General features: G+C 37.9%; 3 protein-coding genes, 2 long non-coding RNA genes, 1 other non-coding gene and 4 pseudogenes across 14 annotated transcripts; 6 read left to right on the top strand and 4 right to left on the bottom strand.

The window, feature by feature from the left end:
• Positions 1 to 21,897: 21,897 nt before the first annotated feature.
• Positions 21,898 to 60,485, bottom strand: LOC143676460 (uncharacterized). The gene is made up of 3 exons (XR_013172097.1): positions 60,277 to 60,485; positions 26,642 to 26,782; positions 21,898 to 22,442 (listed from the first exon to the last, which is right to left on the bottom strand). It is a non-coding gene; the product is annotated as an uncharacterized LOC143676460 (long non-coding RNA).
• Positions 60,486 to 88,172: 27,687 nt separating this feature from the next.
• LOC143678342 (U4 spliceosomal RNA) lies at positions 88,173 to 88,337 on the top strand (annotated as a pseudogene).
• Positions 88,338 to 124,432: 36,095 nt separating this feature from the next.
• Positions 124,433 to 125,963, top strand: LOC143675827 (serine protease 58-like; annotated as a pseudogene).
• A 15,321-nt stretch (positions 125,964 to 141,284) lies between these two features.
• Positions 141,285 to 142,144, bottom strand: LOC143676459 (small ribosomal subunit protein eS6 pseudogene; annotated as a pseudogene).
• Positions 142,145 to 142,985: 841 nt separating this feature from the next.
• On the top strand, positions 142,986 to 227,447 carry LOC143677890 (uncharacterized). 2 transcript variants are annotated; one of them, XR_013172970.1, is made up of 6 exons: positions 142,986 to 143,176; positions 181,758 to 181,818; positions 190,329 to 190,548; positions 193,261 to 193,335; positions 210,542 to 210,659; positions 226,629 to 227,446. It is a non-coding gene; the product is annotated as an uncharacterized LOC143677890 (long non-coding RNA). The 2 variants fall into 2 exon arrangements; XR_013172971.1 differs by lacking the exon at positions 210,542 to 210,659 and having other exon boundaries at positions 226,629 to 227,447.
• Positions 177,668 to 232,353, bottom strand: NAB1 (NGFI-A binding protein 1). Of its 4 annotated transcripts, XM_077154484.1 has the most exons (9): positions 232,104 to 232,352; positions 227,323 to 227,447; positions 221,483 to 222,320; positions 210,149 to 210,282; positions 206,442 to 206,493; positions 192,249 to 192,338; positions 190,383 to 190,545; positions 188,019 to 188,135; positions 177,668 to 185,842 (listed from the first exon to the last, which is right to left on the bottom strand). In XM_077154484.1, the coding sequence occupies exons 3-9, from the start codon at positions 222,299 to 222,301 to the stop codon at positions 185,754 to 185,756; spliced, it is 1,464 nt and encodes a 487-aa protein (XP_077010599.1). In that variant the 5' UTR covers positions 222,302 to 222,320; positions 227,323 to 227,447; positions 232,104 to 232,352; the 3' UTR covers positions 177,668 to 185,753. The 4 variants fall into 4 exon arrangements, with proteins under 4 accessions (XP_077010599.1, XP_077010600.1, XP_077010597.1 ...); XM_077154485.1 differs by lacking the exon at positions 227,323 to 227,447 and having other exon boundaries at positions 190,383 to 190,542; positions 232,104 to 232,353; XM_077154482.1 differs by lacking the exon at positions 227,323 to 227,447.
• NEMP2 (nuclear envelope integral membrane protein 2) lies at positions 231,815 to 418,644 on the top strand. 5 transcript variants are annotated; one of them, XM_077154488.1, is made up of 10 exons: positions 378,846 to 379,191; positions 389,262 to 389,377; positions 394,230 to 394,461; positions 394,609 to 394,681; positions 403,333 to 403,426; positions 404,235 to 404,349; positions 406,092 to 406,317; positions 409,382 to 409,558; positions 417,229 to 417,260; positions 417,719 to 418,634. In XM_077154488.1, exons 1-10 carry the CDS (start codon positions 379,092 to 379,094, stop codon positions 417,733 to 417,735), a joined length of 1,182 nt encoding a protein of 393 aa, XP_077010603.1. In that variant the 5' UTR covers positions 378,846 to 379,091; the 3' UTR covers positions 417,736 to 418,634. The 5 variants fall into 5 exon arrangements, with proteins under 5 accessions (XP_077010605.1, XP_077010602.1, XP_077010603.1 ...); XM_077154490.1 differs by lacking the exons at positions 378,846 to 379,191; positions 417,229 to 417,260; positions 417,719 to 418,634 and adding exons at positions 231,815 to 232,095; positions 410,330 to 417,210; XM_077154487.1 differs by having other exon boundaries at positions 378,845 to 379,191; positions 417,229 to 418,644.
• LOC143678604 (U2 spliceosomal RNA) lies at positions 280,659 to 280,849 on the top strand. The gene has a single exon (XR_013173383.1). It is a non-coding gene; the product is annotated as a U2 spliceosomal RNA (small nuclear RNA).
• On the bottom strand, positions 418,375 to 502,405 carry MFSD6 (major facilitator superfamily domain containing 6). The gene is made up of 7 exons (XM_077154481.1): positions 502,072 to 502,405; positions 466,455 to 468,074; positions 438,265 to 438,362; positions 425,908 to 426,069; positions 424,907 to 425,005; positions 422,185 to 422,465; positions 418,375 to 420,379 (listed from the first exon to the last, which is right to left on the bottom strand). The coding sequence occupies exons 2-7, from the start codon at positions 468,020 to 468,022 to the stop codon at positions 420,203 to 420,205; spliced, it is 2,385 nt and encodes a 794-aa protein (XP_077010596.1). The 5' UTR covers positions 468,023 to 468,074; positions 502,072 to 502,405; the 3' UTR covers positions 418,375 to 420,202.
• Positions 440,267 to 441,545, top strand: LOC143677886 (protein FAM136A pseudogene; annotated as a pseudogene).
• Positions 502,406 to 534,259: the final 31,854 nt, after the last annotated feature.

Here is a 534,259-nt window from a genome sequence, read left to right as displayed (position 1 = left end):
CTAAAAAAAAATCAACAAATTGTGCTGCAATAACGAAGTACTCACATGGAAAAAATATAAAATGCGACCCCCACTACACACCATACAAAAAAAAAGTGCATCCATACCTCAAAAATGTTTTTGAACAGTAATGATTCCCTTAACATTATTTACTTCAAAACCGTGAAGACTTTTCTATTTTGAAAACTACTTCATTTTAAAATAGAGGCATCCAAATACTGATTCCCGAAAGCATTATCACTTTATCCATAATATCCTTTTGGTTCTGGAAGAAAGGAGCTGAGGATTTGAGAAACTGAGTTATTTCCTGAGCCTACCTGTATAGTTCACTTGAGGACAAAAATATTTAGATGATATCCTGAAACAATTAGATTTGAAGGCATAGATTCACAAAGGTTAACTATGATTTTTGTGAACCAGCAAGGAAGTGCATCATTAACTGGTCACCAGATTTAGTAATTTAATCTTAAAATATCTCACTAGATTAGTAACTAGGAAATCAGGCTGTACCTACAGTTTACATGACTTTTGTTGACATGTCATGGCCTTGCTGTGTTTTTTTCTATCATACCACAGCCTTGCTGTGTTTAAGTTTTAACATGAAAAAAAGTTGCCGTGTATAAAGCATTTAATTACCTTTTAAAAAACAAACAGTGCAGTTAAGACCATTGTAAATTATTACTGAGGGGCTTTTTTTGGTTATCATTTCATCTCACTGCTCACTAAAATGTTGTAAACAGTCAAATTAATGTCAAATTCAGGAAATTGAACATCAGGTTTAAGGGGAAAGGTAAATATTACCCTTGCGTATCCTTCTCAGTCTTACTTATGAATGACTTGTGAACTCGAATATTATCCACTCTTCTAGATAAAACCAGTTACCAATTTTGATGCCTTCTTTCTCAACCACCTCCAAACTATTGACAGATCTGGTTATTGTCTTTCTCTCAGATTTTCTTAGTTTCTCTAATTTTCCTTGAAAATTCTTTCAGATGTTAATTTAAAACTTTGTAGTTATATTTAACAAATCTAGAAAGCAAACAGTAATAGATTTTTTTTTAAAGTTTATACTTTAGGAAATGAGATGGTAAGAATGAGCAGACGTTATGTCTAATATTTAAAAGAATGAAGACTATGCTTTGAATTAGCCCTTTCTTTGAGAAAGACAATGAAAAAGTTACAGTCAAGAAATTAAAACCATTATAAATAAAATAAAAATGTGGCAATACTTTCATTTGATTCTTCACCTTTTGTAGTAGTTAGATTCAGTTGTCAACTTTGCCAGGTGAAAGTACCTAGTTCTGTGGCTGTGGACGTGAACCAATGGTACGTGAACCTCATCTGTTGCTCATTACATCTGCAGTCAGGAAAGAGGCATGACTGCTGTAATGAATGATGTTTGATTTAATTGGCTGGTGCTTAAATGAGAGAGCTCAGTGTAGCACAGCCCAAGCAGCTCAGTATAACTCATCTCAGCACTTGCAGCTCAGCACAGGCCTTTGGAGATGCAGAAAGAAATCACCCTGGGGAAGGTTGTTGGAACCCAGAGGCCTGGAGAGAAGGCCAGCAGAAATCACCCAAGTAAGAAAGAACCTCAGTTGAAAGTTAGCTGCCTTTCCTCTGAAGAAGTAATGAAATAAATCCCCTTTTATTAAAAGCCAATCCATCTCTGGTGTATTGCATTCTGGCAGCTAGCAAACTAGAACACCTTTCTGAGATAATTTTTATCCTTAGTGATGTTTTAACCAAATATAACTTTGGAACCATGTATTCCAGTTAAAGTTAATTATTCATCTATTAAATCATACCACCATGTAAAATGAAATCTCACTATAAAAAATTTTTAAAAGCATTCACTAGTCCACCAAAATATGTACATAGAAAAAGTTTCTCCAGGTTAACATGTGGCTGAGTTGTCAGGGCTACTCCTAGATTTCTTCTTTGATGCTAAATAAATGCAGCTATTCCTATGATGGATCATGGTCCCGTAGTCATCAAAAAGACAGCCATTGAAAGGAAAAATCAGAATTTGTGCACTTTGTTTCTATCCTAACTGAAAGAACAGTTCCTGAACTCCCAGTTTCTTTTGAAGACTAGAAAAGGCTAATATTTCAAGATCACGAAACAACCCATATATAAGTTCTAGGTCTTGCCCTTCACACACTCAAAAAAGATTATTATTTTTTTAACCTAGTGCTAAACAGAAAATAATGTTGGGACCAATGGTTTAAAAGAGTTTTTTGTTTGAAATTTTTTAATTTGAAGAATAAAGTTTCAGGAAACCTCTGAGACCTTTCAGGAAGCTTTTGCTACTACTTCCCTTTCTTCTGTTGGTTTCCTAATTTAACTGGCTAGTGTCCTAGCCTCATGGATTGATCTTTCAAACATAACTTATTTTTCCAATGCTGAATTTAGATCTATATTTAAGAAAGTATTGCAAATCCCTCATCTATAAAATAGGGATGTGTATTGGTCAGGGATCTTTAGAGAAACAGAACCAATAAGAGATATCTGTAAATATGAGATCTATAAAAGCGTCTTATATAACCATGGGGACACAAGAGTCCAAAACCCGTAGGGCAGGCTGCAAGGCTAGCAACTCTGATGAAGGGTCTCAACAAACTCCACAGGAGAGGCTCGCTGTCTGAAGAAGCAGTGAAATTTCTCTCTTCTCCCTTAAAAATCTTCAACTGATTGGATCAAATCCCACTGATTGGAGTCTCTCCTTTGTGGAAGACACAGCCTTAGTTGATTATAAATGTAATCAGTCACAGATGCAATCAGCTCACATGATTTAATAAACCAGTGTTATGGTTTTTCGACCAGCCATGAGATATCCTTGCAGTCTGACCAGGCAGCTGGGCACCATCACATAGCCAAATTGACACCTGAACCCAACCATCACAAGATGATATTGGTACTTATAGGGTTGTTGTAAAGATTACATGAGTCACAATGCATGTAAAGCATTTAGAAAAATACCAGTAGCCTCTATATGTGTTAGCTATTATTATTATCCTTTGGGTAAATAATTTTTTGTGCAATGCTATCAACTGTCACCTCTATTATTGAAAAGTTAAACTGAGAATTTTTGAACTATGTAATCATAACATTATTTAAAGAGAAGCTAGCTCCCCAAAACGAGTAGATCATTTACTTACTTTATTTTCAGAAAACAAGCCAATAATTTCCAAAGCATACTAAAATAGAAAGGGAGTAATGCAGACAGATTTAACAAAACCAGGTGCTCAATATACCAGCTATTTGCAAATAAATTTTTAAAATGTACTGAAGGGAGAATTGCTAGAGGAAAAAAAAGACCTGTGTGTAATATCATATACATATACCCAACTCAGTGCAGTGCAATTAAATCTAAAAATCTATCATTTTCAGTCTACAAAATGTAAATCTCTCTTCATTGCTACATCATATAAAATGGGTAGAGAAATTTTCATCAAATGTGATGGCATATTTAAGATGGTCGGCTTAAAATATTAAGTTATGAGTTTCTTTTTGAGAGTCCCCTAAAGACTAGAATAGGTTGGTGGGAGTGGAATCAGTTTATTTCCTTTCATTCAGACTGGTATGGCAGAGATTTCAATTAGTTGAATTTATAAATTAATATTGTTTATGCTCAGACTACAATTATTTGGATGTGGACTCCAAATAGTCATTAATTTTTCAAGGTGATCTTAATTGTTTTTTTCCTCTTGAATTATATATAAAAAATAAGTCAGATTAAGCCCCATCTCAGAGGTTTAAAAAAAAAAAAGGTCTTTCTTGTGTATTAGTAAAACCTAAAAAAAATTTAATTTTGTACATAGTCCATAAGTCAAAGTTTACTTGTTTGGGAATGAAATATCATCTGTGGTATGTTGTACTGCTGTTCTGAAAAATGTCTGCCTCTCCCACTGGGAGAACTTTACTTCCCCACCTTGTTGATGGGGGAGCATGACCTTGTGCCTTGATTTGTTCATTGAAATGCATGAGGAAGTGATGTATGCCACAGCTGAACTGAAATTTTAAGAGCCATCACTTGGCTCTGTGTTCTTTCTTTTCCATCTGGAACAAGAATGTCATAGCTCAGATTGGGGTTGTTTTTTCACCTGAGTCTCAGAATGATGAAAAAGGCTTAAGAGGAAAAGGCTTGAATCATATCAAACATAAAGGAGACACTTTTTTAAACATTTATTAAATGGATAAGTAAATGTGTACAAGTCTTAACATCACTATAAAAAGATTATTTTTTGAGGTCATATCACAAAGTCATATACCATTTATAGCAGCAGCATCACCAGTCAGAGGGAATGTATATGCAGAACCCCAATGTGGTAGGTTGAATTATGTACCCCAACAACTGGATTCTTAATCCTAATCTACATCCCTATTGATGTGAACCCATTGTAAATAGAGTCTTTTGAAGGTATTATTTTTAGTTAAGGTGTGGCCCAACTGAATAAGGGTGGGTCTTAATGTATATTACTAGAAGCCTTATAAAGAAACGAAACCTGAAGTGAGGAACTGGGTGGAGAATCTAGAAGTCAGTGGAAGCTGGAATTCAGCAGAAACCCAGAAGGGCAGAAAAAAGGAAAGGACATAACATTACAGGAGGCAGATGCAAGCAAAGCAAAGGAACCCCAAGGAGGAAGATACAAGCCAAGAAACCCCAAGGATTACCAGCAGCCAGCACCAAAATGCTACATATTTCAGGGAGAAAGAAAGCCTTACAAATACCTTGATTTTTTAACTTCCCACTTAGGAACCATGAGCCAAGAATTTCCTGTTATTTAAGCCAGCCCATCGTGTGGTATTTGCTATAGGCCTTGGCAAACTAAGACACCCAGGGCCTATGAGTATCAGAAAGTAGACCAAAGTGTATGGAACACCAGAAGCCTGGGAGAGCATGAATGAAAATGAGGTCAGAGAGGCAGGCAAGGGATGGACCATATAGGGTCTGGAGGATCAGAGTGAAAAATGTGGTTTTTTTTTTACCTATGGGGAGTAAATATTGAGCTATGTTAAGACAGGTAAATTGGATAAGCCAGTCTTTCTGTTCTGCTAGGAGAAGTAATTGTTGTTTTTAAATCAGGGGAACAAAGATCTGATCTACATTTTGACCATGCAGATGATTAAACAATTGCAAAGACAGGGTATTCATGAAGTCCAAAAATTCACAGTGTTCCATTTGCTATCATATTTAATTGTAGACTATTTTAGCTTTCAATATTTCTACCATTATTTGAGATACAAAAAGTAACACAATTGAGAGTATTTAATGTAACACGGAATTCATTACCTGGGAAATAAAAGATTGAACAAATCAATCTTTCTCAATTTTATTTGAATCTTGAGTAAATTACCTTTCTATTGCATCTCACAAAGAAGAGGACATTAATTAGAAATTCAGACTGCAAAAGGACTTTATGGATACTTCAGATACCCTGTTTCTATTATCTTTGCCAAGTACCATGTTAGAAGCTAAGGTTATACAGATGAATAAGATATGATTTCTGGCTTTGAGGTTTTAGAAGAGAGACAGATACATAAACTTTAGAGTTGTTGATGCTGTAAATATACACACACATATATTCAGTGGGTATAGATGATATAGAATGCAATTCTGTCAGGGGGATTGGGGAATGTTCTAGAAAGTTTATGACATTTGTTAGGTAGAACTCCAGGTGTGTAAGGGTGACAAGGGCACCCTTTCAAAAAGAAAAAAGAGCAAAATAACGTTATATTCAGGGAATTACAAGTAATTAAGTATGGTATTCATTAACATGGTTCACTTAATATTTCCAGTCTCCTCCTGTGTAGCACTGTACTTCCTTGCCCCCTTGAAGTTCAATGTAACTATGTAACTTGCTTTGGCCAAGGAAATGTGATTATAAGCTTTAAAAGCCAATGCACAATTTGATGCTGAAGGAGTACAGAACATTCAACAGGATTGATTGTAAAGATCCAGAAATGCTTAGCACAATACTATCTGATGGTTGCATGATATTCAAATGATAATGAACAAAGCTGAATGTGAATATGGTTGAAAGAGGAAAGCTACAGGCATGTATGATGCCAGAAGGAAAGATAAAAGATAAAAACTGGGACTGTATAACTTAGCGAAACCTAGAGTGGACGATGATGGTGATTAAATGTACAAATATAAGAATGTTTTTACGTGAGGGAGATCAAATGAATGTCAACATTGCAAGGTGTTCAGAATGAGATGGTATATGGAAAAAATGCAATAAATGCAAACTAGGGTGCATAGATTACAGTAACATTATAATATGCTTCCATTAATTGTAACAAAGGCAATATACCAAAGTCAAATGTCAATAAGAGGGGGATATAACGGGTGCATATGGGATTTTTGTTCTAGTTGTTGTTTCAACTTGTATTTATTTAAAAAATTTTTTTTTCCTTTTCTTTCTTTGCAGAAGAAATGGAAATGTTCTCATATAGATTGTGGTAGTGAATGCATAACTATGTGATTATACCAGGAGCCACTGATTGTTAACTTAGGATGGATTGTATGGCGTGTGAAAAAAAGTGTTTAAAAAATAAACAGAAAGATACAAGTGTTGAAGAAGACATGAAGAGAAAGATTGTGCTGGTTTGAAAATGTTGTGTACCCCAGAAAAGCCATGTCCTTTAATCCTGATTCAATATTATAGGGTGGAAACCCTTGATTAGATCGTTTCGATGAAGACTGACCCACTAAATTGTGGCTGTGACCTTTTGATTAGATGGAGATGTGACTGCCTGTAAAAGGTGGGTCTTGATTAGTTTGCTGGAGGCCTTTAAAAGGGGAGATATTTTAGAGAAAACATAGTTGCTTCAGAGCCAACAGAGATACAGTCATTTGGGGATGCTTGGAGTGCCGAAAAAGAACAGATGCCTAGACAGGGATTTTGGAGATGCAGAGTCCAGCAGACATCACCATGTACCTTTCCATGAGTTGTGTCCTGCAGGAACTGAGTGAAAGCCCATAAATGCTTAGAGAGGAAACCACTGGCATCAGAAGCTAGAAGCCATGGAACCAGGAACAAGGATCAGCAGACCTCAGCCATGTGCCTTCCCATGTAATAGACATCAGCCTTTCTTGAGTCAAGGTTATCATTCCCTGGATGCCTTAGTTTGGATGTTTTTATGGTCTTAGAACTGAAAACTTGTAACTTAATAAATTCCCTTTTTAAAAGCCATTGCATTTCTAGTATATTACATTCCAGCAGCATTTAGCAAATACAGAGATATACCTGTTCACTGTTGGTAGGGAAGTAGAATGGTGCAACCCCTCTGGAGGGCAGTGTGGTGGTTCCACAGGAGGCTAAGTATAGGGTTGTCATATATCCTGCAACCCATTATCAGAGGTATAGACTGGAGTTCTACCTGGCCATTACTTCATTGGTTGACCTGAGCAAGTCCTTTGATTTCAGTTCCCATGTCTACACAGATAGAAGCTGGCCTAGAACATCTCAAAGGTGTCACCTGGGTCTGAATTGTGGTTCTGGCCACTGGTTACATGCAGTCATAGCTTTTATGTAGAGATTATTAGACACTCACTCATGAAATTTCATGTCTATTTTTTCCAACAGATATCATGGGAATTGCAGGTGACACACTGTAGATATCAAACAAGGTTAAGGAATGTTTTAAGAGCAAAGACTAGACAGAGGCTATAAACAGCTTAGCATACGGCAGTTTTGCAAGAGCAATAAAGGCTACACACACTTTTATGGTAAATACCTAAGATTCTTTCAGGGGCTGTTATGAGAAGAAGTAAAAAGATATACAGCCAAGGGGCCCATCACCATCAAGAACTTCAGTCTGCCGCCATCAGTGGGATTAACCTCCTAGTGATAGATGTTATCAGGCTATAAAGGCAGCTATATCCAAGGGTAACTCATGTGCTGTGCAGCCACTGGCTGCGTGACGGGGGACTATGTAGGAACTGAAAGTATGCATGCTCGCTGTCATTAGAGACAGCTGTTAACTCTGAAGAGCCCTGGCAGTCAGACTCCTCAGACAGTCTCCAAGACCATGTTTTGGTGCAAATCTTAGTGTGTGCTTTCACAGAGACGTTAGAGAGCAGAGATAACTAAAGGTAAACCGATAGCAGGTGGACAGGTGCAAATGGTGTTGCAAAAATAATTTTTAAGTCAATTACTAAAGTTTTGTTTATTTGTTTTGTACTTTTTAAGGGGATGAAGTATCTTGGCTCTACTTATCTCTAAATGATTGAACTCTTTCCACTGTTAGCAAGCACTTTCTGGAAAACAGACTGACAGAAAAATCAAAACAGTGAAAAGAGGTCTTTCAAACAATGATAAGAGAAGTTTTAAGAGCGAAATCCTGTAAAGGTTTCAATCATACATGACTATATCCAGTAGCTCTCAGATGTGTAGCCAGGATCATGAGCTCCCTCGCTGCAAAAACACTCATGAACTCTTTCCTGATCATTACGTTCTGGCTATGACCGTCGCCTACCTACAGAATTTTATAACAAAACAGCCCCTGAGATTTTCTTGTATGCATAATATGCCCCATGCATTAGCTGCATGTTGAGAAAGGAACTGTATTTGTTTCTTTGTTTCTCCCTGTGAGACCTGGAATAATCTATATAACCTCAAAGGGCCTCAGCTTCCTCACTTGTAAAGTGAAGATAATAGTACCCACTTCTCAGGGGTATTGTAAGAATTAAATGAAATAATTCATGTGTATCATTCAGGGACAGGCACATGCAGAAACTCAACAGATGTTAGTTCCTTTTCCCCTGCAATCCTTTTCTGTGCAGAGCCAGAATGATCCTCTTAAACTATAAATCGGATCACGTCATCTCCCATTTATAACCCTTCATGGCTTCCCGTTATACCTAGGATAAAATTTTTTTTCATTGTAATATGAATGACAAGGTTTCATCTGGCTCTACCTAAATTCTAGCTACATCTTCAGCTGGTCTTACACTGAAATTTTATACTCCAGCCACAATTGCCTTCTTTTGGTTCTTCAAATATGGCGGACCTATCCCATGCTTCCTGCATGGTAGCAGCACAATGAGAGACTTGGGAGACTTTATCTCCCGTCTTATAATATGTGTCAAGTCCCTCTCTTTTTTGATATGTACAATTGATGTTTCATAAACCTGGTGTAAAATGCTATGCAAAAACAGCTTTTAGCCTATTACTTAGATCAAGTTTGCTGCTTTTAAGCCCCTTCTAAATAGTAATTTTGGGAACCATCACTGCTTTTGCACATGCTGTTTCCTCTACCTGAAGCTCTCATCTTTCCTCTTTATTATTGGCAAATTCCTGTGCACTCCTTAGGTCTCAGCTTAAATGTCAGCTCTTCAAGTAAGTTTTCTTGTTACAAACTCTGATAGCACCCGGTCCTTTCCTTTCAAGCCACTGAATATTCCTGTGTTGCTATTTTCTTACAGTCTGTCTTCCCAACTGAGATGGAAGGTTGACAAGGGGAGGGAGAAGGTAGTTGCATCTGGTATAGGGAAGGCCTGCAGGAAACGTTTGTCGCTGGAGTTCAAGATTTACTCACCAATAAAGTCCACCCAAAAAATATAACAAAAGATCTACCCTCACCCCCTGTGAAAAATTAGAGATTATTACCCTAGCCAATATGATGATAAGCTTACAGCGTCCATCTAAAACCTACATCCAGGAGAAAACAAAGAAAGAAAATGACTCCATCAAAGACCTTCTTTGCTATCTTGGCTTTTTCCTACTTCCTCTTTAACTTCCCTTTTTCCACCCTGTCTACTACATTTCAACATATGTAAATGGTTCTAGAGCAAAATTAAACTTCATCTGGAAAGAGGGATTTAAAAAGGAGTGGTTGAGTGGGGAGGCACTAACTGTGGGCAGAAGAGATGAACCATAATAAGTACAGCTTCTAAACTTTCACTTACCTGGGCTCTCAGCCTGACAGGTTGGACCACACTTCTAGTTTTTCTCACATGTGCTTTTGAATCGCTTATTCATGGGCTGAGCCACCTGCTTGAGTTTTCTGTCAAGTCATGCTTCTGCAGTGGTCTCTGTTTGGGTTCTAGGTTCACAGAGGCAGTCACTTTATAGACCCCTTTCTACAACTTAAGAGGCTTTTATTGGGAAACCGTGTCCTCCCCCCTTCTTTCCAGGAATTATTAAGGAACGTCCCTACCAGCCAGACACTGTGATAGGTGTCACTCCTTTTGTACTGTCTGGCATTTGTAGACTGTCTGGATTCAGAGTCTCTCCTGAATTTTCTTGTCCACTTCTAATTTTCCTTCCCTAGCTTTAATTTTCCTAGAGGTTTCTCTCTCCATCCTAGTCTCACATTCTCCATTAAAATATCCCCATTCAGAAGTTGACAATTTCTATTTACTTGGAAGGGTAACTTGCAAAAAAGTTCTTGGAAAGATTTCCACGTCAGTGTTTAAACATATATTTGCCATTTAACAACCAGACCGAAGGTCCTCATTCTGAAGTATAACACAGTAATATCTGTTTTGGTAGGGCTAGTGTCTTTGTGCTTTAAATTTGTTCAGAATTTCTCTCCCTCCATATATTTGAAGTTACTGTACAATTAGGGTTTTTTTTTCTCCCAGAATTCTACTGTGTTGTACCTACTGAATAAGATAAACATAACAAGTACAGTCATGGTACCAAAGGTATATATATATATATATATATATTTTTTTTTTTTTCTTTGCATGGGCAGACACCGGAAATTGAACCCGGGTCTCCGGCATGGCAGGCGAGAACTCTGCCTCCTCAGCCACCGTGGCCTACCAGACAAAGGTCTATTTTTATACTCCTTAGTTTATTTGCATTATCCTACCATCCCTCTCCTACTTTCTATGGCAGTTATTCTCCTCCCTTCTGTTCTAGTTTGCTAGCTGCCGGAATGCAACACACCAGAGACGGATTGGCTTTTAATAAAAGGGGATTTATTTTGTTGGTTCTTCAGAGGAAAGGCAGCTAACTTTCCACTGAGGTTCTTTCTTATGTGGAAGGCACAGGATGGTCTCTGCTGGTCTTCTCTCCAGGCCCCTGGGTTCCAACAACTTTCCCCGGGGTGACTTGTTTCTGCATCTCCAAGATGAGGAATGCCGAACTGCTTAGGCTGTGCTACATTGCGCTCTCTCTCATTTAAGTACCAGCCAATTAAGTCAAACGTCACTCATTGCAGCAGACAGGCCTCCTAGCCGACTACAGATATAATTAGCAACAGATAAGGTTCTGGTACCATTGGCTTATGTCCGCAGCAACAAGAGTAGGTATGCTCACCTGGCCAAGTTGACAACTGAATCTAACTAACACACCTTCTAAAAATAGTTTTCTAGAATTTTTTATGAAAGTCCTTTATCCATAATAGTGTGAATTAAAGAATTCACCTTCCAGGCACATGTCTTTAAAGTTTTATCTTTACAGAATGAGAATTTGTCACTCCTTCTCAAGACTTTATAGTAAAGGAATTTCATAGAAAAGTCTCCTTGTCTCCCCTAAAAATCACACCACATATGATCTACTTGCTTCACCATAAGAGAGCCCGTCCTATCCTGATGTCCCAAGTTCTTTCCTTCTGTTTCTTAGGCTCACTTTGATTCTCAGGGCACATTCCTCTTCTTCCCCTATTTACTGAAACTACCTACTTCAGTCCTAAATCTTGTAAAACAAAGCAGACTGTGCCTGGAAGGTAAAAATGGGGAGGTACCAGAGACTGCAGACTGTGGTTTTGTATAGCTAGCAAATAGTAACTCAAGAAAAGTATCAAAGCTTCCACGTTTACATTTTCTAAACTTTAGCATAACCCTTCATCTTGCAGGAACTTCAGGAGGAGAGAAAGATGCCAAGAAATCTCTCCAGACTGAGCCTGAGATCCATGGATTTAGATGTACTATATATAATCCTGAAAGGAGCAGTCATAGAATCATAGAGGTGGAAAGGAAGGGACTTGAGAAAAATAATCTAATTCTAAAATCCTTATCAGCATTTCTCAAAGAATGTTCTGCCAAATGCCAGCAACAAGATTATAAAAGTAGTCTTGGGTTCTGCCTGAGATGGGGAGAATCCTAAAGCCTGGGGGTGGAGGCCAGCAATCTTCATCCCCCAGGTGGTTCTTATGTGCCCTAACTAGCCTGAGATCCTCCCTTCTAACAGAAACAAGCCAAGGCAGTGGATAGAATTCCTCCCCAGATTTACCAGATTTACCAGGGCAGGAGAAAGCCTTTTTGTGCCTTGAGAGGCACAGTCTGCTTGCAGGAATTTTCACAGGAATGTGGTAAAACAGCTGCTATAGACCAACCCCCAACATGTATTTTTTTTTTTTGTAAATCGACATCACACTCCGACCAGCCCAGCGTCCATGAGCATTTCTGAAGTTGGCAGATGCATAGGTTTCCAGTTCCTGATGAAGATGAGGAAAAGGAGCCACTCTCTGGACCAGGGAGAGGAAAGACAAGCAAACTATTATTCCTGCATTCGGCCCTGGTGAAATCATATTCTAGGGCCTTTAGCAGTACAGCTGGGCAACCACACTAAGGGAAAAGATTTGAACATAACTGCCAATCTGAAGAAACTGATTTATTAGGAAGTATTAGTAAATAATCCTAGCTATGTGGAGCATATAGCCTTCAGTTTGTTCAAAGATACAAAAATATAAAGGTAGAAAAATGGACCATAAGTCCTTGAAAAGGAAAACAATGAAAGGATTTCAGATACAATTCAAGCTATAAAAAAATAAGGCTTTGTAACAATTTAACCATTTCACCCAAGACATAGAGCTTATTTTTAGAATGAAGAGCGCTTTGCACATGCTTAGGCAGCCTGTGCAACTCTCCCCATGAATGAGGCTTGTGTTGAGCATTCCAGAAAACCATGGAGACTCTGAGTTCAGTACAGGAGTATGTTGTGTTGAAAATGCAAGAGCCAGAAATGGCACATACCTAGAAAATGACCAAAAACTAACCACAGCAGGACAGAGAATTCCATTCTTCTTTTTCCCAGAGGGGAAAAGTATCAAACTATGCCTCTCTTGACCTGTCTCCACCCTACATCTCCCCAGCACACCACCCAGAGAAAAAGCATTAGACTGGAAATCAGGAAATCTAAATTCTAACCCTGGTTCTGTAACTACTTGTAAAATCTTAATCCTTGAACTTAATCTTCCTGGCTCTTGATTTCCTTGCTTCTGTGTAAAATAGGTATCTTGACTGAGACTGAACTTTAAAACTTATGAACTCTTTTGTCTGTGTTTTTGGTCACTACGAGTGAATATTCATTTAACTTCCATTAAACTATTTCTTTGCTTTAGGAAAAACACACAAACAAAACAAAACACTAGAATGATTTCTTTTAGTTAACACAAATATGAGGCTAGTACCCATAACCTGAAAGGGGTACTAAGAATTCTGGCTTGGTAATAGAAATATCTGATTGCATAACATAGCTCTTGGACCAGACTTCTATCCCCAAGTTCCATTATATGAGTGTGTATATGTGTGTATATCTTGTATTTAATAGTAGGGAAGGAAAACATTTTTCTTGGATATATATAAATGGGATGGAACATGCAGAAACTGTTGCTTCTTATTCCTGTTATGGAAAGTTTTTGCTTAAAGATGATGCAGAGGGGAGGACAGTCTGTTTATTATAAGACATTGGGAACTGACAGTGAAGTCTCAGAACTTAATCGACTGCAAAAGGGGACTTTCTTACCACTTCCTGTGGCTCTGCTGAGTAAAGGCAGCTTAGGTAGAATTAGAAGTGGGCATCCTCAGCATGGATAATGGACTGCTTGACAGACTCATCCTTAGCAATGTTGGCAGTAAGGTTCCTTAAGGGAAGCTTCAATGGCAGTGGACATCAGTAGGTGAGAACTGAAGTAGAAGAGGAAGGACTTAGTTTGACTCTGCATGTGAGGCATCCTTTCCATGGCTCTCAGAGATAACAGGGAGATGCTTTTCAAGTCGGTGGGGATGATGTGCAAAGCACAACTATCACACAAACATTCTGTTTGATGCTCAGCAGCACTGAGCACTCCAGAGCTCAATGGCAGAGTTGCCGGAAGAGAGCCGGGACCCAGGCACAAAATTGCTTGGCGCCCAGATAAGATGATGTTGCTCACCCTGCATAACTTGACTGCCTCTGGGAATCCAGTGAGAACAACATATAAATCCTATCATGCTCCTATCTTCATAGGCTTAGTAATAACACTAAATTCAGGTAATTGTTCCTTGCTTCTTTAAGTTCTACGATGCTGCCTTTTTACGTCCTCTATGATAGCCCATTTAATGGTGAATGGAATGGCTTGTTTATGTGATACTCTCACACACTAGATGGCAGAAACATGACTTATGGACGTTTCCAACCCCACCCTCTAGCACAGTATCCTGCTCATAATAGGAGCTCAATAAATAGATCTAGATCTTAGAGATATGGATTGGCATTTCGATGGCAAGTTGATCTTGAGCAAAATGCTGATGTCTCTAAGACTCAGTTTCTTCATCTGAAAATGTTGACAATAATACTTATGCCAAGAGGTTGATTTAGTAATTAAATGAAATAATCATCATCATGTGCCTGGCACAAAATAAATGCATAATGATGAGAATTGTCATTAATAGCAATCGGAGTTTGCTGTGTTGGGTATGAGAGAATTATCAAAGACTGTTAACTGTCACACTAGAAGAAAGGAATGAATATTTTTCAACTCATCCTACCTCGAAGGCTTTCTGCTCAGGCATTGGGGATAGACAGAACAATATCAAAATGGACCCTGCATTCCAGGACTCGTAGAGTGAGTTTATTTTCCTAAGTTATGATCTGACCAACATAAGGATCATTAGGGAACGATATAATTTACTTCCTTATCAACATAAATACCAATTTAACTACCCGTATCATATCAAATCAGCATCATTATGTACCAAATGTCAATATTTAAAATGGAAACCAATCACTTTGGGAATAAACCATTACCATTGCTATTTTCACATTGCTACTGTCAAAAGCCAGGTCCCTACCTACCATACTCTCAAAGCTACTGCAGATATTGTATACTGACTTTTAAATAAATTGTTTTAAATATTATTTCCCACATAATTTTCTTGTTAATAATGTTCTTTGAGTGTTATTTGTAAAACAGCACTATCGAAATTCGCAAGATATCTACATATATGTCTAATATAAGGAAAATTAAAAAGGCCATTACTTCCCAGTGACACTCTTTATGGCACCTGAAACGTTGATGTTCACACTATAAACTGGAAATGCATTTTGTCATAAAATGATATGTAATTCTTATTCTTACCTGTATCTTCAAAACATTAATCCCAGGACTATAAAAAATTAATAAACTTAATACAAATGGACTCATCAAAAATCATATCAAGCAAGCAATTTTTAAAAATCAGTAATTCAGTGTGTTAACATGTCATTCGAGGCATGGTTCTTCTTTCTAACTTTTCCTTCTCCACTGATCCTTTAAAAATTATCTTGTGAATGAGCCAGAACATTACTTTCCAACTTGAGTTAGAAGAAATTTGATGTTATGTTCCCCCCAAAGGGAGCAGTTTCTTTAAGGGGTGCTGTCACAATATTACAAAGATCAATGTCAATCTGCCAAATTATTCCTCATTAGTCTACCATCCAAAGAAAGCTTTTACTTTCAAAAAGATTTCCCATTCTATTAGCCTGAATATTTGACTCATGGTAAAACAGTAAACTAGAACTAGTTCAAGGGTGCTGAGGGGGAAATAGTCATGTCTACCTTCTCCCACTTTTACACTATACTCCTGAACAGAGATATGATCATTGGAGGTCTAAGGTTATTCAATCCCTTTAAGAGTATGACTGATGGGACACGTTGTACTTCCCATAGAAAAATGTTCTACCCAGCTGTGAAAGGGTAAGTGGTAGTGATTTTCACCAATGTTGTTCTGTAGTCATTTTGGAACATGTGCAAGGTATGTTGGGCAGATGGAGTAGGTGGGATAGGTGCCCAGAATGACTGGGCAGGTGGAATAGGGATGGGGAGACGTTATCGGAATTTAGTGGATGGAGACCAGGGATGTTAAAATTTCCTACTTACATAATGCCACTCTGTAAGAATAAGTATAACTTTATTGGGATATATATTTTACCCTGCAGGAATTGTAAAAAATTGGGCTGGCTCCTGACCAAAAGGGAGAAAAGAAGTATAACAAATAAGGTATCAGTGGCTGAGAGAGTTCAAAAGTCGAGAGTAATCTAGAGGTTGCTCTTGTACAAACTTCAGTTAGACATTGCTACCTATCATAACTTGCCAGACCCCAAGCAAAACCATTCCAGCCAATCCTAAAGAACACCTAGGGCAATGTATAAGATTCTACAAAGGTTCCATGCACTAGGGTAACTTTCCAGAAAACTGCAACCTCCAGATAGGTCCCTGGACCAGAGAGGTCCTGAAACCTAGAGGGTTCAGCCTTTCCAGAACATCAGCTAGTTCCATATCCCTACCCCTTATTACGGACAGCTCTTCCAACATGAAAAAATTACAATGGGCATAGCCCAAATACCTTTAAAGAGTGGAAGAAAGATCAAAGGTGATGGTGGAGTTACACAGAAAAGGTAGCGTTTAACAAAGAGTACAATTGCTGAATCATTATATTTTCTTTTAGTCTCCAGTATCTTAGAACACCTAGAAATAAAAACCTAAAATTGTGGAATTGTAACCTAAACCAAACTCCGAAATCTGTTCTACAACTAATTGTTGTGCTGTGCTTTGAAATTTATTGCTTTTTTGTATATATGTTATTTTTCACAAAAAAGAAGAAAAGTGATGATAAAAAATATATATACTCCTTCTAGCCTCTGATGTTCTGGAGCAGCTAGAAAGAAAAATCTGAGATGATGGTATGGTAGCCCATGACAAACTCTGGGATCTGTCCTGTAACAACTTGTTGAAAAGTGCTTTGAAAACTATTGCTTTTTTCTTTGTTTTCTTTGTATATGTTATATTATTTTTTTAAGTTAAAAACAAACAAACAGACAAACAAACAAAAAAACAGGACCAGACTTGTGGATGTAAAGGATTATAGAAAGGTATAGATGAGTCCATCTGTCCCTCAATGAGTTTTGGTGAGCAATGTAAAGATTTAGTCCATTTCTTTTCTGCCAAGCCCTCAGGATGGGGAGACATTGTTGGCAGTCCCTTAGATGATATATTTGAGAAAACCCAAAAGTCCCATCATATATGTGGAAATTCCCACCATTAGTATCATTCCTATGAATTAAGATTTGTCTCTAAGAAGATAGTTAACATGTAAATATGTTATTTGAAGAGATAAAACAAGAATGCGCCTTAGCCTGGGTTGATTAACTGGATTAGCTAGCTGCCACTTTAGTAACCAATCCCTAAAAAACTAGATTACAAACAAGTAATTTCGATACAAGTAAACAAAAAAGGTATTGGAGTGGGGAAAACTTCTGGAGGTGAGCAGTGAGGGACTCTGAACAGTCAGGATAGGCTATTGGAAAAAAAGATATCAAAACACACGATGGGAGCTCCACAGTTTTGCCCATATTCTACCCATATTGTCACAGCTATAATCTTTCTGAAAAAAAAAATTCAATGTCAAAATAAACTTATCCTTTTAAAGGCAGAAACAATATCTTTTCTTTCATTTGTTTAATTCCACAATACTTTGCACAATGAACACATAATAAATTTTTAAACATTTTATTTGGAATAGTTATAGTTTCATAGGAATCAGAAAGATAGTTTAGAGAGGTCCCCCAATGGTTTCAAAGTACATAATTATATACTCTATCAAAACCAAGAATCTGACATTGACACAGTGTGTGTACAATTGTGCATCATTTTATCATGGTAGATTTTTGTAACTGCCCCCACAGTCAAGAAACAGAACAATCTCATCAACACAAAGGTTCTCTTCTGTCATTCTTTTACAGAATCTGCCCACCATCCCTAATACCTGGCACCCAGTGATCTGTTCTCCATCTCTGTAATTTTGTCATACGTTATATAAATGGGATCATGCAGGACATGACCTTTTGAGATTGGCTTTTTCACGCAGTGTAATGCCCTTGAAATCCCCCAAATTGCATGTATCAATAGTTCATTCCTTTTTTTTTTTTTTTTTTTTAACATGGGCAAGCACCGGGAAACAAACCCGGGTCCTCGGGCTTGGCAGGCAAGCATTCTTACCTGCTGAGCCACTGTGGCCCACCCAGTTCATTCCTTTTTAATGCTGAGTAGTATTCCAAGGTTGGACCGTTCACCTATTGTGGGACGTTTGGATAGTGCACAGGTTTTTGTGTGGACATAAGTTTTGTTTCTCTGGGATAAATTCTCAGGAGTGCAATTGCCATATTAGATTTGATAAGGATATGTTTTGTGTTTTTAAGAAACTGCCAACTATTTTTCTGAATGGCTGTTCCAGTTTCATTCTCATCAACTATGCATGAGCGATTCAGTCTTCTGTATGTTCTCATCAGTTGTAGTTGTTCTAATAAGTATGTAGTGATATGTCATCATGGCCTTAATTTGCATTTACCTAATGCCTAGTGATATGTGCTTGTTTGCCATTAATATATCCTCTTCATTAAAATGTCTCCTCATGTATTTTGCCTGTTTGGATTGTTTTGTTTTGTTTCTAATGTTGAATTTTAAAAGTTCTTTATACACTGTAAGTACTAGTCATTTGTCAGATAATGTGGTTTGCAAATATTTTTTTCCCAGTCTGTCTTTATGTCCTCCTAACAGTCTTTCACAGAACAGAAGCTTTAAATTTTGATAAGACCAATATATCCAGGTTTTCTTATCATGTTTTTTGGTGTCATGTCTAAAAGCTTTTCATTATGCCTAAAGTCAAGAAGATTTTCTTTTAAATTATCTTCTAAAAGGTTTTATAGTTTTATATTTTACATTTAAATCTCTGAACCATTTTGGCTTATTTTTATGTAAGGTATGAGGTTAAAGTAGAGGTTCTTTTTTTTTTTCCTTTAGATATCTAGTTAATCCAGCAACATTTGTTGAAAGGGTTAGCCTTCCTCCTTTCAACTGATTTTTCCTAGAAAGCTTTTAATCCCTAATGGAATTTTAGAATTTTAGAATTGTTAGGGATCTTTGACATCATCTTTTACAAGATAAGACACCCTGAAATTGTAGCAAAGTTGATGTGAGAGATCAATTGTACTATCTTGGTCAAAGTTGGACTTGAACCCTTGTGTTCTCATCCCAACTCCAGACACATCCACCTCTCACCTCCAGGGAGGTAAATGTATTTGGATCTTTGGATATATTTTGTTTTTTGATATAAACTCAGTGGTTTGGTGTCTGTACATGATTTTTAAGCTTTTCTGAGTAAAGGAACTATTTGAAAATCTGGAAAAAGACATTGAATATTTGACTTGATATTTCCATAGCTCCTGGGTTAACAAACCCTGGCTGAGCTCTTCTGTCCATTGCATTAAAAAAAGGATATTACTCTCAAAATTTGTTATTTTGATGAAATCAGTGTATTTATTTTCTGTTTAGAAGCTTTCTTCCTACAGTTTGCAAAATGTTTTTTCTTAGGGAAGTTATAGGTTTACAGAAAAATCCTGCAGAAAATACAATTTCTATATTCGCCCCTATAAATTAATACTTTGCATTAGTGTGGCACCTTTGTCACAACAGATGAAAGGATATTATTCTAACTGCACTGTTAACTACAGTCCATAGTTTTTGTTAGGTTTCATGATGTTATTTTGTCTTCTGGCTGTATGTGTTTTAAGTATTTTTTTCTAGTACATTAAATAACCTAATATTTTCCTTTTCAACCACATTCAAACATAATGTTTGAATTCAAACCATAATTCAGTGGTATTGTTACATTCACAATGTTGTGCTACTATCACTACCATTCATTACCAAAATTTTTCCACTAAACCAAACAGAAATTCTGTATCAATTAAGCACTAACACCCCACTGCCTACTCCCACCTTGGCCTCTGATAACTTGTATTCTAATTTATGTCTCTATTAATTTGCTTATTATAATTATTTCATAAAAGTGAGATCATATAATATCTGTCCTTTTGTCTGCCTTATTTCATTCAATATAACGTCTTCGAGGTCCATCTATGTTGTTGCATGTGTCAAAATTTCATTCCTTTTTACTGTTTTTGATGATTAAATAATGTTCCATTATATGTATATATCACACCTTGTTTATCCATTCTTCTATTGATTGACATTTGGGTTACTTCTGCCTTTTAACAATTGTGAGTAATGACCCTGTGAACATTGGTGAGCAAATATCTGTCCCTGTGTTCTGTTTCCACTAAGAAATTGAATTGCTGAACCATATGGTAATTCTATACTTAACTTTTTCTGAGGAACCACCAAACTGTTTTCCACAGTGGCTGCACCATTTTACATTCTTACCAACAATGAACAAGCATTCTTATTTCTCTACATCCTCTCCAATACCTGTTATTTTCTTTGTTATTAACAGTAGTCATTCTAGTGGGTGTGAAATGATGTTTCATTATGGGTTTGATTTGCCTTTCCTTAATGACTAATGATATTGGGCATCACTTCATGTTTCTTTTGTCCATTTGTACATCTTCTTTGAAGAAATGTCTATTCAAGTCTTTTGCCTATTTTTAATTGGGTGTTTAGACTTTTTATGTAACACAATAAATTTTGACTGTTAAAGAATTGCAAAATATTGTACCTTAGTTCAGCTTGCCAAAAAGTTATATAATTCTAGGTTTAATAAAATACATACCCACACAATGTTTGTTCTGTATTTCAGGTTCACTACAATTTTATGAACATGAGTATACAAGCTGTTTTCTTTAGCATGAAGAATGTTTCCAGGTGTTTCAGAGGAAATTGAAACTGGATAAAACTGAAGTGGACTTTAAACCCCACATCAGCACTCTATATTTGGAAAGATTAAGCCTTTTTCTCTATTTTGTAAAGTACCACAAATTTTAAGTTTCAAAGCAATGTAATAAAAATAATCTAGTTCAAATAATAATGACTATGGATTACATTGGAACTTAATGTTTTTCTCAAATAATATAATAATAATAACACGATGATTCTTAATATGAAGCAAAAGTGAAAAAGACAAGGGTATTTTGTTTTATTTAACATATTACATCTCTGATATTGACCCCTTAAAGTAGCTAAAGAGCTTGAGCCACATGTTAAAAATCTATTACCTTAGCTTTTTTATAAGCCTCAAGATGTACACCTGGCAGTCTTGATAATATACTGTCCTGTACACAGGAAAAAAAATTGTTAAGAAGACTCTTGGTTGAATGTAGAGTACCTCTCTATTTTTAATATTCTTTAAAATAAGGCACATCTTCCTTGGATCCCAGGCTACAGATAGTCTATGCAATACCTTACTACAAATTAGAAAAACACGCCTGTTTATAGGGGCAGTTAAAGCTCCCATCAGAGCATGAATTTGATGAGGAAAACTTGATCCTAATTTCAGCATCCCTGCTCAGTCTGCTTAGTCAGGTGACTGCAATTCTCAGACTGAAAAAGCTGTCTGTGATCTCATAGTCTAAGATTTCTCATTTTTTCTTTTTTTTTACTATGTAGGTATCTTATTTGTAATACATTTTAAAAATATATTTTTATTGACAAATCTTCACATACCTACAGTCTATACATGGTGTGCAATCAAGGCCCACAATATCACATAGTTGTGTATTCATCGGCATGGTCATTTTTAGAACACTTGAATCACTCCAGAAAAAGAAATAAAAAGAAAAAGAAAACTCATACATCCCATTCCCCTTATACTTCCTTTTCATTGACCACTAGTATTTCAATCTACCCAATTTCTTTTCCCCCATATTACCCACTATTATTTATTTATTTTTTATCCTGGATAAAAGAAGCATCAGACACAAGGTTTTCACAATTACATAGCCACATTACACAAGCTATATAGTTACACAATCGTCTTCAAGAATCAAGGCTACTGGAACACAGCACAACAGTTTCAAGTACTTCCCTTCAGCCATTCCAATACACCATAAACTCAAAAGGAATATTTATATAATGCATAGGAATAACCTCCAGGATAACCTCTCAACTCTGTTTGAAGGATTTCTCACTTTTAAGGTCAATCTGCATTTTCTGTCAATCCTTATATTTTCCTATATACTTGACTCATTACCATTCTTTTTCTGCCATCTTCGTACCTCAACCTACTGTCTCACTTCCACCCTATCCTGCTTTTGAGCCAGAGGAGAGTGGGGCCACTTGATGATGTGGACCGTGGCATTTAACCAGATAGTGTTCCCAATATCTGGTCAGTAGATGGCATACAGAGGGATTCCACTTGTTTCATGCTTTTAGTTTATAAAAAGCAAGTATCGTAGGATGCTCACTTTCCATGTGGGAGACCTGGGTTCGATTCCTGGACCATGAACCTAAAAAGAAAAAAAAAAGATAAGCATCAAAACATAGGACCAGATGGACTAATGATATAAAAACCAGCAAAAATTTAGGGAAACTTTTATACTGGTTATACTGAAAGAAGGAACAGGAATATTTCAGAATTTTGTTTTTATGACAATGGCAAATGCCAATATTCAGGGCTTTGAGACCAACATTTTTTTTGTTTGAAGACTGTACCAATGTGGTTGCATTCTAGTTTACTAGCTGCCAGAATGCAATATACCAGAAATGGATTGGCTTTTAAAAGGGAATTTAATAAGTTGCTAGTTTACAGTTCTAAGGCCGAGAAAATGTCCCAATTAAAGCATGTCTATAGAAATGTCCAATCTAAGGCATCCAGGGAAATATACCTTGATTCAAGAAGGCTGATGAAGTTCAGGGTCGCTCTCTCTCAAGTGAGAAGGCACATGGTGAACATGGTCAGGGGGTCTCTGTTGGCTGGAAGGGCACAGGGCGAACACGGCATCATCTGCTAGCTTTCTCTCCTGGTGCCTGGTTTCAGGAAGCTCCCCGGAAGATGTTTTCCTTCTTCGTCTCCAAAGCGCTGCTAGTGGACTCTCTGCTTCATGGTGCTGCGGCGTCCTCTGCTCTCTCTGAATCTCCTTCATTCTCCAAAGTGTTTCCTCTTTTATAGGACTTCAGAAACTTATTGAGACCCACCCAAATGGGTGGAGACATGTCATCACCTAATCCAGTTTAGTTTAACAACCGCTTTTGATTAAATCACATCTCCAGGGAAATGATCTAATTACAGATTCAAACATACAGTATTGAATAGGGATTATTCTGCCTTTACAAAATGGGATTTTGATTAAAACATGGCTTTTCTAGGGGACATACATCCTTTCAAACCAGCACAGGTTGATTTAGATATTCATTAGGATCACTAAAAGATTCTTTACAGAATCTACTTCACTATTAATACAAATGTAACTCCAAATATTCTTGGGTCCAGAATTGATCAGTTATGATAATGCCAGCTAATAAAGATAGAAGAAATGATAGAAATAAGATATTATCATTTTACAATGATCATTATAAAAGGTGTGTGTGTGTTTGTGTGTGTGTAGAGACAGAGAGAAAGCAAATGTGGCAAAATCTAGGTGAAGATTATATGGATGTTTTTTGTATTTTTCTTGTAACTTTTTTATAGGCTTGAAAATAAAAAGTTGGGAGAAAAGATGGTTGGTTAGATATTTTATGTAGGGCTTGAATGTGAACTTGAATCTGAGAGAGAATTTGAAATACAAATGCCTTAAAAAATCTAAATTAAGTGTGCTAAAACAAGATGAGAAGTGAGGGCCTATGGGCCTGCAAGTTTTGGATGAAATTGGAGGTAATCTGTGTAGAAAAGAGACTAGAATCCCTTCCAAAAAATAAAATTTGGTTTTCATTTATTCATTCAGCAAATTATTTCTGAATCCCTACCATGTGCCATACTGGTCTTTGTGCTGGAGTGACAGCCATGAACAAGATAGAAATATCTTACTCTTATAGAGTAGATGCCAAATGGAAGTGGAAATATCAATAAACATGCACACAGAAATGTACGAAGTAATTTCAGAGAATGGCAAAAACCACGAAGAAAATCAAACAGAATGTGAGAGAGGGTGACTAGGGTGATAGAATATGGAGTATTATGTTAGAGAGAAACCAGAGAAGGTCTTTGAGACATCACCATTAAAGTCAACCCTGTAACAACATATGAAAGACATCTCATAGAATAACACTCCAGGCAAGGGAATAGCAAGTGAGAAGACAATCACAAACTTGGCATATTTCAGCAGAAATAAGGTCACTGGGGCCAAGGCATAGTGAGCAAGGAAGACAGAGGCAAAGGCACCTATAAGAAGTTGTGAAATGGGAAGATTTTCAGAAGGGTAGTCATGTGATCTCATAGGACTGCTGGGTGGAGAATGTGTTATGGAGAACAGGAAGTGGAATCAGGGACACTAGTAAGAAGTCCCAAGCTAGAGATGATGGCGGATTGGGCTAAAGTGTCAGTGTGGAAATGGAGAGAGGTGGACAGATTTGTATACATTTTGAAGCTTGAGCCAGAAGGACTTGCCAATGAATTGGACATGAAGCATGGGGAAAAGAAAAGTGTGCTGGTTTGAAATGATGTATGTATCCTAGAAAAACCATGTTTTAATCCTAATCCCATTTTACAAAGGCAGCTGTTTCTTCTAATCCCTACTCAGCATTGTATGTTTGAAACTGTAGTTATATCATCTCCCTGGAGATGTGATTTAATCAAGAGTGGTTGTTAAACTGAATAGGTAGAGGTGTGTCTCCACCTATTTGGGTGGGTCTTGATTAGTTTCTGGAGTCCTATAAAAGAGGAAACATTTTGGAGAATGAGAGAGATTCAGAGAGAGTAGAACGACATAGCCATGAGAAGCAGAGGGTCCATCAGCCAGCGACCTTTGGAAATGAAGAACGAAAACGCCTCCCAGGGAGCTTTGTGAAGGGAAACCAGGAGAGAAAGCTAGCAGATAATGCTGTGTTCGCCATATGCCCTTCCAGTCGAGAAAGAAACCCTGACCCTGTTCACCATGTGCCTTCTCACTTGAGAGAGAGAAACCCTGAACTTCATAGGCCTCCTTGAACCAAGGTATCTTTCCATGGATGCCTTAGATTAGAAATTTCTATAGACTTGTTTTAATTGGGACATTTTCTCGGCCTTAGAACTGTAAATTTGCAACTTACTAAATTCCCCTTTTAAAAAGCCATTCCGTTTCTGGTATACTGCATTCTGGCAGCTAGCAAACTAAAACAAGAAGAATCAAGGTGTCAATATAAATGAAAAATCCAAATCAATTTCAAGGCGTGATCAAAGATACAACAGCAGTATCAGTTCTCCTAGAAAGACAAATTACATTTTAACTGCTAATATGTTATATTACTTTTATTATAGAGAAATAATTCCCTGGGAGACAATTTCAAGCAGGGCAGAAAAGTCTGTACTAAATTAGACATCCTGCAATGAAGCCTATGAGCAAGACAGACTCTCCTTCACTCAATCCTTGCTGGCTCTAAGGAAGGAAAAGAGGATTCAGAGAGTTAGGGACAAATCCTCCATCACATTGGTTTACCCATCTCATTTCGATATCTCACTGCCATGAAAGAGTTTTTCAACCATTGATGTTCCCAAAATATAAATATTCTAATTCTCTCCATTTAAATTTATACAGTTTTTTAGAAGCTGACAGGCTTCCTAAATTCTAGAAATCAATTTTGAAATATCTCAGCAATAACTTTGGGATACTAGTTTTTGCCACCATGGCTTGTTTATGACACATCATAATATTTTACCTGATTATGAGATGGTATGTCTCAGATTCCTTATGTTTTAAAAGGGAGGTAGCTGGGTATGATGATGACATAGTAAACACAATGCAACAAAAGCTAAATTTGATAAAAATTTTAACTAAGAAATCTTTTAAACCTGGAAAACTGATTATCATCCAGGTTTTATAATCTAAAAATTCTCTTTCACTGTATAATATACAAGTTTCAAGTCCAGTTATGGTTGAGCACACAAGAGATTATATTTAAAACATCATATTTCTAAGATTTAATTTGCCAACTCGATTACTGGACAATGAAAGATTCCATATGGCAAGTCCTTCTATACAGTCCTTTGGTCTGGTGCATTTCAGTGTTTATATCCTTCTATAAAGTTAAGTCCAGATAATTGGCAGAATTTTAAGTACTTAATAACTCTTCTCTAAAAGTTTCTCACTATGAGCATCATGTAAACTTGCATCCTAATTACTAAACTCTCAGGACTAGGAAAAGGGCTATCTTAGGTCAGCTTGCTTCTGAGGTGTTTTCCAAATTATAGTATATTTAGATAGTGCTCTACACTTCATGTTCTTCATACATATTAGATAATTTGATTCTTTACAATCACATGGGGAAGTAGTAAGAGCAAATAGTGTTATCCCCATAATACTCAAGAAAATTGAAGCGCAAGAAAATTGAGCTTTAACATAGTTAAGTTACTTGTAGGTACATTATAGAGTAATTAGTCAAATTACTTATAGAGTAATAGGTCAAATCAAGCTTTTCTGATTCAAAGCTTGAGTCTGTCAGCCATCCCAAACTGCCTTTATATTGCAACAGTAATTACCCTATTAAACCAGTGAGGACAGTTTTTGAGTCTTACAAGAGAATCATCCTCCCTGCAAAGTGCATCCTTGACTATGGAGACCATCACTTGATTGTGGGTGAACTCATAGAAGGGGAATGATGAGGAAAACAAGAAGAGGATGTTCTCTATCTTATCAGTTCCAGCAGTTGCTCACACCTGTTAGGCAAATATTGGGCTAGATAAGAAGTTGAGAAAGTGCTGTGAAGCAAGTTCCACCTGGCAGCTGGAGGATTCTTCCTCTTACCTGCAAAAGAATGGCCAGATAGCAAATATGTTTGATGTGACAAAGTATTTAACATATTGAGGAGGATCCCAGCTCCTCCAGAATGTGGATTATGAATGAAAAAATCGGAATTTCTAATTTGGCTAGAGGATAAGACCAGAGTTAGAATAAACTGATTTAAAGTAGCTAAGCATTAGTGAGAAATGTGTCAGATTATACCTAAAATGTGATTACTTTAAAATATTTTGTCTCTGTATTATATTCATTGATGGCACTTTTTTTTTTTTTTTAGAGAGAGGGAGGAAGGGAAGGAAAGACAGAGAAGGAAGGAAGGATGGAAGGAAGGAAGGGAGAAAGAAAGGGAAACATCTTAAACATTTTCTTATTTTTTATTATATTTTGTTTGTTTGTTTGTTTTTACATGGGCTGGGGCCGGGAATCGAACCGGGGTCCTCCGGCATGGCAGGCAAGCACTCTTGCCCGCTGAGCCACCACGGCCCGCCCTTGATGGCACTTTTTAATAACAAAGTTAAATTTTTACTTAGAAAGTCTTGAAGGTTAATGAATATGATCTTTCTTGTCACCATACTTCCTACTTTCTTCCAACTATTCTTCTTACTTTCTTGTAACCATACTACCTATTTTCTTGTAATCATGCTTTCTTCTTTCTTGTAGCTATATTTCTTACCATAGCCTGATCACTTAGAAAAGGGGTTCACAAACTCAAATGCTGCAGAGACCATGCAGGTAACCTGGACAAAAGTGAATGGCACCAGATTACCTGCCCATCCTTATGGGGAAGCTGGCATTCAGCTACAATTATTGCCTTGAGGAAATACAGAGATCTTCATTATGTAATTGCTAGATCTTCTGATTTTTCAAGAAAAACTGGAAATCCATATTTTTATGTGCACCCTTCTGATTATTAAATGTTGGCTCAAATTTTAAACAAACAAGCCAATAAACCATCTGAACCAAACAAAACATATCTGCTGGCCACCAATTTGTGATTCCTGGTTCTGACCATGTGATAAAATATTTAATGGTCCCTGGTGGTCACTTTCCTCAATTTTAGCTTCAATTTTAAGATGAGATGAGGCAATAGCAAATTTCAATGTTTGGCTCATTTGTGTGAGGTGCACGGTCTTACTGGGTGGGTGCTTGCCCATTTCCAATATCCAGGCCAGTGCTTTCTTTTATTGGCACAAATGGAAATCAGCCCTGAGAGGTGGTGATTCAAATACCAAAAGTAAATATTCACATAGATATTTGTATGGTTATTGGTACACTATGGAGTTATTTTTTAAGCATATATTATCAAATATTCAGGGTGTGAGCTGGACACAGTTAAAGCAAAGAGTGTCAAAAGCATTGGGTAATTGTCATGGGCCCTCGTGCCTGCAAAATTGAGCATCTGGACCCATGACTCACTGAGGCAGTTGGCCAATTCCATAACTGGTGCTAAAAAAGAACTGAAACACAGTTTTCTTATCTGTAACATAGGGGGAAATTGATCCTACCTGCATCACGGGGCTATAAGGACTCAATGGCTTTAGCAAACATTGGCAGGGGTTGGGGGGAATCTTCTACATGCATACACTATGTCCACTTAGGGCTATCTCCTTGATCATCCAGGCAGGCAGGTCAGATGGGCTCAACTCCTCTGTACTCCGCACCCCACCCTCACCCCCATCCCTCACTGGGTATGGCTTTTTTTTTTTTTTGTACTTCCTCATTCTCTTCTTTAAGATTGATTAACCTGACAGTATTATATAAAATGGAGTAGAAAATGGGAGAGTACAGTGCGATTTGGGCTGGTTTCCATTCATCACCCCAAGGTCAAGCCTGTATTTAGAGCATATGAAAGATGTGACTGCTTGAAAGAGCTTGAATACTAATTTGTGATGGAAAATTACAGGGCTCTTCAGAAAAGAATGATCACCAAGTACTACTTTTACCATGGGAGTTGAGAATGCCTTCATATGGATTTTGCTTTCTTTTTCTTATTTTATAGGAGAGACTGAAGCAGTGGAAAAGTTCATAAGTTTCTAAACAAATAATTTAAAACTATGAATTACCAGGTCAAAAATAAATAAATAAATAAATATATATATATAAGAAAGTTCCTCTAATTAAAAAATCTTAGTGAGTTTCTAGACATCTACTTTCATGCCTTTCATATCTAAATGTGAAGATACAATGAAGAAAACTAGCACTACTAAAAATTAAAATCTACTTACTTTTGTCATGAGAGTTATTAATATATGAATTAAAGCAAGAAACTATTTTATTTCCAAGAGAAAACACTGTATAGCATATTAATACCAAGTATGGGATGGAACTATAAACAGTATGATTGATTTTGTAAATAAATACCATAGCACTTATATATTCAATAAAGTCAAAAAAAGTTATGCACTCATTCCAGTGCTACTGCCATTTTCCAAGAGACTTTTGGAGCTCTTCTCCTTGAACTATCTTCAAAGCCTGTTTACATTGAAAATTACTCACATTGATTTATAGTCATGTTTCATAATGAAATCACTTAGGTGATGGTTAGGCTTTGTGTTTGATCATTACATAAAGATGATAATATTTTGAAGGTGACCTTCATGGGCCAGGTAGCAGGATTAAATAGGAAATAAACAGGGATTTTAAAAAGCTTTTCAGAGAGGTAGAGAAATCAGATGGAGATTGAGGCAATCCAAAATTCAAAAAGTGTCAATCAAGATGTTTAAATATATATATATATATATATATATATATATATATATATATATATATATATATATATATGTAAGTAATTGTATAGCCACATAAATGTCATGGCATCTTTCTGTGTTACAAAATATTTTTTGTACCCTAAAATAGTACTGTAAGCAGTACAGCAGGGCAATCATCCTTCAAATAATATGGTAATTTAATTAAAAGGGTAAATGAGAAATTAATTGATCTTATGCAGAAACTTCAAAGTTCTGATTAAGAAACAGAACAAAGTAGAGCAAGTGAAACTATGAGAGAACAGATGGAAGCATCCCCCTGAGATAATCGTGAGCAGAATTCTCTGTATCTTCTTGGAAAATTTTGAAGCCATCTATCTCCTCAATTTTTTTTTTTGAAGAGAGAAATATTTATGAAATGAGTCTGTATGAGACTGGCTGCAGTTCAGCTTTTGGAGAAACAAGCTGCTTATCTAAGTCTGTCTGAAGGGCATTTATTTTTATTAGTGGAAATTGTACTAGGTATCCTCCCTTTCTCCATGGGAAAAAAAAAGAGATCTTGAGAGAGTCTCCTGAAGACTTTTAGTATACCTCAAGTAACTATATATCTGTATTGTCAAATGCTTGTGCACATGAACACAAATCTTTTTTTAATTGGAAAAGTTGTAGGTTTACAGAAAAAAATCATGCATAAAATAGAGTTCCAATATACCACCCTATTATTAACACCTTGCATTAGCATACTGCATTTGTTACAATTCACAAAAGAATATTAAGTACTAACTATAGTCCATCATTTACAATAGGGTTCACTGTTTGTACACACTTCTTTATAGAAACAAAAAGGGAAATAGATTAGCACATTCATAATAAAGACCTCATAAGTAGTTCTATGTGAAGAATAATTAATTTAGGTTTAAAAATGTTATCTCAATTACAAATATATGTTTATTTTTACATATATATGTATATATATATATGCCTATATATATATATATAGACTGAAGATAAAATGCAGACTTGCAATTTGTGGTTTGTTTTGAAATTCAAGTGCTCTGTCCTTCACTGAAAAGAGGAATGACTTTAATGAAGATAAATTAGCTTAGTTTGAATGTGAAGACTCCAGTGACATGAGATCCATAAAAAAGAATCTTATTTCAGGTATAACTTCATTTCTGAAGCCTGTCCTTTCCAGAGGGTCATAACTTGATTCTCAAGTGATTTGAGAAAAGTTTGGATTATTTGTCCTGAGAGTGTCTACCATCTCATCCTTTAACGCTCATCTGTCACTTCTCAGCCCACTCGCCCAGCATGGTACATCTTCCTGCAGTTTATCTTGTTGACTTGGCATTTTGCTAACTGGTTTCGTGTCATATGCCACTTTGGAGATTGCATGCGTGTTTACCTCTGAATCATTTACCAAATTGTTTCATAAGAATGCCTTAAAGGGTGGGTCATGGTGGCTCAGCAGGCAGAGTTTCTCACCTGCCATCGGCCATGCAGGAGACCTGTGTTCGATTCCCGGTGCCTGCCCCCCCCCACACACACACACAAAAAAAAAAGGAAGGAAGAAATTGACTTAGAGCCAATCCCTGATCTACCAGCTGTTTTGATCTTTTTATTCAGGCATGATGGAATGTTAAAGTAGAAATTTCAGCTGAGATCCTAAAGTGGAAGGGATCAGGCACTTAAATGAATTGTGAATTTTTGAATTTTAGAGTTGATATGAATAGAATGGTTACAATAATCTTAAATCCCTTACCCACACCAAAGGTATGAAAGGGTGATTTTTCGTGAAAGACTGAGCTGTGAGGTGAGTACTAACTCCTGCTTTATCTCAGATCAAGAGAGAGTCTTTAAAATGAACCAACAAAATGAGCTCATATTAAGAGTGAGAAGAAAAATTAAGTTTTTGCAAAAAGCCAGGGGAAGAACTAGACCCACTGAATAAATTGAAATGGGCAATGTGAGAGAAAAAAGTTTTTTTCTGATTATATCACAAGTTTGTGCTTGTTCAATGAACTGATTACATATGCATGTGGTCATTTAACCTTATCCTTTGTTTAGTGCTTTTAAAGCAATTCTTTATCAAATAATTTTTTCTAGTGGTGGTTTTTGTTTAAGCATTTTTAGTATAGAATTTTATCAAAGACTTCTGTGAAATTAACATATGTTATGCTTTCATCAAGATATTTAATTTTGTTTTCAAATCTGATATGTTAATTGAACATGCTTTCCCTTTAATGATATAAAATATATTTTCTATCAATATATTAAGCTTATGCAAGCCCTCAATGATCTTATACTTCATAGATAGAGTCTATCAATAAAGCTTAGAGATTAGATTGTGCCCTCACCCCCCCCTTTTTTTAAAATCTATAAAAGAATATTAAGCTGAGAAAGAGAAGTCAGAGAGGTAGAAGTCTCCAAGAAGCCAGAGGAGAAGAAACTTTCAAGGTCAATAGAGTCAAATGATACAGTGACCACTAGAAGGATAAAAAACAGAAAAGAAATTATTGTAATTTAGAGAGTCATGAGTGAGCTTTTTTGCATGTCTTAGAATGGAGCAGTGAGGTGAGATGCAAAAGTGCAGAAGGCTGAGAGGCAAATGAAAGGTAAACAACGAGAATAAAGATGTATAGGGTTCTTTCAAAATATTTGGCATCGGAAGGGAGATGAGTAAAGAGTAAGTTTTTGTTCTTTAAATAAGGACAGTTGAGCCCATTTGAAGGCTGAGGAAAACAAACCACAGAAAGCATAGGAATAAAGATATGAGAATGTTAATGAGGTATAACTGAACCCTGGAGAAGAGACGGGGAGAAGAGAAAGAGCACAAGAAGATGGGGTGAGCCTGGAAAGAATGTTTCCCCAGACAAGAGGAATGTGCAAATGTGTAAAGATAAAAGGTTAATCTGAGATGGAGGACAACTCTTGGTCTCAGTTTTCGTTGTGAGGTAAATGGTAAGTTTGTTTACCAAGCAAATGTATAAGTGTAATAAGACTGTGCTCTTCACAGGGGTTCCCAGGCAAAGAGATGAGTGGAAACCGAAATTCCACTGGTGTTTTTCTAGTTCTCACAAAAGATCCATAAGGGCTAGCTTCGTCCCTGGGTAAGAAGTTTAAAGTCAGGGATGCTATCTTGGAAAAATATCTGATTTTAGTGAGTTGTCCTGCAAATGGTTTGTTTATTGGTTGTAGAAGTTCTAAGCCTTATATCAATTTGATCTAATGTCTCTAATTTGGTGGTTCAAAAGAAAATTTAGATTTGGGAATCTCCGTAATCTCTTCCTAAAGCAAGACATTAATTAAATTTGTGCTTAATTAATATTTTAAACAGAATTCCGACATTTAATGCTTTTAAAGACTCTCAGTATAGACTTTTTAGTCCCTCAACAAACTTGGGTTTACTTTTTGATGTCTAAATTTTAGTTGATATATTTCACACCCACACATCTGTGAAGGCAACCTTCTTATTTTTTTAAATTTTTGTTAATAAAACCAATCCACATACAATATGAACATTCTTTTTTATCACATAGTTGTATATTCATCATCATGATCATTTCTTAGAACATTTGTACAATTCAGAAAAAGAAATAAAAAGAAAACAGAAAAAAAAACCCTTACCCCTCCCTTTCATTGATCACTAATTTCAGTCTACTAAATTTATTTTAACATGTTCCCCCTATTATTTATTTTAATCCATATGTTTTACTCATCTGTCCATAAGGTAGGCAAAAGAAGCATCAGACACAAGGTTTTCACAATCACACAGTCACATTGCGAAAGCTATATCATTATACAATCATCTTCAAGAAATATGGCTACTGGAACACAGCTCTACATTTTCAGGCAGTTCCCTCCAGCCTCTCTGTTACACCTTAACTAAAAAGGGGATATCTATTTAATGTGTAAGAATAACCTCCAGGATAATCTCTTAACTCTGTTTGGAATCTCTCAGCCATTGACACTTTATTTTGTTTCATTTCTCTCTTCCTCTTTTGGTTGAAAAGGTTTTCTCAACCCCTTGGTGCTGAGTCCCAGCTCACTCTAAGATTTCTGTCCCATGTTGCCAAGAAGGTCCACAGCCCTGGGAGTCACGTCCCACATAGAGAGGGGGAGGGCAGTAAGTTTGCTTGTTGTGTTGGCTGAGAGAGAGAGGCCACATCTGAGCAACAAAAGAGGTTCTCTTGTGGGCGACTCTTAGGCCTAATTTTAAGTAGGCTGAGCCTATCCTTTGTGGGGCTAAGTTTCATATGGACAAACCCCGAGATTGGGGGCTCAGCCTATTGCTTTGGTTGTCCCCACTGCTTGTGACAATATCAAGAATTCTCCACTTGGGGAAGTTGAATTTTCCCCCTTTCTTACCCTTCCCCCAAGAGGACTTTGCATATACTATTTTATTCACTGTTCAAATCCTTCTGGGATTTATCAAGGCATCACTCTGGACAAACCTACAAAATCTCATGCCCTACTCAAGGTTTCATGTACTTATGGTGTTCAATTAAGCTGTCCACATAAGTTATATTAGGAAATGCACTAGTCAAAATATAAATTTTGTACCAAATAAATATTTTTTGCTTTAGTCTCACACATAGTTGAAGTTCTAAAATATTAATTACCATCTATTTTCAATACCCTACATTATTGACATTCCTTTGTTCTTCCTCATTGTGCTGGTTTGAAAGGAAGTATGCCCCCTAAGAAAAGCCATGTTTTAATATAAATCCCATTTCATAAAGGTAGAATAATCCCTATTCAATATTGTGTATTTGAAACTGTAATGAGATCATCTCCCTGGTTGATGTGATTTAGTCAAGAATGGTTGTTAAATTGGATTAGGGGATGACATGTCTCCACCCATTTGAGTGGGTCTTGATTGGTTTACTGGAGTCCTATAAAAGAGGAAACATTTTGGAGAAGGAGATTCAGAGAGAGCAGAACAATGTAGCCATGAGATGCAGAGAGTCCACGAGCCAGCAACCTTTGGAAATAAAGAAGGAAAACACCTCCCGGGGAGCTTCATGAAACAGGAAGCCAGGAGAGTAAGCTAGCAGATGATGCCGTGTTCGCCATGTGCCCTTCTAGCCGAGAGAGAAACTGTGACTGTGTTCACCATGTGCCTTCTCACTTGCGAGAGAAACCCTGAACTTCATCAGCCTTCTTGAACCAAGGTATCTTTCCCTAGATGCCTTTGATTGGACATTTCTTTAGACTTGTTTTAACTGGGACATTTTCTCGGCCTTAGAACTGTAAACCAGCAACTCATTAAATTCCCCTTGTTAAAAGCCATTCCTTTTCTGGTATATTGCATTCCGGCAGCTAGCAAACTAGAATACTCATACAAAAACATTCTTAAATTTGTACATTTAGTCACTGTCACTTTACACTTTAGGCATTCCTAGATTATACCATCTCAGTCGTTATCGTATATCTTTCCTTCTGATTTCATTTTTGCCTCCAGTCCTCCTCCCTCTATCATTCTCATATTCAGCTTCATTCAGTGTTCTAACATTATTGCATTACAGTTAGGTAGTATTGTGCTATCCATTTCTGAATTTTTACAATGAGTCCCATGGCATAATCTGTGTCCCTTCAATTCCAATTACCCAATATCTACCCTATTTCTATCTCCTGATGACCGCTGTTCTTAACTGAAATTATCCAAGTTCATTCATCAATGTTAGTTCATATCAGTGAGGCCATACAGTATTTGTCCTCTGTTTCTGGCTAATCTCACTCAACATAATGTCCTTAAGGTCCATCCATGTTGTTACATATTTCATAACTTTATTCTGTCTTACAGCTGCATAATATTCCATCATATTTATATACCACAGCTTGTTTAATCACTTGTCTGTTGATGGACATTTTGGCTGTTTCCATCTCTTTGCAATTGTAAATAACGCTGCTATAAACATTGGTGTGCAAATGTCTGTTTGTGCCTTTGCCTTCATGTCCTCTGAGTAGATACCTAGCAATGGTTTTGCCAGGTCATATGGCAATTTTCTGCTTAGTTTCCTGAGGAACAACCAAACTGCTTTCCACGGCGGTTGTACCATTTTACATTCCCAACAGTGGATAAGTGTGCCTCTTTCTCCACATCCTCTTCAGCACTTGTTATTTTCTGTTTGATTGATCATGGCCATTCTTATGGGTGTGAGATGATATCTCATTGTGGTTTTGATTTGCATTTCCCTAATAGCCAGGGAAGTTGAGCATCTTTTCATGTGCCTTTTGGCCATTTGTATTTCCTCTTCTGAGAAGTGTCTGTTCAAGTCTTTTGCCTGTTTTGTAATTGGGTTGTCTGTCTTTTTGTTGTTGAATTGAACAATCTCTTTATATGTTCTGGATACTAGACCTTTATCTGATATATCATTTCCAAATATTGTCTCCCATTGTGTAGGCTATCTTTTTACTTTCTTGATGAAGTTCTTTGATGCACAAAAGTGTTTAATTTTGAGGAGCTCCCATTTATTCATTTCTTTCTTCAATGCTCGACCTTCTCATTTTTTGAAAGATAAATTTCGTCCCATTGTAGCTTATTTTGTTTTATCAGTCATTCAGGTGGTGGTTGCTGCTACTGATTCTTCTTTTGACTCCCGAGAAAACTAATCCTTCTATTCTCGGTTTAATTTTTTTTTCTTGTGCTCTATGATTCTTTAATGGCTATTGGTTTAACTTTTTCACTTTTTTCATAGATAATGCTCATATTTTATCTTTTTTTTTAAGTGAATAACCTTGTATGGAATTTTTGGTATTATTTTCCTTTTCCCTCCAGCATACTGAATTATTCAAGATTTGTCTGGTGGCTTGAGGTAGCCAAAAGGGGGGTGACATTTTTCTATGAGCTCACTGCTGATCTGCTCCCATCTCACAAAAGTTGTGATAGATACCTTACAGAAGGAAGGGAGTAAACAGGCTAGAGAAAAATGGGAGAGGGAACTTAGGTCTTGATACTCTTAAAGTCCCCAACTCTACATCTTGGATTACTCTTGTCAGAGTAATCTACTTATTTACCTTGATTTAATGGTGAACTTTTATTAACCCATTTTTTTAAAAAGCTGTGTTCACTGTTGTGCTTAGGGTATATGGGGAAAAGAGATAAGAGTGAAGAAAGACTTGCTCATATGATATTTCTTATTGACTCAATTAAGAGTGTGTATACGTATTCTTCTAAACGTAGTATAGGAATAGACAATAGAAGGTATGTTAATCCAGGTCCTTTAAAAAACAGACATCAGAATGGGATTAGAAGACAAAATTTATTAAAGGAAAAGCCTATAAGGGGACCTAGGGAGGAAGATAATAAAGGTCAGGAGAGCCATCAGACCATGAATTAGGTCTGACCCCAGATAAGAGAAAGAAGGAAGTTTAGGTAGAAGAAGTGCAGTTCTAAGAAATTTACACAATACTGTCAGGAGTTATTGAACCAAAGTCACCTATCGGGTTGGTCCCAACCCTTCTGAGATCTGCCTTGCTCAGTCATAAACTGGGAGCAGCCAATGGAAAGTATGCTCTTGGTGCAGATGTAGTGATAGGTTTCAGAACACAGCAGCTCGGGCTATCAGTCAATTATACTTCCTGAAATTAGAGATCTGAGAGGCAAATTTTCATGTCTTTTAGATACACAGATCCACTTTATCACACACAGAACCCCTTTTCCATACAGGTAACTCCATAGTTACCATGGGTTTTCTTCCTGAGGAAGAGAAAAAAGAAAAAGGCTATAAGGGAAGCCTAGGGAAGGAGATTGAAAAGGTCAGAAGAGCCATCAGACCATGAATTAGGTCTAACCCCAGATAAGAGAAAGAAAGAAGGAAGTTTAGGTAGATGCATCTTGGACTGGAGCATCTTGGTAGAGAGAGGATAGTGAGATGAACTACAGCCCCTACTGCTGCAGAAGATCCCAGCACTGTACTTGATACTTATTCTTCCCCTTCTCCAGATAGTGGTTCGAGCTGAGGCTCTATGGGCAGGAAAGGCAAACTCAAACCTAGATTGGCTATCTACCCTGCAAGAATAGAACCAACGACCCTTCCGGGGTAAAGGGGCCTAATGTAGTGAAGTTACCACCAAGTCCACCAAGTGCCCAACTGATCTCCTGGAGGAATAGTGCCTTACTGAGGGCTAAGAATTGCTCTTTGTGGTTGATAGGCTGGGCATTCAGAGACAGCAATAGCTGTATCAGCTTTGATATGTGGTAGTCCATGATGTTTGAGCCATATATAGCCTCCATATCTGTCACCTGCCTACTTCAATCATGTACCTATTGTGACAGTCATAAAAAGCTAGCTGTTACATTATCTACCTTTTGTTCAATCATTTTGTTCAGTACTTCTTTATGGTAGATACTATTGATGGACACTAATGTTCAATATAAAACAATCTTCATATTTCAGGCTTACTCCCATCTATTTGTTCACATATCTCTATCCCATACCTCTTTATCTCTAATCTTCCAGTACTTTTACTTCCAGACCCCTGGTCAGAAAATCAGGCCATTAATAACTGCCTAGAAATTTGTATATATCCCCACCTTGGGACACTTCTCATTCCACACCAAGTAGATGCCAGGTGCACTGCTCACAGCTCTTCCTACTGGGAAGATTTTTCCTCTCCACTGTTTTTCAGGTCCACTCCAAATGTGGCTGCAATGCAGTCATTTTAAAATTATTGGTTTGCTTTCATGTGTCAAGCCAAACCCAACTTAGCCAAGCTCAGACTTTTCCCTCCTCTTTCAGCTACCTAGTTAATCAAAATCTTTCGTTATCACATGGTGCAGCTGAGGAAAAGGTACTGATGCAGTATTGATAGGTAGCATGAAAGTCTGGGCTACCTAATCATGGTCTGGCCCCATAATCCCAGAGTTCCACACTGTGATACTCCCACTGGGACTTGCCATAAGTGCCATGTTATATCCCCTCCACCCCATTGTCACCTCTGACATCATAGGGCTTGCCAGATCATATGGGCTAAGAAGTAGGGTGGCTTGCATCCAGCCTAGACCTCAGTCAGGGCCCTATTCTGCGCTGGATCTCAGTCAATGCTGGAAACATTTCATGTCACCAGAGCAATATTCCTAGGTGGTGAATGTGTTGCCTATGGAATACAAAGAGGCTTACTAGGCTCTATGCTTCCCCCTTTGTGGTAAAGTATGCAAGATTTAGCACTTTGTCTTTTAATTCAGTGGGGAAAATCCCAGCACCTTGCTCACTGAAGCATTAGTCTTCCTTCCTCCTAAATAAATGTTTATGAGAATACTGACACACCCAAACAAGTATTACCATAGAAACAATATATCACAGACACAAATGCAGTCAGAAACATTAAGCAAAGGGTATCACCTCCTTTGTGGGAATAGCATAATCACTGAACCAACCAACAAATACTATTAATTATTTAGCATTTTTGGTTCATGTCATTAAAGTTTGGTGCTTCGACCATGCACAAGTGACTACATTGTGGGTGTATAGATCAATAGATTAATAAGCCTTGTCAGTCTGCAAAAGATGATACAACTACAGAAATGCTTAGTATGAAATTTAGAATGCTATAATCTTAAATACTATAAAGTGCAAATTCTGTGGTAAAGGGGCCTGGATTCCTAAACATCGGCTGTGTTTTGTTGTTCTCATTATAATTCAAAGATATGGTTTTGAACACCAAAGCCTTTTATAAAATTCACAAACAACTCTGAAATTGATTAGGTTAATTGAGCAGCATTTTAATCATCACTTGTGTAGTGAAGCTTCTATGAAGTTCAGAAAGGAAGAGGAGTGAAGAGGAGCAAAAATCCTTCTCCAATTATATTCTCCTTCCTTGCCTATGGAAGATTGCAAAAAAGGCTGTGAGATGTAGCTCTTCCCATCAAAAAGTGGGGTCTATTCCTCCAACCCCTAAGAACAGCTAGGTTGCTCTTTTAACTTGCTTTGACCAAGAATACAGTGGAAGGGACATTTTGTAAGTTTTTGAACTGAGGCCTCCAGAGGCCTCACAGTTTCTCCTTTCTGTGATTGTGACTCCCGCCCAGGATAGCCTGAGTACAAAGAGAAACCATGTGGAGCAGAAAGCCATTCTAGCCCAACTGTCTCAGACCAACCAGCCCCAGCTGACCTGCCAAATGACCACAGGCAGATACATAAGCAAACCCAGCTGAAAGATTAGCTCAGCCTGGTCCAGGCCAGAACCAGCAAGCCAAGCCAGCCCAAGTTGCCAAGGTGCAATTAGATTTTAAGTCACTAAGTTTGGGGGTAGTTTATTAACAAAGGCTAACTGGTAGCTCCACATATCCCCAGAAATGTCGTAATTAAGTACTTTGCTCGAAGTAAGTTAAAGTTTTATAATGTCACTTAAGCCAGTGCTCCTTAAAGTGCTCATCTATGGAGAAACAAAGGGCTTGCACCATAATGTAAACCTATGCACTCCTTCATCCAGAAAGGCTTGCTGCAGAAAGGACCTTGACTGAATTAGTGAGCATAGTGACATACTTTGTTTATATTCTGGTGCTAGCTCCTCCTATCATTGCAAACTGGTAATAGTTCACAGACCAGCTTAATAGTCCACTGTCTGTGAACCACACTATTAGTAGCAATGACCTAAGGCTTAAGGGTCAGCAAATTTTTTTCTGTAAAGGGCCAGATAAGCAAAATTTTTGACTTTGCAGACCGCATAGTCTCTGTTGGAACTATTGAACTTAACCATGGGAGAGAGAAGCACCCATAGACAATAGGTAAATGAATATGCATGACTGTGTTCCAATAAAACTTTTAAAACCAGACAGCAAGGTGGATTTGGTACATGGGCCATAGTTTGCTGGCTCCTGATTACTAAGCATTTTCTACAGCTTGTCCTCATCAAAACTTATCATTAGGTTTGGTTCTTAAAAACAATGTCAAAAGAATGTAGGTAAGGATAAAAAAAAAAAAAAGAATTAGAGCTATCCTCAGAGAGAGGAAAAACAGATGCCTTAAATAATTATTTCATGCCTCGACATGGAAATATGTAAGTAATTATTATAAAATATATAGGAAATAAAGTGAACAAGTATTGCTAAACAAAGCTTCCAAGAAGTTTTCATTTCAAAATGTTGACATTTCAAAGATACAGAATCGTTTAGCAGAAAGAGCTGGGGTATTCCCTTACTCCTTTTATCCCTCCTTTGTTTCCTCTCTTCCTCTTGTCTTCCTACACCCTCCTTCACCCCCCTCCCCCCCGCCCAATGCTAAGAAAGTACTTCCAGGCACTATTAAAAGTAACCACCATTACATTCTTAAGGAGCAGGTTCATAAAAGCAGCAATTCATAATTTATGGCTGCATATTTGAGTCTCCTTCAATGTAGTTTGGATACAACACATTCCTGTGTCAGTAAAGTATGAGACAACCATCTGTCTTTAGATTCACCCTGAAAATGGAAAAGGTGAGGGAGTGTCAGGAAAATGCATAAAAAGAGATGCCAACCTTGTCATTCATTTCTCAAAAAGCACACTGGGCAGATTTCCAAATTCCCTTCATATTCCTTTTTTTTAAATTTAATACAGGATGATTAACTTCTTTGACAAATATACTCCTCCCCAAATAACAACAGCTGCTGTCAAAATCATTAGAGTGAAATGAAAATCTCAACCACTAAGTGTCCTGTTTATTCTAATGATATACGAAGAGCAAAAGCTATTTCTTAAGGATCTCAAGCTCCTTAAGGGTGAGACATCCATTTTAAATGGGTCAGCTTTTCAAATAGTTTATTTATTATTTGATATTTACTCCACCTTTTAATTAAACTCTTAAAATTCCTTGACAAAAGGCATTTATGGGAAGAATAGTACACTGAGAACCAAAGCCATTATCAGTCATTAGATACAGATTGGTCTAGCAGATTTGCCACAGGGGTTGGATGTGGTGCCATGGCCTCGGCCGTGGGGTGGGAGTGGGGTGGCTACTGAGGAAGTGTTAGGAGAAAATATATATACCCAGAGACTGAAATGCTGGTATGGCCTGATGGGGTGCCACAGACTGGGGGTGGGCTGAATAACCAGGGAAAATTAAGGAACAGTGGGAAATTAGGGAAAGCTAGAAATGACATGTTTCTTGAAGATGATTATATAATGATAGAGCTTCTTGAAGATGATTGTATAATGATATAGCTTTTACAATGTGACTGCGTGATTGTGAAAACCTTGTGTCTGATGCTCCTTTTATCTACAGTATGGACAGATGAGTGAAGCATATGGATTAAAAATAAATAATAGGGGGAACAAATGTCAAAATTAAATATATATATTGGATAGATGGAAATACTAGTGGTCAATAAGAGGAAGGGATAAGAGGTATGGTATGTATGAGCTTTTTCTTTTTTCTTTTTATTTCTTTATCTGGAGTGATGTAAATATTCTAAAAAATTATCATGGTGATGAATATACAACTATGTGATGATATTGTGAGCTATTGATTGTATACCATGTATGGAATGTATGTTAAGAATGTATGTGCGGACTTCAAGGCCAAGATGGCAGCTTAACAATGCGCTCATTTTAGTTTGTTTTCCAGAACAACTACTAAACAACCAGAAACAATACAGACCAGCTTCTGAGGCCACATCAGTGACCGGACACACATTATACCCCAATCTGGGCCAGCTGTGAGCCCCCAGAACTGTGAGTTCCCCAACCTGTGGTGGCTGGTGCCCCTCCCCCACAGGCTGCTTCTCAGAGGGGAAAGGAAAGAGACTTTACCAGCAGCAGGGGCTGAGCCCAACCAAACACCAATTGTGAAATTAATTAACAAATTCTGACCACTAAAAATAGGCCCCCAGATCAGGTGAACCTGGTCAAAGTGGAGGTCGCTCATTTTTGCCCCAGCACCTTCCCCATGGGAGGGTTAAAGCCCAACTCAGGTGGAATCCCTCTCTCAAGGAATTCAGACAACAGGGCTTGGTAATTTGAAACCATTAAAACAAGCCTACAACCTCTCCTCAGTCTCCACCACGCCCCCAGCCAAAGTTAAAGGTATCGCATCATCTTATGCTGGTGGGGCCTGCAGGCAGACAAGCACCACATACTGGGCAGGATAAGAAAAACAGAATCCAGAGACTTCACAGGAAAGTCTTTCAACCTGCTGGGTCTCACCCTCAGGGAAAACTGATGCAGGTGACTCCTTCTTCCTGATAGGAGGCCAGTTTGGTCTGGGAAAATCCAGGCGCGGTCTATAATACCTAAGTAGACCCTCCTAAGTGTGGGGGGAAAAGGCACCATACAAGCAGGGCAAGAAACAAGAAAACAAAAACTGAAAAATTCTCCTCTGTTAAACAAAACTTAAGTTAGAGGTCCAGATAAAGCTGAATTGTATGTCAAAGAACAGATAGACAACAAATCCATCCAGCAAGAAAACCCTAGGTAAAAGAAGTGCAAGCAATCTCCAGAATAAACTAATAAAAGTAATTAAATGCCTAGACACCAGCAAAAAATAACAAATCACACTAGGAAAATTGATGATATGGCCCAGTCAAAGGAACAAACCAACAATTCAAATGACATACAGGAGCTGAAACAATTAATTCAGAATATATGAACAGACATGGAAAACCTTATCAAAAACCAAATCAACGAATTGAAGGAGGATATAAAGAAGGCAAGGAATGAACAAAAAGAAGAAATTGAAAATCTGAAAAAACAAATCACAGAACTTATGGGAATGAAAGACACAGTAGAAGAGATGAAAAAAACAATGGAAACCTACAATGGTAGATTTCGAGAGACAGAATATAGGATTTCTGAACTGGAGGAAGAAACATCTGAAATCCGGCAAGAAAAATAAAATATAGGGAAAAAAATGGAAAAATATAAGCAGGAACTCAGGGAACTGAAAGACAATATGAGGCACACAAATATACGTGTTGTGGGTGTCCCAGAAGGAGAAGAGAAGGGAAAAGGACGAGAAAAACTAATGGAGGAAATTATCACTGAAAATTTCCCAACTCTTATGAAAGACTTAAAATTACAGATCCAGGATGTGCAGCATACCCCAAAGAGAATAGATCCAAATAGACTACTCCAAGACACTTACTAATCACAATGTCAGAGGTCAAAGAGAAAGAGAGAATCTTGAAAGCAGCAAGAGAAAAGCAATCCATCACATACAAGGGGAGCCCAATAAGACTATGCGTAGATTTCTCAGCAGAAACCATGGAGGTGAGAAGACAGTGGGTTGATATATTTAAATTATTAAAAGAGAAAAACCGCCAACCAAGAATTCTATATCCAGCAAAACTGTCCTTCAAAAATGAGGGAGAAATTAAAACATTTTTATACAAAAAATCACTGAGAGAATTTGTGACCAAGAGACCAGCTCTGCAAGAAATACTAAAGGGAGCACTAGAGACAGATACGAAGATAGAAGAGAGATATGTGGAGAAGAGTGTAGAAAGGAAGACTATGAGTAAAGATAAAAAGAAAGAAAATTAGATATGACATATAAAATCCAAAAGGCAAAATGGTAGAAGAAAGTACTACCCATGCAGTATTAACACTAAATGTTAATGGATTAAACTCCCCAATCAAAAGCCATAGACTGACAGAATGGGTTAAAAAACAAGACCCATCTATAAGCTGTCTCTACTCAAAGGACATGAGAGCAAGGACACAAACGGACATTTGCACACCAATGTTTATAGCAGCATTATTTACAATTACCAAGAGATGGAAACAGCCAAAATGTCCATCAACAGAAGGGTGGCTAAACAAACTGTGACATATACATACAATGGAATATTATGCAGCTGTAAGACAGAATGAAATTATGAAGTATGTAACAACATGGATGGACCTTAAGGACATTATGCTGAGCGTGATTAGCCAAAAACAAAAGGACAAATACTGTATGGTCTCACTGATATGAACTGACATTAGTGAATAAACTGGGAATATTTTGTTGGTAACAGAAACCATCAGGACATAGAATTAGGGTAAGATATTGGGTAACTGGAGCTGAAGGGATACAGATTGTGCAACAGGACTGAATATAAAAACTCAGAAATGGACAGCACCACACTACCTAACTGTAATACAATTATGTTAAAACACTGAATGAAGCTGAATGTGAGAATGATAGAGGGAGGAGGGCTGGGGGCATAAATGAAATCATAAAGAAAGATAGATGATAAAGATTGGATAGTATAAGCTAGGAATGCTTAGAGTGTATAATGATAATGACTAAATGTACAAATTTTTAAATGTTTTTGCATGAGGAAGAACAAAGGAATGTCATTACTGCAGGGTGCTGAAAATAGATGGTAATTAATATTTTAAAATTTCAATTTATGTATGAGACTAAATAAAAAAATGTCTATTTGGTACAAAATTTATATTTTGACTAGTGCATCTCCTAATATAACTTATGTAGATAGTTGGTTGAACAACATAAGTACATGGAACTTTGGGTAGGACATTAGATTTTATTGGTTTGCCCGGAGTGATGTCCTGATGAATCCCAGAGTGATTTGATCAGTGAGTGGAAAAGTATTTGCAAAATCCCCTTTGGGGAATGGTGAGAACGGGGGAAAATTCAACCTCCCCAAGTTGAATTATTGATATTCTCACAAGCAGTGTGGACAAACAAAGCTATAGGCTGAGCCCCCAGTCTTGGGGTTTGTTCACATGAAACTTAACCCCACAAAGGATAGGTCAAACCTACTTAAAATTAGGCCTAAGAGTCACCCCAAGAGAACCTCTTTTGTTGCTCAGATGTGGCCTCTGTCTCCAGCCAATACAACAAGCAAACTCACCACTGTCCCCCTGTCTACATGGGACATGACTCCCAGGGGTGTGGACCTTCCTGGCAACGTGGGACAGAAATCCTAGAATGAAGTGAGACTCAGCATCAAGGGATTGAGAAAAACTCCTGAATGAGCTGAGACCCAGCATCAAGGGATTGAGAAAACCTTCTCGACCAAAAGGGGGAAGAGTGAAATGAGACAAAGTGTCAATGGCTGAGAGATTCCAGAGTCGAGAGGTTATCCTCGGGGTTATTCTTACGCATTAAGTAGATATCACCTTGTTATCCAAGATGTAATGGAGAGGTTGGAGGGAACTGCCTGAAAATGTAGAGCTGTGTTCCAGTAGCCATATTTCTTGATGATGATTGTATAATGATATAGCTTTCACACTGTGACTGTGTGATTGTGAAAACCTCATGTCTGATGCTCCTTTTATCTACCTTGTCAACAGATGAGTAGCACATATGGAATAAAAATAAATAATAGGGGGAAAATGTCAAAATAAATTCAGTTTGAAATGCTAGTGATCAATGAAAGGGAAGGGTAAAGGGTATGGTATGTAAAATACTTTTTTTCTTTTTCTGTTTTTGTTTCATTTTTCTGTTGTCTCTTTATATCTTTTTCTGAATTGATGCAAATGTTCTAAGAAATGATCATGATGATGAATATGCAACTATGTGATGATACTGTGAATTACTGATTATATATGTAGAGCAGAATAAGCATATATGAAGGATGTTTGCATTTCTTGTAATCTGTTTTAATTAACAAAAAATTACAAAAAAACAAAACAAAACAAAAAAGAATATATGTGCTTGTACATAGTTGTATCAATAAAATTAAAAAAAAAGAACTAGAGATGATAGCAGTGGGTTGTAAAGAGGAAGAAATAGGGAAGGGGGCTATAAAAAGGGAATGGAGAAATGTTAAATTTTGTCAACTTATCAAATTTCCCTCAGGTTGGCTAGGTTGATCCTAGCCAAATGAATAAAAATTTATCCTTTTTTGCACAGGGGCAAAAGGAGTCAGTTTATGCCAGGACGGGGAAGAAACCTGACTTAAGCAGTTTGAGTATTGCTCTAGTTTGCAAGCCGCTGGGATGCATATACCAGAAATGGGATGGCTTTTCAAAAGGGGAATCAATTATTAAGTTGAAAGTTTACATGTTCTAAGGCTGTGAAAATGTCCAAATTAAAGCAAGTCTATAGAAATGTCCAATCTAAGGCATCCAGGGAAAGATACCTTAGTTAAAGAAGACCAATGATGGTCAGGGTTTCTCTCTCAACTGGAAAGGCAATTGGTGAACATGGTGACTTCTACAAGCTTTCTCTCCAGGTTTTTGTTTCATGAAGCTCCCCTGGGGGCATTTTCCTTCTTTATCTCCAAAGGTCTCTGGCTGTGTGGGCCCTGTAGCTTTTTCCAAAATGGCTCCCTCTGAAAGGGCTCAGTGAGCAACCCATTTTGAATAGGTAGAGACACATCTCCGTGGACTCATCTAATCGAAAGTTATCACCCACAATTAGGTGGGTCACATCTCCATGGAAACAACAGAAAAAGATTCCACCTAGCAATACTGAATGAGGATTAAAGAACTTGGCTTTTCTGGGGTCAACAACAGATTCAAACCAGCACAAGCATCCCTTTTCAGCACCCATTTCTAGGCTAATCTTCATCTGCATGATCTTCACCAAAGCTTCCCGTGAGCAGTGCTATGCCTCTTTGTGCTCTGTTTGTGCACAGCTTGAGACTGAGAGCTCCCAGGGGCCTCTATGTAGTGCCACCTAATTGGTGTGTCATGAAAATGACAGTGCTATATATAATCCAATGTTGTATCTCATCCTGTCTGTCCCCTGATGTTTAAATTTTCCGCCTATGTGTTCTTCATCTGCTTCTCTCTTCTTCCTCTATGCATCAAAAGATGTCTTTTATACCTCCTGATTTCTTCTCTTCCTCATCAGTATTAATTAAATCTGCAGATAGGGCATTGTGGGAACCAAAAATCCACTGTAATAGCTTTATTTTTCTTTTTCACTGTTGTAATCAATACTTCCTTTTACTCATCCCATAGCAAATTCATCCCCTTGGGGAGAGGTGGGAAATGAAAAATTTTAAAGCTGAGAAGTACTACCTTAGAAATAAACTTCCTAGCTTTAGTTAAAAACACTTCATTCTCATCCCCAAAAGTGTCATGTGCTTATAAGAACTCTTAATAGAAATATAGAAACCCAATGACTCATTCATTGATTTATTTACTTAACAATTATTTGTTGAGTAAACTTCTGTAGGAAACACTCTTCTAGGTGCAGTGATATAAGGAGGTTATCAACTAGTAAGGAAACCAGATGTATAAACATAAAATTGCAATATAGTGTGATAAGTGATTAATGGAGGTATATACATGATTTTGTTCAAAGGAGGTAATGAATGATTCTGTTAGATTGGGTGAGGAAATGCTTCCCTGAGAGATTTTGAACTGTGATGAGAAATAATGGAATTCACAAGGAGGGAGGAAGAAGGAGCGTGACTCAAATAATATTTTCCTTGAAAAAGGAGTTTACATAGAGGATTGATAGGGGATGAGATTGGAGAATGATAATAAAATTCACTACCATGTATCATTTGGCAGGTATCAGGTATTGGGCTAATTGCTTTATGTTGATTATCTCATTTAATTCTCAGAAAAAGCCTTTGGGGCAGGTACTACTATTATTCTTGTTTTACAGAAGAGCAAACTGAGGCCTAGACAATTTGAATAATGTGCCCAAGGTCTCTTGGCAAATTCCAACCCAGCTACCAGGATGCAGCTGTTAACCACTAAGCATACTGTACCTAAGCAGGAAGGGGGTGACAGAGTGACAGAGGGCCTTCTAAGTTATTCTAATGCTCAAAACATTGCTTCTGTTTGTTCTTTTATTGCTTTGTAGTCATTAAAATGCTTAAAGCAGGTGATAAAGTCATAATTTAGAAAAATTACTCAGTCATGGATTATCTTTGTAATGGTATGGCAAGTGATGAAGAGTGCCTGAATATAGCAGTGGCCGTGGGGCTAAAAATGGGAATGGATAAATATATGAGATGTTGAGGAGGTAGAGTGGCAGGTAGAGTTTAATGATAGGGAAGAAGACAAAGATACTCCCAGGTCTCTAAGCGTGAAAGGAACCTTACGTATTATTTAGTCTCACCTCTGATCCAACACAGTAGTCCTGCCCATAGCATGCCCAAATGTTGGTCTGTCAGCCTCTGTGGGGATGTCTCCAGGGTTGGGAGCTGTCTGTTTCATGAAGAGGCAGCCTGTTCCATTCAGGATAACTTTGATTTTATAGAGAGCTTCTTTATATTGACCTGAAACTTGCCTACCTGTATATTCCATTGGCCTTAATTCTTTACTTCAGCAAAGACTATATCAGTTTCCTATAGTTGCTTACAAACAGCTATTTTACCTCTCCTAAGACTTCTCATCTTCTTCCCTTAAAACCTTCCCAAGGCTTCAGAAAAATTCTAACAAAATCTCTATCAGGTAACTTTCTCTATTTATCTAGAGGTCAGACTTGTATTATGTTTATTACCTTAACCTTAAAATGCAAAACTGCCTGACTGAGGTTGTTATCATGTCAGCCTCTTGAGCAGGCATGATAAAAGAACAGAAGGACAAGATAAATGTAGGAGAAAGCACAGTTTATCTCCCTAAAATAACATCTGCTAAGAAACTGCTGTCCTTTTTCTGAGGTTGCATGACCGCTGCCTTACTCATCTGAAGTAACAATCTTGTTTTATTACAGCAGAAGAAAAGATATGGCTTCATTAAAATAAATTCAGCATTTAGATAAAGAAGAGAATAATATTATAGCTGAAAGTGATATTTGAGATGATCTCATTTAACACTCATTTTACAGACAAGGAAATAGGGGACAACTTGGTGATGACAAGTAGTAAAATTACTTGTGAAAGCTATGAGGAGAATGGTCAACAAATAACTAGACAATCTTGTAGTACCAGATTAATACTGTAGTCAAGTCACAAAGGAAATATCACTTTACAATGGAGGAATCTGGTGCTCATCCCTCTAAATGGACAGTTAAGTTTAGAGTCTCTAATAGTGGTTCACCTAGATAATATTTTCTGATGAATTCAACATAGAACACCTAACATCACCAGTGATGAAATCTGGGCAAAAATGTCTAATTAGAAAACACAAAGTTCAACAACTTATGCTAGAATAATGGACTATCCACATGCAAAAGAATAAATTTGGATCCCTTCCTCAATCATCTACAAAAATTAAATCAAAATGGATTAAAGACCTAAACAAAAAAGACAAAACTGTAAAACCCTTTAAAGGAAACAGATGTAACTCTCTGTCACCTTGTACTAGGCAATAGCTTCTTAAATATGATAACAAAAGCACAAAAAACAAGAGAAAAATTAGATTAATTGGGCTTCATCAAAATTAAAACATTTTGTGCATAAAGGACACTATCAAGAAAGTGAAAAGACAACCCACAGAAGGGGAGAAATATTCACAAATTATATATAATAAGGTCTAGTATCCAGAATATATAAAGAACTCTTACAACGCAACAAGAAAAATACAATAGCCAATTTTTAAAAATGGGCAAAGGACTTGAACAGACATTTCTCCCAAAAAGATATACTAATGGTCTATAAGCATATGAAAAGATGATCAACATCATTAGTCATTAGGGAAATGAAAATCAAAATCAGAATGAGATACCACTTTATACCCACTAGGATGACTATAATAAACAAAACAGAAAAAAATAATAAGTGTTGGCAAGGATGTGGAGAAATTGGAACCTACATACATTGCTGCGGGAATGTAATATGGTGCACTTGCTGTGGAAAGCAGGAAGTTCTTTAAAAAGTTAACCATGTTACAATAAGACCCAGCAATTCCACCTCTAGAGAACTGAAAATCTGTGTTGACACAAATGTAACATTTGTATATAAATATTCAAAGCAGACTTATTCATAATAGTCAAAAAAGGGGGAACAACACAAGTGTCCATCAACTGATGAATGGAAAAACAAAATGTGACACAATGGAACATAATTTGTGGAAACTGACCTACATTTGGTGGGTGTGGACCCACTGTAAATAGGACCTCTTGAAGATGTTATTTCATTTAAGGTGTGACTCGACTGAATCAGGTTGGGCTTTAATCTGTATTCCTGGAATCCTTTATGAGCAGAATGCAATTAAGCCAGAAATCAATGCAATCCAGAGGAAAAAAGAGAAGTCATTGCCATGTGACAAAAGCCAAGGACCGAGGATCACTGGCAGCCAGCCCCAGAAGGCCATAGTCTTCAGGGAGAAAGCATCACCTTGCTGATTTTGGACTTCTCCTAGCCTTCAAACCATAAGCCAACACATTCCGGTTATTTAAGCCGATCCATTATATGGTATTTTATTTATTTATTTATTTATTTTTGGCATGGGCAGGCACCGGGAATTGAATCTGGTCTCCCGCACAATGGGTGAGAACTCTGCCACTGTGCCACAATTACCTGCCCTATATAGTATTTGTTTTAGCAGATGGAAACTAATACATTATTCAATGATAAAAAGGAATGAAGTACTGATATATGCTACATCCATGAGCCTTGAAAACATTATACTAAGTGAAAGAAGCCAAACACAAAAAGCCATACTGTATTATTCCATTTACATGAAATGACAAGAATAGGCAAATTTATAGAATGGTTGCACAAAACTGGGAATATACAAAAACAAAACAAAACACTGCGCACTTTGAAAAGGTTAAAATGATTAATTTATGTTATGGAAATTTTATCTCAAATTTTTTTTTAAATACACAAAGTTTTAGATATGACTTTCATTTACAGTTGATTCAGGCAATAGGAAAAAACTAAATGGTAACAGGAGGAAGTATCAAAAGAAGGATTCTATAGAGTTAAGAGACTATTCTGGAGGTTACTCTTATGCAAGCTTCAGATAGATGTGCTAAGTGTCATGGTTTGCTAAACCCCAACCAAAATCGTTATGTTGACTCAAAAATGCTTAGGGCTCAAACTGAGACTCTAAAAAGATTTCATGCACTAAGTTTGCTTTCCTGGAACCTATAATTCCTGGAGGGTTCCTAGATCAGATAAATTCTCAAACCCAGCAGGACTAGCCTCTCCAAGATTATTGATTGATTACATCTCCCTATCCTTCAGTGGCAACACCTCTTCTCAACATGAAAAAGTCAGAACAGGCATTGCCTAAAGATCACTATAGATTGGGAGAGGGATTACAGGAGGAGGAGGAGGAGGTATAACAGAGAAAATGAGACGATGGAATGGTAGCACATGACAAACTCTGGGATCTGTTCTGTAACTACTTGTTGAAGTGTGCTTTGAAAATTATTGGTTTTTCTTTCATTGCCTTATAAATGTTATATTTTACAATTAAAAAAAAAACTTAAATAAAAGCTTTTGGTATAGCCAAAGTCTACTCTTCTTTGTCGATATTTTCTAAATTTTGAACAGACCATCATTTGCTGTTTCTTTGTTTGTCTTGTAGTCTTTTGTTGTACACTTTGCATTTTAATATTTTGATATATTAACTTTGGCATTTAGTCCTTGAGCTGTCTGTTCCTTAAGTTTGTGTCCAGATAGAGATATGAAAGAGACTTTCTTGAGTGTTAGGATTCAACAAAAACAAACAAAATTACTCAAAAACCATTCACAGTCTCTGCACATTGGCACTGTGCTGACTGGTGCTGTTCATCAGAATTTAGGCCTCCAGCCAAAAGGTCAGCCCTAGATAAAAGTTTGAGGTCCTCTCCATCCTTCCTGAGTCTGTGTCTTATCCTGGGCTTGTGTTTGTGGTCTTAGGAATTCCCCCATTTACAGAAATTCAACTATTCCCTCTACTTCTCCTCTATAGTTTGGTCCTCTCTTTTAAGTCTTAAAGCAGGTTAATCTTTTGTTCCAGGCCACTTTTATTTAATTGTGTATTACACTTCTTTAGCTGTCTGCATCCTGCTTCTTCCTACAAAGCAAGTTTTTGGAGGGCAAGTCAAAGAGGACTTACCTGATTCAGTCTTTCAGATTGCCATCTCATTGAGTGGTACTAATATACAGATTCCCAGGTATGTGTGTATAGGTTACTCTGCTCCCTCCAGAACAGAACCAGGAGATGCTAATTACAAGGTTTGTGGATGGAAAGATGGGAAGGCATATTTAGGATTCCAGAACTGGAACAGTAGAGAGTCATGCAAGAAGAGATCTATATGGAAACAGGGCAGGGAGAAGCAGAGAAAGACCTAGACCCAAGGTACTAAAAAATGGGTAAAAATAGAAACAGAAGAAGCATCAGTTAGATGACACATAGAATAAAATTACTTCTTGTTGAGTTCCTGTGATCTTGGGGCATAGAAACCCATGGCAGAATTTGCCAGGGAAATAGCTGAACCTCCCCCACAATGTAAGTGGGGAGGTATAGAAGGCTACTTCTCAATAAGGTGATAGCCTAGCATGACTGTTTCTAAACCCCACTGATTTGTAGGACATAAGTAGTTTATTAATGTGAAAATTTAATGATTTCTCATTAATTCTAGGAGAGGGGTAGGAGCAGGCTAACTAATTGCCTATTAGTAACACCAAAAATGGAGTCAGGGTCTGGGGGGTGGAGAGGGACTGAGGGGTAGATTGGGATAAGGGAACAAATCCATCTGGGTTTGAGGTAAAGCCAGCCCTCTATTTTGAGGTCAAGAAAGAATGGGACCTAAGGGTCATTACTACATTACTAACATTCATATACCATTCTATGCTTTGATTCTTCCTCCAGAATGTTTCAATAGAAAACTCAGTTTTTACAGGCAGAGCCTAAGTTGATTTCTTACTCTGTAATGTCTTAGGGCTAACTTTGTCCCTATGGGAGTCAGCTAGCTCTGGTGAATCATTAAACTAGAATTTTATTCTTAGAACACAATTACCTTAAGGTGTGACCTTGTCTTAAGTCGAACCATAAACCTGTCCAGGACTATGACCTCTGGGGTAAGACCCTGCTGCCTCCTCTTAAAGGATCGCTCTTCAAAAAGGAGACAATATACTCCCTTCTGGTTTCTAGTTGCTTAAAGAGACTGTTATGAGGATTATAAAGATAATATCTTTGGAGGACTTTGAGCTCCTTCAATAAAAATGTTGTACAATTATACTCAAAGGAATTCTGGTAGACAAACATTGTGATATTGTATATCAGTCCTTGTATCTCCATTTAGATGTTTTTAACTTGGCTTGTGTACAGAGGCATGCACAGACATATATAGAAAATGCTCTATACTAAGTATGTAGTTCAGTCTTACCCCTCAAAAAAGAGCATGGGGTAAATTTTCGTCAAAGCTCTGGGCTTCCCTCACAATGAGAAGTAAAGCTAAGTATAGGTGAAGCCTGTGTGACAAATAATCTGAGGAGAGTTTATATATAATTTGCGTAATTGACATGATGCATCTTTTGGTGAAATGGTTATTAACCAATATTATTTCAAGTGTTATTTTCATGTTATTTCAAGCTCTGTATGTTTTTCATAATTATAAAGGGCTTCACATTTTCATGAACCCTTAGAAGATATGATATTGATTTTAATAGCGTTTTCTTGACACCAGTATTTGTTTCAGACAATGTGGCCAAGACACTAAAATGGGAATGTTTGTATACTTTGAAAGTGAGAAAATAATTTTTATTTTTTTCTTTAATTTTCTCTAAGTTTCAGACACAAGATGGTTATATAAAAGGTACTTCTAAAAGGGGAAAGGATGAAAATAGGCTGACTATTTCAAACATAAAGTTCACTGTGAAATCAGTAATATATTCAGTAGAGGTAACAGGGAACCAAGTTGTCGAAGAGAAAGAAGAACAAGAAACTCAAGAAACTGAAAATAATGATTGGGGTCAGATGATAATGGTAAAATCAAGAAACTTGATTCTTATGGAAAAATCCACTGATAGCTACAAAAGGAGCGTTTGAAATAGGAAATGTGAGAGTAGAAGATAATTTTGGTATAGTTAAAGGAGGTAGCAGCTATGGGTGTGAATGGAAAGAATTCATTTTAAATGTGCCCCAGAACTAAGAAGAATATTTTTGAGGGATAAGGGAGCAATGGTGAGACAAACTTGGTTAAATGTCATATGATTATTTCAAGGAAGAGTTCACTTGGACTATCATGGCCAGTTTGGGACACCGTACTTTCCTAGGGACATGGATGAACCAGAGGTCATTCAGCACATTGGGACTGTATGTCAATTGTGCCTACACAGAGAGTTAAGGAGACATGATAGCTTTCCTTCGATATCTCTAGATCTTCCATTAGAAAGAAAGATTACATTTTTCAAAGTAGATAAACAGACCCATGGAAAAGTAGAGGGAAGTAAATTTTGCTCAGTATAACATTCTAAAAATTAGACATACCTCTGTAATTGGATGAGCTGTTGTGAAATAATTCTCTCCCTATCTTTGGAAGTACTAAAGCAGAGAATATTCAATAATGTGACCGACTGGTAGGTTTTTGGTTTTTTTAAATGAGGTCATTTATGGCTGGAGGAGTCTCTGATTTGTGGACAGTGCACTGTAGTCCTCACAGCATGATGTTGCACTCTGACCTTTATCTGGGGTCTGCTTTTTAGGCACCCCATCTGCCAGGAGTAGGAATGGAAGCCAGACTATCTGTTATGACCATTCTTTTGTCACAATCCACTAGCTGACATACTGGTGTCAGCAACTGCTTTCTACTTCTCAATCATTATTAACTTTGAGACCCAAGCAAAGATTTCCTGAAGACTTTCTTCTTTGTTAATTATAACAGGATATCAATTAGGGTCCCAGCAGGAAAAAATGAACACTGAAATTGGATAATTTAAGGAGAATTTAATAAAGGGACTGTTTACAAAGATGAAGACAGTGTTTAAGGAAACCAACAAAGGATAGAAGAGTTCCCAAGGACTTAAGGGGGCCAATACCACCCCAGGCCTGAAGGATTAAGGGAATGGAGCTGTTTCTAGAGCCTGAAGATGGTGGTTGTATAGAGAAGACTGCAGACAGGAGTTGCGGCCTTCAGGAAGAGTAGAAGTCAATGGCCAGAGAGAGAACCAAGGAAAGAAATAACCCAACCTTGCTCTCCTTCCTCCCCATGGCTAACCCTGACCATAAGTTGGACATGAAGGGAACCAGTTGACATTATGGGTCAGCCTCTTTGGACATGGTACAGAGTGGAGCAGGAGAGAGAGTGAATCTAGAGGAGCTAATAGAAGATACCACAGAAAGCATATTTCTCCCTATGGTACAATTTGTGCTTAAGAAGTATTTTTACTATTGGAAATTAAGCTAGATATTCTGGAATAACTCAAAAGATTCAACCATCTGTTAGCTGCTCTGAGCCCATATCTGTTAAGTTCACAGCCCCCTACAGTGCTTTTCCTGATGGCCCCTCCTTCAAGGAGTGTGCATAGTGATTTTGCAAAAAGATGGACATGTATAAGTCCTTTACTTAAGCAGGTATAAGGGTTTCCCCTCCTTGAAACTGAGAGGAAGAACTGAATACAGGAAAGAAACACCTAAACAGAGACACAGAATTACTATGAAGCAACTGAAGCTTACATTTCTGGGCCCTGCACATGTATGGGCTTCAGTGAGCAATGAGAGTTGCTGAAAGTTGTAGTATGTTATACGTGAGAAGGAAAAATCATATTATATTTCTATGTCGCATTTCTGGTAAATTGCCTAGTGAGATTTCAGAAGAGAGGGATATGGACTGCCAAGATTCTGGTAATTTATTGATTTATCTTCTTATCCGTAATAAATTTTCCATTTTGTACCATATTTTATATTTGTAATTTTATATTCCTTTGTTTAAAAAGGATCAACCAAAAACAAACAAAAAAAGGATCAACCAAAATATATGTTACCTGCCATAAGACCTGGCTCCACCCTACCTCCATGGAATTCTAATTACATTCAGACTAGCTCAGAAGTCACTTTAAAGTGAAGGTGGCATGGTTGGCTTTGGTTTGAGGGGATAGATATGAATTTGTCTGGGAGTACATGGAGAGTTTGTGCATGAGAGAAAAAGAGCATATATGCATGTGCTATGTGTAAATAAAGGATGGCTCCTATATATCAAATTTTACCATGTGACACCTAATTATTGCTCTATTTCTTTCTTTCATATTCACATTCCTAGAACAGACATTTTACATTAGATGCATCTACCTCTGTCTTGATTTACCAGAGCTGCTATGACAAGCACTTTGCAATGAGTTGGCTTAAACACAAGCATTTATTGTCTTACGGTTTTGAAGACTACAAGACCAACATCAAAGTCTTGACAGCTATGCCTTCTCCCCATAGTCTGTAGCTTTCTGGTGCTGGCTTACCACAATTCTTGGGGTTCCTTGGCTTAGATCTTTGCCTCCATCAAATGATCTCCATCAGTGGCTTTCTCTGATTTGTGGCTTTTATGTCTTCTAGCTTCTTCAGATTTCTTGTTTCTACTGATTACATTTGAATTTCCTCTCCTTATAAGGTTTCCTATAAGACAAATTAGGACCCACCCTCTCTAATTCAATTTGATATCTTCAAAGGAACTATTTACAAATGGGGTCATACCCACAGGGATGTGGATTAAGATTAAGACTATCTTTTGCTGGAGTACATGTTAACCACATCCATACCTTTGACTCTTGTTCTAGTTTGCAAGCTGCCAGAATGTGATATACCAGAAACAGAATGGCTTTTTAAAAGGGGAATTTATTAAGTTGCAAGTGTATATTTCTAAGTCCATGAAAATGTCCAAATTAAAGAAAGGCTATAAAAATGTCCTATCTAAGGCATCCAGGGAAAGATACCTTGGTTCAAGAAGTTTGTAATGTTTAAGGTTTCTTTCTCAGCTGGAAAGGCACATGGCAATGTCTGCTAGCTCTCTCTCCTCATTTCATAAGTCTTCTTCAATGGTTTCCCTGGGGCTCTGTCTGTTTTGTTGGCTCTGTTGGTTCTGGTGGCTCTCAAGCTTTTTCCAAAATGGTTCCTTCTTAAAGGCTCCAGTCAGCAACCCCACCTTAAATGGGTGGGGACACATCTCCATGGAAACCATCTAATTAAAAGTTACTACCCACAATTGGGTGGGTCACATCTCCATGGAAACAATAAAAAAGCTCCCACCCAGCAACACTGAATCATGATTAAAGAACTTGTCTTTTCTGGGGTACACAACAGATTCAAACTGGCATATTCCACCCTTTGGATCCCCCAAAGACAAGTTCTTTCTAAATGCAAAATACATTCATTCCATAACAACATCAGAAAGTCTTAAACCATTTCAGGAACAATATAAATGCAATGCAAAGTCAGAAACAGTATTAAATCTCATCAAAGCCAACTACAGGCATGGTCTGTCCTAAGGCAAAATTCTCCAGATGGCTCTGGATAATTTAAAACTCAGAACAAGTTATTTGCTGCCAGCGTACAAAGGAGGGACAGTCAAAGGATATATGTTCCCATTTCCATAGGGAGAAATTGGAAGGAACACAGGGGTCACCAGACCCAAGAAGTTTCCAAACCTGCAGGGCAAACTCCATTAGATTTCAAAGTCTGAGAGTCATTTATCTTTAGAGCTTTAGAAAGCAGCAGTCTCACCCCTTCCAAAGGCCTACACAGCAGCCCACCTCCCTCTGAATGCAACCTTGGGGAACACTGGGAAGACCATCTTTTTCTTGGCTTCACCTTCTCCAAGCATGGGGGCTGCACCTGGCTTGGGCTCTCTGCCATCTCTGGGGCATACTCTTACCCCCTCCACAACAATGTGGTGGCAGCCAGGTTCTGCACAATCCTCAAGGAATGTGCTCCACCCTCTCCAAGGGCTGAGGGTGCACAACTCTGCCTTCGGGACAAACTCACCCTCTCCAAGTGCTTGGGTGGGTCCACTCTCCTAGCCTGAGGTCTCTTGACTTCAGATCTTAGCTTCTATGGTTCTGCCTCTAAAAATGTTTTGCCTTTACTTTGTCCCTTTTCTGAGCCTTTTAGTACAGACTAGCAGCTGTTCCATTTATAAAGATCCCACAATACTTTTGTTGGTTTTCTATGCAATATTCTCAGATCGTGACCATCAGACAAAAGGAGTTTCCACAGTCCTTCCTGGATAACTCTATCTGCAATCCTGACTTTTTCTGAAATGGCTGACTGGTTCCATGTTTGTTTAGATCCTCACATGAGTCCCTTACTCACTGGGCTTTCACTTTCTGGAAGCCCAGAATTTTCCAGAACACCAATTTCTGTTTTCTTTATACCCAAGAGTTCAGTTCTCAACTTATCCCTTTCCTGTCATTTTCATTATGCAAGGAGAAGCCAGACTGCATTTTCCACATTTAGTTTGGAATTTTTTTCTGCTAAATATCCAAATTCATCACTCTCAAATTCTGCCTTTTATCTACAAAGAATGCCTTCCTTCCAGTTTGGAACGACATGTTTAGCATTACTATCTAAAGAGGTATCTTAAGGGTCCACATTTCTACCAACAGTCTCTTCAAAGCAATTCAGGCCTTCTCTGTCATGCTCCTCACAGCTCTTCCAGAATCTTCCCCTTATCCATTTAAAAAGCCATTCCAACATGTTTGGTATTTGCAAACTGCAACACCCCACTCTCACTGCCAAAATCTGTTCTAGTTTGCAAGCTGCCGGAATGCGATATACCAGAAATGGAATGGCTTTTTAAAGGGGAATTTATTAAGTTGCAAGTTTAAAATTCTAAGATCATGAACATGTCCAAATTAAAGCAAGGCTATAAAAATGTCCAATCTAAGGCATCCAGGGAAAGATACCTTGATTCAAGGAGGCCAATAACGTTTTGGGTTTCTCTCTCAGTTGGAAAGGCACATGGCGATGTCTGATAGCTTTCTCTTCTCATTTCATTAGGCTCCTTCAATGGCTTCCCTGGTGCTCTGTCCATTCTGTTGGCTCTGTTGATTCTAAAGCTTTTTCCAGAATGGTTCCCTCTTAAAGGGCTCCAATAAACAACCCCACCTTGAATGGACACACCTCCATGAAAACTGTATAATCAAAAGTTACCACCCACTATTGGGTGGGTCACATCTCCATGGCAAAATCAAAAGCTCCCACCAAGCAATATTGAATAAGGATTAAAGAACTTGGCTTGGCTTTTCTAGAGTATACAACAAATTCAAACCAGCACAAGTCTCTTTAAACAACTTGTTCCCTTCCCCCTTTTCTCCCTCCCATCTTGTGATAATTTAGAGTGATGTACCCCCCAAAAAACATGTTCTTAAAGTTGATCCATTCCTCTGTATGAGTCCATTGTATGTAGGACCTTTTTTAAAAAAAATTATTTTAGTGTATAATATAACATATATACAAAGCAAAGTAAGAAAAAAGCAATAGTTTTTAAAACACTCTTCAACAAGTAGTTGCAAGACAGATCTCAAAGTTTGTCATGAGCTATTACACCATCATCTACGATTTTTCCTTTTAGCTCCTCCAGAACATTGGGGGCTAGAAGGAATGAATTTTTTTTTATTATCATAATTTACTTCTTTTGTGAAATATAACATCTATACAAAAAAGCAATACATTTCAAAGCACAGCACAACAATTAGTTGTAGAACAGATTTCTGAGCTTGGTATGGGTTACAATTCTGAAATTTTAGGTTTTTACTTCTACCCGCTCTAAGATACTGGAGACCAAAAGAAATATCAATTTATTGATTTAGCAATCATACTCATTTGTTAAACCCTACCTTCTCTGTATAACCCACCATCACCTTTATCTTTCTCCCACTCTTTAGGGGTATTTGGGCTATGCCCATTCTAATTTTTTCTTGTTGGTAGGGCTGTCAGTAATATGGCTTAGGGAGATGGATCTAACTGATGTTATGGAGAAGCTGGCCCCTCTAGGTTTCAGGACTTACCTGGTCCAGGGACCCATCTGGAGGTTGTAGGTTTTGGAAAATTATCCTAATGTATGGAAACTTTGTAGAATCTTTTATATTGCCCTCACTGTTCTTTAGGTCTGGCTGGAATGGTTTTGGTTGGGGTTTGGAAGGTTACGATAGGTAGCAATGTCTAACTGAAGCTTGCATAAGAGTGACCTCCAGAGTAGTCTCTCAACTCTATTTGAACTCTCCCGACCACTGATACCTTATTTGTTACACTTCTTTGCCCTCTTTGGTCAGGACGTCATTGTTGATCTCACAGTGCCAGGGGCATACTCATCCCTGGGAGTCATCTCCCATGCTGCCAGGGAGACTTTCACTCCTGGATGTCATGTCCCATGTAGTGGGAAGGGCAATGATTTCACTTCAGAGTTGGGCTTAGAGAGAGTGAGGCCATATCTGAGCAACAAAAGAGATCCTCCAGAAGTAACTTTTAGGCATACCTATAGGTAGGCTAAGCTTCTCCACTACATTCATAAGCTTCACAAGAGCAAGCCTCAAGATCAAGGGCTTGACCTATTGATTTGGGTGTCCCTATTGCTTGACACAGTTTCAAGGGTTTATCCGGTGATAAAGTTTAATATTCCATATTTTTTCCTCCCATCACTGAAGGACTTTGCCAATACTTTTTGATTATCTGCCTAATATATTCTAGGATGTATCCAGCCATTACATTAAACTTGACTGGATTAAACAATTCTTATTCTGGGCTCCCTGTGCTTCAAATGTTTAAGTTAGCTATCTAGACACATTGAGTTACATTATGTACTACAGAAAATTTAGGTTCCGGATGAAATAAACCTCTTTCCTTTGGTCTCAAAGAATAGGTGAGGGACGGGCCACGGTGGCTCAGCAGGTAGAGTTCTCGCCTGCCATGCCGGAGACCCGGGTTCAATTCCCGGTGCCTGCCCATGCAAAAAAAAAAAAAGAATAGGTGAGGTTCTCAACCAAAAAGGGGAAGAGCAAATGAGACAAAATAAAGTGTCAATGGCTGAGAGATTCCAAACAGAGTTGAGAGGTTATCATGGATGTTATTCTTACGCATCAGAGATATATCACCTGTTTAGTTAAAGTGTAATGGAGAGGCTGGAGGGAACTGCCTGAAAATGTAGAGCTGTGTTCCAGTAGCCATGTTTCTTGAAGATGATTGTATAATGATATAGCTTTCACAATGTGACTGTGTGATTGTGAAAACCTTGTATCTGATGCTCCTTTTATCTACCTTACAACACACGGGTAAAACATATGGAATAAAAATAAATAATAGGGGGAACAAATGTTAAAATAAATTTGGTAGATTGAAATGCTAGTGATCAATGAAAAGGAGGGGTAAGGGGTATGGTATGTATGAATTTTTTTCTGTTTTCTTTTTATTTTTTTCTGAATTGATGGAAATGTTCTAAGAAATGATCATGATGATGAATGTACAGCAATGTAATGATATTGTGAATTACTGATTATATAAGTAGAATAGAATGATCATATGTTAAGAATGTTTGTGTTTGTTTGTTGTTATATTTTTTAAAAATTAAAAAATTACTAAATAAAAAAATAAGGAATTTTAAAAAAGAGTGTATAAACACCTATCTCTAGACTACCTATTCCATTTATATAACCTGGAAACATATTTTTACCTGCTATGTTGATCCTCCTTCCTTTGAATCTACTTTGAGGATCCATAACAGTAATGAGATATTTTGTACTTATTTTGAATCTTTTTGTCTTATTCTATTGAGGAATTGTAGTAGTAATAGATTCACATGAGAAGATTCACACATGGAAACATTTGAAATCAAGGTTTATTTCTGTATATTAAGGGGTCAAATCCTCTGGTTATAATAGTGAAATTTACCATTATAAAATGTGGATAATAAAAAGATCAAAAAATTAAAAATTACATATAAAACTGAATGTTTAGTGTTACATATAGATTGTATTTAAATGATTTTTAAAAAGGCTAAGAAATGATAACTTTCAGAATATCGCTACCTCTTGGTAGGGGGTAGTCAAGTACAATTGAGATAGAAGACATCAAAATGTTTTGTAATATTGTATTGTTTATTTGTGTGTTTGATATATGAATGTTCACTGTATTATTATTATTCATTAAACTGATGTTTATATGTTAAAAAAAAATAATAGGTGAGGTTCTAAAATATAGACAATGTCTTCCTTACTCCTGTGTTCTGAATTACCTTAATCCCTACCTGATCGGTTTTGTTCTTATCTCTAACTGCCAGGTTATACATGTATAAAACAGCCCCTCAAAATCCAGAAATGATCATTACCACTCCAGACTCAATGTGACTGCTATAAGATCTTACAATCTAGGCCCCTGTTTTCTTATATGCATTTTCTAAAAGAGACCATACAATAATGGCTCTTTTATTTCTGGCTTATTTTACCTCACCAAATGTGTAGGACTTTTTGATGATGTTACTTAAATTAAGGTATGACCCACTCTAATCAGGGTGGGCTTTAATCCTATCACTGGAGCCCTTTATAAGCGAATGAAATTCAGACAGAGAGAAAAAGTCAGATGGAGCATCCAGAAGCTGATCATCAACAGAACCCAGAAGAGAAGAGAAAGACCAGGAGACGCAGCCATTTATCTTGCCATATGACAAGTTGAGGACCAAGGATTGCAGCAGCCAGCCCCAGAATGCCACACTCTTCAGGGAGAAAGTATTGCGTTGATGATGCTTTGATTTGGACTTTTTCCTAACCTCAAAACCATAAGCAAATAAATTCCCATTGTTTAAGCCAGACCATTGCATCGTATTTGCTTTGGCAGCTCATGAAATTAAAACACATCCCTAGAAGCTGCTACCCTCGAATAGGATATTAATGACAACTTCATCAAAAATATGAAGGACATTTTCTAACATTATATTTGCAACATTTGACTTGACATATCACCAGTTCATCCGTTTTTCCTTCCATTATGACTACCATGACTTCTTCAAAAAGGTGGTCTACCTAACTCTGGCTTCTATAGTATCACTTGCTTTGGAGATTCCATTTACTCTTTTTGTGTGTTCATTGGAGTTCCTTCGTCATCTTTCCTCTAGGTATAACCTGGGACTCAGCACCCTCCCTTTGGGTCAGGTCCAGCCTATGCTAAGATAACATATTTCTTTCCTCCTTGGTCTCCTGTCATGTGGAAAACCTCATTTTGCAAAACTTTCTGCTTTCTTTTCCCTATAGCACATTTCTCTGTTTAGTCCACAAAACCAAATCCTTTTCCATCTGGAGTGTTCATAGTCAGGGGTCCCTCTTCCAGAACTAACCTTCCTTTAATCATAACTCATAGTAACTGCAAGCCCTTATATCCAAAACCACTCATCTGACATACCACCCCACTCCTTAATTCTGTGGAGGCATTCCATAAACCCATGAAGCACATCCACCTATTTTCCAGGAGTTGTATAATAATTTCTTCATTCTAGATTAATTCTCTCAAACCCTATTTTGTTCAGTTTCATCCTGCTTTTCTAAAGCTGCAAGATAGATCTATATTCACTCCTTTATGCCTCTTAGCATCTGCCAGCTTACATAATAAGCACTTAATTTGATCTCATTACTTAACAGCCATATGAAGTAATTGCTGTGATTATCCCTAGTTCATGAATGAGAAAATTGAGTCTTAGAGAAGGCATGTAAATTGCCCAAGGTTTAGAGTTCATGTCTCAGTGGTATTTGAACTCAGGTATCTCTGATCACAAAGTCTATGCTTTTAATTACCATTTTAGCTCTTCTCAAAGTATGGGGCATGGCTGGTCTGCTTAGGGTCATCTGGGATACCTAATTAATGTGCAGATTCTTAGGCCCCATCCCATATCTATTTGACTGATGAAAAGGAATCATTTATTTGGACATCTAGTGGAGGTAGGAATAAGTTCGGATGGTCAAGGATCAGAAAGATCCCTCCTGTGAAGCTAGAGTATAGTGAGGCCAGAGAGGTAGAGGAGACCAGATTATGAAGATACAGAGGTTTTGAAAATTTCCTGTAATTAGATGGGAAGTTCTTGGACAGTTGTAATCTGATAAGGGGTAAAGTCTATCTTACATGTTAACAGATAGCAACTTTCTACCAAGAAGTTGTACAGTTGTAGAGTTGTTGCAGGTAAGCAGCTGCCTAGCCAGGGCTTCTCTTTGCTTCTAGAGAGGTTGTGGATAAATTCTCACCAGTGGAACATGAACAGAAGTGATTTATGCACTACTTTTGGCCAGAGGTATTAAAGGAGCCAAAATGCCTGCTTCACTCTTTCTTCCCCCTCTACCAGCTGTATGCTGACTTCATGTGTGGGAGTTGACTGAGCTTTAACCTAACTCCATTTGGCACTGATAAGGAATCCCTACATGGGACTATGAGGTGAGGGAGAAATAAAATTTATATTACTCAAATTTGTGGATTTCTTTGTGCTTTAAATGATACAGTGGCATGAATTCGGTTTTACCAAGATCGCTTTGGCTGCTCTGTGCAGAATTGTCTGAGGGGATGATGGCAAGTATGGAAGCAGGGAGACCAGTTAGGAGGCTGCTGCTGCAGTTCTGATGGGACTGGTGGCAGCTTAGACTAGGTTGGAGGTACCAGAGTGATGGTAAGTGGAGATACTACATATGTCTTGGAGGAATTTGTCATGAAACCAGCAAGATGTGCAGATGGGTTGGATGTTGGTTGTGACAGGAGAAACCAATTCCTGCAGGGCTTGAACTCATAAAGAAAAAAAAAAATCACACATACCTTTTTCTGAGATAGGGACCAGCATTCCTGAAATCCTCTCTTGCTTGTCATCCTCCTAGAGAGCTCTATTTTCCCATTGTAACCACGTAGCTGCAGCTCTTAGATAACATTATTCATCACCTGGGACTTCACACTCCTTGGACCCCATGTGCGCTTCACATATTGCTGCTCAAAGAACAGTTTGTCTGAAACTCTCTTGGCCTGAGCAACTGATAACTTGATAAGATGAAACTTGTAAATATGAAAAATAGCAATTATAACCTGAAATGGGTTTAAGTGGCTTTGCTTACCTTCTTACCAGTCCAGAAGACAGAGAAGAATTGTGGTTTTCATGATTGGATTAGGAAGTAAAGGTTATGCTGCTAATCACAGAGCTTCTGTTAGTTCTGGGCTCACCTTGATTTGGGGTGTGGTTACAACATACTCTGTAACCATAACAGTTCTGACTGGATTTATGTTTATTGCTTCCTTTCCTCTCTCTGTTCACTGACCATGGGTCCACCCAGTATCACAGTCTCTCCAGGGCAGGGTTCTCTCTATTTATCTTATACTGTACTAGACTTCACTTGCCATGGTGCCTCTGGCTGAGTTGGGTAATCAGGACCTTTGAAGATAACTGTCTATGAAAGAGGGATGGGGAAAAAGAAAGAAGAAGTAGTATGAAAGGGAAACATAAGAGTGGTTGCAAAAGAAAAGATTAACAAAAGATGAAAATTGAGCTCCCCTTCCACCCAGTTAACCAAAGAGTAAGAATATATATCTGGGTTTTACTTTAAGCACTATATTGTCCTAGGAGTTCTGAAGGAAATTACACTCAAGGGTCAATCAGGGGTACCTCATGCAAACAGAGTGATGATTTAATATGCTATCTATTAGAACTAGGCCCTACCAGTCAGTACAGTCGGAGTTTGGAAATAAAGCAGCTTGGTGAGGGCTGGAGTGGTCAGTCAATGATGTTTCCTTCTAGGTGGTGACTGTTTCTTTCAGAACTTGGTCATGGGACGATCCCTCCTGTCTACTTAAAGCTGGTAAAAGAGAATCCCCAGAAAGGCCAGAAACCTGGAGTTGGACCCAAGGGACAGACTTAGCATATGGATTTGTATTATGATTTAAGGGGAGTCTTGTAGTCTTTTCCTTTCCTGTACCTGAACAGTCACTACTAGCACTTGAGTCATTTGTGACCATCATTTTTATCAATAAGCATGCATAAGATGGAACTAGGCGAAGTACCTCAACTGTGAGATAGTTTACCTCATGGTTTTTCTTCTTTTGAATGTTAGGGGAGAAGGGAACTGAGGGTGAAGGGAGAAGGTACAGAAAGGTGATCTCATTATATATCTTAGAGAAGCTGTTCCTGCTAGTGTACCATCTCCTACTCCCCCACACATGCCTTGTTGCCTTGTTACTTCTTTTCACAGATATTCTATAATTCTCCATCTGTTTCCAGCCCAGCCACTGCAAATTGGATGTAAATGGCTTTTACAACCGAAGAAGTAAGAGAAATGAGCAGTAGTGGCAAGCTATAGAGTCTTTTGTTCATTCATTCAGTCATTCAAGATGGTATTTAATCCAAGATGAGTGATGGTCAAGTTCATATGTTAACTCTGCTAGGTTATGGTGTCCAGCTGCTTGGTCAAGCAAACAGCTGATTGTTACTGTGAACATTTACCCTGGATTTAAGCCATAGTTGACTATATCTATGGCTGATTACATCTGCAATCAACTAAGAAGAATGCATTCAAAATGAAAGAAGTCTCATCTAATTACTTGAAGGCCTTAAAGGGAGAACTAATGATTTCCGCAGTCAAAAGGAAGAATTTCCATCTCTACTTCAGCCAGCTAGCTTTTCCTGGGGAATTTGCTGAAAACCTTCATCAGACTTCCCAGCTTGCAGCCTGCCCTATGGAATTTGGACTTGCCCATCTTCCAATTTGCATGAGCCAATTCCATTGATATATATATATCCTGTTGCTTCTTTTTCCCTGGAGAGCCCTAACTAATACAGTGAGAAAAATATAGCCCTTGTCTTCAAACTGCTCTATCTGAACAAACCAAAATATAAGTTAATATGGTAGCAGAATTGTGAGAACAAAGCATTCTGGAAGCAACAAGGAGGGAACAATTAGTCCTGCAGACTCTGTGTGTGTTGATGTGTTGTGTAACAAAAGACAAGTTTTATAGAAGACATGATATTTGAAGACTCATGAAAGATGAGTGTGATTTCATCATATGGAGAAGGGGGAGGAATAGAGGAGATGAAAAACAGGAAACAGCGTGTGAAACGGCATTACATTTACATCTAAATTCTATCCTTGGTGTGTTCTTACTTGACTAATCAGAATGTGTTATCATACCACAATATAATGATTTACCCATACTAGCAATGGCCTATATTTTATCTGTGTAAATCTGTCATTGGTGTCATTAGTGATATAGGCTGGAAACTTGAGCACATCCTGCTATAAAGTTATTTGTACCATAAGGCATGGTTTATATTTTGTTTCCACTGATTTAGTTTTACTTTCAACCTATAATTTGACATGCACCATTTACTAGGTATAATGCATGCTACAAATGATTGGGGAAAATGATGATAAATAATCTACACAAAACTAAGATAAAACCATTTTAGTCTCCCACTAGATGGCACAGGGAAAACTGGAAACTCTGGCATGATTACTATTTCTCACACTAAGCTCCATAAACAAAAATTTCTATTTCTGTGGCTACATGAGTCTGAGTTTTTCTCTTAATAGCAAATACTCAGCATTCCAAAATGGAGGCATGATGTGCTCCAGGATCACATTTCCCCACAGAATCTGTCAAAAATTTGCAGAGCTATTTTCCGCAAAACTCCAGAAAACAGTTGACGGGTTATAGTAACTGTGTGAGTACCAAATCATGAAGACGTAACTTTAAAAACCGGTAAGAGAAGCTGATGATGCCTCTGCTGACTCAAACCATTCCCTCCCCAGCATGGTATGTAGCCAGGCTTTACTCCCATTGCGGATCCTTGGGCCTATTCCAGGGGGAGGAGAGTAATCTGCGTACTTGAGTGCCTTTGTGTCAGTGCCAATCTATTGGGTGGCAGCCTGAAAGATTAAAACAGGAAACTTCTCTCTGGCTTGCCCTCCTAGAACTTGCCCTGCAGGCAAAAGCAGCTTGCAGACAGCTAAAGCAGTGTACTAAACAATTAAATAAAAGCTGCCTTAACAAAGGGTTATCTGCTTTAAGAAATACAACAGAGCACCTGGGGGTGGAGGGTGGTAGCCTACTTTACAGGCAGTGTAGCATGCTCTCAAATTTCTGTAAATGGGGGCATTTCTAAGGCCAAAAGCACAATCCATGGGCAAGACACAGGCTCAGAAAGGATGGAGAGGATTTCGTACTTTTGCCTCAAGCTAACCGTCTTTTTAGGATGGTTAAATTCTAAAGGAGAGCACCCACCAGGGCAGAGCAAATTTACAGAGATGTGAAAGGTGGTTTTATGCATTAGATTGTTGTTTATGTTAGACCCTGACACTCAAGGAAATTTCTATCATATCGCTAGCTAGACACAAACTTAAGGAATAACGTCACAGGGTCTATATGCCAGAGTTAATATAGTAAAATATCAAAATGTAAAGTATCTAACAAAGACCACAAGACAAACAGAAACAGGAAATGATGGTCCATCCAAAGGATTAAGGTAAAAATTCAGAAAACACCAACAAAGAAGACAAGACTTTGCTATACCAGAGACTTTTAGAAAATGAGCTTTAATATACTCAAAATGATAAAAGAAAACAGAGAAAGAACTAAAGCATATCAGGAAAATGATGAATGAACATTATAAGAATCTCAGTAAAGAGACAATTTTAAAAGGAACCAACCAGAAATACTAGAGTTGAAGAACACAATAACTAAAATGAAAACTTCCCTAGAGGGTTTCAACACCAGGTTAGAGATGGCAGAAGAAAAGATGAGTGAACTCGAAGATAAGACAAATGAAATGATTCAGACTGAACAAAAGAAAAGAAAAAAGAATGAAAAAAGTATACAGAGTTTAAGAGACTTATGGGACACCATCAAGCAAAACAACATATGCATCATGGAAATCCCAGGAAGATTAGAAAGAGTAAGGAGCAAAAGGATATTCAAAGAAAATTATAGAAGTAAACTTCCCCGATTTAACAAAAGACATGAATATACACACTCAAGATCCCAGTGAACCCCAAACAAGATAAACTCAAAGAGAACTGCAGCCAGTCATGCAGTAGTCAAGCTGTTGAATGTCAAGGATGAGCTGAGAGTTTTGAAAACTGCAAGAAAAATGTACCACATTATGACCAAGGAAGTTCTGATAAGATTAAATGCCGGTATCATCAGACACCATGGAGTAACAAGGCAGTGGGACAAAATATTTAAAGTCCTGAAAGGAAAGAATTTCATATACAGCAAGGCTGCCTTCCAAAAATGAGGGATAATTTAAGATAGTCTGAGATAAACAAGAGCTGAGGGAGTTCACCATTAGAGCTGTCCTACTAGCAATGCTGAAGGAAGTTATTCAGAATGAAATGAAAGGACACTAGACAGTGAATGGAAGTGGCATAAAGAAATAAAGCTCTCCAGTAAAGGCAACCGTATGGGTAATTATAAATGCCAATGCTATAGTACTGTATTTTTTGGCATGTAACTTTAGTTTTAATTCATACAGGATTTAAAATGTAAAAGCATAATAAAAAAGAGTGGTAAGTCTATGGTTTGGGGCATACAATGTATAAATATATAATTTGTAACAAGTATAACAGATAGTTGCTGGAATGGGGTAGAGACATAGGAAGAGTGTTTGTGTATGTTACTGAAGCTAAGCTGGTTTCAAATCAAACATGATTGCAGTATATTTAGGATGTGAAACTTACATCCCATGAAACCATAAAGAAAATTTTTAAAAAAAATCTAAAAAGCATTTACAGAAGTAAATGAGGAGGGACTCAAAATGGTACACTACAAAAAGCAAATAAATATGAAAGTAGGTGTTAACATAGGAATTGAGGGACGTAAAAGGTATTAGACTTACAAAGAACAAATATCAAAATGGTAGAAGTCCTACATTGCCAGTAGTTGCTTTAAATGTTAATGAATTAAACCTTGCAGTCAAAGGCAGAGATTGGCCAGAATGGATTTAAAAATATTACCCCACTATATGGTGCTTACAAGAGACTCACCTTAAACTCAAAGACACAAGTAAGTTGAAAGTTAAAGTATGTAAAAAAGGATACCACACAAATAGTAACCAAAAGAGAGATGGAGTAACTATACTAACATCAGCTAAAATTCTTGAAGTCAGAAACTGTTCTAAGAGACAAAGAAGGTCACTATATATTGATAAGGGGGTCAATTCAGTATGAAAATATAACAATTATAAATATACATGCACTTAATGGCAGAATCCCAAAATATTTGAAGCAAATATTGACAAGTCTGAAGGGAAAAATTGATATTTCTGTAGTAACAATAGGGGACTTCAATACATCACATTAATTTAAAAATGGGCAAAAGGCTTGAATAGCTGTTTCTCCAAAGAAGATATACAAATGGCCAATAAGCACACGAAATGATGCTTAACATTATTAGCCATTAAGGAAATGCAAATCAGAACCACAATAAGATACCATTTCACACCCTCTGCAATGGTTAATTTTAGCAGAAAATAACAAATGCTGGAGAGGATGCAGTAAAATGGGCACACTTGTTCACTGTTGATGAGAATATAAAATGTGGAAAACAGTTTGGTAGTTCCTAAGATGGCTAAGTATAGAAGAACCATAGTACTCAGCAATCCCACTTCTAGGATATACCCCAAAGAATTGAAGGCAGGAACTTTACCAGTTATTTGTATACAGATGTTCATAGTGGCATTATTCTCAATTTACGAAAGATGGAAACCACACAAGTGTCCATCAACAGAAGAATGGGTAAGGAATATATGGTATCTATACATATATTGGAATATTATTCAGTTGTAGGAAGTGATGAAGTCCTGAAAAGAATGAACTTTGAAGATGTCATGTTGAGTGAAATAAGCCAGACAGAAAAAGACAAATATTGTATGAACTCACTTATATGAAATAACTAGAATGTGAAAATTCATAATGTCATAAATAAAAGACAAGTTACCAAGGGCCAGGGTGGAGGTAGAGAATGGGGGATTAATGCTTGATTGGTACAGAGTTTTTTTAGTTTGAGGTGATGGAAAAGTTTTAGCAATGACTGGTCATGATGGTAGCACAGCATTGCAAATGTAATTAAAACCACATTTGACTGTGGTTAAAAGGGGGAATTTTATTTTATTTATTAAACATACCAGTATACAAACACAAACATTCTTACCATATGATCATTCCATTCTACAAATATAATCAGTAATTCACAATATCATCATATAGTTGTATATTCATCATCATGATCATTTCTTAGAACATTTACATCAATTCAGAAAAAGAAATAAAAAGAAAACAGAAAAAAGTCATACATACCATACGACTTACCCCTCCCTTTCATTGATCACTAACATTTCAATCTACTAAATTTATTTTAACATTTGTTCCCCATATTATTTATTTTTAATCCATATGTTTTACGTATCTGTCCATAAGGTAGATAAAAGGAGCATCAGACACAAGGTTTTCACAATCACACAGTCACATAATATAGTGAAATGATATAGTGAAAAGCTATATTATTATACAATCATCTTCAAGAAACATGGCTACTGGAATACCGCTCTACATTTTCAGGCACTTCCCTCCAGCCTCTCCGTTACACTTTAGCTAAAAAGGTGACATCTATATTATGCATAAGAATAACCTCCAGGATAACCCTTAACTCTGTTTGGAATCTCTCAGCCATTGATACTTTATTTTGTCTCATTTAGCTCTTCCCCCTTCTGGTCGAGAAGGTTTTCTCAATCCCTTGATGCTGAGTCCCAGCTCATTCTAGGATTTCTGTCCCATGTTGCCAGGAAGGTCCACAACCCTGGATGTCATGCCCACGTAGAGAGGGGAAGGGCAATGAGTTTGCTTGTTGTGTTGGCTGAGAGAGAGAGGCCACATCTGAGCAACAAAAGAAGTTCTCTTGGGGGTGATTCTTAAGCCTAATTTTAAGTTGGTTTAGTCTATTAAAATGGGGAATTTTAGGTTCTATATATAATGATCAGAATAGAAATTTAAGAAAATCAGAGAATTGTACAACACAAACAGTGGATCCTAATGTTCACTATAGTGAGCTATAGTCAAAGTATAAATATTATTATATTGTTTCATCTATTGTAACAAGAGGACCACACTAATGCAAAATGTTAATGATAGGAAAAACTTAGTGCATGGGGAAGTATATGAAAACACTATCTCCTTCATGGTTTTTTTGTATACCTGCACTTTCTCTAATAAAAAAAATTTTTAAAGCAAATACCCTGTATTTGTAATTCTGCAATTATATTTCTTCTTTAACAATGATTTATTTTAAAGTACATAATAAATGCTTATGGTTTAAAATTCATAGTAAAAAGTTTTAACAGTTTAAATCCATTCTCTTGTCATTAAATTATTTTCCTAATTCTTTCTTAGTTATTCCAGGGTAGCATTTTTACAAATGTGTTCTTCCAAGTCAAGGTTTTTCCAAATGATATGATTCTCACAGATTCCTGACATGGGAAAGAAAATAAAAGTCAGTAATTCCATATTATTGTGACCCTGGAAGAAAAGGCACTGCAAGCCACTGCCCACAACTCTGACCCACAGATTTTACAAAGCAATTAAAAGTGAAGCAATACCTATTTACTGTCTAGGACTAGGAAGGAACTACCATGTGTTTGTGGAAGTCCAGAGTTCTTTAAGAACACTAACCAGTATTAACCAAAGTAAAACAGAAATCCTATTAATAACATTCCCTAACACTTGGTCATTAATCGTAAAACTGTCTAATCCCTGTATACTTATCTAATAAATTGAGTCACAATTTTTTTCCTTTTTATGTGAACTAGTCTAGCTCTATTTTATGAAAGCTTGTGAGCGTGATTTTTTAATAAACTCCCTTAAGTCAAGGGTGGGGAGCCAGAGCTATGTTTTGAGAATGTAGCTAGTCTTTTCTGGACCCGTCAGGACTCAAACTTCCCCAAATTCCTACTCCTGAGTTACCCAGAGTGGTGCTATATCCGGCGGGCACCTCTGATTGGAATGACTTCTTGGCTATGAATGGTCAAGGCCAAGTATTTATATCTTCTAAGTATTAAACTTAGTCTCTGCTATAACTGGTACCACAGCACCATAAGGATTCCATCCAACATGCATTTATTGAATATCTTCTCTGTGCAACACTCTGTGCTGGATGAATACTGAGCTAGTTTAAGCAGTCTGACTCTGTAATGTTGGCAAAATATGCTCTTTTATTGGGTCAAGGGCCTCATAAATCACTGAAGTTTGCAAAACTGGAACCAAAAGGAAACAACTTGAACCGCATTGCTCCATGGTAGTAATAACTGATATTCTACTTAATGAATGAGAGTTCTCACTCAATGTAAACATACTGCCTGATTCTATTTCAATAATTGCAGCAATCTGCTAGGGTTCAGGAGATGGAGCACAAAGGCCAGTTATTGCTGGATCTAGGGGCAATGCTCCGAATGCACGTTTCCTCTCACATTATGTAACCCTTGATTCCTTTCATCGGAATCTCCTGAAGTATTTGTTTTAATGCAGATTCCTGGGCCCTAAGGGCAGATCACTGAATCATATCTTCCGACTGCTTCCCAGGAGGCGGTAGCAGACAACTTAAGCGAACCTGCTCCCAAACACACAGAAGACCGCCATGAACACTCCATGGGATCACCCAGGGAGATGTTGGAACCTCAAGATGTAAGTTCCTAAGCACAGGTGGGGGACAGAGGTATCGCAATTTGAGCTTTGGCATTAATTTGAAATTATTTCTTGCTGTTGGTCTTATGAAGATAAATAGGTAAATAGATAAATAGGACCAGTTTTCAAATGTTCTCCCCCAGCAGGAGCAGCAAGGAGTTAATTAACCCTAGGCACTGGGTATGGGTTCTACTAAAAACTTATTTACAAGAAATTATTTAGCTGGAAGATTTGCTTCAGCAATAACTTTTATTATTTTTCTTTTTTTGTTTTTTTTCTGTTTTATTTATTCTTTTTGTTTGTTTGTTTCATCAATAACTTTTAATACCAGCAAAAATTATGTGACTCTTCTAATGCCCAAATTTCCTTAATTCAGTGAAGCTTAGAACTATCAGACGTCAAAATGTAAAGAAGCACTGATGTGAATGGAGTCCTCGCATGTCCTGGTAAATGTTGCTTCAAAATAGAATCATGGTTGGGGAAGTTGTGTAGAAAGAATGTGACTATTAAAATTTTTGGTTTGTCAGTATGTATATATTCATACACGCACGTGTGTGTGTGTATGAATACATGTATAAATGGGTATACATATATGTGTGCCTGTTTGTTAAGGACACAGAAGCTACAATGAGTCCAACATTGTGTTCTGTTGGGAAATTCAAATGTATTATTTCCTAATTCTCATTACAGTTACGCTCTAGGTAATGATGGGTTACCCCGTTTTACTCCGTGGGAACCTGAGGCTGGAATAACTTGCCCAAGGTCCCATAGGAGGATCACAAGGCAAAGGAAGATCCTGAATGCGTCAAAGTTCATGGTGTTTCCATGAGAGCATGCTTGTAAAGAAGCAGAAGGAAATTATTACATAAAAGAAAACAAAGATATTAAATAATAAAACCTCTATGACAATTTTCTCTTTTGCAATATCAGAAACGTCCAGCAGGCTGTACCCCTGAATCAGTTTTGTAATTGAAGCACCAGCCATTGAACATTGATTTTTCTTAGTAATTCTGCTCGTGTTTGGTTTTTTTTTTTACATTTAATGTATCATTTTAAATTAAACCCGCAACAACAATTTGCAACCTTTGATATGTACACCTGGAAGTCAAAAGATAATTAGTTTTTCAAGCATTGGAAAAACTGATTTTTAGATTAAAATACTCTCTTCTTAAAATTGGTTGTGAAAACCATTGATGCTTCTTCAGCTAGACACAAAGATTTATTTTATGCCCTTTGTAAAATCCATGCTCTTTTATTGCAAGCGGCCACACAGGGCTTGCCTGAGTTGCAGAAGTTTGATTAGTTTATCAGTACTGCTCCAACAGTGGCCATACACAGTTTCTTTAGAATCGCCTAGGATAGTGGTTCTCAAAGTGTGGTCCCCAACGTCATCTGGGAATTTGTTAGGTAAATTCTCAGGCCCCACCCCAGACCTACTGAATCAAAAACTCTGGGAACGGTGTCCAGCAATCACTGATTTAATACGTCCTCAAAGTGATTCTGGGGCGCACTACATTTCAGAACCATCACCCTAACACAGTTATTAAAAATGTAGATTTCTCACCCCCACACAGATTGAATCAGAATCTCTGAGGTCTAGGAATCCACTTTTTTTTTTTGCAGACATCTCAATGATTCTTGGTCACATAGAAGTTTGAAAACCACTCTGGTCTATGTGTTATATTCCAGAGGAGAAGGAAGGACTCTTCCCCTCTCTTAAAATTTCTCTTCACTTCTTGAGCAAAATTCAATTAATTTTGTAGAATTAAACAAGGATGTCTCCTTTAATTCCTAACAACAGTCAGTCACAGATATTTTAGAGTGAGTTTATTCTATTATTTAGGTTTTTCACCCTCATAGGAGAACTAGAAAAATGGACTATGAAGAGGTAGGGTCATCAAAAATGGAGACTACAAAAAGTTATTTTGAATGCTTTGCTTCATAGTAACTGAAGCTCAGGCTTGTGCACCTCACACCATTCAATAGGAGAAGTTATAGTTTCAAGGCAACGTCCTTTGACTAAACAGCTCTCACCCCCTCCCCCACCCCAAGGGGTCTTGTATAAGTCTACTTGGCAGTAATCAAGCAATACAATACACACTGGGTGTGACTAGTAATGTATTGTGTGTTTTTATTGTTGTGTGTTTATTTTTTTGTTTAAATAGAACCTATATATTCAACGGTATAAAACAAAATATAAGTCACAAAGGAAAATTAATCTTCTTTATCATATCACTTCCATTTTTTTCAAACAATATTATACAGTTTATTGGCCAGACTGAGCTCCATATGACTTCCTATTGCTTCAAAATAAATAAAAATCAAAATAGAATAAAATAAATTTCCCCCAAAAGGATGAAGAGTGTTAATGCTCAGGATACAAAGAAGAATGTGCTACAGGGGTTGAAAGGAATTTTAAAAGATATATCTCAACATGGTTTAAATAGTGACAGCAAATTTGGAAAAATGTCAGGTTTCGATATTGGAAGTCAACCCTCATCTGGAGATATGCTTTGGCGTTCCAAAAAAACAAAAGCAAACAAACAAAGCCAAAGATACCTCATAGTCTCCACGGTGGGTTGAATTATGTACCCCAATTTAGACCTGCTTTTAATCTTGATTCACTTTCCTGTGAGTGTGAACCTATTGTGGATAGACTCTATTGAAGATGTTTAAGTTAAGTTGTGGCCTAACTGAATGAGGAACTTTAATCCAACTAGAGTCCTTTATAAGCAGAAGAAATTCACACACAGTAAAAGAAAACCACAGAAAGGAGCTGGAAGCTGGAGATGAGAGGAACCCAGAAGATAAAGGAGAAGACATCACCATGAAATGAAAAAGGCAAAGATCCCCAAGGATTGCTGGTAAACTAACGCCAGAATGTTACAGACTTTGGGGAGAAAGCATGGCCTTGCTGATGCCTGATTTAGGACTTCCCCAAGCCTCAAAACCATGAGCCATTAAATACCCATTGTTTAGGCCAACCCATTATGTCATATTTGTGGTAGTAGATCAGGAAAACTAAGCCTCCTGAGAAACAACTACAGTGCTTCCTACATGGTTGAGCCAATTTCACATTAAGCCAATTTTGAGTCCATGTTGGTCTGTTCAGTGAGCAGGGCTTTCCAGGGCAGCCGTCCAGAGCTGGTGGTTCCTCATAGAGCTTCACAGAAAGATGCTGAGGGGGGGTTTATGACTTAACTCATATGTGAGCCCCTGCGACCATGCCCTCAGGGCAAATGGTGTCTTTTATGAAGCAATGTAAAGTTGCCAATCCCTAAGGGAGAATTGAGGATTTATTTTTATGCTGGCATTAATTTAATGATTATCAATGTCTATGTGACTCTATATAAAAGCTATTATTCTCACTTTAATTTACTCTTTCAGAATTCTCAGAGATATTTGCAGCTGTGACCTCAATTTTTGCCCTTTTCTATTTCTTCTCCCATTGCCTAGAAATCACATTATCCTCTTTCTAAAAATTCACTATATCTCATCAGGTTTAGGTAAAAGAAGAAGAAAAAAACTTTGGTGTCAAAGCTTCAGCTGAAAAACTAGAGAAGAAGGTTGTGAATTGCTTTGGAATGAGACAAAATGGTGTCAGCTCTGCCTTCTGAAGGTCTGCTCTTTGTGTCAGTGCTTTTGTGAAACGGTGTTTCACCCACGCTACCCATTACAATGCTCACGACAGTCACATATCTGAGCCGGAGGAAATGTAGCTGGCACTGTATTTATTCCTGCTACCTCCTGTCTCGAAGCAAAATGCCAGTACTTCATGTAGCCTGGAGAGGTAAACATCAGCTGGGTAAAAGCCTTTATTGAGGGAATTCATCACAAAATAAATTTCTGCAGGCCAATATTAAGGAAGTGGAAGCACTGTTTGCAAAATATAGCGTTGGTGCGAATAGATATTTTTAGTAATTAATTCCAGGTGCGTGTCTCCACTCTCGTCACCTGTCTTTTAATATGACACACACAGGGTGTTCTAGGTTGAATGCCACCAACTGTGTGCATTCATGGAACAAATCATAGTGCTGTTAAGGAGTTATAATATTGGCTGAGGCTTTGATATTGTGTTAATATAAGTTTTTAAAAAATTTTAAACCCTGCCAAGTGGATAAGATGTTGCCCTATATTAGTGACTATCATTTTGATGTGAAACCTACTTTAATGAATACCTGACAAAGAACTTTTTAAAGGAATGATTATCTTTGACATGAATATATTCAGCTACTGTTTATACATGAAATCTTAACTAGCTGGTAAAAATGGCACAATATTACGACGAGTATAGAAAACATTATATAAAGAAAATGGAAAGACTACCTGAAGAGTTAATGACTAATTCCTTATCAGAGTTGGTGCTTCAATAGCGATTTGTTATGAGAAAAGCTTATGTTTTTGGTATTGTGGGTGCAATCTGTACATTTGAATTATACCCAGTGCCTTATTAATGCTATGTGTAAAACTCACAGTAATCATCAAAGCAAGAAAGCATCATGCTTGCATTCGGCTTTCAAGATACAAGGCAAGGTAATTATAATTTATGACCCAGTGACTGTATTTTATATCTTAAACTTGGAAAACAGGGGAAAATGGAAATTGTTTGAATGTAAGTGCAATGTCACTTAAAAAGCATGACTTCTATCTGCGCTGCATTTTTCATCTTTAGAGGACAGATTAGAGTACAGGAAGATGGCCATTTGATTATTCAGTGTTCAGAGGCATGAAGAATATAAATGGCTGTGAAGTATATATCATAATAATGGATTAAATTATTTATTATTAGCCTGAAGAAAAGAAGCCTGAATTGTGAATTTCTGAGTCTTCACAACTAACCAAAGGATAAGTAAACAATCTATTCGCTTTCATTATGACCACTGAGGCACAACTTAAATTGGTTAAATAGGAGAACCTTTTTAAAAGTGTGGTTAAAAAAAGCAAAAAAGTATGAAATTCTTTTCCCTGGAGACTTTGAACAAAAAGGACATGCATTTGTGGATAAAGATTTCCCTGGTGGTTGTTGTATGAATTATATGATTCTTGTTGATCATGTGAATACTGTTTTGTACCCAGCAGATGATGATGTCTTTTGTGTTTAATGTAAATTGAGTATTTTTAGTATTGCATTTCACTAATTTGGGAAGTTCCCTCTGGTCATTAGTGAAACCCAAAGAGGAACTATGTTTTCTCAGTGTCTCTCTCCTACTTCTTCATTGAGTGAAGTGTGGGAAGAAGTTGGGGGTGGTAGACAATGGGTTTGGATAATGGTTAAGAACATTGAATAAAATTAATTTAGAGCAGGGATTCTCAATCCTGGCTTCAATTAGAATCACCTTGGGGAACTTTTTAAAAATATTAATCTATCTCTGCAGGGGCATATTTCTGCTAAAGGCAGCAAGATTTGGATTGGTCAATGACACACTTAACATTTCTGTCAGACATGGTGACATTATTTTTCTCCAAGAACAATAGGTGGCTTTTATACTTATGGTGGTTTTGCTAAAGCAAAAGAATCTTCTCCAAATGTTAATAAATGTCTCCACTGCTGGCACATTTTACTGATGTCTTTCCATTTGACATGCTCTTATAGAAGTGCTAACAGTGTTATGGAAACAAATAGTAAGGCCCTTGTCCAGACTAGGGGCAAGTGGGAGTGAGGATGGAGAAGCTGTTTATGACAGACTTTGGGGAGAGTGCTGAAGGCTGGGTAGAGCCAAGTGAAATGGGGCAGGAAGTTCAGGAGGGAGTGATCTAGATAGCTAAAGCAGCATTTGTGAAATCTAAGAGACCAGAGAGAATGGCCTCAAAAGGAGGTGGAATTTGGGGAGGTCATGGGTATTTTGGTTGAATAGCTTTGACATTCACCCTATTTCATAATCCTAAAAAACCAAAGCTTTAAACCTTCAGTTTTGAAAATCACTAGGTAATTTGCAAACAAACACTCTTATCCCTGTTATGTTCTCAAAGATGGATGGGGCATCAGGGAGGGATGGTTTCGTTGAAAGCTTAACAAATTGTAGACTACATAAAAACTACATAGTTTGTCAATGATGTCAAAATGGGCATGAAAACATCCTGTTCCCTCAGGTTTTATCGTGAAGGCTTCTCTTCTCCCAATACTGAGCTTTTAATATAAAAGGTATTCAATAAACCTTTGGTGAATAAATGAATGAATGGATGGCTATGGGGAGGTTTCTGAAATATTAAAAAACTTCTTCAAATAAGTGTCTCATTTCCAATCCTCCCAACACTGAAATAAAAGTTTCAACTAATAAACTCACATATCATCTTATTCAATTACCTTAACAACCCTAGGAATTATGTCACATACTTTCCATTTATATATATATAGAAGTCTAAGTGATTAAGGTCACAGATTATAAATGAAAAAACAAAAAGCAAAAAAACCTATGCTTTGAATCAAGATCTATTGATTCTAGTTCATTCATTCATTTATTCACTCAGTAAACATCTGCTGAAATATTAGCCCACAATGTCTCCTATTGCAGCCATCACTCTTAACAACACATTTTTGAAATGCTGAGTCGCATGAGAACAGTTACTTAGAAAACGGATTCTATTATCAACTAGAACTATTTTATGAAGGGAGTAAAACTTTTTATTTGCTACAATAAAGAATTATTTAGGGATTCTGGTTGACCAATTTAACACTGTGTCAACTTCTATTCTGAGATTTAGAGACGGGTTGATTGTCTTAAGAGACCCCAACCACTAAAAAAGATTATGATGCTTTCCCTAACCTCTCACATATATTTCAAAATTAAAAGAAGATTCTTAATTATAAGTGTAATGTAGCCCATTAAAGTTTGTTTTTACCCCTAATGACTTCTTACATGCTGTTTTTGGCTTTTTTTGTGTTGCACTAAAAAACATATTTAGTTTGCTGTTTGGATAATGCAATCTGAGATACCAGATCTCCATCTGTACATTTTCTTTGGTATTGTGCCCTAGTCATATACTTGTCAATTACTCTGGAAACAAGGGATCTGTTGATCATCTAACCTGCTGGATAAAGGCTATAGTTCTTTTCTGAAGGGGAGGGAGAATGGGTTTTCCTGGGCTTCAAAGGGAGTTCAGTAAGCTATAGAAGTTCCTTGCCCCTAACCCAAGTGGGTGGAACTCTTGGCATGGTATCTAACTCATTATGACACTAGTGTGTCACAGATACCTTGTTCAAATTGTGGTCTGTAAATTTTACCCAAGGAAATTTTGATACTTTTTAACTTAAAATATTTGATAGACTCTGGCTGCCCCCAAAAAGCTAGAAATGAACATTTAAAAAAAAATAATGGTCTTGCCATTTTGAAACTTGAAGCTTCATTAATTAATTTTGAATCAGTGGTTGGAACTGTATAATCTTATAATTGTAACCTCCCAATAAAGCTCTTTACTCTTTTTTAAAGAAGCATGTTACAAGCAATTTGAAATATATAATTAATTGGCAATTAACTAGAAAAGCTCCTAGACAACTAATGCTACTCTGTTGTATAGATAAAGGCAGATAAATCCTGAGTTAAAAATTATGTGTTAAATTTCTTTTCTTTCTTAAGGGTATGGAGAATCAGAATGCAGAAATATTTTTAAACATCAGAATCATAAATTAAGGAGGCAGGGAAGACAGTTTCCTGATATCGGGTAGTGTAAAATCTGGGTTGAAATACTTTGAATATTGTGGATATAGTCTTGGAAGATAGCGTTCTATGTTTTTGGGTTTTATGTTTTAACATCTTTTGCCTTTCCTTGTAAAAAATTTCAACTAGTGGGGAAGTTGTTTGGCTTCTGCCTACCTCAGTTTCTTCATCTGAAAAAGAAAATGCACATACCACATACATATACTTCATATTGGTTAAATCTTGAGCTTTGGAGTCAGACAGGCCTGGCTGGAGTTACTGGCTCTGCCATTTTCTAGAGGTATAACCTTGGATAAGTCATTTCCCTAAACACTGATTTCTTTAGCTATGAAACAGGCATAATAATAGTACCTGCTTCTGTGGTGTTTGTAGATTTAAAATGAGAATGCAGTGAAGTACTTAGTATAGTGCTTATACCTTGGACATTGTATATATTCTATAAATAAAGTTATTTTATTATTATTTTATTGAAAGCATTTAATAAATTCAAACTGCTAGCTATTTTAATCAAAACTATCAATTAAAAGTACGATTCAAGTGAGATCTCTGTTGTCGTCTACATCATTTCAGAAATAGTCGGCCCTTCCTCAGGTTTCACCTCCCCCAGCACCTTATTCATACCTATAGATTGTAGTTTGACTCTACAGTCAGAAATGACTATGGGTAGAAGTATGTGAGCTGTCTTTCCAACTAGATTATAAATTCTAGAGAGTAGGGACAATATAAAGTATATCATTGAATCCCCAATTGTGATTCCATTGCTTGTATATAGTTAAATTATCAGCAAATTGCAAATTTCAGTCAACAGCTCATTACTTCAAGCAAGATGGGCCATTCTATTGTGTGATAGAGAACCAGGGAGGAAATCTCATCCTGACCTGTTTTCAGACTCCGGGGCCCAGCCATCCTAGGATGAATATTAGTGGGAGTCCTATATGGAGCTGCAAGGACTTCAGGGTGAGGTCCTTTGAGGGATAGGAAGAGCACTTTGGCCTTACTGGTTTCTGGGAAGAAAGGGGGTAGGGGGGACTCCTGATGCTGGCGTGACTGGTTGAGCCCTGTGTATCTTGGAGCTGGCCATCAGATGCCCCACTGCCCTAGATACTGTTTGTTCTTTCCAAAGGCTATTTGTAATGGGATTATGAGACCTGAAGCTTTGATTATGAGTCCTGTTCCTCCAGTAAATCCACTTCCCTTCTAAACACACACACAAGCGTACATATCCTCTCACCTAATCCTCCTGTTTCAATGTTAGCCCTGAAATGAACTATAATTGAGCTCTTTGTAATACCGCTTTAATTGTGTTAAACTGCCTGGAAATAAAATGAGAAAAGTCTGTTATGTGGTGTGTTTATCAAATGGATAGGTACAGTAATTTTAGAAGTGGGTAGCATTTTACAATGCTTTTTAAAATTTCTTGAGAATGATGATTGCTTCAGATCTTTTTGCTGATTTCTCTATAGTGTTCTGGATAGTAACTTTAGACATAAAAATAAGTTATTTAAAGATTTTATCATAAGTCAGTCAATTCAATTCAGTTTGCCAAATCTCTTTTGAGCACACAAAGCACCAAACTAGGCAATATTCAGCACACACAAATGAGTAAATGGGGCGTGGTCTCTGGCCCTTAGGAAGCTCATCATCTAACATCATTACCATTGTCAAAGTAATTTCTTAATGATTCCATTGCACTCAGTAAGTGGAAGGGGTATAAAACTGATTAAGCAAATAATACAATCTTCTCTAATAAAAGTAAGTATATACATAAGTAATACTAGTGCTAGTTCCCAAGACTTACTCTTGACAGGCAACACAAACATCAATAGATATGAAATATTTTTATATAAAATTATAAAATTTTTATCATTTTTATAAATTATAAATTTGACTAAAAATTATAGGGAAGCTTAGTGTGCTGGTTTGAAAGGATGTATGTCCCCTAGAAAAGCCATACTTTAATCAAAATCTTATTTTGTAAAAGCAAAATAATCCCTATTCAATACTGTATTTTTGAATCTGTAATTAGATCATCTCCCTGGAGATGTGCTTTAATTAAGAGTGGTTGTTAAGCTGGATTAGATGACGACATGTCTCCACCCATTTGGGAGGATCTTGATAAGTTTCTGGGGTCCTATAAAAGAGGAAACATTTTGGAGAATGAAAGAGATTCAGAGCAGAGAATGCTGCAGTGCCACGAGAAGCAGAGTCCACCAGCCAGCGACTTTTGGAGATGAAGAAGGAAAATGCCTCCTGGGGAGCTTCATGGAGCAGGAAGCCAGGAGAAGAAGCTAGCAGATGATGCCATGTTCACCATGTGCCCTTCCAGATGAGAGAGAAACTCTAGCTGTGATTGCCGTGTGCTCTTCCACTTGAGAAACCCTGCACTTCATCAGCCTTCTTGAATCAAGGTATCTTTCCCTGGATGCCTTAGATTGGACATTTCTATAGACTTGCTTTAACTGGGACATTTTCTCAGCCTTAGAACTGTAAACTAGGAACCTATTAAATTCCCCTTCTTAAAAGCCATTCTGTTTCTGGTATATTGCATTCCAGCAGCTAGCAAACTGGAACACTTACTTTAACCAACATTATCAAATAACGAAAGTGCTCATGTTCTGAAAGTTTTCCTGATAATGGAAATTCATAATCCTTCTAAAGTGCTAAAGCATTTAAAATATTTACCTGCTAAAGGTTCACCTTTCTAAAATGTCTGCTATCTTTACCCCTACCTTCTCAAACTATTTACTGTGAATTGAAGTTAATATTTCTTGATGTTATTGGGACATCAGTGTGAGCATCAAATCTTATGCCGTATTACAGATAGAGAACTTTTCAGGAACAATGTTGATGTATATAGGACTATTTTTCCACACACATTTTTCCATAAATGAACCCTAACTATATTTTTAGTTCATCTGTTCATTATAAATATTTAAAAAATCTCATTCCCTTAGTGGTTTAACTAACTGAGGCAGTTACTGTTGCTACATAACAAACCACCCCAGATTTAATGGCATAGAGAAATCATTTTATTATGCTTTCATATTCTGTGGGTCAGGAACTTAGAAAGAGCATGAGGGGACAGCTCTTCTCTGCTCCTAGATGTCCAGAGCCTCATCTAGGGAGACTCAGATTGTTAGGAGTGATTTTAATAGCTGCAGTCTGGAGGGGTTGGGACTGGAGGATCCAGTTCCAAGATGGCGCCTCACTTCCTGTCTGGTGCCTGGGCTGGGATGGAGGGGCTCAGCTGGGACTGTCAACCGGAAACACTTAGGTGTGGCCTCTTCATGTTGCTTCAGATTTCACAGCGTGGTAACTGGGTTCCAAGAGGGAGAACGTCAAAGAGGCACCTTCCAAAGAGTGAATGTTCCAAGAAAGATATTAGGAGGTTATGAGGTTAGGAGGTTCATGACCTAGTGCCATTCGAATTGATTACAAGTGATTCATATGGTTGGCCACAGATTTAAGGAGATTTAGACTCCACCTCTTCATGGTGGAACAGGAAGGACACACTGCAAAAGAGCATGTGGGAGAGGAGATATTATTTTGACCATCTTTGGAAAAAACAATCTATCAACAACCACTTACTGCTGTCATTATGTCTTCCTTCTGCAGGTTGCCCACACACTAAAGGTACAGGTTCAATTGTAAAATAGCAAAACAAATAAACTAGTTTCAAAACTTGAATGTAAAATTAGAATAAGTAGTTGTTTGGGTAGGATCTGAGGGCTCTTCTGAATAAGGGGATCCACTTTAATACACTGACCTTTTAGTCACCATTCTGGCTGTTCTGAGGCTGTTTCTCTGTTTTCCAAACAGCACTGTGACCAGTTGACCGACTTCTCAAGGAGATGGTCTTAGTCCTGTTGCTCCACTCTACTCTCGTCTATGCTCTTTTGCTCTACCAAAAAGTCACACATTTCTACATTATTGCTTCTTCTATGTAGAAAGTTCTTTCCTCCTTGTCTGGGTGAATTCACTCATCCATCAAGGCTCAGCTCAGATGTTATCTTCTCTGTGTTTTACTTAACCCACTTCCAAGGCAGAATTAATCACTCCATCCCTGTGCCTGTATCTTTATTTTAATATTCTTAATATTGGTTGATAATTAGCCATCTAGAGCCTCTCTCCCCTGCTACAGAATGAGGGGCTTGATGGCAGGGACTGCATTCTTGTTCCCCCAGCTTCCAACATCACACCTGACACTACTCCATGGAGTTAGCAGGTGCTTAATACACGTTTGTGGATTTAATCCATTACACTTAGAAACCCACAATATTTAGAAACGACATATCAGATAAAGGTCTAGTATCCAGAATTTATAATGAGATTGTTCAACTCAACAACAAAAAGATAGCCAACCCAATTACAAAATGGGAAAAAGACTTGAATAGACACCTCTCAGAGGAGGAAATACAAATGGCCAAAAGACACATGAAGAGATGCTCAATGTCCCTGGCCATTAGAGAAATGCAAATCAAAACCACAATGAGATATCATCTCACACCCACCAGAATGGCCTTATCAACAAAACAGAAATGACAAGTGCTGGAGAGGATGCGGTGAAAGAGGCACACTTATCCACTGTTGGTGGGAATGTCAAATGGTGCAACCACTGTGGAAAGCAGTTTGGCGGTTCCTCAAAAAGCTGAATATAGAATTGCCATACGACCCAGCAATACCATTGCTGGGAATCTACTCAAAGGAATTAAGGGCAAAAACTCAAACAGACATTTGCACACCAATGTTTATAGCAGCGTTATTTACAATTGCAAAGAGATGGAAACAGCCAAAATGTCCATCAACAGACGAGTGGCTAAACAACCTGTGGTATATACATACGATGGAATATTATGCAGCGTTAAGACAGGATAAACTTATGAAGCATGTAATAACATGGATGGACCTAGAAAACATTATGCTGAGTGAGTCTAGCCAAAAGCTAAAAGACAAATACTGTATGGTCCCAATGATGTGAATCGACACTTGAGAATAAACTTGGAATATGTCATTGGTAACAGAGTTCAGCAGGAGTTAGAAACAGGGTAAGATAATGGGTAATCGGAGCTGATGGAATACAGACGGTGCAATAGGACTAGATACAAAAACTCAAAAATGGACAGTACAATAATACCTAATTGTAAAGTAATCATGTTAAAATACTGAACGAAGCTGCATCTGAGCTATAGGTTTTTGTTTTGTTTTGTTTTGTTCTTATTATTATTACTTTTATTTTTTTTCTCTATATGAACATTCTATATCTTTTTCTGTTATACTGCTAGTTCTTCTAAACCGATGCAAATGTACTAAGAAACGATGATCATGCATCTATGTGATGATGTTAAGAATTACTGATTGCATATGTAGAATGGTATGATGTCTAAAAAAAAAAAATGGTCAGCACAATACTGCCTAATTGTAATGTAATTATCTTGGAACGCTGAATGAAGCTGCATCTGATCTATAAAAAAAAAAATAATAAATAATTACTGCCAGTTGGCAAATCTATTCACAATCTTCAAAATAACCATACATTAAATTTATTATTTTTATTATCTATATGTCCATGGTTTTCATCTATATCTTGCTTAGTTCTTGATGCATAGGTTGTTAGAAACATGTCAAAGCTTTATTAAATGTAAACTCCTTTTATTTCCTGAGTACGGCAGTGAGAATTGTGCAATGTATGTATGTACGTCTCCAGGTCTTTAATAACTGCCAATAAGTTAAAATAATGAAAGCACATTTTCCCCTCTTATCTCACTATTCCTACCCAAGTAGGAATAAGAATAAGGAATAAGGGTAAAGATATTGAACACCTTACAAATCATTTTCCCTGACAAGCTTCCAAAGACAGATGGAGTTACTGTCTTCCTTCCTTTCTCCATCTTCCCTGAGAAATACTTTCCACTCAATCCATTGGGGAAAAAATGCTAAGGGTTGTCAAGATGATTACTCTTGTGCCTTCTAACATACACTAACAATTTGGACTCTAGAAAACAATATGTGAAAGGACTCACTTTCTTCTATTTTTTGGATGGTCTTTGTAGGCAAAGAGATAAAACACAGCAACAACAACAAAAAAACCCAGCAGAAAAGGCACAAAAGAAGCTGAAGATTTCACCTTTTTATCATGGGGGTAATGATGGTAATATTATCGACACATAAACGACAACACGTGTGGTCATTGTAAGGCTTCAGATGATACAGTATAAAGCTTAGTTCACCACCTGGCACTATGTGCGTGCTCCATGGAGTTAGCTTTAAATGTTGGTGAGTAGTTCCCTTTGGCAGCATCAGTTCCCAGGTGTGTGAGCTTGGTAGAACTACTTGCCCTTATGAACCAAAGTGTCCTTAGCTGTCAAATGAGGATAATAATGCCTTTCAGCAGGATTGTCATGAGGATTAGGTGAAATGACAGAAGGGAAGGGCACAGTGCCATGCATATCACAAATACAGTGTCGAGTGGAAATACCTGGGTTCACGCCTAACTTTTTTTTACTAATTCCCTAACAACTTTGGGCAAGTCATATCAAGCCTTCAGAGCTTATTTTTCTCATATTCAATGAGGTATCGAGCTTTGTGCAGCAGTGATACCATAGTCAATGAGGTTTATCTGAGATGCAATTATTGCTAATTGAAAATGAGACTAGACTAAGTGTGTCTCCATTAACTGTAAATTTCATAACAAAAGGAGGCCCCCCAATGGGGACATCAATGATAATTGGAACTTGGCTTCTATTTTCCCTGGTTGCTTGTTGGGGTTGCTCTGAGATCTATATGCACAGTCTGAATGATATAAGGAGGAGTGACTTGATCCTGTCCATGCTGAGAAAGTCATCTTCATGCATGGCTATGTCCTGAAAATACTGGAATGTCTTTAAGTTAATATTGCATGGAGATGGAAGTTTTTATGGAGACTTCATGGCATGGGATAGACACAACATTTCTGTTGGTTGGTCAAAGTTAAGGTACCTTTAGGTGCCTATCTTCCCACACTTTGTAAGAGCCATTTGATCAGCATTTATGCCTAAGAAAATTATATAGAGAGACTTGGGGGATAACAATTTGAAAAGACTTAACTGCAGCATTAAAAAAAATAATTGATGAGAGTGGAATGCTGAAAGCAGGAGGCAGGAACATTAAGCAGTAGGTTGGCTGTTTGCCTTGCCCAGGCCTGGGACTTCCTTTGTCTCTGCCGAGGTGGAAACTTCCAAAAGTGACTCAGTTTTATCTGCTGTATGTTAGATTGAAAGTGATAAATTCCCGGGTTCTCACATCCTACCCTTCTCTAAAGTACACAACAAATAATGGAGAGCTAATAAACCTAAATTCTATGGGGTCTAAAGCATGGAGTTGTGTCCTGCAATGGGAAGAAAATTCCGTAAGGGTCATGGTTTTCCAGAATATAAAGGGACCTTAATACAGAATGAGGAAAGAGCTTTGGAAAAACAAGAGCATCCCTCTAAAAGGAGCACTGAAATGAAAAAGGCAGTACCGGCAGGAAAGTAAAGGACAGGGGTGAAAGAAGATGATTCAGCCTGAGAGAGCTGGGGGGAGTGCTGCGGGCAGGCCTGCCTGAGTGTGAATTCGGCTGGTGATTATGACTAGCATTGAATGGGAGATAATTAAAAGCAAGTTGGTGCCAGCAACTGCCAGGAAAGGGAAGAGAATACATCCAGAAAAAACAGTTCTTCATTTCAATGCAGAGTTAAAACATATACCCATTTTGGACTTGAGAAATTTATTTTGAAATGAAAAAAAAATATTTGCTGTAAACAGAATGCAGATTATTGTAACATTTCACATGCTTTTTTTCTAATGTTGTAGTGAAAAGCAGTTTCAAAATGGTATAACTGCCGGACACCCTTTCTTGGAAAGAAACATGTTTTAAAATATCAGTCATTCTATGAAGGCAAAAATATTGCTGTTAAAAGTCATGCATAACACAAGTTATGAAGTTTCAATTTGGGATCCGTTACATATACAAATTTCTGAATCGCTTGTGAGAAAAAAGACTGAAAATGCACAGCTTCCACCAGCCCTTAAATAGCTTTCTGGATTGAAGAGCATTATAATTAAACTGTGCCAAGTGTCACTGCAGAGAAGCTTCTAAATTATGGGTCTGAGTGGGGGTGAGAAATGCTTGTTTGATTGCTTGACAATCAAAAGCAAAAGATGTTCAGATATGCACAACCCAGACTTAGTGCAATTATATCAGATGCAGAAGTGGGAGGAATAGGTTTAGCCTTGAATTCTATAATCACTTGCTTATCTCTGTTTCAAAAACCGCTTAAAAAGAAAACTATTCGTAAATACTCCAGGAATGCAGATTCATAGAGTGGTTTTGTGTAAGAAAAGACGTATTAACAAGTAATCAGCCCTTTTACTGTATGTGCCAGAAGTAGGTTGTGAAGATATGACCATGGATGGCCTAAATGTGCTCTTAAAATTAGGAACCGGTGCTTTTACCTACCCATCCAGTACTTTATTTCAGACATAATGTCAGAGGTGGTGTTGATAAAGGCTCTGAAGTACACTTGTCCCACTAATCTGACCTCAACTTCACTCAGCTCTCTCTTCTGAAACTCTCCTTTCTAACAATGAGGAAGGAATTCATTGATAAGATAAACTATCAGGACACTGCTAAGACAATTCAGGACTTGTCTTGCCCTTACAGATGCCCAAAAGATACCAATTTTTTTAATCTCAGAAGCTGAGATTTTAATACTATACCAGCACTTCTACAAAGTGTTTGAGGCTCCTTCAGGTAATGTACTAACACAACCATTTGATTGAAAACTGTCAAGCTGAAAAGGAATAAATAGCACATTTTTCATGATCCTGTCCCTAGAGAAAAGCTAAGGCCATAATAATACATGTATTATATATGTAAATAAAATGATTCCATGTTCTTCAGCCTTCTGGATTGACCCTAGTTAACATTTTTCGCTAAATATTAACTAATAATGTGCCTAGTTTCCATATCACGTAATTGGAAAGTCCCAGTACTCTTTTCCAACCTCCAGATTTCTGGGGTGGGGAGGGGTGTTTCCTTCCCCCAGGCATTTCTCTTTCCAGAATCTCACTTCTGCCTTTATGTATCAATTAACAATGTTTTTGATTCATAGATAAATGAATGAGATATAATTATATTAAAGAACAAGTAAGTGGATTAAGAATTGGTTTGACTCTAAAGAGAGAGATTTCTGGACAAGTTCCCATACTATATGGCCCCATAGAGTGAAATCGCCACCACGGGATGCCATTCGTTAAAAGACACTTTTTCTCAGTAGAGTCAAAGATACCCAAAGGCAACCTCAAGGGTCTTGGAATGCATTCACTCTCAAGATTTTCAAATATTCACTGCCTGGATATCCCTCCAGAAGCAGACCCTAAGACAAGGATTTGTAACTGAGGACTTAGGATTTAAGAGATGATTATGATCACTGAATCATTATATAGATATTCCTTTTTACTTTCTGGCATAAAGGTATAGGGTACGCAGAAGGAAATACCTGAAGCCTCTGAACTGTAATCCAGCTGCCTTGATCTGTGATAATGATTGTAAGGCCTTTATCTTGTGCCCTTGTGATTTTACAAAAAAAACTCGTGACTAACCTTCACTTGTAACCATTTACCCAGTTTTTCAACTTTAGAGTCTTGCAATCACTGAAGACAACCCCTAATGTTTATTAATGAATGGTCTTGGGTCAGCCCAGAATGGACTCACACCAAGTCCAAATTTATCTTGATGACCAAAGCTGGATCTAACCCAATTGGACCTGTCTGACAATGTACAGTAGCTTAGACTTTAACCTATAAGTCACCTATACCTCATTATAATCATAAAAATTGCACCATCATCATATTAAGGCCACATACATTCTGTGACTAAGTATATCATCAATCTGTCATGCTCAATAATTAGACTACCTCTAATTACTCATCTAGAACCATTATGCTCATTATCTAAACCTGCACATCTTATAATGCTATAAAACATCAGAGGACCAGGCGATGGTGACTCAGTGGCCAAGTTCTTGCCTGCCATGCTGGAGACCTGGGTTCAATTCCTGGTGTCTGCTCATGCAAAAAAACCCCCCAAAAACACGCCTTAAAAAAAAAAAATGTCCACTGGGAGTAACAGGAACTCTAATCTCACTGGGGAATTCTGGGGGTCACTGTAAAATACTCACCTTAGCTATCCATTCTCACCCCTCCCCAGAAGGCTTAGAGAGCTGGGATATTTATACACACATTTCTATCAGTAGAGGTTAAAGACTACTTCAGGAAGACATTAATCCCCTGCCACTTCCTGCCTGCCTTTTGGGAGCAGAGGCAAAGCAGGCACTGGTGGGTCAAGAAAGCCTGTAGGCACAAAAATGTTGTGCTGGCAGCTGGAAATCAAGTTGGCATACAATGAACTGGTAAGAGTGAGGGAATATGGGTTGGTGTCTCAAGAGTAGCTGTTACATTGCTTTGGAAGGATATTTAAGAAAAGAGAGATTGCAATCTGATGACCCAAGGATGGGATCTTATTAGATATGTCCTTATTATTTTTCATAGTTTGTTGTTTTTTAATTGAATTTGAATGAACTTGGGCACTGCCATGCTGTCTGCATTTTGCTCAAGACCCAACCCTCTCTACCACTAGCGTCACACATACACATTACCTGTATGGTCTTGGAATTTACAAACCCTGGAGGAAATTCAAGTCTAAGATGATGAAGTGACCTGGATAGCCTTCAAGGCCACAGCCAACTCTGAAATTTTGCAGTTTTATGGCTGGATGAACACTAAAACCCCTTTCAGCAATAAAATTATATGTTTTGATTATAAACTGTCCTCTTAATCATGCTTGCAAATTCCTTGAGGGCAATAGCATGTCTTGTGAAGTTAATAGTAGCATATTCTGCATATAAAAGCTTATAAATACCCTTCATAGAGTTACAGTGCAATTGTGTTATTTCAAAATCCAATTAAATAGAACAATATCTGTGGTAGATTGAATAAAGTACCAACAAAATACATGTTCTTAATTTTAATCTGCAATTCTGAGGGTATGAATCCATTTGTAAATAGGGTCTTCTAAGATCCTATTTAAATGTGGCCAAACTGAATCAGAGGGCCTTATAAATAGAGGAAATTCAGATGTAGTCAGTCAGAGAAAGCTACAAAAAGAAACCAGGAGTCAGCAAAGACCAGAGAGGAGACACAATGAGAGAGAGATCATCATGTGAATGGAGGAAGAGATGCAAGCCAAGGAACCCCAAAGATCGTTGGAAGCCAGGACCAGAATGTCACAGACTTTTGGGAGAAAGCATGACCTTCCCAATGCCTTGTTTTGGACTTCTAACCTCTGACATGTAAGATATTAGGGCCCATTGTTTAAGCCAGCCTATTGTGTGGTATTTGTTTTAGCAGCCCTGAGAAACTAAAGCAATATTCATGTGTGATTTTGCTACTACTTCTATAATGATGATGATGATGATGATGATTTGCACTCTACAAGTATAGCTTGAGTCAATGCATCAGAATGAATTACATGGTATACAGCAGATGTAATACTGAGTCTACAGTCATTTCTCAATGAATTTGTTAAGACAAGCATGAACACTGATGCTCACCCATTTAGACTTAGATCAGAAGGAAAGATGACCTTGGCAGAAAACATTAAAATTAACACTTTATAAATTGGTCTTGCTCATTCCATATTCATGGACTGCAAGACTGAATATTGTTAAGTTGTCAATTCTACCCAAAGCAATCTAACCAAAATTACAACAGCTGTCTCTGTAAAACTACAAAAGCCAATCATCACATTTATATGGAAGGGTAAGGGGCCCCAAATAGTCAAAACTATCTTCAAAAAGAAGAACGAAGTTCAGGGACTCACACTTCCCAATTCTTACACTTATTGCAAAGCCACAGCAATCAAAACAGCATAGTAGTGGCACAGGACAGCTGAATAGACCAATGAAACAGAATTAAGAGCTCAGGAATAAACCTTCACATCTAGGGTCAATTGATTTTTTTCTTATTCATGGTTTTATACTTTAATGACAAACAGTTTTACTTTTGGCACTGATACATTCTATGCCAAGAAATGGGGCAGAAGGTTTGAGTTAATACAAAGGCATTGTTTGAAACATTTTCCAAAAAGCTTAATTCATAAAGGAGTGCATCCACTTCATCCCTTCATTCCTAAAATTACAACCTCCTATAAATCCATATGAATCAAGACCTCAATCATCACTAGAAATGTTCAACATCAGTGTCATAATTTTCTCTAAGTCAAATGTTCTAAGCATTGTTAACAAAACGTCAGTTAATTTGGGGGGAAGGAAGAATAAAACCCTTTTATTCTAAGTTGGATGAAATGTGCTGAAATATAATTCAAACATCTTTAGTTAATAACTAACTTATTCAAATGAAGCATTACACTTTAGATTTAAAATGACGTCACCTGTATGACACATTCAAGGCCTGACTCGAAAATCAGCTCCTTTAATATATTTGCTTAGAAAAAAAGTGATGAAAACAAAAAGTTGACTTTACCATAATTTAGAAAATAAAATAAAATAATTAAAATTTAAAAATAAATAAATAAATGAAGAGTTTTAAGAATCTAATATTTTGTAACAGTAGTCTTTGTTCTACAGGAACAAATTTGGATACTACACTGCATGAAGTTATAAATAACATTTTGAGTGTTTGGGCACAGAGCATGTCCAATTGATTTTTTTTCTTTTTTAAGCAAGAGAGAAAAGTTTATTGAAAAGAAAGTACATGCTCAAGAAGTTAGAATGGATGTGCTCAAGGGAAAGACAAGCCACACCCACTTGATTTCTGACAAGGGTGTCAAGTGCACTCCATCGGGAAAGAATAGCCTACAATGAATGATGTTGGGAAAAACAGATATCTATGTGCAAAAGAATGAAAGTGGACCCCTACTTCACACCATATACAAAAATTAACTCGAATTTATCAAAGACCTGAATATAAGAAGTAAAATTATAAAATTCCTGAAGAAAACATAGGGAAGTATCTTCAGAACATTGTGTTAGGCAATGGTTCATTATACTTTACACCCAAAGCACAAGCAACAACAAAAAAAATAGATAAATGGAATTTCATCATAATTAAAAACTTTTGTGCATCCAAGGACATTATCATGAAAATTTCAAAAATTAACAAACTACAAATTGGGAGAAAATATTTGGAAAACTCATGTTAGATAAGGATTTAACATCCAGAATACATGAAGAAATCCTAAAAGAGAACAACAAAAAAACAAACAACCCAATTAAAAAATGGGCAAAAGATTTGAATAAACATTTCTCCAAAGAAGATTTACAAATGGACAATAAACACATATAAAGATGTTCAACATCATTAGCCACCAGAGAAATACAGATCAAAACCAAAAAGAGATACTATTTTACAACCCCTAGAATGATTAATATTTAAAGATTGGAAAATAACAAATGTTGGAGAGGATGTTGATAAATAGGAGCACTTGTTCATTATTGGTGGGAATGTAAAATGGTGCAGCCAAGGCACTGTGGAAACCAATTTGACAGTTTCTCAGAAAGTTAAGTATAGATTTACCTTATGATCCAGCAATCCCACTTCTAGGTACATTTGCAAAAGAATTGAAGGGACTCAAACAGATATTTGCACAGCAAATTTCATAGTGGCTTTATTCACAATTGCCAAAGGATAGAAGCAACCTGTGTCCATTAAAAGAAGAATAGATAAACAAAATGTGGTATATACATACAATGGAATAATTTTCAGCCATACAGATGAAGTTCTGATACATGCAAAACACATAGATAAACCTTGAAGACATCATACTGAGGGAAATAAGCCAGACATAAAAAGACAAATATTTTATGATCTCATTTATATGAAATAATTGGAAAAAAGCAAATTTAGAGAGTTAGAAATTAGAATACAGGTTACCAGGGGCCAAGGTCAGGGTAAGGAAATGGAAATTAGTGCTTAATTGGTACTGAGTTTCTGTTGGAGTGATGGAAAAGTTTGGTAATGAATGGTGGTGATGGTAACCCAACATTGTGGATGCAATTAATAATTGTATATTTGAAAGTGATTGAAAGAGAAAATTATCATATATATATATATGTTATCATATATATATATAACTAAAGTAAATTTTTTAAAAAGCGCAGAGAATTTTACAGCAAAAACAGTGAAACCTAATATAAGCTATAGATAATAGTTAATAGTGTAATCCTAATAATTTTGTTTCATTGATTTTAACAAAGGTGGCATACAAATGCAAAGTGTTAATAATAGGGAAAACTGAGTGTGTGAGGGGGGTATTGGGGAACTCTGTATTCTCTACCAGATTTTTCTGTAAACCTATAACTTCTTTAATACAAAATATATTTTAATTGGCCTTCCATTAGGCTAAATTTAAAAAGCCAAACACTAGAAGGCTACATACTCTACTATTTCATTTATATGACCTTCTGGAATGGCAACTAGTATAAGTCAGTGGTTGCCAGGCAGTGGGGAGAAGAACTGACTACAAAGAAGCACTGGGAAACTATTTGGGGTGATAGACGTATGTTCTATAGCTTCATTGTATTGATGGCTACATTTGTCAAGACTCACCAAACTGCATACCTAAAAAGGGTCAGTTTTACTATATATAAATAAATCTCAGTAAAACTGACTTTTAAAAATTTGGAAAAGAAGAAAAACCCTGAGCCTTGGGGAAGTTCCTTAGCTGCTGCTACCATGAGAGCTTCTCCAATATCAGGAATATCATCTGGTAGGATGTTTTAATTTGTTAATGCTGCCAGAAAGCAATATACCAGAGATGGGTTGGCTTTTATAAAGGAAATTTACTAAGTTACAGATTTACATTTCTAAGGCCATAAGAATGTCTAAACTAAGACATCCAGGGAAAGATACCTTGACTCAAGAAAAGCCAGTGGGTCTGGGACACCTGTCAGCTGGGAAGGCATGTGGCTGGTGTCTACTGATCCTTTGGCTATTAGTTTCAAATAGCTTCCCAGTTGGGTTGGGGGGGAGGGGACATTTTCTTTCTTCCTCTTCAAATGTCTGGGTCTCATGTTGGTTCTGAAGCTTCTTCCAAAATGGTTCCCTGTTAAAAGAATCCAGTAAGCAACTTCATGGTAAGCGATCTCATGGAAACCTTCTAATCAAAAGGTCCCACTCACGTGTGCATGGGTCACATCTCCATGAAAACAACTTAATAAAAAAGATCCCACCCCAAAATTTTGAATCAGAATTAAAGAACATGTCTGGGGTAGACAAAGGTTTCAAACTGGCACATAGTGGTAGGTTGTCCCCTGAATAAGAAAAATATTTACTTCTCTCTGCTCCTACTTGCCTTTTCTTTTTAGCTATTCCAAACCCTTTGTTCCTCAAATATAATTTTTTAAAAAGGCCAGTAGATGAAATAAGTTTTATTTGTGGTTGCTGTCCATTTCCTTCAATTGTATGTGTCTTAGTCTTTTTTTCCCATCACAACTAAAGCTAAGCTTTATTTCTTAGCATTATAAAAACCTTAATTATAAAAAAAGACTTAAGATAATTTCACTATAACCCCTGCAGTTTATTAACGTTTTGTTTTGAAGCGAGTAGTAGATGATACATTTTTCTGCCTTAGTCTTTTTCCCTTCAGTGTTTTTCTCTGGGCCTTTTTTCAGGATTCACATTTCATTATTTCAACATATTTGTTCCTCTGTTTAGTCAATAGAGATTTACAGTGGCTTTCCATAATTTCCAAGCAAATTCCTATAAACCCCATAATCCAAGAGAGAAGAGATGACACAGTTCGACTTAGCCTGAAGGCCTGCAAAGAGTCTACTTCAGAAGCTGAGGGATTTGTTTTTCTTGTCAAACCCATTTCTCTTTTCTTGAATACCCTGTGCACAGCACATTCCCAAAGGACCTTGACCTAGATTCTTCCACGGGTAAGCCGCTCTCCAGATGTGGTTACATTTGGGGCAGCTGCCACAGGCGCTAAGCCAGGCAGCAAGGCAGTGGGCTGTGGTATGTGCTTTGGCATTTCCCTGGTTGACAAGGGAGAGCGCTCAGACTGCTCTGTTTCATGGGGCAGCATCAGTGCAGGATGGTTATAAGGAGTTTGGGGCAAGCGCCAGTTGCTGTGTGTCTGTCTCCCTGAAGCATCTGCCATAATCCCCTGCTATACTAGGCACTGCTTGATTGCTATTGATCATTTAATTAATTGACCTCCACTCCTCTGAGCTAACAGTTCCCCTCCCTTACTTCTGAGTAGCTCAAGTTCCTCTACATCCTAAACCTCCCAAATCCAGCCCTTCCCTCCCAGCCCCTCCTAAAGTTTACATTAGGTGCCCCTTCTCTAGGTTTCCCTAATACCTTCCACTTATACCTATCCAAAGCTTTTGAGCCTTTATCTTATTTGTATCCTAATTTCTCTGCTGCCCCTCTCCTCTTCTGCCCTTTCACTCCCTTCCCACAGTAAGCTATGAGCTCCTTGATGGTCAAGGATTTACATTTTTAAAATTTTTTATTGCTGGTATTTCCCCCCTCTATCTGGAACATTATGGATTCCTTATAGATGTTTGCCAATGAATAAGTAAGAATTTCTTTATGCTGTTCTTATAAGTACGCTCTATCAGTTGGAAATGATTTCAGTCGCAAGTAAAAGAAAAGCTTGCTAACTTGTATTGGTTTATACAAACAGACTCTTGTTTTTCAGGCATAAAAAAGAAGTTTGGAGGGAAACAGCTGCTGACCTTGGTTTTGAGGGGCAATAAATCAGGGCCAGGTACTCGGATTCTCTTGGCCTTTCCTTCATGATGGTTCTTGAAGAGGCCAGGCTTTTGAGATTAGGAGAGAAATTATTGGTGTTGAATTGCTGTGTAACCATTTACCACAAATTTAGCAGATTAAAACAATACACATTTATTATCTCTCAGTTGCTGTGGGTCAGGTGTCTGGGCACACATTAGCTGGGTCCTCTGCTCAGAGCCTCAACAAGCTACAATCAAGATGCCAGCCAAAGCTATGGTCAGGGTCCTCATGCAGGCTTGCAGCTTGTCAGCAGAATTCAGTTCCTAGAACTGAGGTTGTCAGCTGCTGGAAGACGCTTCAAAGCAGTTCACAACAGGACTCCTTGCTTTCTTCCTCCAGGTCAGTAGGAAAGCGTCTCTCTTTTAAAAGACTCGCCGTATGTCAGGTCCACCCAGAATAATCTTTCTTTTGCTTATCTTATAATCAACTATTTAGAAACTTAATCATGAGAATGACATTCAATCATATCCACTGACCCCACCCAAACTGAAGAGGAGGAGTTTATACAGGGTGTAGATACCACCGGCTATCTTAGAAGTCTGCCTGCCAGGGGGCGGTAAACTGTGCCCATCTCTGGGAAGCAAAAGGCTTTCCAGAATTCTCTTTAATAGATTTCTGCTTACTATCCATTGGCAGAACATGGTCACATTACCACCACTAGCTGCAAAGAAGGCTGGGATGGCAGCTGTGCCAGTTCGAAGCTATTGTGCACCTCAGAAAAGCCATGTTCTTTAATCCTCATTCAATATTGCTGGGTGGGATCTTTTTAATTGTTTCCATGGAGATGTGACCCACCCAATTGTGGGTGGTAACTTGAGTTTAGGTGGTTTCCGTGGAGAGCTGTCTCCACCCATTCAAGGTGGGGTTGCTTGCGGGAGTCCTTTAAGAGGGAACCACTTTGGAAAAAGCTACAGAGCCACCAAAGCCGAGAAAGCCCACACAGCCAGTGATTTTTGGAGATGTAAAAGAGAAATACCCCCAGGGAAGCCTTATGAAGTGAGAAGAGAAAGCTAGCAGATGTTGCCATGTGCTTTTCCAGCTGACAGGGGTGTGCTGGACCCATCGGCCTTTCTTGAGTCAAGGTATCTCTCTCATAAGACTTAGTTTGGACATTTTCATGGCCTTAGAACTGTAAACTTGCAACTTAATAAATTCCCCTTTTAAAAACCATCCTGTTTCTGGTATATTGCATTCTGGCAGCTTACAAACTAAAACAGCAGGTATCTAGTTTTCCAACTTCTATAGAAATGGCAAGGGAAAGAGAAGGAGCTGAGAATGGGTGTTGCATTAGTCCATGTATGCCACACAGTCAAATGCTAGAAACCTTACTGATTCAGAACAGGACATGAAGATCATTTAGTATAACTTTCCTATTTTCTAGTTAATGGAGTTGAGATCCAGAGAATTTATGTGACTTACTTGAGGTCTCATATTTCCTTTAAAGCACTGAACAAATTTAGTAACTCATTAATTACAAATGCCTCTACCATGTTCAGCTTCTCAAGTGGTTTAACTTATCAAAGTTTTAGATAAAAAGTATAATAAAAATAGGCTAAGGCAAGGTTAATATCTCTTGAAGTTGATCAATGATCCATTTTTGTATCACAGTGTCATGGTTAGGGACAGGTGTCAACTTGGCCAAGTTGTGATACCTGTTCATCTGATTGGGCAAGTGCCGGCCTGTCTGTTGCAATGAGGACATTTCATAGAATTAGGTCATGATCACGTTGGCTACATCCACAGCTGATTCCATTTGTAATCAGCCAAAGGGGAGTGTCTTCTGCAATTAGTGATGCTAAATGCAATCATGGGAAGCCTTTTAAGGAGGACTCAGAGGAGACAGGCCCCATTCCTGCTTTGGCTGGAGAGCCTCTCCTGTGGAGTTCATCCAGGCCATCCATTGGAGTCATCGGCTTCGCAGCCTGCCCTGTGGATTTTGGACTCTGCGTTCCTACGGTCACGTGAGACACTTTCATAAATTTTATATTTGCAAGTGTTCCCTGTTGATTCTGTTTCTCTAGAGAACCCTAACTAATACACACAGTAAGATTGGTTTTTACATTCTAGCCATAGTTTATGCAGCCACCAGCTTGGGTAGGAGGGACGTCTGGCAAAGCAAAAGTGCTAAGGACAAGTCTGCATGAGTTCAGAGAAAGATGAAACAACTCCTGGAATCAAGGGAAGGTGATTTGGCTTATTTACTTTTTATAATAAGGGTGAATTAGGCATGGTTTCCATCTGGTGAAAAGGGTTCGGAAGAAATGAGGAGACTGAATTGAAGAGAAGAATAGAAGAAAAGATCCTGCTGAGGCTGTGAAGTGATAAGATCTGGAGGGCCAGCGATTCACTCAGAAAAGAAGGCACATTTTGTCCTCATCCAACCCATTGCCAACAGTGGTGATAGTATCGGTAATACAGACACCATTTACTGCATGCCACGAAGGTCAGATCCAGTTGGGACGAATCAGGAAAAGCAACATAGTGGAGGAATCATTTGTGTGTACCATAAACGATGGGCAATATATATTCCTTAGTGGGAATATATTTTAAGTTTAATTTTTAACTTCAAATCCTATAAATAATGAAGTACGATGTTTACTCTGTTTTCTCTTCTATCTGTTTCCTGAGTTTTATCAGCTCTCATTTCATTTCTTTCTGGTGTTTTGTCCATTTCTGCAGTTAGTTCTTAAATTTTTCATTCAATATGTTTCTCATATCCCCACGTTGCTTATTTGGGGATATTCAATTCAGTATGGAGTATTGTGTTACGTTTCCTTCTGCTTTACCATTATTTTAGGAGGAATTTTCCAGCAGAATTGTTTAGATTTGTTTATTTTTATCTGAGTAATTACGTGTAGGTGAAGACTGCACCTTTACATTTTTTGTGGGCAGGTCTGGAGTGCTGGGGTAGTTAGAAGATTCCTAGTTCAAGAGCGCCCTCTTCTTGTCAGTGCAGCAAATTATTATTTTCTTTTTCTTTCTCTTTGTCTCTCTCTCTTTGTTTTGTTTTGTTTTGTTTTGTAGGGAGATTGAGTTTTCTTCCATTTTTTTTTTCATAAAGGGCATGTCTGGTAGGTTCCTAAATTTCCCCCTCATGTTTTTCTCCTCCTCTGCATCACTTTCAGAGGTTATCTCTACTTTACTTTCGACCCCTTTTACCCTGAAGCTTTGCATTTCCAAGACTACAAGTTAACTCCCTTCTCTGTGTTCAGTGCTCTATCTACCAGGGCACTTTTTCAGTACTTTCAACCCCTAAGTGACTTCTCTCCTTCCAACTGTGGTGATTTATTTATTTATTTACTTACTTATTTACTTATCTAATTATTTGTAGTCTAGAGAAGTTGCAGATTTACCAAACAACCCCTAAGTGACTTCTCTCCTTCCAACTGTGGTGATTTATTTATTTATTTACTTACTTATTTACTTATCTAATTATTTGTAGTCTAGAGAAGTTGCAGATTTACCAAACAATCATGACTAAAATAGAGGAATCCTGCATGCTACCACCAGTCCCCCCACCCCACCAAATGTACTTGTGGGGAGCATTTGTTCCAATTTATGATAGCACATTTTTATAATTGTAATATTAACTAAAGTCCATGGTTTATGTTAGGGTTCCCTGTCCGTGTAGTGTAGTACCATGGACTTTTCTTTAAATATCTATTCTGTTACCATATATACAATCTAACATTTCCCCTTTTAATCATTTTCAGATATAAATTTCAGTGCGGCTAATTGTGTTCACAATGTTGTGCTACTATCACCACCATCCATTACCAAAACATTTCCATCATTCCGAATAGGAAATCTGTACATTTTAAGCCTTAACTTCCCATTCCATATCCCCACCCCGTCCCCTGGTAACCAATAATCTAGATTCTGACTCTATGAGTTTGCTTACTTTAATTGTTTTAAAACAATGAGATCATACAATATCTGTCCTTTTGTGTCTGCTTATTTCATACAACATGATATCTTCCAGGTTCATCCATGTTGTCACATGTATCAGGATTTCACTCCTTTCCACAGCTGAATAATATTCCATTGTTTATATATGCCACATTTTATTTATCCATTCATCAGTTGATGGATACCTGGGTTGCTTCTGTTTTTTGGCAACTGTGAATAATGCCACCGTGAACATTGGGGTGCAAATAGCTGTTTGAGTCCTTGCTTTCAATTCTTTTGGGAATATACCTAGCAGTGGGATTGCTGGGTAAGGTGTAGTTCTATACTTAGCTTTCTGAAGAACTGCCAAACTGTCCTCCACAGTAGCTGCACCATATTTCATTGCCACCAGCAGTGAATGAGCGTTCTTATTTCTCTGTATCCTCTCCAGCACTTTTTATTTTCTATTTTTTAACAGCAGCCATTCTAATGGATGTGAAACAATACCTCATTGTGGTTTTGATTTGCAGTTCCCTGATGGCTGATGATGTTGAGCATCTTTTCACACACCTTTTGACCATTTGTATATCTTCTTTGGCCAGATATCTGTTCAAGTCTTTTGCCCATTTTTAAATTGGGTTGTCTTTTTAAATTGAAGGATTTATTTATATATTTTGGATATTAATCCTTTATCAGATACATGGTTTCCAAATATTTTATCTCATTGTGTACATTGTTTCACTTTCATGATAAATTCCTTTCAGGAATAAAAGTTCTTAATTTTGATGAAGTCTTATGTATCGCTTTTTCTTTTAGTGCTTGTACTTTTGTGTAAATTCTAAGGAACCCTTGCCTAACACAAGGTCCTGATGATGCTTCCCTACATTTTCTTCTAGGAGTTTCATAGTCCTGGCTCTAATATTAAGGACTTTGATCCATTTTGAGTTGACTTTAGTATATGGTGTGAGGTAGGCCCCTCCTCCTTTTTTTTGCAAATGGAGATCCAGTTTTCCCAGCACCATTTGTTGAAGACGCTATTCTTTCCCAATTGAGTGGTCTTTGCCACCTTGTCAAAAATCAGTTGGCCATAACTGTAATGGTTGATTTCTAAGCTCTCAGTTTGATTCCATTGGTTTTATATCTGTCTTGTGTCAATACTATGCTTTTTAATTACTATTGCCTTGTAATAGATTTTAAGATCAGGAAGTGTGAGTTCTTCAACGTCATTTTCTATTTTCAAGATGGCTTTAGCTATTCAGGACCCCTTACCCTTCAATATATATTTGGTGATATTTGTTTCCTTTTTTTGCAAAGAAAGTTGTTGGAATTTTGATTGGGTTTGTATTGAAGCTATAAATTGCTTTGGGTTGTATTGACATCTTAATGATAGATTTCCAATCCATGAACATGGAATATCTGACCATTTATTTAGATCTTCTTTAATTTCTGATAGCAATGTTTTTCAGTTTTCTGAGCATAAGTCATTTACATCCTTGGTGAGAGATGTTTCTAGATATTTGATTGTTTTAGTTGCTATTGTGAATGAAATTTTTTTCTTGATTTCTTATCCTATTGTTCATTGCTTGTCTATAGAAACACTACTGATTTCTTGGTTGTTGATCTTCTACCCTGCCACTTTGCTGAATTCATTTATTAGCTCTAGGAACTTTTTATGGATTTTTCAGAGTTTTCTGTAAATAGGATCATATAATCTGAAAATAGTGAAAGTTTTGCTTCTTCTTTTCCAATTTGTATGCCCTTTATTAAGTAGGATATTAGTTGTGGATTTTTCATATATGCCCTTCATCATATTGAGGAAGTTTCCTTCTATTTCTAGTATTCTAATTTTTTTTAATCAATAAAAGGTACTGTATTTTTCACATGTATATTCTGCATTGATAGAGAGCAACATGTGGGGTTTTTTTTGCCTTCATTTTGTCAATGTGGTTTATTACATTAGCTGTTTTTTTTTGTTGTTGTTGTTTTTTATGTTGAACCAACCTTGCATTCAGGGATAAAACCCATTTTATCATGGTTAATAATCCTTCCACTTGTGATTTTGAAAAATCTTAGGCTCACTCCTTGCTCTCTTCTTCTGTGCTCTGCACAGTTTTCCCCACTGTTTTCATTACAGGCATGCATCAGGACTGTGGGAGACAGCTTGCTGAGGTTTGCTGCTTGTTTTTCTATTTGCAATTAATTTGAAATTTGGAAATGCTCTTCTAGTTTTCCTCATGATATGGGTTTTGTGTAGTTTAATTTGATCTTATTGTTCTTAACTGTTTTGGGGAAGTAAGTTGGGAGACTGATTTATGCCACCACCACTATCTTGCCTATCCAGAATTTCTCCATGATGTTTACTCTAGATCTTTCTAACTTGCCAACAAGATGCATAGGAGTTGTGGTGGTTTGGAGCTGTATGAACCCCAGAAAAGGCCATGTGCTTTCAATCCAATCCTGTGAGTACAGGACTATTGTGCTGGGGCCTTTTGGTTAGGTTATTTCAATTGAGATATGACCCAGCCCATTCAAGGTGGGTCTTTATCCTTTCACTGAAGTCCTTTATGAGATAATTAAAGAGAGATGAAATCCAAAGAGCTTAGAGAGGCCCCAGAGAAGCTAAGAGATAAGGATGTACCCACAGAAGTTGAGAGAGCCACTGAAGCCAGAAATGGAAAGCAATGAAACCCAGGAAAGAAGGGCCAGCAGATACTGGCCATGTGCCTTTCCATGTGCCTTTCCATGTGACAGAGCTGTCCCAGATATGAGCGGCCTTTCTTCAGAGAAGTTATCCTCTTGTTGATGCCTCAATTTGGACATTTTCAATGCCTTAGAATTGTAACTTGTAAGCTAATAAATCCCCATTGTTAAAAGCCAATCCATTTCTGGTATATTGCATTTCAGCAGCTTTAGCAAACTGAACAAGGGGTCTGTTGACTCAAATGATCTCATAGAGCTCACTAAGAGGTCAGAAACAGTGTTGATATCTCTGTGACATCTTAACCTTTCCCTCATGATTGATGCATTATGGTTTTCAGAAGGATGCTCTGTCTCCAGCGTTACATCTGGAATCAAGTCAGGACAAAGGGTGGAGCTCAAAATGAGAAAGGCATTTGTCAGCTGAGATAGTTTCATTTTAAAGATCTTTCCTGAAAGCCCCATTCAAAAGCTTTTGCTTGTAGCTTATTGCCCAGAACTGGATTAATGCAAGGGAGAATGGGAAATGTAGTTTTTGTTGGTTGGTTGGTTTGCTTTTCCTTTTTCTTTTTTTTTTTTTAGGTTCACTAAATTTATTTAAAAAACTATAAAACATTTCTTACAAAAGAGCATTACATTCTGCACACTGCTCTGAATAGATGCTAGGGATGTGCAGACTAGTGTCACTCTTCCTCTCTGTCCCACCTCCCACCCCAAATGTTACAGTGACCACAAAGCAAGGTGTTCACAATAAGTACATGGAGGCGGGGGGGGGGGGGGGAATCTCGTCTGTTTTTTTTACCACCAACAATGAACAAAAAATAAAATTCACTCACTCTGCTGCTGTTTCAAAATTTCAATGTTAGTTTTTACACACCCATTTCCCCACCCCACCCCCACCCTGTTTGTAAGGAACTAAAACATTACATCTGGTGAACAGCAAAGGTTTCACTACACCTCAAATACAGAACACCTATGAAGCAGAGGAATGCTGGCTTTTTAAACAGAAGCAGATAAAAAAAAAAAAAGATGCAGGACTCCTTCAGCGCTTCACTAGTCTTAGAAAAGCTTTCCAGAATACTGCTTCGCACTGTTCTGCAGCAAATACTGTGCATTCTGTATCTGGTCCTGTGTTCCTGTAATGGTAACGATCCAATCGTCAGATCCTTCTAAGGGCTCATCAATTTTGATTGACACTCCAGACTCATGACAGATTTTTTTAATCTGCTGACCACCTTCCCCAGTAACAGATCCAGCCAATTCTTTGGGAATAGTTACTTGTGTAGTAATAATAGGTCCACTGGGATCACCATACGAGCCACAACCCCTGTATAGGGAATAATCATATCTAGAGCCACCCCTGTGGTTCATAAGCCATCTGCCATTCTCATGGGCTCCATGTATCTATTGCAGAGTCCCAGGTTTCATCAGCACTGATGGTTTGCTTTTCTTAAATGCATTTTGCCCATAACAAAACTGGGGAGCTACAAGTAAGGAAAAAGTGTAAAGGATACTAAATAGCCAATTAGCAATTCTCTTCCCCAGCTCCCAAACACTAGTGAACTAGTGCAATTGACTCAGAGACAATTTCCAGACAAGTGATTACTGACCATCTTTGGGAGGTCTTGTGAGAAACCCATATCAGGAGAGGTAGGAAAACAGCAGTGTAGGAGAGAAGAATTGCCAGCTAAATAAAAAAAGGCCAAAAGAAAACAAAACTAAACATTGACTTAGGCTGATTGACCCTCACTTTGGGAGAGAGTCAAAATGTTAATGAACAATTTTACAAAAAAAAAAAAAAAGTACAAATTAAGAAATTCTCTTCTTAACTTTCTCCCCTCTTCCTCTAAATGGAAGTAATTTTATAATGAAACAAGTTCGTTAGCATGTAAAACCAAGGGGATGATCATCTGCTGTCAGTGTGGAAAGCTATAATGGGTTAAATTCATTTCCAAAATGACACTCAGTCACCTTACCTACTAACACACACACACACACCATACACACATGACCATGCACACTCATAGAGACTTCCAAACATGATGTCCCCATATCTATCCATTTGGATAACCTCATTTGCTGAAATACTCTTATATGACTCTCTGGCCATCAATGCAATCTACATTTGTAAGAACACCAATCCTTTAATGTGCATCTTAGAGAGGCCACCTGACACACAAAAATCTTCACACCCAAAGACAAGCATCCAAGTCTTGAAATACACTCATTTATTTACTCCCTCAGACAGAATCTTGGTGATTATATTTTTACCCGCAAAATATTCTCAGGTGATGTAGGCTTCTGGCTTAGCCTCCCTGAATACGATTTATTTAGAAGAATGGGGTTGGTATGACGGCTACCTCACCTCGAAGTTCTAAAAGCCTCTGATTTTGGAGATTCTTATATTCAGTCAGCATTTGTTCAAATGTCTGCTCTGTGTCAGGCACCATTCTATACACTCTGGCCACATCATAGGACCCCACTAGTAATGATAATGGGGAGGATTTCAAGCCAATAAAAGGAGAGGGTAACACTGATAGATGGGGTGATTTGGAGACAGGTGGTCATACTTTGTAGGAAGCTATTGGTTGTGGGCCTGAGACACCATTAAGTTGTATATGCAGGTATAGACTAATACAAATATACACAAACACAAACTAGGTGCCTAAACACAGATACTCAGATAAACATTGAGTTATGCCCACACTGATAGAAAGCATACAATTTTTACACAAAAACACTTGATTTAAACCACTAATAGGATTCAACCATCTGTGTTCTTGTTTGCTAGCTGCCGGAATGCAATATACCAGAAATGGAATGGCTTTTAAAAAGGGGAATTTAATACGTTTCTAATTTACAGTTTTAAGACCAAGAAAAATGTCCCAATTAAAACAAGTTTATGGATATGTCCAATAAAAGACATCCAAGGAAAGATACCTTGGTTCAAGAAGGCTGATGAAGTTCAGGGTTTCTCTCTCTAGTGAGAAAGCACATGGTGAACACAGTCAGGGCTTCTCTCTCATCTGGAAGAACACATGGCGAACACAGTGTCATCTGCTAGCTTTCTCTCCTGGCATCCGGTTTCATGAAGCTTCCCAGGAGGCATTTTCCTTCATCATCTCCAAAGGTTGCTGGCTCATGGACTCTCTGCTTCGTGGTGCTGCAGCATTCTCTGCTCTCTCTGAATCTCTTATTCTCCAAAATATTTCCTCTTTTATAGGACTCCAGAAACTTATCAAGACCCACCCAAATGGGTAGAGACATGTTGTCACCTAATCCAGTTTAACAATCACTCCTGATTAAATCACATCTCCAGGGAGATGATCTAATTACAGATTCAAACTTACAGCATTGAATAGGGATTATTCTGCCTTTACAAAATGGGATTTTGATTAAAACATGGCTTTTCTAGGGGACATACATCCTTTCAAATCAGCACAATCTGCATGGTAGAGATGCACACACCAGCACATTGCACAATGTTACAGTATAGCCACACTACTTAATCAAAGGACAAGTTCACCTATAGAAAAGCATGTTCTATAAGTGAAAGGATACAAATGCCTGAACACACAGAGACATCCCACAAATAACCATGGTGCAAAGGTGAAAGAGTTCAAGGGCATGCAAGTGGGTTCTCTGATTAGTAGGTGGAAGAGGGTCAGAGTAGTGAGCAGAAAGATAAGCGGTGGAGACTAAAAGTTGAATGGGGATTGGAAAGTGGGTGAGATGATTGAGTGCAAGATGAGTGGATGTCATAAGAAGACATCATGCAGCTTCTTTGTTAAATAGATTCAAAACATATATGCTTGAGTTTGCCAAGTTTTATTCTTTTCTCTTGCCTTTTAGTTCTGATCTCTGGTCATCAGAGAACAGGTTTTATACTCTGGTGGCTTTGTAATGAGGTAGTTCCTCCTACTGATCCAACACTATCTTGGGTAGTTTTCAGGTGAGATTAGGTGAACTTTTTTCTCTATCCTCTTTCTGACCATTACAGTGATCCCTCCACACACATGAAAACCCATGCCCTCTGGCAACCAGCTAGCAGTTGGATTTGAGGATGGAAGTCCCAGATTGACCAAGGTCTTTTTATTGATGATCAAGCAGAGGAAGTAAGAGGCCAGGAATGTACTTTAATTTCCTAGAACTACAATAACAAAGAACCACAAATGGATGGCTTAAAACAACAGAAATGTATTGTCTCACAGTTCTGGAGGCCAATGGTCAAAGTATCAGCAGGGCAAGGCTCCATCAAAAACCTATAGGGGAGAACCGTTCCTTGCTTCTTCTAGCTTCTGGTGTTTGTCAGCAATCTTTGGCTTTCCTTACTTGTAGATGCCTCCTCCATCTTCACATAACTATCTCCCCTTTGTCTGTCTGTGTCATGAGGACATGGGTCATAGCGGATTAGAGCTCACCCTAATCCAGTTTGGCTTCATCTTAACTAATCACACCTTCAAAGATCTTATTTCCAAATAGGGTATGTTCATGGGACCTGGGTTAGGAGTTGAACACATCTTTTGGGGGGACACAATTCAACCTGTAACAGCAAGTCAGGAGACCAAGCCAAGGTCAGGAGCAAACAGTCAGCATTTAGAGCTGGGGCTCAAAGAGAAGACAATGAGGGAGATCAAGCGTCAGAGAAGAGAAGTGACAATGAAGGCTGAGACATGAGGACAAAGCTTGCCCAAGATGCACCTTTTATGCTGACTACAGTGTCCTTTGAGGGGTCAAAAGCTAGATACTTTAGCAAGACAGTTGCTTATGGAAATATTTTGTTAGCGCCTACTAGGAAATCCTGAAGGAGGCCAAAGTGTCCTGTCACTGGTCTCTTTCATGGGCCTTTTCACCCCAATGATATTTTATTCCCCCACCCCTGAGAACTAATCCCTCTTATTGCCTACTAAAAACCTTAGCAATTAAGAAGGTTAACATTTTATCTTCTGTTAAGAAAGAGAATGCTCAATTTACTGCAAATCAAGAAAATCCGAATGAATTGTAAATAATTATTAGCATTTCTTCCTTTCCAACCAGTTTTGAAAAACCAAAAGGCTGCCTATGAAAGCATAGTATTCGCAAATAAAGTGACATCTTGGTATGTTCTGTTTTTCCCTGTGTTTCATAATAATTTTCTACAGCATATACTAATTTAATACAAGTTAGACTTTTAATAGAGAATATCAATTGCTTTTGAGTTTTGATTGTAGGTACATCTTTTTAAAAATACACTACTTCGAATTAATTTTTAAATAAGTATTACTGCTGTAATATATTAACAGACGTTAATAAAATTTGGAGTGTGTGTTTGTGTATGTAACAAAGATGTATGATTTATTTATTTATCTTTTTGGGGTGCATGGTCCAGGAATTGAACCTGGGTCTCTGTCATGAAAGGTGAGTATTCTACCACCGAACCACCTGTGCACCCCTCAGAGATGTATGATTTTACTGAGTGAAGTCTACAGTTCATAAATTCACCATTCTTAATAATATTGAAAGCAATTAATTTTTTTTCACCCTTCAGCTGTTGTAAATCCATGTTGCAAATTATCTGAATCATAAAGGATGTTGATTCTTAGAGGAAATTATCATGTTCTGGCTCTTCACTTACAGTGAGTTAAATTGTGGTGGAAAAATTATTCTGCTTTTGAAAATAATTTAACTTTTGTAACCAGGCATGCATGGATAATTCCAAAATGAATAGTGAACTTAAAAAGCTGAAACCTATTCTGACAACAGCTTGACTTATTCTAGAAGAAATTAAGTAAGAAAAATATCATAGATATGTGCCCTTTTTTAGGTATAATACAGACTTGAGACAAATGGTCTTGCCTTCGACCATCTGAGAAAGGATTCAGAGTGACTTTGCATGTGATTTGCATATAACTCACATGCCTACACAAAATATCACAAACCAGCTGCCTCTGCAGGTTTCCTACTCAGAGGAAAGAAAGCAGACCATTGTCAGAGTGAGGGAGGTGAGGAATGAAGAAAGCAACTATGCACGGACTCTACAATTTGCTTAAACCCTGCACAGAAATAAGAGCCTGCCTGAGAACATAGCTTCTCCTTCCTTCCCCAACCTTGACCGTGACCAAGGCCAGGACCCCTCAGGTGCTCAGGCAAGGAGGTATCTTGAGGATATAGTTTGTTGCCTACCACCCAGGCAAGTATAGGCAACCAAATGGTATTTTGTTTTGTTTCTTCTATGAGATGCCTATGGAATAAAACTCTGTTTCTGCTCTAAACCTTAGGGGTTTGGATTTTTTGCTTAAAATTAAAAAGAAAAAACCTTTATTGGGCAAAAATATCACCTGTTTATATAGAAAAATTAGAAAACACAGATAAGCAAGAAAAAGAAAAATCTTCACCCAGAATTTGAACACCCAAAGAGGAATAATTGGGTATAAATTATTCAGGTGTATATATGGCCAAAATTGGATTATTCTAGACATAGAGATTTGAAAACTGATATTTGTGCTTCTTGTATCCTTATACCTTAAGAATATACACATTGTTCAATATTACTAAATAGACAGTATGGCATCATTTCATGGCCACATGATATTCTACTAGAAGAATGCAGCTCTATTAATTTACCACCAATTGCTGGACAATTACATCATTTTCAATGTTTCACTATTATAAGCAATATTGTGATAAATAAAGTTGTAGGTACATCTGTTTATATAACCCAAATAAGATTCTAGAAGTAGACTTGTTGGCATACTCTCTTTAAGGTTTTTAATTCATATTGCCAAGTTTCCTTTCAGTAAAGTTGTATAGTTAAATTCCAACCGGCTGAGTGTCACCACATTCATTTCTGAACGCACTCAACAAAGCTGGTGATTACTGTTCTTAAAAGCTTTTTAAAAAAATTACAAAACTTGTTGAAAAATGGCATATAAATTTAAATCTAAAAAGTGACATATAGACTTAAATTTAAACTTCTATTTAAACAAAAGAAGTAATGCTCTTTTTCCCTAGTCAGACCCCTTAATTTTCCCTCTTCTCCTCATATGTTGTTCATGTGGAAGACATTGTAGTAGGCTGCCTCCAGACCTTTTTTCTCTTTTCCTTCTGTGTGCATGCAACCAGACGACATTTACTAGTCCCCCTTGAGGTTGCATGTTTATGTGGCAGAGTTCTGGTAGGGGATTGTGGATGGAAATCATATATGCTGTTTCCAGCTGTGGCCCCTGCATTGGGGAAACTCTTCTCTTCTTCCACGTGTCTGCCTGATGCTGAGGAACCTATAGAAGACTCCAGCGGCTTAGAGGATGGCAGAACCTCAGAAATGAAGAAGCCTGGCTCCCTTAAGCATGTCATGGAAGGCCAATTGTCAAATAACAATGAACTCTTACACATGCAATTAATAACTTCTATTCTCTTAAACCATTGAGATTATAGCAAAACTATAAAATTCAGATAAAGAAAAAGGAAAATTATTCAGTGTGTTGGTTTGCATCTGTTATGTCCCCCAAAAAGGCCTATGTTCTTTTAATCCATTCCTGTGGGTGCAGACCTATTGTGGGTGGGACCTTTTATTTAGGTTGTTTCCATGGAGATGTGACCCAACCCATTCAAGTTGGGTCTTAATCTCCTTGCTGGAGTCCTTTATGAGAGGATAAAAGGCAGAAACATTTTGGAAAGTGTTCAGAGAAAGAAAACACCCAGGTGAAGCCAGAGGATCCACAGGAACTAAGAGAGCCTGTGCTGGTTTGAAGTTATTATGTACCCCAGAAAATTCATGTTCTTTAATCCTCATTCAGTATTGCTGAGTGTGATATTTTTAATTGTGGAGATGTGGTCCACCTAATTGTGGGTGGGTTTCCATGAAGATGCATCTCCACCCATTCAAGGTGGGGTTGCTTACTGGAGTCCTTTAAGAGGGAACCATTTTGGAAAAAGCTAAAGAGCCCCCAGAGCCAAGAAAGCGCACACAGCGAGAAATCTTTGGAGATGCAGAAGGAGAACACCCCTGGGGAATCCTTATGAAATGAGAAGCCAGGAAGGAAAGCTTAGCAGATGTCACCATGTGTCTTTCAGCAGACAGAGGTGTTCTGGACCCATTGGCCTTTCTTGAATCAAGGTATTCTTCTGGGATGCCTTAGTTTGGACATTTTCATGACCTTAGAACTACAAACTTGGAACTTAATAAATTTCCTTTTTTAAAAGCTGCTCTGCTTCTGGTATATTGCTTTCTGGCAGCTTATTAACTAAAACAGCCATTTTGAAACCAGAATCTCCCTCTTGATGCCTTAATTCAGACATTTTCATGGCTTTAGAACATAAATTTTTAACCTAATAAATCCCCTTTATATAAGCCAATCCATTTCTGCTATATCGCATTCTGGCACCTTTAGTAAACAGAAGCATTCAGAATTCCCAAACTCAGAGATAACTAAATGTTGATTACAGAAATTAGCCTACTCTGACAAATCCAGGCAAGTTGTTCTTATTTAGTTAACCCAAATTGGAATTAGTGGTTTAAAAAATGAGGTCTTAGAATTACTTCCTCTTTCACAATCATCTTCTTCCTTTTTGAATATCCATGTGGAAACTATTATGTATACATTAATTATTTTATGTATAGAAAACTGTATTTCAGCTGTAAGCCATATTCTTACTTCTATACATCCCACACTCAAATATCCATCCTAAAGGATAGAAGAGAGACATAAGTAACTTAGGGATCATTTACATTTGATTTTGGATATTGATGGCCTATGACCAGACATATACATCAGATTTAAGGCAGAGACAGTGGCACTCAGCAATCATGAATGAAGGCTCATGGCCACCATGAATCATCTGCAGATGGACTGGTGGGATTTGACTTTCTAGTCATGAAGGAAAGGGGAAGTATCAGGACCTTCAAACAGAGAAATGTGCAAGTTCCCTTCTGGTGGATGTAGAACTGATCTTATTATGCAAATAAGATGCAAATGCAGTTGTTTGGTTTTTCTAGGCCCAAAGTCACTTTTGAAATAAATTTATATTATGCTTATAGTATGTGAGAACTAGGAATGATGCATAGACATAAAGGGTAGTGTATTGGTTCACTAAAGCTGCCAGAACACAATATACCAGAAATGGAACGGCTTTTAAAAAGAGAATTTATTATGTTGCAACTTTACAGTTCTAAGGTTATAAATGTCCAAACTAAGGAATACAGGGGAAGACACCTTGATTCACAAAAGGCCAAAAGGTCCATCTGGGAAGGTATGTGGCTGGCATCTGCTGGGGTCTTTGGCTTTTGTTTCAAACAGCTTCCCCAGAGGCATTTTCTTTCTTTATCGCCAAAGGTCTCTGGCTGTGTGGGCATTTTTTTTTTTTTTTAAAGCTAGCTTTCTCTTCTCACTTCATAAACCTTCTTCAATGGCTTCCCTGAGGCTTTGTCTGTTCTTTTGACTCTGTCAGTTCTGGCTCTCAAGCTTTTTACAAAATGGCTCCCTCTTAAAGGACACCAGTAAGCAACCCCACTTGAATGGTAGAGACAAATCTCCATGGAAACCACCTAATCAAATGGACCCACCCACAGTTGGGTGGGTCACATCTCCATGGAAACAACTTAATCAAAAAGATCCCACCCAGCAATATTGAATAAAGAACATGTCTTTCCTGGGGTACACAACAGTTTCAAACAGCACAGATAACAATGGCACAAGTGAGTTGGGTGTCTTGTCTACTTGGGAAGGACATTGTGTGGCTTCTTTTTCACCAGTTAATAATGAAAAGAGATGCATGGCAAGGAATAGAGAAGTTGGTGGACAAAGAGGGAACAAAAAATGAAGCACAGACCTTTTGCTTCCTTAAGGTCTAATGGCTTGGAATGATTTTCCTTATATCAACTAATGATACCTTTCTATAGGATCTGGATTTTTAATAATAATCATGTAATTTTGTATAATTAGAAAAAGGTATTTCCGTTTTGGAAAAATATATCACTGTTGGTGAGTGAAGAATTGACAACTGCTTCTTCCATTGACACCTATGTAATAGCACCTAGCACAAAGAGTATTTATTAACTTCCTTTACTGTTTCATTCAAGGACAAGGAGTTGCTTGAAGGCAGAAGTAGGGTTGTAATTCTAGCAGCAAGACCAGCAGGAAGGCACATCTTAAGAGGCTCCCCCCAAAAATGTCCTTTGCATATTGAATGATGCTGCCTGTGTTGTACATATTTATTCATCATCTCTTTCATTCTGAAGTGTTTACTTTAGTTTCCAGTGATATTCTGGGTAGCTTTATGGGCTCTGGACTTGCACACAAGTCCAGACCTGCAGGAGTCCAGAAATGTCATCATGGAACTGTGAAAAGCAGCGACAATCTGGGAATTTCTCATTAAATGCAGCTACTATGCGTAGATTCCACTTCACCACCCTCATTATCCCCACAGGTAAAACCAGGAAAGCAATTATACAGCCAACGTCCTATATTTAAAATTTTTGCATTGCCCAATTACTGACTGCAGTTAAGTGAATCAGAAATCATCTTCTTATAGTTATAGATAAAATTCTTACACTGTTACCCATTTTAGCTCTTTTTTTTTCCTTTGGCAAGCCATTTGCTGTCATTTCTTTGTCCATGAATACCTGAAGGTAAGGTCATTTTTCCAGATGAGAAATGCAACCAATTTATCTCAATTTTCCCATTTTAAAAAAATTTTGACTAAATGGAATGTAAGATGGGGTTTCATTTGTGATAATGACCACATTTCAAGTAAGTGGAAAATGAAAATTGCTTGGCATTGGATAGGAGGGACAATTTAAACTCTCTGTAGGAGCAATTGGCATTTTAAATAAGCCTGCCTATAGACATTGTTTGTCTAAAACTATTTTAAAGGGCTTTATAAAACTCTATTTCTTTAAATTCTTTTTGTGATTGTAGTCATTTTACTAGCTACAGAACTGCAGGCATCTATCTCTGGCTGTCTCTCTCTGACACCCACAGATGTATCTACCTACACACTCACCCCCGAAAACCTACACTGACTCACATTCAGAATGATTGTCAAAAAAAAATCTCCACTCCCTGTCTAACTAAAGTGTTCCTTTCAAACACATGCTACTTGTTCGATCTATTTCCATGCATCTGTGAGTCAGCTGAGTCTTGTCTGAGCTACCCAGCAGATTAGAGCCTACATGTATTGTGCTGGTTTGAAAGGAAGTATGCCCCCTAAGAGGAGCCATGTTTTGATATAAATCCCGTTTCATAAAAGTAGAATAATCTCTATTCAATAATGTATGTTTGAAACTGTAATGAGATCATCTCCCTGGATGATGTAATTTAGTCAAGAATGGTTGCTAAACTGGATTAGGGGACGACATGTCTCCACCCATTTGAGTGGGTCTTGATTGGTTTATTAGAGTCCTATAAAACAGGAAATATTTTGGAGAATGAGAGATTCAGAGAGAGCAGAGAATGCTGCAGCACCATGAAGCAGAGAGTCCACCAGCCAGTGACCTTTGGAGATGAAGAGGGAAAACGCCTCCCGGGTAGCTTCATGGAATAGGAAGCCAGGAGAAGATGCTAGCAGATGACGCCGTGTTTGCCATGTGCCATTCCACTTGAGAGAGAAACCCTGAACTTCATCGGCCTTCTTGAACCAAGATATCTTTCTCTGGACACATTTGATTGGACATTTCTATAGACTTGTTGTGATTGGGACGTTTTCTTGGCCTTAGAACTGTAAATTAGCAACTTATTAAATTCCCCTTTTTAAAAGCCATTCTGTTTCTGGTATATTGCATTCCGGCAGCTAGCAAACTAGAACATGTATGTTTTTTCATATGGATTTGGCAAAACTGATACATATTCAAACATAGTGAGATCATAAAATCCTGATAACAGTCGCTATGAATGAATCCTTGGTTGTACAAATATTGGCAATTATTTCTAATTAAAAGTGTTATTCTGGAACTGGTAACATGTCCTGGGCTATCATTTCAGTTACACTGGAGAATGAGGGCAACTTAACTCAGTATTACATGTGTTTACCTGGAACACCATTAAGCAATTTCACGAGGGAAGGAAGGAATCATGCAAAATAGTTAAAGCATCGTGAGAGCATCATTTCACGTCCCTATAATTCTTTTATCCAGTGACACTTAATATCTGGTACAAGGGTCACTCAAAGGAGTGACCCTTGGGCATTCGCTCTATGCCCAATTTAATTTTATTTCAATAGACTTCTAACACGCTATGTGATTTACCAACCACTCTGTTGATTAGAAGTAAGTTAAAACAACAAATGCAAAAGGGAGGCTGCTAAAGATAGACAAAACTGTTAGTGTGAAATAACAGCTGACAATCTTATAGCAAAACAGACAGCAGAAAATTTATAAGAAATAAATTAAAAATCTGGGTATATTCAGTCCAGATAAACCACTCAATACACTTCAGCACTACCTGAGGTTATCACTGCTTTGTGGGACAGAGATCTACTGAGGTGTATCATGATGATAATGATGATCAAATTTGGCTCAGTTTAAAAAGTCAGAAGTATATAACCCATTTATTTATATAGAAATGTTTTCAAGTAATTTTTAAAAAATAATAAAAGTAATAAAATTTATTTTTAAATTCATTCACCACAGAAGAGCATAAAGAGAGAAATAAAGTTTTCCACTTACCTGCCCCTCCCACTTCAAACATGCTACACAGAGGTCCTTCCATTGTCTGTGGTGGTTTGTTTGTGTGTTTGTTTTTTAGGTGTAGCTCCAGAAATCTGGAAAACTCATTCACACATAGACTCAATTTTCTTATGATCTTGACTAAAGGAGTCAGAGCTGTATCTGTAACCATGTTCTCCATGCATTCATCTAGGCAGGAAATTTTTGCTACAGAAATAGATAAAACCTATATGGAGCTCTTTCCTTCCTTCCTTCCTTCCTCCCTCCCTCCCTCCCTTCCTCCCTGGTTTTTAAATAGTTATATTCACACACCACACAATCCATCCAATCAGTGGCTCTTTGTATAATCATGTAGTTATGCATTCATCACCACAATCAATATGGGAACATTCTCATTTCTCTGAAAACAAACCAAAACAAAACAAAAAAACAAATATGGAGCTCAAAGATGATATTATCATTCTTTGATATTAGCCATATATCTTTAGAGTCACTGTCCTAAGGATTTCTCATTGGTTTCTTGGACACAAGAAAAAATTCTGAAGGAGTTCTTCTGCTTAGTTCAATGATAGGTGTTCAATCACATATGCCTTGATGATTCAAAGTTCTTTATAAAATATTTCAACAAATGCAAGATCCTAATAGAAGTCACAGAAAAAGAACAGGCCACTTCGTTTAGAACGACCCTCTTTGGCCCAGCACAACATTGCAAAAGGCCAGCCTGTTGGAGGGCTGGCTCCATGGCCCCTGACCTTCTGACCCATTGTTGCCTTTTCAAATCAGGACCAGATGGAAAAACAGCAATGTTCTATCATCACCATCATCACCTCCCCTCAGAGGCAGCTTCTAATAGGAGGAGACTTCCCATTGGCCCCAAAGCAGCCTAGTCATGGGCTCCAGGTCTCAAAAGAGGTCCTGATTAGGCTAAATGGGAGCCTGGTGTGCTAGAAATATCTGTCAAAATGAAACAGCATTTTTTTTAGAGATTTCTGGAGGGGCAAAAGAAGATGTTAAAAACAATAGATCAAGCTGTGGTGCAGAACTTTAATCTATGCATATACCATCTTGAACTAAGCATTTGTTCAGAAAGAAACAAATTTCCATTTTTAATCATTCTTTTCTCATATCCTCTATTTGTGTTGATTGCAATTGAGAGAAATATGTACACGAAACTTAAAATGTTCACAGGCAGCATATGAATTTTCAATGCATTAAAAATAGAGATTGGGCTGAGGTTATCAAAATTGAGTCATATTTCAAAATAAGAAGTACTGTGAGTCAGGACCCATCCTACAATTATAGCAACCGTTTCTGAAAGGCTCAGAGCCTCAGTCGGCCTCCAAGAACGATGTTTTATCAAAATTGTGTTAATTAGGAATGGGTGGCAATATTTTAACCCTCCTCTCAAGAGTTCCATGATGCTTTTTTCAAATGTTGTTTATGAACATTTGCTTTTGTGCCATTTTAGGGGGAGCTCTCCATACAAACATTTGGCTTCCAATGATTCGTTTCCTGTCTGGTCACACCCAAGAGCTCCCTGCTTGGCTATCAGTGAATTGGGCTCCATAACTGCCCACTTTTTACATCTGGCATGAATGAAGATGAGAAAGGTGGTAGAGGGAGAAAGACATATTCAGATAAATATCTGAACACCCTTGTTTCCTTATAACAGTTTGATGAATGTGCATCGATACCCTAACTATCTTTAAATGAAATACCAGGCTTGTGATGAATTTGTGTTTGGCCTTTTTAGGAACATATGGATAATTGTACCTAAGGTCACAGTTTCCTTGACATCATGTGTATTTACCAGCTGAGGGAATCACATAATTCAAATTACCGATATGAAATTTTACTTTTACTCTTGTAATTAAGTTATAGAGTCCTAACATCATCTACTGAAAGCAACTGCAAGAACAAATAATATTCTTTCCTTCTACCATATTGAAAAAGAAGAGAATGAGGGTCCTAAGCTGAGATTTTTTTTTTGTATGCTGTATGGCAGGCTCACATGTCATTATTTTTCCATGTGAGTATCCCATTATTACAGCACCATTTGTTGAATTTCTCTGTGTTTGTATTTTGTTTGCTTTGCTTGTTTGTATTGGGAAGTGCATGGACTGGGAATTGAACCCAGGTCACCCACATGGCAGGTGCGAATTCTACCACTGAACTACCCTTGCACCCCTTAGCTGAGATTCTAATTAAGTCTTTATTTGAGCCAGAATCTCAAAACCTTTTTTGCATAAATAAACAACAGTTGAAAAGCATATGAACTAATAATGAATCCCTCTGTATTTCCATTTCAAAGGGTAAAATTTGGGAGATTAGAGGGCTCGTATGTGTGTTGAGGGTGGCAGGGAGACATCCATAAGAAGGAAAGAAACTAAACGTGCTTTGCATAATAATATGAATTACAGAAGTTTTTAGAGAGAGAGGTACCTTGCAAATTATGAGATAGGTGGAATATACTATTAATTCCTTTTTATTGGATTGGAGCAAGGATTGCAAATTCAGGGTCCTGACATTTTGAGTTGCATTCTATGGTTCCAGTCACACTATATTTGCATATTGTATATTAAATGCTTAGGAATGATCTTTATTCTTCCCTACCCCCTCAAAACCCTCTCATCCCGTTTTTATTGAAATGTATGCTTCTGTTTTTCTATGGTTCGGTTTTTCCAATTTTAATAGGGACTTGGAAATAAGAACATCCTTTTCCTCTAAACTCTAAGAAAAATGGTTCAAATGATACATTGGTGAATGTTAACTGTCATTAGCCTCAGTGTCAGGGAGACAACAAGGAGTGGTGAGGGCTGTGCTAAAATAGAGAGCACATACCCCATGTAAAATGAGTGCTCACTTCTTGGCACCAATAAAAATGTCAATAAGTGATATCTCAATTTTTCAAGAGAAGTCTGAGTGTTGTTAAATATTTTATGATGAATTCAAATGGTTTTAAAACAAATAATTCAAATCTTGGAAGCCAAACTACTTGCAACCTTGGGTTTCAACTGTAGTGTCTTTGAGAATTAATGTACATCCTTGAGAAATACATGTGTGGAGTATGTATTAGATCCCCAAACACCAGTAGTTACTGGAAAATGTGGGAGATCAAATACAAATATTTCAACCCACACTGGAGGGGGAGGAAAGAGATACAGAAGATGTCCCGCAAGGTCTGCCTTCCACCTCTCGGCCACACCAACACACACACACTGTTCCATGGGACACTTGAGGTGCCAATAGTCATTTTTTTAAACTTTTTTTATTATACAATTAACATATATACAAAACAAAGAAAGAAAAAAGCAATAGTTTTCAAAGCACTCTTCAATAAGCAGTTACAGGACAGATCCCAAAGCATGGGCTACCATACTGTAATCTCAGATTTTTCCTTCCTAGCTGCTCCAGAATAGTGGAGACTAGAAGGAATAAATACATATTTTTTTATCATCACAATCAACTTTTTATTTTTTGGAAAAATAACGTATTTGCAAGAAAGCAATAAATTTCAAAGCACAGTGCAACAATTAGTTGTAAAACAGATTTCAGAATTTGGATGGGGTACAATTCCACAATTTTAGATTTTTTTTTCCAATGGTTATTTTGCTCCCTTTATGAAAGCCTTTTGCTAATTTGTTCCAGAATGAAAAGATTCACATGTGAGGAAACTGCTTACAAAATGGAAGCATCTGAGAGGGAATATTGGATAACAACAACAACTAACTCAAATTGAGAGGCACTGTTCATTCTTTCTATGTGTAAGAAAAATTTACTCAGTGCCTACTACGTGCTAGAATTATAAAGTGTCTATGAGGCTCTGGGAATAGAAAACAAACAAACAAAAAACTTCCAAATTCCTGCCCTTTTAGCTCTTATATTTATTGGGATGTCAGATAATAAATAAAATGAGCAAGTATAATATGCTTGAGCCACTTAGCAAAGGTTGTGGGCAGAGGCAGACTCACTGACGAGGGATAGGTAGAGAAAGTGCCCCCAAGTATGTCTGTACATGGGCCAAAGAATGAAGGAAGCATGTGTGGAAATTGTAAATGGAAAGAATAGCAAAGATACTGACTGGCCTAGAATGGCAATTCACAGTGGGGAATAGAGGAAAATAATGCACCAGGAAATGGGGCAGAGGGGCGGGGTAGGAGGGACTCCCCATGGAGTCTGAACAGCTCGAGCTCAGTGGGTGCCTGATGAGGACTGGCACAGATGGGGGGCACAGGAGGATGGTCCTCATGATAGTGAGGGGTATGGCCAATCACAGGAGAGATGGGAATCCTTTCTTGTGGCCTTGAGCTCAAGCAGTATAGGCAAGGACTCACTGCCAATCAGAGTAATGTATTCAAAACTGCCAGAACCACTGTTTGACTAAATGCCAGGGGGAGAAGCCAGTCCTTACTCAACAGCAGAGACAGATGAACTTACAGGTATGAAAGTCAGAGGGCTGTTGATAAGGTGCCAAGTAGGGCAGACATTAGTGCCTAAAGGGTGCTGATGGGAGAAGCACAGGTGTGTGTTGTGTGGGCTGGGCTAAGAGGGCTAAAAGTCAAAGATTACAGCCAATTTTTAAACAGGGATAAGACACACAGGATAAGACTACAGTTGGTCAGAGAAATGTGCCAACAGGGCTCTTAAGGGCACAGGAACTCTGACTCTGCCTATTATGTCATATCCCTACAGCATCTGGCATCATTAATACCAGATTATTGAGGGATTTAGAGGTCAGACAGGTGTTTTAATATGTAGTGGTTGGCAGTAGGAAGCACTGCAAGCCTTTAAACAAGAGTACAACAAATGAAAACAAGATCAATAATAGATTGGACAAAGAAAGAGACCGCTGGTCAAGGAAAGCCAGCTTGGAAGCAGTGGCAGGAACTCAGGGATTATATGGTGATGATGGCAGCTGTGAAGACCAAATAAAAATAGAGAAAGAGAAGTTGCTTCAGAGAGGTGGGTGAGGAAACCAGATTGCAACCAGATGAGCTTGCTGCCTCTGTTCTTTTTAATGTAACAGCAACATGGCCACAAACATAGATGGATAGTGTTTTAGTTTGCTAAGGCTGCTGGAATGCAATATACCAGAGACTGGTATATATAAAAGGGATTTTATTTAGTTACAAATTTACAGTTCCTTAGAGGAAAGGCAGCTAGCTTTCATCTGGGTTTCTCTGTCACATGGAAAGGCACACAGGGATGTCTGTTGGCCCTATCTACTAACTTCTGGGTTCAAATGCCTTTCCCTGGGGCATTTCCTCTCTGCCTCTCCAAATGTCTGGGCCTATGTCGGCTGATCTGAGGTATGCTAAGCTACTTCTTTCTCCTCTTATTCCACTTTGTAAGCCTTCAGCTAATTAAATTGTGTCACTCATTGTGGAAGGCATTCCCTTTGGCCAATCCCAGATGTAATCAGACATAGATGAAATTCATGTGCTGATGATTTAAGTCTAGAGCAGAACAACTGAGCACCATCACCTGGCCAAGTTGACACCTGAATCTAACTACTAGAGATAGGTATGTGACAAAGCAAATATAGTTAAATGTTAATTTGAGAAACTAGGTGGGTACATGGATGTTCACTTCACTATATTCTATATGATACCTATACTATACTGCTTTTCAGATTTTTGGTATATTTGGAAATTTGTGCAATAAAATGTTGAGGACAAAAATGGCCCCAAATTATTCCCCTTCTATCTATGCTCTGGCAATATGATTTTATACATTATTTCATCAAGAGGTAGGCTCTACTTTTTTCAGTCTTCTTGACTCTGAGTTAGCCATGGGACTTCTTTGGCCAATGTGACATTAGCAAACATGATGTAAGCAGAAGCTTGAGAAGTACTTGAGCATTGGGGCTTGCCCTGTGGCTGACCTTGACAACCCTGTAACTAGAATCATATGAGTGATCTCAGGCAGACACATGGCCCAATTACTTCCTATCACCCCATCCAACAATAGCCAGCTACAAGACATGTGTGTGGGGCCATGCATGGCCAGCTGATCACAGATGCATGAATGAACTCTGCTTAGACCAGAAGACCTGTCCAGCTGAGCCCATCCCAAAGTAACCACCCTCAGAATTGTGAGTAAATAATCATTTTCTGTTTGAAGCCACTAAGTTTTGGGGTGAGACTTGAGGGAAGGGGAAAGGATGACCTGGAATGGCAACAATGTGACATGAAGGGAGGATGAGATGGAGTTGGAACCAGTATGACATGAGGACAAGCATCAGTGTGATGGCGGTAGGCTTCAGTGTGGTAGGTGAGGGGGGTCTGTAGCTCATAGATGAGGGAGTCAATTTTATCCCTTGGGCAGACAAATGTCACACAGTGAGGTGGGGGCCAGACATGCTAAGTGGGGACAGGTCAGTAACCTAAGGGAACCAATATAGGCCAAAGTGTTACTGGAGACAGTGGATTAAGGCAGACAGGACTGGCTAGTTGAGATTTCTCTCTGCTGATAAAGGAAAAGAAAGATCTTGGCCCAAAGTCCATCCCTCTGTGGATCAGAAAGCTCACCTTAAAATCTCCCAGACTAACACGGAAGGATAGACACTCTAGTGGCATGGAGTCTGCCTCTCTTTACTCCTGATGCCATCGTCAGTTAGTACCGCACACCTTACTCCCTTGAGCCTCCCACCCCTCCTTGTAATTTCTGCCTTTGCAAAGACTCCAGATTGGCCTCATTGATAATTCTCTTGCTTTGGTTCCCTCCCTTCCCAGACCTTCTTACTGGAAGATGGTGTGGAAACTACAACATGAACAGGCTCTTCCTAGTCTTCACCATTCTGATACTGACTGGTGAATGTGGGCTCCTGTTTCAATTTAAAATTTTGAGAAGACAGAGTGAAGAAATGTGCAAGAAGTGGGGAATAGACAAGAGAAAGAGAGAAATCATCAGTTGGAAAGGTAAAAATTCTGGACCGTAGTGATCAATAGTTTCCTAGGACACTCAGCAATCTCAAAGGCTCATTGATTTTCCTCCAGCTCTATACATGCAAAAGAGAATTTGGACTAAGTCAATGAGATTTGATACATTGTGGAATGGGGTGTTGGCAAAGGGATGAGATTTTGCTTTTAGGATAGAAAGGAAACTTGAAGCAAAGAAAGAAAAATCGAGAGGAAGAAAGAAAGGAGTGGAGAAGTAAGAGGGAGGACACAAAACAGAGGGAAGTCTGAGGGAAACTGAAGAGATAGGAGAATGATCTTGAAGTGGCTAGATAATACCTTAGATAATAATATGTTGCCCATTCCAAAGCACCTCCACGTAAAATGCCTCCTACTCCTGTCCTCTGAAACTTACTCCCCCATCTCTATGACTCTACCCTTCTTTCCTCTATCTGGCAACAGTTACACAAATAACAGCAAATCCAGCATCAGCAAAAGCAAAATCCATCAACAACCCAATCAGATGAACATAGAAATGAATGTACCAACCTTTTTTATTTTCCTGAACTTGGAACACAAGCCTTGTTTGGGTACTCTGGTTCACAAACAGAGGATTCTCACTGCAGCTCGCTGCTTCTCATCACCAGTCGTGCGACGTGTTGGGAGAAGACACATCCCCCCTTAGTTGCTAGGATTCCTCAGGGGAAGAGGAATGAGGCTGGCCAGTGAGGAGGCTAGTTCAGGAGACCCTCAAACCTGAAAAGCGGCTGTAAAGAGAGAGGAAATAGAAGGGTCTGGGTGATTAAGAGTTAGATTCCTGGATGGGATGATGAAAGCAAGATAGAAGTAATTGGGGGAGGCTGAGGACCAGGGGATGAATTCATAGGGAGAGAAAGTCTGCATAAAATGTTGTACAGATCAAATAATTATGCAGCTCCAATGGAAACTACTCATTTGACATTAAGGAGGCAGAGGTCTAGATAACTTAGGGAAGTAATTTGTCCAAAATCACATAACAAGTTAGAGGGAGAAAGGAGGCAAGATAAACAATAGAATAATATCTCCCTCCTCTACTGACCCTTAATGTCCTGTTTTAGAGTGCTTCACCTCAAGATTGCTGCTTCAGGAAAGAAGCATTTCCAAAATAAGACGGGGAAATTAGAACCCATGCTTACCTTCCAACACCCAAATTTTACCCCGAATTTTGCTGAGCGTGACCTCATGCTCATCAAACTGAGGAAACCCATAACACTTGATAAGGTGAAGCTGGCAGCTCTGCCCAATAGCACAGATGACAGAAGTGGTGCCACAAGCACTGTGTCTGGCTGGAACTGGACATGGAAGGATTCCAGTGAGTTACGCCCAAGACAGACCTTTGTTGGTCCTCAAGTACTTACTTAATCGAAATAATCATCTATTACGCCCAAGACAGACCTTTGTTGGTCCTCAAGTACTCACTTAATCGAAATAATCATCTATCACAATAGAGGATTAGAGCCAGAAGCAACCTGAGAATTTATATATCTTAACCCCTGATTTTATTTTTGTGGAAATCAAAGCCCAAAGAGGTAATATGATATGCCCAGGGGTCATGTGGCTCTTTATGACTGGAAATTTCTGGATTCTAGTGCTCTCACCTCATTCACCACCCAGGTGTGCATGAAAGATTATGTGGCAGGAGGAAGGGGATGGAGAACAATCCTGCTACTGATGCCAAGTGTGGCTCATTCATTAGAAACTTACAAACAAGCATTAATAAAAGCAGGCTAACACAAGCCTAAGTCATATAGTTTACAAAGTCATACAGTTTACAATGAATGATGGAGAGGTTGACAATAGAAAAAAGAGACGGAAGGAGAGGCAAAAGAGAGTTGGATATATGAAAGTTCAAAAAGGAATGAATTCTTTTTTTTTTTTCGTCATGGGCCAGGCACTGGAAATCAAACCCAGGTCTCTGACATGGCAGTATTCAGGTGTTCTAGTTTGCTAGCTGCTGGAATGCAACACACCAGAGATGCATTGACTTTTAATAAAAGGTGATTTATTTCGTTAGTTCTTGGGAAGTAAGGCAGCTAACTTTCAACTGAGATTCTTATGCGGGAAGGCACAGGGTGATTTCTGCTGGCCTTCTCTCCAGGTCTCTGGATTCCAACAACTTTCCCCAGGGTGATTCCTTTCTGCATCTCCAAAGGCCTAGGCTGAGCTGTGGGTGCTGAGATGAGGTATGCTGAGCTGCTTGGGCTATGCTATGTTGAACTCTCTCATTTAAGCACCAGCCAATTAATCCAAACATCACTCATTGCAGCAGGCACGCCTCCTAGCCAACTGCAGATGTAATCAGCAACAGATGAGGTTCACATGCCATTGGCTCATGTCCACAGCAACAGAACTAGGTGCCTTCACCTGCCCAAGTTGACAACTGAATCTAACTACCACATTAGGTCTTTTAAAATTTATTTTAGCAACCTTTTGTAGTTTTCTGTCTGCAAATCAGTTTCTCTCTCTTCCCTAAGGTTTTGTTGTTGGTTGACTTTGCTCTTCTTTGACACTTGGTTCAACTGATTCTAGACCTTTTGAGTTGCCCATGTTTAACTGATCAGATTTGTTCAGCTCTTCTTCATCTGATTCTTGCCCTGGACATGCAGTACAGTTTTTCATATTGCACTATTTGAGCAATTGCTTCACCCCCAGGAAAAATTTCCTTTCCTGTTTTAGTTTACTAAAGCTTTGGGAATGCAATATACCAGAAATGGGGTGGCTTTTACAATGGGAGTTTATTAACTTACAAATTTACAGTCTAAGATCATGAAAATGTACAAGTTAAGACATCAACAGGATGATACCTTCTCTAAAAAAAGGCTGCCAATATCTGGGACACCTCTGTCACATGGGAAGGCACATGGCCAATGTCTACTGGTTCATCTCTCCCAATTTTCATTGCTTTCAGCTTCTGGCTTCAGTGGCTTCCTCTCTCAGCTTCTGTGGGCATATCCTTTTCTCTCAGCTTCTCTGGGGCTCTTTCTCTATGAGTTATCTTAAGCTTCTCTGAAAGCTTTTTTTTCCTTTTATGCTCTCAAAAAGGATTCCAGAAAGGAAATTAATACCTACCTTGAATAGAGTGGGTCATAGCCCATTTGAAATAACCTAATCAAAATGTCCTACCTACAACAGGTCTGCTCCCACAAGAATGGACCAAAAGAACATGGCCTTTTCTGGGTACATAACAGCTTCAAACCACCACATTTCCTCTGTTCCTTCTCTGGGAATCTTGATCTGTTATGTTTATTTTTGTTTTGCCACTGTAGTTTATTTTTTATATTCCTTTCATTGCCTGTATCTGTTTTTGCCTAGGGGGTAAATTCTGGGAGGGTCATCCCAGGAAGAACTTTCACAAGTCACTAGTTCCCAGCCCAAATAGGGCCAGGGACCCACAAAAGGGGACATAGACAAGTTCCAAAGTACCCTAGAGAGAGGGGCAGGCAAGACACCAAAAGCCTTTTTTAAAGTCCCTGAAGCTGTGCTTTTCTAGCCTGCTCAGCAAATGTCACCCTTCAGCAAACTGTTCTCTGCAGCCCTAAGGAGGCATTGTATCTTTATACCTCCATTGCCTAAGCCACAGTGGGTAGTGGGGTTGAAACAATGGTTACAGCTGTCCCTTTCCAGGGCAGGCTGAATCAGCAGCTCAGAGCCAAACCCAGAGATCTAAATTCATTGATCAAAAGCCATGAATGCTCACTAAGTTTATTTTTCAGAAACCTAAAACCTCCAGATTGTTCCTATGCCAGATAAGCCCTGAAACCCAGAGTTACCAGTCTCTCCAAGAATATCAACCAGCTGCATACCCCATAATGTCAAACACCCTCTTTCAACATGAAGAAATTAGAATGGTCATTGCCCAAATATCTCTAAAAATTGGGAGAAGGATCACATTGGGAGAAGGCTCAAGTGAGTAGGAGGAATTGTAACAATAGAATTTAACAAATGAGAATGACTACTGAATTATTACAATAACATTTCTTTTTAGGCTCCAGTGCCTTAGAGCAGCTAGAAGGAAATACTTAAAATTGTGGAATTGTATCACATACTATACTTTGAAATTTGTTCTATAACTACTTATTAAAATGTACTTTGAAATTTATTGCTTTTTTGCTTATATATTCCACAATAAAAAATGTTCTTAAAAAATGCCCAGATCATTGCTCAGCCATGATTCATTGATCATTCAATGAATCAAATTTGATCAAAGAATTTAGATCTCTGTGTCCTGTCTCTGAGCTGCTATTTCAGCCCACCTGGAAAGGGACAGCTGCACCCATTGTTTCAACCCCACCATCCGCTGGGGCCAAGGCAACGGAAGTTCAAAGATATGGTGCCTCCTGTCTCTCCTTCCCATTCTTGGGGAAGAGGACTTCTATATTCTTGGCAGGCAGCCAGCCAGGGACTATACCCCAAGGCAACTTGCCTTGAGAGTGGTGGATGTGTGCCCGCAGTTCACCCCAAGCAAGCTACCTGTAGTTCTTCACCACAGTTTCTTAGATTCTTTCTTCTAATCTTCCTGGATGCTGTACGGTGCTCCCCTTGCCTCCAAGACAGTCATTTCAAAAAGTTCCTTACTGTCCCTAGCTGTTTGGAGGAGGAGTGAGTCCTAGAGCTCCATACTCCAACATTCCCCAGAAGCTCCCTTGCTTTAACAATTTATTTGAAAATAGTCTGACTTACAAGAGGTTGCGAAAATATTACAGAGATTCTGTGTACCCAATTTTGCCCCAATCGTAATATCTTTAACCACAGTACAATAGCAAAACCAGGAAATTTATGTTGGTACAATACTATTAACTCAGATGCAGACCTTTTTCATATTTTTTTGAATGCACTCTTTTTGAGTGTATATAGTTCTATGAAATTTTGTCACATACATAGATTCATGTAACCCTCACCATGATCAGAATAATGGAACTGTTTCACTACCACAAAGAAACTCCCTTTTGTTATTCCTTAATAATCTCAACCTCCCTCAATCCTAACCCTTTACAACCCCTGATCTATTCTCCATCACTACTATTTGAAACTCTGAAAATGCTATATAAATTGAATCATATGGTATGTAACCTAAACATTCTTTCTGTTGCTCTTTTTTAATCCCTGATGTTCCAGGTTTCCTTCCATTCATTTCCTTTCTGTCTGCAGAACTTTCTTTAGCCTTCTTTTTAGAGCAGGTCTGCAGGAGACAAATTCTCTTGTCTTTCCTTCACCTTCATTCCTAATGGATAGTTTCAATGGATATAATAACCTGGGTGGACAGTTGCTTTATTTCAGGACTTGAAAAAGGTTTTGTCCTACCTTCTAGCCTTCATGTTCCTGATGAGTTATCTGCTGCTATTTGAACCACTGTCCCCTTGTCATAGGCATTGTTTCTCTCTGGCTGTTTTCAAGAGTTTTTCTTTGTCTTTAGTTTTTAGAGGTTTGATTATGATATGTCTGGGTGTGGATTTCTTAACGTTTATTCTGTTTCAGGTACACTCAATTTCTTGAATCTTTAGTGTTTATTCTGTTTCAGATACACTCAGTTTCTTGAATCTGTAGATTTTTATCTTTCACAAATTTGGGAAGTTTGAGCCATTATTTCTTCAATTAATTTTACTGTCCAGCAATTCTTTTTCCTCTCCTTCTGAAACTTTGATGATATGAATGTTAAATCTTCTCTTTTTACCCCTGGTCATGAGCCAATTTTTTTCTTTTTTTGATATTTAGGGAACTTTATTTCTCAAAGGACAAATCAAATAAGATACAGTTTTCATTTACCCAAAGATGCATAATCCATCCTTAATATAAAGTATACTCAATTGACAAATTACACATGAAATACAAAGGGAATGCAATTTTGCATATGTAAAACTATCGCATCTGTGCCAGTTTGATAGTCCAATTATTCAAGACTGTGCATTAAAAAAAAAAACCCAACATTTTAAAGCCAATTATCTATAGTAAAGGAAAATTCTGATATGGAATGGTTTGACTCAAAGCAAAAATTAAGGCACTTACTGTGATGAATTTGGAGCAGTCATTTTTATTTTAAAAGTTTATAAAAGAGATTTATTTAACTAAGACACCTTTTTTGAAGAGGGACCCGAATATAGGGGTTGATTTACTGGTGAGAAAGGTAGGTAATGGTGTGGTTAAAAGCTTGCTGGTCCAAGGTCAGTTGATTCCTATTCCTTCATTTAGAGCAGCTCAGCTAACTGGAGTAGTCAATGTCCTTGACTATTTTTCTCACTTTTCCCCATACTCAGGATTATCAGAAGTTCTCTGTGGGTTCACACTATGCATAGACCAGGTAGCAGACTTCCCTTCTGTTCCTCCTAACTGTTTAAAAGAGATATCCTGAGACTATTAATGAAGCACACAGAAGAATCTTTTTTTCCAATTTATTAATATGTAGACACATCACCTTTTTTTTACCAAGGTATAATGAAGAATATAAATAGCCAATACTTGCAATTTTTCAACAGTACTAGAAATCCCCAAATCTCCCTTATCACCCTAATTCCTATTAGTAAAAAGGAAATTTGATCAATTAAAACCTGTAAAATCATACAACAAAGGAAGACTAAAGACTGATCCTTATCATTAAATCTATTTAATTTCAGATGTCACTTTAGTCTGATATATCTAGTAACTAACAACATTTTAATCATAAATCCAATATAACCATTTCTAAACTAAGTGTAACTTTTAGTTTAGTTGATGTGCCTTTTTGGTATTAAAGGAGCTAGCAACATGCTAAGATATTTTATAGCACATTGGGCTCAAAAGCATGTCCTGATGAGGCATCCATTTTTAGTAATATTTTTTCCTTAAATTTTGTTTAGCATAATGTGATGGTTAGGTTCTGGTGTCAACTTAGCCAAGTGATGAGGCCCAGTTGCCTGGTCCGGGAATCACTGGCCTGAACATTGCTGCAAGGATATTTTGTGGCTGTTTGATAATTGGAAGGCTGGTGTATTAAATCATGTCAGTTGATTGCATCTGTAGCTGATCACATCTGCAATCAACTAAGGTGTGTCTCCTACAAACAAGATAACCCAGTCATTTGAAGACTTTTAAGGAAGAAGAGACACTTTTCACTGCTTCTTCAGCCAGCGAGCCTCTCCTGTAGAGTTCATCCAGACCCTTCATCGGAGCTGCTAGCATCACAGCCTGTCCTACGGATTTTGGACTCCTCCATTCCCACGGTTGCGTGAGACACCTTTATAAATCTCATATTTGCAGATATCTCCTGTTGGTTTTGTTTCTCTAGAGAACCCTGACTAATACACATAGTAAATCCCTTTGACATATCAAAATAATTCTGGTGAAATCAATGCTGACAGAAACTTCCCTGACTTGGCTCCATGGTATCTTTTTGTGAAATTGCAATGACTAAGTTACAAAATGCTCAAAGTGTTTTTTGTTTGCTTGTTTATGGCATCTTACATTAGTATATTCACTCATGCAAAATCCAAGGTAGTATAATAAAGAAGACTGTTGTTAAAATAGATGGGGCTTTAAACATCTCCCTTCATTGTCAGGGATTTAGAAACTTTTAAAAATGTTCAGGTGTTAAAGGTTGTGATAAAACTAGACTGTGTAAGCTGTACCATTTATTTTTTTTTTAACTTTTTTCATTGTGAACTATATATATATATACAAAAAAGCAATAAATTTCCAAGTACATTTTAACAAGTAGATATAGAACAGATTTTTAAAGTTTGGTATGGGTTACAGTTCCATATTTTTCATTATTTTCTTCTAGCTAGCTGTTCCATTTATAAGTACCTTATTACAGTACAGTTACTTGACATTATCTGGGCATATGGCCTCAATTCAAGAGATAGTAATAAAGTGCCTACATATATAAAAACCATAGATTCCAAATTTTAAATTAAGCTAATTGCATTGACACATTAGGGTTAACAAAATCGAGACCCTGTCTACCCAGATTTGATCTACTTATCCATACTGCATACTGTTTTAAACAATCACACAGAAAAACTTACTTTACTGACTGAATAAGTAGGTCCCAATTACCGAAACTTAATCAAATTTCATTGCTTTATTCATGCAAGGCACTATGGTGTGGACTAGAAAACTTGGAATGGCTGGTGAAGCAACCTTGCAATGTTACATGAAAAGTCATTCTGAGGCAGGATGCTTTACGGAACTGTTTAAACCAGGGTATCAAACATCAGGAATGAATTCATGTTAAAATTCACAGAAGAGTGGAAACACCTTCGGGTCAGTCACTTCACATACGCATCCTGATATTCTGAATACTCTGGAAAATTGCAGGGCCACAAACAACAAAAATGAAGAGAGCTAACAACCAGGGTCCTCCAGATGCCTTCTCTTCGGGCATTTCCCATGGTCTTGGCGACATTGCGCCGCGCTGGGTGATACTCTTGCTGTGCTCCTTGGGTCCGGCCGTACGGATCCGCTCCCTCACGACGGTCTTCGCCGCGCCACTGGAGCCCGGGCCACCCCTCAGACCGGCTCGCTCGCCTTGCCTGGGGCCGCTGCAAGGCGAAGCTGGAACGGCCCGCGCCGCCGGAGCGAGGAGGCAGCCGCGGGGCGAACTCGCAGTGCGCGCAGGGGCTGAGCGCCCGCCCAACGCGGGCCTTGGATGGACCGCTGCAGCGGACGGGCCGGCGGGGCGGGGCGGACGCGGGAGGAGAGCAGGCGGCAGAGACGTTCTCCCACCGTCACCGCTGCCCCGGCACGCGAAAACCGGACGGTGCAACCTGCCGCCTTGAAATCGATCAGTTCATTAATATATATATATATATAGTCTTTCTCTGTTATTCATATTGGATAGTTTTTATTGACCTATTTTCAAGTACGTTGACTGTCTTCCGTCATCTCCATTCTGCTATCGACCCCATTTAATGAATATATTTCAATTATTGCGTATTTTCAATTCTAAAATTTCCATTTGATTTTCTCTGAAATTTCTCTTTCCTTCTTTTTTTTTTTCATTGGATTCAAGAATGTTTGCAGTTGCTCATTGGGATAGCTGCTTTAAGATCCCTATCCAGTAATTCCAGTGCCTTTGTCATATAGGAGTTTGGCATCCAAGTCCAATCGTCTTTGTTCATTTAAATTGATATTTGCTTGGTTCTTGACATGGGGAGTAAATTTGAACTATATCCTAGCATTTTGGGCACTATGTTTTAAGAATGGTTCCTATTGCAATAGTCTATTTTAGCAGATAGTTGACTAGTTTATGTTCAGAACGTATGTCTTAGCCCAGTTTTGTAGCCTCTGGTTTGAGTGTTTTAATTTGTTTATAAATCCTCCACAGCACCATTCTGTAGTCGGTTGAGGTAGACAGAATAATGCCCCCCCACCCCACACACAAGATGTCCACATTCTAATCCCTGGAAACCGTGGATGTGTAATCTTACATAGTAAAAGGAACTTTGCAATGTGATCAAGGATAATGCTAAGGGAAGATTATCTGGGTGAGCCCAGTGTCATCACAAGAGTCTTTCTAAGGAAGCAAAAGAGACAGACAAACAAAAAAAACCCAGGAGAGATGTAATGATGGAAATAGACGTTAGAGTGATGTGCTTTGAAGATTAGGAAATTAGCCATATGCTAAGGAATGCAGATAGCCTCTAGCGGAGGGAAAAGGCAGGTAAACAGATTCTTCCCTACAGCCTCCACAAGGAATATATAAATCTGCAGACACCTTGATTTTAGCCCCATAGACCCATTTATCACTTCTGACCTCCAGAACTTTAAATACAAATTTGTATTGTTTTAAGTCACTAAGTTTACGATCATTTATTACAGTAGCAATAGTAACTAATACAGGGGTGGAAGTCAGACTTCTACCAGTAGCTCTGCTGTCACAGCACTGTTGGGTTGGGGAAGGAGCACACCCTTTTCATAATGTTTGTCTCAGGAACAGGCAAATTGCTGTAAATTTAGTGGCTTAAAAGTACACAAATTTATTATATCACAGTTTCCTTGGGTCAGGAGTCCCACATTTTTTAGCTCAGTGTCTCACAAGGCTAAAATCATTATGTTAAAACCAGCTACATCCTCACTGGAGGTTCAAGTAGGGAAATATTTTCTTCCAAACTCCTTCACATTTTGGTAGAATTTATTTCCTTGCAGTTGTAGGACTAATATCTCTGTTGTCTTCTTGGATGTCAGCCAGAGCCTGCTCTTAGCTCCTAGAGGCCACTTTTATGTCTCTGCCATGTGGCCCCATCCATTTTAGCAAAAGAGAACCTCACTTGTGTCAAATGCCTGTCATGGTTTGAATCTCTCTTTGGATGCTTGTACAACCAGCCAGAGAAAACTCTTTGCTTTTAAAGCCTTCATGTTATAAGGTCAATTCCACCCAAATAACCTCCCTATTTTAAGGTCACCTCTGTCATATTGCATAATCTAATCACAGGAGTAAAGGCCATCAAGTGTACATCAGTGGCAGGAACTCTTGAGGAATATCTCAGAATTCTACCTACACATATAGTTAAAAGGTTTCTGTCCTGCTGGGCTATGCTTTTCCCAGTCCCTTGGCTAAAAAGAACAGATATTCTTGGGACTCTGTCTGTGTACATTGGTGTTTGCAGGTTGCAGGCTTCTGTAGCGCACAAGCTTGTACATACAGGAAGAAAAAAAGAAAACAAACAGGAAAGTCGCTGCCAGTTCATTCCTCAACCCCCAAGGTTTCTAAACCAGCCCACCTTCTTCTTTTCTCTACCTTTCAGTCTAGCGGTAAGAGACTTACATATTTTGTGCAGGGTTCTTTTAGCTGTTGTGGTTAGCAGGAGGAGTAAAATAAGATTCATTCACTCCATTTTGTCTGGAATTGGAGCCTGTCCTATATTTTAGTTTCATCAGATATTAGAAGAATGAAAGGCAGTGAAGTTTAGAGAAAGACCAGTGAATTAGAAACTGAAAGACCCTATTGACCAGTTTGATGGTTTTCATAAACCCCAAAGAACTGTGGAAAGTAAATACTTCTATTGTAATTATTTTAGCTCATCTTTCAAAACTGTCTATTTGGGCTATATTTTATAATATATACAACATGTCAGTTCATAAAGTGTGCCAGCACATACATAGATAATTAAATAAATATGCGTGTATTGGTGGTGCAGGCTCAAAGATGCTTTATAGGTTGAATGACAACACCAGATTTCTATAATTGAACCATCCCAGATTTTCTGGTACATATAATTGCCTTAAATATGTCATATTTGATTTAAGGTAATTCTCTTCAACATGGGATAGACTGTAAATACATTCATCAGTTAAGATCCCTTTATATGTCAGTCAAGAGCTGAGCTGAGTGGAGCTGAGAGAGCTGAACTGTCAGGTGTCAGAGTCTCCCGTTCAGACAACAAATCCAAATGAAAGGAACAGTCAAGACTTTAATTGGTTACTGTGATAAGAAAAGCAAGAGTCTAACCTAGAGCATGTTTTGACTCCTCCTCAGTCCATTTTTCCCCACGAAATGGCACCACTGGGAGAGTCAAATGGATTAGTGTAGACAGAGTGCTAATCTCTCTGTTAATTGAACTCTGAACAAAAGGACCCTGCTGGTTTATGTCCATCCCCAAGGGTCTGGGAGAAGGAGAGGAGAAGAGCCAAGAGTGGAAAAGTACCAAATAATGAGTCAAGGTGGACAAGAGTCTCTTTGAGGCCTCCTCTTCCTGATAAGGATGTCCCCACAGAGACCCCTGAAGACAGTCCTGGTCTAGGAATGCAGATTCCTAGGACCTTAAGAAGAGGATCTTAGTCCTTGACCATAGCTTCTTTCAAAGACTGCAATGATTTGGCTACGTGCCAAGTCTGGGGTGGAGAGGGCAACTTTTTCCCATGATACTGTAACCAAGAAATCAGGATTTAAGGGATGATTTTGATTACTGAATCACTATGCAGCTATTTCTTTTTACTTTCTTTATTTATTTCCTTTTGTATATTGGAGGTGACAGAGGGAAATTCCTGAACTCCCTAAATTCTAACCCAACTGCCTTGATCTCTGATAATGATTGTGGAGCCCTGATTTTCTGCCCCCGTGACTGTAAAAACCTTGTGACTAACCTTCATTTGTACCAGTTATCCAGTTTTTCAACCTTAGAGTCTCGTAATCACTGAAGACAGCCCCTAATGTTTATTAATGAAGGGTCTTGGGTCAGCCCAGAACTAACCCAGCCCCAAACCAAAGTAATCTTGATAACCAAGACTGGATCTAACCAAAATGGTCTCACCTGACATGTACAGTAGCTTAGACTTTATCCTACAACTCACTTAGACCTCATTCCACCATTTTCTTGGATACACTCTGTGACTAAGCATGTAATCAATCTGCACAAGTTCAATAATGAGCTCCCCTCTAATTACATCATCTGGGGCCACCCGTACTCATTATCCTAAACCCTGCCCATCTTTTCTTTAATAACATTATCAGAATTACTGCCGTTCAGGGAGACAGATTTTGGACTGCTAGACCATCTGCTCTCCTACTACATGCCTAGTAATAAACTCTGTCTCTCTTCGAATCCCTGTGTCTCAGGAATTGGTTATTGAGCACTACGGCAAAAGAACCCACAGCCTTTGTCCGGTAACAATGCTTGCCAGGCCAAACCTTTGTGATTGCTTATGATTTGGGCATGAAAGATCACACATATGTTTTTGGCCAGGAACAAGACTCCTCATTGTCTTTGGTTGAAAAATAGACTTATGGGCTCAGATAAGCTCCCTACATTCCTTAGAACTTTCATTTTGAAAAATGATTGCGTGAGGGTGAATCATTCCTAGAAAAGTTAACACTTGTGAAATCCCAGTTCATGGTTCTGACCTAATAAAATTAGATGAGCTGAGATTAAGGAAATAGATGCTTTCTAGAATGCATTTAAGATAATGCTTAGTCTGCTAATTATCAGTTCCCATTGTTAGCCTTAACACAAGGAGGTACATTTGCACACAAGACTCTGAAATTACAATCCATAATCCCTTCGGTATAGTCTTTCCTTTGCTTTTTTTTTTTTTAACTGGCAATGACACTGTGGGAAAACTGGTACAGAAAATGTACCCACTGCTCAAATGTCTCTGACTTCCACGTGGCTGGATGTGACAGACACCACTAATTGCTTCCCTATATTTATTTTCCCATCTTTCTTTTTGCAATGGACCTGAGTTTGGCTGATGTGTAACTGCCTTGCCAGAGTTTGTATTTCCTAGCATCCCTCACAACTAGTTGTAGCCATGTGATTAAGTTTTGCCCATGGGGATGCAAGTTGACATTATTTGAGCAACAGCTGTATCATGTTCTTAAAAGGAAGCTGATTGCCTTTCACAGCTTCTTCCCACTTTGAGGGCCTGGAACACAATCATGATGGTGGGCAGCTGGCTTCAACCATGCCCGCAAGGAAAACAAAGGGGAGGTAGAAATTAAGACAAAAAAACTGCATGACCTCCAGCAGCAGAGCTGCCTCCCGACCAAGTAGCCCAGCAGCTCCAGACTGCTATATGAGAGATAAATAAACACTTATCTTGTGTGAGCCACTCTATTCTGGGGTCTCTTTGTTTCAGCAACTTATTCTATACTCTGACATCTGTTTAGTTCAGCACACATTAAATTTCTACTATGTATTAGGTACTATTCTAAGTTGTAGAGATAAAAAGATGAATCAGACAGGGTTCCTATTCTGAAGAACTCCCAATTTAAGAAAGGGAAATTTGACTGAAAAGGAAGTGGTAAGATAATTGACATTTACTAACTGTGCTTTCATATGCATTGGCTTATTAATCTTCATCTAAAAAAAAACTGAGTTGTAAGTAGTATAATTGTCATTGTACAGGCAAGGAAACTGAAGATCTAGTGGCATAGTTGCCTTGTAAATGGTAGATTCACCATGCATTTTCTTTTCAATTTTTTTTTCTTGTATGCTGTATGGCGGGGTTATGTTTCATTATTTTCCATATGAGTAGCACCATTTGTGGAAATTTTTGTATTGCTTGTTTTTTTTGTTTGTTTATTTTTTTGGAAAATGCATGGACCAGGAATCGAACCCGGGTCCTTGCATGACAGGTAAGAATTCTACCACTGAACTATCCTCATAGCCCCTCACCAGGCATTTTTTGCACCTTCAATCTAGAACTACTAGTTCATTGGCCCTGACAGAGCCAGTAAAACTATATATTCATGGCTGCAACTGAGAGCCCTATAATAGGCCTGCGATTTGTTTTCCAGACTCCCATTCATTCTCTATCTTTCAGTCACAGCTCCCAGTTATCATCTTGAGTTTTACTCTTTTCCTACTCTCTATCCCTGTGCTTAAAGCAAGGCTGGGCCTTTCATCACTTAGAAGTGAGAGATACTCCTTCAGCCTAAGCCAAACAGTGCATATATTCCTTTAGCCTTAGTGATTGCATCAGGGATGAGCACAAGTCTCCAGTCAGTAAGGCTGGATTTTCTGGGGAAGTAGACTTGCTCTTTATTACTGAATGACAAAATGTAAGGACTGCAGCCATTGCCACCTCTCGCTGCCCCATGGAGCCTGGCATGGAAGCTACCCAGAGAGCAGAGTCAAAAGATGGATAGAAACCAAGTATTGGTGAATTGTTTAGCCCAAATTCAGCTATGTTTGAAGCCAGGCACCTATACTTGGACTTTTCAGTTCAATAAAAAGCCTATAAATTTCCCCTTTAGCCAGTTTTGGTCAGTTTTCTGCCACTTATAGCGAGAAGACTCCCACCCTCTCTCTAGATTCTTAGCCTGTACCAAAGATAAACCCTTTCTGTTCATTAGTGGAGAAAGTATACATAAAGTATGCATGTTTTCTATAATATTATTGCTTATCAGAACCTTCTGGATTCTTGATAAAGAATTTACCATTTAAAATAGGAGAAAAAAAATTTCCTGACTGGAAGTGCTTGGGTGGTTCAGTGGTAGAATGCTCGCTGGTCATGAGAGAAACCCAGTTTGAATCCTGGCCCAAACAACCTGCCCCCAGCACTCCCCAAATCCCGCCCTCCCCACCCCCCCAAAAAAGCAATTACCCATCCTGGTGGTTAACCCTACTGGACAGAAATGGAAACCTCACTTATCTAATTCCCCTGCTAAATGATACTTTCCAGAGTCACCTGCCTTACTTCATAACATTCTGAAGAATTAATCATTAAATATTAGGACAGGAAAAGATTTTAGATTTTGTCTAGCCTTAATATAATCCCTTTGTTTCATAGTGATATAATTAAAACTCGTTGATGTTTTAAGTTGTCCATAGTAAGCTTAGCCTAAACTCAAACTGTCTCTGGGACTCTACCATAGGTAAAATCTTACAGCCTTCATTTTACTTTAGACATTCCATACATGCTGAAATTGTGGAGCAATAAAAACTATTCTGTACATGAAACTATGTATCTCCAAACATTTGCTGTGGAAAATAAAAGTTTTGATGGTTTCAAAAATAAAATAAAATATAATAAGATACAAGAAATATGCTTTGTTAGCAACAGTAACACACAGTCAAGGACTGTTGCTTTCAAAGAGATGTTATAACATCTCTATTACTTGGTAATTTTGGATTTGTTGGTTTCCGGCATATATATTTTTAGCAGTTGCTTTGATGATTTTCCATATGTGTGTACTTTAAAAATCTGATTTTAGATCTAATCGTATTATCCTAACTTGTATTCTCCAAATGTAGTGCAGAATGAGGAAAACTTCAGACTCCAGTACAAACCCCTAGTGAGTTAAATTTAGAGGCTTCCTGTACCATCAGGAAAAAACAATGATATTTTCTTCTCCTTAGGACTATCAGAACTAGTTTAATAGCGCTATCTTAAACCCGTTTCTCAAGAAATCATCAATGTACTGTATTTGTTCAGATAGGTTGTTATCAAAATGGGTTGGATTAAACTCTAAATCGCAGTCTCCACTTCTAGTCCTCATAAATCTCTCCTGGAAGAGTTGGCTACATTTTCATTGATTCAACCGAAAGCTAATCTTTCTGAAATAAATGAATACTGTTTATTTCACTGAAAGATTCTCCCTGCCCCCACAGACACCGTGTACACACACTTATATGTCATGCATCTGTGCTGCTGACTTTCATTTCTCCTTCACGCTATCTCCCATAGATGAAGGAGGTGGAATAAATGTGTCAGAACTCTGTGCGAGGGGCGGTGAGTGGCTGAATGTGTAGGTGTGAATGTGGAGGCGTGTGTTTTAGACTGCATCTGCTAGTGTGGGGGAGCAAAGGTTCAAGGAGTGAGGCTATGTATTAGAATTCATTGGCTGCTCAAAACCGTGCAGTGGCTTTATTTTTTATTTTATATATCAATTTGCGTCTAAAACTATGATTTTCAGTTTTTGAGCGTGTGTGTGCGTGTACCCTATTAATCTCAAATTAACATAAAGCAGAACTCTACTAGAAGCCGTAGAATTTTGGGAAAGGGCTGCATAATAGACCTTGATATCAAGTGTCATCTGTCACCCTTAAAATGTCACTTGACATTTTACATCACTGAACTACCATTACCTACTATGTTTATATTCAAATTATTTAGATCCCTTTTCCCCCCCCACACTGGAACTAGAAAAAGCCCTTAACATGATCACACTCTCCCTACCCCCAACATATCTCCATTCTTGAAACAGGTTTTTATACCTGAATTTTTTTTAAATCTCTGATCGTATTTATTTGTAACTCTCAGAAAATCTTATTTTTGACTAGACTCAAACTTAGAGGTAGAAGCTGTCAGAGAGAACAGCCTCCATCTCTTAGCAATCTGTTCCTGGTGCTTTTCCTTGGCCTATTTCAACCTCCGGGCCAAAAGTTTGGCATATTCTGCAGCCTTTTTCTTATTTTTCTTAGTGCGCTGTTTCTTCAGGGCAAAACGCCAGCATTTACGTTGCGTGGAGTAACAAGACACTGGATCTTGAGTGCTTTGGTCCTGGGTTTCTTACCTTCTTTGTTCAGGGTCTATCTCACAACACACTGGCGGACACCACATTCTTTAGAGAGATTGAGAAGCTTGCAGAGTCTGCTGGATCTTTTGGGCCCCAGGCGACGAGGCACAGTAGTATCAGTCAGTACAAGATTCTCCTTCTCTCCTTTCTTAACAATAACCAAGTAGAGAACACTCACATTGGCATCCACAATGCAAGCCAGAATAGGTTTGTGCTTGCTTTCTCCAGTTCTCCTTGGTCTAGACCAGGAATGCCCCTACTCGGTAAAAGGCGGGCACGGCCATGGGTCAGGACACCCTGCTTCATAGGGAAACCTTGTTCGTTGTTTCCACCACTGATTTGGACACCATAACCCTGCCACTCTTGGCCCGGAGCATCAGCAGCAACTTCTGTGGCCATTCGCGTCCCATAAAAGTGATGTAGTTTGAGTTCATCGTCACTTCAGTGGGCTTCTGGCCGCCAGTGGCTCGGAAGGAGATGTTCACCTTCATGCCGAGGCAGCCGATGGCCTCTGAGGTGCCACAAAAAGAGCCTTATACCTGAATTTTGATGCTGTAATTTTTGAAAAGACTAATTTTATAAACATAATTGAGATTTTTTTTTTTTTACTGTTTTTTGTTTCCCCAAATCACAAAACATTGAGGGTACCTATGTAAGCATCACTAGTGGATTCCACTTCCATCCCTGCCACTGACCTGGCACATAATTCTGTGATTATGTGAAGACTCAGACTTCAGCTCCAAACTGAGGTGGTTTAATTATATCATCTCCAGGATCCTTTAAGAATTCATGGTTCCCTAAAGGAAGCAACTTTGGAACCATGATTTATAAATCACAAATACTACTTCTGTACTTAATAAGAAAGAATGTGATGCAATTTGTTTTGGTCACTAATAAATCCCTAGTTCCCAGAACAGTGCCTGACATATGATGGGCACTTAATACTTGCTAAATGAACAAACAAGGAAGTGCCCACATGGAGGAATTTATAACACCCAATGGGAAAAAAGAGAGTGAAGGAGCTACTTCTGCTTTTGGAAAAAGTCAAGGATGGATTCACAAGGGGTTACTGAACTAGGCCTACAGGGATGAACTGGAGTTTGCCAAGCAGAGATGCAAGAAAAGACTTTCCAGGCAGAACCAAGCATATTGTGATAGAGACTGGGACTTTTTTCCCAGTGTCCATATCTCCTCCTTCCCTAAAAACAGAATTCTTGGGCACATGATCATCAGATAAAGACTACATTTCTTATCTTCCTTATGGCTAAATGTAGTCACCTAAGTTTTAGCCAACAGGGTCAAGGTAGAAGGTTCAGGTATCCCTTTGATGAGGTGACTTTAAGTGGAAGTAGGTGTGTACTTCTTTCTTCCTTTTCTCCTTCCCACTGTCTGGAATGCTGGTATGATGCCTCATTGTGACATGATAATGTGCCACCTCAGCGAGGCTGAACTACTTTTCCTAGAATTCCCTTTCCTGTCTGTTTCCGTGGAGGGTGGGGGTGGGAGTAGCACAAAGAGATTCTTGCAGGAGAAGCTCTCACTCTGGCACTGATCTGCTGACTCAACTCATTGATCTGAAGCAGCAGCAGGACCTCTGACTTCATCCCCAGGATTCTCCTTCAGCTTCTGACTTCTGGACCAGGTGAATATGTTTAGTTCTGTGACAGTGGGCTCTGACTTCTGCAGGAGATGCAAACACTACCATGGTAAAAGGCAAGAAGAACTGATGTGGGTTTCAAACTATCCTCATGGGACTCCAACATCACACTACGATTTCCAACTTGTTCTCTCTCTCTCTATATATATTTTTTATTGGCAAATAACCACTCACATACAGCCCAGCCATGCTGTGTAATCAATAGCATCACATGTGTATTCTTCACCATGATCATTTTTAGAATATTTGCATCACTCCAGAAAAAGAAATTAAAAAAAAGAACTCATACATCCCATATCCCTTACCCCTCTCATTGACCCACAGGATTTCAATCTACCCAATCTTTACCTTTTACATCCCTATTATTTATGTATTTCTTATCCTCATTATTATTTTACTCATCTGTCCATACCCTGAGTAAAAGGAGCATCAGACACAAGATTTTCACAGTCACACAGTCTCATTGTGAACATTACATCTTTATGCAATCATCTCCAAGAATAAAGGCTACTGGAATGCAGCTCAACAGTTTCAGGTACTTTCCTCCAGCCACTCCAATACACCATAAACTAAAAAGAGAATATCTATATAATGTATAAGAGTAACCTCCAGGAAAACCTCTTGGCTCTGTTTGAAATCTCTCAGCCGCTGAATTTTGTCTTATTTTTCTCTTCCCCCTTTTGGTCAAGAAGACTTTCTCATTCCCATGATGCCAGGTCCCAGCTCATCCCCATGAGTCAGATCCCATGTTGCCAGGAAGATTTAAACCCCTGGGTGTCATATCCCATGAAGTGGGAAGGGTAGTGAGTTCACCTGCCAAATTGGCTTAGAGAGAGAGGTCATATCTGAGCCACAAAAGAGTTTCTCCAGGGGTGACTCGTAGGCATAATTGTAAGTAGGCTTAGCCTCTACTTTGCAGGAATAAGGTTCATAGAAGTGAGCCCCAAGATTGAGGCCTCAGCCTTTTGAATTGGTTGTCCCCACTACCTGCAAGAATATCAGGAATTCCCCAGATGGGGAAGTTTAATATTTCCTCCTTTCTTCCCAGTCTCCCATGGGGACTTTGCAAATACTTTTTCATCCTCTGCCCAAATCGCTCTGGAATATATCAGGGAATCATACTAACCTGTATAGACCAGCAAGATCTTACACCCTATTCAAGATTCAATGTAATTACAGTGTTAAATAAACTGACATGCAAGTTAAATTAGATAATGTGCTACCAAAAATATAAATTTTGCACCAAATACACATCTCTCCCTTTGGTCCCACACAGAGGTTGAAGTTTTAAAATATGGGCCATATCATCCTTTACCTAGTATTATTTTGATCACCACCATTGTCTATTCTAGGCATGCCTAAGTTATGCCATCTCAATCTTTACCCTCTCTCTTTTTCTTCTGGTTTTATATGCTCTTAATTTCAAAGTTCACTAATTAATGTTAGTTCATATTACTAAGACCATACAGTATTTGTCCTTTTGTTTCTGGCTAATTTCACTCAGCATAATGTCCTCAAGGTTCATCCATGTTGTTACATACTTCATAACTTTATTTTGTCTTACAGCAGTGCAGTATTCCATCATATGTATATACTGCAGCTTATTTAGCCACTCATCTGTTGATGGACATTTGGGCTGTTTCCATTTCTTGGCAATTGTAAATAATGCTGCCATGAACATCAGTGTGCAAATGCATGTTTGTGGCCTTACCTTCAGTTCCTCTGAATATATACTTAGTGATGGGATTGATGGATCATATGGTAATTATATACTTAACTTCCTGAAGAACTGACAAATCGTCTTTCAGAGAAGTTGTACCTTTTACATTCCCACCAACAGTGGGTAAGTGTGCCTCCTTCTTCACATCCTCCCCAGCACTGGTAGTTTTCTGTTTTGTTTTGTTTTGTTTTTGATAATGGCCATTCTAGTGGGGTGACATGATATCTCCTTCTGGTTTTGATTTGCATTTTCCTAATAGCCAGTGAAGTTGAGCATGTTTTCACATGCCTTTTAGCTATGTATTTCCTCTTCTGAAAAGTCTATGTTTATGTTTTTTGCCCATTTTTAAAGTGTGTTGTTTGTCTTTCTGTTGTTGAGTTGAAGAATCACTTTATATATTCTGGATACTAAACCCTTATCTGACATGTGATTTCTATATTGTCTCCCATTGCATAGGCTACCTTTTTATTTTCCTGACACAGTTCTTTGATATGCAAACATGCTTAATTTTGAGGAGAACCCATTTATCTATTTCTTTTTTTAATGCTCATATTTTGGGTATAAGGTCTAGGAAACCACCTCCTATTACAAGTTTTGTAAGATATTTCCCTATATTTTCTTCTAACAATTTTATGGTCTCAACTCTATTATTTAGGTCTTCGATTCATTTTCAGTTTATTTTGTATAAGGTGTGAGATATGGATCCTCTTTTATTCTTTTGTATATGAATATCCAGTTCTCAAAAAAACGCTTATTGAAGAAGCTCTTCTGTCCCAGGTGGGTTGGCTTGATGGTCTTATCAAAGATTAATTATCCATAGATGAGAGGGTCTATTTCTGAACACTCAATTCAATTCCATTGGTAAGTATAACTATCTTTATGCCAGTACTGTTTTGACCACTGTAGCTTCATGATATGCTTTAAAGTCAGGTGGTGTGAGACCTTTTCATTTTTCTTTCTCAAGGTACTTTTCACTATCAGGGCATAATGCCCTTCCAAATAAATTTGGTTATTGTTTTTTTTCTATTTCTGCAAAGTAAGTTCTTGGGATTTTAATTGGTATTTAATCAAATCTATAAATCAATTGTGCAGAACTGACATCTTAACTATATTTAGTCTTCCAATCCATGAACATGGTATGCACTTCCATTTGTTCAGGTCTTCCATGATTTCTTTTTAGCAATTTCTTGTAGTTGTCTGTATATAGGCCTTTTGTATACTTACTTAAATTTATTCCTAAGCATTTGATTCCTATTGTAAATGGAATTTTTTCTCTTGATTTCTTTCTCAGAGTGCTCACCCCTGTATAGAATTGCTGCAGATTTTTAGGTGTTCCTGTGACCTGCCACTTTGCTGTACTCATTTATTAGCTCTAGTAGTTTTGCTGAAGATTTTTTGGAGATTTTCAACATTTAGTATCATGTCATCTGCAAACAGTGAGAGTTTTACTTCTTTCCCATTTGGATGCCTTTTATTTCTTTTTCTTTTCTAATTGCTCTGTCTAGATAGAACTTCCAACACAATGTTGAATAACAATGGTGACAGCGGGCATCATTGTCTTGTTCTTAATCTTAGAGGTAAAACTTTCAGTCTTTCCCCATTGAGGATGATGTTAGCTATGGGTTTTTCATATATTCCCTTTATCATGTTGAGGAAGTTCCCCCTCTATACCGATCCTTTGAAATGTTTTCATCAAAAAGGATGTTGGATTTTGTCAAATACCTTTTATGCATCAATCGAGATGATCATGTGGTTTTTCCACTTTGACTTATTAATATGGTATATTACATTTATTGGTTTTCTTGTTTTGAACCAGCCTTGCATTCCTGGAATAAATCCCACTTGGCCATGGTGTATAATTCTTTTAATGTGCTGCTGGATGCAATTTGCAAGGATTTTGCTGAAAATTTTTGCATTAAAGAGATTGGTCTTTAATTTTATTTTCTTGTAGGATCTTTGCCTGGCTTTGGTATTAGGGTGAAGTTGGCTTATAGAATGAATTAGGTAGCTTTCCCTCCTCTTCAATTCTTTTGAAGAGTTTGAGCAGGATTGGTACTAATTCTTTCTTGAATGCTTGGTATAATTCACATGTGAAGCCATCTGGTCCTGGACTTCTCTTTTTTGGGAGCTTCTCAATGACTCAATCTATTTACTTGTGATTGGTGTGTTGAGGCCATCACTTCTTCTTGAGTCAATGTTGGTTGTTCATGCCTTTCTATGAACTTGTCCATTTTGTCTATGTTGTCTAGTTTATTAGCATATAGTTGCTCATAGTATCCTCTCATTACTGTCTTTATTTCTGTATGGTCATTGGTTATACCCCCTCTTCCATTTCTAATTTTATTTATTTGCATCCTCTCTCTCTCTTTCTCTCTCTCTTTTGGTCAGCCTAGCTAAGGGCCCATTGATTTTATTGATTTTCTTAAAGAACCAACATCTGGTTTTGTTGATTTAAAAAAATGTTTTTAATTTTATAGTATAACATATATTCAAAGCAAAGAATAAAAGGCAATAATTTTCAAAGCACTCTTTAACAAGTAGTTACAGGACAGATCTTAGAGATACAATCCTCTCACATTTTTCCTTCCAGCTACTCCAGAATATAGGAGGCTACAGGGATTAAATATTTTTTTATCATCACAATCGACTTTTTTTCCTTCTTTTTTTGTGAAAAATAACATATACACAAAAAAGCTTAACATATCAGAGCACAGCACCACAATTAACTGTAGAATGTATTTCAGAGTTTGACATGGGTTGCAATTTTACAATTTTAGGTTTTACTTCCAGCTACTCTAAAACACTGGAGACTAAAAGAGATATCAATTTATGAATGATAAATTGATGATTTAGCATTTATTGATGATAAATGAATGATTCAGCATTCATATTCATTTGTTAAATCCTATCTTCTCTGGAAAACTTCACCATCATCTTTCATCTTTTCATTCCTCTCTTAAGGGGTGTTTGGGCTATGGCAATTCCAAATTTTTTATATTGGAAGCGTCTGTCACTAACATGGGGTAAGGAGATGGAACTATCTGATGTTTTTGAGAGGCTGGACTAGGTTTCAGGATTTATCTGAACCAGGGACTCATCTGGAGGTTATAGGAGTCTGGAAAGTTATTCTAGTTCATGGAACCCTTGGTGAATCTTATATATTGCCCTAGGTGTTCTTTAAGATTGGCTGGAATGGTCCTGGTTGGAGGTTAGCAGGTTATGATAGGTAGCAAGGTCTACCTGAAGCTTACATAAGAGTAACCTCCAGAGTAGCTTCTCGACTTTATTTGAACTCTCTCTGCCACTGATACTTTATTAATTACACTTCTTTTCCTCCTTTTGGTCAGGATGGAATTGTTGATCCCATGGTGCCAGGTCTGGTTTCATCCCTGCGAGTCATCTCTCACATCGTTGTTTTCATATTCTCAATTTGATTTATTTCTGCTCTAATCTTCCTTATTTCTTTCTTTTGCTTGCTTTGGGGTTAGTTTGCTCTTCTTTCTCTAGTTCTTCCAAGTGAACAATTAATTTCTTGATTTTTGCTTTTTCTTCTTTTTTAATATAGGCACTTAACACAATAAATTTCCCTCTCAGCATTGCCTTTGCTGTATTCCATAAAACTTAATATGAAAATTTCATTTTCATTTGCCTTGAGATATTTATTGATTTCTGTTGTAATTTCTTCCTTGACTTACTGGTTAAAAGTGTGTTGTTGAGCCTTAATATTTTTGTGAATTTTCTGGCCCTCTGCCTGTTATTGATTTCCAACTTCATTCCAGTATGATCCAAGAAAGTGTCTTGTATAATTTCAATATTTTTAAATTTATTGAGTCTTGCTTTGTGACCCAGCATATAGTCTATTCTTGAGAATGATCTATGAGCACTTGAGAAAAAAGTGTATCCTGCTCTTGTGGGGTGTAATGTTTTGTAAAGGTCTGGTTAAGTCTAGTTCATTTATTGTATTATTCAAAATCTCTGTTTCCATACTGATTCCTGTCTAGATGTTCTATCCGTTGATGAGAATAGGGAATTAAAGTCTCCAAATATTATGGTAGAGGTTGTCAGTGTTTACCTCATGTTTTTTGGAGCACTCTGGCTTAGTGCATAAACATTTATGATTGTTATGTCTTCTTGTTCAGTTGTTCCTTTTATTAATGCATAGTGTCTTTCTTTGTTTCTTTTGATTGTTTTACATTTGAAGTTTAGCTTGTTGGATATTAGTATAGCTACCCCTGCTCTTTTCGTGTTGTTCTTTGAATGAAACATCTTTTCCAAACCTTTCACTTTCAACCTATTTTTGTCCTTTGGCCTAAAGCGAGTCTCCTGTAGAAAGCATATAAATAAATCCTGGTTTTAATCCATTCTTCCAGTCAATGTCTTTTGATTGGGGAGTTTAATCCAGTAACATTTAATGTTGTTATTGTAAAGGAAATACTTTCTTCTACCAATTTGTCTTTTGGATTTTTTATGTCATATCTAATTTTTTCCCCTTTTGTCTTTATTGATAGTCTTAATTTCTACACTCTTCTCATGACCTCTCTCTCCTGCCTTTATCTATCTGTCTGTAGTGCTCCCTTTAGCATTTCTTGTAGAGCTTGTCTCTTAGTCACAAATTCTCTCAGTGATTGCTTGTCTGAAAATATTTTAATATCCCTCTCATTTTTAAAAAATATTTTTTTGGCAAATCTTCACACACATACAGCTCATACATGGTGCACAGTATCATCACATAATTGTGTATTCTTCACCATGATTATTTTTAGAACATTTGTCTCACTCTAACTCATACATACTATACACCATACCCCTCCCTCTCATTAACCCCTAGTATTTCAATCTACCTAATTTATTTTACCCCTTATCCTCCCTATTATTTATTTTTTATCCATATTTTTGACTCATCTATCCATACCCTGGAGAAAAGGAGCACCAGACACAAGGATTTCACAATCACACAGTCACATTGTAAAAGCCATATCATTATATAATTGTCTTCAAGAATCAAGGCTACTGAAGCACAGCTCAACAGTTTCAAGTACTCCCCTCTAGCTACTCCAATACACCATAAACTAAAAAAAGGATATCTATATAATACATAAGAATAACTTCCAGGATAACCTCTCAACTCTGTTTGAAATATCTCAGCCACTGAAACTTTATTTTATCTCATTTCACTCTTCCCCAATTTGGTCAAGAAAGCTCTCTCAATCCCATGATGCTGGGTCCTGGCAAATCCCAGGAGTTCTGTACCATGTTACCAGGAAGATTTACACCCCTGTGACTCATGTCTCATGTAGGGGAAGGACGGCAGTGAGATCATCTGCCAATTTGACTATGAGAGATAGGGCCCATCTGAGTAACAAAAGAAGTTCTCTGGAGGTGAGTCTTAGGCATAATTATAAGTAGGTTAGCCTCTCTGTTGCAGGAATAAGTTTCATAGGGATGAACCCCAAGATTGAGATCTCAGCCTATTAATGTGGTTGTCCCCACTGCTTGTGAGAATATCAGGAATTCTCCAAATGGGAAAATTGAGTATTTTCTTCTTTCTCCCCATCTATTGCTTTCAGATGTCCAGTCCTCTATTTCATTAATCTTTTCTTCTGCCTTTTCAAATCTATTGTTTTATGTTTCCACTGTTTTTTTCATCTCTTCTATTGTGCCTTTCATTTCTAAAAGTTCTGTGATCTGTTTTTTCAAACTTTCATGTTCTTTATGTTTACCCAATGTGTTCTTTATATCCTCCCTCAAAATAAAAAAAAAATTATTTTTGATGAGATTTTACATGTCTGTTTGAACATCCTGAATTAACTGTTTCAGCTCCTGGATCTCATTTGACGTGTTGATTTGTTCCTTTTACTGGGCCGTATTTTTTATTTTCCTAATATGGCTTGTTATTTTTTTGCTGGCATCTAGGCATTTCATTTCCTTAGTTAGTTTACTCTAGGGGTTATTTTCACTCTTTTATCTAGAGTTTCTTGCTGGATGGCTTTGTTATCTGTTCTTTGACATTCAGTTCAACTTATTCTAGACCACTAGCATAGGTTCTGTTTAACTGATCAAAAATTTTCAGCTCTTGTTTTCTATTTCTTGCTCTGCATACATGAGGTTTTTTTTTGTTTGTTTGTCTGTTTGTTTTTGAGGTGGGTCTCCTCAGGTATTAAAGACCCCAGATAGATTTTCCCAGAGCAACAGGTCCATGTCTCAGGAGGAGAAAGTAGCCAACATCAGTTTTTCCTGAGGATGAAACCCAGCAGGTTGTCAGAATTTCCTATGAAGCCTTTAGACTCTGTGCTTTTCCTATCCTGCCCAGCTTATGGCATTTGTCTGCCTGTGGCTTCCCACCAGCACTTATGTAGTGCCTGTAATTTCAGCAGACTCTACCTGCCAAGATTGTGGTTGAGACAGAGGTGAGGCAGTAAGGAGGTTTTGATTGCTTCTGTTTTACAGCACCTGGGGCCTGAATTTCCATGAAGGAGGGTTCCACTTGAGCTGGGCCCCACCCCCTTTCTTGGGGAAGAGATGCCCTTTTGCCTGACTAGTTACTTTGTCTCTCAGACATGTTTTACTTTCGCTCTTGCCTGGGGCAGTGCTGGAGCCTGAGAGTGCTTGCAGTTCTATCTAATGAGCTGTTTAAGAATTAAAAAAAAAAAAGCAAAAAGTCCTTTTTAGAGAGACCCCTGCTCCTCAGGTTTGCCAATCAAGAGCTTGAGTTGGTATGTGGCTCCGTATAGCTCCAGGTTCTATATGCCCTTCTTTCTTGGGGTCCAGCCCTTTTCCAGTATTTTGTGGTGTCCAACTCAAAAAGCCTCTTGTTTTCATATTTGTTTTTTCATCAACCCTGCCCCCTCTTGGCTGGGGTCAAAACTCCTAGTTCCTTTAGTGCTTATTCCAGGTTTATCTGTGCTGTGGGCCTGTTTTCAGTAGTCAGAATTTGCTAATTGATTCTGCAATTGGAGCTTGGTTGAGCTAAGCCCTTACTACTAGTAAAGCCTGATTCCTTTCCCCTTGGGGAACCAGCCTGCTGTGCCTGTGGAGGAGGGGCAATGGCCTCCACGGCTTGGGGGACTTAGAGTTCTGTGTGGGATCTCAGCCATTCCACCTGGTCTAGACTGGCATACACTATGTGTCTGGTCCCTGATGTTTCCCCAGCAGTCATTCTGTACCATTTCTGGCTATTTACTAGATACTCTGGAATATGAACTAAATTCCACACCTCATTATGCCACTATCTTGCTCTGCCTTCCAACTTGTTCTCGATCTCAGTCTTCCCTGCCTGACTCTGCCTGCTTTGTGGACTTAGAGCTCCAGCATCAAAAACAAAAATAACAATCTTAAAGAGACAGCCTAAGTAGCCCCCATGATGACAGGAGTTCAAATCTCTGTAACAAACATACATGTTACATATATATCTTAGTGATTCTTCTTCTCTGATTGAAACCTGATTGATAGAGAATTTGGTGCTGCCATAACCAATGCCTTAAACTGTGGGAGTGACTCTGGAATCAGGCAGTAGGTGGAAGCTGGAAGGATTTTCAGAAACATGGTACCCTCACTTAGTGAGAAGTTCTATGGTATGGCCCACAGGGGAAAAACGGGTGTCTCTGGCCAATAGCCAGTGAGGACCTGAGTCCTGCCAACAGCCATTTGAATGAGCTTGTGAGCAAATCCTTCCCTAGTTAAGCTTTCAGATGAGAATGTAGCACTGGCTGATCCTTTGATTGCAGCCCTGTGAGAGATCTTAAGGCAGAGACACTCACTAAGCCACTCCAGAGTTCTTGTCCTGTAGAAACTATGAGATAAAAAATATAGAGAGTTTTAAGCAGCTAAGTTTGGGGACAGGATCATTTGTTCTTCTTTAGTAGGTAACTACTACATGGCTTGAGCAGCCATCTTAGATCATTAGGTTTTACACTTCAAGTTGTAAAGATACTGAGGGACAAGATATCAGGACCAGGGGCCATGGAATTACCACACTAGGCCTATACTGCTTAACGTGATACTTCATTTGCATGAAAGGAAAATATATTTCTATTCTATTTGATCATTGTTATTTTGGGTTTCGTTTCAGTTGAAGCTGACATTAGCTGACAGAGGTGTATACAAAGGCATAGAAACGTAGATAAGAAGGAGATTTTTCATGAAGAGCCTGAATTAACTAAGGCATTGGTTTAAAATTTATTTCAATTCAAACACTTCCTATTAGAAGTTAAATCTTTTATTCCTTGTAGTTTTTTTTTTCTTTGACCTATCATTCACTAAGAATAGTAGGTTAAAATTGTGATCTAGGCTAGATTCATCAATGCCTTGTATTTCTGTCAGTTTAAGCTCTGAAGTCACTTCTTCCCTGCTCCTTGAGTCATGTTTGATCTGGTCACTGGAAGATGATTTACTTCTCTTCTATTAATGTTTTTTGAGATTGCCATTCTCCCTAGTTAGTTCATTGCTTCACTCTGGTAGGTAGACTATATGCCCTTAGAGGAGATGATCTGTTCCTCATCCATCTTAGTTCTCCATATAGAACCTGGCATGATGTCAGTCACATAACATGTGCTTCCTTACTATTTGATATAAGAAAAAATGGCAAATGGCTATGCATGTGAACCTGACACAATCCCATCAAAACAGCTATCTCAATAATAAAGGATCACCATATTAGACATTGTGTCAGTTGGGAATTATGTTTGTGAATAAATAAAAACCAGAAACACAGGTTTAAACAAATTAGGAATATAGTTTTTAACACATATGAGAGTTTGAAAAGAGAGTTCAAACTAGATGATACAGATGCTGTCCTTGACAAATGCTCATTCTAACTTTTGCTATGCTGCCCTTACAATGAGACCATCTTCATACTCTCAGATGGTTGCCAGAGCTCTGACCATCTGGTCTACATACATTTCAGCTGGGACTGAGGGGAAAGGCAAAAAGCAAAAGTGTGCTGGCCAGCTGATTTTTTGGTCCCTCTTTCCAAAAAATGTTCTCTCCTAGATGTCCCTTCCAACCATTCTGCTTATCTCTCATTGTCAGAACTGAATCACACAGTCACTTTCCCTACAGGGAGAATCAAGCATTTTTGTTTGTTAGTTTGTTCTGCTTTTTTAAGATGGACCATCGCTGCATCAGTAAAATAAGGGAAGGAGTAAGGGGCAAAAAGCTAGTAATCCCTGCAATGAGCCACTTTTGTTTATTCTCACAGCTAACATAACTTAGTCACACCAGTATTTTCTTTTGACTCAGGTCATGAGTGATTAGAAAAAACAGCTAAACATTCTCTTTCTCACTTTCATAATATACTAATTCAAATACATCAAGGACATCATATTAGTGGAAAAATGAATAGAATGTAATAAATAATAGAACTGGTTAAATTAATAATAATGTGGCTAAACAATGGAATGTGTAGCTATAGAAATTTGGAAAAGGATATTTAATGATACAGAAAATATATATTAAATTTAAAAATAAAGTTAAAAAATAAAATGCAGCATAACCTTATTTTTTAAAAATATAGTATGGATGCATATTATGTATGCTACAAAGCTATTTTATATACACACACACAAACACATACACCTAGGAAAAAATGACTGGAAATATACATTCAAATGTTGGTAGTGATTGTCTTTAGGAGGTGAGATAATTGGAAATTCTAATTTCCGTTTTTGGTCTGTTCTGTATTTTTCCAATATTATAATAATTAACTTATAATTTTGTTTTAAATAAGCAGATGCATAAATATTTCAAAAATTGACTAGTCCTCTTTCATAGAAGAGAATATTCTAAGAGCAAACCCAGGTAGCTTTTATTTTTTTTGCAGCAAAGCAGCATGAAGTGTCTGAGTATTTTTTTTAAGACAAATTTGGTTGACACCAAATCTGTGCAAAGCATAGGAATTATCAAGCTCAATCCTAAATCTATGTATGGAAGAAAAATGAAATTTTGAGAGTGACTGTTGGTTTCCTTCCTAATTTTCAAAAGTCAGGGTACTTCAAGTGATTTTATTTTTATTTGTGCAATAAGTGAGCCCTGGTGTACTGTGAAAGGCTGCCAAACACTTTATGAATTTTAAGTCTGCCTATTGAAGAAACCTAATTTTATTAATCATCTATTGCTGAGTAACAAGTTTCCCCAAGATTTAGTGGCTTAAAACAGCAAACATTCTCTCAGTTTTCTGTCGGTCAGGAATCTGGGCTCTTCTTAGCTACATCCTCTGGCTCAGGATATCCTACAAGGCTGTAGAAAAGATTTTGACTTAAACTACAGTCATCAGAAAGTTTGACTGCAAAAGATCTTCCAAACTCACTCATGTGATTGTTGGCAGGAATCAATTACAGGCTGTTGGACTAAGGGATTCAGGTTCTCTCTGGGTGTTGGACGAACACCTCCCTCAGTTTCTCGCCACAACACCTTCTCCATAGGGTAGTTTGTATCACTGCAGCTAGGTTCCATCAGTGAGCAAGCGAGAGACTGAGAGACAGTGAGCAAAATGAAAGCCAGTGTCCTTCTGTTGCTTATCCTTGGAAATGGCATTCCATCGCTGTTTGTTACATTCTCCTCATTAGAAGCAAATTGCTAGATCCAACCCTCACTCATGGTCATGAATACCAACCAGGAGATGAGGAGAATGGGGAGCCATCTTTGAGCTGCTGACTACACTTAACCAAGAGATAGTTTTCCCACATCATTATTCTCACCTGCAATGCCAAATTCTGCTAGAGAGATACAGAAATCTGCTCAAAATTTTTGTCAAGGTAGGTCTCTGTATATTGGGGATGAGTGTAGGCTTTTACAAATTGGTGAAAGGAGTTCTAAGCAGAGCTAGACTGAATCTTTTGAAACCCACAAAATTATGTGGTTCTTGCTAGTCTGAAGTAGAGCTGCCCAGTTGGTACACACAAGTGGAAATCATTATATCCTGAAACACTGGTTCTTTATGCAAGTGAGATGTGACAACGTGTCTCAAGATTTTTGAAGATGGCAAACAGAAAAACGTCCTTTAGTCTCATTTCATCATGGTGCATAGATGGCAATCAAGGAGGTGCTTTGCCACCTGAATGGCTGCTCAGAGGACACCAACATGATATTGGGCCCTGGTCCTGCTGGAGAGTTTGTGCTCTGGGTGCCCAAGGAGCAGAGAGAGTGGGGCTGGGGAGAGATGGGTGCAGCTTTCGACCCAGCATTAGCCCTAAATCTCTATTTTCATGTTTATTCAATCCCCAGTTCTATTTGCAGCCCTTTGTGTCCTTTCAGGGACATCCCAGCTAACTGAGAGTACTATGCTGACAATGTGTGCAAAATATGAATACATCAACTAGATTTGAAAATTGTTAACAGAATTTCAAAACCATTCATATTATACAAGAAATGTCAACCTTATGTTTGTGAATGATGAAAAGGAAGAGCTGTTAGTCTTTAAATATGTTTTCAATGGCAGTGAATTTTTGAATTGCTATTTTAAAAGCTTTTTATATTTTCTATTACCAATTGTGACCAGTTTTCATTAATAGGGACTATTAAGAATGTGAACTGATCTTCATTTGAAAACATAGATAAGACTTACACATAACCATTTGAAGCATAAATCATGACTTTTAAGTTATGTTTATGGAAACAAGCTCAAGTTGATTGTTAAAATTTCAAAATATTTTATTTGGAAATTTAAGACACATTCAATATGTGATATCTTCCCTCATAATTTGTATTTTATTTTTTCATTATAAATACAATATAAAGAAAATATAATCAATATTTTTAACAAGCCACATGGAGAGGCCTCCATATCACTTCTGCTTCATCCCAATTTCCTCATGTGCTATGACCTAAAAAAAGTTCTGGAACTTTAATTCACAGCTAGATGCCTATGTTGATTATTTATCTGTTGTTCCTCAGCTCCATACCCACCCTTTGATGATCTGCTGCATACTGCTAGGATAGGGCTGGCGGTTTGCAAATTACACATTTCTGAGACTCCCTAGCAGTGGCTTTCTGTTAGTATGTGCCAATGGAAGGCATTGGTGAGAGATTAGAAGATTGGAGGAAACTTTGCATTTCAGGAATTAACAGCAGGCCCAGTTGCTAGTACAGGAGCTGAGAGACAGAGCTACTACAACTCCAGCAGCCAAGGCAGAATCTCTTTGTTATAGTCCTGGCTGTGGAGGGACAATTTTGGCAGTTCCAGTCCCTGAAGTGACAGCATTTGTAGCTGCATGGTGGCAAGAGCAGGCTTATGGGTGCCAGCCTAGAGGCATCAGCAGCTTTCAGATCTCTGCATAGCCTCCCTTCTTTCTTTTGCTCCATAGACCCCTCATATACCTTTGTAGCCAATTCCCTGCATTAATCCCCCATCTTTGAAATGCCTACCACTGTTTCTGTTTTCCTGACAGCATACTGACCTTTACATGAGGAGGAATTACTTTTCTATTTACTAAGGCCCTGATGTCCCTAGGAAAGGAAACATCTAGATCCATGGGGAGTGTGTGAAGAGATGTGTGACTTCCAAGTTGGTCTCCCTTTCCTGATAAGAACTTCAGCAAGGCCTGGAGAAGAGGATGCAAAGGTTGGGCAGTGGATGAAGAAAAAAGCATGGCACCAGCAAATGGCTTATATACCTGCTGGATGGGCCTTTAAGAGCTGTTGGCAAGTCCTGATTATCTGGATGAGGACACCTTCAAAATTTACCTTGGTGTCAGAAGAAATATTCCTTCATTGCTGATCTTTCTTAGTTGCAATCTCATCTGCAAGTTACAATTTATACTCCTCTTTGGTATTTCCTTACTTGGTGTTACTAGCAAGCCATGTATCCCATTAGAAAATTATTCTATCTATCCAGCAAGTTTCATCCATTTATTCAGACATTTAGCCTGAATTAGAAATATCAAATATTGCTATTTCCCTAGACCTAGACAAAAACCAATAAATCTTGTGTGACCCTTCTCTTGAAATACCAGCTATTGGGTAAGTGAGGTACTTTCTTTATTGTTTATTTGATTTAAGATCAATAATCAAGCAGAACAAATGATCTTAAAACATACATTATAAACCTACTCTAAAGAGACTTATAAAAATAGGTTTTCCTTTTTAGGTTCTTGTTTAATTAACTAATCAGTTGTATTCCAAGATATCTGTAGAATTTCCAGGAATTTCAACTACTGGATAAACTAGCATGTAACTTATATACCACTCTTGAACTTCTCAAGTAAACAATTTACTGTACATCTGCTTCAGCATCCCAAAACTTTGCTGGTCAAGGACTCTACAACCCAACACCTCCAAATTGTACTCACATGGTTTGCATCTGCTTTAAAATGCACTGCAGTGATTGTTAGAGAGCATGACAGCCTTTCTTCCACTCTCTATCAGCCTCTATCTCCCCTGGAGCCATGAGAATGAAGAAGTGTACAAGGCAAAGGCTTGTGCCTAGAGAACCAGGCAGGATTAGAATACATCAGCATGAATGGGGAAAGAAAGCAATAATATACCCTTTTGTCCCATTTAGTTTGACCTTCATTGAAACGAAATTTCTCCAGGGAAAGGTGCTTTTTACTTTAAATCCAAATTATTCATTCCTAGTAGTGAGCTGGTAATTAGGTTTGAAACCTAATACTCAGAGCCAAATATGAACCGTAGCCCATCTTTACCTCTGTTTGTATGGGGTGTGTGGGATGTGTGTGGAATGGCAATTAATGATACTCAGTTTGTGTTTTTGAGTCATTGTGATATTTTTGTTTTTAATGACTTTCAATGTAGTGATTTCCAAAAATGCTTGTTTGGTAAGCTGTATTGCAGAAGTAGAGTCCATTCATAAATACAAAGGCCTCAATTGATGTTAACCTTAATGCAATCACATTAAAATTATGTGATGATAATGTTCTAGAATATTAACCTGAAGAGTTCTCATACAACAGCAATTTTCTGTCTTTCTGGGCTCTCTTTATGTAGTAATCAGGATAATTCATGCTCAAAGATCTTACTTAATCCAAAATTGTGCAAACGTTCTTTTGCAACCATGCAAGTCTCTTTCTGAGCCTCCTCTGTGTCACACTTTCAAGTTTATGCTCCATGTTAATACGCATTTTGCCGTATTTCTGGAGAACCTTTCTATAGTTATTTCTATGCCACTACCAGCACCCGCTTACATATTCCTAGTAGTCTTGTTTTTCTGCTCAGATTGCTCAAAAGTCTGTGATGACAGCAGACAGAAGTTGAGAGCTTCACATTTTTAAAGGTCATTCCACGTAAAGTTCTGCATTATCAAGATGAATCTGTCATGATTAGGGGAGAAATAATTTGCTTAAACCTGCCTGTACCCATCCCCGACTTTGAAAAATCTTCTTACTCCTAGAGCACATCAGAGGGTGTGGTTTAAACTCACAGCCACCTAACATCAAAAACAACAAAAAGTCTTCAGGGGCTGTCTGAAAATGCTGCATTCTTTGATAAAAGATTCAGATTCCCTTTGGACAATCTCTGGCCAGCGAGAGACAGCTAAACCACCAGGGACCTTTCTCAAGGGTCTGCCCTTGAGAAAGATGACCTTTATACATTCTAGCCATGAACACAGTTAATGTTTCCCAGCTTTGCTCATTGCACAGCAGAGAAAAGTCTTTATTTGATTCAAGGCCGGGAGGTCACAGAGGGGAAACTAAACACAGAGAGTCCTAGGAGTGGGAAGCAGGGGCCCCAAAAGGAGTACACACACTGCTGTGTAAGAGGATCGATTCACTGCACGAGGAGTTAAATATTAGAACTTTCTACATCTACTTTTTAGCTCATCCTTTGAAAATTACTATTTATGTGTGTTTTCTATGATGTACATAAAATATCAGTACAATGTACATGTATATAATATATAAGTACCCATGAAGTTGATGATTTATGTTCAAAAATTTTTAGAGGTACGTAACCCAGAACATTTGTAGACCACTTGTCCAAAGCACACAGAACTGTAGGTGGTTCCCTATCCCATAAGGAATAAAAACTCTGGCCCGAGAGTTTCTTCTCACTCTTCTTTAGTCAAGTCCACAGATTTGGCTCAAAGTAGAAAGGAGGGGAAATATTGTTATTATCTTCAGAGACACTCATCAAAAAAGAGTAGGAGACACAATGATTGATATTTTAGTGTAGGAGAAGAGACGGCAGGATTTTAATGATGCATCAAGGGGGTAGCTTAGGAGGACATTTATGAAAGGGGCTATTTTTGAGTTGGTAATCAAACCTTGATAAGAGGTGAAAAGTAAGGGATCTTTTGAGAAGGAATAAATAGCATAAACAAAAGAAAAGAAAGAGGCTGAAATACCACACTCTGTTTCGTGAAAGGTGGAAAGTTCCAGGTGGCTAACAGGTGCAGTACAATGAGTAGGAGAGAATAAGAGTGGTGTGGTGGTTAAGGCTAGTTCATGGAGGCCTTGAATGCCTTGCTTGAAAGTTTTCACATTTTTTCTGAAGACAGTGAGATAAAACTGAAGTCATATTGTTTTTGTTTTTAAAGCTGGAAACTCACTTATTCCAAGATTTCCATTAGGAAGATTAACTTGGCAGCACCATGTATCAGTATGATTGTGAAAAGAACCATTAGGGAACTGATGCAATTGATCAGATGGAAAACTATGACAATGATGGTGGTAGGAATGTGGAGGACATATTTAGGAGACTTTTAGAGATAGATTTGGAAGGACTGATAGCCAACTGGAAGGGATGGTTTTGATTCTAAGATGGTACTGTAAACTGAAACAAGTTCTAGTGAAGAATAGGTCTTGGTTAGAGTTGGGGAGGAGAGTAACTTAGGTCAAGTTTTCTAAGATGGATATTTGTGGGTAGGACTGAGGAGTTATGTTGGGAGTCCCTACCTTGACCCCCGGGTTCAGTAATTTGCTAATAGTCTATAGTTTTGGCTCCAAATCATAACTATGATTTATCACGGAGAAAGGGTACAAAGCAAAATCAACACAAGGAAAGGAGTATGGTGCAAAATCTGGAAGAAACCAGGTACAAGCTTCCCAGTAGAGTCACACAGGATGTGCTTAATTCTTCCAGCAACATGTTGCAATAATACACGTGAAATATTGTCTGCCAGGGACGCTCATTAGAGACTCGGTGCCCAGGGCTTTTATTGGGGACTGATCACATAGACACTCTCTAGCATATAGCAAAATCCCAGAGTTCCAGAAGGAAAGCAGATGGTCACATTGTTTGTGCAAACAGTTTAGGCACAGTGAGCCCCTCTCATCAGTTCTGAGAATGGTGTGAACCCTCCCCGAATCTAAGTTTCTAGATGCTAGCCAAGGGCCAACCTTGGAAGCAGTCTTCAAAAGACAGCAGTCCCAAGCCTACTATGTTAACTCTATATTGCAGAGGAGCACCAAGGTAGAAGTAAGAGAAGCAGGACTGAGCAAAGGAAGCTGAACTGTGAGACAGTTGCATCAAAGGACTCTGCCAATCTCACAGGGAGTTCTGCAGCAGGATGGCCCTTCGCAGTGACCTAAATCAAGGCCAGTATGCTGGACCTTTGTACCCTGACATTGACCAGGCATTGTCTGCCCCTAGTGAGGAGCCATAACTAAGGGCAAGACAGCTCCTCAGCTCCCTCCTGAGCCCTCAGGAGGCAACTTTTGGACAGCTGGGGCAATGAGTGCTTGGGTCCTGAAGGAGAATTGGTCAGCATACCTCAGCATCACCTCAGAGGATGTGAAGTCAGTGCAATTGGTTGTATAAATAGTTTCTTGCTTCTTTGCTAATGGGGTCAACACACTTTGAAGATATTGGAACTCTATATAAGAAATTCAACTTCCAAGAGGGTCTCAATTAAAGCCATAAGGTTTTAGGTATATCGCTACATAGGCCAAACTAGAGGGGATTTAGGGTAAATAGGACAGAATATTTCTAAAGCATCTGGGTACTGGGGGCCAGAACAGCTGGGACTTTTCTCCAGAAGTGCATATGGGGAACCTCACTGAATAACCACAGACATCTGCTTAAATCCTACCACCGAACCCACAAGACAATTTCCAAGTAATTACACTTGCAATGATACTCAGACATCATTTGCTTGTGATTTTGGTTTCCACATCTCTTTTACAAGAGATGAAATTTAGGTCTTTTGAGCGTACCTAAATTTCAGCAGGGCAGTATTTCAATTTTTATAACTGAGGAAATTGAGGTTTAAGGGTTAAAGGATGAACCCAGGGCTCAGCTGCCAGGAAGCAGCAGATCCCAGGACAGAGAGCCATGAGTCTGATCCACAGCATTCCTCCCGCTACTCCGCACGTGACTCCTCCGCATCCTCATCAAATCCCGCTTCTCAAAGACGGAACCAGGGTCCTGGGTGTGCTTGCTGGAGATGGGCAGATTTTTTTTTTTTTTTTTTTTTTTTTGTAAGGAGAAAGCATTTGTACTTTGTTTTCCTTGGGACCAACATGCCGGAATGACTAGCAAATGAGAGAATAACGGATATAAAATTAATGAACAAGAAGATTGTGGAGGTCTACAAAGAGCAATTCCCACGTTGGGAATTCAAATAGTCTGCTGTAGAGAGAGATTCTGTTGATTTTGGAAATACCATGAATCATTTCCTGAAAGAGCAAAATAATGGAAGCTTTCTATTCCAAGTTTCCAAAAAATGTGTTCTAATAGCAGAAGACACTCGGGAATACCAGACCATGTGAAGAGGCCTTTGCTGTGTCCTAGTCGGGAATGGACCCTTCTTCCTAAACAGTGAGAAACTTCCTGAGAAGCACTCACACACTGGCAGGTGCTATTTTCCTCCAACATGGTCATACAGTTAGAAATAAGGTTCAAAATGTTAAAATAAATTTGGAGTGAAATGCTGGTGATCGGTGAGGGAGAGGGGTGGGGGGTACGGTATGTATGAATTTTTTGCTATTTTCTTTTTATTTCTTTTTCTGAATAGGTGCAAATGTTCCAAGAAATGATCATGATGATGAATATGCAACTATGTGATGATATTGTGAATTACTGATTATATATGTAGAATGGAATGATCAAAAGTTACAAATGTTTGCATTTGGTGTTTTTTGGTATTTAAAAAAAAATTAGAAAATTAATTAAAAAAAAGGTAAGCAATAAAAAAAAAAAGAAAGAAGGTTCATTTTTCTTCTAACAGTTTCCGTTGGTCAGAAGTGTGTCACTTTAATGGTCAATGAAAGGTATCAGAGCCTGAAAACCAAATTTTCAGAATGTTAGTAAGGGTCTTTTTAATCAGGGAATTTCCACTGAAGTCAGCACTTATGCTGTTTTTATCATTAGTAGACCTACAAGAAATGCAGAAGCTCAGAAGTGAGAGATTCGTGTTCGCTTTGGTGAAATTTAAGTGGAGTAGATGCTTGTCAGCATGAGTGAAGTCAGAAGGCTGTCAGCATTTCCATTCTAAACCTCTCAGATTCCCCCTTGTTCTTTAGCCTTCTTTTCCTCAACCTAAAAAATGCAGCACAAGTTAAAACTAGAGAACCTTTTTTTTTTTAAGACAGGGCATAGTGTTTTGGAATGGTAGAGTTAAGAACAATGAATTTTCCCAGTGCAAACCAGGGAAGGATTGTGGCTATGAAACATAAAAGGTACAATACAGGGTGTGTCTCCAAGATTGAAATGACATATTTAGAGATTGTGGCCCTTAGAACAATCTTCCTAGGTCTCACCCAGAAGATAGAGAAAATTATGAGCACTCTATAGAGCACAGAACAATTTCCCCCAGAACCCTGGAGCAGTAGAAGCAGAGAGCGGCTGACAAAGACAGTCCCCAATTTAGTTGTCAAAGACAATCTACAATTCTGTCATATCGTCTTTGCTTATGATCAAAATTAGCCTTCTCAGTTTGACTCAAATGATCTATTTGTATTTCTATGCCATCTCCTTCTTGGGGAGAAGGCAAAATGTTAAGCTGCCATGGTTACATTTGGTTCTATTTCTTGTGGTATAACAATAAATGAGCTTCATCAGTTGCACACAAATCAATGATCCAGACCCATATGATTTCATTGCACCAGATTATAGAGTGCTAGAGTCACAAATAAACACTCTGTCCACACACTGCAAAACTGAAATTCTTAATTGGATACTATTACAAAACTCGCAGGCTTTGATCGTAATACCCTGGCAGTGTATCTGGGAAAAACTGAGTAAAATAGCAACCATTGATTAGGCAACCAGCTTTTGAACGACTTTACTAAAGCATTTACAAACCCATTCATTTCAAGAAAAGCCAGGTAATAAATAGAATTCTAGAGTCTTAGACTTGTGAGGAATGTGCTTAACCTCAAAATATTGGTACATTCTTCTAACCACAGTGATCTTTACCACCTGTCATTTCAGCCAACAGCCCAGAGTCATGCCAGGGGTCTTCTTGTGATCTGGAAATGCTTTACCTCAAAATCTTAAATTCAAATATCTCCTTACTGAAAACAACCTCCAAACATTTCAGCTGTCACCACTGCTGCTTTTTAATCATAGGGCTCATGGCCATCCATGATGTCTCCAGCTTTCCCAGCAGCCCCATGCTGACATGCTTGAAGTCAACCCATCCATGTGTCTCCTGAGCTATGTTCTTTCATGACTAGGTAACTTTGCCCCGTGATGTCTTCCAACTATTCAGTGACTATTTATAGCACTAACACTCCATGAGAACCACTTCTTTGTCCTTCCTGTCTGGAATGGCATCTCCTCTCACCCTTTGGTGTTCCCTCTACCTTTTTTTAAACAACTACACATCTTATAAGATTCCACCTTGGAGACACATCCTCAAAGAAGTCTTTCCTGACCATCCCCTCCATTCCCTCTTTTCTCCTCCCAGTACACCAAATAATGTGTCCCCATAACAATTTGTGCACACCTGCGACAATGAATAGTTTTTTTTAAATGGTTGACACAATTGTTCATGTCACTCTCTCCACTAGACGAATGTGTTCATTTTTGGCCTGAGCACAGTGTCAGAGTTAGGCAACCAGCATTACAACCCATCTCTACTACTTATTAGCGATCAGATCTTTGACAACGTATTTACCTTTTAAGCCTCAGTTTTCTTGTCTATAAAACTGAATTATTAATAAGGTTTGTTATATAAAGCACTTAGCGCAATGTTTGATACATAGTGAATGCGAGATAAATGCTGCAGGAACATTCTTAGACTACTCCTTAAAAAGAAACATGAATCCTTTAAACACTTTTAGTGACGAGGTTTGTTCCATTGTCAGATAACTAATTTTATTGTAACTCAAACGATAATGGCTAGTTTACTTCCCATCAAATTCACACTAGATTTATAGACAAAAACTAATCCCCAGTTCCCATCCCTAATGTACCCTGCTCTTTGCTTGAGATTCTTGAGACTCCCTCAGGGTGTCCAGTCATGTGTCAGGAACCAGTTCCTCAAGTGCTCCCATTTGGCCACTAACTTGGCTACTAAGATGGTCACTCTTGGACTAAGCTACTCTCAGCTAGTGCCTGCAGCCACCACTGCTGCAGCCTCGGGGCAGGGATCATGACTCTCCTCTGCACTGCTTTGCCCCAACTATGGTTATGGACCTTTCCCCTTAGTTCCCCTCAGGACATTGAAAGCCAAAATAAATCATACACAAGTTCAGGGATGATGACTGGGAAATCATTCAGAGAGCAACTCAGTGCTGTGGCATGGGCTCCTTCCCTTCCAGAGGGAAACTTGTCCCCACTCCTGGTCAGCCCCCACATGACCGGAGGAGCACCTCAGGGCCCCAGGAGTCTCCTTCCTGGAAGATGTAGTCAGACAGGCTCCATGTCCCAGAGTTCTGATTTCCTGCCCCATGACTGACCTCTTCTGAGGACACCTGGCAGTGAGCAGGTCCAGTCCCTGCAGGGGAAACCCCACCCGCATAATCACACAGTGATTCACCACCAGTGCATTTCCCTAAAGCTGCATCGTTCAGTCCTACCCATCCCCACTTTGTTGTTAATGAAAATAGTAGCTACAGGATCCGGTTATTGAACGATCCTAATTCACTGAGGGTACAAACATGAAAAAATTATATTTTTCTGCAATCATTGCCTTCAGGTCTGCAAATGTTCAAAGTCTCCCTGTTGTGTCCCCCTGACAATAACTCCAGGGTTCCAGTCACTTTCAGAGGTAAAAAGTCCAATCCAGTTTAGTCCAATTTCAAACTTCAATCTCCATTAAATACAATGACCATGTCCCTTCTCCCAGTCCTGACTGGCCCCTGACCAGGATTTAGGGCACGGCAGGGTGCAGTTGCTCCTGGAGACCCCCTGTACTGACTGCACTCCTTCTCTGTATGTGGAGACAAGGTAGAGAGACAGAAGAGATAGACAAGTGTTTCTTCCCTGCCTGGGGTGTTGAAGGCCCCTCTGGCAGACACCCAAATATTGGCTTCTTCATAGATGCTTATGTCAAATTTCCAGAGGCCCCGTAGGGAGCTTGCTGCTCTATGAACTCCAACCATCATCCGCTCCTATCCTTGGCAATTCACCTGTCTGGTTTTTATCACCACTTTCCTGGCAGCCAGTTCTCTGGGTGGGATACTGGTGACACAGGCATAAGTCTGGCTACCTTCCAGGGTATCCTTTTGATTCATGATAAAATTCTGTATCCATCACAAAATGCTAAGGTTGAGCATGGAAGTTGCTACACCCTACCTCTTCTCTTGGCTGTTTTTCTCTCAATTTTCTTTTCCACTTATTACATGGACAGAGGTAGATCAACCCAAATGTGGTATGAGCAGACATCCCACTGGTGAATGAGGAGGGAGCAGGAAAAGCATATCATCACAAAACAGTACCCCAAGGACACAAACGATTTCCCAGCATTCTCTCCCTCTGGTCTTGTCTGCTTATATGGATTGGACAGGGGTGGCAGAGATGATGGATGGGAAAGACAGTAGGGAGGGGACTGTCTGGCTTCCTGGTATTTATCAGGTTCTCAGGTTTGGCCCAATGACAGCTGCCCTTTTATCCTCAAACTCTTAAAGATTATCCTTAAAATAAATTTCTAATTTTGCTTAAACTAGCTTGAGTGAGCTTATATTTTTAGCAACCAAAACAGTGCTAATTGATACAGTTTTATAGATTCAAAGCTAATCCACATTTTCCCAACTGTCTTTAAGAGAAAAGAAAAGCACATGTTAGAGAACATTAATAGGCCATTAAACAGTGCTATAGCTGGACCAGTTTTATTACGAAAATCTACATTATTCATTGCCACTCGGTAGTTAATATCTTCTGGTGAAGAATTCGGAATATGGTTTTACTATAAAAGATTAAGTGTTGTCAACCATCTGGGAAGAGAGGAACAAAATGACAGAGTAGTTCCCCCGAGCAAATGGTGGTTGCTAGATACATCTTCCTTCTTTGAGTTTTGGGGAGTGGCAGGGTCAGACTGGACTTTGTGAGCAAGCATCAGTGCTCCAGCCTCAGTCAGCCCAGTACATCCCGAGTTTTCTGCCTCCTTTGCCTTGATTTGAGGTCTGCCACATATTAGAGACAAACGTCATTTCTTTCCCCCATTGTCTTAGTTTGCCAGGGCTGCTATGACAAATACCACACTGATAGCTGCCTTAAACCACAGGAATTTATTGTCTCACAGTTTTGGAAGCTAGAAGATCAAAACCAAGGTATCAGCAGGCCATGTTTTTTTCTGAACCTGTAGCAGCCTGGTAGTGGCTTGCAGGCAATCAATCTCTGCCCCTGTCGTATGGCTCTCTGTCTCCTCTGGTCTCCTCCTGTGGCTTCTATTTCTGTGTCCAAATTTCCTCTGGTTACAGGGACTCCAGCCATTTCAGATTAAGGCCCACCTACCCTGTTTCACTTTGGCCTCATCTTAATAGGCTCTTCAAAGATCCCACTTACAAATGAGTTCACACCCATTGGGACCAGGGCTTAGGACCTAACCATGTCTTTGTGGGAGACATGATTCATTTTACCATGCCTTTTATTGTCACTGTGCCCCCAACCTTCTCTTCTTAAAGAAGCATGCAAGCTCCATTCTTCTAAATTTTGCTCCCATCAAGCAGGCAGTGATATGACCCAACTTCTCACAGCTCATCAGAACAATTTCCTGTTTAATGTTAGATAAAATTCTCCCTGCAGGGAATTTGGAATTAGGTTTTTGAACTCTGGTCAATCTTGTTTGGGGTGTCAATAGAATTTTATGTCAGGCAGGTCTGGGCAGCCGTGAGCACCCTGAAGCACAGATTGCTGGTCTGATATAGCCAAGAACAAAGCTGACAGAGGGAAAGAGAAAGGAGGAAACATTCAATCTCTCAGAGAAAGAGGGAGAGAATAACTTTATTTCTGAATTTTCCAGCTTCTTGTGCTCCAGTTCCTCCTGAAGCTGAGCTGTACCTCATGTCTAAACTTCCTTGAGATATCCATGTATTTATCCAGTAAATTTCCCTCTGTGCTTAGGCTAATTTGAATGGGCTCTTTTCCAGCCAAATAGTCTCTCCTGTGGTTCACTATAGAAGTCAGTCATCACATAACTGATGGAGTACTTAGCCTGTCACCTCTTCATCTGACTCCCCAAACAGGAAATATCCAAGAAAAAGAAAATCTAAGTTTCTTTCTTTCCTTTCTGTGTATCTTTCCAGAGCAGTATAGTCCTACTTCTTCAATTTGCTTTTTTTTTTTTGTTCAATTTGCTTTTTAATGTGAACAAAAGATTTAAGAACTTGTATACAAAGTAGAATTATATTTTAGCTGTAGGCCTAGGTGTGAGAGCCAAAAAATTATTTATGCTTAGGATACGGGATGAAAGACTCAGGAGTTCCGATTTCAGATATAACATTGAGGCCAGCCAATCCTTTTCCTCACAAATTCCACCTATTTGTGTAGTGACTGTATGCTTAGTACTGTGCTGGAAAGGGTTGACCATCTGCAGGACTTGGGTTGAAGCCTTTAATGAATAAAAAAGCAAATTGAAAATGGAAGGCCATCATTGTCCAAAATAGGTATAGATAGGTTTGTTAGTAGCTTTCCTAGAGATTAAAGCTAGAGATCAACTAGACTAGGACTCTTAACCTGGAATCCATTATCGATTGAATGAGTCTGTGAACCCATTGAAATTTATGCAAAAACTGAAACACATGTACATTGTTCTGAGGAGAGAATCAATACTCTTCATCAGATTGTCAAAAGGGCACTTGTCCAAAGAGTTACCAACCAATGAATCCCCAGCCCCATTTTAACATTTGAGAAAACTAAAGCATGGCAAAGATGTGACTTGATTAAAGACAATGGCTGAGTAAAGGACTGGAATCCAGGCATCCTGAATCTTATCCGATATTCTCTGGGCTACACGAATAAAAGCCTCTTTATTTTTCAAGTAGGGCTGTAACAAATAAACAAAGGTATTTAATGTCAAGAGAAAGGTTGCAGACTACAAGAATTTTATTTTCTCAATAAATATTAGCAGTAACTTAAACATTTATAAGGTTAGCCTCATGGATTCTTAGGGATAGTCATGGATTCAGATATGAAAGTATTTGACTTAATGAAAGGCTGTGCCTATTTTAGAGCATCTTTATGTCACTTATCTGCTACCGCCATCCTGGGATTTAGAGAGCATCTCAATGATTCGTGTCTTACAAATGTGAAAACAGGTAAAAATATCATAATGATTTGCTGAAGTCTTGTCATCTGGAGACAGACCTAGTTATCAAACAGAGGACTTTTGACCACAAGTCCTTTGATCTGTGTAACACATGGGTTCAAACTACCAAACTGCGCTTCTCTGACGGTCCAAGCTGAGGAGTGTTGATAAGTGTATCAAAGCCCATGTAACAACAGCATTAGAATTCTGGTGCTGCTTTGTAGTCAAATAAACATAAAATGAACATCCTGTGAGAGACTTTAAGAGAATGAAGTGAATTTTAAAAGCTACTTTTATTAAGTTTTAAGAATGAGGTTAATTAATCTAATTTCCTTAACTCTTGCAAAAGTTAGTTCAAGAGTAGTTATGGTAGATTACTAAAATTTTAATCTGTATAGCTTTTTGCTATACAAAATTGTCAAACTGCCAGGATGTTGTTGGGCACATATTTCTTTCAAATCATGTCATGTATTTGGTCTCCTCTTTGGTGGCAGAAGTGAAGAGCAGATGTAGCAAGTTTACTTTCATAGAATTAAAGTCCATCAAAATTCATCATTCCTGTGAGATGATGTTTAGGCTGAGTTTAAACTATTAGAATGTTCTAATTACAATTCAAAGTTTCCCTTGGCATAAGAAAAATAAGTACTTTTTAAAGACCAAAATGTATTTCAAATCTTAAAAAGAATTGACTGGTGAATTGTAACTGTTATCTTCGAAAAATTCTCTTCATTCCTTGATTTATACTACCTATTTTTGAAGCCATAAAAATTGCAGATAAGCAATGGCAAAACAAAGAAACACAGATTATTAAAAGTTGACATGTCTATGAGGGTGTCCTGGCATCATAGGCCAAGAATTATTACTATTTTGCAGTTAAAAGGTCATTTCATTGAAATGCATAGAAAAACAAAGGAGAAAATACCACAAATGCTTTCATTACAACAAATCTGTGCTTTCATTACAACTATACAGGTCTCACCCAATCAGTTGTTCTATGAATTCTTGGGTCTTTTGAGAGGAAGACCATTAGAGAGGTCAGGATGAGAAGCTTAAGAGCTCTAGGTACTCTGAATTCTGGCTTACAAAGTGAGCTTTGATGTATCAAATAGCTTTAAGTGTATCTGCCTAACTTTCTAACATTAAAGAATTCTTAGAGTTGAATAACATATAAAGCATCTTACTAACTTTCGTATTTTTTCAGTTTACTTTTAAAATTGTTGTGTTTTGCTTTTGCAAATTATATTATAGGCATTGCATCCATTAGTTTTCCCAATTTCTCTGTTAGATTGCCCTCTTTTATAGTTTATCAATGTCCTCCTTAATTATCAAATCCAAAAACTGGTTGTCATCCTACTTGACTTTGTATCTAATTTTTTGTTGTTGTTGTATGCTATATGGCGGGGTCACATTTCATTCTTTTCCATGTGAGTGCCCCGTTATTACAGCACTATTTGTTGACTTTTTGTTTTTCTTCCTTTCTTTGCTTGTTTATTTGGTTTTTGGGAAGTGCATGGGCAGGGAATCAAACCCAGGTCTCCCACATGGCAGGCTAGAATTCTACCACTGAATTACCCTTGTACCCCAACTTTGTGTCTAATTTAACATTACAAATCACCTCTACTCTGTGGTTTCCTCCCTTGGCTTCCAAGATGTTGCAGTCTGTTTCTCTGACCACTTTTTCTTAGTTTGTTTGGTGGTACTTGTTATTCTACCTGCCCCTTATGAGTTAATATTTACCAAGATGCTAGCCTTAACCATCTTCCTTTTCTATGTTCCCTTATTCACAACTATGACTTCAACTATCATTCATGAGATGCTCATAACTTCTAAACTTATGACCCTGATCTTGACCTGAGCTCCATACTTTCCTGAGCTCCTGACTTTTGTTTACAGGTAAATCTTAAATAGCTCCGCTAAGATAAATGAAGGCTTCTCAAACTCAACATGTACTAACCAGGGCTCCTTGTCTCCTTCACTGTGGTAGGCAGCCTCCAGGATGGCCCCAAATGATTTCCATTTTCTGGTATTCATGTTCTCTGTAGTTCCCTACCCTTGAGTGTGGGCTGGACTTATGAAAATAATACAGCAGAAATGATGGGATTGACTTCTGATATTAAGTTATAAAAAGTTAGTGGCTTTCATTCGGAGGTCCTCTCTCTTTTCAATCCCTGGATCTGGGAGAAGCCAGACAGCATTTCACGAGGCAACCCTGTGGAAAGGCCTACATGAATGAGCCTGAAAGTATACCCAACTCTTTTCTTAGCTTTGACATGACTGGATCCCAGCCAATACCTTGACTGCAACTTTCTGAGAGACCCTGAACCAAAACCACCCTCTAAGCCATTCCAGGATTGCTGACCCACAGATACTAAAATAATAAATGTTATTTTCAGCCACTAGGTTTTGAGGAAATTCATTTATTGCTAATGCAGCAATAGATAACTAATATCCTCACCTACCTGCACATGCAGACTCAAACTAAGTTCTAGATACCTCAGTCAATTAATTCATCATTTTCTTTAGAATCAAAATCCTGCCTTCTGACAAGTTCTTTGCTCTGGGAAGGAGTCTGAATGGCGGCTGTTGGCTAATTCTAGATAGTCACCAAGAAATACCCTTCTTGCTCCAGAAAACCCACTGTCTCCTTGTTTCTTTTCCTCTATACCATCCCCAAAAAGCCGCGCCTGAAATAAGGATCTGAGTGCATGTGGTAGTTAGATTCAGGTGTTAACTTGGCCAGAGTGAAGTGCCTAGTTCTATTGCTGTGGACATGAGCCAATGGATGTGAATCTCATTTGTTGTTGATTACATCTGCAGTTGGTTAGGTGGCATGCCTGCTGCAATGAATGATGTTTAATTGGCTGGAAGCTTAAATGAGAGAGGTCAACATAGCACAGCCCAAGTAGCTCAACATATCTCATCTCAGCACCCACAGCTAAGCCCAGGCCTTTGGAGATGCAGAAAGGAATCACCCCAGGGAAAGATGTTGGAACCCAGAGGCCTGGAGAGAAGGCCAGCAGAGATCACCCTGTGCCTTCCCACGTAAGAAAGAACGTCAGTTGAAAGTTAGCTGCCTTTCCTCTGAAGAACTATATGTTAACTAAATAAATCCCCTTTTATTGAAAGTCAATCCAGATTTGACACAGATTTTATGTGGCCAGAGCTCACTGCAAATTTTGAGGGATGTTGGTAGGTACTGACATCATTAGCTACAGTCACAGCACACACAATTCACAAAGTCTACTCCTTGCTACTCTCAGATCCCCATATCATGCTCACTCCATCCTGTCACTGCTTCTCTAACATGGTAGACACTCATGATTTCTAAACAAACAAAAATGCAGAAAATAAAATCTTACAACAGGAAGATTAGTGGAACAAGCTATGGTCCAGCTGCAGTAGCTTGTCTCAAAGCCACAGCTGAATCATCATATTCCTCATTTCAGATGTCTCCACACCCCCAACCCCAACTGGTGTAGGTTGCTTGCCATTTGGCTCTGTACTGCACTGCTGTTCAGCCATAGTTTCTGCCATTGTGCATTTATTGTTATTACCAAACACAGAAGCACCAAAAGGCACTCCAATGTTTCCTGAGCTCCAGCCCTCCTATGCCCTGGCACCATTACACTTCAGGAACACTTACTCCTCAGACAATTAGGATCACTTACCCCTGATAGTTATAGTAACACCTTTCATTGCCTGCATGAAAAGTCCAAAATGACCAGGGAGAGTCATAACTTTAGTTAGGTGGAACTTTTCCTGTATTCCCAGATAGAAGTATCCCTGTCTTGGGAACGAGGGCTTGGAGACCAATAGAGCCATAAGTTAGGGGGGAACAGAAGTTCTCGAAGTAAAACCCTGAGATTGATGGTGAGAAGAGTGACATACTTCTACCTCCTTGGTTCCAAAACCCATGTACTGTACCTATCAAAGACACAGCATGACATAATGGCTGTTAGTTCAAGTATATTCTGCACATGGGAGGATAGTGCTCCAGAACCACAGTGTCCTTTTCAAGCTAATGCCTTAGTGGCATCTTTAAGAAGCCATTCAAACATTTTATCAGGCCTAGTGATTCAATTCCAGAATCTCATCCTGGGGATTTACTTACAGGGAAAATTTCTAGTACCCAATGACTTATTAGGGTTTCCCCAAAATCAGACCGTGAGACAAGGATCCAAGTAGAAGTAATTTATTTGAGCACTGCATGGATCCTGGCAGGAGAAATGGGAAGCAAGGCAGAGAAGGAAAGGGAGAAACAAAAGGTGCATATTAAGTCAGGAAACATCTGCAGGAAACTCTAGGAAGCATGCCTCAAAATTATCCCACCTACAGATTAAGTGTCAGGCAGAGTAGTGTTTCCAGGGTTATGCCCACACTTTTGCAGGGGCATTTGAAGTTCAAGATTAAGGCAGTAAACGTTTGTAGACAAGGAAATGCATCTGAAGTTCCGCTAAGTGTATAGTAAGATAGCTGTGAATTCTGTTTGGTATTGTCACTCATTAGTAGTGACTGTACTGTAGTTATTGCTGACTTGTTCATGTTTTTCTTCCCTTTATACAACTTTCTGATGGTTCAAGAGGCTCTAGAGACTTGATAATTAAAAAGATACAGAGGTAAGGGGCCATAAATAGCTAAAAATATCTTGAAAAAGAAGAATGAAGTGGGAGGCATCACACTACTTTAAAGCATATTATAAAGCCACAGTGGTCAAAATAGCATGGTATTGGCATAAAGAGATACATATTGATCAATGGAATTGAACTGAGAGCTCAGAAATAGACCCTCAGATCTATGGTCAATTGATTTTTTTGACAAGGCTCCCAAGTCCACTCAATTGGGACAGAACAGTCTTCAATAAATGCTGTTGGGAGAACCAGATATCTGTAACCAAAAAAATGAAAGAGGACCCCTATCTTATACCCTATACAAAAATTAACTAAAAAATGGATCAAGAACCTAAATATAATAACTAATACCACAACAATCCTAGAAGAAAATGTTGGTGAACATCTCCAAGATCTAGTGATAGGTGGTTGTTTCTTAGACTTTGCATGCAAAGCACAGGCCACAAAAGAAAAAAATAGGTAAATGGGAGATTCTCAACATCAAATACTTCAGAGCTTCAAAGAACTTTGTCACAAGGGTTACAAAGCAATCTACTCAATGGGAGAAAATATTTGGAAATCACATATCTGATAAGAGTTTGATGTTCACAATATATGAAGAAATTCTACAACTCAGACAATAACCCAACTAAAAAAATGGTCAAAAGGTATAAACAGACATTTTTCCAAAGAGGAAATACAGATGGCTAAAAAATACACAAAAAGATGCTCAGCTTCACTAGCTATTGGAGAAATGCAGATAGAAACCACAAAGAGCTATCATCTCACACCTATTAGAATGGTCACTACTAAACAAACAGAAAACTACAAGTGTTGGAAAGGATGTGGGGAAAATGGAACACCTATTCACTACTGGTGGGAATGCAAAATGATGCAACTACTGTGGAGGACGGTTTGATGATTCTTCAGAAAACTAAGTATAGAGTTGCCTTATGACCCAGTATTCCCGCTACCTGGGATATACCCAGAAGATCTGAAAGCAGGTATGTGAACAGACATTTGTATACTGATGATCATAGTAGCATTATTCACAATTGCCAAAAGATGGAAACAACCCAAGTGTCCATCAACAGATGAATGTGACAACATGGATGAACCTTCAGGACATTATGTTAAGTGAAATAAGTCAAACACAAGAGGACAGATATTATATGATCTCACTGATATGAACTAATTATAACATGTAAACTCATAGATATAAAATATAGAATATAGGTTACCGGGATATAGAATAAGGCTAAAGAATGAGGAGCAATTGCTTAATATGCTGAATGTTTAACTGGGTTGAACAGGAAACGGACAGAGGTAACAGTAGTACATTATTGTAAGAATAATTAACAGTGCCTCCGTTGGTTGAACCCAAGCAAAAGCCAGCTGAGCAGGCAGCCTGGGTGATGCCCATGGAAGATTTGGGCTCTTGAGAAGGCAGAGAATAGGTCTGGGTGATGCGCAGTTTGTAATTTTCTCACATTCTTTATATTTGTTCAGAACAAAGATATCTGTTTTAGACCATAAATGTTTCAAGTTCAGGAATCATATTGACTTCATTTGTTCTTACAGTCACCTTGTGCTTATGTGTGCCTAGAAAACGCTAATGATCACTTTTGTTGTATTTAGGAAACCCCTGAATTCTTTTTAACAAAACAAAATAATTTCTCCATCTGAACCCAAACCCCTCAATTTAAGAAACAGGTAAATTTTGAATTTATCTCAAACCATCAATATCTAGGCTTTCTCTTCCTTGATTCTTTCACAAATTGTGCCCCTGGAACCCTCAACTAACCCACAAAAAGAAGCTGGAGAAAACATGTATTTCTTAAGTACATACTCTGATTTTCCCTGATCATTAAGGATAGAAACCAGAGAAGAAACAATTACAATCTAGAAACTAATTTCCTCTCTAGGTATCAATGAGTTTTTCCTTTTGTAAAATGAGGACAATGCGAAATGTACTGGTTTGTGAGGAGGATTAGGTCAAAGTATAACTATAAAAACAGCCTTGTACACTTCAAGTAAAGGTGTTATTTCTAGAATCCTTCCACTCAGTGCAAGAAATAGACTGTAAAAATACTTCCCTTTGTAATTATTAAATAATCTGTGGGTGAAATTTGTAGATGCAAGTGAAACTAAATGAACTATGGCTCAAAAACTTGCTAATTCTTGGTTTACTTCCTTCATCAAATCCTTCACTCTTCCCCATGCCCAAAACCACACATACAAAGCATACTTACCCCATTAGTCGTGGGAATTCTTTAAGGTTTATTCATGGATTATCAGTTTAATTATAAGTAACTTTGACCTTTGTGGAGTCTCTCTAGGAAAAATTCAGATTCGCAAAAAGTTCTCAAATCTAGCTTGGATGTTCTGCACTCCCTTTGGACCTGATATTTCTTGCTGCCTACAGAGTATCCCTACTCACATGTACCAACAGTCACCAAACTGAACCTGTCTTAAACAAAAGTTTGAATACCTAACTCCTTTTCCTTCCTAAATTCTCTTCTGGAAAGTGGTGCTTCTATTTTTCCCTTTCCCTAGCTACACAACAAACTATGGATCATTTTCATTTCACTGGTATGTTCATTTGCACCATTTGGTGCAATAATCAAAACCTGCCAATTCATCAACCGCCATCTTCCTTAACTAAACCGTGTGTATGACTCAATGGCAGGGACAACGCAGTATGATCTATCTACAGTTCCTAACACTGTGCCTGGGTATTTTGAAGCAGGTGCTTAACAAGTGTTTGCTAAAAGAATGAATGATTGGATATCCTTACATGTTATTCCCCTTGGTCCTTATTCTCACTGCTGCAACTGGAATTCAGTTTGAGCACCTGAAGACTGCACAACTACAACAGCATCCTAGTCACTCCTACCCTTCATACATCATGGCCAGAAATCAAGCTCTTTGGGGACTTCTTGGGAAATATTAATATATAACTGGTTATAGGATCAAATTTACTACTCTGTCATTATGTTTCAAGCATTCATTGACTTTTCAAAAACTTCTACTTGCTTCCCAAATTGAATGAGAACTTTGTATGAGTTTCAAAGGATTTCTAGGGGGGTATTTTCTTTTCTAGATGGTTCATCTCCAGATTTTTGTTTGAATTCTTTGCTCTACTACATTACACTTTCCTGGTATTTGAATGTGACTTACCTGCTCTTCCATCAGCGTCTTTCACATATATGCCAGTCCCAAAGGAGCACAATGTTCTCTCACTTCTCTACTTACTTACCTTCAGAATGGTTTGGTACTTATTTCCTTTAGGAAGTTTCTGCTGGTATCTAGACACCACTAACAATTAACCAGTACATTAATACTCAGATTGAGTAGTTGTTTTTACATGTGTGTATATTTAAGCTTTATCTGTACTATAAAGTGTTAACTATGTTAGAGTGTAAAATGTTTTACAAAGTACAGGGCAAAGTAAATGGGACAGCATACAGTGCACATAGACTGCAGCATCAAACTATATAGGCTACACTATACTGTAGCCTATTAAGTGTGCAATAGCATTATGTCTAAAAGACATAATGCTTAATTAGAAATTACCTCATTGCTAAAAAATTCTAACCATCACCCGAGCCTTCAGCAAGTTGTAATCTTTTTTCTGGTAGAGGGTCTTGCTTCAATGTTGATGACTACTGACTCATCTGGGTGGTGGGGGCTGAATGTTGGGGTGGCTGCAGCAATTTCTTAAAATAAGAACAATGAAGCTTGCTGTATCGATTGACTCTTTCCCTCACAAAAGATTTTTCTGTCGCATGCAATGCTGTTTAATAGCATTTTACCCACAGAACTTCTTCCAAAATTGGAGCCAATCCTCTCAAACTCTGCCACTACTTTATCAACTAAGTTGATATAATATTCTAAATCCTTTGTTGTCTTTTCAACAATGTTCACAGCATCTTCACCAGGAGTGGATTCAAGAAATGACTTTTTTGGCTCATCCATAAGAAGCAACTTCTCATCCGTTCAAATTTCATCATGAAATTTGCAGCAATTCAGTCACATCTTTAGGCTCCACTTTTAATTCTAGTTCTCTTGCTATGTTCCCACATCTGCATTTATTTCCTTCACTGAAGTCTTGAATCCCTGCCAACCTCCAGGGTTACAATCAAATTCTTTCATGTTTCTGTTAATGTTGGTATTTTCCCCTCATCCCATGAATCACAAATGTTCCTAACGGCATCTGGAACAATGAATCTTTCCAGGTTTTCAATTTAATTTTCCAAGATCCATCAGAGAAATAACTATCTATGGCAACTATAGTTCATGAAATGTATTTCTTCAATAATAAGACTTGAAAGTAGAAATGAATCCTTGAACCAGGGATGCAGAAGTGATGTTGTGCTAGTAGGCATGAAAACGTTAATTTCATTGTACATCTCCATCAGTGCTTATGTGTGACTAGGTGCATTGGCAGTGAGCAGTCATAATTTGAAAGGAATCTTCTTTTCTGAGCAGTTCTCAAAAGTGGGCTTAATATTCAATAAACCATGTTGTAGCAGATGTGCTATTAGGTTTTGTTGTTCCATTTATACAGCACGGGAAGAGTAGATTTAGCATAATTCTTTAGTGCCTTACGACTTTCAGCACAGCAAATGAGCACTGGCTTTAACTGAAAGTCACCAGCTGCATTAGCCCCTAATGAGAATCAGCCTGTTCTTTGAAGCCAGATTTTGACTTTTCCTCTAGCTATGAGAGTCCTAGATAGCATCTTCTTCCTAAATAAGGCTCTCATCTACAATGAAGTCTGTTCTTTAGTGTAGCCACCTTCATCAGTGATCTTCTGGATAACTTGCTGCTTCATCTTGAACTTTTATGTTGCAGAGATGGCTTCTTTCCTTAAACCTCATGAACCTCTGCAAACTTCAAACTTTTCTTCTGCAGCTTCATCACCTCTTTCAGCCTTCACAGAATAGAAGAATTAGGGCCTTTGGCTTGAGGGAATGTTGTGGCTAATTTGATCTTCTATCCAGACCACTACAACTTTTTCCTCATCAGCAATAAGGCTGTTTCACTTTATCCTTCATGTGTGTTCACTGGAGGAGCATTTTAAATTTTCTTCCAGAATTTTTCTTTTTCATTCATAATATGGTGCAAGAGGCCTAGATTTCAGCCTATCCCAGCTTTGTTCATACCTTCCTTGCCAAGCTTAATCATTTCTTGCTTTTGATTTAAAGTGAGAGACATGACTTTTCCTTCCACTTGAACACTGGGGGGTTATTAATTGGCCTAATTTCAATATTATTATCTCAGGAAATAGGAAAACCGGAGGAGAGGGAGAGTCAGGGTAACAGCTGATCAGTGGAGCTATCAAAACACACCTATTTATCAATTAAGTTTGCCATCTTATATGATCAAGGTTTGTGGCACGCTCAATGACTGTTCTAACATTAAAGATCACTGATCACAGATCACCATAACAGATATAATAGCGAAAAAGTTTGAAATATTGTGAGAATTAACAAAATGTGACAAAGAGACATGAAGTGAGCATACTGTTGGAAAAATGGTGCCAAGACTTGCTGGACACAGGGTTGCTACAAACCTTCAATTTGTTAAAAATGCAGTATCTGCAAAGCACGATAAAGTGAAGCACAGTAATGCAAAGTGTAATAAAATGAGGTATGCCTATATAATATACATGCTTGAAGTGTTGGGGAATGAGATCTTTATTTCTCAATTTCAAATATTAAAATTTTTCTTCTCCTTAAAAAACTAATCTTAAATGTATTTCACCTTGAAAGTTACTTTTTTTAAAAGTGGAAATTGCCTTTTTCTGTCTTAAGAATTGAGTTGTATCTGTCTAAATTTGATATGCCTATTTCACTATACCGACTATTTTATTGTCTTCTAACTAATTAAAAAAGGTAAAGTTTTGGTCCAAATTGAGTTAAAAGCATGAAAAAGAAATTCATACAGTCAGCATATTTTCTGATCACAGAAATATTAGCTGATGTCAGAAATAAAAAGGAGAAAATAGCCCATTTTAACTTTGATTAAAAAGCATCTTTACATTATGTTGTCAGGGTCTTAAGGATGTAAAGTATGTACTTATTTATGAGGCAAAACCAGAATGATGTGATGGGACTTTGGAGAGTTTAGAGTGTAAGAACATACTACCAAAGAAATCACTTGGGTCTTCTGGTAAAGATAACTAATAGCAGGGTATGGTACTAGACCACAGATGTTTGGTTTAACTGTTCACAGTTGAGGATGGTAGTTAAGTCTCAGTAAATTATAAAATGCCTCTGCTGAACCAGTTACTGGTAAGATTCCACCTACGTATGCACTACTTATCTTCCTACGTACTGAAGCCTAAGCGACCTGTCACATATGGTGTGTGACAGTTACAAGAGAATGGTCTTGCTTGCTTAGAATTGTGTGTGGGTGTTGAACATGGCACTTTAAACATAAATTTATGAGGTGCAAACTTTTAATGCAAAGATGACTCATAAGGTTTCAGAATGTGTAAATAAGAAGCACAATCTGACTTACACTGGTGCTCATCCACAGCAAAATTAGCTTGGGTTGATTGTCAAATTGTTTGTACTGCCAGGAAATTCACAAAATTTGTCACTCTTAATAAATCAATTAGAAAAATTCTTGGGTTCATGATTTTAACATTTGTGTGGCAATACCATCCTGAACTAATGTTATGGATATAATTTACATTTTGCAATATTGTATTTTGATGGCAGCATTGAATTAAAGTGATTATTCTGAGACTGTGAAGAAGCAAGTCAATTCTTTTGAGAAATTCCAGTGGAAAATTTAAAGAGTAGGTAATTGTAAAGTAAAAAAAATTGCTTTAAAATGCTGCATTATCTTTCTTTAGGCATATGAATTCCTCAATTCATATCAACACAGAACAATGCCCTATATATAGAAGAAATATTTTTAAACAACTTGTTGAAAGTTCAGTGAAGAGAGGGATGAAAGCACACAAAATATAAAGTCCATAAAAATTAGGAGAGGCCATGGCTCACTGAAGTGTAAGGACTCAGGCAATAAGAATAAAATGGAAACAGAATGGTAATGAAACATTCTGTATGAATGTTTTGAGACAAAAATTAAGATTAGGATGTCATGTGATTCATCTGTAACGTGCCTAGTTTGAGGGTTTTATCCAATTCGTATAAAAATGGGATGAAAACTCTAATCAAAGATGAACTGGTTTAAACTAGACCTTTAACATTATTGGAGTGATACTTTGGAAATAAATCACTTAGCTATCACATGAATAACTTTAGAAGTCGTGACCAAATACCAGACAAAGGCAAGACACCCAAAATTCAACAGGATATTGTTTTAATACAGAAGAACTGTGGGGTCATAAGAAACAAGAAGAATATGAAAGAATATAGTAATAAAGGAGCTTAATAATTAATCGTTTGTAAATAGAAGCACTTGTTAAAAGTGACTGTTAAAATTTGCTCAACTTATAAATGAAAAAGATCTGTAAACTGAACTTATAAACTTAAGGACAACTAAAATTTTAAATTATAACTTTAATATGTTGATTATGAACATAAAAATTATATATATTTTTAAAAATCAGGTTTTTATGTGCAGAAAAACCAAAATCATCTTTAGGTCATTTTTCTTTTTGTTACATTTTCATAGGTCAGTAGAATCAAATTCCAGAGAAGAGGATTTAAAGCTTTAACCACTGCAGACTCAGAAAGTAAGAAAAATCCTAGCTCCAGCATTTAGCTATTCTTCAATTCTATGTGAAATATGAATTATCTTACAGGCGGTCACTAAAACAGTAACGTTTTTGAAATTACCATGTTTACAATAAAAATAAAGTTTGGGACACTGGATTTTTTTTTTTTTAATAACTCTGGAAGGCCACTTGAGAATCCCATTTACGAGATAATAACCCAGAGATAACGAACGATTAGCTTAGATTTCCTGAACCAACATCCATGCACAGTTGGACCATGCACAGCTACCATATTTGGTCATTTCCTTGAAACACAAAATATTTGCTCAATTCTAACTTCACCTATTCACCAACTGGAAACAGACCTTCTCCTAGTTTCATTAGGTTAAAAAGAAAAGTTGATTTTCTTTTCAAGACTCAGTGCAGTATTAAGTAAAGTCACAAGCAATAATAATTAACCATTTGAATAGTCAAGTGAATAGGCCACATGGAGTGAGGAGTTAACAAGGAAACCTATTGCATTTGTATTTAGCTTTTAAGCCTTAAATACTGTCAACCATAACTGAAAAGGTACAGTAGGTGCTAGGAACACCAAATCCTAAAGCTTTTACCCAAGTGTTTTTAAAAATCAAGGACAAGGAAAAAAGTACAATTTTTTCTTGTCTTTTGGTAAGTTTAATGGGACATGCAAAAGAATTATTATCCTGACAAGCATATCTGTAACTGATAGTCACCTTCACAATAAACCTTAATAATTCAAAGAAGAAAAAGAAAAAGTGGCCTCAAAGCAAAATGCGCTATCATTATGGCTTTATATAAAATCTTACCTCTTCCTGTTAATTATTCCAGAAGTGGCTCATCTCTTCTTCTAAATCTCACTCACTAAATGTGCTTTATCTGTAAAGTGGCTACTACCATAATGCTTAATACACAGAAGAGCTCCTTATTCGTTCCAAGTCTAAAACACACTAAAATGTGTACTACTTTATATGAGTGGTTAGTTTCCATTCAACTTGTTTTGGGGTTCTCAAAAGGTAAGAGTCATGGTCTTTAATTTCTTCTGTGGCTCTCACCCCCACCCTAGCACCTAGCACAGTGCTGGGCACACTGAAGAATCTCATTAAAAATTAACCTACCAAATTTGTCAATTAAAACTATGTTGCATGCTGGAGACCCAGGTTCAATTCCCAGTGTCAGCCCATGCAAAAAAAAAAAAAAAAGTATATATATATATATATATATGTTGCAGGTTCTTCACCATAGGTGAGTTTAATTTCATATATTAACCTGCAATAGAGAGGACAAATCACATTAATACTCCACAGATGCGTAAAGTATAACGCCTCAAAAATGAAGGTAACTGATGAAAATTTTTAGTCATGACTGAATACATAAGCTCCTGGACGCTTAAACACCCAAGCCCACCCTGAATAATGAGACAGATGATGCACAGTAGCTAATATTATCTATGGTGGAAAGTGCTGTGCAGAAAGTGCTATAAACATAAGTGTGTGAGGCACAGAAAATCTTTATTGCCACAGGAAGCAAGTGCACTCATCCCACCTCACCAACAGCTTTAATAGTCACAAAAATGCAGACTTCACATAATAAAGTACAACACAGACTTGGGGAGAAATGGTCCCTTGGACTATATTGGCTGTGATACTGAGGTAACCAATTGACCTTGTTCAGTGAAAATACCTCTAACACAATGAAAAATCAACTAGTTATAACATCCAATTCATATATACAATTAAAATAAAAATATATATTATTTGCTTTAATGTATAGCAAGTTTAATACATTAGTGTTTACAAAATAAAAACTGTATTCTACTGAAAATTTTTCTTGTGCTTCCCTTTTATCACTAAGCTTGAAAGACCATAAAATTATGATACTTAAGGAAACTTATTTATGGATTTAAAGATGCAGTATGTGGGGCCATGAAAGACTGATAAATATTAGTTGAAAGAGTACTGCATCTTTAAAACGGTTACTAATTAAAATCTACAAACTTGAACTATAAGACACAATTAAAAAAAACCCACAAAATTTCTCAAAATAGATTAGAATACAGGAAACGTTTCATGAAACTACTGAGATACTAACCAGTGCTATGGCTAATATTAAAAACTGAACATTCTATTTAAATCGTACTCATACTATTTCTACACAGTGAAAAATACAACCACAATAATCAACCTCAAGCTAGCAACAAAGTTGCAAGGTCCATAAAAAGCTTCTTCAGTGGGCAAAATACTATGGTACAATAAAACATGTAGGAATGAAAAAGCCTTTTAATAGTATAAAAAGTTGTTTACTGGTGTTTCTATTTTAAAGCTATTCTACAAATCAAAATGAAAAAGCAATTATATATGTGACAGTGATCAGAGACTACAGTGCAGACATTTCATCTAACATTTGGCTGACGAATTTAGTATATAACATATGACCATATTTTTTACATAGCTATGATGCAGAATTGAAATGAAAACAAAAGACACATATTCCAAGTCAATACGTTCTTCTCGGCAATACCTGGGTTTAGATGAATCTGTAGCAAGTAGGGAAAACTATCAAATATATCTTCCCCTCTTGAACCAACAGAGGAAAATATGAATTGGCAGAAGTCATGTTTGTATTTGAACACTACGGGTTCCAATGTGAAAGTCTGATTTATAAGTAAGCAAATACATTATCAACATGTAAGCATACCCTCATATATATGCACTCAACTTATTAATTAAATAGTGGGAATTTAAAACAAATACTTTCAAGTTAAAATGAAATTTAAGAAAAACTGCATTCACAAATCTAAAAGGTATACAAAAATGAAATTGTAAAATAAATAATGAACACAGGTGTCAACTAAACATCCATAGAAATATGCCTGCAATTGTGGATGCAGTGATTGCTCACACTTGTGATGGGGTTTTGGGTGGGAGGACCTTCCCCAGTTGAGCCATCTAGTCTCTCTCTCTGACTCCTATACATGGAGAATAATTCTAGATATAAAAACATATTACTCTATTAATAGCCTTTGTTAACAGTCACAATCCTTATCACATTTAAGATTAACTTACTATATCTTAATCTACTTAACACATTCTGAAATATCAATATTCAAATCACGGCTTTTATATATCAGTCCACTTGTTTCAAGTTCTCTGTCCAATAATAGCTTCCTATTTTTGTTGCATTTTAAGTAGCAATTATATAATGCAATCTGGGTCAACTAGATATGAAAGATTTCCTACACTATTGCTCATCTTTTTAATTTTCTTCTACTATTTATCAATTGTATAAATGTGTACTGATGAAACTAGTAAAAATGACATTACATGAATGAATGCTACAAGCATCCTGTTGAAGAGAATCCATTTCTATCAAATATTAAATCCAAAAAATTTTCCTTGGCTTAAAATGAGTATTTCCATTTTTTCAAAATCATTGCAACCTTGGCAATAATTATGTCACTTCAGCTTTCTTTTTTTATGGTTCTAAAGATTCTAAACTCTGATATTTAATAATATTTACTCTAAACACACTCAAAGTAGACAATGAAATTTCAAGTAAAATAAACTACCCACATCCATGAACCAAACAGATCTCAACATCTAGATTTCACTTTTATAAATTTACACAAATATGATGTACATTCTTAAATAATGAGTGCTTACAATATTAATTTGCAAGCCTTTCCACATAAAATGACTTACACAGGAATGTGAATGGATCAATATTCTGTTACAGATTTCAACACTCTGGATTTTCTCTTTTTGTGGCTGTTGTTCTGTCTTTCTGGTTTCCAGACTACTGTACCAGTCCTATGCTTTGGCTATGAAATCGGTTTGAGCTGAATGAGGCAACATTGGTTATTAAGGCTTATTTCTATGATGGAGCATTATCCTTAAATCTGATGCCATTTCCAGAGGACAGTAAGACAATCACAGCTATCTTGAATCTTCAGGCTCTGTTTTGATGACTTTCTTTTCCAAAGTAAAAGCTGAGTGAGGGTAATCTTTTAAAATCCCAAGACTCTCTGCATAAAAATGGAAACATGAAGTGTGTTGATATTTTAAATCAATGGATTACAAGAAACAAACTCAAACTTATAAACCAAACTCTAAAACTCTGTAGCAAATATTATTAACTCTTCATGATTTGGTGATTCCATGTAAAAATTTTATGTTTACAGAGTTGTGGTTAAGAATTTGGATTATGGATTTAAATTCCATCTCTGCCAATTACTAGTGGTATACCATGTTGGGCAAATTATATACCTTCTAAGCCTCTGTGTCTTCATCTATAAAGTAGGAATAGTATCTACATAGCATGGATGTGAGAGTTGAGTGAAATCATGAAATGCATGTAAAGCATTTAGCATATAGAAGACATTAATTTTAATTAAGGCTTGATCTAAGATGATAAGTAAAATATATAAAATGAAACTGACCACTCATGTACAACACAAAGTTACTGGTTCAAATATTTACTGCCAACAAAGAAATGAGACAAAAAATACACCATCCATGTTTAAATACAGACTTACTGTTTAAAGTTTCTCTAGCTCAGAAATATTAAAGTAGGAGTAGTAGGGTAAAAGAAAAGGCAACTTTCTTAAGAAATCATTCCATGGAGTTACATGTAGTTAGTTCAACTTCTTACAAACACCAGAGAATGATCATAAAATGTAATCTTCACATAAAGTACTTATACCAGGGAACACATATACACACACACCGAAAGGATTATAGAAAATTAAACAATACTAATAGCTTATGTGGAATCAGGTAGCTCAATTTATGAATTCACCTTCTGTACACAGAAGGGTGTTTTACATTCCATGCGTAAGTAATAAAAATAGCAGGTATTATTTACTGAATTCCTACCAGACATTTAATTCATATAGGTCATCTTCTTTATTCCTCAAAACTACCCTACGAGGTAGGTTTTATTACTTCCATTTTACAGATAAAACAACTGAGGATCAGGGTAGTTAAGTAAGTATCAGGACTGAGATCTGAACCCAGATTTGTGCTATGCTGTATTATTTCTATTCAATTGGAAAAAAAAAAAAGAATAAAAGGTTTTTAGGCATTCTTTCATTTTAACATAAAACCCCTAGTTCAACTATATCTTTATATAGTTGAGACAAAGGGTATCTCCACAGTGGAATACATAAAGTCAATCTAATTTGAGCATGTTTTCTATAAAGAGAGACTCAAAAGGAATATACATTAGCTGAAAAAAAAATTTTTTTAAAAAAGCGCCTTAAAGAATAGATTACTTTTTCATGTTGTAGAACATAAGAATAGGATGTGAGCTTTAGAACAATTTCAATTTCTCAATCTTTCTTTGACATTTCTAAAGTGGCTAGAATAGAGAAATACAAGAACAAGCTAAAGTCAAAGTACAGAATATTATTTAGGGCTTTGGCTTATTTGGCATCTGTTAGTAGGAAACTAAAAGACGTAACTTCTTTGATAGCAACAATTTTTCAAGTAAATATATGTCACTAGTGAATAGATGCAGTCAGGTTTAAATCTTACACTTAACTAATTTTCTCACTGACTTAATATAATTTTAGAGCCATTTATTATATCTGGCCTCAGCCTCCTCATCTATAGAATTAGTGATTCCTAAAATTAACTCTAAGACTGAATGATACTAGATTCTTTCAAATGCCACTGATTTCTAACACTTTAACTCTAACTCATTTTACTTGTATAAAAATATGTAAAACTCTTAACTATAATAACAAGTTGCTTAACCTTTTGTGGCTTTTAGTTTACCCCCGATATACTGAGTATCATTCCCAAAAGGCATTAGTATGATGTTTAGGTTTTGGTACACAAGGTTTTCTTAGTGTGAGAGTAAACATGTAGTCAATCAATTTATTATGAAAGGAAAAAAAGGTGCAATAACATAACTTGAACCAGCTAATTACTATTCATTTTAATTTCTTTTATAAAAGTTACCATTCATATAATAGCTATATCAAAGTACTCTAAAAATCATGAATTTTTTCCTGTCATTCTTTGCAATACTTTATTCTCAAAAAGACTATTATGATAATCTAACATTTCCAGGGGGAGAAAAACTGACGTTATTAGTAATACCCTTTTCCGGGGTAGGTGAGGTGATTAGGAGGTAGAAGAAGAACAGAACTTAATGATGCTTTATTCACTCTCTTTAATCATATACCAACTTCTCACCTGATGAGTGGGACTTTGCCTCACTGGAATAAAGTCTACTCAGCTCCCCATCCACCACAAAATGATGGGGCTGTCTGTTTTGTAAATTAGGCATTCGGAGATTCAAAGGTCTTTCTCCTAATGAAAAGAAAAACAAAAAACAATTTGAATAATATTAAAAACACACCATAATTTTTCTTAAAAGTATGTTTTTACAAATTGTCTGAACTTTCCTTAGGAAGAAAAGAATGAGGAAAACCAATGTGCAATAAAGAATTTAAATAACAGTTGGAAAAAAATGTCTTAAATAATAATTTAGGAGGAAAACAGTCATTTCATGCAAGTCCCAACCAATTCTGCCAAGACATTTTTAAAACGTAAAAAATCATCTGGACAAAAGACTGAGACTTCTAGTGAGTTTTCAATTTTGGCATCTAATACAATCCCTCTGTAAAGCATTTTCTTACTAGCTCAACCATTTTATCAAGGCATATTATTAATCACATAATAACAAATATTAGAGAGACAGAGATGGCTTAAAATGAAATGCAGATAATTTAAAAGCAAAAATGAAACGAAAATATGGCAAATCCAAGAAAAAACAGAGACAGAACAAAGATATGGTAGAAAATGGTTTACACATCACATCATCTGTCATAAGCCTAAACCCATGAAATTTAGCAAACTGTCACCCTACACTGGATTATCCTAGTGTCACAGAGAGTCTAAAATCTTACATACATGCTTTTGCTTTTTAACTTTTAAGTCTATGGATGATTAGAGAAGTTAATCAAGACTTCAACTAAAAAGCTTCTCTTCTAGTACTCTCATATGCTGACATACCTAATATTTTACTCTACAGTTAAGACAACGCTTGAGTGCTTATTAAGATGGTATTCTTACTTAGAAATAAATGTTGTTTTTTGACACTAGGAACCATTCTTTAGAAAAATATAACACAAAATGCAAAAATAAGGAACTACATAATTATTTTTTCCATGAAGCACTTATCACTATTTGGAATTAAGAGGATATAATCATATACATATAAATACATTTGTCTTGTTCACTGCTGCATCTTCAGTACCTACAATCATGCCTGGCACACAGGACATTGTAAAACAAAATTTTTTGTTGAACGAATGACAGTAACTTGGGATTTTCTTCATGTGCAGACATTAAAAATGAAACAATTTAAAAATGGCTAAAAATACTCTTGAATCACATAGCTTTCTAAACTTAGTGGTTTGAGAATAATTTTCAATGTATACCCTAGACAATATTTTCACAGGGATTTAGGGTGATATGAAGACTGAATCAACACACAACTTTGAGTTTCTCTATTCTTACATTGTTTCTTCAAATCCTTATACTGTCACAATACTTTACAAGCAGTTACCACTTTCTCTTAGAAACCAAAAGTTATAAACATCACAGTTAAATCTGTTTAGGAAATTCTAACAAAAAATATGAAATTTGATCACTTTTCTTTTTTTAATTGATATATCTTATAAATTCACATATCATTAATCACCCAAAGTATATAATCAGTGGTTTACAATATCATCATATAACTGTGCATTTATCATCACATCGACTTTGTGTGTGAAAAATAATACACATTAAAAAAAGCAATAAATTTCAAAGCACACTGCAACAATTAGCTGTAGAACAGATTTCAGAGTTTGGTATGGGTCACAATGCCACAATTTTAGGTTTTTACTTCTAGCTGCTCCAAGACAATGGAGACTATAGATATATCAATATAATGATTCAACAATCATACTCATTTGTTAAACCCTACCTTCTCTGTATAACTCCACCATCACGTTTGATCTTTTTCCCACTCTTTAAGGGTATTTGGGCTATGCCCACTAAAACTTTTTCATGTTGGAAGGAGCTGTTGATAATATGGGATAGGGGGAGGGAACTAGTTGATGTTCTGGAGAGGCTGGCCCCCTGCATTCCAGGACTTATCTTGTCTAGGGACCCAGCTGGAAGTTGTAGGTTTCTGGAAAGTAACCCTAGTGCATGGAGCCTTTGTAGAAAAAATTTTGATCTTTTTAAAAATGACAGACATCTCCCATGGATCCATTTATTTGGGGGAAATGATCTGTACTGTTTACATTTCTCATTACCACCCACCCTTTACAATGCAAATGTCAATTACATGTGCCAGATACTGTTTGGGGATTATAAGGTAAAAATATATTCACAACTAAAAGGAGGCCTTCTTTCCTTACTAGGCAATGGGCAACTTAAAGTTTGATAGGGAAACTATTACTAATGTCTACAAAATGACAAGATTGAAACACCAATACTTTTTTCCAGCTTCTCTTTGAAGTGCACAAAGGCTCTAAAGTGAAGGTTGTTCTGAAGATGTACCTTGTCCATCGGAGTTATCAGATGTCAAGCCATTAGGGCTGTGCTCTTCTGAGCTCTGCCTGTAAAGTCCTGCAGACAGTCTTCTTTCAGCATGCTGCAGTCTCTCATAGCCAGCTTGGGCGCAAAGGAACTCCATCTGCTTTGCCATCACCTTTTCAGGCTGCTAGTAAGTAAAGCAAAAATAAAGTCAGTAACTAAAACATTTTAGATTCTTTAATGGTTTAAAGATGCCAATTTCAGACTCCAGCATATATTTAGTATTCATTAAAATTAATTCACACTTCATGTGGTGTACACATTCCATAAATATGCATAGATGTCTATATCATCATGCTAAAACATAAAATGCTAGATTTGGTACAAAAGAAAAAAAAATCTTCTCAGGCCTACAAAGAGCATTTTATTTCAGCTGAAAAGCAAAATAACCTTAGCTTTGTTTTCCAAGGTACTGAGTCCTTTTAAAGATTTTTTTTTTTTAAAGAAATCTCAGAGGAACAGCAACATCTGCCATAAACTGCTTCTAACACATAAGGGTGAAATCTTGGCACTTTTATTTTAGGATTTGGCACTATACAGACTCTAATACGATGACAATATGTTTGGGGAAGAAAAGGTGTAAAATGGCTGTCTAGAAAAACAAGACAAACACACCTCCCACTAAAATTAAACAATGCAAATTATACAGAAAAACATCAGTGCCAAAGAGGAACATCACCTTCAACATGAAATGAAAATGCAATATTCCCCAACCAACAACAACAACAAAAAAACATGTTTTAAAACACACACTGAGCTGGGTGACATATAAATTTATCTCTATATGTGTTTTATAAGTTTTTTCTCTATGCACTGTTCTAAAGTACTTATATGTAATATTCAAAGCAGTGTATTTGTGATATTTTGCCAAGGAGAAGAAAGAGTCAAAATGTACAGATATGGTGAATGACTAACACACTACATAAAAGAGTAGTATTGGAAGCTGCTATATGAAATTAGTTACAAATATTGATTCACAATATTCAATATCAACGCACAGGTAATTCAGTGGCAGAATTCTTGCCTGCCATACAAGAGATCTGGGTTTGATTCTCGGCCCATGCACTCAAGAAAAAGAAAAAAATTTATTAAGTAAGTAGGATAAATGCTTATACTATTTTTGAATGCATATAAACCAACCATAATTACATTTTATTTGAACTTGTTACTAATTAACTGATAAAATTTCAATAAGCATCTCTGAGGGGGGAAATGTATTTTTTATCCTCTCAACATGAAAAAACAAAACTTGGCAGTACTAAATTTGATCATGAACAAGTCACTAAGGAGAAGCTCCACAGGAATAAACCATACAGTGTTTTTTAAAAGATGACGTTTGCAGAATGGAGTTTTTAAATGTTTATTTCAGTATATACAATTAAATAACCTACTGGCAAAAGCACCTAAAGCTATACATTAATTTATTAATTCTTCAACATACATGAATTTAAACATTTTAAGTTTCAATTTTTACCTTATTATGTTATTGAGAACTAATACTATTCTATATCAGAATTGTATTACACACAGCTCAGTCCACATGGCTGTTTTCCTGATGTAGAACTACTTCTTTTGGGTTTTAAGTAGTCTCACTTCCTACAAAACTACAAAGAATAAGTCAGTAGGACTATATCAGATGCTGTTCAAAACCCAAATCAAAGCAAGCTGTCACTGCTATCTTGTTGATATAGCTGTGAGGCAGATGATCTTATAAAAACAACCATAAAGAAATTCAGTCCTTAGATACTCAGAACTGAAGCTAGTTGAAGCAACCATTTACTTTTTAACCTACAAAAAAAATCATGAAATAATAACTAATGGTTAATTTACCTGTGAACTAAGAGCTGCAAGTTCTTCACTCTTAGCTTTAGCCTGCTGGAATAGTGTCTGCACAGAATCCTGGAAATCTGGAAACCCATCCTGTGGGGGTCAAAGAATTAGTCATTTTTACTTAGAGTTTATAAACAGAGTAGCAACCATATTACCAAAAATTCAGAAAATAAAACAAAGAAAATCATCTTAACAATCATAGTTAAGATCTTAATGTATGGTATTTCTATTATGATAAAGACACCTTATTTTCTATAGTTGCAGCTTCAGTAAAAATAAATAAATGAAAAAGCAGGATGAAGAAATTAATCATTCACATTGTTTCACACTGATATACAGACTTCATGATCATTGATAATGGCTTTATATTTCATTCAGTGGTATAAATATTTAACCACTATCCCCATGTTGAAATCTAAATCACATTTAGATTCTTAATTTTTGGTTATTATGAAAGACACTGCAAAATTTTTTTCATGTAAATAGCAGTTTCCATAGTTTATATTACTCAATACAACTGATTTCCAGAAGTAGAGTTACAACAAAGGAATGAACATTTTTATGTCTCTTGATACATGCTGCCAAAGGGCCGCTACTGGTTTAGCATACCATTAACAAAGTAAGACAATTTCCTCACCAGCACTACTGTTGTTTTTAAAATTTTTAACTCTTCATCTGTATTTTTATTGTTTTGACATTCAAAATATTTTAATTTTATATACTGTAGTTATATATACTTTTATTTTGTGATTTCTTCTATTGCTATAACATTTAGAAAGGCATTCTGCTTTAGAAATTTGATAAGACTTAAATCTACCCTTCAATTTTGCTGAACTTTATTTTGTTGTTTGTATTTTTGTTTTTTAAATTTAACTCTAATCCACCAATAATTTGTTCTGGTATATGTAATATGGAAAAGAGCTAAACTTTTTTTTTTTTTAAATGCAATCCAATAATCCCAATCTGAGTTTCTGATTGTTGATTTTTTTATTTCTCCTTTATCATATGACAGGCAACAGGAACTTTGGAATTAGAAAGACCTGAGCTTATATTTTAATTCTACCACTTACTAGCTACATGATACTGGGTGAGTAACCTAACCTTTCAGAGCCTCGATTTCCACATATGAAAAATAAGGATAAGAAACCTATTGATTTAGGGTTATTGTGAGGATGAAAGTCTTTAGCACTTCTATCCCAGAATAATATTTCAATTTAAATTATTTCCATTTATTTTAATATAGATTAGTCATTAACCCCCCTACTACTATTTTCAAGTATTTTCCTTTTGGTTTTCCTATTTATTCCTCCAGGTGAACTTTATAACTACAAAATATCCTGTGAGCATGTTTTTAGTAATAGTAGTGTTACTGAAATCTACTAAAGGTGTCCTCAAGGAAATTAAATCGTCAACTTTCAAAACACGCAATCCCACCTCCCTTATGGTATAAGTTATATATATATTTATAGTAGATGATGAAATATTAAAAATCAAAGTTCTTACAATAATATAGAAGATGCAAATTATAGTAATAATAAAATATTTCACCTACTTGAGATATAAGATGTGGTTCAAAAATTTTCCCATCAGGGTCTTTAAAATAATTATTTCTCCACTGCAGATACAATGCTTTTGAATATTTCATTTACCAAAATTTATTTCTTAAGCAATAATTAAATTGCTATACTTTAAATTCATCAAAGACATATGAAATAACATAATCAGAGCCAAAAGCAGTATATTTGACATCCTGAGATAGTTTCATGTAGCCTTATGATGGGTCAATATACAATCAGCACCTTAAAATACTGAAAATAGCTATTTTTCTAGGTCCCTAGATCAAAAACCCTTGGCTTGGAGAGTATATAGAACATAGTCTGTCATTAAGTAAGCTAGACAAGTATATACAGCTTAAAGCTAAATGAAAAGTTCATCTTTTCTTAATCATTCCATTTCTCTGCCAAGAATGCACTTAGACTTAAAAAACAAAACAAAACAAAACACAAATTTGTCTTTACTAAACAACGCTTTAAGTTCTAAAAGTTCAATGAGGCATGCTAGAAGACTTAGAACAACATCATTAATAAGAACAGCTATCATTTTTAGAAGTCTACAATGTACCAGTTCCTGAATATATTGTCTATTATATACATCATCTCATTTAAGGCCCACCACAAACAACCTTGGGTTTCCATCATTTGACAGCTGTAGGCAGTGGCTTCAAAGCCTATGCTCAATCCAAAAAGCCTAGAGCTAACACCTTTATGAAATTCACAACAAAAAATGCTGCCATTACTCTTACAGCTGTTTTTCCTAAGCCGAACTGACTTTAACTCTATGATTTGCACTGAATTCAAAATATAATTCTACTACTTATTTGCTATGTTATTGGGCAGATAATTTCATCCCTGTTTCTCAGTTTCCTCATCTGTAATATGAGTCATCTGAAGGATGTGAAAAATTCTTGAAAAATACTTAGCACACTGCTTGGAATGCAGAAAATACCCTAATAAATATTTATTACTGATATTAAAATTCACCAAGCAGAAAATACCCTAACAAATATTTATTACTCATATTAAAATTCACCCAAAAAGTCACCAGATTTAACTACAGTAAAATAGATTACTAACTTACCATAATTCTATGATATGGGAGGGGGAGATTGTGGTGGAGTGTGGGGCAAACTATAAATTTTGGGGATATTCATGAAGTATTGACGTCTGAAGATAATGAGGAATTAGATATTTAACACTAAAACCAGCTATGTTAGTGGGGAACTGTTTTAGTAAAAACACTAGAAATCTGGAAACATTTGTTTATTCATTAAAGTAAAATGTTGTTCAGAAATAGGTTCCATACACTGTCTACAATACTGAGGATATGATGGTAAACAAGACAGACATGGCTCCTTCCCTCTGAACAAACACAGCCTTGAGAGGGAAATGGACAAACAGATCAGAAGCACAGTGGGGGGCACCATGTCAGCTGAAGCCTTCTCAGAGATCCCATGTCTAGGCTGAGACAGCGCAAGAGTTCTTCAGGAAAAAAGAGCAGCTTATATAAAAGCCTGGAAGCAAAAGGGAATATGAAATACTCTCGAAACTGGAAAATATTTACTAATGCTAAAATAAGGAATACATCAAGAAAGAGGGAGTGCTAAGAAGCTGGAACGTCATACAGGAGTCAGATTCTGTAAGGCCTTTGTAAGCCATGTTAATTTTAGATTTTATCTTAAATGCAAAGGTAAACCATTGAAAAGCATCTTAGACAGGGAAGAAAATGATTAGATCTGCATTTTAGAAAGCCCAAACCGAATGCAATGGGATGGGACTAATGGATTGGGGAGAGGTGGTGCAAAACTGGCAGTATGGAGACTGGCTAGATGGCTACGGTGAAGAGAGAGAATGGTGGCCTAGCCCTGACATTGATAGACGAACACAAAGAAATAAATGAATTCCTGAAATGTGGCCTAGGCAACCACCTAGGTAATATTCACTAGGATAAGGAACTCAGGATGCCAGGAGGCTTGGGGGAAGGGCAGAGGTTGATAAATTAATCTGGGCAGTGTCTGATCTGCTGGATAAGCAGATCTGTTTAGGTAAGCCTGGAAGGAGGGGCTCTGAGTTTGAAGCTCATGGCAAGATTCAAGTTGTAGCCCAGAATGAAGAGTCATCAGCTTATGGTCATACCCTGAGGAAGGACACCGAATGGGCAAAGTGGGCCCAAGCTAGAACCTACCCCAGGAGTTCTGAAATCTTTATGATGTTTTTGAAGGAGCTTGCAAAAGGAATTGTCTTTTCTTGTTAGGAACTAGATATGTGATTCCAGGAAAGAAAGTTAACCTAATTATTTCTAAATACTTTATTATTTAAAATACCTGCTTTATTATTCACCCAATGGAGCTTCGTTTAACTGAAGTAATACAAATGGTAAATCTTGGAAAATTACGAATTCTTATACAAATATATTGTGGCAGCACTGTCTAAATTATTTGACCATGAGAGTAATGAATAGCTGGAAAAGAGGAACTTTCAAATACTACATGTCAAAGGTTTTGGAAAACTGACATTACTCCATTATTAATAAAAAGAAATAAAAACATTTAATAGTAATATCCAAGTAATCAGTGGTCACTTTGCCAAGACTGCAGATGAGAATGCTGGTCATTCTGAAATTTCTTCTAAAACTTTGCGGTTCACTGTGATGGAAAACTGCGGTACTGAGTGGTTAGCATGTCATAAGTTATAAAGTAGCTTTAAGGGACTTTATATATTTCTTCCTTTTCTCCTATTAGCATGGTATGAAGTACAAAATGTGTATAGGACTGGAAACCTTTGAAAAAGGGGGATCGAGTGACAGCTGTCATTTTTTAATTCAAGGAAGCTTAGAATATATCGAAATATATGATACAGAAATAAAAGTGAGACCATTCCCAAGAAACTGGCCCCTTTCACATTATGTTTGGTGCAGGACTTCTGTAATGTGTCTCTCAAACTTTTTTCCCGGGCACAAATTGTACCATGCTATGGGCAATTTATCACCATGTCATAACCTTGGCTGCTCCCCATTAATCACAGTGTTCCCTTACTGGCAGACCCTGAGCACCAAGAAAACAGAAGATACGAAGTGGGATGTTGTTTATGACCTAATTACTCTCCACCCAATTCTTCCTCATCCTTTCTACCAAATGCTAGCAAGTTGCTTTAAAGTCACTGCTTAAGCTGTCTCTAAAATGACTTCTTACAGCAAATGTTCTCAGTCCCACATGGGCATTTTCCTTTTTTCTACGTATTCTTTCTATATGAATAGGATATTTTAATGCTTCTGTTTTTCTGATCCAGAGAGGAAGAGTCTACATCAAATTAGACCAGCTTTTCTTTTCAACAAGCTTAGTAACAGCGTAGGTGGATATCTGACCTTCTTTCCTCTCGGCTTCCTCACTCTCCCACCCCTACCCCACTGGAACTGCAAGCACATGTTTCCTCTAAGTTCTTCTTCTTCTTCAGGTCCCAATTCTCTGACTTTCTGGTCTCTATTAACAAACTTCATTTCTTTCATCCGATCATCTCTATTTGCTCTGCACTCCCAGCCCACACAAAATCAAGAATGCTGTCGCCTTCCATCTCTTTGCTTAGTCTACGGCAACTTCAGTGAATAAAGAAAACTTACACATGAGATAGGAACAGTCAGCTACCGTGGCCAATTCTGAGATTGGAAATTTTACAATACCATTCAGGGATAATGATTTTTCTTCCCTTCTAAGATGTTGCTCATAACACTAGAAGTAATGACTGGGCTTATTCAAGGAACATTTTTCTTTCTTAGAGAAAAAGAAAGGACGTCAACTGAGTCCATTTTTTTTTTTGCATGGGCAGGCACTGGGAATGCAACCTGGGTCTCTGGCATGGCAGGCAGAACTCTGCCTGCTGAGCCACTGTGGCCTGCCCTGAATCCACTTTAAATGTTCTTAGCAGGCAGAGTTCTCACCTGCCATGCCAGAAACCTGGGTTCAAATCCCGGTGCCTGCCCACGCAAAAAAAACTGAATGGGAGACAAGAGTGTCAGGGACTCTGGCTCTTGTTTTTCACCTCCTTTAACTAGTTGCCAAGCCATATAAATACTTTGTGTCACAGGTAGAGTATAAATAACTAATCTTTCTTGATTTACTCTCCATATATGTTCCAACACACTGTTTTAACTAATTATAACCAACTAATAAATCAAATGGTAATCTCTTATATGTAAATATTCTGAAATTTATATTAAATTTTCAACTCAAAACTTTTGTTTATTGCTAAGCTTCCCTGAATTAAAAAATGACATTTGTCACTCTATCCCCCTTTTTCAAAGGCTTCCAGTCCTATACACATTTTGTACTTCATACCATGCTAATAGGAGAACAAGAAGAAAGGTATACCAATAATGCTTTTTCACACCTATAGTGCTATGTGAATGCTCATGAAATTTAGGAAGGTGGTACAGCTTTGAAGTTTAGGAGTCAGGCCTACATTTGAAGCTTGACTTTGCCACTGGATGGCAATGTGACAACTTGGACAAGTTACTGAGCCTCTCTGGGTCTCTCTTTCCTTGGTTATAACATGAAGACCATAAAGCTTTCATACAGAGTTAGACAAAAAGTTTGTAATAATGAATTCAAATGCCTAGAGGGCACTGGCCCATAACAGATTCAATAAAAGTAGTTATTATTGTATTACAATTGCCCCAGAACTAGATTTAGAGTCTCTGATGAAAAAGAAAAGAATAAGTGCAATCCATTTTAATTTTAGCTGAAAGTGGGTTCACATAGAGGGCTACTGAACTGGTTTGAAAATATTATATACCCCAGCAAAGCCACGTTTTAATTCTGATTCAATTTTGTCAGAGAAGCCGTTTCTTTTAATCCTGATTCAATACTGTAGGTCGGAAACTTCTGATTAGATTATATCCATGTAGATGTGACACGCCCAGTTGTGGGTGTAACTCTTTGATTAGATGGAGATATGACTCCACCCATTGTAGGTGGGTCTTGATTTGTTTACTGGAATCCTTAAAAGAGGAAAAATTTGGAAAAAATGACTGAAGCCTGAGCTGACAGAAACGATAGAGCAGAGATGGCACATTTGCCAGCACTTGAACAGAGATACTGCTGTTCGGAGTTGCCTGGAGTCCACCAGGTATCATCATGAGATGTTAAGCAGGCTAGAACCTGGAGAGACCCAAAGGGAAGCCAAGAGATGAAAGCCAGCCCCAGAGAAGCAAAGAGAGGAGTGCCCACGGGAACAGAGGCTGAAAACAATGGAGCCCAGGAACAAGGGACAGACCAGTAGATATTAGTGATGTGACTTCCTAGCTGTTAGAGGTGTTCTAGACCCATCTGCCTTTCTTGAGTAAAAGCAACCTCTTGTTGGAGCCTTAATCTGGAAACTTTCACTTCCTTAGAACTGTAAACTTGTAATTTACTAAATTCCCGCCATTCCATTTCTGGTATATTGCACTCTGGCAGCTTGCAAACTAACACACCTGCATGCCATGAGGACAAAGCTATTCATCTAGCCTGGGCAAGAGAGGGTATTCCCAAACCTCAGCTGCTAACATACAGGGTTGATGAAGTGTTAGCCCAAGGCTTCATTCCAAATGGTAGGCTCCCCTAAGACCTGTCAAGTTAGGAGACTATCATATTTCTGTGTCTATCTCATATATTCTAGGAATTAAAGAAATAAAGCCCAAAATCTCTGATTTTAACCATCTATTATGCCCTGTAAGGAGGAGCAGTATTTAATGACAACACACTAGCCTGAAAACTTTTATACAACTCGTACACTGATATTAAAAAAACAACAACAAATAAATAGCTAATTATTGTTAAGGGGGGGGATAATCTACTAAATTATTAGAACTTTCCAGCAAGAAAAATCCAACAAATATTTTAAAACTTCATTCTGGGGCAGTGCAACAGTGGCAGAATTTTTGCCTGCCATGCCGGAGAACCAGATTTGATTCCTGGAGCCTGCCCATGCACAAACAAATAAAAAAACAACTTCATTCTGGCAATCCTTACTTAGTGACCAGGAATAGAAGGTATTTAGCAAAAAGAAAGCATCTTCTTGAGATTGAACAAAGCACTAGTTTTATCAATGCATCTTAACGCACTGATAATGGCATCCAAGAAAATGTTTCTCTTTCCCCTACATATCTGATTATTTTGACATCATTTCTATTTTATCTATGGGACAGTAACTTTTTTTGTTGTAAAATTATCTTTTTAAGATGGAAAAAAGCAACTTGGCATGTATGCGTACTGGAGGTTATCAGGGATTTTGGAAAAATAAAGATGAAAAGAGAAAAATTGTATTATTAATAATTTAGTCTAGTAGTAAAGAATCTATAATACTTTACAATGGGTTAAGCTTAAGCTTACTTTTATATTACTTTCTTTGAATAAAGAATTAAGAACCTGAGAGTTGAAAAATAATATTCAAACAAAACAGGATAAAAAGTATGTTTAAAGAATTCTAAAATCTTTCTGGTTTTATTTATGAGGTCCTTTGTGTCAGTCATCTATTCTGGACAAACTAGTCATTTACTATTCTCTAAATACATCTGTTTAGTGTTTTCTTATCTCTGTGCCTTTGTCCATGCTAATCTATCTTTATAAAGTCACCTCCCACTTCACATTCCCACCTTCTGAAATCCTATCCCTTTCAAAACCCAGCTCAATAATACCTCCACAGTGGAGACTCCCCTAATCTTCTCAAGTTAGAAATTCCTCCCCCCCTTTGTAGCTACACAGGAAGTAGATGCAAACAAAGCCCTAAAATTTACTAATTCCTCTTTAGTAACTACTATTAAAGTAGAATGAAAGTACTAGTACTTAACAATATTTAACTGTTAATCAACCAAGAGATCCTTGAGAGCAGGGATAATGACATCTATGTTTTGGATTCCATATCATGCTTATTACAAAATCTTATCACAGATAATATTTAACAAATAACTGCTGAATTAATACTTCTACTACTATTATACTGGTGAAAGGTCTTCCTAAGGGAGTAGTAACCTTTTATAGCCAATACTATCAGTATCAGCTTCTAGACCAAATGAACAGTTCCAGTGTTTCAAATTTGACTTAGAGCACATTGCTGTAGAATTTGGACAACAATATCTGCCCAATACTGAAAATTTTGCAAAGGATAACACTATATACATGTGCAGGTATACACACACAGAGCACATACACACACCTGAAGAGATATTGATGATGTGCAACACACAAGTACTTTGAAAAAAAACTAAGCAAAAATCAAGCTTTTTGACTAAAAACAAGTCGATGAAAGAAAGCAAACCACTAGTTCAAAGCTAAAATCTTTATTTCTGGGAAGGAAATTCAAGAGTTAGCATCCATCCATACATGTATAAGAAGCCTGAGGCTTATTACTTACCCATCTTATTTAGAAAGGGTTAGAATTGTAATTCATAGGAAATAGAAACACAGATCATCTCTGAATCCAGAACTGTTCAAATGGCTTTCTGAATTCTAGTAAACCAACAAACTAACCATATAGAACTATCATTCAATTATCTCTAGCAGCACAATATACATAAAGGAACAGAAGAATCACATTTAATGCTATAATCCAACACTTTGGGCTACTAAAAAGAAACTCAACACACTACCGGATACAAGAAACAATTTGCCTAAATTTTAGAAGCCCTGAGAAAGGCAGAAAGCTTTAGCAAAATAGGCCAACCAGAAAAAAAATGCAGCTCAAACAGACCATGAAATATGATCACAACTTCCAATGTTCAATACTCATCTCTAGACCTAAACAAAAAGGAAAAGTGGGGTTTAAATGTGAAAGCAGCCTGAAGTGTGATTACAACAAGAGCTAGCCATGAAAAAGACAAGCCCAGCACCTAACTACTTTTCCTGACCACTGGGTCAGTTTGAACCTTCTTTCTTTGAAGTCCTCCAACAGCACATGACTTCTTAATGGCTTTTATGTATATCCATTTTTCTTTTCAGCAGCAGTCACGAACAACTAAATCTACAGGGACCCTCTCTTACCCACTATCTTGAGGTGTACTCGGATAAAACTACCTCATTACACTGAATATCTTTCAGTGTGGCCTTTTAGATAACAACAAATTTTTTAAACGATATCTGAGACTAATCTATCTTAAATATCAAAATAACTGTAAGGCCCAACATTACAAATACAAGCACACTTTTTTAAAAAAGGGGGTCCTTTTTGGACAAAATATTTCTCTTCCTTGAGAACCACTGCTTTAGACTGAATTTTTAGTAGTCAAAGATGTTTATCTATAGCCATTTGTTATTTCATCCAAAAGATTTTATTAAGTGCCTTTAAAAGTGCAAGGCACTGTCTCTGATGAAGGTGCTTCAGGTCCCCATTCCTTCATGGAGGCTTTGAACAACCAGCAAGAACTGGTAGAAACATTTTTCTGAAAGCTCCAAAAAATATTTAAAGGACTGCAGTAACAGGGCAGGCACCAAATCAAGAAAAAGGTAACCAGAAGCAATAGAATCTCCTAGTACCTTGACTGACCCCTTCCTCACCCGTTGCTGGCTCAGTATGGAGGTGGCCCACACTCTCAGTGCAGATACTTACTTGGTTCTGGTTCCAGAAGGAGCAGAGTAACGCTGTGCATACTGGGAGCATGTATTTCTGCCAGTCTGTCTGGTGGTGGCCTAAGGAACTTTCCATTCTAGAACTTTTTCTGTATATAGAAGGCAGCTCACAGAGCTCTTCTACAGAATGCTCTGGGAGAACAGTCAAGTAGACCTGGACCAAGAGATTGCTGACTGTAGGATATGTAGTCCAGTGCCTAGGACCAAGCGAAACTGTTTCCTAGGGAGGAAAGGACATTTGGAACCATGTAGGGCCATAAGCATATGCCCAAGTCAAGATGTATGAACAGAAAGAACCAGGGAGATCCCTATGTTTTGATCTGGAGCTATTCTCTAAATTCATTATATAGGCAAGTTCTGAAGGAGAACACTCACAGAGGTCAATCTGAAAGACACGGAAAATATGCTTTCTTTATTACCTAGTTCTTGTGTTGTTGTTGTTAGCTCCTGGCATTCAGAAAAAGCTCTGTCTTCACACTAGCTGGATATAAACTTAAGAAATTGACATCCCCAGAATCTAAATACCAGCAATAACACATAAAAATATCAAAATGCCCAAGGTTAACATAAGGCAAAAAATATACAAAGAAACAGGAAATGATGGGCCAGGCAATGAAGATGATTAAAGCATTGAAACCACCAATGAGGAAGACCAGAACTCAGACAAATTAAACAAATGACTTCTTAAAAAAGTCCTAAATATGATCAAGGTGCTAAAGGAAAACAGGAATAATAAACTAGAAGAAATGATAAAAACAACAGATGAACACAAAGAGAATATCAATAGGGAAATGGAAATTATGAAAAGGACCCAAATAGAGACAATAGAAAAGAAATTAAAAATTCCCTAGAGGGGTTCAATAGCAGATTGGAGCTGGCAGAAGAAACGATCACAGAACTTGAATATCACACTATTGAATCATCCAGTCCGAGAGGCAGAAGGACTAAAATGAAGAAAAGTGAACAGATCCTGAGAAACCTGTGGGACACCATTAAGCACACCAACAGTCACATTGTAGAGGATCTAGAAGGAGAAGAGTGCAAAAGGGGCAGAGAGAACATTCCAAAAAACAATGGCTGAAAACTTATCAAGTTTAACAAGACATGAATATAAACATACAAGATGCTCAATGAACTCTAAATAGGATTAACACAAATAGACTCACACTATGGCATATCACAGTCAAACTACCAAATGCCAAAGACAGAGAAATGTGAAAGCCACAAGAAAGAACCAACATGTCATAAGGGAACCTCAATAAATTAAGTGCCAATTTATCATCAGAAACAATGGAAGCAAGAAGGCAATGGGATGACTTACTTAAAGTGCTAAATGCAAAATACTGCCACAACGAAGAATTCTATATCTGGCAAAGCTGTCTTTCACAAATGGAGAAAGGATAATGGTATGGTATCCCATGACAAACTCTGGGATCTGTCTTGTAATTATCTGTTGAAGAGTTCTTTGAAAACTATTGTTTTTATCTTTCTTTGCTTTGTATATATGTTATATTATACAATAAAAAAAAAAGTTTAAAAAAAAAATGAAGGAGAGATTACACAGTCCCAGATAAACAAAAGCTGAGGGACTTCGTCACCAGTAGACGAAGAGATGCAAATAAGCATTTTGCAGGTTGAAAGAAAAGGACAGTAGTTAATAGAGGGAAGCTGCATGAGGAAATAAATACTGGGTAAAGGTAACAACATGGGTAAATATTATATTTTTGGTTGCAACTCCACTTTTTTTATTTCCTACAATATCTGAATGGCAAATATGTAATGTGATGAGAACTGGTGGTTTAGGATCCATAATATAAAAACATGTAATTTGTGACAAGAACTACCTAAAGAGGGGAACAGCGGGCTATAAAAACAGTTTGTTTACACTTCTGCAGTAAAACTGGTATGAAAGCAAACAAGATTGTTACAGATTCAGGATTTAAATTTAAGCACCATGGTAACTACAAAGAAAATATCAGAGAAAATGCAAGCTGAATATGACAGAAATTGGAGTATATGCTGCCTTCTTTCTTTTAATGACCTCTATGTATATCTGCTGAATGAGACAGATTCATTCAGCAAGTAATGCAAAATGGGCATAGGATTTCTGACTGGGAAGAAGAAGAAGGAAAAGTTTTGGTAAAAGAAAGTGGTGAGGTTTCCACAACACAGCGAATGTGATTAATCCCATTAAATGGTATAATTGGGAGTGGTTGAGATGGGAAAGTTTATGTTGTATACATGTTTCAATACAATAAAAAAGAAAGAGCAACTAAAGAGACAATGACAACAGAACGCAATATGTGATCCTATGATCTTGGACAGAAGCTAACAAGGAAGAAGACTCAAAAAGACATAATTGGGACATATGAAAAAACTGAAATATAGACTGTAAGCTTTATATCAATGTTACATTTCTTGAACTTGATAACCACCCGTAACATGGATATATAAGTAAGCATCTTTGTCCTTAGGAAATGTACACAGCAGTATTATGTGTTCAAGGAGGACGATGTATATAACCTACATTCAAGTGTTCAGAAAATGGTTTGGTAGACAGATGGTCAGACAGATGAATGGATAGACAAACAGACTGATGGACAGACAGACAGAACAATATGGCAAATGTGACAAAATGTTACAACTGGTGGATCTGGGTATCAGAGGGGATAGGGATATGTTGATGTTTTCTTTATGGGACCTGTAACATTTTTGTAACTGCTGTAAGTTTGAAAGTATTTTCAAAATAAAAATTTTAATTTTTTTTAAAAGTACAAAAAAGAAAAAGCTCCAAGTATAAAGTTATATACAGATAAGAACTCCATTCCCATCCAATGAGGCAGAAAGATAGTAGATGCAAATATATAATAGTTTCAATAGCGATACTGCTATGAAAAAAACCAAAACGAACAAGGAAAGTGTGCTTGACTATGATTTTGGGGTGACGGTGACTCTTTAGAAAAGGAGCTAGGACGTCAAAGAAAACAACTCAGTGGTGACTTGAAACCATGCGAAATTCTAGAGAAAGGTAATTCTATATGAAAGAAACAAAGTGAGTGCTGAGGTACAAATGAGTTAGGCATGTTCCAGGATTTTGGTCACTGCATAACAATGCAGTAAGAACAGGAAGGGTGGTAGAAGATGAAGTTAGATTTATAAGCTGGAGTCAGATCATGTAGGGTACTAGCTAAGTTAAAAGTTTAGATTTTATGCCAGGTACAGTAGAAAGCCATTGGAAGAATTTAAGCTAGAAAAGGATTTCTGTTTTTATCCTTAAGTTTAGTAAGTATAATTTGATGATGGAAATTTAGGGTAGTTAAACATAACTTATTTACTTTAACTCGAGACTAAATAATGGAATGGGTGAAAAAGCACCAAATCCCACCTCATTTCCAAGAAGAAAAGAAAGGAACGAGGAGACCCTTGACTTCAAATTTCTACTCTGCTGTAGACTGGTCTTTAAAAATATATTCAATACAAAGTAAGAAATAGTTCTGAAACCATTCTATTGTTCTTAGAGTAAGAAAAGCATATTTTCCTTTCTCAACTCCCACCTTAACACCTGCAGGTCTAAAATCAGAAAGGCAGTTTCAACCATGATCCTCTAAAATGGGCTTTAGTTACATCAAGTTTCCAAAATTTGCAGCCACTAAATTGTTATCTCCCTCAAGACAGTTAACATAAGATAACTAAAACTTAGTTCCTCTAAACACTTTTGAAAAGATGACTAATAATTTAAATGATTTTAAAAAGAATAATTTAACTAGTAGCTTTTTAAGTAAAAAACAACTCTTTACAAATCAACCTTTGATATATTACTTGGACATTAAGCTAGTCATTATTGTTTCCTTATAAGAACTTATTGTCCTAGTTCAAATTAACTACTAAAGGTACCTCAAAGTAACAAAATTCTACACTGGCTTATAAGATTCTACAATTCACATTTTTCACTAGTCTGAATTAAGATTTTATGCTATTTTTAATTATCTTAAAATAGAAACAATCATTATTAGCATAAGAAATATAATACATAATCATACCTCTACTTTAATTCTCTTCGGGGATAATTCATCTCTTTCTCCACATTTTGACCTGGGGAAGGGGAGGGGTGGGGAAGGCAGGGATGGGCAGGAAGAGAACAACTTGAAAAAGTAACAAACTTTATTCTGAAGACATCCCAATCTTTAACCTAGCACTAAAACATGTAACTCTGACAACAGAAATATGATATATTCATAATGAACAATAAAATGAAAAAGAGCCATATTAACATGGGAGAATGCAGATATAATTATACGTTTTGAAAGGCCACTACCTAAGAATTCTCCACAAAGTACTCAGTACACATTTAATGATTATCACATAATGAAAAAGAATAAAAAACAAGGAGGGCTGCATTCTATGAGATCCTTTTATGGTTCAATAGGAAGAATTTATGATCAAATGACAAAAATGATCATTTTTCCTGAATGTTTAAGGCTACATGAGCTTTTTTAAAGATGTATTTTGTCTGTCTACCAACATTACAGGTTCATTTACCCTTAACCTAGCAATTCCTTAGCTGGGAATTAATCCCACAGTGATACCCACACATATATAAAGTGGCATACTTCACTTATTATAAGAAACAATATTCATGTACCACTATGAAACATCACTGACAATTAAACGATGACAAGCATCAGTTGTAAAAGATGTACCCTAACTTCAGAGATGTGGGGAAAAAAAGTATATCTCGGTATCAACCAAAAATGATATGTACAGGTTATTTACTGTGGTACTATTTTTAATGACAAAAGACAAAAAAATAAACTCAAGTACTGATCAATCAGTAGGGGGCTGGTTAAATCACAGTCACACAATACAGTACTATGCAACAATAAAGAATGAGGGCAATTTTTATGTACTAATCCAGAAAGATCTCCAAGATACTGTAAGTAAAATAAAAGCAAAATGTAACACAGTATGGATATATGCTACCTTTTGTTTAAAAAAGAGGTGAAAATGAGAAAATATACTTATATTTGTCTGCATATGCATAAACAAATACTAGAAGAAACTAACCTCTGTATATCAAAGGAAGAGACCAAGTAAAGGACAGGAATAAGAGTACAAATTCTTTCTATTACACTTATTCACATAGCTTTGGCTTCTAAATTAAGCAAAAGTATTATGTATTCAAATATACTTAGTTAAAAAAAATTAAAAATGAATCTAAAGTTAAATACTAGAAGAAACAACTAAAAATCTTTGAAAGTTATTGCCTGTGAGGTGCGGTATTCAAATGGAAGGGGCTGAAGTAGGGGAATGCTATGTTTCATTATAAGCCTTGTGAACTATGTGAGTTCTTAAATTATTTAAATTTAATACTTCTATTAAAGAATATTATTTCAATAAAGTACTCAGAATTTTTTTTTATATAATGGAGGAAAATGAAAAAAATCATTCAATTAGATCATGATTAACCAACTCCAAAAACAAAACAAAATAAAACCCCAAAACCCCATCTTGTAAATTATCCTATAACGTTGCTGCATTTCTTATCTTGTTCATTTACTCTATGTAATCTGACTTACATATTTTCAGTTCTTAATTACACAGGCATTCAAGGTATGACAGAAAATGAAGTTTCTAGGAATTAGGGGAAATAATGGTGAGGACAGGAAAGAATCTCCTAGAGAGAGCAGTGGTCTCCAAACTTGAGTATACACAAGAATCAACTGGCATGCTTGTGAAAACTCAGATTCCAAGATATCATTCCCAGATACTGAAATTTACTAGGGTTGTGAAAGACGCTCAGGATTTAAATTTTCATTTTCAATAAGCATCCAGGATTACTCTAATGCAAGTGGTCTTCTGCATCTACTTCGAGAAGTGGTAGCACACACAAAGAATGGTGGAAAACAGGGTTCAAATGGAACCAGAGGAACAGAATCAAAATGGCCCTATACTTGTAGACGGTGTTTAGGGTTCAAGTGAGGATAATACGTATGTTTACATTAAACTCTAAAACCACCATTATTTTTAATTTGAGATTTTTTTTTTATTACAAACTCATGTTCCATATTCCACTTGCTTGTAATAAAAGTACCTTTCAACTTTCCCCTAAATACTGGTCAGTGGAGTCTTTTCACAATCCAGTTAATACTACTAGATAAGTGCTTTGCAAATGTCCCCTTGGGGGACTGAGGAGAAAGGAGGAAATATTCAACTTCCCCATTTGGAGAATTTCTGATATTTTAGCAAGCAGTGGGGGCAACCAAATCAATAGGCTGAGCCCTCAATCTTGGGGTTTGTCCCTATGAAACTTATTCCTGCAAAGGATAGGATAAGGCTCATTGAAATTAGGCCTAAGAGTCACCTCCAGAGAACCTCTTTTGTTGCTCAGATGTGACTTATATCTCTAAGCCAACACAGCAGGTGAACTCATTGCCCTCCCTGCTATGTGGGACATGACTCCCAGGGCTGTAAATATCCCTGGCAATGTGGACAGAACTCCCAAAATGAGCCGGGACCCAGCATCAAGGGATTGAGAAATCCTTCTTGACTAAAAGGGGAAGAGAGAAATGAGACAAAATAAAGTTTCAGTGGCTGAGAGATTTCAAACAGAGTCGAGAGGTTATCCTAGAGGTTATTCTTACACATTATACTGATACCCCTTTTTAGTTTATGGTCTATTGGTGTAGCATTATATAGATATCACTTTAGTTTACGGTGTATTGGAATGGCTGGAGGAAAGTACCTGAAACTGTTGAGCTGTGTTCTAGTAGCCTTGATTCTTGGGAGACAATTGTATAACAATATAATGTTTAGAATGTGACCACGTGATTATGAAAACCTTGCATCTGATGCTCCTTTTATCCAAGGTATGGACAGATGAGTAAAACGATACGGATATAAATAAATAAATAATAAGGGGGGATATGGGGTAAAATAAATTGGGTAGATTGAAATACTAGTGGTCAGTGAGAGAGAGGAGTGAGGGGTATGGGATGTATGTGTTTTTTCTTTTTAATTTCTTTTTCTGGAGTGACAAAAATGTTCTAAAAATGATCACGGTAATGAATACACAAGTATGAGATGATATTGTGAGCCACTAATTGTATGCCATGTATGGACTGTACTGTGTGAGATTTGTCAACAAAAATATTAAAAAAAGAAAAAGACTTGCAAAAGGAACCAATGTGCTTTCTCAGAGAGTTCAATAAGTTCATGTAGTTAGTGTATATACAAGTAAATCCGTAAGTGCTGAGTGACTAAATTCCATCGTCACACTCAAAACCAAAACCTGTGTGAGTAAGAATGTGTAAAACCACTACCAGAATGATGCTATAGTGTTAGGGAGCTGTCTTTCAAAAGAAGAGGGAATTAAACCAAACAACTAAAATCATTTTAGCAACAGCGTTTTGAAAAGTCACTGTACTGTTTAATACTATAATTGAGAACTATAAGTACATTTCTACTTTTTCTAAAATGCTTATATCCTATAAATGTGTAAGACCACTACTGGAATGATGCTATAGTGTTAGGGAGCTGTCTATCTCAAAAGTGAAGGGAATTAAACCAAACAACAAAAATCATTCTAGCAATAATGTTTTGAAAAGTCAATGGTACTTTTTAATATTATAATCTGGAACTATAAGCACACATCTACTTTTCCTGAAATGCTTATAAACTATCAATGGAAGGTGTTTCAAACTCTACTATTATGCAATGCAGAAGTATTTCCAGTTAGTTAAGCACTTACTTAGTAGTTCTGTAAGTATATTTATAGGTGACTTCTCGAGATATCTGCCTGGCCAGGGCAAAAAGTTCATCTCTTCTTGTCAGCAGAGCATTATCCTTCACACAGAGCTGGGCAGCTGCTTCATTAACAGTGAGCTGGATATCCATAATAAAGTTTTAAAAAATTATAAACAGTTTTATTTCATCAATATGTAAAATGTTTCACTTAACGAATATTGAAATGTCATATAATTATATAATAAAATCATAAATTATAAAAATCAGGATGACCTTTATTCACAATTACTCCTAATAACAAATTTCAGAACAAAATCAAGTCATCTACTATTTCTCAGAACTCAAAACTTATCAAAATACTTGTCTTAGTTTCATTTATTTATATATTTTTAATTAGGTAGAAGAGTTTATGAACATGGAAAAGAAAAAGAAAAATTTTTTTCTGCATCTCAATCAAGGGATTGGTTTACATGATGATGACCAAATAAAATGGTGACCATATTTTCCTAAATAAAGTGAGTATACATGATCTGACAAATATTTTATTTCAATTTGTGAAGTGACAGGAAAATCCTGAAAAAAGGAATAAAAATTAAACCATTTTAGTTAAAACATTTATCAAATTAGTTAGTAAAAAATAGTCTTAATTGCCAATTAGGATTCTACCAGAAAATTTAAGTCTTACAGTTAACTAAATCTCCAAGACTTATCTAATTCTACTCTCGGGATTCAACAATTGTTAAACAATGCCGGTATTTATGGTTGTTAGGTGATCACAAACCTTATAATAAAATTTAAAATAGCAAATGATATCCCAAATTCAAAACTTATAATTGGTTTATAAATGACAAAATATGTTTTGTCACATAATTCTGTCAACTTAAAGAGACATAAGAAACTGCCAATAAATAGATCAGACTTTCTTAAAATGCAAGAAACATAGTCAGATATGACTGATAACAAAAAGAAAACAGGTTTTGATGGCAGACAGAACTGAGATCAGTCCTGTTTCATCACTCACTAGTTGTGACTCAGGGCAAGCAAGAACTTTTCAGAGCCTGAGTTTTCTCAGAGATAAAACAGTGTAATACTACTACCACATAAGGCTGCAAAATGAAGTAAATGTGAAGACACACCTGACATAAAGTTGTTCATTAGTGTTAGTTCTTGTTTTCTTTTCAAAATAAATCAGGTATTTACCCTATCTCCCTATCTAGGCATTCCACCTTAATTATAATAATTATTTCAAAATTTTGGAAATACAGAGAGACAAAAGAAAATAAATGCAGTATCAATCATTCCATCCAGAATAATGATTATTAATACTTTAGCATACAGTCTGTGCCAGTTTGAATCTGTGGCAGACCCCAGAACAGCCATGTCCTTTAATTTTCATTCAATACTGCTAGGTGGGAGCATTCTGATTGTTTCCATGGAGATGTGGCCCACCCAATTGTGGGTGGTAACGTTTGATTAGATGATTTCCATGGAGTGGGTCTCCACCCACTGAAGGTGGGGTTGCTTACTGGAATTCTTTAAAAGAGGAATCATTTTGGAGAGAGTCCCTTTTGTAGAGCCACGAGAATGCCAGCAGGTGCTGCCATGTTTGCCATGTGCCCTTCCAGCTGAGAAACCCTGAACTTCACTGGCCTTCTTTAACCAAGGTATCTTTCCCTGGATGCCTTAAATTGGACATTTCTATAGACTTGTTTTAATTGGGACATTTTCTCAGCCTTAGAACTGTAAACCTGTAACTTATTAAAGTCCCCTTTTTAAAAGCCATTCCATTTCTGGTATATTGCATTCTGGCAGCTTGCAAACTAGAATACATTCTTCCATATTTCCATAACATGTAAACCCAATATATATGTTCATATAAAAAATGGGATCATACTGTGTATACAGAATTATAATCTGATCATTTTAACCTAAGGTATGCATTATATATTTTTTACCATGCAGTATATCTGAAGGCAGGGACTTTCCTTGTATACACCAGCATCTGGCTTGGGTTAGGTACTCAGTATGAATTTAAATATTCTTCATAGCATTTTTACTACCTATACAATATTCCACTGTAGGAAAGAACAATACATTAAAGCAACTTCTTTCTGGACATTAAATGTCCTGTAGTTTTTCATGTACCATACAAACAAAGCTACAAGAACATTCTTAAATGTGTATCTTTGTACATGCATCCAATTATTTCCTTGGAATAATTTCCTACAAACAGACTTGTTAAATAACACCTTTTAAAGAAGATAATATATTTTACCAAACTACTCTTCAGAAAAGTTGCTCCAAATCTTGCTACCAACACTTACACATAAGAGCCCACTGCTAAGAATCTCAACCAACACTGTTTTTATATTTTAAAAACTTTATCAATTTGATATATTTTGAATGGCATCTGGTTATAATTTACATTTATTTGACTATAAAACAACATTTTCTTATGTTTTTAATTTATTTTAAAATTAACTTGCCCATGGCATTTACCTATTTCTTCTATTGCACTGTTCGAAATTTTTATGGACTTAAAAAATTCTTTATGCATAAAAAGCATTAACTATCATATGCAGCACTTTTCTCCTCACAGTTTTGTCATTAGCTTTACAGTTTTTGCCTTGGATGCATGCATAAAAATACCTTTCCCACGCTAATAATATATAAATGTTCTCCTATAATTTAATCTGATAGTTCTATTTTTTCCATACAAGTATTCAATCCATCTACAATGTGTTGTGGTATATAGTGTGGCATAGATGTAGACAGTGTGATGTAGTATCTAACACCCTCCTCTCCAGACCTCCAACTGTGGTTTAGACTGGTTTGTTCAGAAACATATAATTTGGTTACCAATATCAAGGTTATAATAATAAATCCAGGTCTTCTATCAAAAAACCTATAGGTGAATATGAAAGTATAACCGAAGGAAAAAATTATTTTCAGATCTCTCCCTTCCTCTGAAAGAAATATCAATAGATCAATTTCTCACTTAAGTGCTTTTAAAAGGTTTAATGTTATTGGAGCTAAAAGTGAAATAAGCTTTAAAAAAGGATTTCCAAATAAACTAATTTCTATTTCAGCATGGCAGGGGCTACAATGATCTTAAAGAGCCTTGTCAAGTTGTTTTCATTTAGCTCTTTCTTTCATACACTTGTAAATCTAGATATGCAGCACTTCTGAGTATCTGTAGTGTATTTTAACTGACAACATTTCAAAGGTACCAACTTCTGCACAACCAAGAGAAAATAATTTTTCAACATAAACTGAAAACAATGTCCTACTATTTCTTCATCTTCCTACCAGAAACCAAGAAAAACAACCATAAAGCATTCTTTGTTACTGAATTCAGGTTCCAAAATACAAAAAAAGGAGACTGAATTCTCCAGGTCCTCAGGGAGTCTTCTGGTAGAAAAACGGAGACTGGAGAAAGAACATAGCTTACCCCCAAATTGTAATAAGAGACCAATTCATAAAGCCTCCCCAGCACAAATGTGTGTTCTTGTCAGTGTTTTTGGATTTCCATGACCCCTAAGACACTAATCATTAACAAATCAATCACTGAAAATATAATTTAAAAAGAAAAATGACACAAATTCTCCAAATTAGTAGTTGCTGAATGAAGTACCACACTGGCTTTTTAAAAATTCTAACTTTGTTAAAAATTTAAAGTAACAAAGACATTCTCCCTCACTAGTTTATTTCTTCTACTTCCTCTTTTCATGGCCCAAAATACCAAAATTCCATTCAGACTTTCATATACAATATTTCTTAAGATTAGTTTTACCATCATTTATAACTCCACTTAAAAAAGGACTAACTGAAGTTATCTTTATTCTCCAGAAGAATGGTTTACTGATTCTACAAAATACTTTCTTTATAGTTTGTCAAAATTATGATTTTTAACAATCAAATGACTGTAGTTTTTATTAAGTATTGTTGGTATAAAGACACTATAAGAGTGATGTCTCATAGGGAAGCTCAAACCAGGTATCAGGACATTGATTTCTAGCACTAGGGAGGATTAGATACCATACCAAGCTCCTCTGACAGAAAACCAAAAATGCCGAATTAAGGCAGGAGGGAAAAAACCATTATCTTAAGTGCATCAATGAACAGGCAAGAGAGTAGGGACTATACTAGCAAAAACTACTAAAGACAGTAACTCAGAGAAGTACCAAGATAGTTGCTGAACCAAATGAACCTGAGCTTCAATCTTCACAGCCTTGTGGGGCTAGGGAGTGTCAGAAGAGAACAAGAGACAAAGTCCAGGGCCCACCAAAAGCAAGGAGGTCAAAGACCCCTCCCTTCGTAAAGTTGAACTGGCCCCAAAGCACTACACCTGCAATATAAGGCTGAATTAGAAATGCATTTGACCCACCAGGGAATGCAAGGAAAATTATCTGTCTTGAACCTGGTGCTGAGTACAAGAGAAGGGAAGATATGAAATTTTGAGATTTCATAACCCCAAATCAGACCTCTTAACATGGATCTTCAGCCCTAATTCACACTAAATGGGCTAAGAATTTAATTTCAAGGCATCCTGGAGTGGGAGTGTTCCTAGGTGCCTGACAGCAGTTAAAGCAAATAACCTCTAGGTTTCCCTAGAGGTTATTCTACCCAGGCCTCAAAACTCTCCCATGAAAAAAGTTTCAAGAAATATGAGCTCACAGACAGAATTCAGAAAATATTCAAAGAAAGAGGGTATCCTAAGTAAAAGCCAGCAGAAACAAATACTCAAAGACTTCATTAAAGAAATAAATAGATTTGAAAATTTGAATGAAGAATACAGTAAAAATGACCAAGAAAAATAAAGAATTTAGAAGAGAAAGAAACTGGGGCAGAGGCAAAGAGAAGATTTCAAAAACAGTTAAGAAGTAACAGAATAACTACTGGCTTCTAAACACAACAATAAAAGACAAAAGCCAATGAAATATTTTCAACGAACTAAGGGAAAACTAGAATTATATATTTAGAACAAATGTTATTTACGAAAAATAAAGACTTCTCCAGTGGGGTAGAGAAGGAGAGTTTGCTAACAGCAGGTCTTCATTAAGGAAATTCTAAATGATGCACTTCAGGCAGAAAGTCACTATTCCAAAAGATTAAATCTAAAATACATGGTGGGGGAAAATATTTTTTAAAATGCAAATAAATTCAAAATATTAGTCATCATAATAAATGTAAATTAACCCTATCTTCCAGTTAAAAGACAAAGAATACCAAGCTGGATTTCTTTTGTTCAAATCCAGCTACTGATATTTACAAAGAGATATTTTTAAAACATAAAAATCAAAAAGGTTGAAAGCAAAACGTATTTATTAAAGATTAATATGGCTACTGCATGGGGTCAGGCAATGGTGGCTCAGTGGCAGAGTTCTTGCCTGCCATGCCGGAGACCCGGGTTCGCATCCCGGTGCCTGCCCATACCAAAAATAAACAAACAAACAAATAAATAAATAAACAAAATAAAAGCAGCAGCTCTATTTAAATACATATATATATATGGCTACTGCATAATACAAAGAGAAACAGACAACTGTACAATCACAGTGGGAAATTTTAACACACAACTACTGATAGATCAAGCAGACACCCCCCACCCAAAAAAAGGGATTAAGACTCTAGTTTGAATACCAGAGTTAATAAGCTTATTAAAGCAGACACATGCAAAACATTTCACAAAGATGCAGAAGAAACTGTTTCCCCAAGCACATAAGAACACTGGTCACGTACTGGGTCATAATTTCCTCCTCTCCACAAGCTGAGAATGCTCTGAAACTCTCAGTTCTGACTTCTCACACTAACAGAAACTGACCTAAGTACTTTATTCTATGGGTCTAGCTTCTTATCCTGATAACCTGCTTAGTACCCCAGTTCCAGTAGGACTGTTACCCTGTCTGCAACCTACCCATTCACTCTACCGACGCTTTTCCATTCCTATGGTCGATTTTCATAGTTCTTTGGCTGGGAGTTGCTACCTGCTGACAAAGATTCGGTAATGCCAAGTTGTCTACCTACTTATACTTCAGAATATTACAAGTTCCTACATTCTCTATGGCCTTGCTATCTCACCCATAACTTATTTTTCCTCATTCATTTATTAATATCAAGATAGACACACACAGTTTGCCTAGATTACCACCTACTGTCTGTTAAACCACCTTGGACAGATGGGATATTTGGCTGCTTGAACTTCTAGTACTGCTACTGGGTTTATCCCTTAGCTCCTGGCTCCACACCAACTAGTATAGTGCTAAGCTTCAGTACCTCATACAATTTTCATGGTCTGATGCCTATAAACCAGGCTAGGTCTTACCCAGCCAAGTTGTAAGACCATCATTGGTTCTTTAGCTAAAAACAAAGTGTTTAATAATGATTCATTTCATAATTACTTACTGTACTATACATAATAAATTTGTAAACAAGTATAAAACTGCTTAGAAGGAAGAAAATCTTATGTACTTGTAAGAACTGAAAAAAATTTCAGGTGTAATTTCCTGATTTTTATCCACTACTGGCTTAAACACAGTCCTGTTAAAAGACTAAAATGGCATCCAGAAGGGTTTTATATGAAGAAAACTCAGAAATACTGCCAATAGTAAATTAAGAGTAAATAATGTATTTCCTTGTTTGGAAACTGAGGACAGGCAAGTAACATTCGTTAACCTTATGAATTTAGGAAAATCCAAAATCTTTTTTTGATTTTTAAATAGTAAAGTGAAAAAAGCTACCCTTAATAATATTTTCTTTCTTTTAATTTCCTCCAAGCTCTTAGATGGTTACTAGTTTGAAGAAAATTTCCTGATCATAAATTTCCATCCTAAACTATAGCTTTGGACTAGATTCACATAGACTTGAGTTACAAGTAACCAGTGGTCTAAGTTAAGTTTCAAATATACAAGCCACGTTTTTTCAAAGACCCCCACTCTCACATCTTAGTCCATCAACATTTATTTTGAATGTTCCCTTATTTTGGGAAATCCCAAAGGTCTCATTCAATACTATCTATGCCTATTTATCTAAAGACGCAAAGGGCCCCTCAGCAAAAACCAAGCGTGAAATTATTCTTTTCGGACTTTTTTTTTTTTTAGTATGGTAGTACTAAAAAAAAAAAAAAAAAAGTTGAGTTTACTAAAGTAACCTCTTTAAAACACTTTTACTTTGATGAAAAAAACAGGTCTTTTAACTCACTTTACGTTGCATCTTCTATGTTTTAAAAATGATATGAAAACTATATTAAAGCATGAAACTAAAATTGACAGCACATTGCCTATATTTTCTATTAATATCAGCCATAACAACTTTTTAAGTGGATTCCTTTAACTGTTTTATAGGTAATAGTGCACGTGAATTTTAATACTAACAATGTTTTACTAGATCTCTTTCCAGGATTATGTGAGACAGTTATCATGTAACAACAATAGCACATAACAGGCCCAAAACAGACATTCGCTAACCAACTCTCTGATCTTAAACTCCAGCCTCCGTTCACACCCAATATCATCTATTTAAAAATATCAGATGAAATTGCTGAAAACAAGTTTAATATACAAAAATCTTCCAGTAATAGCTATTGAAAAAGAATGGGGAACAAAATCTCATTTACAAGCCCATCTTTTATAGCCATATATTTGTACATTTTGTATAAATAGCATATGATATATTTTATACATACAAACCCACATAATACACAGTATATGACCTAATAAAACATGTGTAAAACCTATGTGAAAAGACCTATAAAACACTGAGGAATCTAAAAAGACATATAAATAAATGCATATACCAATTTTCTATATGGGAAATCTCATTACTATAAATATGCCAGTTTTCTCCAAATTAACCTACATTTTTAGGTAAGGCATTTCCAATGAAAATACCAACAGATATTTTGGGAGAACTTGACAAATGCATTTAAAATTTCATTTGGAAGGATAAATGTATCAGATTAGCTAAAAACTCAGAAAAACTGCTAAATAGGACTAAGAAAGGGGTTCTTGGCTACACAGATATCAAAACATATTACAAAGGTATAATATTTAAAATAACTATATTGGTAAAGGAACAGAGAATAAGAACAGTGAAATCATATAGGACAAGATCAATACAGATGATTACATAAAATTAAAACTTCTACATGGCAAAACACCCTCTGCTAAGTCAAAGGACAAATGATCTCAGAAAATGTTCACAACACAAAACAAAGGGCTAATATTCTTAAAATTTAAAAAGTCTTATCTAGTCAATTTTTAAAAAATAACATAATTCCAACATTAAAACAAAAGATACGAACTAACTGGATGTCTTTATTATTATTAGTTTTTAGATTCAAAGAAATTAATTCTGCCACAGTTCTGTAGGCAAAAGCCTGAAATCAAGGTTGTTTGCATGGCCATGCTCTCATTCCAGTATGACCTTGTCTTAGTTTGATTATATCTACAAAGATCCTATTTCCAAATAAGGTCAGACTCATAGGTACTAGAGGATAGACTTCAACATCTCTTTAGGGGGAAACAACCTAACCCATAAATATGGGGAAGGAAGTGCTTATATAATGGAGATATAAGAAAAGGGAAACTGGGAACAGGGTCTCTTTCATCTGAGCTGCTGGTTTTGAAGGGGAGGGGCATCTAACCTTCTGGCTAGCCTACTAGACCTAGTTAGTGACAGCTAGAAAAACTGGATGTCTTTTAAACGTCAGAGAAGTTATTCATCCTCACTAAGGAAAGTACATTTAAAAGCAATGAAACAGGAGGGCCACGGTGGCTCAGCAGGCAGTATTCTTGCCTGCCATGCTGGAGACTCCGATTCGATTCCCTGTGCCTGCCCATGCAAAAAATGAAAAAATAAAAACAATGAAACTTTTCTTAGACTGGCAAAGATGAAAAAGAATGACAAAATCCAATATTAACAAGTGTGTTGAGAAATGCTATTTCATTCAATTATATGATCTTCAAGATTTATCCATGTTGTAGCATGTTATCAGAACGTCATTCCTTTTTACAGCTAAGTAATATTCCAATATATACCACACTTTGTTTATCCATTCATCTGTCCATAGACACTTGGGTTGCTTCTACCTTCTGGCTATTATGAATAACACTATTGTGAACAAAGCTGTTTGAATCCCTGCTTTCAATTCTTTTGAATCTATACCTAGAAGTGGGGTATTGCCAAGTCATATGGTTATTCTATGCTTAACTTTTTGAGGAATCACAGCAGTTGTACAATTTTAAAGTTCCATTAATAATATACAAAGGTTCCTATTTCTCCACATCCTTGTCAGCTTTTGTTATTGTGTTTTATTTCCATAATAGCCACTCTAGTGGATGTGAGGTAGTATCTCACTGTGATTTTGATTTGCATTTCTCTAATGGCTAATGATACTGAGCATCTTTTCAAGTTTGTATATCTTCTTTGGAGAAAGGTCTATTCAAGTCCTTTGCCTATTTTTAAATTGGGTTGTTAGTAGTAGAGTTATCTATATATTCTGGATATTAAACCCTTACCAGACATATAGTTTCCAAATATCATCTCTCATTCTATAGGTTGTCTTCTCACTTTCTCGATAACGTCCTTTGATGCATAAAAGTTTTTAATTTTGATGAAGTCGCATTTACCTATTTTCTTGATGTAATGTCTAAAAGTTTATTTGCTTAATGCAAGGTCCTGAAGATACTCCCTTATGTTTTCTTCTAAAAGTTTTACAGCTTTAGTTCTTATATTTAGGTCATTAATTCATTTTGAGTTAATTTTTGTAAATGGGGTGAGGTAGGGGGTCCACTTTTATTCTTTTGCACATGGATGTCCAGTTTTCCAGCACTGCTTGTTAAAGAGATTGTCCTTTCACCATTGAATAGAGCTGATACCCTTATCAAAAATCAAGTCACCAGAGAGATGTGGTAAACTTACATATTCTTTAATCCCACAATTTTATATGCTGAAATCAATTCTATAGAACACATACATACGTCTTTAAAGGTGTATATAATAATGTTCACACAGTATCTAATACAAAAAAATTGGAAACAATCTAAATGAATATGAAAAAGTGAATGATTAAGATAAACAGTGGCACATCCATACCATGAAATACAATGCAACTCATTTGTGTACTGACCTGAAAAAATATAAAACAGCACACTGCATTGTGTTTACTGTTAAATAATTTAAAATAAAGGTTATTTGGAGAACAGTATACAAAATATGATCCTATACTGTATCTGAAAGATCCTTTAAAAGTATCTGAAAGTTTACAGATTAAGTTATTTCATATCCTTTGGTAACGAGTGAATATTTTACAATGAGCATATTCCCTTTTTTGTGCTAAAGTACAAGTGAAAGGGGAAAAGAGCTGATGTTTGAAAATGAAATAATACAATCGATCTTAATATTTTTTTCAGGGAAGATTTATTTCTTCCTTCTAAAGAATAAATGACTATAAAATTAGACATAAAGTGTTCTTTTTAACTTTTGAAAGTACATTTATTAGGTAGAATAGACTGGGGATATAAAGATGTATGAGACATTAAATCTGCCTTGAAGAAACCTCAGAGTATACTGCAAGGGAGAAACTGGTATGCAAAAAGTACAAAAAAGTGTCGAAGGTACTATGACAGTAGTATATATAGGGGTAAAAATGGAAAGGAAACGTCAATCGGAGAGAAACCCTATAAGATTTCAGGAAGGGCTTAAGCTTGTGCTTTACCGGAATCTTGAAAGATAATGTGTTGGCCAGTCGAATAAGAGGAGAAACGGAATATGAAAAAACTAACACACACACACGCATACACATACATACACTGCGGAATGTTTCTGGGTAGAGTGCTACAAAGATCAAACAAGAATTTTTAATGCCATAAATAAAACCAAAACAATGCTCAAAGCCATAGTAACTTTTCCAACATTTTATCAAATACAATTGTTTTCTGTGCTAGCTGAAAACTGCTTTAAATTCTAGTTATTTCTACAAAACATTTTTAAATGAATTGTGTTGTATTTAAAATTCTATTTTGTTGCTTAATTAAAAAAAAAACTGCCTTACCAATGAAAAGATGCTGTGCTTTCACTGTTTACATTCTCACATTTTTGTAAAAGTCACCCTATACTGTGGTGCCAGGGTTCAGACATTTGAGTTCAACACAAAAATACCCTGAACACAATAAACATGGCCTATTTTCATGAAAGAATTATATTTTGTTAACACCCAAATGTTTTTAATACTGCTTTTAAGGAGTATATCTCCTTTGCTGCAAACATTAACAAACTTTTATCTCTAAGGAACAGCAACATTCCACCTAGATACAGAGGAAGAAAAAGGTGTTTTTACCTCATGAAGTGTAAGATGTTTCCCATCCTTTCTCTTTGAGTCAAATCTGCCATATATTGCACTATATTTTCGAATTTCCTCTTCTTTGTGAGGATCATCATCACTCATTTCAAAGATGTGGCCAATCATTTTGGCCAACTTCTTATTGTTTTTTAGCAGCTCTTTCACTTCATTCAAGTCACTTTTCGGCAGCGTGGGTGCCATTCGGTCCACACACTCAGCCACAGAGAGTGCAGCGGCAGCATCCAGCACCTCACTGCTTTCCTTGGGGGAGGCTGGGGAGCCAAGGTCTGCTGGGGAAAGGCTGTGCTCACTCTCAGTGGCATGGTGGCCCTGCCAGAGTCTGGACTCACCCACACTCTGCAGTGCTAAGCTTCCCACCATATCCGATTTTCCCTGTCCCAAGCTCTGCACACAGGTAGTGGCAGCACATTTTGGGATTTTTAAATGAGGTTCCCGGGCACTGCTATTCCTTTCATAACTACTACAGGATATTCCCAGCCATGTTGGTGAGCCCTCTGGTAATTTATAGATGGGTATGCTACTGACAGGAAGGGAAGTCAGAGGCTGATTGAAAAGGCCTGGGTTTGTAACCCAGTCTCTCAAAGCCTTCTGTAGCCTTCTGACATGAAGGGGCTTGCTAGCCATGCCCACAAGTGCCATGATTTCCAAAAATTCCTCTTCTCCAGCTTCACAGAGTTGTTGGACATCGTCACCACCTTGTTGAATGAAAGCATCAAAATAAGAAAGCAGATTGGCTTTTTGTAATATTCTATATAACTGTAGCTCCCCAAGCGTCCTGGGTAAGGCTGTGGCCATTACTGTGGATGTGTTTAACCTGCAAAAAGAGGAGAAGAAACACTAATCACACTTGTCCAAACTTCTTAAACCAAATAAGCTAGACATCAAAGGATTAAAGAACGCAGTATAGGAAGAACAAAAACCAGGAGCATTTACATAACTGACTGTTAACGAAGCATATTATCTATATACTCTATCTCATGTTTTATACTTCTAAGAATGCTAAAGGACAGTATAATTGTTCCCATTCTAAAGAGGAGACTATAAAGGCTCAAAGAATACAAGTGACTTGCTTGAGGTCTTACAACTAGTAACCAGAAGTCTTACTCCTTACCCAGCAAGGCCCCAGAGGGCTCTATATTCCCTCCGTTTGGCTATACACTTTGCTGCTTCCATGGTGTGGATACAAAAATAGCAAGAAAGATAATCCAAATTTAGAAAGAGGTAAGAAGTATATGATGCTACCACTGGTTGGATACTTATTTTGTGTCAGACAATATGATAAATGCTTTACATTATGTCTAATCCTCACAACAGGCCTATGAGATAGGTGTGGTTATTTCCATTTTACAAATAACGAAAAATTAGCAAGATTAGTCTGGCAGGTAGAGGAAGACAGATTTCAGCACGAATGTGAAGTGAGAAGACAGAAGGTGGTATATTTAGGAAAGGAGTAAAAAGAGGAAGCAAAATTGCAAACAAATAAGTGACTAGATTTAGTGATTACTTAGGTTTAAGTGAGGAAGGAAAGGAAATGGTTATCATTTATTGACATTTTATAAAGGTTGGGGAGAGTTAAAAAGTTAAAGATAGATGACTGTGGGCTTACATACCTTGAGAGTAGAATTCGGGTAGGTGTTTGGGGATAGAGAAAAACCCCAATGATGGGATTCCCTTTCTAATGCGTGGCATTTCAACATAGCACATGGTAAATTGCTTAAGTAGAAATGCCTTCCATGCAAAATAACTGACTGAAGTCTAAATATGTATCCAGGCTGGAGATGAAGGATGAAATCAGGAAGGTGGGTAAGTCCAGCTAACAAGCAGCTGAGAGGTTAAGACAGACAAGGAAAAAGCACCCTATTAAGAGTCCAAGAAAGACTGAGTGGCCTTTAAAGAAAGAGATAGAACAAGATCCAGCAAATTATTTTCTGACCTCTTTGCAGCATTTCAAAGCTGTTCACACATACCAAGAGGATTTGGCCAAGTACTTCCACTCAAGAAAAACAAATAAATTTGCTGTAATGAATGCACCCCTAGGATTAGGAGTACCCTATAGTCCTCTATGGGAACAATGACAGAAGACTAAACAATTACATACATCAGAAGAAAATGGAAACCCTACTCAAGACTCAGAATAGTACAGAGAAATAATTAAATAGGAGATAAATGCGAGCCAAGGAATAATAGGAACAACCCTGAGAGGAGGCCACCAAAGCTGGGACTCTTCCTTTCGACCAGACTGCTATACGAAATTCTAGTCAGTCACCCCAATGAAGGAGAATGCTTCCTACCACTCTAATGACTGACTCCTAGGAAGCCGTATTTTCAGCAATCTACTGGGCATTCACAATCTGCTCAGGTCAAGTAGGAACCTCCTCAAGTTCTGTAACTATTTATTTCACAAAGTATAAGCAATAGCTCGTGACCTGATGACTTCCCAAAAAACACAAAAAAAGACTGAACTGGGCCCACTAGCTTCTGCTAACATCTGGAAAAATCACCTGGGGTGCTTTGGAAAATAAGCATCACATCCACATACCTGAGTTGCATCTTAGGAAAGTCCCAAAATTTTGGCAAATTTGGCATACTACTGTACATTAGAAGATCTCCATTTAGTATATTCTCCTGGTACCACAAAATCATACATGTTCCGTGATCATCCACGTTCTGCACACATGTTCAATCGTCTGGATAAAACATTCTTGAATCTTCTAAATCACCTATAGGAGGATCAGCTTGTACTCCCACTCTAAGGAGAGTCTATCATCCACTTAGGCCACTAACCAAAACAAAAACCATAGCTCTTGGGCATTATAGGCCCTAGTTAAAATTCACATTAAACTATACTATACCAAATAGAAGGATTTCTACAAAGTGTCTGAGGTAGAAGAAAGGAAACTAACTTTCCCATAATATACTTAATGCAAATATTCCAAGACCTTCAACTCAATAATATAAGAAAAACTATATTATCACATATAAATATTTCTGTACATATAAACATACACTCACACAATCTTCTTTATAGGAGGATTGTAAGGACTGTCACCTTGCAAGATTTATGTGGACAACAATTAACTCATATGTACTCACCAAATTATGGAATAGAGGAAAGATTACATGAAGAAATCTAGAAAAATATTTTTTTGAGTCTTTTTATGAGCAATAAGGTAAAAAACCACATATATATGTTTTGGAGAAACTAAAAAAGGAGAACTAAAGAACAGGTCTTATTCTTCTGAAATAAGGCAATGATTTCAGAAAATAGTAATTTTAAGTTTTATCTTTCTCATCTTAACCCAGAAAGAAAGGAAACTCCCTACTTTCTAAGGAGAACTTATGTACCAGAAAGAAATTATGGATATCTCCATTAGGACTGATAGGACCAAGTATACATCTCCAAAGCCAAGATGACAGATGACAGATCTATACGTAAAGTATTCAGAGTCCCAGGAGGCTTTCTAAAGACCCATCCTTACTGCTGGGGAAGGAGTTTTCTCCCTAAGCTTTAACATTAGGAGAATGTTTCAGTTTCTTAAAAAAGGCTGCTGTGATAATTTAAACACCCACCACCTCATAACTTAACTTGATTTAATTTAAAAGAAAACTTTTATGAGATGAGATTTTCTGTTTTCATAAACCCTGTATCCATTCAAGCTTCAACATGAAGGTCAAATGAGTCGAGAGAAACCTTCTATCTGATCTCTCCAATTTAAAGGAAAAATAAAAAAGATATTAACCAATATTATATGCAAGTAGCTCATAGTATAAATCTATTCAGCTAAAAACTAGTATTATCTGGTCTTTTCAAGAAATCCTTGAACAATCAGGCTGAGTCTGACCTTTTTGTGAATTCCATTTTAAGGAGAAACAACTATTCCTTTTATTACACTCAAAAGCTAAAGCACAGGTCTTGTTCTGGTGTACAGCAAACCTCCACATACACCAGCTTAAATGTTTCTCAACCTTAAGAAACATGTCAATTTTAAGAAACACAACCTTGTACTAGAGAAGAAGAATAATTAAACACCGGGTTAGTTTTAGACCACTTTTGTATGTTATCTCTTAGTCTATCTTAAACGGTAATGATTTTTTTCTGAGAGACTTTAAAGAATCTCACTTTGGCTCCTATGGGGCAGTCATTTGCCAGATTAAAATTATGCTGAGTGAAATAAGAAGTTAGTTTGGTCCAGAAAACTTGACTGTTACAACTCCTGCTTCATCCTTGTACCCCAACAAAACACTTAAAATGACTATGGGAAATATTGTTCAAACCAGTGTGACGACTTCGGGTTGAACAGAGGCCTTTAACAGTGACTAGAAAAAAAGATCCATTCCTTCAAAACTGCTTCAACTCACTGTGAAAGGCCTCCCTTCTGGCCCCACCACTTTATCAAAACTCCAGTACCTACTAATTTATTAACTGCCTCTCTCATTAACCTCTCTACAGTATGATAGCCCTCCTTCTTGAAATGCCCTTCACCTGACTTTAGTTACTCTGTATTATTTTGTTTTCCCTTTCTTTCCTATACTATAATTCCAAAACTCTCCCAAGTTTTATGTTAGATCTCTTTTCTTTCCATATTCTCCCTTGATTATCTCATCCACTCCCAGGCTTCAGTTTTCACCTACAGACAGATGACCTCTTGGACCAGTGGGTCATAAACCAGGGGTCATAGAGTTACTGCAAATTTATTCTCAAATTCAATGCACACCAAAGTATTGGCTACTTAGTGAAAAAGATGCCTCTCACACCTCTACTTCTCAAATGTAAATAAATGCTTCTATGATTTAATAAAAGACAAACATTTAAAAAATATAGCTTGAGTTCATAGTTTTGTCACTATAGGTATTCTCTATCAACAAATAAAATTATCATTTCAGTATTTGCAAAGATTTATTTAATGGTTAAATATTGATCTTTATACCTGAAAAGTTTAAGAACCATCAGCCCAGATCGTTTTCTGAATTCTCCTGAATTATAATTCAGGATTTTAATGGCTGCCTGGGGATTGCCAGGATCTCAAATCTGATATGCTCAAAAGCAATTATGTTATCTAATTTTCCTCCCTTTTACCAGATTCCCCAATCTACTTACTCTTCCCAATTCTATTTCTTTTAGTTGCATCACTACTGTTCCAGTTTCCTGGATTAATAAAAGTGGCACTTCTGTCTTTGCTTTCTCCTCTTCCTTCCTCAAATCTACATGTCTTTAGGCCACAACATCCATTCTCTGCCTCAAAAGCACCTAATTTTAGTTTTTACTGCCTCTTGCACTGTACCATCTTTGCAAACAGCCTCTCACCTTCAATACATCTCATACTACAATGCGAACTTTATCTTCCTAAAGCACAAGTATGGCTCTTCAGCCACCTGCACAACTTTCCCTATTGCACAAAGAAATCCAAACTATTCCTAGAGGCATCCCAGCCTATATGCTGATGACTCCTATCTCATTGTTCCCTAACATGCCTCTATGTTCCTGCCAAACAATCTCAAATGTGAATCCTGGATTCCTGCCCCTGTGTAAGCATTCAACCTGGAATGCTTCATCAAATCCCGCGGCTATAGGTGTCCTCTCCCTTCTCTGAACCCCTAAACTTTGTTTATACTCCCATTTTTTTTCTTTTCTTTCTCATTTTTTCATTCACTTATTCGAATGTGCCAAGCACTGAGCCAGTTCTGGGAATACAGAGGAAAGACAGCTCTTCATGAAGAATCAGTCAAGACAGAGTTGGCAGACAAGCAAACAATTGCGTTAAGTGCTATGCAAACTGTTATATATGCGCCACAAGAACAGAGAAAATTAGATTTACCTGGCTCTGCAGAACGGGTTATTGTGAGGTTGTAAGCTCCTTGAGAATTAGGTCTCATTCATCCTTTATACCCCACTATTCCCAGCAAAGTGTTTTATGTAGAACAGCATCTCTATAAAGATTGCCTGTTGAATAAAACCTAATGTTTGAGTCAGAATCTGATCAGCAACCTCTTGTCTTATTTCAAGGGACATACTCTATGATAAACTGGTATCCTCGTGAATTATCAATCTAATAAACAACATAGTTGACTGCTTTACCTACAACACTTTGTCCGCTCATCCCTAAAAATTTCTTCATTCTTAGAAGGCTACATCATGAACTCCCTTCACATGATGGCTATCTTTCCTAGATGTTAAAGGACTTTCTCCCAAATACAGGAAGTACATGTGGTTAGTGTTATAATGTACATCACGTGTTAGTCCAGCCCCAACACCATCATTTTATGGTTCAAGTTAAGTAATGAGATACCCTAGATATTTCTTCCTCTGTTTTTATACATTAAAAGGCAGTATGTGATACCCAAATAACTAGTACCTCTTATAAATGATCATTACATTCAAATGGGCTCACAACCACTACTCTTCTGAGTCTTCTTCCTACCATGCTGTAGTAATCATCTTTTTAAAAAATAAATAATAGTAATAAAAACTATAGCTCATATATAGCGTGTGTATATATACTTTTATGAAGTCTATGGCAATCCAAAGAGGGGAGAACTCAAGGGCCAAAATTCCAGTAAGGTCCTGACTTACACACAAAACTATGTCTTCCCCCAACAAAGCATGAAATTTTTACTTTAAGATTACCTGCATTAAAAAAAAAAAAGGTTATCTGCATTAACAGCAACCTCTTACCTCTATAAAAAATGTGGAAAAGGGGGAGGGTTAAGAGCCCATGAGTCATTTGTAGATTAGAGTGAACTGGTTCCACCAAGATTGTTTTCCTCTTAACATCTAGATGAGATTGCTTTACAGTAAGGGGATGAAAGACAAAGATGGGAAATGAGGAGAAAGGAAATAGGAAATTTTGGGGTAGAGACTATATTTAAAGCCCCTGAAGTATTGCCAAATTTTGGAGAGTAGAGGATAAAGGATCTGGGGAGAAGGGTACAATGGGTACACTATAGGTTAGAATCAAAGGGTTATGAAAAGATGGAATTTGACTTAGGGTTTTCCGTAAACCTAGGAAATTAATCTCCCTTTTTTCTGAGTCCCAGAACTCAGAGATCAAGCTGAAATGATAACGTCGTTCACTAACATCATGCAACGGTTGGCCTAAGTACTAACTGCTGCGTATGTGTTTCAAGTTCCAAATGGTTTATCTACACATTTAATGTAAGTGTTCATGAGATATCTTACGTCAAGACACTTTTAGATCTTATTTATCATCACAGCTATGATGTCAACATATACATTCATTGAATTAATGGTAATTTCGGAAACTAAAATGTTTCTTTTCACTATTGAGTCTTTTCCAAATTAAAGCTGGAAAAATTTCTTAGAAATCCCTTAAAATTTTCATAAAATAAAGCATAAGTTCAAATTCATTTATTAAAATTAGAAAAAATAAGCATATATGTTTTGCTATTAAGCAATAAATATGTATTACCTTAATTATAATATCAATAGGTAAATACTAGCATTTTATATAATATGGCCGGAAATTCTTCAATCAACTAATAGTCAAAAGTCATTCAACAAACATTAAGTGCCCCCTGAGCACTTAGTATGTATGCAATGGATATAAATTTTTTTTTCAAAAATTTCCCTTAAAAATTATTAAGATAACATACAAGTTAATTGCACCCCTACTCCAATACAATGCATTGAGATACAACAAATTATTTGAACTCTTAATGGTACGTTTTAGCTATGGGACTTCTGACATTTCCCACTTATTCCATTATTAAATTTAAGAGAATATATTCTACTTTTATATATATTATTGAATGTCAGATCAGAAAGAAATTTGCATTTAACATAATAACTACTATTCTTTGCTTTACTACTCAAAAGAACGAAAGAAGCAGGAAAGATTAAAAATACATTGAAAGCAAAACATACTGTTTTCCTGTATTTTCATCAAACATCTAAAGAAAAACTTCTGTACCTTTTGGTGAATTCTATCCCTTTTAATTTATCAAAAATTCTCAAAGGGGAAGGAAAAAAAAAGCCCAGGAAAATAAAACTGTTTAATATCTTCAGCTAAAAAATATATACATTGAAAGCAGAGGCTAGTAACCTTATATTATGCTTTAGTGGATACCATTTATTCTGTAATAAATTCCATAAACTCCACAATTAAATATGCATAGACAGGTTGATTATACACACATTAGTAGGATATAAAACTGTTCAAAATATACTAAACATGGTCACTACCATGAAATAACATAATATATCACAGTTCTGTGTTGTCCAGAATACAGCTTTACATTTAAAGGTAAATTTTTACAGATCCTTCATTTCCAATAATGCATATGGATAGGCTTATAATGGTAGATGAGGCCTATGTCGTAGGACCAAGTCTAGGTTAATAAATGCAAAAATGTGACATACTTCTATTTCCATCCATTTAAACATTTAAAGTTCATGCAACAAATTCTTTAATGGTCTCTCCACCCTTTGTACACATATGTAATTTCTTCTTTCAAAGGAGAGAGTGTAAAGCCGGTAACTCTCTAATAAACCAGTATGTTCATATAGTAAGACTAAAAGAAAATATTCACTGCTTTAATACCAAAGAGAATGAAACCAAAATGTTCATAAAGTGAGACTTATAGAAAACATCTAATGTTTTAACATTAAGGACAATGAAAAGCTTTCAGCTTTCCTATAAGGCAACAGACAAAAAAAAAAAAGGAAAATTTTAAATTAATTTAGGTGATATCATTCAATTTTATCAATATTTTGAGATAAGACTGGAGATTATTTCTTAGAGTATATCAAAATATTGGTCTAAAAGCTTACTTAATTTCCTTGTATCAGATATGATTCCTAAGAATTTCTGTTATTTGAATTACACCCACAATTGACAGAATGAAATAAAATAAAAATCCACAATGCCTCAATGCTTTGATTATTATTATTACTAATGTATTCACATATAACAGATCATCTGAACCAGGGAAATGAAATTTCTCTGATACCAGGATAGAATTTAACAAGAACTATTAACTTAAGTGCAAGATGGTAAAAACAATAAAATTAAGCCAAAAAATTGTCCAAAGGTTCCCTGAAATTATCTTCTTTTAAAACCCAATTTCCCAGCATCCGATATCCAAACAGGATAAAGGAGGCTGATCTTGCCAGCCATTTACAAAATCTTAGCAGAATTCTTATCTGCATGTCAATATCTAAAAGCAAAAAATATTTTTAAAATCTAATGAAAGGGCAATATCAAACGTCTCTAGTGATATAAATATGGAAGAAAAAAGACACTCTTGAAAGTAAGAACCACTTTAACTGGCACTTAGATTAGATCAGAAGCAGCTCTTTTAAATCTTCAGGAAGAGAACAGCCTCCACCCAAAAGATAGGAAGCAAATCCTTCCTATCATCCTCCCTGCAATCTTTCTTCTTAAAACCCACACATAAATGATGAAATGTCATAATTGGGTATGTTGTACAAGGGAAAAATTCTAAAAAGTGAAAATCTGAGCAGGTAGTTCACTGCACACTTTTCTAACAAAGCAGTAAAGCATTTCCTATGTGACTAATGCATTTTAAATTCGGTGCCTGTTTCTATGAGATCTAATATTATTAAGACTGACAAAATATTTTTAAACAAGATCTGAGAATTTGCCTCTCAGCTTCTGATCTTTGCACTCCTTAAGTTTGCAGACACGTCACTGGAAAACCAATTGGTAGTGACAGGTTACTCCACATCGACTCTTTGGGGTGAAAATTTAAATTGACAACCACCCAAAAATTTTCCACGCTCCCTGAATCTCAGGGAGTGAAATTTAAGTGCTTCAAAACTTGATCTGTGGAATCAATAAACCAACTCAATTAGCCTTTTCCCCATGATCCTACAACATTTAGGCTTACTAGAAATGTTTGAGATCTTAAGCTTTGTGAACCCTGAGATTGCAGAACACAAATATCTGATGGCACATTCAATGTCTCTCCATGAATAAGGTCACAAGCCTCTGCATCCAAGGCTGGTACTTCCCACATGTGTTTGCAAATTCCACATTCGGCCTTAGCGAGCACAATGAGAGTCACTTCCCTACCTTGGTGCCAAGTTTCTGGAAGCGACTTCCAAGCAAAACTCTCCGCCCGCTTTTACAAAGAAAACTACATTTGGAAGGGGACGATATCCAGGAAGAAAATTAGGGCAGTAAGTGCAGTACTTTTATAAAGTAAACAAACAAACAAAAGACTGCCCCTGGCGAAGGTCGCTGCAAAAACTCTGGGGCCGGCGCGCGCACACAACGCAAATCATACCCCACACCACACCACCGCGCCTCCCGGCGCCGCGCGCGGACCCCAGCCCCGTTAGGAGGACGTGCACAAGGCAGGGCCGCTGCCACACTTCCCCCTTCCCGCGGCCCCTCCGCACCGAATTACTCAGGGAATAGCCCTCACGAGCCCGAAGCCGCACTCTCCTTCAGGCGGCGGACTTGCGGGGCCGGCTCCCCAGGACACCCACCTCCGCCCCCAAGTCCCCGCGGGGCCCAGCGACTTCGCCGCCCTAAGTTCGCCCGCGGCCGCACAAGCGCGAACGCGCCCCGCATTTGGCAGATAGGGAGCTGCGAACGTCCGCTTAGGTACGTACTCGACCAGCGGCTGCAGCGGTCTTCGCGCGCTCTCCCCCGCGGATTGCTCAGCCCCAACTCCGAAGTGACGGTCCCCGGCTATCCTCAGGCGGCGGCCAGGACGCCCCCGCTTCCATCGAGGGGGGAAGGGAAGGTGGTAGGCGCGCGCTCTCTGCTCCCCCCAGCTCCGGGCCGCCGCTTCTTCCCGCCAGCCCGCCAGCCACGACGGCGCTCACTCGGCCGCGGTGGCGGCGGCGGCGGCTCCTCCGGGATCCGGCGCGCGGGCGGCGGTGGCGGCGCCTCCTCCGCCGCTGCGCCCTCCTTTCTCCCTCCCCTACCCTCCCCGACCGCGCTGCACCCTCCCCCTCCCCCGCCCGCCTCCGCCGCCTCCACCGCCTCCACCCCCCGCGCGCTGTCACATTGGGAGATTCCGCTCTTGCTACATTCGCCGCTCCGGCTCCCGCCCACGCGCGGCCGAATGACGCAGATCCCGGCGTGGGCCGCCGCTGGGCGGGGGCGGGGGCGGCGGCCGCCGGGGCCGGGACTCGGCCTCTTCCCGCCGCCCCCTCCGCGGAATCTGGAGGGCGGCCCATTCGCACGGCAGCTGGGAGGAACCAAGTGGGCGCCCGGGAGGGGGCGGCTCTTGCGAGTCCCGCTCGAGGCGGGAGGTGGGGGCGGGAAGAAGGGAAACCGGGGCGAAGAGAGGGAGGGAAACCGCCTTGGGCCTGCTCTCCAGCTGCAGAACGAACTGGGAAGGTTTGCAATGAAAAATTTTTTTTAATGTGTGCGGTTCTCAATATAGTATTTCAAAGAACACACCCCGCCAAATCCAACATCCCCCGGGAGGCAGACTTAAAATAGAGAGCGTTCCCAGCCCACTAATCTGGGCGCCGGGCTCGCCCCCGCCTCGCTGGCTGTCTTGCAGGCTCTGCGCGGAGGTGGGCGAGGCAGGTGGGTCAGGTACGCCCCTGCGGGCCGGACTGTCCGGCGGGAAGTTGGCTTCGACCTGACGGAAGAGGGACAGCAGGTGCACGGCGCTGGAAGAACCGATGGTTCTGGGAGAATCTCACCCTCGCCCAACTTGGTTCCTCAGCCCCACAGCGCCTTGGCGCGGGTGGAGAAGGCGGGGGATGGGGTGGGGGTGGTATGGGAACCAACAAACCTGCAGCGCGGTTTTGACAACTGTCTCGCTTGCGGAGGAACTTAATTCCAACCTTCTCAACGCTCTTGAAAACCTGCTTGTTATTTTACAGGTTAATATTTTCGATTTCCATGGTGAAGAAATCAGATGGCACTAGTACAGCGTTGGGGTGTGTCAAATAGAGTTACTAAGGCACGTTATAGAATTTTTTTAGTTTGGTTTGCATAAACTTTTCTCATCGAAAGTATTACAACAGCTCCAAAAATGTACTTAAACTATTGCCAAAAATTTAGAAATCTGTTTTAGAATCTGTTTTTCCTTTCTTTGCAAAAATGGGGGAATGAAAGAATTTTCAGATTTTTAGCATTATGTTCTTGAAGGATGGAAGGCTTTAGTTAATAGAAAACTATTGCGATTACAGGTAGAATCCCGTTTTAACATGCATATAAAAATTCAGTTACGTAGAAGGCCATTCCCACATCCTGGCTGGCCTCCCAGAGTGTGCCTACTTTGCTAAGGGGATACAAGACATTCTTTGAGATGGGGAATTCTTCATACCACGTCTTTATCTTGCAGCAATGGATGGGATGATGATAACATTGGGGGGAAAAATACCTTATTAAAGTCCTGAACCTTTTTTTTTTTCCAAAAACGTTTTAGGGATGAGTAATTTCACAATGGAATATATGCAGTAAAGTTAATCTTCTTTCTCCAGTGTTTGTTAAAGGTTCTCTCTGGTGTAGTTGAGTTTATATTTCAAATGAATACACATGCTTACTTGCTCACATTCTTCAACTGAGAAATCACTGCTGGAATTTTCTCTCACGATTTTGTAGCTGTGGACCCATATTTTCTAAAGAGAAAATTCGACTATTGATTAATAGTCCAATGTTTGGGTAAGGTCAAGTCTGCTTGGGCGATTTCTTGGCTGAATGGGAAAGGCACAAGTTAAGAATTTTCAGGCAATGATATCTGCAAAATTCTACTCTTCTAATTCCTCTCTGGAGTCCTGAAGTTTTACAGCATTGTTGGTTCTGAACAACAAGAGAAAAATGACTTTTTTCCATGAAGATGTGCAATCAATAATTCATGAGTCAGGAAGTGAGTAGTCTTACCTGGACTATTGAGCTGTCCAGTGGAATTATATCAGAGTTGGAATACATGGCATTAAATCCTTTTCTTGAGCTTGTTTATGTCTGGACAGCACTAAGCATGATGCTGAGAAGGAAATGTGTCAGGGCAGATACTTTTTCTCCTAATTCATAACTGGTCAATTCTGCAGTTAAATATAGAAATCTCTCCTTATTTGTTTTCTGGTCACATTTAAATTGTGAAGTCTTCCCAAATTAAGACTGGCATTTTTGGCCCACTTTGCTTTGTCTTCAGTACCCTATGATGCTTGGGGAGGTGGGAGGCAGGAAAATGAAAGAAAGATAAAATTGCAAGCTTTTAGGCATCTGATTTTGTATGTCCAAAAGACAGCACCGTGGTCAGTATGGTTGCTCAGAAAGAGAACCAAGGCGTTTGCCAAGTTTATCTGAGACAACTCACGTTTAGAAGCGCTGATTCTTATTTAGGACATTGCCTCTTCTTATCACCCCTGACATCCCTAAACACCACCTACCCCTCCTCCAACGTACACACACTTTTCTCTAATTGCCAGCCCTGAAGTTTGTTAAGATAAAGCAAAGGGATCAACATTTCATCCTCTAAGGTAACAATTAAGATGCATGGGTATTCCATGAAGGCCCTCTGGTAGAGATCAAACAATTTCAGGGTTTCAGAGTTTACTTGGAAGCATTCTCAAGTGTTAGAAAAAGGAAATGTGGGCAAACAAATAATTACACTGTAAATCTTTATTAAATCATCCACACAACCATTTGATTTTACTGTAAATATACGTATGTGCGCAAATCATTCAGTATATTTTTTTTGAGCAAAAGTTATGTGCCAGGTTTGGAGTGGGATGCTTAGGAAACAAAGTGCTTTTCTGTAAAAAATCAAAGCATGAAAATAAGGAGAACAAAAGAAAGTCTAACAGGCAAAGGATTTTGTGTTTCTTTTTCTTTTTATTATTTATTTATTTCATATAGTCTAAAAGATGAATATGGTATGCAGACTGCATGTTACTAAGGAATAACTAAGATAATGAGACTATAACACGCTTTGACCACAAATCATAATAAAATAAAAATAATTTTCTTAAAAGTGGAAAGATCATGTTTCACATTATATTTCAATAAAAATATAAAGGAACTCTGGAATGTCATTTCCAAGAGAGTAGAATTTTTTTTTTATCTCTTTTGTTCTGTTCACTGAGAAAACAGTGGCTGACATGGAATAGTCTCTTAAATTTTCTAATTGAAGAGTATGAAATTAGCAGAGGCTACTTCTGAAATACGTAGCAATTCCAATCTAATATTAAGAATAAGAAATGCTAAAAGCATTGTGTAAATTGCAAAGTAATTTAAAAATTTACTGAAATAATTTGAATTTTGCTTTTTAGGCACAAGTCTGTTTTTTAATAAGTTACAAAGGGTTAATCTGTATATCAAATTCTGAATTTTAACACCATTTATAAAGTGGTCTGAGGAATAGCTCCAAATTCTAATTCTCATCCATTCTTAACTTGTGTGTGTGTTTTTAGGAACACCACTTAATTAATTCCTTATATAAGAAAAATAAGGGTGACGCAGAGCTGTCTCTGATGGCTTTGATGGACATCAGTTGTACAGTTTTATATTTTGAAAACACTTTTTAAGAAATTTGAAAGTCTTCTTCCAGGTTGCTGACTCCGTTTTTTGTTTTTCCTGATGATAATGGATTCTGGAGAAGGCTTTATTCCAAGTTTTAACCAATTCTGTGGAGTACACAGAATTGTGTCACAGTACACAACCAAATCTGGTTTATAGTCATTAGAAAACCAGATTTCCCCTCTTGAGTTTAAAAATTAAAAATAAAGAATATTTTTTTTCTGCTTCTGGATGGGAGTTAATTGATAGAAAATAGATCATAATGGGCACCGCTGGAAAATGTACAATCATGGCACATAGCACGCCTTTAAAAACAAGACTTCTCAATAGTAAATGATAGTTTGCTCCTTCCCCTTATCTTCTAATGGCCCTCCCAAAGCATGGCAAGCATGCTGAGATGATTCCAAATGGAAAATGGACAGTGTCATTAAATGGCAGTAGATCTCATACTGAGCAAATTATTTCTTGTCCAATCTCTTTCAAACTTCTGAAGGAGGAAATCTCAGTTGGTGGCAATATGTCTCTAACCCTCTAACACTGACTGAATTCTGTTTTTTTACAAAGAGACTTCAGCCCAGAGCCTTTGGCAGTTCTCAGTATATAGCTAGGATTTAATAGCATTGTTTTCCTTGTGTTTATTTTTATGGTTTTCTTCTACTGAAACAAGTGAGATTCTTTGTCCGTTTAGAATGATGGTATCAAGATATTTTAAATAGTCTCATCAGTAAAATAAAGTCAAACGTTTAAAAGAAAACTATTAAGTAAATAATATTTTAGTGGCACAAAAAACTCATTAGGTGCCACTGTACTTTATTTACATACTCAATAAATGCTAGTTATAAAATACACATAGCAACGGCGGTATGTGGTGTGCACTATTATTGTCATCATAGTAGTACACCTGTGAGGAAGCCAAGATGTGGCATACTGAAATAACCTGTACAAGGTCACATGGGAGAGCTAGTCTGTGAGGCCGAGAAGTCTGCTCCATTTCAAAAGCAGCCCCAAGATGCCAAGTGAAAGCCACAGGTTTCAGAAACATCAGCCGAAGTGTTTCTCCTGTCCATTAAGGTCCAGCTGCATCCTCTGTGAAGATCTCTGTGACCCCCACATCCTAGCTGAAGGATGAAGATGTTTAACAGCCACATCTCTCAGTGGTTTCTGTGTTCCCTAATTCCCATTTTACTTAACTGTTTTGCTATGCAGAAGGCTCCTTGTTCTTTACTCATCTTAATTTCTTTAGTTGCTTCATGTTTCATCTTCCTAAATACATTGTAAGCCCCTTGTGAAGAGGAACTATGCCTTGTACTTCTCTTGACCTCATTAAATATATGTTATAGGTTTTAAAACATTTATTATTAATAAGTACTTCCATGATTAGTTCATTTAAATTATATATTGCGGCATTTGCAAAAGTAAGGATTCCTTTGGATAAAAACATTTCCCTCCACATCTTGACACTAAAAAAAAAACAAAAACTAAAAATTTGGTAGTGATTCTCACGTGGAGTGAAATTTTCCTGAAAGAGCTTAATATATTACCTTCAGAAAGAGCTCTTTAAAATGCTTCAGTTATTTAAAACAAAAGCATATTAGATTTAAAATGTGCTAAGAGAAGAGAAAGAATAGCATTACTGCTTATGACCTACAAGATCTAAGATACAATATAGTTCTATCCTCACATTTTCCTGTTGTAGCCTCAGAACAATTCTGTACTTAACAAATCTTCCACTCTGTGTGGTGGTGGCCCTACAATTAACTGAGTCATGTGCAGTACTCATTGCCATGATATAATTAAAATTTCTCTTATTTTGCAATGTGGAATTTAAAATTTTGGAAGTATATTGCAGTCAAATCTTCAATCAGGATTAAGTAGGGGTTTTAAAAGTATGAAGGTTTGAATGTTTAAAAATATATAGAGATTATAAAGATGCTTAAAGGTAAGTTAATGGGAATATATAAGTGATCAATTCAAAAGCCATAATTTTAAAAATACCTGCTCTTCTAAAAAAAAGAAGCAAATCTTCATGCATTGCATTTCATTACAAGATACCATAAGATCTTTAAGGTATAAAAGATTATAACGTTCCTCTAGTTTAACCTCTTTTGTAATGAAGGAAACTATATTCAAATACTTTGCAGAAATTCCCCAACATACAATTAGATTTGTTTCCAGTAGTTCATAAGTTGGTTACTTTGAGCTTGAAATGCAGTCTCTGTTGGAAGAAAAAAAAAAGATGGTTAGAGTCCCAGGATAGACCACTAAAGCTTATAAAATGCAAGTGAAAAAATGTAAGTCATCTAATCCAATTGACTTCTACAGATAAGGAAATTTATACTCTCCATTGCTAAGGTAAACAACAGAAAAATAGTTATATAATATTAGACACTAAATATAACCAGACATTCACTTGAATGAAGGATAATTTTGGTTTTATTTTTAAAGTTTGTTTTAGAGATAGAAAGGAATATAAATGGAAATTTTTGAAAAGACTCTTAAAGAGAATTTCCGGACATTTTTTAAGGATTAGAGCCTTGTTTTTCTTCCTCCTCTGCCCTCTCCCTTTGGCAACAGTGGTCACCACTCAGCTACTCTTTCTCTTTTCTCCCCAACCCTTTCTTTTGCTCTGATGCCCACTGTGCTGGACTTGTATAGTTAGCTCTTCTGTAATATTGTTTCAGGTTGCAAGGCTATGGTTAGCATATTCCCAGCCACTGATACTTCTTGGCTAACTACACAACCGAGGATGAAGAGTAGATTTTAAAAATAAATAAGCAAAAATGCTCTGCTCACTGTCTCTAGAACTTATCCAGACCATGTTCCATTTGCTCACTTGGTTCTTGGTTTTCTTGTTCCTCGTAATCCCATGTTTGTTTTGCCACCCTTCACCCAATTTGCTGAGTTTGACAATTATGTACTCACTATCCCAGCTCCTTTGAGCTTTTTTCCCCTTTTTCTAGGTCTACACTCTGCGGGCAAAGGACCTATCAGCTGAAGTATCCATTTTAAACACCCTGCAAATGGGTGGATGGAAGATTTTGTTCATTTCTTGACAAAGGTGTGGACTTCTCTTGTCAGCCAAGATGTGAGGCTTTCTCTAGTTTGTAAAAGGAGCAAGAAAATAAGAAGATAGCATGTAAAGGAAGAGCACCTTTCTTGAAGTAAATGGGCAAGAATTGGAAGAAACTGGGGAAAGACTAAGATGATTAAAGGAGATATCTTCGTTTATGAGAAGCTGACTAAGGTGGATCTAACTATTCTGGAAGAAGGAAAAACCAAAGAACAAGTTTGCAAGGATGTGATTCCCCTGATGAAAAAAGAAGAGACTATCCTTACATAAATTCTCTATGCTGGACACAAAATCATGCTCTGATATGAGACCCAAGGGGACGCTGTGAATGAAATGGTTGAGGCAGACCTGCAGGAGGCGAAGGCAGAGAAACAGTGGGCAACCTGCCATTTACTTGCACACCACATCTACAAATCAACACAACTGAAGAGAGTCGGTATATTATCTTGTAATTGGATTGGGAAAGGTAGTGGTGGAAAGGGAAAGAAAAGCAGAATGAATTCAAAAAGCACCCCAGCACACTAACGGCTTTCACCCTACTGGTTTGGTTGAGTTATCACGGCACAAGCTGCAAAGAAATTGAGTTAATATTCATGAGTTGGGCTAATTGTCACAACAAATTACTTAAAATTTATTGCCTTCTAGTAGTATATTCTTTGAAAGAACAATGTACAATGCAGGTATTGTATAATAAGATATTTAAAACAATTAAAAGTAAGTCAAATGTAGTTCTGTTCCTATATAATTGTAGAAGTACATCTTTACAGTTTGCATTGTATCATTTTGCCTACTGGGACATTAATGACTCATCAGCTTACCTGGATTGACAATAATATATGATAGTAAAAAAAAATTTAGGACCTTGATTTCTTCATTTTCTTATTATTGCTGCATGTTTTCATTTCCTACTGTAACCACAATCTCTAATACAGTCAAAATGAGGTTTAATCCAACCATAATATATATTCCTTTAGTAAAAATGTTTCAAAAAATCCTACTATTGGTGAGGTTAGGGGCTCTTATAAAAATTGTGTAAAGGTGAACAACCTTTAGAAGGGCAGTTTGGCATATGGAACAAGAGTTTCAAAATGTTCATATGATTTGATCCAACAGTTTCACTTCTAGGATATTATCCTAAGTTTACAAACGTTTAAGAAGATATTTGTCATGATATTATTTATTAAATTGAAAAAAGCATCCAAAATAATAACATCATTTAAATAAGCTGCTTTGAATGAAAATGCTGTTCCAAGAAAAAAAAAAGTTACTTTGCATCTATATGATGGAATGTATTCAATTAGTGTTTAATAATATTGGGAATGCGTATAAGATTATGGATAAAAATAGAACAGAACAGTGTAATTTATAATCTACCTAAATAAATATGGAAGAAAATTTACCAAATGTTGGCAGCATTTATCTCTAGTTGATAGTAATATAGATGATTTTAATTTATCCTATATACTTTTTTATTTTTTGAAAATTTCAACAGTATACACTTAATACTTTGAAAAATCAGAAAAATTTTAAATCTTACTTTTTAACAAAGTTACTGCTTCAAAAGTAGTTTACTATGAAATAAAAAAAAAGCATACTATATTCATCCAGCTGTTAGAAGAGGGCTAAAAAATCAGAAATTTGCCCAATAAATATGTACTGAGCGCTGAATAACTATGTCTTGAATGTCAACCATGTATCATATATATACACATATATAAATATGTATATATAGCTAGCTTGAACTGCTCTAATCTGATATTTTAAATACAGTAATATCTTATTTATTTTTCTGCTTATTCATTCAAGTATGTATCAGTAAGAAGTCTGATATCTTCCTCTTGAAATTCTCCCTACTGCAAGGACATGCACACCCAGGAGTTATACAGTCAAAATTGAGGTTTGTTGGATTTCCACATCCATGCCTTTGTTTCTTGCTGCCCCTGTTTGAAAATGGTCCTACCAGGTGCCTTGGCGGATCAGTCTTGCTTGAGATCCTCCCACGGGTCACTTTGATTCCTTAGGGAAAGACAGAGGAGCCCACTCTATCCAAGACTGCAACTTGCAGGACTTAGCTCTTCCTTCATTTCAAATGCAATCATATCCTAAGAGTGCCGGCTCCGTAATGGTCTTGCTCATCTCCAAACCCAAAACCACACCCATACACCCCATCCCAGGGGTCAAACCACCATCGAGGGTTTTCTTCCAATCTCTCAAAATAGAAGGGTTCTGAATATATTGACTGTTTTTTTATAGATTTTAATTTTGTTTTACAGTATCTTTTTTGGCTTTAGTAAATTTTGAGCCATACTTCTCATTCCTGCTCTTCCAACTTCTCAGTGAACCACACAGTTGAGGTTCGTAAGGACTCTTTATATTGCTGTGGAGGTTCCTGTGGCAGACTGCCCAGATGCTTATGATCAGATCCTCTGGGCACCAGGGCAGTTACACAAGGACCGTCTGTGTGTCGCCCTGTCGCCCTCTACTCCTACTCACACATACTATGGATGGGTAGAAGTCACAAAGAATTGAGCACTCCACCTTCCTTGTGTGCTAAAGTCAAGGAATGGGCAGGCTACTTAGAAAAAAGCATTTCTCGAGCAAGAATGGACACTCAGAGAAGCAGATGTTCGGTGTGAGGACAATTAGAGGCAGGGGAAGATGTTGAAGTTGAAAGAGTCCGGACTTCCCATACAACACAAGAGGTGTGATAGCTAGGAGTCCTCTCTGAAGAGGAGCCTCAGGGTGAAGTAGGTACCCCCGGTGCTACCTGGAACTCTGATGGTTCCTTCCTCTGTAGTAGTCCCACTGAGCTCTAGACAACATCACCCCAGCTCCCTACCTCCCTCTTCCCCACCCCGTCCCTCTTTGTATTTTATCCTACTTGCTGCACTCATGTTCACTGCCTTCTCAGGAATGCAGTGTTCTCCTGATGTCTGAGTTTGTTTCTTGACAAGGAAGAGCATGATCTGATCCAAATATACCCAGAGGTGTTAATGCTGCAGTATGCTATTTTCCTAAGATGTTTACACCTGGAGACTATTCATTTGTTCACCAGGTAGGCACCTACTGGAGGACACACACAGGCCCATATGCTCAAGAGAGTTAAAAGAAATCTATGCCCTAATTCCTGGTCTACAGAGGAGAATAGACATGTGAACAAGTAGTTGCTATAGTGTAAGATGTTCTTAGCCATACAAGAGAAAGCATGAACATTCTGCCTTGTATGGGGCAGAGGGATGAAAGGCATAAGGCATTAAAATAAAAGTGACAATGGGACAGATCTTGAAAGGTGAATCTAATAGTAAGGCTCAGTTCATAGGGAGCACTTGCTGACAACTATAGACGCACAGAGGCAGTGAAATGCATGAGACATGAGCAGTGAATTGGGGAAATAATTGTAAAAGGAACCATAAACAGTTCCAAATGACTTGAGAATGAGATGTGAAGAGGGCAGAGGCAGAGGCTGAGCTTGCAGAAACCAACTAATGCAGGTGCCTCATATGACATGCTAAAGAGTATAGGTTTTACCCTGTAGTTGTAGTTTTTCTCTTCAAGAGAGTGCATCGCTGGAGTTTTAGACAAGAGGATAGTAGTTACACTCAAGGAAGAGAAAGGGGGTTGGAAGGGCACAACGGAGGCTTCTGAAGTGCTGGCAAGGTTCACTTGGTGATTTATTGAACTGCATATTTATGTTTTCCGTACTTTTTTTTTCGCCTTCAGCCATTTTAGGGAAGTGTCATGTGACTAGAAATAACAGCCAGGGATGCATATTTAAAAAATTTTTCTATGCTTTTTTTTCAGCTCCACAACTCATTCCTCCTCTTCTCCCTACTTCCCATCACTATTTGACTTTTTACTTTTGAAACATTGTGGTTGCACTTGTATCTCTTTTATCATGTTCTGATTTTCTTTTCAATTTTTCTTTATTAGAGATGTTCTGGGTTCATAGGACACTCATATATAAAATACTGGATTCCCATATACCACCCCACCACCAACACCTTGCACTGATTTGGAACATTTGTTAAAATTGATGATACTACATTTTTTTTTTTTTTACATGGGCAGGCACTGGGAATCGAACCCGGGTCCTCTGGTATGGCAGGCAAGCATTCTTGTCTGCTGAGCCACCGTGGCCCGCAGATACTACATTTTTATAACTGTGCTATTAATTGAAGTCCAGGGTTTAACTTAGGGCTCACTGTTTGTGTAGTGTAGTTCCATGCACTTAAAAAAATGTATTCTGTACCATATATAACCTAACATTTCCCCCCTTTTAATCCTATTTATGTAAATATATATACACATATATTTCAGTACTGTTAATTGCACTCACAAAGCTGTGCTGCCAACACCACCATCATTTACCAAAACATTTCAGTCATTCCAAATAGAAACACTGTACATTTTTAAGCCTTAACTTTCCATTTCCTGTCCCCACCATGTCATCTGGTAACCTATATTCTAGATTCTGCCTCTGAGTTTACTTATTCTAATTGTTTCATATCAGTGATATCATTAAATATTTGTCTTTTTGTGTCTGACTTATTTCACTTAATATGATGTTCAAGGTTCATCCACGTTGTCACATGTATTAGAACTTTATTCCTTTCTGTGGTGGAATAATATTCCATTGTATGTATATACCACATTTTGTTTATCTATTCGTCAGTTGATAGACACTAGGATTCCTTACATTTTTTGGCAATTGTGAATAATGCTGCTATGAACATTGGTATGCAGATACCTGTTTGAGTTTCTGCTTTCAATTTTTTGGGGGTAATACCTATTATTGGGATTGCTGAGTAATATGGTAGTTCTATCCTTAGCTTTCTGAGGAACTGCCAAACTGTCCCTCTCAGCAGCTGAACCATTTTACATTGACAACAGCAAGGAATGAGTGTTCTTATTTCTCTGAATCCTCTCCAACACTTGTACTTTTCCATTTTTTTAAATAGCAGCCATTCTGTTGGGTGTGAAATGGCATCACATTGTGGTTTTGATTTGCATTTCCCTGATGGCTAATGATGTTGAGCATCTTCTCATATGTTTTGTGGCCATTTGTATATCTTCTTTAGAGAGATGTCTGTTCAAGTCTTTTGCCCCCCTTTTAATGGGGTTGCTTGTCTTTTTGTTTTTAAGTTAAGAATTTCTTTATATATTCTGGATATTAATCCTTTATAAGATAAGTGGTTTCCAAATATTTTCTCCCATTGTGTAGGTTGTTGTTTTACTTTCATGATAAAGTCCTTTGAGGAATAAAATTTTTCAGTTTTGATGAGGTCCCATGTGTCTATTTTTCCTTTCATTGCTTATGCTTTGGGTGTAAAGTCTAAGAAACCATTGCTTTACACAAAGTCTTGAATAAGCTTCCTTATAGATTTTTCTAGGAATTTGATAGTTCTAGCTCTTATTTTAAGGATTTTGATCCATTTTCAGCTGATTTTTCTATATAATGTGAGGTAGAGGTCCTGCTTCTTTTTTTCCAGATGGAGATCCAGTTTTCCCAGTACCATTTGTTGAAGAGACTATTCTCTCCCAATTGAGTGGTCTTTGCCACCTTGTCAAAAATCAGTTGGCTATAAATGTGCTGGTTGACTTCTGAACTCTTAATTCTATTCCATGGGTCTATATATGTGCCCTTATTCCAGTACCATGCTGTTTTGATTACTGTGGCTTTGTAATTTTTAAGATTGGGAGGTGTGAGTCCTCCAGCTTTATTCTTCATTTTCAAGATGGCGTTAGCTATTCGGGTCTACTTACCCTTCCATATAAATTTGATAATTACCTTTTCCATCTCTGCAAAGATGGTTTTGGAATTTTTATTGGGATTGCATTGAATCTATAAATTTCTTAGAGTAGTATTGACATCATAGCAATATTTAGTCTTCCAATCCATGCACGCAGAATATGCTTCCATTTATTCAGGTCTTCTTTAATTTCTGTTAGCAATTTTTAGTTTTCTGTGTACAAGTCCTTTATATTTAGTTGCTATTGAAAATGGTATTTTTTTCTTGATTTCTCTTCCAATTGTTCATTGTTTGCTTATAGAAACACTACTTATTTTTGTTTATCTTGTACCCTGCCACATTGCTGAATTCATTTATTAGGAACAAATAATTGCTAGGAGCTTCGTTGTGGATCTTTCAGGGTTTTCTGTTCTGCAAATAGGGAAAGTTTTACTTCTTCTTTTCCAATTTGGATGCCTTTTATTTCTTTTTCTTACCTAATTGCTCTGGCAAGAACTTCCAGTACAATGTTGAATCACAGTGGTAACAGTGGGCATCCTTGTTTTGTTCCTGATGTCAGAGGGAAAGCTTTTAGTCTTTCACCATTAAGTAGGACGTTAGCTGTGGGCCTTTCATGTATACCCTTAATCATACTGAGGAAGTTTCTTTCTGTTCCTAGTGTTCTAAGAGTTTTTATCAAGAAAGGTGGTTTATTTTGCCAAATGTCTTTTCTTCCTTAATTGAGATAATCATGCGTTTTTTTCCCTCATTGTGTTAATGTTGTGTATTACTTTAACTAATTTTCTTATGTGGAACCAACCTTGCATACCAAGGATAAATTCCACTTGATCATGGTGTATAATTCTTTTAATATACTGTTAGATTTGATTTGCTAGTATTTTGTTTTGAGGATTTTTTAATCTATATGCAACAATAGTTTTATTGTGTCTTTATCCGGCTTTGGTATAAGGGTGATGTTGGTTTCATAGGATTAGTTTGTGACTTTTTCCTCTTCTTCAATATTTTAAAAGAATTTTGAGCAGAATTGGAGTTGCAATGTTTGGTATAACTCCTCTATGAAGCCATCTGGTCCTGGGTCTCTATTTATTCAGAAGTTTTTGATTACTGATACAGTCTCTTTACTGGTGATTGGTTTGTTGAGCTCTTCTATTGCTTCTTGAGTCAGTGTGAGTAGTTGGTGTGTTTCTAAGAATTTGCCCATTTCATCTAAGTAATCTAAATTTATTGTCATACAGTTGTTCATAATATCCTCTTATAGTCGTTTTTATTTCAACAGGGTCGTTAACAATGTCCCTGTTTTCTTTTCTGATTTTCGTTATTTGTATCTTCTCTCTTTGTCAGCCTAGCTAAAGGTTTGTCAATTTTATTGATCTTTTCAAAGAACCAACTTTTGGTTTTGTTGATTATCTCTATTTTTGTATTTTTTCTATTTCATTTATCTCAGCTCTAATCTTTATTATTTCCTTCCTTCTGCTCACTTTGGGTTTAGTTTGCTCTTCTTTTTCTAGTTCTTCCAGTTTTGAGGCTAGGACTCTGATTTGAGGTTTTTTTTCTTTTTTAAAGTAAGCATTTAGAGCTATGCATTTCTCTCTCAGCACTGCCTTCTCTCCATCCTGTAACTTTTTGGTATGTGGTAGTTTCATGTTCATTCACCTCAAATATTTCCTAATTTCACCTCTGATTTCCTCTTTAACCCATTGGTTGTTTAAGAGTATGTTGTTTAATTTCTACCTATTAGTGAATTTTCTGTTTCTCCCTCTGTTACTGATTTCTAGCTTCCTTCTGTCATGTTTGGAAAATATACATTTATGATTTCAATATTTTTTAATTTATTAAGTCTTGTTTTGTGACCCAACATATGGTGTATCCTGGAGAATGACCCATGTGCACTTGAGAAGTATGTGTATTCTCTTTGCATTAGTACAGTATTTTATATGTGTCTGTTAGGTCTAGATTGTTTAGTGTATCATTCAAGTTCAGTACTTCCTTATTGATCTTCTAACTAGATGTTTTATCCATTATGGAGAGTGATTTGTTAAAGTCTCTTACTATTAATATAGAACAGTCCATTTCTCCCTTCAGATCTGTCGATGTTTGCTTCATATATTTTGGGGCTCTGCTGTTAGATACATGTATACTTATAATTGTTACATCTTCCTGATATACTTTAACAGTATATAAGGACAATCTTTGTCCTTTGTAACTGTTTTGACTTACAGTCTATTTTATCAGATATTAATAAAGCCACTTCAGCTCTCTTTTGGTTATTATGTACATGATACATTTTTTTCCATCCTTTCATCCTCAAATTACTTATATCTTTGAATTTAAGGTGAGTCTCTTGCAGATAGCATATAGTTATGTCATGCTTTCTTACTCATTCTCCCAATCTCTGCCTTTTGATTGGGGAGTTTAAATCATTTGCATTTAAAATTACTACTGGCAATACAGTACTTCTTCTACCATTTTGCTATTTTGCCTTTGTAAGTCTTACAACCTTTTTGTCCTTCAGTTCTGTTAATACCTATTGTTATATTTATTTGCTTTTTAGTGCTGTACCATATTGAGTAACTTCTCATTTCTGTCTGGACATATTTTTCATCTCTTTTCCTTGTGGTTACCATGGGGTTAAAATTTGACATCCTAAATATATTACAATCATATTTGGTTTGATACCAACTTAACTGCGATGGCATGTACATATAGTTTTCCTATACCCCTCTGTCTCCCTACCATTTTTTGTACTGTTGCCACTTATATTTTCATACATTGGACATCCAAAAACAAAGATTTATCATTAATTTTCATTCATTTGCATTTTAGCACCTGTAGGAAGTAAGAAATGAAGTTATATACCAAACAATAGAATGCAGTAATACTGGTATTTATAATTACCCAAATGGTTGCCTTTGCTGGAGTCTTTATTTCCTTGCACCACTGTCTAGTGTCCCTTCCTTTCAGTCTAAAGATCTTGCTTTAGCGTTGCCTGTAGAGTGGATCTAGTGGTGAGGAACACCCTCAGCTTTTGTTTATCTGAGAATGGCTTCATCTCTCCTCAGTTTTGAAAGAGAGTCTCATGGATATAAAATTCTTGGCTGCTAGTTGTTTTCCTTCAGCACTGTAAGAATTTCAACCCACTGCCTTCTTACTTCCATGATTTCTGATGAGAAATTGGCATTTAATCTGATTGGAACTCCTTTGTACATAACACATTGTGCTTCTCTTGCAGCTTTCAGAACCCCTGTCTTTGTCCGGCCATTCAGTAGTGTAATCAGTCTATGGCAGGGTGTGTTTTTCTTCATGTTTATCCTGTTACATCTTCTCTGAGCTTTTGGATGTGCACATTCATGTCTTTTGCCAAGTTTGGGAAGTTCTTCTGCCCCCTTTTCTTTTTTATTTTTCCTTCTGAGATTCCCATAATCTATATATTGGTGCATTTGAGGGTATCCCATAGCTGTCTTAGACTGTCTTCACTTTTAATGTTTCTCTTTTTCCCCTGCTCCACAGCCTGATTCATTTCAGGTGTTTTGACTTCAAGAGATGCTTTCTTCTGCTAGCTCCAACCTGCCCTTGGAAACCTTCTTGGGCATTTTTCATTTCATTTGCTGTGGTCTTTAACTCTACTAGTTCTGTCTGGTTACTTTCAAAATTTCTCCATCTTAGAGTCTCATGTTGTTCATTCATTGTTTTTCTGATATCATTTAATTCTTTCTTTGTATTTTCCTTCATCTCCTTGAGCATTTTTTGTACTTTTTTTTTTTTTGCACGGGCAGGCACCGGGAATCGAATCCAGTTCTCTGGCATTGCAGGCGCGTACTCTGCCTGCTGAGCCACTGTAGCCCACCCATCTCCTTGAGCATTTTTAAGATCATTTTTTAAAAGTCTTTCTTCGGCCTGTCCACATTCTCGTCTTCATTGTTTATGTTTTCCATATTTTTTCCCTCTTCTTTTGGATGGGCCATCATTTCCTGTTTCTTTATCTTGTACTCTGTCATGGCACACTGTATGTTTTAATCTTTTAAAATGTTAATGCTGGGATTTATTCCGTGAGATGTATGTTTCTTGAGTTTGTAACCAGATGGTGATAAGAGAGATTTTTCTTGAGCTGCAGCACTAGTATCAGGAAGGTCTGCCCAAGGTGAATTTTCCCCATCCTACTGGACCTCTGTCTCATCCTGGGCTTTTGCTTCTTAGTTTTTGGAGTTCCACTGTTTACAGGAGTTTGGTTGTCCCCCTCTGTTTGCCAGGAGACAGATCTCTGTCTCTCTTAGGTGTTTGAAGCTGGCAAACCTTTGTTCCAGACTGATCACCACCTGAGTGTTTTTTATACTTCTTTCATTGTCTCTAGCTGTTTTTGCCTAGAGGGCAAATTCTGGGAGGAGGTTCACCCCAGAGAGGTCTTTCCTAAGTCAGTATTCCCCATCAAAACAGGGCCAGGGACCCCAAACTAGCCCCAGAGTGCCCTGGGACGGGATCAGGAAGGGCACCAAAAGGTTCTCTGAAGGTTCCAAAAAGTTAAGCTCCCCAATAGAGCCCTTCAGCTAACTGTCCCCTACAGCCCTGAGGAATTGCTGTATCTTAAATTTCTACCACCTCCTCCCCTGTTTAAGAAGTGTTGGAACAGTGGCTGCAACTGCATTTGTCCATGTTAGGGTTGAAACAATGACTGCCACTTCTGTTGTCCGTGGTGGGTTGAAGTAATAACTGCCCTCAGAATGAGGTCTCCAGCAATCCCAATTCACTTATCAAAAGCTGTGATCAGTGATTGGCTGTGCCCACTCCTGTCCTTGGGGAAGAGGATATTTATATCCCTTTCTGTCACCAGTAAGTTAGCTAGGGACAGGACCCCAAGGCAGCCTGCCAGAAGAGTAGGGAATGGGAACTGGCAGCTGCCATACAGAGAGCAATTTTACTGTCCTTTATCGTAGATTCATCTGCCTCTTCCTCCTGTTCTTTCCTGGATGCTATACAGTGTTCTTCTGGCCTCAGGAGTTTCCAAATAGTTATTTTAAACAGTTCCTGCCTATTTAATAGTTGTTTTGGTGGAAGGATTACATCCAGAAGTCTTTCTCTATATTTGTCTTGATTGTTATACTTCACAATTGTAAAAAAAAAAAAAAAGTTTAAAAAAATCAAGCTGAGTAATTTTTTCAAAAGCAGGCTTTTGGGCCTCACCATAAGATATTCTGATTGAGCAGGTCTGAGCTGGGCCTCAAGAATCTGCATTTTAAAAACCTTAGCTCAGATGATGCCAGAAAGGACCTCTCCAATAAAGGGGAAACACCCAAAGGGTTTAAGCAAGATGTGAAAAATACAGACTTGCCCATCCGAATGTGCAGGCTAAGGGAAAGGAAGAAGTTGATGATGCCTTCTGTCTTATACCTTATTAGCATTTGCAGACCCTCTGTCTCAATCCTTTTGTGCTGTTGAAAAATATGTGACAAATAAGGTTATATTTATATTATATTTATACTTATATTTATAAGTACTAAATATTTTTTTGAGATGTATTTTCTTTTGGTTATATGAATATGAAAAAATTTGACTCCAGTATATTAGTTTTCTAATAGTAGAATTTAAGGCATGGAATAGGTGCCTGAGGTAGACATTCTGGGACAGGAAATGTCTTTCTAGAATTTTTTAAATGAATATGTTCTCAGCCTATGAGTAATATTTGTTCTGCTACAAACCTCCCATCAATATGACATATGCTTAATGATGACTGATTTGCATAGATGCAGCTAAATTCTTTCACTTGCGTCCCTTTGTAATCAGATAAATATATTTTTTGTAGTCACTGTACTTGTAGCATGAAGCATCCCAATGTGGTATTCCTCCAAATCCTAATCCCTGTGGAAAAATATGAGAAATTTCATTGTGAAGTTGTTTTTCCTTTGGTGCTTGCAGTGTTGGAAAGAGGTAAAGGTAACTTTACTTGGCTTTAAACAGAAAATGAGAAAGTCCAAAAATCTGACACAAAAGTTGCACAGACTTTTCCTGCATAATTGAAATACTGGGAAGATGCCATAAGCTTTTTTATTTTTATTTTTTTTTAATTTTTAAAATATTTTTATATATTTTTAAATTATTTTATATTTTTATTTTTTATTTATCTTTTTTTAAAATTTGTTGTATGCTGTATGGCAGGGGTCATAGTTCATTCTTTTTCCATGTGAGTATCCTGTTATTGCAGCACCATTTATTGAATTTTTGTTTGTTTGTTTGCTTGTTTGCTTTGTTTTGGGGACATGCATGGTCACCATAAGATTTTTAAGTTGCCACAATCATTGCTTCTTTGGGTGCAGAGTGCATCCATTCATCAGATCAGCAAAAAATTTAAAGTCTGACAATGCAAAGTGTTGTCTATGATTTAGAACATAGGAACTCACAAACTTCTGATGAGAGAATAAATTGGTGCAAGTATTTGGAGAACAATTTGTCAATATTTAGTCAAGTTAAATGTGGGCATACTCTTTGATCCAGAAATTGCACTCCTGATATTCTCAAAGAAATTTTCTCACATGTGCACAAGGAAATATGTACAAGAATATTCACAGCAGCATTGATTGCAATAGTAAAAAATGGGAAACAATCTACGTTAGATCAAGAGGAGAATTCATTAATAAATTGCAATATATCCATGCAATGAATTTGGCTGTGAAAATGAATGAAATATGAAAAATGAAAATGCTGCATATCTCCCATGAACTAATCCCACAAATATGATGTTGAATAAAAAAAAATTGTAAATGAATGTGTATATCCAGGTTATACACTTGTAATTACTAAGTATCATATAGAGATAAATACTGTGGTGTGGGAAATTACCTTGCTGCAATGTTAACCTCTAAATACAAGGCCAGGCAAGCTATCCAAGAGTTTACAAAACAGAGAGGTTCACAGACCCAAAAAATTTGCTTAAATCACATGATATATTAAATCAATTTGAAACACAGAGCAAGAACAAAGGTGAAAGATGGGACAAAATTAACACATTTAAGATATGATGTAAGCAGGATAAAAGGACCACACTAATTGAATCTGGGGTCCTGTGTGTCTCTCTTCCACAACAGCCTTCTTTGCTGAGGGTATATTGCTTGCCAGGACCAGAGTTGAAATTTGAGCAAAGTAGCCCAAAATGCAGAAGGTGCCTGGAGTCAAAACACACACTTGCTCTGGTAGCTACAGCTCACCAATTAGCTTGATAAACAGCTGTGGATTTTATTTCCATTTTTTTGCAGTGTTGGAAAGAGGTAAAGGTAATTTTACTTGACTTTAAACAGAAAATGAGAAAGTCCAAAAATCTGATGCAAAAGTTGCACAGACTTTTCCAGCATAATTGAAATACTGGGAAAATGCCATAAGATTTTTTAATTTTTATTTTTTTTAATTTTTAAAATTTTATATATTTTTAAATTAGTTGTATATTTTTATTTTTTATTTATCTTTTTAATTTATTGTATGCTGTATGGCAGGGGTCACATTTCATTCTTTTTTCTGTTATTCAGAGGATATGAGAAGTCAATGGATAACCAAGTTAAGACCTTGTGGATAGTGAATGCCTTATGTGTTTCATGTATCTTCAGTGTGTCATGAATATTAAATGATTAAGAGCTTCATCTATATTCAGTGTATCATGGCTATTAGATGTCTCTTCCTCTTTCCATCCCTTTTTGATTATGTTATTAGACAAATGTCTAATGCTTCATGGGTTGCTAACTTCCTACTTCTTATTTAACATATTTTTACGATATTATCTCTCTCATAAGCTACTTGCTTCCATTTTGTATTTCATTTTTCTCTCTTTACTTTTCTTACTTTCTATAGCAGAGTTGAATATTCTTAATTCATTCAGCAAATGCACATTACAAATACATTTGTAACATGTCTAGAATAGAAATAAATGCTTGAGAATGGTTAAAACCCAAAGTGCCAGTTTGAAACTGTTGCATACCCCAAAAGCCATGTTCTTTAATCCTCATTCAGTGTTGCTGTGTGGTATTTTTTTTTATTGTTTCCATGGAGATGTGACCCACCCAGTTGTAGGGTGGTAACTTTTGATTAAGTAGTTTCCATGGAGATGTGTCTCCATCCATTCAAGAAGGTGTTACTTATTTGAGGGAGCCATTTTGGAAAAAGCTATAGTACTGGCAGAGCTCCCACAGCCAGAGACCTTTGGAGATGAAAGAAAATGCCCCCCAGGGAAGCCATTGAAGAAGCCAGTAGAGAAAGCTGACAGACATCACCATGTACCTTCCCTGCTGAGAGAGGTGTCTAAAGCCAAAGACCCGAGCAGACCCCAGCCATAGGCCTTTCCAGCTGACAGAGGTGTTCTGGATGGGACCAGCCTTTCTTGAGTAAAGGGAACCTCTTGTTGGTGCTTTAATTTGGATATTTTCACAGCCTTAGAACTGTAAACTTGCTACTTTAATAAATTCCCCTTTAAAAAGCCATTCTCTGATGTATTGCATTCTGGCAGCTTTACAAACTAAAATACCGAAGTTTAGGATTTGGCTAACTATGGTGGAGAAGGAAAGGGATGTGTTTGCAGTTGGGTTCACAGGGCTGTAATTATATTGGTAATATTTTCTTTCTTATTGTGGATGGTGGGTGTATGGGTGTTCCTTACATAATTCTTTACAATGTTTGTACATCTGAACATTTTCAAAATTAAGAAAAGTTTGAAAGAGTAAATACTTGGTTTCTTGTATGTAATAAATGCTTGATTCTTATTTTGATTTTAATAAAGATAAAAATTTGACTGGGTTAACAAAATTTGTATTTCATCTTTCTGTTGCTGATGCATCAATCTTTTCTCAATATATATTTGCTGAGGACATATCATTTGCAAGGGAAGGCATTATACCAGTTGACATAGAGGGTGAAAAACTGAGTAAGATTATTCTTACTCTCAAGTAGCTTGCAATTCAGTCTGAGAATTGAGACGTGTAAAAAATGAGTACAATACAAGGGTATAATGTAAGTGTCTTAAGAAAGGTATAAATTGGGGATATCAGGGTAGATAGAGCTTCTACCACATAATGAGACCGAAGTGCCTTAAAGAGGGAGGTAACCTTTGATCTGGTTCTTGGAAGATATAGATTTCAGTTGGCAAAGATTGTGAGGAAAGATTTCAGAAAATACCATAGTCAGAGAAATAAGCATGGAGTTCAGGGAGCAGCAACTTGACCAGTTTCCTGTGTCAAGTTGGTCTGGAATGTCATCAACATGGCAATGTATGATATCTCCTGGGAAAATCTTCCTCAGAATCAGCTAAAGGACAAACCCACTTGCTTAGAACTTTAGAGAGCAATAGAGACTGGAAAAGGACTCTGTAAACACTGAATCGAATCAAAAGAAGAATAAACTACAAGAGCAGGTAGGAAATTTCCATCTCGAGACCTGCCAGTTCATACTCTTCCCGCTTAATAGGTCCAGCACAACTTGGGAGTCATGCAGAAGCAGAGAAGCCCGGGTCTCTCCCGCCATAGACACAGATAACAGAGCCACTCACAGCAGCTTGATGGAATCGCATAGATATCCAGGCACAGGGACCCAAGTCCACAGAGAACCAGATGGAACATAAGTGACAAAGTCATGCTGCATACAAAGGGTCCCCAGAGGAAGAAAAGAGATTGCCGGCAGAACTGTTGACAAGAGGTGTGCTTACAAAAGGAGCTTCTGTTGACTGGACCATCTAGACACAAAATGCATTTTGCTGCAGTGACCTATCTTTTCTGGAATGGCCCCATCTGGCTCCATGGGGCAGGACACCCTAGCAGAGAAGAAATGAGGCAGCAAAGCATCACAGGGGAAAGAAAGAGAGGGGGATAGACTGAACTGCTATAAGACAGGAGAGTAACTGAAAAATGTGAAGAAAAGGGGGCACTGAGTGAGGGGGATAATTTAAACAAATCATAGGGGCTGGGGAGAAAATTCTGCATATTAAACAAACAGAACAGATCAAGATCCCCAGAAAAGGAATGGAGGAAAAGAAGCATTCTCCTAGATGAAACAATGGCACAAAAAGTAAAATGTTAAAAGTATACCACATATCCAGGGTAAGAATCAGATGAAGAAAAGCTGAGAAAATCTGAAGAAACACAGGCTACTCTAAAAATCTGCAATTAGTTGCACCAACCATCAAAGAAGAGTCTTAACACAAACCAATTAATATTAAAACCCTAGACAAGAGGGACAAACTGGCCTTCAGAGTTAACTCATCAAGATAATCAGATGATAGACAGCGGCAAAAAATTAAAAGCCATACTAAGAACAGGAAGATATGATTTGTTCCCTTGACTGAGTCATATCTTCCTGTTTCTTAGAAGGGAACAAATGAAAACTTCAGAGGAGACACAGAATTTGGAACACCTAATCAAAGAAGTTCAAACAAATCTGAATCAAGCCAAGAAGATGAAAGAAAATATATAGATTAGGGGCTAATGGATAGTAAAAAGGCAATGTGTGATGCCAAAAAAAAAAAAAAAAAAGGAAAGAAAAAGACAATGTGTGAGCATAAAGAAGAATTTGAAAATATAAAAAGAAACATAACAGAAATGATGAGAATGAATGGCACAATATTAGAGATTTAAAATACACTGAAGTCATACAGGAGAAGGTTGGAAGAGGCAGAAGAAAGAATCAGCGTACTAGAAGAGAGGACAATCAAAATCATACAGTCAAAACAACAGATAGACAAAAGAATGAAAATAAATAAGTGGAATCTCGGGTATTTGAATGACAGCATGAAACACACAAACATACACATCCTAGGTGTCTCAGAAGCAGAAGAGAAAGAAAAACTGGCAGAAAAATTATTTGACTGGCAGAAAAATTATTTGAGGAATAATGGCCAAAAAAATCCCAACTCTTATGAAAGACATACACATACATGTCTAATAAGTGCAGTGTATTTCAAACAGAATAAATCCTAATAGACCTATTCTGAAACACATATAAATTCGAATGTCAACTGCCAAAGTTAAAGAGAGAATCCTGAAAGTAGTAAGACAAAGACAAATTGTCACATGCAAGGGAACCACAATAAGATATATTGTTGATTTATTATCAGAAACCATGGAGGTGAGAAGGCAGTGCTATGATTTATTTAAGGTACTGAAAGAAAAAAAAACTGCCAGCCAAAAAGTCTTTATCCAGCTAAACTATGCTTCAAAAATGAGGTAGATTTTAAATGTTCAAAGATAAAGAGACCTGCCCTATAAAAATGAATAAAGGGAGTTCTGCAGGTTGACAGGAAAAGACAGGAGAGAGTGTCTTGGAGTAGTGTAAAGAAATGAAGATTATCAGTAGGGGTAAGTAAAAGGATAAATGCAAAACCAAAGAGTTCTGTATCCTCAATTTGCAACTCTGCTTTTTAGTTCCTATAGGAGTCAGAATACATTTGAGGAAGAAAAAGGCATATTATTTAATGGACATAAAAACTTAAAGTGGGACAAAAACACATATAGAGGAGAAACAGTGGAACATGGGAGTAGAGAACATGTATGCTATTTACTCTAAGGTGGTATCTTTTCAGATTAATAGTTTATAGATGTAGGTTGTAGAGTAACCACAAACAAAGTATTTTAAAAAATACAGAAACAGAAATGAGAAAGGGACCAGTCAGATATACTTCAAAAGATCAATTATACAGAAAAGGTGTTATAATAAAAGAAAGGGAAGACAAAAAAGATATGACAAAAATCAAAAGACAAAATGACTGAAGCAGGGACTGCCTTTATAGTAATAACACTGAATATGAATGCATTGAACACCCTAATTAAAAGACACATGTTGGCAGAATGGATAAAAAAGCATGCTCCAACTGCATGTTGTTTACAAGACACTCATGTTAGATCCAAAGACACAAATAGGCTGAAAGTGAAAGGATGGAAAAAGATATTCCATGCAAATAGTAACCAAAAAACTTCTGGGGTAGTTTTACTACTATTGGACAAAATAAACTTTAAATGCAAAGCCATCATAAGAGACAAAGGACACTAGATATTAATAAAAAGGGCAATCCACCAAAAAGCAATAACAATGATAAATATTTATGCATCTAACCATAATGCTCCAAAATACACAAGGCAAACACTAGCAAAAATGAAGGGAGAAATAGACATCTCTACAATAATAGCTGGAGACTTCAATACACCACTCTCCTCAATAGATAGAATATCTAGATAGAGGGCATGGAGAACTTGAATAATATGATAAATGTACTAGACCTAATAGATATATACGGAACATTGGGCCCCAAAATGGCAGGATATACATTCTTATCCAGGGCACATGGCTCATTCTCCAGTATAGACCATGTATTTTGTCACAAAACAGGTCTCAATAAATTTTAAAATATTGAAATTATGTAAAGCATCTTCACTGACTATAATGGAATGAAGCTAGAAATCAATAACAGGTACAAATATATTGAAATTAAATAATGTACTTTTAAACAATCAGTGAGTCAAAGAAGAAATTGCAAGGGAAATTAGTAAATATCTTGAGAAGAATGTAAATGAGATACAACATATTAAAACTTATGGGATGCAACAAATGCAGTGATAAAAGTGAAATTTTTATACCCCTAAATGCTTACATTGAAAAAGAATAAAGAGCTAAAATCAAAGACCTAACAGCACTCCTGGAGTAACTACAAAAAGAACAGCAAACTAAATCCAAAGCAAACAGAAAGAAAGAAATAACAAATATCAGAACCGAAATAAATGAGGTTGTGAATATTAAAAAAATAGAAAAAAGATATGGAAAGATCAAAAGCGATGGTGGAATTATACACAGAAGATAGAACTTAAAGTAATATGAATCATTAAATTGATATCTCTTTTCGTCTCCAGTATTTTAGAGCAGCTAGAAGTAAAAACTAAAATTGTAAAATTGTAACCCATGTCAAAGTCTGAAAAATGTTCTACAACTAATTGTGGTGCTGTGCTTTGAACTTTATAGTTTTTTGTATATATGTTATTGTTCACAAAAAAAGAAGGGAAAAAAAGTCTATTGTGGTGATAAAAAAGTATTTAAGCCTTCTAGCCTTCTATATTTTGGAGCAGCTAGGATTAAAAATATGACAGGATCATATGGTAGCCCATGACAAACTCTGGGATCTGTCCTGTAACCACTTGTTGAAGAGTGCTTTGAAAATTATTGCTTTTTAATTTCTTTGCTTTGTATATAGTTGTACTATGCAATTTTAAAAGTTGAAAAAAAAATAGAAAGAATTAACAAAACCAAAATTGGTTCTTTGAAAAGATCAATAAAATCAGCAAGCCTTTCGCTAGACTGACAAGGGAAAAAAGGGAGAAGACATAAATAAATAAAACCAGAAATGAGAAGAGGGACATTAATACTGAACCCCACAGAAATAAAAAGGGTTATGAGAGGATACTATGAACAAATAATTTTTTTTCAAAAAAACATGAATGGAAAGATTCCTAGAAGTACTTGAACACCCTACACTGACTGTAAAAGAAATAGAAGATCTCAACATACCAGTTACAAGTAAAGAATTGAATCAGTCATCAAAAAACTCCCAACAAAGAAAAGCCCAGGACAATTCAATTTCACAGGTGAATTCTACTAATTATTCTAAAAAGAATTAATATCAATCCTGTTCAAACTCTTCCAAGAAATTGGAGAGGAGGGACATTACCTAATTCATCCTGTGAGGCCAACATCACCATAATACCAAAGCCAGATAAAGGTACTACAAGATAGGAAAATTACAGACCAATTTTTCTTATGAATATACATGTAAAAATCTTCAACAAAATGCTTGCAAATCAAATCCAACAGCATACTGAAAGAATTTTACACCATGATCAAGTGGGTTTTATGAGGCATGCAAGGATGGTTCAATTTAAGAAAATGAATGTAACATGCCAACTTAACAAACTGAAGGGAAAAAATCATTTCAGTTGATACAGAAAAGACATTTGACAAAATCCAGTGTTGTTTCTTGATAAAAACTCTCAGAAAAATAAGAATAGAAGGGAACTTATTACATGATAAAAGCATATATGAAAAGCCCATAGCTAACATCATACTCAGTGGTAAAAGACTGAAGGCTTTCCCTCTAAGATCAGTAAGAAGACAAGGTTGTCCACTGTCACTATTGTTATTCAACATTGTATTGGAAATTCTAGCCAGAGAAATTAGGCAAGGAAAAGAAATAAAAGGCATCCAAATTAGAAAAGAAGAAGTAAAACTTTCCCTATTGGCAAATGACATGGCCCTGTACATAGAAAGTCCCCAAATATTGACAACAAAGCTACTGGTGCTAATAAATGAATTCATCAAAGTGGTGGAATACAAGATCAACACGCAAAAATAAGTAGTATTTCTATACACCAGCAGTGAACAATCTGAAAAGGAAATCAAGAAAAAAATTCCATTCATAATAGCAACAACAAAAAAAATCAAATATCCAGGAATAAGTTTAACCAAGGATGTAAAGGAATTATATGCAGAAAACTATAGAACATTGCTAATTGATTCTAAGAAGACCTAAATAAATGGAATGACATTCCATGTTCATGAATTAGAAGATTGAGCATTGTTAAGTCAATTCTACCCAAATTTGATTTACAGATTTAGCACAATCCTAATTAAAATTGTAACAGCCCTCTTTGCAGAAATGGAAAAGCCAATTATCAAATATATTTGGGAGGGTAAGGGCTCTGAATAGCCAAAAACATCTTGGAAAGGAATGAAGTTTGAGGACTCACACTTCCTGTCTTTAAAACTTGTATTACAAAGCTGCAGTGGCCGAAACAACATGGTTTTGACACAAAGATAGATATATCAACCAATGGTATGGAATTGAAAGTTTGGAATATATCCTCTCATCTATAGCCAATTGACTTTTTTTTTTATTAATTAAAAAAATTAACTAACAACATTTAGAAATCATTCCATTCTACATATACAATCGGTAATTCTTAATATCATCACATAGATGCATATTCATCATTTCTTAGTACATTTGCATCGATTTAGAAAAAGAAATAGAAAGACAGCAGAAAAAGAAATAAAACGATAATAGAGAGAAAAAAATAAAAAATATATAAAGAATTAAAAAAACTATACCTCAGATGCAGCTTCATTCAGTGTTTTAACATAATTACATTACAATTAGGCAGTATTGTGCTGTCCATTTCTGAGTTTTTGTATCCAGTCTTGTTGCACAGTCTGTATCCCTTCAGCTCCAATTACCCATTATCTTACCCTGTTTCTATCTCCTGATGGTCTCTGTTACCAATGACATATTCCAAGTTTATTCTCTAATGTCGGTTCACATCAGTGGGACCATACAGTGTTTGTCCTTTAGTTTTTGGCTAGTCTCACTCAGCATAATGTTCTCTAGGTCCATCCACGTTATTACATGCTTAATAAGTTTATTCTGTCTTAGAGCTGCATAATATTCCATCGTATGTATATACCACAGTTTGTTTAGCCACTCGTCTGTTGATGGACATTTTGGCTGTTTCCATCTCTTTGCAATTGTAAATAATGGTGCTATAAACATTGGCGTGCAAATGTCCGTTTGTGTCTTTGCCCTTAAGTCCTCTGAGTAGATACCTAGCAATGGTATTGCTGGGTTGTATGGCAATTCTATATTCAGTTTTTTGAGGAACCGCGAAACTGCCTTCCACAGTGGTTGCACCATTTGACATTCCCACCAACAGTGAATAAGTGTGCCTCTTTCTCCGCATCCTCTCCAGCACTTGTCATTTTCTGTTTTGTTGATAATGGCCATTCTGGTGGATGTGAGATGATATCTCATTGTGGTTTTGATTTGCATTTCTCTAATGGCCAGGAACTTTGAGCTTCTCTTCATGTGCCTTTTGGCCATTTGTATTTCCTCTTCTGAGAGTCTTTTTCCCATTTTGTAATTGGGTTGGCTGTCTTTTTGTTGTTGAGTTGAACAATCTCTTTATAAATTCTGCATACTAGACCTTTATCTGATATGTCATTTCCAAATATTGTCTCCCATTGTGTAAGCTGTCTTTCTACTTTCTTGATGAAGTTCTTTGATGCACAAAAGTGTTTAATTTTGAGGAGCTCCCATTTATTTATTTATTTCTTCAGTGCTCTTGCTTTAGGTTTAAGGTCCATAAAACCGCCTCCAATTGTAAGTTTCATAAGATATTTCCCTACATTTTCCTCTAACTGTTTTATGGTCTTAGACCTAATGTTTAGATCTTTGATCCATTTTGAGTTAACTTTTGTATAGGGTGTGAGATACGGGTACTCTTTCATTCTTTTGCATGTGGATATCCAGTTCTCTAGGCACCATTTATTGAAGAGACTGTTCTGTCCCAAATGAGTTTGCTTTACTGCTTTATCAAAGATCAAATGTCCATAGATGAGAGGGTCTATATCTGAGGACTCTATTCGATTCCATTGGTCAATATATCTATCTTTATGCCAGTAGCCATGCTGTTTTGACCACTGTGGCTTCATAATATGCCTTAAAGTCAGGCAGCGTGAGACCTCCAGCTTCGTTTTTTTTGCTCAAGATACTTTTAGCAATTCGGGGCACCCTGCCCTTCCAGATAAATTTGCTTATTGGTTTTTCTATTTCTGAAAAATAAGTTGTTGGGATTTTGATTGGTATTGCGTTGAATCTGTAAATGAATTTAAGTAGAATTGACATCTTAACTATATTTAGTCTTCCAATCCATGAACACGGTATGCCCTTCCATCTATTTAGGTCTTCTGTGATTTCTTTTAACAGTTTTTTGTAGTTTTCTTTGTATAGGTCTTTTGTCTCTTTAGTTAAATTTATTCCTAAGTATTTTATTCTGTTAGTTGCAATTGTAAATGGAATTCGTTTCTTGATTTCCCCGTCAGCTTGTTCGTTGCTAGTGTATTGAAACACTACCGATTTTTGAATGTTGATCTTGTAACCTGCTACTTTGCTGTACTCATTTACTAGCTCTAGTAGTTTTGCTGTGGATTTTTCCGGGTTTTCGATGTATAGTATCATATCGTCTGCAAACAGTGGTAGTTTTACTTCTTCCTTTCCAATTTTGATGCCTTGTATTTCTTTTTCTTGTCTAATTGCTCTGGCTAGAACCTCCAACACGATGTTGAATAACACTGGTGATAATGGACATCCTTGTCTTGTTCCTGATCTTAGGGGGAAAGTTTTCAATTTTTCCCCATTGAGGATGATATTAGCTTTGGGTTTTTCATATATTCCCTCTATCATTTTAAGGAGGTTCCCTTGTATTCCTATCCTTTGAAGTGTTTTCAACAGGAAAAGATGTTGAATCTTGTCAAATGCCTTCTCTGCATCAATTGAGATGATCATGTGATTTTTCTGCTTTGATTTGTTGATATGGTATATTACATTAATTGATTTTCTTATGTTGAACCATCCTTGTATACCTGGGATGAATCTTACTTGGTCATGATGTATAATTCTTTTAATGTGTTGCTGGATTCGATTTGCTAGAATTTTGTTGAGGATTTTTGCATCTATATTCATTAGAGAGATTGGTCTGTAGTTTTCTTTTTTTGTAATATCTTTGCCTGGTTTTGGTATGAGAGTGATGTTGGCTTCATAGAATGAATTAGGTAGCTTTCCCTCCACTTCAATTTTTTTGACGAGTTTGAGCAGGGTTGGTACTAATTCTTTCTGGAATGTTTGGTAGAATTCACATGTGAAGCCGTATGGTCCTGGACTTTTCTTTTTGGGAAGCTTTTGAATGACTGATTCAGTTTCTTTACTTGTGATTGGTTTGTTGAGGTCATCTATTTCTTCTTGAGTCAAAGTTGGTTGTTCATGCCTTTCTAGGAACTTGTCCATTTCATCTACATTGTTGTATTTATTAGCGTAAAGTTGTTCATAGTATCCTGTTATTACCTCCTTTATTTCTGTGAGGTCAGTGGTTATGTCTCCTATTCCATTTCTTATCTTATTTATTTGCATCCTCTCTCTTCTTCTTTTTGTCACTCTTGCTAAGGGCCCATCAATCTTGTTGATTTTCTCATAGAACCAACTTATGGTCTTACTGATTTTCTCTATTGTCTTCATGTTCTCAATTTCATTTATTTCTGCTCTAATCTTTGTTATTTCTTTCCTTTTGCTTGCTTTGGGGTTAGTTTGCTGTTCTTTCTCCAGTTCTTCCAAGTGGACAGTTAATTCCCGAATTTTTGCCCTTTCTTCTTTTTTGATATAGGCATTTAGGGCAATAAATTTCCCTCTTAGCACTGCCTTTGCTGCGTCCCATAGGTTTTGATATGTTGTGTTTTCATTTTCATTCGCCTCAAGATATTTACTGATTTCTCTTGTAATTTCTTCCTTGACCCACTGGTTGTTTAAGAGTGTGTTGTTGAGCCTCCACGTATTTGTGAATTTTCTGGCACTCTGCCTATTATTGGTTTCCAACTTCATTCCTTTATGATCTGAGAAAGTGTTGTGTATGATTTCAATCTTTTTAAATTTGTTGAGACTTGCTTTGTGACCCAGCATATGATCTATATTTGAGAATGATCTATGAGCACTTGAGAAAAAGGTGTATCCTGTTGTTGTGGGGTGTAATATCCTATAAATGTCTGTTAAGTCTAGCTTATTTATTGTAATATTCAAATTCTCTGTTTCTTTATTGATCCTCTGTCTAGATGTTCTGTCCATTGATGAGAGTGGGGAATTGAAGTCTCCAACTATTATGGTAGATGTGTCTATTTCCCTTTTCAGTTTTGCAGTGTATTCCTCATGTATTTTGGGGCATTCTGATTCGGTGCATAAATATTTATGATTGTTATGTCTTCTTGTTGAATTGTTCCTTTTATTAGTAGATAGTATCCTTCTTTGCCTCTTTTAACTGTTTTACATTTGAAGTCTAATTTGTTGCATATTAGTATAGCTACTCCTGCTCTTTTCTGGTTGTTATTTGCATGAAATATCTTGTCCCAACCTTTCACTTTCAACCTATGTTTATCTTTTGGTCTAAGATGTGTTTCCTGTAGACAGCATATAGAAGGATCCTTTTTTTTAATCCATTCTGCCAGTCTATGTCTTTTGATTGGGAAATTCAGTCCATTAACATTTAGTGTTATTACTGTTTGGGTAATACTTTCCTCTACCATTTTGCCTTTTGTATTATATATATCATATCTAATTTTCCTTCTTTCTACACTCTTCTCCACACCTCTCTCTTTTCGTATCTGACTCTAGTGCTCCCTTTAGTATTTCTTGCAGAACTGGTCTCTTGGTCACAAATTCTCTCAGTGACTTTTTTGTCTGAAAATGTTTTAAGTTCTCCCTCATTTTTGAAGGACAATTTTGCTGGGTATAGAATTCTTGGTTGGCAGTTTTTCTCTTTTAGTAATTTAAATATATCATCCCACTTTCTTCTTGCCTCCATGGTTTCTGCTGAGAAATCTACACAGAGTCTTATTGGGTTTCCCTTGTATGTGATGGATTGTTTTTTTCTTGCTGCTTTCAAGATCCTCTCTTTCTCTTTGACCTCTGACATTCTAACTAGTAAGTGTTTTGGAGAACGCCTATTTGGGTCTAATCTCTTTGGGGTGCGCTGCACTTCTTGGATCTGTAATTTTAGGTCTTCCATAAGAGTTGGGAAATTTTCAGTGATAATTTCTTCCATTAGTTTTTCTCCTCCTTTTCCCTTCTCTTCTCCTTCTGGGACACCCATAACATGTATATTTGTGCGTTTCATATTATCATTCAATTCCCTGAGCCCCTGCTCAAATTTTTCCATTCTTTTCCCTATAGTTTCTATTTCTTTTTGGATTTCAGATGTTCCATCCTCCAGTTCACTAATTCTAACCTCTGTCTCTTGGAATCTACCATTGTAGGTTTCCATTGTTTTTTTCATCTCTTCTACTATATCTTTCATTCCCATAAGTTCTGTGATTTGTTTTTTCAGACTTTACATTTCTTCTTTTTGTTCATCCCTTGGCTTCTTCATGTCCTCCCTCGATTTATTGATTTGGTTTTTGAAGAGGTTTTCCATTTCTGTTCGTATATTCAGAATTAGTTGTCTCAGCTCCTGTATCTCATTTGAACTATTGGTTTGTTCCTTTGACTGGGCAATATCTTCAATTTTCCTGGTGTGGTTTGTTATTTTTTGCTGGCGTCTGGACATTTGATCAGATTTCCCTTTGTGTGAGACCCAGCAGGTTGAAAGCCTTTCCTGTGAAGTCTTTGGGCTCCGTTTTTTTTATCCTGCCCAGTATGTGGCGCTTGTCTGTCTGCGGGTCCCACCAGCAAAAGATGTTGTGGCTGCTTTATTAATGCCACTATTGGTGTTTGGTTGGACCCAGTCCCTGCCACTGTCGGAGACTCCCTCCTCTCCCTCCGGGCAGCCGCCTGTGGGGGAGCGGCACCAGCCGCCGGCCACCGCGGCTTGGGGAGGTCACTGATCCGAGACTTGCCACCAGACCGGGAAGCCGCCTGTGGGGGAGGGGCGCCGGTCGCTGGCCACCGCGGCTTGGGGAGCTCGCTGATCCGAGACTCGCCGCCGGACCTGGAAGCCGCCTGTGGGGAAGGGGTGCTGGTTGCCAGCCGCCACTGCTTGGGGAACTTGCCTTTCCGAGACTCTCAGCCGGTCCGGGAAGGAGGGAGGGAGGGGTGCCGGCCGCCAGCCGCCGCGGCCCGGGGAAGCGCGCGCCTCTCATGGAGCTCACCGCAGCGGAGTCTCGCAGCCTGTTCAGCCAGTCCAGACTGGGGTATGCTGTGTGTCTGGTCCCTGCCGTGGCCCCGGGAGCTGTTCTGCACTGTTTCTGGTCACCTAGTAGTTGCTCTGGAGGAGGAACTAAGACGCGCGTACCTTACTAAGCCGCCATCTTGGCCCTCTAGCGAATTGACTTTTGAGAAGGCCGCCAAGTCCACTTAATTGGGAAAGAATAGTCTCTTCAACACATGGTGCTGGAAGAACTGCATATCCATATGCAAACGAATGAAAGAAGAGCCCTATCTCACACCAAATACAAACATTAATTCAAAATGTATCAAAGATCTAAATATAAGAGTCAGGACTATAAAACTTCTAGAAGAAAATGTAGGGAAGCATTCAGGTTCTCAGGGTACACAATGTTTTCTTAAACTTTACATCTAAAGCACAAGCAACCAAGAAAAACTACAGAAATGTACCTCCTTAAAATTAAAATGTTTTGCCTCAATGGACGTTATCATGAAAATGAAAAGAGAACCTATGCAATGGGGGATAATATTTGGAAACCACATAACCAATAAGGTTATATAAAATATATAAAGAAATCATACAGCTCAACAATAAAAGTGAACAACCCAATTAACAAATGGGCAAAACTTGGCATGTGAACACACTGCCCTCCCCTCACTCCCAATGTGTGCATGACTCCCAGAGGTGTAAGTATCCCTGGCAATGCAGGACCTGACTCCTGAGGATGAGCCAGGACCCAGCATCACGGGAATGAGAAAGCCTTCTTGACCTAAAGAGGGAAGAGAGAAATGAGACAAAATGGGGCTGAGATATTTCAAACAGAGACAAGAGGTTATCCTGGAAGTTATTCTTATGCATTATATAGCTATTCCTTTTTAGTTTACGATGTATTGGAGTGGCTGGAGGAAAGTACCTGAAACTGTTAAACTGTGTTCCAGTAGACTTGATTCTTGAAGAAGATGGTATAACTATATAGCTTTTACAGTGTGGCTGTGTGATGTGAAAACCTTCGATCTGATGCTCCTTTTGTCTAGGGTATGGACAGATAAGTTTCTTAAAAATAAGGATAAATAAATAAATAATAGGGGGAAATAAAGGGTAAAAACTGGGTAGATTGAAATACTGTGCATCAAAAAAAAGGGAGGGGTATGGGATGTATGAGTTCCTTTTTTCTTTTTCTTTTGTATTTTCCTGAAGTGATGCAAGTGTTCTAAAAATGATCACAGTGAAGAATACACAATGAGATGATGAAATTGTAAGCCATTGATTGTATAATATGGCTAGACTGAATGCGTGTGGATATTTCTCAATAAATTTTTTTTAATGGGCAAAAGAGTTGAAGAGACATTTGTCCAAAGAGGATATAGAAATTGCTAAAATGCATATGAAAAGATGCTCAACATCACTAGCTGTTTTGGTTGGCTAAACCACTGGAATGCAATGGGGATTTATCAGCTTACAAGCTACAACTCTAAGGCCATGAAAATGTTCAAATTAAGGCATCAACAGGATACTTTCTTCTCTGAAAAAAGATTGCCAGCATTTGAGCCACCTCTGTCACATTGGAAGGCACAACGGCCCTTCTCTCCTGAGTTTTGATGTTTTCAGCTTCTGGCTTCAGTGTCTCTCTCAGCTTCTGTGCATGTGTCCTTGTCTCTCAGCATCTCTGGGGCTTCTCTCTATGAGATTCTCTTAATTTCATCTCTTTTGGCTTTGTTTGTGTTTTACCCTCTTCTAAAAGACTTCTGCAAGAGAATCATGACTCACCCTGAATAAGGCAGGTCACATCTCAATTGAAATAACATAATCAAAAGGTCCCACCAACAATAGGACTGTTCCCACAGGAATGGATTAAAATAAAATGGTCTTTTCTGGGGTACATAACAGCTTCAAACTACCACACTAGCTATTAAATCAAAACCACTGTTAGATACCATTTCACACCCACTAGACTGGCTATTATCTTTAAAAAAATTACAAATGTGGAGAAATAGGAATACTTATTCATTGCTGGTAGCAATGTAAAATGATGTAGGTGCTGTTGAGGACAGATGGCAGTTCCTCATGAAGCTAAGTATAGTATTATCGTATGACCCCACGATCCATCTACTAAATATATACCCCAAAGATTTGAAAGCATGGACTTGAACAGGTATTTGCACACTGATGTTCATGGCGGCATTATTCACAACTGCCAAAAGATAGAAACAACTCAAGTGTCCATCAGTCAGTGAATGGTTAAACAATACGTAGTGTGTGTGTGTGTGTGTGTGTGTGTGTGTGTGTGTGTGTGTGTGTAATATCATTAAGCTGTAAAAAGGAATGAAGTCTTGATATGTGGGACAACATGAATGAACCTTGAAGATATTATGCTGAGCGAACTTAGCCAGATAGGAAAGGACAAATATTGTATGATTTAACTGAAATGAAATAATTTGAATAAGCAAACTCACAGAATAGAATCTAGAATATGGATTTCCATGGGTGAGGTTGGGGGTAGAGAATGGGGAGTTAATGCTTAATTTGTACAGAATTTCTATTAGGTTGATTGTAAAGGTTTAGAAATGGATGATGTAATGGTAGCACATATTTATTGTTAGTGTAGTTAATAGTACTGAATTATATATGTGAAATTTTAGTTCATATATATGGTTCTGGAATAAAAATCAAAAGATAAAACAGTACAATATAACACAGTGAACCTATTGAAAGCGATGAACTATAGCTAATAATACTAGTATAAAGATGTTCTTTCATGAATTATAACAAATATATCACACTAATACAAGGTGTAAATAAGGTGGTATATGAGGAAAAATACACCTAATGTAAACTGTGGACTATAGTTAATTGTACAATTTTAATATTCTTTCATCAATTGTAACAAAGGTACCATGCTAATGCAAAGTGCAAACAAAAAGGGGGTATGTAAAAGATACATGATTTTTCTGTAAACCTACACCTTCTCTCATTAAAGAAAATTAAATTTAAAAAAAATGGCTCTAGTAGGAGAATAGTGGAAGAGGGGTTTGGGGAGGTATCCTTCCACACAACATTAACAGTGATTATCTATGGAGGGAATTATGGATGATCTCGATTTTTTTCTTCATAATATTCTTTAAAATCAATGTAGCTGAAATGACCATATATTACTGTTTGGTAGTAGAAATATTTTGTTGGGTTTTTTGTTGTTGTTGAGATATGATTATTTTATTTTTATCCAGCCAAGAGTCACTCTAGCTGCCCCCTTACTTATGGAAATGTAGGGTGCAGTTACCTGTTCTTCTAGTATTTTGATATTCTCTGAATCCTGGGCTGAAGAAAACTGATCCCTGGTGGAATAGCTGCACAATTTGGCTTATGGACCTTATTGGAGCCTATGGAAAGTCAGGGATAAATGTTCCACCCTGCTGTTTTTTCTGAAGTTTATCTAGGTAATCTGGCCAAGCACTATTTTCAGAGGAGAGTAATGATGCTCTAAATGACATTTTCTTTAGTGGTGGGGAACCTAAGTTGGTGTCCTGGGCTAAAAGCAAAGACCTAGGTCTATTTGGAGGAAGCCCAGCACACAACTCATTCCAGCAGTTCCCTGGGACCCAGACACTTTGCCCCTGTGCTGTCTGTGTTGGGCATGAGTATGTGAGGGGTATCCAGTGAGTTGTAACTGCAGAGCCCCAGGTCCCACTGGGGCCGGTCAGGACCTGAACCAGTAGGAGCATTGCCATGGCATAGGCTGTGCAGCACCACCCTCCCACAGGACCCTGTGAGGCTTTGAGGAAGGCAAGCACTAGTGAAAGGGTCAAGTTTCCATTTCCTGTAGACCTGGCATTAGAAACACTACTCACCTTATCCCCTTTTGGACTGAGTAAGCCCTGGCATCTTTAGACAAGTTAGGGAGAGGCTCTAGCAGGAATATATTATACTTCCTGCTGACAGCACAAGTGAGGATCTCAGAAATTAATTATAAAAACAAAAGTTGTGACTATAGTGACAAAATGATTTTGTTGAGTAGGTCATACAATATTGATCTGTGTATCTTAATTTTCTACAATACATATGATTAGCTTTATAATCAGAAAAACCTATTTTATAAACCCTTTTCTGAGCACCAAAATAACTTTAAAACAACGCATGCTCTTTGATACATAATCAATATAAAAGTAGTGAAGGTACTTATATAAATATTTCTATACTTTGATCTTATAAAAGCATTTGATAACATAAGGATAATTGGTCTCTGACAGTGTCTGCAGAAGGTTCGTTTCCTTGCAAAAAAGACTTTGCTATACTGTCAACATAGACAACCTGGTCAAAGATTCAGTGTGATCTTGTCAGATGGTGTTACTGTGTACTCGATTTCACTCAACCAATGAAGTAAAGTCGTATGATAGGCCCACTGTCATTCAATCTGTTTCATCTACTTGGATATGTAAGCCTCTTGGAAGATACTATTTATTACTCATTTAGAATTATGCAAACTCAAAATCCAACATCTCAAAAGAATTTAAGTTGGTCATATCTTAAGCATCCTTGAGATTTTTGTAGCTAGTGCTCATGCTTGGCCTCTTGAAATTTTAAACAAATAAAATCTGCAAAGTAGCACTATTATTTCCTAATCAACATTGATGTTTAAATTGTGTGAGATGTTAAAGAAGACTGAATTCATCACCACTGTACCTCAGGGAAATACTATACATTCAGGGACTTTATACCCCACGCCCTCAGAAACTTCAGTCCTCCCCACCCAACTTCCCTCTCTCCAAGTTTCTACCTTCAAGACCACTGAGACCACTATTGCTCTCCTGTGGCCTCTTACTGATATTACTTCCTCCCCTCTATGCCAAGTCTTCCTTTCCTCCTTCCTTCCCCCTTTCTTCAAGATTTCTGGCTGGAAGTGGACCCCTGGAGTTTTACACCTGGCTGGCCATGCCAAGCCACTCCCAGATGCTGGAGGATGTGGTGCATCCTCGTCCAACTTGCTCATTCTCAGGGGCGGGAAGTTCCTGAAGCCTTTTGGAAATTGTATTTCTTCTCTTATGAAGAGCACCAGACAGCATTTCTGCTTAATAAAATCTTCTAGTTTTACTTGTATGTTCTAAAAGCATTCTACTATTTATGTTAACAAATTAGTAAAAATAAGCTACAAGAAAAGATGACTTTAGGAGAAAGACAGGCAGTAACTTTGAGTCCTTAGAGAAGGAAGCTTCTAGCAGGATCAAGATTCAGAAATCCATTTTACACTGAAGTACATGGATATCCATGGTATTCTTTTATTGAAAGTAAATAGTAAATATTCACAAAGCGTACAGAAACACTACAACACACCATAAGGATGGTGGTACCATTGAAATGTGGGCTGAGGGAGTAGGGAGGAATTGAGTTGAAATTTTGGTATAGACAGTTTCAGGTGGCATAAAAATAATCAACTGAAAGAATGAGGCCAGGTCTAAAGGTACACATTTGGAAACTACCTAGAGAGGAGAAAAAAGCTGAAGGAAGAAACAGCAAATATTTGTGTAGAGTATCTGTAATGAGCTCTTTTCTCAAATGTCAGTAGAGAAGATAGACATGTAAACACCTAATAACGACACATTGGTGCCTAAAATAAGGTATGTTTAATGTGCTACCTTCAAAACATAGCCAGAATCCAAACATTCTCACTACTTCCATTGCCCCATCCTCATCCAAGCCGCCATTCTCTCTCACCAGGATTATTGCCATAGCCTCCTACCTGTTTCTCTCATTCTACCCTTACTTTCTCACAGGCTATTCTCAACATAGTAGCTAAAACAAACCTTCTTAAACCTAAGTCAGAATGTCTTCCTTCTGTTGAAAACCCCCTAATAGCTTACCACCTCACTTTGAATAAAAGCTCAAGTCTTTACTATGACCTTTCAGGCCTTATATGATTTGACTCATTATTTTTCTGTCCTCACTCCTTCCCTTGCTCACCCTTCTCCAGTCGCACTGACCTCCTTGCTGTTCCTTCAACTCTCTAGTATCCTCCTGCCACGGGGCCTTTGCACTTGCTCTTCCCTCTGCCTAAACTCTCTTCCCTACTCTGGTTTACTCATCTCTTTGAAGTCTTTGCTCAAATATCACTTTAGTTTTCCCTGACCTCCACCCCACTCTCCCTTGTAACACTCCTTTTCCTCTTGTCCTACATTATTTTTCTTCAGAGCGTTTATCATCATCAAACTCTATATTTAATTACTTATTTTATTATCTAACTTCCCCACCACATCATAAGCAACGTGAGCACAAAAAATTTTTTTTCGTTTACTTCATTGTTGTTTCCCCAGTGCCTAGAACAGTTCTTGTCGTATAATGGGTACTTAATATGTGTTTATCGGATGAATACATTAATGCTGTTGGGCACAAGTAAGAATGGTTGATTATACAGTTTGAGAGTTGGCGGGTGCTGGGAAGGTTTTAGAAAAGACTTTAGAGTCGACATTACTGTTAGGGGCTACTTATTCCCGCTGTACACATTGTGTTTTTGTTGGGATGGACCGCCGCTAGTGTAACATTTCTCCATCTTGCTACACCCTCTCTTGCCCTCCCAGTTCGGAAGTTGTTGATCCTGTTGGTTCAGCGTCTACCTTTCTCCTCTTTGTGAGTTAGGCTGCTTTGCAGGAGCGAGCTGTGCTTCCGTCTCCTCATCTTCTTAAGTATTACAAGAGCAGACCATTGAGGAGCTTTGCCTATTATTGAATGGGTAAGCTTTATTGCCTAAAGCACAGCCCGCAATCAACATTTTAGTAGCAACAGACATAATTCTTTTGTCTACCTCTCAAACAGTACTAGACTTGGGTGGAAATACGGTTTTATTGACCCTTTTAAAACATTGCTAACAGTGACATCTGAGCTGGGATTTGCAAAGATTGGTCAGAGTTTGACAGGAGGAGGACACATTTCAGGCAAAGGACAGCCCAAGGGTAAATGCATCAATAAAAGAGCGTGCCAGTGATCAAGAGTGTCTGGGGTGCACGGAGAGAAGAGGCAGGAAATGAAGCCAAATGTAAACTAAACATCAGGAATGACAATGTCTAAACTTCAAGGGAGCACAGTGGTTTAAAAAAATAGCAAAGACTGGTGAGAAGGCGGGCCGCGGTGGCTCAGCGGGCAAGAGTGCTTGCCTGCCGTGCCGGAGGACCCCGGTTCGATTCCCGGCCCCAGCCCATGTAAAAAACAAACAAACAAACAAAATATAATAAAACAAGAAAATGTTTAAAAATGTTTCCCTTTCTTCCTCCCTTCCTTCCTTCCATCCTTCCTTCCTTCTCTGTCTTTCCTTCCTTTAAAAAAAAAAAAAAAAAAAAAAAAAAAGACTGGTGAGAAGCGTAAGGTGTAAGTCTGGTATTGTGGAAATTGGAGGCAACTGCTCTTGTACATACTGTTTCCTAGAACGTTTCTCCTTTTCCTCTATCTGGTTAACTGCTTCTCCTCCTTTAGATTAGGTAGTCATTTCCTCTGGGGGACATCCCTAACTTCCATGACCAGGTCAAATGCTCCAGATATTCCTGTAGGGCCTGGTACTTTTCATGGCATTTACCAGGCTGTTGAAACTGCTTCTCTACTTGCCTGATATCCCCACTAGATTGAGAGCTCCTAGAATGCAGTGGCTGTGTCTTGCTGGCTTTTGAATCCCCAGCATTTGACCTGGTATATGGCTCAGAGCAGCTGCCCAATATTTGATGAATTATTATTATTATTGTTATTATTATTAATTTTTTTTGAGAAGTGGATAGTTAGCAGGATCAGGTGAAGTTAGGATGTAAAAAAACGTTCCACTATTTGGATACATCATATGATTTTTTTTCTAGATTCTTAGTTATATTCAGATTCTTGAGGTTTTGAATAATTGAGCTTGATAAGAAAGTTCAGATTGTTCTTTCTTGGCAGAAAAGTTGTGGTGCCAAAGTCTCAGGAAAGAATTTTCACTGCATATGGCAAACAAACTTCAGTCGGGGGGGGACAGGCAATGCAGCCCCAGGAGGGACTGCAGTCTAGAACTGGGAAGCACCAGGGAGTGAGGAGCATGCATTCTCTATTTCTCCTCTCTTTTTATTTTTCCTTCTCTCTTCCTGCAGGTCCGTTTCTGCTGCCTCAGAGCACACGTGCCCCAAAACTGTTGATGCACAGCTCCCCAATGCACATCTCCAAGAAACCAGGACCGACCCAGATAAGCGTTTCTTTCTCAATTCCAAACTCCCAACTCTGATCCGCCCAGTTCAGGCCATCAATGTTTTGTGTGATAACAGAGACTGGAGAAACAGGCATTACAGAACAGGTTTTATATTTCCTGAGGAAAAATGTGCGTTGTTGGCACATATAGTTAAAACCATGTCATAACGTTGGCGTCTATATGCCCAGAAGTCAGAGGCTTCCTAGAAGGGGGAAGAAGCAGTAACAGAGGGGGCCTTCCCATCGGGGCCCATCCCACCGGGCACCTGGAAAACTTCTTGCGCTTGGCTCTATCAGGAGACTGAACATGCCCAGGATAAATAAACACAGCAGACAATGTGCGTGCGTCCCAGGGCCTTCCCCAAACTCCTCGGGAAGATGGTGTCAAGAGTTTCAATCAGAGTAAATCTTCAGGAATTCACTGATATTCAAAGAGCCAGACCAAAGTTACTCAGCTCCAAAACGCGGTGGTTCCATCATTTAAATGATACTCGGGAACACCCGGCGGCACGACAGACCCAGAGGCGATTCATAAGCTGCCAAGGGAGCAGCTCCGCCGCCGGGTCCGAGGCAGGGGAGGCAGCGCCCAGCGTCAGGGCGCCTATGGCGAGGGCGCGCCTCACCGCTCTCTGTTTTCACTCTATTTAGTTTGGCACACGGATTCAAAAATCTATGTCTCCATCTATTTCTGGCTTTTAAATGTGTGAAGGAAATAACATAACTTTATTACTTTATTTTTGTAAAGTTAAAGACAGAGACAGATGCCCCTAAAGCATACGCATTTTGTGTAAGAAGTTCCTATTCTTTGGTGGCACATCTCTGGAAGGAAATACCAAGGACAAATAGGTCATCTCCTCCGAGCTTTCGGGAGGAATAATTGCAACTACAAGAATAAAGCCAGCACTGGTAACTCACCGAGTTGAGGGAAATAAAACCGAGGAATATATCGAAATTAAAAAAAGAACTTTGAAAGGAAAAACAATGAAGTGTTGATGTTATATGAGTATGTGGTATTTGTTAACTGCCCAGAATACTGCAGATGTATATAACCTTTTAAATTTTAATCTAGAAATGTGTGAACACTTGTAGAAAATCTCTGGCCTGAGGTGTTTGGGAATCTCCAAAAGCCTAATATCCTTTTGTGAATGGTCAGTAAGAGTAAATTAGGAATGAAAGAAATCTGGAAAAATAAAAACATGTCATCAATGTAACAAATGTATTCCCGGAAGGGGTTGTTATGACAAATTTAACTTCATCGGTAGTGCCACACAATCAAAGAAAATCTTAGAAAGCAAAATACTATAGACATTCGCTTATTAAAAATATATATATATATTTTTTTGAGCGCATGCCGTGTGCCAGGCACTGTGCTAAGATTTGGGAATAAACTAGTAAACAAGATGGACACTGTCCCTAAACTCCTATCCCTGCTGGAGCTTTGAGTTGAACAGGGAAAATACATAACCACAAAATTAAATAGCTAGATGGTACTAGGAGATCACTTTATCTTCCAAATGAGGAAACTGAGACCCCAAAAATGTGGCATAAGCAAAACTGGCTATATTCTTGACTTCTCTATTTTTGCTCTCTAAAAGAGAATAAACATTTTTTGTCTTACAGGTCCTTTTAAAATTCTCAAATTGTATGACTTGTAACAAATCTAGATATTAGTCCATTTCAAAATACTCTTACAAGCTCTGCAATTTTTCTGTGCTTTACTGGAAATGAAGCAGGATATCAGATTTTTAAAAGGTCCTATTTTAAATATCTAATCCAGTTTTTCCAAGGAAGTGTTAGCCATGTGATTCTCATTACTGTCAAAAACAGTCATATTGTGTGATACTGACCATCTGTTTAGGGTACTGCAGACACACTTGAAAAATCCAGGATAACAGGAGCTCAGCATCATTGTTGGTTAGAGAGATTTTTGGTCAAAGAAGATGTAGATGAGACACTATTAGATGGACCACCAGGTTTCACGCCTACCTGTGCCTGAACTGTCTGTGTGATAACCGTGCCACCTTTAGCTTGTCCACCCTGCAGTTGTACTGCTCTGTTAGCACAATGCTTGCCACCCGCAAGGGTGTTGTGACAATTGCTGGAGTAAATGCTATAAAGGATTCTGAGCAATTCAAAAGAAGGGTGCTGCATAATTACCCAAAATCATTATACACCCACAGGTACAGCCTTTTTTTTTTTTGTACTCTTAATATGGTAATATAAAAGGGCATTCCTCAGGGTACATTTAAATGTCTGTGTGTGTTTCATTCCGTTTGTTATTCACCCTAACTTTTAAATTGATTTTTATTTTCAGGTTATTAATCTGGCACTAAAGAGAATTTATGATCAATTTAATATTTACATGTCATCATGTTTGAAAAAGAGAACTGTTTGGGTCACTGGAGGTTCCCTGTCTATTAATCTATAACTGAAATGAATGTAATCATGATTTCCTGTCTCAATCTGGATCATTTGGCCATGGAATCAGAGATGTTAGAAATGCATGTTTGGGAATCTGTTTGGCTAGATGACTTGGATAGAAGGTTCAAAATTTTTTAAAAAAGAAGAAAGAAAAAAACCACAATTGAAAATAAGCTAATAGATGAAACAGCTGACAGTATTGAAGCAGCCAGGGATGACAGTGGCCTAAACCATCAGAGATTAGTTTCCATATAGCTCTCTTTATATTTCCCTTTTTTTCTTCTTTCTTACCTTCCACCCTTCCTTTGTCTCTTTTTTGTCTTTCTTCCTTTCCTTTCCTACCCTATCCTTTCCTTTTCTTTCTTTTCCCTCCTTCCCTCCCTCCCTCCCTCTCTCCCTTTGTTCCTTTCTTTCACAGCCTTATTGCGATGTTATTGACATTCCAAAAGTTCAGTCTTTTAAAGTGTGTTAATCCAGTGTTCTTAGTACATTTCCAAAGTTGTGCAACCATTGACACTATTTGGTGGTGGTGGGGGGGGGTGCATGGTCCAGGAACATCAACTCTATTTAATAAATTCCAGAACATTTGCATCACCCCCAAAAGAAACTCCACATCCATTAGTAGTCACTCCTCATTCCTCTTGCCCTCCAGCCCCTGAGAAATACAAATTTACTTTTGTCTGTATGCATTTGCCTATTTTGGACATTTTATATAAATGGAGCCATACATCTGGCCTTTTGTGTCTGGCTTCTTTCACTTGGCATACTGCTTTCAAGTTCCTCCATCTTCATTCCTTTTTATGGCTAAATAATATTCCATTGTACAGCTACATCACATTTCATTTATCCATGCATCAATTGATGGAAATTTGAGTTGTTTCCACATTTCTCATTAATATGAATATAAATGTACATGTTTTTATTTGGACATATGTTTTCAATTCTCTTGGGTATATACCAAGGTCTATAATTTCAGATCATATGATGATTCTATGTTTACTGTTTTCCAAAGCGAGTTCATCAGTTTACATTCCCACCAACAATGAAGGAAGGTTTTAATTTCTCACATCCTCGTCATCCATCATTTTAACAATTGCCATCCTAGTGTGTATGAAGTAGTATCTCATTATGGTTTTGATTTGCAGTTCCCTAATGACTAATAATGTTGAGCATCTTTTCATGTGATTATTGGCTATTTGTATATTTTCTTGGAAGAAATGTCTACTCAAATCCTTTGTTAATTTTTAAATGATCTTCTTTGTGCTGAGTTATAAAACTTGTTTATATGTCTTGGATACTAGTTCCTTATCAGATATATGATTTACAAATATTTTCTCCCATTCTGTGGGTAGTCTTTTCACTTTTTTTGATAGTGTCTTTTGAAGTACAAAGGATTTTAATTTTGATAGTGTCTAATTTGCCTGTTTTTTCTTTTGTTTCTTGTGCTTTTAATAGCATATGTAAGAATCCATTGCCCAGTTCAGGGTCACAAAGATTTACTCGTATGTTTTCTTCTAAGAGTCACTCAGTTTTACCTTTTACGTTTAGGTCTTTGATCTATTTTGAGTTAATTGTTATATATAATGTTGAGATAGGAATCTTACTTTATTATTTTGCATGTGGTTAACTAATTGTCCCAGTAACAATGATTAAATTCGTTCCTCATGAATTGTCTTGAGTCCCTTGTAGAAAAATCAATTGACAATAAATGTGAGGGTTTATTTCCAGATAATTCCATTCCATTGATTTATATGTCTATCTTCATGTCAGTACCACACTGTCTTAATTACTATAGCTTTGAAGTACGTTTTAAAATTGGGAAGTGCAAGCAAATTTTGGCTAAAAAGCCAACTGGAATTTTGATGTGTAGTGCTGTATCTGTAGATCAGTTTAGGGAGTATTGCCATTTTATTTATTTTATTTTTTATATATATATATATTTTTAAAGTCCATGGTTTAACTTAGTATTTACTGTATGTGCAGTGCAGTTTCATGGATTTTTTTAAAATTTTCATTATTTTTCCATATATACAATCCAGCAATTCCCTTTATTCACATTCAGTTATATTTATATCAGTGCTGTTAATTGCATTCATAATGTTGCACTACCATCACCACCATCTGCTGCCAAAACATTTCCATCCCAAATAAGAAACCTGTGCATCTTAAGTCTTAACTTCCCATTCCCTAGCCCCACCTCATCCTTAGTCACCAATATTATAGATTCTTAAATCTATGAGGTTGATTATTGTAACAGTGATCATACAATATTTGTCCTTTTGTATCTGGCATATTTCATTCAATATGATGTCTTCGAGTTTCATCCATGTTGTCGTATGTATCAGGACTTCATTCCTTTTTTTTTTTTTTTTTTTTTTTTTTTTTTACATGGGCAGGTACCAGGAATAGAACCCAGGTCCTCTGGCAGAGCAGGCAAGCATTCCTGCCTGCTGAGCCACCATGGCCCACCCACTTCATTCCTTTTTAAAGCTGAATAATATGCCATTGTTTGTATGGGAGTATTGACATTTTAATAATATTAAGTCTTTCAATCCATGAACATGGCAAGCCTTTCCGTTTATTTAGACCTTATTTAATTTCTTTCAGTGATGCTGTATAGTTTTCAGTGTGCAAATCTTATACTTCTTTTGTTAAAATATTCCTACTTTTATTCTTTTTTGTGCAATTTCATAAAAAAGTGTAAGTGAAATTGTTTTCTTAATTTCATTTTAAGTCTACAAAATGCATTGATATTTGTATATTGATCTTGAATCCTACAAATTTCTTGAACACATTTGTAAGTTCTAGTGGTTCCCTCCCCACCCTAGGATATTCTATACACTTTTTACTTTCAGATTCTGAATGTCTTTTCTTTTTCTTGCCTTATTGCCATAGCTAAAACCTCCAGTACAATATTGAGTAGAAGTGGCAAGAGTCAACATCCTTGTCTTGTTCCTGATTTTCAGGGGAAAGTATCGAGTCTTTTATCACTAAGTATAATGAAACCTGTGGGGTTTTGGTAGATGACCTTTATCAGGTTGAGAAGTTCCCTATATAGCTGTTCATGGGCATGGGCAGGGCTGAATTGTTAAAAGTCATGAGAACTAAATTTCTTTGGGATTTCATGTCCTGTTCAATATTTGCGATAAGGTATGGAAGGAATGCCCACCAGAGACAGGCTTTCAATTTTTTTCTAGAAAAGGCTGGAACTTTTCCATCTTGCAGAAGGAACTTTTCCATCTCTCTCTTTCATTTTCCCCAAACATTCTTCCTTATATCCCTTTATGTGAAAGCCAACAACTGATTTTGCAGATAAATTCAATAGCTTTTTTTTGCATCCTATTCTTATGTTTGTGAGATGCAGTACATTTGTGCATGCATTCTGATAGCACATATGCTAGGCATGTTGTATAAAATAAGCTGCAGGAAGTAAGTAAAGGAGTCAACTCCAGAAAACCATATCAATAAGCTTTTTAAAAAAATTATCAAACCCAAAGGAGAGTTTAGTTACCAGGGGACCTGGCAAATTAAGACAGATTGGTTTGCATCATGGGAAAATAATTTTGATTTGATGGTGGTAGTGATGTTGATGGTGATGATGATGATGATGATAAATGATGATGCACCATCAGTTTACAGTATAAGAGCTTCCAGGTATTAACTAAACAGCACCTTTAAAGCTGAGGCACAAGATCCAATACAGGACTGACCACCAGGTAAAGGCAGTCCCAGCCAAGGAAGATACTATGGCAGATGGTCCTGATGACTGTCCTCCAACTTTCTATGGCCTGTTAGCTTGCCATTTTCCCTATTGGCCAGTTCTCAGCAACCATCCTCACCCTAAACTTTTTGTACTTTGCCTTTGGCTTTATGTGATGCCTAGGAGCTAATAAATCTGCCGTTGGGTCCCCCATGAATCTCATCTTTAGATGATAGAACAGAAGCACCATGTGTCTCCTGTTTTCTTGAATTGACTTTGCACACACCCTAGATTTGACTCTGCTCATATTTGCGTTATTTGTGTTTGACAATTACAATATGAAAGCAAACCATGACATTTAAAAACATCTTTAAAACCACTTCATGTGGTTCCAGGGCCAAGTAACAAATTGCCATGAGTTGTAATAGCAAGCTCAGTGCTGCTCTTTGAATTGAGAACTAGCTTTGCTATCTTTGATGGAAGAGAGAGTATTCTTTGCTTATTCCATTTCACCAACTCACAACATTTTTTGCAAGAACTGTAGGAATATAAAAGGCATATATGAAAGACTCATAGCTAACATCATAGTAAAGAGGGAAAAGTGAAAGCCTTCCCTCTAAGTTCTGGGAAAAGACAAGGATGCCCACTGTCATCATTATTATTCAGTAGTGTGCTGGAAGTTCTAGCTAGAGCAATTAGGCAAGAAAAATAAATTAAAAAAACATCCAACTTGGAAAGAAAGAGGTAAAGCTTTCATTGTTTGCAGATGACATGATCCTATATTTAGAAAGTCCAAAAAAATCTACAACAAAGCTACTAGAAGTAATAAGTGCAGCAAAGTGGCAAGATAGGAGATCATCACTTCTTGGCCTTTTGGCTAAGATCAAGTGTAGTATCTGTTCTTATCAGTTTAATATCTGATACGTCCTCTATCCAAGGACAATATATTAAATGGATTTTTGGAGTTGGGAGATGGAATAGGAGCTTGCTCCATACACTCCACGCATCGACCTGGCAGTGCAGTACTTCCAGGAACGGTGCACCCGCCATCAGGGAAATGATAAATGTATAAAAAATCAAAAAAAAAAAAAAGATAGGAGATCAACACACAAAAGTCAGTAGTGTTTCTATACACTGGTAAGAAGCAACCTGAGGAGGAAATCAAAGAAAAATTTCATTTACAATAGCAAACAAAAGACTGAAATACCTAGGAATAAATCTAACCAAGGATGTAAAGGACCTATACACTGAAAATTATTAAACATTGCTAAAAGAAACCAAGGAAGACCTAAATAGATGGAAGGACAGACTTTGTTCATGGATTGGAAGATTGAATATAGTTAAGATGTCAATTCTACCCAAATTGATCTACAGACTCAATGCAATGCCAACGAAAATTCCAACAGCTTATTTTGCAGAAATAGAAAAGCCAATGATCAAAATTATCTGGAAGGGCAAGGTGCCCCCAAATAGCTAAAATATCTTGAGAAAGAAAAATGAAGTTGAGGTCCCACATTTCCTGACTTTAAAGCATATACAATGCTACAGTGGCCAAAACAGCATGTTACTGGCGTAAGGTTAGATCTATGGATTAATGGAATACAACAGAGAGCTCAGAAAAAGACCCTCTCACATATGGCCAATTGTCCAAGTCCACTCAACTGGGACAGAACAGTGGCTTCAACCAATAGTGCTGGGAGAACTGGATATCCATATCCAAAAGAATGAAAGGGGGTCCCTATCTCACACCTTACATAATAAATTAATTCAAAATGCATCAAAGACCTAAACATTAGAGCCAGGATAATAAAACTCCTAGAAAAAAAAATGGAGAGAAACAACCTAATGATCTTGTGGTAAGAGATGGTTTCTTAGATCTTATACCCAAAACACAAGCAATGAAAGAAGAAATAGATAAATGGGATCGCCTCCAAATTGATTACTTTTGTGCATCAAATGACTTTGTCAAGAAAGTAAAAAGACAGCATACTCAAAGGGAGAAAATATTCAGGAGCCACATATCTGAAAAGAAAATATAAAGAATCCAACAACTCAACAACAAAAAAGACAAGCAACCCAGTTGAAAAATGGGTAAGAGACATGGTCAGACACTTTCCCAAAGAGGAAATACACATGGCTAAAAAGCATATGAAAGATGCTCAACTTTATGAGCTATTAGGGAAATGAAAATCAATACCATAATGAGATACCATTTCATTTCTACTGGAATGGACATTATCAAAAAACTACAAGTGCTGGAGAGGATGTGGAGAAATAGATATACTCATTCACTGTTGGTGGATATGTAGAATGGTGCAGCCTCTCTAGAAGACAGTTTGCAGTTTCTCCAGAAGCTAAGTATAGAATGGCCACATGATCCAGCAATCTCGTTACTAGGTATAAACACAGAAGAACTGAGAGCAGGGACATGAATAGACATTTGCACACTGGTGTTTATAGCAGCATTTTTCACAATTGCCAATAGATGAAAACAGCTCATGTGTCCATCAACTGAAGAATGTATAAGCAAACTCTGGTAAATACATATGATAGAATATTTTGCAGCTGTAAGAAGGAATGAAGTCATGATGCATGCAACAATGTGGATAAACCTTATGGACTTTATGTTGAGTGAAATAAGTCAGAAACAAAAGGACAAATATTATATGGGCTCACTAATGTGAACTAACTATAATGAGTGAACTCTGGGTGTTAAATTTAAGGGCTTAGATTATCAGGAGATAGAAAGAGGGTAGAGATGGGGCAAATGATGCTTAAGGAATACAGAATGTTTAACAAGGTTGATTGTAAATGTTTGGAAATGGATAGCACAATACTCTGTGAGGATGGCACAATACTGTAAGTGTAATTAACAATGCTGAGTGTGGGTGTTTAGTTTGCTAATGCTTCCAGAATATAATATACCACAGATATGCTGACTTTTATAAGGGGCATTTATTAAGATACAAGTTTACATTTCTAAGGCCATAAAAATGTCCAAACTAAGACATCCATAGAAAGATACCTTGACTCAAGAAAGGCCGAAGAGATGAATTTAAAAAGTAAGGAAAAATAAATAGATAAATAATGGGGTGGGGTAGGAAATGATAGGTTCAGGTGTCAACTTGGCCAGGTGATGATGTCCTGTTGTTCTGTTACTGTGAACTTGAATCATCAGCATGTGAAATTCATCTATGTATGATTACATCTGCAGTCAGCTAAGGGGAGTGCCTTCTGCAATGAGTGACATTTAATTTAATTAGCTGGAGGCTTAAAAGTGAGGGCAGAAGAGAGCTCAGCACAGCACAATCCAAACAGCTCAACATATCTCATCTCAGCATTCACAGCTCAGCCCAGATGTTTGGAGATGCAGAAAGTAATCACCCTGGGAAAGCTGTTGGAACCCAGAAGTTAGGAAGGCCAGCAGACGTCATTGCTGAGTGCCTTCTCATTGACAGAGAAACTCAGATGAAAGCTAGCTGCCTTTCCTCTACAGAACTATAAACATTTTTTTTTTTAACATGGGCAGGCACCGGAAAACACCGGGTCTCTGGCATGGCAGGCGAGAACTCTGCCACTGAGCCACCATGGCCCACCCAGAACTATAAATTTTTAACTAAATAAATCCCCTTATTAAAAGCCAATCAATTTCTGGTGTGTTGCTTTCTGGCAGCTTTAGCAAACTAAAGCAGGGAGATAAAGGGTAAAAAGAAAAAACTGGGTAGGTTGAAGTAATGGTCAATGAGAGGGAGGGGTAGGGGGATGGGATGTATGAGTTTTTTCTTTTTTCTTTTTCTGGAGTAATGCAAATGTTCTAAAATGATCATGGTGATGAATACACAACTATGTGATGATATTGTGAGCCACTGATTGTATACTGTGAATGGAGTATGTACATGAAGATTTTTCAATAAACAGTACTTTAAAAAGAAAAAGAAAGGCTGTTGGTTTCCAGAACACCTCTGTCAACTGGGAAGGCATGTGGCTAGCAGCTGCTGGTCCTTTAGCTTCTGATTTCAAACAGCTTCCTAGGGCTGGGTGGGGGGGTGGGGGTGCGTTTTCTTTCTGCATTTCCAAACTTCTCTGTATTGGTTCCAAACTTTTTCCAAAATGGTTCCCTCTTAAAGGACTCCAGTAAGCGACCCATCTTGTTTGGGTGGAGACACATCTCTATGGAAAGCACCTAATCAAAAGGTCCTACCCACCACTGGGTGGGTCACATCTCCATGGAAACAACTTAATGGAAAAGATCCCACCCAACAATATTGAAGCAGGATTAAAAAACATGGTTTTGGAGTGCACGGGTAGAGTTCAGTGGTAGAATTCTTGCTTGCCATGCAGGAGACCTGGGTTCAATTCCTGGCCCATGCATGCCAAAAAACAACAACAACAACAAAACCAACAAATGGTGCTGCAACAATGGGATACTCATATAAAGAAAGAAGGACACGTGACCTGCACTGTACAGCATACAAAAAAAAAACATGGCTTCTCTGGGGTACACTACAGTTCCAGACCGGCACAATGAGTATGGTTGAAAGGAAAGGGTATGGTCAAGTATGTCACTAAAAGGAAAGCTAGAGGATAAAACGTAGCATTGTATAACATGGTGAAACCAATAGTGGACAATGACTATCTATAGTGGATAATGACTGTGGTTAATTGCACTAATATAAGAAAGATCTTACATGAACTAGAACAAATGTAGGTCACTATTACAAGGTGTTATACTATTACAAGGTGTTACATAAATACAATTTATGCAAATTAAGGTCTATAGTTAACAGTAACGTTGTAATATTTTTTCCTCAATCGTGATGAAAGCATTATGCTGAAGCCAACCATCAATAATAGGGAGGTACAAGGAGTATGGCATGTATTTTTTTTCTGGAAGAAATGAAAATGTTCTCATATTGATTGTGGTGGCAAATGCATAACTCTGTGATTGTACCGAGAGCCATTGATTGTACTGTTAGGATGGATTGTATGGTGTGTGAATAAAACTATTTAAAAAAATAATAAATTTTAAAAGCAAACTAAATAGATTATGGGGCCGACTGGGAACTGGTATCTAGGAGGAACCCATGAGGGCGTCAGAGAATCTGGTAGTATTCTAGTTCATAAATTGGGTGGTGGGTTTATGCATATTTATTTTATTATTATACTTCAAATCAAAGGAAAAAAAGAATTGTAGGAATAAAAGAATTTTAAAGACCAAAGAATCTTCTTCCATTTTCAGATAAAACTATACCTCAATCACAGAGTAAGTCAGAGGTCAGGTAATTGGGAATGATTTTCTTTGTCTGAAAATGACATAATTTGTTCCTACCTAACAACTTCTACTTGGTGGAATGGAGGGAGGGAGGGATGGGGGAAGAAGTAGGTTTTGGAATACATGAAAAGTCACAGCGGTATAATACCATTTTTTGGTCTTTCCTAGGGTGTTGGATGTTTCTGATAAAGTACTTTTGATCTCTAGAAGAGATATGTTTGTAGGTTTGTAGTGCTCCATGCCATATAGAGAGTCCAATAACTGCTAGAAACTAAGTATAAGAACTAAGCAAACACCAAGATCACCTGGCAAAGGATGGAGAAATGACAGATAAAGGGAAGGAGACTTGTTTTGTAACTTAACCTACAGTCAGCAAACAATGAGGCAAAACAGTCAAAGAGTAGGGTGATTTTGCTGAAGTCTTGATGAGCTATCACACTAAAAAGCTGTGAGTGAAGTGGGGGCCTACTCAGGTCCTTGGTTTCTGAGCCGCCTCTGTGAGGACCAGCCTATTCTCAGAGGTCTCTCATGTGCCCCCACCCAGTAAGGATCCCAAAAGAGGGACTTTTCCATTTAGCTACTTGATAATAAAATCCAAGTTCTGATTTTCAGGCAGTTTAAGGAAAGGGCAGTACCAAATGCCATAGTAAAAGCCTGAAGAATGGAAACCATTCAGGAAATGGTCATGAAACTCTAAAAACCACTTTCAAGATTGAGTCACAAAAATGTAGGCTAAATATTTCATAGCGATAATCATGCTCATGAGGATAGGGGAGACTCTACTAGAACAAAGAAATCATTCGATTCCCAGACAGCTATGCTAAGAAATGAGGATTTAGACTAAAGGAAATATCAAAACGTGTATTTATGAAAATAATAACCTTGTTATTTCCCAGATAATTTGATTTTGTGGGTTTATTCTGCGTAAATTTCCCCAGAGAAATGTTATATTCTTTTACTGTGGTGATCTGGAGATGATCTAATGAGGTCAGAGCCAAAAATGCAAATGATAGAAACTAAATTGGAGTCAAATGAAATTCCCTGCAGGTGAAATGTTTTTAATCTAGTGAATATTCCTAATCCCTTTGACAGGGGTAATTTTATTTTCGATGGTGGGAGGTAGAATGGGGTTGGGGGAAAATTCTGGCATCCCTAAAATTGTACAATTAGAAACTAGGGACAAGAAAAATATAAAGTCCACTTTTTGTTCCTCCATACAGAGCTTCCAAATAGATAAGACTTTCTTAGGAATTCTCAGAACTGAAAAAAAAGAGGATGAATAAGCCTCCAAATAAAACCTAACTTCAGAGGACCTAAAGACCTTGGAAAGACCTGGGGTAGTCGACAGTTCATTAAAACTGAAGTGGGGTGGGTTACCCAAGAGCTAGGAATTGAAATATTCATAAACCCAATGATTCAAATATTCTAAAATTATTTTTAAGGGAAAAAGTCACAAAACATAGCAAACTAATAGGGCTATTAAGGAGACATTTTTATGAGAAACAAGCTTCAGAGTTTAGGATTAGGAACTTGGCATATGATTCTGAATCTGTGGGAAAGGGTGGGAGGGGTGGAGCCAAAAGTACAACTTACTTCTGTTCAAAAGTGTTTATTGCAATGAGAATTCCGTCTGATGTCTTAGGTTCCATCCTATGTGAACCATACTTTATGAAGCTGAGGAATTGTACGTAAGAGCTTTACTGTTCTAATTATATGAAACTTGAGGTACAATTAAGTTTTAACGTATTTTATTATATACCTCATTATTATACTGCTTAATAATTAGGCATAAATATTAACTCTATTACTTTTCCTCATCTTGTCATTTCTTCAACCAAGGTCAATGTATATTATGTCCCTAATGCCAGGTTCCATTTAACCATCATCCTTTTTCTTTTCTTTTCTTTCTCATCATGTGCATGTTTATAGGATTCAGTGTCTGCCCCTCAGTGTCTAGGACCTCAGGCTGGGGTTCTCTGTGCCTGTTTATCCCAACATCTTTCTGCTATTCCCTCACCCTAGCCACCTATTCTGGAGGATTTGGGCAGTTGCTTTCTGGCCTATCCCTGCTCACTGTAGGTCAGGTGATGAAAGACTTGAGGTGGCATGAAATTAGACTGTAATCTTCAATAGGAATGGGTCAAATTTAACGTTACTATGTTGTTGATGGGAAAGAGAAAGTCAGGGATGGCGAAATGGAGGGTGAAGAAGGGAGGGGAGGGAGTGGGCATGTTAGAATAGGCTGGGGATTCCTCAATATCTTAGGAATCTGCTCTAAATCGTAGTAAAGTGTCAGTGCACCCTAGCACCAGGAGATCAACCAAGAAGAAACCTCTTTGGAATTGTAGTGGATGATATGATGTGTCACCCCATCCCCCTTTAAGAGTAAAGGATTTATTCTTCCAGATGCTGGGAGTGCTACAGCCAGATAAGCCGCAGCTGTCAGCACTCTTTGGAATTACCTGGGCTGAAGAGACCTGACTCACCCATGAATCACACTCCCATTTGGGGGCAGCCTTTCCCAGTGACAGGTCAAAGATAAAGGTCAGCTGCTTCAACCCAACAAGGGCTGTCTCTGAAGGTCCAACTCAGCCTCAGAGTCTCCTGTAGGGTCACTTGAGACTCTCTTTGAGTCTTTATCACAGCGCAACATTTTCCTCTGTCCATGCTTCTTTCTTTTCTCTTCCGCAGGTAGTCAGGCCAACAGCCACTCCTAATACATCCCACCTGTGACAGGGACTAAGTGTGCATCTGTAAAATTCAGCGGTAGCACCAGATGTGCTTTATGTTTTCTCCCTCTTCTCAATCCATGTTAAATTGAATTACCTTTACAGCCACATTTGGGTTGATATGATTTCAGGTGCTAAAGTGGTTCTCAATCTCGGCTGCGTATTACATTCACTTTGGAAGCTTAAAAAAAAAAATGATGCTTTGGTTCAACCCACAGCGACTGATGATAATTTTCTAAGGGCCTAGACTTCAGTACTTTTAAAAGCTCCCGGTTATTCCAATATGCAACCTTGACTGAGAATCACTGAGGTAGGAGAACCCCAGCCCACATCTTCCCTGCCCACTTGCTATTGCCCGGGAGGATTTGGCCACTGGCTTAACTTTCTAGCCTTCTCGCCCCAACCCCCTACCGTCTTCATGCACCAAAGATACAGCTGGATCAAACGACATGCCATTCATCCTCTCCTGTCAAACCCTATCTGACTTCTGTCCATTTGTTCATATTTCCTCTGATAAGACTGCCCTTTTCTGACTCATTCCAGTCTTAGTGACCCCCTTCTCTGGGAAACTTGCCCTCAGCACTCTCACTGGGCTGTGCCAAGTATCTCTCCGCTGAATTCTGGAGACTCTGCATGGATAAGTGCCTTATCCCAGAAGCCTGCCATCACTCTCCCCGGCACAGGATTGAGTCTTTCTCTCTGCATTCCCAGTACAAGGTGTGAAGCAAGGCACCAAGGAAATTATCAATAAATATTAGTTGAACTAAATAGATTTATTTAATAGGAGATAATTCATATCATAGTTAAATAGTAATTTTTGAAGTAAATACGATGGGAAGAACCAGCACATTGGTATAAATAAGGCAGTTTTTTTTAAATTAATTGAGCAATTATTATATGCCTGGGACTGTACTAAAGCTTTACTTAGACTTTCTTATTGACTCCTACGGTAAACTTAGGAGGCAAGAGTTATCCCCACGCTCCACATGCGGAAACAATTTCAGACAGGTTAAGAACATGCCCAGGGTCACAGCTACCAGAGCTGGGAGTTTCCGTTGGGATACAAGTAACGATTACAGATCGTTCTGTCTAGGGAAAGGGACAGAGTAAAAAGGTAGGAATCTAAAAGGAGGAGATGGGCTTTTACCGGTAGAGAAAAGGAAAAAAAAAAATCTCATTTTGCCTAAGGCGTCAGCTTAACTGTGAGTAGGTATTTGAATCACAAGCACAGGCTGGAAGTGGGTACTGTGGCGTCTCAGATGCAATTCGGTTAAGTTCAACCCAACGATATGTACTGAGGACCTTTCATGTGCCGGGAACAGTGCAAGATGCCCAGGTTCCAAGCACAGACAACGCTAGATCTTTGCTCATCTAGCCCTGAAGGAATTCTCACGCTGGTGGGGGTGGGAGGTACACCTCATCACCAGACACTCCAAGTACAACGATGTGTGTCTTATGATCAGTGTCTGTGTCAGAAGCTGTGGAAGAACAGAGGGGCTGAGTTTTCCGGAGACACCAGGGAGGGCTTTAACAGAGCTGACATTTGAAATTGGCCTTGGTATGAACAGGAAATTGAAAGGCGTACATTCAGCAGGTGACTCAAAGGACATGGGCAGATTGGGAAGCTGTGAGGGAGTCACTGGTCAGGGAGACAGGGTCACAGCAGAGAACAGTGGGATGAGGACCTTACCTTGTGAAGTAGTAAGGAAGAGAGTGATAATTAGATCTCTATTTCAGAAATAAAATTATACTGATGGTAACTTGGGAGTTGGAATGAGAAGACAATTAAGACCCTTGCAGTTATCTGTGTGAAAAGTGAAAGCCTGGGTGTAGAGTTGCACTAGACTGAGGGAGAGGACGAATTTATAGACCTCAATGACCAGTCGAAAAAGGAGAGTGAGAAAAAATGGGAAAGTTAAGGGTCCCAGGTTTCTCGTTGAAGCAACCAGGTGACTTGATTGGATTAACAAAGACCAGGCACATAGGAGCTGTTTTACATGGGTTTTGAGCACGTGGAATGTGAATGTCCCCAAAGGGACATTCAGGTGAAGACAGAAATAATACTTGAGGGTTGAGGCTACCAGGGAGGGAGGCTACGGAATAAAACTACATCCTAGCTTTTCTGACTCATGTGAAATGAAAACAATGTTACCTGATATTCAAATTGGCAGTAATGTACACAAACTCCTGTGTTGGCACATGGTAGTTTTTGTTGTTAAGGCTGATGAATGGAAAGGGTAATGTTAGGTGAGGGGCCTGACCTGTGTGTTCAAAAGAAATCGGAGAGACTACAGCGGGGGCAAGGAGGACAGGGACAGGGCATTACTTGCCTAAAGTGCCAAGGGTAAGACAAAGTGGATTTCCCACCCTAAGAGAAATGGGTGTTCAGAATCTATAGCTCTCTTTAGCTTTCAGAAGTAGGTGCTTGGACTGGGAGAAAGACCATAACCATCTTTTGCATTTATTCCCCTCAAATTACCCTCAAAGGATTAAAGTAATTTTACTGCTAAGGTTGATCATCAGGGTAACCTTTTCTATGCCCTTTTCCCACCCGCTCCCCAAGAAGAAGAAAAAGAAGGAAGGGAGAGAGGGAGGGACTCACCCAGAGATGGACAGAAGGACCATCCCTATCTGCTTGCTCATATCTGGATTTCCTCTCAGGGATGGCACATCTTATAATAGAGAAAAAAGTCAAATAAAATTAATCATTTCCAAATTTCATAATCGGCTCTAAAAAGGCGGAGAGGAGACACAGAAGCCACACTTCAGATTTTGCCTAGAGCTGGTTTCTGATTTTGACAGGCCTTCACTGCATACAAGATTTTGCCCCAATGGTAACTGTGCATGTTGAAATTCGTTAACACTGCCGTTGTTACAATGTGGTGGACTTTTGTTCTAAAGGAACTTTGTTCATAGAGAATTTAACCTAACGGCTACAGCACTACCTTCCCAAATGCCCAGGCTCCCCAGACAGCAGTGTTCAGTGCAATTCAGCACGTACCAACACATTGCACACTCTATGCCAGACCCACACTGGGGCATAGGATGAATGTAAAAGGCAGTCTCTGTCCTCAAGGAGCTTCCAGTTTGGAGAGGAGTATGGTTAGGGATGGGGTGGAGGTGAAGATGAAAGCGAGAGAGGCAGGAGAACGTCAGCCACACAGACAAACACATTTATTAATTCCCCAACCTGACTGGGGCCTGAACCCATTTGCAACCATTATGTAATCGCGGGAATTAATCCAATTAAATTATTCAAAATTTCTCCAATTCTAAATGCCATTTCCACTTAGTTTTAAATAACAAGCATCCCTGAGAGGGATGATTTTCAGAATGATGACTAAGGGAAAATATTTTTCCCCCACAGGGTTTTGCGCAGGAAAAAAATTCCTTGCTTCCATCCCCACATCCCACATCCCACATTCCACACCCCTTGGTATAAAAATATTTGTATTTAAATAATTTTAAATGTCATGCATGTATCATTAAAAACAGTTCTGGACTCAGAGGAATAGGAGTTTCTGTCTTTTAATCAATTTTTCATGCTATTAAAAGGTCGTTTAAATCACACGATGTGATGCAAGCCCATAGGTTACATGTGGTACCTGGTGACCGCTGCTCTCCCCTGTTCCTTGCCACTGCAAGGCGGGACCCTTCTAATGAGCAGCTCTGCTATTCCTGGCCCCAACGGCAGGAGCATATAGGACACCGCAGCAAGAACCATCATTTCTCCCAGTCCGTCTCTCCTTTTTCTGTGCTCTTCCCCACATTTAAGTACCCAAAGACGACACTGGGTTTGCACAAAATGCTTTCTTTTCCTTAAAAAAACTATGCTCCTCTACACTGACTTCTGATTGGTGGGATTCTTCTAATGAACGGCTCTTGAATCTGCCTGCCCAACATCCCTTCTTCTGTAACAGGACAGCCTCTCTCCCCATCCCTCACCCCAGCCAGGGAATTGCATTCCTGTGACCACAGTGATTGGTTTACAGTGGTTATATACTAGAAGGCGGTCATTTCAAAACCTTCTCCAAGGAAGAAGCAGCGTAGAGAGATGGGGAGGGGTAGATTCCTGATGACTTTCAGGCACTCCTTGGATTTCACTCTAAACTCAGATTTTCACCCCGGAGCTACCCAGGGTTTTGTTTGTTCAAGCCAGTCTGAGTTGTGTTTCTGTCACCCATAACTAAAGGAGTCTTGAACAATCCTGGGTGTAAGTGGATGGAATCCCCTACAACTTAATACATGAACGCTTCTCTTGTTACTTACTATGCAACAAGCTACCTAAGGACAATATCTTCTTTCTATTCCTATTGCTCAGAACTCCTGGTATGCAGTCAGTTTAATAAATGGTAAACTGAATTTAGGTGGAGGTGGCCTGGAGTGCTCAGGTTCTGGGATTGCCCTGGTCCCTGGAGGTACAGATCCTTGGACATTTAAGAGGCCTCAGAGTGACCACAGGCTTTTATAGTTTGGTTAGGTACCAAGGCAAGTAGGCTGGCAATTATGACTTTCATGAATTTGTTAGAAATGGTTGCAACACCTTAATTGTGTCCTTACATGTATGTCTTTTATCAGTACTCACAGGTTTCATTCTAGATTCCTGGACTGAATTGTGCACACTTCTTTCCCCTGTCAAACCTCATTCTCTCCCAGGGAGATTTCCATCAAGACCCGGACAGGTCCATCACGGCTACATTGTTTGTACTTTCTCCACTCATTCCTGAGCGACCTTCACAGGGCAGTGCCAGTGGCAGGAGGGCAGGAATGCTGGCAGCCAGAGGGGGGAACATTTCTAAGTCTCTGACCACTGTTGGTTGTATGACTGCTGCTGCATGTTCTGTGCCTGCCAACTGATTTCTATTCCGGCATACCAGCCTCGACCCAAGAACAACATTATAACCCTCCCTTCCCTTGTACCCTGCCCTAGCCAGTCCCCTCTCCTTCCCCAGTATCGTCTTGTAGCTCTTTGACCTATTTCTTCCCCATACTTGAAGAGAATAATCAAGAATTAGAAATGACAGAAAACAGAGAGGAATGAGAGGAGAGCCAGAGAGAATTTTTTAAATAATGACACTGTTAAAGATGGCAAATGTATTCTTTTTCTGTGGCATAGAAAGCTGAGGTTAGAAACCTTTGAAAAACAATTGTCTAAGGCCTAGCCGCTTTGTGCTAACCGGACCAGGGGTGTAGGAGGTGAAGCACGAAGCAGCAGCAGCCAGCACGCCGCTCTGGGAGAGCGCAAAGGGCCTCCTGCTACTGCAAACACTCCGGGTGCGGGTGCGAGGAGAGGCCATCAGTTCTGATTGCTGAAGACAGTTCTCCCAGGTGACTGGGGAGAAGGAATGGAACTGGGATGCGGGGGAGCTACACGGAGGACAGCTTGCCTAAGGAACACTGAAAATAGACCCATGTGCCAACTTTGTCATGCTTGCTATAGGTCACAGACACCTACTCTTGGAAAGTTTCCAGTGCAGCCCCTGATGCATAAAGAGCTGTGAACACCTGGCTTATCTCAATTGGATAATTTTACATAACTCCTACATAGAATCATAAATCAATAACATCTTAGGGGCCCGGCACCTCATAAAAAAAGCCAAGAATCTGAAAGCAAGTAAGAATTCAAGTTAAAACCTAAAATTTGAAATGCATTTGCAAAAATTTTGCTATTTCAACTGACTAATATTAACTGTATTACTAATAAATCAGTAGCAAATTTGGGAAGATGTGGTGAATAGTTTATAGACCAAAGAGTAGATGTTTTTTCCAAAACTCATCTGAAATTACAGACATTTCAAGAGTTCTGCTTGTGACATCCATCCAGGCCTGCCGTTTATCCAGATGAAAATAAAAGTTTAGCCCAAGAGCTTCAGTTTTTTATTCTACTTTGTGCCAAATAGTAAAGCAATAGGAAACAGAATTCTGACCACATATTTTAATATGTGCTGGATGTTTGACTTCATGAAAACCCAGCCTGGCTTTTGTACATTCTCTCTCTCCTGTTCTTGAATTTCTGTCTTCACTTATAGATGGGGAAGTACAGCATCTAGTGAACAGAGGCCAGAGATGCTGCTAAACACCCCACAATGCACAAGGTAACCCGGCCCCCACCTCTACCCCCTCCCCTTCCCCACCTCCCTCCCTCCCTCCCCCTTCCCCCCACCCCCGCAACAGAGTTATCTGGCTTTAAAATGTCAATAGTGCTGAGGTTAAGAAACCCTGGCCTAGAGGTATAAACGGGACCGAGGGGGAGTATTGGCACACAAACAAGTAGTATATTTCCATAATTGAACTTTTAAAACCCCTTTGAAACCCACATAAAATGGTGGCCTTACAGATCAGCAGTTCCAGTAAAGAAATTCTATTTTTAAATTGCATGTGTGAGGAATGCTCAGAAAGGGTTTTTGAGTCCTTGCCCCACCCTAATTCCCTTTCCCCCCACCCCCGCCCCCCACCCCCACCCACAAGAAAAGTTCTAAAGGAAGCATTGTAGTATATAATCAGAGTGATTGTTTCATTCTGAGTTTTTATAAGTGTGGCTGTGCCTTAGCCTGGGATTCCCAACTACAGCACTGGGCACCTGCATGAGATTTTCCTTCTGTCCTAAACGTTTTAACGATATATTTTAACAGTGGCTGCTATGGGGGCATTCTTTATTTCATCCCTGTTAGTTAGATGTTGTTTTTTCCTTCTCACTCTCTAAGTTCTTGTTCGAGAGGGCAGGTAATTTTCAGGTAACGCATTGCATTCAGGACAGGAGAGTTGTTTTGTGGATTGTAATGCAGTCTTTAGCATCCACAAGCTTTAGGGGACATCAGCATAAGTTTCGTTTCACAAAGCCACAGTCAGTTATGGCAAGTACCTTTTCTGTCTTGAAAGCCACGCAGCACCCCTCCCTGATCTGGCCTGCTGGGGCTCCCAAATGACTGTGCTCTCCACCACAGCCTCCTTTAGGCAGGTCGCCGCCTCCTTTGATGAAGTTTCCAACCACCGTAAACCCACTTGAGAAGGCCTTGGGCTCCACTAAAACTTGAACCGGCCTCAGAGGCTAGACACTGGAAATGTCAGTCATGTTGGTAGATACCAAAGAAGAAATTGTAAGCAGATAAGACCGTTTAGCAAAACTACCATCCACTGTCGTTCAACAAACAAAGAGGCAAAAGATAAAAAATAACAATGAGCCCTATAATTAACCTGTAATTATAAATAATGCAAGATATTTTTTAACACAAAGAATCATAAAATGCTAGAGCTAGATGAGACATTCTGTACTGCTTAGACTGGCTACATGGTAGACTATTTCTGGGTTTCTTTCTGTTTTTCTCTCTTGCTTTATTTTGCTGATGAAGAAAAGAAGGGTCGGGGATGGGAAGTGACTTAGCTCCTGCAGGGGGTAGGAAAAGCCAGAATTGGAAACACAACACGAATCTTGTGATAAATGCAAAAGACTGTGGTATTTATATACATACTTTTCCAATTTTTTCCCTTACTGGTTTTTTTCCTCCCTTGTATCTCTTAGCCCAAGTTCCCAATTCCTTATACTATTTTGGAAATTAAAGATACTGTTTTTGAAAAATGCAAATAATGCCTTTAAAAAAAACGTAAACACCCACAACATTTTTATGCTTAGTGGTTAGATGCCAACTATATATACGTATGGGCGGATGAGTATGTTTGGATCTATAAATGTCACTTGTATATTCATATACATTCGTATACCAGATTTCCAAATTGCTTTCCCTCATTTCCCAGAGAGATAAAACCCTGACTTTTTTCTTCAAACTTTTAATTCTAAAATAATTTCAAACTCACAAGATATACTGACATTTGATGGCTTCACAGAAACTATACATTCACATTACGTAAAAGTTTATGGTAAAGGTAAAAATACGTCTTGAGCGTTTTTATGCAGCAATATTCACCTTTTCACTAGAAAAGATAAACATTCAAACCAATATTTTCTGTAGAAAGGAAGGAAATTTAGATTAAAATGAAAAGAAATGGCATCTCAGGCCTGACAGACTTTTTTTGAGAATTCTTTCTTCCCCTGCTCTACAGAGGGCCCTTGGTGATACATGGGTCTAGCTGCTGATAGAGGTGTCTATGCAAACCATATTCTACATTTTTATAATAACCACCAAAAATATATAAGTAAAACATGCAATCTAATTTTTAAAATATTAACTTCATACTTTAAAATAAGCAGTCATTCTTAGCAAGTGTACTTGGCCCATTTTCTATTCAAGCTGCATATATTGTATGATATCAGCTTTTAAAAATCATGTGTGTGTGCACCTATAGGGAAAAAGTCTACATGAATGCTTGCCGAGATATTAACAATGGTTTTCTTTCAGTGGTAGGACTTTCCTTTATGCTTATCTGTATTTTTCACACAGCTTATTTATTTCCTTCATATTCATTATTAATTAAGCACAAAATGTTTATGTAAAGCCTTTTCAAATGATTCACTGGAATTTGAAGCTAGTTCTAGTAATTCAATGACTATTTGAAATAGTTATTGAATATCTGTGATGCTAAAGGCCCTGTGCTAATTGTTTTAGATAGATAATTTGACTATTTTACAAAGACCAAGCTTGTCAGTTAACAGATACTCACAGAGTGCCTGTTGATGTGTTTATAGCTGCCTTCTAGGAGCTCTGGACACGATGGTGAACAAGACAGTACCTCTGCTTCCAGGAGCTTATATACCATGAACATGTAAATCAATTAATAAATGATAGCAATCATGATGGGTATTATGGAGGACTTACTTTAGGGTAATGTGGTGGATGGTGACTAAGAGGTCATGGCTACTTGACCTGGGGTAGCCGTGGGAGGCCTCTCTAAGGAAGTAACACCACTTAGGGCCTGAATTCAATAGAAGGAAGCAACTTCGTGAAGATATGCCCACAAAGTGAAGGACAGCTAGAGGGAAAGAGATGAGAACAAACTTAGCATATACAACTGAAAAAAAGAAAACAGACAGTGGCCTAATAAGGTGAAGGAAGAGAGAGTAGGGAGGTCTTCCAGGCCATAGATAGAGTTTCAATTTGATTCTCATTGCTTTGAGAAGCCACTGGTGAGTTCTAAGTAGTGAAGTCATTTTGTCTGATTTACATTTGATAAAGGTACTGCTGTCTTCTTTGTTTTGGTAGATATCAGGGAGACAAGAGTAGAGTCAAGGGCACCAGTCACCATGCAGCTGAGTTACAATAATATAAGAAAGATGATACTGGGGGAATGGTAGTGAAAACTTTAAATTGGGAAAATACCTCCTGATTGAGCTAAAAAGAAAAAAACAATTTGGGAGGTAGCAAGAAATTCTTACATAGCTTCCATTATATAGCTACTCTTCTCTTCTAACTTTTGTCTTATGGCATGTGGCAGAGATTGCTAATTGTTTCCTAGAATCTGTTACACCCTTCTTTTTGTAATAGAACACCCTGAGTTCTAGCTGGACACATGTCTATTCTGTTATAAACTACATTTCCCAGCCTCCCTTGTGACTCGTTCAGATTAATATGAAATGAGTAAAAGTAAATGTGTGCCACTTCTTGGCTACCTCATTAAGGACACAACCAGTTGCCTAAAACTCTCTTCACGCTTCCCTTGGTCTGGAATGCAGGCATGGAATTGATCCAGCTTTGACAAGGGACATGAGTTCATAACCCTACAGCCTAACGGAAGAAAATAGAGGGAGCCACTTCCTTGAATGACCTCATGGGACAGAGCCCCCTGGATTGCCTCCATACTCACCTTCTGTCTATTTCACATGAAAAAATAAATTTCTTTCTTTTTAAAGCCATGCTGTATTCTAGATTAATCCACTTACACCATTCTCTAAATAATGTGGGGAGCTTTGGGGAAGCCAACAGAAGCATTTAAAATAGAGATCTAGGGCATGGAAAATGTTTTTAGGGGGTGATCAGGGCTTTTGAAAAGATAAGTGAGCATCTCATCAGTGTTCCCTTCTCTGAGCTAAGAAAGAGGCTTAACCAACTAAGAGAAAAGCTATTTTGATACTAATCTAGTCAGAAGCCCTAAGGCCATATCCAAGCCGTGGGAGAGTTCTGACCCCCAGCTAAGATTGAGGGTGAGTAATAAAGAAACATTCCAATCTCAGACTCTGTATAACATTATGTGTGATATGTTGATACAGAAAAACTGAAAGGTAACTTTAAGAGTTACTTTTAAGAAACTTTACATTTTTAAAAATTAATTATTCTTAATAAAGAACACAGAAAATATACCAAGCTCTAATTCATTCAAAGCATACTTACCCACTAGGTCTTTTATTTCATCTGTGTGGTATCGCTTCAGCTCCCTAGTGTCATCTAATTGCATACATAGGCACACCTCACAGATATTGCATGTTGGGCTCCAGACCACTGCAACAAAGTGATTATTGCAAAAAGCAAGTCATATGCATCCAAGGGTGAAAGTCTCCCTGGCAGTGTGGGAGATGACTCCCAGGGGTGAGTCGGCCCTGACACTGTGGGATCAACAATGCCATCCTGTTCAAAAGAGGGAAAAGAAGAATAACAGATAAGGTATCAGTGGCTAAGAGAGTGCAAATAGAGTCGAGAGTCTACTCTGGAGGTCACTCTTATGAAAACTTCAGATAAACATTGCTACTTATCTTAACTTGCCAAACCCCAGCAAAAACCATTTCAGCCAATCCTAAAGAACACTGTGCTTGTTTGAAAGGATGTATGTACCCTTGAAAAGCCATGTTTTAATCAAAATCCCATTTCATAAAGGCAGAATAATCTCTATTCAATACTGCATGTAATTAGATCATCTCCTTGAAAATGTAACCCAATCAAGAGTGGTTGTTAAGATGGATTAGGGGAGGCGTGTCTCCACCCATTTAGATAGGTCTTCATTGGTTTACTGGAATCCTATAAAAGAGGAAACGTTTTGGAGAAAGCTAGAGATTCAGAGAGAGCAGAGAAGAATGACATAGCCATGAGAAGCAGAGAGCCCACAAGCCAGTGACCTTTGGAGATGAAGAAGGAAAACGCCTCTGGGGGAGCTTCATGAAACAGGAAGCCAGGAGAGGAAGCTGGCAGATGATGCTGTGTTCGCCATGTGCCCTTCCATTTGAGAGAGAAACCCTGAACTTCATCGGCCTTCTTGAACCAAGGTATCTTTCCCTGGATGCCTTTGATTGGACATTTCTATAGACTTGTTTTAATTGGGACATTTTCTTGGCCTTAGAACTGTAAAGTAGCAACTCATTAGATTCCCTTTTTAAATACATTCCGTTTCTGGTATACTGCATTCCAGCAGCTAGCAAACTAGAACAAACACCTAGGGCAATATATAAGATTCCACAAAGGTTGCATGCGTAACTTCCCCGAAACCTACAACCTCCAGATGGGTCCCTGAACCAGATAAATCCTGAAACCTAGAGTGGTTAGCCTTTCCAGAACTTCAGCTAGTTCCATCTCCCTACCCCTTATTATTGAAAGCTCTTCCAACATGAAATACGTAGAATGGGCATAGCCCAAATACCCCTAACAAGTGGGAGAAAGAACAAAGGTGATGGCAGAGTTATGGAAAGAAGGCAGGGTTTAACAAACGAATATGATTGCTGAATCACTATATTGATATTTCGTTTAGTCTTTAGTATCTTAGGAGTAAAAACTAAAATTGTAGAACTGTACCCCATACCAAACTCTGAAATCTGTTCTACAACTAATTGTTGTTCTGTGCTTTGAAATTTATTGCTTTTTTGTATAAATGTTATTTTTCACAAAAAAGAAAAAAAGTGATGATATAAAAATATATATTCCTTCTAACCTCCAATGTTCTGCAGCAACTAGAAAGAAAATCTGAGATGATGGTAACCCATGACACACTCTGGGATTTGCCCTGTAACTACTTGTTGAAAAGTGCTTTGAAAACTATGGCTTTTTTCTTTGTTTGCTTTGTATATATGTTATATTACACAATAAAAATTTTTTTAAAAATCACATGAAATTTTTGGTTTCCCAATGCATACAAAAGTTATGTTTACACTATACTGTAGTCTATTAAGTGTGTAATAGCATTATGTCCAACAAAAATAATGTACATACCTTAATTTAAGATTACTTTATTGCTAAAAAAAATGTTAACCTTCATCCGAGCCTTCAGAGATTCATAACCTTTTTGCTGGTAAAGGGTCTTGCCTCAGTCTTGATGACTGCTGATTGATCAGGGTGGTGGTTGCTGAAAGTTGTGGTGACTGTGGCCATTTCTTAAAATAAGACAACAATGAATTTTGCCATTTCGATCAACTCTTCCTTTCACAGAAGATCTCTCTGTAGCAGTCAGTGCTATTTGATAGCATTTTACCCATAGTAGAACTTTTCCAAAATTGAAATCAATCCTCTCCAATCTGCTTCATCTGTATCAACTAAGTTTTGATGTAATATTGTAAACATTTTGTTATCATTTCAACAGTGTTCACAGCATTTTCACCAGGAGGAGATTCCATCTCAAGCGACTACTTTCTTTCCTCATCCATAATAAACAATTCCTCGTCTGTTCAAGTTTCATCATGGGATTTACAACAACTCAGTCACATCTTCAGGCTCTATTTCTAATTCTAGTTCTCTTGCTATTTCCACCACATGTGCAGTTACTTCCTCCACTGAAGTCTTGAACCCCTCAAAATCATCCTCAAGGGTTGGACTAAAATTCTCCCAAGCTCCTGTTAAGGTTGACATTTTGACTCCTTCCCATGAATCACAAATGTTCTTAATCTAGAATGGTGAGTCCTTTCCAGAGAAGTATTATTACAGTAGGTAAAAAATAATAATAATTTGTCTTCAATATGGGGGAGAAAACACCTCCCTTAGAGATTTTTTGTGGGGATAAAAAAAGATAATATATGTAAAGTAACCAGCAAAATTGTTATTGATGGTGTTAGAATCTTGTATGTGTACACTATAGCTTGGTTATCTCCTTTAAACATCACAACTTGATGAGGTGATACCATCATTCCTGTGGTAATGATAAAGAAACTGGGTCTCAACAGAGGTTAAGTTTTGTGCTGGTTTGACATGTTATGTATTCCAGAAAATCCATGTTCTTCTAATCCAATCTTGTGGGACTTATTATGGATTGAATCTTTTAATTTGGTTGTTTCCATGGAGATGTGACCCTGCCCATTCAAGGTGGGTCTTCATTAGCTTACTGGATTCCTTTAAGAGGGGAACATTTTGGAGAAAGCACAGATACAGATGCTTGGAGATGCTGAGAGAGCCATTTGGAGCTATATGCCTGGAAAGAAAGACAACAAGACGTCACCATGTGCCTTCCCATGTGACAGAGAACTCTGGACTCCATCAGCCTTTCTTGAGTGAAGGTATTCTCTTGTTGGTGCCTTAATTTGTACATTTTTATGGCTTTAGAATAGTAACTTATAACTTAATAAATCCCCTTTATAAAAGTCAATCAACTTCTGGTATATAGCATTCTGGCAGCATCAACAAACGGAAACAAGTATCTTATTCAGTCACATAAATAATAAGTAGTCGACGGTAGCTCTGAAATTCCAGGGCTATGTGATTTCAAAGCTCACCTTTCCTTTACCCTTCTGGAGAGGTCTGAACCTTGTGGTTCACAGAATATAGGGTTATATTCAACATTCCCAAAGTAATGGACCCCAATTCCTACTCTCAATTTTCTTTAATCCCAGGCAAGAGTAAATCATTTCCTCCTAGATATTTCCATTTAACCGTTTGTATCCATGTCCACGTGTGAGTAATTATCAATTTACAGGTCTATTCATAGTTGCCTCCACTACACTGCTAGCTATTCATGGGCAAGCACTGTAGCAACTGTGTATTCTTACTGTATTGCACAATATCTGAACACAGTTGGCACTCAACAAATTTTTATTGAATTATCTGCAAATTCACTATAGTAGTGGTGTATCATGGTCCAGTTGCTGAGCAAGTTGCCCATGACAATTTCAGGTCTATCTTTGAGATCTCTTCTGTCTCCAGGTTCCTAAGCCTCATGGGTTTCCCTGAGCAATAGGCACCATGTGTGTGCAAAGACGTAAAGAACTGCATGCCAGAACTGTCACACACTGATTAATATAAACAAAGACCTTTAAAGGTTGTGCTTTATGGTAACCACAGAAACCTTTCTTAGTAAATGAGAAAACAGCTCTTTCATGAAACAGTTTGAAGGGCAGCACACAATCACATACACACACACATGCATGTATACACAGTGCAAGCTAGCATTATCCCTACAGTGCCAGAAACCATCTGAGCTGCAATCAAACTGCATGGAGGCTGAACCATACTAGTAAATATAAGAGAAGCTTTCACAACAAATTCTTTAAACATATTCATGGCTATCAGCAATAATACTAGATTAAATTAGGGGACTCTGATCTGAGCGCCATACAATCTTTACTATAATGAGCTTCTTTGTTGCGCACATTATGTTAGCACCGAGGAAAGGTCATTGAGGTACACTTCTATAGGTAATCACACCCTTGACCCTGTAAGTATGATGACAACTGGCAAAGAAAATACAATTTCTCCCCTTGCATGGTAATGTAAAGGGAACAAATAGTGCCCAAATCCTACCCATTTCTATTTTTTTTCAAAATGTTTTCAGTATAATCTTGCTGAATCCTTAAGACATGTAACAGAGTTATCACTATCAGTTTGGACAGCCCTAGGCAGAAAGATAAATACCAAAAATCATTTCTGTAGAACTGGATGCTGTGATTGTTTTATAGGTCAGACTGTTTTTCAGTGTGGGGATAGTGTCAAGAACTATGAAGAATCTTGTATTTTACCCTACCTGCAATCTAACGATATAGACTACCATAATTTCATAGGTTCTTATAGAAGAAATAAGACTCTTGGATCAGAGACAAAGGATAGTTTATTACTCACAGCAAGAGCAGGTGAACCAATCAAGCTAGCCTAGGGCTGCCATTAGGAGAAAAATTAAAATATCATGCCCATAAAAAATCAGAGCAGACTCCTGAATGTTTAAAATGGATTTATATAACTGTCCATCCCTTTCATCTTAATCCTTACTTGGGAAAGCAGCTGAGAGGAGATGATCTCTTTCTAGGGAATGCAGTCAATGATGAAACCATCTAACTAAGGTTTGGGCCAGAAGGAAGTGAGGGAAGGAGAGTCAGAAATCTTATTGAGTCAATTACTGAGACGGCCATACCAATGCCCAACAATATCAGATGTCTGTGGATGGTAGATAGCATGGAAGGCTGATCAAATACCTTGACTGTCAGACCATTGTTGATGACTTTTGTAGTAAAAGACACATCATTGTTGGACTGAAAATGGCCCAGATGACCAAAAACATGACATGGATTACTTTCAAAGTCACAATGATGTGGACAAAGTTGGCTGATCAGACTGGAACAGACACACCATGACCTGAAAAAGTGTCAACAGTGGTGAGACCCCATCAATAGTCCTGAGAGGAGATCTATGGTCAGATGTGGTCAGTCTGCCAGGAGCGGGTAGGGTCAATGCCCTAGGTGATGTGTCCTCCCTCATGCAAGACATATGTCTAAATCTGGCTTGCAGCAGTAGCTTCTGCCTTCACAAACACAGAGGCCTTTATTTTGTGCCCAGTCTATGATGGCAGAAGTGTTCCTATGCCCAGGACAGTGATGGATCTACGCGGCAATGATGACAACCTGAGCAGTACAGGCTTGATCAGCGGCTTGAATCCAGTTGCTCTCATCAGAAAATCCTAGCATGGCTTCATTCAGACACTTTGATCAGCAGCCACAATTTATTTCCAGTTTGTGGCCCGAATAGGATTGTCTTTGTCAGTCTATAATTTCTACATGGCAGGTCAAATAGATAGGCCACAGGCAACAATTCAAAAGTCAGTAAAAATATAGCAACGTTTGTCAAGGAACCTAAGAGAATAACCTTGCCTATGGAATGGAGCAACTTCTTTCATTTCTGGTTTTGCATTGTTGGCACATAAGTTGAGTAACACACCAGCCCAGTGAACACCATCGAGTTTCAATTTAACCAAACCATCACTGAACCAATCCCAGGTGTTTAAGGAAACCTAAGGGGAATAGGGCTTCATTAAGCCAGCGCATTGTTTTGTTGGCAAAGAGGTGGATAGAATTTCCCCTAAAAGTACCACTTGATATGTAAATCCTAGATGATGCTGAGTCCAAGCTGGTTGTGTCCTTCAATGTGCCATTGTCATTTGACAAGTGAATCTAACTGGGCCCTTCCCCACTTTTTATTCATTGGGTCACCCCAAAATAGGAATATCATGTCAGAAAGTGACAAGGCTTCCAGGGTCAGACATTCAGTTTTGACAAGTGCACAGTAGCCAGCTAATAGCTGCTTTTCAATAGGGGTGTTGCTGGTAGCTGTGTCAGGGAGGCATCTCTGGGTGGATGCTGCCTCCCTTTGCTAAAGGCTCTATTCAGCAAAATCATAAGTCACTGAAACTTCTAGCTCAAAGGTGTCTTTAGGTCATTAGGTCATTATGGGCCACAAAAGTAGAGAGCAGGCTATAATTTGCTAACCAGCTCTCAATGCAACCTCTGGTTTAAGACTAACTCATAGGATGCTGATTTGCTGCTTAGTTGATATAAAGAACCAAATAGAATCTCCAAGTTATGTACATACTCTTTCCAATACTTTATGAGTCCAATATGTGCTTCCGTATGGTGGCCATGGGCCAAAGAGTCAGCAGTTTTTCCTTTACTGCGAGAGAGAATCTACCCACTTAGTTCCGAGAAACTTTACTTGGCCAGGAGACCCCTGAATTTTGTCAAGGTTTTTCAGCCACCCCTACTAATGGAGGTATGACAATACTGAAGCCAGGGCCATTGAACTGAGGCTTCTGACTTGTCAGTCAATAGGACATCATCTATATAATGAAAGCTTTGGACATAAGAGGGTAGAGGTACTCACACTAAATCATGATGCACACACTGGCAAGTGAATTAATTTATTGCTTCCATAGCACCACAGTTCCAGACATTGTGACTGCAGCTGAATCCATTTTACAGACTGATGGTACATCATGCCACTGGCACTCAAGCATCAAAATCAATCTCATTCACATGGCAAGGCCTTCAGAATATGATTTTAGTGCTCATTCAGAGGTAATTAAACTCCCTAGTCACCAATAAAAATGCTATGTGTCCCACTAGTATTTCTCTACATGCACCACTTCCCGATTGGGAGAATATCTCTGACACTTAGGAGACAGGGAACATCGATTCCTATTATACATTGAGATGTAGAAGCAGCAACAACAGTACATTGAATTGACCCAAAAGGCCCCAGCCAGAAGGTTGGGTTAACTTCCTTTTCCTACTGTGAACAGTGCCCGAGCCCCATGTTCTAGTTTGCTAGCTGCCATAATGCAATATACCAGAAATGGAATGACTTTTAAAAAGAGGAATTTAATCAGATGCTAGTTTACAGTTCAAAGGCCAAGAAAATGCCCCAATTAAAACAAGTCTATAGAAATGTCCAATCTAAGGCATCCAGGGAAAGATACCTTGGTTCAAGAAGGCCGATGAAGTTCAGGGTTTCTTTCTCAAGTGAGAAGGCACATGGCGAACACAGTCAGAGTTTCTCTCTTATCTGGAATCGCACATGGCAAACACGGCATCATCTGCCAGCTTTCTCTCCTGGCTTCCTGTTTCATGAAGCTGCCCGGGATGCATTTTCCTTCTTCATCTCCAAAGGTTGCTGGTGGACTCTGCTTCTCGTGGCTATGTCATTCTACTCTGCTCTCTCATTCTCCAAAATGTTTCCTCTTTTGTAGGACTTCAGAAACTAATCAAGATCCACCCAAATGAGTGGAGACATGTCATCACCTAATCCAGCTTAACAACCACTCTTGATTAAATCACATCCCCAGGGAGATGATCTGATTACAGTTTCAAACATGCAGTATTAAATAGGGATTATTCTACCTTTATGAAATGAGATTTTGATTAAGACATGGCTTTTCTAGGGGACACACATCATTTCAAACCAGCACACCCCAATAACTGAATCTGCATGCTTTTTCCTTCCACAGGTTCAGGTAGGATAATGACTTGGGCATCCATATCCAACAAAACCATAAAAGTTTATGGCCATAAAAGCCATAAAAACTGCCCATTATGTTTTCAAAAGTAACCCAGCATGCTGAGATATTGGATACATATAGAGGAACTCTACCCCACCACTAATGATTTCTCCTTAACGTAACTAAGGCCAGGGGATTGGGGACGAGAGAGATGATTTTCTCTTTCTCATTCATCAACATTGTACCATTCTATGTAGGCCAGTAAGAGCCTGGATACTAGTCAATGCCTCATCTCTGGTTTCCTATAGGACTTTTTCTGTATCCCAAAGAGGGCCAAATCTGCCTTAGAGCAGCCAGGATCTACTGCAAAATGTAGAGAATTTTTACTTTTATCTCTTAATGGATCTAAGGTTAGCATTACAGATTACAGAAGGGGGTGAGCTGTGTAAGGCCCCAGTTGTAACTATTCTTAATCAGCAACACATGCCCCACTGCCTCATCTCCCAAGGGAACCAATTTTCTAATAATTTGCCTGTTTTTTTGCCCATAGTGGTAGCACACTTCCATCCTTTCGTGCTCAGTGTAGTTTTGTGTCTCTGTAGCTTCTCTGAAAGGCAGCAGAATCTTCTGCACACCCAGAACGAATCTCAGTATTAGCTGCTACAGTGGGGCAGATGTGAGGTTGACTGCTAGACTGTGGAGGAAGTCCCCCCACCCAGAGGAGAGTTAGCAATAAGCAAGGTAGTGTTCAAGTAACTGTCTGCAAACCTACTTCCTGCAAAAACCTCAATTTCTTCTCATTAGCAGACAATAAAGTAGAGGACAATTTATTGCCCAGTTGGTTCATACATTTTAGTCAATTCACTACCATTCCTGTGAACTTTCCTCAAAGCCTCTTAATTAACCTCATTCTTCCTCTTCCAGAAAGCCTGTTTTGTTGTCTTCTGACCATTGTTGCCCAAACTGTCAAGAACTGTGACAAACCATTAAGTTTACAAACCATTAAGTTAGCCTGCCAGAGTTTCTACCAGGATGCTGGTAGAAAGCCTGGGGTTCATAGGTCAGAGATTTTAAAAAGTATAGTTCATTACTCACAGCAATAGCAACAAACAGAGTATCATTATTTTTTATTTAGTTCCTCAAGCCCCAATTCACATAGAGTGATATAAAGAGGATTGGGTAACACCTGCACACAAAATAGATTATGTTATGGGAGAGAAACACTGAGCTTAGGGAACCTCAGTCCTTTAATAGTGGTCAGTAAGGATGCCTGCATTTTTCTCCAGAGAGACACTACCTCTGACCTGCAAGGCTCTTCGATGCACAAAAATCCTTTAAATGGAACAAAGGGTAATCAGTGCTTTGCTTACAAGATGTGTAGAAATATGAGAGATCCATGGCAAATTGTCTCCAGTAGTACAGAGAAGTATCCTGCAATACTATGGAAATGGCACTCAAATACCAGGTGACTAGGAATTGAGTCAGCAGCTTATGTTGTTCTGTGAATAATACACATGGAGATGTTGGGAACTTATGATTATATAAATAAATGTGGAACCTTCCACAAGAGATTAAAATTAAAATCCATGTGAAGAACCCGAGAATTTCAGTTTAGAAGGGAAGATAGAAGTCAAGGCATGTTTTTTTTTTAAAAAAGATTCAATTCAAGAGCTATTGATAATTGTTGACACTGTATGATGGGTGTCTGAGAGCTTCTTTTACTAGTTTCTCTATTTCATGTGTTTTTTTATAATTTTTCATAATGCAATTTTTTTTTCATTCAGTGTTTTAACATAATTACATTACAATTAGGTAGTATTGTGCTGTCCATTTTTGAGTTTTTGTATCTAGTCCTGTTGCACAGTCTGTATCCCTTCAGCTCCAATTACCCATTATCTTACCCTGTTTCTAACTCCTGCTGGTCTCTGTTACCAATGACATATTCCAAGTTTATTCTCTAATGTCAGTTCACATCAGTGGGACCATACAGTATTTGTCCTTTAGTTTTTGGCTAATCTCACTCAGCATAATGTTCTCTAGGTCCACCCATGTTATTACATGCTTCATAAGTTTATTCTGTCTTAGAGCTGCATAATATTCCATCGTATGTATATACCACAGTTTGTTTAGCCACTCGTCTGTTGATGGACATTTTGGCTGTTTCCATCTCTTTGCAATTGTAAATAACGCTGCTATAAACATTGGTGTGCAAATGTTCGTTTGTGTCTTTGCCCTTAAGTCCTTTGAGTAGATACCTAGCAATGGTATTGCTGGGTCATATGGCAATTCTATATTCAGTTTTTTGAGGAACCGCCAAACTGCCTTCCACAGTGGTTGCACCATTTGACATTCCCACCAACAGTGGATAAGTGTGCCTCTTTCTCCGCATCCTCTCCAGCACTTGTCATTTTCTGTTTTGTTGATAATGGCCATTCTGGTGGGTATGAGATGATATCTCATTGTGGTTTTGATTTGCATTTCTCTGATGGCCAGGTACATTGAGCATCTCTTCATGTGCCTTTTGGCCATTTGTATTTCCTCTTCTGAGAGGTGTCTGTTCAAGTCTTTTTGCCATTTTGTAATTGGGTTGGCTGTCTTTTTGTTGTTGAGTTGAACAATCTCTTTATATATTCTGGATACTAGACCTTTATCTGATAAGCCGTTTCCAAATATTGTCTCCCATTGTTTAGGCTGTCTTTCTACTTTCTTGATGAAATTCTTTGATGCACAAAAGTGTTTAATTTGAGGAGCTCCCATTTCTTTCTTTCTTTCTTCAGTGCTCTTGCTTTAGTTTTAAGGTCCATAAAACTGCCTCCAATTGTAAGTTTCATAAGATATCTCCCTATATTTTCCTCTAACTGTTTTATGGTCTTAGACCTAATGTTTAGATCTTTGATCCATTTTGAGTTAACTTTTGTATAGGGTGTGAGATACGGGTCCTCTTTCATTCTTTTGGATATGAATATCCAGTTCTCTAGGCACCATTTATTGAAGAGACTGTTCTGTCCCAGGTGAATTGGCTTGATGCCTTATCAAAGATCAAATGTCCATAGATGAGAGGGTCTATATCTGAGCACTCTATTCGATTCCATTGGTCAATATATCTACCTTTATGCCAATACCATGCTGTTTTGACCACTGTGGCTTCATAATATGCCTTAAAGTCAGGCAGTGTGAGACCTCCAGCTTCGTTTTTTTTCCTCAAGATGTTTTTAGCAATTCGGGGCACCCTGCCCTTCCAGATAAATTTGCTTATTGGTTTTTCCATTTCTGAAAAATAAGTTGTTGGGATTTTGATTGGTATTGCATTGAATCTGTAAATCAATTTAGGTAGGATTGACATCTTAACTATATTTAGTCTTCCAATCCATGAACACGGTATGCCCTTCCATCTATTAGGTCTTCTGTGATTTCTTTTAACAGTTTTTTGTAGTTTTCTTTGTATAGGTCTTTTGTCTCTTTAGTTAAATTTATTCCTAAGTACTTTATTCTTTTAGTTGCAATTGTAAATGGAATTCGTTTCTTGATTTCCCCCTCAGCTTGTTCATTGCTAGTGTATAGAAACGCTACAGATTTTTGAATGTTGATCTTGTAACCTGCTACTTTGCTGTACACATTTATTAGCTCTAGTAGTTTTGTTGCGGATTTTTCCGGGTTTTTGACGTATAGTATCATATCATCTGCAAACAGTGATAGTTTTACTTCTTCCTTTCCAATTTTGATGCCTTGTATTTCTTTTTCTTGTCTAATTGCTCTGGCTAGAACCTCCAACACGATGTTGAATAACACTGGTGATAATGGACATCCTTGTCTTGTTCCTGATCTTAGGGGGAAAGTTTTCAATTTTTCCCCATTGAGGATGATATTAGCTGTGGGTTTTTCATATATTCCCTCTATCATTTTAAGGAAGTTTCCTTGTATTCCTATCCTTTGAAGTGTTTTCAACAGGAAAAGATGTTGAATCTTGTCAAATGCCTTCTCTGCATCAATTGAGATGATCATGTGATTTTTCTGCTTTGATTTGTTGATATGGTATATTACATTAATTGATTTTCTTATGTTGAACCATCCTTGCATACCTGGGATGAATCCTACTTGGTCATGATGTATAATTCTTTTAATGTGTTGCTGGATTCGATTTGCTAGAATTTTGTTGAGGATTTTTGCATCTATATTCATTAGAGAGATTGGTCTGTAGTTTTCTTTTTTTGTAATATCTTTGCCTGATTTTGGTATGAGGGTGATGTTGGCGTGATAGAATGAATTAGGTAGCTTTCCTTCCACTTTGATTTTTTTGAAGAGTTTGAACAGAGTTGGTACTAATTCTTTCTGGAATGTTTGGTAGAATTCACATGTGAAGCCGTCTGGTCCTGGAATTTTCTTTTTGGGATGCTTTTGAATGACTGATTCAATTTCTTTACTTGTGATTGGTTTGTTGAGGTCATCTATTTCTTCTTGAGTCAAAGTAGGTTGTTCATGCCTTTCTAGGAACTTGTCCATTTCATCTACATTGTTGTATTTATTAGCGTAAAGTTGTTCATAGTATCCTGTTATTACCTCCTTTATTTCTGTGAGGTCAGTAGTTATGTCTCCTCTTCCATTTCTGATCTTATTTATTTGCATCCTCTCTCTTCTTCTTTTTGTCAATCTTGCTAAGGGCCCATCAATCTTGTTGATTTTCTCATAGAACCAACTTCTGGTCTTATTGATTTTCTCTATTGTTTTCATGTTTTCAATTTCATTTATTTCTGCTCTAATCTTTGTTATTTCTTTCCTTTTGCTTGCTTTGGGGTCAGTTTGCTGTTCTTTCTCCAGTTCTTCCAAGTGGACAGTTAATTCCTGAATTTTTGCCTTTTCTTCTTTTCTGATATAGGCATTTAGGGCAATCAATTTCCCTCTTAGCACTGCCTTTGCTGCATCCATAGGTTTTGATATGTTGTGTTTTCATTTTCATTCGCCTCGAGATATTTACTAATTTCTCTTGTAATTTCTTCCTTGACCCACTCGTTGTTTAAGAGTGTGTTGTTGAGCCTCCATGTATGTGTGGATTTTCTGGCACTCTGCCTATTATTGATTTCCAACTTCATTCCTTTATGATCTGAGAAAGTGTTGTGTATGATTTCAATCTTTTAAATTTGTTGAGACTTGCTTTGTGACCCAGCATATGGTCTATCTTTGAGAATGATCCATGAGCACTTGACAAAAAGGTGTATCCTGCTGTTGTGGGGTGTAATGTCCTACAAATGTCTGTTAAGTCTAGCTCATTTATTGTAATATTCAAGTTCTCTGTTTCTTTATTGATCCTCTGTCTAGATGTTCTGTCCATTGATGAGAGTGGCGAATTGAAGTCTCCAACTATTATGGTAGGTGTGTCTATTTCCCTTTTCAGTGATTGCAGTGTATCCCTCACGTATTTTGGGGCATTTTGATTTGGTGCATAAATATTTATGATTGTTATGTCTTCTTGTTTAATTGTTCCTTTTATTAGTAGATAGTATCCTTCTTTGTCTCTTTTAACTGTTTTACATTTGAAGTCTAATTTGTTGGATATTAGTATAGCTACTCCTGCTCTTTTCTGGTTGTTATTTGCATGAAATATCTTTTCCCAACCTTTCACTTTCAACCTATATTTATCTTTGGGTCTAAGATGTGTTTCCTGTAGACAGCATATAGAAGGATCCTGTTTTTTAATCCATTCTGCCAGTCTATGTCTTTTGATTGGGGAATTCAGTCCATTAACATTTAGTGTTATTACTGTTTGGGTAATACTTTCCTCTACCATTTTGCCTTTTGTATTATATATACCATATCTGATTTTCCTTCTTTCTACACTCTTCTCCATACCTCTCTCTTCTCTCTTTTCGTATCTGACTCTAGTGCTCCCTTTAGTATTTCTTGCAGAGCTGGTCTCTTGGTCACAAATTCTCTCAGTGACTTTTTGTCTGAGAATTTTTTAATTTCTCCCTCATTTTTGAAGGACAATTTTGCTGGATATAGAAGTCTTGGTTGGCAGTTTTTCTCTTTTAGTAATTTAAATATATCATCCCACTGTCTTCTAGCTTCCATGGTTTCTGTTGAGAAATCTACACATAGTCTTATTGGGTTTCCCTTGTATGTGATGGATTGTTTTTCTCTTGCTGTTTTCAAGATCCTCTCTTTCTCTTTGACCTCTGTCATTCTAACTAGTAAGTGTCTTGGAGAACGCCTATTTGGGTCTAATCTCTTTGGGGTGCGCTGCACTTCTTGGATCTGTAATTTTAGGTCTTTCATAAGAGTTGGGAAATTTTCAGTGATAATTTCTTCCATTAGTTTTTCTCCTCCTTTTCCCTTCTTTTCTCCTTCTGGGACACCCACAACATGTATATTTTGTGCTTCATATTATCATTCAATTCCCTGAACCCCTGCTCAATTTTTCCGTTCTTTTCCCTATAGTTTTTGTTTCTTTTTGGATTTTAGATGTTCCATCCTCCAGTTCACTAATTCTATCTTCTGTCTCTTTAAATCTATCATTGTAGGTATCCATTGTTTTTTTCATCTCTTCTACTGTGTTTTTCAATCCCATAAGTTCTGTGATTTGTTTTTTCAGACTTTCCATTTCTTCTTTTTGTTCAACCCATGCCTTCTTCATGTCCTCCCTCAATTTATCAATTTGGTTTTTGAAGAGGTTTTCCATTTCTGTTCGTATATTCAGAATTAGTTGTCTCAGCTCCTGTGTCTCATTTGAGCTATTGGTTTGTTGCTTTGACTGGGCCATATGTTCAATTTTCCTGGTGTGATTTGTTATTTTTTGCTGGCGTCTGGGCATTTAATCAGATTTCCCTGAGTGTGGGACCCAGCAGGTTGAAAGACTTTCCTGTGAATTCTCTGGGCTTGTTTTTCTTATCCTGCCAGTACATGGTGCTTGTCTGTCTGCGGGTCCCACCAGCAAAAGATGTTGTGGCTCCTTTAACTTTGGAAGACTCTCGGTGCTGGGTGTATGGTGGAGACAGAGGAAAGATTGTAGGTTGGTTTTAATGGCTTCAAATTGTGAAGTCCTGGGATCTGAATTCCTTGAGAGAGCGATTCCACCTGAGTTGCGTTTCACCCCTCCCGCGGGGAAAGTTCAGGGGATAGAGAGCCTTAAAAGCAGCCTGTTTCTGCGTTTGGGGCAGTTGTAACCTATGTAATCCCAGCGCTGAGCCCAGAGGCAACGAAGCCTCCGTAGAAACAGCTGCAGAAGGCTCTGTTTCGCCCCGTTTCCTCTTTTTCAGTTAGCCCAATCGGCGACTTCCGCCTTGATCAGTTTTGCCTGAGCTGAGGGCCTATTTTTAGTAGTCAGAAGTTGTTCCTTAATGCCAGTATTGGTGTTAGGTTGGGCTCAGTCTCTACTACTGTTGGAGACTCTTTCCTTTCCCTCTGGGAAGTTGCCTGTGGGGGAGGGTCGCCAGCCACCGCGGCTTGGGGAATCGCTGTTCATATGCTCCCAGCCGGCCCTGGAAGCCGTGTGTGTGGAAGGGGCTGCGGTCACCGGCCACCGTGGCTTGGGGGATCACTGTTCCGATGCTCCCAGCCGGCCCGGGAAGCCGCGTGTGGGGGAGGGTCGCCGGCTGCTGCGGCTTGGGGAACCGCTGTTCCGAGGCTACCAGCCGGCCTGGGAAGTTGCGTGTGTGGAAGGGGCTGCAGTCGCCGGAAACCACGGCTTGGGGGACCGCTGTTCCGAGGCTTCCAGCCGGCCTGGGAAGCCGCGCGTGGGGGAGGGTCGCCGGCCACCGCGGCTTGGGGAACTGCCGCTCCAAACCTCCCAGCCGTCCCGGGAAGCCGTGTGTGTGGAAGGGGCTCCGGTCGCCGTGGCTTGGGGAACCCGATCCAAAGCTCCCAGCCAGCCCGGGAAGGAGGGAGGGAGGGGCTCTGGCCACCAGCTGCCTCGGCCTGGGGAAGCACGCGCCTCTCGGGGACCTCACCGCAGCGGAGTCTCTTAGCCGGTCCAGGCATTCCGGAATGGGGTACGCTGTGTGTCTGGTCCCTGTAGTGGCTCCGGAAACTGTTCTGTACTGTTTCTAGTTCTTTAGTAGTTGTTCTGGAGGACTAACTAAGACCCGTGCGCCTTACTAAGCCACCATCTTCTCCGGAAATCTCTTCATAATGCAATTTTTAATTAAAATACTTGAACACATCTCTAGAGTTGGTATAGAATATTTTCCACCCAGAAAACCTCTACCATTTTAGGAATGGGTGCCCTTAATATGAAGAAAGAAGAAAACTATGAAAGCATTTTATTTCTAGATATAATTGAAATTTAAATCTTAGTTAAAAAAAATACTTAATATATTTAAAATGTGGGGACAAAGACCTGGGGTGAAAGTTGAATGAAGAAGAAAAGTATATAAGCATTTTATCTTTAGATAAAATTGAAATTTAAATCTTAGTTTTAGAAATGCTCAAAATATTAAAAGTATGGGGACAAAGACCTGGGATGAAAGCTGAATGATTACATTAAAGTTCACTGATGACTAACGGCTGTGCCAGACATACTAGCAGAATGTAACACATAAACTTTGCATGGCTGAAGTTGCAGTGTTCACTGAGCAGAACGGACAAATAAGGGTTGCACAAATGTTCACATCAGAGGCTGCTTATAATAAACAACAACCAAAGAAACTAAAACAAAACGGACTTTAAGGGAAATCTAGTCATTCGTTCATTCATTATCAGCCATCTTCCAGGGACCATGCTAGGTAGACATATCTAAAAAGACAACAGGCTTACACATTTTTTTTAAAAAGGGAGTTACTCATGATCTTCAGTATAAGGGAGATACAGAATGGAATCTGTAAGGTGTCAGGTACAGGGAGTAGAATTCTGAGCTGATGATGATAAAATGAAGGAAGACCTCACCAAGCTTAGAAAATGGCTTGAAAAGTATCCAGTAATTCTCTACATGACCAATGACCTGACCTGTCTAGAGAAAACTAGCCTAAACTATGATCACAAAATAATCATCTCTGAATTATCCATTTGAAACCCTTGAAGTGGAATCCATTAACAACTTTTTCTTCTGGCCCCGGTTTTATAGCTGCCTCCAAAGTTTAACACTATCACTGAATCCAGAGGATACTGAGGAGGGAGCAGAGAGAGCTTAGCTGCTATTCAGCCTGAGCCCCACACATCAAAAAAGGCGGGGAAGAGTCACTGGGCTCTAAATTAGGAATGAACAGAAAGACTAAGATTCCTCTGGAAGACAGGATATTATTTACATGTGTAAAATCTTTGAAGGGCCTACTTGTTGAGGCCCAGGGCTGTTATGTACAGTTGTCCTTGCTGTACTCTGCAAGGGCACCCAGCCAAGTAGCAGGGGAAGAGGTGAGGCCGGGGAGGCAAGTGCAGGCTGACATCTAGGCTGTGCTCTGCCAACCAAGCCATACACCTGGCATAGGGTTGCCTACCCAAAAGAGGGGCACCCATTCCTAAGTTGAGCACTTAGAAGCCTTTTGTAATCTATGAGAAGGCCTGTATGTGCTAGCTGTGGCCCTGGACTGAGAAAATCCTCCAATCCTAGAATGCTAAAACTCAGGGGCACCCATTTGAAATTCTATGAAAGTGGTTTAAAGATAAATAAAAGATGGCATTACTTTATACAGTGGGTAGTAAACATATGGAACTCATTATCCTCAAGATGTTGCATAGTCCACAAATATAAATAGGCTAAAGAAAGATTTAGATAAATTCATGCTTGTTAGATTTGTTGGATGAGCTGCTAAAGCATTGTTAGAAACACACAGGGAACATCTCCAAATGCTTTCACAGAAAACATCATGTTTGTCTTCTAAATGTGCTGTAGCACTAGTGCCATAAGATAAACACAGTTAATTTCTGGCTATCTAGGTTACTCAGAAAAATCAATATCCATAATAACCTAGTATTTTCTTTATATAAACCAAATTGTGTAAACATCTTTCTAAATGATGGTATGAACTTTCACGTGATCTTAAACTGAATTTGCTAAACTTACCCTTCTCTTGAGAAGTTGGAGTTGTCATGGTGAATATTTATTATTGTACTGGGTGCTATCTTAGGTCAACTAAGATGTGTGGCACAATTTAACTATTCCCTGGTCTCAGGGATATATGTATTTTCTTTTTTTTTTTTTCTTTTCATGTCTTTCAGTATTTGAACTTACTTACAAATAAAATTTTTGGTCTTCTCTCCTGTTCTTCAGGCTTCTTGTTTTTTGTTTGTTTGTTTTGTTTTTCTTAGGTGCATGGTCCAGGAATTGAACCCAGGGCTCTTGCATGGAAGGCAAGCATTCTACCACTGAACCACCCATGCACCCCCCCATTTTTTTCTTTCCTTCTATTGTGAATGGGATTCCAGGAAACCCTTTCACCACTTCTAATATGCTGTACCCACCCCTTTGACCTCAAGAGAAAAGGGTCCTACTCTCTTCTTTGTCATATCATCTCAGATGTGAAACAGAGCTTTCTCTACATTCACTACAGCCCCTGGAGACCAGAACAACTTAACTGGAGGTTGAGGAAAACAGAAGAGAAATACACTTCAGTGCTGCTGGGTAGGCTACCAGATGAGCTCACCCCTGAACCTAGGGAGGCTCAGGCCCATTCTTAGGACATGTGCCTAAGGGCATATTCCTGTCTAGCTCCCACCCCTGTCCAACTCAATCCAAGTCTGAGAGCTGGCCATGTGTGTCCATAGCACCAAGCAGAAGCCCATGGCTAACCTCCAGAGATGAGAAAAATCTTCTTTCCTCCAGTCCAAGGCCCACCTCTCCAATCATCAGATTAATATAAGATTATACACCAAAACACAGTAGTCCAACATCAGCACATTCTAGATTATTCACCCTGTTATAGCCCACAGGGTGACCATCCAAGCCTGGATGAGCTCTCTCAAGTCCAGTTCAGTTCCTTTGTGTGGTCTCTCTGCTAGCGTGAGAAGATCTTGCCTGTTCATCCCTGGTGCAATCTTCAGATTTTGCTTCTGAACAAGAATGCACTCAAATCTCCAAATGAATAAGTGATACTTTGCAGGCGCAATATAGTCTAAATTCACACTTTGAAGAAAATAAATATTTACCTAAAGGAAGCACAATATGCAGAGATGCAATATTCAAGTTACAAAACAGACATTTGTTGTTGATTTATACTATAGAGACTTTAGTGGCTCTGAGGTACTCCCGATTGAAAATCACCAAGAACAAGGACTTTGCTTATAGTTGATTACCTAAAGCACTCATCTCGATTATTTTCTCAGAATAAAACAATGTTCCCTGCTGGTGAACTCCAGATGCCATCTTGAGGGAGGAAAAACTGTCTATATCTTTTAAATCCTAGGGTTTTTCCAGCTCCTTCTGCCCATCAAACTTTTAAAAATCTTTAGAACTAAGTTTCAGTCCAAGCCCCCTCTTAGATAAATATGATATTTAGTTGATTCTAAAATGCACTATATTTTAATTTTATATTTCAACTTCTCTGAAATCAGGACACCTCTTATGATATTTCATAAGCACACTCAGCCAAACAGCATTCATGACATGGTTGCCTGCACATGTGAGAACTCGGTCCATTAAAGAACAAGCTTGTTGAAAATGTAGTACTTGGTTGTCACTTTCAGGGTCTGACTGGACAATCGTACAACTTCAGGCAACAAACTGAAGAGGAAAGAGTATGAATCTATTGTTGTCTGAACACTTTCAATGGACACCTTCCAGTAAGACCAGTAAGGCTCCAAAATTAAAACGTGTATGTGAGTGTCAGTGGATTGGAAAAAAATCTTGGAGCCAATAATGGAGCACTCTTTTAAGAAATGCTGCCTTGCTAATGCTCTTGGTGGCACAGTATGTGATACTTTGGAGAAAAACACAGATACCAGTGACCCTGAATCCGAAAGTGATTCAGAAGAGTCTGTCTCTGAATGTTCAGAAGTTTCAGAGACTACTGTAACCCATCTATTTTGATTAATTTACTTTCCTTGGTACATATGGTGGTTTGGAGGCTGTACGTACCCCAGAAAGGATCATGTTGTTTCAATCCATTCCTGTGGGTGCAAACCTATTGTAGGTTATGTTTGAACCTTTTGATTAGGTTATTTCAGTTGAGGCCTGCCTCAGGGTGGGTCTTAATCCTCTTAGTGGGGTTCTTTATAAGAGGATAAAGGAAAGATGAGATCAAGAGAAGTTCATAGAGAGAAAAGCCCTGGAGAAGCTAGGAGAGGATCCACAGAAAACAGAGAGGAAGCCACTGAAGCCAGAAGCTGAAAGCAACAAAATCCTGGAGGGAAGGACCAGCAAAAGCCAGCCATGTACCTTCTCATGTGACAGAGGTGTACCGCATGCCAGCAGCCTGTCTTTATAGTCCAGATACCATCCTGAAGATGCCTTGAGTTAGGGATATTTTCACAGCCTTAGAATTGTAAACTGTAAGTTAATAAATCCCCGTTGTAAAAGTCAACCTTTTTTTTTTGGTATATTGCATTCTTGCAGCTTTAGCAAACCAAAACAGTATGCAAAAGAGTAATATGTTATTTTTAAAAATATCTATGTCCCAAATAACTCATTCTAAATTATAAGCAAACCTTAAGTTGTAGTTTAATGGTAGCATTTTTTTTTCTTTAATACATGTCAGATAATTGTGTGTGGTGGGAAAAGTGGCGCGTGCCCACTATTCTGTCTGTTTCCCCAGTCTCCTCAGCACTCCTGTAGCCAGGCTGGGCCATGTGAACAGTCTGGCCAATAGAATGTGGAGGGGAAGTGACTTAAGTTACTTCTGCTCAAAGCATACAAAGACTAGCTAGATGTCTTTTCTCTTGCCACAGTAAACCCAGAAACCTCTTGCAGGGATGATCAAACCTCCATTAACATGTGGTTCCTGAATGAGTAGAGCAGAGGCCCCAAGTAGTTTTCACTATAGCCTGAAATAAACTTTTGTCATATAAATGACTGATGTTTAGAGGTATTTTGTTACTATGACATAAGTCTAGTTTATCCTCACTAATACAGAATGCCATCCAACCACCATGGAATCTTACATTTGATGAAATGCAATATAGGCATCCTTGGTGGTGTGTTGGTAAATGCTTAACAACCAGCTCTCATGGGCAGGGAAAGCCTCTGATTTGTAGTGTTTGCCTATTTCTGTGTGTGTGTAAACAGTCCCACCATGGCCAATTTCAAGCTACCAGTATGATGTCAACACCTCACAGAATTCATGAAAATATAACAATTGGCTCTTGATACCTAACACAATTTGGCTTCAGCATACCACTTGGCATATACCACAAACATCCCCTCAGTTAATATTTTCCTGCTAAATATCTCATGGTTTTTAATGCCCAGCATCATAAAATATATGGATCTCTCAATATATCATTTTTTGGGTAATGTTTTTATAGGAAAAAATGAACATTTACATACTCAAAACTCAATGCAAGTAAAGCATGTTTAGCAAGCAATGTGTGGGAAAATAAATGGGGTTGGTGAATAGTCAGAATCATGTGGTTTTGTTTTTTTTTTTTTTTGCATGGGGAGACACCGGGAATTGAACCCAGGTCTCCGCATGGCAGGTGAGAATTCTGCCACTGAGCCACCATCGTACTGCCCCGTACATGCATTTTAATGTTTTAGTTAGGTTTTAAGAAATCATTTGGTAGTTTGGGGCTGACGTGTAACACATTATAATTTTTCCCATTTAAAATAATGGGAAGTAGTCTCCCAGTCAGTATTCTTCACGCAGAACATATAATTTATAGAAACAGATTACTGACATTAAGTGGGAGATGTTGATTATGCAAATGCTATAGGCTGAGCTCTTATGAGCTGTAGTGCATGGATTTAATAACATCTATTTTGCCTGCTCAAGGAACTTTTTGCATAATTCTTGGTTTTTAGCTGTGTTCCAGATGGACAACAGTGCGGGAGAGTTATGTTGTGGATGGTGGAAGCAAGTTTTTTTTTTACATTGTTGGGATAGTTTAAAATAAATGGGACAGAATAATTTACTATCTGTTCTGAGGTGAGAGAATAGAATCCAATTATTTCTGATTCATTCAAGCAAACTAAATAGCCATTCTAAGAATGGTTAACTGTCTTAGTTTGCCCAAGTTACCATCACAAATAGCACACTATGGGTTGGTTTAAACAGGAATTTATTGGCTCACAATAAATTCAGGAGCTAGAAGTCCAAAATCAAGATATCAAGAAGGCTTTCTTCTTCCTTGAAGACTGTAGCATCCTAGTGCTGACTGCTAACAATCCTTGGGATTCCTTAGCTTCTATTTCTGGTCACATGGTGATGTTCTTTCCTTTCTGGTTTCTGTGACTTCTGGGTCCTCTTTAAAGGTCCCCAGTAATCCAGATTAAGACCCACTCTGATTCAGTTGGGTCATACCTTAATTAAAAATAGCATCTTTAAGAGCTCCTGTACACAATGGGTTCACACTCACAGAAAGGCAGTTTAACATTAAGAAGATGTTTTTTCTGACTCAAACTACCACAACAGCCTTAGCTACTCCATATTCCCAAATGTCTTTTCTTTGGATCTAAACTTTCATCCTGCAGCCTTCTCATCCAGAACTGATAAACTGAGCCTGAGATCCTTCATTGGACCCTAGCCAACACTGAGCTTCTCCCCACTCCTTTTATTGCTGGGTGAGATCAGTTTATGGAAAAATCTAAGACCATTTAAGCAGACCCTCCAACCAGCATGTACTTTCCTACCTGTCATGGAGTCTGTCATTTTTCTGACAGCACTTCACCCTTTTGTGTCTTGAAAGTCCAGTCTTAAAGAGTCCCCTGGGGAAAGTCACAGCCTAAACTTTTTTTATCATCTGATACGTTAGTGGGGATTATGAGAACTAGTTGAGGTCAAGGTCCTGAGAGAAAAGACTAATCTTAGGAAAGGATATGGTCTAGGAAGGATGAGAGAAACAAGTAAGAGGGGACTAAGACAAACCTCACCTACTTGACAACTTGGGCCTGACAATTGTCTTAACAGACCATATTACTACCGCCTAGCGGACCCCAGTCCAGTCCACACAGAGCTCATATTCCCAAACATAGACCACTAAAAAGAGCCAAAGGAGGTTTTTAAGATGGTATCACAAGGCTCCTTTCCTTTTATACTATCAATTTTGTGATTCCAGGAATGAGATAGCATTGAATCTTACTCCCCCAATGCATTGTGTGCCTTTGCCAGGAAAACAGATGGGTCCCTAACTGCTTTCATCTACAGCTTTGCTACTCAAAGTGACCTGTGGACAAGCATCGTCAGCATCTCTTAGTTGTTAAAAGAAACAGAATCTTAGGCTCTACCACAGACCTGCTGAATCAGAGTCTTCATTTTAATAGGGTCCTAGGCAATCCTAATGCATATTAAAGTTTGAGGAGGCTTATCAACAGTGTCGAAAGCTAAAAAAGCTCTGAGGACTTCTGCTCCATCTCTCAATTAAGCACCTGGTATGCATCTGTACTGGGAGGTCAACAAATGTTTGTAAGTTTTATAACTGAAGAGAAAAGTACTAATGTTCTTCTAATACTACAGAAAGTTGAACTGGATCTATCGTAGAAATAGAGGTTTTCAGGAATAACTGATAAGAGTTTTAGGTTGTTTTAAAGCAATACTTTCCCTCAGTACTGAGCATAGCCTTCTTTCTCTATATTCAGTTTGTCTCAGAGCTACTGTTGAGGATTTTGGCCACAAGTTCTCTCTGGATTTATATGTTGTGTATACAACCTGTCCAAGAACAATGCTAATCTCCCAGTAGACATTCTTTGTTGCTGATCATTTAATATAATGATTATTTCGTATCTAGAACTTCAATATTCAGAGTAATCCTATATTGTTAAAATACTATATAGTCCTAGAACTACATCATCTGAGATTTTTTGCATAATTCTCGGGGTACCTTGAGTACCCTTCTTATTTGCTGGTGGAATCTCCCCTAAAACACAAAAATACTAGTTATCTTCCTATGTTTGAACATTTTTAATGACATGAAACATACTGCTTCCTACATCAACCTCTTCTGTTTTTGAATAATTCTAATTAGTGGACGCTCATTCTCATACTGGATTAAAATTTGCAACACATTGATCTTTCTAACTATTCACTGCAATTACTAATTCTACGCTGTATTTCGTTTAGTTTATCCTTTCTTCCCATTAGAAAAATTGGGGAGCCAAGGCACAGAAATATTATAGTAGGGTTCCAAAGGCCATAAATAAGCACATGAGAAAACCAAGACTAGAAAGCATTTATTTCTAATTTTCAGATCTATCCACTAAACCATCTGCTAAGAAAAGCTGCTCTGTGACCAACACTATGATAACATGTAAGTAAAAACATCAGTTCTACGGAAAGATCAGGGTGTGGTAAAAATCCAGAAAGTATGGCCCTCCCTTCATGGGTCAAACATCTGGCAAACATCTTAGGGTAAGATCTGAGGCCAGAATCCACTGTAGGGAGCTGATCCATTCCCACAAAGGAGATTTGACTCTCTGGCTGTTGGCAATTTTCCTTTGTGAAATGGGTGTTCCTGGCATGCCATAAAAGCCCTCCCTTCCCGCCCCCGCACTCTTTTTTCTCTCTCCACTCCCACACTCCACACCCTACCGCACACACCCTCCCACTCCTACGTCAATAAAACCCCACCCTACCACACGTTATGCACACACACATGCCCCCAGAACTTCCTCTGCAAACATGCCCACGGATCTCTCAGACACACGCCCAGGCAGCACAAAGCTTTCCGTCTGATGCCCTCATCCTTTCTGTCACTCAGCCTTCTCATCTGCCACCCCACACTTCCTCTTCTTCTATCTCCTCTATTTTGTTTTATTTTATTTTCCTTCACCTCATCCCAGCCCACTCCGCTCCTCTCTGTGGGCCTGAGAATGCTGGCACTCTTGTTCTGTGCATTTGTAATTTGGAGCTGTCACAAGCCGGGAAGTAGTCAGCCGGCATGTGCCTGCCTGTTCTCCTGCAGCGAGGCTGAGAGGGAGGACGGAAAGAAGCTGGCAGTCAGTCATATTTCTGGAAACTAGAAAAATGCTTGTTTTTTTCTCTTTAAATTTATGAAGGAACCGATCCAGATTCTATAATAGTCATCATCACCCTCTTTTTCCCTAACCCTGTTGCCACTTCCCTGTCCGTGTTTCGGATGCCGTGATGCTGTGTCGCTCACAGCGGGCGGCGGCCCATGTGGCCTGTCCTTTCTATTATGACAAGTTACTCAAGGCCAGGAGACCTCAGAGGATGCAAAGGGTGAAGCAGGAGGGGGATAAGCCTGTGTTTAACAGGAGCCTTAGATGATTTAAATATATGCTAATTCCCTGGAATCTATCTATAGACATGTCATCATTGAAGAAAATGCTGAATCAATGAAAAATAGAACATACCAGTTAATAGCATTTTCTGATAGCTTCAGTAAGATTTAGAAGTGGTCAACTTGGGCAAATGTTGCCTGAATTTCCTGTTTTTCCTTGGTGAGGGAGATGGCAGTTTAGCTAAATAAATACTCAGAACAATGTGGGGGGGGTCTTTATTCACTCTATACCAATGACACAGGTATTTTTAATTACAGCTGCTTCTGATGAGTAGCTGTGGCCACTGTTTACACGAACTAAATATTACATGTAGCCTACAACATTGTGTTGAACATTAAATAAGCAAGTAAAAACGATTTTTCTTGATTGAGAATTTACCATCTTAGAAAAAGTTCATAGCAATGGGACAAAAAACAATAATGTTAATATCCAGAAATAGCTATCCCTTTCTTTACAAGTTAAAAAATAAAAAAACAACCAGTGTATCCACACTTCCTAAAGAACAAAGTCCTAACAAATAAACTTGTCATCAGAGAAATCATAATCTGGGTCCAATACGACTTTTCAACCCCATCTTCCATTTTCCCCACTAATGTGGTAGTTTATACCCCTCTTTTACTGATTTCCAGATACAGTCTCTGCTTTCCCACAGACTCTCGAGGCCAGAGGCTTGTCATTCTGCCTTGTACCTCTCACAGTCCTCTTAGCCCAGCACCTTCTGCACAATAATGTGGTTGCTGAATAAACATTCACTTCATGAGAACAGGGCATCTATAATTACAGCCGGGTTAGAATTTGCAGAGCTCATTGAATAAAGAAGCAGTATATCCTCTTTGCCTATAAAATGCCTGTGTTTTCCTCATATTAAGCCATGGCCCTCTAAGTATTTTTGTTCATCAGCATTGCTTTTCTGTTGCCATGACTGTCCAGAAATGTTACTATATTTCATGGCTCTAGGATGAGCTTATTCAACCTCACATGTCCAGGCTTCGCATATTTTTGGTCTGGTCTTTACCAGCAGCTAACAGGTTGCTATCACCACACGTATCCAAAACATACAGAAAACAAGTCCGCACAGCCCAAGTAAAGACTTGACCCAGACACCCTATAAACTGGTTAATTCACCTTGTTGCAGAAATACTGTCTTCCGGGGTGTATAAGCATAAGCGTTCAAATGTCTCATTAATGTCTCTCTTCCTTGGGAGTGGATTCATCTCTTCCGCAGATAGATTATTCCTTTTAGTGCTTAGCTGCATTTTGATGTTTCCTGTTTTACTTAATATCAGTCAAATTTATTAGCATAAGGGCTACCTTCCATCAGCAAACCTTGGAAGCTGATGCTAGTTCCAGAAATCGCTTCCAACCATATGGTTCAGAAAATTTGAGTCTTGTGGTAATGAATACAACCAGAGTCAATGAGTTGTCAGTCATTTTCCATGGCAGTGGATATCAAAAAGTAAACCAGAAACCATCCAGAATAATTGCGAATGTAGGTCACTAAAATGTACAGTTGATCCTTAAATTATTTAAAAATACCCTTTTTAACCTTAAATTCCAATTCCTGCCTATCTTCCAAGCCACACTTTTCAAAAACCAGAGTTATATAAAAGAGATCAATTTTAATTTAATTTAATATAGTTGACCACTCTACACAATCAGTTTGAGATACTAACAAGCTGCGAAATGGCCCATAAGACAACAATGAAAGAGAAGATTTTGAAAGCTCCACAAACTGGATAATCAGGTTATGAAAAAATGAGAGCTTAGAAAAATTATGATTATTAAAAAACTTTAGCTTTGAATTGCAAGGAAATTTTAAGTTTAGTAGAACAAGTAAAAAAGAAACCCAGAAAAATGCTTTTATATACCAGACGTTTCTGAATTTGAGCATCAAATTAAATAAATGAGCAAAGTTTTGCGTGGTTGGGAGTGGGTAAGGATGGGATGAGAGGGAGGAAAAGCCATTTACTGGGAATAGTAGGAACTAACATTCTGGGAGCCATTGTAAAAGAAACAGAGCCCAGAAGGTGGATTAATGCTTGCCTAAAACTGGGAAGGAAATGAGGGGTGACGATTAAGGGGTGTGGGGTTTATTTTGGGGGTAATCAGTTTTAATGTTCTAAAATTAAGCATTAAAATTAAAAATTTAACATTATTTAATGTTCTAAAATTGATTGCGGTGATGGATACACAATTCTGTGCATATACCAGAGGCCGTTTAATTTTATAGCTTAAATGGGTGAATTTTATGGTTTGTGAATTAAATCACAAAGCTGTGAAAACAGAGAAACAGTCCGTAAATGCTGGGGTTTGAAAATTACTTCCCTAATCTGACTCATTCCATTCCAATTTTCAAACCATTTTTTTCCCTTCCAGAAGCATGCAAATCTTAACTGCTCTCAAGCATATTCAAGCCAAGAAAAATGTAAAAGGTACTTGAGTTCATAAGCTTTCTTCTGGGAACAAGCAGGGGCTTGAATAGCAATCTACTGTAACTTGGACTCAATGTGTTCTTGCTTATTTTGCAATAAGTTTAAGAAAATAGAGGTTTGGTTTCAGGAATAAATGTGATGTTCATAAACAAATAAAGAAATTCACACAATGATGTAAATAATAATAGCATAAAATGTTTCCGTAAACTTCCAAAGACAAAGAAAAGAGATAAAGATGGGGAGGAGCATACCAGGTTTGAATCCTAGTTCCGCCACTTCCTAGCTGGATGACTTTAAGCAAAATATGTAACCACCCTGAACTTTGTTTTTCTCCTTTATAACATGAAGAGAATGTTTTATAACATTGTTATAAAAATGAGAGATAATGTAAAGAAATGTTTGACACATGGCGTGCACTGAATGAAGAGTAGCTATTATTATTGTATAAGACATAGATTAAGGTTCTATCATTGGCCCAATACTACATTAATCCTAAGAAAAACCTTCATCAGTCAGGATAGGATAGGTTTTGCTGCAATGACATAGAACCCTAAAATCTCAATGGCATAGGGAAAAAAAAAAAAGATTTACTTCTCACTCAGTATCCAACACGGGTTGACTTGAGGCTCTCCTTTGTGCAATCCTTATGGCTGGGATTCAGGTTCAAATTTCTGTGACCATTTAGAACATACATGATCATGTGACCAAGGAAAAAGTGTGGCAAATCACACACTGACTCTTAAAATGCATGCTTGGAAATGACAAACATTACTCCTGCTTTCATCTTACTGACCAAAGCAAGCCCCATGACCATATTAGACTTCAAAGGGCAGGAAATCGCATCCATAACATGTGTATAAAAGAAGGGAAAACAGATATTTGTGAGCAACCCTAATGATTAACATACCACCTGTTCTAGTTTACTAGCTGCTGGAATACGATATACCTGAAATGGAATGGCTTTTAAAAAGGGGAATTTATTAAGTTGTAAGTTTACAGTTCTAAGACTGTGAAAACATCCACATTAAGGCAAGGCTATGAAAATGTCCAAATTAAAGCATCCATGTAAAGACACCTTGCTTCAAGGAGGCCAATGATGTTCAGGGTTTCTCTCTCAGCTGGAAATGCACATGGTAATGTCTGCTAGCTTTCTCTCCAGGAATCTTCAACGGCTTCTCCAGGGCTCTGGCCTTTCTATTGGCCCTATTGGTTCTGGCGGCTCTAAAGCTTTTTCCAAAATGGTTCCCTCTTAAAGGGCTCCCATAAGCAGCCCCACCTTGAATAGTGGAGCCACATCTCCATGGAAACCATCTCATCAAAAGTTACCACCCACAATTGGGTGGGTCTCATCTCCATGGAAACTATCAAAAAACTCCCACCCAGTATTGAATAAGGATTAAAGAACTTGGCTTTTCTGGGGTACACAACAGATTCAAACTGGCACGTGACTTTATGAAAGAAATATTTTTATCCTCAATTTTAAAATAAAGAATTTGAAGCATGAGGGGATTAAGTACTTCCCTACAGCTATACAATTAAGAAGGAGCAGAATAAGGATTCAAACCCAAGTCCTGTGTTGTCTCCTAATCATTCCAGTCAGACCCTAAAAAGTGACAATATTCTACCTACAAGGATATCTGAATATGTCTTCCACCCCACGAATATAGAAAAATGTACACATTTCCTTTGGGAAAAAAATTGGAACTGCCTTCTCAAAAACCAATTTGGAAAAAAAGCAAAGGAATCATTAAGTGTTTACATACATTTTAACCTAGTAATTCTAGTTTAGGGAATTATCCTAAGGGAATCATCTCAAGAATATTTACTCTATTGCAATTGCATATTAGCCTGGCAAAAAATACTAAACATTCCCCATTCATTCTTCCCTTCCTCCTTTTAGTAAAACAGAACCTCCACCACCAGTTTTAGTAGGTCATAGGGCTTTCTACTCCTGATTACATTTCGCAGCCTCCTTTTAACGTAGAAATCAAGATACGACAAAGTTCCTACCAATAGAGTATGAGCAGAAGTGATGCACGCAATGTCCCAACTTTTGTCCATAAAAATGATGAGGCATGTGTCATGCCTTATTTATACCTTCCCTCTGGAAAGGAAATAGCAACAATTGAAGCAGCTGCTTTAGGACCAAAGATGAACACCACATAGTGATAGAAATATAAATTATTTTCCTTTTTCTAAAAACTCCTTAATGTATTTTTTATTATTAAGAAAGGTGAGTCCACACACTTCCCAAAAAACAAACAAGCAAAACAAACAAAAAACAAAAATTCAACAAATGGTGCTGCAATAATGGGATACTCACGTGGAAAAAGAATGAAATGTGACCCCGCCATACAGCATACAAAAGAAAGAAAAAAAGAAAAAAGGTGAGAACTTATTTTTTAGCGGTAGTTTTGATACCATGAATCATCAAATCTTTTCTTAAATACTGCCTTTCTAAAAAGAAATAGACCTTCTCATGTTTGTGGGAATATTTGAGGAGAATTCTGACATCCCCCGACCCCCCCAAAAAGAAGACAGTCACATGCATATGACATTTTTGTCCAATTTGGACAATTTCATATTATATTTATAATCTAGCCAGAGATTAATAGGGAGCATGGCATGAAAGGGCTGTGTGCAAACCCAGCTGCTACCAATTTGCAACCGTGCTTGAAGCTGGATGTGGTCATGTGACTAACTTCCTCACAAAGAGGCAAAAATGGAAAGAGGATGGTGATTTTCAGGAACTCTCCCTAAATGGGAAAGGACAGACGTCTTCTCCCCTCGTCCATCTTCCTCTTTGGAGTGTGACTCTAATGGCTTGTGCTCATTGAGGCTGAGTTCACACCTTAGGAATGTCAGAGCAAAAGCTGACACCTAGCTGGGAGCTCTGATGACTTCTGAAGTGATGCCAGACTTGGGCTGGCTATTTCCAGGATTCTTTTTACAGGCGCAAGTAGTGATCGCATTGCTTAAACTACTATCTTGGGGTCTCTATTAAAATTGCTTTCAGTTGACCCTAATACAAACAGATAGATATAGATACAGATCATATACAGATATTTGTTTATTTCTTTTTGATTCATTTCCCTCAGAAGGAATAAAATGAAATGATTTTCATTCAAATTTGGAAGCATTGGTAATCATTTAAAGTCTTGCAAATTTGACTACTTCTTTTATAAATGGAATAGGTAAACAACTGACAAAGACTTTATTTAAATGACTCTCAATCCTTATAAAAGATTTTAAAAGAGTTTCATTCTAGTAACATATAAAGCATATCATCTCCCATTTTAACTCACAGTGGCACGCGTTTAAAGCTGTGCTTCTCATGACATGGTACTCAAAGAAAATAATAATAATTGTACAGCCCTGGGCAAATTTGACTGCTCTTGTCCAGAGGCTCCTGATGTGGAAGGGGAGTTGCTGGGGAGCCGCTGGCTACCCCAAGAGCTGTGGGGATCAGTTTCACGGTCTGTCTCTCATATCCCATTCACCACTGTGCCCAGATTTAATGGCATTCCACAGTGGGTGAAATAGTTCTAATAACTATTAGACTTTAGTAATTACAACACAGATTTGAATCTAGTAACCATTCAAAAATCATTAAGCTTGAGAAAAGTCAATTAAGTAAACTATGTATTGCACCTTATTGTCAAAAAAAGGTCCATTTGCAAGGCTAGTCAGACTATACAAAGAACATTTCTTATTTCATAAAGGACATTTTAAAAAATCATTTCATTATTCACATGTACAATGAGTATTCTTTTACATAGAAGGTATAATGGGAAGGTCCTGCAAGTCCAGGGAGAGAGGCATTTCAAAGAATGAGTTCATACTACTAAAAACTAGCACCCTGGTTTTATCTGTAGGAGGAATGAAGGGCAACTTCATTGTTCATTTTCAATGTCCAAACTTTCAATGGTTTTTCTCTACCTAAGTTTTAGTCCCTGCAGGGAAGATGTTAAAGATTTTAAAGATTACAGACCTGCCAGCTGCAGAGCCAGAACTCGAAGCCCTTCTTAGATGTCCATGTGCCTGAATTTGTTTCTGCGATTCATTGTTTTTATTTTAAAATTTCCTTCAAAGTAATGTCCTCATAAGTCAACAAAATCAAATGCTTTAATGGTGCTTTTAGTGGAATTCAACCCTCGTCCTGCTCCCCAAAAGGAATGACTTGCAAGTTTTTCTGCCTTTAGTTCTTAGGATGGTGTTTCAGTTTGCTAAAGCTGTAGGAATGCAGTATACCAGAAATGGACTGGCTTTTATAAAGGGGATTTATTTAGGTACGAGTTAAAATTCTAAGGCCATGAAAATGTCCAAGTTAAGGCACCAAGAAGATGATTCTCTCAAGAAAGGCTGATTACGTTTGGGAGAGCACATGGTGATGTCTGCTGTCCTTCTCTCTTGGCTCTCAGCTCCTTCTGCATCTCCAGATGTCTGTCTTGGTTTCCCCTCTTTGCTCTCTGTGTCAGCTTTCAACTATGTTTTCTGCCTTTTTTCTCTTCGTACGTGGCTCCAGGAAAAGGATTAAGACCAACTTGAATGGGCGGGGTCATATCTCCATCTAATCGAAAGGTCCTACCCAAACAGTACATCTGGGCCCACAAGATTGGATAGGATTAAAAGAACATAGCTGATATCTCAATTTTTTAAAAAGTGTAATAACAATAAAAAAAAGAACATGACTTTTCTGGGGTACATAACAGTTTCAAACCAGCACAGATAGTTATCTTCTGACGTGGATTGGATTGTGCACCCCAGCTTGGACATGTTCTTGGCCTTGATCTGCATTCTGGTTGGTGTGAGACCATGGCAACCAAGATCTCTTCTAGATGCCACTCCAGTTACAGTGTGTTTTCCCTGGAATTAGTGATTCAATTATTTTATTTGTTCGCTTAATTTTTTTATAGACCTATCACAAATGTAACCCGTATTCTATTCCAGAAATGTGAATCTCCTCTCAGAACATTCAGGTTCATTAAATATTTACACATTTATTTAGTTTCTTGGAGACATCTTTACTGGAGAACTATACCCTCCTGCATCTGTCTGAACTTCTAGGCTTCTTGGGAGAGCTACTGTACTCAGATCAGCTGTGGGTTCCCTTTTCATCTCTGCTGTGTTGAATCTCCTACTTCTTTCTGGTTATTCCCCCTTATTTTTCTAAATCATATCCTGCTGTAACTTCCTATAAAAGGGTATATGGGAAATGCATTTTCTGAATTCTTCTATATCTGAAAATATCTTTTTTCTGTGCCCATACCTTATTAATAGTTTGGCTGGGTATTATATTCCAGCTTGAAAAAATTTTCTCCTTATACTTCTTGAGGCATCATTCCATTGCTCTCTCTAGTCCAATAGTATAGTTGCAAAGTCGGATGCATTCTTTTTTTATTATTCTTTTCGTTAAAGTCTGATGCATTCTGATTTCTAATTTGTTGTATAAGACCCATTACTTTTTAATTTTTCTAGTCATTGTTAAGATTATTTTTTCATCATTCCTAGTGGTCTGACAATTTTCAATAATGTGCCTTGATATGGGCTCTTTTTTTTTAATTTGTTGTCCTGACTACCTGATAGATAATTTCAATTTTGAGAACTGTGCCTTACAGTTCTAGGTACTTTTCTTGTGTAATTTTTCTTCCATTTCTTCTTTTCCTGGAGGTCTTATTAGTCAGATATTGTACCAGTTGGACTAATTATCTGAGTCGCTTATTTTTTCTTTCTTATTGTTCACTCACTTATTTTTTTGTTCTATTTTTAGTTGATTTCCTTGACTTTATGTTCAAATACTTCTACTGAAAATTTTTTAAAGCATTCTTTTTAATTTCCAAGAGCCCTCTTTCATTTTTATGTTGTTGTTTTATCATAGCATTTTGTTTTATATTTACAAACATTTTCATAATTTGTGAGAATATAAACTAGCATTTAAAAGTGTTTTTCTGTTTTCTAGAGTTTCCTCTTATATTCTCTTTTTGTTTTGATTTCTCTCTTTTAGGTTAGAGGTGTACCTTGTATACCTGGTGGTCTTTTTTGTCCATTCATATTTAAGCATGGAGTACTAAAACCTGCTGAGGAGCTCTATGAGGGCAATGGGGGCTTCTGGGCGGTGGTCTTCACTGTGGAATGGTGGAGAGACCCTTCTACTTCTTCTTTGGGACTGATTAGCTTTTTCAGAAAACATTTTTCTAATTTCTTGCCTTGCCATTTTTTATAATTTCCCATCATGTCTCAGTCCATACATACATATATAAACACAAAAAAGTTTCATGAAACAATACTTTTTCTATATAGGCTGTACTGTGATATTTTCTATCTAGTCTATTCAGTTTTATTTATTTTTTAGTGTTTGCAGTGGACACTGTGGTGCTCCAATCAGATCCCCCTGCCATGCAGGACTGGCTGCCCCAGTCGCTGTGAGCACTGCTGGAGTGCAGCCTTCAGTTGTGAACCTCTTCAGGGATTGCTTCAGCTGTAGAGAGCTGCCTTGCCACAAGGTCACACCTCTTCCTGGGTGGTCACAGCCAATGAAGGAGAACGCAAGCCATCTTGGTCTGACTTTGGACAACTCTTCAGTGCTCCTTATGGGGTTGGCTGGCATGTTCCTTGGGCTTTACATCACAACTCCACTTTTCCTTTTGCCCAATTCTGCTTCCTTCCATTGCTGTTGATCCCAAGGGCACTCCCTAACAAACATTCTGAAGTCTCAGCTCAGAATGAGTCTGCTTCCTAGGGAACCTAACCCACGATAATGTTTGTTCTGACCCATTAAACTTATTTCCTAATCCACTGACCATAATTGATTTCTTAACTCACTGTTTGAAAAGCACTGCCTTAGGGGTGAGTTGTCTGATTAACAGTGTTCTGATCATGAGACAAAGGAGAGAGCATATATGGCCCAACCATTCCCAGTGCAGACTTCCAATTCATTCCTCTCTTTCCATCCCTTTGCCTTATCCCTGACATCTATCAGGTCTGCTGTCCCTGATGCCCAGGTCTCTTCTATTGAATGTCTCCAGAGAATAAACCTCCCATTTCCTCATGGGTGGGAAGGAGGAGACTGGCTGCTGATTTTTTTTGGTGGGGGGTACAAGAGGGAATGATGATGGTTCTATTATATAGGCTTTCAATTTGCCTCATGTTTTGCATCCCACATCTCACCCCTATTCTCTTTTAAGTCTGTTGACACCTAGTCTTGAGCCTCTTCTAGGCTCTTCGACGTGACCTATATTGCTTATCTTCAGTATCTCCAACTCTACACTCTTTATATTGTGGCCCCCTCTCCCTCTAAGTCAGGTAACCCTCCTCCATTGTCTTTCCACCCAAACATTTGTTGAATTCTGTCATCTTCTCATAACCTCTCTTCTGGTATCTATTAAGAGGAGAGATATGCCTATGTTCATTATGACATTGATAGCCAGAAGTTAGCAACTAGAAACCTGGTAGTAGTCATAGCGCTAGTGTGGCTGTGGAATGGGCTGGGAGATATTTGTTTCTTGCTTTTTGCCTCTTGTTTGCATTTTTAATGTAAGGGGCTTTTATGTGAAGAACTTTGCTTCATGTGAAATATAAAGTTAAATCATATAAGAATCTACATTCAAAGACCTTATGAGCCATTAAGAACACTAAGATTAAACATGACACAGAGAAAGTGATAAAATATATGAGAGCAGATAAAGTATTATGGAAATCTAAAAGAAAGTGTAATTATATTCAGAATAAACAGTAAAATATTGGTGGAAATAAAATACGATAAAATCGAACCTAAGGCTTAGTGCTAATGAGAAACTACCAGGGATGTGAAGCAATTTTCCAATAATGAATTGAAAGTTACTACACATCAGACATAGCACTAGACTTTGGAGAGACTAAATAAGGAGAAATGGCTGCATCCATCCATCAAGGTGTTTATATCAAGTACGATATTGAGAAAATGAAACAGAAAAACAATTTTAAAAATACAAAGACCTTCAATTGTGCATGCTCCTTAAAATCCACTCTCAGATTCGTATTTCCTAATAAAGATTGGATTTGTGATATTGCAAAATCAATTCTGTTCATACCATGTTGCATATAATCTGAGCACCTCAAAAGGATAAAAACAGTTGCAATATCTTTCTATTTCTCCATACTTTAAATACTGAGAGAGTTCAGGAATGACTCTCTAATGCTGGAATTTTAGACATAGCAACATCACGATGAGGTGATCTGGGGAAGGTCTTTCTAGTAGGCTTAAAATCACATACAAGCAACAGAGGCTGGCCTCCCACTTTCTTGGGGTCAGCCCTGGAGTAGGAAGGGCTTGGCAGGCTTAGTTAAGTTGGCTGGCGCATGTTCCTGGTGTTGGCTCTGGAGTAGTTCTGATATAATTTATAGCCAGTTAATTTTGTCAGGGAGCCTGTTAATTCCAACTATAGTTCAGACACTGTCATTACAAATAACCATCCCAATGCGCCCCTGTCTCACTGATGCACCCATTCACTTCAAATGTGAATAAAGCATTTCAATTTGGACAAAAAATAAAGACATCTGTTTTCACTGAAAAAAGTAACAACATTCAGTTAACAGACATCTTTGGTAGTTTTCAAGAATAGAAAATTCAATTACTGTGTTTAAGGGAGTTTTAACAATATAATTAAAGAAGAAAAAGAGCTATTGATCAATTACTCATTTATGAATAAGGCTTATTAATTTAGAAAAATCATAATGCTTATTAGAAAAATTAGCATTGTCTTTTTTCCTGGGCCATTCTTGTGTTCTGGCTGCTGAGCAGTGGGCGTGTGAACATGTCTACCTGTGTGAAGGAAAGAACAAGATGAGTGGGCAGACTTGTGGGAGAACAAACAAGCGGGTGGATAAGTAGGTGCCAGGTCATTGAGCATGTGTGAGAGGAGGCTGGGCTAATGAGTCAGCATGAGTAGAAGGGCAGGTATACGTGGGTGATGAGTAGGTGTAAGGAGAAAACAGTACAAAGCCACTTTATAAATGTGAATGTCTTAAGGAAATACCCCACAAGACTGCACTAAGAGCATCAGAAAATAACTAATTGGAGCATCAGAAAACAATTAATTAGCAATTCTCCTCAAAAGAGGAAAAGCAAAACTTTTCCGATAATGCCATCATACAGCAGATTGTTTTGAATTTTAAAACTATTGTTTTAGAATTACATATACATATGTGTGTGTATATATATATGTTTTGGGGCTGATAACTGGTGAAAAACCTGTCAATATCATTGACAAAGTATGTCTTATATTACATGTGGTTTTAAGAGTGATCTCAGAGTTGCCTCTATAAAGGAGTGACCCAAGGCAGAACAAAGAAATGAGTTGAAGATTCATGGTTGAGTTGAGCTTAAATTTTCCATCTAAAATAAGCCTTAAGACCCTAGGAATGAGGTGGAGCTAGATGGTGGCATAGAGAGGTGTGGAATTTAGTTAGTCTTCTAGGACTGCTAGTAATTAGCCAAAAACTGTCTGGGACTCTGTTAGGGGGACTTCTGTGACTGGACATACAGTGTACACCAGTCTGGAATGGGTGGAAGGGCCAAGATCACAGCACAGAACTATAAGTAAAGTCCCCCACTGGCATGACAGACTGTTTTGGAGACTCTTCCCCATGGGAAAAAAAAGCAGTCTTTACTAGGAGCAAGGCAAGGAGAGACCAAGCAAGCTTCAATTGCAGATTTAATTAACAAATTTGGACTGCTGAATAAAACTCTGAGCACAGATAAACCCAGAGCAAGCAGGAAAGGAACCCTGAGGGCTCTCCCAGCAGAATGAAGCAGGGGGGCTAATGAGGAAAAAAAAAAATACAGAGGCTTTTGGAGTTGGCTGAGCTCAGAATACTAGAAAAGGGCTGTGCTTCAAAAAAGAGGACTCAAGGAAAGTCAGGTTCCAACTCTGGCTCTTGATTGGCAAACCTGGGGGACTGGGACAGGCTCTAAAAATGATTGTTTTGAAAACCTTTTTTAGCAGCCCATTAAACAAAGCCTCAGACATTTTCAATTTTTAGTACTGACCCAGGCAAGGGTGGAGTTAAGGTATTTCTGAGAAACAAAGTAACTAGTCAGATGAAGGAAATAATTCCTTACAGGATATATCTTTCCCAAGAAAAGTGAGGTGGGCAGAGCCCAGCATGAGTGGCTGCTCTCATTCAGAGAATTCAGACCCCAGGGGCTGGAAAACAGAAGCAGCTTAAGCTTGCCTTTTACTTTAGCCTCTATCTCAACGATGTCCCCGGGAGAAATAGGGTCCACTGAGAAGTAAAGGCACCACACCATTTTATGCCAGCGGGGAGCTGCAGACTGACAATTCCACCTGCTGGGTAGGACAGGAAAAGCACAGCATTAAAAGGTTTCACCAGAAAGGATGGTAATTTGCTGGGTCTCATTCTCAGGAAATCTTGATACTAACTACCCCCTTTTCCTGAGCCCTGGGCTTGTCTTGTCTGGGAAAATCTGACAGGGGTTAATGCTCTCTGGCAGGGCAAGAACCAGAAAAACAAGAGCTGAAAAATTCTGATCAGTTAAACTGAAGCTATGCTAGAATATGTTGAACTGAATGTCAAAGAACAGATAAAGAACAAAGCCAACCAACAAGAAAATCCTATGTAAAAGAGAGAAAACCTCCAGAATAAACTAATCAAGGAAATCAGATGCCTAGACACCAGCAAAAAATCATAAGTCACACTAGGAAGAATACAGATATGGTCCAGTCAAAGGAACAAACTAACACTTCAAATGAGATACAGGATTTGAAACAACTAATTAAAGATCTTCATAAAAATCTTCTAAATCAAATAAAAACTCAAACTAATGTGCTGAAGAGAAATATGGCAAAAGAGATGAAGAATATAAAGAAGACACCAAAAGAGCATATGGAAGAACTTGAAAATTGAAAAAACTAATGGCAGAATTTAGGGGAATGGTGATGAAGATGAAGAACACATTGGAGACATGCAACAGTAGATTTGAAGAGGCAGAAGAAAGGATTAGTGAACTAGAGGACATAACATCTGAAATCCTAACACAAAAGAACAGATAGGGAAAAGAATGCAAAAATATGAGCAGGGTCTCAGGGAACTGAATGACAACATGAAGTGCAAAAATATACGTTATGTGTAGGCTAGAAGGAGAAGAGAAAGGAAAGAGGCAGAAAGAACAATGGAGGAAATAATCACTGAAAATTTCCCATCTCTTATGAAAAACATAAAATTACTATTCCAAAAAGCGAAGCATACTCCAACAGAATAGATCCAAATAGACCTATTCCAAGATACTTATAAATCAGAATGTCAAATTTCAAGGTCAAAGAAAATTCTGAAAGCAGCAAGAGAAAAGCAATCCATCACATACAAGGGAAGCTAGATAAGACTATGTGTGGATTTCTTAGCAGAAACCATGAAGGTAATAAGACAGTGGGATGATATATTTAAGATACTGAAAGAGAAAAAACTGCCAAATAAGAATCCTATATCTGGCAAAACTGTTCTTCAAAAATGAGGGAGAGTTTAAAATATTTTCAGATAGACACTAAGAGAGTTTGTGAGCAGGAGACTCCTAAATGGAGCATTACAGGCAGATAAAGAAAGACAGGAGATGCAATACCAATCAAAATCCCAACAACTTATTTTTCAGAAATAGAAAAACCAATAAGCAAATTTATCTGGAAGGGCAGGGTGCCCTGAATTGCTAAAAACATCTTGAGGGAAAAAAACAAAGCTGGAGGTCTTGCACTGCCTGACTTTAAGGCATATTATGAAGCCACAGTGGTCAAAACAGCATGGTATTGGCATAAAGATAGATATATCGACCAATGGAATCAAATGGAGTCCTCAGATATAGACCCTCTCATCTATGGACATTTGATCTTTGATAAGGCAGTCAAGCCAACACACCTGGGACAGAACAGTCTCTTCAATAAATGGTGCCTAGAGAACTGGATATCTATATGCAAAAGAATGAAAGAAGACCCATATCTCACACCCTATACAAAAGTTAACTCAAAATGGATCAAAGATCTAAACATTAGGTCTAAGACCATAAAACAGTTAGAGGAAAATGTAGGGAGATATCTTATGAATCTTACAATTGGAGGCAGTTTTATGGACCTTAAACCTAAAGCAAGAGCACTGAAGAAGGAAATAAATAAATGGGAACTCCTCAAAATTAAACACTTTTGTGCATCAAAGAACTTCATCAAGAAAATAGAAAGACAGCCTACACAATGGGAAACAATATTTGGAAACGACATATCAGATAAAGGTCTAGTATCCAGAATTTATAAAGAGATTGTTCAACTCAACAACAAAAAGACAGCCAACCCAATTACAAAATGGGAAAAAGACTTGAATAGACACCTCTCAGAGGAGGAAATACAAATGGCCAAAAGGCACATGAAGAGATGCTCAATGTCCCTGGCCATTAGAGAAATGCAAATCAAAACCACAATGAGATATCATCTCACACCCACCAGAATGGCCATTATCAACAAAACAGAAAATGACAAGTGCTGGAGAGGATGCGGTGAAAGAGGCACACTTATCCACTGTTGGTGGGAATGTCAAATGGTGCAACCACTGTGGAAGGCAGTTTGGCGGTTCCTCAAAAAGCTGAATATAGAATTGCCATACGACCCAGCAATACCATTGCTGGGAATCTACTCAAAGGAATTAAGGGCAAAAACTCAAACGGACATTTGCCCACCAATGTTTATAGCAGCGTTATTTACAATTGCAAAGAGATGGAAACAGCCAAAATGTCCATCAACAGACGAGTGGCTAAACAAACTGTGGTATATACATACGATGGAATATTATGCAGCTTTAAGGCAGGATAAACTTATGAAGCATATAATAACATGGATGGACCTAGAGAACATTATGCTGAGTGAGTCTAGCCAAAAACTAAAAGACAAATACTGTATGGTCCCAATGATGTGAATCGACACTCGAGAATAAACTTGGAATATGTCATTGGTAACAGAGTTCAGCAGGAGTTAGAAACAGGGTAAGATAATGGGTAATTGGAGCTGATGGGATACAGACTGTGCAACAGGACTAGATACAAAAACTCAAAAATGGACAGCACAATAATACCTAATTGTAAAGTAATCATGTTAAAACACTGAATGAAGCTGCATCCGAGCTATAGGTTTTTGTTTTGTTTTGTTTTGTTCTTACTATTATTACTTTTATTTTTTTTCTCTATATTAACATTCTATATCTTTTTCGGTTGTGTTGCTAGTTCTTCTAAACCGATGCAAATGTACTAAGAAACGATGATCATGCATCTATGTGATGATGTTAAGAATTACTGATTGCATATGTAGAATAGTATGATTTCTAAATGTTGGGTTAATTTCTTTTTTTCCGTTAATTAAAAAAAAAAAAGAAAGAAAGACAGGAGAGAGGGATTTGAAGAAGAGTGTAGAAATGAAGATTATTAGTAAAGGCGGGCCGCGGTGGCTCAGCGGGCAAGAGTGCTTGCCTGCCGTGCCGGAGGACCCCGGTTCGATTCCCGGCCCCAGCCCATGTAAAAAACAAACAAACAAACAAAATATAATAAAACAAGAAAATGTTTAAAAATGTTTCCCTTTCTTCCTCCCTTCCTTCCTTCCATCCTTCCTTCCTTCTCTGTCTTTCCTTCCTTTCCTCCCTCTCTCTTTAAAAAAAAAAAAAAAAAAAAGATTATTAGTAAAGGTAAAAAGAGAGAAAAAATATATATAACATATAAACTCCAAAAAACAAAAAGGTAGAAGAAAGTACTGCCTTTACAGTAGTAACATTATGTGTCAATGGATTAAACTTTGCTCCAATCAAAAGACATAGACTGGCAGAATGGATTAAAAAACAGAACTCATCTATATGCTGTCTACAAGAGACTCACTTTGGTCCCAAAGAGAAAACTAAGTTGAAAGTGAAAGAGGAAGGTTATGGGCATGTATGACACCAAAAGGAAAGAAAGCTGGGGCTGTATATCTTAGCAAAACCTAGAATGAACAATGATGGTGATTAAATGTTCAGATATAAAAAAGTTTTTACATGAGGGAGAACAAATGAATGTCAACATTGCAAAGAGTTGAAAATGGAATCATATTTGGAAAAAATGCAATCAATGCAAACTAGGGTCTATAATTAACAGGAACACTATAATATGCTTTCATTAAATGTACGAAAGGCAATATACCAAAGCTAAATGTCAGTAGGGGGGATATATGGGAGAGGTATGGGATTCTTGTTGTTTCTCCTTTCCATTTTTTTTTCTTTTTAATTTTTTCCTTTTTTCTCTCTCTCTTCTTTCTCTAAAGGAAATGGAAATGTTCCCAAATAGATAGTGGTGGTGAATGCATGACTATGAGATTATACTGGGAGCCATTAATTATTTACTTAGGATGGATTATATGGTGTTCTAGTTTGCTAGCTGCCGGAATGCAATATACCAGAAATGGAACAGCTTTTAAAAGAAGGGAATTTATTAAATTGCAAGATTACAATCCTAAATCCATAAAAATATCACAATTAAAACAAGTCTATAAAAATGTCCAAATTAAAGGCCCAAGAAGAGGTCACCTTCACTCAAGAAAGGCTGATGTAGTTCAGAGTTTCTCTCAACTGGAAGGGCACATGGTGAACATGGCCACAACTGCTAGCTTTCTCTCTAGGCTTCTTGTTTCATGAAGCTCCCCCAGGGATGTTTTCCAAAGGCCTCTGGCTGTGGGGACTCTCATGGCTCTAAAACAGGGACTCTATCCAAAATGTTTCCTCTATTTAAAGGATTCCAGTAAACTAATCAAGACACCACTTGGAATGGGTGGAGCCACAACTCCATGAAAACCATCTAATCAAAAGTTACCATCTACAATTGGGTGAGTCACAGCTCTGCAGAGATAATTTAATCAAGTTTCCAACCTACATTATTGAATATGGATTAAAAGAAACAGCTGCTCCCACAATATAGATTAGGATTAAAACATGGATTTTCTAGGATACATAAATCTTTTCAAACTGGAACATATGGTGTGTGAATAAAACTGTTTAAAAATGAAATAAAGATACAAGTGCTGGAGATAATGTTAAAGAGAGATGTACCTATTCACTTTCGGTAGGAAAGTAGAATCGTGCAGGCCCTCTGGATGGCAGTGCAATGGTTCCACATGAGGCTAAATATAGGATTGTCATATGATTCTCCAATTCCATTTTTAAATATATGTTGGAAGAACTGAAAGGAGGGACATGAATGGACATTTCACACTGGTGTTTATGGAGGCACTACTCACAATTTGCAATGCATGGAGACATCTAAGAACATCAGTATTGACTGATGAGCAAAAAGATGAACTGTGGTGAATATGTACAATGGAAAATTGAACAGCTGTAAGAAGGAATGAAGTTGTGAGACATGGAAACTAGGTCAATGAAATCTGAAGACATTATGAGTGAAATAAGCCAAAAATGAAAGGACAAATATTGTAAGTCACTAATATAGACTAACTATAATGTGAAAGCACTGAGAATTGAATTCAAGTGTATAGGGAACAGAATACAGACAGAGATTTGGCAATCAATGATTAAGGATAAGAATGTTGAATAAGGTTCATGTAAAGGTTCCTAGATGGTGAGCTCTAACAGCAGTCACATCTATTCCTGAGTTTAAACTGTTATTTCTAAATTCTGAGACGCCAATATCTCTGTATATAACCTGATTGTTCCTGGAACTTTGGGTATCTGTGTGACACCTGAGACTGAGAGTTAGAATTCTGCAGCTCTGAAAGGTGGCATTACCCCAGGCAGCAACTGTTAAAGAAGCTGTAAAGGGGTCAGACTTCAAATAGAGATATTAATGTATCTGATCTGGTTAGGACTGAGATAAATCAGAATGCAGGATAAAGAATGATACTGACTGTATTTTAAAACATCAACTTTTATGTGAGCCTAAAGGAAGGGATGTTCATTTGGTAAAAAATTTATATTTTCTGTAATACACTCTCTAATTTAACCTGTGTTGTCACTTTATTCAAACAACAGAATTACATGGAACTTTGAATAGGGAATGAGATCTTGTTACTTTGTCCAGGTTAATGTAATATCCTGATCCTTCCCAGAGCAATTTGGGCAGGAAAAAAAAAACTATTTGCAAAGCCCCCTTGAGGGACTGGAGAAAAAATGTGGAAATATTAAACTTCTCCACCTGGAGAATTCTTAATATTATTGCAAGCACTAGGGACTCCCAATTTAATAAAACAAGCCCTTGATCATGGGGTTTGCCCTTATGAAACTTATTCCTGCAAAGGAGAAATTAAGCCTACTTATAGAGAACCTCTTTTGTTGCTCAGATGTGTCCTCTCTCTCCAAGCCAACTCTTCAGATAAGTTCACTACCCTCCCCTCTACATAGAACATGACTCCCAGGGATGATCCTGGCCCTGGCATCATGGGATTGAGAAGGCCTTCCTGACCAAATGGGAAAAGAAATTTAAAAAATATAAAGTTTTAGTAGCTAAGAGATTTCAAATAGAGATGAGAGGTCATTCTGGAGGTTACTCATGCATTATATAGATATTCTTTTTTAGTTTCTAATTTATTAAAATAGTTAAAAGGAAACACCTGAAACTGTTTAAGTGTAATTCGATACCCTTGATTCTTGAAGATGATTGTATAACTATATAGCTTTTATGGTGTTACCATGTAATTGTGAAAACCTTTTGACGGACACTCCCTTTATCCAGTGTATTGGCAGATGAGTAAGAAAATAAAGATAAAAAATAAGTAAATAATGGGGGAAGGGGGATAAGGGGTTGGGAATGTATTGGATGTTCTTTTATTTATTTATGAAAATGTTCTGAAATTGATTGTGGTGATGAATGCACAACCATATGATGATACTGTAAGCCATTAATGATATACTTTGAATGATTATATGGTATGTGAATATATCTTCATAAAATTGCATTTAAAAATTCTAAGAAAAGGTTACTTTGTTTCTTTTCTCTTAGCTAAGGGCATTTATGTTGTTTCTTTCGTAAATATAAGTGGGATTTTTTTTTTTAATCTGCATTAAAGTCTGAAACTGCAGCATAGACTCATACAATGTTAGGCCTAGAGACGATCATAGAGATCATCTTGATGAACTCCCACATTTTACAAAATGAGTTAACTGAGGCTCAGAGAGCTTAAAAGGACTTGGTCATGGAGTGGATTGGGAAGTCTATAAAGTTTCATGAATCAATCAATCAGTAAGTAAACATGGATGGGATGCAAGGGGCAGCATACAAGAGAACAGCAGCCTCATGGTGTAGATGCAAAGTGGGAAAGTTGGAGGCAGAAGTGGGGAGTGTTCATGATTCCATGGAGAGGCGAGGTGTGTGGGCTGGCAGAGCTAGATGCGGAAAAGAAAGGGCCCACACCTGTGCTGCATACATATCCCTGGGTTGCTGGGAGGGGGGCCTAGTCCACTATGTAGCAGTATGCATCCCGGGCCAGGAAGTGGTCTTATCTGTCTGGAGCTTAGCTAAGGAGTCATGTCCTAGTGCTACCAATCTCAGTCTGTGTGTTCCTTTTGAACTAATTCAGACCTGCTGACCTTGCTTCTTGCTAAACTTTCCCAAAGGGAGAAAGGACAGTTTGCATTTTTTTTCTATTCAGTGTGTCAAATGATTCCCAAAGCAAAGATTTCTTACCCTTTCTCTTTTACAGAAGTTCTTTAATTGCCCTTTCAAAACTATCTTTCCATGCAGATGTCTTCTATGTGTTGAGGACAGCCGGTCAAGGACAAAATGAAATAGTTAGGTAATAGTAATTACATAGTAAAATAAAAGCTAAGATCCCTATATATCTGTTAAAAATTAAGCCTACAGCTTCTGAGACACATCCAGGGGCCACTAAAGTAGAAAATCTATCTGCCCTCAATACAGTTAAGTAATTGAATTCATTATAATATGAGGATTCTTGTGAAATTCATTACAATACCGATATTTTGGCATTTATTTTGGAGAATACTTAAATGCTGGCATTTGATTTTTAAAAATTAGACATATGTAGTCTTCATTATTTTTCCCACTTTGTCCTCAGGTGCTCTTTATCTGTGAGAGTGTTATGCTCTCCCACATCTTTTTTTTTAATTTTTTTATTAAAGAATTTGTAGGTTTACAGAAAAATCTTGTAGAAAATATAGACATTCCGTATACCACCCTATTATTAACACCTCGCTTTAGTGTGGTACATTTTTATAATTCATAAAGAATATTTTTATATACAGTCCATCATTTACAATAGGGTTTACAATTTGTGTTATACAGTCCTGTATTTGTTTGTTTTTCATTTTTATTCTAGTTATGCATACGTAACCTAAAATTTCCCCTTTTATCCATGTACAAATATATAATTCTGTGTTGTTAACTATGTTTACAGTATTGTGCTACTATCACATCCATCTGTTGTCAAAACTTTACAATCAACCCAAGTAGAAACTCTGTACAATTTAAGCCTTAAATCTCCATTCCCTACCCCCACCTGGGGTAAAATAAATTGGGTAGATTGAAATACTAGAGGTCAACGAGAGGGAGGGGTAAGCGGTATGGGATGTATGAGTTTTTCTTTCTTCTTTTTATTTCTTTTTCTGGAGTGATGCAAATATTCTAAACAATGAGCATCATGATGAGTACACAACTATGTGATGATATTGTGAGTCATTGATTCACCATGACAGTCCATACAGTTCACCATGTATGGACTGGATATGTGTGAAGATTTGTCAATAAGAGTATTTTTTAAAAAATCACATACACAAAAGAGCAATTAGCCATAGATGAGAGGATCTATTTCTGAACTCTCAAACAGATTCCATTGTTCTATATATCTAATTTTGTGCCAGTACCATACTGTTTTGGCCACTGTAGCTTTGTAAATAACTTTAAAGGCTGCTCTCCCAGTTCTTCAGTCATTCCAAGTAGGATGATGGGAGAAGGTCAGTTGAAATAAATTGTCCTAGAAAAAATAGAGGCCAGGCCCTCAAAGAACAAATAGTCCTGAGGGGAACGGTGAAAATCCAGCCCCAGATAAAGAGTGGGCAGGCTTCTGAGAGAGGGGTGGTAATGCCGTCTGGGAACCTCCTTTCTTCTTCCTGCCGTTTATCCTCTCCTACTTGTCCTGGAAGAAGTGACTGAAATCCTTCTTAAATAAGTGCACTGGTGTTTCATTAAAAATGCTAGTGCAGTGTATAAATTCTCTGGGTACCTCTTAAAACATAAATGATTCAGGTTTCTGTATGGCATTTACAACTACAAATACCAGTATTTAAGTACTTTACAAATAGCTTGGGGTCAAGAGAGAGAGGCAGATGCTGCAATAGAAGTATTCCTCAGGGTCCAGCGCCGCAAGACTGGCCAAGGAGTAGAGCACCGTCTTGGAACTAAAGCGCAGCAGGGAGGGCATCCTACAGCGGCCCCCGCGGGAAGAGCGGAGACGACTAGCTCCGGAGACGACCAGCTCCGGAGACGACCAGCTCCGGGTCCTGGGCATGACGCCGGGTGGGTGCGGCTTCACCAGTCAGACCACGCAGCCTCCGGCCGCAGCCGCTGCGGGGCTTTCTGGGCAGATGACCCGTTGGAGGCCCTGCGCGTTCAGCCTTTCTCCAGCCGCACTTCTCAGGAAGTAGGTCAAAGAACAAGCCGTGTAGCTAGGCCCTGGCTTGCTTCCTAGAGCCCTACCCCTCCCTGAAGCCTGGAATATGAAAACTGATATTTCAATTGCTAATTCTACCAAGACTCTTAGAGTTTACAGAATTAAATCAAAGCAGCTAAATTTACCAGGTACCTTGGGATGTGCCATGTGAATGAACTGAATTCCCATATAAATCTATGGCACTGTTAACTAGCTGAAAAACGTAAAATTCTTTTTGTTAGAAGTTAATAGATAGAAACTTCTAAAGGGCAGCACCTGTGCCGGTTTGAAAGGATTATGCACCCTAGAAAAACCATGTTTTAATCCTGATCCATCTCACGGAGGCAGCCATTTATTTTAATCCCTGTTTAGCACTGTACATTGGAAACATGACTAGATTACCTCCACAGAGATGTGACATGCCCAGTTGTGGGTATTAACCTTTGTTTAGAGGGAGATGTGACTTCACCCATTCCAGGTGGGTCTTGGTTAGATTACTGGACTCCTTTCAAAGAGGAAACATTTTGGAAAAAGCTTCAGAGCCACAACAACCTACGCAGCCAGAGACCTTTGGAGATGAAGAAGGAAAACATCCCCAGATGAACTTTATGAAACGAGAAGCCTGGAGAGAAAGCTAGCAGATGTCACCACGTTCGCCATGTGCCTTTCAACTGACAGAGAAACCCTGAACTTCATCGGCCTTTCATGAGTGAAGGTAACCTCTTGTTGGTGCTTTAATTTGGACATTTTTATAGACTTGCTTTAATTGGGACATTGTCATGGCCTTAGAACTGTAAACTTGCAACTTAATAAATTCTGCCTTTTAAAAGCCATTCTGTTTCTGGTATAGCACATTCCGGCAGCTAGTGAACTAGAACAGCACCTAAAATCAAGTGGCATATTTTTCCAGAAGTTCAAGATGTAATCCAGATGTCCTGTTTGTTTGTTTTTAAAAGGCAGTCCATAATAGCTAGCACAAATATATTTTCCTTAGTTTTGGATTGTGTAAACTGTTAGTGTATAATTTTCAAAAGAAAAAATGAATAGCATGAAAATAGTAAATAAATAAGCAGGAATAGGGATTTTATACAATACATTAAAAAATGAAGGAATAGTAAGACGTTAAAACCAGTTCAGTGAGCATTTGAGGAGCTAGGTGTAGATTAGCATTTTAATGGAGGAGGGGAAATGTGACCTGGTGGTTGCAACTATCCTGCATATACCACTGTTTTCATCATCAGACTCTTGCTGCTGATTGTTTCTGAAGCATTCATGTCTCAACAGCAGAAACCACTTGTCTCCTACCTGCAGGCTTATACCTTAATGCAGTACTTTTTCCATGCTGGAGAAATGTAAGCAGTTCTTATCTGAAAATTTTGAGACTCAGCAACTTCTAATTTTGCCATGAACTTGCACATTTGTACTTAGAATTGACACATTCTACACCAGAGCTGTAATCCCTGATCTGAGTTGCAGCTTTGGAGACCTGGTTAGAATTGCTACCCTGTTGGGACCAAGCTCCTACTCCACTCTTACCGTATTCTGGTTCAGAAACATGTGAACTGACCCTGAATCCCAGACCACAGGCTGCAATTCTAAGACTCACTGCCGGATTTCCCAGGTGCCAGCTACCTCCCCGGAGTGGACAAATCTCACCTACTTCTGGGCCCTCTGTCAGGGGTCAAGATACTGCTCTCCACCTACCTCTCAGGAGACATCTGTTTTTGTGACCATCCCGCCCTCCCCAAACCACTTGCCTTTATGTTTATGAGTCTCAGATCTTTCTTAGGAGTCTAAGATCTTTCTCTCCTGCTCACATCTCTTTCCTAAACTCCAACTCTTTGTCTAGCTACCTACACATTCTTGACATGGTTACAATCAATGGCTCACAATATCATCACATAGTTGTATATTCACCACCATGATCATTTTTTTTGAACATGTACTTAAATTTCATTTCCAGCCAGAATTCTATTATCTCTGATAATTCCAATGTCAGAATTCCCAAACCTATGTTTTCTGCTTCCCTAGTCTCAGTGAACAGAACGGCCATTCACTAAAGCCAGAAACACAAAATCACCTTCATGGGTGATTGTTAACCAACTCCTGTGGGCACTAGCTCTGACCCCCTGCCACTGCCTTGCTTTATTTGTAGCCTAATTATCTCTTGTCTGTCTGCCCCTTGAATGGTCTCACTGTCTTCCTCTAAGCTCAACTTCTTCTTAGAAAAGGCTCGTAATACCAATAACTCTCTAGTAGGGTTATTTTGAGGATTAAATGAGGTAAAGTATGTAAAAACTGTGTAAACTCACCTCTTACACAATGATAAGAATTAGTATTTTTATAATATTCAGCTTATAAACAGCTTTGTACCAAAGTTGTATATAAATTTGGTTTCCATTTATATCTGGAACAACTGTTTTTAAAACTAGTTTTAGGACATGCAAAATTTCATTATTTAATCACACCAAAAGTACATTGAAAAATACCCTGCTATAAATTAGAAATAAAACTTTAATAAATAAAACTATCAAAGCTTAGAAAGCTATTAGCAATTTTCCATTTCCAATTCTTATGGATATGTGGATTCCACTTAGAGAATGTTATGAATCTTCTTAGTGGTTCTGGGAAGGTAATGGCAGAGGCAGAGTCTGAATTCAAAAATCAACATAAAAACACAGAGCAACTATTGGCTAAAACAAAAGCCACTGGACAACATTTACAATGACATCCACACCAACTTTGAAATACAAGTGGCTGAGAGCAAACCACTTATAGGTATAAGACCTGAATTGTAGCAGCCTCCAAGCAGGAGAAAGCAGAGAGAAGCAATGAAGCTTGATAGACGTTGGCAGACTTGAAAATGGGAAAAAACTCAAAATTGCACTGGTATTCACTGGAAAGCATGTGGGTAGGTTTTGCTTAATCCAAAAGATGATGAGTACAAGGGGGTTGTTATCAAGGCTGAAGGCACTTGAGCAGTCTAGCCCTCTGAGCTCTCTCTAGAGACTGGCCTGCTGGAGTTCTCTTTCTGGACAGATCCTCACACTAAAGAGAAATGCTGACAATGGAATCAAAATCAAGCTGGCAGAGACAATAGAGATAATAGGCAGAGGAGGCCCAGATAAAAGTGGGGGAAAATAACAACCAGAAAATCTCATAAAGCAAGCTGACATTTTTAACACTGCATGAAAACAACAGAAGAGGGAGTTTGTGAAGTTAGAAAAGCTACCCAAAAACATGCCTCCCACTAAAAGTTCTAAAAATCATTTTCACAAAGATGGAAACAGGAAAGCGTTGAAGTCAAATCCCTTCCAAATAGATTGAAATACTAATGGTCAATGAGAGGGATGGGTTAGGGCTATGGGATATATGAGGGTTTTTTCTTCTCAAAAATTTTATTGAGTAGCCACATTATACTTTAGGACATATTGAAGAATCACATATGGTCTTTTTAAAAAATATTTTTATTATGAACAACAAACAGACATTCTTGACATACAAACATTCTTGACATGGTTACAATTAATGGTTCACAATATCATCACATAGTGTATATTCACCACCATGATCATTTTTTTGAACATTTGCATCTCTCCAGCAAAAGAAAGAAAAAAGAAAAAGCTCATACATACCACACTGTTCTAGTTTGCTAGCTGCTGTAATGCAATATACCAGAAATGGAATGGATTTTAAAAGGGAAAATTTAATGAGTTGCAAGTTTACAGTTCTAAGACCGAGAAAATGTCCCAATTAAAACAAGTCTATAGAAATGTCCAATCAAAGGCATCCAGGGAAAGATACCTTGGTTCAAGAAGGCCGATGAAGTTCAGGGTTTCTCTCTCAAGTGAGACGGCACATGGTGAACACAGTCAGGGCTTCTCTCTCGGCTGGAAGGGCACATGGCGAATACGGCATCATCTGCTAGCTTTGTCTCCTGGCTTCCTGTTTCATGAAGCTCCCCGGGAGGCGTTTTCCTTCTTCATCTCCAAAGGTCGCTGGCTGGTGGACTCTCTGCTTAGTGGTACTGCAGCATTCTCTGCTCTCTCTGAATCTCTTTCTCCAAAATGTTTCCTCTTTTATAGGACTTCAGAGACTAATCAAGCCCCACTCAAATGGGTGGAGACATGTCATCCCCTAATCCAGTTTAACAACCATTCTTAACTAAATCACATCATCCAGGGAGATGATCTCTTCACAGTTTCAAACACACAGCATTGAATAGAGATTATTCTACCTTTATGAAATGGGATTTATATTAAAACATGGCTTTTCTTAGGGGGCATCCTTCCTTTCAAACCACCATACATACCCCTTACCACACCCTCTCATTGACCACTAGTATTTCAAGCTACTCAATTTATTTTAACCTTTGTTCCCCCTATTATTTTTTATTTTTTATCCATATATTTTATTCATCTGTCCATACCGTAGATAAAAGGAGCATCAGACACAGGTTTTCACAATCCACAGTCACATTGCAGAAGGTATATCATTATACAATCATCTTTAAGAAACATGGCTACTGGAACATAGCTCTACAGTTTCAGGCACTTCCCTCTAGTCGCCCTAATACACTGTAAACTCAAAAGGAGATATCTATACAATGTGTAAGAATAACCTCCAAGATAATCTCTTGACATTATTTGAAATATCTCAGCCACTGACACTTCATTTTGTCTCATTTCTCTCTTCCCCCTTTTCGTCAAGAAGGCTTTCTCAATCCCTTGATGCTGAGTCCTAGCTCATTCTAGGATTTCTGTCCCATGTTGCCAGGGAGGTTTATATCCTTGGGAGTCATGTCCCACATAGAGAGGGGGAGGACACTGAGTTCATTTACTGTGTTGCTGAGAGAGAGAGGCCACATCTGAGCAACAAAAGAGGTTCTCTGAGGGTGACTCCTTCTTTTTTTTTTACATGGGCAGGCACCGGGAATCGAACCCGGGTCCTCTGGCATCGCAGGCAAGCATTCCTGCCTGCTGAGCCACTGTGGCCCATCCTTGAGGATGACTCTTAGGGCTAATTTTAAGTAGGCTTAGCCTACTTATCCTTTGCAGGGATAAGTTTCATGGAAACAAACCCCAAGACTGAGGACTTGGCCTATTGATTTGGTTGTCCCCACTGCTTGCGAGAATGTCAGGAATTCTTCAAATGGGGAAGTTGAATTTTACTCCTTTCTCCCCATTCCCCCAAGGGGGCTTTGCAAATACTTTATTCACTGTTTAAATCACTCTGGGATTTACTTGGGCATCACACTAATCTGGACAAAATCTCATGCCCTATTCAAGGTTCCATTTACTTATAGTGTTCAATTAAACTGTTCATATAAGTTGAATTAGGAAATGCAGTAGTCAAAATATAAATTTTGTTCCAAATAAATATTTCTTGCTTTAGTCTCACACAGAAGTGAAAACTTTAAAATATGAATGACCATCTATTTTCAACATCCTGCAATATTGACATTCCTTTGTTCTTCTTCATGCAAAAACATTTTTTAATTTATACATTTAGGCACTACTCTAGGCATTCCTAGATTATGCCATCTTAGTCTTTATCATCTATCTTTCCTTCTAGTTTCATATGTGCCCCCAGCCCTCCTCCCTTTATCTTTCTCACATTCAGCTTCATTCAATGTCCTTACATTATTGTGTTACAATCAGGTAGTATTGTGCTATCCATTTCTGAATTTTTACAATCAGTCCTATTGCATGATCTGTATCCCTTCAGCTCCAATTTCCCCATCTCTACCATATTTCTGTCTCCTGATGGTCTCTGTTCTTAACTGAAATTCTCCAAGTTCATTCCTAATGTTAGTTAGTATCAGTGAGACCATACAGTATTTATTATTTTGTTTCTGGCTAATCTCACTCAGCATAATGTCCTCAAGGTCCATCCACATTGCTACATGCTTCATGAATTTATTCTGCCTTACAGCTGTGTAATATTCCATCATATGTATATACCACATCTTGTCTAGCCACTCATCTGTTGATGAACATTTAGGCTATTTCCATCTCCTGGCAATTGTAAATAATGCTACTATAAACATTGGTGTGCAAATATCCATTTGTGTCCTTGCTTTCATGTCCTCCAAATAGATACCTAGCAATGGTATTGCTGGATCATATGGCAATTCTATATTTAGCTTCCTGAGGAACCACCAAACTGCCTTCCATAGCAGTCGTACCATTTTACATTCCCACCAACAGTGGATAAGTGTGGCTCTTCCTCCACCTCTTCCCCAGCACTGGTCGTTTTCTGTTTTTTTTTTGTTTGTTTGTTTCGTTTTTGTTTTTTTTGATAATGGCCATTCTAGTGGGTGTGAGATGATAGCTCATTGTGGTTTTGATTTGCATTTCCCTAATAATAGCCAGTGAAGTAGAGCATCTTTTCATGTGCTTTTTAGCCATTTATATTTCCTTTTCTTAGAAGTGTTTGTTCATGTCTTTTGTCAATTTTTTAATTAGGTTGTTTATCTTTTTGTTGTTGAGTTGAATAATTTCTTTATATGTTCTGGATACTAGACCCTTATCTGATATGTCATTGCCAAATAATGTCTCCCATTGTGTAGGCTGTCTTTTTACTTTCTTGACAAAATTCTTTGATGCATAAAAGTGTTTAATTTTGAGGAGTTCTTTTTATCTGTTTCTTTCTTCAATGCTTGCGCTTTGGGTGTAAGATCTTGGAAACTGCCTCCTATTACAAGTTTTATAAGATAGTTACCTACATTTTCTTATAAAAGTTTTATGTTCTTAGCTCTAATGTTTATATCTTTGATCCATTTTGAGCTATATTTTGTATAAGTTGTGAGAAATGGATCCTCTTTCATTCTTTTGCATAGGATATCCAGTTCTCCAAGGACCATTTATTGAAGAGACTGTTCTGTTCCAGGTGAGTTGGCTTGACTGTCTTGTCAAAAGATCAATTGTCCATAGATGAAAGCATCTATATTTGAACACTCTGTTCGATTCCATTGGGTAGTAAATCTATCTTTATGCCAGTACCATGCTGTTTGATCACTGTAGCTTTGTAATACACCTTAAAGTCAGGTAGTATGAGACTTCTAACTTCATTTTTCTTTCTCAAGATATTTTTAGCTATTCGGGGCACCCTGCCCTTCCAAATAAAATTGGTTTTTCTATTTCTGCAAAGTAATTTTTTTGTGATTTTAATTGAATCTATAAATCAGTTTAGGTAGAACTGACATTTTATTTATATTTAGTCTTCCAATCCATGAACATGGTATGCCCTTCCATTTATTTAAGTATTCTGTGATTTCTTTCAACAATTTCTTCTCATTTCCTTCATATAGATCTTTTGTATCCTTAGTTAAATTTATTCCTAAATATTTTATTCTTTTAGTCACAATGGTATATGGAATTTTTTCTTGATTTCCCCCCCAGATTGCTCATTACTGGTGTATAGAAACACTACAGATTTTTGAGTGTTGATATTGTAGCCTGCCACTTTGCTGTACTCATTTATTAGCTCTAATAATTTTGCTGTGGATTTTTCAGGGTTTTTGACATATAGTATCATATCATCTGCAAACAGTGAGAGTTTTACTTCTTGCTTTCCAATTTTGATGCCTTGTATTTCTTTTTCCTGTCTAACTGCTGTGGATAGAACTTTCAACAGAATGTTGAATAACGATGGTGACAGTGGACATCCTTGTCTTGTTCCTTATCTTAAGGGCAAAGCTTTCGATCTTTCCCCATTGAGGTTGATGTTAGCTGTGGGTTTTTCATATATTCCCTTTATCATGTTGAGGAAGTTCCCTTCTATTCCTATCCTTTGAGGTGTTTTCAACAAGAAAGGATGTTGAATTTTGTCAAATGCCTTTTCTGCATCAATCAAGATGATCATGTGCTTTTTCTGCCTTGATTCATTGATATGGTGTATTATATCAATTGATTTTCTTATATTGAACCATCCTTGTGTACCTGGGATAAATCCCACTTGGTCATGGTGTAGAATTCTTTTAATGTGCTGTTGGACTTTATTTTCAAGAATTTGCTGAGGATTTTTGCGTCTATATTCATTAGAGAGATTGGTCTGTAATTTTCTTTTCTTGTACTATCTTCGTGTGGCTTTGGTATAAGGGTGATGTTGGCTTTATAGAATGAGTTAGGTAGCCCTCCCCCCTCTTCAATTTTTTTGAAGAGTTTGAGCAGGGTTATTACTAATTCTTTCTTGAATACTTGGTAGAATTGACATGTGAAGCCATCTGGTCCTGGACTTTTCTTTTTGGGGAACTTCTTAATGACTGATTCAATTTCTTCACTTGTGATTGGTTTGTTGAGGTCATCTGTTTCTTCTTGAGTCACTGTTGGTTGTTCATATCTTTCTAGGAAGTTGTCCATTTCATCTATGTTGTCTAGTTTATTAGCATAAGGTTGTTCATAGTATACTCTCTTTACCTCCTTGATGTCTGTGGGGCCAGTGGTTATGTCTCCTCTTCCATTTCTGATTTTATTCATTTGCATCCTCTCTGTTTTTCTTTTTGTACAGTCTTACCAAGAGTCCATCCATTTTAAAGAACCAACTTCTAGTTTTGTTGATTTTCTGAATTGTTTTCATGTTCTCAATTTCATTTATTTCTGCTCTAATCATTATTTCTTTCCTTTTGCTTGCTTTGGGGCTAGTTTGCTGTTCTTTCTCTAGTTCTTCCAAGTGAACAGTTAATTCCTTGATTTTTGCTCTTTCTTCTTTTTTTGATATAGGCATTTAAGGCAATAAATTTCCCTCTTAGCACTGCCTTTGCTGCATCCCATAAATTTTGATATGTTGTTTTTCATTTTCATTTGCCTCAAGATACTTACTGATTTCACTTGTAATTTCTTCCTTGACCCATTGGTTGTTTAAGATGTGTTGTTGAGCCTCCATAAATTTATAAATTTTCTGACCTTCTGCCTGTTATTGATTTCCAAATTCATTCCTTTATTATCCAAGAAAGTGTTTTGTATGAATTCTGTCTTTTTTAATTTATTGAGATTTGCTTTGTGACCCAGCATATATGGTCCATCCTTGAGAATGATCCATGAGCACTTGAGAAGAAGGTGTATCCAGCTGTTATGGGGTATAATGTTCTATTAATGCCTGTTAAGCATAGTTCATTTGTTGTATTATTCAAATTATCTATTTCTTTATTGATCCTCTATCTAGACATTCTGCCCATTGATGAGCTTGGGGAATTGAAGTCTAACCATTATGGTAGATGTGTCTATTTCTCTTTTCAGTGTTTGCCTCATGTATTTCTGGGCAGTCTGGCTTGTGCATAAATACTTATGATTGTTATGTCTTATTGTTGAATTGTTTCTTTTATTAATACATAGTGTCCTTCTTTGTCTCTTGTAATTGTTTTATATTTGAAGTCTAATTTGTTGGATATTAGTATAGCTACTCTTGTTCTTTTCTGATTATTGTTTGCATGAAATATCTTTTCCCAACCTATGTTTGTCCTTGGGTCTAAAATGCATTTTTTGTAGACAGCATATAGATGGGTCCTGTTTTTTAATCTATTCTGCTTGTCTGTGTCTTTTGATTGGGGAGTTTAATCCATTAACATTTAGTGTTATTACTGTAAGAGCAGTATTTTCTTCTACCATTTTGCCTTTTGGATTTTATGTGTCATATCTAATTTTTAAATTTTTTTACCTTTACCTTTAGTCTTCATTTATACACTCTTCTCCAAACCTCTCTCCTGTCTTTTCCTATCTGCCTCTAGTGCTCCCTTTAGTATTTCTTGCAGAGCCAGTCTCTTGGCCACAAATTATCTCAGTGATTTTCTTTGTCTGAAAATGTTTTAATTTCCCCCTCATTTTTGAAGGACAATTTTGCTGGATATAGAATTCTTGGTTGGTAGTTTTTTTCTCTTTTAGAATCTTAAATATACCATACCACTGTCTTCTAACCTCCATGGTTTCTACTGTGAAATCTATACATAGTCTTATTGAGCTTCCCTTATATGTAATGGATTGCTTTTCTCTTGCTGCTTTCAAAATTCTTTCTTTCTCTTTGACATCTGACATTCTGATTAGTAAGTGTCTTATAGTATGTCTATTTGGACCTATTCTATTTGGGGTATGCTGCATTTCTTGAATCTGTAATTTTACATCTTTCATAAGAGTTGGGAAATTTTTAGTGATAATTTCCTCCATTAGTCTTTCTCCTCCTTTTTCCTTCTCTTCTCCTTCTGGGACACCCACAACATGTATATTTGTGTGCTTCATGTTGTCATTCAATTCCCTGTGTTCCTGCTTATATTTTTCCATTATTTTCCTGATTTTTTTTCGCCTGTTGAATTTCAGATGTTCCATCCTCCAGTTCATTAATCCTTTCTTCTGCTTCTTGAAATCTAACATTGTAGATTTCCAGTGTTTTTTTTCAACTCTTCTGTGCCTTTCATTCCCCAAAGTTCTGTAATTTGTTTTTTCAGACTTTTGATTTATTCTTTTTGTTCACCCATTGCCTTTTTTATATCCTCCCTCAACTTGTTGATTTAATTTTTGATGAGATTTTCCATGTCTGTTTGAATATCCTGAATTAGTTGTTTCAACTCCTGTATCTCATTTGAATTGTTGGTTTGTTTCTTTGACTGGACCATATCTTCAATTTTCCTAGTATGACTGGTTATTTTTGCTGGCATCTAGGCATTTAATTTCCTGAATTAGTTCATTCTGGAGATTGCTTTCACTCTTTTATCTAGGGTTTTCTTGCTGGATGGCTTTGTTCTCTGTCTGTTCTTTTATGTTCAGTTCAGCTTACTCTAGACCTCTAACAAAGGTTTTGTTTAACGGATCAGAATGTTTCAGTTCTTGTTTTCTTGTTTCTTGCCCTGTCTACATGGAGCCTTTTACTTTTTTTCCTACGAAGGGTCTACTTAGATATTATAGGCCCCAGTCAGATTTTTCTAGACTGGATTGGCCTTCTCTCAGGAGAAAAAGTCACCTGCATCAGTTTTCCCTGAGGGTGAGATCCAGTAGGTTGACAGACTTTCCTATGAAGCCTCTATACTCTGTGTTTTTCTTGTCCTGCCCAGTATGTGGTACTTGTCTGCCTGCAGTTTCCCACCAGTATAACAGGATGTGATGCCTCTAACTTCAACAGATTCTCCCTGCTGGGGGCATGGTTGAGATAGAGGAGAGGTTGTAGGCTGGCCTTAATTGCTTCAGTTTTTCAGTCTTTGGGGTCTGAAGTCCTTCTGGGAGGGATTCCACCTGAGCTGGGCCCCACCCCTCTCCTGGGGAAGGCACAACCTCCAGGGAATTAATTCCTTTCACCTGACCAGCCTCTTTGTCTCTCAAATAAGCTTGATTCTGCCCTTGACTGGGCAGTTGGAGCCTGAGAAAACTTACAGTTCTATCTAGTGAGCAGTTAAGTAGTAGACACAAAGCAAAATTAAAAAAAAAAATCCCTTTCAGAGCAGGACCCTCATTCCTCAGGTTTGTTAATCAAGAGCTTAAGTTGTGCTCTGTGTATCTCCAGGTTCTATCTGCCTCCCCCCCCCTTTTTGAGTCCAGCCCTTTCCAAGTATTTTTGCTGTCCCATCGAAAAACCTCTGTTTTTCTTTTTTCTTTGTTTGTTTGTTTTTCACATCACCCTGCCCCTCTGTGCCAGGGCAAAAACTCCTAGTACTTACAGCTCTTATTCGAGGTTTATCTGACCTTTGGGCCTATTTCAGCAGTCAGAATTTGTTGATTAATTCCACAGTTGGAGCTTGATTGAGATTAGCCCCTGCTGCTAGTAGTCTCTTTCCTTTTCCCTCCAGGAACCAACCAACCAAGGCTTGGGGGACTTACAGTTGTGGGCCACAGCTGGTCCAGCTTGTCCAGACTGGTGTACACTGTGTGTCTGGTCACTGATGTGGCCCCAGGAATTGTTCTGTATTGTTCCTGGCTATTTCCTAGATGCTCTGGAGGGCAAATTAAATTCCACACCTCACTAAGCCACCATCTTGGAACCACCTCTTTTTTCTTTTATTTCTTTTTCTGGAGCAATGCAAATGTTCTAAAAATGATCATGGTGATGAATGCACAACTATGTGATGATGTCGTGGGCCATTGATTGTGCACCATGTATGGACTATATGTTGTGAAGATTTGTCAGTAAAAATATTTTTAAAAAAAGACAAAAATCTATTCCAAAGTTATTTCTAAGAAAAATAGTAAAGAGCAGAATAACATCCTATACCAAAAAAACATGCTCACAGAACAGATCAAACCTATAACCTATTTTGAAAGAAGCTAAACTACTTTTAAAAAGTGACATAAGACATGAGATGAGAGCATTAATAAACAAGTTTTAACTCAGAAGTGAGGTAGCAGAACTCATGAGACAATTAGAAATAAGACAAAAATCAATTTAAATGTGAAACTGTACTAGAAGGAACACAGAGAAAATAAAATAAAACAGATTATACCTTAAGAGAAATAGAAGTAAAAGGCAGGAAACTTTAAAAAATCATATATAAACAAAGAAGGAGATAAAATGGATTTGAGAGCAAGTCACAAATATTGAAGCTGTACAAAGAAGATTCAAACTCCTGAAGTGGAAAATCAAAAAAAGGGGACAAACAAATACTAAAAACTAGAATTAAAGAGAAGTTCACTTAAATAAAATGATTTCAAACTACATATTTGAAAAAGCACATCCAATACCTGAGAATACTGACCCAGAACAACCAATACCAAGACATATTTCTAGTAAAATTAATGAACATTAAAGAAAAAGGACTTATTAGGAGAAGAACATTAGATTATCATCAGAATGCTTTTACAACAGTGCTTTATGCCAGGAAAAAATGGGAGTGACATATTTAGGAGATTCCAGGAATAAAATGTGTACCAAGAATTTTATATTCACCAAAACTGGCTTTCAATTATAAAAGGCACAGAACAACCATTGTCAGTATGCAAGAACCCAGCAAATATTGTTCTCATTAGCCTTTCCTGAGGAATCTACTATGGAATGAATTTAAGACAACCAAAATTATTAGACATCAGTCTAAGGAGTGATGGTACATATTAGACATAGGTACCTGAAGAACTAAGACCAAACGAGAGTTAAAAGAGACTGTGCTATATAAAGGTAGTATTCTCATATATATAAACATAGATATTATAAAAAATGGGGTAAGAGTGAAGATAGTGAAAAAATATTTTAAGCTGTTCTTTGTAATTACATTGGTGGTAATAATGTTGGTATTGAGCCTGTTGTGTCTACAATGTGGAACAAGGTAAGTGAGTAATTATGCGATATTCTAATTCTGCATAGTTGGAAACTGGAATTTTTGATGTGGAAGAAAGAAAATACAGGTGGAGTATAAAAAAGGATTTGCAAATAGTCCCATAGCCCCGAATTTCAATTGTAAATATCAGTATGAACTCAATAGGTATTTTATGTGTAAAATTATATCTATATGTATACCTATCAATAGATAGACAGATGGATTTCACTGAAAAGGCCTAGAAACAAATGTTCAACCCAGTAGCAATGAGCATTAGCATCCAGATTATGTTCTTGAAACACTAATTTCCACTAAAAGAAATCAGGATTTCTTGGTGAGATGGTTGATTCTGTATCTGAGGCACAAAGCATATAAGATGAGCAGGAATATCTTACATTATATAACAAGGAAATTAACAAAAACATATGTCAAAAAGGTTCAGAAGTCAACATGAAGAGAATTCCACTGGCCCAAGATAGGACAATGTGAGCTTCAAAAAAAAAAAGAATTTATTGACTGAAACCTCACCAAATATGTTGAAATCCATGAGTTCATGATAATATGTTAAAAAATAAAGAATTGGGTGAGGGGTCAAGATGGCGGCTTAGTAAGGTACGTGCGTCTTAGTTCTTCCTCCTCCAAAGCAACTACTAGGTGAACTGAAACAGTGCAGAACAGCTCCCGGGGCTACGGCAGGGAATGGACACACAGCGTAACCCAGTCTGGACTGGCTAGTCTGACTGCGAGACTCGGCTGCGGTGAGATCCCCGAGTGGCGTGCGATTTCCCGAGCAGCCACAGCTGCGGCGGCCGGAGCTACTCCCTCCCTCCTTCCCGGGCCGGCTGAGAGTCTCGGAGAGGGAAGTTTCCCAAGCCGAGGCGGCCGGCGCCCCTCTTTTGCGGGCGGCTTCGAGTCTCGGCTTTGAATCCGTGGCTATGAGTATCGGATCAGAGGGCTATCCAAGCCGCGGTGGACCTCCCCCACGCGGGCGGCTTCCTGGTCCGGTGGGGAATTCCTCAGGCCGTGGCGGCCGGTGACCGACGCCCCTCCCCCGTGGGCGACTTCCTGGTCTGGTGGCGAATTCCCTGGGCCTGCTGTGGCCGGCGACCAGCCACAGGGTCCCCCTCAAGCTGCGGCGGCTGACGCCCCCACCACGCGCGGCCCCCTGAACCAACGGAGAGAATTGGATCGGAAATCCCCAGGCCACGGAGATCGGTGACCGGGGGGATCCATTCCAAACACGTGAGACAAACGTGTGCCACGAGCGCCACCTACTGGGCAGGATAAGAAAAACAGAACCCAGAGATTTCACAGAAAAATCTTACAACCTTGTTGGGTCCGACACCCAGGGAAATCTGACTAAATGCCCAGACGCCAGCAGCAGAAGATAACGGTCCACGCTCAGAAGATTGAGAATATGGCCCAGTCAAAGGAACAAACCAATAGTTCAAATGAGATACAAGAGCTGAGACAACTAATGCTGAATGTATGAACAGAAATGGAAAACCTCTTCAAAAATGAAATCGATAAATTGAGGGAGGACATGAAGAGGACATGGGCTGAACATAAAGAAGAAATAGAAAAACTGAAAAAACAAATCACAGAACTTATGGAAGTGAAGGATGAAGTAGAAAAGATGGAAAAAACAATGGATACCTACAATGATAGATTTAAAGAGACAGAAAATAGAATTAGTGGTTTGGAGGATGGAACATCTGAATTCCAAAAAGAAACAGAAACTATCAGGAAAAGAATGGAAAAATTTGAACAGGGTATCAGGGAACTCAAGGACAATATGAAGCGCACAAATATACGTGTTGTGGGTATCCCAGAAGGAGAAGAGAAGGGAAAAGGAGGAGAAAAACTAATGGAAGAAATTATCACTGAAAATTTCCCAACTCTTATGAAAGACCTAAAATTACAGATCCAAGAAGTGCAGCGCACCCCAAAGAGATTAGACCCAAATAGGCGTTCTCCAAGACACTTACTAGTTAGAATGTCAGAGGTCAAAGAGAAAGAGAGGATCTTGAAAGCAGCAAGAGAAAAACAATCCATCACATACAAGGGAAACCCAATAAGACTATGTGTAGATTTCTCAGCAGAAACCATGGAAGCTAGAAGACAGTGGGATGATATATTTAAATTACTAAAAGAGAAAAACTGCCAACCAAGACTCCTATATCCAGCAAAATTATCCTTCAAAAATGAGGGAGAAATTAAAACATTCTCAGACAAAAAGTCACTGAGAGAATTTGTGACCAAGAGACCAGCTCTGCAAGAAATACTAAAGGGAGCACTAGAGTCAGATACGAAAAGACAGAAGAGAGAGGTATGGAGAAGAGTGTAGAAAGAAGGAAAATCAGATATGATATATATAATACAAAAGGCAAAATGTTAGAGGAAAATATTGTCCAAACAGTAATAACACTAAATGTCAATGGACTGAATTCCCCAATCAAAAGACATAGACTGGCAGAATGGATTAAAAAACAGGATCCTTCTATATGCTGTCTACAGGAAACACATCTTAGACCCAAAGATAAACATGTTGAAAGTGAAAGGTTGGGAAAAGATATTCCATGCAAATAACAACCAGAAAAGAGCAGGAGTAGCTATACTAATATCCAACAAATTAGACTTCAAATGTAAAACAGTTAAAAGAGACAAAGAAGGACACTATATACTAATAAAAGGAACAATTAAACAAGAAGACATAACAATCATAAATATTTACGCACCGAACCAGAATGCCCCAAAATACGTGAGGAATACACTGCAAACACTGAAAAGGGAAATAGGCTCATATACCATAATAGTTGGAAACTTCAATTCACCACTCTCATCAATGGACAGAACATCTAGACAGAGGATCAATAAAGAAATAGAGAATCTGAATATTACTATAAATGAGCTAGACTTAACAGACATTTATAGGACATTACATCCCACAACAGCAGGATACACCTTTTTCTCAAGTGCTCATGGATCATTCTCAAAGATAGACCATATGCTGGGTCACAAAGCAAGTCTTAACAAATTTAAAAAGATTGAAATCATACACAACACTTTCTCGGATCATAAAGGAATGAAGTTGGAAATCAATAATAGGTGGAGTGCCAGAAAATTCACAAATACATGGAAGCTCAACAACACACTCCTAAACAATGAGTGGGTCAAAGAAGAAATTGCTAGAGAAATTACCAAATACCTCGAGGCGAATGAAAATGAAACATATCAAAACTTATGGGACGCAGCAAAGGCAGTGCTAAGAGGGAAATTTATTGCCCTAAATGCCTATATCAGAAAAGAAGAAAAGGCAAAAATGCAGGAATTAACTGTCCACTTGGAAGAACTGGAGAAAGAACAGCAAACTAATCCCAAAGCAAGCAAAAGGAAAGAAATAACAAAGATTAGAGCAGAAATAAATGAAATTGAAAACAATAGAGAAAATCAATAAGACCAGAAGTTGGTTCTATGAGAAAATCAATAAGATTGATGGGCCCTTAGCAAGATTGACAAAAAGAAGAAGAGAGAGGATGCAAATAAATAAGATCAGAAATGGAAGAGGAGACATAACTACTGACCTCACAGAAATAAAGGAGGTAATAACAGGATACTATGAACAACTTTATGCTAATAAATACAACAATTTAGAGGAAATGGACGGGTTCCTGGAAAGACATGAACAACCAACTTTGACTCAAGAAGACATAGATGACCTCAACAAACCAATCACAAGTAAAGAAATTGAATCAGTCATTCAAAAGCTTCCTAAAAAGAAAAGTCCAGGACCAGACAGCTTCACATGTGAATTCTATCAAACATTCCAGAAAGAATTAGTACCAATTCTCCTCAAACTCTTCAAAAAAATCGAAGTGGAGGGAAAACTACCTAATTCATTCTATGAAGCCAACATCACCCTCATACCAAAACCAGGCAAAGATATTACAAAAAAAGAAAACTACAGTCCAATCTCTCTAATGAATATAGATGCAAAAATCCTCAATAAAATTCTAGCAAATCGTATCCAACAACACATTAAAAGAATTATACATCATGACCAAGTAGGATTCATCCCAGGTATGCAAGGATGGTTCAAAATAAGAAAATCAATTAATGTAATAACACCATATCAACAAATCAAAGCAGAAAAATCACATGATCATCTCAATTGATGCAGAGAAGGCATTTGACAAGATTCAACATCCTTTCCTGTTGAAAACACTTCAAAGGATAGGAATACAAGGGAACTTCCTTAAAATGATAGAGGGAATATATGAAAAACCCACAGCTAATATCATCCTCAATGGGGAAAAATTGAAAACTTTCCCCCTAAGATCAGGAACAAGACAAGGATATCCACTATCACCACTATTATTCAACATTGTGTTGGAGGTTCTAGCCAGAGAAATTAGACAAGAAAAAGAAATACAAGGCATCAAAATTGGAAAGGAAGAAGTAAAACTATCACTGTTTGCAGACGATATGATACTATACGTCGAAAACCCGGAAAAATCCACAGCAAAACTACTAGAGCTAATAAATGAGTACAGCAAAGTAGCAGGTTACAAGATCAACATTCAAAACCTGTAGCGTTTCTATACACTAGCAATGAACAAGTGGAGGGGGAAATCAAGAAACGAATCCCATTTACAATTGCAACTAAAAGAATAAAATACCTAGGAATAAATTTAACTAAAGAGACAAAAAACCTATATAAAGAAAACTACAAAAAACTGTTCAAAGAAATCACAGAAGACCTAAATAGATGGAAGGGCATACCGTGTTCATGGATTGGAAGACTAAATATAGTTAAGATGTCAATCCTACCTAAATTGATTTACAGATTCAATGCAATACCAATCAAAATCCCAACAACTTATTTTTCAGAAATGGAAAAACCAATAAGCAAATTTATCTGGAAGGGCAGGGTGCCCCGAATTGCTAAAAACATCTTGAGGAAAAAAAAACGAAGCTGGAGGTCTTGCGCTGCCTGACTTTAAGGCATATTATGAAGCCACAGTGGTCAAAACAGCATGGTATTGGCATAAAGATAGATATATCGACCAATGGAATCAAATAGAGTCCTCAGATATAGACCCTCTCATCTATGGACATTTGATCTTTGATAAGGCAGTCAAGCCAACTCACCTGGGACAAAACAGTCTCTTCAATAAATGGTGCCTAGAGAACTGGATATCCATATGCAAAAGAATGAAAGAAGACCCATATCTCACACCCTATACAAAAGTTAACTCAAAATGGATCAAAGATCTAAACATTAGGTCTAAGACCATAAAACAGTTAGAGGAAAATGTAGGGAGATATCTTATGAATCTTACAATTGGAGGCAGTTTTATGGACCTTAAACCTAAAGCAAGAGCACTGAAGAAGGAAATAAATAAATGGGAACTCCTCAAAATTAAACACTTCTGTGCATCAAAGAACTTCATCAAGAAAGTAGAAAGACAGCCTACACAATGGGAATCAATATTTGGAAACGACATATCAGATAAAGTTCTAGTGTCCAGGATTTATAATGAGATTGTTCAACTCAACAACAAAAAGACAGCCAACCCAATTACAAAATGGGAAAAAGACTTGAACAGACACCTCTCAGAAGAGGAAATACGGATGGCCAAAAGGCACATGAAGAGATGCTCAATGTCCCTGGCCATTAGAGAAATGCAAATCAAAACCACAATGAGATATCATCTCACACCCACCAGAATGGCCATTATCAACAAACCAGAAAATGACAAGTGCTGGAGAGGATGCGGTGAAAGAGGCACACTTATCCACTGTTGGTGGGAATGTCAAATGGTGCAACCACTGTGGAAGGCAGTTTGGCGGTTCCTCAAAAAGCTGAATATAGAATTGCCATACGACCCAGCAATACCATTGCTGGGAATCTACTCAAAGGAATTAAGGGCAAAAACTCAAACGGACATTTGCACACCAATGTTTATAGCAGCGTTATTTACAATTGCAAAGAGATGGAAACAGCCAAAATGTCCATCAACAGACGAGTGGCTAAACAAACTGTGGTATATACATACGATGGAATATTATGCAGCTTTAAGGCAGGATAAACTTATGAAGCATGTAATAACATGGATGGACCTAGAGAACATTATGCTGAGTAAGTCTAGCCAAAAACTAAAAGACAAATACTGTATGGTCCCAATGATGTGAATCGACACTCGAGAATAAACTTGGAATATGTCATTGGTAACAGAGACCAGCAGGAGTTAGGAAAGGGTAAGATAATGGGTAATTGGAGCTGATGGGATACAGACTGTGCAATAGGACTAGATACAAAAACTCAAAAATGGACAGCACAATAATACCTAATTGTAAAGTAATCATGTTAAAACACTGAATGAAGCTGCATCCGAGCTATAGGTTTTTGTTTTGTTTTGTTTTGTTTTGTTTTGTTCTTACTATTATTACTTTTAGTTTTTTTCTCTATATTAACATTCTATATCTTTTTCGGTTGTATTGCTAGTTCTTCTAAACTGATGCAAATGTACTAAGAAACGATGATCATGCATCTATGTGATGATGTTAAGAATTACTGATTGCATATGTAGAATGGTATGATTTCTAAAAAAAAAAAATGGACAGCACAATACTACCTAATTGTAATGTAATTATGTTAAAACACTGAATGAAGCTGCATCTGAGCTATAGTTTGTTTTTTTTATTTTTTTCTTATATATTTTTGTATTTTTTATTTTTATTTTTTCTCTATATTATCATTTTATTTCTTTTTCTGTTTTCTTGCTATTTCTTTTTCTAAATCGATGCATATGTACTAAGAAATGATGATCATACATCTATGGGATGATATTAAGAATTACTGATTGCATATGTAGAATGGAATGATTTCTAAATGTTGTGTTAGTTAATTTTTTTAAATTAATAATAAAATGTAAAAAAAATAAAATAAAATAAAATAAAAATTATTGGTAAAGTCCCCTAAGGGAGGGGACAAAGAACATGGAACTATTAAACCCTACAATCAGGGAATCCCAAACTTTGGGGACATCCAAATCAATAGGCCATGCCCTTGATCAAGAGGCTTACTCTTGTGAAGCTCATGTAGGTAGTGGAGAAGCTTAGACTACCTATATGCATGCCTAAGAGTTATTCTGGAAGACCTCTTTTGTTGCTCAGATGTGGCCTCAGTCTCTCTAAGCCCAACTGCCTCCCCCCTACATGAGACATGACATCCAAGGGTGAAAGTCTCCCTGGAAATGTTGGAGATGACTCCTAGGGCTGAATCCAGATCTGGCACTGTGGGATCAACAATTCTATCCTGATCAAGAAAGGGGAGGAAGTGTAATTAATAAAGTATCAGTGTCAGAGAGAGTTCAAATAGAGTCAAGAGGCTACTTTGGAGGTTGCTCTTATGCAAGCTTCAGTTAGTCCTTGCTACCTATTATAATCTGCAAACCCCCAACCAAGATCATTCCAGCCTATCCTAAAGAACACTTAGGGCAATATATAAGATTCCACAGGGGTTCCGGGCATTAGAATAACTTTCCAGAAACCTACAACCTCCAGATCCGTCTCTGGTCCAGATAAGTCCTGAAACCTAGCCCAGTCTCTCCAGAACATTAGGTATTTCATCTCCCTACCCCATATTAGTGATAGACCCTTCTAATATCAAAAACTTAGAATTGCCATAGCCCAAACTCCCCTAAAGAGAGGGCTGGAAAGATCAAAGGTGATGGTGGAGTTATACAGAGAAAATAGGATTTAACAAATTAACATGAATGCTGAATCATTAAATTGATATCTCTTTTAGTCTACTGTATTTAGAGCAGGTAGAAGTGAAAACCTAAAATTGTCAAATCATAACTCATGTCTAACTCTGAAATATGTTCTACAACTAATTGTGGTGCTGTGCTTTGAAATTTAGAGTTTTTTTTGTATATATGTTATTTTTCACAAAAAAAGAAGGAAGAAAAATGGATTGTGGTAATGAAAAAATATTTAAGCCCTGTAGACTCCTATATTCTGGAGCAGCTTGAAGGAAAATTATGAGAGGATCATATGGTAGCTCATGACAAATTCTGGGATCTGCCCTGTAACTACTGGTTGAAGGATGCTTCAAAAACTATTGCTTTTTTTTTTTTTCATCTCTTTGCTTTGTATACATGTAATACCAAACAATAAAGAAAGTTAAAAATGAAGTAAAAAGAAATATGTATATATTTATGCCTTGTAGCCTCCTATATTGTGGAGGCACTAGAAGAAAAATTCTGAGAGAATCATATGGCAGTCCATGACAAATTCTGGAATCTGTCCTGTAACTACTTGTTGAAGAGTGCTTTGAAAGCTATTGCTTCTTTCTTTCTTTGCTTTATGTATATGTTATATTATACAATAAAAAAGTTAATGAAAAGTAAAAAAAAAAAATAAAGAATTGGTCACTTTCAAAAAAGCAATAATAAGCAATTCATTATTTTGAAAAATGGTAAATAGAGGGAAGGAACCAAGCATTTATCCTGCATTTCCTATATGAACTATGCCACTGGGTAGCAAAATAATAGATGAGGGAATATGTCTACTCAGGAAGGTAGTCCAACAAATAAGTGAAAAGGGAATAGTGGAATTTGTCACTATTTTGCAACCCCTGATGAATTAATGGATCTACATTACAAAAAGACAGACAGCCAGACATTATAGGCCTCCTGGTGAAAGAACACAACACAATGTCTGGTCTTGACCAAAGGGATAAAGCCAGAGTCTGATGAAACCTATGAATCTAGTTGCCAGTTTGTGGAAGATACAGAAGACATAGGAACATGCCAAACTGCAGTATAAACATGAAAACAGCAAAATCCACACTGTGGGAATCTACAAGTCAAACAACTTGAACTCTTCAGTAGATAATTAACAAGTAAAAGAATCAGTGGGAGGGCAAATCTGTAGATTTATAGAAACTTCAAAGACATACCAAAAAATTTTAATGGGCCATCTATGGATATACATGTGTGTCATATAATTATAAAGAAGCACAAAGAAGTGATTACTATAAAAATCAGTGTATTGATTTTTAAAGTATGATCTAAAAATCTTAGAGATAATTTTTGTTAAAAAGTGATACTATAAGAATCCATTGTTGGTGGAGGGAAGAGCTTGAGATTGGGACAGGACACATGGGAGGACTTTTGGAATAACTGGCAAATTCTATTACTTATCCTAAGTAATAGTTACAAAGGTGTTTGCCTTATAATAATACATTCAAGATCTCCATTTACTTTGTATTGCTTTCTAAATTTGTGTTTTATTTTATAAGATATAGGTTAAGAATAATAATCTATTTAGCATAGATGATAGTCATTACAACAAAGGGAGAATGTCAACAGGATTCTCACATGTATATTATTTAAGACTGATAAAGTACTGAATCTAATATTTCTAGTGATTATTCTCTTTGGCAAAGAGTAGAAAGAGGGAAAACCAGGAAAAGGCAATGAAAGAGTCAGATGAAATAGTGAAATGGAAAGCAAGAAGAGTAACCTGTAATTTCTTAAACAAATTCAAGAAACACTAGTGGGTTTGGGTGAATTTTGTGCTCTAAAATGGGCTTAGATTTTACATTGTGGAATAAATCTTACAGCCTCAATTGCTTGGAAGCCCTGGCCCTTTGCAACTCATAAAAATTTCTTTGGCCTATTCTAGCCCTGATTTAATTATTGCTGAGAGAAGTTAAAAGCATTAAATATTTAGATGGATTATTTTAAGCACCATCATTAGGAGAATTATCCTTAAGTGGAAAAAAAAAAAAAGGAGTGCCATTAGAGTACTAATGCCAAGCTCTATGAACATGCATTTCCAGGGACACACCTGCAATGTGGGTTAGGAGAGACAGATTCTAACCTGCAGAATGCGTGTCTGAAAAATGTGTCTGATTCCTCACCCTTTCCTTCTTTTGGCTCCAGTGTTTCAGTGGCTTAGCCTGCCCATCATTCCAGGTGGCAAGTGACCTAGTTAACCGGATTCTCTCACTTTAGATCATCCGAACTAGTTGCTGCTCATTCCACTCTGCCCCTTCTATTTTTTCTGCCATCTCTCCTTGTTTTCCCCATCATTCCCCATCCTTCTCTGTCTAATTTTTCTTCTTTCAGTATTAGAATAGAAAATATTGCTATTTAGGAAAGCGAATACATTAGAATGAAGATGTTATGAAAATCTACTAAACAAGATAAACAGAAGGAAAAATACAGAATTGGTATAGAAGCAACTCCCATTTTGAGTCAATGGGCAAATTTCAAGATAGACAATATACTTATCGAAGTTTATAATAATGAATAAAACTCATTTATCAAGTCACCATAAAATTGCAGATTACCATTTTCACACACTGATGACGGCTTTTGGGATCTGTCAAAAATAACACCATCGTGATTTTTTCCCTGTCTGTTGCTATTCCAGTTTTTGTCTTCTATGAAACCACCTCCCACGAGAGAGGCTGAAAATGACTCACCCCTTCAGCAAGGGCCTCTGCTAGGAATTTGCCAATGGGACACGAGAGAATCTTCCATAGGGGGAGTAAAAATAAGAGCTTCTAAGAAAGGCTTTGCTTCTCTATTCAAGAGCTGAATGGCGAAATAGTCTCGCCCTGCCTTTGGTTACAGTTCTGAGAGGAACAAGTGCAGCAGCAATGGCAGCCTTTTTCAGTCAGGAGGGAAAATCTTAAGGTCAAAATCCAATGAGCGTGAGGGTGGTAGATTCGAAAGATGAAAACAGCCTGGGTCCTTTGTTGCATATTTAAACTGTGGAATACACTTGCCTTGGGACTTTTTGCCATGTGACAAAATAAATGTTTAGGACACTTTCTGTTGGAAATCTTGCTGTAGTTGGAATCAACCTGCAACATACTCTGAAGATGCAGGCAATCCTTGGTACATATCTTTTACCTGTTCGTAAACACAGGGTCTATAAATTACAGCAAACAAAAGTTATAGAGTGGGAAAGTTATTTAGGTGTACTAACTAATGATTATTCTTTTTTATCTAATTTTATAGACTTTGCTTAAAGCGAGCAAAAACATAACAAATTTTAAGTAGATCGACTTTATAGACAAATTATTATTAACATTGACAAAAATAGAAGTATATTAGTTGAATTATGTATCCTTTTCACTTTTCATAAACTTTGACACATAACTAATTTAGAAATCATGATTTTATTATAGAAACAGTTCATCAGATAGACTCGTGTAATTTTTCTTTGTAAAATAAAATAGTATCTAGATTATAAATTTCTTCTCAACAGTTGCTTACAATTTCTCTGACACATTGATCTCATAACCAACAACAGCATCCTAGAAAAGTAAGGGCTCAAAAAAATCCCATAATAACTTCAAAATACACTTAAGACTAGCCAGATAGAGAATACAAAGAGACAACAACAGTGCTATTGAGATCTGACTTTAAAAAGAAAGAAGAAATATACAAGCAGAAGAACAAAATCTGAAATTCTGTTATTTTTATATCCATCTCCCAAACCCCACCTACTCCCTCCTCTTTAAAATTGGTGAGTTCTTGAATTCATTAAGATGTCAATTCTACCCAAATTGATCGAAAGATTCAATGCAATACCAGTTAAAATTCCAACAACCTACTTTGAAGATTTGGAAAAGTTAGTTATCAAATTTCTTTGGAAGGGAAAGAGACTTCAAATAGCTAAAAATAGCATAAAAAAGAAGAGCAAACTGGGAAGGCTATCATTTCCTGACTTTAAAGCTTCCTATAAAGTCACAGTGGTCAAAACAGCATGGTACTGGTACAAAGATGGAATTTTGGCCAATGGAATTGAATCGCAAGTATGGAGATTGACGACCAATTCTATGGTCAATTGATCTTCAATAACGCCCCCAAATCCACTGAACTGGGATAGAAGATTCTTTTCAATAAATGTTTATGGGAGAACTGGATATTAATAGCCAAAAGAATGAAAGAGAACCCCTACCCCCCTTTACAAAAATTAACTCAAAATGTGCTAAAGACTTAAATATAAGAGTCAGTACCATAAAACTCCTAAAAGAAAATATAGGAAAACATCTTCAAGACCTAGTAATAGGAGGTAGCTTCTTAAGCTTTACATAATCAATGAAAGAAAAAAACTGATAAATAGGAGCTCCTTAAAATCAAAAGCTTCTGTGCCTCAAAGGACTTTGTCAAAAAGGTGAAAAGGCAGGCAACTCAATGGGAGATAATATTTAGGAACCACATACCAGAAAAAGGTTTGATATCTATGAACATAAAGAAATTGTATAACACAACAACAAAAGAACAAGCAACCTAATTATAAAAATGGGGAAAGGATATGAATAGACATTTTCCAAAGAGCAAATATGAATGGTTAAAAAGCACATGAAGAGATGTTCATCTTCATTAGCTATAAGGCACATCAAGATTGCAATGAGATACCACCTTACACTTATAAGAATGGCTGTTTTAAACAAACAGAGAACTACAAATGTTGGAGAGACTGTGGAGAAATTGGAACACTTATTCACTGCTGGTGGGAATGTATAATGGTACAGCTGCTGTGTAAGACAGTGTGGCAGTTCCTTAGAAAACTAAATATTGAATTGCTCTATAACCTGGCAATAGCAATACTCGGTACATACCCAGAAGAGCTGGGTATATGCAAATAATTGCACACCGATGTTCATACCGGCACTTTTCACAATTGCCTAAAGATGGAAACAATCCAAGTGCCAATCAACGGATGAATGGATAAATAAAATGTGGTATATACATATAATGGAATATTATCCTGCAGTAAGATGAAATGAGGTCCTGAGGCATGTGACAACATGGATGAATCTTGAGGACATAATACTGAGTGAAATAAATCAGACACAAAAGGATAGATACTGTATGATCTATCTATTATGATTCTGATAAAGGTAATCTCAAAAGGCTAGCACTGTAGATATAGGGGACCTAGAGGTAAACAGAAGCTAGAGAAGGGGAAAAGATTACCCAATGAGATTGAACTTAAATGTAAGGGAATGGACCGAGCGATGGTAGCTAATTAGTAAGGTTATAAATAACATTGCCATATTGAAGGTGAATATGATTGAAAGGGGATGTAGAGTGCCATGTTTCCCACCAATTAACTCTACAATGATTTCTTGCATGAACTCCTTCAAAGTTTTGATCTTGTAGAAAGAGTGAATATTAGAGGGTAAAGGGGGAAAACTATTCATGCTATGACTTATATTAACAGGAAGATAGCACCAGTAGCACAGCAATACTAGTGGTAAATAATTAGTGGGGAGGGACAAGCAATTAGGGGAGGTTTTGATCTGATATTTGGTGAGGCTGTGTTTATGGTTTTTGTCTTTTTGGAGCAATGAAAATTGTCTAAAATTGAAAATGCTGATTGTACAACTAAGACATGGTTTGTTTATTTTGGACATTAGTCATGATACCAATGGGTTGAGGGGGCCTAAGGGCTCAAGGACTGAGAAGCCAAAAGGTGAATTGTGATATATATATATGAATACTGAGTGGCTACAAAAAGGAATGACATCTGTGAGGCACACAATGAAGTGAATGAAACTTGGAGATAATGTGTTGTACAAAATAAGCCAGAAACAAAGAAGCAAATATGCTATGACCTGTTTCCGAAAATATTTATAAGAAAATGGGAGCCTAGATTGTAAGCTCTTATAGCAGCCACACTTAGTCTGAAGTTGTAATATTCCACTTCTCTCGATTTAGAGGAATTTAACCAATTTTTTTTGACCAAGGGCTTTAGCAATTTTGTGTAGAGGACATTCTACCCATTTCTTAATATGCTATACTTATTCCAGTCCTTCTCATTATCATTCATAAATACTTAAAACCTGTTTTTTAGTTTCAGCATAGTTATTACTAAAATTACCGAACTAGAATATGAAAAGTCAATTTCAAAATATTTCCTAAATGAAATATGTTAAGAAAGACATGATCCAACAAGTCAACTTTTATTTTTATTGTTTTTCTTAATAGAGTAATCTTGGGCACTCTGTTTTTTTCTCCTAATGTGTAAAATTCTGAAAATGGGGATTTTTAAGGAATAAATGATAATATATAGCCTCTGTAATCTCTGTGGCATTGGCTGGTGTTATTGCAGTAATAGATTAAGTCTTTCTTTATGAAAGAACACAAGTAGTAGAATAGTGCCTAAAAGATCTTATAACTCAATTAATTAAATGTTCTACATAGAAACCAAGAGAAAACTCTTAAATAATTTCTGAAATGATTTGAATTTTACTTCTGATTCATAGTAACTGATTATAGCTCTATGACAGTTACTGAAAAATCAATTACTTATGAAGGACAAGAACTCTAGAAGTAAAAATGCAGAGGCTGACAACGGAATTGTAATCTTTTTCACACCACATGGAAATAGTCAAACGGAATCAAATAACTTGGGTCACTAAAATAACCTTAAGGAAGCACTTTATTACACATTGTATTTTTTTTTGGTTAATAAATACACTGTCATGCTATAGCAACGTGAATTACATAAAATGCACAGACTGTATTTTAGCTGTGATTACAAACCTGCCCAAATGCTATGTGCTGTCAAGCATGAAACCAGTAAATCTCAAATTGCCATGTTTTGAGGGACCAGTAAATCTCAAAACGCCATGGGATGGTGGAGGATGACACATTTCTAAGCACCATCCGACACTGACCAACTCAGAATCTCTGGAGGGTATGACCTGGGAATCTGCATTTACAATGTTAAACTTGCACTTAGTATCCATTCTACTGCTAGCACTTCAAGAAAGGGCATTGACATTTTCACCATCTATGAAATCTAGATCTCTCAAGCCAGTTTGGGTCATTCTGTCTGAGATGGCTACAAAGGGATGTTTGCCAGGAGTCCACAACTAAGCTCTATAGGCACAATTAGTAGACTGTTTCAGACAGGAGACAAATTGTGTCTTTTCTCAGCACCTCTTTTAGTGTAGAAATCTATAGGTTTGTGTTAATATCCATTTATGATTTTCTTACATAATCCAGGTGAGTTTAATAGTGACCCCACATGCAACCTTCTCACATCATTGAATCACAGATGGGCAAACTTCTTCTCTGTTATCTAATGCAAACATAGAAAGTAAGCTTGCATAATAGCACAGAAGTCTTTGAACAGAAGATTCTGTAGATGTTCTGTTTGTATGGTGTGCTTTGTTTGTTTGGTTGTTTGGTTTATTTACTCAGTATAGTTCACCTCCTAGAAAAAGCCCACAAATTTTGGTGTAATATTTTACACTGCAATATTCATCTGATTCTATCTGATTCTCATAAGAAGGAAGCATTTTACATGATGGTGTTAAAGGACATAAGAGTTTTCCTAAATCAACCATATTCCTGATTTTGTCTGCCTATGTTTCTCCTTTTCCTTGATGTCTTTTTTTTTTTTTTGTCTTATTGCCATAATCACCTTAAAGTTTAGACATGATGCTCACTTGTTAACACCTTTAGCACTCTGGTCTAAGTATTCTATATCTTTTTACATAGCTGAAACATGACTTTTAAAGAAGAGTTTACTAAGGATTGAGTATAGTGTTTTCCATACGATGTGTGCATGAGATTTTAGATTTTAATGGGAAAAAATAATTATCAACCTTAAATTCTGTTGGAATACAACAAACCAAGTATCTTACCTGCAATTCCTTGATATCAGGAAAGATTATTATGGAGAGAGAGCAGCATCAGTAGGGTAGAACTAACTAATCCTGGGTCTAACCTTGATTAGGGAAAGTTAAACAAGTTTTATAGTAGCTATCTATAAAAGTCTGGGTTCTCCAGAGAAACAGGCCTTTCAGAAGATATATATGTAAATATTAAGAAATGTATTGTAGGAATTGGCTCATGTGACCATAGGGATTGGCAAATCCGAATTCCATAGAGCAGGCTACAAGTTGGAAACTTGATGAAGGTGAAGTTAAATTCCCCAAGAGAAGATGAAGTTAAATTCCACAGCTTGGAAACTCCTATGAAGGTGATTTTGAATTCCCCAGGATAAGCTGGCTGGCAGAAGTAGAGAGAAATTCTTTATGACTGCTGAAATTCTCATTTCTCACTTTAAGGCCTCCAACTGATTGGATGAGACTTCTTTCATTGTTGAAGGAAATCTCCCATTGTTATTGTAGATGTAATCAGCCATAAATGCAATCAACTACTTTAATCAACTAATGGATTTAAATAATAAATTCCTTTATAAATTACCCACACACTAACAATCAGGCCAGTGCTTGCTTGCCCAAACAAATGGACATCTTAACCTAAAGTAATTGACATGAAATTAACCATCACAGTCCACCCTCTGTCAACGTGGCACCCATACACATCTCCTTAAACCATAATTAATCTCTAAATAAAGGCAATAACATTGTGATACTTTCTTCACACATAATTCAACTGTCCTGCATACAACCCTAAACACAATAACTCTTTCCCAAGAAGAGGATGCAAGTCCTTGGGTGATAATCACTCTTATCCTTGATAGCATGTGACTAAATACTATGACATAAAGTTGTGATGTTATATGATAAGGGGTAGGAGAGGGAAGAAAACAAAAATATTTCCTTTATGTATCTATACAAACATATTAATAACAGAGCAAGAAAGAAATATGTATAACTAATACAGTCCTTGTTACTGAAACTAGCCATAGCTAGTATTTATAATTACCTTTTTCACTAGCCATTCCATATTCCTTTTACCCTCAGCAAGCACTTCAGCTGGTCATGGTTCTTTGCCTGTTGGGGTTCAGCCCTTCATTTTTGAAAGGTCTGGGCCATTAGTAGTTTTGTCTGGGTCAGGTCATTGTCATTTTCCTTTTACTTTGTTCTTTATTTTTGTTGTTGTTGTTTATTTATTTATTTATTTTATTCCATTGACTTTAATCGTAGGGCGTGGTAGTATTAAGAGACACCCTAAGGGATCTCCTGTATTCTAGGCATATTCTTCTTTACCTCCACTGTGTGATGGCAGCCCAATTTCCCCTTCGTAATGAGGATCAATCACAGTGCAGTAACTCCCTTCTGAGCTTATTGATTCAGAGGCATGAGGAGCCCAAAGTGGCCAGGTGGCAGTGTGAACTTCCACTTCAATGGCATCATCGTATTTTCTGGTTCAAGTACTCCTTCTTTTGGAACTAAGACCTATGGACCAGCAGAGCATTAGGTTATGGAGAAACGAAGCAAAAACTTTTCTAGTGAATCATTAGGGGGTAGTAGTGAGTGGAGTTACTTCCACTTCCACCTCTTAATTCCTGGACCCATGAATCTTGGCTGTGGGAGAAACAGCACCATAGATAAGAGGCTGATTTAGAGCAGGCACATCCTCCTGAAGAACACAGCCCTAGCCCTGCAAGGTTTTGCCAACCAGTTGCATCGTAATTGAGTCTTCAAAAGGCCATTCCACCATTCTAACAACCCAGCTGCTTCAGGATTACAGGGAACAGGGCTAGCCCAGTGAATTCCACTGCTATCATACTCCTTCAGACTGAAGAACTTCTTTTAACGTATCTGGCTGTTCAGGTCTGCCAGCGGTAAAAGAAATCTTCATCTTGCCTTCCTTTTGTAAGATATTGTTGCTGGCTGGGTATAGACTTCTGGGTTGACGGTACTTTTTTTTTTCTTCCAGTATTTTAAACAGGCACTCGTTGTCATCTGGCTTATATAGTTTCTGACAAGAAGTTTACTGTAATCTTATCTCTGTCCTTTTGTATGTATTGTGTCAGTTTTCTCTGGCTATCTTTAAGATTTTATTTTTGATTATTATTTATTTTGGAAAATTCCCAGCTTTATATATTCAAATGTTTCCCTTGCCTCATTCTCCCTATCTTTGCCTTCTGGGACTCCAATTACTTGGTTGTTAAACCACTTGTGCTGTTTTTCTTGTGTTTCAGTTTGGATACTTTCTATTAACCTATATTCGAGTTCACTGGTTCCTGCATCATCTGTGTCCAATCTGCTAATAAGCCCACTGAAGGAATTTTTCAGCTCTAAGAATGTTTCTAATTTCTAGCATATCCATTTCACTTTATTTTTTAATAGTGTCCATCTCTCTGCTAAAATTGCCTACCTGTTCACGCATGTTTTCTACCTTTCCATTGGATCCTTTAACATATTAGTCATAGTCACCAAATCTGGGTCATCACTGAATCTTGCTTTGCTGATTGCTCTCTCTCTTAATAATGGATTTTTCCCCCTGTTTTTTTGGGGGGTGGGGTAGGGGCTGGACGGGAATGTTTTATAATTTTTTATTGAATGTTGAATATCGTGTGTAGAACAGTGAAGACTGAGGTGAATAATATTTATACCCAGAAATGCACATGTAGGTTGAATCTATCTAGTGAGGAGTTAGGCTGAATTTGAGTTTTATTGTTGCTATTATAACCATCAGTGCATCCCAGTCTTCAAATTCCTCTCGGGGTGGGCTGCTATTACCTCTTGCTCAGTGTGAAGCCTAGTGTTGGAGGTTTTTCTCAGTGCCCCTCAGCTTTCAGGAGTCCTTTTACGCCTGTGTAACAGAAGGATTTCCCCCACTCTTTCTCCTCCTCAGCAGCAGACTGGTGTTGCTTGTTATTGGTGCTTGGCTTTGTGGTGGGGCCAAGGGGTTCTCCAGACTCCTGTTCAGCCTTAGACTTAGCTCCCCAGCACCTAAGGCTTAGAGATGGGGCTTTCTCAGTATCCCTAACCCCTTTTCCTTATTGCAACCAAATCCTGCCTTTTATTTGTGGTGTGTCTTGGGTTGCAGAGACTGTCCCAGCAACAGCAGGCCTCTGCTTTGTATCAGTTCAGGACACCCAACCTGGGTGTTTCCTGCAGCTCCCCAGGGGCTTTGTGTTTCTGTCTCTCCCCCAGATGCGGTGGGTCTTTGTCAGAGCCTTATTTATGGGAGTGTTTCCTGCCCCTCCCCCAACAGTTTAGGTTTTTACTATGGGGAAAAAGGTTTGGGGAAGTGGGGTGGGTTTTATGATTGTCCTCCAGTGGCAGCCTATCACTCCTGTTATCGCTAGAAAAATATTTATTGCTATGCCTTAGAGAGGAATGTGGTGTTTCAATTTAGCTTCCTTGAAATATTTACTAAGTAACTACTGCATGCACAGCACTTGACATATTACTCTAATTTGGTACACTGTCACTTATCGTTTTATTCCTTGCCCAGACAGTTACAGGAAAACATATTTATCATTCGAGAATCTACCTGTTTCTTTTAGACGTTTGCCATGGTGCCATCCAAAATTAAACTAAATCAAAATGAATGTGGTTAGGTCAAAAAGGGGCCAAATCAGAGGCAAGTACACACCTGTCCATGGAACATAGGGAAGAAGAACTGGATCAAGGGCTCTGCCACTTTTCTGGAGATGGTCTGCAGGGGTCAGACATGGTGGGAGTTCAAATAACGATGGCTTATTTGTAAAAATCATCCCTCTGAGGAGTTCCTTAGAAGAAAATTTCTGAGCTTTCTAAAAGCCACACATGGGGTGTAAATGTGGTTCCAGGAGCTTGAGGACTGTTGGTTAAACTTTACTTTGAGGCCAGGAAAAGCTTTTAGTAGGCCCTACTCAGACCTTTAGGAAAAAAGGTTTGAACTCATTAGAGGACAATCGCTGTCACAATTGGGTTCCCTGAGGTACCCCAGCAGAAGATCAGAATTAGTGAAGAGGAAATGACCATTTGTCCTAGTAAGCGGGAAGTATGGGACACTGAATCACCTGAATGGCTTCTCAGGATCTGAGGAGGGTCTCGTCCTTAAAAAAAAAAAAAAGTATAGTACCGTTTATTCAAGGCTGTACATCTATACTTACTATCAACATTAAGGTATACACACAAACACAGTGTATAACCTCAATCTAATTTTAGGGGATCCTTAAATTGATGAGGGAACATTTCACAGCCTCTGCATACCCGGAAATGTGGTGTGTTTATGAAATTAGACATACAAATCAACGTTATTAAATCAGTGTAATGCGATCTACCAAATTTCCCATGTGTTACTGCTTGATACTACAAAAAAAAAAAGAAAGAAAAAGGTAAAACAAAAAATAAAGGCACGGACTTTGATTTATGTAAGGGGTGTGTGGGTTGATTCTGTCACTGAACTTTGAGAACTGAGACCCAAAACTCCGCAGATCACAGGTCAGGCAAGTTTGGGGGCAAATTCAGAGCGTTCCCACCCCTCCCCCACTCCCCGGCCACCAAGAGCGGTGGGACGTTCCCGAATTCCCTGAAAAGGAGGGCGCGGCCGAGGGTCCGGAGGCCGGAAGGCGCTGGAGGCCAGGGAGACGCCGGCGGCCGGGAGAGTGTAAGAGCTCAAGAGAGCAGCAGGGGCCGTAATCGGCCGGGCCAGGAGACAGCGGGCTGAGTCTGCCCAGTCGGCCGAGCCCCTCCTACGTTCCAGGGAGGCGGGGTCTCCGCCTCACTGCGTGCGGGTCTCGCGGTCTACTTTGCCTCCTCTACCGCCCCGCGCGCTCTGCGCGGCTTCGCCATCCCCCTGTTCCCCACCCAGCAGGACTCGGGCAGCGTCCTCGTCGCGGGGAGCTGAGTCCCGGGTGGAATGCGGCCGCCCCGGGGGCTGTGGTGGCTGCTGCTCTGGCTGTGGCTCCTGGCCACGCTGCCCGCAGGCGCGGTGCGCGGGGAGGCAGCGGCGTTGTCAGGTAACCCGAGCACGGGCCGCGGGCGCGCACTCGCTCACCGTCTTCCCCGCCGCCCTGAGGGCGCGCTCCCTGCCCGGGGCGGGCAGGCCCTGGGAGCCGGGGAGGCGCTTCCCTTTCCCGCGTAAAGGTCACTCCGCGGGCGCGGCCTGCACGGGCACAGACCTGGTCCTCCCTTCCCGCTTCTTGGGCTTCCCGGGTCTCTCTGCCAGCATTTGCTAGATGCACCGCAAAGTTCAAAGGCTGGCCGGGTTTCCGTATTTGACCCGAGAAGCACAGAAATGTTATGATTTGTCCAAGGTCACACAGCTGGTCACTGGCACAGCTGACTCTAGAATTTAGGTCTTCCGATGTACATTGTATCCGTTTATATAGAAACCTCATTTCTCTGTCTAGCTATTCTTTTGGACTCAAGACTAGAGAACGTAAGAGGTTAACGTGTGCCGAATGCCTAGTACATAAGAAACAGGAAGTAGTAGCTGCCCATAGTGTTACAGGCAGTCCATGGCGTGCCCTCAAGATCTTGGCACCGAAGGGGCAGGCAAGAAACAAGTTCTAACTCCAAAACTATTTATTTGCTATGAGTTTAACATCTCTGTATTTCATTTTCCCCATAAAATCTTGAAAAATTGGATTTCGTGGATGTACCTTCCGACTTCCTTTCATCTTACTGGCCACACCTGGTTTTAAGGAAAGCTACCAAGTGTGATCTTTTAGCCGGGCACATGTCCCTCCTGCAATAAAATTGGGATTCCTTGTCTAAGGATGTTGGATAGGCAGTTTTCAGACTCTGCCATGGCTGGCAACCCAAGTTGTTGTTAAAGTGACTTACACTTTGGGGACCCTTTTTCTACCCCCTTTCATTGAACAGACATTTGCTGAGTATTTACTACATGGCAGGCAATGTTAAAAGTGCTTTAATGGCATTATCTTATTTAATACCCATAGTAGCATTATGTGGGTAGATACTGTTAACATACCCATTTTATAGATGAGGAAATGAAGGTTCAGAGTAAGAAATGTAGTGAGGTTGTGCTGATGAAAAAATAAAACACAAATCTCTCTAGAGGGAAGGGTGTTTGGGCATGGCAGCGGCCAGGAAATTGGAAGTAGAACCTTGGGTTCTAGTTCAGTCATTATGTTCAGCCACCTGCTTGTATAATAACCTTGCCAGACACAATCTTTATGGACTATATTTTTCTCATCAGAAAAATACAGATGTTCTATTGACTGAGTGGTTTCCAGTATTTTCCGCAATAGGGAATCCTTTTTATTTGCCCCGACAAGCCCCATGTTTTCCAAGTTTTTGTTTTACCACATTTAGTGGTTAACAGGTCCCTTCTCTATTTTGCTAATCAAAAACATATATAAATACTTATCAGAGCTTCCAATCTGCCTGAGACATGCAGGATGCCCACTGAGTGGATAAAATTCTCTTCCACAGCTAAGAAAAACAGCAGCCTCTGTAGGCATCTACCATTACAAAATGGCTTTACAATGAGGACTGTGAACTCTTTAGGATCCTGTGGTGTGCTGATGACACCTTGCTGGAACCTCTGGATGAGACTAAGTCTAAGAATCATTGCTGTTTGAAAAGTCTATAATTTTAGGAGGAGCCCAGAGTTAAGCAGTACTTCCTTTCATAAAGTAGGGCCTACCTATAACATAACAGGCTTGAATTGGATGGTACTATTAGGGCCCATCCTGTTCTAATATTCCATGGAATGTAGAATGTCCAGACAACGTCAACTTTCTGCCATGCTGTTTGGAGGTAAGTCAAGCAGTTGACCCAGGAAGGGCAGGTAGTTGTCTGCTGAGAGGAAGAGAAACTTCAAGCCAAGAGTCACCCATTGTTCGCAACCGGTGGGTGAAGTCCCTAGAAACCATGTGATGTCCTGACATGAAGTTCAGGCCACTGAAGTGGTTTCCCAGGCTTAAACCATAACAATAGGCTGTTTGAAACCACAGATTTCAGATTCGTCAGTGGAGAAGAATAATCTGTGCTTGGAGTTAAAAATCAGACCTGAAAACAAAAAGAAATCAGACCTGAATGTGCATTAGCATGTACTAATTTCAGTTTCGTTTTTTATGCATGTTCTTGGAAAACTAAAAGCAAGATTTATATTGAGGTTGGGTTTGAAAAAACTGGGTTTAATAGAATACAGAAGTTAATTTGTAACTTTTGTGCTACATGCTAACTCCTTTCCAAAACAAACAAAAAACAAGAAAAATCCTTCCTCCATTTGAACTCCACAACTCTCACAAACAAGGTTTTTCTTCTTTGGTCTTTTTCTACTCTTCTCTGTTCCCTTCTGTTTCGCTAAAAGAAAAAGTTATAGGTTAAATAGGGGAAGTGGTCCCATTAAGAAGTGATTATAGTATTCGATTGCAGTCTTATCTGAAGATAATTTTTTTCCATATGAGGGCATCTTAAGTTTTCAGGAGGAACATTGCTAAAATATTTTTATGTTGGAAGTTAAGATCTACTAAGATTTGACAAGAGTTTGCACTTTTTATTTTTAGCATATTCTATAAGCAGGTTTAAGTACTACTTGCTCCTTTCTGAAATTTTGACTGAATATTTTTTTGTGACTAAACTCTTTAGCTTAAATATATCCTTATGCATTTAGAAAAACTGATAAATGGGAAAAGTACTTCAGAGGAGCAATTTTAAATTTAATTTGCTAAATGAAGCAGATGATATGAAGCTGTCTCTTTTATATGATATGCAGTCCTAAAATTAGATTAATTGAATATTTATGAATTGAATGATACTTAAAATGAAATAAAGGATCCCTCTGGTTAAGGTAAACCTAACTCATATCCTTTGATAATATGTTTGAGAAGTTAATGGCTCATGCGTGTGTCTTAGCAGTTTGAGTACAATTTTCTGGCAATATACTGTTCTCCAGAAATCAGGCTTATTGTGAAAATATCAAGAGAACCTGCTGAGGACTGCAGAGGGTGAAAGAAGGAGATTCTCCTTCCAGGGCTTGGAGATACAGCCTTCCTAGGGTAGCCATAGTGAGGATGGCATGTTGGGTTCGTCCCACAGATACTCTTCATACTTGGAAATAAAGTAGAGCTGGGCAGACTCACACTACCAGATCTTTCTCCTGATCTGAATCAGGTTTGAGGAAGTGAATAACTAGGTTATGGGATATCCTACATGGTAGGGACATGTTCCAGTCTCAGGTGAAAGCATTAGTTGTTCCTAGGCAAGTGTCCTTGTCTTCTGACCAAATGAATGATTATTATTACATTTTTATAAATTCCTGGAAAGTTTGTTTCATTTTCTTCATTGCATCCTAAGGAGGCTGTTGATGTGACCTATCTGTATTTGCCTAGGTTTTAGTTTGTAAGCTCCAGAATGCAGCATTCCAGAAACAGAATGGCTTTTTAAAAAGGACATTTATTAAGTTGCAAGTTTACAGATCTAAGACCATGAAGATGTCTAAATTAAGGCAAGGCTGCAAAAATGTCCAAACTAAGGCATCCAGGGAATAATACCTTGTTTCAAGAAGGCTGATGATGTTCAGGGTTTCTCTGTCAGCTGGAAAGGTACCTAGCAATGTCTGCTAGCTTTCTCTCCTCATTTTGTAAGACTTCCCTGGGGGCATTTTCCTTCTGCATCTCCAAAGGTCTCTGGCTGTGTGCGCTCTGTTGGTTCTTGTGGCTCTAAAGTTTTTTCCAAACTGGTTCCCTCTTAAAGGGCTCCAGTAAGGAACCCTACCTTAAATGGGTGGAGACACATTGCCATGGAAACCATCTAATCAAAAGTTACAAGCCACCACTGGGTGGGTCACATCTTCATGGAAACAATGAAAAAGATTCCATCCAGCAATCCCGAATGTGGATTAAAAAACTTGGTTCTTCGGGTATGCATGACAGAATTCAAACTGGCTTAGACTTAATTAACCAGCGAAGACTGGAGCAGCAGGAATAAATGAAACCTGCAGACATGTAGGCAACCTCATAGTCTTCAGAGTCAGGTAACTCAGGTGATAGAGTTGCAAATAAGCCAACTGGCTACATTTTCTATTTTCCACTCTCAGGTGGAGATAGAGGAGGAAGAAACTGAATAGTGAAATGCCTCCAGAAGCAGGTTGCTTGAGGGAGGAGAAGCCTAGAAAGACGTAATGTTTATAATCAATCTAAGATGGAAAGATCTGGTTTTCTCTAGGTAGACCAGCTATGATAACAGTCTTGATTGACCTAAGTCTCTGTCTCTTGCTTAGTTCAACTAGTCCAGGGTTCAAGGTTCAGTTAAATCCATTTGGAGTGAGCCTAGTGGCTTCCTGTGACTGACTGAGTTTCTAGTCGCTTAGATATTTAGGAACTCTTGTGTGGGTTGATTGAGGTGCATTCATGTCAGGTATGATAAGAATGGAGGGCAGCTAGAGGAAACCACAGATTTCTGACACCTTGCCTGTTCTGTGCTCTCACATGTAGTGTAAATTCTACCTCAGCTTTACCTCAAATGCCCGAGATGACTATGGAGAATTCCAGGGAGGAACACAGTTTGCAACATGTTTTATTTTAGTGTTTCTATAGGTGTCATTAGTTAAGGCACCTTACTCTAACTGTGCTTTCCTTAATCTGGTTGAAGACTGAGGTGAAATCCTGAATGTCCCTTTCACAGAATACAATGATGTATGAGTAAAGCAAAAACAAGCTTATTGCCACTTCTTGCTTTTCCCTGCTCCCTTTCCTTATGGGGAGAAAAGTGTGGATTTCTAGCCAATGCTCTAGTTAAAGGTATACCGACGTTGGGGTAGGGTAAGAGAGAAATATCTATAGTCCGTGGGTTGCCAAGTAGCCCTCATTCTCACAGGTTCTTTAGGTCCTGTTCTGGTTTGCTAGGTGCTTGAATGCAATATACCAGAAACCGAACAGCTTTTAGAAGGGGGAGTTTATTCTTTTAAAAGGGGGAGTTTATTAAATTGCAAATTTACAGTTCGAGGCTGTGAAATATCCCAATTAAAGCAAGTCTATACAAGTGTCCAAATTAAGGCACCAACAAGAGGTTACCTTCACTCATAAAAAAGGCTGATGAAGTTCAAGGTTTCTCTCTCAACTGGAAAGGCACATGGTGAACATGGGCTGTCTGCAGGCTTTCTCTCCAGGCTTCTTGTTTCGTGAAGTTCCCTTGGGGGCATATGCCTTCTTCATCTCCAAAGATCTCTGGCTGCATGGGCTCTTGTGGTTCTCAAGTTTTTTTCTAAAATATTTTCTCTTTTAAAGGATTTCGATAAACTAATCAAGACCCACTTGGAATAGGTGGAGTCACATCTCCCTCTAATCAAAGGTTAATACCCACAGTTGGGTATGTCATAACTCTGTGGAGATAATCCAGTCAAGTTTCCAGCCTATGGTGCTGAATAGGAATTAAGAGAAAAGGCCGCCTTCACAAGATGAATCAAGATGAAAACATGGCTTTTCTAGGGTACATTATCATTTCTAATTAGCACAGGTGGGATGGTGCAGACTGAAGAGAGTCACCTGTTATGTCATATTGTTTCAATGGGAGGGCTAGAGGGTGCCTCCTTTTGTGGTACTAACTGGCACTAGCAAGGCTCATGAAAATTGGCCAGACTTTTACTGGCTGGGCTTTAAAATTTACAACACTCACACACAAGACAAAGATTCAATTTGGTGCTTTTAAGTGCTGGGATACAGCAGTGAACTCTGACTTCGTTGGGAGACAGTGTAAAGAAATAAATACATAGGTAATATGAAGAAAAAATTAAACTGAGTAAGAAGAAAGCAGGTGAAAGTGGTTGGCATGGGCTATTTTAGAGTAGGGTCAGAGAAGGTCTTTCTGAAATGATGATAATTTGAGCAAAGACATAAATTATTATCAGAAGAAGCAAGCTCTCTCAAAATCCGGGGGCAGTATGAAAACTTGAGGGAATGGGATTGGCATCTTGAGGAGGAGCAGGAGGGTAGGTGTGGCTGAAGCAAGTGAAGCAGGAGGGGAAGTGTAGGAGAAGGCCAGTGAGGTACACAGGGGTCCATGGAAGGGAGGGTGGATTTAATATGAGTGCAGTGGGAAGTCATTGGAGGGTTTTGAGCAGGCAAATGATGTGCCTCTGTTAATGCTTTTAAAAGAAGTATGTGCTGACTAGAGAATAGGTTGTAGAGAGGAATCTTGGGGGAAACCCTGGGAGCAGAAAGGTCAGCTAGAAGGCTGACAGTAATTCACATGCAAGATGGTGGCAGCTTGGACGACAAAGAAGCATTTACTCCTAAATTCAAACTTTACTTAAATTGAGATATCAAAGAGCAAGCAGTAAGTTGTATAAATTAACTGCTCAATATTTAAGTTGCTCTTAACATTAGAGCTACTGGTATAAAATGATTTAAGAAATGGTCTTGCGACCAAATGGATGAAACCTCATGTAAGTGTAGCATTGTTTGCAAAGGTCAGGAAGGATATCCCTTTGGACCACTAATGTTAGAGTAGTCCACTGTTCTGGCAACTGATTCAGGCCTTCAAGCAGCAGAGTCCACTGGGAGAGGGGCCCGGAGGCACTGTTCTAGTTTGCTATCTACTGGAATGTGATATACCCGAAATGGAATGGCTTTGTAAAAAGGGGAGTTTAATAAGTTGCTAGTTTACAGTTCTAAGGACCATGGAAATGTCCAAATTAAAGGTTATAGAAATGTCCAATCTAAGGCATCCAGGGAAAGATATCTTGGTCCAGAAAGGCCAATGAAGTTCAGCATTTCTCACTCAACTGGAAAGGCACATGGCAAACATGGTGACATCTGCTAGCTTTCTCTCCAGGCTTCTTGTTTCATGAAGCTCCCCCTGGGGCATTTTCCTTCTTCATCTCCAAAGATGGCTGCATGGGCTCTTGTGGTTCTTGTGGCTCTCTCGTTCTCTCCAAAATGTTTCCTCTTTTAAAGGATTCCGGTAAAGTAGTCAGGACCCATCTGGAGTGGGTAGATTCACGTCTCCATCTAATCAAAAGTTAATGCCCAAAACTGGGTGAGTCACATCTCAGTGGAGATAGTCTAATCAAGTTTCCAACCTGTAGCCCTGAATAGGAATGAAAAGAAACAGCTGCTTCACGAGATGGATCAGGATTAAAACATAATCCTTTCAAACCAGCGCAGGCACCAAAGCCATCACCAGAGCATTGAACACTGTTGGGAGTAACCCTGAAGAACTGGCTATAAGTAAAGTTCTTCTAAGGGTCTGGGGCTGCTGGGCCTGTGGACTGCACGTTCTTCATTGCTTGTCCAGCTGGAATGTACGCCTTTCCAATGATGGGTAGGAATTCCTTTCCCATTTCCAGAACTCCCAGTATAAAGTTCTAAACTCTAGCCACCTGTTTTGGCCCTGGTTCCTCTCAGAGACCCCAGAGGAGGCATGCAGAGGCAGAGCATGGGATACAGGAAAGTGGGTCAGAAGGACTTGTTCTAATCCTGCCTCTACTGCTCACTAGCTGAGGGCTTTAAATATGTTTTACCTTTCTTTTCTGGCATGAGCAGGCTCTGGGAATTGAACCCGGGTTGCTGGCATGTTAATGTGTTTTAATGTATTCTCATCACAGTTTACTCAGGCTCTTCCAGATTCTGTGCTGCCTTTTTTGACATTCATCTTTTATACAGCTAGTAGCTGGTTGTTTAATGTCCTTTTTAAAAGTGCCCTTTTCCTTGTGTAGCCCTGGCCAGGAGTCATTTGCATTTCAGATATACTCAAGAAAGTACTTAAGTGATGGTTGCTTTGTGTTTTGATAGCACTGATTCTGCATTTTCTCTTTGCTTTTGTGTATAGACAGACCATGCAGGAATGCATTTGTAATTTTTAGAATCCCAAATTTAATAGACGCCCTCTAAGAGCTTCTTTCTCATATCTTTTTGAAAATGCCTTTTAACCTGGATTATTGTATTTGTGTCTCAGACCCTTGAGCTCTGCCAATTTGTTTGTATATTTAAACATGTAGGCATTTCCTCACAATGTTAAGAGTAAAGATTAAATGACTTGACAGTGTCACCATGGAATATACTCGGTCCTCCTGTAATTTATCTGCTTTATGTAGCCAACTGAAGATACCAACTTTTATGCAGTTCATTGTATTTCAGGAGGTGGTGGGATTGGCAGCATCCTTTCCCCAAACCTGTCTTTCGTTTTCTCCTGCATAATGCTGTGGATATTCCTAGCCAGGACATGGACCTATCTGAGCTTATTCAATATTACCCCCTAAATGGATAAAATTATTGATGAGTTATTGCTGGTCACCCAGTCCTTCCCCAACTTTAGTGTAGCAGGTCATTCTAGCTTTGTTTCAGGTTCTTCTGGAGAAACAGCTCACCACATTCTACTTAGAGGGAGCAAGAGTTGGATTTAAGGTCCATTTTTGCCTATGCACATAAATGTTCCCTGTTCTATTTTCTGTTTGACAGTTGTAGTGATGACACCCACCCTGAATCCAGAATAACTTACAGCTTTCATCCTGCTTCATTTCAAATTCAAACAAATCAGTGGCCACAGAATAATGCAAACCCCATTATGTTTTGGTTTTCTTGTGGTATTTACCACACCTATCCCCTGTACTACAGCACTTCTCTCTCTCTGTATATTGTGTTGTATTACTTGATGTTATTTATATATTATGCAGAACACACGTATATTTGAACATACACATATTTATGTGTCTAAATCTGTCTCTAGCCAAATTTCTCCTGAGCCTTAGACCTGTCCAGTCTTTACTTAACCCCACCACCCAACACGTAGTATGTCCAGAATTGAACTCATCTCCCCTTTCCTTTCGCAAGCTTGCTTCTTCTCCATTATATCTTATCTGTGTAAAGGGCCTTACCATCTGTCCACTCACCAGAAACTTTCATGCCATCTTGTTCTCCTTCATCTAATAAATTTCCAAAGTCTGTTGTTCTTTAGTGGTCTTTAATCTATTCCTTCTTCCTTTTCACATAGTTCATTTCTTGCTTAGATTCTTTAGAAGCCTCCTTAGTATTTCTTGCTTTCAGTCTACTTCCCCTCTAATGTTTCTACACTGCTAATGGAATATTCTTTCTAAAACACAAATGTACTTCTGTCACTTCTTGTGACAGAATAACTAGAGCAGGTTATTCTGTGTTCCCACAGCTCCATTCTCAGCCCTTCTCTTTCCTGTTCTGCGCCTGGAAACTGCTTTCTGTGGACTGTTTCACCTGGACTTCTTAGCCCTCTGATTTCCCGTGGGTTAAGCCAATGAGAAGCACTGACAAGAGGACAGGAGAGAGAGGTTGAGGTACCTGCACCCTCAGCCCGCTGTTTTACTGGCAGTGATAGTGTTCCCTTAGACTGCCGTGCCATAAGCTCCACTAGCTCCAATAACGTCAGGACCTCCCATTATTGGTTCCAGCCTAGCGTAATGAAGGTTTCCTGCTTTTGCTGGTTCCTGGGAACCTCACAGTGTCTTATTGGTTCCCTTAACCCTGCCCACATCTTTTCTGTACTCTTTTCAATTAAACTGTTTTTAGTGTCTGCAATTTCCTGCTGGGACTCATCCTTACTTAAAATCCTTCTGTGCTCTGCTTTCAAGATGTCCAAATTCCTTAGTGTAGTAGTGACCACTGCTTACCTCTTTAGTTCTAGGTGTTGAAATGCTGTCAGATATTCTTTACATTCTATCCTAATGATTGGCTGAATCACTTACATAATACCATCTCCCCCCAACTTCCATCTTGTTGTCTTCTGCTTATCCTTTAGTGTGCTGCTCACGTGTCACCTCTTCTGGGAAGCTGCCCTCAATTCTTGCCCTCTGCTCCAGAATGGAAAAAGTGCCCATTCTCTGATGGTTCCCCCCATATGTCCTAGGAATATTGATACAGACTATAATTTTGTGTCTGTCTCCTGCTAAGTTGGAAAGGCTGAAGGACTGTAATTACTCTGTAAGACTTTGTTGATCATAGAATGTTAAAACTGCTACCATTAGACCTGTGGGAGGTATGTATGTATGTGGTGTGAGTGTGTGGAGTGGGGTAGAGGGGATCTTGAAAAAGATAAGATTTAGAGCAATTAAATATTTTGGAAATATATTTCCTCTTTCGTCTCATAGTTCCAAGATGTAAATCTTTGAAGGAGATGGATTCAATTAGAAGTTCTGAGTCAGAGTGTTACTGCTACAATCAAAATGTCCGAATGGAGTGGAAATACATGTGGTCAACTGTGCAGGTAGGGGCCTACTTTTATAGTTATGTCTTAGAGACAGGGAATTAAAATGTAGCATTTCAAGAATAGAAAATAGGTTTAGTATGACACAGAGCTGTGTATCAGTATGAAAGTGGACTTGGATATCTCAAGTAATGGTGCCAAGGTTTATTAGTCAGGGTCCTCTAGAGACACAGAACCAATAGGAGTTATCTGTAAATATGAGATTTATAAAAGTATCTCATGCAACCATGGGGACACAAGAGCCCAAGATCTGTAGAGCAGGCAGTGAGCTGGTAACTCCAGTGAAGGTCCTCAGCAAACTCCCCAGGAGATGCTGGCCTGTTAAAGTGGAAAGAGAGAGTCTGTCTTCTGAATTCTCCTTAAAAGCCTTAGGGTGATTAGATTTATCATCACTCATTGTAGAAGACACTTCCCTTAGCCAACTGCAGATGTAATCACCCATGGATGCAACCAACATGCTCATGATTTAAGTCCACGAAATGTCCTCACAGTAACAGATAGGCCTGTGCTTCCTTGACCAGACAACCGGACACTAACACCTGGCCAAGCTGACTTAGGAACCTGACCATCCCCCAAAGGGTAGCAGGTATGGGAGGAGCATGAACTCTTCCTTACTTTTGATCAGCTCCTCCCCAAGCCGCTTCAAATAAATATACCATCTAAGTGAATATAATCTGCTTGCTGTTCAAGCACAGTTCAAGACAACACCCACCCTTCTACTTTTCAAAATAATTGCTAATTCAGGCCCCTCCCTAGAGATTTGGGAGTTACCTCTGATCCCAGGTATGGACAAGAAGGCAGTTGTTGAACACCTAATATAAGTAGAAGGAACTATTCCAGGCTCTTAAAATACATCAGTGAACAAACAAAATTCCTGCCACTCTGGATATTTACATTTGGAAGGGTGAAGCAAGTGAGGAGGGACAGATAATAAACATAAATATAACAGAGAAAAAAATTATAAAACTAGCAAGTGCTATGAAAGAAGAAAATGTGACATAAGATAAGTGGAATTGAGGGGTGGGGAGTAGGAGACAAGTTGCATTGTTAAAAAGAATGGTCAAAATAAAGAATGGTCAGGGTAGCTGTTACTGAAAAGGTAACATTTGAGAAAGATTTCGAGGAAGTGAACAAAGTAGCAAGAGAATATAAGGGGGGTAGTTTAATATTCTAGGCTAAGGGAATAGCCAGAACATTGTGTCATGAGGGGCATGATGTTGGTTTGTATCATTTCTGATGATATAAACTTTGACCACTTGGTTAAGATAGTATCTGCCTGGTTGTTCCCTGTAAATTACTATTTTATTTTGTATAATGAATGAATGTTTTGAGGATATAATTTGACATTGTATGGATATCCTATTCCTCATCAAACTTTCATCCATTAGTTTTATCATCCATCGAGGATGCTTGTCTGAGTCATATCATGATGTTTGTCAAATGGTGATATTCTAATGCCATTATTTCTTTTACACTTATTTGTTGGCATTCTGCTATAAGCAAGTGTTAATTTTTAACATTTATTTATTTATTTATTGATATCCACATAGTCTCAAGGATTTCTAGTTCATTCAGTGGACTACTTTCATTATTTATTTTGATACTCAGTCCCATATTTGACCAGTAGGAGCCCTTCAAACTAGCTGTATCTTTTTAACTTGACCCTATCTTTTTTTTTTAACAGTTGTTTACTCTCTGGCAATAAAATGTTCGTGACTCATCTTGTATTTTCCTAGACCCAGCTCTCGAATAATTTTTTTTAAAGAAGATTCAGCACTAGGTTTTTCTGGCTACTCGCATAGCATTGTCACATGTGTATACACATCCACATCCACCTATACACATATCTATTTCCAACACTGGTCTTTCTAACTGGGTTTTGAGATCCCAAACCACCTGGTTCACTATAGTCTTCCCCTTTTCCATATTAGTAATTCCTTTCACAGATAGTGAGAAAATGATCCCCATTAGCATCAGTATATTTATTTGCTTAATCCTAGAGTGTACAGAAAGCAGGTTCAGAATTGCTAACCATACCACTATGACAAACAAACCTAGAAACTGGGTCAGTATTTGTTTATGTTATTTTTATCTAAGTGTATAAGTTTGGTTGAGTGTATATAATCTGAATACTGTGCTCAAAAGTTCCTGAGGTGAATTTATTCCTACCAACCGCACCCATTCAGTATGGTTATTTTATTCATTTGAAATATAGTTAGGGTTATTTGTGTTTTTATTCCATTTTAGTTTTTTTTCCCCTTCCTGGTTGATTTTATTATCATTATTTTTGAGTATGTCCAACATTAACATTTCTCAAAAGTCAAAATTTACACAAAGGTATGTTTTTTTAACTCCCTCTCAGCCCTTCTACCCAGTTCCTGCCCAATCTCTGTAGATAATCAGTAGTATTAATTTCTGGTGTGTCTTTCCTGTGTTTCTTTTGCAAAATTAAAGAGCAGTGTATATTAATGTAGTTGGCACCTAAGGACATAAAACTCGATGAGCTCACTAAGAAGTAGAGGACAATAATTGAGCCTGGGTCAGACTGATATTAAGAAGTTGGGAGGTGAAAAAAAAAAAAAAGAGCCGAAAGAGGAGAAAGAAGAATCAACAATGAAAACAGAAGAAAACCAAGACAGTATGGTGTCCTGGAGGCCCAGGGAAGAAAATGTAACAGAAGGAGTGCCAAATGCTATTGATGGTCAAGTAAGATGACTTGAGAATTGATTGAATTTTAAATTTAGTGGTGAAGGTCACTGGTAACCTCATCAAGGGCAATTTTGGTGAAGCTTTTTGGGGATAAAAGCCTGTTAGGTATAGGTTGAGGAGAGAATGGGAGAAGAGAAATTGGAGACTGCAGATAAAGGCATTTCTTGTCAAATGGTGATATTCTAATGCTATTATTTTTTTCACACTCATTTGTTGGCATTCTACTATAAGCAAGTGTTAATTTTTAATGTTTATTTATTTATTTAGTGATATCCACATAGTCTCAAGGATTGCTAGTTCATTCAGTGGACTACTCTCATTATTTATTTTGATACTCAGTCCCATATTTGACCAGTAGGAGCCCTTCAAACTAGCTGTATCTTTTTAACTTGACCCTATCTTTTTTTTTTAACAGTTGTTTACTCTCTGGCAATAAAATGTTCGTGGCTCATCTTGCAGTGGGAAGCAAAGAAATGGGATGATAGTTGGAAGGGCAAGTGGGATTGATAGAATGCTTTCGTTTTTGTGTTTTTAATGGGAAAAGTATCAGTGTGTTGATTTAAAAAATCTGGTAGAGAGCGAAGAGAGAGAGGAGGAAGTGCTGGTAGATGTTTTTGAGTAGGCAGAGGTGGATAGAATTCAGTGCCCAGATCTGGGGCTTGCCTTTAGAACAGAACATGCAAATTTCTTCTGTGAAAACAGGCAGGAAGCCAGATCATGTGCCTGCAGATGTTTACAGGTGGGTGGATTTGAGGGTAAGAGCCAGTGGACATACTCTTCTTATTTCTTCGTTATTATGGTGAAGTAGGAAGGTAGACTGACAAATAAGGATGGGAAGCAGCTGTTGGGGTATTAAGGAAGGAGAAGTTTTGAAATCATTGTTGAAGAGGGTGGAAAAGTGAATGGGCAGCAGTGTGCAATACGATTATCTCAGCTTTCAGGACCCACATAAGGTTCACAGTCATGGATTTGAAGTGAAACCAGTGTGTGTTTTTGCAGCACATTCAGTGGTACACTTGCAGGAGTGGAGAAGGTAGAGAGTTAGATTTAACCAAGATACAGTTTTGCAGGTGAATGTGACAAAATAAGAGATGCGCAAAAGATTTGAGCATACATGCAAAGGAGTCGTTTATAATGACTGATCATGAAGTTTAGCTTGGAAAGAAGGGGCTGAGGACACCAAGGGGTGAAAGCCTGAGGGGAGATAATTGGATCCATAGTGAAATCGAAGGCTTATTGGGTCAGGGTGCTGGAGGGAACAGCTGAAAAGATAGGAAGTGATGGTCAGCCAGTGGGACACATGGAACAGCTTATGGAGGGGCTACAGTTTGGGTACTAATAAGGCCTAGAGTATGACCGTGGGAATTATTAGCTGAGGCAGGGTGGAGGACGAGAACACAAAAGGAGAAGAGTTCAAAGACCTTAGAGACCAGAGAAGTGGAGGCAGTTTTGATGAGAATATTTTATATTCTTAAACCCTTGAGAAGTAAGGCAGGATGTTGTAGCAGAAAGGAGGCCATAGTGAGCCAGGAGCTAAAATCAAAGAGAAGTGAGGGGGAATGACCTGGGGTTTGTAGATGGTGCTATCATCTGATGCCTGAGAGCCAAAACTGGTGCTCTCACTACCCTTTCCAAGGTTTCCCTCTTCTTGAACAAAGAAGAGGCAGGCATGGGCAGCAGTAGAGTCATTATGTTGTCATCAGTGGATTGTCACCATCTGCTTGCCATTGTAGCTAGGGCTTTGTGAGGTTTGATTAGGGTGGTTGGGTCTGGCCCATCTTCAGGCAGCATGGTGGGAGAAGCCTAAATTATACCTGCTCAACTGGTACCGAAGAAAGTGGCACTTTCTCAATCACAATAAGCTCTACTTTATAGAAAAAGGTAGAGATGTAAACCCTATTCTCATGAAGAGGGAGTTAAAGAGTCTACTACAACCCAGGAGAAGAAACATTCACTTTCAAAAGTGTGTGGTATGGAGTGTGTTCGATAGGAAACACAGCTCTCATTCCTAGAAGCAGACTGTGCTCATGTGTATCTGAGTGCTCTTTTCTCAGCCAATTCTGAGTTCTCGTTGCTCCTCTGTTCATGTTTTTAAGAAGCTTTTACTTCTGTCTTTATGGATTTGTTTGTTCATGTTTTATAGGTGAAAATTACCAGCTCAGGCCTGCTCAGTATTGTACATATCACAGAAGGACATAAATGTCAGTATCCAGAAACCATTATAACTTTTATCAAATGTGTGATTCATAACTTTTGGATACCAAAGGAAACTAATGAATTAACCATAATTGTCAATCCATATGGGGAAACTGTATGTTTCTCTGTGAAGCCTGTCAGGAATATATTTGTGTATACGATAAAAGTGAATCGAAAGGGTAAGTCTATTTTTATTATACTTGACTTTCTGGGTTCAATTTTTCTGGGGTGACATTTCAATAAATTGATGTTTCTCATCTTTCCCTAATACTACATTGATGTGAAATCTTTGTCCTATTTTTTTTTTTTTCTTTCTTCTACTCCAGTCATGGATTTCAAACTCTTCCTTGTATTTGTGGTGGGTATTTTCCTCTTCTTTTATGCAAAGACGTTGAGTCAGTAAGTATTAATTTTACTTTCTTAATTTTGTAGATCAAAAAAGTATGGGATGTTTTTGACCCTATAGCTAAATATTTCCACATTACTGTGCTTTTGTAGTTCCTGTTTGCAGCTTCTTGCTTTAGGTTTTGTGTAGATCTGAAGATAGTGCTACAAGGCCTTTTAAAACGGGAAGAGAGATTCCTATAGCAGGATATGTATGTGTTACAAAGTGCTTTCACATTCATTCTTTTATTTTATATATTAATGTATGTTTCTTATTTGATTTGGTCCTGATAACAAGTATGTGAACTCTGTATTATCGTTCTCATTTTATTACATGAGAAAACCAATGTCTACTATCATACAACTAGTTCTTGCCTGGGCCAAGATATATACTCAGGCTTTCTGATGCCAGGCGCTTTATTCTCTCAAATACATTAGAAATTCCTCCTAGATTTGTGGCTCTAACACAGAAAGGTGAATTTAACAAATACCTGACTCTTGGATAAATGTATTATTCTGATACTTTGTTTCTTACTATTTCTCTCCTGAAAAAAAGAATCTCTTTTCTAACAATACTTTTCCTCTTAGCTTGTTCATACTAGTTGGTCGGAACCAAATATTTGTTAATGATTCAGGCGTGTTTGATGTCATCCTGGTCTTTATAACCATATAATGCAAACATAGCATGAAAAGTAAAGCTTGGAATCAGAGGAGCTGGGTTGGAATCTTGAATCCACTTAGCAGACGGTGTCTTTGGAAAATGTTTAACTTCTTGGTGCTTTGGTTTCCCCTCAGTAAAATGTAGATAGGTATGGCTGTCTCACAGGGTATTTGTGAATGCATGTAGAGCTCTTAGTCGAGGGCCTGCGATGTAAGAGGTGCTTAATAATCACTGTTGAATCAGATTGTGAGTGTAGAAGGTAGCTCAGATTTCCCATTTGGAGTTAGTGGCAAGCTGTTTATCATAAATTTCAAGTACTGATTTCATTTTTTATTACAGGAGATGTAGTTTTACAGAAAAATCGTGCATAAAATACAGAGTTCCCATATACCACCATATAATTAACACCTTGCATTAGTGTGATACATTTGTTACAATTCACAAAATAACATTTTTATAAATGTACTATTAACTATAGTCCATGGTTTACATTAGGGTTCACTGTGTGTACAGTCCTATGTGTTTTTATATTTTTAATTTTATTCTAGTAACATATATAAGCTATTTCCCCTCTTAACCACATTCAAATGTATAACTTAATGCTGTTAACTACATTCACAATAGTGTACTACCATCACCACTATCTATTACCAAAATTTTCCATCAACCCAAATAGAAACTCTGTACAATTTAAACCTTAACTTCCCATTCCCTACCCCCTCTTCTGGCCTCTGATACCTTTATTCTTATTTCTGTCTCTAAGTTCGCTTGTTCTAATTCTTTCTTTCATATCAGTGAGACCATCCAATATTTGTCTTTTTTTGTCTGGCTTATTTCATTCAGCACTGTGTCTTCAAGGTTCAACCAAGTTGTCACATGTATCAGTACTTCATTCCTTTTTATAACTCAACGATATTCTGTTGTATGTACATACTACATTTTATTTATCCTTTCTGTCAGTTGATGGACACTTGAGTAGCTTCTATCTTTTGGCAGTGTGAATAATGCTGTTATGAACATCAGTGTGAAAATATGTTTGAGTCATTGCTTTCGATTTGGGGGCATATATACCTAGAACTGGGATTGCTGAATCATAAAGTAATTACATACTTAACTTTCTGAGAAACTGCTGAACTGTCTTCCATAGCAGCTACACCATCTGCAGTCCCACTAACAATGAATGAGTGTTTTTATTTCTCCACATCTTCTCCAACACTTGTAATTTTCCATTTTTTTGATAGTAGCCTTTCTAGTGGATGTGAAATGGTATTTCATGGTGGTTTTGATTTGCGTATCCTGATGGCTAATGATGAGCATCTTTTTGTGTGCTTTTTGGCCATTTGTATATCTTCTTTAGAGAAATGTTGCCCATTGTTTCGGTTTGCTGAAGCTGCTGGAATGTAATATACCAGAAATGGGCTGGCTTTTTCAATGGGGTTTTATTATGTTACAAATTTACAGTTCTAAGGCCATAAAAATGTCCAAATTAAGGCATCAAGAGGAAGATACTTTCTCTGAGGAAAGACTGCTGGCATCCAGACTTCCTCTGTCACCTTGGAAGGCACATGGTGACATCTGCTGCTCCTCTCCTGGTTCTGGTTTCAGTGGCCGTCTTCAGGTGTCTCTGGGCATTTCTCTCTGTGCTCTCCTGCTTTTCTCTGCCTTTTATCCTGTCGTAAAGGACTCTAGTGAAGGATTAAGACCCACCTTGAGTGGGCTGGGCCACGTTTCAATTGAACTGACCTAACCACAAGGTCTCCCCTACAATTGGTCTACCCCCACAAAAATGGATTAAAAAGAACATTATCTTTTTTGGGGTACATAATAAATTCAATTCAGCACACACACACACCCTTTTTTTTTTTGCATGGGCAGACACGGCAGGTGAGAATTCAGCCACTGAGCAACCATAGCACCGCCTAGCACACCCATTTTTAAACTGGATTGTTGAGTTGTAGGATTTCTTTATATATTCTGTATTTTAAACCCTTATCAGCTATGTGGTTTCCAGATATCTTCTTCCATTGTGTAGGTTGTTCTTTTACTTTCATAATGAAGTCCTTTGTACAAGAGTTTTTAATGTTGATGAAGTCCCATTTATCTATTTTTTTCTTTGTTGCTTGTGCTTTAGCTGTAAAGTCTAAGAAACAGTGGTCTAACATAAGATCCTTCCCTATGTTTTCTTTTATAGTTCTGGTTCCTATATGTAGATCTTTGAACCATTTTGAGTTGAGTTTTGTATATGGTGTAAGATATGAATCCATCTTCATTCTTTTGTGTATGGGTATCCAGTTTCCAGCACCATTTGTTGAAGAGGCTCTTCTTTGCTATTGAGTGGACTTAGCACTCATGTCAAACATCAGTTGGCCATAGTTGTGAAGATTGATTTCTGAACTCTCAGTTTGACTCCATTGGTCTGTATGTCTGTGCTTATTCCAGTACCATACTGTTTTGATTACTGTGGCTTTGTCATAAGTTTTAAGGTTTTGAAATGCGAGTCCTCCAACTTTTTTCATTCTTTTTTTCAAGATAGCTCTGGCTACTTTGGGTCCCATACCCTTCCATGTAAATTTAATGATTGCCTTTTCCATTTCTGAAGGGAAGGCTATTGGTGTTTTGATTGAGACTGCATTGAATCTGTAAATCTCTTTGGGTAGAAATGATATCTTAAAAATATTGTCTCCTGATCCATGAACACAGAATATTCTTCCATTTATTTAGGTCTTCTTTGATTTCTTGTAGCAGTGCTTTGTGGTTTTCTGTGTACCAGTCGTTTACCTCCTTGGTTAGATTTATTCCTAGATATTTGATTATTTTAGTTGCTATTAAAAGTGGTAATTATTCTTTCTTGATGTTTTTCTTCAGGTTGTCCATTATTAATGTATTGAAACACTACTGATTTCTGCATGTTGATGTTGTACCCCACCACATTAGTTTTAGTTCCAGTAGCTTTGTTGTGGATTTTTTCAGGGTCTTCTATATATAGGTCCATGTCATCAGTAAATACAGAAAATTTCACTTCTTCCTTTCCAATTTGGATACCTTTTATTTCTTTTTCTTGCCTAATTGCTCTGGGTAGAACTTCCAGTATGATGTTGAATAACAATGATGACAGTGAGCAACTTTGTCTTATTCCAGATCTAAGAGGGAAAACTTTCAATCTTTTACTATTGAGTATTATGTTAGCTGTGGGTTTTATGTATATGCGTTTTATCATGTTGAGAAAGTTTCCTTCTATTCCTAGTTTTCTAAGTGTTTTTATCAAGGAGGGTACTGGACTTTGTCAAATGCCTTTTCTGCATCAGTTAAAATGTATTTACGCTCCCCCCCCCCACTTTTTCTTCTTATTGTACTGTTATTTTGTTAATTGATTTTGTTATGTTGAATCAGCCTTACATTCCTGAGATATATCCCACGGGATTAAGGTGTATAGTTCTTTTGATGTGCTGTTGAATTAGGTTTGCTAGTAATTTGTTGAAGATTTTTGCATCTGTGTTCATAAGGGAATTTTATGGTCTGTAATTTTCTCTTTTTTTTTTGTATCTTTGTAAGGATTTGATATTAGGGTGATGTTGGCTTCCTTCATAGATTGAGTTAGTAACTGTTCCTTTCTTTTCAGTTTTTTGGACGAGTTTGAAAAGGATTGGTTTTAATTCTTGGAATGTTTGATAGAATTTCCCTATGAAGCCATCTGGTCTGGGCTTTTCTTTTTTGGGCAGTTTTTGATGACTGATTCAGTGTTTTTTTTACTTGTTATCAATGTGTTGGTCTTCTGTTTCTTCTTGAGTCAGTGTAGTAGTTTGTGTGCTTCTAGAAATCCTTACATTTCATCTGTTATCTGATTTCTCACTGTATAGTTCATTGTTCAGAGTATCCTCTTAAAATCCTTTTTATTTCTGTGGGGTTGGCAGTAATGTCTCCCCACCACCACCACCTCCACCACCACCATACATTTCTGATTTTAGTTATTTGCATCCCCCCTTGTTTTTCTTTGTCACTTTAGCTAAAGGTTTGTCAATTTTATCGATTTTTTTCAAAGAACCGCTTTCAGTTTTTTAGTTCTTTATTGTTTTTCTTAATTTTCTATTTCATTTATTTCTGTTCTAGTCTTTATTATTTCCTTCCTTATGCTTGTTTTGGGTTTAGTTGTTCTTTTATAGATCCTCCAGTTTTGAGATTAGATCTATTTTTGAGGCCCCCTCCCCCCTTTTTTTTCCTTTTTAATGTGAGCATTTAGGGCTATAATTTTCCCTCTCACCACTGCTGTATCCAATAGGTTTTGGTATGTTGTGTTTTCATTTTCATTTGCCTCAAGGTATTCCCTGATTTCCCTTGTGATTTCTTCTTTGACCCATTGGTTATTGAAGAATACATTATTCAATTTCCATATATTTATGAGTTTTATGTTTCTCCCTCTGCTGTTGATTTCTAGCTTCATTCCATCATGGTCCTGTGGAGAAGATACATTGGATGTTTTCAAAACTTTTGAATCTATTACACTTATGATCTTACATTTGGTCTGTCTTGGAGATCCCTGTGTCCTAGAGAAGAATGTATTTTCTATTTGATATTGGGTGATGTGTTCTGTATGTGTTTGTAGGTCTAGCTGGTTTAGAGTATTGTTCAGTCTTCTTTTTCCTTACTGATTTTCTATCTAGATATTCTATTCATTATTTAAAGTGGTGTTTGAAATATCCTACTATTAATGTAGAACTGTTTATTTTTCCCTTCAAATCTGTCAGTATTTCCTTTGTATATTTTAGGGCTCTGTTGTTGGGTGGATATGTACTTATGTCTTCTTGTTGCATTGACTCCTTTGTCAGTATATAATGTCCTTCTTTTTCCCTCATAACAGTTTTTTTACTTAAAGTCTTTTTTTTCTGATCATTACCCAAGGTCTTTTTTTATTGCTACTTGCATGGTGTAATGTTTTCCATCTATTCACTTTCAAAAACTATGTCTTTGAATTTAAGGTAAGTCTCTTGTAAACAGCATATAGTTAGGTCATACCTTTTAAAATCCTTCTGCCAATCTCTGCCTTTGACTGGAGAGTTCAGTCAGTTGACATTTAAAGTAGCTACTGAAAATGCACTATTTTCTTCTGCCATTTTGCTATTTTGTCTTTATAAGTCTTATACTTTTTTGACCCTCAATTCTTCTGTTAATGCCTACTTCCGTATTTATTTGGATTTTTATATTTTATCACTTTGCATCCTTATTTCTTTCTGAATATATTTTTCATGTATTCTCTTTGTGGTTACTATGGGCTTAAAATTTAACATACTAAATCTATCACAGTCCCATTTGATTTGATACCAAATTATCTTCAGTAGCATATGCATACACTGTCCTAAACCCCTCCATTCCATCCTTTTTTTGTACTTGTTTCAGATTATATCTTTGTACATTGTATGTCCCAAACCATTTAATTAGTATTACTTTTATGCCTTTGCATTTTAGCACCTGTAAGAAGAAAGAAGTGTAATTACGTAACAAAAAATACAATACAGTAGTATTGGTATTTATAATTACCAAAATGGTTACCTCTACTAGAGGTCTGTCTGTAATCCCTTCTTTCAGTGTGAAGAATTCCCTTTAGTAGTGCTTATAGGGCAGATCTAGTAGTGACAAACTCCTTCAGCTTTTGTTTAGTTGAGAATGACTTAATCTTTCCCCCATTTTTGAAAGACAGTTTTGCTGGTTATAAAATTCTTAGATGACAGTTGTTTTTTTTTCAGCGCTTATTTTGTCCCCCTGCCTTCTTGTCTCTATGGTTTTCTATAAGAAATCGGCACTTAATCTTTTTTTTCGTCTTTTACGTGGGCAGGCACCGGGAAGCAAATCCGGGTCTCCAGCACGGCAGGCGAGAAAGAACTCTGCCTGTTGAGCCTCCGTGGCCCACCCAGCACTTAATCTTAATTGGGGCTCCCTTGTACATAACAGCTTTCAGAATTCTCTTCTTGTCTTTGGCATTCAAAAGTTTGACTGTATGCCTGGGTGTGGTTCTCTTTCAGTTTACCTGTTTGGGGTTTGTCGGTATTCTTGAATGTTGTTAAATGTAGGAAGTTTTCTGCCATTATTTCTTTGAATATTTCTTCTACCCCTTTCTCTCTTTTTTTTCAGGGACTCCCATAATGCGTATGCTGGAATGCTTCGTGGTGTTCCACAGGTCTTTTAGGCTCTGTTAGTTCTTTTTTATTCTTTGTTCTTTCTGCTTCTCAGCCTGAATAATTTCAGTTTCCTTATCTGCAAGATCACTGATTCTTTCTTCTGCTACTTTCAATCTGCTGTTGAAACCATCTAGGGAATTTTTCATTACAGTTATTGGGTTCTTCAACTCCAGTATTTCTGTTTGGTTCCTCTTGGGAATTCAAAAGACTTCCATTTACTTTTTCTCTCATATCCTTTAGTTAATTCTCTGTGTTCTTTATCTCCTAGAGTATATATTGAGGATCATTTTTTTAAAGTCTCTGATCAGCAAGTTCAAAGTCTTGTCCTCTTTGTTGATGGTTTCTGGATTTTTATCTTGTTCCTTTGGCTAGGCCATTATTTCCTTTTTTGTTTGTTTGTCATATAATCTTTTGTTCAACACTGTATATTTTAATATTTTAAAGCATTACCTCTTAGATTTAGTTCCTGAACTTTCTATACCTTTAGTTTGTGTCCAGCTAGTGATATGATATTTTCTTGAGTACCAGGAGTAAATCAGAACAAATAAAGCAAAAAACACATTTCATTGTCTTTGCAAATTGGCTCTACCTTGGTGGTCTCGTTCAGAGCTCAGCCTTCTTATCCAGAAGATCAACCCACAGCAGATGGGAAGTGTCGGGCTCTTGCTGTCTTATTTGAGCCTCTCTGGAGCTAGAGCCACGGAGCCTCCTTCTTTTTCTGGGCTTGTGCTTGCTAAAGGCCTTAGGAATGTCCAGTTCACAGTTTATAGTAATTTGAATGGCTCCTTTACTCCCTTTGAAATAGGCCTTCTTTCCTTCTTAGGTGCTGTTTTGAGTGACTTAATGCAGGTAGTCCCTTGTCCCAGGCCACTTCAACTTAATTGTTTCCCACATTATCCTAGGTGTCTACAACCCTTTTGTCTTCCTTCAGGACAAACTTTCTGAGGGCATGCCCGAGATATATTCCCCAGCTCAGTCTCTCAGACTTCCACAGATTGATTCACACTGACATAAATATATCCCAGTGTGCGCACAAGGGCCCCTCTGCTCCCTTTGGGAAGGGGCTAGGGACATATAATGAAAGTATAAGCTGGCTTCACCCTGCTTTGTGGAAGGTATGGGGGTGGGGTCAGTGAGGACACCAGGAGCTTTTTGTATGGCTTTTGTAGCAGCATTTTCTTGATTCAATTGCCCAGTTAATGCAGCTCTTTGACTATTCTCGATCCTTTTGAGTAATGTTACTATCTTAAAGATTCTTCTGCTACATTTGTCTGAGAGGTTTGGAACAATGACTGCCTCAGAGCTTGGCCCCAGCAATCTGAAGTAGTGGATCAAAAGTAGAGATGTGCCATCAGACCATACACCCCTGAAGTTCGGAGGACTAGGGCTTTATGTCCCACCCTGGCATCCACAAGCTGTGCCAGGAGCCCAAGCTCTAGTCCCTACTGCTGCCCTCTAGAAGGCTTGGAGAATAGAGATGGTAGCCACTGCAAGTGAATCTCACCTGTATTTATTACAATTTACTGGCCTCTTCCTCCTACTTCACCTTGGATGCTGCATAGCATTCCTTTGGACTCCAGAGTTTCAAAATAGTTGATTCAGACAGTTCCTGCCAGTTCAATAGTTGTTTTGTTGGAGGAACTGATTCCTGGAACTTCCTGTCTTCCCACAGTCCTCTCCTTATTTCAGTTTTTGAGTATAGCATGTAATTAGAGCTACTGTCGGATGTCTTCATTCTTAGTGTTCTTTATGGCTGCTGCCATCAGTTTAAACTTGTTTTTAATACTTAAAGTGCTACATGGCATTTACATAGTTTTATCTGCTTGTCTTGACAGAAGCCCTATTTTCTATTACTCTTCGGGGACCATGTTAGGTGTTCTGATGACGTTAATCTTTGTCCTGCTGCTGGTGAAAAGGTATATTCCAAAGGTGGGCCTACTATGTGCAAATGAATAAACAATGAAAAATTGATAAAAATTGATTCACATTGATTGTGACAGTTTCTAATTCAACCTTTTAAAGTAAACTGCTTTAAAATGTATCTTTTTCTAGGGGCTTTGTTTTATATATTTATATATACACTGTATATATATAGACTTAAGTATTAAGTTTTGGTGATCCTTTTTCGAGACCCTTTTATTTTCTAAATTATACATTTTTTGCTTAAGAATGACAGCAGTGACTGCGTCTGAGTCTATACTGAGTGAAAACTCTTATCTTAACCACTTGAGAATTGCATGACACTGAATCATCGAGGCCTTGAATTATAGCATTGCCACATCTGGAGATTTCTTCATTATAAATAGTTCCCCAAACACTTTCAATAAAATAAGGCCCTGCATTTAGTTGAGGATAAATAAATATGCATGATGATAATGTCGTAGTTCCTCTGATAACACTTGTACCCCAGCATTATTTTGAGACAAATTTATTCTTTAGAGCAGTGCTGCTCCAACTTTACTGTGCATGCAAATCACCCAGGGATCTTGTTAAAATGCAATTTCTAATTCAGCAAGTCTGGGGTGGGCCTGAAATATTTCATTTCCAACAAGCTCCCACGTGCTGCTGCTGATTTGTGACCACACCTAGCGTAATAAGACTCTGGAGAGTCTCTGAATCGAATTAATCAATTCAGTTGATGTAGAAGTTTCTAAAACAAAGGGTTTATTTATTTACTTCTATTTTTATGAGAGTAAATGCACCAAAAAATATGTCATTTATTTTCTTTCACACACAGTATAGCACGTTTGGGGCTCTAATGGTTGGTTGTTGGTTTGCTTCAGTTTATGTTGTGTGCCAATTAATGGAAGATCTGATGTGGCTGTGGTATGAAAACAGAATATATGTATTCGGTAGGTAAATTTTTAAAAAAATACATTCTATTATTGGTAAAGCTGAAAAGTAAACTAGCGAATTCATTTGATATATAATTACAACTAGAGAAATAAAGAAATTACAACTAGAAAACTACAAAGTACCACTGGAGAATTCTTTTGTTTATCTCCAATGTCCACATTTCCATTTTGCCCTAGAGAGAAAGTGCTTTTAAAAATAATATTTTGTTTATTTTATTTCCACAGTTGATTTCAGTTCATGGAGATCTCAGTTTAGATTGTTTTCCCATTTCCTAGGTTTCTATACTAATGATCAAAAGAGCAAAAAATTATTTGTCCCTTTTGTCTGCATGTGCTTCTGAATTGTGATTAAACTCTAACTATATCTAACATCTTGTATAAAAAATTTTGTAAAATGTGACTCTTCATTTCTTTTTTTAATATATTCACTATAAAAGCTGAGAAATCCTAAATATAAATGACAAATGAAAATTTGACTTTTCAGAAACAGAAGAGCTGTTAAACCACTTGTTTTCCTTGTTTCATATTAAAAAAGCAAGATATCTTTTTTATTGTTTGCTTGTTTTAAGTAGGAAATAATGGAGAAAGGGAGTCTATTTCCTTTTAACCCTTAGCACAAAACTTCTCAAAATAAGCCCTTCCCAAAGCAAAACCAACTAAATTTTTTGTTTTACTTGAAGATTTTATGGTTTGACCTATTTTTTTCTTTTCGAGCTCAAGTATTTTTAAAGTAAATTAGAGACATCATAGCATTCTTACATAAGTACTTCACTATGCATCTCTAAAGAGCAAGAGAATTTTCCTGTATAGTCAAAACAATTATCAAATCAAACAGAATTAACAATTCCTTAAAACTATTACCTAGGCCACATTCAAATTTCCCAAGTATTCTTTATGCCTGAGTATAGCCCATACATCTGTTTTTTTTTTGGTGGGGGGGAGAGGGTGAGGTGCACGGTCCGGGAATCAAACCTGGGTCTCCTGCAAAGAAGGTGAGCATTCTGCCATTGAACCACCCATGCACCCCCATACACTTCTTTTAATCCATAATAGTTGCTTTTTTCTTCACATTATAGAATGTACCATTTTCTGGATTTCTCTGGTTACTCCTTCATAGTATCATTTAATTGTTCCTATAGCCCCCATATTTCCTGTAAGCTGGTTATAGATCTAAGGGGTGGGCATGGGCCAGACTGCGAGGCAAAACAGTGCTGCCGAGGATACAGCAGAGTCACATTTTGCATTTTGCAGTGGTTCACAGCAGGCGACACAGAATATTTCACAGTCCCACCATCAGTGACCTTGAGACTGAATGCTGCATGAGGACAGTAACAGCCTGATCTGTCCACTCTAAAATTACATTTTCCTTTTGTGACCAGAAAGTAAAAATAAAAAATAAGGTTGTAGCTGACAGTGACATATACTGAAGCTTATTCCCAGCCAAAGCAGTCATGATATCATTTGCCCATGGAGGAAACTGGGCTTAAAAACCAGATATGTGTACATATCATAATAATTTATTATTATATACCCTAAATTCTTAGAAAAGTCAATCCAGTATTTCACATGGCAGGGATAACTACCTTTTTCTACATTTTCAACCTTATTTCACTGGAAAAAGAAAACAAAAATGAAGGTTTTCTGATAAATTCTTTGCTTTAAGGCAAGGCTCTGCCAAGTATTTCACTTAATTTTTCAAGTTTATGTTTATCTTAGTTTATATCCCTCTGCTTTTACAGGCTACATCTTGGTAGTTGGATTTTTCAGCTTTGCTGTTTGTTACAAACATGGACCCCTTGTTGACAAAAGGAGCATAAACCTTCTGAAGTGGACACTGCAGCTCTTCTCCCTGGTCCTTATCTATTCTGGTGTCAATGCACCTCAGTTCGCATACGCAGTTATGGTCCTCATCATGTCCTCCAGAACTCTGGGCTACCCACTGAAAGCGTTCTCCTATTTGTGCTGGTGGGTATCAGTGTTTTTCCCTTGGTAAATTCACATTTAGGCTCTGGTTTTGTTTACTGCTTTGGAGAAGTTTTTGGACACATCGTAATCTCATGATTACGTTTTATTTGGAGATTTTACTATGAGAGGGGGAGGAGAGAGAACTTCCAGCATCTGACCCCATCGCGATTTCTAGTCTTCATTAGTCTTTTGGAGCTGTACCACCAATGTTCAGATAAATACGTTCACTCACTCAGAATTTACTAAAACCAGTGACAAAATTACGGGTGCTCTGGGTTGCCTAAAATTTCTGCTTTCATTCTGCATTTACTTCATTATGAGTCAGAACTTCTTTAGTGGTCTTGGTTGTGTTTATGAGTTAAGAATTAAGAAAAATCATCGATGATTGAAAGGTATTATTTATATTTAGGACTCTCTTTTCTCTTAGGTTTTAAGTTAAGGCTTAAGCTCTATCAAACTACAACAAGACAAGGTAACTTCTTTTGTCACAGTCATTGCATTTGAGCAGCTGTTTTTGTGTCAGGGCATATAGAGAAAGTTTAAGGAAGTGTTCCTGGAAGAGTTGTTATGGGATTGAAGCTTAAAGAACGGATCAGAATAGCCAGACAAATAACTGTGGGACGGGCGTTCCTGACAGAGGGAAAACCCAGTTTGTTACCATTATGAGGCAGGCAGCGCTGCTGATGCTGCTGAGGGGTGGGCATGGGCCAGACTGTATGAAGCAGAGCAGGCCATGCCGAGGAACTTAGTCTTAACCTGGGCACAGTGGAGGTTAAGCCGTATGCATGTGAATTAGCTGTCTCTGACTTCTACCTCAGGAGAAGTTCTAAATGCGAAGGCTTAGGGCCTGAACAGGTGCCATAATGAGCAGTGCCAACCAGGAGTAAGGCAGTGGGGTGATCATGAGGATGGTGGGAAGTTCTGCAGTGCAGCCTCACCTGTAAGGAGGCAGTTAGCATGCAGCGTGAGCAGAATGTTGCCGTGTGAGAATATGCACTGTGTTGCCAGATCTTCTGGTTTTCTAGGACAGTCAGAAATGTGGATTAGAATGTGAACTCTTACTTTTTAAATGGTGGCAGCTAATATATTTGAAAAGAAAAATACATTCCAAAGCAAAATTCAAACCAGATACCACGAACACTCATCAGTCAGCAGGTTATGGCATGTCCATCTTTTGGCACAGAGGCTGGACGTAACGGGGAGGTCCTGTGGTAGGAGAGCAGTTATCAGACATCACAGTTTTCCAGGTAGGAGATGATGAGTGAGCCTGGAGTCGGGCAGTGGGACCAAGGGCCGGAAGCTAGTCAGTATTTAAGAAGTGAGACTGACCGGCTGTGAGCAAGCAGGAGACACTGAGATAACTGGCAGTTTATGGATCTGGTGACTGTGCATGTAGTATTGTTACAGGGTTAAAAAGACAGCTGTGACAACCCAGGCCCCTATCCAGGGGATGTTGACAGAGGCTGAAGTGCAGCAGGGCAGGGTTGGAGGGGTTGATGCTGACTGGTTCTCCCTTTGCCCCATCTGCCAGAGGCCAACAGTGACTGGGATTTCCTGGAGTCCCCTCCTCCAGAAAGAGGCTGAGCATTCTGCATCCAGTAGCCTCTGGCCCGTTGCCAAGCTTGTGGCCTAGGATGGGATCCCTTCTTCCTTCCATTTAACTGCTCGAGGCCCTGCCAGGGCAGTGTGTCCTGTCACCTACACAAAGATTCTTTTATGTTTTGTGTTCCATTAGCATTCGAGTCATAATCAAAATGTACTGTGATTTGCTCAGCTTTCCTTTTAGCTAAGGAAGAATATGTAAAGCTAGGGGATAAAACAGGAACTTTTAGGATAAGTAATAAACCAGAGAAATAATGCCTCAATTTCATATAGCACTTCCTAGGTTACAAAGACTTGTTTAGGTGTATTTTAATAATATATGGTAGCTACTGCTTTGATTATGCTTACCGAACCCTTATTATAGGTACTCACTGTGTTAGGCCCTTACACATAATGTCTCATTTAATCTTTACAACAAAGTCTGAGGTGGATATTATTGCTTTCATTTTTTTCAGCTGAACAAAGGCTTAGAACTGTTAAGGAATTTCCTTTATTCATACAGTGAGTAAACCTTAAAGCCAAGACTTTGCTCCAGTCTTCTGCTTCAGAGGCCAGGCAATTTCCTCTTTAGGGAACTCATGCTAGGCATTCAGAAAAGAAGAAAATAATATCAGTGATGCCAAATCCAGCTTATCCATTATCAGATTAGTTTTAAAACATAAAATACAGATTTTTTTCAGGTCCTAACCCTTAAGAATATATACACACATACACATATATTTTTTAATTACTGGTAATTATGATGCATGCGCAGTTTTGGGAATCTCTGGTTAAATTAAATTTAACATCATCCAAAAACATTTTTAGAAACTCATTGGCAAATATGAAATTTAAAACCTTGTAGTCATTATTGTTTTTATGAGATTATAACTTTCCTAGTTTTTGTAAAGCAGCATTCTAACTGCGAGCCATCAGCTTGTTGGCAAAGGAAGAATAATTATAAACTACCGTAGATACAAGACCCTTGTTCAGTGTGTACTCCCTCTGTCTGGGACTAGTCAGTGTCACCACCACTAGGTGGAGGTGATAGCTCACAAATCCTCCCCACGTACCCTACAGGGAGTAAGTGGTTCCACTGAGTCCCCATAAAAGGACATCTCAAATGCTTGCTTCTTTTAGTGCCCAAGAAAATCAGCAAGCCACGCCTAAAGAAACCAGACTTCTAATTTTGTGATTAGAAATTATCAAGCAATTAACAACTCTATCATTACTGGATTCTCAAATGCCTTAACACATCATTTGAGATAGTCTAGGAAGCAGGAATATGTGCTGTTAGACCCAAACGATACATTCTACATACTTCAGTTATGTGACAATAGTAAAAACGTACAGATATTATACAAAGGAAATTTACAAAGTATTACTGTTAATATTTAGGATGCGCATTTTTGTAAATATTGAGGATTGAATTGAGCAATCAAATATTACCGGGAATCTAGCAACCAAATGCCACGTGTTTTAGGAAAGTGAAGACACGGTTTGCGTCAGAAAAGCTGGTGGTTAGCTATCTCACTGAAGAAGAGTACCGGGAGCAAGCTGACGCTGAGACGGCCAGTGCTCTGGAGAGCCTGCGCCAAGCCTGCTGCAGGCCTGACTTCCCCTCATGGCTGGCTGTCTCCAGGCTCCAGGCTCCTAAAAAGTAAGCACGCATTTAATTGTTCATAAGCCCTGCTCAGTTGCTTGGACCATAGCGTGGTTTGGAATTATTTTGAAAATGATATAGTGACTTCGTATAGATATTTGAGAATAGGAAAAGATGACTTTCCTGGACAACAGAGTATGTAGATATTACCAGCAGTTCTGTTTTCTGAATTCCTCTGACTTGCACAGTAAAACACTGATGCTAGATTAAATATTGATCTCGTGTTTTATTGAGATAAGTATAAAGATAACTTCCATATAGGGAGGAGAAAGGTAGAGGTGGCATGGAATAAGTAACTGGCTTTTTCTGGTGTGGAAAGTAATTTTTAAGTTAACCAAGAAGGACATCTCTGCCCAACATCTTCCCTTACTGCTTTCCCTTCTTTATAGCTTAATTCAGATTACTGAGCCTTCATATTGACGATTGATCAGGAAAGTATTGACAGTTTTTTAAAAAAGGAAAACAAATCAAAACTAATTTTTAAAAACAAAGGAATTAGAAAACAGGAGTGAGTGCATTTGGCTGCACTCAGTGCTTATAAGTGTGCAGTGCTTATAAGTCTGCCTACTTCTCTACCCTTTTCTTTAATAGTTATTTCTAGAAGGATCACATAAGCATTCCCATTTGTACATCCACTGTGTAAATGCCAGCTCCTACTGTGTAAAGTCAAATTTGATTAAATGGGATAAGCACTGAAGGAACATGTTATCTTCCAAATAAACTTTTCTGTGATAAAACTAACTTTATTTAAAACAAAAAAAATATTAGATTTGCAGACTTTGTTCTTGGAGCAAGCCATTTGTCATCTGAAGAAATTAGTCTGCATGAAGAACAGTATGGCCTTGGAGGTGCCTTCTTGGAAGAGCAGCTTTTTAACCTGAGGACTGCCTGACAATGCTACCTGCAAGATTGTCTTCTGGACAAGGAAATGATAAAGGGCAGGGACCCTGTTAAAGTTAGCAGAACTAGGGAACAGTGAAACAAGTGTTTGCTATAGAGAAAAATCAGGTTATATTAGAAGGGAAAACTAAACTATATTGAAGGTAACTGATCATCCTTGGCAAGTTCTACTACTTATTATTCTGTGGGTGGCCATCAAGATCCAGTGACAGAACCATTCCCACTTCCCTTGAATGAAGACTTTCATTAGGAACAAGGGAATTTTGTTGCTCTTCAAAGGGCCAATCAGAATGAACAGGCGCCTTGTCAACACCAAGGCATTAGATCCTCTTGATCTCCAGAATCATATCGAAAGACTGCATTGCGCTTCCTGTCAGTGCTGGAAGAGACCTGAGACATACCGGACCAGCTTCCAAAGTATAGTCTACAGAATGCTAATAGGTGCTAGTCAGTAAAGGGATTCTGAGGTCGACCAAGTTTGATACAAAGTTAAAGAAATGTATTGCAGGACTTATCAGAGCCTTTAGTAGTGCTAATGCACATTGTTAATCTCTTAGAGGGAAGGATATTGTGTGCAGTGGTTTCCAATGTAATTTCATCACATAACCATTTTTCTGAAGATGAGTATTCCACGGAACATAAATGCTAACATATTGCCACTCTGCTATTTTACTAATTGAGGAATTGAGGTCTTGGGGAGGTTAAATAACTTATCCAAGACCACAAAGCTATTTAAAGGCAGCACGGTGATAGAAGTCCAGCCCCAGTGTGTGCTACGACTCAGGTAGAAGTAGAGACCTTTATAGGAAGCACAGGGGCCATTTCCCTAGAACCTTGGGTCTCGCAACAGTAGTGATGTTTTTGTTTTTACTTTTTAATAATGGGAAACTAGCTATTTGATAATTGTGAAAAAGAGAAACATTTCTTAGTATTTTTTTAAGTTTTGGTAAGATTTTTATAGCAATATATATGAATTAGAAATTAGAAGTACTTTGTATATTGTTTTGTATTATGAAGTTGAAGGCATTTAACCTTGTGACATTTTGAGTTGACAGATCGATTTCTTTAAATTGCTTGATTATATACATTTGTTACAGTTTTCTACAGAACAGATTGGTGATCTTTCTTATAGAGAACAATTCCTTTTTTCTTGATTCATGATGTTCGACTCAAGAATGAAAGAGTCAGTAACTGTGTGTTTCATCCTGAGGAAAGGAGGCCAAAATACAGGTCTGAGAAAAGAGAATATGGCAAAATAATCTTAAAAGTTAAGATGTTACGGGCGGGCGGGCAACAGTGACTCAGTGGCAGAGTTCTTGCTAACAGTGACTCAGTGGCAGAGTTCTTGCTGCCGTGCTAGTGCTAGAGACCCGGTTTTGTTTCCCAGTGCCTGCCCATGTAAAAAAAAAAAAAAGGAGTTAAGATGTTGCTAAATCCATTCCCTTTCAGACTCAAACTCGGGCCTTTCCTGCTCTGATGGAATCACCTAGGCATTCCTGAGTAATCCTGTTTTACTTGAAGTGTTATAGGAAATGGTGTACAGAGAAGTAAAGACTGTTGCTCTCCGGAGCCAAATTTAATAGAATTTTTAAAAATTACTGAATGAGAACATGGCTACCAAAATTTGGAATTTTCATAGATTGATTTCCAAAGGATATTTCCTCTTTAAAGCATAATGTTACTGTTTTGTAATTCTCTTTTTGGTCAGGCACCTTTTACTATTAGGAGCTTTGCTCTCTTTTCCCAAAATGCAGTTAATTCAGTGAGCTTTCACATAAACTTTGATTTTTTAAAAATCAAAGAAAGTATATTCCATTCAGACTTATGTTGACAGTGACTGTTTTTTCTGTATAAACAGACGTAGAGCTCTAACATCTTAGCTATATTTTAATCTGATTTTTAATTTTTTCTAAATATATTTATTGGTGATATAGTATAAAAGTATAAAATGCATCAGTGCTTGTGGTCACCATCTTTACCTCCCAAGAGACAATTTGTCTAGGATGACATGTGTGTATAATGACGGCAGAACAGGCTGGGCGTTCCCGGGGATGTGAGGTCCAAGCTGGCACCTCGGCTTCACCTGTGCAGGGGGAGGAGGCACCAGTGATGGAAAGAAGCGGCTCCTGGGGGCGCCAGCAGCTGGATGCCACCGTCTCAGTAGGAACAGCTGAAGAAAGAGAGAAAAAGCCACGGACTTCCAGGATCTTGTTTCTCATGTTTATTTTTAGAGGAAGTCATGGATTTTGTCAGTTTTTGTTATGTGAGAACTGTGAAAACTAAACAATTAAAAGAATCACTTGTATGATTTTGGAGAGGTGTATTTATATTGTGTTCATTTGTTTTGGGGTTTATTATAGGATGAGAATACAGATACATGAATCTGTAGATCACAGTTTTAATCCCTACCAAAGCATGACAAACCTTTAAGAGACCTTTTTATCTTTTTTCCCTCCTCTCTCTTCCTTTTTCTACCCCCAGCTGGCCCCCATTCCTCCCTTTCTCATTCTAAAGGGGTTTTTTTTTGTATGCTGTATGGCGGGGTCACATTTCATTATTGTTCCATGTGAGTATCCCGTTATTGCGCTACCATTTGTTGACTTTTTTTGTTTGCTTTGCTTGCTTGTTTTTTTGTGGGGAGGGGGTTGGAAGTGCATGGACTGGGAGTCGAACCCGGGTCTCCTGCATGGCGGGCGAGAATTCCACCATTGAACTACCTGCCCTTATACCCCCTCTAAAGGCTTTTAAACACTTTAAATGACCATTCGGTAAAATGGCTCTGCCCTCCACAGGTAGTTGAAAGTTGGCTTCATGGTTCCTATTGCCATAGGTGTGCAGTTACCAAACATAACAGAACCCTTTGTTGAGTTACTGCTCACACTAGGGGCCTCACAAAAGCTCACTGTTGTTTAGCAAGTTGGACTATTTGACACCAAAATGTGTGGGTGAGATGTAGTGTAGGTGGCCATGCTTAAACAATTGTATCATTCAAATGTTATTTTAAAAGGTTTTAAAACACATTTTACATTTCACAAAAAATGCTTTGTGAACCAGTAGAGATTGCCAGTAATACTTGGGCTGAATTACAAGGGAGTGTTCATCTGACATTTAGGACAGTATTTGAATTTATAACATTTTTTAATCTGAAAATTTAAGCAATTTTAGATTTTAAGAGGTTTAGAATAGACAATGGATTACATCAATGTATCTAAATATGTGGATAAATTAAGAACCTGAAATGAAGTCAAGGAAAGGAATAGAATCCCAAATTATTCTGTGTGACTATTTCCCAGAATTAGTGGCATATACAATTTTTAAAATCAGCTTTTTGTCCAATTAAAAGAAGAATCCTATGCATAGAGAATGTAATGGATGTGGAATTTTGAAGAAGCCTACAGTCAGAGGTATTTTTAGATGACCACAGAAGCAAGCTGCCTTCCCAGAGGCCTTACTGGGTGGCATGGCATGGGTGAGCTCACCATTCAGATGTGACCTTGGCCTGTTGACTCAGTTTTTGTCATTGCACCTTTGGAAGATCTGTCTCACTTTAGCCAAGTCATAGAGTCTGTCCATTTAATGGTCCACAGTAAACAATATAACTGGTATAAGAAGAAAAATACTTGAATTGATATAACCAGCAGATTCTCTCTTGGAAGATGAATCTGTGAGGTCAGATTATAATAAGAAGGCTGCTTGGTGAACAGAAACAGAACAAAGGGGTTTTCTTCCATAATTCAGTGTCATCATGGAAAGAGCCTAAAGACCCACCCCCCATTAGGGCTAGCCTTGATAATGTTACGTGATACACAATCTGTAGACAAAGACCACGCTTCCTTAATAGAGGAAGTACCAGCTTTTTCCTCTTGTACAGATATTTTTCTAATCTTTTGTTAGTTCTTTATTCAGATATGTTAATACCTTTCTCTGGCTGAGGACACTAATTGTCTTTAAGATAACTTTGCATGTTTTTGCTATAATCCCTGAATGTGATACCTTAATAGGTCTCTGGAAATTTGGAATGAGTATGTATTTACCAGGATAATTCTTGGAAGATGTGTACAGTGGAGGTAGCTGTTCTTTACTGTTTAAATATTTGGGGGAAATCTGTTTGTTTTTAGATTTGGTCTATTTTCCAAAAACGCAGAAATCAGAAGGAGAAAGGGGTAGGGTACCAACATTTGTTGGAGATCCATCAGGCACTATCTTAGGTACTTTCTCTGCCTCCTCATTTCAATCTCAGAACCACTCTATAAAATGTGTTGGTATTATTTCCACTTTACAGCTAAGGAAAGACTCAGAGAAGGTAAGAGAAGGTGGCTGAAGGACCACCCTTTTGCCAAAGGGGTAGAATCAGAATTTGAACCCAAGTGTATTTGCTCCCAGGGCCTATTTTCTTCCTACTTTCCTTTTTGCCATCTTACAAAAAAGTTAGTCAACAAAATGGCCCTGTGGATAATCCATTCAAGAGGGGACTACATCTTCTGATGTTTTGCACATACCAACCACATGTGCCTCATAGCTATGTATACTGTAGATTGTGGTCTGTAGACAGTATGTGTATGTATATGCTGGCTCTGTATACTGTAGACAGTGCTTCTCAAACTGTCTGGGTCGATGGACCAGGTCCCCTCCCCTAATCCAGGACAGAGTAATACTTTTGTAAAATATACTGAATTATTGGAAAAACGAAGTAATTTTTTTAAAGGGCATATAAAGTGTAAACGCCCAGTATCATGTGTTGGAATGTCAGGTCCCATTAAATCACCTTCAGTGTTTAAAAATGCTTCATTTCTATCTTGTCACACACAAGTAACAGCTTATGGACAGCACCCTTCAGTGACCACACTTTTAGTAGCAATGGTCTAGATGGTATTTTTCTGAGACCTTGTTGATCTTTTCCGGAAATAAAAAAATTCATGGCCCTTTAAAATGTAAGTTTACAGTTTAAAAGAACAGCATCCTCATTTCACTCTTTGGGCAAGAACAGCATATATAATTTGTTAAATTATTATAAAGTTCTTTCTTTACATTTGTTAACACCTCTTAGAAGAAAAAGAAAAGTCGAAATTGGGGCACAAATGTCTTACAGCATGTCTATTAACTAACTCATCGCTATAATCGCTTAAATGTTGGAAATGAATGTTTCTCGTACAGGTAATTAGATGAACATATTTGATATCATGCTGTAGTTTGGAAGAATGGAATATGATTAAAGGTTGAAACATCAGCAAAGTACTAAAAGCCAGTGCCTAGGTCCTGGTTGGGAAAATGAGAAACAACCTCTCCTGCCCTGAGCTATTTGCCATGAAATAATAATGGCACATGTGGTGCATCAGGTATCTCATTTAAACATCAAAACAAAAGGTAGATATAATCACCTGAATTTAAGGGGGAGGGATCTGAGACCTAGAGAGGTTGCATGTGTGTTTTAGTTTGATAAAGCTGCCAGAATGCAACACACCAGCAATGAATCAGCTTTTAATAAGGGGATTTCTTTGGTTACAAATTTATAGTTGGTCAGAAGAAAGGCAGGTAACTTTCATCTGAGTTTCTCTGTCACGTGGGAAGGCACATGATGATGATTGCTGGCCTTCTCTCCTGGCTTCTGGGTTCCAACAGTTTTCCCCAAGCAATTCCTTTCTGCATTTCCAAACATCTGGGCTGAGCTGTGAGTGCTGAGATGAGGTATACTGAGCTGCTTACACTATGTTATACTGTGCTGAGCTCTCTTCTGACCTCTCTTCTAAGCTTCCAGCTAATTAAATTAAATGTCACTCATTGTGGAAGGCACTCCCCTTAGCTGACTGCTGATGTAATCAACCATAGATGAAATTTCACATGCTGATAATTCAAGTCCACAGCAACAAAACAAGGGGGCATCATCACCTGGCCAAGTTGACACCTGAACCTACCACAGTATGTATGTAAGTTCTTACTGGCAGAGATGGGACTCAAGTCCAGACATCTGACTCCAGAGCCTCTACTCCTAACCCCAGCACTGTAAGTTCCCCAAGTTGCCACCTAAATACCAAGATCTTCTTGGAGCTACAGTGGGGCAAGTGGTCTCACACTAGCAGCTCAAGGCAGACGAGTGGTGAGCATTTGGCACCCACCTATACCAGCTCAGTTCTTCTCATCCTTGCCATTAGTAATTTTCTAGTTACTCCCTTAAGCCACAGTCTGATTTGAGAAAACACTCTCCCTGTCCAGCACCAACCTCTCTTCAGTCTGCTTGATAGTTTGAGATTCTTGAGCTGGGTATTCTTAGAGCCTTGCTAAAATAGCACAGGGGTCGTTTGGGCTTTCAGAAGTAGGCTGGACCTTGTACACACGCACCAAAGCACAGAAGAACTTCTGAATGGAAAATCACCTTCTACTTCCCTATAGTCAGCTCTGCCAGGAGCATACCCTCATCTTCACAGGATTACTGAAATTTTACGAGTCCAGCCTCATGGCAAAGGCTGTGAGGCCACAGCTCTTCCTCTAGACCTGTGGGAGCCACAAGCTGTGCCTGTTTAAATAAAAATACACAGAATTAGAATCCAATTCTTCATATACACTCCCCATGTCAAGTGCTTAATAGTCACTTGTGATTAACGGCGCCTATATTGGACAGTACAAATAGAGAAGGCTTCGATCACCATGGAAAGTTCTCTAGGGCAGTGCAACTCCGTACTATGCTGGGGCCTGGGGATGGCAAGCTGTGAACATGCCTGCCTGCCCTTCCTGGCCCCTGGTCTTCAGGTCCCTCTGGGTTTTCTCTGCAGGGTTGCCAAACCAGCCATGTCACCTCCAGAAGGTAAGCGATCTGGCCCCCTTCCACGATTAACCAAGCGTCAGAAGTGTCTTCTGAAGGTGCACGATTTCTAGGTGTCTGGGAATATCTAGAAATCCTAAATGGAAAGAGTGCCGCACACAGAAGTTGTATCAGCCATACAAGGTAGAAGATCAGACCAGGGCTGCTCTACGTTTTGCTCTACCACAGCACAAGCAGAGAAGGGCCTTTCAACTTCCTCGGGTGCAGGGAGGTGCTGGGCAGACCTGCGCTTTGTCTGCAGGCAGATTTGAGTCTGAATCTTGCCTTTGAGACACCCTGGTCTTGTAACTAAGGCTGGTTTCAATATTAAATGGGGATAGTGATATTACCACAAGAGATTGTTGTAAGGACAGAATAATTTCATCTGTACATATAACTATGGGTATGGTTCCCTTTCTCCCAGAATATTCACCTCAGTTAGAATCTTTACTCCACTTCAGGAATATTTCTTAAGTAATGGTCACCACCACCCCTGCAGAACTGGAAGGAACTGCCAATCAGAGGGAAGCTCTTTGACAACTGTCTGCTTCCTGTCGACCACCGCAAGATTAACAAGCTAGCTTTTCTTCCGGGTGCATTGTCTCCCTATGAATTTTTTGGGCCTTCCATGAGGTTTTCTGGCTACTGGATGACATAAACCTTCTATTACTCTACTTAAGCCTTTGAGGAATAGTTTAATCATTAGTCTCTAACCTCTTCAGATCCACCCAAGCTCAGCACTCTGGGGTATTTACTTTTTCCACAATTATAAGAGAAACTGCGAAATAAGTCATCAAGGCAGTGACTACCAGTCTGGGCTTTGTGACACCCTGGAGTATTTCCAGGGATCCCAAGAGGGGTTATAAAATTCTCAAATCAAATTTAATTTGAATTTACTTTAATATTTTTTAAAATGGTGTATGGCATTTTGAGAACAGGAAGAAAATGTCACAAAGTCCACAAACATGAGCGCATCAGCTTCAAAAAGACTGGAGGCTACTGCATTATTGATGAAGCTCACAATAAGCATTGCATTACAATAGCCTGTTGAATTTGGTCTCATTCATAGTGGAGGAAAGAACTTTTATTTGGTCACATCTTTCATCATTAAGAAATATTTAAAAATGGTATTTATGTTTATTTCAACATATCAGTGGTACATTTCCAAAACAGCAGGCTTTTCAAAAGAATAAATCAGAACTGTAAACACAAAATACAGTGTAAGTTTTTGACTTCCTACAGTCAGTTTCACAAATCCACAACTATACATTCATAAGTGAGGTTCAGCTTATCACCCATTTCTTTATTTCTGTAATTACATAAACATAATAAATACATCTGATTTTAAAGGTCACTTAAAATGAGTCATGATAATTTACAGTACAGTACATTTCAGTTCAAGTGCAAAAATAACTTATTTGCTTAATTCTCTTTCTTTCAGTTATTTTTAAGCTGTGTTTTGTGGTGAAGCTAGACATCCAAGTATAGAATTTCCTTCTTCCAGATGCAGTATTGGGCAGAACTATGCTGTCATGGAGGGGCCCTCACTTTACAATTGCTCCTGTCTCGTCAGGGTCAGAGAGTAAGGCGAGTTGCTCATCTCTAACGCTGTTCTTTTCTTTCCTCGCTTGTGCCTTTCCACAGCTGTTAGCCACACTATAATTGACCTTCAGCTAGAGCACTGCTCCCTGTTCCACAGGCCTCCCCCAAGGCTTCCCTGTTAACCTCAGCATTCATTGTTAGCAGCAAGCTTTATGGGTGAGTCACCCAGCCACCGTTCTGACTACAGCTGTAATATTTACAGTTGCACACCTATATCTGAGCTGTCCAGTGTCTGACTATACCTTCATGGGAAAGAATGCATTGAGATTTGTTTCTTGTAGTTGGAAATAATTTCTTAATCTCTCCCTTCCAGTTCCTGATTTTCTATTCACTACCCTTTCCCTTCATCAAACAAAAACAAAAACGAAAAAAAAACAAAAAAGACCCATTATATAATTAAAAAAAAAAATTGTATCCCTTCCCCAGGCACTTACATTTTATACTGTTATTTGTAGACAGTGATGCTTAATTAAAGAAACCCTTAGGAATACAGTGATTTTTGTTGTTTTATTCCATCAGAGCCCAAATCACTAGATAAAATGGTGTAAATAGTGATAGAGGCTATTTACAATATCAGTATATTTAGTAAACCCTTGTCTAGCAATCCACAAGATACTGAGTTGGTTTATTTGAAATATTCCCTCATTTCTGGTCCTTCTTAAAGCCCTTTATTTTGAGAATTCAGCTTAACTCGCAGTATTGCAGTAGTCAATAAAAGCTATGCTGCTCGACTATTTTCCTTATATACCATACACATATAAAAATATATTTGCTAGAGATATGCAGTGTTTCTGTTGAAATTTTTTCCTTTTTAAACAAAAGCATATATACTACTAACTTTGATCTGGTTGCTTTTTAAATGTCTTATAATTTGTTAAATGATTCTTTTCAAGAGAAACAAAAGTATAGATGCATTCTGTTTCTTCTCTGTTTGATTTAAGAACCAAGTGATTCAAATTAGTCATCAGAAAAGGGAAATTATATCAGCATTCACCTTGAAACACTTTCCCTCCACTTAGTGTAACTGCTGGTTTCAACTATTACTGCACTGCAGAGAAATCTTGTAACACTTTAGCCTGACCAACAGAAACTGAAAGTCCTTGGTTGAACCCCATTTCCCTTCTGAAATTCCAGTGGGATGAGGAAAGTTTACCTATTCCTGCCAATACGTACTGTAGCTCCCGTGTGTTTGTATGTTCTATGTTAATGAGTTTAGATATTTAGAAGCTTATGCAGTGCTATGATCCTCCAGGTGAGGCGTGTCCTGGGTTTGGGGTGCTTCTCCCCCTGCGTCCTGGCAGAGGACCCCAGTTCCATGCAGGGTGTTTGATGAGCAGGAACCCTCAGTGTCCTCCTGCGGCTGGCTGGGCCTGACTCTCCTCCATGCACTGATCCACATGAGGGTGAGAAGGGCTGGGCTGGTTCTGAGATGCTGCTGTTTTAGGTAGGTCAGAGTGAGTCTCAGAGGGGACAGACTGGGCTCCACCAACTGGAGGATTTTCCCGATTCTCACTGGCCCCCTGGGTGGGAAAAACAGATGTCCCACGGTGAGTGACAGCAAATACATCCAACATTTTTTTTTTATATGCTCTCAAGTAAGATATAGAAGACACAGGGAAATCATCTTGAAATACCCACTTCAGGGAACTTGTAATAGAAGGAAGGATAGAATGTCTTACCTTTCATCTCTTTCCCTATGTGCAACTGCCAAAGCCGCATGAAAAACACAAACACTATAAGTAGATGTATCTTGTGGACAAGGGAACATTGCTACCAAAATACCGGTTACTACAAGGCAAACAATCTACATCAACAAGTATTTACTGAGGCCCCTCCACCACTGTAGAGGGGAGCCACTGACGATCTGAAAGTCACTTGCTAGGACCACAGAATTCAGGAGCTGGAAAACACATCTAGAATATATTGGTATATTTGGGATTTTGCAGTGTACCTTAAAAGTTAAATAAGAATATCCACACTGAAAAAAGAAATGTAAACAAGCACTTCTGCAACTGTCTGAACACACCTGCTGCAGTGGATTACCTGCAGCAGTTTCTACAAGATGTAGTATTGGTTTTTACAAGTCAGGAAATGTTTTTTAAAGATAGATTCTTCCTCTGAATTAGTAATCATTGCTTCAAATAGCTGAGCACCAGAGGAAAAAAAATTCATTTTTGTGCACCGATTCTAAAATGTAAAAATATCTTAGTATTCATCTTAATATCTTACGTCTTCTTCATAAGAATAACTATGCCATATCTGACAGTTCACCTTAAGCTGGCAGAAATTTTTTTTTAATTTTAAGCCTAACGTCCTGTGACAATAAGGATGAGGATCCAAATTAATGAAAACATTGTATGAACCACCATTATGGTTATCATTGAAGAATCAGATTTGGTTGACATTATGCAAAGATTATATGTTAGTTTATAGATTCATGATAAATTTATTTAAGATAGTTCAAAGAAATTTCCTAAAAAAGAAATGATCCAAATCACCCTTTAATTTTAAGTTTTTCCCCTTTAATTTTTTTCTTATATATCCTCTGAAACTATTCTAAATATACAGCCTACACGACTTATAATGATACAAGTAAAAGGGAGTGATTTAATGTAAAAAAGGAAAAAGTGGACTCATTACTTTGGCCAAATTATTAATCACACTTATTCATTTTTCACAGTCAGGATATAGCTTTAGTTACACAATTGCCTAAACTGTTTTATTAGCATGATTTGACTTTACTAAGGAGAGAATATACCCCTGGAGACAAGAAAAATGACACTTTTAAATTTATTTTTCAGGTGAGGTTACCAACAAAACATTTCCACCAATTTCAGTGTCCTATCAGATCCCCAGAGTGGCTCAGTTATTGACTCCATTTTAATTAATTCAACAGATATTTATTGAGGTCCTATTTTATGTAATGTCCCAACACTAGGATTTTGAACTAACAGAGATTAATAAATATGGTACCCTGAGGCAAAGACCATATATTCTCACTAACACTAGTATCCCCAACACTGAAATTTTAGAGAAATAGACAAATCAGAATGGATTTATTTTATTTCTTTCAAGAAATATTGTCGTCTCTGTGAAGTCCTCCTAAGCTCCATAAGGCAGAATGTTTTCTCTGTGGGACCTTGTACATTATTTATACCTATAAAATGCACTTATCACAGAATACTAAAGTAATTGTCGCATCTCTATTTCCCTATCAGATCTTCACTAAATCTTGTTGAATGAATAAATGAAAAAACTAAAACAACTGAGATGGCTTAAGGTCTCCTCAGTGGCAGGTAATATTGTTAGCCCGGCAGAATTTTACCTGTAAAGGTTGAATCTCAGAAGCACGGTTTTCTCTTGTTAGTTGCATCATTTCTTTAATTTGGTACAGTGCGTAGACAAAGGTCACCCAGGGAGAAGAGCTGACTCCCCAGGCTGGTTTGTTCACATCTTCCTGTTCTTCCTGGTGCTTGGTTTTCTTGGGCGGAAGTCTGGGCTCAATGCGTGGCATGACATCTTCTGTCTGCTGCTGTACCAGGTCTATGGTTGCGATGGGAACAGGGCTGGAAGGTACAGGAATCCTTTCTGCCAACATTGTTTTGTCTGGAGAGAAAATAACGTTTAAATCATTTTTCAGAGTTTCCTTCAAATTTAAACAAAGCCAAAAAAATAATAAAATGAATCAGCAACACCTTAAGTTTTCTAGTGTGCTTAGCAACATTAATAAATTGCTGTTTACCAAGGACTTTTTTACTTGGTACAAGTACTGGATAAATACATGTGACATTTATCTTTCAGGGTTTCCTTATAGGGCTTCTAAGTTATATTAACTTATGAAATCTATTTTACATTAAATTTCATTTACTTATGAATTCTACTATTCATTTAACTTGGCTATAACATCAGTGGGATGGTTACAGTGGATGTTTCCTTAGGCCCATTTATATCATTGTGATTTTAAAGGTAAACACCAAAAACGAAAACCCTATAATGGTTGTTTACTTGGCCTTTTAAGAAAGGCATGGACCATGGCTGTATAGAGATATAATCTAAGTAGGATTAGAGAAGAGCAAGAGTGAGAAAAACCAGTTTGATCTTGTTCTCTTCAGTTACTCATTGGAATTAAAATATATCTCTTGAGTTTAACAAACTGATTTTTCTCCTTTTTTAAAAAATATTTTTATTGAGAAATCTTTACACATATACAGTCCATCCATAATATACAATCAGTGGCTCCCAATATCATCACATAGTTGTGTATTTATCCCCATGATCATTTTTAGAACATTAGCATCACTCCAGAAAAAAGAAATCAAAAGAAAAATACTCATACATTCATTCCCCTTACCTTCCCTCTCACTGACCACTAGTATTTCAATCTACCCAATTTTTTACCCTTTAACCAACCCTATTATTTATTTATTTTTATCCTTATTTTTTTTACTCATCTGTCCTGGATAAAAGGAGCATCAGACATAAGGTTTTCACATGATCACATTGTAAAAGCTATAGAGTTAAACAATCATCTTCAAGAGTCAAGGCTACTGGGACACAATTCAATAGTTTTAGGTACTTCCCTCTAGCCACTCCAATACACCATAAACTAAAAAAGGATATCTATATAATGCATAAGAATAACCCCCAGGATAACCTCTTGACTATGTTTGAAATCTCTCAGCTACTGAAACGTTATTTTGTCACTTTTCTCTCTTCTTCCTTTTGGTCAATAAGCCTTTTTCAACCCATCCCAGGAGTCCTGTTTCACACTGCCAAGGAAATTTATACCCCCAGAGTCATGTCTCATGTAGCAGGGAGGGCAGTAAGTTCACCTACTGAGTTGGCTTAGAGAGAGAGGCCATATCTGAGCAATAAAAGAGGTTTTTTGAGAGTAACTCTTAGGCATAGTTATCAGTAGGCTTAGCTTCTCTTTTGCAGGAATAAGTTTCATAGGGGCAAACCCCAAGATCGAGGGCACAGCCTATTGAATTGGTTGTCACCAATGCTTGCAAGAATATTAGGAATTCCCCATATGGAGAAGTTTAATATTTCCTCTTTTCTCTCCAGTCTCCCAAGGGGACTTTGCAAATATTTTTTTATTCTCTGCCCAATAACTCTGGAATATATGGGGCATCACAGTAACCTGTACAAACCAACAAGTACTCACTCCCTATTCAAGATTCCATGTAATTATGGTGTTCAAATAAACTGACCATACAAGTTAAATTAGATAATTTAATACCCAAGATATAAATTTTATTCCAAATAAACATCTCTCCCTTTGGTCTCAAATAGAAGTTGAAGTTTTAAAATATGGACCATATCATCCTTTACCCTGTTTTCTGATTTACCTTAGTCTTATCCAGATCAGCTCATTCATATCTCTAGTTGAAGTCTGATCAACAGAAGCACTTCTGTTGCTAAGGTACTGAGGCAAAGTTTCCTCAAAGGATAGAACACCCAAAGATGGATCCTGTTCTCAGATTCAAGAACTGAGCCGGAATATTTCTGCTCTATTGGTTGGCTTTCTTCATAAAAAAAACTTAATTTAATTTATTCTCATCTACACTTTACATTTGATATAACCTTTTTGTATAGCAATTTTAATAAAGGTCATGCTTAGTTCAAGGAAAATTTCAAATTTAAAGTTTGGATGGTTTTCAAATGAAGGTAAAGGGCAGTGATACCATTCCTTGTTCCCAGTATATATATATACATAAACTTAAATTTGAAAGCCCTTTAAACTACCCAAGAAACTTAAAAGCAATACATCCCTAAAACCCCGTATCATAAGACAAAACAAAAATGAGAAAACCCTACTTACAATAACCTATGTACTTTACTTAGGTACAATAAACTATGTACTTTTCAACATAGTAGGTGGCTTCTCTGCAGCAATGGTCTGTGAGTTCAGTGATAGCACACTGAGAAAATCTAACCTAAACAGAACTGTTGTACACTGTCACCACTTCTGGGTTTCTGCAGGATATATGTATAATTCCCCATGGAGCTGAACCTTTAGAACCATCAAGAATGAGCATCTTTACCTTCCTCCTCATGTGGCACTGCCAGCCACTGGATCAGCGCAAAGAGCAGGAGGATCACCAGGCACGCCATGCCGATTCCTCGGAAGGTTGCGGCAGCCCCTGTGAAACAGAGCACGCGCTGAGATCATTCCAGGAAATGCAGGCAGCTCTCATCTCAGACTGCCAGTGTTCTAAATCCTGAAGTTCAGGACAAACTCAAGCAGAACTTGAGAGGAGCCAGAGAAAAGCTAACTGGCCGTTAGCTTGATATAGCAGAAAAAACACAAGGATAGGTAGATGTCAGGAACTGCTGCTGATTAATGATCTAACCATAGTTATACAAGATTGTCTCTGAGTGCCTTTCACCATAAAATTCAGCAGTGTTCACCTCTTCATAAAGACATCTACCCAACCATTAATAAACAGCTCTATTGATCTGCAGTTGAGCAGCAGAGCACAAACGGTGCTGTAAATGCAGATATCACTGGGCCCGCCTTCCATAGACGAGTCAACAGTCAAAATCCCACAGCAGAATAATCTTCATCCCCACCGCAGTCCCTATGTTTCCAATGAGGTTGATCTGACAAGGCAGACTGTGCTATCTTACAGGTACTGGCATTACCAACGCCAGCATATGGTTGGTTAGTTCTGGTTCAAAAAATCCTGATTTAATGACAGTGATGAATTTTCTTTCCCCTAGCATTATTATCAGCAGGTGTAGGCCACCTTACTTCACACCAAGAGCATATATACTCATTCATGTGTTTGGCTCCTTTGAGGTATCTGTAGCATCTCATGAAGCAGCTTGCCAGAGTGTCATGTACAATAACAGGCTAGCTCTAATCCTGGTAACCACCTGAGCACACTGCTTTACAATTATGACTTTCAGACAGCCTAGAAAGAAGATATGAGCAATGGAGTTTAGTTTCTCCAGTCTTCAGGAATAATTTGAGTTTGAAGTATTGCTGAAAATCTTAAGTTTTCATCCACAAAGCAAAGCAAAAAGAGAAAGACATTCTTACCAAAATAATTGACTAACACGCCTCCGATCATGGCCCCACAGCCTCGCCCCAAACCCAGGTGAAGTCCCTGCAGGATTCCCTGAGCCGATGTCCTCAGCTCAGGGGGCACCGCGGCACTGAGGTAAGAAATGCATGCGGCCCAGATGGCTGCGTGAGTCACTCCTAGACAGGGAGAGGAACAGGAGGGATTGTCCAGTCAGCACGGCAGTTAGTTTTTTGAAATGTGAATTCTATTATTTATTTAACTAGGCACCAATCTGTTGGCATCTTTTGCATTTTTTTTCTCATTATAACAAGCCTCATGATTGTTTATGGATACCTTAGATTATTTACATAGGCTAGAATTCTATAAATGGGGCTAATGATTCAAATGATACAACAATTTTTATCCCTGTTAGTATATAGTTCTAGTTTGTTTTCCAAAAGAGTGGGGTGAAAATTTATAATCACTTCATTACCAGTTTCATTACAGGTAAGACTGTGGTGGTGGACGGAGATGAGAGGTAAAAAAGAATGTGGGGTTGTTATTTTAATATACAGTAAATGTACAATGTCTGAATTAAAATCATTATTAAGCCATTGCTTTAAATGTAATAGATGTTGTTGGAAGAGATTTTATAGCCAGAAGGGATTAAGAAATCATCAGGTCCCACCTAGATTGGCATGGGCTCATACCTTAAAAAATTATTCTCATTTGGAGACAATATCATCAGAAACTCTTTACTTATGTTTTGGAAAATTAAACTAAAAGATCAACATTCATTTGGATTTGACCTGAGATTAGTATGTTTTTGGCCAAAATGGAATATCAGGGACTGAATTTGTCCTCCTTCCTAAAACAACCAAAGACCAGACAAAACATATGAAATAATAGTTCTCAAGACTATAGACATCAGTCAACAAAGACAGTAATCCCTGAGAGACAGAAAACAGAAAATAAGTCCTAGCTTACTCCTGGGTAGACTTTCCAGGGCCACAAGGCAAAGAAGGGGAACTACTGCGTTGAGGAGATAGAGTGAGAATCTGGGGAAACCAAAGCAAGTTGTGTTCTACTACTTCAAAGGGCAAAGAACCAGAGAGAGGGGCACTTGACAGAGAGCGAACTCCCAAAGATCTGCAGAGGGCACCTCAAGTCTTCAGCTGAGTTTGATCAGCACATGCATGTGAAGAAACTACCTGAAGCACCTGAAAGGATTAGAGGGAACAATCTACAAAGATACTACATGAACTAAAAAAAGAGAAATGTCCTAGTTATTCCCTTCCTCCCTCCTCCTAATCTTCTACCAATGCTTCTCATTAGCTCAGTTTGTACACCTAGAGATTCTTATGTAATGAGTCTGGGGTGCAGCCTGGGCATTGGGAGTTTTAAAAGCTCTCCTGTTAACTCTAATGGTTGAGAACCACTGCATTAGCTGAACTGAATCCAGGCAGAAGCTAGGAGGCCAGATCTAAAGAAACATAGTTTGCAGAATTCAGCCCTCTACCATATAGGTTGTGGAAAGGATCTGAGAGCAAGCATATCCAGAATCAACAAAGATGGCACACAAAGGTAAAGGATGAGAAGCAAAAGAGAAAAAAAAAAGAAAGAAAGAAAGAAAGAAAAAAAACCCCATGATCTTCTCTAGATCCTTCAGTGATTGGCTCAAATTCTGATTCCTCTGTGAAGCCTTCCCTGATCACCCCAGCTTCAGGATTCCTTCCTGCTGCATATAAAGAAATTACCCAAAGCCAGAAAAAGAATTACAGAGGTCAGTATTCATAAGCCCTACAGGGCTGGGAATAGTACCTATGCCCACCAGCCAGACTGGTAAAACGCAATATTTATGGGCCACTGGTTAAGTGGTCAAGAGTCTTGTATCAATAGTATGAAATAATTTGCCCTACACCAAACACTGTTCTGTAATCTTAAAAGCAAGACTCAAAGGTTCATATTCTTTCCAAGTCACTTAACTGTGTCTCAGAACAAAGCTCAAGAATATTTAAAAGCATACAAAAACATCCAGTACCCAACAGGGTAAAATGCACAGCACATGGCACCCACTCAAAAATCACCAGGCATGATATTACTTTAGATCCATAACAAAATAAACAGTGCTTTTACTTAATACATTAGACTATTTGTCTTGTTACTGTCAGTTGCTGAGAAACATCAAAATAAGTGTTTCATAGGCCTTACGTATGTTTCAGGCACTATTTCAACTCGGTTATTTTTAAACTAAAAGACGGATTAGATGATTAGAGATATTACTCACACTTAATTAATTCCACATAAATCAAATAAAGTACTCGATTTTTTTCTAGTTAAAGAATTGCAATACCCAGATATGCTAGCTTTTTCAATTGAATAATGTCTGAAGAGTCTTAATTATGAATACTGACACAGTAGTATACAATGGAAATATTCTTAAATACTTTCATTTCTATTATCAAAGATGTTGCTAACTTCATTTCTTTTCAGATATGTGTATTTTTTTCACTAACACTAAAAAAACTCTCAAAAACATTCTAAGAAATAAAATTAATTTATTCAAAATTAATTAGATTCAATAATCAAATCAGCATAGATTTTGAAAAATACTTCTTAAGGATGGATCACTTAAGCACTGAAACCACATCAAATGGTTTTAATGATGTGGTCACTGTTCACTGAATAATCAACTGAAAGATTTACAAGTAAAGATGAGCCCGTGTATTTAAGTGATTAAAACATACATTGTGGCTATAATTCCAGATCAAATACAATTCTAGCAGTTATTCTCTTGAGTGTGAAGGCCCTTGTGCACATGCAAAATCTTTCAATAACAGGGTCTCTTTTTTCCCTCCAAATTCTAAGTGTTTTTTAAAATGTCGAATCTTTTAAAATAATCAAAGCATTTTTCAGCAAGATGACTAAGTCAGGATGCTTTTAAATTATTCTTAGAATTTGTTGGCTGGTTTTAAGTGGCAGTTGTAAAAGATTCTCCACATTTGGGTATCTGGAGTTTCCTTACTGATTTTTGGGACTGATGAGATAATTGGGAACTATATTATGTAAAGCAATTCAGGGCATTAACCAACAGAAAAAATAGTAAAGTATACAGTAAAAAATTTTCTCTGGTACTAAAAGCAGAATAATGAAAGCCACTCTGCTTGTATGTGCCAACAATTTTCCAAAACAGATGTGGGATTAAAATTGATCCCTCTGAAATAACTTATTTCAAATATCATGTAAATGGAAGAATCTGTTAAATTCAACCCACTCCTAGAAAAAGCAATTAGCAAAAGGAAACAATTCACAAGAAGTGGTGGGGTTAGTCACATCATCTTTGTATGCAAAAGACTGCTGTGGTTCTTCTTCTTAAACATGCATATGTAATTTTCTATGTAACCTTACTAATAATCTGAAATTCTTGCTAATGAGCTTCTTACTGAAGTTGTGTTCTGGTCCTTTAATTTTAAAATAATAGAAAAGCAACATAAAAATCTAAAAACCCTCCACCATTTTCCATACTTAGAAGAAAAGACATTTTGACAATTGTGCCACCTACAACAACTTTCCTATAAAATTTAGGGAATACAAGAGGTAAATTGGGAACAGAAAATGCTTCTACTTTCTTTACTTCTTATTAGGGAACTGTGAGAAAATAGTATAGGATTATTCTGTGATGTAATAAATATGAACCTTTATTCAGTGCAGGGTTTACATAAGAGCATAAATTTTTAAACCTTTTAGTATGAGAGAACTAGGTCGGTAGAACAAACAATAAGACTAAAAGGATGTTACCCTCTGACTACTAATAGTAACAAGGGCACACTGACTTTATATGCAAATGTGTTAGCCCTTCCCTGGCTATTGTCATAAAACTATTGATATACCTCCAGTGGCAATTCAACATCAATTCACATAATAGGTGCCTACTAAACAGGTTGACTGATAACAAATGACTTTTTTTTAACCTTTTAATTGTATAGTATAACATATATACAAAGCAAAGAAGTAAAAAAAGCAAGTTTTCAAAGCACTCTTCAACAAGTAGTTACAGGACAGATCCCCGAGTTTGTCATGGGCTACCATATGATCCTCTCAGATTTTTCCTTTTAGCTGTTCCAGAATATAGGAGGATAAAGGCATAGATTTTTTTTTTATCATCACAATCAACTTTTTTTTTCTTTTTTGTGAAAAATAACATATATACAAAAAAGCAATAAATTTTAAAGCATGGCACCACAATTAGTTAACATATTTCAGAGTTTGGCATGGGTGGCAATTCCACAATTTTAGGTTTTTACTTCTAGCTGCTGTAAGATACTGAAGACTAAAAGAGATCAATTTAATGATTCAGCATTCATATTCATTTGTTAAATCCTAACTTCTCTGTATAACTCCACCATCACCTTTGACCTTTCTATCCCTCTCTTTAGGAATGTTTGGGCTAAGGCCATTATAAATTTTTCATATTGGAAGGGTCTGTCACTAATATGGGGTAGGAGATAGAAGTATCTGATGTTCTGGAGAGGCTGGGCCTTCTAAGTTTCAGGACTTACCTGGTCCAGGGACCCACCTGGAAGTTGTAGGTTTCTGGAAAGTTACACTAGTACATGGAACCCTGGAGGAAACTTATATATTGTCCTGGGTGTTGTTTAGATTGGCTGGAATGATCCTGGTTGGGGTTTGACAGGTTATGATAGGTAGCAAGGTCTAACTGAAGCTTGCATAAGACCAACCTCTGGAGTAACCTCTTGACTCTATTTGAACTCTCTCTGCCACTGATATTTTATTAGTTACACTTCTTTTCCCCCTTTTGGTCAGGATGGACAACAAATGGCTCTTAAAACTCAAATAGGTCACAGAAACTTAGCTTCTCAATCCTTCCTTATCTTTACTGAGGTGCCTCAAGATCTTCTGAAAAATCAACTCAAGATAGTTAACCCAATAGAAAACAGATATTCTTATTACCTTCTTTCCCTTCCTTCCTAAAATGCCAATATATCACACAAGATTTATTAAGTTTTTTAATTGCTCCAGAAAACTCTTTACCTTATAATATTCACCATTGGTATCTGATACTGCAACATGTTCAGTCTTGACCCATGAACCGGATATTGGGAGAACTCAGATTTTGTTCTATTTTATTTTACTTGTTTCTGCCATTGACTTGGGCTCACTGAACAAAACATAAGTGTCCCTTTAGCACTGGTACCTTGACTCAGCTGTGACAAATATTTTCTATTGACAGAACAAAGCATACATTTGAATTAGTTAAATGTAGCTCTCAGATTCTGGGATAAAAAAAGATCAATCTGGTGAAAAATCAATAAGAAACTGTTCTTCCTAAGAAAAGGCCTCCTGTAGGCAGGCAATAAAAGAAGGAGTTTGGGTAGGTTAACATAATGCTAGGTGTTGTAACAGATAAACCTCAGGACCTTAATAGCTTCACACATTAAATATTTATTTTTATTGCTAACATAAAGTCCAATGGGCAGGGGGCAGGAGGGCTGAAAGCTTTGCTCCACACGGTCATTCAGGGACTCAAGCTGCAGAGATTCTGCCATCTTCAATACATGGCTTCCAAGGTCACCCTGGATGTCAAATTATAGCTGGCAAAGGGAGAAGGATAGGATGGCACATGGGAGATTTTATGGGCCAGGTTAAGAAGTGGCACATATCATTTTACCCATATTCCACTGGCCAGAATCAGTCCACATGGTCATAGCCAACTGCAAGGGACGCTGGAAATAGAGTCTAGATTTGGTTCTGGGAAGAAGAGGAAACTGCAGCAGCAGTGATCCTTCCAAGGGGTGGAGGACCCTACAAAGAATAGTGAACTTAGCAGCAGCTGCACAAATCTTGCATGTACTGCATCAAAGAGACCTTACATAAGACATATAACAATTATTGTTAAATTGCAACTTTACCACGTCCACCAATATGCAGCATTTAGGAAGAACCACTTTTATGGAGTCAATCAAAAGTATTTTTATAGAGCACCTATTTTATGTGCCAGATACCCTGCTAGGCTTTCAGAACATGATAGTATACAAAAGTGGCCCACCCACCAATTATAGTTGAGTGGTGAAAGGTGAGAGTATTTACCTGGAAGAGGAGCAGACTGAGCTCCTTGGAGAGAAAAAATAAAATATAAACAAATGACTGTATACTTATTGGGCTTGGACCCCTCATGAAGTGCTGGCATCATACCCTCAGCATACCTTAGAACAGCTTATTTTAAGAGACTACCAATCCAAAATGACTGCATTTAATGTCAAGATTTGGCACCACTGTTTACTACATGCTCAAGGTTTCCTCATATAAAATCACTCATGAGACCTGCTTTTATGTCAAAGTCAGGAAAAATTTCAATCCCCCAAAGATATCTTTAAGAACATTAAGATATGTGAATTGACTGGTCATGTTTCTGTTATGCTTTGGTCACCAGGCCTCAGAGCCTAATTTATGGCCAGGCTTTCATGCATGATTATAATCTAACTTGCTGGAATAGAATTTTCCCAAACCTTATCTCCGTTCTGATTTTTATTTATAGTTTTTATTTCTTTCTATTGTTATATTATCTAACATTTATTGAGAACTGTGTACCAAGTACTGTGCTAAATACTTTACATGATTAGTTTATTTACTACTTGACCCATGCTCAGGACTCCTAGGCTTAGAGATACCAAGCATCTTGCTCAAAGCCACAGAGCTTGCAGGTAAAGGAGCAGGAACGCAAAGCCAAAGAGTGTGATTCAAGCCTAAATGCAACACAGCTTCCCGGTTATTGCATATTTTGGTAAGCTGCCACAAGTAATTTTTGGAATGAGGTGGGAGCATAAGTAAATAAATTATTAAAATACACTGATGTTTTTACAGATGTGCAATGGCTGGTAGCCTAGGAAAAGAGCTCTTGTACTGAACATTCTCTTTTAAATTTATACTTTCAAATTTTCTTCTTTCTTATAAGTTCTTGAAATAAAACTGTATTACACGAGAGCTTTAAAAATTAGAAAACAACAACTATAGTCTATGACACGGGGGACTATAAAAGCCACTAGCATTTATAGTACACCGTCTTATATGCACATTTCTTTGGAGAATTCAAAGAGAAAGAGGCACGGTCTTTGCACTTACGGACTTCAAACTAAGTCAGGAAGTAAAGCTAATATTTGTAAAATGATTAAGGAGCAATTAAGTGCTTAACTATGGAACAGTCTATGAGTTTGAGAACAGTTTAGAAAGAAGAGACCCAAGTATGGGATGCAGTTGCCAGAAAAGAAATCTTGGAGCAGAAAACATTTAAAATGAACTTTTAAATGGGCAAAATAATTTTTACTTATAAGAACATGTTTATAAAAACTTAATTATAAACCATGAGGTAGCTAAGGATAAAACTGCTCTGCTATAATTAATAAGGCTATGCTGATAAAAATCAATTTTAATAGTAGTACCAATGACTTTCATAGGCCAATTTATCGGTTTAAATGCTAAATTTAGGGAATTTATCTAACATTCTCATGTAGCGACCTACCTGCACTTAAAGGGCAGCAGTCACATGCAGACATATAGCAGTATAACCAGAAAACCTCCTACACAGACGATGATAGATTGGAATTTCAGTTTGCATAAGAATTTAGATTTCAACTGTCGGATAAAGGCTGCATAATAATCCTGTTATAATTTCTCCATGCTCTTCTAGAACATACAAGCAAGGAAAACATGGTTCTTGTTTGGCTCAATAGGCTAAATAAGACAGAGTAAAACTTTATAAATGCCAGTGTAAGGCCTCCTACAGGTGACATTAAAAAAACATCTTTCATCAAAATCTTAACCCCACTCGCACTGACAGAGCTGACACAGACCTCATTTTCACCCATCAGTACTTGAGTCATTAATTGAAGTAAGTCAAAAGGGCCTCTTGAGTTACAGCAGTAAGTAACAGTAAGTAAAAGTAAAAGGCTGGCTCTACTCTCCTTGAATGCATTTTATTAGCAAGAATAATTTTTATTCTGGTCATCTGAGGGTCTTGCAAGGACTGACAACAAATCTATTCCCCAGGTAGGAAGGAGCATAATAAATTTGAAGCTTGACTTTTATCAAACACTTATATTCCTGATCACAATCATGAATGTTTAATTGCATATGTTACTAGAATAGAAATTAAAAGAGAAAACAAAGGACTGTACGACACAGGGATTCCATTGTAAATGATGGACTGTAAGTAATTCATGAAAGAAGATTATAAAAATCATCTTTCATGAATTACAACAAATGTACCACACTAACACATGGTGTTGATGATAGGAAGGTATGCTGGGAAAAAAATACACTCTAATGTAAACTATGTACTATAGTTAATACTACAATTATATTATTCTTTCATCAGTTGTAATAAAGGTACCACACTAATGCAAGGTGTTAATAATAGGGGAGGGTATGTGGGAGTACTTTATTTTTTACACGATTTTTCTGTAAACCTACAATTTCTCTAATTAAAAAAATGTTTAAGTAGAGGGGGAAGGTTCCTATGGGTTTTTAAAATGAGATCTTGAAAGATAAATATATAATCTATTCCCCTATAGTCAACCTCTGTCTCTTTTAAAAATAAACTGTAGGCTCCTTATGGGCAGAGAATGTGTCTTTTAATGTGTGACACCTTCTTTTATAAGGTGTCAACAGTTGCCTACTTAACAACATATAATTGTTATGGTGAACAGTTGCTGCAAATGATAGCTAAACTGCTGAAACAATAGGGATGCAAGAGGATATTGGCTAGTGAAGTGAGAAAGATCAAAGGAAACAAATGTCCTCACAATTCCTAACAGCATCTCTCTGTGTTACCTTGATCCCCAAATAGATGGGCTGTTTCACCTCCTTCCCAGTGGCCTACAGGAGGAAATTTGCTTCTTCCCCATCCCATCTGCTAATTATTACCAACATGGCCTCAGGAGACAGAATGCTGAGGGGATGATCAAGGACTCCAAGGAATGAAGGATAACAAAGATTCCTCCATCATTAGTTATATGCATCTCAAAAGGGGGAGAGGTGGATACCCAGAGATAGGGAATACAGCATATCCTTTGGCTCCTCCCCCTCAACTGCCCAGTAGGTGGTACTGGCTCTCGTGGGGTTTTGGGGATGAGGCAAGGGGTAAATAGAATGCAAAGATGGACGTTCTCACCTATATTTTGTGCTACTTGGAAATCAGATAATGGGAGTGCTGATTGTTCAGTTTCAAAATCGTCAATGATGAGAAGCTACATCTCTTTCCCTTTGTCCTTCCTTTGTCAAATCTAAAGTTTCTGACAATCATCATATAACAATTCCAGTTAAGGGGCACCTATCCTGACAGGGCTTGTCCCATAATTAAACCATTCAGTGTTTTGTTGTTTCCAGTCTTCTCTGCATCCTAAGCAGAGCCTCCTTAAGCATGGGGACTTTAATGTTATTTTGTCAAGCCCTGTAAAGGTGAAGGACCCAGGCTGGCACAACAAACTGCTTCAGTCACAAGTGTATTGCCAGGAAGCAGGATTTATTCCACATCGATGATCCACCGCTTTCTGTGGAGTGGACATGGATCAAACAAAAGCAAGGGATTTTGTTTTTATTGTACAGCGAAAATACTCAACACTCCCTTCTGCCAGGAAATGAAACCGTCTCCTCCAGTTTTAGACACAAAGAGCTTTGTGGAAACTGGTCACACAGAGCACTGTCAGTCCAGGAAGCTCTAGGTATTTACAGATTCCCCCTTTCACTTGCTTCACATCAGAAAGCAGGTTTCTGCTGGCAGAGGGGAGAATAAAATGAAACAAAGCAGCACAAATCATAGCCTGCCACAGGAAGCAGAATTCCTGATTAAAATCAGAACATGGCCAGCTCCCAAAGTCCAGGGATAATACACTCTGGGGTGTACAGAAGTATTATAAAATATGTCCCAGGTCGGCAGTTTGGGATGATAAATCCATTAAGCCCTGGCCAAGTCACGCCACGCCACTCAGTTCCCTGAAGGTGACATTCTGCTTCCACGTCTGTGCACTGGCAAATGGCTCTTCCCTGCGCCTGAATGCCTGCTCGCCTTAGGTCAGCTGTGGATTCCTACTCCCCAGCTCATACGTGATTTCCATACAGGATATTTTCAATAATACCTCATTCTCCCACTCCCTGATTCACAAAGCAAATCACTTCCTCTACAGAGCTCCTTCTCTTTACCTGGTACATTTTTCTGTGATTCCATCTAACACACTGTATGGTGATTATGTGTTTCCACATCTGGCTTTGAGACGCTGGGTCCTAAGTTGACATGTTAATTATTTTTTTCCCATTACATTCCCAGCACCCAGAAGGCATGGTGCCTGGCCCTTCGGAGTCATTGAATACATCTTTGATAAACAGAAAAAAAAAAGAGTTTTTCAATTCACAACAGAGTATATATTTTTCCTTCTTATAAAAATCTATTGTCCCTTAGCCATTTCATAGATGTTTTCTTTTCTTGAGTGACACAAATTTAATTCATATTAAATTCAAAGGAGAAAAGAGACAGAAAAAGTCTATGCCTATCTGATTGCAACATACTTTCTTTTCTGTAGGTATACAAGACTTCTTATAGTGTCGGCACACTGTGTCATGACTAATAAATAAATCAGTTAAGCCATAGGATTCTGCCTCATAGAATAGAACAGAAATATAGAAGAAATTCTAAGAACTGTGTTGCATTTACCTTGTTGCACGATTCTTTCCTATAGTTCATATTCAGTGCTTTGTTATTCTTTTAATTTTTTTCAGAAGTTGTGGGTTTATAGAACAAGCATACATAAAATACAGGATTCCCTTATACCACCCAATTTTTAACAACTGGCAGTAAAGTGTACATTATTGCAATTGATGAAAGCACATTTTAACTGTATTATTAACCACAGTCCATGATTTAAATTAGGGGTCACTGTTCGTGTTGTGCAGTTCCATGGATTTTTTAAATGTTTATTCTAATACTATTTGTACAATTTTAAATTCCCCTTTTAGCCACATTCAAATATATAATTCCATGCTGTCAATTATGTTCAAATGTTGTGCTACCATCACTACCATCCATTACCATAACTTTTCCATCCTCCCAAATGGAAACTCTACAGTTTAAGCCTTTACTCCCTATTCCTTATCCCTACCTGTTGTTCTTAAATGACAAAATCCTGAAACATGTGCCCGACCTCAAGACTTTTGTAGAATTCTAATTTTTACAAACAACAATTTCTAATTTTAAACCAAATTTCCATTTTCTATATATTTGTAAACAAAATCTTTTATCAGTTACACCATTACATCAAACCTGAAAAAGCACCTTTATTATGCGCATGTATTTGAATTTTATAATCATAATGTGAACATAAATTATATCTCCTTTCAACTAGGATGGTTTTGTTTTTCACCATCGACATGATGGACTTTAATGAATGAACCTGCATTTTGTCCATGTTACATGGATGTATAATTGAGAACGTTTCATTTGGGTTTCATAACAAGAGATTCTGCTACATTTTGTACCCTTGAGGTTTAGGGGAAATGATAATGATGATCTATAAAGCTAATGAAATTGTACATAATCACAGACTATTATGTTTAATGATTTAGGGATCTAGGCTGTCATAGAAGAACTTTAACCCCAGTGATCTTGTACTAAATCTGTATTTTAATCATAATGCCAACCCCAAATGTTTTAGCCAAGCTGCTAACAGGGGTTTTCAGGAGAAAGCCTGGATTAGTCTATCTATTGTAGTCTAGTCAATGAGCCTTGAATAAAAATCCATGTTTTCAGTACACTTATGCCACGTGGCAGCAACCTCTTACAAATCATTGCAAAGTTACCTCTTGAAGGGAAACAGCACACCAAAGCAAAGAGAACAACTCAGGTCAGGATTATAAGGTTCACAGGAAAACAATATCCTGACTATAAAGCTTAGTTATAAATCACCAGGTATAATAAATAATTGAGGACATAAAATATCTGTGAGGATAATCTTTTTCTAATAAATACACTTGGCCTCCCCAAACCCCAAACCTTTAAAATAAGTCCTTTTTTATATTTAAATGACCTTCGGATGTGTATGCTTAACAAGTGCACATGAGAATTTATTCTAGAGTTCTTCTTTCTTTGTTTAATCACAGGGTGTGGGTCAAATCCAGCTTTGTTGGATCCACAAATACAGAACATCAGGATTACTGAGGAACCGCCCCACTGACGTCACCTCTTCCTTAACAACCATTTAAAAGACACATAAAGCAGTAGGTCTGCCCTTCCTTTGTAGAGTCGGGTGTCAAAGGCCACTGAACTTTTAAAATAGTCATAGCTAAATTAGGCGGAGAAATGATTCTAATTCTAGTTGTGAACTTACCTTGAAGAACTTCCATGGGGAGAACAGTCCAGGCATTTTCCAGGTAGGAAATATAAATATAGCGAGCAGTATTGCAGGCCAGGCCAATGTACAGAACCCTAAAAAAGCAATGGAAAAGAAATTGAGGCCCTACATGATACATAAAATATGCATATAGTACCTACTTTTTTTCTTCTACCCAAGCCATCTATCATCCAGCAGACAGTGCTCCAAATTTAGGAGCAGAGAAGCTAAAGGACAATTAACCTAACTATGAATTCTCAGGAATAAGAACATTGCTTCTAACATATCTGCCCTCAGCCTTTTCAAAATGCCTGTTAATATAAAAGCCAACATCACCCTTCCTGAAATTTAATTAGTAGCAGAGATGCGGCTTTTTTAAGATCGTCTGGGCACACTGCCATCTGTAATGACATTACTGACTTCCTTCCAGGTGGCTGTAGGATAAATATGCCAGGGATTGCAGCCGCTTCTCTATGATGGGGAAGGACAGGATAAAGAAGAGACCATGTGAACTTGAATGTGAGCCTCACTTGTAAAACCAAGACATTAAGCAGTTTCACAAGGAGACTCTCAAGGTCATTGAGCATTATCATCCATTGACGAATAATAAACTATTTGGAAATCAAGCACTTTTATATCAGTTCAACTGATACATGTACATATATTTTTTATTTTTTGTATGCTGTATGGCAGGGGTCACATTTCATTTTTTTTCCATATGAGTATCCTGTTATTGCAGCACCATTTGTTGAATGTTTTGTTTGTTTATTTGCCTGTTGTTTGCTTGTTTGTTTTTTGGGGAAGTGCATGGGCCGGGAATCGAACCCAGGTCTCCCTCATGTTCATTATTTTTTAAAAATCCATGATCCAAATGATCATACGCTTATAAAACTGATAAAGATACAAAAATCTCTCACTTCTCACCACCACTATCAAAAAAAAAAACAAAACCCACAAAGTAAAATAAAACAAACAAAGACCTAAAGTGGTATACCCGATGTAAGGTTGCTATCTCATTCTGAACTGGACTGTCTGGTTTGGAAGTAAATGGTATTTGCTTCTCTAAACAAAACACAACCTGACAATAAGGACTTCTGATCCTCGATCATTTTCCATTTTCTGTTAATTTTCTTAACCTTAATGGTTGTCTTGTCTTCTGAACCCAAGTAGATGAAAACTAGAGAGTAAAAAAAAATACACCAGTATGACAATCAGTGGGAATATGCCTAATCTTGCTTAATTAATTTTTTATGTAAAATTAAAAGGCTAATTAATTAATTAAAAGGAAATTAAAAGGCAAAATTACTACACAAACACACGATTACCCAAACATATGTCTCCTTTTTTACTTCCACACCAGCCTCTCTGAAGGATATAAGTAAACATCTCAACAGACCTCTGTGCCGTGACTACGGCAGTCCTAGAAGACAGATGCCAACTCACGAACAATGGTTATCCTGGAGATTTGTGATTACAGGGCCCTTCATTTCCTAAGAAGTGCCATTTCTGTAGATTTTTAGTGTTTCTATAGTGAGTTATGTACTTTTTGACAATTACATAACAATAAAGATTTTAAAAGGTGAAAAAATGTCAAATTAGGCATGGGAAAGACAGCCATAAAACATTTGGAATAAATTTATAAAAAATTAAGAGAGTTCTGGCTCTCAGATTGTTTTGAAAGTATTTTAAAATTCTTGTTCCATACTAATGAAACCAAAACTGAGGGAAATCACAGATTACAGGTGATTTAAAATCAACCAGCAGACTTATTTTGAAAGAAAAGCTTTAGCCCTAGAACAAAAGATTGGCAAATCTTAAATGTTTAAGAAGTGAATAAGTTATCATTAATCCAACCATTAACTAGTTGTCATCTATAGCAAGCTGAAAGCCACTCAGAATAGTAATATGCATTTCTAACATCTTTAGTTAGAATATTTTAACATTTGGAAAAGGAGAGTTACATTTACATGGATATACTTCTCTGAAAGGATACACTAGAACCTCAAATCACTGACTGTCTCTAGGGAGGGATAAAGACTGTCCAGGGTGTGATAAAGACTTTACTGGACATCTTTTAATACTCTGAATTTTTTCCAATGTGCATATACTGCTTTGTCTAAGAATGAATACGAAGCAGTCAGTTTTTTATGTAGCTATAAACAGACACAGCACATGATGTTTGACCCATGGTTCTCCAACTTGAAGGGATTATTATCTAGGTTTCTATTTTGACCTAAAAATAACAAAACACTCTAGCTAAATTAATTTCAATATTAATATTCAATATGAATCCATTGTGAGGTTGGGTGTGGGTAAATCATATAGTGGTCCAGAGTTAAGAAAGGCATATGAGGGGTGCCAGCATGGTGGGCGGCTGTGCAGGGTCACCATGGCGGGGCTGCAGCAGCTCAGTGTGCCGGAGCGGGGGGACTCTATGATGAAGTGTCTAGAGAGAGAGGGCATTGGAAGACGCAAGGCCTCATGTTCTGGTGCAGTACCAGCTGTTGTGAGGCCACCCAGGCGTCCATGCTCTGTGTGCACACATATGATCAGTGCACTGGGTGCTGCCATGCATCGCTGGCTCAGGCCCAAGCCGTGGTGACCAGTGCGTTGTAGACATTTCAGGGCCTGGAACCGGCGCACCATGCATTACAATGACAAAACAAAGGCTCAGTGGATGCAGGGAGTAAGAAGCTTCAGGGGAAGTGGCAGCTGGAGAGCTGTAGGACCAAGAGTGTGGATGACCACATGCACCTCATGCCATCCAAGACCGAGAAGATGAAGGAATCTCTCTCATCCCTGGGGAAAAGAAAGTCTTTGCTAGTGCTATCCGGGACGAAGGTAGGAAACTTGACAAAAGAGAACTGGGAATTTTGGTCTTTGAAGTGAAGTTTATGAATGAAGAAATTAAGGATGGCAGCAAGGTTAAGGAATATGGCACCTGCCTCTGGACACTGGTTCCTTTATATACTTCAGTCCATAAAAAAGCGAGATGGAAAAAAACTGGTGCTAAAATTTAGATCAGAGATAGCACAGGAGTGTTTTTTCAAGTCTAAATTTCATGCAGCAAGCATGTCCTGACAGTAGGATGCTTCCAGAGCCCTCCAACATACCAAATTCTTCTTGGTACACAGGTACTAACAGGCTGGCAATTTCCTCTAACGGCTATTTGGGGAGAGTTATTTCTGTTTGTTGCCAACCTCCAGTTTTACCAGAAGTAACATATCACACCATTTCCCATAAGTTATAAAACAAAATCCATGAGGTCACTAATTTAGAGGAGGGGAAAAAAAGGTTTCTGAATCTTTGATCTACTTGATTTTGGTTTATATACAAGGGCCTGGAATTGTTTAAGATGTGTAGTTTTGAGAAAGGGTACTTTGAAAGAGAACTTTGAAAGGTTCCTTGCAGATACTATTTTCTGTCATCAGGATGTAGTTGGGTTTTTCTTGAAATTCTCACACATTACATCTTTTTTGTCCACGCAAAAGCATGAGAAGTGATGTAACACTAGGTATAGGAAGCAGAGCTTCTCTCTCACTGTCATGATGGCCCCTGAGGCTGTCTACAGAAAGCAAAAGGACAATCTTCCAGGAATACTGTCCCGTTGAAGGGAAAGGAACTTATAATAAGGATATATACCAAAATATGGGAATGAACAGTGAAACAGGAATTGCTGGCTGCTTAAAAGAGCTGTAAACTACTGCATTTGGGAAGATCTGGCATTTTATAGAACAGAATGAAGTGAAATCCTAAACCCGGCACTGCCTGCTTAGCCCCTAAAATAACAGAACCCTCTTGAGACATCCCCTGGCAACAAGAAGGGGAGAGAAAGGAACTCAGGGGCTTGGATGAACTGTGAATCCCTTAGAGCAACGGAGTGGCAGCCCCCATTACCAAATACCACATTCAGCCTGTGGCCTCCGCAGTATGCCATATTCTCGCCCCAGCACTGACACCTTATCATTTTGATAAGGTCTTGTCTTACTACCAGCTTAATACTTGAAGTGATAGTATAGCCTGTTTGCTGTTGCAAGACCATGATATATTTTTCCTAATGGTTTGGTTTAAAAAAATAAACAAAGCTTAAACCCTCCCCCTCCCCCCCAAAAAAGAAAGAAAAGCAGATGAAAGAATAATCACTGTTGGCATTGTGTTAACGTGTTTCTGGACAAAGAAAATAGTGGTCTTTAGAGAAAGACTTAAAAGTGCTTGCTTGCAGAAAGAGCAAAAATCGAGGATTTAACAGCAAACTTGGAAGAACTTGAGAAAGTATAGCAAACTAATCCCAAAGCAAATAGAAGAAGTTAATTAACAAATATGAAGGCAGAGATAAATGAATGGGAGAACAAAAGAACAACAGAAAGAAGCATTAAAACCAAAAGTTGGTTTTTGAGAAAATCAATAAAATTGATGAGCCGTTAGCAAGAATGACAAAGAAAAAGAGAGAGAGGATACAAATAAACAAAATCAGAAATGAGAAGGGGTGCATTACCACAGACCCTGAAGAAATAAAAGAAATCATAAGAGGATACTATGAACAACTATATGCCAACAAACTAGACAACTTAGATGAAATGGACAAATTCCTGGAGACACACAAACAAGCTACACTGACTCAGGAAGAAATAGAAGATATCAACAAAACAATTACAAGTAAAAAGTTTCAATCAGTCATCAAAAATCTTCCTACAGAGAAAAGCACAGGGCCAGATGGCTTCACAGGCAAATTTTATTAAAAATACCAAAAAGAACTAACACCAATCCTGCTCAAACTTTTCCAAAAATTGAGGAAAAAGGAATTCAACCTAACTCATTTTATGAAGTTTATATAATTTTAATACCAAAACTAGGTAAAGATGCTATAAGAAAAGGAAAACTACAGGGCAATCTCCCTAATGAGCATAGATGCAAAAATTCTCAATAAAATATTAACAAATCGAATCCAACAGCACATTAAAAGAATTATACACCATGACCAAGCGGGGTTTATACCAAGAATGCAAGGATGATTCAACACAAGAAAATCAATTAATGTAATATAGCACATTAACAAATCGAAAGGGAAAAATCACATGATAATCTCGACTGATGCTGAAAAAGCATTTGACAAAATTCAGCATCCTTTACTGGTAAAAACACTCCAAAAGATAGGAAGCAAAGGTAACTACCTCAATATGATAAAGGGAATACATGAAAAACTGATAACCAGCATTGTACTCAATGAAGAGAGACTGAAAGCCTTCCCCCTAAGATCAGGTACAAGACAAGGATGCCAACTGTCACCACTATTTTTCAACATTGTGCTAGAAGTTCTAGATAGAGCAATCAGGCTGGACAAAGAAATAGAATCTACAGCAATGTTACTTGAGCTAAGAAACAAATTCAGCAAGGTGGTGGGATATAAAATTAATGTGAAAACATCAGTAACATTTCTATACACAAGCAATGACCTACCTGAGGAGTTAATTAGGGAAAAAATTCCATTCAAAATGGCAACTAAAAGAATCAAGTACTTAGGAATGAACTTAACTAGGGACGTAAAGGACTTGTACACAGAAAACTATATAACATTGTTAAAAGAAATCAAAGAAGATCTAAATAGGTGGAAAGACATTCCCTGCTCGTAGATAGGAAGGCTAAATACAGTTAAGATGTCAATTCTCTCCAAATTGATCTACAGATTCAACACAGTACCAATAAGAATTCCAACAACCCACTTTGAAGATTTGGAAAAGCTAACTGCCAAATTCATCTGGAAGGGAAAGAGATCCTGAATAGCAAAGAGCATCCTAAAAACGAAGAGTGAAGTGGGAGGATTAAAACTCCCTGACTTTAAAACCTATTATAAAGCCACAGCGGTCAACAGCATGGTGCTGGCACAAAGACAGAAGCACTGACCAATGGAATCAAACTGAGAGTGTAGAAATAGAACACCAAATCTACGGTCAACTGATTTTTTGACAAAACCCCCAATCCTCAGAACTGGGACAAAACAGTCTTTTCAATAATTGGGCATGGAAGAACTGGATATCAATAGCCAAGAGAATGAAAGAGGACCCCTATAATACACCCTATATGAAAATTAACTCAAAGTAGATCAAACACCTAAATATAAGAACTAGTACTGTAAAGCTTCTAGAAGAAAATGTAGGGAAACATCTTCAAGACCTAGTAATAGGAGATAGCTTCCTAAACTTGACACCCAAAGCATAAGCAACAAAAGAAAAAGTAGATAAATGGTAACTCCTCAAAATCAAATGCTTCTGCACCTCAAAAGACTTTGTAAAAAAGGTGAAGAGGCAACCAACTCAATGGGAGAAAATATTTGGAAATCACATATCAGACAAAGGTTTGATTTCTTCAGTATTTTAGAGCAGCTAGAAGTAGAAAACTAAAACTGTGAAAACGTAACCCATGTCAAAGTCTGAAAGATATTCTATAACTAATTGTGGTGCTGTGCTTTGAAATTTAGAGCTTTTTGTACATACGTTATTTTTCACAAGAAAAGAAAGAAAAAAAGTCGATTGTGATGATAAAAAAGTATTTAAGCCCTCTAGCCTCCTATATTCTAGAGTAGCTAGAAGAAAAACACGAGAGGATTTTATGGTAGCCCATGACAAGAGAGGGATCTGTCCTATAACCACTTGTTGAAGAGTGCTTTGAAAACTATTGCTTTTTTATTTCTTTGCTCTGTATATATGTTATACTATACAATAAAAAATGTTAATTACACACACAAAAAAAGCTAAGCCCAAAAAAAGTGCTTGTTTGCTTCAGGATCATCAAAAAGCACAACTTACACAGTGGGAACCTTTGAAACAAAACAGATACTAGAAACAGGCTACTACCATATAATTTCTTTCCTTGTAGCCTATTTGGCACAATGCTTTGTCCCCCAGCCACACGAACACCTACTGGATCCCCTGTACCATCACTTCCACCCCTCCCTAATTGTGTCGTGACGTCCTTCCCCTTTCAAGTCTCACTCAGCCCTGTCTCAGCATCATATGTGATCACAGCATCATATGCCTCTCCCCATAACATTTATCTCAGCTCTAACCTATATCCACCACCCGACTGTGTGCTCCATGGAGGATGGGGACCATTTTGTATTGTGTTGGCTGTTTTATCTGCAGTGCCTGTCACACAGTAGACACTCGATATATATTCATGGACTGGAGGGGGAAATGAATACTTTAAATAGAATCTCGCTCAACAAATATTTGAACACTCTCTGGGCTAAGTGCGAGGGAAACAGTGGTGAACAAGATGTAAAGATACAGTATGCATGTTTTAAACTTATATTTGCATATGTGTAATAAAATGTCTGGTTATAGTATAGGAACATGTGATGAGTAAATGAAAGAATGAGCTGACTTATAAAAAAGACCTAGAAACAGGATGATTTTTAAATGTCCATATTTGTAATATTTTTGACTAATGATAATAGGCTATGGTTGAAGATAAATATTAACTCATTTATGTGGACAAGAAATAGTTTAATGAATAGCTGACTATGGTTTGCTTATCTGCGGCATCCTGAAGCACTGTGCAATGGAACCTCAACACATGTGCCCAAGCAGATAACACTGGCCTTGGATACCCACAAGCCTATCTCACCAGAAGAGTGGGAGCAACTAGACGAAGCCACAGAGCTCAGAGTCAATGGCATTCCCACAGCACCAACCATAGCATAGCTGCAGGAATCAGCCATGGAGACCCTGGAAGCGACCAGGTTTCTATCACAGTGCAGGTATAGGGCCTGCTGGTCCATCCGTGTTGCTAAGAGCTCAAGAACCACATTGTATGTCAGAAGAGTGAACAGGAGGGAAAAGAATATTTATCTAGCTGTGTATGTTTTCTGTAGCTAACAATACTTCTTTCTATTGTTTCTTCTAGAAAAAAAAAAAATGGGGTAAAAGCAAAGTCTGAGTCCCTGCTGGTCTTACATTGCTCTTTGCTAGGCTACCTTCAGAACTTTTCTCTCTAAATGGTCTATCAGCTGAACTAAGAGCGTGATTACGGCCATCACAGCCAGGTCACTTTGCTAGTTCCTAGCCATACTGACCTCTCTCCGTCATTCTTAAGTTTATCTGTCTACTTTTTCTTACACTGTGTATATCTATCTCCAGGTCAAAATGAAAGACTGTTCAAAGCAAAATAGATAAATGGAACCCAGCCACTTGGAAGACACAATATTCTGTTTTGGTGTTTTTGTATTTTCCACTTAGGAAAAAAGTCAAACAACCACCCCTATACACATAAACACACACACACACACACACACACACACACACACAATGATTTTGTTATAAAAATTTTGGCCTGAGGTTTGCATACAGTATAAACTCTATAGTGCCCAATTGGTAATTCCAAACAAGAATCACTGACATTTGGCATAGCAATTAATTTGAAAAAGATCTTAAGGGTTTTAGTTGACCATAAACTGAACTTGAAGGAACTAAACAAGCTCATGAAAATTCAGGTTGCAGGAATATCAAGACCATATCAAAAGGAGATCATAATCCCACTGTATTTGACTCTAACCAGATCTCAGAAGGAATGAGTCCAATTCTGGCACCACATTCTACAAGATTATTGACCAAAGTGTAACCAGAATGATGAGAAAGGACTAAAAAGAGGAAATATCTGGATAAGATATTTTCTGAGAAAAATCCCTGAGGGAATTAGAGAAGCAAAGACACAGGAGGGACATTTAAATATGTGAAAGACTTTTCCTTTGAAGAAGGGATGGGCTCATTCTGTGTTGGCCCCAAGTTAGACCTGGGAACAGCCTGTGACTACAGACATTGCTGGTTTGCTGCTAAGCGAAAGGAAGGGAGGGGAGAATTCCCTCTTTCAGCTGGTCTGGAGCCTAAACAGGGGAGCCTGGGATTGCCTGGGACATCCAGGCTGGGCCTAGGTCTGACACTACCCAGGAGGAGACAGAGCTCCTAAGACGATAGACCTGAGTTTTGAGCACATCACTTGAGACTGGCCCAAGGCCAGTTGCTGAACTTTTCAGTTATATTAGACAACACATTCCCTGTTTTGCTTAAGCCACTTTGGGTAAGGTTTTCTGCCACCTCGACTGAGAGAGTGACAAAAAATTCTTAGCGAACTTGTGAGGCAGCAAGTTCCACATCACTGGAGAGGTCAAGCAAAGGCCAAGGAGCCACGAGTCAAGGCCTGCAGGAACGGAGTTCTCCCTGGAATGAAGCTGGCCGACAGGACGGGAAGGTTATTTACAACTCCTAGGTTCTATGACTCCTTAAAGCCCCCAAACACAGAAGACCCTGAATCAGCAAAGAAAATTGCAAGTATCCTCAGTATACTTACACCCTATAAAGTACAAAATCGGACTCGTACTCTATATAGATTTTTTAATACACTTGAAAGAACACTTTTACTGGTAGCCCTTAGTTAACCAGAAAAATAAATTAGGAAGAACATATCCATCCTGAGCCTTAGAATCAGTTGAGATCTTGTTTTGTAAAAAGAGCACATGACACATATATATTAAAGACCCAGAAACTGGTTTCAAAAACAAGTCTTCTGAGTGTGTGTGTGTGAGAGGGGGGTATATGGGAACTCACTAATTCCTGCATGATGTTTCTGTAGACCCACAATTGCCCTGATAGTAAGTAAAAAGTCTGGATATAGAGATCACACATTTCCTTGAGGAATTCTTTAGGAAATGAAACACTCAATAACAATTGGTGAATTGTCATTAACGTGTTTTTTTTTAAATATAGAGAATATGAATAACTTGGGGAAGGAAAGGATGAGGGAAAATGAAAGCACCATTTAAATTTCAAATAAAAAATAACATCACACATAACCAATGTAACTATGAAACAACTCCAGTACAGCTTAAATATATACTGATGTTAACATTGGTAATCTACAGTTGAAAACCTTTAAAAATATCCTAACAAGCTGACTTAAGCTATTTAGTAAACACCAAAACCCAATAAACAAAAATGGATGGAGTAGAAATTAACAATTTCAATGACCATGTATTTTTTCTTCAGCTTGCACAAATCAAAATTTAAGGGGGTTTCAACAACAGTATTGTTAAATAGGACAGGGTATTATTAAATGGGACAGTTTGAAACTACTTGCACATAAAGCAAATTTAGAAAAGAATGTCAATGTTTTCCTCAAGAGCCATTTAACCCACGGACCAGAGACACAGTGTATGCCACCACTGGCAGCTTCCCTGGGCCTCTAAAGTCACCGTGAGTCTTTATCCCTGGAGGAGGATTTTTAGAGTTTGTGTAACCCAGCTTGACTATATTTACTCATTTATGTTATCTAGGGGACTGCTATTTACTTTTCCTGTGGTTGATATAAAATAAAAGCTTTTACAAACAGTGCTAATGAGCGCGCTTTCACAATGGGCAGTGCAGTGGGGCATGTGCTTGGCTGAGGCGATGGAACCCGTGGCACAGGCATGCGCCATGTGGCCTCTCGTTGGGGATGGCCACAGTCATTCTGGTTATAACATAGGATTTTTTCAAAGGGCACAAAAGCACATAAAGAAAACCTATAAAACATCATGCAAATGTGCAAATTTGCCATTAAATAAAATGTAAACATTTCAGCAGAGCAGCCAGGCTTCTCAAAACTCCAGTCTGAGCCAGTTTACAGAGATGTACCTGAGGTTGAGGGTTCCAACTTCCATTCAGGCCAACTGGCTTGGAAGAAAGAAAACTCTATAGTGATCCCAAAACTACTGCCATTAATCACTGCCTCTAAAGCTGGCCAGTGGCCCACTGTCACAGAATGGCCTGGAATGGTGTATATGAATGGTGTGGTGAACACTTCTGACTTATCAGCAAAACCATTCAAAGGTCAAGTCCTGTGGGGATAGGGAAGAGGCAGGGATGGGTGGAGTCTGAAGTGTGCCTTCTAACATACTAAAACCAACCCAAACACGACTCTTAGGAAGGAGTTGGGACCTGGCATCATGGGATTGAGAAAGCCTCCTTCACCAAAAGGGGGAAGGGAGAAACAAGACAAAATAAAGTTTCAGTGGCTGAGAGATTCAAACAGAGTTGAGAGGTTATCCTAAAGTTTATTCTTATGCATTATATAGATATCCCTTTTTAGTTTATGGTATATTGGAGTGGCTACAGGGAAGTACCTGAAACTGTTGAACTGTATTCCAGTAGTCTTGATTCTTGAAAACGATTATATAACTAACTATATAACTTTTGCAATGTGACCATGTGATTGTGAAAACCTTGTGTCTGATGCTCCTTTTTATCCAGGTATAGATAGAAGAATAAAAAAATAAGCACAATAAATAAATAAATAATGGTGTGTGTGTGTGTGTGTGTGTGTGTGTGTATTCATTTGTTAAGCTGCTAGAATGCAGTATACCAGAAAAGGAAAGGCTTTTATAAGGAAATTTAATAAGTTACAAGTTTATAGTTCTAAGCCTACGAAAATGTCCAAACTAAGGCATTGGGAAAAGATACCTTAATTCAAGAAAGGCCAGTGGGTCTGGAGCACCTCTGTCAGCTGGGAAAGCATCCCTTTGGCTGATTCCTTGCTCCTGGGCTCCACTGCTTTTAGCCTCTGTTCCTGTGGGGGTTCCTTATTTTGCTTCTCCAGGGATAGCTTTCATCTCTTGGCTTCCTTTGGCTCTCTCCAGGTTCTGGCTTGCTTAACATTTCAAGGGAAGGCACACAGCAATGTCTGCTGGGCTCTCTAGGCATCTCCAAACATCTGTGTCTCTGTTCTAACTCTCTCCAAGATGTTTTCTCTTTTAAAGACTCCAGTAAACTAATCAAGACCCATCTGGAATAAGTGGAGTCATATCTCCATCTAATCAAAAGGTCACACCCACAACTGGGCGTGTCACAGTTCCATGGTGATAATCTAATCAAAAGCTACTGACCTGCAGTGCTGAATCAGGTTTAAAAGAAGTGGCTGCTCCCACAAGATTGGATCAGGATTAAAACATGGCTTTTCTGGGGTACATAATAGGTTCAGACTGGCACAGAGTGGGGATAAAGAGGTAAAAGAATTGGGTAGATTGAAATACTAGTGGTCAATGAGAGGGAGGAGTAAGGGGTATGGATGTATGAGTTTTTTCTTTTTATTGTTTTCTGGAGTAATGCAAATGTTCTAAAAATGATCATGGTGATGAACACACAACTATGTGATGATATTGTGAACCACTGACTGCATACTTTGGCTAGACTGTATGCATGTGAAGATATCTCAATAAAAACATTAAAATTAAATAAATAAAACCCAAGCAGAAAGTTGGGTCATTAGACTCAGAATTGGAAGAGGACAAGCATTAAATCCAATTTCCTCATTTAATGAAGACAAAGGAAAGTTAAGTCCAGAGAGGGAGGATGGGCCACAAGGTCGGATGACCAGTAGAAGGTTTACATTCCTGCCCTGCTAGTTCTACAGCGCTCTTTCTGTAGGTAATAACAACATTCCATGTTCCTATTCCAAGGTCCCAACATAAAGTCCAACTAAGACAAGGGCTTGATGAAACACCTCTAGACTGACTCAAATTATAGGGACTGACAGTGCTGGTGTGTTTATGCTGCTGATATAGCTGTGAATTTGGATAAGGAAGGTGGATATATGTTTGAGTTGGCTTTAGAAGATGGTTAACATTTTAAAGCATGGAAGAAGGTAATAAGAGGAAAGTAGAAAAGCAAATGCCATCCAACGGCTTTGCAATATCCTGGATCACAGAAGAAAAGTTTACCCAGATGCAAAATTTAGTGCTATAAGATGAAACGGGCCAAAAGACAATTTTTCTTGAGGTAGCCCCAGAAACTGCAGCTATTAATGCTGAGGGCAGACGGAGCGTGAGCCAGAACTTCCACCTTCTACCTGCAGGCTGTTCATAGGCTGAATCAAGCAGGCATTGAAATCAAATAATCAGAAACTGACTGCTTGGCTTGGGCTTGGAGCAGAAGGTAGGGAGTAGAAACCACCTCCCTCATCCCCCATCCCAACCTCACAGACAAACAGCAAACAGGATTGTGAGGGGAGAGCAATGGGAGAATGCAAAGACTGGGGCTGTCCCACAGTCTCCATCTTAAAGGGTCTCGCCTGAGTAAGGTCTCTAGACCAGCCTGGTAGGTTTCCAGGGCTGGTGAATTTTTCCACTCCTCAATCACAGATGTAATTCCAGAGAACCCACTGCGAAGAATTTTAACCAGACCTGAGATTTTCAGGTCCTCCCCATCTCTTTTCTTGATCTTTTACTAGCTTTTAAACCTAATTCAATCTGATCCCAACTCACAATGCTAAATACTTGGTCTGAAGTGAAAATTAAGTCATTAATTTTGTAAGCAAGAAAAAATAGTGAAATATAACTATAATAAACCACCAACCAAAGCCTGTCAATAGCAAAATTTTATGAATCAGAATTTTATTCTACTATTTTTTAAAACACAGAACTCTACCTGAATAGTAGATTTTGATCAAATCACTCCTCTCTTTCTCTTTTTGTAACATTAAGGGGTAAAAGCATCAACTTCAGTGGTCTCTAATACCTTTGCTCACCATGGGTCCCTCACTGTGCACACCCTCCCCCCAGGCCCAGTACTGACATTTCTATAACGTTCTTCAATTTCTTAACATTTTTCCCATATTACATCTCACTTATTCCTGCCAACCATCTTGTGAAATAAGAAAGGCAAATGTTATCCTTAATCCTACTATACAGCTAAGGAAAACAAAGACCCTGAAAAGTTAACCAAGTTGCCAGGGTTATACAGCTAAAGAAACTGTAGAACCAAGACCCAATTAGGTCTTCTGCTGTTGGATTCCATCAACTAGATCTTCTGCTGTCAAGCCCCATGCCCTTTCTACTGCTGGCAGAGCCTCCGCCGACCTTGACCACAAGAGCTTTGGGGAAATTTAAAAGGTGTTCTGTTTCACCAAAAAGGTCAATGACCCACTCTACTCCAAAACCTTGTTTCACAGAAGTTTGTTTTAATACTCTACCTATGTTTAAAACTAATTAGGTTTCGAATGAAATCTCAAATAGAATTAAGAATAATTTAGTTAATAGTAATGATATACCAGTCTTCATCTACTTTGATGACAGCAGCATTACTGTCTGATATATTGAAAAGAGAAAGGGATTATGAGCCAGAAAACCGGGTGAAGTCCCTGTCCCACCACTCAGAGGATGGACCTTGGGCGAGTCACAATCCCTTCCTTTCTTGGTTTACAGAGTGGATCTGCCCAGTCAATGTACATGCTACAAGGAATGCGAACATGTGCAGAAAAATATAAGTTTGCCACTCTTGGACTTACCCCTACTGTCATTCATCTCTCTCATGTTAGGCTACAGGTCCCTACTGCAGCCTCCTCTAATTCTTGAAATCTCTGGGAATCCCAGCCCTCTATCCTCATGGCCTCATGCTCGTCTTGCTCTGCCTGCCAGATTAGGTAGGCGTCTTCATCTTTGAACCTATCCAGAGGCTCCGTGAGCCCTGGCTGCCGGTTCTCCTGTAACCTGCTCCAGTATCAGGTGGTCAACCCAATCTTTCCAGTAATGGAGGCTATCACTGAGCCACTGTAAAATGGGTGTAAAAAGCTTAACTGTTTTATGAGGTTGTCATAACAATGAAAATATTTGTAAAACTGAAAAGCCTACAATATCATTTTCATCTGTGATCTAGAAATTAGAAATGGAAATGATTATCTGATTTTAGCCTGACTAGTCAGGAAATAGAGCATAAAATCATTCCCTGTAAAAGATAGAAGAATCTTCTCTGGGGAATCAGGTATATACCAGCTACCAGTAGCCCTCCTGAGGAAAGGCAGTAAAAAACACTATGACTTCTCAGGCCTGTGTGTTAAAAAATAATAATAGATTTGTTTTCTGATCTAGTCTTCATTCATTTTCATTCTCAGTTTTCATTGCACTTAGATTATCTTAGGTACACAAAGTCACACCAAAGTCGTTTGGCTATTTTGGGCATCATATTCTTCAAGTTCTCACGTCACCAGCCCCATAGAAATTCTGAAACATCATTCCTGAGGGCACATGAAGGCCTTATTATAAGTGAATAATATCAAGAGACCATTAGGCCTATATTCATTAAAACTTTATGTTTTTACTTTTAGGATATAATTTTCAGCCCTATCTTAGATGCTCTGAACTTGTCTCTTCCCATCAGTTCTAACACATTGGCACTGCGTCTAGATGTATAACATGTTCCTTGCATGAGAAAGAAGATTCCTCACAAATAGATTTACTAGTTTGAAGGGAAGAGAAGGGAATGGAGAAGATGGTTAAAATGGTCAAAGATAAAATCACATCATGGAATGGAGTTGACTGATCCACCTGCATACTAATGTTTCCCAAAAGACATCACCAGGCTCATCCTTTTTCTCCAAGATCTTGACTTATAAGTGGGCTTCTACACTATCTCATAGGAATTCCACAACTTTCAAACTAAAGTATCCTCTTCTCTCATTCCCTGGGTTCCCTTCCTTGGTGAACGGCACCACCACCCATCTGGTACCCAATCTTTCCTTCTCTCCACCTTCTCCAATTCCTCTCCCTCATGCCACCTACAACAGTTCATGGCCCAAAGAATTCTCAATTTTATTTCCTTTTTGCCTTTAAACTCCCAATGCCTTAGGTACCTAGGCTAACTTTTCTGTAGTACCTGACATTTTCTTTTGGTTTTAATGTCTTCCACCCCCATCAGAAGGCAGACTCGATGAGAGAGAGATCTTGTCTGGCTCATTCAACACTATCCCTAGAACAGAATCTGCACATTTAATAAAGCTTTCAGTAAAGAAATATTGAATGAACATACTTAATATTTCATTGTGAATTAACTTTCTTTATGATACATTATCATCATGAGAAACATTAGTTTTTGTAACAAATTTAGTGTCAGTTAGCTTAATCACCTCACTCTCTTGCTAACTTTGCTGAAATTAGTGACCCTGAAGGTTTTAAAAAATCAGTCATGTTACCCTCTGCTCTAACTCACCAACAGCCCCCCATGTCTCTCAGAATAACCTCTCAACTCCTGGTGTGATCCTCAAGGCCCAGGGGTCTGACCCCTGCCCACCAGGCTGACTTCCTGCTGTGCTTTCCTCTCCCCTCAGGTCCTTCACTTGGAGAAACCCCTGGTTTCCTCTGTCCTCCAGCTCTTCACAGGGCAGTTTCTCATTCAGGGCTCCACGCAAATGTCATTTCCTCAGAGAGAAGCCTCCTAGCCCATACAATTTAAACCAGCCACCTTTCTTCAGTCACTCTGGAACTCATATCCTACTTTATTTCTGCCCTATACCACTCATTGGTATTAGAAATAAAATAATCTCTTCACTGTTTACTGAATACCCCACTAGAATGGTGGCTACATGAGGAGGCCTTTGTCTATCTTATTACACACTCCACTTATCCCCAGGGCCAGAAAAGTATCTGTCATCTAGTGCACACTTAAAATATATAGGTTGAAAAAAAATTAATTAATAATGACAACAATAGCATCTACCATTATTAAATGTTGAGCATTTAATCTTAACAACAATTCGATGAAATTAGGTACAATTACGACCCCTATTTTACAAATGAGGAATCTGAGGCTTAAGAAAGTAAAATTTCTGGCTTATACAGGGTCAGATGTAGTAAAAATAGGATTTGTACCTAGGTCAAACATATGCACACTCACATCCTCTCTGTATAGGTAAACTGGCAAGAAGAAGAAAAGGAGACAGGGTAGTTACTGGACTCCCTAACACTCCTGACAGGGTTGAGGAACATGAGTGCAGTCAAGGCTGGACCCTGACTGAGGATTCCACACAGCACGCAGCAGTCAGTCACAACATGCAGCAGTGTGATAAAAAAATAAAGTCCCTAGGCAAATGTAATTGTTTACTCTTTCTTGTTAATGCCAGGGCTTCAATCTATATGTTAACTGTTTAAAGGAAATAAAAAGGTAGCAAGTTATTGTTTTGTTTATAGATTACTATTCAAAGATGTTGTCAACAGAGAAAAGGCAAAGAAAAGATGTTTACTATTTCAGAAATAAGAACAGGATGGTATTCACCCTTCAAGGTGGAAAAGCTTTGGGAAGGTATATTATGAAGCAAACCTCCAAGAGAATTCTTTCTCTTATCCTCTTCCAAAGTATCCTATAGAATTTTATCATTGCAGTCTTTTATCATTGCAGAATTGTATCATTTTATCATTGCAGAATTTTGTCATTACATACGTTTTATCATTTTATCAGAATTTTATCATTGCAGAATTTTATCATTACATACGTTTTGACATGCACAATAAAAACAGTAAACGGACACTCTATGAATCAAGATACTTAGATAGCTGATGCAAATACTCAAACTTAGACTGGGATTTCTGGGATGTCATTTGGCTTTTGGCACCTCAATTTCTCTTTATATATAAAGAGGTGTTATAATTCCTGCCAAATTAGGGTGGTTGAGCACAGTTTGATATTAGTTTTTAATAAGATACTAAGATTTTGTACCTGATCTCATTTTAAAGAGAAGGAACTAAGATCTAAAGCTATGGCAACTATATAAAGTAGAAATTTAATCACTTACAATATTTGTGCTATTTAAGGAAAAATATATGCAGTGTACATATTAGGGGCACAAAATCACAATGTTTACCTGGTATGTTCTTACCTTTAAAACAAACACACCTTGAAAAATTATTATAATATAGATATATGCATATATGCAAGTTTCTTTCATACAAGGATGATTTTATTGACCCGCTGCAGGTAGACATACTTGTATCTATAGCTTTGGGCTATTTTTCAATAGAAAACACCAAAAAAAGATGCAGAGAATACATATACCCAGCACTAAGAATGGAAAAATATTAATATTTTGCCATAGTTGCTTAAAGAAGTAAAATATTACAGATAAAATTGAGGTTCTTTCTGTCCCTCATCCTAGTCTTCTTTTCTCTATATCCAACCTGAACACTGGGGCTAATACGAATTTAGAATATACCCCTATTATCCAAATTGAAATGTTTTTCTATATAATAAATGTATCCATAAAATATATACACAGCTTTAAAAATTTTTTTGAATTCATTGTGTCAAACTGTGTATCATTCTGAAGGTTTGTTTTTACTCAATATCATATTTTTGAAAGCTTTCCATGTTGCAATATTGAAGTAGTCCATTCTTTTTAACCGCTGCATAATTTTCTATTGTATAACCATAGCATATTGAAATGAAGGATATTTAGACGGTTTTCTCTTTTTCACTGTTATAAAACTACAGTCAGCATCCATGTACATGGCTCTTTCTGCATGCAAGCAAGAATCTCTCTATGCAGGTATATACACCTTAAATATAATTTTTTGGTCAAAAGGAATATCTAAATTGAGTATTACTAGAGACTGCTGAGTTGGTCTTCACACGGTTGTAAAGAATTTGTAGGAGCCATCTCTACTCTGGCCAGGGCACCCCTCAACCACCATCTCTGCCTGTGAGGTGAGGAGGGGGTTCAGTCTGCAACCACAAAAGCTAGGGCTCATGGAATTTGTCCTGCTCTCTTTAACTCAGTGCTGAAATCCACCCAGGCACAAATGTTGGAAGAGAAAAGAAACCAAAAGTGACACCAACAACTAAAAGCCTTGGATTCACTTACACTTCCTGGCAACAATAGTCTTTAGTTCTGAACTATGAATAGCTCAATCATCAGTGTTGCTGTTATTAATGAGTCAAACATCGTAGCTATGATATAATATGATAATATATTTCTTTGCAGAGATGTTCTTCTTTTCAAAGGACTATAAAAACTAAATTACACCCTTTCAACTCCTGGCCACAAATACCTCTACATTTGAGATTCTGTGGCTCACAGCTTAATAATGAGAATCTATATTGAAAATAGCTTTAAGTGGCTTTTCCTATGAAAATGGGTATCAACATCTTTAAAGGTAACAAAGTGGAAAAGGAAGAGGAAAGCAGAAATCAACCCTAGTATAAATAATAATAGCTACAATTACAACCATTCCTGTATTCCAGCTATTACAGAGATGGTAGCTTACAATCACCAACCCTTAAAAAATGGCACTAGGGAATATATAAACAATTTACTTTTTATGGCTTCTTCATAATATAGAAAGGTTATTTTTTTCATAAGTACTCTGATATGGACTAGATTATGAGATATGACCTGTGTCCCTCTCCCCAATTTTAGAAACATAACGCCATTGCCAATAACTCTCTTTCAAATTCAGGACCCAGCGAGTCACTTGGCAGATCTCAGTGATATATATCTCTCCCAGTTAGAACTATTTTTCAACTGGTTTATTTTTCAGGAAGCTAGGAAGCTGCAGCAATTGGAACCTGCAGGCTTTAAAAGGTGAATCGAGCAACGTATTATTCTCACTGATGGAGAGATATAGAATACTCTTCCAGGCAGTCAAGAGATTTGGGAAGCTGCCCAAGCCGTACGGCCTTGGACATACTCTGCTTCAACCTTGGCTTTCTTGTTTATAAAACAGGGGACTATTATAATCTCAAAATTCCTTCTGAATTTACAATGATTCTGTTATGATTAAAACATAGACAAAGTTCAGCACGGCTAAATCTAAGGCTGGGCTCAGAGAACCAAACCTCATCACAGGACCAGTGAGGATAATAAAGATCACTTGATGGTAGCGAAAGTTGTATCACTTTTGGAAAGTGTTACTGTGTAAGTGGGATTTTTTAAAAAAGATAATTCACAAAAAGATTTAAGAAATATTAGAATCATATCCTATAATCACTCAAATGGGAAGTAGAACAACGTTCTAAATCCATTGGCAAATCACCTACCCTCAAAAAAAGAGAAGACTATTTTCAAATCAGAATGCTGTAATCCTTAGGGTTTAAAGGGAGAGCGAGTGGGGGTGGGGTGGGGAGTGACCTTCTTTTTGTCCATAAAGTCAAACAGAGGAAGTGTTAACTCCTGATGTACTATCATGCTGTCAACTTGAGTTGAAGGTAATTGTTCCAGTGAGATGAGAAGCATTAAATAATTTTGTCCAATTTACTCTACAAGCGATCTTTCTAAATCAGGATTCCTAGAGCAAAATATGCCCTAATATTCTCAGGCATCCACTGTATGAAATGAACTAGCTTCTCTTTTATGCATCTTAAATAGTACTTAGTTATGCACCATCCTTAGGGGATTTGAAAAAATAGTCACTCAAGTCATTCTCCATGTCCTGTGGTTCGGGCAAGGAAGACCACTTGATAAAGGCAGAGTGCCAAAAAAATTCTGGTCTTTTAACCAGAACATGGTGTGATAAAAAAAAAAAATGCATATTCTGGAAAAGGAGCATAGAGCCAATTTGGGTCCTACCTTTTAACATGTAAAATATGTAAATTTTATATTCTATTATTCCTCTAATGAGTTAAAAATAAATGACACCAAAATGTGGTATATACACGTGATGGGATATTAAGCAGCAGTAAGAGGAAAATGATGTCCTGAAGCACATGACAAGATGGATGAGCCTTGAGGACATAATGCTGATTGAAATAGGCCAGACACAATGGGACAGATACTGTATGATTTCACTTTTATGGCCACAGTAAAGGTAAAATCAGAGGCTTATAATACAGGATATAAGGGACCTAGAGTACACAGAAGCTAGAGATGGGTGAACGGTTAGCTAATGAGGTTGAACTCCAATGTAATGGAATAGACAGAAGTGAAGTCAGTTCACTAGTGGGTCAATAAGTAATATTACCATATTGAAGGTGATTATGATTGAAAGGAACTGAATAGACCCATGTGTCCCACTAATTAACACTACAAATATAAATAAGTTCTTGCATGAAAAAAATAAACAAATAACACCCCATCACTAATAACAACAAGCAGTAGCAGTACAGCCGCAGCTCCTTCCACCATCTCTGCCATTTGCCTGACTCCAAGCTAACTATTTATACAATAATTCTCTGACACTCCTGTGAGATAAGTACTGCCATCCCCATTTACAGATGAAGAAAACTCAAGATCAAGGTTGCCCAGATAAATAAGGAGCAGAGGCAGGACAGAAACCAGGCAGTTCACCTCAAAAGGCCCCATCAGATAGAGGGAAGACTTCAGACCTTGTGTGCTCAGGCCACCTATGACTTCTCAGTTATAAACTAAGAGGCCTGAATTATTTTATCTCTAATCTATTCTGTATTATCAAAACACATATTGTGAAGAAAGGGGAAAACTAATGTTACTTTTCACTATGGAATTTTTGTACAAAAGTGTATTAATTTAATACTTTAAAATGTCACCTTACGTGTGAGACTAAAGCAAAAAATGTTTATTTGTTACAAAATTTAGATTTTGACTAGAGCATTTCCTAATATAACTCATGTAGATAGTTTGATTGAATGTCATAAGTACTTGGAATCTCAGGTAGCACATGAGATTTTGTTGGTTTGTCCAGAGTGATCCCCTGATGAATCCCAGAATGATTTGATCAGTGACTAGAAAAGTATTTGCAAGCCCTCTTCGGGAAATGGTGAGAGTGGGGAGAAATTCAACTTCCCCAAGTTGAATTCTTGATATTCTCACAAGCAGTGTGGACAACCAAAGCTATAGGCTGAGCCCCCAGTCTTGGGGTTTGTTCACATGAAACTTAACCCCATAAAGGATAGGTCAAGTCTACTTAAAATTTAGGCCTAAGAGTCACCCCCAAGAGAGCCTCTTTTGTTGCTCAGATGTGGCCTCTCTCTCCAGCCAATATGATGAGCAGTCTCACCACCCTCCCCCTCTCTGTGTGGGACATGACTCCCAGGGGTGTGGACCTTCCTGGCAACGTGGGACTAAGATCCTGGAATGAGCTGAGATTCAGCATCAAAGGACTGAGAAAAGCCCTAGAATGAGCTGAGAATTAACATCAAGGGATTGATGAGAGATTCCAAACAGAGTCGAGAGGTTATCCTGGAGGTTATTCTTACGCATTAAGTAGATATCCCCTTGTTGTTCAAGATGTAGTGGAGAGGCTGGAGGGAATTGCCTGAAAGTGTAGTGCTGTGTTCCAGTAGCCATGTTTCTTGATGATGATTGAACAATGATATAGCTTTCACAATAAGACTCTGTGAATGTGAAAACCTTGTGTCTGATGCTCCTTTTAGCTACTATATCAACAGAAGAGGAGAACATATGGAATAAAAATAAATAATAAGGGGAACAAATGTTAAAATAAATTCAGTTTGAAATAGTGGTAAATGAAGGCGAGGGGTAAGGGGTATGGTACGTATAGTTTTTTTTCTCTATTATCATTTTATTTCTTTTTCTGTTGTCTTTTTATTTCTTTTTCTAAATCGATGCAAATGTACTAAGAAATGATGAATATGCAACTATGTGATGATATTAAGAATTACTGACTGTATATGTAGAATGGAATGATATTTAAATGTTCTGTTAATTTTTTTAATTAATAAAAAAAGTTAAAAAAATTTAAAAAAGTGTATTAATTTAAAATAGGACTGAAAACATTATCTTTATGAAACAACTACTTTTTAAAGAAGTCTAGCTGATCTTAAGTATCCAAACACCAACTTTCACAGTTGTAACAGTAAAGTAACACATAGTGATATTACTGTTAACCTTGATAGGAGCTATTTACTGATAACTGATATCAGGTGTTACATTGCAGTTTTAAATTTGCTTCATTTTGTGCTTCCCCATCCTTTTTTATTGTTATATAATAATAGATAATATTAATACACAGATGAAAACAATGTATTCTTTCATTTTTTTTTTTTTTGTTAAAAGAAAATTGTAATCATACGACCAAGACCAGCAACTCAAAAATAATAAGACCTTATGGATAATGTGGACAGCTGTGGATCATAATGACTTTGATAGCAGTGTAATGATAACTTATGCTGAAAAGCAAAGAACACAAGCACTTTAAATCTGATAATCTACCTTCCTCAAATCTTGTGAGCAAAATCTCAGTCCACTGCAATAGTGCACTCATTTACTTCAAGTTTTAAAAACTGCCACTAGATATTACATTGGAATTGATATTATGGCTAAACTGTAGTCTTCAGACATGGGGACACAGCAGTCTACTCACTTTTCAATAAGAAATAATATCTATATGATGGTTGGCAGGTGCTCACATGGAAAGTTCCTACCTCTATTAAAAACTGGTGCCGTGACTAAGAGTAATCATAAACTCGGCTACAAGCCACAGTGAATTAGGTGTTCTGTTTCAGCAGAGAAACAGAGGCCAAACACAAAGGCCTTATTTCATCAAGTAACAGAGAACAGTCATACATTTTACTTCATTAACTGGACAGACTATTAAAGTGACCAATTTTTTTATACATGCACAACAAAATCTAAAAGATAAAGGTACTGTATCTCCAGCACTGATTAACTTTAAGCACACGAGATTATTAAGATCACCTTATGGTTTATGAGAATAAAACATTCTATGATAGAAAGGCTACATCAGGTTGTGCATTTCCAATTTACTATTATTCCATCTCATTTAACACTCTATAACCACTGTAAATTAAGCAAACTACCCCTTTGACCAAGGTATGTTTTAGGGGAAATGTTAATTACTTGAAAAACACAAGCATCTTGACTTTGCAGCCTTAATGATCCGTATACTTCTTTTATTGTAGTTACTTGCTTTTTTCCATCACACTGAATAGGTCTTGTAATTATGAGCAACAGTATCAGAAGATGACAAATTAATAAGAAAAATATTAACTGAATTCCTAATCTATACCAGGCACTGTTTTAAGTAATTGCCATATTCCTTTACTCCTTTAATCTTCATTTAAAACCTAAAAGTTTGCTGAGCAAAATAAGTCAGACACAAAAAGGACAGATACCATATGATTCCATTATTATGACTCTGATAAAGTCTCCAGTGTTTTGGAGCAGCTAGAAGGAAAAATCTGAGTTGAGGGCATGGTAGCTCATGACAAACTCTGGGAACTGTTCTATACTGGCTTGTTGAAGTGTACTTTGAAAATTATTGTTTGTTTTCTTTTTCTTTGTATATATACATTACATTCTGCGACTAAACAATGGCTAATAAAAATAAAAGGTAAGTTCTAACAGTATTCCCATTTACAGATGACAAAACAGAAATACAAACAGTTACATAACTTGTCCAAGACCATATGGTTAAAAGCAACAGAGCCAGGCTCTGAATTCAGCCATCTGACTCCCTTTCCTTTCTCTATTTTTCTTTCTTTCCATCTAGTTTCCTTATATTTCCAATCCCTTTATTTTTTTTCTCCCTTGCTTATGTCTGAGGCCCACTTATAAACAACCACAGAGGGCTGTTGGCTCAGGCAATGGCACTCGGGGCTGCTCAGGAAATCATCTGCTCCTGAAGCAACACGTGGAACCAGTTACAGTAAATGCCACAACACGATTCTGCTTAACACGACATATTCTCAAGCACATAGGAAACTTCAAGCAATAAAGCATAGATGAACAGATCAATAAAATCCGAAATGTGAAATACTACCTTGGAGACAACCATAGTGGATTTTCCCCAGCCAATTTCTCTTCTTAGACCACAAAATTTCCTGTTGATCTCATCCATATTCACAGGTTACACTGTTCCAAATCTCTAACCCCGATCCTAACATCTCCCTTAAGCATTAGAACAGTCAGCTTCCTCCTGGACATTCCCATCTAGATATTCTAATCTCAAATTAAACTAAGCCAACACTGAATTCAGAGCCCTCATCCCTAATTCTGTATCTCTTTCCTGAATTTCCTGCTGGATTTAATGGAACCAACATTCACCCAACTTGGAAACGTGGGAATGTCTACTGCATTTCTCACATCCATTCTGCAAGTAGAGGACCTGAGAACCAGCAGGTCCACGATTAGCAAAGATGGCCAAAGAAGTGGGGAGAAACAAGGGAGAAGGATGAAAAGCAAAACAAACCAACCAACCATAGCCATGATCGCCTATAAATCATCCAGTGGCGACCTCAAATTCTGCCTTTTCTCTGAAGCCTTCCCTGATCACCTTACCATCTGATGTCCCCCTGCAACACTCATTGTCTAGTCCTCCCATGACAATGTTGATCGTACGGCACGTCCTGTATGTGCTCAGCTGCAGTGCAGGTCTGCATCTTCCTATCCATTCTGGGTCTTCCACGATGCCCATCAGAAGTCTTCTTCTTTCCTCTTCTTGCTGTTTGCTTTGGGAATTTCCTCCTTTCCCATTCTGACTAGCTAGCTGATTTGGATAAGTCAGCTGCTATTAAGCATGAATTAATGGTTAATAGTAGTTTAATATCTGTTACCCCTTCAAGGTAATATTTCCATAAAACTGCCTTTGAGTATAAGAATTCCAAGGCAGTGTCACAGACTGTTTCAATAGATTTTTGTGTGTGTCCCTTAAAATTTAAACACATTTAAATCAAACCACGTAGGTGATGGCCTAACATTGATAGTGACAACTTACGAATGTATAGATGATTTATTGAGATTCATTTTGATCACAACCCTGCTCACTGCTATTGAAACATTCAGCAGGGTAACTGCTTCCTTAAAATGCATTTCTATTTCTAGTTAAATAAGACTAGTTATCTTTAGATAAGTTACCCTAGAAATATATTTTCTGTAAATTCCAAAGCCTTATGATTTCAAATCAAAAGAGATTTACTTTTTTTAGTGGAACTATTAAGCATTTAACTATTTGTCAAAGAAAACCATTTTCCAGAGGACAAAATCCAAGGTCAAAACCAGAAATCATTTACTCTGCATGTTTGTGTGTGTGTGTGTGTGTGTGTGTCTGTATTCACACTGACAAGGCTATTTCTTGAAAAACTGGGCTGAAACTGTTAAAATAATAAGCAGCTAACAAGTGAACATGCAAATTTAAAAAGTTGTTTTCCACTTGGAATCATTCATTATTAATCTACATAAAGAATTTATTAAAAGCCACTTCTGAATACATTAAGATATTTATAAGCTTTATGCTTGTGCTGACTTCTAAAAACAAACTCTTAATAAAGCACATAATACCAAAAAAACAATAAGGGCCTCAGAAAGATCTCTTTTTATGATCCTACAAGGAATACACAAAGACTAAGAATTCATAGAAAGATCATTTCTCTTCATCAACTGTTTAATGTATGATTTCCTTCCAATGAAAAGTTTAAACTGTCACCACTATCTTTTAAAATCCCCAAATCTCAACAGCTACAACCTGATTTGGACTCCCAAAATTTTATCCAAAAGAATCATATCCATTTTACCCAGATATGTGATCATAATCCTCAACTACCAGAATCTTTAAAAATATTTATAATAAGTAATACATTTTAATGGAGATAATAAAATAATAATTAATAAAATTTGATGGAGCCCAACAGACTGTTGGGAGCAACAATATGGTTATAGGAGCCAACTTCTTCCATCCCATTGAATCGTATTAAATAAGAAAAAGAAGATTTGTTTTATATATAAAACCAGAAAATTAAGGTTACTTCCCCAATTAAATAAACTTCAAGTTTTTGAGTAATGACTAATAATACTCGGAAAGAAAATCAAACACAAGCATAAGTTCATGTAATCACCAAAAGGAGTAGCAAACCTACCAGGATTTTAACGTGACAATATCTAGCTCAGACAAAAGGCAAAAGCAGAAGAGAATCTTTTTTTCTTTTTACATGAGAAGAAACTAACAATGTCTTGGAAAATAGAACCTATTTCAATACTCCATAGTCACTGTTCAATTAATGGTACTGACATTAAATAATAACGTCCAGGAATTCCACTCACTGGCAAATGGATACATTTGGGGGAATAAATGTCTGTGATTTTAAATTTACTCAGCTGTGTAAGAGGCTGCTCATACACCCAAGCTGAAGAGAACAGTCTGACGCATCATGACCAGTCCACACAGCTCAGAGAATATAAACACAGCTGAACAAGGACACATGACATCCCAAATCCCTAATATCAGAAGGCCCTGTTCAGATTGGTCCTCCTCAATGTGCCTCGGGCAGTCTATGGGTCTGAGAAGCCTCCACACACAGTGCATGACTTTGTTCAGTGACAACAAAAGGGTCACAGATTTGAGAAAGAGAAGGAACAGGCCATGGTCTCCCAAAGCAAAACCAAACCAAACAAGAAAAAAATATTCACAATTGTTTGGGGCAAAAGATGGATGATACAGGGTTGGAACTTTAAATTAGAAAATATGGCCTTCCTTTATTAGAAAGGCAATAAAAGAAGAAAAGTTCAGTCTCTCAAGTCTTGTCACTATCTCTATTTCTCCTTTTTAATTTCTCAGAGAAACAGCAGATTTAAAGTTTATCATACACACACACACATGTTTGGTTTCTTTTAGCTATTGTAACTTCAAATTTTAGAGACAGCACACTATACTTTTCTATGACTGTAGGTGGCTCCACATTTTAGAATCAACCATAAAGCAGGAAGACCAAAAGGAGCCAGACACTGTTCAACCAGCTGTAGGCAAACGTTAGTGGTGAGAAACATGACACAACAAGAAACACTAAGCATTTATAGATTTTTTTTACTGAAACAATTAGGGAAATTTTATGTAGAGGGAAGATTTTTAAATGTCCCATGTCTTCATGGCGGACAAGAATACAGAGATTCACCTAAAAATCAGAAAAAAAATTACATAAGAATCTCTTCCATGTAATAATACTGCAGAGTAGGGACCCTGGTGGGTAGCGGCCTTATGAAATACAATGGACATCTTCATACACTGTATAGTCAAGCTCTACCTGTGACAGCAGGTGGTTGAGAATAAATGAAGGCTGAAAAGGGGGCCACTTAGGTAAGCCCCCTTCATAAATGCCTGAGACAGGTGGACCTTTCAAGATCCGTAATAAGACAGCTCACTAAGTTAGTCCTACTATACCTGAAAGCATTTACTGTCTTGGCATACAACTAAGTGGTCCATAGGCCTTTTCCCAGGCGTGGGAGAGAGGCAACAGCCATTTATTTGGTTCTCTATAGATAATCCAGTTGAATCCATTATTTCCTTCCTTTTGTTTCCATTTTAAGGACTATGTGCAACAGAAAATCCCATCCCCACCCCAACTCCACCCCCAATACAAAGCACAATACCCTTACATGTGCTTAAAGGCTATATAAACTACAAAAGATGAAATTCAACTACTGAGGGGCAGCCATAGTAAGCATTCTCTTACCTGATGTGGCCAATCAGTTCAATAAGCTTGTGACTGAAAAAGTAAGCTGTCAGCTCAGACACGTGACTCAGGACGGAACAGACCCCAAAGAGCGTTGTAGTTCCATTCAGGTCTTCCAAATGCCAGTAGAGAAAGGTGAACACGAAACCGTATCCGAAACCCATAAACCAAGCCACGAACAGCACGGAGCCATACTGCACGCTGCAGAGCAGTTTGATTAAGTCCCAGAAGTTGAAGGCTTGCGAGTGGTTGGTGGTGGCCGGCGTCTCCTCCGAGGACTCTGTGGAGCTGTTCCTCTCCACCTGCGGGATCTCCACCTCCTTCCCTTTATCATCGCTTTTGAAGTGGTTGTAGCGGAACCGGAACTGGGTAGCGACAATCAAGGCCATGGTCATGAGAACTCCGAAGACGATGAAGACCACCTGGTAGTTCCGGTACTCGGGGGGCTGACACCCCTTTCCGTCGATGAGCACTTCTGTGTGGGTGTAGTCAATCCCGATGCCCACGGACAGCATGGCCAGGCCCCAGCCCAGGGAGCCCCACATGCGCTGCAACCCATAGCGGTCTCGGTGCTTCCCCAAGTACTGGAGTGTTACTGTATCCACAATAGTGACAGAAGAGGCACTGAAAAATTCTCCTATTATAACAACTACTAAGATCACCAAGAATATAGCTTCAACTTCTTGTTGATCATAAACAAGAGTGACTTGGCCAGAAGGTAAAGATTTGGTGGTAGTGACAGTAGAGGTGGTTGTCTCCCTGACTGCATTTCCTGGGGGCGAGGGCTTTGCTGTGCTTGGGTTCAAGGTCAAGTCCATAATATGTTGGGTAATTTCACCCGGGTGAGGCTGCAGGGTGGGTGTAATGATCTCGTTTGAAGCTGTTGAAAAGGAAACCGTTTCTGAGATATTGGGTCCTGTTTCTAACATCTCTGGGTCATAGGAAGGAATCAGGTTTCTTTTCTCACGCGTTTTTGCTGCTGTGGACCCAAGTGTGGTAACAGAAGATAGAATGGAAGCATTTGTTGGCAGGGTGGTTAGCAGGTGACTGGAATTAGTGGGATGAGCTGTTGGGGGAATCTTTGGTACACATCTCAAGGTAGCGGGTTTGACAAATCCAATGCCCAGGTTGAATAAAACCCAACACAAAAGAGAAAACAGGAGGACAATTTTGCCTTTTTTAAAGCGATCTGCAACTACACCCCAAAAGGGGGCACTGCAGAATTCTATGAAGTATCTAATGCCTACGAGCAGTCCGCTCTGGCTGGGCGACATTCCCAGCTGTTTATAATACACAGGCAAAAGTGGGTAAAGCGAGCCATATGCAGAGTAAAAGAAAAAATAAAAGACCTTGGAAATCAGAAGATCGTTGTTTATTTTAACGCAGTGTTTCTCTATCCAGTCTATTTCCTCCTCACGGATAGCAGGCGTTTCTGTGGAGGAGGGTGTTTCATTTGAAGGTGGTTCTGGGTCCCTGGAAATACCATTAAAAGGATCTGCAAGCACATATTTTCTCTTCTGTTCCTCTTCATCGTCAGTTAAGATGGCAACTTTATCATCTGTCGCCATGGCTTACCACCACCATCAGAAAGTTTATGAGCTTCAAAATTTTGAATGTGATCTGTGAAGTAAAATTAAAAGATCGCTTAGTAATAAAAATTATAACAAACACTGAGCTTCAGCTTACAGGAAACTTAGGCGTTTCAAAATTACAGCGAAAAAATAATAATTGTGAGAGAACTCTCATCATTTATCACTTGTAGCCGTAAAACACTGATAAAGAAAAACAGCTTTCATAAACTATTCATTGTAACCAATGATTGACTAATTGCATAGCAGGTTTATAACTCATTTTCATTCCCAGTCTTTTCAATGATTCCTAGGGAAAATGTAAAAATGCTAGGGATTATGTCTAAATGAAAGGGCATCGAAAATAAAAACTAAAATTTTATTTATTTCCAATTCCTCTGTTAAAACAAATTCTATTGCACTATGAAGTCTAGAATTCACTGCAAATAAATGTAACTAAAATGCACTATGAAGTCTAGAATTCACTGCAAATAAATGTAACTAAAACTATGCAGTTTCTTTAGAAAAAGAAAAGAAAAAGTTCTTAACCACCATCATAAATGTAATGAGAAGGACGGAACAAATGCACATTTGCCACTGGACTAGGTAATTGCATCCATGACAAAGACAGCCTTGTAAGGAAACAGAGTTTTCATGTTGCTTATATTATATACATTTCTCCAGATGTGCTTTTGTGAATTGCAGTTCAAGAAAACCTCAAAAAAAGAAAAATAGCAGATAACATTTACTGAACACTTTCTTTGTTATCAGGTACCATCTAAAGCTCTTTTATGTATTAATTCATATTCATCACAATATCCCTATTATCTTCTCCTTTTTACAGATGAGAAAAAATGAGGCACGGGGGGTTTAAATAATTCGCAGTGGCAGAGTCAGGAATTGAACCCTGATATTCTGGCTTCAGGATTATGCCCTAAGCTACCGTATTTGGCACAATAAAATGCTATCAAAGCTTTTTAAGAAACAGGGTAATTCACGTGAGAGATTAGCAACATATCAATGGTATACATTTATAGGAAGGGCGCCATATTCAATCAGAATGTCTCTTTCTTTGATTATACAAATTACTAAACAGTTACAGAGTGTTGCTTGCATTGAGATTTATAATGCCCAGTTGCCCTAAGTATATTCTGATGCTGGGAGGTTTACACATTAAGTAATTATTCATTCCTTTTACCTTCTTGACCAGAGAGACATACTGACTGTACTTGCCACCCTGTGGAATATATCTTGCTCTCCCTTTCCTGTAATTAAGGAATAACTTTCTGAAAGTCTTCCAGAATCATACTGGCAAACATCTTTTAATCTCTACAAAGCTCCTAGGCAGACAAAAGAGATACAACTAAATGAGGCCTATGTAGGGAGTCAATTTATCTTTTGTCCCTGAGAGCCAGATATCAACATAGCTATAAGCTTTGAGGATGTTCATGTCTTTCTTAATGGGAGAAGGAAACCTTTTTTTTCCTCTCAGAAAACCTAAAGGGAAAGTAAAATCCAATGTTTTGCTGCCAGCTAGGAAAGACTTCTTTCACTGTTCTCTACTAATTTTTCCTTCATCATTATTGCCTTTACCTACTCAGGTCAATTGTGTGCACAAAGATCCAATTCCATCTATCCCATCAAAAGAATAAGTAATTCTCCTTTGGAGTTAGCTTCTAATGTGATTTGATGTCTGAGCTCCAACTTAAAACAAATATTTGTTTTTGAAATGTATAAAAGTATCTGATAGTTCTGAGTGAAGATATCAGACTGAGCATATCTAGTTTCATTACTTTCCTAAACCCCTCTAAACTGAAAATAAACACACACACACACATTTAAAAAGTCATAACTCAAATTCTGTACCCAGCCAAACTGTCCTTCAAAATTGAGGGAGAGATTAAAATTTTCATAGACAAAAGTCCTGAAAGAATTTGTCAACAAGAGACTGGCCCTACAAGAAATACTAAAAGGAGTTCTGCCAGCTGAAAAAAAAAAAAAGGCAGAAGCAGGAGGTCTGGAGGAGGGCACAGAGTTGAAGAGTTCCACTAAGGGGAATGTGAAGAATACAAAGAGAAAGGGGGGAAAAGAATATATAGATCTGACAAATAAAATTAAAAAGATAAGATGGTGGATTCAAGAAATGCCTTTTCAGTAATAACTCTGAATGTTAACAGACTAAATTTACCAATTAAAAGATACAGATTGGCAGAATGGATTAAGAAACATAATTCAGCCATACGCTGCTTACAAGAGACTCATCTTAGACAGGAGGATACAAATAGATTAAAAGTGAAAGGATGGAAAAAGATTTCCAAAGCAAGTTGTAACCAAAAGAAAGAAGGAATAGCTATACTAATATTGGACAAAATAGACATTAAATGTAAAGACATGATAAGAGACAAAGCAGGACACTATATACTAATTAAACGGTCAATTCACCAAGAAGCTATTACAACCATAAGTGTTTATGCTTCCAATCAAGGATCTCAGACAGACATTGGCAAAACTGAAGGGAGCAATAGATGTTTCAACAATAATAGTAGGAGACTTCAATACACCACTCTCCTCTATAGACAGAACAACCAGACAGAAGATCATCAGGGAAAGAGAGAAGTTAAATAACTTGATAAATGAATTAGACCTAACAGATATATATAGGTCACTGCGCCTGATGCACAAGGATATACATTCTTCTCTAGTGCTAATGAAACACTTACCAGGACAGATCACTTTCTGGGACACAAAACAGGTCTTCATAAATTTAAAAACATTGAAATTATTCAAAGTACTTTCTCTGATCATGATGGGACGAAGCTGGATCTCAATAACCACCAAAGAATGAGAACATTCACAAATATATGGAAACTAAATAATACACTCTTAAACAACCAGTGGGTCAAAGAAGAAACTGCTAGAGAAATCAATAGGTATCTGACGATGAATGAAAATGAGAATACAACTTAGCAGAACTCATGGGATACGGCAAAGGTTATGCTGAGAGGGAAATTTATTGCCCTAAATGCCAATATTAAAAAACAAGAAAGAGCAAAAGTCAAGGACATAACAGCACACCTGGAGGAACTTGAGAAAGAACAGCAAACTAACCCCAAAGCAAATAGTAGAAGAGAAATAACAAAGATGAAAGCAGAGATAAATGATGGGAGAACAAAAGAACAGAGAGAATCAATAAAACCAAAAGTTGGTTCTTTGAGAAAATCAATAAAATTGATGGGCCACTATCAAGACTGACAAAGAAAAACAGAGAGGATGCAAATAAACAAAATCAGAAATGAGAAAGGGTGCGTTACCACAGACCCTGAAGAAATAAAAGAACTCATAAGAGGATACTATGAACAACTACATGCCAACAAACTAGACAACTTAGATGAAATGGACAAATTCCTGGAGACACACAAACAAACTACATGGACTCAGGAAGAAAGAGAAGATCTCAACAAACCAATCACTAGTATAGAGATTCAATCAGTCATCAAAAATCTTCTTACAAAGAAAAGACCAGGGCCCAATGGCTTCACAGGTGAATTTTATCAAACATTACAAAAAGAACTAACACTAATCCTGCTCAAACTTTTCCAACAATTGAGGAAAAAGGAACTCTATCTAACTTATTTTATGAAGCTAACATCATTTTAATACCAAAACTGGGTAAAGATGTCCTAAGCAAGGAAAACTACAGGCCAATCTCCCTAATGAACATAGATGCAAAAATTCTCAATAAAATATTAGCAAATTGAATCAAAAAACACATTAAAAGAATTATACACCCCGACCAGGTTCATACCAGGAATGCAAGGATGGTTCAACACAAGAAAATCAATTAATGTAATACAGCACATTAACAAATCAAAAGGGAAAAATCACATGATCATTTCGATTGATATTGAAAAAGCATTCGACAAAATTCAGCATCCTTTTCTGATAAAAACATTCCAAAAGATAGGAAGCAAATATTTACCAACATGAAAAAGGGAATATATGAGAAACCAATAGCCAGCATCATAAGCAATGAAGAGAGGCTGAAAGCCTTCCCCCTAAGATCAGGTACTAGACAAGGATGCCCACTGTCACCACTATTATTCAGCACTGGGCTAGAAGTCCTATATAGAGCAATCAGGCAGGACAAAGAAATAAAAGGCATCTAAATTGGAAAGGAAGAAGTAAAATTCTCATTATTAGCAAAGGATATGATACTATACTTGGAAGATTCTGAAAATTTACAGCAATGTTACTTGATCTAATAAATTCAGGAAGGTGGTGGGATAAAAATTAATGTGCAAAAAATCAGTAACATTTCTATACACAAGCAATGACCTAGCTGAGGAGTCAGTTAAGGAAAAAATTCCATTCAGAATAGCAACTAAAAGAATCAAGTACTTAGGAATGAACTTAACTAGGGACATAAAGAACGTGTGAAGCTTCATAGCATTGCTAAAAGAAATAAAAGGAGATCTAAATAGGTGGAAAGACATTCCCTGCTCATGGATAGGAAGGCTAAATGTAATTAGGATGTCAATTCTTCCCAAATTGATTTACAGATTCAACACAGTACCAATCAGAATTCCAACCACCTATTTTGAAGATTTGAAAGAGCTAATTACCAAATTCATCTGGAAGGGAAAGAGATCCTGAATAGCTAAAAGCTTCCTAAAAGAGAAGAATGAAGTGGGAGGATTAACACTCCCTGAATTTAAAACCTATTATAAAGCCACATTGGTCAAAACAGCATGGCGCTGGCACAAAGACAGAAGTACTGACCAATGGAATCAAATCAAGAGTGCAGAAATAGACCACTAAATCTATGATCAACTGACTTTTTGACAAGGCCCCCAAATCCTCAGAACTGGGACAAAACAGTCTCTTTAATAACTGGGCATGGAAAAACTTGAAATCAATAGCCAAAAGAATGAAAAAGGACCCCTATCTTACACCCTACACAAAAATTAACTCAAAGTGGATCAATCGCCTGAATGTAAGAACTAGCACCATAAAGCTTCTAGAAGAAAATGTAGGGAAACATCTTCAAGACCTAATCATAGGAAGTAGATTCCTAAACTTGACACCCAAAGCATAAGCAACAAAAGGAAAAGTAGATAAATGGGAACTCCTCAAAATCAAATGCTTCTGCACCTCAAAAGACTTTGTAAAAAAGGTGAAGAGGCAGCCAACTCAATGGGAAAAAATAATTGGTAATCACATATCAGACAAAGGTTTGCTTTCCCATATATACAAAGAAATCATACAACTCAACAACAAAAGAACAAACAACTCGATTATAAAATGGGCTAAAGATATGAAGAGGCATTTTTCTGAAGAGCAAATACAGATGGCTCAAAAGCACATGAAGAGATGCTCATTTTCTTTGGCTATAAGGGAAATGCAGATCATGACTACAATGAGATACCACCCCAGACCTCTAAGAATGGCTGCTATTAAACAAACAGGAAACTATAAACATTGTAGAGGATGTGGAGGAACTGGGACACTTATGCACTGCTGGTGGGAATGTATAATGATGCAGCCACTACGAAAGACTGTTTGGTTTCTTAGGAAGCTAAATATCGAGTTGCCCTATGACCCAGCAATAACACTACTTGATATATACCCAGAAGAGCTGAAAGCAATGACACAAACAGACACTTGCACACCGATCTTCATAGCAGCATTATTCACAATCACCAAATTTGTTTCGATGGAAACAAACCAAATGCCCATCAAAAGATGAATGGATCAACAAAATGTGGTATATACATACGATGGAATATTATTCAGAGTAAGACAAAATGATGTCCCGAAGAACATAAGATGGATGAGCCTTGAGGACATAATACTGAATGAAATTAGCCAGACACAAAAGGAGAGATACTATGACTCCACTTTTATAACCAGCATAAAGGTATAATCAGAGACTTATAATGCAGAATATAGGGGAATTAGAGATACATAGAAGCTAGAGATGGGTGAACCGTTAGCTAATGAGGTTGAACTCCAATGTCAGGGAATAGATAGGAGTGAAGATGGTTCTCTAGTGGGTCTATAAGTAATATTACCATATTGAAGATGAACAAGATTGAAAGGGATGGTATAGACCTATGTATTTCACTGATTAACACTAGAAATATGAATTAGTTCTCACAAGAATTACTTCAAACATATGATTCTTATACAAAGAATGTTTATGTCCAGGGTACAGGTAGAATATTGCTATTGCACGGCTATGAACTATGTTTAAAAGGAAAACATCAGCACTACCACAGCAACAGCAGAGGTAAATGATGTGGGGGTGGGGGGTGGCAGGACAAGAGTTAAGAGGAAGTTTAGATTTCCTATTTGACAAGGGTGTGCCTATTGGTTTTTTTCTCTTGGGAACAATGAAATTACCTAAAATTGAGAATGTTGATGAACTGTGGACTTTGGGCCCTCTACATGTTACCCAATGAATGCAGGTGGCTGAAGGATGCACTGACAGACAAGTAAGTAGATTGGTGAACGATGGTGTAGACTTATGAATGAAGGTTGTGCTACTACAAAAAGGAACAAAGACATAAGGAATGCAACAAGGTAGATGACCACATGGGACCTTTGGTGGGACAAAATAAGCCAGAAACAAAAGAGCAATAATGGTATGGTCACCTTTAGAAAATGCTTATAAGAAAATAGGGGCCTAGATTGTAAACTTTTAGAGCAGACACATTAAGTATGGAGTGTTTATTATTATTTCTGGATTTTGAGAGGCTGTTTTATATATATAACCTGATATTTAGAAATAAGAATGAAGCCGAACAGGTTGAGGTTAAACTAATTCACAAGATAGGGGTAAGGAAGACAGTGTCTATATTTTAGAACCACACATACTCTTTGAGACCAATGGAAGAAAGATTTATTTGGTCTGGAACAGAAATTTTCTGTAGTGCATAATCTAAATCAACCTATCCATACAACTCATTTGAACAACTGAAACACAGGGAGCGCAGAATAAGAAAGAGGCCCTTTAATCCTGTATAGATTATTGTAATGCCTGGATACATCCTAGAGTATATTAAGCGGATAATAAAAAAATATTGGCAATGTCCCCTGAGGGATGGGAGAAAGAATATGGAACTATTAAACCTTACCATCATGGAATCCCCTGATACTGTGTCAAACTTTAGGGACACCCAAATCAATAGACCATGCCTTCATTCATGAGGCTTACTCTTGTGAAGCTTATGCAGGTGGTGGAGAAGCTTAGACTACCTATAGGTATGCTTAAGAGTTACTTCTGGAAGACCTCTTTTGTTGCTCAGATGTGGCCTCACTCTCTCTAAGCCCAACTCTGCAAGTGAAATCACTGACTATGTGGGACATGACATCCAGGGGTGAAAGTCTCCCTGGCGACTTGGGAGATGACACCCAAGGATGAATTCAGACCTGGCACCATGGGGTTAACAATTCCATCCTGACCAAAAGGGGGAAAAGAAATGTAATTAATAAGGTATCAGTGGCAGAGAGAGTTCAAATAGAGTCAAGAGACTACTCAAGGTTGCTCTTATGCAAGCTTCAGTTAGATCTTGCTACCTATCATAACCTATCAACTCTCAACCAGGACCATTCCAGCCAATCCTAAAGAACACCTAGGGCAATATATAAGATTTCACAAGGGTTCTGTGAACTAGAGTAACTTTCCAGAAACCTACAACCTCCAGATGGGTCCCTGGTCCAGATAAATCCTGAAACCTAGCTCAGCCTCTCCAGAACATCAGATAGCTCCATCTCCCTATTCCATATTAGTGACAGATCCTTCCAATATGAAAAATTTAGAATTTCCATAGCCCAAATACTCCTAAAGAGAGGACAGAAAGATCAAAGGTGATGGTGGAGTTATACAGAGAAGATAGGATTTAACAAATGAATATGAATGCTGAATCATTAAATTGATATCTCTTTTAGCCTCCAGTGTTTTAGAGCAGCTAGAAGTAAAACCTGAAATTGTGAATTGTAACCCATGTCAAACTCTGAAATATATTCTACAACTAATTTTGGTGCTGTGCTTTGAAATTTATAGCTTTTTTTGTATATACGCTATTTTTCATGGAAAAAAAAGTCGATTGTGATGATAAAAAAAAATGCAAGCCCTCTTGCCTCGTATATTCTGGATCAGCTAGAAGGAAAATTCTGAGAGGATCTTATGGTTGCCCATGACAAACTCTGGGATCTGTCCTGTAACTACTTGTTGAACAGTGCTTTGAAAACTGTTGCTTTTTTATTTCTTTGCTTTGTATATATGTTATACTATACAATAAAAAAAAGTTAAAAATAATAAAGGATACCTCCCTAATACAGAAAATAGGATTTAAGAAATGAGTGTGACTGTTAAATCATTATATTGATATTTCTCTTGGTCTCCAGTGTCTTGGAGCAGCTAGAAGAAAAAATGAAAAATCGTGGAAGTGTAGCCCATACCAGACTTTGAAATCTGTTCTATACCTACTTATTAAAATGTACTTGGAAACTTATTGCTTTTTTTATGTATGTTATATTTCACAATAAAAAAAAACATTAAAAATAAACAGAGAAAAAGAAAGTCATAACCCAAGCCAGGGGGAATTAAAGGACACAATAATAATAATAATAATAATAATAATAATAATAATAATAAAGTATAATTCTGGAAGCCAGAAAGAAGTAGGAGAGTTGGTAAATGACTTTGGACATCTGAGAAAATAGAAACCCTAGTTCATAATGGAGAAAGCCAAGAGCTAATACAATTTACTCCTTGACATCCCTCAAAAACTCATGAGTTGACCATAGTGGGTTCATCTGCAAGTAAGGGTATCTCTATGTGCATGAGAGTGCTGCTGAAATACAGCTGAATGGAAGTGTGAACCTAAACTGAGAAAGCCCAGTCCTTTTTCTATTCCACATAGTTAGCCAAACAACTAAAGGATTTTTCTCCTGGAGAGGATAAAGCAGAGGTTCTTAGGGTACCCAGGTAGAGCTGAGAGTAGGATCATGGTACTGAAAACAGCAACTTGACATAAACATTCACATCCTGGACCCTGAGACCTGGCCTCCCTACCCTGACCAGGTTCCCAGAGGCAGGTAAGCCATCCAGGAAGGCACCTGGAAAGCTCTTCTCTAGAGAACCTGATTAACTCAGGAAGAATAGCAGCTACACACTGACAGTGAAATCTCCCTAACTATACATTCCAACCAGATCACTCCATACCTGAGTTTAGAGTCAATGAGCATTGCCACTTAATAGGAGGTATCACCAAGGATTATAATACATTTAAGGAAAGTCTATTAAATGAAAGAACCAAGCAAAACCAAAAAACAAACTAACATGGAGAAAATAAAAGTTACGTGCAGAGGGAAAAATTTTAATATGTATTAATATCTTCAGCCATAAGAGAAGATATATGAAATATCATAAAAAAAAATTCAATGCTGTATATTTTTAAAGGAGAAGGAGAAGGGAGGAGGAGAAAAGGAATGCTCAAATGAAAAAGGACTCTAGAGTAAATATTATAGCATCTGAAATAAATATTATAGGATAAATTATATATTATATCATAGCATAAATGAAAAATTCAGGAAATGAAGTGAAAGACAAATTTGAGGCAACTTCCTAGGGAAAAAAAAGAAAAAAATTAAAAAAACAGATACTTCTATCTCATGTCATACAAAATCAATACCCCAGATGGACTGCAGCTCTCAAAAGCTAAAATAACACAGCTTTTAGAAGAAAACATAGAAAAATATTTTAATAATCTTGGGATAGAGAAAGATTTCTTAAATAGGATGTGAAAAATACTAAACATTAAGGTAGAAAAAATAATAAATTGGACTACAGTAAAATTAAGAACTTCTGTTCATCAAAAGACACTAAAGATTGAAGTGGCAAGGCAAGAGTTGAAGAAAATATTTTGATGAGGGTCAGTTATATATATATATATATATATATATATATATATATATATAAAGCTATATATATATATAACATATATATATGATGGTTGAATCCAGATATAATAAAGAACTCTTTTTAAAAATCAACAGAAAAATGTCAGCAAACCCAATAGAAAAAATGAGCAAGAGACTTAAACTGACACATCACCAAAGAACTTATCCAAATGGCCAATAAGTATATAAAAATATGTCACTTGATTATTCACCTGTGAAAGCAATTTAAAACCAGAATTCAATAATAAAATATTCTCTCAAAGTAACTAAAATAAAAAAGAAAGATAATACCAAATGTCAGTGAGGATGTGGAACAACTAGTACTCTCACAGATTGCTAGTGGGAATGTTAACTGACAAACCACTATGAAAACTGCTTGACAGTAGCTATTAAAGTGAACTGTGTATCCCAGGACCATTTCTACATACACATAAAGCAGTTATGTATACATATATTCATCAAAAGGCATCTATAAAAATGTTGACTGAACAATTTTAATAGTCTAATATTGGTAGCAATCTATCTACAGCAGAAAACATAAACGATGATATATTCATTCAATGAAAGGAAATGCAATAAAATTGAAGAAACTACAATTACATGCAATGACAAGGATAAATCTTGCAAACATAATATGGACTGAGGGAGCAAGAAACAAAAGAGCAAATACCATATAATTTCATTCATATAAAGTTCAAAAGTAAGCAAAACTAATTATGGTATTAAAAGTTAGAGTAGACACCTGCTTCCAGGGAAATGGAGTAGATAGATTTTTCCTGGTTGCTTCCACTAAATACAAAAATCCCTGGGCATCATAGAAAAACAAACACAGAAAGCTCTAGAAGGAGAACAGGAGGTAGGTAGGCTAGGAACTTCAGTACCCAAAGAACAACTAGGTGTCTTGTTTGCTTGTTTGTTTTTGCCTCACACATCTCGGACCTGGACGTGAAGAACCGAGAAACACCAACGGACACAGACCAAATTAAAAGCCTCAACAAAGGCGTGTTCTCTCTAACTGCAGGAAAAGGAAAGGGGTATCCTAGAAAGAGAAAAGTTTCTAGGATAATAACTCCTCCACTTCAGCCAGCCCCACCACCACCCCCTTCATGCTAGTGGAGGCTGAATGGGGAGCCTAGAATTCTGCCCTCTCTAGGCTGTAACAAGTGTCCCAACCTTTCTGCCAAGGTCTGCTGAGGTGGTGTCAAAGAAGGTCACGTAGAGACCCAGGACTTTCATCCCCACCGGGCCACGGGAGTACTGCCCCTGACAGTAGAGCCCACGTGGGAAGTCTGAACTCACCAGGCAGTAACAAAGCATCCCAACCCTTCCCTATTGGGATGGTGTCAAAAGAGGCCTAGTGGAGAGTCAGGACATTCACCCCCACCCCACATGGTATAAGTGGAGGCCATGTGGGGAGCTGTAACAAGGCACTCTCCAAGCAGGGGTTCTCACCTCCTTTCAGAGGTAATGAGGAGCAACCCACCCTGCCCTCAGGTATCAATGGACATGAGTGGAGAACCTGTGCTTCCATCTCCACCTGTCAGTCACAAGCAGCATTCCCCATTGCCCTGCCTGAATGATGTCAGAAAAAACAGCTAAAACAGAAGGTTCAAATAAGACCCATTGCTTATAATACCCAAGATGTTCACATTTATATAAAAAATCATACCAACTGTGAGGTATGCAACTAGGTGAGTGAATTTTGAGGTCATTATATTGAGTGAAATAAGCCAGAAATGAAAGAACAAATATTGTATAGTCTCATTAATATACACTAACTATAATGAGCACACTTTGAGAACAGAATTCAAGAGCATGGGTTATCAGAGGATAGAAAGTAGACAGAGATTAGACAATCAATGATTAAGGAGCACAGAATGTTCAAACAAGGTTCATTGTAAAGGTTCCTAGATTGAAAGTCCTTAAAACAGCTACATCTATTCCTGAGTTTTAAATGTTATTCCTAAATTCTGAGATGCTGAGCTCTTTGTGTATAATACGGTAGTTCCCCAAACTTTGGGTATCTGTGTGACACCTGAGACTTAGACCTAGAGATCTGCAGCTCTGAAAGTTAGCATTACTCCATACAGCAACCATTAAAACAGCAACTAGCTGTTCTAGGTTGCTAGCTGCCAGAATGCAACACACCAGAAACGGATTGGCTTTTAATAAAAGGGGATTTATTTTGTTAGTTCTTCAGAGGAAAGGCAGCTAACTTTCCACTGAGGTTCTTCCTTACGTGGGAAGGCACAGGACGGTCTCTGCTGGCCTTCTCTCCAGGCCCCTGGGTTCCAATCAACTTTCCCCAGGGTGACTTCTTTCTGCATCTCCAAAGGCCTGGGCTGAGCTGCGAGTGTTGAGATGAGGTATGCTGAGCTGCTTAGTCTGTGCGCTCTCATTTAAGCACCAGCCAATTAAGTCAAATGTCATTCATTTCAGCAGGCACACCTCCTAGTTGACTGCAGATGCTAGAAACAGATGAGGTTCACATACCATTGGCTCATGTACGCGGCAACAAAACTAGGTACATTTACCCGGCCAAGGTGACAACTGAATCTAACTACCACAGAAGCTGAAAAAGAGATCTGACGTCAATCAGAGATATGAATGAACGTACATGGTTAGCACTAAGGTAAATCAGAATACAGGGTAAAGGATGAAATTGTCGGTATTTCAAAACACCAACTTCTGTGTGAGACCAAAGGAAGAGATGTTTATTAGGTCTAACATTTAAATTTTCTGCAGCACACTATCTAATTTAACCTGTCTGGTCAGTTTATTTAAACAACATAATTACATAGAACCTAGAATAAGGAACGAGACCTTGTTATTCTGTACAGATTATGTAAGACTCAGATACATACCAGAGTATTTGGGGCAGAAAATTAAAAAAATATATTTACAAAGTTCCTTTGAGGAACAGGGGGAAATGTGGAACTATTAAATTTCCCCACCTGGGGAATTCCTAATATTCTCTCAAGCATTAGTGGCTCCCAATTTTCTAAGCCAAGCTCTCAGTCTTGACCTTATGAACTTATTTCTGTAATGTCAAAGCTAAGCCTACTGATAATTATGCCTGAGTCCCCACCAGAGAACCTCTTTTGTTGCTCAGATGTGGCCTCCCTCTCTCTATGCCAATTCTGCAAATAAACTCACTATCCTCTCTTCTATGTGGGACATGACTCCTAGTGGTATAAGGCTCCCTGGCAATATGGGACATGACTTCCAGGGATGTGCTTGACCCTGGCATCATGGAATTGAGAATGCTTTCTTGACCAAAAGGGAGAAACAAAATAGTTTCAGTGGCTAAAAGATTTCAAATAGGGTCAAGAAGTCATTCTGGAGGTTGTTCTTTTGCAAGCTTCAGACAGATATTGCAAATTGCCACAGCATGCCAAGCCCCAATCAACAGTATTCTCGAAAACCCTAAAGAATACTTGGGGCTCTATAAAAGTCTTTCTTAGTAAGAATCTATTTGTTCAGAAACTTAAGGCATCCAGATTGATCCTATGCCAGATAAGCTCTGAAACTCAGAGGTACAAGTTTCTCCAAGAACATCAAGCAGTTTCTCTCCCCTACCCCATAAGATCAACACCCCTTTCCAACATGAAGAAGTTAAAATGGTCATCGCCCAGGTATCCCTGAAAATTGGGAAAAGGATCAAATGAGAGGGAGGAGGTATAACTGAGAAGTTAGGATGTAATAAAATGATCATGACTACTAATTCATTATATAGATATTTCTTGTTTTGTTTCTAGTGTATTAGAATAGCTAGAAAGAAATAGCTGAAATTATTGAACTGTAATCCAGTAACCTTGATCTTTGATAATGATTGTATAACTATATAGCTTTTGATGTGTGACTATGTGATTGCAAAGGCCTTGTGACTGACAATTCCTTTGCCTGATGTATATAAAATAAAGACAGAACTATTTATAATTAGGTGGGGATAAGTGGTTTATCCTTACGTTTATTTCTTTATTTGGTGTAATGAAAATGTTCTAAAATTTATTGCAGTGCTGAATGCACGACTATGATGATGCTGTGAGCCACCAATTGTATACTTTGAATGGATTACATGGTGTGTAAATATATCTCAATAAAATTGCATTAAAAAATCATACAACAACCAGCAAGACCTCAAAATGATTGAAGAAAGGGAATCAATAGAAGCCAACATCGAAATGATGGCCATGTTAGAATTACCTAACTCAGATTTTAAATAGGTCATCATAAAAATGCTTTAACAGGCAATTATGAACATGCTCAAAACAAATGGAAAAAATAGAATGTCGAAGCAAAGAAACAGAAAATCTCATCAAGAGACACAATACATAAAAAAGAACAAAAGAAATTTTAAAATGAAAGACATCAAAAGGATAATAAGGGAATGTTACCAACAACACTATACATATAAATTTGACAACTTAGATGAAATAGACCAATTCCTCAAAAAAAAAAAAAAAAACATACTACCACCACACAGTGTGAAATAGATCAAATGAATACTCCTATGAATATTAAGGTAATTGAATTCATAATTTAAAAAGACCCCAAAAAATAAGTCTCTATCCCCATATGGTTTCACTGGAGAATTGTACCAAATGTTTAAAGACATAATGCCAATACTGACATCTTCCAGAAAACAAAAGAGGAGATAATACTTCCTAATCAATTTTAGGAAGCTAGTATTAACCTACTACCAAAACTGGGTGAAGACACTGCAAAATAAAAATGGGCAGGGGCGGAGACAGAAAAGAAAATTTAAGACCAAATTCTTCATAAATATAGTCACAAAAATCCTTAGCAAAATATTAGAAAAAAATTCAGCAATATATAAAAAGAATTATATATTATAATGAAGTGGAGTTCATGGCAAAGATGCAAGGTTGGTGCAATATTTAAAAGTCCATCAACTGTACTGAAATTCTAGTCAAAGCAATTAGGCAAGAAAAGAAAATAAAAGGTATCCAAATTGGAAAGGCAGAAGTAAAACTTTCCCTATTTGCAGATGACATGATGCTATATACAGAAAATTCTGAAAAATTCACAAACTCAGAGAGCTAAAAATAAATTCAGGAAAGTGGCAATGTACAAGGTAAACACCCCAAAATCAGTAGCATTTCTATACACAGTAAGGAGTAATCAGAAGAAGAAAACAAGAAAAAAAAAATAATCCATTTACAAAGCAACTAAAAGAATAAAATACCTAGGAATAAATATAACCAAGGATGTAAAGGACTTATACACAGTACACTTCAAAACACTGCTAAAAGAAATCAAAGATCTAAATAAATAAATGGATATTCTGTGATAATGAATTGGAAAGCTATTTTTAAGATGTTAATTCTTAAACATCTTAAAAATTGCCTCTACCCAAAGTGATTTACAGATTTGATACAATCCCAATCAAAATTCCAACAACCTTCTTTGTACAAATGGAAAAGCTAATCATCAAATTTATATGGAAGGGTAAAGGACACTGAATAGCCAAAACCATTTTGCAAAAGAGGAACAAAGGTAGAGAACCCACACTTTCCAATCTTAAAGCTTATTACAAAGTTACAGTGATTAAAATTATATGATATTGGCACAAGGACAGACATACAGACCAATGGAATCGAATTGAGAGTTCAGAAATTATCCCTCCCATCAACTGATTTCTGACAAAAGTACCAAGTCCACTCAATGGGGAAAAATTTTTCTCTTCAACAAATGATGATGGGAGAACTGGATCACTATATGCAAAGGAATGAAGATGGACCCCTACCTCACACCACATATAAAAATTAACTCAAATGGCTCAAAGGCCTAAATTTTTAAGAGCTAAAACAATAAAACTCCCAGAAGAAAACATAGGGAAGCATCCTCAAGGTCCTGTGTTAGGCAATGGTTTTTGAGACTTTACACCAAAAACACAGCAAAAGAAAAAAAATAAATAAATGGAATTCATCAAAATTAAAAACTTTTGTGCTTCAAATGACTTCATAATGAAATCAAAAAGTCAACTTACATAATGGGAGAAAATATTTTGAAAGCACAAATCTAATAAGGGTCTAATATCCAGAGTATATAAAGAAATCCTATAGCCCAACAACAAAAAGACAAACAACCCAATTAAAAAAAAAACAAACAGGCAAAAGATCTGAATAGATATTTCCTCAAAGAAGATAAACTAATGGCCAAAAAGCACATGAAAAATGCTCAACAGCATTGGCCATGAGGGGAATGCAAATCAAAACCACAATGAGATATCATTTCACACCCACAAGAATAGTTGTTTTTTAAAATATGGAAAATAACAGTGTTGGAGAGGATACAGAGAAATGAAAACACTCATTCATTGTTAGTGGGAATGTAAAATGGTGCAACCACTGTAGAAAGCAGTTTGGTGGTTCCTCAGAAACCTGGCAATATGACCTGGCAATCCCAGTTCTAGGTATGTACTCAAAAGAATTGTAAACAAGGACCTGAACAGATATCAGCATACTTATGTTCACAGTGGAATTATTCAAATTGTCAAAAGATCCCAAGTGTCGAACAACTGAAGAATAGATTAAGAAAATATGGCATATACATACAGTGAATAATATTCAGCCTTAAAAAGGTATAAAGTTCTGTTACATGTGACAACATGGACGAACCTTGAAGACATCATGTTATGTGGAATAATCCAGATACAAAAGAACAAATATTGTATGATCTCACTGATATGAACCAATTAGAATAAGCAAACTGATAGCCAGAAACTAGAATACAGGTTACCAGTGTCCAGGGTAGGATAGAAAATGAGGAGATAATGCTTAAATAATAGAGAGTTTCTGTTTGGGGTGATAGAAAAGTTTCAGTAATGAATGGTGGTGATGGTAGCACAACACTGTAAATGTAATTAACACTACTGAATTGTATATTTTGTGGTTAAAAGGGGAAATTTTAGGTTGTATATATATTACCAGCATAAAAATGTTTAGAAAACCATAGAATTGTACAACATAAGCATTAACGTCTAATATAAACTATGGCTATAGTTGATAGTATAATGATATTGTTTCATCAATTGTAACAAAGATAGCAGAGTAATGCAAAAATGTTAATGATAAGGAAAACTTTGTGTGTGAGAGGGAGATATGGGAACTCTGTACTTCTGCATGATTTTTTCTGTATACCTACAACTTATTATTATTTTTTTTAAAAGAGGACCTCAATCTAAGTCTTATACTTTATACAAATATCAACTCAAATTTTACATAATGGACTTATGTAAAATTATACAACTTTTAGAAGAAAACAAAGAAGAAAGTCTTCAGGCTCTAAGAGCCTTTAGTCTTGGCACCAGAAGCCTAACCCATAAAAGGAAAATTGATAAGTTAAATTTCACCAAAATTAAACATGTTTGCACCATTAAAATCCCTACTAAGAGAATTAAAGGCATGGGACAAATTGGGAGAAAATGTTTGCAAATCACATAACCGACAAAGGACTTATACCTACAATATAGAAAGAATTCTCAAAATATCAACAGCAAAGAAACAAATAATTCAATGAGAAAATGGGCAAAAGACATGAATAGACCTTTCACCGAAGAGGTTGCCCAGATACTATGTAAACACACAGTTTTTCATCTTTATGTTCAATATCATTAGCCATCAGGGAAAATATATAAGTTAAAACATGATGAGATATCACACCTATATAATGGCTAAAATCAAGAGAGTAACAACACCAAATTCTGGCAAGGATGTGGAGAAATTGGATCATTCCTACATTGCTACATTCTGGAAAGCAGTTTGATAGTTTTTTATAAAACTAAATATGTGACTAGTATACGATACAGAATTGTACTCCTGGGTACTTATCCCAGAAAAATGAAAACTTATGTTCATGCAAAAACCTGTACACAAATGTTTATAGCAGCTTTATTCATAACAGCCCAAACCTGGAAACAATCAGATTTGTCCTTCAATAGATAAATGGTTAAACAAACTGTGGTATATCTATATCATGGAATATTATGCAGTCAGTGAAAGAATGAACACCTGATACATCAACAGGTTGAATGAATCTCCAGAGAATTATTCTGAGTTTAAAAATGACAATCTCAAAGATTACATACAATGGTATTCTATTCATATAATAATCTAGAAATGACAAAATTACTGAAATGGAGAACAGATCAGTGATTTACAGAGGTTAAATACAAAGTGGGGGCAGAAGGGAAGTGAAGGGATCCTTAGGAGGGATCCTTATGGTGATAGAAATGTTACGTATCTTGATTGTATCAGTGTCAATATCCCGGTCATGTTAGTGTATTACAGTTTTGCAAGGTGTTACCACTGGGGGAAAACGGGTTCAGAATACATGGAATAACTCTTATTACTTCTTACAATCGCATGTGAAACTATAAATAACTCAAAATAAAAAGTTTAATTTAAAAAGTCAGGGTAGTTTTTACCCTGGGAGGAGGTAGTGACTAAAAGGGTTTCTAGGGTGCCGATAATATTATATATTTTTTTCTAAATGTGGACCCTGATTATACGGTTGTGGTCACTTTATAAAATGTACCTGAATTATGTTATTCTTCAACAACAACAACAAAATGAACTAAAGGCCTTAGAATATGGAGGGAAAAAAAAAGAAAAGACATGAAAATAGGAGAGAAAAGACATGGCAAATATAGAATTATCTTGGGAGCCCAACATGTGAAAAAATAGGAACTTCAAAAAGAGAACAGAAGAAATTACAGGAAGGATTTTTTTTTTAATTTCAAGAAACTTTCTAAGAACTGACTGAAATGATTCACTAAGTATCTAACATAATGGATAAAAACAGATGTAAGCCAAAGCACATCATCAAAATTTCAGAACACGGGGGACAAACAAATGACCTTACAAGCTTTTAGAGAATAAAGTTCCTAAGGATCAGGGATCAGAATAGGCTTCAGATTTCTCAACAACATTGGAAGCTATACCTTGCCAAATTATCACCCAAGTTTATAGGTGAAAATGCAATTTCTCAAAAAAATTTACCTCTCATGTACCCTGTCTCAGGTTGTACTCTGCTACAAGAAAGAAATCAACCAAGAAAGAATAAGACATGGGGTTTAGGAAATAAGATCTCTAACATGAAAGAGAGGCAAACAGATATTAGAATAATTAATGGTGACTGATGATCTCATACTGCCAACTACGCACCAGACACAAAGGGCAACTGGTCTATCTGTACCAGTCTGAAGGCTCTGGGACACAATTTGTAGCAAAATGACACCATATAATACCAATACATTTGAATGTCCTAAAGGAAATTTAGACAATTGACAGAGTTTAGGGATGTATTAGTGATACATAGAGATAAGTGTGAGAAAACAAAAAATTGCACCAAAAAAGAAAAATATTCAGAGTTTACTACATCTCAGCTGGGTTTATATAGTCACACTAATGTATACCGTCAATACTGAGCCAACCGAAATCGCCCTATACCTACATTGGGAAAATGGGGAAATGAGACCGTTGAGCCGGTATAGAAACTCAGGGTAGAAAAACGGGTTAACTCCATATCTCCCATAGTGGAAAAACAATAAATAATGCCTACATTTAAAAATAAAGAAGAAATACTAATATTTTATTTAAAGACATATATATGCATATATAAACAATCACCTAAAAGCAGAGAAAGTAACTGCCTCTAGAGGGGAAATGAGGAGGGAGGGTGCAGATGTTTGCTCCTTTTTTGTTTTTAAAACAAACTTTGTAAACATGATTTTTGGAAACTTTATACATGCATAACCCTCATTTAAAAATTAAAATTAAAACTAAATAAGAAATATAGTGTCAAATGAGCTATGTCTTTGTGAAAGACAATAATTAAAACTAGCTACTAAGTCACCTTCTAACACTGACTAAAAATAGTTTTCAAAATTGTACAGAATGTCTGACTGCATGAATTCTAATCAGATGCCCTATGATGGCCTTTAATTATCCTTCATAAATCAACTGCCGAGCTCTTACCAAGTAGGTCAGAGAAAGACACAAAGTCCTCTTAAAAGGGCACAATTCTCTGAATGTCCAAGTAAAGATGAAGAACTGATATCCAAATATTAATTCAAAGCTAGACAATATCTTATATTAGAATATTAATTTAAACCTTAATACGTGACTTTCTCTCCAACCATGCTTTCCTCTCCATTTTATTCAAATGATTTTTTTATTATAACATTATGCAAGTTTCCTCTTATTACATGAATTCAGATGTGAAGCAGATTTCTAAGTATCAACAAAAGCAGATTAGCTAAGGAAATGTTCTTGTAATGTAATTTCAGTACCTTTTATATGACTGTCATACTCAGTAACATTTATATGACTTTCAAGTTTAAATATATCAGCAAATAAAAACTTGAAGTTTAAATTCAGCACATTAATTTTTAGATTCAATATTTTCAGGTCATAATTAGATTTTAATGAAGACAGAAAACAAAATATGGAGAAATCACATAGTAAAGATAGTAATGAAATAAAGACTAATCACAGCCATCTGTGTAATCACAGGATGAAGAACAAAAACAAACAAAAACCTCCGTATTTTAATAAAATTAAATTAACTCCCAAAGCAGAGCATGCTTTGGATGAACTAGATTAGATTTAACTTGCCACAGTACCAGTAGAAAAAGTGTGAAGAGCAGTAAAAATATTTATATGCTGGATGAGAGATTCAATCTGTTTACAAAGTCAGGAGAGATTTTTAAGTGTGCAGTGCTTTGACTAAAATTTTGTTTTAAGCTTCTGATTTGTAAAGCTTTCATAAAAAGAGAGAGAGAGCAAGACACTTCAAATTATATACAGGATTAGATTTCTTAACTTCTCTGGGGAATCTTCTCTGATGCATTTTGCAGTGAATTTTACCTGGACTATGAAGTCTTCTTACTTTATTAAAAACTAAGCAGAAAGGTTTTCTCACCTCCCACTCTCTAAAGAGAGTAATCAACACCATCACTGTGAAAATATAACACAGTTGCTTTAAAAGCTGAAGAGATTCTATCAGCATTTACATGGAGTCACTCAAATAGCAGGTATAGCTAAATTATTGATGAGATGCAATGAAACCATTCTTGTTAAAATTGACAGCTTTCTTCATTAAGTATTCAAATTAAAAATACTCACAGATCAAGTTATTTTCATATTTTATATCACATAAATATAGATGTATGAATATGAAAATACATTCAACTTTCAGAAAAAAAAAACTTAGACCTAAATATATTAGTTGGAATAATAATTGCCACAGGTCAGATTTACAAACATGAAGATAACGTTTGCTACAATATAGCAGTGACTTAACTACAGAGGTGACCTCTTCCTTTACGCCCCTGACATCATAACTCAGTGTTGCCAAGAGACCAGCATAGCTGAAGCTGCAAAAAGAGGGTCCTTCTTGAACCCTCAGAGGTAGCTCTCCCTTGGCAGCTGTTACTGGTCATTCTCTATGGCTTTGAACAGTGTGAGTACCAGAAAAGGACTATAACTGCTACTGCAATTTATTATCAGCAAAGATACAGAGAAATATTCTTAGACCAACCTTACAGTCTAGATATTTACTCACTACTCTTGGGTTCAACCCCCAGCATTTCCCAGAGTGAGAGTTTTCTTCAGAGGCACAGTGCTCAGTTAATTCCAACAGATTTTTTTGGGGGGGTGGGGGGGGGTTGCATGGTCCAGGAATCACACTTGGGTCTCCTGCATGGAAGGTGAGCATTCTACCACTGAACCACCATGCACCCTCAGATCTTTTCTCTTTTTTTTAATAAAGATTATCTTACCATCTGTTAGACATTTAGCCAATGTCATAAAAAAGAAATATAAGGTTGGTTTTAACAGACAGTCACACATGCTGTAAAGGCATTAAAGTGTTCAAAGATGAATGACTCTTTTGGACTTTCCCTTTTCCTTTTGGGACATTTTGACATGGTTTCTTTATGACTTGAGTGCAGCTAAAGTATGAAAGAGCCAAAATTGGTCCCAGTTCTGACAGCCCAGTTGATTTTCCTATTTCCAGCTTGAGTTCTTCAGGCAATCAGTACTTCTCAGGGGCTCCCCACAGCTGCTACCAACAGCATTCCCCTTGAATTGAAATTCCCCTCAGATCCTGCCATATGGACATTCCTGGTGGATCTGCTCAGGCTCCCTGGGAAACATGTCTGCTAGGTAACTAACTGATCTGTGTAAGAGGTTAACATACACCCTGTGGTTGCCTCATCTTGACAACATATTTGCATTTTAACAGGGGTTCAGTGTGATACATTATCATTATTATTACCACTTCAACACCACAACACTTAACATTTGCTATCATGAATTAACTCATTTAACCCTCAGAACAGTTCTCTGGAGTGGATACGATTACTTTCTCCAGAGGAGACAGAGGAGGAAACTGAGGCACAGAGAAGGTAAATAACCAGCTCAGGGTCACACAAGCATTAAGTAGCAGAATTGGGGTTAAAACCTAGACATCTGGAATCAGAGTCTGTCCCTTAGCAGGTACTGCCCTCAATGCATCATGCAGCTTCTTCATGGCGAGACCAAAATCGTGGTCATTGGGCCCCAAAGACTTGCTTTATAGTTGACACGATAAACCCAAAACACAAGGAAATGTTAAATAATATTAAAACTTGTCAAGTAAGTTAAAAAATGATAAAAGAGAAGCCACAGAGCACTGCGTGATTAACTGCCAGAGTGTTATAGACAGTGGGGGCACTTGGAGAACGTGGGACTTAAATTGAACCTTGGGAAGTGGGGAGGATTTACTTTGGCAAAGATAAGTAGGACCACTATTGCAGGAAGAGGAAAAGAAAAGGCAGCAGTAGATCCTTGAAAGGTTTATACTAGGGCAAGGGGCTATATGACGCTACCAGACAGCACTAGATTATGGAGGGCCTTGAGTTTCAGGCTGAGGGACAATAGGAGAACACAAAATAGCATGTTAGAGAGTTATACTGAAAATAAAAAGACAATGATTTATTTTAATCTAATAAATATAGATTTAGTACCAATGCGTGCCTGGTGGTCAATGAATAGTTCACAATGGACGAGAACACACAGATCCTGCTGTCAGGTCCAGTGGCAAGAGAGACTGGGATAGAGCAGCCATTATAACATACAGCGCTAAATGTTAAGGCAAGAGTAAGCACAGGCGACCAGGAGCCTCTCGGTGGGTCCTTGGTGGGGTGGGGGTGGGATTCTTAAAACCTGAGTAGGAGCAACCAGAAAAGGAACAGTTGGAGGTCTGATCACAAAGCGCTTTTATGCAATTCAAGCAGTTCCCGAGGAGCAGACCAAGAGACTGGTAGAAATCTGAATCCTAGCTCTGTCAGTGACCGACTTTATGGCCTTGGGAAATCTAACTTCTCTAAGCCTCTGTCTTCTCATCTGCAAAACAGGATAGCTGTGAGAATTAAAAAAACATAATGCCTGATTCTAAGAGCTTATAGGCTTTATTTTCTGTAATAATAATGGCATGGAAAAAAATAAATCAGGCTAATGTGAGAGGGTGGATATGGGGACAGATGACATGCTACTATTGATTGAGATGAGAAAGCCTCTCTGAGAAGGTTATAGCTGAGCTGACTACGAAATAGGATGCCAGTCATGAGAAGATCTGGGAGAACATTCCAGGTAGACGCAGCACCTATTTAGACACTTGAGGACAAAACAAGTATGGCGTATTTTTGAAGAACAGCCAGAAGGCCAAGGCCAGTGGAGCAGAATGAGAGTGGGAGACAGATAGAGGATGAGAACAGAGGCAGAGGGTGGGAGTTATTTTGAGAGCGACAGGGAATCATGCAGGAGGGTGGAAAAGCCATATTTGTATTTTACAAAGATCATTACAGTGTGGAAAATAGATTGGCAGAGTTTCACTACTACAACCTCTACTAAGGATTTTCTAATAGTTGAACTTTTACTTTAGTTTTCTGGTCTTAACACTAATTGTAAGTATTAATGTCCTGTGATGGTATAATTGTAGAACAAATAGTACTTTATGAATTGTATCTAAAGCAACCTTTCATAACATCTGAAAATAGAATACACTTACAGCATTTTATTGACTCCTTCCTTTACTTCTCTAGGTTGCTCTCACACCTGCGCTCTTGCACGTTTGTCATTTTACAGCTATCTTTTTATCAATATTTCTTGTCTGCCCAACTAGATTATAAACTCTAGTACTTAGCATATTGTCCTCTACTCTTGCAAAATCTCAATAAGTATTGTTTTTTTGCCAAGTACTTGGTGACAATATACATATGAAATTTTATTACACTTTAATATGATCAGAGCTGAAGTTTAGGGAGTACAGCAGAAAGGGATTTCAATTCCTCTCCTGACTTTGACAAATCAGTGTGTCTCTGAGGCTCCATTTCCTCATCTTTGAAGTTGGGATAAAAATACAAAGCCAAGTCAACTAACCTCCAAGAGCGGGACTGTAGGGCTTAAATGAAGTCATGTATGAAAAGCTTTGTCTTAACTGAAAAGCAACCTATGAGCATTTTTGTTGGTGGTGATATTCTTATTTCTCTATTTCTTAAAACCTTATTTTGCAGTTACTCAAAACCATTCTTCCCAAGTGAGAGTATTAGAATTCTTTAGCGCATCCCTCCTTGAACCAAGCCGAGCATTTTATGTATCAGTGCTCATGAATTTATGCTCATGTTCATGCCCATGCCCAGAGCCTATTTGTGGGGGATATGGGGCAGGATAGTCACTGGACTCAAAAGAGAATACTCTCTTGGATTATGGGCTAGAATAATAATTACTTCTAGGCCAGAAACAATTATTCATTTAAAATAAAGTTCCCTGCAGGAACATTTTAATTACATTTGTAACATAGTAAGGAGCTGAAATCCTCTCTCACATACTTACTTCCCTTCAACCTGATAAAAGGATAAAAGGAACTAATTATTATCATCTCTTAAAAGTGTGTGTGTTGGGGTAGTGGGGTAACTTTAGCCCTAAAGGTGGTTTTAGTAATAAAAGCCAAAACGATTTTTCTTTCACTTTGTGGAAAGAAACAATTAAATGTCAATAACAATTTTTATAATTTAGGTCCTTTAGACCTCATCAACCATCACGGAAGCTGGTTCCTATTTATTTGTATTAGGTTTTTAATTAAACATTGGGCCACTATAGCATAGCTTATAACATAAATTTGAGGTAGGCAGAAGAACCTCATTTCCTTCTACCCTTTCAAGTAAACTTCCTGTCTTAAAACAAGTCCCACAAGGCTAACAAGTAACAATTCACATTACAGCATGGAAAAAAAAAAAAAGCAAAAAGATATTTTACCTTGCAAGTTTCTCCAACACAAAAATTCAGTGGTTGGTTCAAGACAGGTAGTGAAATTAACTGAATTTGCTGCTGATACCCCACATTTATTTGTCAAGAAGGAATACAATGTAGGGATTTGTGGGGGAAGTCACAGAAGCTTTGTGAAAACAGAATCAAAGCATAGCCATCTCTCACTGAATTTACTACCAGAAGGAGCAATGAAATTGTTTGTTTAAGATAACCAAACTAATGTACAGGTCCCGTTCCCAACAGTCACTGCATTTCAATTTCTGGAGCTTAGAGACCATTTCCCCACTGCAATAATATTACAAATAGTAGTGGGTATCCAGGTCAGTGACTGCTCAGCTCATTTAATCCAGAATGTTTCAAATTACTGAACAAAGAGTTGAAAAAACCTAAAGATCACGGAGTGTACATTCTTTAAGAGGAAATACTACCTTTCAATCTGGGATGACAGCAACATATCTCAGCAACACAGCCCCACCCAGGACTTCATAGCCCTATCCACTGGGCTTCCGCCCGAGCCGCAGCAGAGAGGATGGGACCTGGGATGCCCAGCTGCTAGCTTCCTCCAGGGCAAGGGCTCTAACCTGTGGCGATTATTGCCAGGGGTCTTTGAAAGCCCTAAATAAACAATATGTCACACATACAGGTTCTACTTATTTTCAAATGCATATAAATACTATCATTGTACATTTATTTCTCTAATAAATGTTAATTTATTGGAACTCTTATTAGCTTTCTATCATTACACATTTTCTAGACTGAGACGCTAAAAGTGCATACTATCATGTGGGAACCTAGGAAATCTATTAATATTAAAGTGGTGTCTTCAAACATCTTATAATTATTATAGGACCAGTAAAGGGTTAGGAAAGGAGAGGAAGAGGGAAGAAAAACATCTAGTCAGCACTAGCACAGGCCACAGCCAAACTGGGAGCCACAGAAGGAGTTAACACTTACAATTTGGAAACTGTCTCTATTTTCAAATTATTTACCATTTTAATGAAAATAAATCTGTTTCTTTGCCAAGAAACTAACAGGAAGCTCTCAGACCTATCTCTTCACAACATTAAACAAAGTATGTTGGAAAAGTTGACATTAAATGTAGTTATCTACTTAACGTTTTACAGAAAGATTTCCCTCAAAAAATTATTGCTTATTGTATTTGAAGAAGTAATTTCTAGAGACTACTTTTAGTAAAAAAAATCACAAATTCAATCTGAATATTTTTTAGTTTATTTTTAAACTTACTTATGTGAATCTGTGTTTTATAAACACACTCTTTTTTTTCTTCAAAATCTTTTCAAAGAGGGACTGGCTTTGGTAAATACAATTAGTATATGACACAGATCCAAGATCTAAAAATACTAACAACACAGGAAAATCACACTTTGGAAAAATAAGATTTATAATGAATAACAAAAATACAAATTCAGTCATTAATAAAATAATATTAGCTTTTTCTTTATTCATGTAGCTACCATCAATAATTTTTACTCATTTGGTTTTCAATTGTAACCCTTAAATGTACTATACTTTAAAAACAATAATTTATTTCCTTACATTCTAGTACACTACATGTAGTCTAAAAAAATTTTTTTTAATTTCTTAAGGTGTTATGGCTCTGATAAATTGAGTTACCATACACTAGCAACTCTAATGATACAATTTCAGAAAAAAAATATTTTTTATCTAGCCCATTAATCAAAAAAGATACTTTAATTACATGCCATTCCTTTGTATTTTAAAAATAAAATTCAATGCTGGTGAAGATAAGGACTGGTAGGCACACTCATTTGCTGAGAGCAGAAATATAAACTTTCTAGAAAGCAAATATAATTAAAACTGTAAACAAAGTAAATGATCATCACTGGAGGCAATTAAATAAATTGTGGTAAGGATATACAAGAGAAAAACAGAATTTCATATCTACATGATGGAAAAATAGAACTTAATTACATGGGGAAATGCTCACAATCCATGCATCACATTAAACGAAAAAGGCAGACCACAAACTTCTATGTGTAACAAGACTATATATATGTAAATTGATGTGCTGTACTTATCTGACATATATTTTAGAAAAATCTTGAAGAAAAAAATACTAAATGTTACTAGGAGTTATCTCTGTGTGGTAAAATTATGATTTATTTTGATTTTTTTTTCAGATACTCTGCTGGATTTTTTTTTAGTAAGTATTTGTTACTTTAATTTTATATATATATATATATATATATATATTTTTTTTTTTTTTTTTTTTTTTTTTTTTTTTGCATGGGCAGGCACCGGGAATCAAACTAGGGTCTCTGGCATAATAATATATATTTTTAAAAAGCATAATTTAAAACTAGTTGGCATTTAAGTGACCCTGATCCTGGAATTTCTGAAAGATGATGTGGAGCTGCCTAACTGAAGTCTAACTATCCACCTAATGCCTGGTGCTTCCCAGTGGGAACAACCCAAATCTGTTACAAGGGCTTTGAGACACTCTTACAAGATAAATACACTTTCAAATGAACAGGAACCCCATCATTTAGAAAACAAAATTTTAATGTATGTCATCTCTACCCTTTGAAAGTAAAACAAGAGAGTCTTTTATTTAAACTCCCTCAAGAAGGTGAATTTGGGTATATTGGTTCATTAGTTCAGAACAACACAGAAATTATTTTGAAACAGAATTAGGAAGGCACTCCATGAGAGCTAGAGAAACTTGACCATGTTCGATCAGATCATGTTTGGCAGCGTTTTTCTTTAAAAGTCAGATACCCGCAGTCTCTTTGTATGGTTCTGCTATATCTGTTCATAGTTTAGGGGTTTCGCCTTGCTCTCTGCACTACAGAGGCCTAGTGCCTAAGCTGGTGTACCTCAACTTGTCTCTAAAAGGCCCAGAGCAGTTATGAGAGGGGAATTTTCCATACGACTCACAGGTATCCACACCTGCCACTACCCTGGGGACAGGAGTTTCCGGGGGAATCCGGACTCTGCTGGAAGCATCACTCGGCGCCTGCGCCGACTAGACCAGCCACATGGTCAGTGGAGGTCACCTGACTGGGTACTGCAGGTCTCACTATTTAACCACGCACAGGTAGGCAATTACCAGCCCTGTCTTCTTTCTCACTTTTCCTTGGCACAATTAACACACAAATCAGGCTTGTTGGGGCAGCAGCAGTTCCTCTTTCTAGTTCTCCTTTTTATCCTCCGCAAAGCCACAGCAGAGTTCCCTTTGGCCACTGCTGACTCACTGATGTCTGTCTTTGGGCCCTCCCTCCCTCCCCACATACACTCCGATGAGTTCCACTCTTGGTCTCAGATCAAAACATTTCCAAACGTTTCCTCAGACTCATTCAAAGTTGGACTTTCATGTTCTCTACTTGCAGAAATGTTCCCTGGATTTGTCTCCCATTCTTTAAATACACCCAGAATAAATGTCAAAAAGTGTCTCTGCCTGCTTTAATTTAATCCTTTTTCCTACTTCTTTTTTATTTATTTTCATTGTGAGATATAACACATACAAAAAAGCAATAAATTCTGAAGCATACTGCAACATTATTTACAGAACAGATTTCAGAGTTGATAGGGGTCACAGTTCCACAATTTTAGGTTTTTCAAACTTCTAGCTGCCCCAAGACACTGGAGACTAAAAGAAATATCAATATAATGATTCAGCAGTCATACTCTTTTGTTAAAGCCTGTCTTCTATCACTCCTTTCTTTCTGCTTTGATCCTTCTCCCAATCTTTAGGGGTATCTGGACTATGCTCATTCTTCTAGCTTTTTCATGTTGGAAAGGGCTTTCAATAGTATGGAAAAGGGAGATCAAACTAGTTGATGTTCTGGAGAAACTGGCCCCTTTGGGTTTCAGGACTTATCTGGCCTAGGAACCCATCTGGAGGTTGTAGCTTTCTGGAAAGCAATCATAATGCATGGAGCCTTTGTAGAATCTCAGATAAAGCCCTAGGATTGGCAGGAATGGTTTTGGTTGGGGTTTGGCAAACCATGGTAAATAGCAATACCTAGCTGAAGCTTACTTAAGAGTAGCCTCCAGAATAACCTCTTCACTCTATTTCAACTCTTTCAGCCACTGATACCTTATTTTGTTACAATGCTTTTCCCCCTTTGATTGGGAAGGCACTGTCTATATTAGGGTGCCAGCGCCAGGCTCATCCCAGATTGCCACAGAAACTTTCACCCCTTGATAACGCGCCCCATATAGGGGAGAGTTGTCCTTGCAGAGCTGAGGAGGGAGGGAGGGAGAGGGGGGGGAAGGGGGAGGGGGAGGGGGAGGGGAGGGGGATGGGGGAGAGAGAGAGAGAGAGAGAGAGACCACATCTGAGCAACAAAAGAGCTCCTCTTCATTCCTACCTCTTGATTATGTTTTTTCTAAAAGCCTTAATTTCTTCCCATCTTTGCCTCATTCACTCCCATCCCACCTCTTACATCCTAAAATGCAGCAAGACGACCATGCCACAAGATAATACAAAGTTGTTCCTCACATTACTAAACCGTAACCTACCCGCAAGAATCATCAGCATATCCATGAGTAGCTATAGTTACATTAAACTGGACCAAGACTGATAAAGGCTACACTTAATCCACACAATGCTTGGAGGAGTGTTTTATTGGTGCTGAGGTCGCAACTGGGAGTTTGCGTGTGAGTGTGCTTTTTAGAGCCACAAACTAGCAACTAAAGTTGCAATATCTATTGCAGACATATATTAAATATATAGCCTCAAGATTCAGGTGTTCTACAATGGTTTTTTGATTTGTGATGGTTTGGTTTTGCTCTCTGGTTTTGGCCTCTGCATCAATAAATCAAATGTCACTTATCTTCACTAATGACTATCAGAGTTTCCAAAAGTCGCCTAGCCAACTTCATCAACACAATGCCATTATACAAAACAGTAAGTAAATATCTTCCAAATATGGAGAATCAAAATGAGCTACAAAGCAAATGCCACTGAAATTCAACAAAGGGGCTAAATACTGGACAATATGCAATTCAGAATTTAGGATAATTAATCAGGCTGATACAGGTTCCTCTCATCTCTCCCAATTCCCCTCCCCACCTCAATGCCAGTAAAGTATAGCAAATGGCCACAGATAGCAAATGTTGGACAATTAACAATGGAAGAATTATAAACCCAAATGGAACATTCTTGACAGATAGATTCTTGATAGTGTTTTAATTGTCCCATCCAGAATTCACATTGGATGTATATGTTTTCTTTTCCAAAGAATACAAAATGCTGCCTCCTGTGAAATGCCAAGGTGATTTTACAGTGAGCCACAAAATTTTACAACTGACTTGAACAAGGGTAGGATTTTGCATTTGATGTCTGTGTTTAAAGAGAAACCACTGAACAAACAGAGCTTCCTAAAATAAAGGATTGATATTTCTTACTGCCTAAAACTTAACTGGAATCTTAAATGCAATGTTGTATGATACCTAAAATTGTGAGAATACCTCTTTTGCAAAATAATCTCACAATTGTCTTTCTCCACATTACCTACCCACATATACAGTAGACCAAGTTGATTCAGATTTCCCTCATGTATAAAACACAAGAAGCATGTGCTTCCTTTTCTTGATTCTAAAAAGTTTGAATGTATTTGGCTCTGGACTTCTAAGTCTGAGCAGGGAAATGTATTAATCTTTAAAGACTATATATTGTGACTTGTTAATTTTGCACAGAACTGGGTAAACTGTGGGATTGTATATAATAAATATATGTGCATCAGACTAGAGTAACTTGCTGAAAAATTGCTGCTCCTGAAATTATGTTACCAAAAATAATTATCCCTGCAGTCATCCAGAGTGCCATAATTTCATGAGATGACACAGCAGGTAAATAGATTTCGCCTACTTCTGCTTTCTATGTAGAGAGCAATCACATTTCCAAAGACAGCCACCACTAGAAAAACGGTGAAAGGAGGAAAAAAATTCTTATCACCTTAGTCTAGCAGAGAAATTGGGGTGTGTACCAAAGAATTCCTATTGAGTATGGAAATCAGGGTACTGCAAAACATGTTGTAGATGTTAGAAATGGTAAAAATCAGTCATCTAAAGCTCTTCATCTTTTGCTCCCACACCTGCAATTCCCAGAACACCATGTTTCTCTTTGATCTCCCTGAATCTCATTTCACTTTCCAAATAAGAGCTTTATACATATTCCATTTTTATTTTTTAATAAAACAACTACATTCTTTTTCCTTTTTTTATATTATAAAAGAACATATGCTTGTTGCAAAAAAAAAAATTTTTTTTAAAGCCCAAACATAATTTTATAAGCTAAAAAGTTAAAGTGCCCTCTTCCCTCCACTCCATCCCACTTCCTTAAGGTAGTCACTGTCAAAAGCTTGGGGACCAGGAGGTATATATGTGCCTGTATGTTCCTTTGAGCATTTGCATACAAATCTCTTCAGCAGCTTGCCTTTTTTCATTACCATATCTTGATTTTTCCCAAACCAATGTACCAGAACAGCTAGCAAACATACTTACATTTATTGCATTTATCCCTCTTCCCTACAAGGAAACTGCTAAATCAAGGGTTAGTGAACATCAAAAAAACTTATTACTCTAAATGTATCTTTGGTTATATTAATTTTAAGCCCATCTTCAATCTAAATATGATGAGATCAGAACTGGTAAGCATGTATTAACATGCATGTATTATCAATATATAGATTTATTATATACAGATAAGTGTTATGTATAACTACATTGAAATTAAGTTAATTTTCAAAGGCAGGAAGCAAAGGCAGGCATCTGTATAGGTAGGAAGCCTCAGTGGGTCCCGAGAAGGGAGGGACACTGGAAATTCCCTGGGCTTTGGGGCCAGAGACAAGGCCAAATATAACTCCATCTCTTACTGATTATGTATTTTTTGTATGACTTTCCTTTTCAGCATCCACAAAACTGGGAAAAAGGAATTACCGTATGGATTTAGAAATTAAGTGCTTAAGATGGTGTTTCAAACATAGTAAGTGCTCAAAAAGTACTTTATTTCTATTAATAGTCCAGAAACTATATATATGATGAACTTGATGACCCAAAACCCCAAACCACCAAAATCCTGCAAACCTTCCTATTTTGTCTTTGAGACTTAGTTTGCCTTCATTTATATTTCCCTTATTTGTATACACACAAAGTGCTTTAGAAATAAATTATTGCCAACATGCTTAGTAGCATGAATGTTTTGTTGAAATATGATCTTCTCTCCTCCTACTCCCCCAGAGTGTTTTGCAAGGCTCCTTAGCAATGTCCCAGACTCCTCCTAAGCAATCCTAAATTTTACTTACAAGTTCTGATAAACACAAATTATATGACTACCACTAAATAACTGAAAATATCTTCCATATCTGCTAATGACCAGAAGCTTAAAATGGCAAAGCCAAACATCCCACCTAAAGTTCCGAGCGTCTCCTTTTACTTCAAGTCATTAATGATGTATACACCTCAGCTAGCTATTGGCAAGGGATGTTCTGCCAATACCAGGGACCTAGCAAAAATATGCATACTTTTTGTTAAATACTGGCTAACTGTATGTCCACACGCACCCACCACCTCCTTACTTTTACCTACATTGAAAAGATTAGCTTTCCACAATCCGGGTCTTTTAGTACTATTAGGGAGAAACTTGCAAGTGGTACTATCCAACTATCTCCTTTTACGTGTGAGAAAACGGGGGCTCAGGAAGACGTGACATGCCCAAGGATGCACACCTATTTAGGCCAATTGGGATTAGAACCTCAGCTCTTTAAGGTTCTTTCCTGTGGCTAATAGGCAAGGTTTTATCTGCTCTAGTAGCTCTGTTAAATTGCTTATTAAAAGTTTTTGGATGAAAGGATATGCTTGTGGTAGCATATGTGTGTGGGAGAGGTAAAATGCACTGTGTACCGACCTTAAGGCATTTAATCCACCTGTCTGTCCTCATGGGGATGGGAGAAATGAAGGAGAAAGTTGGGTTTGAATTTTTTCACCTTCCTATCTAAGTTTACCGGGGGCTGTGAAGTAAATAGGACTCAGGACTAACAACCCTCATTAGTATCTCCTAAGGACTCCTGGGAGGTGTTAGATCCCGTTGGCGAAGCACGAGCCCGGGGATTTCTTCTCTAGGATAACAGCAAGCAGATGGAAAGGTCTGTTTCGTATTTATTCACCTAGGAAGGCAGACCATGTCACTTTCTTCCTCTTGTCACGCAAGTGGCTATATCCTTGTCATTGGGTCTGTCTAGCGTGGGCAGACAAGACGTTCTCGCCTCCCTCCTTTTTCCCGTGGATGTTTATGTTAAGGGCGTGCGTGGGGCTGGGCCGACAAGGGCCTGCACGCTGGGGCCCACCCATCCCACCGCAGGCAGCCCTTGCCGGCGCCCGGCAAGGGCTGCCTGGGCAGCGCCTTTGTTTTCCCGACTCCAATTACGTTTGCGGAAGTGCCGCCGGAGCCGGGCGCGCCGGGGGAGCCGCCTTTAGTCTCCCCAGCACCCACAACGATGACAACCCACACAGAAGCCGAGGGGAGGGAGAGCCAGTCGAGCCGCGCGGGGGGTAGAGACACCCACACCCGCCCTCCTACCAGGCCCCTTCCCTGAATCTCCTCCCCCGACAGCAGGTGTGCGCGCTGGAGGGGGCTCCCCGCCCCCCGGGGCAGAGCTCGCCCCCCGCGGTGGGAGGCCCGGGTGGTTCTGTCGGGCCGCCCCCGTGGAGCGCGCCCTATCTCCTAGCGCGCCGGCCGCGGCCCGGGCTCCGACTCACCTGCTGCGGGCGGCGGCGGCGCTCAGCTGCGCTGGACACAGGGCACCCCCTCCCCGGGGCGCGGGACGGCGGCACCCGGCGCCCGGGCGGCGGCTGTCGGGGCGGCACGCACCATCGCCGGCGGGTTGCTCGCTCCTCCGAGGCTGCAGCGGGAGGGGCGGGGCGGGGCGCGGCGATGCGCGGCGGACCGATGCAGGCCCAGTGGGGCGAGGGAATGCGGTGGGCTGGGCGCACTAGCCGCCGAAACCTTCTGTCTTCCTCCTCTTCGGGCCAGGCCTTCAGCCTCCGCCGCTCGTGTCGGCTGGACCGGTTTCAGGGCTGGAGCGCAGAGGACCGGCCGCCAGGTGCAGAGCTCCGCCTCCTGCGGCGGCGGCGGATGCGGCGGCGGCCGCCTCCTCCAGGTCTGCCCGCCTGCTGGCGGTCCCGGGGGAGCCCTGGGACCAGCTCCGGTGGGGAAGCGCGCTGAGAAGGGGAAAGCAGACCAGCAGGGTCCTACCTCCACCTCCACACATACGTACCCCACAGGCTCAAGGCTGAGACCCCCGGCAAAAGATGCAGGCCTGGACCCCGGTCGGGGCGCGGGGACGCCGCGGTGAAGGGGTTGCTATTTGATCTGGAGTTTGGATAATAATAAGAGCCATCATTTATTGAGCGCTTATGTCCCAGGCACAATGCTGACGCTATTAATGCATTGTCTCCGTGTTTCTGTCCCAGACTTGGCAGAAAGTCCTCATTTGACCGGGAGAGAGAAATCAGGTGCGGGACAGGAGACAAGTAACAGGGGACTTTCAGGACTCACCAGAGAAGGGGTATACTGAGCTAAAAGACCCGCTTTTAGGATGGTACTGCTGGGTATCTGGTGCCTCGCTGAAGAGGTGATTGCGTGTCACCTCTTTAAGAACTTAGAGTTGTTTTTCTGGTTAGACATGTAGAGAGGGTGGGGAGAATGGAGTTAATTGTAAAAAGTATCATTCATTCAGCAAGTATTTTATGAGCCTACGATGTGATCTGGGAGATGCCACATCCTATTCTTGGGAAGTTTATGGCCTAGTTCTTGGTCGCAGCAACATCAATAATTATAAAGGCAGCTAGCATTTATGAACATATACGAAACACTGTTTAAGTACTGTTTAAACCTTTCGATAATCCTATGGAAAAGGTAATATTCCCATTTTACAGGGTAAGTAAACCGAGGCTGAAAGGTAATGTAACTACTTCAAAGTTACTAAATAGTAAAAGGGAGAGAGGCTGCTTTTAACTCCAGGGTTTAAGCTCCTAATCAGTAAATCATAGTGAGGAGTGTTTTAATAGGCCTTGATGCTTTAAAATTCTTTAGGAAAAATGAAACAAAATTACAAATCGGAAGTTGCTAGAGCCCCTCTTGGAACCTAGGAAGGGTCTGTAAATCTTAATCTCCATTAGCTTCATGATAATCCACTGGCAATACTAACACACAAAAGTGGAGCAGTTGAAGACAATGAGAGCTAGCATTTCAGAGAAAAGAGATTCTTCATGATTGTTGGACCTGATAGAATGACTGATCTCCGAGCTGGCCAGGCATGGAGATAGCTTCCTACTGCTTTTCTCGGAACTGAGAGGCCCATTCAATACCTAGATGGTAGCTGTCATAATAGCATTAGCATTCCTTATCTGTCCTGTTGTTAGACAAGCAACATTTTTAAAAAAAAAAAAGGAAAAGAAAAAAAAGAAGTGCCCAGACTCCAGGTCTACCAAGGTTCAGGTACTACATTCTCTCCTGTACGTGGAAGAAGGAGAAAGAGAGCAGGAAGAACCTGGGGAAAGAAAGGGTAGGTCTTGATGTCCAGCTGCACACAAGTAGCACCAAGTTGAAAAGGGAAGACAAATGATTCTAGAGATTAGAACAGGCATTTCTCTTTCAGATAGGATAGGGCAGTTAACAGAGGGTATTTTTAGGGCAGGGATTTCTTCCTGGCAACCACATCCCTTTTAATATTTTCATATTCTTTGAGCATGCCTAATATGCCTAGTATGCCATTGTTTCAAATATGTGTATACTAAATATTTTTGCATTTAAATTTTTCTTAATATTTTAAATACAAAACAAATTGCCAGTATAACCAAGGAGTAGATGTAAGTGTAATATATAAAAAAATTGTCTGCCACTCCTCCCCCATATTCCCACCCTCTATGAGCTACCAGTGGGTGGTGTGGGTGTGGTGTGGGAAATTAGTCTCCCTCTTCACTGCCAAGCAGGCTGTCCCATAAGTCATTGCACAGAAAGACTGAAAGGCAACATTGAGATATTCAAATCATGTGGTTTTATTGAATCAATTTAAAACACAATAAGGAGAGAGTGGAAAGAGATAGATTAATTTAGAATAGGCTATATGCAGGTGATATATTTTATGCAATATTCATAAATTCTCTCTCTCTCTACCTCATCAGTACTCCCTGCCTACCTATGGTATAATTAAGAGTACTAGACTTGCGTTTGAATAAGAAGGCCTGGTATACAGAAGATGCCTATGCCAGAACCAACACATGCTTGCTCTTGTGAGAGTACACAGAAACAAGCATGCTCAGCCGGTTCTAGTTGCCAGTTAGCTTGATGAGTAGCCATGGATTTTATATGCACGTCTCAAGCATAGGACATAATGGGGCCCATATGGGTATAAACAGTGGGTGATCATTTTAAGATGTCATGAATGTTGAGTACTGTATAAATATTAAGTGTATCAGAAATATTTATCTGAAATCATGGGTTGTCAGGGGATAGAAAGTGGGCAGAGTTTGGGCAATCAATGACTAAGGAGTACGGAATGTTCAATAAGGCACATTGTAAAGTTTCCTAAATTGTAAGCTCTTACAGCAGTCATATCTATTCCTGAGTTCTAACTGTTATTTCTAAATTCTGAGATATTATGCCCTCTGAGTCTAACCTGGTAGTTTCTTGGAACATTGGCTTTCTGTGTGACACTTGAAACTCAGATTTGGAGTTCTCCATGTCTAAGAGTTAGCATTACTCCATACAGCAACTATTAAAGAAGCTGAAAAACAAATCAGAGTTCAATTAGAGATGTAATGAAATGGACCTGGTTGGGACAAAGGGAAATCAGAATACAAGGTAAAGGATGCTATTGTTTGTATTTTAAAACCTCAATTTTTGTATGAGACCAAAGGAAGAGATGTTTATTTGGTCTAAAATTTAAATTTTCTGTAGCATACAGACCCATCTGAATGAGGTGGGTCACACATTAACTGAAGTAGTTTCATCAAGAGGTCCTGCTTAAATAGGTTTACACCCACAAGAATGGATTAGATTTAAGAATATGTTTTCTGGGATACATACAGCTTCAAACCACCGCAGTAGCTAAACACTTATATAGGACGCACAATGTGCCAGGCACTACTCAAAGCACTTTCAATATATTTATTCACTTCTCACTACAATCACATGCAGGTAGGTATTTCATTTTACAAATGGAGAAACTGGTGCATATAGATGTGAAGCAACCTGACCAAGGTCAGATCGCATGCTAGTAAGAGACAGAGCCTACATTTGAACCTAGGTAGTGTGGATTCACAGATCTTGCTCATTTAAACACTTACAAACGTGTATAGAGGGTTGGGAATTCTATTTTTACACAAATGGGGTCATCTACTTTTTTTCTTCAGCTGTCAGCCACGTTGGACACTGTGAACTGTCCCCTCCATGGAACTCTCCATTCTGTGAGCTTTTCCTCTTCCTCTCTGGTCACTCCCCCATTTTATGTTCCACTTAGGTTTTACTTTTCCTGGGGTTCTGTTCAAGGCCTTTCCTTTATCTGTTTTTCCAGTGAATCTCTCACCCACTCCCTTGGCTTCAGTGACAGAATATTTGAAGATGCCCCCAAATCCCTCACTCTGAGCAGCTTCTTTCCTGAGCACCAGATCCATACACCCAATTGAACAGTGGAATGTTTTTTAAGCACCTCAGTCTTACCGAGCCCCAAAACAACATTTCATTACTTTCTTCTCCTTCACTACTAATACTTCTTTATTAGAGAAGTTGTGGGTTTGCAGAACAATCACGCATTAAATACAGGACTCTGGTATACCACCCTATTATCACCTCGCATTGGTGTGGAACATTTGTTGCAATTGATAGCACATTTTTATAATTGTACTATAAACTATAGTCCACAGGTTAATATAGTGTTCACTGTTTGTATGGTGCAATTCCATGGATTTAAAAAACTTTTTTGTTCTACTACCATAATACAATCTAACATTTTTCCCTTTTAATCACATTCAGATATATTTATATTTCAGTGCTGTTAATTACATTCACAGTGCTGTGCTCCCATCACCACCACCCATTACCAAAATATTTCCATCATTCCAAATTGGAACCCTGTACATTTTTTAAACTGCAAATTTTATTGAGATATATTCACATACCATATAATCCATCCAAAGTATACGATCAGTGTCTCACAGTATCATCATTTGCTCATGCAATCATAATCACACTGGATTTTAGACCATTTTTATCGCTTAAAAAAAAATCTCTTACCTCTTATCCCCTCAACTATTGACCCCTAGTATCAGTGTGGTACACCTGTTGCTGTTGACAAAAGAATATTAAGGTATTACTCTTTTTTTTTTTTTTTGCATGGGCAGGCACTGGGGAATGAACCCAGGTCTCAGGCATGGCAGAACATGGCAGGCGAGACTTCTGCCACTGTGCTGGTTTGAAAGGAAGCATGCCCCCTAGAAAATCCATGTTTTAATCAAAATCCCATTTCATAAAGGTAGAATAATCCCTATTCAGTTCTGTATGTTTGAAACTGTGATCAGATCATCTCCCTGGATGATATGATTTAGTCAAGAGTTGTTGCTAAATTGAATTAGGTGATAACATATCTCCACCCATTTGGGTGGGTCTTGATTGGTTATTGGAGTCCTATAAAAGAGGAAACATTTTGGAGAATGAGAGATTCAGAGAGAGCAGAGAATGCTGCAGCACCACGAAGCAGAGAGTCCACCAGCCAGAGACCTTTGGAGATGAAGGAGGAAAACGCCTCCCAGGGAGCTTCATGAAACCAGAAGCCAGGAGAGAAAACTAGCAGATAACACCGTGCTCACCATGTGCCCTTCCAGCCAAGAGAGAAGCCCTGACTATGTTCGCCATGTGCCTTCTCACTTGAGAGAGAAGCCCTGAACTTCACTGACCTTCTTGAACCAAGGCATCTTTCCCTGGATGGATACCTTAGATTGGACATTTCTATAGACTTGTTTTAATTGGGACATTTTCTTGGCCTTAGAACTGTAAACTAGCAACTTATTAATTCTCCTTTTTATAAACCATTCCGTTTCTGGTATATTGCCTTCTGGCAGCTAGCAGACTAGAACAGCCACTGAGCCACCATTGCACCACCTAAGGTATTACTTTTAGCGATAGTCCTTAGCTTGCAATAGGTAGTTTTTCACCATATACCACTCTATTATTAACTCTTTGTACAAGTGTCATATGTTTTTACAGTTCATGAAAAAACTTTTTTATAATTGTTGTGTTAATTGATGACATACATGACTCTAAAAACCCCTTTCAATCAAATTCACCTACAATTCAGAACTATTATTTATGATCCCAATAATTCTCACCTCTATCCATTTCCAGACATTAAGTTCAACCTCATTAAAAATTCTGTATGTATTAGGCAACCGTTCCCTAGTCTTTAGCCATTTTTTATCTCCAGGTAGCCTATAGTCTATGTTTTATGATTATGAGTTTACATATTCTAATTAGCTCATATTAATGAAATTTTACAATATCTATCCTTTTGTGTCTGACTTATTTCATTCAGCATTATGTCCTCTAGGTTTATTCATGTTGTTGAGTGCTTCAGGACCTCATTCGTTCCTACTGCTGAATACTATTCTATTGTATGTATATGCCATATTTTATTCATTTGTAGATTGATGGATTGTTTCTACTTTTGGCATTTGTTAATAATGCTGCTATGAACGTTGGTGGGCAAATGTCTGCTAGCATCCCTGCTTTCAGATCTTCCGGATGTATACCAAGTAGCAGAACTGCCAGGCCATAGGACAACTACTCTAGTTTGCTAGCTGCTGGAATGCAAAGTACCAGAAACAGAATGGCTTTTAAAAAAGGGAATTTAATAAGTTGCTAGTTTACAGTTCTAAGGCTGAGAAAATGTCCCAATTACAACAAGTCTATAAAAATGTTCAATCAAAGGCATCCAGGGAAAGATAACTTGGTTCAAGAAGGCTGATGAAGTTCCGGGTTTCTTTTGCAAGTGAGAAGGTACATGGCGAACACAGTCACAATTTCTCTCTCATCTCGAAAGGCATGTGGTGAACACGGTGTCGTCTGCTAGCTTTCTCTCCTGGCTTCTGGTTTCATGAAGCTCCCTGGGAGGCATTTTCCTTCTTCATCTCCAAAGGTCACTGGCTGGTGGACTCTGCTTCTTGTAGCTACATCGTTCTGCTCTACTCTCTCAGAATCTCTCTCCAAAATGTTTCCTCTTTTATAGGATTCCAGTAAACTTATCAAGACCCACCCAAATGGGTGGAGACATACCTTCACCTAATCCAGTTTAACAATCACTCCTGATTAAATCACATCTCCAGGGAGATGATCTAATTACAGTTTCAAACATACAATGCTGAATAAGGATTAGAAAAAGCAGCTGCCTTTAAAAATGGGATTAATATTAAAACATGGCTTTTCTAGGGTACATACATCATTTCAAACCAGCACAACTCAATATGTTGTTTTCTGAGGAACCACCAAACTGTTCTCTACAGCAACTGTACCATTTTACATCCCCACTAGCAGTGAATAAGTGTTCCTATTTCTCCACATCCTCTCCAACACTTGTATTTTCCTGTTTGTTTAATAGCAGCCATTCTTATAGGTGTGAGATAATATCTCATTGTGGTTTGACTTGCATTTTCCTAATAGCTAATGAAGATGAACAGCTTTTCATGTGATTTTTAGCCATTTGTATTTCCTCTTTGGAGAAATGTCTATTCATGTCTTTTGCCATTTTATAATTGGGTTGTTTGTCCTTTTATTGTTGAGTTGTAAGATTTATTTACATATACTGAATATCAAACAGTTATCTCATATGTGGTTACCAAATATTTTCTCCCATTGAGTTGGGTTCTTTTTACCCTTTTGACAAATCCGTTGAAGCTCAGAACTGTTCAGTCTTGAGGATTTCCCATTTATCTATTTTTTCTTTTGTTGCTTGTGCTTTGGATGTAAGGTCAAGCAACTACCTCTTATCACTAGATCTTGAAGATGTTTCCCTATATTTTCTTCTAGGAGTTTTATGGTACTGGCTCTTAGATTTAGGTCTTTGATCACCTCGAGTTAATTTTTGTGTCGGGTGTAAGGTAGGATTCTTCTTTCATTCCTTTGGATGTGGATATCCAGTTCACCCAGCACCATTTACTGAAGAGACTAATCTGTCCCATTCAAAGGATTTGTGGGCCTTGTCAAAAATCAATTGGCCATAGGTCTGAGGGTCTATTTCTGAACTCTCAATTCAATTCCATTGATCAATATGTCTATCTTAATGCCAGTACCATCATGTTTGACAACTGTGACTTTCTAATAGTAAAGTCAGAAAGTGTAAGTCCTCCCCCTTTATTATTCTTTTTCAATGTGTTTTTGGCTATTTGAGAACCCTATGTATTTTAAACCTTAACTTCCCATTCTCCATCCCCACCCAGTTCTCTGGTAACTTATATTTTAGATTCTGACTCTATGAGTTTATTTATTTTAATTATTTCAAATAGTGAGATCATATATTTGTCCTTTTGTGTCTGGCTTATTTTTTCACTCTGAAGGATGTCTTCAAGGTTCATTCATGCTGTTCCATGTATCAGGACTTCATTCCTTTTTATAGGTGAAATATATTCCATTATATATATATATATATATGCCACATTTTGTTTATCCATTCATCAGTTGATGAACACTTGAATTGCTTCCATCTTTTGGCAATTGTGAATAATGCCACTAAGAATATTGGTGTGCAAATAGCTGTTTGAGTCCCTGCGTTCAATTATTTGGGGTATATACCTAGTGGGGGATTATCAGGCCATGTGGTAGTTCTATACTTAGCTTTCTGAGGAACTGCCAAACTGTCTTCAGTGGTGTACCATTTTACAATGCCATCAGCAATTAATGAGTGTTCTTATTTTTCCTCATCTTCTCCAACGCTTATTTTCCATTTTTTAAGTAGCAGAGATGATACTTCAATGTGGTTTTGATTTGCACTTCCCTGATAGCTAATGATATTGAGCATCTTTTCATGTACTTTCTGACCATTTGTGTATCTTCTTTGGAAAGATGTTTATTCAAGTCTTTTGTCCTTTTTAAAATTGAGTTGTTGCATTGTAGTATTTCTTTATATATTCTGTATTTTAAACCCTTATACTTCCAAATAAATTTGATGATTGGCCACTTTGTTGAATACATTTATTAGCTCTAGGAACTTTGTTGTGAATTTTTCAGGATTTTCTGTATATAGTGTCATGTCATCTGCAAATAGGGCAAGTTTTACTTCTTCCTTTCCAATTTGTTTACGTTTTTTTTCCTTGCTCAATTGCTCTGGCAAGAACTTCCAGTTCAATGTTGAATAACAGAGACAACAGTGGGTTTCCTTGTATCATTTCTGATCTCAGAGGAAAGCTTTCAATCTTTCACTAGTAAGTAGAATGTTAGCTGTGAGCTTCTCATATATGCCCTTTATTATATTGAGGAAGTTTCCTTCTATTCCTAGTGTTCTAAATATTTTTGTCAAGAAGGGGTGCCACTATCTAATTTAAATTGTATGGTCAAAATGATAATTATATGGTACCTTGAATAGGGAGCAAGATCTTGTTGGTTTGTACAGGTTAGTGTGATTCCCTGATACATCCCAGAGTAATCTGGGAAGAAAAAAAAAGTATTTGCAAAATCCCCTTGAAGGACTGGGAAAAATTATGGAAATATTAAACCCCACCTGGGGAAGACCTGATAGTCTCATAAGCATTAGGGACTGCCAATTTGATGGACCAGGCCCTTGATCTTGGGGCTTGCCCTTAGGAAATTTATTCCTGCAAAGAAGAAGTTAAACCTACTAATCATTAAGCCTAAGAGTCACCCCCAGAGAACTTCTTTTGTTACTCAGATGTGACCTCTCTCTCCAAGTCAATTCCACAAGTTAACTCACTGCCGCCCTCCCCCCACTACATAGGACATGACTCCCAGGAATGAGCCTGGCCCTCGCATCATGGGATTGAGAAAGCCTTCTTGACTATAAGCAGGAAGAGAAATGAAACAAAATAAAGTTTCAGTGGCTGAGAGATTTCAAATAGAGTCAAGAGTTCATTCTGGAGGTTATTCTAATGCTGTATTTAGACAGCTCTTTTCCGTTTTTGGTGTATTTATGTAGCTAGAGGGAAGTACCTGAACTCTAATCCAGCAGCCTTGATTCTTTTTTCATAACCATTTTTTAGTTGTAGAATATAACATATATATATATGAAAAGAAAGAGAAAAAACAATAATTTTTGAAGAACAATTCAACAAGCTGCTACAGAACAGTTCCCAGAGTTTGTTATGGGCTACCATGCTCTCAACTCAGATTTTTCCTTCTAGGTGCTCCAAAACATGGTTGGCTTTATCAGAGTCATAATAATGGAATCATACAGTATCTCCCCTTTGTGTCTGACTTATTTCACTCAGCATTATGTCCTCAAGTTTCATCCATATCGTCATATGTTTCAGAACATTATTTTGTCCAAATGTTGCGTGATATTCCATTGTATGTATATACCACATTTTGTTTATCCATTCATCTGTTGATGGGTACCTGAATTGTTTCCATCTCTTAGCAATTGTGAATAGTGCTGCTATGAACATCAGTGTGCAGAAGTCTGTTTATGTCACTGCCTTCAACTCTTCTCGGTATATACAGAGTATTGGTATTGCCGGGTCATAGGGCAATTCAGCATTTAGTTTTCTAAGGAATCGCCAAACTGATTTCCACAGCAGCTGAACCATTTTACATTCCCTCCAACAGTGAATAAGTGTTCCAATTTCTCTGCATCCTCTCCAACATCTAGTTTCTGGTTTGTTTAATGGCAGCCATTATTAGAGGTGTGAGGTGATACCTCATTGTCATCTTAATTTGCATTTCTCTTGTCACAAATGAAGATGAGCAGCTCTTCGTGTGCTTTTTAGCCATCTGTATTTGCTCTTCAGAAAATTGCCTATTCGTTTCCTCTGCCCATTTTATAATTGGGTTGTTTGTTCTTTTGTTGGTGAGCCATATACTTTCTTTATGTACACAGAATATCAAGCCTGTATCTGATATGTGGTTTCCAAATATTTTCTCCCATTGAGTTGGCTGCCTCTTCACCTTTTTAACAAAGACCTTTGAGGCACAGAAGCTCTTGATCTTAAGGAGTTCCCATTTGTCTATTTTTTTTCACAATTTATGTTTTAGTTGTAAAGTTTAAGGAACTACCTCCTATTACTAGATTTTGAAGACATTTTCCTATATTTTTTTCAAGAAATTATATGGTACTGGTTCTTACATTTAGGTTTTTGATCCATTTTGAATTAATTTCTGTGTCGGGTGTAAGATAGGGGTCCTCTTTCATTCTTTTGGCTATTGAAATCCCGATCTCCCATACTCATCTATTGAAAAGGCTATTCTGTCCCAATTCAGTGGATTGGGTGCCTTATCAAAGATCAAATGTCCATAAATTTGATGGTATATCTCTGCACTCTCAATTCTATTCCACTGGTCAGTCCCTCTGTCTTTGTGCCAGTACCATGTTGTTTTGACCGCTGTGACTTTATAGTAAGCTTTAAAGTCAGGAAGCGATAGACCTCCCAGTTTGCTCTTCTTTTTTAAGATATCTTTAGCTATTCAAGATATCTTTCCCTTCCATATATATTTGGTAACCAACTTTTCCAAGTCTTTAAAGTAGATTGTTGGGATTTTTATTGGTATTACATTGAATCTGTAGATTAGTTTGGGTAGAATTGACATCTTGATGATAGTCAACCTTCCTATCCATGAACATGGAATATCTTTCCATCTGTTTAGGTCATTTTTAAATTTCTTTTAGCAATTTTTTGTAATCTTCTGTGTGTAAGTCCTTGACATCCCAGGTTAGGTTTATTCCTAGATATCTAATTCTTCTGGTTGCTATTCTGAATGAAATTTTTTCCTTACTTGTCACTTCAGATAGATCATTGCTTATGTATAGAAATATTGCTAATTTTTGTACATTAATCTTATATCCTGCCACTTTGTTGAATTTGTTTATCAGCTCAAGTAGTTTTACTGTAGATTTCTCAGGGTTTTCTAAGTATAAGATCATGTCATCTGCAATTAATGAAAGTTTTACTTCTTCCTTTCCTATTTGGATATGTCTTATTTTTTTTTCCTGTCTAATTGCTCTGGATAGTACTTCGAATACAATGTTGAATAATAGTGGTGACAATAGGCATCCTTTTCTCATCCCCAATCTCAAGGTAATGCTTTCAATTTCTCACCATTAGAAAGGGGGAAAATTCAATGTCCCCAAGTTGTACTCTTGATATTCTCACAAGCAGTGTGGACAACCAAAGCTATAGGCTGAGTCCCCAATCTTTGGGGTTGTTCATATGAAACTTAAAAGATAGGTCAAGCCTCCTTAAAATTAGGCCTAAGAGTCACCCCCAAGAGAATCTCTATTTTTACTCAGATGTAGCCTCTCTCTCCAGCCAATACAACAAGCAAACTCACCACCCTCCCCCTGTCTATGGGGGACATGACTTCCAGGGGTGTGGACCTTCCTGGCAACATGGGACAGAAATCCTAGAATGAGCTGAGACTCAGCATCAGGGGATTGAGAAAACCTTCTCAACCAAAATGGGAAAGAGTGAAATGAGACAAAATAAAGTGTCAATGGCTGAGAGATTCCAAACAGAGTCGAGAGGTTATCCTGGAGGTTGTTCTTACGCATTAGGCAGATATCACCTTGTTAGTCAAGATGTAATGGAGAGGCTGGAGGGAATTGCCTGAAAATGAATAGTTGTGTTCCAGTAGCCATGTTTCTTGAAGATGATTGTATAACGATATAGCTTTCATAATGTGACTGTGTGATTGTGAAAACCTTGTTGCTCCTTTTATCTACCTTATCAACAGATGAGTAAAACATATGGAATAAAAATAAATAATAGGGAGAACAAATGTTAAAATAAATTTAGATTGAAATGCTAGTGATCAATGAAGGGGAGGGGTAAGGGGTGTGAATTCTTTTCTGTTTTCTTTTTATTTCTTTTTCTGAATAGATGCAAGTGTTCCAAGAAATGATCATGATGATGAATATGCAACTATGTGTGATGATATTGTGAATTACTGATTATATATGTAGAACAGAATGATCAAAATTTAAGAATGTTTGCATTTGTTTGGTGTTTATTGGTATTTTTTTAAAAAAATTAAAAATTAATAAAAAATAATAAAATAAAATAATTTCTCACCATTAAATATGATGCTGGCTATGGATTTTTCATATATGCCCTTTATGATATTGAGAAAGTTTCCTTTGATACCTAATTTTGAAGTGTTTATCAGGAAAGGATGCTGGATTTTGTCAAATGCTTTTTTCAGCATCAGTCGAGATGATCATGTAGTTTTTCCCTTTCAATTTGTTAATGTACTGTATTATGTTGATTGATTTTCTTGTGTTGAATGAATCCCACTTGATCATGATGTATAATTCTTTTAATGTGGCATTGGATGTGATTTGCTAGTATTTTGTTAAGAATTTCTGCATCTGTGTTCATTAGGGAGATTGGTCTTAGTTTTCCTTTCTTGCATCATTTTTATCCAATTTTGGTATTAGAGTGATGTTAGCTTCATAAAATGAGTTAGGTAGCGTTCCTTTTTCTTCAATTTTTTTGGAACAGTTTGAGCAGGATTGGTGTCAGTTCTTTTTGAAAAGCTTGATAAATTCTCCTGTGAAGCCTGGGCTTTTTTGTGTATGTGGGAAGATTGTTGATGACTGATTGGATCTCTTTATTTGTAATTGTTTTATTGATATCTCCCATTTCTTCTCGAGTCAGTATAGGTAGTTCATGTGTTTCTAGGAATTTGTTGATTTCATCTAATTTATCTAGTTTGTTGGCATATAGTTGTTCATAATATCCTCTTATTGTTTTTTTAATTTCTTCATAATCTGTAGTAACAACCCCCCTTTCATTTCTGATTTTATTTATTTGCATTCTCTCTCTTTTCCTCTTTGTTAGTCTAGCTAGGGGACCATCAATTTTATTTTCTCAGAGAACCAACTTTTAGTTTTGTTGATTCCTTCTATTGTTTTATTGTTCCCAGTGAACTAGTCACGGACTGGACCCCATGGTTGCCTGCCATGACCGTGGAGGATGGGTCCTGATAGCTGCTGTGAGGAGAGAGCAATTGACTGTGATGGTTTGAAAGGATTATGTATCCTAGAAAAAACATGTTTTAATCATGATCCATCTTGTGAGGGCAGCCATTTCTTTTCATCCCTATTCAGTACTGTGGGTTGGAAACTTGATTAGATTATCTCTACAGAGATGTGACACATCCAAGGGTGCATGTTAACCTTTGATTAGAGGGAAATGTGACTCCACCCACTCCAGATGGATCTTGATTAGTTTACTGGAATCCTTTAAAAGAGGAAACATTTTGGAAAAAGTAAGAGAGCCATGAAAACCACAGAGCCTACACAGCCTAAGACCTTTGGAGATAAAGAAGGAATATGCCCCTGGGGGAGCTTTATCAAACAAGAAGCCTGGAGAGAGAGCTAGCAGACATCGCCATGTGTTTACCGTGTGCCTTTCCAGTTGAGAGAGAAACCCTGAACATCATTGGCCTTCTTGAACCAAGGTATTCTTTCCTGTATACCTTAGATTGAATATTGCTATAGCCTGGCTTTAATTTTGACATTTTCACAGCCTTAGAACATGTAAACTAGCAACTTAATAAATTCCCCTTTTTAAAAGCCATTCCATTTCTGGTATATCACATTCCAGCAGCTTGCAAATTACAGCACTGTTCTTTACCTTAATTTATTAGCCTCTTCCTCCCACTCTTCCCTGGATGCTATATAGAGGTGTTCTTCTGGCCTTTGAATTTTAAAGATAGTTGTTTCAGATAATTCTTACCTGTTTCATATTGCTGTTCTGGTGAAAGGGCTGAGTCCTAGAGCTCCCTACTCTGCCATCTTCCCACACCACCAACCAATTCATTCTTCTATCTGGGTTCCCAAACCATTGTCCACCCAATTCTTCAAGGCCTCTTTCCTTGAACAACTTTACCCTTAACTTCACACTTAATGTATTAGTTTCCTGTGGCTGCTGAAACAAATTATCAAAAATTCTGTGGCTTAAAACAACATAAATAAATTATCTTAGAGTTCTGGAGGTCAGAAGTCAGAAATAGGTTTTACTGGGGTAAAATGAAGGTGTCTTCAGGGCTGCATTCTCTCTGGAGGCTCTAGGGGAGAACTTGTACCTTTCAAGGCTGCCCACATTCCTTAAGTCATGACCCCCAACCAGCAAGCAGTCCTCTGATTTCTGCTTCAATTGTTGCATCTCCTGCTCTGGCTCTGACCTCCCCCCCCCCACCTCCTCATATTAGGACCCTGGTGATTACATTGGGCTCACCTGGATAATCCAAGATAATCTCCCATTTTAAGAGCCTTAGCTTAATCACATCCAAAAATCCCCTTTGCCATGTAATGTAACATATTCACAGATTCTGGGGATTAGGACATAGGCATCTTTGGAGACATTTACTCTGCCCACTATAACTAGAAAAATGCCAAGCAGTCTTGAATGTACCTTTTGAAATAACTCTGGAATTTGTCTTTTTCTCCTGTGCTATCCAAATCCACAACGTGAGGTTGTTCTCATTCCTCTGCCTTGTGATGACAATTTCACTGGCCTCTCAGCCTCAGCATGTGCCCTTATGCAATCAGTTTTTTGTATTGCAACCAAAGTAAACTTTACATACATCGAACTGTGTAATTTCTTTGCAGCTGCACAGGATTGTACAATTCAAGGGAATGCCATTCCTATTTGCATTGCGTCTCCTGGATGTGTCACCAGCAGACTTCGTCCTCTACTTAAAACCCATCCAAGCTCCCCTTTGCTTTAACAAAAAGATTAAAAATTCCAGTAAATAAAATTAGAAATTTATTTCCCATGTGATAGTCTAGAAGCAGGGAGTCCAAAGCTGATGGTGTGGACTCACCATACACAGAATGCATGAATCCCATCTCTGGTCTAGCATGATGGGATGCACAAGTTCAATCACTTAAAGGGAAAGCCCAGAATTTACATATACCACATCCATTCATATCTCATTGACTGGAATTTAGTCACATGACCATATCTGGGTGTAAAGGAGAGAAGCATAACTTTAACTGAGCAGCCATATGCTCAGATAAATTCTATCATTACAAAAGGAAGGTAAATTGAACTTTGGGGTCAACTGGCAATTGCTCACAGGGATATAAATAAGATGCTATGTAAGAGAAGAGTGGAAGAATGCAACTTAGATTGAAGGATAGGGAAGGCCTCTTGGAGGAGGTAACATTAAACTCAGACTTGAAGCATAAATGAGAGATGACCAGCAAAGAATCCTGGAAAGACGTTACCCCACAGTATGAACAGCCTTGAGGTAGGAAAGAGCTAGCTAGGCTCTCATGACTGGAGCATGAGAAGGTGAGCTTTGGGAAGTGTGAAGAAATGAGATGGAGAAGTATGCAGGAGCTAAGTCAGTTAGGAACTGGTGGATATATTAAGCCTTTTGAATTTTAACCTAAATTCAGTGTAATCCATTGAAGGATATTTAGCAAATCTTATTTGTGCTTTTAAAAGATCATTACCAGTTTCAATTTGCCGAGCTTGCCCATGCCAAAAAAAAAAGATCATTATGGTTTCTATTTGGAGAAGACAGAAGTGGAAATGAAGCTCAGTTAGAAAGTAACCAGCAGTGATGAGAAAGGTTAACAGTGGCCTAGAACAGACCGGTAGTGGTGGGGATGGAGAGAAGTGGATGGATTTGAGAGATACTCTTTGGAAGTGCAGTAGCACAATTTGGTGATAAATTGGGTGTGAAAGGCAAGGGAAAGGGAATTAAGAATGACTCATGGGTTTCTGGCTTGAGCAACTGGGTGGATAGTGCTAACCTTTACTGAGAGGGAGAAAATTGTGGGTGGAATATGTATGGAGGGAAGAAGCAAGAGTTGGCATTTGGTAAAATAAGTTTGAAATACCTGTGAGACTTGCAGGTAGAGCTGTTAAGTAGGCAGTTGAATATATGAATTCAAAGCTCAGAAGAGAGAACTGGTCTTGGCAATTATCAGCATTGAAGTGCTATTTGCAATCGTGGGAATGAAGGGGTTAACCTAAAAAGTAAATTTAGAAAGACTTCGGAATGGCTGGCATTTACCATTTAGTGTAGTAGGAAGAATTGAGAATGATCATCAGCATAGAAATAGGAGGAAACTCAGAAACATGGTGTCGTTGAACCTAGAGATGTTTTTATTTCAAGTATGAGTGAATGAGTAATACTCCACCTCTCCTTTATTTGCATAATTCTTATCCCTTGTTCCAATTCCAGATTAAATATTTGTCCTCCTGACCCACTAGACTAGGTTTGTTACCCTCTCAATGTGCTCTATGCCCTCTCTATCATGGCACCTACCAAAAACACTGTTGTAATGACTTCTTTGACATCTATGGTAGATTGGGAGCTACTTGAAGGCTATCTGATTTTGAAACTTATTGTAAACCTACAGTAATGAAGACACTGTGTTAGAGTCCAGGAATAAACCCCCCGCACACACACATATGGTCAAGTATTTTCAACAGAAGTGCCAAGGAAATGGATTTTTTTCCAACATAGGTGCTGAAACAATTAGTAATCCATATGTAAAAGGATGACCCTGAGCTTACCTCAAAATCAATCATAGACTAAATATATAGCAAAAATTCTAAAACTCCCTGAAAGAAACATAGAAGAACATTTTAGTTACCTTGAATTTGGCAAATTTTTTTAAAATAAGGCATAAAATCACAAATTATGAGAGAAAATAAACTGGACTTCATAAAAATTAGGAACTTTTGCTCTTCAAAAGGAAGTATTATAGAACTGAAAAAGCAAAACATTGAATGAGAGAAATAATTTTCAAACATACACCCAACACATGGCTTGTATCTAGAATACATGAAGAACTCAACAAATGACTGGACTCTAGAATACATGAAGAACTCTCACAACTTAAAAATAGCAAGACAACCCAATTTTAGAAATGGACAAAATGTTTATTTCAAGACATTTTATGTGGGCCATGGTGGCTCAGTAAGCAGAGTTCTCGCCTGCCATGCTGGAGACCTGGGTTCGATTTCCTGTGCCTGCCCATGCAAAAAAAAAGTGTTTTATGAAAGAAGATAGACTGACAGAAATAATTGTATGGGTATAAACATAAATCATTAAGCAGTAATTTTGAACTGGGGGCACTTTTGTCCCAACCTCCAAGGACACTTGGCAATATCTGGAGACATTTTTAATGATCACACCTGGGCTAGAGGATGTTCCTGGCACATTGTGAGTAGAGTAGAGTAGCGGCCAGGAATGCTTCTGAACTTCCTATAATACATGGGAGAGCACCCCACCACAAAGAAGTATCATATGCAAAATGTTAATAGTGATGAGGATGAGAAATCCTACATTAAAGAAATGCAGCTTAAAACCACAATGAGTTACCAGTACATGTGCACTAGAATGGGTAAATAGAGTGTACAAAGTACTGACAAGAATTTGGAGCAGCTAGAACCCTCATTCACACCTAGTGGAAATGTAAAATGGTACAACCTCTTTGGAAAATAATTTGGCAGTTTCTTAAATTAATCATAAACTTACCATATGACCCAATTATTATTCTCCTAGGTATTTCCCCAACAGAAGTAAAAACATATGTCCACAAAGTCTTATGCATGAATATATACATAGCATCCTTATTTATAATAGCCAAAAACTAGAAACAGCCAAATGCCCATGAACAGGACATAAGCAAATTATATGTTTGTACAATGGATTATTAAAAAGGGTCAAACTACTTATGTATGCATGAATAAATATACATGCATATCTACATGAACATACATACATACATACATACATGAATGTATCAAAATAATTATCTTGAGTGGAAGAAGCCACACATTACTCCCCCGAAACAAGTACTACATACTTCCATTTATAAAATTCCAGAAAATGATAACAAATTTATCAGAACAGAAAGCAGGTATGTGGTTGCCTGGGAATGAAGGCAAGGTAGGCTAAGGAGGAGGTAGAGGGAAGAATTACGAACGGACATGGGAAATTTTGGAAGAGGATAGATATGTTCATTATCTTGATTATGGTGATGGTTTCATGGGTAGTTTGTAAAGTAGCAAATTATATGCTTTAAATACATGCAGTTTATTGTATGTTAATTATAATTCAATAAATCTCAGAAGCTGTGCCTCATGCTGTATGTTAGTGAGTAAAATCTACCCTTTCCTCCTGATCACTCTGACTAGACTATGATTTACTTTATGAACCAAATGCAACTCTATACTAATGAATTCAAAGAAAACCAGTATGTTAGAGTATTCTTATCTTAAGACCCTGCCCAAGGGGAGTACCCCATATTTGATGATGCCAAAGGACCCAAATATTGTACAGTAAATTAAAAAATTTCCCTTCCTCACTATACAAAGTTTATTTTTTATAATGAAGTCTTATTATTAAGTGTGTTAGTTAGATTCAGTTGTCAACTTGGCCAGGTGAGCATACCTAGTTTTGTTGCTGCGGACATAAACCAATGGTACGTGAACCTCATCTATTGCTAATTACATCTACAGTCAGCTAGGAGTGTGTCTGCTGCAATGAGTGACGTTTGACATAATTGGCTGGTGCTTAAATGAGAGAGAGCGCAGTGTATCACAGCCTAAGCAGCTCGGCATTCCTCATCTCAGCACTGGCAGCTCAGCCCAGGCCTTTGGAGATGCAGAAAGAAGTTACCCCAGGGAAAGTTGTTGGAACCCAGGGGCCTGGAGAGAAGACAGCAGAGACCATCCTGTGCCTTACACGTAAGAAAGAACCTCAGTGGAAAGTTAGCTGCCTTTCCTCTGAAGAACTAACAAAATAAATCCCCTTTTATTAAAAGCCAATCCATCTCTGGTGTGTTGCATTCCAGCAGCTAGCAAACTAGAACACTAAGGGTAATCTTTGTTAAAGAGCCAGAAAAGTACACTTACTTAAACTCCTTCTCCACACTCCTGCTAAAACATCCTTCCAGAACTTCAAGCCAATGCAATAAGAATATAAAATATGGATCAGAAAACAGGAGACAAAGTTGTAATTATTTATATTGTTTGATTGTATACATAGTATAAAATTAATATACAAAATTCAGAATTTCCCAAATACTGTTAAAATGAAACCTGTAGGATGGAAAAAAAGACACACCTTTTAGAATTACAAGAAAATCTTCACTATCCTGGTCACTTCCTCTGGAATTTTCCAGTTCTTCTGTGTCCTTCTCGTAGTATTTTCTTGGAAATGCATTTATGATAAGTGTGCCTTTCTGGAGTACCTGTTACTGCAATTATCCAAAGTGTCATCATTTCTTGTTGGTTCAGTGTAATGCCTTTGTGCTGGTATGAGGCTGTTATGTACCCCAGAAAAGCTATGTTTTAATCCTGATCCAATCTTCTGGGGCAGCTGGGGCTTTTTAATCCTCATGCAATACAGTAGGGTGTAAAAACTGATTAAGTTATCTCCACGGAGATGTGGCACACCCAATTGTGGGTATGGCTTTTTGATTAGATGAACATGTGACTCCACCCTTCAAGGTGGGTCTTGATTAGTTTACTAGAGTCCTTTAAAAGGGGGAACATTTTGGAGAAACCTCAGATGCAGATGCTTGGAGTAGAGTTACTTCAGAGCTGACAGAGACACAGATGTTTGGAGATGCTTGGAGTGCTGACAGCAAGAGCAGATGCCTAGACATGGGCAGAGCCCAGCAACATTGCCATGTGCCTTCCCATGAGATGCTCAGCAATCCAGAACCCAGAGTTGTGTCCAGGAGGAGCTTAGTGAAGGCCCACAGACACTTACAGTGGAAACCACTGGCATCAGAAGCTGGAAACAACAGAACCAGGAACAAGCACCAGCAGATATGAGCTATGTGCCTTCCCAGCTGACAGGTATTCTTGATTGAAGCCTTTCTTGAGTGAAGGTAGCCTCTTGTGGGTACCTTAATTTGGACATTTTATGGCTTTAGAACTGTAAGCTTGTAATAACTTCCCTTTTTAAAGCCATTCCATTTCTGTTATATTGTCTTCTGGCAGCTGTAGCAAATTAATTCAGAGTTTGGTATTGACAGTGGGGTGCTGTGGTTTGCAAATACCAAACATATTGGAATGGCTTTTTAAATGGATAAGGGAAAGGTTCTGAAAGAGTTGTGATGTATTTGCTAGAGAAAGCCTAGAATGCTTTGAAGAGACTATTGGTAGAAATGTGAATTCTAAGGATACTTCTGATAAAACTTTAGACAGAGATGATGCACATGTTATTGAAAACTGGAAGGAAGGGGATCCTTGTTTTAAAGTGGCAAATAATCTAGCAAAACTGACTACTGATTTTGGATGGAAGGGAGATTTTAAAAGCCACAAGCTGAGATACTTAGCTGAAGAGATTTCCAGATTGAATGTGGAAAGTGCAGCCTGGTTTCTCCTTGCAGCTTATAGTGAAATGTGACAAGAAAGACATAAATTGATATTGTAGTTTGCTAGCTGCCAGAATGCAATATACCAGAAACAGAGAAGCTTTTATAAGGAGGAATGTATGAAGTTGCAAGTTTACAGTTCTAAGGCCATGATAATGTCCCAATTAAAACAAGTCTATGCAAATTATTGCACCAACAAGAGGTTACCTTCATTCAAGAAAGACTGATGCAGTTCAGGGTTTCTCTCTCAACTGAAGAGGCACATGGCAAAGTCTGGAGCATTCTCACCAGGCTTCTTGCTTCATGAAGCTCCCCCAGGGGCATATTGGTTCTTCATCTCCAAAGGTCTCTGTGTGGGCTCTGTGGTTCTCATGGCTCTCTCGCTTTTTCCAAAATATTTCCTCTTTTAAAGGATTCTAGTAAACTAATCAAGACCCACCTGGAATGAATGGAGTCACATCTCCATCTAATCAAAGGTTAATACCCATAACTGGTGAGTTACATCTTCATGGAGATAATCTAATCAAGTTTCCTAGCTACAGTACTGAGCAGGGATTGAAAGAAACGGCTGCCTCCACAAAATGGATCAGGATTAAAACGTGGCTTTTTTAGGGTACATAATCTTTTCAAATTGGCACAACTGAGAATTGAACTCTCAGGTACAAAGAAACCAGAAATTGATGGTCTGAAAAATTCTGGGCTTCCAGAAAGTGAGACACCAGAAAATAGTGCCCCGTGTGAGGATTTAGCCAAATGTGGAAGCAGTCAGCCATTACAGCACAAGCCAGGATTGGAGATTGTGTTCTTCAGAAAGGAATTGTGTAAAGCCCTATTATCTGATGATTATTATCCCTGCATACTACATAGAAAACCAACATGAGTGTTGCAGGATCTGTATAAACAGAACCACTGCTGTCTAAATTGAAGGGGACAGAAAAGGGACAAATTGAAGGAAAAATTACTTCAGAGGCAGAACCATGGAAGCTAAGGTCTGAAGCCAAGAAACCTCTGGCCAGGAGAGCAGACCACCCATGCACTTGGAGAAGGTGAGTTTGCCCTGAAGGTGGGGAGAGGGGCCTCCTTCCCCAATACTCAGGAAGAGTTTTGCTGCCCCAGGCCTCAGGAAGGGTGGAGCACATAAACTAGGGATTGAGGGGAGCCTGGCTACTCCAATGCACCCTAGTTGTAACTCTTCCCAGAGTTTGGAGAGACAGCAAGGCTGCTGCGTAGGCCCTTGGAAAGGGTGGGATTACCACTTTCTAAAACCCCAAGGATAAATTACTCTCAGACTTTGAAATCCAATGGAGTTTGCCCTGCAGGTTTTCAGTACTGTTTGGGTCTGGTGACCCATTTACTTTCAATTTCTCCCTATGGCAATGAAGATATGTATACTACGATTGTCCCTCCTTCGTATATTGGCAGCAGATAACTTGTTCTGAATTCCACAGTTCCAGTCAGAGGAAAATTTTTTTCCTTAGAACAGACCATGTCTATAAGTGACTTTGATGAGTTTTTTTTGGGGGGGGTTGCATGGTCCGGTAACTGAACCCAGGTCTCCTACATGAAAGGCAGCACTTTGATGAGATTTTGTACTGTTTTTCACTTTGTGTGGTATTTGTATTACTACTGAAATGGTTTAAGACTTTTGTGATATTGTGATAGAGTAAATGTACTTTGTGTATGGAAAGAACATGTCTTTTGGGGGGTCCAGAGTGTAGAATGTGCCAATTTGAGGCCAGTTTGTACCCCAGAAAAGCCATGTTTTAATCCTGATCCAGTCTTGTGGGGGCAGCCATTTCTTTGAACCCTGATTCAATATCGTGCAGTGGAAACTTTTGATTAGATTATCTCCACAGAGATGTGGCATGCCCTGTTGTGGGTATGGCCTTTTGATAAGATGGAGATGTGACTCCACCATTCAAGGTGGGTCTTGATTCGCTTACTAGAGTCCTTTAACAGGGGAAAGATTTGGGAGAAACCTCAGATGCAGACGCTTGGAGTACAGTTGCTTTAGAGCCGGCAGAGACACAGATGTTTGGAGATGCTTGCAGTGTCAACAGAAAGAGCAGATGCCTAGACATGGGCAGAGCCCAGCAGACATTGCCTTGTGCCTTCTTATGAGATACTAACCCAGCGTTGTGTCCTGGAAGAGCTAAGTAAAGGCCCACAGACACTTAGAGAGGAAACCATGATCAGACCATCAGACATGAGCCATATGCCTTCCCAGCTGACAGAGGTATTCTGGATGGCATTAGCCTTTCTTGAGTGAAGGCAGCCTCTTGTTGGTACCTTGATTTGGACATTTTCATGGCCTTAGAACTGTAAACTTTTAATGTGATAAATTCCCTTTATAAGGCCATTCCATTTCTGTTATACTGCATTTCAGCAGCACCCCCCACCCCGGTCAGATTTGTGCACAACAGTAGAGCTAAAACTCCTGACCCCTAGTACAGACTGTCTTATACTACTGTAGGTACTCAAAGCTCTGTTGTCAGGGTATGTGCCAGGGTGGGTTAGAGGCAGAGGGAGATCTGGCCAAAAGTAGTGATTTGAAGTTAGAAGGATGAAAAGATGTTGAAAGCCAGGAAATTTGGCAGGGTGGTGGGTGGTAGGGGCAGGGTGGCAGGTGGGGGAGAGGCGGTACATGGCGGGAGGGGGCACTGAGAGCAGGGAGAAAGAGCTCAAGGATGAGAACAGGATTCCAGGGTCTTCATATCCCGAAAGATATGAAGGAGGAAACCTAAAGTGAGAAAAATGCAAAGGGAAATGATGAGGGAAAACGGCCTGGGAAGAATGATTACTCTGGGACCAGTTGAGTTTTGTGGACTGGCAGGCATGTAGGTAGAAAAGGCTGGAAGGCTATTATAAATGGGATCTGATGTTTATAACAGAGATTAAGGCCCTTCCGTATTCCATTCCACGCCTTCCTTCATTCCCCCTCTCTCCTTCTCTCTTCCCTCCCTTCCCATCTTCCTTCCTTCCCTCAATCAATTTGGGAGTCAGATATACAGGGCCATAAAATTTAGAATGGCCATAGCCCAAACACCTCTAGAAAGAGGGATGGAAAGATCGAAGGTGATGGTGGAGTTATACAGAGAAGATGGGATTTAACAAATGAATATGAATGCTGAATCATTAAATTGATATCTCTTTTAGTCTCCAGTATTTTAGAGCAGCTAGAAGTAAAAACCTAAAATTGTGGAATTGTAACCCATATCAAACTCTGAAATATGTTCTACAACTAATTGTGGTACTATGCTTGGAAATTTAGAGCTTTTTTGTGTATATGTTATTTTTCATAAAGAAAGGAAGGACAAAAAAATCAATTGTGATGATAAAAAAAATATTTAATCCCTCTAGACTCCTATATTCTGGAGCAGCTAGAAGGAAAAACCTGAGAGGATCGTATGTAGCCCATGACAAACTCTGGGATCTGTCCTGTAACTATTTGTTGAAGAGTGCCTTGAAAACTATTGCTTTTTTATTTCTTTGCTTTATATGTATGTTATACCATACAATAAAAAAAGTTAAAATATTTATTTATATATACAGGGTCATAGATGAAGCTGCAGAAGTGGATGGGCTATTTTGGTGAAAAAAGTGTAAAAAGGATCATTTTAAAGGAGCATGGTATACTAGAATTTTACAGTAAAAAAAACACTATAGATAATTTGATTAATCATGAAAACTAAGTATTATTATATATTTAGTCAGGGTTCTCTAGAGAAATAGAACCAAACATGATACAATGACACCCCTAATATATGACATTCATTTGAGGAATTGGTTCATGCAGTTGTAGGAGTTGGCAAGTCCAGATTCTTTAGGGCAGGCTGGGGGCTAGAAATTTCACTAAGAGCAATGTTAAAATCTTAAGTTTGAATTTATTAGGGGAAGCTGGCAGGTTGAAAACTCTGGAAGGTGTGAAGGGGTTAGTCTTGAGGCAGAATTCCTTCTTCCCCCCAGAACCCTTAGATCTTTGCATTTAAGGATTTGAACTGATTGGACAGGGCCCACCCACACTTCAAGGGTGATCTCCATTACTGAAAATCAACTAATTGTAGATGCTGATCCCATCTACAAAATATCTCTAGCGCATCATCTAGGCCACTGTTTGGCCAAACAATTGGATACTATAACCGAGTCAAATTCATACATAAAATTAGAGATCACATATGGCTAGAGTCCAGACAAAGGGTCATCTAGAATTTGCTTGAAATTGTCCAGGGCCTATAAAATTAATGGTAGTTAGAATGCAGTTCATTCCTTTTCTGGACATCCCAAATCCCTAGAAGTTTCTTGTATTGTGTTTAAACCTGCTTCCCTCTTTACTGGTTTTATAATGTAAATATTTAAACTCTTATCTACTTTTTCCAATAAATGGCACAATTCAGCAAATGCAATGGGCTGCATTAATTGCTTATAATCAGCCAATGCATCTCATCAGCATATAAGTAGTTCTAAAGAAGAGCAACAGAATATTATACTAACATGCCCTCCTTTTATTAGATTTAAAAGACTGATGCTTTCTACTGTTGGCTAGGAGGTGGGATGTAAGTATTCTTATCCTCTGTTGATGAGGTGTCACTTGGTACAATTTTTCTGGAGGATCCTTTGTCAATAAACACCCCAATTCAACATATGCATTTCTGATCTAGCAATCCCTTTTCTAGGAATTTATCTTAACAAAATCATTAGAGAAGTATGCAGATATGTCTGTTCACCAAGTTTATTCTTTGGTTTATTTTCTTAATGTAAACTTTCTAATTGCACACAAATTGTAAATGAAGTTTAATGCATATATAGTAAAAGAAGCAAATCTTAAAGGTATAACTCAGTGAGTTTTTAGAAAATGAGCACTCCTGTGTTTTTACCACTATAATATAGAATATCATCAGCGCTTCTCTTGCCCTTTTATAGCCATTATTGTTCCAAAACTACTGCTCCATCTTCTTATTGCAGATTAGGTTCCTGGGTAGAAAACTCTGAGTCAGAGATTACTGTGCAGTGGGGACCAGCAACTCTGTAGAAGGGAAACAGGAAGGAAGCATGATTGGGGGCACGGGTAGAAGCCAGGCTGGACTGAAGTCTCAACAAAGGCTTCCAATGACTCCACGTGAAGCTCTGAAGCTGAGATGGTTCTTCAGAATGATCCCAAGTTGGGGGGAAGGCCTCAGGAAAGAAATGTGATCTTGGGCCAGGCAGCTCTCCTCAGCTGAGGCACTTCTCAAAGAGGGCTAGAAACTGAGGGTTGTCTGCTGGCAGTCCTTCCAGTGACAGAGAGAAGACCATTCCTGAAGGGGATCTTGAAGGTATCATTCATCTTTTGTGTTGCTTCTTTCATTCAATACTCTGTTTGTCAGATTAATCCATATGTTTCATTTTAGTGTAGTTTACCTTAATATATTTATTCATCCTACTGAGTTGAGCATTTAATTTCCAATTCTTTGCTTTTGTGACTAGTACTGCTGAGAATCTTCTTATACATATCTTTTGATGTATATTTACATGGCTTTCTGTTAGCATGTACCTAGAAAAGAATCATATAATAAGCATATGTTCAGCTTTATTAACCAAACATTTTTCTGGTGGTTGTACAAATTTACACTACCACCAGCAATGTAAGGAAATTTCAGTTGTTCCAAATTCTTACCAGTATTTGATATTGATCATTTTTGGCCATTCTGGTTGGTGCAGTGACATCAGTTTGTGGTTTTTTTTTTTTTTAGAAAGAGGGAGGAAGGGAAGGAAAGACAGAGAGAAGGAAGGAAGGAAGGAAGAAAGGGAAACATCTTTAAACATTTTCTTGTTTTATTGTATTTTGTTTGTTTGTTTGTTTTTTACATGGGCTGGGGCCGGGAATCGAACCGAGGTCCTCCGGCATGGCAGGCAAGCACTTTGCCCGCTGAGCCACCGCGGCCCGCCCCCAGTTTGTGGTTTTGATACATTTTTTTCTGGTTACTAGGGGCGTTAAAGCACCATTTCATACACCTATTGGCCATTTGAATATTTTCTTTTGTAAAGGGGCTTGTGGCCATTTTTTTTTTTTTGGCATGGGCAGGCTCCAGAAATCAAACCCAGGTCTCTGGCATAGCAGGCAAGAATTCTGCCACTGAGCCACCATTGCACTGCTTTTGTGGCCATTTTTAAATTAAGCTCACTCTCTTTTTCTTCTTGATTTGTAGACCTTCTTTCTATCTTTTGAATATAAATTATTTGTCAGATGTGTATTACAGATATCCTCTCCATACTGTGGTTTCCATTTTCATTCTCTGATGCATAGAAGAAAAACAACTCTAGTAAAATTGATTACATTCTTAACAGTAATTGTGCCTAGATGTTGAATTTCCCCCTTCATTTTACTTCTCCATATTTTTCAGTTCTTTAAGGAGCAGGTAAGAAAAGAAAATATAAAGCACAATAAAAGGAATGAATTTAAGGAGAATGGTTTGTTTTTAAATGATTCAACATGATGATGCAGTTAAAAAGTAGCACATTGAAGAAGTTAGCCAAGACAAGGACTTTACCACAATTTGCCTTTATTATTACATAAGTGCTTAAGAAAATCTGCTAGAGACACCTGGTGGGGGGTTTAAGTTTATTACAAATGTTTGAATGTGCTGAATGCTGATTCAATATTGTAGGGCAGAACACTTTAATTAGACTGTTTCCATGGAGATATAATCCACTCAGTTGTGGTGTGAGCTTTTGATTAGATAGAGATCCTGCCCATTCCGGTTGGGTCTTGATTAGTTTACTGATTCCTTTAAGAGAGGAAACATTTTTGAGAAAGGTCAGAGCCAACAGTGATGCTTGGTTCAGAGCCTACAGAGACACAGAGGTTTGGAAATGCAGAAGCCCTGGGAGACGCCAGGACTCTAAAGGCCAGTAGAACCTAGATAGGAAATAGCACTGGCACAGGCAGAGACATTTACATGTGTGGAAGGAAAACACCCCCAGGGAAGCTGTTTGAAACCAGAAGTCAAAGGGCCAGCAGATAACAGCCAAGTGCCTTCCCAGCTGACAATCAGCTTTTCTTGAGTCAATGTATTTTTCTCTGGATGCCTGAGTCTGGATATTTATATGGCCTTAGAACTGTGAACTTGTAACTTAATAAGTCTCCTTTCTAAAAGCTGTTCCATTTCTAGTATGTTATATTCTGGCATCATTAGCAAAACCAATACAATGTACTTGAGGTGCTATTTATAAAGGGCCAACTTATATACTATTATTCTCTCATCATCTCAATTTTCAAATAACTAAAATGAACCTCAACTCACAGCTCACTAGTGTTTGTCATCAGGGTTTGAACTTGACTAGAAATGTGACAAAAATTCAAATAGAGCAGGAGACACCAAGGTTGAAATTAGAAATAGGACTGATTCAGGGCCAGTTATGTAATTTGCAGGACCTGATGCCAATGAAAATATGAGGTCCCCTGTTCAAAAACCTGGGGGTGGGGTGGGGGGAGAGGTGGGAAACGTGCCATTTAAGATCCCAAAATACAAAGAGAGAGTGTCTCTTTCTCAGCTTATAATGGTGGCTTTTGTTATTTAATGTTATTCTAGGTAAAGAAAAATCAGACATTTAAATTAGCATGAATTTTACTGTTCATCTTTATATTGTGCAATGCCAATTTTAAATGCGCATAAAAGAACATTTAACTCCTATATGGAATCACCAAAATTATGTAATTCATTTTTCATAGCTCATACAGGCATATGTATTTTATTCTTACTAGAACAGTGGAAACACTGCACACAACTAACTCAACTGTTCTTATTGTATTTCTTGATATGCACCTGTTCTATTAACACTCTCTACCTTACTGGTGAGTGTGGATGGACTGAAAAGAAAAGGAATTATGGGTGGTGCCCTATCTTTCCCTTTCCTTCCATGCCATCATTTTCAGCCTATGCAATTCACTAATACAGTATAACAAGAGAAATAAGAGAGGATAGGATAAGTTTTCTTGGTTGTTCATGTTTCCTAGAGTGCTATTGCCTTTTTCTGCATTTGAAGCAAGTTCTGGTTGGAACTGAAAGCATGGCCTCTCAGCTGGCTGTCAGTGCCTCCACTTAGTCACAAATGTAACTTGTTTACCCTATACCTGCTTTAAGGCAAACTGAACTCCTATACATCACAGTCCACTAGAATTCTGGGCTCATGGGGCACTGGAACACTATATGCAAATGAGGTCAAGGAGGGGAGGTGGACACATATATTGTTTCCTTTGCTCATGCACGTGCTTCCATGCCCCATTGCAAAAGATAAGTTCAAAGACAACATTATTAAGAATTTCAAGATAATAGCACGGCACAGTTCCCTTCTGAGGGTGGGACCCTGTGCCATTGCACAGATTGCAAACCCGTGAAGTTGTTCCTGGACTGGTTTGCTTGTTTGTTTTTTTATAGGTAAAGGGAGGATTTCTGAATCCTAAGCACTCATGGCACTTTCGGGATCAGGAAAGCTGAAAATATAGCCTAGAAGAGAAAAAACATATTTAGAATTAATTACTGGCATTCTGTTATAGAATCAGAATTTTAAAAAAATTTGTGTATTTATTAATTAAAAAAATTAACAACAAACAAAAACATTAACATATGATCATTCTGTTCTACGTATATAATCAATAATTCTCAGTATCATCCCATAATTGCATATTTATCATTTCTTAGAACATTTGCATCAATTCAGAAAAAGAAATAAAAAGACAACAGAAAAAGAAATAAAATGAAAACAGAAAAAAAAACATTATACATACCATACCCCTTAACCCTCGCTTTCATTGATCACTAGCATTTCAAACTAAATTTGCTTAACATTTGTTCCCCCTATTATTTATTTTTTTTCCATATGTTCTACTTGTCTGTTGACAAGTTAGAAAAAAGGAGCATCAGACACAGGGTTTTCACAATCACACAAGCACATTGTAAAAGCTGTATCATTATTCAATCATCATCAAGAATCATGGCTACTGGAACTCAGCTCTACATTTTCAAACTGTTCCCTCCAGCCTCTCCATTACATCTTGAATAACAAGGCAACATCTACTTAATGCGTAAGAATAACCTCCAGGATAACCTCTCGACTCTGTTTGGAATCTCTCAGCCATTGACACTTTGTCCCATTTCACTCGTCCCCGTTTTTGGACAAGAAGGTTTTCTCAATCCCTTGATGCTAAGTCTCAGCTCATTCTAGGGTTTTTCTCAATTCCTTGATGCTGAGTCTCAGCTCATTCCAGGATGTCTGTCCCACGTTGCCAGGAAGGTCCACAACCCTGGGAGTCATGACCCACATAGACAGGGGGAGGGTGGTGAGTCTGCTTGTGTTGGCTGGAGAGGCCGGCCATATCTGAGCAACAAAAGAGGCTCTCTTGGGGGTGACTCTTAGGCCTAATTTTAAGTAGGCTTGACCTATCCTTTGTGGGGTTAAGTTTCATATGAACAAACCCCAAGACTGGGGGCTCAGCTTATAGCCTTGGCCGTCCACACTGCTTGTGAGAATATCAAGAATTCAACTTGGGGAAGTTGAGTTTTCCCCTGTTCTCACCATTCCCCGAAGGGGACTTTGCAAATACTTTTCTACTCACTGTTCGAATCACTCTGGGATTCATCAGGGCATCGCTTTGGGCAAACCAACAAAATCTCATGTCCTACCCAAGATTCCAAATACTTATGGTGTTCAATCAAGCTATCTACATAAGTTATATTAGGAAATGCACTAGTCAAAATATAAATTTTGTACCAAATAAACATTTTTTGCTTTAGTCTCACACATAAGGTGAAATTTTAAAATATTAATTACCATCTATTTTCAGCACCCTGCAGTAATGACATTCCTTTGTTCTTCCTCATGCACAAACATTTTTAGAATTTGTACATTTAGTCACTATCATTACACACTCTAGGCATTCCTAGAGTATACCATCTCAATCTTTATCATCTATCTTTCTTTCTGATTTCATTTATACCCCCAGCCCTCCTCCCTCTATCATTCTTACATGCAGCTTCATTCCGTGTTTTAACATAATTGTATCACAGTTAGGTAGTATTGTGCTGTTCACTTCTAAGTTTTTATATTCAGTCCTGTTGCACAATCTGTATCCCTTCAGCTCCAATTACCCAATATCTTACCCTATTTCTATCTCCTGATGATCTCTGTTACCAACGAAATATTCCAAGTTTATTCACCAATGTCAGTTCATATCCGTGAGACCATACAGTATTTGACCTTTTGTTTTTGGCTATTCTCACTCAGCATAATGTCCTCAACGTCCATCCATGTTGTTACATACATCATAACTTTATTCTGTCTTACAGCTGCATAATATTCCATCATATGTATATACCACAGTTTGTTTAGCCACTTGTCTGTTGATGGACATTTTGGCTGTTTCCATCTCTTCGCAATTGTAAATGCTGCTGCTATAAACACTGGTGTGCAAATGTCCGTTTGTGCCTTTGCCCTTATGTCCTTTGAGTAGATACTTAGCAATGGTATTGCCGGGTCATATGGCAATTCTATATTCAGCTTTTTGAGGAACCGCCAAACTGCCTTCCGCAGTGGTTGCACCATTTGACATTCCCACCAACAGTGAATAAGTGTGCCTCTTTCTCCACATCCTCTCCAGCACTTGTCATTTTCTGTTTTGTTGATAATGGCCATTCTGGTGGGTGTGAGATGATATCTCATTGTGGTTTTGATTTGCATTTCTCTAATGTCCAGGGAAGTTAAGCATCTCTTCATGTGCCTTTTGGCTATTCCTCTTCTGAGAAGTGTCTGTTCAAGTCTTTTTCCCATTTTGTAATTGGATTGGCTGTCTTTTTGTTGTTGAGTTGAACAATCTCTTTATAAGCAGAACCAGAATTTTGGATAGCCTGAGTATCCGATAGTAATAATAAACAAACAAAACCTTTTAGAGAAGATGTCAATGATCAAAATGACTACTGCACCTGGATCAGACTCTTTGAAAGGTCTACTTATGCACTTATCAGTTTAGTTGAGTTCCCTACTATTCTAATGGTTATTTACAGTTTACTGAGATATAACCATATTTTTCAACCTAACTACCAAACAAGATCCAATCAGGGGTGCTAACTCTGGGTGTGAAAGTTACCGCTTAATATTTCTCCTTATATTTTTGCATTTAGCACCTACAAAATGAAAAAGCTTGGGTGGGGGACATGGGGGCGAAAAGAAATTATAGGAAACATATTACTTTTCGTGTTTTGGAAGATGGGAAATATGCACATCTGTCTTTTGCTTTTTCTTCCATGGAATGGGCAGTGCTGCTTTCATACAGTAGCTGTGTTTAGAGTTGATTACAATAACATGCTCTGGGCTGTGGATGTAGGACAAGTAGTTATGCA

Source organism: Tamandua tetradactyla, chromosome 3 (genome assembly GCF_023851605.1).
Source record: "Tamandua tetradactyla isolate mTamTet1 chromosome 3, mTamTet1.pri, whole genome shotgun sequence".
NCBI classification, from domain to species: Eukaryota; Metazoa; Chordata; class Mammalia; order Pilosa; family Myrmecophagidae; genus Tamandua; species Tamandua tetradactyla.
This window is presented reverse-complemented; position numbering and strand designations above follow the sequence as displayed.

What these genes read in the sequence shown, in the direction of transcription:
- MFSD6 (XM_077154481.1), bottom strand. Translation starts at nt 468,022, where the DNA reads ATGGCGACAGATGATAAAGTTGCCATCTTAACTGACGATGAAGAGGAA. An exon ending in GAACTGATTGGCCACATCAG is followed by an intron (nt 438,363 to 466,454) that starts GTAAGAGAATGC and finishes TTGCTTTTTTAG; the next exon opens with GGTTCTGTACATTGGCCTGG. An exon ending in CGTGTTAGTCAATTATTTTG is followed by an intron (nt 425,006 to 425,907) that starts GTAAGAATGTCT and finishes TCTGTTTCACAG; the next exon opens with GGGCTGCCGCAACCTTCCGA.
- NAB1 (XM_077154484.1), bottom strand. Translation starts at nt 222,301, where the DNA reads ATGGCCACAGCCTTACCCAGGACGCTTGGGGAGCTACAGTTATATAGA. An exon ending in TGATAACTCCGATGGACAAG is followed by an intron (nt 188,136 to 190,382) that starts GTACATCTTCAG and finishes TCTTTTCATTAG; the next exon opens with GAGAAAGACCTTTGAATCTC. An exon ending in GGCAAAGTCCCACTCATCAG is followed by an intron (nt 185,843 to 188,018) that starts GTGAGAAGTTGG and finishes ATTTTTATGCAG; the next exon opens with AGAGTCTTGGGATTTTAAAA.
- NEMP2 (XM_077154486.1), top strand. Translation starts at nt 379,092, where the DNA reads ATGCGGCCGCCCCGGGGGCTGTGGTGGCTGCTGCTCTGGCTGTGGCTC. An exon ending in AAACAGAATATATGTATTCG is followed by an intron (nt 404,350 to 406,091) that starts GTAGGTAAATTT and finishes CTGCTTTTACAG; the next exon opens with GCTACATCTTGGTAGTTGGA. An exon ending in AGGCTCCAGGCTCCTAAAAA is followed by an intron (nt 409,559 to 410,329) that starts GTAAGCACGCAT and finishes AAAAAATATTAG; the next exon opens with ATTTGCAGACTTTGTTCTTG.